Below are 418,544 nucleotides of genomic sequence, written 5' to 3'. Positions count from 1 at the left end.
AAAGCCTAAAACCCTAAGCCCTAAGCCCTAAAGCCTAAGCCATGTTTATATAAGGAAATGGGCTTCTGGGATCACACACTCATTTATATATCTAGTTTAGTTCTTTGTCTTCAATCATATATTATTACTTGTGTTTACCTTTTAGATTACTAGTGACTCTCTTACTTGATTATAACTTAACAACACTCACGAATAGACCAATACCCCGGTATAGATCTATTCGGCGCTCTACCTAGCACCGTTCCTCGATACCTCAAAAGGACCCAGTCTGCGGTAAGGCCTGTTAGGCAACAGTACGGTTGAGAGCACAGATCGTTGACGTTGGAAACCTGAGGAGTATAAGGCAAGTATACCCGGAACCCTTCTAACCTAACTGTGACCAGTTGGCAGTGCGTAACAAAGAGGTATCTACGCTAATTATATAGCCGGTAGAAGTAGCTAAACCCGGTCCCGGTTAGTATAGTAAATCAGCTTTATAACCGCGTATAAAACCCCCCTGGGGGTGCGGAGTATATAGGAAGCTAGGACATAGGAGAGAGACATATCCAGATAGATGATATTTTTTAAAAATTTAATTTAATGGCGTTTTGGTTGAAATAAATGGATCTGAAATTGGCATATTAGTTGGGCTGCGTAGCTCGCTTGTGTGCGCAGCTCGCTTGTGAAATACGTTAAATACCTGTAAGTAATATACGGTAAACCCGAGTGAGGCTCACTCACCCGCCTCCTGTAGGATAGGGTTATCACTAGACTGCAGCTAAAGTACGGGTAACGAATGAGCTTTCCGATAATTTGTGAAGTAAGCTTTAACGGGACGGTGGCTTACCTCTTGATCGACACTATACGAAACCTGACTCTGAGAGCCCGCCTGTGCGGAATTCGTGTCAGATTCTTGAGTGGTGGATTTGTTACCACTATCTTCTGATGGCTTAGCAGTCTTTTGCTTTCGCTTCTTTCTCTTCCTTGCGCCTGCCTGATTGGTATAATTTTTTTTCCGCGCTTGTAGAAGCCGATAAGATCCACGGCCTTCATATGGTGATGCCGGAGGCGTCTGTAAGACAGAGCTGCTAATTCGAAGTCGTGGCTCTTCCGCATTGTCTCCGGCGGTCGCTACATGGGCCCGAAGGACTTACTAAGAGTCAGTACAAATATTATCAAAGCTTTTGAAGGACGACTTACCATCGTTGTTAACCTGAGAGATAACAGAATTAATGTAGCCTTCGTCATGATTAATACCACACGATGCCAATGCGTCCCGCATAGCCTGGGCTAGAAAATCTCGAGCGCTCTCGTCTATGACTTACGAAGAATTGCGAAGAGTCAGGCAATGTCGATGATAGTCTTGTCTCCCTAAATGGAGTGACCCGTTTGTCGTTGCTGTCCTATTCGACTGCTTGACGCGAAGTCCTGGTTTTCAAACGCAATCTGAACGGGCAGAGAAGCAATCGGCGTCAAATCTGAGTCAAGGGCAAGACTTTCTCCCCGGAGCATCAAAATTGTATCTGTCAATAGCGCCCACAGTTGAACGCAGCGTCGTGCTGGTACTTTAGAGGGAAAAAGTTTTCGAAGCCTGCTTTGCGCCGAGGGGAACGAGGTCGGATTGTTGGGCAGAACATTTCTCCAGACAGACCTTCCGGAGAAGGTTTAGAAGCGAAAAGAATCTTAAAGAAATTGATTAATTCAACGGAAGGGTGGTTAAATGGAAAGGTGATTAAACGGAAAGATGGTGAAAAGGAAAGGTGGTGAAAAGGAAAGGTGGTGAAACGGAAAAGTGATTAAATGGAGAGGTGATTAACCGGCCACGACCGTCACGTGTTGCACTTTCCTGGCTAGAATCTTTTTTCGTCTACTCCAAAGTGGAGACAAGAGTTGCCAACATACTAGCAGTGAAGATCTGGCTGGCGTGCAGTGATTTTGAACACGAGCTGACGAGATTTCGCATGAAATGACTAAGTTAGCTTTCTCTGACAGACGTAGTAATCTATGGGAAGATGAAAGGGCACTATTCTCTCAGGCTGGCCTGACTTGCGAACGGAAGACCATTGATTCGGAGGGGTATGGTTCAATGCGATCATCGTTCGTGCACTGACCGCCTAGTCGACCAACCCACAGCCATCTGGTGGCCGATTACGTAGCCTCCAAGGAACCACAATAAGTCTGTCGTTCATTATGTACAATAGACTCAGTAAAAAGGCTCGATCATGAATATTGCTTCGAATCAGAACAAACGGATGATCTGAAGGATGTCGTATCCTAACATGCACCAACGTAAGGTATCAACACCGACGCGACCTGTTCCATTCAATTCACTGCCATATAGAAGCTGAATTCCCAGTTTCCATTTGGATTCCATCTAGTTCGATCTCCTCTCTCAAAATTCCGTCCCTTTGTTCATTTGACCAACTGCAATAAAAAGCTCGAGGAGCGGAGAGTGAGGCTCCGTGTGAGATTCAGGTCTTAGCAAATTATCAAGATAAGTGAAGCATCCAATCAGCTTAGGCCACGACTTCCCAGTCGGCATACCACTGCACAGCTGCATAATAGCCCTAGCCAACCTGGAGAGCAGGCTTGCCGCATTCTCTGCTTGGAGGAGATCGGTTGGCTTTGGATTGGGCACCCTCGCGTCTCTGTACTGTTTGGTTTCGTGATGCGGGGTAACCAAGAATAAGATAAATTCCTCGTCGATTTTGCGGATTTCTACAAGTAAGCTAAGCTACTGCCATGGAATGGTGCGAAGCCTGCAATCGTTCGTTTGTCAGCCAAGAGGCCTTGGACCAGCATCTGCGCGACTCACCAGCACATGCTGTGATCTACGATTGTGAGCCCTGCAATCGTTCGTTTGGCAGCCAAGAGGCCTTGGACCAGCATCTGCGCGACTCACCAGCACATGCTGTGATCTACGATTGTGAGCCCTGCAATCGTTCGTTTGGCAGCCAAGAGGCCTTGGACCAGCATCTGCGCGACTCACCAGCACATGCTGTGATCTACGATTGTGAGCCCTGCAATCGTTCGTTTGGCAGCCAAGAGGCCTTGGACCAGCATCTGCGCGACTCACCAGCACATGCTGTGATCTACGATTGTGAGCCCTGCAATCGTTCGTTTAGCAGCCAAGAGGCCCTGGACCAGCATCTGCGCGACTCACCAGCACATGCTGTGATCTACGATTGTGAGCCCTGTAATCGTTCGTTTGGCAGCCAAGAGGCCCTGGACCAGCATCTGCGCGACTCACCAGCACATGCTCAGCTGTCCAGAACTCCTCTCGACATATTTTTTCTGTCATTCAATGGGTTTTTATACGATCCCACCTTGGCGCCAACTGAATCGTATTCATCTTTACAAAGATATTACGGTTGGCGTAGAGGGGAAAGAGAATCTGATCAAGCTTGGCAACAATTTCAAGAAGCCCTCAGTCAGGAGTTCAAGCTCTGGTTTGGAACAGAGGATGACCTTGTCGCTTGGCATTCACTTTGCCGCGCTGTGAAGATTGAACCCTTACCAAGCACTTGTCTTGATTGCGAAAAGGTAGAGCTCACCGCAACATCTCTGCGACATAATAACGTTAACTTCGACCAATAGGCCGTGCGGGGTATATACGTGAATGTTGTTGACTTGATTGACTGGGCTCGCAGTGGAGAACAGTGCAGTAACATACGGCTATTCCATAGCTTACAGGAGCTGCGCGACTACACTCGGGCAAGCCGTAGAATTTTTCGCAATAATCTTGAAGAGACTAGAAGCGGCAACGTAGTCCTTAGGCATTTGCTGCGATTTATTTTTCGAGAGAACTAGAAATTCGATGCTACAAGACATTCGTATTGATCTCCAGAGGCAATGTCGTGATTTGATATGCCACAATATGCTTCCATAGTCGACATTCAGTTAATATCTTATTACATTACTTCAAGAAGCCTAATGAACGTTCTGCTACAAAAGGCCGTCTTAAGGTAGTATCATCTTCATGACCCTCAACTAGGGAAACACTATTGTCATGCCAGGTTTAACTAATGTCAGGCCACTAGTACCCTTTCGGAATGGTAACATCCCGCAGTTGGTGATTAAAAAATGAGTTCTCAGAAATCCGAGTATAGAAGAGTAATCAAATCTTTACCTCCCGAATTTGAGGTATGCCAATTGTGATTGTGAAACCAATAAATACAAAATAAAAAAATCCGTTGCTTTCACTATATTAGTATAAGTTGTACGATGTGTCAAAGATAATGTATTGACTAACGTATTCGGTAAGCGAGTGACGCATGTAAGCGAGTGACGCACCAAACCAAAAACGCGTCAATTAATTTAACACTTCTTCTTTAACCACCCACTATGCCACCAATTCGCTCTCGGAGCTCTCAAAATTCAATAGAGCAAGAGGGTAGGATCTTATTAGCTATATAAGATTTTTAGAATCAAAAAATCTCTTCAATTTGTGGAGCTACACGCCGTTTTAAAGTGCCTAAGGCCACCCTCCGCCGCCGCCTTACTAGAGTTTAAAACCGCGCGACTTCTCGCGTAAATTCATATAAATTAATAGAAATTGAAGAGCAATCTCTTAAAAAATGGATTCTCTCTATAGATTCCCGAGGATCTACTCCCCGGCCTTCTATAGTACGAGAAATAGCGAATATTCTCCTCGAGAAGCGCGGAATCACCCCGGTATCTTCGGTCGGCGAAAAATAGGTATATAACTTTATTAAATAACGCCCTCTTCTATCCTCTCGGTTTTCGAAACGGTATAACTATAAGCGTGCGAAATATAAAGATCTAAAAGTTATAAAGGAGTGGTTTAATCTTATTTAAAAAACTATCCTTTAATTTAGGATCGACCTAGATAACGTTTATAACTTTAATAAGACCGGTTTTACGATAGGATTAACGGCAATAGCGAGAGTGATTACGAGAAGTGAATACTATAATCGGCGAGCACTTTTATAACCTAGAAATCGTGAATAGGTGACGGTTATTAAATGTACGGATGCTACTAGTTAGGCTCTCCCGCTATATATAATTTTTAAAGGTAAAGTCTTTATTAAATCCTAGTTCGACGGCCTCTTAGAAGACTAGCGGTTCGAGGTTAGTCCTAATAGATAGACCTCTAATAAAATTAGACTTCGCTAGCTTAAAAAGCTCTTTATTCCTACTACTTCTTCGCGTACGAAAGGGGGGTATCGGCTTTTAATACTCGATAGTTATAGAAGTTATTTAACCCCGAGGTTCGATAAAATCTATAAGAAAAATAAGGTGATACTAATCTATATACCTCTATATTCCTTATACCTTTTATAACCTCTAGATATAGGCTACTTTATAGTGTTAAAACGGTCTTATAGCCGGATAGTTAAAATAAAAATATAGTATAGATCGAATTTTATTAATAAATTAGATTTCCTCGAAGCTTATCCTACCGCACGAATAGAAGCTTTTAAATTAGAGACTATTAAAAATAGCTTTTAATCTACTAGTTTAATTCCTTTTATACCGGAGAGAGTGATTTCGAAGCTTAATATCCGGCTTACTACCCCTACCCCCCTCCTAGCCGGGGTAGTGATTAGGATCTAAAAACGCCTTCGAACTATATATAATTAGAAAAGTAAGCTTCCTCTATTAAAGTATTACTTCGTATAAGATTAAAAAGCCCTCTAAGCCCGCTTAATTCCGCTATAAACTAGGTTTTAAAGGCCTACTAGATCACGATATAATCCGCCGCACTACTAGAGAAAGAAGTGAGCGATTTACGCGCTAAAAACGAGAAGAAGAAGCAAAAGCGAACTCGATCTATAAGGACGATAGTCCACGAAGGGGATCTCTCAGTTCAAGATGTTCGTGAGCTACGTTCAGAGCTATTTGAGGCCCAAGTTACGCGTATCAATGACTATCGTAAGCAGGTTTCGGAAGGTTTAAGGCCGCCCCCCTAGGCCGGACGAGCATATAGAATATGTAGGAAGCTAGGACATAGGAGAGAGACATGTCCAGATAGATGATGATTTTAGTTTATTTAATTTAATGGCGTTTTGGTTGAGATAAATGCATTTGAAATTAGTAGCTTTGGTTTGGTGCGTCACTCGCTTACATGCGTCACTCGCTTACATGCGTCACTCGCTTACCGAATACGTTACCGAGCGTGTAGTCACCTGAGGCACTCCATAGGAATTGATTGCCTAAGGCATCGACTTTCAGGAAGTGCACAGAAGAAGAAAAAGGGGTTTTCATTGGCCGAGAAGCGAGGGCTTCTGTTGCATTATGTAACTACACGTCCCGCTGGCACTATCCAATGAAAACCAGCGATCCTTACAGAATCTCAATAAGAATGTACGTAATGCCGGAACGGGGCGAAAGCTTGGGAAGGCTTGTCTAAGAAATAGCTCAATGGGGACACTAACCCCCCGGGTCCTCATAGACCAGAACCGCGATTCGGTCTTTCTTCGCTCTGAATTTCATACCGCAACAGAACCTTGGATGTGACACTGACACTGACACATACTAGGTATTCCATCAGTCTGTTGTATCACATACTCAGAGGGTAAATGACGTCCCGATATAAAAGCATATATACAACGGACAGCCAAATCTATTTCTGTGAGTCCACATTACCAGCTCCACCCGGAAATTTGAGCCCACCCTCAATTCGAGCTGACCACAACCAGTCGAAGTCATCTCACAGCTCCGCTCTCCCCACTTCAGCCCTATAATCCCGGGCACCATGTAACCATGACCGGAGCAATAGCCGACCTACAACTACCTTACAAGGTGAAGTTCTAGGCAGCAGGGTCGGAATACTGTCTCGCTCCTAGGGAACATCCCAAGGTCCTCGTTGTGATGAGTATAAAATACCCTTTGCTATTCCATAATGGCCTCTCTAACCCCCGACAAAATGTCTTTCGATCCTGCAAGCGTCGACCTCACCACAGCCAGCAAGGAAGAAGTTCTCTGCTACTTTGCCGTTTCAGAAAATGACTACAACGGCCACCTTGGTGCTCGCATTTCTTCCATCTTTGTAATCCTCTTTGTTTCCTCTGCCTTTACCGTCTTCCCTGTTCTGTCGAAGCGCGTGCCAAATTGGAAAATTTCAGAGGGCGTCTATCTCTTCGCCCGATATTTTGGCACCGGTGTTATTATCGCTACCGCTTTTATCCATCTCCTTGATCCAGCCTACAAGCGCATCGGTCCCAGGACCTGTGTCGGTGAATCTGGATACTGGGCCGAGTACTCGTGGTGCGCAGCTATCGTCCTAGCCTCAGTGGTTGTTGTCTTCCTTGTAGACTTGGCTGCGGAGGTTTATATGGAGCATAAATACGGTGTCCACAGGGACGAGGGAGCAACCAATGTCTTCATCAGCCACGAACACCAGGATGTCCAGCCACCGAGACAGGTAACTGTCACACCAAAGGATGAGGAATGCACAGAACGGTCATCACAAGGCGACTCCGTCACCGCTGAACGCTCCTTCAGACAACAAATTGCCGCTTTCCTCTTCCTGGAATTCGGAATCATCTTCCACTCTGTCATCATTGGTCTGAACCTCGGCGTGACAGGCTCAGAATTTGCTACCCTATACCCAGTCCTCGTCTTTCATCGATCATTCGAAGGGCTTGGTATCGGTGCGAGAATGTCTGCCATCCAGTTCGGGAGGCATACCTGGTTGCCGTGGATTCTGTGCGCCGCTTACGGATTGACGACTCCTATCTCCATCGCGATTGGTCTCGGTGTGCACACTACCTATACTCCCGGATCAAAGGTTTCGCTTATCATTCAGGGTGTGTTGAATGCCGTCTCCGCTGGTATCCTGATCTATTCCGGTCTTGTGGAGTTGTTGGCTAGAGACTTCTTGTTTGATCCCTGTCGGACAAAGAGGAGATCGAAGTTGCTTTTCATGGTTTGCTGTACTTTGTTGGGGGCCGGTATCATGTCGCTTATTGGAAAGTGGGCTTGAAATGGTACATGGAGTCAGCCCACGCCTAACCGACCAGATGTTGACTCGCTCCTCCATGGTGACCTTCACACTGTCTTCTGGACAGGATGGCTTAGAAAGAAATCGAATCTGGACAGCGATCAAATCGGATTAAAGATGATCAGTGGAGATGATACCTAATACCTAAGCCACAATGAAAGATTGGTTCTATTGTATGATTTCTACAGAGGTAGCTCGTTTCTCCTGTATATGACCTTCAACCTCCTTCCATCTTCAGCAGAAACCGGAAAGACTAGAATCATTCTCTTGTAGCGTTCACGCCCCACTATATGCTGGGCTAACGGCGCCGATCTTAGTATTTCGAGCATCCATCTTATACTAAAGGATTTGTCAAGACATTAACCCATGCTCCTATTCAAAATTTCGCTCTGGGGACGTACTCTGTAAGCTTTAAGATTATTATAGGAATGTCGATTTTGCGTAATTTTGTTTAACATCGAGCACACACGACAGATACTTAGGTACCCGTCGATGGGCTGCCGTTCCACTCTAATTACACCAATTGAAGATGCTTATGGCTTATTGGATGCGTCAGCTAATTTCATTTATTTTACTTATTCTTTTTTACTTTTGAATTATTTTTTTACTTTCTTTTTCCCTGCTTTTTTCCTTTTGGTACGAAAAACAAGAGGTAAAGAGAGGTAGGAGCGTATGTGCCCATTACTCCCTTTGCACATTAGTACTCATTCTCATTGCCTTGGTATTTGAGATGAAAAGATGGCCAAACTGCGTACTTTCGCTATGTTGTATACCTTGAGTCGAGAGATGCCGGGCTCCTAATCGGGTATCATCGACGATAGCCATTTTTCAGTTTTTTACTCACACCCAAACATTTGCAAATACGAATGGTACATAATAGCCCACCAAGTGCGTGTCTCTATATCGCTTAGACTGGATGCATGACCCGCGGAGACTCATGTCTCACCGTAGTCCTGATATATTCCAGCCTAGATAGATGATTACAGGCCTGGTGGCGTCACGGGAACCAATCGAGTAGGTTAATTGCCCGGTTTTGCGCTGTGGATACTCAAGAGTACGTACCTGTGGATTCAATCCACCTCTGTAGGGCTGAGTGGGTCACGAATTCCAGGCACATTACATATGTAGTTAGCCACAAGACCCCCCGTGAAGTATTTTCCGTCTCGAGGCCATAACATAATTATCACATAATTATCGGAGACGAGTATATTGGATCCAGAAGGCAAATTAAATATATCTATGTATATGTACTCCGTCTTCCTTAAGGGAAACTCTCACTACCACACTGTTATTGCAATCAAAGGATATTCCAAGTGAAATGTCCCACGACCTATCCATATCCACATGCATATGCAGCCTCTGCCAGTGCACACCATGGGAAACTTTGGAAGGTCATGCTCGGTTTTCAAACGCTGTAGCTTCGAATTAGTTTGTGCGGCTTTGTGTTTTGGTTTGTCGGGCATGTCCAGAGGTACGCATTTTATACAACTACACCTTCCCATCCAGTGCAATTAATTCAAACAAAGGCCTTGACGAGGGTATCATCTCAACAACGGTTGCGCAGAGGTCTTTCATCGATGAATTCCACATTCAAGGCAGCGAGCTCGATTCATCGCAGCAAGCAAATCTCCTCTCGAATATTACATCCATGGTCCATATCGCCAGTATACCAGGGGCTCTGATTGCTTTATTCCTCTGTGGGCGTATCGGTCTACTTTGGTCCATGAGAGAACTTTGTATGTTTTGGATGCTCGGATCTATAATTGTCATCACCTCCACCGGGAGTCTAGGACAGTTGTATGCTGGTCGGTTCATCATGGGTCTAGGAATTGGCCAAGCCGGCGTGGTGGCTCCGACTTATCTGGCAGAAATTGCACCTGCCCATGCTCGTGGGATGCTGGTCAGTATGTTTGCCATGTCGGAGTATATTGGGATCATGATTGGGGTGAGTTGAGTTTGTGATCGGCCTTTTTAGCTTTTTATTTTTCTTTCCCCACCGTTTAATCTCGTTAGCTCTAATATATTTCAGTATTTCTCGGCTTGGGGTGCATCGTTGCATATATCCAATACAAGCGCCACACAATGGATCATTCCACAAAGCATTCAGGTTATCGTTGCTGGTCTTTTGATTCTGTTATCGTTCTTCTGTGAGGAGAGTCCAAGGTATCTGAGCAAAATCGGTGACTGGGGGAAAGCCAAAGAGGCATTGGGTAGGATTTGGGGTGTGTCTGCGCTACACCCTGAAGTGATCTTGGAGATTGAAGGCATTCATGATGAACTGCAGGCGGATCAGAATCACACTTTCAGGGAATCGTGCTTCCGAGCTATAAGGGAACTGTTGGCTGTCAAGGCTAACCAGCAAAGACTGCTGTTTCTCATTTCGGGGCAGGTCCTCGCTCAATGGTCTGGCGCCAACTCCATTACCAGTATGTAACATGCCCGAGCAGCTGAACGTTTCGATGTTGACTTTCTTTTCACAGCTTATGCGCCCGAACTCTTCGCCCTCTTCGGCATAAAAGGTCAATCACAGAAACTGTTGGTTACAGCTGTCTTCGGTGCCGTGAAGTTTATTGCCTCTTTCCTGTGCGCCGTCCTTTTGATCGATCACTTAGGGCGCAAGAGGTCTCTACTGGCCGGTATCATGGTGCAGCAGATTGCTTTTATGTATATCGCCGTCTTCTTGACTGTTGAATCTTTCTCAACCGATGAAAATTCGAATTCTTTGAAAGGGGCAGCTATCGGGGCTGTCATTTCCATGTACTTTGTTGGAATCGGCTGGGCAATGGGCTGGAACTCCATACAATATGTGATCAATGCCGAGATTTTCCCGCTTCGTGTTCGCTCGACCGGCTCGAGTCTTTTGATGTGTTTCCATTATGCGAATCGGTATGGCATTTCAAAGGTATTTGTTGATCTGCTCGAGTGCAGTGGTTGCTTTGTGCTGATTTGGATAGGCGGTTCCGTCGATGTTGCTCCACGATAGCCTACAGCCACAAGGAACTTTCTGGTTCTTTTCCGTGGTGACTTTGTTTGGGTTCCTATGGACTGGGTGTTTGCTTCCCGAGACTGCTGGTCGAAGTTTGGAGGAGACCAATGTTCTGTTTTCACAGTAGATTTAGAGGCGGCTGGATGTTAATCTGCACAGGTGACGAGTTGAAAGCGAGATTGCGAATGACTTTTTGCGGTTCGAATTGAAAAGACATATGTATGGTCTTTTAAAGAAGGAGCAGTGCGGTTACAGGTAGAGCGTCGCATCGCTGTGATTGGTAGAGTCCATCTTGAATTGCGAGGCAAATGGGAATGTAAAATCTTCCGGTATACCAGGGAACTCGTATTGGTTCAGTGGATCATTTCCCCCGATGAAGGCCACGGGAGAGTCTTTGTGTGGTAACTGGAGGTGGCCAGATACTAAGCTGTCCACAGTCTGAGAATAATACCCGTTTGGGGGTCCACCTGTGTTCCCCTTGAGTGGTCCAGTCGAGAGCTTTACAATGTGACAAGTTAGGTCCCTGTAATAATTCGCAACCGAGGAAGAACACTTGAGGGGGCAAAAAGTCCCTGGGGCAGAGGTTCCCGCCGGAGCGTTTTAGACGAAAAGAGAAGAGTGACCCATTGAACCCATTAGGACGTCAGTAAGAAATATGGACAGACGAACGATACACGGAATCCCGATGAGTCGGCATCCCCTGGGGGGTGTGTCAAACTGGGATATGGTCTCCATTAGGCCATATACAGTAACCTTGCTTTTTGTGTTGGTCGAGTGGAATAATGCCGTATTTTATTCCAATATTGCTGCATATACGTGTTGCTGATTCTGCATTACTTTGGATTGGAAATATCATCTTTCACAATCGTGCTCTCTTCACATAAGACAGAAGTTGCGGCAAAGGAAATGGCTTATGAAATATGTACCAACAGACTATTATTGCGTATCGTTACCTGCAGTTCGGACAGCAAAACCACAAATTCCGAGGTTGATTGGCACGAAAATAATTCCTTGAAAAACTCTCGATCGGCTGGCGGTCCTGAATGGTAGAGACCGTAGCTGATTTCTTCTTTTTTGGGGTGTGCGGCCCAAAATAGCTTTATGGTCGGTGTATTGTCTACCACTCCTGGAATGGAGATATATCGACGCCGTAACAGGCTTACTCGTTCCTAGGGACTTGAATAGTAATATCGCTCTAAACATTTATTACCTTTCTCAATAACCCAATGCGAATGCAATGTTGGCACCGGCGTTTATATTCTGTCTGACAATTGATCGAGACAAGATACTCCCGTTCTAGGATTGACTATGCAAGGTTACTAGCAAATCCTCCAAGAACGCGAATTATTTTGTCTACCGCTTACACCCTACCGGGGCACACAATTGAACAGAATCCAGGCTAGCCTTGTCGATCTGGTTGGATGAAAGTAATACCCTCTCTAGCTTACTGTGTAGGGCTGGAGATGACGAGATCGGCAAGAGACCTCTGCAATGCTCGGTTTCGGTTCCTTAGTAGGATCCTGAAGTCAACGACGTGAATATATCAAGATACTAATCAATCACGAGATGCAAACTCGCAAAATGCTGCTGCCTGACCTGTTCTGCGTCTGCTAGGCATTGGGGCGCTCTTTGAATTTCGATTTTGCCGAATTAAAATGCCGACGTTTCTCTTTTCTTTTCTTTTTCTTTTTCTTTTCTTTCTTTTTTTGTTCCTCCACCCGTGGAATATTGGAAGTTGGAGGGTTGTCGAAGGAGCTCATCTAATTTGGTGCGGTCAAGCAATTTTGACGATTTTTCATCTATCAACAGTGGAGAACAACCGAAAATTGGACCCATGGCGGCTTTCGACTGCCCCCCAATTGGAGTCTACAGTATTGAGAAAGCACAATCCACATATCTGGGTGCTTGCTGCTACTGTGTATACCTGTAGTCGGGGAAGGGAACCCCGAAGAAACAACAGATAGGAACAAGGATAGGGGAATCTAGGAAGTGGAAAGAGAATAGCAAAAAGAGCACACAAGCGCGTGAAACAAGAGAGGACGCCCGAGGCACTGGCTATTAATAAAACCTCTTCACTGGCTCCACGGCTTGGCATCCCCTTGCAGGGCTGATGGTCTCATTCCGGGCATTACTTTCTGCATGGTACTCTGCCACCATGTCGGTAAAAGGGGGAGAGGAAAGAAAGAAAGAAAGAAAGAAAAATAGAAGTGAAGAAAAGCCAACCCATGACGAGAGAAGGAGCGACGCCTCAATTTCAGCCCTATCTATACATAGAAAATTCCACTAGCAGGGGCTGCGCATCAGCAATACGGTTTGTGCAAACACAGAAAAGTGGTATCGCAGTCTAAAGATACTAGTAAGCACAGGGGTCTTAATTCGCCAGGTCGCCAAGTCGTGGTAATTACTGGCAAGGGCATACTAACAGGTAGCTGAGGTCTGGACCCATTTGGAGCCTAGTGGCGCACTTAGAGTGTTTCGTCGCATAGTGGTGTCTCAGCTAGTGTTTGGCAACCCCAGCATACGGCGGTGCACCCCTTGGTTTTGACCCGGTTAGTGGCGCCCTAAGGAGGTTTCGTCGAAGATATCTGCAGATAGTATGTATGGTAATTCCACCAATCGGTGAGGTATCCACGGTTTGGTCCCATCTTGCCCCTGTTGGCTGATGAATGTTTCGGGGATTTTCCCACATCGCATGGTTCTAGCGCATAATGACGATGGGAAGTCGTACGGTCTGGCAGTCCGCAGAATCTTGCGAAAACGTGCTCCGATTTCCATGAGTCGTCCGCAGATTGACCGTTTCCGCCTGTCATTATAATTAGACCTTATGTTTCCCTTAACTGACAACTCAATATTTTTCCCATCACTGTTGTAAATATCGGGCTATGAGGTATTTCGCTGATATTACACTCGCGGCGGTGCTGTTCACAGCTATTGCCAATGCATACGCCAAGCCTGGCAGCTGCTCAGGTGCCTGCAATGTCCATGACCCTACCTTGATTCAACGCTCGTCTGATAAGCGATATTTCCGGTTTTCCACTGGTAACAAGATCTCATACGCGAGTGCAACCTCCATCAACGGCCCATGGACAAATATTGGCTCTATGTTGCCTGCTGGGTCCTCAATTGACCTTCCTGGTAATGATGACCTTTGGGTAAGCCACACGAAATGCCTTGTTAGATCTGTACTGATACAACTCTGCTTAGGCACCCGACGCTCAACTCGTCAATGATCTTTACAATGTCTACTACACGGTTTCGACATTCGGATCGCAGAATTCGGCCATTGGAGTAGCCACTTCCCCGACCATGGAGCCGGGTTCCTGGACTGACCACGGAAGTACTGGAATCTTGTCTTCCTCCTCCAAGAACTACAATGCTATCGATGCCAACCTGCTCAATGATGATGGCTCTTACTACATGAACTTCGGTTCTTTCTGGCACGATATCTACCAAGCTCCTATGAACTCGGCTGCCACCAAAGTTGCATCGTCATCTTACAATGTGGCCTTTGACCCGTCGGGAACTCATGCGGTCGAGGGTGCCTACATGTACAAGCATGGCAGTTACTACTACCTCTTCTACTCTGCGGGAACATGCTGTGGCTTCGATACGTCTCGCCCTGCCAGCGGCGAAGAGTACAAGATCAAGGTCTGCAGATCTACATCGCCAACGAGCGGTTTCGTATGTGCTTTACCCTTTGCCAGTGTAAATTTGGTCTAACAGTATGCTTTCTAGGTGGACAAATCCGGTGTTGCCTGCACCAATGGAGGAGGTACAGTTGTGCTAGAAAGCCACGGCAACGTTTACGGGCCTGGGGGACAGTAAGTTTCCACCTCTTGGTCCAGAATTCCCTTCAAGATACGTTTCTTACTTTGTTTAGGGGTGTCTTTACCGATTCCAGTCTTGGTCCTGTCCTGTACTATCACTATGTGGACACAACTATCGGTTACGCCGATAACCAGAAGTTGTTCGGTTGGAACAAGATCGACTTTTCCAGTGGATGGCCAGTGGTTTGAATCGGGTGATGATACATTGACACAGTGAGACATTGCTTACATGCAACTTGTCGGGCCTTTCCTTGTCCCTGTCTGGTCCTTTCTGGCTTTCAGGACCTTGTGCCTTTGTCCCTTCGTCTCCATAAAGCTAGTTAGACCATGAATAGAGACAGCTATCTCTCTTCTCCTACCTCCCATCAAATGATGCATACGCGTATGAATGTCAGACTTCTGGACATTTTGCTACGGGGTCAATCTACATACCCCTAGGTAATATAGTCAGAGATAAGCAGTCAAACGAGCGGGTCTCGAACCAGGTTTTCATTGAAAAGTAGTGGGGGGGGAGAATGTGGTCGATCTTCTTGATGCTCCAAAAGCAGCTTTTGGGTTCAAGGTCAATTCAGGTTCCTTCCACTAAAAAAGACTTGGCGGGGACTAGAAAAAAATCTTACATAATTTCTAGTCAGGGCCTGGGGTGCTGAGCGGGACGAGAAGTTATATAATCCCTTTTTCTAGTCCCTGTCACGTTTTTCCGGCCGGATAATTAAAATTGAACCCCCAGATTGGGATCTATATTTTACATCTCTTTCAAGCATGACAAGACGTATTACTACTATTTTTATAACCTTTATCCTATAATTTAAAAAGAAAATAGTATAAATGAGGTGTATATTTTATTAATTTCAATTTAAAATCAAAGAAAAGGATCAAAATAGATATATTTCTAGTACTATATTCTGTATAGAACTCTGATATATATATCTATACAAAGCGTACCTAAAACACGATATTAAAAGCACCTTTATACACGTATACACAAAGATTGTTAGCGACACGAGAGTAAGAAGTAGAGAGGAATGACTATATTAACTAATTAATAGAAGACTAGGGGAGGAAGAGAGAGACAGAAGACCAAGAGAGAGGTGGAAGGAACCTTGTAAGTATGACTAGCCTAATAAACTAGGCAGTAATATATATCACGTGATAAGAGTTAGCCTTTAAAGAGATAGGGTCTAGGTATGGTTGATAGGATTAAATATTGGAAAAACTCTGTAAAACTCTGTAAGGGATAAATAACATTATATAATCATAAATTTCTAGTCCCGCTCAAGCACCCGACTAGAAATTATGCAAGATTTTTTTCTAGTCCCCGTTAGCTGAGAGCCCCCTTATCCCGGGACACCCATTTTGTGGGGGAGGGCGCTTATCAAGTTTATCAAGCTTATCAAGCTTATCTTCGAAGCTTATCAGCCTTTAGAGGTTCCAGGGTTCAATTTTATCGGCAAAGTTTATGTACTTACTCCGTACGGTATAATGTACCTACCTAAGGTAGGTAGCGGGTACATGTATTCCCCCGAGGTCGTTTGTTGGAAGTACGATAACTGCAGGTAATGGGTCAACGCCCCATATGGGAACGTAGGTACTCCCAAACCCCATACATAGGGATCCACCAAGGAGCGAGCAGACGACAATGCAAATGGAAGGGCCCACAAATGAAGACCAGATGGATGCTAATAGGTACTAGACGTGGATCTCCTAAGATTGGAATCAATCAGAAAAAAATTTCTTGCCACCGCCTCGGTTCTTCAATTTCCTTTTTTTTTTTCCACTTTTTTTTTCACCCAATTAAATTTTTGACCTAATTGGAACTGTATATGGTGGTGTCTCACTCGTCAATATGGGTTCGAAGCCGTATTTTGGCCTTCGAGGAAATGCCCTTCTCCGCGCTGCCCTCTTCTTGGTCGTGTGTCCAACATTTACGTGCTATGGATACAACATGGGTGTGACCGGTGGTCTTCTAACACTGGACGCGTTCAATTCGCAATTTCCCCGAATGGACACAATTCATACCCAGGGGGCACAAAAGACAGAGAACTCACAAATGCAGGGTTGGTCACCACTATCAGGCAATGTGATACTACTCTTTAACTGATCAAATTTCCAACAGGCACGGTCATCGCCCTCTATACCGTCGGAGGTATCTTTGGCGCTCTATCATGCATCTACCTTGGTGACCTCTGGGGCCGACGTAAAGTGATTTTTATAACCAACTTCGTCAGTATCATTGGTGCAATCCTTATGGCAGCATCTTTCGACTTTGCGCAATTTATCGTCGCGAGACTGGTTCTCGGTTTGGGCATCGGTGGATATATCGCGACGGTCCCGGTCTGGCAATCGGAGATCTCGCCAGCGCACAAGCGAGGATCCAATGTCGTCACTGATGGCATCTTTCTTGGAATTGGTGTGACTCTTGCCCTGTGGATTGATCTGGGTTTCTACTTCGCTAAAGACAACTCCGTTTCTTGGCGGTTTCCTCTCGCCTTCCAAATCGTTATGCCGGTCACTGCTATGATTTTCATCGCGATGTTACCAGAATCGCCTCGCTGGCTCATCAAGGACGGACAGGTGGAGGAAGGACGCAAAGTACTCGCGGCATTACTCGATCTCGATGAGGATTCGGATGGTGTTAACGAGAATATCTCTAGCATCGAGGCATCTCTTGCCTACTGCCCGGGATCGTGGACGGACATGTTTAGAAACGGCGAGCAGCGACTCTTTCACCGCGCATACCTCGCTGCCACGGGCCAGATGTTCCAGCAGATGTGTGGCGTGAATCTGATCACCTACTACGCAACAACTATATTCCAGGAGTACCTTAGAATGGACGCCGTCGACTCTCGGGTCCTCGCTGCTGCAATGACAATGATGCAACCCCTCGGTGGTTATATCGCCTATTTCACCATTGACCGTCTCGGCCGCCGCCCTCTTATGCTATGGAGTGCTGGAGCTATGACCGTCTGTATGGCAGGCCTCGCTGGCACGACCTCCCCTGCTGCAGTCAATAACACCGGAGCCCTAGCTATGGCAGTGGTCTTCCTATACTGTTTCCAATTCATTTTCACTGTTGGTTTCTGCGGTCTAACCTTCCTCTACGCCGCCGAAATGGCACCTCTTCAGGTCCGCGCGGCAGTGAACGCGGTATCCACGGCCACCGTGTGGGCTTTCAGTTTTATGATAGCTCAGGTAACTCCGGTCGGTTTCTCCACGATCGGAAACCGGTACTATATCATCTTCGCTGTTGTCAATGCTGCTATCCTACCCACTGTGTATTTCTTTTTCCCCGAGACCAAGGGACGGTCACTGGAAGAGATCGACGAGATCTTCACGCAATCCAAATCTATCTTCGACCCGCCGCGTGTAGCCCGCGCTATGCAGAGGCGTGCAATGCAGGCGAGCGAATCGAACTCTGATTGTGGCGGTAATACCGTCAATGCTGTTGTCCACGGTGAAGACGTCAAGGCGTGAGAACCGATGCTCCGAATCACTTGGGGAGGAACCTGGTGAGCTACGGAATTTGTAAATATGATCTTAAACCTTTATATAGTCATTCTATTATTTTTATTTTCATTTCTCCCTTTGCAACTTCATATAATGTGGTATATCTCTGCTTGGAGTATCGATTGACATTTCAAGGCACAACATCTACCTATTTTCTATAAAGATGCTCAGTGCCATAAGTCCAAGCGAGTTTTGACGCAAAAGAAATGGTATTTAATCATACTAATAGTCCTTCAAGTTATTATTTCACTGAGACCTTCAAGATACTTACCTTGTAACACTCGGGGACTGTCGTTTTGATGGCATAAGGCCAAGTCTACATAATTCGTATCTTCATCGTCACTCTTCGGAAGGCTTCACATCATACTCTACGTCAGTCCGAATAATGTATTTTGCCCCCTTTGTCACCCCTGTACCTTCATGGAGCAAGGCCCCATTCGACTCCCCATGTGGGAATATCGCAACAGCTCCCATCACAGGTCGTACCGGGTACCCATTGAGGGTTCCCCTCCCGCGGGGCTGGCATGAAGAACGTCGTCTCTCCGCCCTCAAACTCATCGTTGAGATACAGTAGGAAGGTGTACATTGAGCTCTGCTTCTTGTCCTCGGGCGAAGAGTCGTACACGTACGTGTCATCAGGAAGAATACCGGATGGCGGCCAAGCTCCGTCGATGTGACAACGATATTCGGCTCCGGGAACGTACCTGTACACACGGAAGCGGCGATTGATGCCTCGGACCTTGCGACCGTTGATCGAGGGCGGTACATAAGGGGAAATCCGCGCCCAAAGCATGTCGTGGAATGTGGTGTCAATGATCCAGTAAAAGTTGTGGGCCAGGATGCTGATGTCTCCGTCTTCACGAAGGGGCGCATCCGGTAGGAAATTTACAGATTCACCGGCAGCGATGATCGCCTTGCACTCAGCGGGGGATAGCACATTGAGAGCAAGGCCGAGGCCTGGCACAGCGGGATGAGGGTGGTATGTTATGGAAGGACCGACCGGGCCCAGTGGGACGGCGTTCGGGGCGGTGGTATAGAGGATGGCGGGGTGATGGTTCGGGGGTTTGCGTAGTGGGCCAGGGGTTTGTTCGATGATGCGGAGGGCGGACGGAGATTTGGGTGCCTCGTCCAAAATTGACTTGTCGAGGACTGAGGCGTAGATCGGGAGTGGTGTCGTCGAAGGGCGGAGGTCCCAAATGGACTGGAAGGCAATGGGATTGGTCGAGTCAACGGCGTTCGTGTTGCTGTCAACCGGAGTGCTGACGCGCAGGATGGCATCAAGGACGCCAAGAATTTCCATTTCCTTCGCACTGCGCTTGATGGGAATATGATCGTGTGCTTTCGGCTGCGTGGAGAGGCCGCTGACGACATCCAGATCTCGTACCCAGCGACACAAGGCTCCGATCTTGGGTTGTTCCCCCCTTATCCTCATCTCGGCGAGCAATATCTTGGCTTCAATGTATTTCTCGTCCGCCAATGCGCCGGTTATCCGGGCTGTCAAGTTGGCGCCCTCTATCGAACGGTTAGCGACAGTGTGTCAGCGAGACAACGCAGCATACCGGCAGTGTTCACACCCGTAGTGCATGTCTGGCGGAAATCGTAGACTGCGACTCGGAGATCCTTGCATGCCTTCGACTTTGTCAGGCCGGGATATTGTGCAAGCGCTGTGAGCGTCTCGATTGTGATCTCGAGTTCCTCGTCTGAGATAACGGCATTGAGATGTGTGGACTCGAGAGGGACGCCATCGGGAGGGGGTGTCAGATTCGGCACTGCCTTTGGAAGCTTTTGTGGAAGATCAACTTGTGCGTTGCGCTTGCGCTTCGCTGCTTTGGACTTGGCCATTTTATGTAGGTTGGATGCAGATTTTACCAGTTCACAAGTCTACGATTTGACGGATATTTTTGCCCGGGGATTCCGACCACGGAATTGCACTCAAATTATGTAAGTCACGGACATTTCCAAGGTTTCCCAATTGGGCGGAGCGTTCAAGGTTGTTTTGTTCACAAAATCAAGTGGTTGAACATCTTGTAAATGTCTACATGTATGTTGTACGTCTTGTTGCGTACAAGACCGCAATTCGCGTACTTCCCATCAGCGTAGTGGACCTTCCGATCCGTCCATTTTGGCCACGGCGACGGATGAACATTGCCATTGCTTTCTCTCTCCACGCGCTAGGGTTGGGCAGATCTTTGGCGAAGAATCATTTCCCTGCCCAGATAAATGGCCTTTCCATGAGTTTTCCTCCACAATTCTGCGATGAGACGCTCTTTGGCATTCTAAGGTTCATCCGAAGGGCGTTGATCTCCCATTTTTGATGAATATTCTCACGGTCTCAGTGTGTAAGGCTGACACTAAGTCCAATGCTCGGAGAATGCATGCAATTGTGAACTCCAGGATCGTCCTTGCCGGATTGAATTTTCACTTGCGCAAGGCCTGCTTTGCGAGATACCTTGAAGCCTTCGTTGCGACCGGCCCATCACAACCTCGATGATTCTTCTGCTGCGGAAAGGTCGCTATATCTAAGCTCCGTGACTGTGTTCTCCGGCCGTGCATAACACGGTGGACTTTCGTACATATTGTTCGCATATGCGACGGCCATGCAACTCGAGTGACAAAACTTGGTCTACAATCTGAATTTTTCATGTCGACAGCAGTTACACAGCAAGCAACACGATAATCGGGGTATCTCATTCGGCATGCTATGATATTAAGGAATAGAACTCATGTGTACTCGCCTTCATTATCGGGATTGATGGAACATTTGCATTTGCTTGGAAGTGTCGACCTTCTCATGTACAGCATGTGCCTTTCGTTTTGTTTTGGAGTAACCTTCAATCCCGGCGAGCATGATATAAGACTTGCTCATCGAAACGTGGGACATATCGACGCCTTGTTGCTGTAGAGCGTGATGGAATGCTCTAAAATTGGCAGCTGGAGGGCGATAATGACCACTGCACAGGTTAGCCTGCACTTGCAAGTAATGGAAGCTGATGAATGAAAGTGTTCATGGAACTCACCTGAGCGGCGCCAGGCTGCGAAGTTGGCCGTGCTTGATCTTAATCATTCCAGCTGCTGCGATACGGGCGCCTCGAAGAAAAGATGAATGCTGAAACGCACCTGATTTCTTTATGCCGATGTACAAACGAAAAGAGGTATCTGCAACCTAAGGATGGTTCAGTCTGTACTCGACAATCACAATTCCAGACCTAACTCACAAATACCCACATATCTTCTTTCTCTGACGATTTGCCCAAAAGTCGCTTAAATGCAGCAGCGGGACTTGCGTGTACCACCTTTTTCGTCATCTTCGCAGCTTTGCACTCGTCATCAGCGAAATGCGTCGGGTCTTGATTTGAGAGGACATTGTGAAGGCTCCGTCTTGCAGATGTTGATGTTGACAGTGACAAGTCCCAGGTGGAATCCGGTTTTGGCATTGTGGAGTTTCCCCTGAACTGAGACACATCATCTTCGATTCCCACAATCCCCTGGAGACTATCTTTGAAACGTGCAGTATTCGTCCACACTGGCTCGTTGTTTTTGGCCCAGCGGAAGAGCCCAGTCTCGTCTACCGTCACCAAGTAATTCAAACGTTCTTCGCGAGTGAGATAGCGGACCTGTTCTTTGTCGAGTCTGTCTCGTGAACATTGTGGCAGCTCAACCTTTTTTCCTTCGCCATAGTCCAACCAATAGAAGAAGTTTTCTTTTGAGGATGAATTCCGCCAATACATGTGGTACAAGCGCAGATTGCTTCCATGTCGATGTTTGAGATCGACCATTTCTAGGAAGTATTGAAGATCCATCATCTTCGCCGTAGTCCCCGATTCGATCTCTGTGTTATGCTCTGATCGAGTCCCGGTGGAAGGTGAAACTTCCGAAACACGATCGTCGCCGCCGACGCGCCTCGCGACACTAATCGCCCGTTGCCAGTTTCGACGAGCTTGGTTGAAGCCATCAGTGCTGGGTGACATGCGAGGCTCCGGAGGTCGATGCAGTTGTTGCCACTGGGCTTCTCGGAATGCCTAGAGGGAAGAAACACAATTAGATTCAGTAGATCTCGCACGAAATACACACACACTTTACCTCAATCCATCGAGTGGAAGCAGCCAAACTAAGTCCACGCAGCTCACGTCGCGCTTGATAACCCCGATATATTCTCTAACGATGGTCAGCCGAAAATGGGCAACAGGATTCATACAACTTGTACCTGAACCGTCTGCGCGGCTTGTTCCTTATCGATGACGTCATGCGAAAGGGTCGAAGTCTCGGGGATTTTGGTCATGGAGAAGGGCGAAGTTGGAAAGGAATTCTAAGGAGCCAAGAAGGAAAATTGTCAAAAGCCAAGGAGTGGAATGATGGAATTCATCAAATCCTGCCTTGTGCCTGTCCCAGCGGGGGAAGATCATCTTTGTCAGCCCTCGTTTTCCAACCTTGGAATGGAAAACCTGAGGTCAGCATCTTCAACGTTTCAAAACATTTCAACATTTTGTCAGCCTGAGACGCTAGAGATGCCAGGGATGCTTCTGGTAGATTCTCGGTTATAAGCAGAATTCCCAATCACTATATGAACAGAATTGGAGATTTGGCAGACCCCTCATGAGTCCCTTTTCCCGCAAAACAAAAAGAAATCGGCATTGGTCCCCGAGTCTTAAGGAAATTATTTCCCCATTCAGGATCCAAATCCACAATTGGCAATCTACCTATACTCCAATGTATGTATACAATCCCGTATACGGGTCAACGGCCCGGTTACCGTTACCCCTCGTGAGGAGATTTGGGGGGATCTGACTACTCATGTTGGACCTTTCCAAGGTTGAATTACATATAAATAAGGTCGAGCATTTCCTGTAGACTCTTCCAATAACCTCCACTATACCAAATCATTTTGCATTTCTCACCATGGCACCCTCTCTCCATCCTCTGATTGACAACGGCATCACGCCTGGCTCCGGTAGCTTCGCCGGTGGGAAACTCCGCTGCCACTGCGCCTCCGACCGGGTTGAGGTCACTCTGAATAGCAATGTTGCCCACAACCACGCCTGTGGCTGCTCTAAGTGCTGGAAGCCATCCGGTTCTCTCTTCTCCATTGTTGGTGTTGTACCGCGAGACGCCGTCTCGGTGACAGCAAATGCCTCGAAGCTTTCGGTTGTGGACAAGGAAGCTACCATTCAACGATATGGCTGCAAGGACTGCGGCGTGCATCTCTTCGGGCGTATCGAGAAGGATCATCCTTTCAGGGGTCTCGACTTTGTACACGTGGAATTGTCCGATGAAAAGGGCTGGCAGGAACCACAATTCGCCGGTTTCGTCTCATCCATCATTGAGCAGGGTTCCCACCCCAAAGAAATGGATGAAGTGAGAGCCAAATTCAAGGCTCTTGGACTGCAGACATATGACGTTCTGTCGCCGGCGCTGATGGATCTGATCTCCACTTTTACAGCTCAGGCATCCGGTATCAGATTTGCCAATTTGTAAGGGAAAATGATGTGTTGATTGCATGTGCATAGAAGGCGGGTGTTGGCGGTGGTGGTTGGAGTTTGAATTCCGGGGGGAGGCGGTTTCATGAAAAGGTGTACACTAGAGTCTCAGTTGTTAGTGTACATATGTATATGCGAAGTGCTATGTTGCAGTGAATATTGGCTCATTTAGTAGACTGTACAATGAAAAGGAAAGGCGCTCCGTTGCATCGCTGCCTGGGGCCTGCAATTTGCTAGCTAGTCGAAGAGATATCAACATCAAGCCTTTCATCGTCACTCGTCCACTACCGCTTCGACATCATTATCCCCATTTCGTTTCCAAGCATAAGGTCGCATCTTGACTTCAACAAGCAGATCTCCTCATGCGCAACCTGAATGATACATCTTGAGCTGATCATATTCTTCATCCCTTGGTTGCACTCTTACATTTCTCATTCGACCGCAACTTCAAAATTCAGGCTATGTATTCTCCTATCTGGTTCTCCCAATATAGCAACTAGTCCTGCAATTTCTGCACAGGCTCTGGTCAATCCGCCTTTCTTATATGCGCGCTTTGAGCTTCTCGACCGTTTCTTGGAGCGGATACTCGTGATGTTTTGTTTTGCTGCGGACGCGTTCACCGTCCTGAGGGGTGATATACCGAGCTTCGACTGCGGGATTATATTCCAAACCAGAAACCCTCTTGATATCTTCATCGGCAATGGGACGGCTGACCTGTCCATCGGCTCGCTTATATATAGTTACCACCACTGCTCCCCCCAACCCGAGATTGTGCTGCAAGGCGACATCAGTACCGGGCACCAGACGATTGTTGGCCCAACCGCGGAGCTGCCATGTGAGCTCCGCACACTGAGCTAGCCCTGTGGCCCCTAGAGGGTGACCTTTTGAGATCAGCCCGCCAGATGGGTTGACGACTAGGCCGCGACCGCCATATGTGATATCCCCCCGACGAACCATCTCGTGGGCCTTTCCTGGCTCCGAAAATCCAAGTGCATCAAGCAGCAGAAGCTCATTTGTGGAGAAACAGTCATGAAGCTCGCAGACCTTGATATCTTTTGCTCCGACACCAGCCTCCTGCATGGCCAGCTGCGCGGCTTGGCGCGACATATTGAACCCGACGAGGTCTATGGCGCTCCGGGAATATACCTCTGGTCCATCGGTCAACAGCTGTTGACCGGCCATGAGAATCGCATGGGATTTGAGATGAGGACGCGCATCCAAGAACCGTTGGGAGACAATGATGGCCGCTGCGGCGCCATCACTCGTTGGGGAGCACTGGAGCTTGGTCAAGGGTCCATAGATCTGCGTCTTCGGGTCCAAAATTTGATCCAGAGAGTATGCAGTTCGGAACTGTGCGTACGGGTTTCTTTGGGAGTGTTCATGCGACACCCGGGCAATTTCAGCGAAATCTTCCCTTTTGGCGCCATATCTGTTCGCATTGTCAGCATCAAGTCAAGATCTAGGCCGCCGGGCGTTGTACTTATCCATGTACTCCTGTCCGGCATTTCCAAAGTACTGGGCATTTCGAGGGCTCTGGTGTCTACCGAAAGTGTCCTCCATCATTTTCGTCGATGGACCCAACGGACTGGGCCGATCGTCCCATACACTCTTGATCGACCCTGGGCGCATCTGTTCGAAGCCGACAACGAGGACACAATCGGCCTGGCCTCCTTTGACCAGAGTGCGTGCAAGATGAAGGCCAGTAGAACCGGTGGCACATGCATTGTTGGTGTTGTAAATCGGAATCCCCGTCATTCCTAGCTGGTACATGATCCGCTGACCAGAAGTTGTGTCGCCATAGCAATAGCAGGCTACACCTGCCTGTACATCATCATATGTGATATGTGCATCGATTAAAGCTTTGACTGCTGCCTCATAACCGAGTTCTGGGTCTGTAAGGGAACAAAACAATGGTGAGCTGCCATCGGGTCTTTATAGGAAACAGTACTATGTAGACAAGAGACTATGCGGAAGGGTATGATCTCACATTCACGAGTGCGACGTGGTTTAAGGAACTGGGTCATTCCCACCCCCAAAACGAAAGATTGCGATGTCATGGTGAAATGTGAAGATGTTGTGAAAAAGATTCACCCTCCAGGACAGGATATAAACAAGTCGTTGGTAGCCGAGCTTCCGAGGTACGTTGGCTTTTCCCCTCATCGCCTTTGGGGAGGCTACCTAGTGAAGTCGACTATATGGCATTCTTTCTCTTTTGGACATTATTCTGACTATGTCTGTTCTCATATAGCCTATTTAAATCCCAAGGCTCTCCTCACCCCGCAATCCCTCCCCCGACTACTGCAAAGCCAAATCCACAATATAGCATACAACCTATTGAACTTCACTTGGGACACGAATCATGTCCCATATTCACGCGCAACCACCAACGACGGACATTTTCATATCATTTCCCAAGCCAAAGGTGCTGCTAGTGACGATTGATCGTGAGAAACAACGGAATGCGCTACCTGCCGAGGCTCATTGGGAAGGGGATGACGTGTAGCTATTGTTACTGGAGCTGGTGACAAAGCTTAACAGATCACCGCTTCACCCGCAACTATAGGCTATCCTTGATATGACCCGTCAGTTGCGTGGAGGCTCCAGTCGCAATGGACTCATCCTTGCCAACGGTGGCGTGTTATCATATCAACATTCCATTTGCCTTTCTTCTTTGCCCCAGAGAAATGAGTCACCATATCCCAACGGCAATGGTTTAGAACAGGCTGAACCAGATTCAATTGCCCCTGTCAATTTCGAGGTGAAAGGGCCAGCAACAATCGAGGTGAGTGGGATAGACTCACCTTCACCTACTGGCTCCGACGTTACTTGGGGGGGGAAATGCTGACTTGTGGCCAGACATATACCGTTGAATTCAATCGAGATGGTACTCCGTTCCAGGCTTACATTGTAGGCCGATTAACCGATAGTAACCACCGCTTCTTGGCAAATGAGGGTGACCAGTCGACTCTCCTATGCTTGTCTTCGTCAAATGAAGAACCAATAGGGAAACTCGGCACTGTCATTGCTGATCCCTTGGGGAAAATGGGCGAGAGAAGAAACTTGTTCTCTTCACATAGTACAGCCAGGCTGTAGCTGTAGCTTGACTTGTTCCAGGCTAGAATAGTATCCAGTGTATTGGTAAAATCTTGAGAATGTGAAACGGCAAATAGTGTCCAGGTGCGTGTACATTGATGTAAATACAATTGTGGCCTGAGGGATTGTCTCACCTGCAGCTGCACTTGGGGATCTGCCCATATCGTCTTCAAATGGGATTGGCATAAGAACCAAGCTGTTCTCGTTTAACCCCTCATTCTCGTCACTTCGCTCTTTTTCGGCGGTTTCTGATCCTCGGTCTCCCCCGCACCATGCGCTTTGCTGTCAAAAAGCCGACATGTTGATCCAGGATTCTAGTCTCAGTATGTTTCATGACAATTTCCTTCGACATGACAGTCCTGACTTATGTACGGAGACTTATCAGGTCCAAATCCGTTACTAACATCTTATGCAGGCCCCACGGATCCCTCGATTTCTGCCCCTTAAAGTGAGCAGGGTTCCACGTGGTATACGATCACGATCATTGCACGCGCGTGCGACCGAGTTTCTCCAAAGCCAGGATCCCGATCTATCCGAGTCCCAGCGAACGGTGCGAGAAGCCATCTCCAAAATATGTTCAGATTTCCCAGACAGTTACTGGGCCCAGATAGACGAGTCGCACCAATTCCCGACCGAACTCTATGAGGCGTTGGCACGCCGGGGATGGTTGGGTATCTGCCTGCCACAGCGATATGGAGGCTCGGAGCTTGGCATTTCAGAAGCAGCAGTGATGATGCAGACTATTGCAGAGTCTGGAGCGGGCATGACGGGTGCCTCGTCTATCCATATGAACATCTTTGGCCTTGAGCCAGTCGCCAAGTATGGAACCGAGGAGCAGAAAGATCGCTGGCTCACTCCCCCTAATTGCTGGTCGCCAGAGGGCCTGCTTTGGAGTCACTGAGCCCAATACTGGTCTAGATACCCTGCAATTGCAGGCAACTGCACGCCGGTCGAGGGATGGCTATGTGCTGTCGGGACAAAAGGTCTGGATTTCCACTGCCCAGCGGGCTGACAAAATCCTTATACTTGTGCGCACGACACCACGCGACCGAGTGAAAAAGCCATCACAGGGCCTGTCACTTTTCTACACAGATCTACAAGTTCCCGAGGTCCAAATCACTGAAATTCCAAAGATGGGTCGGGCTGCCGTTGACACCAATTCCCTTTTCTTCGATAACTGGCATGTCTCAATGGAGGACCGTGTCGGAGAAGAAAACGAAGGGTTCCGCATGATTCTTCATGGGATGAATGCGGAAAGGATTTTGATCGGTGCAGAGGCTCTCGGTCTGGGGTTCGCTGCCTTGCGTCGTGCGGCCTTGTATTCCAATAACCGTCATGTATTTGGGCGACCGATCGGTCAGAATCAAGGAATTCAGCATCCCCTGGCGGACAGCTGGATGAAACTGGAGGCGGCGCGTATGATGATCTACCAGGCTGCTCGGCTTTACGATCAGGGCTACACCGGTGGAGAGTATGCCAACGCGGGAAAATACCTGGCTGCAGAGGCAGCCTTTGAGGGTTGTGAGCGAGCCATACTAACACATGGTGGGATGGGATACGCCAAAGAATATCATGTTGAGCGATATCTTCGAGAAGTTTTCATTCCTCGCATTGCACCTGTTAGTAGGGAAATGATTCTGAACTACATAGGGGAACGGGTGCTTGGTCTCCCAAGGTCGTACTAAGTTGTCTTGACTGGACTCAAATGTATTTGCGGAGACTTTACATGAGCTGATCCAGTAGGTACATATGTATTATATTATCATGATCGATGAATACTGTCGGTGAATTTCGGTGCTTTGCCATCCAATTTCGGCAACCCTCTACCTATGTAGTTACCGCGGAACATCTGGATGACCTTGGAAGCGGGGATTCTTTTCATAGATCGTCCTTAATTATGTGCGGGGATAAGCTCATCTCTTGGAGCCATTTCGTCTTTCACTCTGCAGTACCCCTGCCATTCTAGTTACTATACTGAAGACACTATGGCAACTAGACTTGTTCCCAAAGGTTGCCCTCTAGTCAGGACTACCATACAAGTTTTGGAACATCGCAAACATCGTATCCATTTCGCTTCTTACTTAGGGAATCATGCTCAATTTCGTCGGAGTCACGCTTTGGCACGTGCCAATGGTCCCTTGTTGGGGATTCGAATTCTTGATCTGACGCGTGTTCTCGCAGTAAGTCTCTGATATTGATACATTGGGAGTGTTCAATGCTTGACACATATCAGGGACCATTCTGTACACAGATTCTCGCTAATTATGGGGCTGAGGTTCTCAAGGTTGAGCATCCAAAAGGGGGTGTATGTCCTTATTTTCTTTTCGGTTCTGTTAAGTGGACATGATACTCACCAAGTATATATCATGCAGGATGACACTCGCTTGTGGCGGACGGCAGCCGAGAAACATGTTTGGAAATCCACTGGCAAAGATATGTCTACATATTTTTGTGCGATCAATCGGAACAAGCTATCTATGACTTTGAACCTCAAACAAGAGAAAGGCCGGGAGATTCTCTTTCGACTTGTCAAAGAGGCCGATGTGGTGTCAGTAATCCTCCGTCTCGAGGTAAAACCCTCCGTACTGAATTATCATAGAGTGGAAAATTTTGTTCCAGGAAAGATGGATGAAATGGGCATTGGATATGAAAAGCTACGGGAAATAAATCCATCGATCATATATGCAAGCGTATCTGGTCAGTCCTCGATCATCGTGAAGGCATATGCAACCTTGGAACTGTGAGTGCTGACTTCAATTCAGGATACGGCGCTAGTGGTCCATATTCTCATCGCGCAGGTTACGACGCCATTGCCGCTGCCGAAGCAGGTATGCTATACATCACTGGCGAGCGCAATGGACCCCCAACACGACCTGGTCTCGGCCTCACTGATATGAGCACCGGTCTATACCTGCACGGGGCGATACTTGCCGCACTTTATGCTCGCAGGGATACAGGTCGGGGCCAGAAGATTGATACGTCACTATTTGAGAGCCAGGTGTCCCTGCTTTCTAATGTGGCTATGTCATGGCTGAATGGCGGGGAACATGCAAAGCGTTGGGGGACAGAGCATCCGAGTATTGTCCCCTACCAAGCTTTTAAGACAAAGGACGGTCACTTGGTTCTAGGCGCTACGAACAACCGCCAGTTCCAAACTCTTTGTCGGTTGGTGAAGCTATCGGAGTTGGCGACTGACCCACGATTTGTGGACAACAGCTCTCGTGTCCAAAATCGGGCTGAGCTAAAAGAGATACTTGAGCCAATCATCAGAAGGAAGCCGACGAAAGTCTGGCTGTCAGACTTGGATGGTAGTGGACTGCCCTATGGGCCTGTGAACACGATTGAAGAAGTGTTCTCGCACCCACAAACCGCTGCGAGGGATATGGTTCACAGCCTTCCCCACGAAGCGTCGGAATCAGAGGAGATCAGACTACTAGGTTTGTTACTCATAAGGGCCTGTGTCTGTATATACTGACGCCGAGAATTATTCAGGGACCCCTGTCAAGTTTAGTGGGACGAAGCCCCAAATTCGACGATCGCCGCCAAGTCTAGGAGAGCATACCAATTTCACACTCGAGAGAATGGGATTCTCAGCGAAGGAGATAGAGGTAATGCGAGAACAGGGTATTGTGTGACGCCTATTAACTTTACGATGGTGTCCATTTCCTATTCAAGTCGCCTGCTATTGGGAACAAGCCAGCGCTTTAGTCTCTCGCCGTGATGTGAATACTAGCTTGCATTAGTGGCTCATGGATATGCCTCAATACGAGCTGTTGGTGCTGGTCTCGCACTTTTTTGTCTTCTTAGCCGATTCTAGCATTACCAAGATGGAGTTCTTTGTACTTGGTAATTATGTCCATGCATGATCCTGCCAAGTGGTGAACAAACTACTTCGTATAACATGTAATTACTTGTCCAATTTCCAGAAAGTGTAAAGGCAGCACACAAGTTGACCTATACCAGTAATTAGTATTATATTCAAGATCGACCACTCGACCTCGTGAACCTAAGCTGCAGCATTGAGTGACTGGAATAATGCAGCAAAATTGGCCGAGCCTAACTAAGGTCATCATTAGTTCTACAATGAGGTGTTGGTGTAGCTGCGGTACCTGTGACTAGCTGATGACTGAAGCAAGCAATGGCGCAGTAAGATTTATTGTGCATACCCAATCGCCAGTATTTCGACAGCCAGCAGCTGGCGCAGCTAAGGTGTTGGATCACACTACCTGTGGCTAGCTGAAAGAGTTGGAACAACTCAAAGAACCTACCTAGCAGCTCGTGCCAATTTCCAAGCCAGCATGCAGGCCAAATCAGAAAAAGGGAATGCCGTACAACAGTCGATTGGGGACCTCCGAGCCCGATCAAGTCCTCCCACGCTCCGGTCGAGGTTACAGCTGCCTATAACTCTAAGTGGCAATCATGAGCAATTGCGAAGCTGACTGCATCAGTGAATTTTGGCTATGGACGAATACCTGTATTATCTGGTCGCCAATAATTTCCTTGCGCTGCAACGGGTCGTAAACGGTGTTGCTACTGAGCTGACAGCTCTCTGCTGCGAGGCTTGCATTAGAATGTGACAAGCCAGCATATGTGCCAATGTGCCCAAAATGCCGTTCAATGTTGATCAATAATTGCTTTTTCCATGCAGTCTATGACTGCTCTCCAACTCTCACCAGGTGTAAAAGAAATTAATATAAGACAGTTAATTCAATCGGATGGCCCCAAGTAAATCGTCCTTCCCTGACAACTTCGAATGCACCTCTTCGGGCGACTAAGCAAAAAATCTTCAAAACGAAGTATTGCTTCAACAATTTCGATTATTTCGGGAGCGGACAAGATGTCTGAATCATCTGCGTACGAGTACTACCAGATCCAAGCGCGGTTTCCGGCCACTGATTCCAATCCTGATGATGGCATCAACCGCAAGGTCTTTGTCCGACAGGATATCGACGAATGGAGCAGCAAGAAGTCGAACAAGAAGCAAGTGGATCTTTTTATCCTAGCCCTGGACAATTTCCAGAAGCTGGACCCCAAAGAAAGACTCTCTTATTTTCAAGTGGCTGGTAGGTCCCATGTCATGAGCTTCGGTTTACAGCATTAACATGCATTTGACCAGGTATTCATGGACAACCCTTTGTGCGATGGGATGATCCTAGTCCAGAGCCCATGAAAAATGGCTACTGCTTCCATTCTCATGTGATCTTTCCCATTTGGCACCGACCATATGTGCTTCTTTTCGAGGTAGGAAAGCCTCTTGTCCGAGACAAACTGGGTACTGACTTTATTCTAGCAAGTATTGTATGACATCATGGTCAAGGAGGTTATCCCTCAATTCCCGGAAGCCCATCAAGCTTCATGGCGTCAACAAGCCGAGTCCTGGCGCCTTCCATTCTGGGACTGGGCCCGGAATGGCCGTGTCCCTGACTTGGCCAAATATCCTACCATCACTGTCCCTAGTCCCCAGGGCGGATCAGTTCGAATCAATAACCCACTGTTTCAATTTCGCATGCCTACAGACAAGCCGATGCGAAGTGAGGGTGTCGGTACTGAAAACACTTGGGAAAATGACGCCGAACAGGAGGAGTATAAGAACGTACGTAAGACCTAGGCAATGTGAAGACGAACGAAGCTGACTCAATCAGTTTGGCAATGCAATCGGAACTAGTCGTTGGCCGGATGAAGAGGACCAGAGACCAACTAGCGAGGGCTGGCGGCACGGTGTAGTCAATAACCGCAAAGTGGCAGATGCTTTCAACGCCCACGAAGGATACAATGACAAGAATCATGGTCCTGCAGCTGAAATGGTGTACCGACTGCTTACTGTGCCCATGGACTACACTACCTTTGCAAGCACAAATCCAACCTCGAAAGATCAAAATGTGGATGAAGACTTGAACATTGAATATGTGAGTATATGTATTTGAGATCACGCAGCACAACTGAACAAGGACTGACCGGAAATTGTAGATTCACAACAATATGTAAGTACCCAAGTATCACCACAGGGGAATTTAATTGTCTACATCTACAGTATGCTATTCTCAACTGCGTCAAACACTAACAACGCTATTTCAAAATCATGGCTGGACAGGTGCTGCAGGACACATGGGAAACGTACCTGTTGCCTCTTTTGATCCGCTGTTCTTCTTGCACCACTGGTAAGTATACCTTCTTGGGCCAGCTAGGAATGCAACTAATTACAATTACTTGCAGCAACATCGACCGTCTTTTCGCTATCTGGCAAGCTCTCAACCCGGACAAGTGGATGGATAACATTCCTGCCGACAATGCTACCATTCGTGATTCATTTGGCAAAGAGCACATTGTGAATGAGAACACGCCTCTTCAGCCATTCAGACGTGACGCTGAAGGAAATTATTGGACTCCTGAAGGGGTCAGGTTTACCCCCAACCTGGGATATTCTTATCCAGAGTTGCCAAGATGGGAGACTAAGTACCACCAGCAGGACGGAACACTCGACCAAGTTCTGTTCAAGGAGAACATCACCACCATCATCAACGGATTATATGGTGTGTCGCGTGATTTGGCGTTGGACCCTAAGGCTCCAACCCCAGAGGGCGTTGAGGCAATTGACGGTGGGCTCAAAATTCCCGACTTCGCCTTCAGTGTTCGGTTCTTGAAGTATGTTGCCCTTGAGAAACACCTGCGGTAAAAAGAATTGATATCTAATCATCTTGCATGACATAGATATGCATTGGGAGGGCGACCTTTCTGGGTCAAGTTGTATCTCGCCCAAGAGGACGGCATACAAACCCCACTGACAGACTTGATCGCGGAGGTGTATAACTTTAGTCAAAAGCCCGAGTTGGATGGTTCCTCGGTCTGTGGGAACTGCACTGAAGGACAGAAATCCCGCGTCAAGTCAACCGCTTACATCCCGATTACCCCGGTTCTTTACAAGCTTATCAGGGGTGGACGCAAACTGAAGTCATTGACTCGCGACGAGGTTTTGGCGTATATACAAAAGCGTGCATACTGGCGGGTATCCAAGGCAAGTACATGTAGCCAACTCTCAACCTTTATTGCCGCTAACCTTTTGCAGAACGAGAAAGAGTTACCTCGCTATGAGGTGGAGAAGCTGGAGCTGGAAATCATTGGTAGCAGCAACGACACCAAGCATTTCACCAACCCCGCTACTCCACCAGCCTTTGAAAACTTCAAGAAAGAGCCTACCATTACTGGTGGTGCTGATGGAGCGCTGGATCCGGAGCTGAAGCAGCCAAAGATCGACCCACCACCTGCTCTGTAAGTTTCCCAATCCTATAGGAAAGGGGATACAGATGGGAATATGACCGCTAACTGGACTCAGCCCGAGACGACCAAGAGCAAATCTCCCACTTCATGGCAGTCTTCAATTCCAGCAGACTCTCAAAGCAGATAGTGTCATTCTCATCGAGTCGTCGAGCGTGGATCCCGTTAAGCCCGATGACGGCGTCGACATGACCCAGATTTCCATCATGGATGGGAAGAACGATATCATCTTCCATATATCTATTCGCCGAGCGCAGGGTCAAATCATTTTCAACTCTAAGCTCGGTGGATCGTGGGGTGAGGAGGAACGGATCGACATTGCCCGTCGATTTTACAGTGAAGATGGAGCGACAATTTTGATTCACGACCAAGGAGAAGGCTTTGAAGTTTCTATTGACTGGGTCCATGCGATTTGGTTTGCTAAACGTGCTCAGGGCACGACACCACAGTCAATCCAGTACGATCTTTGGAACAAAGAGGGAACTACGGCTTTATCGGAGGATCTCGAAGTGCGCACCTATCCTTCGGTGAAAGCTTTGTTCCTTCAAAAGCATGCTCATGAGGATAAGTAGCCATCAAGCATTGATATGTAGTTTGACAGGGATATAAAGAAGCTGGCGAGATTAATTTGATCAGATTTGCTGGGCCGTGGATTAGGCTAGTCCAACCGACCTGATTACAAGCATAGAACAGCAACAGCATCTTTGGGTACTGAAATAATATCTTGTATTCTTGGGAAATCAGTGGCCATAAGTAGTCATAAGAGTTAAGGCCAGTAATAGATCCCACGATCAACATTCTTCTTGAGTTTACGATTCACATGCAGATATCCAGACTTTTCCAAATCGTGAAATTTCTGGCTAATCAGTTCGGCCACAATTCCTCCAAAGAGAACACTTCCTGGCACGTTCAAATGGGTATTGTCAGATGGATTGAGGTTGTATGTGAAAGCATTTGCTGGTCCGATCGCATTGAGGTACCGGGTGCTCGCTTCATTCAGGTCAATATAGGCAGCAGGGGAATGATGGGCGGCAGCTATGGTAGCCATTGTCTCGTTGGCGAGACTCATGACGATACTCGGTGTCCCTGTTGAGTCATCGTAATTGCGCCGAGACAGAGGGGTAACGAGAATGGGTGTGGCCCCAGCATCAGAAGCCTCAGACACAAATCTTTCAAGATTTCTGGTGTATTGTGACAATGAAATGTTCGCAGCTGGCTTTTGGTCGTTGTGGCCAAATTGGATTGTCACGAATGGATGATAGTCGTGTCGAACTTGTCTCACAGTCGTTAAAACCTCATCCCAACCACCTCCATCTCGGAAGCTAACAGTGGTTGCACCGTTATGACCGAAATTGCGACCAGATGCTCCTTTAAAAAGGGTTGTGTTGAGAAATCCGTCTCCCCACCCTCCTCCGTTTGAAGATTGAGTTGCTGTGGTGCTATCACCCGCTAGGACAAAGAATGGAGTCTTATGCGAGTGTTTCAAGGCACTGACAGGATATGCCTGAACGTAAGGTATGATACTGAGGAGGGCCACTCCGGTTGCTTTCAAGATCATATTCATTGCGGTGGATGCAATCCCTGTCAGTCATGGGCATCAGAGTCATTATCCACAAAGGACATATGACATATTTTACACTTATAACACTTCCCCAGGTCAAAATGCGGGTGAATATATCCATTTCTCCCGTTGGTGGAAATCCCTTGGATGCAAGAAAATGATTTGCGGGGTTTTTATGGATGAAAGTGACGACATTCCAAAGTCTCGCGGCCAAATATCCCGAAGGTACTGTGGCCAAGAGAATGCGGTCGTAATGCGGTCTAAGAGAAATTCTCCGTTGGCTTTCTTCCTCTTCTGGACACAATATGATATCCCGTACACTGTCAGATCTGCTTTTCATTTCCCATCTACCTGTGCGCCTTTGGGTTTGGGTAAGATTTGGTATACATGAGAACTCCGCATAATGAGTGTACAATTCTTCAATTCAAGTATCCTTCTTTCTTAGTCCATTCTACCAGTGCCAAGATGGCTCAAAACTCGAGTGTCTTGGACACAAGCTCCGCCACTTTCATCAGTTCCTCGTCGCGCATGTTTCGGCCAACGAGCTGCACGGAACACGGAGCTCCCTCGATGTCATCAGCCACATCTCAAATTCAAGAGTCAGCAGTAAATCCATCAATCATAATCGATGTAAAATGCGACACTTACAGGGAGGTTTGTAATCTACACTCCGAATGAACGCTTGGTCGGCGGCCTTGTTCGCCTTGCCATGTGGAATAATACAGCTCGGGTACTTTGGAGTATTAGTATAGCGCCGTAGGTTGAGAATATATGAACTTACATCCATCAAATTCCGAAGGACAGTGTAGGGCACAAAGCCAAACAAGTCATGAGGTTGAGCGGTACCTTGATAGCCGGGCACGATAATGGCATCCACTTCGGCCCCCGTAATGATAGTTCGGAGAGCTTCCTTGATCCAATTACGCTCCTCGTTGAGGTCGTATAACCTTTCAAGCGTTAAGGGGGGTACCCGTATGGCATGTACCTATGGTGCAGAGATGTCGATTCCAAAGCAGGGATGACTGGCTCCCCACTGGCAGCGATGTGCTTGAATGGAGTGCGAGCTGGATCCATCGAGAACATGCGAAATGCCAAAGTACAGGCATCTCAAATGAACGGGATATGTAGAGGAGCAACCTCATCCCCAGCCGCTTGAAACTTTTCAGTTGCACTTGTAAGAGTTCGGAGGGCTGGTGGATGCAGAGGGAAATTCGTATCCTCCTGGATGAGCTCGAGCCGCAGGGTGGTCTTGGGGGGAACTGTGCGCCATGGAGAAAACAAAGCCGAAGAGTCAAATTGCCATGAGTCCACATTGGTCACAAGCTTCATGAACAGCTCCAGGTCTCTAACTGATGTTGCCAAAGGCCCTGCGCAAGCCTTGATCTCTTGTTCCAAATTAAATCGTTTTCAACTCTGAGTGGTTGATTTCTTGGGCTCATATACACCTATTATATCTTGTCCCTCGCGTCAAACGCAGCCAACTCGGCCCATTGATGCTCCAGCTCCCGCATTATCCATGAAGTGCGCCACCCCAGCATATTTTCTACTCGTGCCAAGAACTTCAGTGATCCTTCGTGCTCGACTACGTTCCGAAGACAGTAGCCAACTAATGATAGGTCAGCAGGCAAGAGTGTCGAGGAATATGGAGGGCACACGAACAGCGATGTAATAAATGGCATGCCATAAAATAGGCATTCTCTACGCTTTCATTGGACAGTGACAATCCGATAACCATGACAAGATGGTCGGCAATCGTTTTCTAGGATTTGGATCAGCTTGCAAAAAATAGTCACTCAGAGCTGTGATTCGGCTTACCTCCTTCACACGCCTTGAGCGGGCCCTTTCATAATCGCTCATATTGTGCGATGGAGTTTCGGACAAGGTAAGGAAAATACAGGCCGAGTGATAATACTGCATTCCGATAACTTTGGTTGCGGTCAGTAACTTTCACGATGTGTCGTCAAAACTGGGACTAAAGACATACCTGCAGGCGGGGAAATCATCCACACCTCAGGGAAAGGGCGACCAGCAGCCACACTCGATGCTTGGTACCGGATAGGTTGCCAGGTTGTGGACTTGGTTTGATTCCACTCGTTCACGCTATCTGATATGTGGCGCCAGGTCTCCTCTTCCACAATATTTCCGGGCGCGTCGCAGCATACTTGCAGGATGCGGGCGCAATGATAGATAATTCGATTAGCGCAGGCACCGTCGTCGTGGCGGTGAAACATTGACGAGCGTTCATAATTCTGCATGTCGAGTTGTAAAGGTTGATACTGTACTACCGATGCATAGATAGCTTGTCGCAAGAACTGCCAGCTCACTGCCTCAGCCACCCCGCCAGCGGAGGCAGAGCGGGCCATAAGATTCACCAAGCGGTTGGACCCAAGTAGGTGAAACTGCTGGTCAGTGTTTGTTTCCAGCTCCTCATATATACGAAGAATCACGACCGCAATGAGCATGTTCTCGTCACAACTGGTCTCGGCTTGATCTAATGCCGCAATTAATAATTGCAAACATTGACCATGATAAGCTGACGCCTCCCAGTCACTATCGTTGGCCAAGATTGCATCATGTCGCGCAGACAGAGCCAGGATGGCTTGCAGTACCATGTTATTCTCCAATGCTCGTCTCGGGACTTCGGTGCTGAAATGTGAATGTATGTCACAGACGTCGGCCTAAAATGTCAGACATCTAACCCTAAGACCAGACTCGCCGATAGCTTACCCAGGGTGCTAATTTCTGTATAAAGTAGCGCATCAGTGATGCCTCTCTTAGTGACAGTGTAGATCCATTGTCTGACAAAAGGCTGAGTGGACTCTTTGTAGAGTCCTGATGTGATCGATTCTCATAAATTGGGCTGCGGGATTGAGCCTGATATGTGTCCTCTGAGTGAAGACCTCGAGCCCATCCACTGCTACCATGTGATACCTGCTCTGGTGCTGGAGTGTAGGGTTGTAAAGCACTATGCTCGTCTCCAACCGACTCTGGCGCTAGACTGCTGTATTGTTCTAAAGCACTATGTTCGTCTCCAGCCGATTCATCATTCGCCTCAAGGACGAATGTCACTAGACGAGATCAGTACATCACCAAAGCAATAAAGTTCTTGGTTCCTACCAGGCTGTGACACGTCCACCCAAACTTGTTCTTTATCCCAATCTAATTCAAATCTGGCAGTGGCACCATTATTCTTTTGGTAAACGTGATGGACAGGCTTGAACTGGAAACGGGGATCAAGATGACACGCCCGACCGAGTCGCAAACATGGAGTGCAAGTTGATGCCCCGGTGGGAATGACACATCGGATATGTCGATGACGACACCTTCCACAACCCTTGCCTACTCTCATAGAGATATCAGCTCAAGGTGGCTGTTATCGAGGTTCATACATGTAGAATCTCCGAACATGATGCCGGGGGCAGGGTTCCCCGCATGTGCTGAGTCAGCTTTTTGGGGAAACTCCAGGTCCCAAGAAAGTTTTCGACATCCATGGTTGGCCCCGGTAGGAACCTTGGAAGGACCGCGGGCATAACATGGATGTTACAAGGATTCCAAGCGTCTTTCAGTGGTTTTGATATTCCAATATCACTCTATATCGACCCTATCGAACGCCCGAGGTCGTTCTTTGATTCTTCCGTTTGAGTGATGTCACTTCATGTGGGGATTTTTGAACCAGGCCGCCAAGGGCCGCCAAATATTAAATTCTGTTGCCTACTCCGTACTCCATTCAATACTCGGGAGTACGGAGTACTCCGTACTCGTACGGAATAATAGCAGAACAGGGATTGAATTACGACAGGGTCCATACAAAAATAGCAACACGGCTTCGGCGCCGAGATTTTACGGCGATCCATTCAGGCAGCCCTGGAGGTACAGAATGATTTGTCAGACTGCACTCGCGCACCTTGTCCCCCGGTCCGTGCCTTTGAATGGAAATTGCACAGGCAGAACGATCGATCCGCCATTGGCCTGTGGGTTCAGGGTATGCATCGCTAAACAAAACATCTAAACTTGGCCAATCAACACCATAAACACACCGCGATGATCCGCAATCCTGATGCTCAATTGACATACAAAAGTACAATTGGCCGAGGCCAAGGCCGGAAATTTTCGACTCCGCCTCCCTCCGTATTATTGCCTTAAAACTGCGAATATCCAGTGCCTTCGCGCAAACATTATTCAGGGTTTGTCGCGTCGAATAAGTAACTGGATCTCCGCAAACCTTACCCGTAGGGATGATAGTAATCTACCTTCTGGTGATTGCCAGCGCATGGCAAAGAGCGGTCGCTGACTCTGCTGCCTGTAAGTAATATACTGCTTGCTTGTCTTGCCAGCTCTGTAGCTCATTCCCTATAGGTTCAAGCAGTGTGACCATCTCGAGCCAAAACGATGCGAACCAGCTGAGAAGCTGCGACACAGTCTCCGGAAGCATTACGATATCCCCTTCCGTCAGCGGAACGATCACCATCAATAATGTCGAGGAAATCCAGGGCGCATTAATTGCCGAGGGTGCCTCAGGGCTCACGGGTCTTTTTACCCCTGATTTGGACAGTGTGCAGGGCGGTATCACACTGAGTAACCTCGATTCACTCACAACCATCACCATGGGCGGGTTATCACAAGTCTCTTCGAGCATAATCATCACGGGAAATCCGAAACTGAAAACGCTGGGGTTCCAGGACTTGGAACAAGTTGACGGACAGCTGGAATTGACGGGATCATTCTACAGGTATGTTCATTGGTACGGACATTAACACCCACCTTCTAAGATGCTGATGAATATTCCAGCTTGTCGCTACCTTCTCTTGACCAAGTCAAAGGTCAGACAACAATCGTGGGCAGCAGTTCCATGTCATGCAGTACATTAGACGGTCTGAAATCCGACAGAGTTTTCAGAAACGGCTACACCTGCTCCAGTGGCTCGTCCGGCCTGAGTCCAGGAGCCAAGGGCGGGATTGCAGTGGGTGTAATCGTGGTGGTCCTTCTGATTGTGCTGGTCTTATGGTTCGTGCTTCGACGACGGCGCCAGAGACAAAAAGGTGGAGGGACTCAATCAACCATCCCACCTTCATCAACCCCATCAACCGTCGTGGCACATTATGAAAAGGTCCCCATTTCTCAGGGCAGTATCTCACCTCAAGAAGAAGCACCACGTCCGGAAGAGCCGCCGACTCTCTTGCCCCGAAAGCCCGTGGGATCGGCGATATTATTGGATGGTCGCTCGGTATACGAGGCCGCAAATGGATTAACTCCAGTCCAGGAATACCACGAGTTAGACGCAGGACCAGTCTCCGGCTCTCATCAACGACCAATACACGCAGCATAAAGCGATTTTCATGACCGATGACGAGCAGATATGATCCTGGCAATGAATGGAACAGTCGTGAGATGGCAGAAGCCACATTACAGGCAGCCTTTTGCAATTATACATATACCCTTGGACCCTTTGTTGAATGCGACATGCTTTGATATGATTCCTGCCCTTTCTGGATTTCAAAGAAGGCAACTTTTTAGGCCAAGGGAATCTGGCCTACGAAGTAGTATCTGCACGGGCTTGCGTAGTCTGGGATCTTCGCTGTGATTCGTATGTCACCACCGCCAGTCCACTTCGGGACCACTCTGCCGGGAACTCAGTCTACAGAGAGCGCTGGTTTTAGAACTCACGGACTATCAACGCATGGGTAGCGCCTCACGAACCAGGGACTCAGCAAGCATAGGCCAAGGCATTTATACGGTGATCGGTTGATTAGTGAGCAAGTTATCTAGATATATCGGCACTGGTACAAGCCTGTTGGCACTCTATAGAACACGGATATCTATGTCTCATTCAACCAGGAGGCACCTGGGGCGATCAGCGAAATTAAACACTCAGGATGACCTTGTGACCAGCGGGCTTCTCCTCGGGCTCGCCGAAGATATCAATGTCCCAACGAGGCTTGTTGGCAGTGTAAGGTGTGTTGTATCGCTGCCGGTTCTGGCCCAGAGCGCTGACCTTCTCGACCTCCTCGGGAGTGAGTTCGATCTCCTTGAAGTTGTCGCGAATGCGCGAAGGCGTGACCGACTTGGGGATGACACTGTGTCCACCGACCTGAGACCAGGCGAGACTTGAGGCATGTTAGCTTTCGAGGGACAATACCACAGAAAGGGGTGTATAATCTTACATGACGTGTGCGGGGCTGACTTCCTGGCCAGTGCGCTTGGCAACAGACTCGGCAACTTCCTTGACCTCGGGGCGGGTGATGAGCAGAGGAATGCCGAGCATGTTGTTACCAAATGCCTAGAACTTCAGTCAGCATTGGGCTTCTGCACCGTCGAGACAAAAGAATAGATACGTACGGAGTAAGCAGTAACGTGAATTCCCTTCTGTTGGCAGTACTCAATCAGGTCGTTGCTCTGGAGCACGGGGTGGCGCTCAATCTGGTTGGCGGCAGGGACGACACCGGTGCCTTTAATGAGAGCCTCGAGCTGCGGGGCGTATTAGCTGATGTATGGCAAGTTCTGGGATAGGAAGGATACGAACATGCTCAATCTTGTGGTTGGAGACACCGACGGAGCGAGCCTTGTTCTTGGGGAGCTGGGTCATGGCTAAGAGGGATCAGCTGCGTCTGGATCTCCTATTTGTACAAAAGAGCCACTTACCCTTCCAGGTGTCCACGATGGAGACGCCATCGTCAATGATCACGTCACCACCCTCGACGGGGCTGTTGGCAACAAGCGGGAAGTATGAATCGCCCTTCTGGAAGGCAACGGGCCAGTGAACAAGGTAAAGCTTGGTCATGTCAGCAATAGCTCACAGTTCCATTGAATGGAATAATCATACGTCAAGATAATCCAACTCGAGCTCAGCAAGGCAAGCATCCAAGGAGGCCTCGACAACCTCGGGGCGGTGCTGGCTACATGCAGGGTTAATAACCTGGTAGTGCAAAAATGTGATTCGAGATAGCGTACCTGTTCCACAACTTGGAGGTCTGTAGAATGACATGTCAGTTGCTGAAATAGGGTGATATCTCAAGTTGGCATGGATAAGCTTACAATAAAGAGATCCTCGCGCTTCAGACCGGGGACATCCTTATAAGCACGCTTGATGCCCTCAGCGACCTCGCGCTGGTTCTGGTAGCTGTGGACAGGTGGTAAGCATGGCACAATCGTAAAGGGGGAGGTGTCTCATGATGAAAACATTGGTGGTTGCATACATAGTTGCCAAATCCTGAGGAGGGTGAAGGTTAGCGAATGGTTTAAATGAATGACAAATGAATGACAGATGGAGATGTACATACCAGGTGGCGGTAACCAGCCTTCAGGGCCTCATAGACAGCCTCGCCGACCTGGCCAGGGGCAGACTGCCAGGTACCAAAGCCCAGCTGGCTGGACGTGGGGTCAGTGATGGAGTCTCAAAAGTCTCAATATTTGAGGAATATACGCACGGGATCTGGTGGCCGGTGTTGAGAGTGACTTTCTTTCCGAGAGACATTTTTAAGAGATTGAAGGATAATTGGAAGAGAAAAAGAGAAAGACGTGGAGATTTCCCCAACCTTTAACTGTTCAGTTCTCCGGCGGGGCTTTTGGTCATGTCCATCCCACGCCCCTCTCGGAGTAGACTCCACCGAGGATTAACTTGGGGGGGGAAGATGGGGAGTAACGAAGTCATTTCGATTTATTGCAATTGAGTACATAAGTTATTCTATTATTTCAAGTAATATATAGTAGTCTAGATATGTATTTGTTATCTATTATATACCATATAGTACTATCAAGGAGCACTCCGTACTATATTACTATACCTCCTCCCTATATAAGATATAAGGAGATAACCCCGCGGGGTAAATTATGATGTCATGTGATATATACATATGTATGTATTCAAGTCTTTCCAATTGATTTCTCATGAAATATTTCATATTTTACTGGATCTCTCGGTATTTCTTTTTCTTTGGCATCTTTCGTTAAGCTATCAGACACATTGGGCAATCCCTCCAAGGTCCTCTCCTCTCGGCTTCGGTACGATCGCTCCGAGTGCCAAGAAATGGTACAATATCGTAGTCCTGTGTCGTTATATGTATTATATCACCGTACTTGGGTACTTTTGCTTTCTAACAGAACTTCCATCAACATCAAATACCCCCCTTCTTAGATGTGTCCAATGTGGCATTTGCCCTATATTAAATTACTCTACTCGCCCATGAAAACTCTCAAAAGTTCAGGATAATTGGGCGTACCCAATCCCGTCACTGGATCCCAACCTTTCGCCGCAGAGAAGCCATCAGTGTTGCAACCCGGGTTGCTGCCCGTGACCACGTCAAAGAATGCCTCAGGGTGTGCGTACAATACAGGGTTGACAAACCCGACAGTGGACTTGCCAGCGGCCAGTCGCTCCTCGTTGATTCGGGTGAGGATTGCGGCGAATACAGGTGCGGAGGCCGATGTCCCACCAATCGACACGGCCATTCCCCGGTTATAGATGACGACCTTATCACCCACGGCAGCAACATCTGGATAGGCACGTCCGATCCGGTTGTAGATACCGCTATTCTCCCCGAAGCTGCTGTTGTCCACGCTCTCATAGTATGGGTATGAGGGCTGGGCCTTGTCAAAGTAATCAGCAACAGCCTGAGCCTGATATTCAGGCGCCTTGTAAATGTTGCTGAAACCGCCGCCTGACGGGAATCTAGTGACAGCTTGCTCCTGATGGTCTTCTGGCGAGGAACCTGTGGGGATTTCAGTGCCTCCCACCGCAGTAAGGTACGGACAGGTGGCCGGGAAGTCCGGAGCAAAGACTCTGCCATTTGTACCAAGGCAGTTGCTAGGGGTCGGGTCGCCTCCACGTCCAGACACTCCAGAATCACCCGAAGCGACCAGCACTGAAACTCCCATTGTACCCAGCTTCATAAATTCGGCACATTGTCGCCGCTGGTAGGAAATGGGGAGATCGGCCTCGGCGGAGCCATATGAAATCGAGATGACCTTGGGTGGGTCATACACGCCACATTGCAAGGAGCCCTTGTAGCCTCCATCTGCCGGATCGGGGTAAGGAGGGTCCAAAGGCGAGATGGTACTGCAGTACGAGCCGTCAATGGCATCCAAGAACGTGTTGAGGAAGCCACGGAAGGTATAATGATTCTCATAATGCATATCATCGCTCTGGAAAAGAATAGAATTCTGTGGCCAGATAATCGGGTAGGAGATTTGGAAGTCCAGATCAGATTCAGGCCCAGCTCTTGAGGTGTCTGTAGGAGCCTCGCCACCATCAACCGACTTGAGAATGGGGTGTGTACCCTGCGGGATTTTCCTGCAGGAAAGTCAATTCAAAATGCAATTAGCCCGACAGCACATGACAAAGGCAACATACGAGTACAGTTTCGAGAAGAACAAATCTAGATCTTCCTGCGCGTAGACGTCCCCGATGCCTTCGAAGATTCCCAATTCATTTCCTTCTGTGGCAGAGTGGCCCTCACTGATGTTATACATCTCTGTAGGCTTGTCAGAATATTCAGTGTGTGGGCATTGTACCCAGATCACTTACGTTGGATGCATTGGGGTGTAATGGCTTGGGAGCAAAGGGACGGAGACTGGCTGAGCAGCTCCTCAATGGGTAGAAGGATCGGCTCAAGGATAGGGGGGACCCCGTCCATAAAACGTTTCTGCTTAGTCGATCTCCTAACACTAGTCACCTCCCGCAGAGAAATTCCTGGAGTGATATAGTCAACGTGCGCACGCACGGAGCTCGGGACATGATATCTGTGGTCTGTGGTCAGCGAGACTGTAGATCCAATCCAAATGAAAGCCATACTCGCGACAGGCCACATGCGATCGGCCCGTTTCAGCATGTGAGTACAGATAGTACTTTGTGTGCAGCAAATGCTCGAGCTCCTCGGCATCGGCATCAAACTGGATCCATTGCTTGTTGGCTGATTGCGTGATACGTTCTTTTGCAATACCAGCCGACTCCAACCAATAACGCACATCATTCACACTCTTTTCTGTTGGAGCAAACAGGTCGTGCACTTCATTGACGGACAGATATTGTCCATAGCGGCTGGAGTGGGGGTTGGACCTAAACAGATCAATATTGGTTTCAGACAGTGGGAGGTCCATTGCGCAAGTTCATACAAGTCCATAAGCAGCTCATGGCCATAGTCTAGGTTAGACTGGGTCAACCCGATTCGCACAGGTAGTGACACATTTCCGTCGAGCTCCTTTCCTTCGACCCAGGATTTGGGGATGAAATCACGGCGCTCGTGCAATTGATAATCATGAGCCGTTGGCACTGCCATTGCGCTGGCCGCCAGAACACAAAGCATAATGAATGATTTCATGGTAATAGTCCTAGCAGGAATTCACCGATTCAGCTTCCTCCTTCAACTTGCGGATCAAGTCAGAAAAGACCCGCGGCAGACAAGACATCCTTTATAGCTTCTCCTGTCTTCCAAGGTGGGCCTGGATGGGTCTTTCGGGGTCAAGCACCATTAATTTGGACTCAGATCGCCTAGGAGGAAAGACAGCCAGTCGATCAATGATGCTAAGACCCCGGGAAATCAAACGGGGTAAGGATAGAGCTTATCCTGCCTATCATTAACTTTGCCTTAGCCCGTAAGTATATCCCTAAGGATTGAACGTCGGGGTGAAGTTCCCCAGGGCCATTCATCTAACAAGATCAAGACCACATTGACGCCTTTCGGAAGGTTAAGGCAGGTCACACGAGGTCCATATGAAGATCATTGACACGGAGAGTATATCTCTTCCCTGATGGGGTTGCGTTCTTCGGCGACTTTTCGAAAATGGCGCTCGCTACAACCCATGGAGTGGACGATGTTCGAGACATTTGGAAACACGTACATTTGTCTCCAGTCGCAGAGCAGGGTCCCTTTCGATAATCCGTAGAGAATCTCAGCAATTACAGTCCGACATAATAACAGCCATGACCTCATGTGAAAATAAAAGATCATCAGTGTTGTACCTCGGGAGAACACTACCCCTGAGGGATTGACTCGCAACTAGGCGATGAAAATGCAACTAGCACTTCATTACTCCGAAAGCTTGAGCCACTGGACGTCGGGGCTTGTCCGGTGGAAGTGTGGGGATATTATTTCTTCAAATGTCTCTGTCGTATCATAATTGAAAGGTTTCTCCTTAGATGCCGAAATGAGGTCGACGATCTTGGCTCCCCCTAAATCCCCTCATTTCGGGTGTTGGAGAAGCTATACGGAGTAAGGAGTAGTACATGCTGATAGTTATGTTGTGGGGAGGTAAAATGGAATTGAATTGTTTGAGAGCCCGATCTTAAAGCCGAACTGTTCATGTTAAAGCAACATCTTTCCTTGAAATTCAGACGGGATTATTGGGGATACTTGCCTATGTGGTAAAATGGTGAAAGCCCAGTTTCGTGCACTCGGCATACCTTTGTACTAATTTACAATTAGAAGAATTGGTTGCTATTCCAACGCCAAGCTACGAAGAGGCCGTTCCTGCATCGAGTCTTGCATCGCAGCTGTCATTCACCGGCTGCCTAAACTCCGCGTATGGGGGATGATCTCTTGAGTGGTATTAGAGTTGATACAGAAAGCCATCCAATGATGCATGGTTGCAACGTCGGTGGCAGAAACATAATTCCATGTGCCTTCTCCAGGCATAAGTCATGCGAGCAAAAGATGATAGCTATTGGGGCATGTCTGTGCAGGAAACTGTATCGACTCGGCAGATGGCATTGCCGTCTATATTCGGGTGCAGATGATTAGCGGAGAACCTGAGTCCTCAATGTGGAAGTAGTCCCAGGACTCCCAGAACTCAAAGCATTGTGGGGACATCGCTTCAAAAGTCCGTTCGGTGGACTGTTGTCCGAGAGGTCCAGGTGAAAATGGTGGCACTTCTGCCGCATCGATAGGGAGGAGGGGGCCGGTTGGAAATTCTCAACCTGACGGTGCGACCGCAATTCTCTCCCATGACGTTGACACGGGTCTATTTCAACTACCATGCCTGGTTCGCATCGAAAGCGGCCTCAAACTGGCGATGCGATACCCTTCACTTTTGGAATGAGCAACCACTCAGCGTCCGCACCATTTCCATAATAAATCCACCAGCTGCTGCCGATGCAAGGGCTTGGCGATATAATCGTCCATTCCCTTGGCTAGATATGCCTCTGCATCTCCCTTGAGGGCATTGCCCGTCAATGCAAGGATAGGCACATCGACTTTCATCCGTCGAATATGCTCTGTGGCGGTCAATCCGTCCATGACCGGCATGCTGATGTCCATCAGGATCAGATTATAGGAAAGAGGCTTCTGCTTGACCATACGCACGGCTTCTGCTCCATCCCAGGCAGCATCGACACGCTTGAAACCCAGGCTGCTCAGAAGTTTCAACATTATAAGTTGGTTGACCTTGTTGTCTTCAACTAGGAGGATGTGCTTTTGCGGGGCGATCTTCTCGAGCGATGCCGAACTATCCAATGCTCCGGGTGTATCCGGTTGCAACTTCTGCTTCGCTGGAGACACTGAGGTAAGGCGAGCCATCCTAGCTGTCATCCAGAACACACTACCGGGTCCATCGGGGTTGGCATGGAACCCAACCGTTCCATCCATCAATTCAGCGAGGCTCTTACATATCGAGAGACCAAGGCCAGTACCCTGGTATTTTTTTGCAGCGGTGTCCGCGAATCGCGTGAAGGGGGTGAAGAGGGTGTTCGTGGCATCTTCAGGTACGCCGATACCAGTGTCCACTACCTGCGTGGAAATCACAAACATATCAGGGTCCTTTTCGTCAATGGCATAAGTGGCATGAACCCGAACATGACCGCTCTCGGTAAATTTAACTGCGTTGGTGACCATATTTTGCAGAACTTGGCGGAATCGCAGCGGGTCGCCTTTGAGGCTTGGAGGAAAGCCTTCGCTAACACCGCCCATAATTTGGACGCCAGGCTTCAGCGCCGACTGACAATTCCGAACCACGGCAGAAATCACGTTGGGGATGTTGACAACGTCCACATTCAAGGGGAAGCTTCCCGACGATAGCTTAGAATAATCCAGCACGTCGTTAATGACCTGCAGCAAGATAGAGGTCGAGTCTTCCAGGATGCACCCGAATTCCCGCTGTTCATCGGTCAACTCGGTCCGCAGTAGCATTGTCAAGGCCAAGAGCATTCCGTTCATCGGGGTACGCAACTCGTGGGACATGTTGGCCAAGAAGTCCGACTTCGACTTGGCAGATTCTTCAAACGCGTCGATCAAACGGGCCTGTGTCGCGCGGCGTTCGGTCATGTCGCGGGTGACTTTGACGAACCCCACATGGCTGCTATTCTGATAGATGGCGGTGATCATGACATTGGCCCAAAACCGGGTGCCATCCTTGCGGTAACGCCAGCCCTCATCCTCGACTTTCCCTTCCTGTAAACAGACTTCGAGCTCGCGGGCGGGCTTTTTCGCTTCGCGGTCATCGCGACCGTAAAAGATGGAGAAATGCTGCCCGATGATCTCAGATGATGTGTACCCCTTCAAAATCGCGGCTCCGGAATTCCAAGTCGTAATATGGCCGCGCGTATCCAGCATGAAGATGGCATAATCCCTCACGGTGTTGACCAGGATTTTGTAGGTTTCGTTGAGATAGGTTTGTTCGTTGATGCAGTCCGACCTGTCCCGTTGGTGTTTGGTCCGCTGGGCTTCCAGCAGTACGTAGATCAGGGAGTCGTCTTCAAAGATGGGGGTCACGCTGAGTGAAAATAAGGCGTCGAATTTGGCCACATGAACACGCTTGATGACCTGCACTTCGCGGGTTGATATGGCAGTACCGAGGGCGCCACTCAGAGATGCGACATCGGGGGCGGGGAGGATGGAGGGGGAAGATCGTGGACGTTCGCTGCCAACAGTTGGTCTCGTGAGCGCTGGAAGACTTCCACATGACTATTGGAGACTTCGACGACTCGTAGGGTGCCGTCTAATACTAGAGTGGGTTTACTGCGAAGGGGTTAACGATGGAATAATTCTTCATATCCGACGGGTTCAAGGGTTCAAGGCCTCAAAGGCTTCAAAGGGGGTTCTCACGGTGTAAATCGATAGATGCGACTCAAAGATCCGGTAACAGGCTCAATTTTGTCCTCAAGATCCAAATCATTCTCGGCCGGGGGAGTGATCGCCATAGCGACATTGTTCATAGGGCAGTCAATTCTCAGGTGGAGCATTTGATCCACAGGCATATTGAGAACAGCCTGGGAGGAGTGAGGATGTCATTCAAGAAGATCTTCAGAATGAGATAGTGTAGGAAGTAGGAAGTAGGAATAAAGAATAAAGAATAAAGAATAGAGAGAATAATAAAGATGAATCCGGTTGAACGTGAGAGAGTTGGAACATAGAGAGCGAGTCAGAGAGGAAGTTGAGTGGACGGGAGAAAGAGCCGAGGTGGATATGGAGGAAACAGGATATATTACTATATTAACTGATTCTGTAGTAGACCTAGACCATTGGACTATTACCTAGTACGGAGTACTCCGTACTATTAACTATTAACTATTACAGTAACTTGTCATTGATAACACATTTTCCTTCAAAAACTGGAGATGTCATCGAGATCGCTCCATCACCATGGTGGGATAAAGTCACAGAAGCGCTGATGGACTTGATTGTAATCTGTGACAATAGCCAATAGCGTACAGCAACAGCGAGCATTGAATAAAATTCATATTCCATTACATCTATATCATCTATACATTCAGTCTCATTCCGCTATCAACCCATCTCCGAGCCAAAAATAGTCAGATATTTATATACATTCCGAAGTTGCACAGCGATCCATATTTAAACTCCGTAATGTTTACCCAGCCTATAGACCAATTCACCTCATATATTACTCCCATATACTACCTGCCGGGTATACATAACTATATCTCTGAATGTTGAGGGCATCCAGGAATTTCATTGTATATTAACCATTCCTTGAAACTGTCAGAAATGCTACTGCTAGTAGTAATATTACTCCATAGAATACATGTAGGCAGTCAATAGGCAACATTTTTAGTGAAAGTAGAGCTAGCTAGATGAACGAGTGTGGTGATAACCAGAACTGTAACCAAAGAGAAACACTCGGAATGTACGAATACATCCCCCCAATAATACAGAGAGAATCCACTGCTTGTCCAAGGGCTCCTCAACGCGTGCAACGCGCTTTAGGCACGAGAGATGCTTATCCTGATGCAGGGCATCGCCACCATTCTTATAACCTTTGCTTGGTTGTGTTGACCATGTACTGGATGCCATCAGTGGCAAGCTCCTCCAGGGCTTTCTCGTTGGCCTCCCTAGCTTCTTCCTGAATCTCATACAGTCGCTTAGCCAGAACATGTGTCGCCATGGCGAGAATCCAGTAGGTGATCGCTGTCCTAGCTCCGATTCGAGGAACCTCCTGTCTTATTTTCGGACGTGAAGGCGGAGACGGCAGTTCCCCTCATGGTATAGCGTATTAGGCTATACCTAATCTGGTAGACACCAAACCGCATTGAGACAGAAGCGCTAAACCCGACCGGGGAAGTTGCCGAAAACGGCCACGGTCTCGTTAACTACTTCATGCTCTCTTCCTATAACCTCAATGTCTACGTATGTGTAATGCTCTGTTTCACTATATGTAGGTATACATATTGTATTCATGAAAGTTTTAATCCCAACTGTAGTACACAATCTACAAAATCACATTTTCGCGCTCGACCCTCTCCACCATCCTGACCACGGCATCGGCAATCCCATACGAAAACGAATAGCCACCACCACCAAACCCATAGGCCGACAACACCACCCGATGACCCTTTCGCTCCAAGTCGAGACGGAAACCTCCTTTTCGAGATGGTCGGATCCCGATAATGTAACTCACCTTATCAGCAGCTGGGTGTTCCGGAACAATTTCAGGAGCTAACTGATGCGCGCGCGCAATCTCATCCCTCGCAATATCCATATCGACCTCAGGTGACCTGGAGAGGTTAGCTTTAAGAGTTACCCCGGGTTTGGAGATATTTTGGGGATTTTCATACAGATTGTCCTGTTGCCTCACCCCACCAAGAACCACTCCCTTGGATAGAGGCCGAGGAATCACATAGGTATATTCTTTGCCATTTCGGAAGTGGAGTGTGTTGCATTGATCAGTGGCCAGAAACACATTCTGCCCTCGCTCCGGAAAACAGTTATCATCTTGCACATCCGTCAGGGTTTTACTACCCCAACCGCTTGCATTGATGAAGACCCGTGATTCGGGGAACGTGTCATACAGCTCCTGGAGAGACTCGACACGTTGGCGGATAAAGCGACCCCCAAGAGATTCAACCAGGTTCCTAAGATAAGGCATATGCCTCGTGGGATCTGTGACAAGCGTTTCATAGGCCCAGGCACAGTTGAAATTGGGAGGGTATTCACCAGGACTCATCTCACGGAACTAAACCCAGCACGAAGAATTTTAGTTTCAATCAAGCGCGGATCACATGGAGTCCAAAGTACCTTGGAGACGACCGTCTTACCCCATATCGCCGAGTCAGCGGCAGGCTTTTGTTCGAGGTATTCTCGTACGTTGACAATGCTCACCCCTGCTTCGGGGCCATCCTGGGCCATCTTGAGTAGCACACGATGTGTGACAGCTTGAAGGTACCGTTGATCAGGAGTGATACCCCCAGCAGCATGCCACGCTGCTCCTGCCCAAGCCGATGCATAGTAGATATTTTGGTCTCCCGGTAGATATTCAGCCACCAATATCACGGGGAATCCATTCAGCAGCAATTGCCGAGCAGTCGCACAACCAATGATTCCTGCACCGAGGATGACAATGGGCCTTTGAGAAAAGGGCACCTCATTGGTATTAGATTCACATTCACCCATTATAAGAGTATCAGTGTTTCCCGAGGTCCTTCACGGAAGTGAGGGATGGCTTAAGAGTAGATCGTAAATTTATATATCTTCAAATTGCCCAAAGACAAGGGAAAAGGGGGGGATCAACAATGGTTGGAGCTTTTAAGCCTTCAACATGACATTTTAACTGGAAATCTAAAGATTAATTTCGATTCCAATCAATTAATTCCCATTAATCTAATAGTTATAACACAAATCCGAAGCTATATCTTACTCCGGCAATAATAAAGTGGGTCGATAACGGTTTCTTCCGACGTCGCAATCCCTGTCTGTCAATTTCTTTCCTTTTCCTTCGGACGTTGGATATCCATTTTTAACTGTCTACCCAATCCTATCCAAGAGAACGCAATCCGGGGAAGTGATGTGATAGGTTCCTCTTTCTTTATTGGCCATTTTGTTAGTTCGTGGACATCCCTGTATGGAGTACTCCGTATCTGGAGACACTTCATGCAGCCATCCCTACCTAGTTGGTTTACCCATTCGGCTCAAGCCGACCCAACACTAAACTAGGGTTAGCTGTGCTCCATCCCTTACTTGCTAGGGGCTCTTGCAGACCGGGTTCATGATGGAGGGAGCGGAGAAGAACCAGGTGGGTGCCCGTTTTTCGGATCTCTCCAGGTGTCCCGCATATCTATGTTGTAGTTAAATTAACTGTTTCACGTCCCAGAACACTCTCTCGGACCAACATGAAATTGCCATCCTTCACGATCGGGATGCCGAGAAGATCTTACCCTATGAAGCCGATGATTCGCCTTTTCCCGAGGTGCGGGCTGTCATCCAGCCAGTCAATGACTTGACGCTGCCTGTTAATACAGTCCGCATGTGGACCATTGGAATTGTGTTCACCATCGTATGTCTTATGGCTTTATGCGACCGGGCGATCGGCAAGATAATACTAACCGCCGGCACAGGTCGGTAGTGGACTGAACCAGTTCTTCAGCTTACGACAGCCCAGTGTGAAAATCAGTGCTCTAGTGGCACAATTGCTAGCTTTCCCACTAGGATGTGCCTGGGCGAAATGGATTCCCCTCGGACTGCTGAATCCCGACCGGGATTTCAATATCAAGGAGCATGCCTTGATCACAATCATGGCGAACGTCTCTATTGGGTCTGCTGCTGCCACCCAAGTTATCGAAGCGCTTGTCAAGTTCTATAACATGCCATCGCAGGGTGGATTTGAAGTCTTATTGTGTGTTACCACGCAATTGTTTGGCTTCGGCTTAGCTGGCATGGCCTCGCGCTGGCTAGTCGGCCCGGCATCGATGCTTTGGCCGCAGGTGTTGTCAAACGCAGCACTATTGACCACTCTCCATTCTCGCTCCAATCTTATCGCAGATGGCTGGCAACTCACACGTCTCCGCTTCTTTCTTTATGTTTTCATCGGTGGCGCCATCTGGTACTTCGTCCCGGGATATCTTTTTACGGGTCTCAGCACATTCGCCTTCATCTGCTGGATCGTGCCATCCAACGTAGTGGTGAACCAGCTCTTTGGACAAACCACCGGACTGGGAATGTCGGTATTGACCTTCGACTGGGCCCAGGTTGTCTACGCCAATCAGAGCCCTCTACTTGTTCCCTTTTGGGCTGGTCTTAATGTGATGGGATCATTTGCGCTCTTCTTTTGGCTTGTGTGTCCGCTCGTTTACTACACCAACACCTGGTATTCCGCACACCTGCCGCTGCTCAACTCCGACACCTTCGATAATACTGGAGTGCCTTATAACACCAGTCGTATCATGGGCTCGGGTGGGAGTATTGACGAAACTGCTTATCGAGACTATTCGCCCATGTTTCTACCGGCTGGCTTTGCAATCACATTCGGTGTTGCCTTTGCTAACTTGACGGGCATCTTCTTCCATATCGCGTTGTATCATGGGAAAGACTTGTGGCAACAATGGAAAGGGACCAGCAAACAAGACGTCCATAGTCGACTGATGTCTTCATATCGAGCCGTACCCTGGTGGTGGTTTGCCGCAGTTACTGTCCTGATGTTCGTTTTGAGCATTGTGACCAACGAGGTGTGGCACACGGGTCTACCGGCATGGGGTGTGCTTGTGGCATTCGTGTTACCAGCGGTCTACTTTATTCCTGTTGGGGTCATCCAAGCCCTCACAAATATCAGCAGTAACCAACTCAACCTGCTCACGGAATTCATTGGCGGATATGCCTTCCTCGGGCAGCCAGTGGCCAACATGACTTTCAAATTCTATGGTTATGTCGCCGTCCAGCAAGGACTCGAGTGAGTTACATTCTGTCCCAAAAAGAAAATCAATACGTGTTAACACGATACACCGTATTAGATTTGTCGCCGATATGAAGTTGGCTCATTATATGCACATCGCCCCACGGCTTCTGTTTGTAGCTCAAGGCCTTGCCACACTCATCGGGGCTATCGTTCAATGTGGTGTGACAGTGTTCATGATTACCAGAATTGATGGTGTGTGCACCCCCGAGGCCGAGGGGAATTTCATCTGCCCTCATGGAAAAGTCACCTACTCTTCGTCTCTCATTTGGGGTGAGTTCCATATTATCGTCGATGTTCTGCCAGGTCACAAAGCTAATCAACCTTCAGGTGCTGTTGGTCCAGGCCGATTGTTTTCTTCGGGGCAGATATATAGCAATTTGCTTTGGTTTTTCCTGGTCGGACCGGCGGCGGTAGTCATTACCTATCTTCTAGGTCGTCGTTGGAAAGCTGTCAATTACATCTCGTGGCCCGTCGCCTTCGGTGCAATGAGTATGGTCCCACCCGCTACAGGTATCAGCTTCTCCTCGTGGTGGATAGTCAACTTGATATTCAATGGCGTACTCCGTCGCCGCAAACCCGCGTGGTGGTCGAAATACAGTATGTTTATCGTTTCTCCTTCATCGTTGCCTCTTTTGCTGACTGCCCGCAGATTATGTGTTATCCGCCGCGCTAGACTGCGGCGTTGCAGTCGCGACGGTAATCATCTTCTTTTGCATAACTCTTCCGGCCGGTTCGTTGGGTTGGTGGGGAAATATCGTGTCGAAAACAACAGCCGACGGCAGAGGCACGCCCTACCTGGAGTTACCAGCGCGTGGCTACTTTGGGCCCCCGAAGGGAACTTGGGAGTGATCAGCAACGCTTGATCTCAACTTCATCTTGGCCTCCTTCTATCTCCATATATTGCCGTAATCACTGTTTCTTGGGTGCACTTTGCATCTCTTATTTTTAATATACAATATCCTGGGTACGCAGGAGTCGAAAATGATCTTTTGGATACCCCTACGGAATGGGCTACGGGGGGGGGTGGGCGTTTATTCTCACATTGTACCTCATCACTATATCATATCTCATTTCTCATTGCACATAAATTAAGACTGACCATCAAAGCTTGACCGACCGACCGCTCACATAGACTTTGACAATATTCCGATCATCCCCAGTCATCAGAAACTTCTCGAATATCACCTGGAGGGTATCTTCATCTTCGACTGGGCTCATGACTCCTGCTTGGCCAAGATTGGTATGGACTTCGAGCGCATCAAACTCTTTGCCAACTGCAAAGTTACCAACCCGGTCATCGAGACCACACACTTGCGCACCACCTAGGGTGGCGAGAAAGAAGCCTTCGCACAAAGAAAGGGCAGGGTCCCGTCCTTGGGTCAACATCTGCTGCGCATTCGATACAATGAAAGCCTGTTTCATTGCATCCAGTATGGATGACGAGTAGCCACCACCACTATCAGTTCCCAGGCCCACCTTGATACCGCGGCGCAGATACTCTCGCACAGGTGCTACCATAAAATCTTGCATGGTGGTGTTGGAGATTGGGCAATGGGAAATCCCGCAACCAAGTTCCTGGATGCGACGCATCTCTCCTTCTTGTAAAAAGATACAGTGGGCAAGGATGGATCGATCATTCAACAAACCATATCGCTGATAGAGATCAGCTTCCGTATCAAATTCTGGAAAGAGCTGATGCGTGAACTCGATCTCCTGCTTTGCTTCATTGAAATGGGTCTGTATTGGGAGATCGGGATGTTCACGGGCGATGGCACCAAGCCCGTCCAGTAATTCCGGCTCACAACATATCGCAAAGCGTGGCGTCAGTATTGGTTTCACCAGACGGGATTCCGGATCAAGTTTCTGAACATGGTGGATGAGCTCACGCGTTTCGCGCAGTGAGTCGGACACCGACGGATCCCGATACCAGTCCGGGGCATTCCGGTTCATGTTACACTTGCCCACCAGAGCGCGCTGTCCTTTTTCAAAGCAGACATCAGCCAGAATGCAAGTTGCCTGCCCATGATGGGAGCCGTAATATGATGCGGTGGTGATGCCCTGTTGTAAAAGACCCGTCACGCAAGAGGCGTACATGTGTTTGGCATATTCCGGATCTTGGAACTTGGCCTCGTGGGCAAAAGTGACCTTATCCAACCAGTCGAGCAAGGAAATCCCTCTTCCCACACCACGCTGTGCCCACTGCGGTGCATGGTTGTGAGTATCAACAAAGCCGGGGCACAGAAATCCCCCGCGCTTGAGATATTTCACTGGGAAAACGTCCGGCACATAGCCATTTTCCGAGACAATGGAGTTGATCTGATCCGATTCCACATCTGCTTGTAGCGCCTGAATCTTGCCATCTATTCCCACAATCACAATGCAATTCTCCAGGATCTCGAGGTCATCCAGACTTCGGGAATGGATCACTGTGCCATGAAAGCCGAGGGGCAGCCCAGAGACCGGGGTGGCGTTCTTGTCGAGTTCTTCCATGATACACAAAATAAAGAGACTATGGCCAATGGTTCTACTATGATGGCCGTAGTTCCGCAAAATATAAAAGGTAAATGGAGATGAATGGAGATCAGCGGGAAATTAATAATCGGCATATGGTGCCCAGGTGCCCGCAGGTGCAGGTGCCCAGGTGCTGTGGAAGCCTGAACATCGACAACCTGTGATTGTGGTGCTCTTCATTTTAGCTGAAATCCAAAAATAAGTCTTCTATACTTCAAATCTGAAGAGTCTATTCCTTTGAGTTGGGTGCGAGTGTTAAATTGTATGTACCAACCCATTCTCATATCTGCCCTGGTGACCATGAACTATATAAAAGATCATGTCGCAGACATTGAAATGATGCTTAATCTGATCGGGTCTGTCCTGTTGTTTTTACTTGTGACGAACTCTCAAAGTATTAACATGAAAGCAAAATGCCTAGCCCGGTGGAAAACTCCGTCTATCCCCAATAGAGCACAGTTTAAATACAGAGAAAAAGATTTGTTCAAAGGGTATAGTATGATGCCATCTCCTCTTGGAACCAATTGTAGGAATAGAAGAGTTGTTCCGCCATCTGCGGGTCGATCATTGGGACAGTCCCACTGCCATCCACGAGCAACACGTCGTCGAGAACTGGGGCAAGTGGAACTGGAGGTGGAGGGGGTGCGGCCAAAGACATTGGATGAGGTGGAAGGAGTGCAGGTGGTGGTGGCGGAGGTGGTTGTGGTTGATGTTGTGGGTGATGGAGATGTTGCTGCTGTTCTAATTGCTGCTGATAGGCCATTTGGCTGAAGATCACTGTACTCTGGTGCCGGAATGTCTCTGCTAACCGGTCCACCCCAGGCCGACGCTTGCCAAATTCTTCCAAGAGCACGACAACCGCCTGAATAGCACGTCGCATGGTCTGTTCTTCAGGGTGCCAGGGGGCAGGCTGAGACTCGCGTAATGAGCGCGCATTCTGCTCAAGGCACCACAGGATAGTGATACCAGCAAAATAAACTTGACTCAGAGTTAACCAGATCCATTTCAGCTTGCCAACTGAGTAGCTGTCCCAATAGGATCGAATGACTTGGATACTGGATTCGCCACAGCTGATGATACTGGTAATGTCGGGCGTCGGATTGCGTGGGCTGGGGCGGTACATCAAGAGCAGTGTTGTGTAATAGAGATAATCGTAATAAGAGGTAGAATAGAGAAGTGCGGATGGATATACTGGAGCCGTCATGCGCCAGTCATCAACCTCATGGCGGAATCGACTGAGCGTAGCGGTAGCTTCTTGGGCTGTCAGTCGTGGCAGGCTGCTATATACTACAAGTGGAACAGTCAGAGGAATACAACAAGCAGGTGAGACTCAAATTCACTTACAGTATTGATAGATGCGTGAAAATATTCGCCGCAGACGTATCACCTGCAAAGGGATCGTCATCGCGCTGGCGCCAGGCGCTTCGGTTTCATCGTCATTGAGTTCTCGCAGAAGACCCACGCTAATATCGTCGTCGGCAATTCCCAATGGCCGACCCAAGGTGCTAGCGATGAGACGGTCCAGGTTGTAAAGACTCCAGAAGGCGCGCTTGGCCATCTCCTCCTCGGCAATGCTAGGATACGACCGCGCTTTGTGCAGACCCATACTAATCGACAATCGCATTGTCGCACCCAACACATGCCAAATACTGGGGCCAGCAGTCGCAAACATGGTATACAAGGCCAATCCCAGCAGTGCCCGTACAGCCGGCAAGTCTTCATTTTGCAACGCCAGTGGAAGCGTCTCCTGGCTGGCATGGTAAAATTCAGCTGCCTGGGTCGGGTCTGCAGACCCAATCAGAAGCGAAATAGCAATGACAATATGATAAGAGTGATGGGTTTCCGGCGATGGAACACCACCCGTGTAGATATGGCGCAGATGGGCCATAAACTCCGGACGGGACAGGAACGGGTACTGGTATCCAATACTATCGAAATATTGCCCCGTTAGCCGTTCCGCTGCCTCCAACGACGACAAGCGCATGACTCGCGGCGCGGAGGAAGGTCGTGCAACTGACGGTCGGCGATGCTCCAGCTGATCGCGAAAGATCTCGCCGATGTTGGGGAGTTCGGTTCCTACTCCCGGCGATGCCTCCGAGGGTCCTGCAGTCGCGGACGAACCACCACTGCCGGCAGGGCTCGGAATTGAGGTCGAACGATTACCCCCGGTCGCAATCATAGCGGGGACCTGATACCACCAATCCGGATCTCCCTCGCCATCGACCGGTGTTCCCGTCGGCAATTCCGACACCGAAAGGCCCGACTTGCGGCGGACAACCTCCTCCAGCCACCGTACTCGTTTCTGCAAATTTTCCAGCTGGTCTCGGGGAACGGAGGCGCTAGCGACTTGAGGACCGGGCGGGGGTATGGTGCATCGGACTCCGGCGCGGGTGCAGGCGGAACAGTTGGGGTATCGAAAGTCGCATTTCTTCTTCCTTTTGCGACAAAAGTCACAGGCTGTTGATACTCGTTTGCTGCGAGCTTGCGAGACATCTATAGACTCATGACGAACTGGGGTTGGTTGAGGCCAGGTCGGGGTAGTGTTGATCGAATCCAAGCGGAACTTCCCCAGCTGATCGCGGAAATCCTTATTTCCAGATGTGCTCATGGTCGGGGGTCACTTAAGCTATCCATTTCCCGAGCACAGCCACCAATTGTGATTAAAGAAAAGCACACGTTCATAGTACTGTAGGTATTGAGAGAGGAAGATATGGAAAAGTGGGGGGGGAGAAGAGCTTAGCCCATCCCCCGGGGTTACTTTCGCTTACATAGGCGAAGCACCGATGGCCGAAAGAGTTATCATTCTGCGAGATTATGGCTTTGAGATTAATTCGATTGTTCGATTGTTCGATTATTCGATTATTCTATATTTATCTCCCGTATTTCTACATTTATCCGGTAATTATATCTCAATATCCCTGTTTCATCAGGCCTATCTAGGGATTTTAGGGTTACTTTGCAGTTCCTCGTCTCCGGATACAATCACTATATACTCTGTACAGTGCTCTATTATATGATCATATTGGAGGTGTTCAGAGACAAGATCTCAAGTTGAATTATCCAATATCTGTTCAATTTGGTAGGCACTTTCCCTCATACACATACGCCGAATCCCTTCATGGAACCTCCCCGGATGCTATATGGACCAGTCTAGCTCTGCGTTGAAACATCAAAACAACATGCAGGAACCGATCTGCATTGTACATACCTGAAGTGGGATGAGAGAGATGGACCCTCGTGTTTCCACTATACAACCTTTTGCTACTGCATGACCGTGTGATTTTATGGTCCCGAGGTTGCAACTGCATTGAAGCTTCATTGCCTGGAAAACACATAAATAAGCCCCCAATTCCCCTCCCAAAATCTTGGTCACTAACTTACATTCACTTAATACACTCTCCGTTGACAATCCCAGTCTCAGTCGCAATCTCACCATGAAGATTAACGCCCTCCCTCTCCTGTTCGCCACCGCTGCCAGCGCCAGTGTCCAGGGCTTCGACATTTCTGGCTATCAACCTAAAGTGGACTTTGCCGGTGCTTATGCTGCCGGTGCACGCTTCGTCATGATCAAGGTGGGTTTTCCCAAAGTTACTACGAATCCGTCATCCGTCACAATACTAACTATACTAGGCGACTGAGGGTACCAGCTTCATCTCTAGCTCTTTCTCGAGCCAATACCAGGGTGCCACTAGCGCCGGTCTGATCCGTGGTGGCTATCACTTTGCCCACCCCGACAGTAGCACTGGTGCCGCGCAAGCCAAGTACTTCATCGCCCACGGTGGTGGTTGGTCTGATGATGGCCTAACCCTGCCCGGCATGCTGGACATTGAATACAACCCATCCGGCGCAACCTGCTATGGGCTCAGCCATTCAGCCATGGTTTCCTGGATCAAGGACTTTGGCGAGACCTACAAGAGCGCCGCTGGCCGCTACCCTATGATCTACACCACCGCCGACTGGTGGAATACCTGCACTGGTGGCAGCACGGCGTTCAGCCAGGACTACCCGTTGGTTCTGGCTCGATACAGCACTTCGGTCGGCACTATCCCCGGTGGCTGGCCTTTCCAGAGCTTCTGGCAGAACTCGGACGCGTATAGCTTCGGAGGTGACTCAGAAATTTGGAATGGCAGTGAGGCCTCTCTGAAGACATTTGCCAAGACCGCTGCTTAAAGATAGTCAGTTGGTCTGAGAATTTCCCGCAAGATGTACAATGGATATGTACCCATTGAATTTTGGTTCGTTTTGCGCAGATACTTGTACATCTCAGCCTTTTCTACCTATTTGATTGAATGGCAGTGGAATTGATCGTTATATACCAGACGCGATACATTATATAATGTATGTTGTACCTAGGTAGTCCACTGACTCATTCTTATTCATCGTGACGGATCCCGGGCACCCAAAAGGGACGTGCACGTGACTCGCATCTATATTCTCATCGCATACTTAAATGGTCCCTTGTCTAGACAATTTGCTTTTGATGGGGACAAAAGTTTCAAGAAACAATGTCATATCTTGTTTTCCACTCAGATGGCTTTCTTATGAAAGATCTTTCTGGCGTATATCTTCTGTCGACAGCCCTCTTGGGCTTCCTTGTTGTCCTCGCATGGCGCCGGACGGGAGAACTGACAATACCGATTGTCAACTCGTACTCCAGAGATGTAACTTTGAAAAAGGCTCAGTCAAAGTTCATGTCAGATGCCAGGGGTTTAATCAAAGAAGGAATTCAGAAGGCAAGTTGGGCTCCTTTCCTACAAAAACGCTGCGTCTAATGTACACGCTTCAGTTTGACGGCCCATTTCGCATCATAACCAATCTTGGCTCTCGGGTGATTCTCCCAGCATCGTATACAGAGTGGCTGAAAAACTGTCCGGATCTAGATCATCAGGCGCTTGTCCACGATGTATGTTGCAGTTGTCTTTGCCGATGAGAGAAGGGAACTGACGACACGATTTCATACAGCAATATTTTGCGGCATACCCCGGGATGGATGGTCAGAGAGTTGTTACTGATCCCAGGAAGATACTTATTAATGTCACCAAAACAAAATTGAACAATCAGAGCAGTCGTACGTGGCAGCTTCAGGACCCATGATTCACATCGGAGTCTCACTAATATGGCCTTCCATCACAGAGTGTGGGCTGTTTCATGAACATCTTACGGAGGCTCTAGAAGACACCTGGACGGATTACGATGGTAGGTCTTTATATACCGGGTTAGAATGCTTGACTGACTTACTCTTCAGAATGGCACACCGTTGATTGGTCTCAACACGCAGTCCGCTTCGTCGGGCGAATGTCAGCATCTGTCTTCGTCGGTCCTGAATTAGCTCGTGATCCTAAGTGGCAAGAGCTAATTCTCACTTCGTCAATGAATACCTTTATGGGGATTCGATCTCTCCGCGCCTTGCCGGCTTTTCTTCGTCCATTGGTCCATTGGTTCTTACCAGAACTCAGAAAGTGCCGTCAGCAAATTCATCTTGCTCGGACTATGTTGCAGCCAATCTTCGACCGCAGGGGGTACGGGCAGTCTCAATCCATTGAGCCTGGTAAGACGGAAAAGTTTGAGGATACTATACAGTGGCTTGAAGAAACCGCTGCCGGACGCCCCTATGATGCCGCTGCAGCGCAAATCGCATTTGCGATAAGCGCAATGCACACAACTTCCGAGCTACTCAAGCAGTCCCTACTGGATATTTGTATGCACCCAGATCTGATTCCGGTTCTACGAGATGAAGCACAGAAAGCTATCGAGGAGAGTGGATGGACAACTGCAGGTGTCTTCAAGATGCAGCTGTTGGACAGCGCAGTAAAGGAAACACAACGGCTCAAACCGGGGTTGTTAGGTACGCGTCTACTTCCAACTCATCAGTACTCTCAAGATAGTAGACTCACTCTCCCACAGTAAATCTTGAGCGAAAAGCCCTGCAAGATGTTATTCTTCCCAACGGCATGACTATCCCTCGCGGAACGAATGTTGCCGTTGATGCATCCATTATGTGGGATCCAGCAGTGTACCCCGATCCATTCTCTTATGACGCCTACCGCTTTCTTCGTCTTCGCAAATCCGGTAATACTGCGGCAGCACTAGCATCCACGAGCCCAGAGCATATTGCTTTTGGAATTGGAAAGCCAATTTGTCCTGGGAGATTCTTCGCTAGCAATGAAGTCAAGATTGCTCTGGCGAAGATTCTTTTGACTTATGATGTCAGGATCCCTGAAGGGATAACACCCAGGATTGTGGAGATGGGGTTTGAAATGCTGAGTGATCCAGATGCAAAGCTGGAGGTTAGAAAGCGAAAGGGGTAGAAATCAAGAATGCAGTCTGTACTATAGAAAACAATATTATTATGGAATTATTTCCATCTTAAGAAATCGAAGTTGAGCTGAATGAGGGGAAATCCGAGGGAACGGAGAACCGAAGGGGATTAGTGTCTCTTGACTCACACCAGGCTACCTAGGTATATCCAGTATATCTTCTTTGAGATTCCAAGGATATTCTCTGCATCCTTCGCTTCCCATTCATCCTTTTTCTATAGGAGAAGAATCATGGATCTCATCAAATATGCCACCGAGCCCGATGGACCAGCACTTGCCAAAGTCAACGTGCAAAGCTTTCAAGGCCGCCGTTACCTCCAAGAAGTTTTTCCAGGAACCACCCTGAGCAGAGTGCAGGAATACAAGATCGTTGTGGGAATGAAACATCTTGCCAACCCCAATATGCACGTCCTCAAGATCCATGATCCAGTCAGTGGGGAACTGGCGACCTACAGCCGTTGGCAGTTTCCAGCATCATTTGGTCCGAGTCTGGTTCCTCTAAGTGAAAAAGCAGTGTTTTTGGCCAAGGACTCCATTCCACATGCACCCCAACAAATGAACAAGGGTGTTTTTAATGGCTTCAAAAAACTCCTAGAGGAGAGTCGCAAGCGATACACGACAGAGAACGATATCGGTAAGTGGCCCCCCAAATTCCCGACAGGGGGTTCTTTCTGGCTCAAACAGTTCACCAGTCCTCGATCTGCTAGCTACCCTGCCGGAATATCAAGGGCGAGGGTTTGGTTCCGCTGTCTTGAAATGGGGCATGGAAAAAGCAGATGCCTCCCAGTCACGCATCTTCCTTGAGGGTACGCCCGAGGGTGTTCCCATTTACCTCAAACACGGATGGAAGATATTAGAGGAGGTAGTTATGGATTACACACAATTTGGTGGTGTTGGGCAAGAATCCTTTTTCCTGATGATGAGGGATCCAGTTTCACAATAGGGGGTGCAATGTTCATATAGATCTACTGTTGGAACGGGAGATGAATATGTACAGGTGTATATGCATCAGGTACATTTACCAAACCGGGATAGGTTTAGAATACATACTACCTCAATGCCTGGCAATGTCTTGCTGGTATAGCTAAATTAAAATGTATGTTTACTACTCACATATGTGTGTAGGTACCTATGTACCTATGTACCTACCTAGGTACACTACCTAGGTACTCCGTAATAGTTGAGTGGATAAACAAACTGCCGACGTCATTTCCCCAGGAATTTCTTGCTCCCCCGATACCCTTTGCCCTCTTTCCTTTCTCATATATTCATCTCTGTAATGGCTCCGCTCAAGTTTGCAATCCTTGACGATTATCAGGGAATTGCACCGGCCTATTTTACCTCCCTCGAGTCGCGAGTTGAAATTTCCAGTTTCCCCGAAACCCTCGACCCCCGCGATCCAGCACAACATGCTGCTCTTGTCCAACGACTCCTTCCCTTCGATATTATCTTAGCAATGCGCGAGCGGACACCTTTTGCAGCCGATGCAATTGCCTCTCTCCCAAATTTGAAACTCCTTTTGACCACGGGTACCCGCAACCTGGCGCTAGATCTCGAGGCATTTACACGATCCAATGTGGCCGTTGCAGGCACCGAGGGCCGTCCACCCGGTGTGAATTCGACCGTTCAACATACATGGGCTTTGATATTGGGGCTTGCCCGAAATATAGCACGCGACGATGCAGCGGTCAAACGTGGTGCATGGCAAGGCTCCCTTGGGATCAACTTATCCGGGAAGACACTGGGACTTCTTGGCCTGGGGAAACTCGGGTCCCAAGTAGGAAATATTGGCACTCTGGCGTTTGGGATGAAAGTTCTCGCATGGTCAACAAATTTGACACAGGAAAAGGCGGACGAGCAAGCTCACGCTCAGGGTCTGCCAGCGGGGACATTTGCCGTCGCTGCGTCTAAAGAGGAATTCTTCGCACATGCCGATATCGTTAGTGTACACAGTGTGCTATCGGATCGAAGCCGTGGAATCATTGGGGCGGCTGAAATAGCAAATATGCGATCGTCTGCATTGATCATCAATACTTCGCGTGGACCCTTAATTGAGGAGCAGGCCCTCCTCGAGGCCTTGAATGCGGGCCGCATCCGTGGCGCCGCATTAGATGTCTTTGACCTGGAGCCATTACCTCTCGATAGCCCTTGGCGTACTACTCACTGGGGCCAAGATGGACGCAGTGAAGTTCTGCTTTCCCCCCACATGGGATATGGAGAGGAGGAGCTATTGCGGGGGTGGTATCGCGAAACAGCTGAGAATTTGGAGCGGTGGTTAAATGGACAGGAGCTACTACGTAGGATGAACTGATGTACAATAGACATGTAAATAGGAAATAAACTGAGTTCAACATTAGAAATGAAAAGGTGAAAATACAATGCAGAACAGGAACCATCCGAGAGAGTCGGACTCTACGAACAGGAATTGTGGGATGGTTTCAAACTTTTCTTTAAGGAATTCAATTGCTGACGTAGACAGTGCAGAGTCCAATTTACCCCAGTCCCTTACCATTTCGAGAATGAAGCCGAGAATGTGGGCTTGTTCTGCATGTGGAGGCTCACCGAATGACGAATGCGTACGATCACCGGCTAGAGGTCCACGTTCACGAGTCTAAATGTCTAAATATCTACATAAATACATAAAGACTCTTTATTTTGAGACAATTAATTTCGTTTCAGGGGCCTGTGCCTCGGTCTTCCGAGCGGAAAGACCTCGGTTGAAGGGAACAATGTGGGATGTTGTCTACATCTGTACATCACTACCTCTACCCCAATAAAACCCCAGGTATTTCCCCTTCATTTTCATTCACCTTATCTCGTTCTCCTGTTCTCCTGTTCTCCTATTCTCCTATTCTCCTATTCTCCTATCCTACCCTCATATCGTCCTATTATACCCTTCTCCATACCTCCGTCAATATGGCCCCATCCGCCGATCCCATTCCCGTGACGCCCGCCTTTGCAAACTTCCCTCCTCCGACCCATCCCGACTGTCTGCGTGTTGAACGCAGTACGAAAGCATTCGCAAGCGGAGCTTATTCTCTCGTGGACCTCCCCGCGGGCGCCCTCTTCGCCAAGATCACTACGGCAACTCCCGGAAAGAAAGCCTACACGAGTGTGCAAACCGGCCGCGACACTCACATCGAACTCAACTCCGACCTAGTCTACTGCAACCACTCATGCGCGCCATCGTTGGTTTTCGACATGGGCCGCATGGAGGTGCGTGTTGTGGACGACCGTCCTTTGAAGGCAGGCGATGCCCTCACCTTCTTCTACCCCAGCACCGAGTGGGACATGGACCAGGCATTCCAGTGTACCTGCGGGGCAGGGGACGGGATCTGCAGAGGCTGGATCTCCGGGGCCAAGGACATGTCCGACAAGCTGAACGGGTACTGGCTTAATGACCACATATCTGAATTGTTGAACGAGAAGGCCAATTGAGGGGCTGGCACCCCAAACAATTGGAGGACTTGGGTGCTTATAAAGTTTCGAAAAGAAGATATCCAAATATCCAAATAGAAAATAGAGAGAAATAGATACTAGCGTTGAGAGAACTAAAAATACACAGACCTTCCAACGACCTGCCAACCTTTCCATAAATCTCAACTACCACCAGCTCCCCCGATCAATGCAAATTGAATCAGTCTACGTCGGTCAATCTCTTTCTTCAACATCATCAAACAAGTTGCAACAATAACCGCTTCATCCAGTTCCAGGGACTGTAACGCAGCTTCATCAATCTGCAATTCACCCCCATTGCCCGCAGAAGATCGCGATGTGCCGGGCGTCCGAGAATCCTCTCCTCGAACTAGCTGTGCAATCCTATAGCCCCGAGTCTCTTCACTCTTGCCCTTCTCTTCTTCCACTGCACGAAAAACGATCAAATTGACTTTCTGCCCATCTGCCCTTTTTTCCTTGGCATATTCCCATTCGAACTGTTTACCATCAGGCATACGAAAGCGCATTGTGCGGGAGGTCCATTTCCCAGTGACACTCAGTTCCTCGGGAATGTCACTGGAAGGTTGAAGCAGGTGTACAACGGGATCACGGCCCGGACCGACGAAGTACTCCGTCCGTATGAGACTTCCGCGCTCTGGGTGGGACAGGATCGCATTACCTGAACAAAGTTTGTCGCGCGTGGAAACGTAGGCCTCGGTGCCATCTGGGTTGTAGATGAAGATCTCGGTTTGGCGAGATGGCAGTGGGAGACGAAAGGCGCGAATGCCTTGCGCATTGATGGTTAAAATGCGTGATGGATAAAAAGAGGATGGACTCTCGATGAGTGTGCTTAGAGTACTGTTGGATCTCATAGACAAGGCTGAGGAGTTAATCTCCATTTCCTTTGTCTTAGGATCAAGAATGGTTGTGGTCATTGTCAAGGTGATTTGGCTCTGGGTCTCTGAATGACTTTGAATGACTCTGAATAACTACTCTCAGAGGCATTCAGCAGTCTTCTGTGTATGTGGTATATATACTGTCTTCTTCAATACGAGACTTTCCTAATTGGGCGCTGGGCTGCCAGGTCGATCCACGGGTTCAAACGAACTTTATTCCAAATTTCTTGGCACTCGTGTTCCCATGACGTCGGAGATCATCAATACTAAGTATTCTTCCAAGGATTCTTCTTCCATTCGCTACTTCTCATGCTGATACCTGGACTTGCTGAGCCTCGCATAGCCCGCGTCTTCTCACACTGTGCAGTGGGGCTATGCAACTCCCCAATCAGTGTTCCAAAGTTGGTTGCAATAATCGGCCCAATGGATCAATGTATATCCCAAGGCAAAGTATACCACAATGGGGCAAGAAGCATCTATGCCGGTGAATGGTCAATGTCGCGATAATGTCTGTCAGTCTCTAAGGTGAACTGCCACCGCCTGATGGATGGAACCACTACAGCACAGCCGCTCTAAGTCGACTTACATCCGATCTTTCAGACCAATCTCGGCGAGAAGTTCCATCCAAACTCCTTTCCAATCAAGGAAACAGCCTGTACCAGGAATGTTAGGAGACTACAATGGCTTCAATCTCGGGTCTGCTGATGCCGTACACTTTCCACGTCCAAAAAGGCGCACCTCGCACCACGAATGCAGAAAACTACAGTGGCTTCGATCTCCAATCTCCAATGCCGACTCCCTTCCTAATGGGGTATCCCGGGACGAGCAGGATCCACTCCCGATGTTACTGGCACTTTATTGGTGGAGTCACTCACCCTTTCGGCTAAGATCCGCACAGCATTCCGTCCATTATTGGTCTCCGCTCTTCAGTCGCTAATGGGCAGTCACTTCCATCGAACTGGGCTTGTGGTTTAGTGGTATAATACTCCCTTAGCATGGGAGTGGTCCGGGGTTCGATTCCCCGCGAGTCCATTCTTTTTGCTTTTGGCTATGTTCATCCCCAATTCCATTGTATCTGCGGTTGGTGTGGGCTTTCTTTTTTCTATCCAGCTCATGGCCATCATCTCTTATGTTGGCATGATCTATACATTTTTGAATCCAAGTCTAAGGTCTATGTCTATCAGCTGACACCAATACGACTATATCTACATTCCAATCACACTCGGGCCCAGATCTCTTGAGCAGTCAGCAGTGTACTCAACACCATAGTCGATCCAACCACCACGTCCCCAGTGGGCATCCAGCCCAGAAGCTCAAGCGGGATAAGCAAATCACAGCCATCCACCACGATCTGCTTGACCCAGGCAGAGGCAGCAGTCGGTGTGACCGGAGTAGCCTTCTCCGAGGCGGTCTTCTGGTTCTTTTTCTTGCCATTCTTCTTAGAAGGCTGCTCCGCGGGACCGACAAGCAGCGCCCACATAGCCCCGACAACAGAGAAAGAGAGCGCATAGAACCAGAAAGTATTTGCTTGGTCCATAACACGATCATTCCAGGGCACTGCGTAGACACCCATTGCATGAAGCTATCCCTTCGTCAGTCCTATTCACCAAAGGGAAAAGGCGATAAATAATGTACCGTGGTCAGGTCTTCCAGGACAAAGTAGAGGCCAAAACAAGTGCATTGGGCTAGTTCAAGCATCCCAGCCACCGAACCGAAGCCATCCTTGCCCAGCAATTGGGACATCCGCTGGAATGAGTCAATGAACCCAAAGAAGCGGAAATATCTCCGCGCTACACAATAAATCCAAAATCAGCATTTACGACAATCAACCTGTATGGCTATCCATCAGATGTGGAAATCAACTTACCCAATGCCAATTGCAGCTTGACCGTGGTCAATTGCACGGCCAGGGCACTGCTCATTGTGAGCGCTGCGACGACCTGCGACACGCATTGGATCAGACGAAGGGTCTTTTCGAGACCAGCGCCCGATTTGACGAAGCGAGAAAATTGTTGGATCATCGCTACAGCACTGCTACGAGCTCTGGGGACAATATACTCTTCTGGGATGGAGGTTGGGGATTGTGTGTCAAAGGCTTGGAAGCGGGCTAATCTCACTGCACTAGTAATTTTGCTTATTCAGCCTTGCATATTCGAAGACCTGTATGTGTATCAATTACTTTACATATAGTCAGCTATTAATTATCGTTCGTAGTTGCTTTTCTGGGGTAACTCTATGAGTGTGACAGAGGTTTGCTGGTAGTTGTGTGTTTTGGATATATACAAACGACAGGTCCAGCACTACAAAAACAAATTACAGATTATCTTCGCAAACCATGAAAATGAAACAATTGACACGCAAAATGAGACAATGCTTGAAAAATAGTAGGGATATATCAGTCCATCAGCTATTGACCGCGAGCAGGTTCGTCAAACCATCCACTCGACAATATTTCCAAGTCTCCTCTACCGTCCTTTGCCGCCCGAGATATCCTGGCCCAGACGATATCCACCGACCTTCTCCCACTCCACTTTCTGTCGTGTAATGGGAAGCTGCCTCCGGAGACCCTTGAACACGCCCTCGGATGTCTGGACGAAAGCCCGGTTCAGCGCTTCCTGGTAATCGCGCTCCGCCGCAGCAATGCGCGAGACAATCGACTCGGCGGATACGGAGGGGATAGAAATGTTGACAGGCTTAGTAGTGTTGAGGGCCACGTTGCCATCCTCGTAGTAGTGCACGTCGACGTGGATGTTGCCAGTCAGGGTAGAGGACGAGGAGGAGACGGGAAGTTGGTATATCGCGCGGAAACGACCGTTCCTATTGTGATATACAGACAACCCTCCCCAGACAGGGAAGCGTCCATGATGATTAGTTTCCACCCAAAGTGTTGATTGTAGAGTGTGTAATCACTCACCAGAAGTTGTTGGGGGAGTATCGGTTGGCGACCAAGACGATGGCAATTACAGTATCATTCTCAATAGGGTAGACACCATATGAGCAGTTGGGGTAGTGTTCACGGGCATGAACACCGAACAATTTGAGCAGCGATTTGCTAAACACGGTAAGCAGAATACTATTAAGACTTCAACATCATTCCTTACATCAAGTCCGCGTGCTCTGACTCCAATGCGTATGATTGTGCCGCAGAGGCAGTCTGTTACCGTCGTTCAAACCCCGTGAGCCTTCAATGCACCACCCCAGTTGGTCAGCTGAAACCTACCTGTGTGGTATGGTCGACCTCGAACGAGGTTTGGCTCTCCGGGTCGAAGTAGCGGTTGTCTTCGAGCTCGTTAAACCCACTAACAATGACCTTCCCAGAAAATGTGTCAGCTCCACTGCAGACATAGACCACTCTCGAGCGAAACCCACCTCCTGACTTGATCCCGGCAATTTCACAGCTGCGAGCTGCGCCTCGTTGTATCGCTTGAATGCAGGCAGAAGGGAAGGAACAATATCCTCGCCTTCAGTCAAGGCTTGCACATCTAATCAAGTAGTGGGGATCAGTATCACCGTTCGTGCAAGTGTTGGAGTTGCGGGGATCGGGACAGGCAGCGTAGCGCTAGGAGGGCAATTTACCGGCGACGACGTCTGCGAGCTGAAGAAAAACATGTCAGTAATCACCCCTAAGCTCATAACGGACGATGACCAAGGGAATGGGGTTCCTGGATCATTGTTGACGTGCATACCTCTCCGGGCGGGGCACCCTCGATGAAGGAAGACGCCAGTTCAACAGTGGAAGCCATGGCAAAAATATGATCAAGGTAGTAGATATTGAGCAAGAGGTTCAAGCGCAATTTAAATCCTTGGTAATACTTGAGCTTGGAGTGGTGAGGGCCTGGAGTCTCTGCGGAGAGAAGAGCTGTCGGAGGCGGAGAGAGATAAGCACGTGGCCGACTATACGTCCAGAACAATGTACGTATGAGATGTAGACAGTAGACATCAACATTCTGGAAAGTGGAATGATAAAAAAAAAAATAATATGCCATGAGGTATCTGAAAACTCGCTGGAATTACAAATGTGTATCTTGCTTGAAAACATCCATACCCAAATAACACCATGCTCTTGAAAACCCCCACAGAGAAAACACCATGCCCGTAACCCGAGAACGCATAACAAGAATACCAAATTCCGCATCACAGATTCAAAAAGCTCCTTTCAATCAATGCTCATATTCATAAAGCCATCGCTGGCTTCGGTCATCCCTTGCAGGCCGACGCGTTTCACACCTCCAGCATGAGAGGTCGTTCGATTGCCATTGCCTGATTCAGAACTGAGTCGTTCGGAGAACGGTGCACCGAGGCCCGGCTTTGGCGGCGGACCCCAGATGTTGGGGCCCATATCACTGACATTGTTGGAATGAGTCATGACTGGACTGCTCTGGACACTCACACTGGGCGAGACAGCCCGGCGCTTGAAAAGATTAGGATCGAAGTCATCGTCACGACGCCGCTTGCGACAGATCTCCCCAATACTTGGCATACCCGGGGCATGGGGGGTGGAAGAGCGGGAACGCTGCTTGAAGGATTCCGCGGTAACAGAGCCCACGGTCGTGGACGGAGTCATATCCATAAACATATCCTCATCTGCCATAGAGGGACCTCCCTGGCGAACCGGGGGTGGGGTTCTGTATCGTCCATCAAACGAGTTCCAAAACTCGGCGCCGCCCGAGTTGCGACTGGCTTGCTTGCCAAAGGTATCCGTAGATGCTGTATCCATTCCCGCTTTGACCGCGGGATCTTCTGTCACTGTCGAATCCAACGAGGTCGAGGGTTGCAATGACGGGAACTCGCCGAGGGCAGGTGTTGATTCAGGTTCGGTGTCGCGGACCTGCCGGACCACTTCTGCTTCTCGTTTCATATCGCTATCGACTGGAGCACCCTCCTCCATCAGAGCAGCGCGGATGCGCGCAAATGTCTTAGTCTTAGGCTGTCAGTGAAGTTAGCTTCTGGACCACTGAAGTAGAAAGGCACCGACTTACAAGTAAGCTCCCACGCCGGGTCACCGCGCGACGGATTACTCCCAGTGGACCGCCACCTTCTGGATGTGGAGTGGAAATTGGGCTTCCACTTCGCGTCGCGCGACTCTCACTATCGTCGCTCATATCGGACAAACGAAGGTCGCGTGTGCCAAAGCTGAGGCTCTCTCTGCGTGAATGCGCAGTCTGTCGCGGGGCAAAATAACCACCGGAGTGCTCGACACTCTTCATGATGGGCGGAGAGTGAGGAGTAGGACTAGGCTTTGTGCTGTTTCCACTTGCACTGCTGGAGCTGTGGCGACTGCGGCCTTTGCGAAAACGCGCGCGTTGGAAGCTCATCAAGCTGGCGGCAGCTTGTGAATATCCTCCCATCCACTCGTTACCCGGGCTTTGCATATTGCTAGCAAACGGACTCGGCGCACTGATGCGAGTCGCCTGCGGCGTATTGATCATATCATCGTCGCGATCAGCCATAGACTCATCTTCCTCCTCGCTGCTACTTGTGTCCGACTCCATCATATTCACACTCGACATGGAGCTTGAGATTGTTGTACGGTCCGCTGGACCCGACGTTGAAAAAGGTGGAACGGACGTCGCTCCGAGAGATCCGCGTCGCTGGGGTATTGCCATGCCCCGCCCTCCAACGGTGGGCGATGAATCCGGGGACGACTCGGCTAGGGTGGAATGGTGTAGGTTCGTACATGCGCGTGAGAAGTCGAGGCCCCGAGATCGTCGAGGGAGAACAGACCCCGGGGATCCGTAGATATGTGATGGGTCAAGTTTAGGAGAGAGAGGGGCGCAGTTCGTAAGTGATGGCGACCCGGCGGGTTTGGAAGGCAAGTTTATTGAGAGGTTCGAATGAGATGCACTTGATCTTCGAGGCGTTGCAGGAAGAGCGGGTATTGCATTATCGTCTTTGCTTGGTGCTCGACTGAGATCACCAGTCGATGGTTGGGTGGAAGATGTAGGTCTGGACGCATCAGATAAGGAGCGCGACTTGGGAGAACGCGACGGTTCAAGTTGGTGTTCTAGGTCGGTTTGATGAGGTTGAGCTAATTGTTGACTGAGCTTGCTTTCAAACCCGTGGGCTGATGTACTGCGCCCCGGCGCTGGAGGTCGAACCTGCGCCATTATCCAGGTCACTTTGATCTGATTTAGCGATACAGAGCAAGGGCGCAACAGTCAAGGGCATCATTCGTCGGCACCGTGGTAGAGAACTGGGTCAACACCACAGCTAATGCCCGAGGAGCACGTGCACTGCAGTTTATAACAAGATATACACAGTCTTCGCATCCATGTCAGGTCTACATTGCATCGCATGTCGCTGGCTCAGAGCGGTTAACGAGATCAGATGACATTACGCTAACCTGATCCGGACAAGCCCCTCTGCCACAGTGAGTGATCTGATACACACTGGATGTATCGATGGATGCGCAATTGTACACTTTCTCTGTGTATAGGGATATGCAATTGAACTGAGGAAATTAAAATTGATCGATCATTCAATGCGTAACTAATGTACAGAGATTCCACATGCTCATCCTTCACGCTTTCACGCCAGACTCATGGCATTACTGATTGGAACCACATGCCATTCCCAATCATTGCAATGATTCTGCAGAGCAGTTCCCTTGATCAAATCTGTGTCGCGCGTTTGCCACAGTTTGGTGATCACTGCCCGTGTTCGAGCAATGTTCGAGATAGTTGAATCAGCCATTGTTGCCAGGGAACGTAGCACAATCGCTCGTCCCGACCCTGATTCCGTTGCAGAGTCCGGGAAGAGCTCATCATCAGATGGGTCAAGCTCAACAGCTGCCACAAAGACTGGCCATGTCACATTGACCAGCGATTTACGGTCAAGAAGGTCCGATATGAGTCGCAGAATCTGGCGCACATAACACTTCACTAAAGGTGTGGTGGGACCAGCCCCATATAGAGCACAATGTAAGTAAAGCATTGCGGCCAACCGCTTAGCATCCGCAACCAGTGCGAGAATTTCATCGTCACCCTCTCCCACCTCTTGGACTAAGTTCTCTAGTTGGCGTTCAAGAGAAGCCGCGCGTAGTGAGAACGATGCTTTGTCCGCGTCGGACGTATGTTGTCTCCTTGTTCGACTCATATCTGTGATTTTGGCCAGGATCGAGACCAATTCAGGACTGCATCCCATCCAAAGATCGATGTTGCGCTCGTCCGGTTTCCAGTAGTCGGTACCAAACAAGACCTCTTTGGCACAAGCAGTTCGACCCATGACATCCTGGAAGGCAAAGAATTGCTCTGCAAAACTCGTCACCGGATTCGATGGGGCTGTTGACTGCGATAATGTCATTTGCTGTTTTCTTCGCAGTCGGATTAAATCATTGGCGCCTTTGAGATGGATGGTCCATTGTTGATCACACTTGTCCACTATCTCGTATAGACATAGCATGATCATGATAACCAGTACTTCAGGATCCATGGAGCATGTCAAACTTCCCTCCGACGAAAGACGTTGACGAAGGTCCCTCAAAGCCTCTGATTTATAACGCAGGCCGATTGCACCATAGCTTGGATTGAGCCTTGACCAGTGGCATGCCCCCAATGCTTGAATGGCCTTGAAAAGCGTAGGAGAAGCCGATAAACAGAATGGCAGAATGACAGAGGCAAACGGCGAAGAAAATGTGGAGCTGGCGGTTGTGCGGGGGCACACTTGTTGAAGATAGTAATCAAACAGCTCCCCGTGCCCAGATTTGGATAGTTCAGGAAATAGTGCAAGAGACGGGGGGAGACTGGGGTTGAAATTGCTGGTAAGCTCGCTCAGATGTGGGAAATGTCGTAACCAGGACCATATTTGTGAGTCTGAGCTCCCGGCAACTGAAATCAATGCATTCAGCTCATCGAAGTCAACATTCACTTCATCTGGGTGTGCAAATGTCGATACACCGCTGTTTATGAAACCCCAGGAGCTGATAGTGGGCACTGGGCACCACACATGCATTTCCGAAGAAAGCGAGCCGTGTGTAGGTTGACTTGCGCCAGTCTTATTCCAAACACCCGCACGTCCAAAGGCCACTCCTCGACTGATGAATTCAGATTCCCATTTTAAAACCAGATTCTTCGTGCATGGCAGTCCTTTCTCCCGGCAACGCGTGCAAAGAGGCTTTGCGGTATCACATCGGACACGACTCGTCCGGCATTCTTTGCAGCCATCGCGAGATCGGGTCTTCACCGGACCTGTGCGGTCTGCAGCTTTTCTTCGTGGCATACGAGTTCCAAATTTGGGTATGTAAACTTCACATGGTATGAAACAGCAAACAGCCTTGGGCCAAATGGGATGAAGTTGGTAAAGAAAATTGGAGGTCGCGAGTGGCGGATAAGCGCCCCACCAAATCTCCAACTGCTATGTAGGCACGGAGTACACATAGGTGATGTTCTATGTATATAAACATAGACAGAATCAGAATACTTTAGATTATGCTTACGCTTGATTCCTTTTCCATTCTGCCGCACACTCGCCAAATGTCACAAATTCAACCTCTTGCTGTTTGAGCCACGAAATCATTCGGTCGATCATCCCAACCACATGAGCCATTCCACTGGTATCGGGGTGCAGCACCAGAGGAAAAACGAAGCCTTGCTCAGAATCTTCCTCGATCGATTTTTCAAGGGCCTCACTGTAGAGGAACTCAAATCGGGATTTCCAATTCTGCTCAATAGTGAGCGGACTGACAAACCCATGTGAATTTTCTAGACCCGGGAGGTACTGCATGGGAGTCATGTCCTCCATATACCAATTGCACGGAATCTCAACCAGAGTTTGAGGAGTCCTAGCTGCAGGGACAGGAAGGGGCTTCATCCAAGTAGACGCAGACTTGGAAGGTGAAAAGTCAATGGCCTTGGGCTCCGACATTCGAGGGACAAAGTACAACGATGAATCATGATGTGTCAGAGACGAATCTGGTTTGAATTTAGTATTCCTGGAATAGACAAAGTAGCGAGCAAAGTATACCGTATAAAAATCCAAACTCTTCCAGAACTCGAATGGTGTGAGTTCGCAACTGATATAATGGCGCCCTCCATCCCCGAGGTTTCTTCCCAGTCAAGTCGGTCGCCAGCTGCACACATTTGGCAATGACCTCTCTCTCTTGTGATTCAGTCATTTGGCTCGAGCCCTCATGCGCATATCCATGACAACCGATTTCGGCGCCCGACTGAACAATTGCTTTGGTCTCTTCCGGGAATGATTCCATTGAATGACCGGGCACAAACCAAGTCACCGAGGAACCAATTCCATGTTTCTTAAAGAGGCGCAATAAGCGTGGCACTCCGACCTGAGCTGCAAAAAAGCCACTGCTGTAATCGGCCAGATTGGTTGTAGCCGAAGCCCCAGTCCCTAGAAAGCCCGAGACGGCATCGAAATCCACGGAGAGTAGAATTTGGACCTTGGGTTTCCGGGAAGACATTTGAAGTGAATTGGAGTGAATGATATTCTGATATAAGATCGATGTGAGTAGTGAAAGGTCAATGTCAAGGTCAAGGTCAAGCTATTTAATTTACGAAGTTCAACCGGGAAAGATGACCCGACTGGGGTCCACCCCGCCATAGCTCTCTTCCTTAACAACCTCATTGTCTTTGCATTGGAATTCACATTCTAATTTGAGGAACATGTGGTGGACTCTTCAACAAGAATACTCATGTTATCCTCTTGATTCGATACAGCAACATCTAAACTCGGGTTCCCCGTAAAGAAGTTGACCGGTTGGAGACCAACCATCTTTTCAGACGGCGTCACTGGCCAATCCTCGATTCTCGGGTTGAAGAGATTGGCAGGTCAATCGCTAAGGTAAGGAATAGCCGGACTGAATATCTTCAACTCCAATTAGAGCGGGAAATTGATTTCAATTGTCAAGTCGTTGAATATATGACTTGATTCGAAGTATACTGAGCGTGTATACTACAACATCCATGGATCTTCCAAGGTGGGTAATAGACTATAGAAAATAGAAAAGTAATAACGACCCAATAGGTATGATATATATGATATAGTTGTGATAATATTTGCAGTTAATACATAGAATCATGTCAAGTCCCAAGTACTCCAAGACACTTTCGATTGACAAAATCGGGCTTATCTCCTTTCCCCCGCATCAAACTCCGCTCGAATATTCACACGATGGCCTCAACTCGCACCATCTTGGTTTTCCAGCACGATGCCAGTCTCCATACTCTTGAAACCACCGTGACGGCCATTTTCCCTTTCAATGACCTCGAAGAATCCAATCGTCTACTCTTCAAAGATGCCAGCGAGGAACATCATGTTATTGTCACCGAGCACACTATTTTCCACCCCCAAGGTGGCGGCCAACCCTCTGACACAGGGGTATTAAAAGGCCCATCTGGCGCTTTCGCAGTCACTGCTGTCCGCACAGATGCCAATGGACAGGTGCTTCACCTCGGGCTTTTCGAGGGCCCACCATCCGCTTTCAAAGAAGGTGATACCGTCCTGCAAGCAATTGATGTGGAAAGGCGTCTACTATATTCCCGTTTGCATACCGCAGGCCACGTACTAGGCGCATCAGTCCGACATCTTTTGGAGAAAGAGATTGAGAACTTCGATGAACTGAAAGCCTCACACTTCCCCGACTCGGCAGCATGCGAATTTCAAGGCTCAATTGAAGGAAAATGGAAGGAATCAATCCAGAACAAGTTGGATGGGTATATCGCCGCGAAGATGCCCGTTCAAATCGAATGGTGGGACGAAGAGGATTTCCGCTCGCGTGGATTGGAGCGATTGATTCCCGATCGCAGTTTGGTGCCCGCAGGTGAAAAGTCTCGTGTGGTCAACATCGTCGGCGCTGAAGTGTACCCCTGTGGAGGTACACATGTCGATTCGACAGATCTGTGTGGATCTGTGACCGTCAAGAAGATCTCGAGAAAACAAGGAAACTCGCGGGTCAGCTATGTGGTTCAATGATGCCGATTCACTTGATCCATGTCCAAGTTTTAGAACACCATATAGACAGGGTGTGAGCAGAGTATGACAGACTATGATAAAAGTCCAATAGACCAAATAATGGATATTTTGACAAGATCTCACGTCGAGTTGCTTTTCCTTTCGGCAATATGAGACAGAAATTTCTAGAGTACGTGTGCGAGCAATGTAAATATGCCAAAACCAAACCGATGTTGTTCACTTTCAGGTGTCTTTTAAGACAAGGGTCGAGCAGCAAAAGGCCCTCTAATAGTGCGAGTGGAACTTCGCGGTAGAAAAATGACATGATTACCTAGGTAGGTAACTATAATGTCTAAAAATAAGCGCAAGGTTTATCGAGATGGCTCCGTGTCCTGGAGCTGATAGTTTTCCGAAGGATCAGGCCGTGAAATGAAGGGCTGTGCAAGAGCCTCCTCATCACCTAATTTAGCAAAGCCATCGGGTCCAGCAATGTCAGCTTTGTCATAGGGGACGTCGCACATGACCGACCGCAGTGGTGGATAGTAGCGTCGGTACGAGAACCAGGCTATCAGCATGCCTAAGAGTCCCCCACAGGTCACATCATATACATCATGTCGGTAATCGGCTAGACGAGAGAGGGCCACCATCAAAGCACACAGTAATGGGAAAAACGCAAGTAGACAGCGTCCAAGGTCCGTTCGAGGACGGAAGACATGCATTTGACCACACAAAAAGCTACAGGGTCATTTTTAGCTTGAGCGTCCTAGCGCGGTGCGTTCGGAGAATCACTTACAGATATAGATATCCCAGGCCACCAAAAGAGAAGCTGCTGTGCCCGCTAGGGAAGCTCCTCCATCCCTCTTGCAGAATATGCTGGTTGGATTCTGTGCACACAGTCCATGCGACCAGCGCATTGCTCGACGTTCCCCTGGAGGGTTTGCAGCGCGACAACAAGTCCGGACGCGGTCTTCCCGCCGCATTTTTGATTATATCGGTCAGGAATGAGGTCAACATCAAAGCCACGAATAACCCAAGTACTGTCACTTGCGTCTTTTGCACACCGGCGCGAAACATTGCGGACCAGGCGAGAATAATCAGGAAAGGAATCAGACCAGCGAAGACGACCGACCATACTGTTACTCTTCATTAGAATCAAGAGAAGCAGACGGTATCATTAACGGTCGACTTACAAACAGGAACTCCTTCGTGGACGGCGAACGGGTACTGAATGGCTCTGTTATCTAGCGAAAACATGCGATGGAACGGGCTCACGAATAATTGAATCTATCAATGTGTTAAAAAGAACTATATCCATGAGTTAGATCATTTGTGACTTACTAGTACCCATCCTGCCACTAGGAATCCTAATGCGATATAATCGGCGGCATAGGTGCGTTGCGCAAAGCGAGCTGCGGCACCAGCGAGTCCAACGCGTTGTAGAATCGGGGTCGCCCCGTTCCCCGAACCATTGTGAGGCATCCTACACAACTGTGGCCTGCAGAGAGATTTTACTGAAAGCAGATCGAGATTGAAACAGGTCAAGTTGACAGTCGTACACATTGCGGAAGCACGGACCACGTCTCTCTCTCTCCGCTCTCTCTTCAACCCGAACTTCCATTCTGCTCCCTTGGGCTCACATTTCTCTTTTCCCACATCCCCTCTTGCTTGCTGATATGGCCGACGAGAGCCAACAACGAGCCGTGGCCACGGCATTTGCGCCCCCGCCGCCTTTATGGAAACACTTTACGCGCGAGAATATCGACAAGCTGGAGCAGATCAAAGCCGAAGCTTCCAAAAGCGAAGACGGACGGTTGCACAAGAACAAGCAATGGTCAGCAGCTGAATTGCGCGCTCTGGAGCTTCCCTCAGAGCTCCGGTACCTGGTGCCCCCCGACATCCCTAAAGGGCCGTACAGCGTCTTTGGCGAATTGCAAACCGTTCGTTCACCTAGATCTGAACCTATCTGACAATACTGACTTGGAATAGTTATCTACAACACTGCCGTCATTACAAGAGCAAGGAATCGAACAGCTCTACCCAGAACCCCCCGCAGCCGGTACCGAACAGGACTCAGAGCCCTCGCCCCCTCTCAATCACGCATACTACCTTCTCAAGATCAGCAAGTCCCTGCTCCTTAATTTCCTAGAGTTTACCGGTATCTTATCTGTGTCCCCGGAACAATTCGAATCCAAGGTCGAAGACCTGCGCAACTTATTCATCAATGCACACCACCTTCTCAACCTCTACCGTCCCCACCAAGCCCGCGAATCACTCATCATGATGATGGAAGAGCAGCTCAATCACAGCCGAGAGGAGATGAATCAAATGGACAAAGTCAAGGCGGAGGTTGAGGCTGTACTAGAGCAGTTGCAAGCGGAGGGCAGCTGCATGAGTGCCACTGGGTCAGACGACGATACCGACCAAGCCAAAGCGCTGAAAGAAAAGGCCGATGAGCACTCTCGGTTGATCTGGGATCTTCTGGACAAAGAAAATTGAATCCAACAACGGCCTGATTATCCTTAATTTGGAGCCGAGTCGCATGATTGCAACTCCGATATTGGTTTCTGGTCTCAACATCGTCCTTGAACAGCCCAACGCCAACAGCCCAGCGTGGAACAATGTCAAACTGAGGCTTCGTCGACATCCAACGAAATGTCCCTCGGGTTTATTACCACAGGCGTCTCATGGGACGCACGCTCACCGGCCTGGTATATGAGACACCCTGATGCCTACGGGTGTCGGCCAAATCGTCGAATGCTCGCATCATCCCAAGGCAGATATTAGACTACGCCAATATCTTGGGACACACTCTTCGGTGTTACGTATAACGACCCGATACCACCAACAGCACCCCGTTTCAGAACACCGGACTATCCAAGACTGGCTACCCTCAGAATCCCATTACGCTCACCTGAGAAGCCAGCAACATTCGTGAATCTCTGCCGGGAATTCTTGCTTACAGCTACTGACTGGATCATATATGAGATATCATTCCATTGAACACCATCTTGACCATCTCTACCCAATGCCATCCAAATGACTGTTCTTCCTTTTATCTATATTAGTATCTTCGTCAATTCTAAGTACGTAGCCAAAAACTCCTCACGCTAAAGTGCAGCCAATGATATCGACCCTTGAATCAATAGGAGGAAAACAATGTGCAAATCAATGAGACGCGGCACGCTGCTCCGCCCAGGCCTTGTCGATGGCACACTCGGCCAATCGCTTCAATTCCACAATGAAATCGGCGACCAATTTGAAGTGCACGAGCTCAGTTGCGGGCAGTTTCCGTGAGAAGATGCGCTCAATCATAACCGTGGCGACGTTCAATCGGCCCAAGTCCTCGCGCGAATATGGGTCCAATGGGTTCTGAAGAATACTGCAGAAGATGGTGAGCAGCGCGGACATGGGGTAGAAGATTAGGGTCCTGAGACGGATTAGCTTTGCGTTCCTGCCCACGGGTTAACACGACAACCACATACCAAAAAACCCCGTCGACTACCACATGCTCTGCCGCCTCCAGGTAACATAGACTTGATCGACTGGCCTCTACCGAAAGTGCCATACTTGAACTCACACCATCCATCATGCCACTTTGTCCCTGCATCCACGACTTGCATCTCCCACTCGCTTGATGGATGATAGTCATGCATAGGTGGTAGTTCAGACGCAGCATGACACTGTGCATACCCATATTTGGATCTGAGGTCTCAGAAGAAAAGGACACGGTTGGACGCCATTTGGGAGGAACTGACAGCCGCCATTCCTCCAGCGCGTCATCGAGTTCTCTGATTGACTTGAGCAGCTCGGCGTCTGATTTCTGCAGAGAGCTGACTGAATACAGCTCTCGATGCGCTCGGGCTTTGATGATACTCAGGCGCAAGTCGAATGGAAATACGGGACCGTACCATGGGGCCTCCTGGTCTTCCACGTCCAAGAATGCTCGATCGAGATAGCCCACCGGAAGTGTCAGATCGCAATTTTCGTCAGTGATAGTAGGTGGCTGACCCGTGCGCAGTGCAAGGTCCTTATCAATCGTGTAGCAAATCCAGAATAGATTCCGTAGCTGCAAATGCTTTTGCTGGCTGCGGGTATCCGTCGAGACGGCCTGACTGCTAGAGAGATTGCCACCAAGCATGAAAATAAGCCGCGCAGCAACCGCCGCATAGTAGTTGGTTGCCCGCATATTTCCCGAAGATAGCTCGAAGAGAGTCTTGTTCACCGGTCAGTTATCGGAATCCTATACCAGAGCGGCTCACTTACCAACATCGTAATAGCCTGCGCTGCGTCTAGGCTGGCAGACTCTTGTAATACTTGAGGCATAAAGAACTGTGCTTTCGTGGCAAGTAGATCATGATCAACTGGTGCCGTCGCTGTAGTGGTGCTGACAAAGCGCTTGACGTCGGGGAGGCGAGAAACAAAGGTCAGAAATGCAATGACACAAACTCTGGCGCTAGCCTGGCCATATCTGAAGGTAGATGGTGATTGGCTGTAAGCTGTTTTGATGGTTTCCTCAAAAAGATCTGGGTCTATAACGGGAAAGACGCGCCGCATCACCTTGGAGTTTTTATATGCTTGGAAGTACACCTGCACTGTCCTCCAGTCGGGACGTTCATAGGGATTGCAAGTATTCATGTTTATGTTCATCAGGACAGTGTTGAAGGTTTGCCCCCGCTCTTTATCCCAAGGTGCTCGTTCTGGACAAAGCTTGTCCATTGCAAGGGGTTGTCCGGTGCGAGCTTTGATCCATTCCTGTCCCTCGGGAAAGAGGAACGGCGTGCCTGTGAGTAGACTGATGACACCCAGCTCTTTGCCCGCAAAGTGAACTCGCACTGACGATGAGTCTGGAAGCTGCGCGTTACCTGGGGAGCTGCTGGCCGTTGTGTTGGCTTCAAAAGATTGAGGCGAGTCTCCAGGCATTTTTGCCAATTAGTCTGGGGATGCTCCTCCGTATATTGAACAGGCACTATACCTGAGATTTGATCACTCCTTAAGTTATCTGCAAGAAGCTGCTCGATGCGACTAATTCGCTCCGATAGCCGTGACACTTTGGGACGTCTTATCTTCGTCAGACACATAGAAGAACAAGCCCGAGGGTACAGACTCACCCCTCATCATCGACGTTTTTCCTTTTCCTCTGTACCACTCTGTCGAATGTGCAGGGGATATTATGGTGACTGCACCAATTACACTGCGGAAGCGCAGCATCACATTTGATCTGACCAGTTTAGCGCCGGGAAGAGTTGAGAGTTGATAAACGGACCTACCTTTCTTTTATAGCACGAATCACAGGCACGAGCAGTCCGTGTCCTCGACTGATCTTCGGAAGCAATAGATGTATTAGATGCAGGATGCATTGTACTTCGCCAGAGGGGTAGGAAATTAAGCTCAAAAGATGGGAATCCCCGGGGCCCCGAAAGCCGCTGACAAAATGGCCGCTGATTCAGCCTGATGCCTCAGGCATATAATCAGGATTAACGTATTTCACAAGCGAGCCGGCCACACAAGCGAGCCGGCCACCCCACCCAAAACGCGTCTATGTATTAGCACTTAGTTAATTCAACCATCCGCTATGCCACCAATTCGCTCTCAATCCTCTAGAAATTCAATAGAGAAGGAGGGTAGGATCTTATTAGCTATCCAGGCTTTTAAAAATCAAAAAATCTCTTCTATTCGTGAACTAGCGCGCTATTATAAGATACCACGTTTAACACTTTAAGACCGACTAAACGGCCACTAAAGCCGCGCGATTTCTCGCGCTAATTCGTATAAACTAATAGAAATTGAAGAGGAATCTCTTAAAAAATGGATTCTCTCTATAGATCGACGTGGAGTAGCCCCCCGGCCTTCTATAGTACGAGAAATGGCGAACCTTCTTCTTAAAAAGCGCGGAACTACCCCGGTTATTTCTATTAGCGAAAACTAGGTGACGAACTATATAAAACGACGTCCTCTTCTATCCTCTCGGTTTTCGAAACGGTATAACTACGAGCGTGCGAAATGCGAAGACCCGAAGGTTATTAGGGAGTGGTTTAATCTTATTTAAAAAACCATCCTTTAATTTAGGATCGACCCCGATAATGTTTATAACTTTAATAAGACTAGTTTTACGATAGGGTTAATAGTAACCGCGAAGGTTATAACGAGGAGTGAATACTACGGTCGGCGAGCACTTTTATAGCCTAGAAATCGAGAATAGGTGACTATTATTAAGTATATAAATGCTACTAGCTAGGCCCTCCCGCTATATATGATTTTTAAAGGTAAAGTCTTTATTAAATCCTAGTTCGATAGCCTCCCGGAGGACTAGAGATTTAAGGTTAGTCCTAATAGATAGACCTCTAATGAAATTAGACTTCGCTAGCTTAAAAAGCTCTTTATTCCTACTACTTCTTCGCGTACGAAGGGGGCGTATCGGCTTTTAATACTCGACGGCCACGGAAGTTATTTAACCCCGAGATTCGATAAAATCTGTAAAGAGAATAAAATCATACCAATCTGTATACCTCCGTATTCCTCTTATCTTTTATAGCCTCTCGATATCGGCTATTTTATAGTGTTAAAACGCTCGTACGGCCGGATAGTTAAAATAAAAATACGGAACGGAGTCAATTATATCGATAAACTTAATTTCCTCGAAGTATATCCTCTCGTACGAATTAAAGCTTTTAAATTAGAGACTATCAAAAATAGCTTTCGATCTACAGATTTAATACTTTTTACACCGGAGATAGTGATTTCAAAGCTTAATATTCGGCTTCGAACCCCTACCCCCCCCTCTAGCCGGGGTAGTGATTAGGATCTAAAAACGCCCTCGAACTATATCTAGTTATAAAAGCAAGCTTTATCAATTAAAGCATTACTTCGTATAAGATCAAGAAGCCCCCTAAGCCCGCTTAATTCCGCTATAAACTAGGTTTTGAAAGCCTACTAGATCATAATGCAATCCGCCGTATTACTCGAGAAAGAAGTGAGCGATTTACGCGCTAAAAACGAGAAGAAAAAGCAAAAGCGAACTCGATCTATAAGGACTATAGTCCACGAAGGGGATCTCTTAGTTTAGGATGTTCGTGAGCTACGTTCGGAGCCATTTAAGGCCTAAGTAGCGCGTATCAACAACTATCGTGAGCAGGTTTCGGAAGGTTTAAGACCGCCCCCCCAGGCCGGACGAGCATGTGGAATATGTAGGAAGCCAGGGCATAGAAGAGAAACATGCCCAGATAGATGATGATTTTAGTTTATTTAATTTAATGGCGTTTTGGTTGAGATAAATGCATTTGAAATTAGTATGTTGGGTGGGGTGGCCGGCTCGCTTGCGTGGCCGGCTCGCTTGTGAAATACGTTAGTTAGTTAACTATAAGTAGACTTGGTTGACTACCTGCATACATGTAGGCATGTAGGTATGTACCTATGGAGGTGTATCAATTAGTTTTGTATACTATATGTGCTATGATTACTGAGCTCGTGTAAAAATGTTAAAACAGAGTGAACAATAATCAATTGGTGTTGGGGGTATCGCATGAATACATCCCGACCATCAAAAATGGGAAATGAAAAAATTAAATGCAGTCCCAATCCCCTTGGGTCCTGATCCTGCACCTCTCCATCTGGTTTCCGAGTCTGGATCCCTCCGGTACTCAGACCATGCGCTTCCGAAATTCCCCAGATCACATCGAATTTGAGAGATGACAGCCTCACATCACAGTGCATATGCAGCAGTCACACTCTTCATCGCCGCAGTCACAACCGAAGCATGGCTTGGAGACGGTTTTGATGGGCTTTTTAATGGAGCTACCGGAGCTGGAAGGAAGGGTGCAGTCGAACGGGAGTGAAACAGACGTGACGGCCATGGTGGCAAAGGCTCCTATGATTGTCAGTCAAGTCCGAGGCGGGAAAAAAGGATTGGAAATTCAGGAATCAGCATACCTTCAAAGACGAAACAAGGCTGTAGGGCTGAAAGCAGTGGGGGGGTTGGGGAAAATGAAGAGAAAAGTGAGAAAGGGCCCAGCAGGCAGCCATATATATTCCAATCTTTCAATCTGTAAAAGGTGTTCCCACTTAAACCTCTTAACTTCCAAGATACTTAAGGAAAAGATTTTAAGTCATTAGGTAAAATAGTTGGAACACTTTTCCCTTTATATCAAAATAGTCCATATCACAGGAATATAGGTATATCAAGCCTTCCAAGGTTAGAACATACATACATATGTATCTTACTACATTTGTCCATCTGTATATGTATTACATACAAAGTCGGGGTTTATATCTCATTTCCCTTCGACTTATTTTAGTGTGAATTCCCGTCTAACTAACCTGGTAGTATAAGCGAATACTTTATAATCAATTTAATATGGGGGGAAAAAGGGTTGCCAAAGTTGGAGAGGATATCGAAGATACATCGGACAATAAAACGCCCTATGGAAGATGGGACACAATCAAGCTGATCTATTGAGATCCATATTGAAATGCACCCCGGGTCAAGTTGTATATACTATGATCTACTCAATCTGCCTTGATGATATAGACTTGTGTATAGAGTCTGAGGATCTTCCAGATACAGCAAGCCGGTTAAATTAGCCTTTATATGAGATTATAGTACATAACTAGACAGCGACAACGGTATGGCGCTAACTTAACTAATTTGGGTCATCCACTTCTATATTGTAATTCGGTTGGTACCTAATTATGCGCCTATATTGTATATTAAGCCGAGGACACGAGACGGTAACATTTAGCTTGAAAACGGCCGGTAGTATCATAGTAGCGCTTATGGAGTCCAAAGAGCTAATTGGGCACTCCCAATTGGATATTGCATACTCCATATCTTGTACTTTTGTACTTTTAGTGCTTTTCGGGCCGCCCTTGCGACAGCCCATTCGACAACTGTCACCGGAGGATAACCCGTTTGGGTAAATCCTTCATCTAGGGCAATATGGGGTCTAAGGGATCTTCCTATCTTCGTTTGATTCGGCCTTTTGTATGGAGCCACGTGGGATCAGCATTGTGAGGAGTATACGCACGGGCTGTATACATAGGTAGTTATATATTATTGTACATATTATTGTCTATTGCAGATTTTTGCGGATTCACGGATATATCCAACCCCCCAAGCCAAATATCACTATACCATATTAAAGAGCGCCTTTTCCGTTGCGGGAGCCGCAGTTGTATCGGGAAGCACTTTGGTCTGCTGGAGGTGTATAAGGTGATTGCAACTCTTGTTTCGCGGTACGATATCAAGCTCGCTCACCCAGAGAGGGATTGGATGACGCATAGGGATTGGATGACGCATAGGGATTGGATGACGCATAGGGATTGGATGACGCATAATAGCTTTTTCATGCGGCAGGCTGGTATCGAGGTGAATCTCAGTCGACGGAGCTAAGACACTGTGATGTACGACCTCGGGACACGACAGGAATTACAAAGAAGGCACAGGTACGTACGTATATACGTTGTAGCCTAGACGCTTCTACACCATTCTACACGAAACGAAAATAAAGACAAAAATAAAAGTTGAAGATCAAAATATGTAGTCATTGACAGTATATACAGCAGCAACTTTTGAGGGGGTTCATCAATCATCGCCGCAGTGACTGGGGTATCGTCTAGTCATCTCTGGCTTCCAAGCCATCCGTCTATCCATTAAATAAATCCTTTTTTATTCATCAATCCATAACAGAGCAGTCGGCTTACAGCTGCTCCACCCAGGGAGCGGCACCGGGCTGCATCTGGTTCAGCCACTTGACAAGCTCAATGAGCTCGGCCCGACGCTCATCCTCCAACTGATCTTCATCGCCGGTGAGAACCGCCTGGAAGACGGGAAGGAGGTTGGGGGTGAGCTCGCGGATGGTGGCATCCTCCCACTTGTACATCTGGCAGATCATGCGGTACAGAGGCTCGTTCTCCTCATAGTCGTTCTTCAGGGGAAGGATGTTGACGAGGGCAGGCAGAACGTCCTTGATGGGGACGCTGTCGCGGTAACGCAAGATCATGCGGCTGACACAGCCGGTAGCGTTATCCTGAAGACGCGAGACATTCATCTGAAGGCAAGTCTCGAGGCGGGAGAGGATGGTGGGGATCTCCTTGATGATCTCAGCATCAGCGTTGGAGTGCTGAATCAAGCGACCAACGGCATAGGCAGCATTGGACTTGGTCTGAGAATCCTCATCGGCGAGGCGGTGAAGGAGCAGCTTCATGAAGACAGAGGTGAAGGGGGTCACGGCAGCACCCATGCCGTTGATGCACTCAGCGAGGACGCCAACAGCAGTGGCGCGCTCAAGAGACTCACTGCTACCAGCGTAGCGAAGAATGGTCTTCTCGAACACCTTCCAGAGCTCAGCGAAGCTCTGGCCCATGGCAGCAGCCATGCCAGAGACAACGTCCAAGGCAGTGTCGACAACGATCCAGTCGAACTCGGAAGTTTCCTCACCAGCCTCAAGAGTCTCCTCTTCAGGGCCGAACTCCACCTGGCAGATGTGCTGCTTGGTGATGATATCAGTGATCATTTGGATCACATTGTGAAGCATGGTCTCGTTGGCAATGAGCGCAGGACCGCAGAAGCGCAGGTTCTCAGCCATGTTGCGGTTGATATCGGCGACAGTAGAACTATTAATTATCGGTCAGCAATCAAGTCATTGTATCGACATGTGATAGACAATGAGGCAATGGTAGAAGTAAATCTCAGAGTGTAGACTTCGCCGTTTACATCAAGTACGCCTTTGGCGCATCAAAGTGAGCTGGGTTAAGCGGAAAAAATCATCATAGAAATGGTTGGGCAAGGGAAAGAAAAAAAGCAAAGATGGGTGGGACATACCGGTCATCTTCTTCGGTCCACATCTTGACAGTGGCCGTCATGAGGATCTCACCGAACTTCTGGACCTCCTTGGCAGGCTGAACCTGAAGGGGGAGACCGGGCTGCCACTTGGGCATCTGGCCATTCTCCTCGGCGATAGCAAAAAGCATAGCATATGAGCGGTGCAGAGTGCTGATGGTGCTCTTGCGAACGCCCTCGTAAGGGTGCTCACACAAGGGCATCACATGCTCAATGGTCTTCTCAAAGTAGGGCAGGAAGGCACTGCGGGTGTGGGTGACAAGGTCACCGACGACCTCGACAGCAATCTCCTTCTCGAGGGAGAGAGGAGTGGTGGCGGTAATGTCATCCCACTCATCCTCGTCTTCGAGATCAACATCCTCGATATCACCGTCATCCTCGTCTTCGGCACTTGCGACCTTGACCTTGCGGCCATTGAAGGTAACCTCTTGGCCAACAAGGTCCTTAGCAGCACTGCCAAGGTCAACGTCAAGGTCACTCTCGTCCTGCTCAATGCAATCGTATAGACCCTTCACGACACCGTCAAGGAAGGGGGCGAAGTGCTCGCCGTAGACCTTGGCCATGGCACCCCAGAAGATGTATGTGCTCTCCTTGAGACGGGAGTGACCGAGGTGCAGAGCTTCCTCAGTGGCGCGCATGAGGGGCTCAACGTACGGCTGGTAACGCTCGGGACCAGCAGCGGCGGCCATCTCACCCATGGAGTCGGTGACACTGGCACGGAGATCAAGTTCGTCCTCACTGTCCTTGACAGTAGCGAACTCCTGGAGGAGATGCATCGACTCATCGAAGAATGAGAGGAAGGAGTCTCCGGCAGAGGAGGCGAGGGAGCCAAGAGCACCGGCAGCAAGGGCCTTGATCTTGAAATCGGGGTGCTTGAAAAGGTTGTGCAGGATAGGAACAAGCTCGGCCTGGTAAGGAGAAACATCCTTCTCATCCAGACCATCAACGACAGCATCAATGGCACTGATACCGGCCTTGATGATATCGAGTGTAGGGCCTTCCTCCTCGCCCTTGTACTCTTGCATGGCGCTTGCCAAGTTCTGGAAGAGCAAGGGCATGAGGCGCGCGTGCTCGGAACTGAGGTCTTCAACGAGGTCCTCTGCAAGACGAGCAACAGAGTGCAGCGAAGCCTGGCGCACCTTGGGTTCCGGATCAGCAAGGAGCTGGAGGACCATAGGGAAGATCTCCTTCATCTGGGTGCTGATGAAGTCGGGGGCACCCTCAACACACATGCCAAGGGCCATGATACCAGCGCGACGGTAGTCAGGGTTGGCGTTGTTGAAGTACTGACCGAGCGCGTGGAGCAAGGGGACAACGACCTGGCTGGGAGGCAGGCTCTGGGAGAGCATGTCCAGGAGGCCGAGAGCGGAACGGGCAGGAGTGATGTCATCATCACCAGGAGCGGCATCGCCCAGCTCGGTCACGATTTGGAGAGCAGTGCGGGTGAGTTCCTCGCCAATGCGCATACCCTGAACCTTGAGCTTGCGGTACTGGATGGTCTGCATCAGGAAGCTGATAGCCTGGGTGCGAACATCCTCATCCACCTCAGTGTTGGCAGAGATTTGGTTCATCAAGATGACCAGGTCCTTGAGGTGGACAGTCAGCAAGGCAGGGTCACAACCAAGCAGAGTCTGGAAGACTTCGAAAGACTGCAGGATGTGGTCCTCCTCTTGCCGCTCAATGGAGTCCTTGAGGATAGCGACCATGGCAGGGACCATCTCTTGGAAGGCCTTGACGGGAGCCTCATCCTCCTCCGAGTCAAGGTGCATACCAAGCTTGCTCAATGACATGAGAGTGTTGATACGGACTTCGGCACTCTCGGGGTCACGGATGGTCTTGTTGAAGAGGCTGAAGAGGTCCTGGAACTTCTCCTCAAAGCCTTCACCGAGAGTGTCCAAAATGGTGAAGAGGATGTAGATGGCCACAGCACGCTCAGTAGCGTTGCCATTGTTACCAGCTTGCAGGAGCAAGTTAGGCAGGTCAGGCCACTCGCCGTCGTTCAAGTCGATCTTAGCAATAGCGGAGATGATCTGAGCGATAGAGTGTTGAACGAGAGATGAGCTCTCGCCCATGGTGGAGCGAAGGAGCTGCTCACGGATCTGGGGCTTCTGATCGGTGGGAACCTTCAGCCAGTGCTTGGAAACGAGCGAACGGGCCTCCACAGAAGACAGCTGGCGCAGATTCTGGTCATCATGGCTAGTGCAGAGCTGGATAAGGAATACAAGGGATTCGGGCTTGTTGTAGAACTCCTTTTGCAAGACTCCGGTGGCCTCCTTTAGGTTTCCCTGGGAGGCTACATGAAGGGGTCAGCGAGACGAACACGGGCTTCGACGTTGCAAGACGAACTCACGATCCAGGATAATCTGCAATTGCTGCAGGAATCGCTGTTGATCCATGATGGAAGGGGGAATAGGAAAATCTTCGGTTGATTCTTTTTTTCTTTGGTTCTTCTTTCTTGGACGGGTTCAGTTGCCCCAGGTCTCTAAGAGACTTAGGCCACAGGAACAAAGATTGAGCAGTCTGTCTCAGACAAACAACTCAAAGGGGGTATCACAAAGCAATATTGACAGGAAGGAAAAAGGAAAGAGAGAGGAAGATGAAGAAAAAAAAAAGAGAGTGGTGGGGGAGAAGAGAAAAGAAAAGAGAACAAGGGAAAAAAAAAATTTAGGGGAGTGGGCTGGTTCCTAATTGAGTTTAGCGCGGGAACAATTGTCAACACGCGGGAATTTGGGCAGAGATTTCCTTTTGGACTTCATTTTATATGGAGATTGTATTGAGATGTTGGGATATTATCTTATTAATTTGATTATATCGACCATTCACACCATTTGGTTCGTATTATAAAGTGTGCAGGGACATGATAATAGTATACTATACCAGCTACTCCGTATACCTAACGTAGCTAGAACCTCTATGTCTCAGAAGAGTACAGATATTTCCCACATTGGGAGAAAAACAGAGAACAGAGGACATTAATTAAGGAAAAAATCCCACCTTCGCTCCAAAAACTCCCCTTTCATCCATTTTGTTCCATGGAGAGCAAACTGTCCTTCAGCGAAATAACCCCGGTTCACGAGTGCTTTATGTACTAGCACATGTGCAGGCGTACATCTATCCGGTGATTTCCAAAGGACCCACACACTAACAAAGCCCCGAATAACTAACCGAGGCATCAATATTCATCAGAGTCATAATCATCGTGAACTAGCGATGAGCGGTAGCCGCGTGAAGCGAGATTGGCCTCTAGGCCACCGTCGGAGGCAGGGTCAAAGTAACCTAAATCCTGTCAGCGGAGTTCACTTGTCCAATAGTGACGGGTCAATTTGCACATACCACCGCCGCCAAAGTAACTGAGAGCCACTGGTAAGAAGATGAGAGCATGGGTAGCAGCAAAAATGACCAGGGCAAGCCACACACGGAAGTAGTAGATCTCGAAGATCTTGCTCCGAGTAAACGCCAGGACGCAAACACCTAGAAGTTTTGTCACAGTGATACCGCTGAAGACAGTCCCACCAACATTGACCAAAGCCGCCCATGCTCGAGCTTCCTTACCCCGGAACTCGACGGGCACCTTCTCCATAATGGGTCGAGCGGGGAACATAAATGCCCGGGCAATGTGTGCACAGAACTCAACACCAATGCCCACACAAATGACCAAGTTGACAAGAGACACAGCGTTCAAGGAGACACCAGCGATCGCCATGGTGCCAATGACATCGACCACTATCATAACCACTGTGGTTGTAACCACTGCACCCGTGGCTATGGACCCCAGTATCACAGAGGTCAAGACGAAGATGATAGCCACAGCCGACCCAAGAAGGGTGCCGGTAAGTTGCACAATGGAAACGTATTGATCAAAGAAGATGTAGAACTTGGAATATGGGAAGACATCGATGTCGTGCTCCTGTGAGATGCCATCTGCAATCCGGCGAGCTGCAATATATGCCTCGATGAATTCATCCTGGCTCCGAAGGGGCGTGTGGCTCGTTCGGAAATGACTGGCATTGATCGTATTATACTTGTCATCAATGACCACAGCATTGCTATAGGGCGCTTTGCCACCAAGGGGGCAAGAGGCATCGGTGCGAGCATCAATCCATTTTTTGGCATAATGGACAAATTCAGCCCCTTCTGGCATCCCCGAGAGAGAGATGTTCCAGGCAGGAACGCGATCCTCGAAACAAAGTTTGCCATTTTCTTTGCAACAGTCTTGCTGGGGGTTCAACCAATAGAAGAAATCATCAATCCAGCTAGCGGCAGAGCCAGCAAGATAAGAAACATCTGGACGTTTAGACTCTTGTTCGAGAATAAAGGAAAGCGAATACTCATCGCAAGTGGTGAACCGCCCGCAGAGCTGTTGTTGGTGGTTTCGTTCGGTAATGTTCACATTGCGGGTCACGAAGTAGACCGGAGGCCCCGCGTCAAAGTATGAATCCAGGTCGTTGAAATATGAAACCAGGTAGGAGTCGCTAGGAAGCGCAATCCGCTGATCTAACCCAAGAGGAACTTCGGGGATAAAAGCAAGACCGGCAGTCAAAAGACCCAAGAAAAATATAACAACGCCAACTTTCACCCGACGATCCAGGAGAAAGGGCGCGTAGACCCGACGAACGAAGGCCTGCAAAGCACTCTCCCCTTCCTGTCCGTCGAAGCTTTCCTCGGGGAAGCCGAATGAGTTTGCCTTCCGTACAGTAAGACAAGGGACACAGTCGGCACGAAGACTCTGCACCCGTTTCTGGTTCAAAGCCAAGACGGAGATGAACATGGTAGTTTGCAGGACGGCGTTGATGAAGACAGCACCAGCTGCGTATGCGGCAAAATTCCTGACAGCAGGCATACCAACAAAAACGCCCAGGGCAAAAGCAACTGTCTCTGTCAAAGCAGACAAGAAGATGCTAGGTCCGATGCGACTAACCGCTCGGGCAACTCGTTCGTCGATTTCTTCATCGGGATGGCTAATATTGACTCGCTCGAATTCGTGCACGATCAAGAAAATATTGTCTACTCCCACTGCCAGGACCAGAAATGGAATAACTTCAGCAATGATCAAGGTCACCTTGACGCCCGCTGCTGAGAACAACCCGACTGATGCAGAAACAGACATCAGAACAATGATGATCCCGACAGTCCCCAGTGTAAATTTAGACTGGACAAGAGCATTGGACGGGTTGGTCAGCAGAGACCTCCAGGTAACTGTGAGCGATCCCAGGGCCATTGAGGCGTAGAAGAACATGATCAGATAACTGATGACAACGATCTTCGCATCTGTGTTGCTAGACTTGTTCAGTTCCTGCTCTAAGCTGACCTCGGAATTGAAAGATACGCGAAGGCCTCGCTCGGCAGCTTCTTCTTGGACTACCCCGAGAACGGCCTGGAATGTGTTTTCCCAATCGATGGCCTTTGCTTCTTCTTCTGTTCCCTGTGCATAGTTATTTACCACCCAGGTCACAATGAGTGCCTGGGCATCCAGAACATTCCCTGTGTCATCATATCCACCAAGGATCATTTCGGGCTTGAGGGGTTGCGAGAAATCCGGGAGACAGCTAGGGTCTCCAGGCGACTCTGTGCAGTGGCTGAGTCTGTCCTTCCATGTATCTGGGTCAAGGTTCGAGACAGAACCGCCGAAATACCCAGTGACCGACTGCACGACACAGGCTTCTCCGGTCGGCTTGAAACAAACGTCATCGAAGTTGAGAGACTGGCCCAGTGATATCACGCGTCGCACGCGAGACTCGACGTCAAACCACCAGGTGAGAGTTTCGTAGTCCAGAAGCGGACGTGAGTCGTTCTCGGGGCGGTTATTCACCAAGAATGCCTGTTCAGCTCGGTAGAATGGACCAAAGCTCTGGTCAAAGAAATCTTTCTCCTGGGCGGCTGCAGATGACGGACTCACCCAGAGTCGCACCGGGTCCGTTTCAACGGCGAAGCTCAGCCACCCTAGGCTTAGCAGCGTCACTCCGATGACACTGGCGGATATTGTGATTGCTGGGAACCGCGCACAAGCACCACCAATTCGATGGAACAAGGCTGATAGCACGGAGTTAAGCTTGTACACTCCCTGTGACTGTTCCATATATCCCCCATGGTGCATGACTTCGCCTTCGTCTTCATCATCGCTTGGAGTGGGATCTTGCAGCAAGCGCACCCGCTCTGGTTTGCGGAACCGGCGTTCCTTATATGTGAAATAGCTCGCCAGAGCAATGACAAATAACAGAAAGATGGAATAAACGAGTATGACGGCAAAAGACAGACATGGTAGCAGTCCTACATGACATACCTCGTGGGGAGAGATGGCGGGCAACTCCGGGCACACATCCGGGCAGTCAACACAAGAACACCGGAATGATTTGTCCTCATCATTGCAGGCCTTTGGCTTTATTGACAAAGCCTCCATTCCTTGCGGGTCAGACCCACTGGGCTCCGCGTGATAGTTAATCTGGAACGGGCTTCCCAGAAACTTCTTATCGCCTAAAAATTTCATGAAATGGGTATGGTCTTTTGCGCCACCGCCAATGAAGTCGATAGCTTTTCCGCCCGAAGCACCGTTCTTTACGTGCTTGCAGCTATCGAAGAAGCCGCTCTGGTATTCCTCGGACCAAACATTATCCAATTCGGTCACGCGTCTTTTGCCAGAGCTGCTTTCTTCTGTCTTGGTGACATTGACAAAAAGTGACTGGTCGGGAGAGCATGTAAAGGTACAGAAGATGTTGAAGAAGTTGTCTCGGCAGGCGGGGCAGGATGCGATAATTCCCTCCGCTAGTTTGAGGTTACTTGAAAGCGCATCGATCTATGGTTTTATCAGCATGATAGAACAATGAATACGCTCACGACAAAATTGTTGAAACCGGAGGCCGGGATGGCTTACCTGTTCATCTAGACAACAGACCGGGCCTTCGCTCCATTTGCTGCCACACAGATTTACCAACTTCTGGCGCACCGCGTCTTCTGGCTGTTGCGCCAGGTCATTATCGGGACAGGGTAGTTCTCCTCCAAAAATAGACTGCTTTCCACAATGGCCTCGAATAGCACAACGGCCCTTTTCATGTATTCTGGTTTCGCCCTGTGCACCGACAAGCGTTGGGGCAAAAGAGCCCAGCCCAACTATGGCAGCGATAGCCCTAGCCAACCGCATCTTGTGGGAAGGGTCGTGTGTGATAATGGGAAGGACCCTTGATACCAGTCTTCAATTAAGACGTCTGGGGAGGCAACGCTTTCAGTACTGAAGGTTGGCCATGCACTGATCGGTCCGTGTGGGGAAAGGTCGCAGGCCGAGCTCAGGAGCTGGCGGCAAGGAGGGAATGCGAATTTGAAGGACAATCAGATAATATGGTTCAATGTGGAATATTATATTAAAACCAGTATTTCAAGCTCGGTGGCTAGATAGGCGACGGGATAGAGTAAGTGATAGAGCGAAGCTTTCTGAAGTGAGTGACGTGAAGGCGGAGCCCTGCGGTACATTGGTCCCCCGCACGGTCACGCAACAAACTCAAGTACCTTTCCAGTTGGCGCTAACGTCAGGCACTGATTTGGCTATTATCGTGGCTCTCCCTCTTCTTGGCAGAACCAGGTTGAGGTTGCTCAAATTCCAAGTGACTTTTAAAATATATCCTCAATTCTAGCTAGAGAACAGCGTACATAGTGAGATTTAGTCTACGTTGAAAGGCCCGAGATATATCCATGGATGGATATCCTTTCGAAATGCTCATGATTTCATTGACAGAAAGGAAAAGAATAATACAAACATAGAAATGACCAACTCCGAGCTGAACCGCATTTCTATGGACAGGAACTCCGAGTCTCGAAACAAGAGACAAATACGACTGCGTCTGCATCGCCCGTGATTCAGTTAGCGATGAGAACAAATATGAGAAGAACCCAGAGAAATATCACGAGATGTCACATGTGAGAGAAGAAAAATTGCCAAAGCCATCCGATCAAGGGGTATCATCACAATTGCGGGCCTGGCACCAAACATGCCACCTAATAGCCGTCATCATCGGTATGTTGGTAAACGTGGCGGGTCCGGGTCGGATCCTTGCGCATGGTTTGCCCCGAACCTGTAAATCCAACTAAGAGATAAAGTCCAATTAGCATCCACAGACTCGGGAAGAATAGTGTATAGAAAACTCATACCTCGTGCATTGACGCCCTCACCAGTGCGGAACATGCTCTCCTTTTTGCCGAACGCACCCTTGCCCTTGCCCTTGGTCTTCGCAGCGAAATCTTTCCACTTATTCTTGCCTTCTTCGAGCTCCTTGTTCGCCTTGACCTTGCGGGACATCTTAGCGGGACGAGCCGGTCCATCACTGGCCTTGTTGGGTTCCTTGCGAGCCTGGGTAGCTAGTGCGGGGTTGATATCTGCCGCGGCGGAGATGACACCGGGGTGAGGGAGAGCGGGCGAGGGAGGTGCCGAACTGCCTGGGGTTCCATCAGCCTTGCGCTTTCGCGAGTCAGTGCCAGAGATGGGTCGGATATCCTTGGCCGTCAAGTTTTCCACAGTTGCATATGACTTGAATGTGACAAGATACACTGGGTTGGTTGATGAGCCAGTGATGGAGTTAATTTTGGCTGGGTAGAAACCGTGATCGCCGGAGACCCAGCGCGCAAGAACAGTGTCGTTCACCGAGAATGATAGGGGAGTAGGAGCTACAGCAGCTGCTTCTGGCTGCTCAGACGGCTTTGGGGGACCATCATCCTTGAATCGGCCCTTGGGAGCTGGTTTGGCGGGCGCAGTTGGCTTGAGTTCGGCAATCTGAGTTTGGAGAACGGTAATGTATTCTTCGAGTTCAGTTTTGAGGCTGTTTAGTTCCACGTTATCAGGGTCTACCTCCAAGCCTAATGTGACAGTTTCAATCTATTGGGTTTAAGTTAGTGGCGGGTCACGGCGAAATGGTGAGGGTTTGATGAGCAACTAACCTGAGATTTGCATTCCGTCAAATCTGTCTCCAAGGAAGATAGATCAGCCATGATGAGGTATTGGAATTGTTCGAGTTGACAATGATACGAGGGACTCGACGGTTGGACGCGTATGAGGAAGTGAGTGGATTCCAAGGTTGCGGAGAAATAATTATCGCAAATGGCAAATTCATATCTGATCACGTGGATTCTATTACCGCCTTCTACTCCGCCTTCAGTATATGCACGGTTCTACGTAGGTACGCCACTTCGTGCATGGAGAGAGTACTAGGTAAGCTTGGTATGTGGCCAAGGCGTTAGTTAAATGTTGGGATGGGTAAATTAAGCTTGTATTATACCTAGATCAGAAGGAATGTTTGTTTCAGCCGGTTGTGATATGTAAATAGGTACACTAAGGTCATTATCCTACAGTACGGAGTATTGCATACATCATAGACCTGCGATAAGCACACCCGAATCCACTTTCTGCAGATCGATGGGAATATGCATACCTCGGTATTAACGTCTAAACTACTTTAAAGCTATGGAGTATGTTATCTGAAGACATGCATAACCAAGATAACCCCTTTTTCCTTTTCATGGGGATGAGAAGTGGCGTCATTTAGAGATGGTCTGATCCCTCAAGCATATCGGACCGGGGATTGGGACGTGGGGCCAGACCCCAACATACAGACGGAATAAGAAGATTTGCAATTTCCGATACTCCATACATATGGAGTGTATGAACGAACCTATGCCAAGTCAAGATATGAGTCGGAAGAGTCACAGTCAGATTCAATTCCGAAAACAGTAGTACCTTTAGTATCGTATAGGAGATTAAAGTCATTTAGGGCTCGAGAGAAGCTACTCGAAGTGGAGAAGGAAAAAAAAAGAAGAGAAATTGATTTCAAAGCAAATATGTCATCAGCCAATAAGACCATCCAGACTACTCACCGCCCTTCCCTGATCGCCCTTCCCCCCCTCTCTAGTCCTCCAGTCATACTCTCTCTTTCATCATTTCTCGTACATTCTGCAGCTCTTCAATCTTGCAATCCCATTTGCCTTCTATCTGTCCATATCAGCCTCGTGGTTGCCTAAGCCACACTTACGACCGCATTTTGACTAGCGGGGAATCTGTCCTCGCCTCAGGCCCCTCTTGTGACTAGAACCTCTTCTTCCTTTTTCCCCCTCCATATCCCAATATCGCCCCCAAATATCGCCTCCCCCAAATTTGGAATTCTTTTGATCTTCGGTTCTTGCGATTGATAAAGATCCAGCATCGGATTGTTGAGATTGTTCACTCGCAGATCCGGCCAAGCTGTGAAGTTCTATTGCGAGGATTGAGTCATCCTCCATCCCTCGTCGTTTTACGGCATCCATCAATATCTGTCACGGGCGGGAGGCCCGGTTGGACTCTGGATTGAAATCCATTCAATTTCCATCACACTTCCTCCTCGTCAGCCTCTCTATCTATCGGAAGTAGACCGCCACAATGGGTGATTACGAACGATACCAGCAAAATCTTTACCTTTCCCCAAACCAACAAGATCTCCTGCTCGCCGCCCTATCTTCCAACAACCCCAGCCAAAAGCCTCAAAGTGGCTCTCCCCAAATCAAGTCCTCGCAGAGCCCAGACGGAAATTCCTCGAACAGTCTTAGCGGCCCTCCCTCGGGCGGGTTTGACAATGCCCATGCCAACAATTTCGGGTTTGGGGATGATGAAAGTCCTTTCCTGGATTTCCCCCGGAAGTTGATTTCGATTTCCCGGGTTCCGCCGATCTGATTGGTGACCTACCGGGATCGGCCGACTATGATATTGGCGGGAAGCGAAAGTCTCTCGACGGCAAATCGGACATTGAAGGGGAGGAAACCGGGAAGAAGCGTAGGGAAAGTGAGGCCAAGAAGCCTGGTAGGAAGCCACTGACTTCAGAGCCTACTACGGTATGCCAATCCTGCTGCACGTGGAAGTTGCTGGGACTAGAGCCGTGAACTGACGTAATTGAGCAGAAGCGCAAGGCCCAAAATCGGGCTGCCCAGCGAGCCTTCCGCGAACGCAAGGAGAGGCACTTGAAAGATCTGGAGGACTCGGTGGAAAGGCTGCAGAAGACATCGGACATGGCAAACCAGGAGAATGGCTTGCTGCGTGCCCAGGTCGAGCGATTGCAGGTCGAACTCCGTGAGTACCGAAAGCGCCTTTCCTGGATGGCCTCGGGATCAGGAAACGCCATCTCGGCTATGAGCTCGAATTCCATTCCGAGTGCCCATTCCAAGGGCGCCTATGGCCTCCAAAATAATGAGTTTCTATTCGATTTCCCCAAGTTCGGCGATTTGCCTGGTGGTCATCTCTTCAACGGACAAGCCAACAAGAACGACCAATCTAAACCGAATAGCATCATCCCTCAGGCACCTGGTGTCTTGGGTCGCGACAGTCTGAACACTCCTTCGTCTCGATCCAACTCACTTTCCCAGTCGAACAAATCAAAATCCACCGGAACTTCCAACAACGCCGCGTCCGCCAAAGCAACCTACCCTGGCTCCAAATCTTCCGCGAATGATAACTCTACTTCGGAGAATTCTCCGTCGTCTTCATCCGACTCCCACCAGAGCCAGATGCTGTCATCGAATGGCACTTCCCCAGAACCAAGTCTGAACTCCCCTCCAGATAGACAGTACCGTGAGCTTGGACCCGGTGACTCTTGCGGTGGACATGTCACCACAGATGGCGAGAAATCCTTCTGTGAACAGCTTGGAATGGCTTGCGGCAACATCAGAAATCCCATCCCAGCGGTTCGATCCACTTCCCAGAGTGTTTCAAGCGGGCAGCCAACCCCAGTGGATGGCCCAGCTGAGGGCGTGGATTCTCAGGATCTAGGGATTGATTGGTTGGCTCACCAGAATGGCGGCCAGTTCGACCCGGTGCTCTTTGGTGACTGGCGAGAGCCCCAGGAGGCTGTCCTGTCTCAAGATTTCGGCTCTTTCTTCAATGAAGCATTCCCTCTGCCGGACCTAGGAAGTCCCTCCCACAACTTGTCCGAGGTCGCCACCGACGCGGCACCCAAGAAGAACCTCGTTGGCCATATTGATAACAAGCTCGAGGAAGATGAAGTTGTTCCAGGTGAAGACCAATCGCAGATGCTGTCATGCACGAAAATTTGGTATGTCTATGCTCACATAACTATTCAACAATGTGTCTTGTGGATTACTGACTTATTCCTTTTCTCTAGGGATCGTCTTCAATCTATGGAAAGGTTCCGCAATGGCGAGATCGATGTTGACAATCTCTGCTCTGAGCTTCGCACCAAGGCACGATGCTCTGAGGGTGGTGTAGTCGTGAACCAGAATGACGTTGACGACATTATGGGGCGAGCCAAGTAGCGAGTTGCTTCCAGGACGCTTACCATCACTGCCGCCCTCATCACAACTCATACTCGGGCTTAATTCACGACTCACGGACCAACACCAACCCATTGATACCTGCGCTCTTTTGATTTCTACGCATACCCATCATCGATTGTCATTTATGGGAGGGACCTTTCTCGGCGTCATGAATACAACACAGGATATAAAGAGGAAAACTCACAGGAGGGGAGAAATAACATCCAGTTCAATGGATATTTGATTTGAAAGCGAATCTTTTTGTCAATGCCATAGTGGCAATCTATCAGGGTCCCATCCCAAGAGGACAGCACATTCCTTCTTCTTTTCTCTCCCACGTTTGCCTAGTTATACTCTTTTTTCCCCTCTGTCTCTCTCTCTTGCAACAGTAATAATTGCCATTTGATTGTTTCACTCTGTGTTTTGATCCGCACCGTTGGACTTGGCCAGTGCGGACATGCCATTCCATGCCTATTATATGCTTCCTTTGCAGCCGGGATAGGACGGCTCTGCTTTGGGATGTAAATGTACTTTTCTTTTTTTTTTTGTACACAATCTGTCCAATTGATCTCCCTACTCTGTCACTTGACACATTGCTACCAGGCCAGCTAGATTGAACATACGGTAATAGGAAGACTTGTATGCGAGGATGAATACGGAGTACATGTAGCAATCTCGTAGGTCTACAGACTCCAGAAGAAAGCTGTAAGGGTATCGATGTGGTCCACGGACATAAAACTAAAGTACAAAGAGAAAAGAGGTGAAAGGATGTATTCTGTTTCTTTCTTTTTTTTTTCTTTTCTGTTTTTCCTTCTTTGATGATGCTCTTCTCTGCATCCATTCCTCCCTCTGCAAAACAAAAAACTAAAAGAAAAGAACACTCTCTGGAGCTCACCGAAGGTCTCTCACTTCGGAGTTCAGATCAACGCTGCAATTCGCGTTCACGTCCTGTCCCTGACCAGACTTGAGAACAAAGAACATAAAATATTGAGCGCTATCAGAGTCAAAAACGCAAAGATTTGCAAATGGGACGAGATAAAAAGTAAAAAAAAAAAAAAAAAAAAACACAAGAATTAGAATATCAGGTGTGTATGATCGAGACGTCGGCAGCAGGAGGAAAAATATGGCAAAGAAAATTCCATGTCACCGATCAGGCATCGCCGGATGTGACGGGCTTGTCGCTTGATGGGGCAGGAGAGTCATTTGGGCCGCTCTTGAAGCCACCCCGACCTCCTCCACGACCACCGCGGCCTCGCTCGCCACTGCCACGGCCGCCGCGGCCGCGGCCACCGAATCCACCACGGCGACCACCGTCGCTGTCACTGGCGCTCTGGTACCCACGCTGACCGGTATTGATGCCACCACGGGTGCTGGACTGCCAAGTTCCGGCATTGCCAACAGCACGGGTGCCGCGGTCCTCAAAGAACTTGAAGTTGGGCTTACGTGGCTGACCATGGGGAGTGGGACCAGACTTCTTCAGCTCAATAGGCAGGTGCTCCATAGCCGCCTTGGCCTCTTCGGCGCCCGCGAATGTCACAACGTGGTTGTACTTCCCGAGCTTCTCGATCTTAGTGATCTTCGATCTGTCCTCTTCAGAGATTAGGTCACGGACAGCCTGTTCGCTTTCCGCGCTTGTTACGAAGAGAGCATTTGCGGGCTTCTTCTCGGCCCGAGGTGCAGGTGATTCACTAGGCTTTTCGTGCGGGGCGGTGCCGTTAGTGTCGGCAGCCGTGGTCTTCTCTTCTCCGGCGGGCTGAGCAGAGGCGGCGACAGAGGGCTGGGGGCTAATCGTCTTGGGGAGCACGGGAACAGGAGAGGCTCTTGGTCCCTTCTGGCCCTGAGGAATGGGTGCGCGGGCGGGAGGGGCTTGGCCGAACTGGGGAGCCACGACTGGAGTACGGGCAGCGCCTGTCGGGGCGGGTGAGGCAGTGGTCGTTGGGAGACCGCTGGAGACAGGTTGAGGGGCACCACCTGCCTGGGGTTTACCAGTGCGGTGGGCAAAGTTGAATCCCTGAGCCCGCATTTCCGTTGCGATGCGCCCACCTTCAACCTCCAGTACGAGATATCCGAACGCGGCATCCGCCAAGTTGAAGTTCCACATGTTCTTGAACGCACTCTCGTCGACTTGTCCAGCAGCGTTACCGGCGGCAACGGGGCCGCCGAACGGATTACCGCCATTGGCAATGGAAGGCATCTTCTGAACAACATCCAGGGCATTCTCTAAGAGAGTCTTCTGCCCGTCATTAGAGGAGATAGCTGCCTCAACTTCAAGTCGGACCGTCTCCCAGACATCGTTGAATGATGCCTTGGAGGCAGCAAGCTTGCCGCGATAGTGATCCAGAGACGGGTTCACAGAGAACTCATTGTATGAGGAACCGTAACGGAAATGCAGACCAGCCGAAATGGAGAAATCGGCCTTGAGTGTAACTGAGAGCTGATTCAGCATGCCCTCGCGGGCAGGGGAAGCGTGGGTGACGAAGACACGAGTCTCGGAGGGGTCGTAGACGCGGTTCGCAGTGTCAATGAGTTCGCCCATTTGCAAAAGTGTGGTCCACATGGTACCTTGGCCGCCGGCAATAGTCGTCTTTCCTTCACCATTGTCGAAAAGTTTATGCATCACGACAGCACCTCCCAAACCTAGCAGACGGAGCTTCACACCGCCGATATCGAGAAGACGCGAGTTGGCTTCATCGATAATGTGAAGTTTATCTACCTTGTATTCACCCGAGCGGAACTTCTCCAGCACGCGCACATCTTCGCAGGCACCCCAAACTGTGTAAACTGGGACATCAAGGGTGATGCGCTTGTCCAGTAGCATAGAGAGCTCTGAAAGGGGCAATTGCTCGGGCGGGAAGCGCTGCTTAATTGACTGCTGGGGAGATACCTGTGCGATGGACCGTTTCACATTCTCGGGGAGGAGGGGGGGAATATTGCGCCACATGCTTCAGTGTCCTGTTCGTAGATCCGAGATTAGCTGATGCTGTCCAGTATATTTCGGTGCCCGGTGAGGCGAATGTGTTGGGCAGCAAGCACGCGGCGAAAAGCTTTGGGAGAATAAGAATACTCACTTGTCCGCAATTCGCTCGAGGGAAGTGTCATCGTAGAAACCAAAGTCACCTGTATGAATGATATGGTCCGCGCGAGCCTGCTTCGCGAGCTCGTTAAGAGACTTCAAGTTGCCTGTTTTATGGGGTCCAATTAATACTGTGTCACTTTGCCAAGGAAATAATTGCCAGAATGTAATTACCTCGCACGTCTGCAATGCACAAGATCCGTGTCGGACCGCTCTGAATCACTCGGCCATTGTTGGGGAGAAGCGGCGTAGCACCGGGGACAGGGCCCGCAGCGGCACCATTCGAGATAGGGTAGCCTTGAGCACCGAAGTTGGGGCGGGGCTAGAAATGAGAAGGAAGATGATCATATTAGCCAAGCTCTCAGGTAGCTCAAGATGTGGTATTAATCGCGATTAGAAGCTGGGGTGCGCAAATGCGAGGGGAGGTAAGGTTAAGGAGCCACTTACAGAAGCCATGGGGTTGTCGAAATTAGATAGATGTGGATGGGAGGATATGAAGTGACTGGTGAAGATGAAGGAGGGGAGAAAGAAGGGAGATAAAGGAAGGAAAAGGATGAAGGTGGTGTCGAGGGAAAAAGATGTCGAAGATTCACTTTCTCATCGATGAAGCAGCAGGCGTGACATGGAGATTAGGTAAGCTGCCCCTGGGCGGGCAGTACAACATACAAACAACAGTTTCTATTCATGCATGGGTCCTTTGAACTAATTAAATGATTAAGTCGATTGATTTGACTGATTTGACTGGTTTGACTACATTGTATTACTCTTGGCTGCTAGGGTATTGTTTCTTTTTATTTTATTTTTTCCTTCATATTGGCCCGGGACAAAGCACAATCTCACACTGAGCTTGTTATAGTCTAACATTGGAAGGGAGACAGGCTCTCCTTGCCCGATCATCTGGAGCAAGTACTCACATATATCCGTGCAAAGCAGACTGAAGAAGCTTAAATTCAATCTCAAGGTGTCTCGACTATCAGGTATGTAGCTATTCTATGTCCTCTATAGCGCAGATCGTGATAGCATGTATCAAAGTTCTTCGATATGATTTCCAAACAAATATTGCTGCCGATCCAGCTTCTTTTCCACAGGCTCCAGCACTGCTCCATGCTGACATGATAAAGATTGAATGGATCGAGGACCCTTCAGTGCCAACAACGCAAAATGTCCCCCAACAGTCGGACGGGCCCGACACAAGATAGGAACTCCTGGCTCATTTCCGTGTGCAGAAGTCGCAACATACCGATCAGAGAAGGGCCAGTTATGTTTTCCGTTGGCCATGAATGACCACAAGTCATCGACGAACTCGTCCCTGGTGCTCGTCTCAAAGGTACCAGCCAGCCACATATTCCAATCTGATTTGGCCCAGTCCTGGCGATTATCGAGAGGGACACCATATTCGCCGCGAACAGATCTGAAAAAGTTACTCCCCATTTGATAGGCAGCGTAGGGGAATGTCTCCAGGCCCAACAATACATCTGGGAAGAGATTGTATGGGGTTTTCCAAGTATCTGGCCAGTCAGGGTATTCCAGAACGAAATGTGTCTGGTATTTGTCTGTTCCTAGGCCTTGCTGGAAGAAAATATTTGCATGCTGCTCACCAATACGGGAGTAGGACCTATCTCCACTCATCTCCCCAAACGCCTTGAGGCCAACTGCAGCCTTGATTGCCAAATTCGTCTCGTTGGCGAGCGGTCCAGCTGCATCATTCGACGATAGCTGATTGGCAATATTGACACTATGGTCCACCAAGTAATCTGCATACTTCTGGAAAACCGCCATGTACTGCGAAGTCCAGTCGGTATCGCCAGTGGCTCGAACATACGCAGTAGCTAATATAAGCAAATTTCCACACTCCTCGATGGGCATTGGCTCTGCTTCCTGGTCGTCGTGGCCAATAGCATTGGGATAATGAGTGCCAAGGTCATGGATCATGTACGGCAAATGCCAGCGACCAGCAGCAAGGTATTTCATCACAGGCTCCAGCAACAGTCGGATGTAGTCCGGATCAATGACGTAATAAATTGGGAAGGCGGGCATTATCACATCGATTGTGTTGATATTTCCATCACTCGAAAGCTCCTTGATGAAAGCCAAAACCAGGCTGGTGTCGAGAGAGTCATTGGGAATGGCCAAGTCGATGCCTCCGTACGCTTGTCGGGTCGAAAGCGCCAGGATATCCGCGTACTTGGGACCTGCAGCGGCAGCAGATAATGTCAACAGCTCCCGGTCAAGCTTCAACGACTCTAGCAATGCGCTGCTGTAGTCATTGCAGAAGAATGAGAGGGCACTCGATGTGGTCGGGTACTCGGCACGATAAAAGCCTGTGTACTCTTCTCCCAGATAGTTGATGGCAGCTTCTCTCTCGTACCCGACCACGAAGTTTACAGAAAGCCCACCAGTGACTTTACCGAGATTGTGAGCCAGCGCGACTACACTTCCCGCGCCCCAGGCTTCATCCTCGCCATGTAGTTCACCATCCTCGACAAACAGACCTCGTACGCCCTTTGGACTTCCCGATAGGGCGGACAATCGAGTGTAGTTAGAAGGCCGAGAGGCGAGAATTGCTGAGCCCCAAAGAGCCATGTCATCCGCCTCGGCATACACCGGTGCGTCTTCGACTGTGAGCGAGTAAATGGCCAGGCCGTCTTGCTCTTCGAAGCTGCGTTGTGAGTGGCTTTCTCGGCCAGTCCACCTGGCATCTATATCCGAATAAATCTGGATATCATGACCGTGCGATCCAGATATCTGTACAGTTAAATAACCTGCCATTGTTAGCCAATAAATCCACTGTAATATATTGCACATAACCCACTAAAAGGAAGCGACTGCCGAACATAGTTTGACGGTGACACCGGCGACAAGAAATCGAGCGTGACTGCCACGGGGCCTGCCGTGAGATCAAATATTGAATGCGTAGCAGTAAACTCAGCCCGCCGCACCGTCGCAGGGCGGATATTGTTTGCGTCCGCGTCTGGCACGCCCATCAGACTATATGCCTGACCATTTACCCGGACAATCACGGACCAGCCTAACTCCTGGCCAGCCCAGAACTGGGGCTCGGCATAGGGCAATTGCTGTACTCGGTCGCTGGGCATCCACGTTGACAGATACGGGTTGCGCACTGCTAGTGGGTACGATGGTGGGAGAACAGGGTGATGCGTTATAGAACTCGATTCCTGGCCCGAGTAGAAAGATATCACTGATGCATACAGGGAGCCTAATCCCAGTGAACTTAGGTTAAATCGCATGTTGGAAATGGTGACCACCCGTGCATGTGTTGGAGGTTGAAATGTGTGACACACAGCGCACCGGGCGCATGTATTATAGGTGGCAATATGAACAACTCAATAGATATGACTGAATAATATCCAAGCCTTGGAGGGTAGTAAATTGTAGGAGTGAGAAGCTGAACGTTTCAAGGACTCCTTGCTGATCTTCCTGCGTCATATTTGGGGAATCCCCGCAGTACTTGCCTAGGCAGGTCCTACCTAGGTAAACCACCTAATTGGCATAAGGTGCGATTTGTCGGGGATTTGATGCAAAGAGCAACTGATGGATGATTTTCGAAAGAACTAGCTCTTGGACAGGTCAATGACCAAAAAGAAAAAGAAACCCTCTATTCATAAAACATCATAAAATTCATCTACTCCCATTTCTATATGTATCTATAACTGAGCCTTTTCAATTCGTCGCCCAATTTCATCGAAATGAATTTGCTTCCCAGACACCAGTGCCTCCTGCAGGTAAGAACCAATCTCAACAGCCTTGACGGCATTGGTCAACTTCATAGGAAGCGGCGTGTTGTCCAAGCAGGCCGCGGTGAAGTCATTAGCCTCCTGAACAAAGGCAGGGCTGAACCGACCCATGAAATTGTGAGGAATCTCACGAGTAATGCCACCGTTGTGGTACAAGTTGACAAAGTTTTGCTGGGGGTTTCCATTTACCGTCAACTTGCCCTCGGTGCCAATGATCTCAGTGGTGTCCTCCTGGCCGGCGGCCATCATGCGCGAGCAGTAATAGTAGGCAATCTTGCCATTCCAGAACTCCACGATCCCCACGGCATTGTCGTAGTCGTTGTACTTCTTCAGCTCTGGTTGGACCGCAGTGATACCGTGGGCGGAGATGCTCTTCGGAAGGACTTCGTCCCCAAAGAACCACAGACTGAGATCAATGTCGTGAACAGACATATCGACAAACACGCCACCAGACCAGGCTGCATATTCGACATAGAAGCCCGAGGGATCAAACTTGTCACAAGTCTGGCTGCGGATAATGGCAGGCCGGCCGATGAGACCCTGCTCCATCTTGGCGTAGGCATCACGGTACGAATCATCAAAGCGTCTGGAGAAGCCACACATCACCTTCAGATGGGGCTTCTTCTTAGCGGCCTGGACCACCGCTCTGCACTTTAAAGGGATTTCTATCAGCATTCGTCATGATTTTAAACAGGGAGAAGCCCGTACCACTTCGACATCGGTAGACAAGGGCTTCTCGCAAAGAACGTGCAAGTCTTGCTCAATAGCCTTGATTGTCTCTTCTGCATGCACCGAGGTAGCCGTGCCAATAACAACAGCCTGTAGACCGGGATGCTTGAGCATCTCATCGTAGTTGGTGTACAGAGTCACACCGTGGGGCTCCAAGTTCACTCTCCCCCATGCAATCTCAGCAGGGTCTGGGCTGAATGCTGCAAGAAGCTGTGCACGGGGTGTTTTCTGCAGGAAGTTGATAGCATGGAGCTTGCCGACTCGACCGAGGCCAGCCATGCCAACTTGTAATTTCTGAACCGTCATGTTTTTGGAGGGATTGAATAGGAGAGTTGAGAATGATTGATGTCTTTCTGAATCCTTAGTTCCCTGGGTCTTCGAGAGGGTTTAAATAGTTGAGAAAGAAGCTGCTCGATCTGCATCTTGAACAGTATATTGCTTTTGGTCTTACTTCAAGGTAATAGTCCCCGTCACAAAAGAGTAGAAAGTTAAGGTGAACGGAAAGAATTGCTGGAAGCAACGAAAGGGGAAAGGGAAAGGGGTTTGGCTTCCCCGCATCCTCCCGGTTAAACGATTTCCCTTTTCCTCTGCGATTGTTTTGGGGGCCCCGGGGGTTTTGCCCGGTTATGGTAAGTGGGTCATGCATACAAGCCCCGTGGGGGACGGAAAGAATTTCCTCCTTGCAAATCCCCTGCATGTCTCCAAGAAGAAATCGCCTGGTAACTGGCTGGTGGGTTAGCCAGTATTCAAAAATGAATATATGAAGATCTCTGCTAATTGACCTGCACAGCCAACGATGTCGTGGTAAGTCACCGGTAAGGATCAATATCAACGTACAGAGGTACTAAAACACAATTGCACAGTGCGACACCTAAAATGTAAGGATATTACCAAATTCTAACTGGGAAACTCCACGGTCCACTGATCCAGCATAGGCGATATTAATGGCCTTGGTTGCGAGCACTGCCAACAAGCTGGCGTGGATTGTGACAGGACCAATGTCAGGTTTCGCAATGGTCTCTCATTATCCAAAGAGGCTGAGCTTGCCTTCTCAGAGAGCTGCTGGCCCCAAGTACATGGCAAAGGTAGACGGACTAACGATCTACTGTTATCTAAATTTAACCGCGTATTCTAGTGCGCTTCCATGACGAAACGCCGGAGATCGCTAGCCTATACTCGACCATTCAGGATGGCCAGCCGGCTTTTACCAACGACCCTAGTTGTCTGTTACAAATAGGGCCGAGAGAGGAGCTCGATAGCCCAAGTGGCCTACTGGCAGAACAACCATATGCAGCTAATGGAGCCAATGAAGGCAATGCCTCGGCCCAATTCCCGGCTTTCACTGCAGAAAATGTGTCACCATCGATTCTATCATTGTCTTCTCCTAGATCAGTTCAATCAAGAACATCCTCTAACCCTTTGCAACCTCTAAGCGAAAGGGAAGCCATATTGTTGAGGAACTTCGTTGAGAATATGGCGCTCTGGGTGCGTATATGCCAACATACCCATCTGCAGCCGCTGATTAGAACAGGCTGATATCACGGACCCTCAACGTCATTTTGAAACAGAGGTTTCAGCCCGAGCATTGAAAGAGCCTGTTTTACGATATGCAGTTTTTGCATTTTCCTCGCGCCATCTGGACCGGCAGGACAACACCGATGTAACAGAGGCACTGCAGTACCATAATTGTTGCGTTCAACTGCTTATTCCAGCGCTTTCTGGGCCTCGCGAGCACATCACCGAGGATATACTCGCCGCAGTCGCTATACTTCGTCAACATGAAGAAATGGATGGTCAGTCATTGCGGACAAATAGCATCAAATAAATGCTCACGTATTCCAGGGGAGGACAATCAATTCCATCTGACTGGCACAACTCATATTCTAAATACGGTGTCAACCTTTGGCTCCTCTGGCGGCTTGGGCGAAGCTGCTGCTTGGCTTTGTTTGCGACAAGATATCTATATCTCGCTAACCAGCCAACGGCCTTTGCGGACCAACCTACAGAGCTTCTATCACTCAGATGTCTTTCAAAGGGATGACGACTTTGCCTGGTCAAGCAGAATGGTCTTCCTACTTGCTAATGTTCTCCAGGGTGCTTTCACGGACTCTAATATAGCACGTGGTACTGACCAGATCGAAGAGTGGTATTCCACTAAACCGCACACCTTCGACCCAGTCCGATCAGTCCCCCGAGGCCCGGGGCCAGACCAACGACTCCCTACAATTTGGATGCTGCTACCCGTGCATGGTGAATGGCCCCCATAACATGTGTGTATAGACAGCATGAGACTGACATCGGCTCAAATGCCTGGCAGTTATTGGCATCCAATACTACCATATCGCCAAGATTGTTCTGGCGCTTTCCGAGTCTCCACGGGCATCTTCCACCTATGAAAGCTTGCGGCATTCTCGAGCAGTGGAGGTTTGTTGACCACCAACATCTTTCGGTCTGTGCTCACGATGATGTTAGAAGAATGTACGCCACCATCTGCTCATGGTTCTCGGATTGGCACAGTCCAACGCAAAGGCCGAGAACACGTTATTTACTGCACGTCATAGTCTACTCGCCTGTGAGCTGCCAATGTTAATTTCTGATGGGGTATTGAACATTGAACTGACTAATTGACTTGGCAGGGGGTTGGGTCCTTCGACATCCCCTCGACCAAAGGGCTGCGGAGTCACTATTGCAAGCCATGCATGCAAGGACTGGTTGGAATATGGATTCGTTGATCCAGACATTACGCGCCCAATGGCGAGAGGTTGACGAGAATATGGAGTAAAGAAAAAGGGTTGAAGACCAGTCTATTCAATAAAAATACCCAGAATTTTCTCCAAGACTGTATACCAAAGGGGTGTGTCAAGGGGAAGATCTCAATCTCAGGGGGACTCATACGTAGTCGCACCCCACCCCTTTCTCCGAATCCACGAATCCATTTAAGTGGCTCTCTTTCCTTCGATCAAGTCTGTATAATATTCTCAAGTCATTCAAATTGACGTACTAAAGTACTGGAAGAAGTACTCGATATCCTCTTGAAACACCCCGATTTCACCCCAAGTTCCCGGTGTCTCACCCCCGCAAATTCAACGCGCTAGTGGCCGATCGTCATTGCCTCGGACATTCGAGTCGCGCGTGACAAGGGCACTTCGTATTGGCCTCCAGTCTCTTTTCCCCTCAAAAACCATGAACGCAATCATCGGACTATTCCTCGGGCTGGTCCCAGGAAGTCTACTGACATCCGATCTCCCAAATTTCGACGGATCGAGGAAACACTACTATATACCCATCATGCAAAGCTCAAATTCCCCGACCAAAGAGCACAAGACCACACCATTTCCACATTCAAGCCCATCTCCTCCTTCTTACAACGACGTAAGCGGGCCCGTTATCATAAACGAATATGGCAAGCCCCAATTCCTATCACAAGAGGAAGAGGTGGAGCGACAACATCGACTGCAGCAAGCAGTGCGCGAGAAGATGTTAGGGTTACCACGAACGACACACTTCGAATGGCACCAGGGAACATCAGGGACTACGGGAACTGTGAACGAGGAACTACCATTACCGCTATATACACCCCGAGAAGATGAGAAGAAATGATGTCATGGCAAGTGCTGTTTGGATATGCAGTATTGACAGAGCCTTGCATTCATTCCCTTGCACACGGGTTGAGCCTCTACATGTGGCGGGTACGAACTGCAGTACTCTTATATACTGCAGGAAGGGGTCTTTGTATGATAATGCATGGAGGGTTGGTTCGCCTTTTAATTCTATGGCCGTATCCACTATTTGTACAAGTATGCGATTGTAAATGTATGGCGGGGCTAGTTCCGGAACAGTCTCAAGCCACCTTCCTCCCGATCAACATCTTCATCTTCGTCACTGGCATCCTCATCGCCTTCGCCGAGCAAACCACTAGCCGTTTTGCCGAGCAGAGAAGCAAAGAACTCATCTCGCGCGCGCGTAGACCAGGAGCCACGGTCCTCGGGGGCCATGAAGTTCTGAAGCTTTTCATGCACATTATACTTCATCTTGCGGCCCTTAGAAGCACGGGTATCAACGTCTCGCTTCACCTTATCGTTGCGCATACCAGTGATGGGGTGAATAGGCAGGCGTGAAGGAAGCTGGTGCAGGTTGTCAAAGCCACCGGTTACAGAATCGGCTGACATGCGCTGCTCAACGAGATCACGCAAAAGGGACTGGTAGAATGCTCCATCATCGTAGAGAGGTTCTTGTTGATCAGATGTGCGTGAACGCTTGGAGGATCGTTCTCCAATCTCTGTGGCGACTTGAGCATCGAGGACGGCTGTGATGGTCTGTTGGCGACCGGAGGCAGAACCGAGCAGTTTGCCTCTGGCATTAGGGATAGATGCAGAGGTGCCACGGACTTTCGAGGACCACTTGTCGAGAATGGAACGGCGGTGCGAAATGGACTCAGACTCCAATTCAGCCATGCGTTCCCATAGCGAGGCGGAGCTGGTAGTAAGGGAGGCGGGGGAGGGTCGCTTGCGCTTTTTGCTGCCTTCTTTGGCGGTAGCATCGGCCAGGGCAGTACGCAGACCTTCGAGAGTCGACCATAATGCCAGCGCGGCTGACTCCGCCGACTTAATTGCTTCCTCATCAACAACTTCCTCTTCGTCTTTCATCGCGTCCTCTCCATCTGCTTCGTTCTCCGAGCCCAAGACAGCAGCAATACCGTTGATAGACGTCAGCCCACCCTGAAGCTTCATTCGCGCGTTAAGAAGCGCGTCAAAAGTGGTACGTTGTTGCTTGACAGCCTTTCCCTTCGTAGCATCGGCCTTGGCTGCCGAGGATATTGTCGCAGCAATAGTCTTCTGATCCGTAGCCATTAGTTTGCGAATCTCGTCGCGGTCACCGGACGGTCCGTTTGTCTCGCCATGTCGGACATCGTGGCGGGGCTTCTTGGAGTGCTGGTGCACTACCTCAACGCCCTCCTCACTTTCATCCTCATCATCCTCCTCGCTCTCTTCATCATCCTCATCCTCGCCTCCCTCTGTGTCCTCATCGGAACTCTCCTGGGCCAGGGCGTCGTCGCTGCTGGCAAATTCTTCGGAGCCGGACGAGATGTCTGAATCCTCGTCATCCTCGTCACTCTCAGCGCCTAGCGCTGCCCGGCTGACTCGGGCACCATCATATTGTTTCCCCAGAGGGAGGGGATCATCTTTGCGGAGCTTTGCTTTCCTGTCTGATTATTAGCGAGTTGTTGATACCAAATACACCTATTTTTACACACCCGACAGTCTCATAATGCTCTCTGCCTGTAGTCACTTCTCCTTCATTTTCACTTTCATCATCACTTGACTGTTGGCCATTATCGATATCCTCGGGATCAAAATCTGAACGTGAAGTAAGCATTGAATGTCCGGTACTCAAGAGAATCTGATGCATGAACCATACCTTTAGGAGTGGGATCTTCAAAATCAGCAAGCTGATCAGCTAGGGAACGAGCTGCGCGTGGTTTGCCCATAGTGTTTGGTATGGGAGAGTAGAGAGTTGACGAGCAACTTTTTTTATTGGTTTTTCCGGATAACGGACTATTACTCCTTTCTAGGTTTAGCGTCTGCGGGCGGTATATTTTCACGTGGGCGGTATACAGCATGGGAGCTTTAACTACTAAAGGCGGTCGGGCCTTTTACTGGCAGTATCACAGCGGATATCTTGCTCTGCATCTTGGAACGACTTTCTGTTACTCACGGACTATCGGGTCTTACATTCTTCATTCTTCTCTGCCTTGTTTGGCCTGCCAGAATGTTAGTTTCTCCATTTGTGGTCGTTACCAGAGGCACGAGGCTTTTTTCCACATGTCGAGCTCTTCAGCATGAGAATCCTTTGGTTAGTTGTCACTCTACATTTTGGAGCTCCTCTCGGTTCACTGATTGTTCCAAATAAACATTCTTGCGAGGCTTCAAGGTTGTCTAATTGGCTTACATTGACTGACTATAAAAAAAACAGGGGCTTCCACGCTCTGGTACCCCGCCAACTTTCCGTTCGCGCCGAGGGCTGCCAGAAAAGCGCAAGATTCGAGATGTCAAGAAAGTTGTTGCGGTCTCGTCAGCAAAGGGAGGCGTTGGAAAGTCTACGATAGCGGGTATGTTAACATTCTTCGTTCCTATCTATGTCTCAAGCCTGCCATAACGCAAGACCTGTGAACCAAGTGGAATGAACTATCGCTAAAGAGATCTTGCCAGTCAATCTCGCACTATCATTTGCACGCCGTGGTATTAAGACTGGAATTCTTGACACCGATATCTTCGGTCCCTCTATACCTACCCTCCTAAATCTCTCCGGCGAACCTCGCCTCGACGAAAGTGGGTCTCCCTTTTAAGCTTATCAGCAGCGAAGCCATGATCAACATGCTTATGAACGTTGCCAGACAACTGCCTCGTCCCTTTAACAAACTATGGCCTCAAATCGATGTCGATGGGCTACCTTCTCCCCCAAACACAAGCTGACAGCACAACCGGCGAACTACCGATGGACACCACACCAATCTCATGGCGCGGACTAATGGTAACCAAAGCCATGCATCAGCTCCTCCACTCAGTATCATGGGGTCCACTGGATGTCTTAATCCTCGATCTACCTCCAGGAACCGGCGACGTGCAGCTCACAATCAACCAAGAAGTCATCATCGACGGGGCAGTGATTGTATCAACGCCGCAGGACATCGCACTCCGCGACGCAGTGCGCGGCATCGGGATGTTCCAGCGAATGGAAGTGCCCGTGCTCGGAATGGTGCGCAACATGGCATATTTCGCCTGTCCACAGTGCGGGACTCAGACTCGCATATTCTCACATGGTGATAACCACCACCACGTGCACGGCGAGAACCACGGTGTCGTGGCTGAGTGCAAGCGCCTCGGGGTGGACTTCCTTGGTGACATCCCTCTCGATGCCCAGGTGTGCGAGGATGCTGATCGTGGGATGCCGACGGTTGTTGCGGAGGAGAGTGTTGAGCGCAGTGCGAGGCGAGAGGCTTTCCTTGGTGTTGCTGAGCAGGTGGCTCGGAAGATCGGTCTTGATTGGCACTGAAGGGTCAATTCGACTTACCTAGACGTAAAGTTATGAACATTGTATATTATTATATTAGACTTGCATCATCCAGTGGCTGGCAACTGGCTATTTATGCTCTCGGAATTCGTGGTTTTTTCTCATTTGGGATGTAGACAATAACCCCGACCTAGGCTGGAATGGCAGCCATGGGATACAGCTTTCCCCTCGAGGATACATCCCAATCTATTCAGCTGCAGAATGGCCCCGCTTGCCGGGGGATCGACAAGAGATGCCTTGCATCAGGAGAAACATATGTGTTGACTGAAGAACCTTTTGAAGAGTGAAGCTACCGAAAACGAAGAGTCAAAGGATAGCGCATAATAGGTAACACGCGAGGAAAGGAAAAGATGGGTATTGATGTGATGTAACTACATGTAGATATCATCAACTTTGGATGGCACATATGCGCGGTGATATGTACGCCACTTAAACTGAGTCGTTGTGCAGTGAGCTATCCAACGAAACACGAAATTAACGAAATGAAATGCGAAGTCGCTAAATAGAGCTTCAACAAAACATCCCAAAAAAAAAAGAAAAAGAAAAAGAAAATCCAAAGAAATAGGAAAGATCTGAAGAGACAGTCCAAGAAGTCACAGATATTGGGATATGTTCATAGATGGCAAATTTACAAGGCTTACTCGGCGGTTTTAGACGCCTCTCGGTGCGATATCGAGTCCCGACCAGCCGCAGACAAGACAGATAGAGTATCTGTAGAGCGACGGCCATTTTCGCCAGCCATAACTGGGGCAATAACACCCCGTGCATCCGTCACAGCGCGGGTGCTAGCGGTATCAGGTGCCATGCTCATATAGGCGACGGAGTCCTTGTCGCCGCCAACAGTACTGGCAGTGTCTGACAGCATCTCGCTTCGGCCAGCGGCTGATCCCGCAGCGGATGATGGCCGGTACCTGCTATGAGCTAAGGAGAGATCGGATTTCATCGGGAGACTTCCTGCTGCATGAAATAAAGCCCTCGTGCTGGCGTTCTCGTCGGCGAATTTGTTGTTGTTCACCCCGGGCAATATAAGGATTGGGGCGGCGCTTTTCTGCGAGAGAGTTTGAGAGATGGTCTCGGGGTCTGTGGACATGCGTGCAGTAGAAGAATCACCGTTACTGAGGTTTTCCTTTTTATCCCGGCGTACTGCCGTGTAGCCGTTAGGTTGCGATTTGTTGGCAATATCTTTGTCTGTGGCTTTTTCAGTTCGAGGATTCGTCGCCGGGGTGCTAGACCATGCTCCAGCCTGCCCAGTATCAGTGCTAACGCGGGTGGAACGTCGACCTGACTGTTCGGCCCGCTTCTCCATTTCCACTCTGCGCTCGTCGTGCTTGCTTCCCCAGCCGCTCCACATCATCATGCCGTAGTTCTTCTTGGCATGTCGCTTGGGTAGTACGCCAGGCGCAGCTCGTCGGGCGGCCAAAGAGCTCGGGGGAGGACATTCACCGTCGAAATCTTGGAAGCCATGCGCCAGCTCTTTCAGGCGTCGGCTCTGAACCCGGAGTTTCTCCTTCGCAAATCTGATATCCCATTCCTTCTTTGCGTCCAACCACATTCGGATGAGCGAGGGGTTGATTGCCCCGACTTGGGCAGGGGGTAACTGTAGCACTGGGTAGGAAGAGGGAGGATCTAGTGGGAAGACATGCCCTCGTTTATCGATTCGTTGGCGTATCATATATTGATGGAACGCTGGAAGAGGATCCCCGGCCTTGCCGACAGAGGAAGGCCCTGGTGCGCCAGGCGGGCTGTTTAATGCGGTCTGAGGCCCCGGCACATCTTCATCTTCTAAGCTACTTGACGAAACGGCTGAGAGAGCACTATCATCCACGATCTCAACCTCGCCATTCTGTGCACGTGCTAATGCCCAAGAGCCAAACTGGGAAATGGAACGGAACATGTACTTGGCTGGTCGCGTAAAACTCAGAGTGGGAGCGACATGGCATAGGTTGTCCCAGACCTGAAATTGTACATACGTTGGTTCGTACTTGTTCAGGGTCTCCCGGGTAGGATCGTTCTCATCGAGATACACATCGCTGGGTGGGTATGCTGTCGGGTTGGCTGCTTTGTGGGCGACGTAGAATTGCTCGTCACGAAGCGTCTCACCACCGCCGCTCAGTATTTGCAGAGGAGGCAGGCCACCCAGAGAGGGTTGGAGGACTGGCGAAACCAGGGGGTGGGACATTAATTGATTCGTGGTGTACAACTGAATTTGGTCCTTGAGTTCGACCGTCTTCCCATCCAGGACAACGTGAATATTATCAGGTTCGGCTTGCAAACTAGCAGGATTCGGGGCTTGCTGCTGGCCAGGATAGGCATGTTCGGCTGGGGGTGGGGAGTCCTCGTGGACAGTATAACCACGGATGGCAGTCTCCTCAGCATTGCTGTTCGGTTGGGGAATAGCTTTTTTAACATCCTCGGCAGTCACTATTGGTTGGCGCGACATTCTTTTCATTTCCAGGATATCATCGGCATTGGGAGGAGGCCAGGCAGGTGAGGGTTTATGGCGGAAGCCATACGGAGGGATATAATCGCCTGGGTTGTCCTCAACAATACTCGGGAAAGAGTGAGTCAAATCAACCCAAGGCGAAATCAAGATGGCGCCTGCGGGTAAAGGAATACCCTGATCTCTCATGATGACCAGCATCGATAGAGCCAGGCCTCCGCCCGCAGAGTCCCCAGCAAGAATGATTTCTTTTGGTTCATAGAGCTTGAGCAGCCAGAGGTAAGCCGCCATGCAATCATGCAGGCCACATGGGAAAGGGAACTGCGGCGACAGTCGATACTCCGGTGCAAATACACGTCCCTTCAGTTTGCGCGCATGGCGCTGCAACATGTACCGATGTGTGTCGACACTTCCGAAGAAATAAGCCCCACCATGGATATATAGCATCACACGGTTACAATGCCCACCGGCCCCCTCCGTTTGATTGTAGTGGTTCCGCATCTCAATCCACTCCCCCTTCAGCTCTTCGGACGGCCCGCGCCATTGCCACCATTTCTCTCCCCCCACTCTTATGACCCCCCTGGGGCCCAGCTGCTTTGTGACAGCGTCCGCAGCGGCGTACAGGAACTTGTCGGGGATTGTAATGGTCTCGGTTCTCACCCAATGTGGGCTTGGGGCCCATTGGCGCGTGAATGCCTGGAGGTCTTCGACAGGGTGCTTGGATGCATAGAATAGAAATTGACGAACAATCTGGATACCCTCATCGTAGGTAATGTGAACACTGGGTTTGTTATGTAGCGATTTGCGATTCAGGTACTATAGATGATGCGCCGTCAGTCAGACTATCTCAGCCTTGTCAGGACATTCCACGGGGACATACGTGACTGATTAGAGTGTGAAGGACAGTGGGAGTCAATGCCACACCTAGTGCGACTGTATGTAATGGCATAATGGATCTGTTCGGGGGGAGTAGTATGCCAGGTTTCGCGAAATCCGAGGGAAACCAAGAAAACCAAAGAAACCAAAGCCAATAATGATATTTAAATGAAAGGCAAGATTGGTCCGATCGCGAAATTGGCCGACGTCATTTAAGGAGCGGAAAAGGGGGATTTGAAGGAGAATATCAGTAAATTTGACTTGAAAACCACCAAGCGACGAAAATAAGACAGGGGGAAGATGATGTCATCGGGGAAATGGATCTGCGGGAACGCGAACCTCCGATCCTCTTTACCCCAGACCTAAGACCTACCTAGGTAGAGATAGGTAACTAGATGTTCCTAGGTAGGTAATCTCCATGTCATTCCAGATCACGTCTCCTCGGCCTTCCAGTCCAGCTAACAATCGCAACATAAACCATCGCAACGACACCAGCAACAACACTAGTTGCAATGATGGCTCCACGCGGTGCATTCGCAAGCTTAAACCCAAGCCCAACATTGATGATACCTAGGATGATCATCATCCGTCCAAACCAGCGATGCATATAAGCGAAAGGTCCTTTACCACCCGTCTTCCGGAAGAATCGGTGCTGTAACAGGCCCATAGCAGGCTGGAAAAGAACAAGACATGGTACTATGATCACCCCGATGATGGTATGGTAAGAATCGATCAATTCAATCTGCCGTGCTAGGGAAATGCCAACTCCAAAGCCTGCAGTTACCACGGCCAAAGTGAAGACTTGGAACGTCCCGTGGACGTTCACCGTCCATTTGGATGGGAAGATATGAAGTCCGAGCGCGAAGGAAGGGAACATGACCACAAAAGCCACAATCATGAGCACAGCATGAGCTGTCTTTTTCCTCTTGGCTGTGCTTCGGAAAGCCGCGAAGCCCGGATCCTCTTCACTGGAGGAGACGGGTGCTCGGGCCATTTGGGCGAAAGGATTCGCTGAGCTGCCGCCCGTCGCTTCTTTCAGGTCGATGGTCATGACACCGTGATCATCATGTTGGGTGATACTCTCAGACAAACTGACTGAATTCAGGGACTCTCCATATTTAACGGCCCAGATCCACGGACTTGAGGAGCCGTTCACATTTTCTGTTCCTCCATTCCATTTTAGACAGGTGTCGCATCGGACATTGGCAGTGATGACTCCGTCGTGCACACCACTGCCATTCAGAATTGTGATCTGGGCGTCCTTGTTATACAACGGTTCAATTTCCCCGACGCCCGAACGCGGAGAAACGGTGACAGTGTTGCCAGACGTGTACACGACGAACATGTTGGCGCCTGCCATTTGCATTCCTTGACCCAAGGCAAACCACTGCACTTGGCGGGTAGAATTTATCTGGAAGTATATGGGGCCCGAGCCCGATTGAGAAGTATTATCGGGGACATTGAAACTATAGGTGATCTCGTCGTGCCCTTGAGGATGAACGCTGTGAAGTTGAACTTGGGCCAGGGCAGGCATGGCCCAAAGCCAAGAGAGAATATGCCGAACCATTGAGAAAAGAGAAAGGTTGAGACTGATTACTCGGATCTTACAAAGGACACGCCCCTATAAATACCTCCCGGCTCTTTGTTGCACGGTTGAGATGCCAATTGGGCTACGTGAGGCCAAGTCTTTGTGGTCGTGACTTTCGAATTTCCATGGATATTTGGAAAGACTGTCAAAGGACGAGATATATTATCTTACTGTTTGCCTATTGGAGTAGCTTAAACTGACGAATCTCATTTTGTGTCTCAATTTTGTAAGTTACCTTAAAGTCGAAGGAATACGACTTTGCTGCGCCTCACGTCAAACCTTGGTCAATGCTCAGCCTCATCAAATAAGGCCATTGTAAATCCCGATGAGTTTCTTTTTGGGGGAGAGGGGGTAAAGCATGAGTGGTCTATCGACGCCGCTGGAACCTATGCCACGGCCAAAGGTCTATACAATTTCGATTGTTTATAAGGTTTTGGTTAAACTGATGCAGAATATGGGGAAATAGGGAAGTAGGGTTATGCATAGTTTCAAGGTTATGTCTCTGTGTATATGTCTGTGTGTACATGAGAGAATATCGTAGCGAAGGGGAAAGAACACAATGAACACGATTCTATGTTATTCCTTTGAATCCCAAGCTATTTGTAGAACGGAATTGCTTTTAGCTCCTGGGACTTCCCTTCGGCAACGTCTGTGAAAGCTGTACGATAATCTACCAGTGAAGGCGACTTTGCCTTTGTGTCCGGAATAAAAGGTCGAGATACATCTCGATCTGTAGAATGTAATTTGGTACTACTCGTGATCAGGTTGGCCATTGCCAGACCGGCATGGCTGGTATTATCAATCCGCCGTAAGCAGGGGCTTCCTAGGTTGACCAGGTGGCTTATTCATTTTTTGTCAGCTTCAACAGGACGGGAACCCCTTGGATTCAAGCAATTGGAGAATGTCCCCGATATCCCCCATATCTGCAATGGTTCGGGGTTTCCCGGAGAGTCGTGACGAATCATCGAGCACCCGTGATCGACGCTCTCAGTCTTACCGACGCATGTACAATCCCCTTGGTCTTCTTGGAGTCGCCAGCAGAAAATCGCCCATCTACGCGATTTTCGATGTCATTATAGCGTAAGTGGTTGAATAAGCACCTCTAGTCATCTGGGTGTATAGATGTCATCAATTGATATAAAGGCCGTGTACACCTAAAGAGACATATAAAAAGACATATAAAAAGACATATAAAAAGACATATAAAAAGACATATAAAAAGACATATGGATGTAGCTAGGTAAAGAGGTAGAAAGGCCAGAGTCTGCTCCTTCTCATCATTGTTTATGAAGTCACCTTGTCTTCGGCTCTTCTCCTCCTCCCTATCTTTTCTTCTATACTCCATCAAAACTCCAGATCAACCATCGCCAGCACAAGGCAATTACCACCACCTCTTTCTCCTAGAGTGGGCACATATTCTACCTACTCTCCATCAATGAGGTAAGAATGACTACCTGAAAGCTTATGTGAAACCTACATATATGTACACTCCACCCAAGTCTGGCTTCTGAAGGTCGTAGATTTCATTTCTCTTTCGATTCTTTTATCAGGAAACCTCATACTATTGAGCACTTTCAGACATGTTGGATAATTCAGTCAACCCAGACCTCGAGTGTTTCGATGCATTACCCGACACCTTCAAGGCCGATGGTCCAACAGCTGGCGTTATTCGCACTCGTATGGCACAACACATCAAAACCATTCAAGTGGTCAAATACCTGCGGTTCACAAACGTCCCACCCAGCTTGGTAGAACGAGACTTCTCCAAATCTACGAAGATGATGTACAACTACGAGACACGGTCGCTAATTTTGAAGCTAGCGGATGGGGCCCACGAAGCGTTGAAGGCGAATATCCGGACGGCACTGACTCTTGCGCTGTACAATACGGGATTAAATTGGTTGATTATACCAACAGGGTCTAAACGCGTCAGAGGCGGGTCCTGTTTTAAAGAGCCCGACGAGTCATGGGTCCCTCGGTCACATTTGCCAGGGCGTGATAGGAAGTGGCCAACTGTTGTGATGGAAGTTGGAGTGTCAGAGTCGATCGAGAAACTAAAATCCGATGCAGTATGGTGGCTCGCAAACTCCGTAGGCCAAGTCAAGCTTGTGGTCATTGTGTCGATCAATCAGACTTCTCCAGAGATCACCTTCCAGACGATTGTCCTAGACACAGCCACTGCTATACCAACTGTGCGGCAGTCAGTTACCACATCTCGCGTGCCGAAACAACCCGACGCTCCGATCACTACTAGTCCCGCAGAACCTTTGATCATCAGGTTCGAGGAGATGTTATGTCGCCAACCAGTTCCCCCTGAGCAAGACCTCCAGATTTCTCTTGGTGAGTTGGAAACAGCCTCACGCTACGCCTGGATGGAGCAACAGCTATAAGTCTACGCGTCCTAGGTCGTGATCTTAGTGTTTTTCATTTTTTGGCTGTATGTTTAGCTCGACTTTTATACCTTCACGGCGTAGCTTAGCTTCTTCAAAGAATCACGCCATCTTTAGCATGTTCAAAGCTACACAAAAATCATCGCGCACGGCGAGGTTCCATGTAAATATTAAATCTTCGTCACCTAACAAGAGCTTCTACAAGCTTATCTAACTAATAATATATCAGACCTCATAGGGAGACGCAGGTAACTCTGGTGATTCTCCTCCACCCACAGCTCAGCCAATTTTCACTGATTCCACGCTCGGAGCTTGATGTAACCGTATGTCAATATGAGTCTGTCTGACAAAATTAGTTTGTTTTGGACGATCTCTGCAAAAGTCAAGGCCGATCTGTGAAATTGCTGATCAGCCACAAGGTCCCCTTCCACGCGGTACTCTCCAGAAATGAGATACGGAAATTATTCCCACTTTTTCGGAGAAGTAGCCATAATAGGCTCGAATTATTGCAGCAGATATAGCCGATCCCATCCTCATTGCCTTTCTTGGTGCCGCAGAAGGTCCCCAGGAGCATCAAAGTGTGAGATACGCTAACGAGTGTGTGAATATAAAAAGCTCCAAGCCAAGCCAGTTGGTGAGCTTAAACACAGTCACAATGCTTGGCAAATCATCTCTTGCAGTGGCGACGCTGGTCGCCCAGGCGTTGCCCGGGCTCGGAGCGACCATTGAACGAGAAACAGTCAAAGTGACAACCTCCGAGACAGTTCGAGGTGGTGAACTGGCCAATATTCATCTCGACTGGTTTGTTCAACCGCCAAATTTGATAAAATCACTCTACGCACCCTGTGATGATGATTCGGTGGCAAAAGGGCAACTCATCGGACAGTTTTCAGTTCACGGTCATCCTCCCCAGCGACTGGCTTGGGTGGTTCCAGATGAGGCTCCAACGCACCATTGTGTTTACGTTTATGGACATGACGGCCTGAATGCCACACAAAAGGTGTTGGGCAAAAGCAAACCTGTCTCCTTGCAGAGGAAGTCCAAGAAACGATCCATGGCTGACACCAACATCCCGTTGCTGAAGGACTTTGATGCCCAGGGAGCATGGTTCGACGGAGTGGCCAAAATCAAAGACAAGGTGGAAAGCAACGGAGGATTTGCTTCGAAAAACTCAGCAAAGAACACCTCAATTGCAATTGTTGGAGGCGGAATCTCCGGGCTTGCGACGGGGTTAATGCTGGACAGCGTCGGTGTACACAACTGGGAGATCATCGAAGCCAGCGATCGCGTCGGTGGCAGATTCCGGACGAAGTATGTCGCCGACACCCAAGAATGGGCTGAAATGGGGCCAATGCGACTTCCACACTCTGTCACTTACAAAGACGACAACGAGACACTCCTGTACACTGATCATCAGTTGACTTTCCAAATGGCCAACCTCTTGAACAACATGAACAAGAATGACTCGCAGTGGAAGATTGACTTCATCCCCTGGATTCAACACAGTCCCAATGAGTTGTATGCTCGAGGCACTCGTCGTCATCCAGATGGAAGAATTCCTACTCGCGCTGAAATCGATGAGGATCCAAGCCTAGAAGATCCTCCAGAGATGACAAGCGCCGAATATACCAACACTGAGAACAAGATGAATAAAATTCTGAAAGACGAAAAGACCCTCAAATCCCTTCAGAAGGATGTCTGGAGAGCCCACAAGACCGCCATGGACCAGGGGCTTGATGACTGGAGTGAACAGGCGATGATGCGACATGTCTTCAAAGCCAGTCAGAACATCACCGACGAGATCTGGACCTCATCCGACTACGATGTGTTCTGGGATGAGCTGCATCATAACTCCAATCTCGGCCTGGATGGAAGCAGGGACAGTATAGGTGAAACGGAATGGCTCTGCGTCGATGGAGGATTCAACCGCCTGTCCGACGCTTTTCTTCCTCACGTCCGCGACAGGCTTACTCTCAATCGAAAAATCCGGAAACTGGAGTCAGTCAAGGGAAGTGATGGCCACACTCGCACTCGACTGTCATGGTACCCCAATGTCTCGAATCGCACCTTCGAGTCCAAAGAATACGACTACACAATCATGGCAGCGCCATTCACCATGACCCGCTTCATGGACCTGCCCAAATTCTCCTCCGTGCTAGACCGCGCAATCAGCGAAGCAGGTCTGCGCTTCAAGTCCGCATGCAAAGTAGCCCTACTATTCTCGGAGCGATTCTGGGAAAAGGGCGACCGACCAATTTTCGGCGGCTACTCCAAGCCAGCAAGCGACTCAGTCGGTGCACTTTACTACCCCGTCTACGGACTCAACGAGTCCCGCCCGGGTCTAATCATGCACTACCGAGGTGGCGACTGGAGCGACCGGTTCGTGAGTTTCTCCGACGAAGAACACGTCCAGACGGTGCTGGATTCAATTGTTAGTCTGCATGGTGAGCAAGCGCGCGATTTCTATACGGGAGATTATGAGCGTCTCTGTTGGCTCCAGGATGAACATACCGCAACTTCTTGGTGTCGGCCGGATGTTGCACAGCATGAACTGTACATTCCGGCTTATCACCAGACGGAGCATAACACAATTTTCATTGGAGAGCACACTGCGCCAACCCAGGCTTGGGTTAGCTCTTCGCTGCATTCTTCTGTTCGTGGGTCGGTTCAGCTGCTGTTGGAGTTGGGTTTGGTGGATGAGGCGAAGGAACTTAACCAGCGGTGGATGGGGAGATGGATCAAGCTATGATTTCTCGGTCCTGCTCCTTGGTCTGGGGGATAAGGGGGAAAAAAAGAAAAGAAAAAAGGCCAGATACTCATAATATGCTATATATATACCTAGGTAAGATTCCAAAAGATACTATGCTGTGTGCTGTGTTATTTCCCTCCTGTGTTATTCAAATGCCCTCTCTACCACAACAAAATATCTCCAGTGAACGATACGAACTTTCCCGATACATTTTCCCTTGTAGCACTGTCAATAACACCAAGCATCCCTTTAACACTATCCTCAACAGTTACCGGCGGGCTACCAGGATACCCCCACTCCTTCGCGGCAAAATCCCCCGCGCGCGTCTGTACCCAGCCAGGATGCAGAGCAAACGCAACCAATCCATCTGCCTCATTTTGAAGATGAAGTGCCTTGGTAAGCCAGTTCGAGGCTGCTTTACTGGGACCATATGCGCCACCGGGGAAAGGCTCCTGGCAGGTAATCGAACCGACGGAGGAGGAGATGACGACTATCTTGGGCGGAGAAGCCGATCTCTGCATAAGTGGCCAGAAGGCCTGGAACACGAGGAGCGGGGCAATGGTATTGACTTCGAACGATTTGCGAAGATCTTCCGCCGAAGTCACTAGAGCCGGAGTCATGGGCGTCGGGAATCCGGCATTGCAGATGACCACATCGATATGCGTCACTGCACTGACGGCTGCGGCGAAGGCCGTTGTAATCTCATCGGGGGATAATGCAGTTGAAAAGTCTAGTTCGATGATGTGGAGGGTACTATTTTCTCCCACGGCGACACTCTCAATGTCGGACCTAAGGCTCGTGGCTGCGTCGTGGCTGCGCACTGAGGCCACGACAGTGGTGGCAGGGCGTTCTAGCAGCCGTTTTGTCAGTCTCAGGCCAAGGCCTCTATTTGCACCTGTCACAACATATACAGTGTTTGTAGTGGAGGCCATTATCATGAGTGGTTTCGATATAGGACACTTTTTCCGTTCAAGAAGTAAGAGAAGGAAAGAAAGAAAGAAAGCAAGGCGCCCCCTCCTTTTATACTTAGGGCTTATGTGGAACGGGCCAATCAGGGCTGAACTCGTCAGGCCACATCTTTACAAGCTGAGCGTCGCGCTGCTTATTCCAAGTCCACTTTACCTACTAAATCCTAGTCTATATGCAGCTGGGGCATTAATATATTCAACCAACGCCAAGATCTCCCAAGGTTCTCCAATCTCCAAATTCCACTATCCACGGAGAAATTCCGAAATCCTTGCCAAGAGGAATTGGAGAACAAATATTATCTATCTTCAAATATTAACAGAAGAGGAACCAATGGCTGTGTGTCAGTACATCCGTTATCTCTTCACTTGGGGTGTATAGGGCTAATGGGAACTATCATTCGGGCGCCCTCGGAAGGTCCCCAGCTGCATGTGCGCGAAAGCATCCGATTGTGAGTTAGGCTGGCATATTTAACCCTCTTATCTGCTTTTAAACGACATGGCTGCAAGAAAAGCACACCATGGCTCCTGGTGGTCTTGGGTCCAGCCTTTGGCGTGGTTATACCTCTCTTCTTCTCTTCTTGGCTGCCTCGACTATCTCTGCCACTTCAACTATTGATAATGGCAAACTGTTTGCGGTCAATAACATTAACTACTACAGCGGTGATGTGGTCTCGAGAATGGTTACCTCGTATTTTGATTCAGCTCGATTTGACGCGATCGTTCCCATGACGATCATCCGGACAAAGGAAGCTCTGCTTACTGCGGAAATTATAGAAGAGACCATTTCAAACTTCTCGGCTACTGATGATGTTTTCCAGACCGGGTTCCTTGAAGGTGGGTGTTAAACAAGCCAATCTGTCTACTGAAGGACTTCCGTTGACTTCAAGATAGCGGTTCTTCTTGTCTACGATGGGGATGGGCGGGGCCAAGTCGAGTCTACTGTTCAACATGCTCTGCAAGGACTTGGAAATAAACTTGCGATGGCTTCTCCCAGTTACCAATCTAGAAGCAATATCACATCCGCCAGACTACGCCATGACATACCAAAGGGGCCCTATTTCTACTCCCCGCGTACTGGAGAGGTCTATCAGGCCTTCCGTCTTTATCCTGATCATCAGCTAGCATTCACTGAAGCTACCATTAGCGACGGAGCTGGAGGATTCAAGCCCTTGCCAGCAACCTCATCGGTGAGTAAAATTGTGACCTGTTCTCAGAATCCTTTGCTGATCGATTCCAGGGTGCCATGACGTCGAGTGTTGCTGTGCCATCTAGGTTATACTACACGCCAACATCAACAAAGCCACTTGCAGGGGTACATCTACATCTAACAAAACAACCAGCTATCTTTCAATATTGACTAACAACATGTAGTTACGTTTGGGAGTGAAAGACATATTTGATTTGAGGGGACTACGGACTAGCGGTGGCAATCGGGCCTTTTACGATTTATATCCTCCGCGGAACACCACTGGCCCCGCACTCCAAAGGCTGATAGATGCGGGGGCCATTATTGTGGGGAAAATGGGCACCGTGCAATTTGCAAATGGAGATAATCCCACCGCCGACTGGGTCGACTTCCACTGTCCTTTCAACCCTCGAGTAAGTCCAACCATTGAAGTCGATGGAATCCCACTAACGGTTGTCTCAGGGTGATGGTTACCAAAGCCCCGGCGGGTCATCGTCAGGACCTGGTGCCGGCATCGCATCTTACGACTGGCTGGACATCACCGTTGGAAGTGACACGGGTGGCTCTATGCGCAACCCGGGGGGGCTGCAGGGAGTCTTTGCCAATCGCCCTTCCACGGGAGCTGTATCTCTTGATAATGTTCTTCCACTCTGTCACGAACTCGATACAGCTGGCGTTTTTGCTCGCGATGCTGCAACCTGGTCAAGGGTTATGCATGCGTGGTACCAGAACTTTACTAACTATAGAGACTATCCGAAAAGGCTGTTCTACCCGAATTCTTCTTTTCCCAGTTCCAATACAGCATCTGGTGCACTCCTTGAAGAATTTATTGTGAAAGTGGAAGATTTCCTGGGCACAAAGAGGGAGTTTGTTGATATCGCTTCGCATTGGGAGAAAAGTCACCCTTCTAACACACCCTCGAATATAACTGACTTACTGAATACAGTGAGTTTCAGCAATTTAAATACATATTCAGAGACTAATCTTCTATAGACATATGCAGTGTTAGTATCCGTCGATCAATATCGCTCTCTTTCTTTGCCGTTTTACGCAGACTACGCGGCCAAGCACGATGGTCGCCGACCATTTGTGAACCCAGGTCCCCTGTTGCGATGGGCCTGGGGCCAGAATAATGGCGGTGACGCCGCATACGGCGAAGCTCTCAAGAACAAAACGATCTTCAAAGACTGGTGGGAATCCGATGGATACGGAAAAGCAGACGATAAGACTTGCTCTGAGGGTATCTATATCTATCCTTACAGCAAGGGTCAAACCCAGTATCGGAATACCTATTTTGGGTGAGTAAAATGTCCTCGGAGAGACAAATGACCTATTGCTCATATCTACAGTGCACCTTCTGCGCCTCCGATGGGCTTTAAGGATGGTCGGGTGGCCATCTTGGCCGGTACCCCTGATCTGGTAGTTCCCGTAGGGGAAGTCCCATATTACTCCACCGTCTCGCTCAAAACGGAGTTTATGCCGGTTACAATGAGTTTCGGTGCAGCACGAGGTTGTGATTTGATGCTGGCCAATCTCATCGAGGACTTGGAACAGACGGGTATTTTGAAGCCTGTGAGCACGGGACCAAGGATGTATCCTGCGTGAGCCCGAAAGCACTTAGTTTGATATTTGAAGTCAATATAAAATCAGGCCATGAATTGTATGTACTAAATTCCAATGCTATATTATTAGTTATGCGAAATATCTCGTGGTCCGCCGGGGCCCTCCTCCAATCCGTTTCTTCTAGGTGCGTCGGGGCGCCAGCGCCAGAATGGGCGCATGAAAGATGAGCTTTGATCACCATTCTCGAATATATCCGCAGCATGCTGCGATCCGTCAGTCATTGTCTTATGCAGTGAGTGGGTTTGCCTACCTTTCCTAGAACTGGTAGAAACTTTGCACCATGACCACTACCCCCGGTGCAAACAAAGACAGATTTCTCAGCGTAGGTTGGGACATGATCAATCTAATTGAGAGTAAGATCAACAAATATATCCTGGAGACGAAGGAAATACGTGCTCACCACAAATGAATTGTCCAGCGAGTCAGTGTACCAGCAGAGCTTTGTAGAGAAAAAGGGTGTACTCTCGAACTCGGGCAGGAAGATAGATACAAATTGCTTAATAGCATACAAAGCTGGCTCTGGAAGTAGTGAGCATTCATCCGCTGGGAGAGGGACCGACCATTGACCGTCCTGGGTGAATGGAGTATCTTTCGGCGCTGGCTGGAAATTGGTCCACTAAAACAACGCAGTCAGTACCTAGGTAGACACTGATTGGTATATAAGCAGCAATATCTACCTTAACTCCGCGGTATCCGATCTTAACAAGGCCTTCTGGAGTTCTTGGTAGGACGTAAATACTCCCTGTGTCTTTTCCAGAGGTGTCTCGTGGTGTACTCTTCCAGGTCATGACGGGAAATCGTTCTGGCGAGTACTTGTCCCATAGGTCGGTATTGCTCTTGTCAATCTTGAAGGTTGCAAGACTACCAGCTGAGGATTCGAGGTGATAGCTCAAGTCGGGGAGAATTTGCGTCGAAAACGACCCGGCTTCGAAATTGTCAGTAGAAGGAGATAGGAAATCGGGGGGATTCTCGCGACTTACCAGCCACAACAACGGCATCCGCGTCATGAACAACGCCATCCTTCGTCTTCAAACCTATAACTTTATCTTTGCCTGGCTCGGTATCATTTTTTACTTTGACCAAGTAATCAACAGCTCCCTTCTGCGGTCCGAAATGGAATTTCACGCCCTTGCCGGCGGCCACTTTTTGGTAATAGGCACATGCATTACTGCACCTCACAAATCCAGCCAGGGAGTCAAGGACTGCCTCATAGGTGCTTTCCGAATCTGGAATGCGGAAATTAAGTATCTTGTCCTTCCAGCCCAGCTTATCAGCCCGTTCGCAGTCTGCGGGGTCACTCTTGACGAACTGCGTGTCTCGCAGACCATCACGCTGCATGTTGGCTAGAGTTTCCTTTTCCAGGGTGGCCAGGTGATCAAATGGCTGTATACGGAGCATTCCACTGTTAACAAAAAGTTCGTTATTGCTGCCGTCATCTTGTTCCGCTGGTCGACGCTTCTCGTCCACCGAAACCCACGCTCCCCGGCTCTCCAAAGCGAGGCGCTGGTAGTGAATCTCTTTCCCATATGAAGCGCGGAACTGATATTTTCCATTAGCATCAACCTTGATCTGTGGGCAGTTTGAGTCGCTCACGATTTTGTTGTGATCAGCGGATGCAGCTTGTACATCATCGGCTGTGGGATCGTATCCATTTGCATCGTACTGGCTTCGATCAAAGACGGTCACTCCATAGTCTGTAGGGTATAAGCCTTTTACCTATTACTATGAGGTGCCTTGCTTACTTCTATCTCGCAGGGCAATCGCCAGTGAAAGACCAAATATGCCCGCTTTAAAGATTGTCAGCAATTTCCAAAGACCCGTACACTCGGGTATTTCCCTCACCTCCAACAACGGCGACTGACTTTTCTTCCGTCATTCTTGGTTATGTTGTCTTTGAATATGAGGTGTAGTGTCTCGGTGAACGTGGTAGGAGGATGGACGACCCCGCAATGAAGCCGGGAGCTTCAATGCCCATGAGGTCCTCGGGATACTCTCCACTTTTCGGCGAGAATAACCCCTTAACCCCTTCATGTCAGGTGGACCTAAGAGTACACTTTTCCGCTCTTGGGTGATATCTCGACTACAATCGTTGGTTCACTAGTATATCAGAGCATATATATACATCTCCTGCCATACCCGCCATAACCGGACAATTATCACATTATGTTATACGTTACCCATATCTTATCATTTTGATGTGGGGCAAAGGGATTATAACATCTAAATATGTAATCCTTATATAGAGCCCTGGAGGAAAGACAGGACAAGAACCTTGGGCGCCTGTCTAAATCGACGTAGAACCAAGAATAGATGAAAAAGCCTCAAAGAGAAAAGTCCGCCACACAAATGCCCGGATGGTCTAGTGGTACGTTCCACTTCAAAATGCTATCCTGCGAATCTTCAACTAATGAATAATTAGGTATGATTCGCGCTTCGGGTGAACCTGTGCGAGGTCCCGCGTTCAAATCGCGGTTCGGGCCCTTCTTCATTTTTTTATTTCTTTTCTATTTTGTACAAATTACATTCAATATAACTAACCACATATACTATAACAACCCAAGGTACATAGACATACCCAGATATTGAAAGGCAATGCGGAGAGTGGATCATGGCCTGCCGAAATGGCCACAACAAAGTAACAGCTAACTAGTTAACTAGGGCTACTGCTATCTGCCTAGTCGAAACTGACACGAATTTAATTAGAATATGTTGTAGCAAAGGTGCGGCAACTGTCTATAATGGGAATATGTTCAAATACCAAGTTCTACGCAAGCTTAATTATGTATGGAGAATGAAAATTGAACAGACTGAAATTAATAATTACCATCAACAGGCATAAAAATCCTGGTGGATGCTCACTGCATGCTTATCAGACCTATACGCAGAGACAGGCTCATGTGAGCATTGGAATCTCAACCGCAGTTTCTCGGTGCGCACGATGTCGCTGGTCAAAGCCCTCGAAAGGACCAATCATCCACGTTATCACCGCTCTTTTAAACTAGGGAGTCAAAGCAAGATCCTTACTACCGAATAGCTTGGCAAGAATCGGAAATGCCGTTAGTCGTGTTATGTTGTTCTGCCACTAGGAGTGTCGGTATCAAGGTAGAACAAGCCACCGGGACAATCAAGGAATCGGTCACCGAAGTATGACTTGGCGCATCACCACGGGAAATTTCCATGCGGTACTGGGGTACTGGGTTTGCTACATATCGTTGGACTCAGAAATGGAAAATATATGTCGTAGAAGTAACAGCCGGGGTTCCGATGAAACAACCTGGGCATGTTCCAAGGCTAAATTTAGTCAAGAACACAGTATATGGCCCCATATGCATATGATCTGGTAGGGGACCCCTGCCATGAAATCAAATCTGACGAGGGATCAAAACCCTCCATCCTGCCCCAAGAAGAAAAGGAGAAGTGGGAATTGATGAAAGTAGCTATCTGAATGAGTAGAAAAAAAGAAGGGGAAAAAAAGAAACGTCCCCGGGAAGGCTCGAACTTCCAACCTCCTGATTAACAGTCAGACGCGCTAACCAATTGCGCCACGGAGACGTGTTATGGCGGAATCAGCAGAACTTGAATATCTGTACTCCTTCCTTTGATTTTGGGTTCCACGGGATTCAACCTTACCCGCCTGCGGTATAAAATTCTACAACATATATGGAGTACCATATCTGGCCCGTTCAAGTCATCTTTCATGAGTATTTGCACCCAAGTACTTCGTAAGGGACCTATTTTTCTGCCAGGAGAACTTTGTACTCACTCCCAACTAGTCGTGCTACGCGGGTGGGTTACTAGTAATAAGTAGCGGTATAGCCAGAGCAGTATAGACGGAAGGGTCAATGGTAGAGGGTACAAAAAACCGCCACTTCGTTGTATCAACTGTCATATAGTATCTAGGATATCCCTATAAAACGTATATGAGCTTTTGATACATTAGGCCTACCATATTCATTACTTGAGCAACATCATACGTCAACTAATTGGCACTCTTACTTTATATCTGATATGTGGTCATTGCACTAAGTAATATAATTGTCCTCGTCTATTCAACAAGCATGTCTCCGTGGCGCAATTGGTTAGCGCGTCTGACTGTTAATCAGGAGGTTGGAAGTTCGAGCCTTCCCGGGGACGTTTCTTTTTTTCCCTTCTTTTTTTCTACTCATTAGACAGCTACTTTGTCCTTTTCTTTTTTTCTTTTGGTTTATTGAGGTCAGCTTATTGATATAATATTACATTGTGATTCAAACTCAGACGAAAATAAAATGTGGCTATGGTTATGTCCGCTCGGAGTATTTCGATGCAACCTCGGATGCAGTTGCCCTATACCGTCGCATAGCGGGAGTCGCGCTGTTCTGTGGGTCGACCATGTAATGTAATGCTTCTGCAGATCTCGTGGAAATGGCAGCCAAGATATACCATGTCTCAGCCTGCCTGCATGCTTCCTCGTGGACCCCACAATAGTCCTCGGCCTTATTGCACCGGTTTCTGGAGGGGTATCTATTATGGGAGTATCGGCTGACGATGGGCCTGGTATGAAGGCATCCTATTTGGGCCGTGTCACCTGTGAGTCTAAGACCTTCTTCTAAGACCTGCAACAAACGCAGCCTGCCAGTAAAGGGAAATAGAACAATATTAGACGGAAGCCTGTTGAATGGAGATATATAAACCTCGCCGGGGAGGGGACAAAACGTATACAACTAGCAACCAAAATATTCCACACTCTCTCAAAGTATCATCAATTCCTATACAAACATGAAGTCCACCATCGCCTTTACCTCTGCCTTCATGGCAATTCTCAGCCTTGTCGTTGCTGCCCCAGCTCCGACTGCAGCGGCGACAGTGTCCGTCTCATACGACCCCAAATATGATGTTGGAACGACATCTCTCAACACCGTTTCCTGCTCCAATGGTCCCAATGGCCTAGTCACCCAAGGCTACAGCGATTTCGCATCCCTGCCAGGTTTCCCAAACATCGGCGGTGCGATCACCATCCCGGGCTGGAATAGCCCTAATTGCGGCAAATGCTACGCGCTACACTACTCGAACGGCAAAGTCGACAAGACAGTCAACGTCATTGCTGTCGACGCCGCCCCGGGTGGCTTCAACATTGGCCTGCAAGCCATGAACACGCTGACCAACGGTCAGGCGGAGCAACTCGGTCGTGTTGACGCCACTTACGCTGAAGTGGATGCTAGCGTGTGCGGGCTGTGAGGGGTAGATAAGATCTATATGCAATGTAATAATGACGGAACAAAATGGTACACGAAAGCGCTGGATAATGCAAGGGCAGAGATGAGTGTGTTGGACCGAGTATGTAATCGGATTTGTCAACCTTGGAAACTGAATAGTTATGTATGCTATGTATACAGATAGTCCATAATGTACACAAAGGCTCAATCAAGCACCTTCAGCATTTCTTCTATACGCCCCAGTTTGTCCCGAGGCTTGCCCTTCGCTTGGCCACTCTCTCTCTCTGCCGCGTCGATTCGCTGCCAGTCTTTCCACGACGTGGGACGTAGACCACGGCGCTGGGCCTCGATTTTCACACCGTCCCAGCCAAGACCGGTACTGTTATCGGGTGCATGCAGCAAGGACGTTGCATCGGTACGTTTTGCCAGATCCTGTACAACGGTGTCTGCAGTAGTGAATGCATCAGTCATTGTCGAGGCAATTACACCCGTTGGACCCCGCTTCACCCAGCCAGCACAGTACAGGCCGGGCAGGTGGGATATGAGAGATCCGTCAGGTAAACCTTCGGGCTCGCCTTTGTTCGACAAGCTTGTTACGCGACCATATCCATCGTTAGGGATGACACCGCGCCGCGTATCGAAGTCGATACCAAGATCCTTTAGTCCTGGAAGGGGGAGGGACTTGTAGCCCACGCTTCGGAAGAAGACGCTAGCTGGTAGGTTGACCTGTGCACGCTTTCCGCTCGACAAGTACTTTGGAGACACTTTAGAGCTGGGGCTGTGGGGGTCGGATGGGTCAAGTTCGTTGCGAGAGAACTTTACATGGGATAGACGATATGGGTATTCAGGCGACCAGTGAAGAGAATCAGGCGCAAGTAAGAAATCCAAAGACCAAGACTTTGAGGCTGTCAGAGGGTCATTGGTTGATCCTTTAGCCAAGAGCTGCATTAAACGCTTCTGCGCACGCGGCAGTGCCGACACTACTTCTTCCGGCGGAAAGATATCCCGTGGAATGGGATCGAATGATACACCTGGGAGTTGTAGCATTTCACGGAGCTCTTTGATAGTGAAGGAGGCCTGAGTCAAGTAATTAACAACCTGCGTATCGACAGTCAGTCCATTGTAACTCACCTGCAGGGGTCCGCGGCGGCCAACAACTCGCACTCGCTTAATGCGACTTCTGGCGAGTTTGTCCACAGCATAATCTGCGATGTCTGTCTTTCGGAGAGTATCGACGTCTGAAAGAAGAATCCGGGCAACGTCTAGTGCAACGTTGCCTTGTCCGACAATAACGGCGTTCTCTCCACTTAAGTCCGGATCGAGATCTCTGTGCTCTGGAAGACCATTGTACCACCCCACAAAGGCACGGGCTGAGTGAACGCTATGTAGAGATTGCTCCCCAGGGATCCCAAGCTCCTTATCTTTTGCAGCACCGTATGCGAATATAATGGCGTCATAGTGTGGTTTGAGGGCAGCGAGCGGCAGATCATGCCCGAGGTCGACATTACCGACGAAATTGAAGCGCGCAGACTCGGCCACCTCTGTGAATTTATCTTCGCAATTCTAATTTTCATATAACAATGAGCTTATCTCTACATACAATGTTCAATGGTCGGCACATCACTGAATCGCGGTTTGCCGTGACTCACCTTGACTTCGGGATGGTCCGGGGCAACTCCGTACCTGGCTAAGCCGAATGGCACAGGTAGCTTCTCATACATGTCAACTATCGCATCTTCCTGTTTAGCTAAAAGACGATAGGCAGCATAGAATCCCGCTGGGCCGGAGCCCACTATGGCCACGCGGACGGGTCGATCGGTTTGGGCGACATGACTGTTGGAGCGTTTGAATGTAAGTCGAGATACAAAACTCTGATACTGTAGAAGAGGCCGGCGATTGAGCCGCACTGTGCATTGAGCACATACAAAGGCCTGTTTCAAGCGCATGGTGCATGGATTCGAGAAACCACGGAGGTGATCGGAGATAATGAGACATTACACGTGACCTTATCGGTTGCCCCGGGTGACTATCACATGTTTGCAGATGTAGACCTGGCACACATCCCAGGAGCTGACAGTCGCATTCCACATTCCCAGGGTTCTCCGTCAACATTCCTCTCTTTTGCTTCACGTGGATGCCACGAGTGGCTTTCAGTCGCTACAATGGGCAGATCGTCACCTCCATTCCTTTATGAGAGACCGTCCGCGTACAGCTTCAAAGGTCCGACCGATCGCGGCTTCAATCCGAGGGCCGCGACAGAGGCGAGCTGGACTCGTCCAGCAGAAAAGCCTAAGCAAAAAGCACCGCTAGTGAATTTGAACCACCACCCCGACACGGTATGCGCAATATTTCGGAAATTAATGGTGGATTCTGCTAATGGTGGATGTAGTGGGGTTCCTTCAATACAGCCAGCTCATTCACACCGATGAGCTACAGAACAAAGGATCGGGTCAAGTATGCACGATCAACTCAACTCGCACTTAGAGCCCTCACTCTTCTGGGGGCCCTTGGTTCCCTGTTCTGCTCTATCGTTATTAAGGGAGCTGCGGTGACCGTCATCTGGATCATTCGCGCCGGCGTGAGTATAGTTCGCCAAACACATCTTTTTCTTACTGACCCCTCTGTTGTAGCCCATAGTTGCAATTCTCCACACGATATATGGTATCTACCATAATTCCCGATCTGTTCTTAACCGCCCTGCAGGTTCCCAAGCTAGCTACGGGCTATTCGCTTCGACTCTCGACTTAGGACTCATCCCATTCTATGTGTTTACTGCTTTCATGGCCTATGGTGAATGGACATCCAATGCATACCACTGGGAAACTCTATTCAACGACAGCGACCTGACTGTAAAAATATCCGAGGCCACCTTCATCTTGGCTATCGCAAATGGCGCGTTGCACCTTATCTCCCTTGCCATATCGGCCTTCTTGGCTGTCACTTTCCGGAAGATCTCCCGCCTACCGCCTGACATGAACCCACTTGAAGACAATCTGACCGCACGTCCCCGTAAGAGCTACAAAGACACTCAAATGGAGGAGAAGCATCTCAGTCAATCCACCATGCATTCCAGCTTTGAGGATCCACTCATCGGCTCTCCTCGCAGCGTGCCATTCATGCACACACGTGAACAGTCCTCTGGTGCTGATTCCAACCTGGGATCAATGGGTATGCTCGACGAGCAGCGACAGTCACATCCTTCCTTTTATCAGCATCGCCTATCCCACCTGGAATCCCCAACGGAACCTCACATGGATCCCTCCAGCCCCGAGACGCTATTCCAACAAACCGCAAATCAGCCCTATGACTTTACAGCACAGACACCTGCCCCAGAATATCGAAAGGTCGCCTCGCACGCTCCTGAAATTATCAATGCCAGTGCTCAAATGCGTAATCTGTCATCACGTACTGCTGATCGATCGGAAACCGTGAGCCCATTGTCCGATAATTGGGTGGCATACTCTGAACGGTCTCTATCGCCCGTTGGCGAGCCGCAGGACGGGAATGCCGCCACTCTTCGTCAGTCCTCCTCTGTTTACAGCCGACAAACTAACAAGACCACTGCATCCGCCGGTAGCGGCATTCGAGACTGGTTTGCTTATGGTCCCAAGCCGGAACCAAGTATTGGAAGCGCTATCGCAGAAGATGTGCGAGGGGAATATGCGTCGCTCTCCATGCATGAGTTCTATGGACTCGATGATGACCACCGTGAACAAGATGTGGGTGATCAGCGCATGGACATATTCCCAGACCCGGAAGATCACAGAGACGATCTTGATGACCAGCGTGATGGGTCTCTTCCATTCAACCCGCTCATGCTTAACCCACCGACACCGCAACCTATTCTGACCGAGAAGCCCGAGAATACCGATCCAGTCCGGCGCGTTGTGTTGGGCGATAGCCCCAATCTATCATACAATGCACAGGCGCAGCCAGTGTCTGTCCCACACGAGAGCCCCAACCCCACGTCGCCCAAGACCCGATTCTATGGCGAGCTGGATGTAGATGGAAAGCCTGGATTGGCCGTGTCTCGCGAGCCAAGCGAACAGGTGGTCCGTAAACCCACCAAGCTTACGAAGAAACGCAACAGCAAGATGTCTGCTTATGAGGCTCTAAAGAAGAACGATAACGACGAAGAAAATGGATATCTCTCAGCCAGGGTGCCTGCTTCACCTCGCGCCACCGAAGGCGACCGCAAGGGCCGTGTTGTGAGCAACTCCGGCGCAGACACTGCTCGGCCTGGCATTGCAGCCGGAGTTGGTGCCTCCTTATCCTCATACGGGAGTTACATTGCTGGTCTGGGAGTCGGACGCCGCCGCGATGTGAGCGGTAAGGTCGCTGAAGAAGGGCGCAGCGGAAACCTTCTCGATGAGCAACCCGGCCGCAACAAAAACGAAAGTCACACACAGACTACAAGCTCTTCGCCAACCCGGGCTGCAGGATGGGCTCGGTTCGCTGGACTTTGAATGTGGTATTTATGGTCATTGGTCATCTCTAGGCGTTTACGGTTTGTCTTCATGAATGGCATGTAGCGACTTGCTTTTGTTTGGGACTCTTATATCCCGTTTCCAGTGGGTTGATTCCCTTGGAAATATGTACTGATTGCAAATGTTTGGGTGTATTATGGTTTCATTTTGTTGTATGTAGTTCTGGCCTCAATGAACATTTGAACTAAGCATAAAAGCTATACACCTTGTACACTGCTTTGAACCACCGGCAAGGTGAGGCCGCTCAGGGGAGACCATAGCAGGAGCCCCTCACTTATCTCCCAGATTCTGTTATTAACAATGGTCGCAAATACCTTGTTTTAGCGTGTGACTAAACTTGAGCTTAAGGGTGTGTTGCAGGGACTACGTTCAGACAACTCCAATGCTGGAGAGGACAGGAGCCTCAGAATTATAAATGAGAAGGCAATCTAGAATATAAGATACCCAATCTTGATGCCACAACCAGAACACCCGCTGGGCGAGCCATCACCGAGATAAATCTCAAGTGCGTAGAATGTCTCATGAGGGAACACCTTCATATTCCCAACCTTCGATGACACGCTTTCTACGCCGAGAATTCCGGCGGTTGGCGTTGCACTTGACAAAGAAAGTCAGAGCTGTGATAATAAGAATGATGATGCCCGCAATTGCGGCGACAAGGACAGTTCTGCGCTCGAGCTGCTGTGGGTCGGAGGCATAGGGACACTTCGCCCCATGACCACCGGATACCCAACAGGAAGTAACATCTATCGAGTTGAAGTCCAAAAAGACCTCTCGACGGGCGGGATCCGTGGAACTCAAGTCGACTTTTGTCTCCGGTAGAGAGAGAAGATAATTGTAGAGATACGTGTTTTCGAGACCGGTGCGTGGTACAGCGAAGCTTGATCCTGGTGGACAGGTGTCCGACACGTTGGAGAAATATTCGGTCGTATCTGATAGCACCCATGAGAAAGGCGAATTACCGATTCGACAGGCGGCATGCCGCTGCTCAGTGCAGTTCGTGGATCGCCAGTGGCCTCCCAGTGTTAGATCCATGATCGCACAGCGGTCATACTTGGGATCACCATCGCCGCCACCATATTTTGCATCATGTGGCTCGCCAATTGCCCAAGCCCAGGAAGAAGAGAGAGAGACATTACGGTAATGTTCAACTTGCTGGTCTGCAGTCTGACCGAAGAGCGTGGTGTTGAGCATTGGCGAGAGACCACAAGCTGTAACGCCAGAGAGAACATTCGATAGCGAAGCCATCGTCTCATCTGTGGAAAGTCCATCGGGGACAGGGATGCCATTGGATATAGCCCATGAAGAGTTGGTTTGAGACACGCGTGTAAGACCAGGTTCATAGAGACAGCCCGAAGTGAGGGTGCCGTTGGTGGTTGCGGATACCTCCACACTAGAAGTCAGGGTTCCGGGAGGAAAGACCAAACTTTCTCCGGTAGACAGATCGTAACCCACCAGTTGGGAATCGATAGAACCATACTCAATGAGCACTCGATCGCGTTTCGCAAGCTGGATGTACTTTGATGACGGCCAGCCATCTGGGGTACTCTGTTCACCTGCTTCATTTTCATGAACGGTGAAGTACTCCGTGATGGGCATATAGCCCTGCTCGACCTTATACCATGATTGGTTGAGATTGCTTCGGTCCGAGGTAAGTTGAGCTGGGCTATAAATAAAGTCATCAAGGGCAGATCCAAGCATCGGACCAGCTAGCTCAGTTCCCGATGGCAATTGACCCCCTGATATGGTAGAAGCAGGCTCATCTGGGGTGGAGTCACTTGCGGCGACATGGAGATTGAGAACGAGATAGGTCGTGTAGACGGTCAAACGGGAGTTTGTGTCTCGGAAAAAACCGACAAGTACGTCCGCCAAGATGTAGGGATCAATGTCATCGGTGCACTTGTACGAGCCTAGTTCATAGAGAGTGTGTCCATGTGAATCATCATTACCGGTGATAGTCGCAGGGTCCGCACTAGCTGTTGCTGTAGTTGTATTGGAGACATCTGAGGATACAGCCACTCCAGATTTGACTGGAACAGAAACTGGGCAGAAAGACCAAGTCCTCCGGTTGACCGACCAATATAGATCGACAACAAGACGTCGGTACCCGATTGAGAGGAGGTTGGAGAAACATTTTGCAGCGTCTTCTCGATCATAGATGCGGTTTCCGAAGCAGGCAGTCGACAGTGATACAGCAGAGTTCGTCACATAGTTAAGAGGAATTTGACCAGCGACATCTCGTTCGCTCTGGATTCAGATATTCGCATGAGTTGTGGGGGCATTAATTGCGACCTGGAGACACATACCAGTAGAACAGCCACCCAGGTAGCGTTCAACAGGGTTTCCGCAGAGTCATATTGGACAGACATTGAGCATCGACATGGAAATAGCTCTGAAGCGCATGTTCAGTGCATGTTTTGCGATGTTCTGACGTTGAATGTTTCAAAGGGAAGACGATTAAGCTTGGACGGGGAAGTCGGGGAGGGCGGACAAATCAGCTGAGTCAATCTGGCCACTTCTCTTCCTTTCTTTCACAACTTTCCTCTCTGCCTTGAACTTCCTTTTCTCTTCTGCTTTTTATTTCCAATTTTAATTTCAAAATGGCCACCCCCGGCCAGCCCAGCCCTGAGCAAATGGCGGCCATGCAACAACAGTTCGCCGCCGAAGCCGCTAAACGAGGGATGACGCCCCAGCAGTTCGCCGCACAGCAGCGTGAACAGCTGGCTGCCGATGCTGCCAAGCTCGGTCTGACTACTGAACAATATGTTGCGCAGTTGCGCATGCGAGCAATGCAAGCCCACCAGCAGCAACAGAAGATCCAGGCCGAACAAAAGGGTCAAGCAGCACCAGATGGACAACAAGCTCCATCGCCCGCACCCCAGCAGCACCAACACACAACCACACAACAGGTTCCTGTGAACCCCAACAACCCTCCGGACCCAAAGGCATTGGCAGTGGCCAACTGGCTACGGTCGCAGAACCTCAAGCCACGCACATGTATCATGGACGGACAGCGCAAGGACATGTTCAAGGGTGAGCAGCGACCAATATCCAAGTACGTGATGAGGAATCACCATCTAACAGGCCTTTCTTCACTGCAGTCAAGCGCGCAATTCGAGCGATTGAATCCCCCGCCTATGCCAAAGCCGCCTCAAAGAAGAACTCCCTCCTCCCCCCAGTGACCGACCGCGCCTCCGCCGAGAACGTTTTCAAGCTTCTTCCACTTTCCCTTTTGGCTCTCCGAGTGAGCAAGGTGGATCCCCATGAAGGCCATAACCATGCCAAGCCCAAGAACCGAACTAAGGGTCTATGGACCGTGAAGATCGAACAGCACCAGGAGACTGACCCCATGATGCACTATGTTTGGTTGTACGACGGTCCACAGTGGAAGCAAAAGGCCATGGCCGCTGCCGTGGTTGCGGGTATTTTTGCCGTTGTCCTGTTCCCATTGTGGCCAATGTTTATGCGTCAGGGAGTGTGGTACCTGAGTGTTGGTATGATGGGACTGTTGGGTCTTTTCTTCGCCATGGCTATCTTCCGTCTGATTCTATTCTGCGTTACTGTCTTCACCGTACCCCCAGGTCTCTGGCTATTCCCGAATCTGTTCGAGGATGTCGGATTCTTCGACAGCTTCAAGCCTCTATGGGGCTGGCAAGAGGTATGCGTCTCTCCATTCTGATATTCTCGGAATTAGTGTAACTGACCGTCCAACTCCACAGACGAAAAAGAGCAAAAAATCCAGCAAAAAATCCAAGGCCTCGGCCTCTGCTCCCGCCCCAGTCGCCGCATCTGCTCCCTCAGCTACTCCTTCAGCAAACGCCCCCTCGGCAACCACATCCTCCGCCGAGCCCACTTCTACCCCGTCCACAGTCGCAGCGCGACGAGGTCTGAGTGCAAGTGTGGAAGAGGTGGATGAGTAGTGCTACTATATTTTGAACGACATTCAAAGCCGGTAGATCAGAATTGGTCGCATGCGGTTTGACGCGGGTGTTTATCTCAAATCATCCGTGAGATTTGTATTTTCAAGATCCTTATTCCATGTTCATTCTGGCGTTTTGGGCCTTGCTCTTGCGAATTCATATCATCGGGAAAGACTGCTCCCTCGGTTCTGCCTTTATTTCATTGCACAACATCACTTTGGGTAGCATGTAGCATCGAATCGATGTAGGTTGTTGTATTCGAATATTACAGACGGTAGACGAGGAGGAAATTTGGTAATGTACAGACTTGGTGCTATGCCCTATGCTCAATGTAGACCCATGCTCCGTGGCTTTAGATCCCCGACAGAAAATAGACAGAAAATACTGAGTTCAGAAGAGAGAAGAGACATGCTTCCAATACAAAAATTAAGCAAATGGAATGAAACGGGGTATATAAACAAATGCCAATAGAAACACAATCGAAAAGAAGAGAGACAATGCGTAGGTAGTATGGACAAGAAAAGGAACTGACGTATGCACCCAAGGGTTAGTGTCATCGATGTGCGCAATAAGAGAATGGATATGATAGGCTCTCAGATATACAATGGATGCAAAAGGGGTATTTGATGATGAGTGAGGCCGAGGCCTGAATGCCAGATAGTAAAACCAGATGCGAGAAAGGAAAGAGGGTAAGGGAATGCATCTCAAGGTATTGTCGTGAGGAGGAGGTCGTAGAGAAGGCCAAGGTCGAGGACGTGAGGGGGTATTGGGGGTATCGGTGTTAGAGGGAGGGAGTGTCATATGCTGTGATGTTGAGTCACAGCATGGGAGGAACTAGACCAGGGGATTTTTGATCAGTTTCGAATGTCGAGCAGTTCGCGGGCCATTGCTTGCTAGGTCGATGCTTGCGGAATCGGCACCACTCTTCCGATCTTCGACGTGATCCCGCACTGAGTGGGACCCATAGAACCGTTGCGTTGGAGACGTTGCAGACCAGGGGGATAGCATGTGTGGTGCGGTCGTACCGGTGGGAGTACCAGGAGTACTGGTATTGGCGGAAGGAGACGGGGGCGAGGGGAGCGGGGGGAGCGAGGGGAGCGGGCAGTTCGGGGGCGGTGCAGACGGGGGCCCGATTGTCAAACCCAGACCAGGCATACTCTTGCGGCGCAACATGTTCGGACCAGCTTGGTTGTGTGGGTATGCAGTGGAGACTCTCTTGCGCGGTATTGGATCTGCCGGTGGAGAAGCAGGTTGGACCTGGGTTGCATTGTTACTTTTGCGACTTGTACTAGGGCGGGCGATCAGGCTGACTGGACGGGAAGAGGCCCTGGGATCAGGTAGGGGGCCTGTAGGTGGCGCTGTTATGGGCGCTCGGGAGAAGTTTTGGGCATTCTGAGCTGAACGGACGGTTTTCGTCAGGGCATCCTCTGAATTCGAGGGTCGTAATACGCGCCTGAGCTCCGATGAATCTGTATACCGCGAACTAGCGACGCTGAATGTCGGGGATTGCGGAGGAGATGCGAAGGCGGACATATTTGGGTCCGTGTCGGCACGGCGTGAAAAGCCGTTGATTGCTGAAGGAGGAGAGGCATGAGAGACGGGAATCGCCCCAGATCTCGGAACGAATTTCTTGCTAAACGAGGGGACACTGAAATTAGGCGCGGGAGGTGAAGCGCTGCGGATAAGAGCTTCCGGAATAGGTGGTGGGTGAGTCGCCTGTGACTCTGTGAAGTCGGTAATGGGTGGAGGCTGAGGTGGCGAGGGCTTATACGAGGATTGTCGTTTCCCATGGTTAGAAGTAGGCGGACTGCGTGTGTAGATTCGGTCAAGGTCTTCCGGCAGAGGCTCGTCGGGCCTGAAAGCGCCAGCGCCCATTGGCGGCGAGTTGGGTATGTTCGAAGAAGTGAATGACGAAGAACGAATGTCAGATCCGATAGAAGCAGAGCCATTGGTAGGATTTGTGGCCTCGGTTCGGCTAGTCGACACTGATCCGGATCGAGATTCAATTATTGAGCGACGATTAACCGACACATATGAACTGCGGCGAGATTGCCATGTTGCACCACCGACGGAATGACCATCTTCCTCCTCAGTGGGCGATTGGAGGGCCTGGGGCTGAAGGAAAAGACTAGAAATGCGATGTGGATCTTTCTTCACCATTTGTCGAACGCTCGTCTTGGACCGCAGCTGAGGCATCGTGTCTTCGTCCGAGTGTTTCTCTTGTGTGAATTTGCGTCCCCCCCGTTTCTCGATCTCAGCTCTAACGGCCACCAACCAGCCTATCATATCATCGGGGTTGTCGAACACCAGAAGAAAGTTGCGCGAAAACCGCCGGTTATTAGGCTTGTGGAAGCCAAAGCGCGAGAATCGAGGCTTAGGGGGTTCCGGTACGGCGGAGTCATCAGCTGTCGGGTTGTGAGAGACCTGGACTACCCAATGTTTCCCGGGAATGGCGTCACTAGCAAATGCGACAGACTTGGGCCCTAGTAGTAGCATCCGCTCCGGAAGACGGTCGTGCTTCCCTTCACCTGCATATTGGAGAATGTAGCCAGTAGTTGCCAGGACATATATTTTCTGAGTCCAATCCTCCTTGTTGATGGTACCTGATAGTGTCCGGAGATGCTTCCTTTGCTTTTGTTCCCGCTTTTTACGAGCGGCATCAGCGGCTTCGTCCTGCTCTAACGGGTTGGCAGGGCTGTCGTCGGTAGAGCTCCTTGCGGTAGTAGCGTGCAGGCGTAATATGGAATCTGCAGAGAGAGCAGGTGCCAGCAGGCAGTCATGCTTGGTGGATTGGGGATAGGCCTGGAACAATGGGGGAGGCTTCCAACCATACTGTTCCTGGTTCACTTGTTTGGGGTCTGGCTTCGGACGGGAGGACTTGAATGCTACGCGCGATCGTTCTGTCGGGGAGGCAATTGTCGGCGAGGTAATTGTGGGATTGGAGTCTATAGTTCGGGGGCTCATGATAGAGGGCGACAGGGGGGTCTCTGAGAAAATGGCCGTTTGAGGTTCTGGCTGTGCCTCTATAATCTCCTCCAATTTGGGGTCGGCGCGCGAAGACTTATGACCAAAGAGACTGCGCAGACTCGTTTTGGAGGATTTTTGTTTAACGGGGCCATGAAGTGGAACAGGACCTTCTGACCCATTGATGCTGGGGTACTCGCTTGGCCGAGGGCGTTGTACCCGTTTCTGAGCAGCTGGTCGACTGAAGTTGGTCTGTAGGGGCGCAAGTCGACGTCCTCTGCGTTCGCCAATTGATGGCTGATCTGGATTCATTGTATGAGGAGCGTGCTCAAGACAGTCTCACGCAGTTCCACACAGTTCCAGACAATTCGCGACTTCAGGCTTTCAGGACGTTGAGCGCATTTGGAGAAAAAGGAGCGACGAGCTTTTAATATAGGCAATGATCATCGGAAGGGAACGTGGGAAAGGACTGATTCGACGTCATGGCACGTCCGACAGGAAATAGCCGTTGAAATTGTTGAAATATAATCTATAAATATGAAGAGAGAAATCGAAATCGAGGAACGACCCTTTCGGGAGAGGAAAAAAAAAAAGCACACTTCGGAGGGGAAAAAAAAAACATCTCAGCAGGATTTCAAGGGGGAAATTCGCATTCAGACTAGTTCCAACCGCCAGTGGGGGGATCTACTGGTGATAGTGTGTTGAGGCGGGGAATCAAAGATTGGCCGAGACGCAAATTTGGGAATTTGAGAACCTCCAGGGCTGGAGGAACGAGTCAAGTCACTTCGCACTTCTTCGTATTTAGACAGTCGGACCACACTTCAGTCCCTGACCGGGATCAACCGTACCCATCAGATCAGCACCTCGATCACAATGCTGCGCCATCGTCACATCCTTTTGTGTGAATCCGCGTGGGCGATGGGTCGTCCAGTGTACATCGACGGAGCCAATCCGCTAACGAGTCAGCCTTAATTTCTTTTGTTTTGTTTGACTCGATCAAACTTACAACTGTCATAGTGGGATGATGTTTCTTGGATGCACTCTCGGCCGCAATCATATTAACAAACGCCTATAGATCGTCAGTTTATCCAGTCTCACAGGAAGCAGAAGCAGAAGCAGAAGCAGCCCCAGTCCTAGTCCAGAATAGACCAGGTAAAAAGAAGAAAGAATGAAAAAAAAAAACTCACAACAGCCTTGAAATAGCTCTTAAAATGAAACGTCTTGGTGACTCCCATCCCGTCTCCATCCTGCGCCCAGCCCTGCTGTAATAAAGCATCCGCGTCGCGGGTAAGTTGCTGCGCATCCTCGCCCTCGGCGAACTGAAACGCGCTGGAGGCCATTCTCGGGAATTGGCGAAGAGGGAATGCGGGTGCCTGCAGTTTGGGGAGTCTGGTGAAAGGTCTCTTTGAGAGGTGTCTCGCACAGAGATGCATGGAAGTAAGACAATTCATTTTCCTACTGCGTACGGAGTACAAAAGTCGGGGGATTGGAAAGAGGAGAGTTGTCTAAGGCTGCGCACGGGCCAAGTGTCTTGTCCGGAGTTGGGCGAGACTTCAATGCTATTCTGATTCATACATCCATGCAGCCATGCAGCCATGCAGTCATGTATGTATGTAGGTATTATAAATGTATATTTATCTCACTATCTTGGTGATACCTAATATTCATTCCAGGCACCCGTATGTGCGTCTCCGAAAATATCCATCCCTCCCCGCCATCTGCACCCACTGTCCATACATACATCACGGCATCGCAGTAAGGGAGCCACGACCACAGATAAAATTGCAATCTAGTCGTCGGGGGATCACCAGAAGGGAGTTCCTCGGGAATCCTCCGAACAGCTTTACCAATCCGAGTTATATAGATCCATTGACTGGGAATAGTCTCCAGCGGGAACCACATTTCCTCGTGCTCGTCAATAGGCTCCACACTTTCTATATTATCCGTAGTCAATTGGAACGAGGCCAGATTGCGCTGCTAGTTATAGACAACACCGAGGTTATACCCACCTAGATCCGTAATAGTGTGATAGATCAAAACAAATTGCTCCTTGTCCTCTATCTCATTATCATCAATAAAAAACTTGTCGTAGAGCATTATATTAAGACAATCAACCTAGTAGAAGAAGGGCGACCTAGGATCATAGATCAAATCCAAAAACTTGTTAAGCGACGCCTCCAGCCGATCACGAATAGCTTCGATATCGTTTCTCATAGAAAAACCACTTTTCGCTGGTCGGGCGTGTCTTTTCCGTTGCGGGCCATCCAGCCATATGCGACCAGGTAATTGTGTAGCCTGGCGCAGCGCTCATAGTCGAGAGTGCCGTCATCACGGACCGGGTTGTCGGACACTAGAGCGTCTTCAATATCGAGGTTCTATTGTGGGTTGTTCATGGTTACGGTGATAAGGAGTATGGAACTTTCAAGGCGACAAAGGTTGCGGCAACTAACTAGCGTAGACTGTAGATTGGAGAATCATTAAATGGAGAGTTTAGATTTTATATGATGAAAGGTTCTATCGTAACGTTCAAAAAGACGAATGGACATACAGAGATTTCTAGTAAGGGTTCGGGTACAGTTAGGTTTGGAACACTTCAGCAGATATACTAACTACATATAACTATATACTTGATCCAAAGAGACTTCAGAAAATACTAACAAAGACTGTATACGACTGTAGTAAATCAGGCGAATCAGAGACTTGTTGACAACCATATAAAGAACATTCGAGATCACTTCGAAATCTGCAACTCCAATAAAGCTTTCAGGGCATTGGTCTCTCCCTCCAATTTGGATACGCGAAATTTCAACGCATCCCGCTCTTTCTTGATAGCATGCAGTTCTGCTTCCAATTCTTGGGTACGATCAGCACGACGTTGGCGATACCGCCGGGCAGCCAAGGTGTTGAGCCTTGTCTTAGATACTCGGCCGGATGAACCTTTGGATAACTCGCTAGGTGATGAACTCGCTGAGGACGAGGTAATAGATGGTGTTGTTGAGTTGGACGCATTCAGGGTTTCTCTTGGTGTGAGACCGGAGGGGATGTCAAACGTCACTCCATCTAGGAAGGATTGAGGTCCGAAATCAGGTGATGCATCGAGGGGAAGCAGAGGTCGGGCCCATGCAGAAGCATCCCAGCTTAGTACAGCACGATCGGTATGTGTTGAATTGGGTGCATGGAAGTTGAATTGGTCATTTGAAGGAGGAATGGGGTAGGAAGGTAGTGTTGACCAAGTGGAGGGATCGTGATATAAGAGGTCATTGCTGGGGTGCCCAGGGTTAGCCACGTCCGGCGAAGGCGATCTCAAGGTGTCGGGTGTCGCACTCGATGGAAAATCCGGTGGTGGCCATTGTGAAATCGTTGTGGTTGGGTCCTGAGACCCGAAAGAGGTAATAAGGTATTCAGATAATCAATCACTTGAAAGTCTTGCGACAGCCTGGGAATAGCGACTTGGTAGCTGACCCCCATTGGGATGTTTTCTTTTGCTTGGTTCTACGAAATATGTGCGGCAGATTGGACCTTTTTATATTCAGTAGATATGTATGTCTACCAATCTTCTCCGAATGACTACATACTATATGTAGATCACCATTCTTCTCCGAGCCACTTTCCTCCGAGCCACTTCCCTCCCGACACTACGGCCTTTTCTTCAACACGATCCCAAGTCAAATAACATTCTTAGCCTTTCTGCCATTTTTGTTTCTTTCACTCCAAAATATTTTATTGGAGGACAGCACAATACCAAATACCATCTGGGAATACGGGGTTATCGTCTATCACCCTGCTATCCTGGGGTCGAGGCTCTAGTATTATACTGTTATCCCCTCCGCGACAGACCAACTAACTCTGAATACTAGATCCGAAGCTGGATTCCTTAAGATGCCATTCTCCGTCGGGATGAATGGCTACACATGTGCACTTTTGACATGTGCACAGACGCCGATATCGCCGGTGTTCTGTATCGGCGTATCGGTATTTTTTTGCCAAAACACTGCACAGATGTGTCCAGATGTCCTGATCTGTCTGCATGTGGGCAGTTATGCCTTGAGATCTACACGGAAATAGCAATAGTATTGGAAGAATGCCTTTACGCAAGACTTGCTTCTCATGGTCAAGATATCGGCCCAATTACTGAATGTTTCCGCACAGCTCGCGTGCTGAATGGTAATATACCAGGCTGGTTAGCAGGCTAACTACTTAGCGTCAGGGCGAAAGTAACCCAACGGTTAATTTTGGGGGCCGTCTTGATGAATCGAATCCTGCGAGTATTCCCTGAACTTACCCCGTTTTTCTACCCACTGTTGACAGTGCCACATGGCTACCAACACACTCCACACTCTGGAATTAATGACAGCTGGTAAAGATGACATCGAGGCTGAGCCGTTTCCTAGTGAGAATTCCATGGAGGGGTCCAAGTCGAAATCTGCTTCCCGGGACTCTGCCAATGACAATGGATCCCGTTGTGAGATTTGCAACAAAGTTTACTCGCGGCGTATGTTCTCAAATGTTCATTGGTTCCTACTCAATAGGTGAAAAGGATCTGGGTCTAACATGTTATCTTACTAGGTGATCTACGAGATCGACACCGGCGCCGATGTGCCGCCAAAGGAGGCCAGAGCGGCAAATCCAAGCAGAAGTCCTGTGAAACATGCGCGCAAAAGAAGATCCGCTGTTCATTGTCCCGTCCTAACTGTGCTCGATGTGCTCAATTAGGAATCTCATGCCACTACCCTTCTGGTATAAGAGAGGCGGGGAAGAATTCGCGCCTGGTCAATACGAATCTACCGATGGTCCCAACTATTCAGGAACAGCCACAGAACATCAATGTCACACCCGAGAACTCACACTCTGCCGAGATCAGCTCTGTCTCGATGGCCGAAACTCCAGATGAATCCCATCAGGCATCTCTGGGACCCATCCTGGACCTTAACGCTCAACTGCCTGACGCATGGCCACCCTTTGATTTTGAAAATATGCAATTTACAGAAGGTGAAATACCAGACGACTTTTGGTCTTACCCAACTGAGACAACAGGGGGCTTCCTACCGTGGAACGGAGACATAACGCACCTTCCAGAGTTTGAACTCACCGGGTTACTGGACTCTGTTTATACAACAACCTCCGACTCTGTTTCAGGCAATCTTGATCTCCCCCATACAGAAAACGAATCAAGCCCATCCGCGCCGAGCGGCCAATCGCATTCTTCATCTTCACCAGACAGCAGCAGTTTCACCGAAGAGGTGCGTTCAATGTCTGTAAACCTGGACAATAGGCTTTACAGTCCCTCTCACCTCATCTTCGGACACACATTCATAGTCGGTCTGGGACGTCAAATCCGGAGCGGCACAAGCAGTCTGCGTCAGGAGATGCTTGAGCATCTGCGGGGATATCCCGGTCTAATTCTCGATAGAGAGTTCTGGTCCCCCTTCGTCCACCACAGATTATACCGCTGCTCTTTGGGCGGAATGGCACCACCAATGGCAGACGCCTTGGCTTGCGTAGGTGCTTATGCAAGCGCAGCTGGCTCAGGTTCCGGGTTCGTCGATCGTATGATATCCCAAGAGCGGGAGAAGCTTGTGCGAAATTTCCACAGCTACACCGATACCCCAGAATTCTGCCTGGCTGCTATGCACGCTGTATGCATTTACCAGATTATGGGATTGTTCGGCGACAGCTTTATACCTGCTGCAGTTAAGAAGCCGGTGTTTAGCAATGGAAGCGAGGAGCGATGGGAGGAGTTTGAGAGACATGCCGAACTCTACAGCTCATTCCTGTTGAAGGTGAGCCACCCGTTCAAGTTATAATTGATTGTACTCACAACATGAAGATGACCCGACGACTATCGAGTATCCATTCGAAGGCCCTCCAAATCCACCACGAGGATGAAAACGACTGGAACCAATGGAAGTTCATGGAATCCCTTCGCCGGAACTTCTTCTTTGTGCATATAATCAACATCCTGGAGTCAAAGGCACGGAAGTTAAACGAGAGCTACTTCGAGCCACTGAACGACAACATGATTCTCAAGCTTCCACTTCCTGCCCCGGAACGAATGTGGCGGGCATGCAGTGCCGAAGAGTGGATGCTTGCGCGTACACAAACACTGGGACATTTGACCTCACCCAAGTCCGCTGAAAGGACTCCTCGCACACTGGGAAGTGTCTTCCAGGCAGTCCATGCGGGAAAGGTGGATGTTGCGTCGTTATTGCCACTTACTCGTATGATCCTGGCGAGCGCTATCATTTCCCCACCGGGTTCTGCGTCGCTCTAAAGCGAGACTTTTAACTATGCTCTAGGTTTACTCGTTAGGCTTGAGTTGTCATATGTGTGTAGTCGCTCATCTTGACTGGCTACGGTAGACTGGACTTTAAAGCAGAAGGTGAGCACTAAAAAGAGAAAGGCTGCCAGAAATACTCTGATGCATGCATATGCATGTACTAGGGGTATGTACATAGGAAAAGGCCCGGCAGAAGCTCGTATGTACCTAATGACCTTGAGAAAACCTTGAAAAGTACAAATGTAATAGAGTCCACGGGTGATATTAAACTACATTTTAACATTTAGCGCTAGCCCAATCCAGGAGTGTCTGGGCCCGGTCCAAAGATAAAGCCACAAGCCCCCTGATGTGACCCAAGCTCGAAAGTATAGTGATTCCACAGGCTATATACTGAAAGCGGTTTCTTCTCTCGAATCAAAGACCTTCGGCTTCATTGACTATATCTACTTCTGACCGGAACCGGACAGGGGTTAGCTCGGACCCCCGGCAGGAATGCCACATCGTCTCTACCGTGTCCTTGGTGTCGGGACCGATCAAAGACCTAATATAGTACTACTGTACTAGTAGATCGAGCTGAAGATACATACTTGCAGTTTGTGCTACCCAGCCACTATTTCCTCTAACTGTAAATCATTACATTACTTGTCCGACAGAGGTCAGGTGGTTTCACCTTTACTACAATTGTATACTCAAAAGTCCTGATTAACTGTAAAGCAATCTGTTCAGCCAATAATAATGGTATAATCCATAACTGGTATCGCTCAGTCGCGAAAACCATCGCATACATGAGAACCCGCCCAGATCGCAAATCTTGTCTTTCGAGTCAAAGCAAGCATAGGAAAACAAAAGACAATTAATTTTAGTAATAGTTACCCGCGTCCGTTCTCACAGTTCAATGCCTCTTATAATTAAAGCGCACAGGGGCAAAAAGCCACAGGGCGGGAGTGGGATATCCACCGAGCGTCAGGTGCAAGCAATAGAGCCAGCCACGCACATCGTAGGGTTGACGCGGATGAAAACATGCACGGACGCGAAATGTGAAGGTGCTCATAGATTCCCATCACAGTGACTCCAGCCCCATCACTACTCCCACTGGAAATGAGTATTCACAGCAAAATAAAACAAGGAACAAAAGAACAGCGATCAAGGATTGATGTTGATGCTGTTGCGACGTGAATTGGCGCGGGAGTTCACCTGGGAATTGACCCGGGAGTTGCCTCGGCTGCCGAGCGTTGGGCGGATGCGGAGGTCTTGCTGGGAGCGCGCATACGAACTGGCACGAGACGCCGGGGGGATCTTGGACCCTCGTCGGCTCTGGACCTGCATCTGGTGTCGAGCATCCTCCAGTTGCTGGGCAAAGGGAGAACGCTTGCGCAATGCTGGGCCCTTCCAATAAATGATATAGACCGCAATGACAAGTGGTATGGAGATACAGACTAGAGGAATGTTAGACCGATAGCTCATGTGGAGAGATAGGGCAGGATAGACATACAGAGAATGGTCGAGGCGTATTCAAGGTGGTACTTGCCACCGATATCTGTCAAATATTGTCAGTATGAGGATGAGAAAACTTGTTGCGCGTGACAACTTACTCGTGAAGAAGGGCGTGGCCGGAATAGTGAGGACACCAGCAAGGAAGTCTCGCGACCACCCGTTGCCACCTGTCGCAGAGGCAGAGTATGGTCCGTAGGCACAGATCATGTAGTCAATCGTGGCCATGTAGATAGCATAATTGGCAATACCAATGATGGCAGCAAAGATCATAGATCCAATCCAGTGGCACTGAGGCAAACTGGTCCAAGCGAATCCAATCAGACCAATGGGCAGACAGGGGACAGTGTACAGCAGCCACCACAAACGAGACTCATACTGTGCCCGTTCGCTCTCTGGATTGTCGCGGCGCTCTTTGACGTTGCGTTTGATGACCGGGAAGAAGGAGAACCAAGCGACGAAGTAGCCAACCACAATTGGGATGAAGGCCAGACCCTTCTGCCAGGTGTTGAAGCCCCACTGGCTGTACACAAGGGAGAGCGACTGGATGAACATGAAAATAAGGGCATCGCTGAAACCACTCAGCAGAGAGAGAACCAAGACAATAGGCTCAGTTAGGAACATTTTGAAGGGACGAATCCAGGTAGCCATAAGCTCACGAGGCGGGAAGCGCTGGCGGAAGGACATGCCCTCAGTAGGTCCATAGATGTGGGGGTTCTCACCGGACTTGCGCATCGATTTGGCAATCCGATCCATCATCACAGTAGTTCTGGTTTCTGGGACAAAGAGGTAGTGGGCAACCTGCACGAAAACACCGAAGATCAACTGAATCCAGATATTCCACCGCCACGGCAGGAAAGCCTCGACGAAGCCACCCACTACCGGACCAAGAACGGATCCGCCAACCGACGAGAACACGACAGCAGCCACGGCGTATTGCTGAGCATCGGGCTCCCACATATCGGCAATCATTCCTAGAGTGACGGAGCCACCAGCAGTGGACAGACCACCTAGGGCACGACCGACCATGATAGAGGCGAAGTTGGGGGCCAGAGCCACGGGGAGCTGAAAGACGTTGACAAGGAACAGAGATGCCTGTAGAATGGGCTTGCGACCCAGCTCCTCACTCCACGGTGCCCAGAGCTCACAACCAAAAGCGTAAAGGACCAAGAAGATCATGGCACCACAACGGGCTGCCTGCATGGAAACATTGAACTCCTCTGAGATTCCGGCGGCGGCGTTTGAATAGAGCGATGTATTGAAGTTCATGGATGTCTGAACGAGGAAGATTGTAGTGATAATGATCCACTTCTTTTTTTCGGTGAACGAATATCCCAATTGATCGTAGCACATGTCCTCGGTGAGCTCAATTATACCCCCGGGGGAGGGCGATGCCTCCTCGAGCTGATCCTCTTCCTCCAACTTCTCAGTAGCAGCATTGACAACGGCTTGGGCGTGCGCAGCCTCTGCTGCATGCACGGTATCCCTCCCGGGCTTCTCGGAGCTGATCGTCATTGTTGGTACAAGATGGGTATAGGGCAAACTGGTATCAAGACCAGTGATAGTAAAAGAAACCCAGAAAATAAGGACACAATGAGACTGGAGATCAATAGAAGGGGAAAAGGAAAAAATAAAAGAGGAAAGGGAAGAGGAATTTAAATACAGAAACGGGGGAGAGAGAAAAAGGGTAAGAGCCAAATGCAGGCAAGAGCCAATTCCAGGGTTCCAGTACGTTTCCAGTACTGTCCCCGTACATGTTCTAGTACATTGATGTTCTAGTACAAAGTTCCAAGCATGTCACCTTTTCCCACGTTGTCTTTTAATTTAATTTAATGTTTTATGTACCTGGATTACATGGATTACATGGATTACCTGGCTTACCTGGCTTACCTGGATCACATTGGCTCTTACTTACCCAGGTACTCCAGACGGGATGCCGATGTTCCACTTTTCTCCAGACTTTCTCTCCAGATTTTTCTCCTTTTCTCCTTTTTTCTTTTTGCCTCTTTTGCCTATTGACCCCTTTAACTTACATTTTGCAGTGCCCTTGATCCATTACCTAAAATATACAGCCTGCGGTTGAGAGAAGTATTTCGAATTTCTTTTTGTGCTTTCAGGGCTAATTAGCCGGAATAGGAAGTTCGCATTGGGGTAATCGGACCCACCTTGGAGAAAACCACCTACATACGGAGTAGGGACATCTCCAGTCTTCCCCGTTGCCGGACTGGGCCGAATGTCCGCTTCGGGTTCAATACCCATTGCAACCTCAATTCTGTGTATATATCACGGGGTATGCAGAAGATCGGGATATCAAACCCCATGTGCCCCGCGAAGCAAGGAGCCGTTATTGCCGACCGTGCCCGAACCATATGGTTCTCCAGTTTTCCATATGTGATGGACATTCTACGGAATGGACTCCATGCAAAGTCTATGAAAATGATAGAAGGGAAGAAAAAGAAGGGAAAAAAGGCCGGCCATGGTTCCCTTCCATCCAACTTGACTTGTTCCTGTTAAAACAAGACATTGCCAAGTCGCGAATTACTTGCCTTGGCTGTCCGTGACGTCAAGCCGACCAGAAGAGGACAAGTCATTCGTCAATCATACATCCAGGACAGGTACTGCGGCTAAAGGATACGAGAAATCGCCCATATTACGGTGGCGCTGATCGTCGCCAGGGCTGGGTCCATAACTCTTGTTCTGACCCTCGGAGTACGCTTACCTTCTGATCGGCTGAAGTATTGCTTATTCCTCTTTTTCCTTTTTCCTTTTCTTTCTAAATGCCGGCCCGATCATAACATCCTTCCAATACACAAATGTAAAATGAAAAATGAAAAATGAAAATACCCCAATCGCCTTCCGGCTTTACGTTCCAGAATACTGTGTGGCCCCGGGGAACAGTCTGAATTACGTACTTGTCAACCACACACACATTGCAGAGATGGATTGATCGGAATCCCTTGCAGGACATTTCACTGTTACATTTCCCCAGGATTACTGATCCTCACCTGCCATTGCCCACTGGGGTAAAAGACCAGAAGGTTTTCCCAAGTCACATCGCCCAAGGAAGGGGGGAATGTTGTCCGGAAACAACCACTGGACATCGCACGTCCCCCGGACCCGTCTGGTACATTCCTGCACATGGCAAATCACATTGCTGGGATCGAGAAGATCGTATCTGGAGCGCCACGCGACGCTTTGTTGATCTTTGCGGCGATCCTACCGAATTTGTTTACCTGTAGTCTGTATAGATGACTCTTCGAACTTGTAAATTTGAGCGCCACTCGGAGAAACCGGCGTATTCCCCTCTTGGCCTGGGCGCAACCAGGGGCCAAGATATGATTTGTTGTGGCTCGACCTTGGTAGGTCTGGCCTGGCCCATGTCCCGGAAGAATCCTATAAGCCCCGAGAGAAAGAATCCGACTTGTCACCTGCTCACTCGGGGTGTATGTTGTAAAGAGATCCAGTCCGACAGTCCATGAGCTCCTAGAGCATTCTAGCTATTCAGCCTCAGGCATCACTTTCCCTAAACGGCATTTGTATCACGTGATTGACCCCGCAAAAAAGGCTGAGTCATCAGATCCTCACGCCCGTGCGGGATGTCTGACGTTACCTACAGATTAGAGACATCATACATATTCTTCAACATCTACGCAGTTAGTACTTGAAGATGTCACCGGATCTGAATTCCCTTCCTCCATCCCGCTCGTCGTCAACCTCTTCCTCGATTCCACAACGTAACATGTCCGCTCCCGGAACTGGGTCGGCGCCCGTGAACCCGAACAACGCGTCACCAAGGCCTTCCCGTGGTTCAAGCATAAACCGACTGTCGGTATCCGAGCGACGTCGATCTGCTGCCGGCATGAATCTGAACCTGAATGAGATGCAGGGAACTAGTCCAGGAGCTGGCGGCGAGTTACCTGCATCGGACCACCGCGACCATCGTAGCTCGATCGGACATGCATTGCGAACAGCCAGCCCGTCTAGTCACGAGGGTAGCCCCATCTTCGCGACGGCAGATCCCCATCACCAGCGCGCACCATCGTTAGGAGAGCTACACCAAGAACTGGAGCAAGAACAAGAAGCACAAGTGGTGGGTTGATCTTCATTGCCGGAGGCCAAGTTGTAGTAAGCTAACCATTGGCCTCGATGAAATGTAGAACCGCCTTCTTCAGATGATCCGCAGCCAGCAGGCCCAACTGCAACAATACCAGCAGCAACAGAACCCGCAATCAACTGCTGCAATCGACGACACGACCCCGGCATCCGAACGGTCGGCCTTCTTTCCCCCCGGTCCGGCAGCACCTCCAGCCGGCAACAGATTGTCGGTTTCTTCTTCATTCTCAAACCGCCGAAACTCGCGACCTTCTAGTCAAGCGACGTCACCGAACTTGCGGCCGCTAGACTCGCGTGGACCGGAGGGCGTGGAGCCATTCCCGGGGTTGCGGGATAGTCCATCTCGGCGCGGAAGCCGAGACGACAGTGCATTCTACCAAGCCGAAGCGAGCTCCTTAGCCCGAGAAAACGTGCTCCTTCGGCAACGCATCCGGGAACTAGGTAAGAAAATCCCTTTTAGCGTTCTTTCAACCCGCAGTAACCCTACGGAGTAACCCCACCCCGAGAGTGGATCTTGATTCAAGCTCGTATACTAATTTCCCCCCAGAGAGAGACAAATTGGCGGCCTGACGACCTCCCAGACCGCGTCTTCTGCAACAACTACTCCGGGCATTCCGTCCGGGCAAGCGGGGGCCGAAATCGCGGACCCGCCTGCCGTGAGTTCAGCGCGAGATGGTAAGGACTGAAAAGAGGCAATTAGCACGAGTCTTGCCAAGGCCCGTTGAAACGACCCCTCACAGAGGGATCCGAATGTGAACCTAGTTGTTCAATACACTACCAATGCAATACCACGACGGATAATGACCACAGAAATCCCCCTGAGTCCCCAAGCAACGGATGTTGCGCGATTTTGCAATCTTGGCGCCTGAGTTCTTGCGAAGGACGGCAGCTTTCGTGTTCTGGGCACCGATATCCTATCTTCCGAGGACAGACGCCGATTTCCATTTCCTTTGTGGCAATGCGCAATTTGTCTTCATGCGCTTTTTCTCAAGGTTGCAGTTCTGACCAGTGTGATTTGCATGCAGAATGTGCGGGCTGTTGCTGTTAGTAGCAAATCTTCCCATTGGAAATGTCGAGGTCCCGATACATATGGGAAACCCGAAATTAATGTGGAAATCCATGATTATACATGTTGACTTCATCATATATGAGTAGATACATCCGTGGATGTAATCAGGGGTTGAACGTAGATATATTGACTACTCCATGCCTTTCCACATAGAATTACCTAGGTAGCCATACTAACCAGGTGACCTCTCGAGACCGAAAGCATTTCCCCTGCCCTGTCTTTGCACGTACTCTGGCCCAAAAGCGAAACACCACAATCTCATCCAAATCCTTCTTATCAAAGTACCGCAGACCTCCTGAGATCTTGTGGGGGTCGGAGACACGACCCGGCCATCATTCTCTTCCATCTTCCATGAAACATCTCCCAGCACATTCCTTCAACCGTATTGGTCTTTCCTCTCTGAATTCCATCTCTGAGCCATCATCTGGTCCGAGCCATCATCTGGTACATTTCCTATCTATCGCGCTCTCAGACTTTTCTCTCACTTAATCGCATCTGAGATCCGCTAAGACACTACCTAGGTACATCAATACTGACTTACTCAGGCTCATCCATCCATGGATTCTCCTTCCACTCGCACCTGCGCAAGCTTGAGTTCCAGCCAGGTAAGTTATCTCCAACTGAATCTTCTCTTCGGCTCTAATCCATTTCATCCACGCAGGTATCACGCTCCCCTACTTCGATGCTGCAAAATCCACAGTGCCCAAGACCTGGCCGGGAAATTCACTTTTCCATTGACAAAGTGAACTAGAAGGTTGAGCTTGAACGAAGACTCAGCAAAAAGCATGCAACCTTGGAATGGACTGTTCTCAGGTATACTTTATTCTTCCTTTCTCCTACTTGTATGCTAACTTCTGTATTGAGCTTTGGACCCTACGAGACTGGTGTTCAAGTTTCCCTCACTTGTCGCATCACTAGCCCGCTGAAGTCCTGAATTTTCTTTTCTTCTGTCTCTTGCCCCAACTGATCCTCTAACGAGGTCATACTCTTCGCCCCTAGCTCCCAGGTTTACTCGGCCAACCCATATTTGGTGAGTTCGATTACATCGAGGAATCCGCTCCGGGTTTATCACTGACCGTTTGGCTATTGACAGTTACCAGCAATGGATTTCAACGAGATTGCTCGTGCCTTTGATAAGCCTGTGGGTTACTATATCCAAGGTGACGACGAATTGCGTCAATGGAAACCAAGCGTGTTGTCATTTGGTTACAGCTTTGCCAACGTTGAGCCCCGTCTAATCCTCGACTCAGAGCAGCCTAGACTCGAACTCTGCAACGGGGGTTTGCTCATCACCGCGGAGGATTGTCTTCCACTTTGACAGTAGAACTATGCCAAAGGAAGAATTCGACTCTTCAAACAAGACAGCTGGTTTTTCTGAAATCACGCGCTTCGATATTGTTGATGCGGTAGTCCGACCCCATGAAGTGTTCGAGTTGAACCACCATCATTGCGAGCCCGGAGGAATCGAACTGGTGTTCATTGGTGTTTCCAGCAACACATCCTACTACTCTGGATGGTCTTCTTCGTCGTCACCTGGTCCTCGAAGCCAAAGTCTTCCGACTCTACAGGAAACATCCTGCCAGCGAAGAACTGCGAGTGCTTCCCAGGTGGCTAGAAGTTTTCAATGGTATTAAACCTCCCATCGTGTGGTAGACCTCTGGCCCCTACTTTCTCAACGACCATGAGCGACAGAACAGGCTGGTCGAAGCTAGCTCTATTGAGAGAACGTGCATTCGGGTGTCGGTTAACATGGGTTTTAACCTTTAACACCCAGCACCGCACGGTCGTCGGGCAACTACATAAGGAACCGCATTCATGCCAAATTGAATTGCGAAGGCCCCGCCCCAACACCGAGGGCGATTCCGAGGCGAAGGGCTGTAAGTGCATGGGGTGGCATTGGGTGACGTGGTTGGCCGTGAGGGTCTTGAATGTGCAGGAATCTCACTGCAAGTCACAGCACTGCAGTAATATTACAGGCGACTCGCCCGCCGCTTCCCCTGCCTTGTTGGCCTTTGATTACCAACCGATACCCAAAGGGTATCGACTGCCCGCGCGCTCCCCCCCCCCGCCGGTCTTTTCGTCTCCCCCGGTTGCCCTGGTCCTCCCCCTCCCCCTTCTTCGTCTTGCCCCCTGGCCACCGAAGCTCAGGCCACTGTTAACACCGTCCAGCAATTTGGCCGTGTTGCCCGGGGCCTTGGGCGCTGGGTCAAACGTCCTGCTAACCTCTAACCTCCCTGGCATGGAAGAGGAGGTCGACACCTTCGCAGACACAGTGATTATCGTCGACGATGACACACCAGCTTCGGATTTACACCAGCTCCGGAGTTCATGCCTGCGTCTACTTTTGCACCTGCACCTGTTTCGGCTCCAGCTACTCCTACAACCGCTCCTGCTGCTACGCAGTCCAGTTCAAAGACTGCTATAGCCAAGCGAACGAAGGAGCAGCAGCTATGGGACCGGGACACGGTCCTAAGCGATAAAACCTATCCCGGTTCGGGACGTTACAGAGAGCCTTGCCATTAAGCCGCACAGTGGTGACCGACGCAGGGAGTCCTGCATCCGATAGTTGTCCTGAGGGAAGCTGTCGGCGGCCCCCTTTGCCGAGTCTGCTCTCCTGCGTCGAGGACGAGGAGCGAGATAGGTAGTAGGGTGGTGGTCTAGCGAGCTTATAGAGGATCGGTCCAAATTGGACGATCTAAGTTCGAATTCGTTTCTATCTGTTGTTGAACCAAGCTCGGATATCGACACCCCGAGTTCACTAAAAGGGAAATCCCCTTTCTTTTCGTCGAACCAACCGGAGCGGGACCGGCCTAAATCCCGTAGTCTATCCGGAAGTCGGATCCGGGACCCTGACTCTCCTCCGTTTCTAGGATCAGAGTTCTCCATGGTGAACACTGAGTGGCGAGTGCCCGGTACTTATAGAAGGTAATCTAGCTGCGCCTGGGTCGGTCCTGGTCTCATCCAAAGTGCTAGAACAGGCAAGACTACCACCGTGGTAGCCATATTGCAAGGATGGCGCTCTAGATAAAGGCGTTGCTCACTGCTGCGTCGAACGAAGTCGTTGACAATCCACTCTCGCTCTCGTGAGGGCGCTTAATCAGGATCCTCGCCTGAAATCTTTGTGCGGACAGATTTCGATTCCGCACGCCGTCATACCACATATCGGCAGTTTGAGCGGAAAGCAAAAATGTACGGCCCACTCTACGTCGGCAGGCCGTCCTAAGTGAGTTCTATCTCGAGCTACAGGCCAGCCAGATGCACACCCTGGTCTTCCAGCATGTTGATGCGCATCAAAATGACCCCGAGTGTCAGGAGCTCCGCGTACTGTCTAATAGAGACACCTATAACTCCCACTCAACAGCTGGGAAATTATCCGGCTGAGGAATCTATACGAGAAGATGGTGAGGGGGTTTTGTCTCGAAGCAAGGTGGTGGCAACCACCTTCTCCAATGCCGCTCAGACACGTTTGGAGTATTCAGACGTCAAACCATCTTGACATTGCTACAATGAACACTTACAAGATGTTTCCCACAAAAGACCTTTTGGTCAACGTACCTGCTTCACTGTAGGTCGGGGATCGATGGTTGGCATCTTCCATGACTACACCTTGTGGAATGGGTTTAGAACCACATGCATGCAATAATCCAATTTCTTGTTGCGATATCGTTTTCCAGTCGAAACCCTCCAAGTGAGGCAAACGTCCGTTAGATTCCCAACACTCTACTCCTCGAGGCGCATGGCATTCAACGGTCATCTACCCCCACGCCGCCCTCAACATTCAGGTAGAGAGGGGTTGGAAGTATGGTCCAGTAAAGTGGCATCGCAAGACGTATTTCTCGACTGGCCGGCCTGATTATAGAGTCTGGTACGGTGAAGAGGAAGAGGTTTCACTGAATGTGGTTGTCGAAGCCAAGAGACAGGAAGGGGCCGTGGTAAGGTAGGTAGTGTATAGTTAGCTATAGAGTTAGCCATTAGTGCGCCATATCGTATTTTCCCATTTTGACTATCATACCGCCAATTTGCTATTACCTATAAGTTCTACTGATTAATTCCTACAGTATCAACCTCTACAAGGTCATTCCTTTTTAGATATTTGGCTATATAACTGGATATTTCTCCCCCTTTATAGTTTATTAGGTAGGTAGCAGAAAAGGGCTAAAAGAAGGCTTAACTTGTGCAAGCGCACTAACCTTTCTATTAATATCTCAACTCCTATGTTATCAATTCTTACGAAAATGCTAAGGTCTACTATGCGTCGGGGCGACCTGCTGCTTAGTTAGGGACACGGTTCTATGAATATGCACCCATCGATCCAATTCGGTCTTTCGTAATGCTAGAGACAAATCATGTTGTGTACAATAACAGATAGATGTAGATACAAGACATTCCAAGTTGAAGAAAACAAAAGATATATTCATCTATCAGGCGCTGGAGCAAGGAAACAAAAATCCAAAGCACCCAAAACTAACAAAAACCGGGTATATGCAAAACACATCTACAGCTTCGGCTTCTCGGCCTGGGCAACCAGGTCGGGCATGAGGAGATCCCGAAGCTCAGTGGCAGCCTCACTGAGGAAATGGCTCATACGCTCAGCGCCGATACGCTTGCAGACGATGTTGAAGTTGAGGCTGGAAAGGATAAGTTAGTGATATGCACAAATAGATTTAAAAAAAAAGGGGAACGGGATGCTTGCTGCTTACCTGTTCTCGTTGATCATGTAGGCAATTCCGAAACCATCGTCAATAACCTGGCTCCATCCGTATCCGTTGAAGAACTCGGAGCTCAGCTGGGAGGTGGACAGGTACCAAGAGGAAGAGTAGGCGTAGGCGGGATCCTGGTAGATCTCGGGCAGCTTCTCGCCGGGCTGGAGAAGCTTCTTCAGACCGAACAGATGACGGTCGACACCGTGGCCGGCACTAGCCTCCTGCGTGTACTTGGTGTGCTGGGCGAGGGCAGCGCGGAAGAGCTTGACGGTCTCCTCGCGGGGGGTGGTGTGGTCTTCGTGAGCCTTGCAGAAGGCGACGCTCTCGTCGGAGACGGTGCGGGTTGTCTCTGTGCGGCCTTCGGCGAACTTGCGGGTGGAGGCGGACTCGTATGTGGGACGGTTCTTGCCGTACATCTTGAAGTAGGCCAGCTGGATGGTCATCTGGACGAAGGCATCGGGGCTGCACTTGAACTTCTTGATGAGACCCTTGCCGTAGCCCTGATAGGCCTGGACAACCAGCTCGTGAGAGCCGATCTGCTTGCGGTGGTACTGTGTTGCGAAGTCGATGGCCTCATTGGCGGCGTCGTTCAGCTTGAAGTTGATGGGCTTGGGGTCGGCGAGCTGGGAGCGCACGGACTGGGCGGAGAGATCGAGTTTCTTGTTGAAGATGACGTTGTTGACATAATCGTTCAGGCGGTGGGTGGGAGTACCGTCCATCATGCTGTGCTCACCCATGAAACCAGCGGTGCCATTGTCGTTGACAATGAACTGCAGAGGCTTATCGAACCAGCGGTTGGAGCCATCACCGTGCCAGTACTGCGAGCAGCGCTCAGCCAGAGTGATGGGGCGAGCGTCGTCCAAGCAGACCACAAAGCCAGCAGACTCAATCTCCTGCAAGGCCAGCTCATTGGCAGGGTCAAGAGAAACGAGGGTCTTGCGAGCAGCAGTCCAGTGATCGCGGTCGGCAACAGTCAGCACACCAACGGGAGGCGCAGGCTGGGCGATCTCGTAGATGCGCTCGAACTGCTTCTCCAACTCAGAGACATTGAGTTGCTGACCGTCCACCACGAGCGGGACCTTGAAGAACTGGTTCTTGCGCACCGCCACGATGTGCTGGTTCTCAGAAGCGGGGTACTTGCGAGGGAAATCCGCACCATCGGCAGGGATACGGCAGCAGTTGAACATGTACTGGTACGAGCTCATGGCCTGAGGCTCCTTACGGAGGTACTCGGGCTCCAAGGAGCCATCATCGACCTTGGCCTTGAAGTCGAGAGCAGCAGTGGTAATGGCAGCAGCGCGCTTGGCTGGGTTGCGACGCTCGCGGTCGTCCCGGTAGGAGTAGAAGTAGGAGACGTAAGGGATGACGGGGTCGCGGTAAGCGAGGTAGGCGGCCTGGTTCCACCACTCGGCGAGCCAGTTCTTGATCTTAGGGTCGGCGGCGCGAGCCAAGAGACGCTTCTGCAGAGACTCACCCTGACCACCAGGGCGGATGAACTCCTCCACGGCCTTCTTGGTGCGCTCATACTCGGACTCGGAGACGACAGCGTGGACGGACTTGAGGTACCGACGGCTAGTCTCTTCTAGGGAGGGAACGGGGAGTCTGGGAAGAGAGTCTTCGAATCGAAGCATCTTGCCCTTGGAGAGATCCTCCTTGTATCCTGTTGTTCTGTCAGCATGTCTGCTTCTCCGGTGTGGATGGACTAGGGATAGCCCGCAGTTGCCGCCGGACGTATGTCACTAACCCTCAGGGACCGAAGATGCCGTTCGTCGGGGGGCCATTGTGAGTGTCTGTAGGCGAGTCAATGGCTTGATCCCACAAGATTTCATATCATTTCGCAGCAATGGCATTTGTAACCAGAGGACTTACCGAGCGGGCGAGCAGAGTATTCGGAAGGCGTTGCCTTGGCAGGGTAGAAAGACGGCTTCGAGCAGAAGCAGTGAACATCCCTCTGGTTATATGAAAAAGATGATTTGGGTATAAGGAGAAGTGAAGGAGGTGAAGCTTAAAGGGAGAATAAGAAGTGGCCTAATGACGAAGAGACAGGAAAGCCTCGGCTGGCGGGGAAGCCGGTAAAACGCGGTACCGGGGGGACTGGCTTTGTATCTCAGTCGGTCCCGACCGAGTTGGTCTTTTTCCCACGGGAAACAGTGAGAAGATGAGGAGAATGGGCTGTAGTTTGAAGATTTACGTTGTAGCTGGCTCTTATATGTCTTGTCGTTTTGTTCATCGTTTTTAATGTGCGTTGACTTCTTATATATGTCTACATATGTACATCTGTAACTCGACTCGGCATAGAAGCACAAGTATATAATACGGAAATACCAATACCAGATCCACCAACGAGCCTCGGTCCATTTTCAGCTGATCTTCGCAGTCACAAGGGAGTGGAAGTGGATTATCAGAGAATGTAAATGTCATCGTTTCTGTTTCAAAAGGGATTTGAATTCAATGTCTATAATAAAGCATACATGTACCTATGTAGAAAAATATACAAAACAAATCCAAACTACAATACATGTACTCCGGTTCTCCGGGCGATCACTCGCAATGCGGGGAGAGCTTCTAGCGTAAATGTACTTCGGATGGCGATATATGGAGTACATAGATATGTGATCTCAATCCAGTACAGAGTAATAAGGGGATAAATAGAAAATAGCGCTAGATTATGTATAGATGAGGAAAAAAACACTAAACCAAGGAAAACCTCCCTTTCATCCGATCCCGTTCATCCGGCCAACAAAACATGAACAAATTCAAATAAGAAAATAACAAGAAAAAACCAGCCAACACCTTGGCCATACGAGAGTACACCGAACATGGCCCGCGGGGAAAAGGATAGAAAACAAGAAGAATAAGAAAAAGTCAGCGTTATAGGCATCTGGAGCCAGTACTTGGTACAACGTAGATCAAGCGCAGATAGGCCATTAGGAGACTGGCTGCACAGCTGCCGGTTGATCCTGGCCATCCATGACTCGAGGTACCTGCACCCCGTCGCGACGTAGCTCATCCATTTTGGCCATAGCAGGCCCAGTGCAGATGCGACCGGTCTGCATAAGGGTGCGGAGACGTTTACGACGGGCCTCTCCGCTGCGCTCCTCCCCGCGAGCAACGCCCTCGTCCACCCAGTCCACGGCGTGGATCTTGAAGCTCATGCCGTCGTGGCGACCGTCCCATTTGCGGGACTTCAGCCCGAACATGAGAGTGCTGTCATACTGGGCCACGCGGGGAAGAACGAGCAGGGTGATGTGCAAGTCCTTATCTGTTGGGGGTATGGGTGGTAGGCGTGGACCCTTGGCCGGGGACTTGCCGTCGGTAGTGGCTTCGGGCGGCGGTGCGTGCTGGTAGGTATCTTTAATCTCCAGATCGAGCATTGACTCGTCCACGTCGTCACCCCACGCACCGCGAATGAAGCCGGAATGGATAGCAGCGGCAACAGGATCTGAGTCGTCTGTATAAACACCAGTGCCCCAGAGGGCGCGCCGGGCGCAGATTTCCTCTCTGTGAGTGTCATTGATTCGGAAACGGGGGACCCGGACGGTGAATGTGCAATTCTCTCGCTGTTCGAATCGTGGGAGAGGCTGTGGGGTTGTTGTATAACCAAACTTGGAGCTATCCAAAGAGGACTTGGCAGTGGGGGTCCTGATACGAGGCGTGTAAAGCGTTGAGCCAAGGTGATGCCGAGGAAGATGGGCCACACTCGAAAGCAACGGCTCCAGGTTCACCGTAGTACGAGGCTCACGGATAGGAGATGCTGCGGGAATGGTGGCTGGTCGAGGAGCATGGTGATGATGGTGATGGTGATGTTGGTGGTGATGGTGTGCACCAGGAAGCTCCGCCGGGGATGTTCGATGGAAGAAGCTAGGACGTTGAAGGGAGCTCAGGGTAGCCGCCTCTTCGTCTACCTTGTGGCGATGGTGGTGGTGGCTAGAGGAATATTAGCATGCGGATTGACACGAGCTGTATCTGATTGGGTATAACATACTGATGGTGATGGTGGTGGGAATGCCGAGCGCGACGGGCGTTACGTGCTGATAGTATGCCGCGGGCGTCATTGGCCTCAATTTCCATCTGCTCCTCCTCACGCGACTTTCTTGACCGTCTGCCGGCTGCAGAGGATGGTCGAGCAAGCTTAGACGCGTCATCCATCCCTTCATTCATCGAGCGACCTGTGAGGCTATCGCGCTTAAAAGGACTAGTGCCCAATGGTGTCGAAGGTCCACTGCCACCAGTAGCCGTGACACCGCCAACACCACTACCAATACCGGAGAACACTCGCCCCAGTTCATTCTTGATAGCTGGCTCGCCGGTGGGACCAATGTATGGAGCTTGAGCGCCTTGTACGGCTTGGGGAAGCGGCGATGCACGGCCACCGCGTTTCCCATCAACTCCAACAGCCAGTAGGCTGCGATGATGGAGCAGCTCATCGTTTCCCTTGCGCCGTCCCTCATCAGCCAGGGCTGCTAGACCCGATGATGCAGCAGCTGTGGATGCGGTGATAGCAGGGGTTGATCCTATCCGTGGAGGCTGCCCTTGGTGTCTGAGATATGGATCATGAGGCGGCGGAGTTGGTTGGCTGCTTCGAGACTGAAGAGAGATCTGAGGTTGTCTATTCCCGCCCGGTTGCGACCCTAGTGATTTAGTGTAGCTTTGAATGGCCCCAAACCCGAAACCGTGCTCGGGCGCAGGGAAGCGCTTGCTCTCCGGCGAAGGAGGGTGAGGGCGACCGTGGTCCCACGTAGAGCCGCTCTTGTGACGATCGAGCGGGTCGCGTTCACCGTAGTGGGAGCCATACCGATATGATTCAGGCTGGGTCAACTTGGCATCTGATCCATGCGTCGGAGCCCGCTCTCGCTCCCGCTGCGTAGTATCCTCCGAGCGCCGCTCGCCAAATATGTTTGCAATCCGACCATGCTGTGGATCATGAATTCCGTACGACCCAGATGCAGCCCGAGGCCCGGACTCGAAGGGGCGATCCGTGACCCCTCCGGACTGGGAGATCGGACTGTAACCAGGAGGTCGTGTGGGTGCGTCTGCGTGGGGTGGCTGACTACTGGGTCGGGTGATCGGACCGTTGAGACTCATCCGACGCGGTTCACTGTACGGTGGCTCTGCCGTGGAGATTCGGGGCGAAGGGTGCGTCGAGTGTGGCTTCTCGGGATACTGTGAGAGCGACGAACGCGTCAATCCCCCGAATACCGACTGCTCTCCACCTACACTCGAACCTCCACCGGACCCAGACCGGTATGTACGGGCACCTTGAGGCTTCGAGAATGGTTTCTCTGGTGTATGCGAACGACGAAAGAAAGAGTTATCGAGCGGTGAGGGTCTTGCCGGGGCAGTGGGTGGGGACATGGCGGCGGAAGATGACGACGGGGGTGCATTGCCGAATGTCGATGATGCAGGTGGTCGCGAAAAGAACGGCGCTGATTCCCGCGCAGGTTCTCGCGCAGACCGATCTGGGTCCGAGCCTAACATAGTGGATATCGACATGCTGCTGCCCGGTCGTAGTGCCTGACCACTAGGTACATCGCGCGACGCCAACGAGGCCCCAGGCGCGTGGGTTGATTGGGCTCGCGAGGAATATGAATGTGGAGGAGATGGGGGTGGCATTTGGCGATTCCCAAGCGTGGGTGGTGCGGTCCGCTCGTTCGGACCTATTAGGTCGGTTTAAGTCAGCAAAATTTTTGTTGATGCAGCGAGAGAAACCCAAGGATGACCGCGCATGTCCCGATCGGACGAGTGACGAAATCCATGTGTCGCGACAAGGACGGTTGCACGGGGCTCTCGGGCCCAAGTCGGGTACTCACCAGAAAATCCAGGACTCCCACTGCTACCCTGGGAAGTACGACGCGCTGTTTCGTGGTGTGATGGCGTATTATTCATAACGGAAGCACCTAATAGCCCTGTGAACGAGTGAGCAACAGTTCAAAAGGGAAAGCAAGGGCCAGATCGAGGAGAACCCGTGACTCCGGAAGCTCACACGCTAGTCCCAAAATGGCAGGGGCTCCTCTGGACACGCTAGACCCAACCTGGACTAGCGCTCCCGAGCTGTCGTCCAGTCGATCTGCGCCACCGGGGAAAATCCATCAGGGGCACGCGTGTGTTTGGGCAAGGGAAGAGGGAGTATTGGATGGGATTTGAGGTGTGGAGGGAATTTAACCATCCAAATCCGATGGCTACAAGAGATGCATTCCTCCGGTCGCGCATACTCAAAAGGGGGTCTGCAACAAAGTGACAAAGTGGAGGCCAACCACGGCACAAGTCCGATCCTTGGAATCTTGAATCTGGGGCCATCGGAACCGGGTAGAGGGAAAGTAAACACAAACATTGAAGAGATATTGCCTACCTTCACGATATCGAACAGTCTGAGGCTGCGAATTATTTCTGCGATGCGCTTGTTCAGGATTCCTCGCCTCGAGACTCCCATGCCGACGGTGTACTTGTGTTGGGCCATTCCTCGGAAAGTATGCGCTGGAAGTATCTCGAGAAGTATTCGATGTTCGTAGAGCGCTTGGCTGGTAGAGTTGTGATGGAGAGGGCGTAGTATTTGAAGAGGGGGAAGGGTATGGGCGAGGCTTGTCTGTCTCTTGACGAGACTCGATAAAAGACGTAGGGAACTGTTGTGGATCGCGAGGTTCTTGCGAGGCCCCCAAAGGTGAAGGCCGTGGCGGGTATGAGTGTTGTAGTCGCCGGTAGTCCATGTCCAAAGCGTGTTGGGCAGCAAGAGGAATATAGAGATAGGAAGAAAAAATGTAAGGGAATAGAATGGCGGTGGAAAGGTGAAATGTGAAATGCGAAAGAAAAGAGGAAAAAGGAAATGGGCCAGAGCTGCAGGATCAGCGGTTGATCGCGCGACCCCGGGAGATAGCACGAGACGATGGGAACGTGCAGAAATAGGGCGTTTTAGGTGGAAATGCGTCAACAATCAAGTAAATACAATCAAAATGGAAGACTTCGCTTTTGGAGAAATTTCTTCCAAAGTTGACAGGGGGAGAAACGGAGAAAAAACGGTGAGCGATGACGGTGTCTTTTTAGCGTGGGCCTCGGAGCCAAGACTCTCCAATCTTGCATGCGGGGATTGTGTACATCAGACATATATAGATGTGTGGGCGAGGTACATGATGCATCTATAATAATAATAACATTTTTAAAGAAAAATAACCAAAATATAATAAATAATATTTGCATTTCAAACATATATAAACAAACGTTTGTCTTGGACCTGGTTACATGCCTAGTATCTCGAATAATATAGCGTAGTCTCTTACATGTTAGCTGTTGGTCCATTACACTGCCCAGAACACCAACACGATACTAGTGTACATAGCCCTATAATACCCGTGTAATACCCTTTAATAAGGTCTTGGAGAGGTGCACTACAAAGGATAAAACTTGAAACTTTCCATTTTAGTCTGATATGGTGTAGGGAAATCGATTTACAGTAGCCTTGCAAGTTTCAATATATAGATTTTCCCATTCAGGGTTCATGCCCAAGCCGAGCTGTGTACGCCTATTCAGTGAATTTTGGACTTTTTTTTTCGTCTTGTATTACCTGTTCCTTGTGTACCAGGATGTATGTGCTAGCCCTATTTGGAACTTGCATATGCAGGAAATGAGCCAGGATGACGTTGTTTGGGCATATGGAAAAATACCCTATTATATTATGTAGGCTTTGGGTATACTTCATATATGATTAATCTCTGACGTCCTCACCGACATGTCCTTGTATATAACATATCGAGGTAGCAAATGCAAAAAAATAAATGTATAAAATGAACCAATCAGAGACCCTCAACTCCATAGGAGACATAATGTTCGACATTTGACCATGGAGCCTTACTATTACTTCAATTGCAGTCGGCGCCTCCACTTCATCCCACTCTTGGTCAGGACACGCTGGGTGCGTTCAAGTGGGTAGTTGACGGGGGATCCACCACCGGTGAAGATGAAGAAGTCATATAGAAGCGCCCACAAACCCACCACTCAGGGCCCCAACCCAAGGCCCATACAACCAGTAAGGGTCAATGAAAAGAGTGTTAGGGTAACCGACGGTGAGAAGCGCAAGCCGCGGACCAAAGTCCCGACTCGGGTTGAATGCCGCTCCGGTCTGGTGGCCAAAGCACATGCTCAGACAAGTAATAGACCAAGCCAATAATCAGTGAATTCACACCAGCACCAGGTGGAGCATTCTGGTAATCACCAAGGGCCAGAATGGTGACGATCAAAAGGGTCGTACCGATAAACTCATTGAAAAACGCTGTGGTAGAGCCAGCCCAAACCTCACGCGAATTCTTCACAAAACCGTTGATAATACCGGTGTCCGGATTGTGGTAGAGGTAGTTTTGAATGGCTTCTTATTAGATTCCATACGCCACAAGAGCAGCGCAAATGGCAGCAATGAACCGAGCAGCAAAATACTCGGGCGTCTTGCGTTTGAGAAAGCCACGGAAGAACCACAGCACCATGGTCACGACGGGGTTGAGGTGGGCACCGGAAACACCACCACAGATGTAGATGGCCATCATAGTCACTAAGCCCCAGGCCCAGGCAGTTGTGTTGGGATTACCCTGGTCAGCGACGGTGACAGCCAAGTCGACACAGAAACCCATAGTGAGCTGGACAAACACACCCAGGCCCTCGGCGAGAGCCTCACGGTGGTGCGTACGAATGACGGACCAGGTGGTGTGGTTGTTGTGCACTTAATCTTCGACGAGTTCCTGGACAAGGGCGTGCAGGTCTTCGGGAAAACCTGCCTTCTCCAGTTCAGGAATATCCAAGAGTGCGTCCAGTGTTGCACCCAGGTCTCGATTCTCCAACTGACCAGCACCGAGCTCCGGCCGCTCTGATGCATCGTTGTCTGGAGTATCCTTCCTGCACAGTCGATACTTGATCTGGGGGGCAGATCTCAGGCCAAAGGGCGTCTTGCCCTGGCCGAGAAGGTACGCGACATGCACGAAGTCTGTCTCGCGGCTATTAAAAACGTGGCGAGGCATTCACGATCCTCTATATCCATGTGTTGTACGAAGGTCACACTACCTAGGTGGTGCATATATTACAGCGCGTGTATGTGTGTACCTAGGTAGGTACATACTTAGGAAGGCATCTTGAGGTGGGGAGGGGCGTGGACGTGGGCAGATGATTCTTCAGCACGACATTCTGTTGACATACATGCATACATGCAATGCATACAGGGTATGCATTGGTCTCTCTGTGCGCGGACTGAGCTCTTTGAGCATTTGTCTAGCTCGGTCTGTCTGTCATATATCGCTGGCTTATATACCAGCTTCTTTCCATAGTTTCATCAGCACCTCACTTCTTCTTCATCATCTATCTCTCTCTCTTCGTAGCCTCAACAGGTTATGAGGCCCTCTTTCTCTTTCCCCTTTGCTAGATTTATCAAGATCTGGGCTTTCATTGGAGAATAGCAGAAGCTATATCTCTCACTTCTTAGAGAATAGCAGAAGCTACATCTCTCACTTGCAGAAGCTACATCTCTCACTTCGTGAAGAATAGCAGAAGCTACATCTCTCACTTCTTAGAGAATAGCAGAAGCTACATCTCTCACTTCTTGGAGAATAGCAGAAGCTATATCTCGGGGAAAAAGTGAGAGACACCCCCAACGCTACAACAACAGTCCCAAACGGCGCACCAACGAGCCGCCGAAGGGTGTATCTGCCGAAAACCATGTCAAGAAGTGGTTATCTCACAAACCCGAGAGAAGTGGCAACGTTTCTACTCATGTCCGGAGAAAAGAAGCGACAATTGGAATCCTTCTCCAAACATATGGGTCTTCAAGGAATCCAGATGCATACCCTGGTCTTCCAGCATGTTGATACGCATCAAAACGATCCCGAGTGCCATGAGCTCCGCGTACTGTCTGAGAGAGACAGCTCTTATGACTCCCCACTCAACGGCCAGGAAATCATCCGTATGAAGGATCTATACGGCAAGATTTTGGGGGAGATCCTGTCTCGAAGCAAGGTGGTGGCAACCACTCTCTCGAACGCCTCTCAGGAATGTTTAAAGTCCCCAGACTTCAAACCGTCAGTTAATGTTTCTGATGACGCCGGTCAAAGTATGGAAGGGGAGAACATGATTCCAATGACCATGGAATCAATGCGAGTCGTGGTTCTTATCGGAGACCCCTACCAGTTACCTCCCACCGTCATGTCAGACGGCGCGAATGAAGGCGCAGAGTTCCTTAAGCGGTCTCTCCTCGCTCGTCTCATGGAAGCCGGCTATCCTCAGGTGTCGCTTAATATCGACTACCGGAATCATCCTCAGATTTTGGAGCTGTTTAATAAAGCGATCTACAGCGGTAAGCTCATTTCAGGAAGATGAGCGAGTCGGGAGAACTTGGGAGGTTTGGACCGGGAGGACAATGCCTGAGTTCGCTCCTGGAAGTCGACGCCTGTTCCTCTCTGTCGATACTGTCGCCTATCAACAAGAAAACGACACCATGGTGAAACCTCGGACAAATCCAAGATGTGCAAGGTTTACTACATGATTTGTACCATTTTCCGGACGCCCCAAGGCGAGCAGATTAGTCCATCGGATGTCATGATTATTCTTAAGCCATAACTTACTTCCTCCCTCGCTCGGAGCTAGTCCGTAGTAAGGGTGTCTTAGGGACTTAGGATAGCCGTAGTCCTATTATCCAATCTATGCCACCAGATATCAGCCAATATATATAAAGACACACCAAAAGAGCCCCTAAAAAAGCTCCCAAAAGACCTTCCAAAAGACCTTTAAGAGCTTCCAAAAGGGCTTCTACGGGGATCATAGTCTTTAATTTACGGGATCTCTTCGGTCTTTGCGGGAGCCTCGGCCCCCTCCTCGGGCTTTTCACCCTTCTTCTTCTTCTTCTCAGCACTCGATATCATTTGACGGTTCCTGCGCTGGCCTACGTGAACTCCGCAAAAGCTTGCCACATTGAATTTGAATATTTTGACGCTATCAAGTATATCTGTCGCGACAACCGCGATACTTGCCTTCGTTAAGGCCCGCTAGTATTGTTTGTATTCTATGAGGGGAAGACAGGTCTGCATGTCATCGTCTCTTATTTTTTCCCTTTATCTTCTCGAATTGGGCCAATTGACGATTGATATGCAGCTATGGGCCTTTCTGTGGATCAGGAAATTCCGATCTTGACTGGGAATAGACGTGACATCCGTAAAGGGGAGTTCCGTTGATATTTTACATATTATAATGAATGTAATGATATGCTTCATTTAAAGGTCTATATAATAATTTCTAAATATTATCATTATCCTAGGTCGGTTAAATCGTGGCCGATATCATATTTATTCAACCTCATGACTACTCGAGGCTGCACACCTTCCACCTTATCAACCCCCTTGCTGTGGATGGGAAGCTGCAGATACATTGCATTAAAGCATGAACAAAGTTGGGAGTCGACGATATCTTTCAAATTATCAAAACAATCTCAAATTGGGTATCACAGAGGTCAACAACACTCATACTAGACACACCGGCGACAGATGTCGGAGGCCATCACTTGTGAAGTCACTCGTTATAAACCGCCCTCCCGGTAAACCAGACCAAAAAATGTCAGAATAAGAATGATTGACACAGTCACTCCCAGGAAATGCCTCCCCAGTAACCATGACGGTTACAGGGCGCTGAACAACATCTTGTCCATCCCAATGAGACAAGTATCCCCTCTGACGGAGAGTATCAAGTTGCTCAACGAGATGCGGGTACAGTTCGTGAAGCGGTGTCTTGGCATCAAGCACTAAAATGAAAGACCGGGACAGGTCAGACTGAAAGCTGCCTGGCATTTCGGGGTTAAGAGATGCCCGGGCGGTAGCATCGTTCTCAGTTTCCAGTCCCGCCAGAAGAGGGTTGAGACCGAGGCGCTGCAGAATGTTCTCGGGCTTGGTCTCCGCAACAGTGTTTCCAATCTGCAGCTCCCCGTTGTGCATCCAGACCGCCGTTCGGAGACCATGGCATCCCTCGTTGAGAAACGACCTGAGGGCATGTGGTCGCGTATCTAGTGTAGAGAACGTACAGGCACCACTCTGCGAATGAATGTGTGCATGAGGCATGGAAGTATGAGGCAAGAGTATCCGTTTGATGTTGGTTGGGAGCAATCGGAGACATTGGAATGCGGCCCTGTGGAAAGAATGGTGTCAGGTTGGCTGTCTGGGAGAAGATGTTACAGCAACACTCACAGGCATCCGAGAATAAGGCACCCGGTGCGGAACAGTGCCGCTCTTCGCTTTCCGATGGATTCGTAGTATTCGTGGAGATAACGTGACAAGCCTGGAATACACTCTGTCGGATATGATCGCAGGGGATGATCATCGAGAAGCCATGGATCGTATTCGAATCGGGTGTCGGACTCAAGGTCTAAAGCTTCCTTGGGGAATTCCATTACAGTCTTCTCGTTAGATGCACTGAGAGCTTGCCTAGCGAGCTTTAATGGTGAAATCTCCCAGGTGCGATCTAGTTGCGGTCTAGTTCGCATAAGGGGTTGAATCAGGCTGCAAAGTGCCAATTGCTGAAAAGTCAAGATTGGGAGATTGATGGTATAAATACTATCATGCTCAAGGTGTCTACAATGAGGGGACATCGCGCAATTGTGCAGGGAATTGCGCGGAGCACGCCATCAGGATTGGCGATTGCATTTGCAGATCGTCGGAAGATGAGGTCTGTTAAACTCGCACGTTCTTCAAACCAAGAGACTGCTGGATATGATTTCATGCAAGATAGTGAGATCACACAGAGTACATGTGCAGTGTGTACATGAGGGTTGAACAAGAGTGACTAGCTACCTAGGTAGGTACATATGTAGCCCACATCTCACGAGTCAACCGCCAAGCGCCAAGACCCTATTTTATCTGGTTGGCCCCGAGGTCAGTCTTGTAGATGTCAGCATATCACCGTTCTGATTTTCACCCTTTTCTGAATACAAATCCGTATGATGGAAAAGGACACCCAGAAAGACACCCAGAGTATTATCTTACAATCCATGGATAATCCCTCTAACTTTGAGCGAGACGAATCAGGTTATAAAAGCGTTACGTCGTCAAGGAGAGAAGCCGCATATGCGGCTGAGTAGTGTGGTGAAAAAATGTAACTGCATTGATGGCAACAGCTACAACCAACAGAAGAAAAGTGGCACCATCTTGTCCCCAGCATGATAATACCACAGAGAAAACAATTGTTCTGACCGCGAGGGAAACCGCAGTATCCCAACCCTTCATATTCTCGCCCTCATCTCCCAGGCAGGCCATTTCCCCCTAAACCCCACGCTCTGAGGAAATGCCCAAATGGCAGGGCGGGTCACGGCCAACGTTTTCAGAGATGTTATCGGCATCCATCGACCAATCGGGGTGGCATTGCTTTCAAGTCACCAGGGACAACCGGAGATTTTCCAAGTCGTCTAGTAAACTTTGTACCGCTTGTAGTTGCACGAGGTTTGACCACGAAGCTTCGTTGTCTTGGCGAAAGACGAATTATGGACAGAGACCAAGAGGCATCGACTTCCGGGCCGATCGCAGGCATTCTCTGGTACCGACATCCCAGATTCTTCCGACTCGCTCTAGCCAGTCGGGTTGCTGTTTGAAGTGGGCTTACCGTTGTAGATCGCTTGGTTTGATAACTCCGGAATCTGAGGGCCATTCCGGTAATTGATGCAAAGCGTCTGCTGAGGCTAGTCCGCCTGAAAGAGACGAGACAACAGGGATCGCTTAATGAGCCCTGAAACCCCATCTGCGCCGTCCGTCACAATAGTGGGAGGCAACTGTTGAAGGTTATTTCCACCACCTCGACCTCTCGTTGTGATTGGCAAAATAGAACCTTTGTCGCACTTTCGGACAGGACTCTCTTCGAAATCTTGGGCACCGAAGCCCAATGGTATCCTGACTGTTGAATGGGCGGTAACAGGCGCTATCTCGGTCAGACAGTTCACGAAACTCGACTCATTCAGGGCCATTCGGATGCCCATCAATATGTTCAAGAACCGGAAGTTGCATTTGATGAGCTCTAGCTCGAGATGGGACTGGCTTTTGATCGGTCGGCGATGTAGAGTGGGCCGTTCATACTTTCGGGTCGGACCGCCAACAAGTGGTCTGATGACATGCGAAAACCAACAGCCTGTCGAAACCGAGGTTTGAAAACTGGATGAAAGGGAATTGGAAAACTCCTTTATGAGCTTCTTCATGCTCGACATGCCGCTTGCTGGGGATGGCATCAGTGCGCTTTTGCAAAGTTGTGTCGAGGTTATCACGAGGCACCATCATTCCATCTCTCTCCTTTCTGATGGCTCTCAGCAACTTGGTCAAGCCCATTACTCACAAAGTGTTTCTCTATAGCTCTTTTTCTTGTTTTGGTTGGCTTGGTGGTTATCGCTCGGCTGTGGCTATGATATAGCTGCGGATTGCGTTTCTTCTCGTATTGACTTTTTAGGGAATGCTAAGTTGTGACCGGACTATCCTAAGTTAGCTCACTTGACCAACACTAAGGGATTGGGGAGTGGTATTTACCCTTTGGGCTGCGCCAGTGGAGACAGGCCTCGTCAGAGGACCGGTGCGCTGGGTGAAAACATCACCCAGAAGTATGAACACAGACGACCTCGCAGAGGATCAGTCAGAAGGGTCACTGGGTGAAAAGCACCACCTAGGAGTATGAAAAAGTATGCATACCGACCTCTTCAGAGGATCGGTGGGAACGGTCACTGGGTGAAATTATCACCTAGAAGCATGAACACAGACGACCTCGTCAGAGGATCAGTCAGAAGGGTCACTGGGTGAAAAGCACCACCTAGAAGTATGAAAAAGTATGAACACCGACCTCTTCAGAGGATCGGTGGGAACTGTCACTAGGTGAAAGCATCACCCAGAAGCATGAACACAGACGACCTCATCAGAGGATCAGTCAGAAGGGTCACTAGGTGAAAAGCACCACCCAGGAGTATGAAAAAGTATGAACACCGACCTCTTCAGAGGATCGGTGGGAACGGTCACTGGGTGAAAGCATCACCCAGAAGCATGAACACAGACGACCTCATCAGAGGATCAGTCAGAAGGGTCACTAGGTGAAAAGCACCACCCAGGAGTATGAAAAAGTATGAACACCGACCTCTTCAGAGGATCGGTGGGAACGGTCACTGGGTGAAAGCATCACCCAGAAGCATGAACACAGACGACCTCATCAGAGGATCAGTCAGAAGGGTCACTAGGTGAAAAGCACCACCCAGGAGTATGAAAAAGTATGAACACCGACCTCTTCAGAGGATCGGTGGGAACGGTCACTGGGTGAAAAGCATCACCCAGAAGCATGAACACAGACATCTTCAGAGGACCGGTTCAAGCCAGATCGTAGCGTCAGAGGAGCGGGAAAGATCGAAGAAGGAGCGAAAGGAAGTTAATTCTGTTAGTATTGCACGGGAGCGAGAGAAAGGCAGAGTGAACTTACACGGACTTCTCATCAGGTGGACCAAGAAGGGCTAAAAAGAAGTACAGCAACAGCCGCATAAGAGTACTAGAGAAGTGAGATAGAAGGCACAGGGCGGGCGAGATGTGAGTGAAGTGGACAAGGGAAGAGGATGAAAGGGAATGAGGAGGGATTTTGAGGGGGAAGAAGCTGGGAGGAAAGAAGTCCAAGGAAAGAGCGTTGACGAGGAAGGAGCAGGGGGCGCCTTTCATTCTTCTGCCTCAGGCTACAAAGTGTATCTCTGTACCTATAGGCTTGCTCTCTTCGAATTATTAGGTGAAGAAACTCGTGCATGCTCCAACCTTTCCGGCCCTCCTCTGGAAGTCCATTGGTGCTGCTATCCATTTGCTCCACAGAAGCCTTTTGTACGGCCTACACTGCATCGCAAGGATACAAGGTGTTTGGAACTCTTAGCAAAGCGGATTTGTCGTCGACTCGTGGTTCAACATCAATCGAGTGCATATTGCTTTAGTTACCTTGATACTTAGCAAAGCCTCTACTCGAGTCGAGCACCTGCCAATTACCATGATCTAGGCAACTCTCGTCCGTCTAACATTCCAAGGCTTTATCTAGATTCCAGCCGCTTATATCCTTCTGTCGTTAAAATAACCAACGAGCATCGATGATCTTCCACAAGTGGCATATAGGGGCCGGCAGAAAACGCACACCATCCATACGGCGCACCTGTTCTATGGCACTCGATCTTCTTCTCACTATACGCCAACACAAATTGACTGGAACTACTAAACGACATCGACAAAAGAAGGGTTTGGCGAGGCCCAGGGATCACATAGCCACTGCCTGGCCCCAGCCCCAGACGGTCGACGCTACGCGCAATATGCTCCGCTGATTTGGCAGGCACTCGAACAGAAGAGCATCGGGACCGGAGTACATCCCGCGATTTTATATTCGGCATAGCATCGATTTTTTTCTGCTATAAGGGCGTTGTGTAAGATAACAAACCCACCCCAGAACATGAAGTTTCCAGAGATGCAGAAGATGGGCCTTCGTCATAGTAGCCCGCTGTATGAAGCGAGTATGGTTAAGCAACTTTCCCCCCTACGACATCTGAGTCGAGCAATTTCTGTGGATCAATGGATATGTTGTCGAGGGCTGGTCACTGGGAGATTCCACAACTATCTGGGCCGATTGTAATTGCACATTCTGAATGTCGACAATGACGGGAGCTATGCTCTGTGATGGGGCTATCCGGAAGACAATGTACTTTGAGCGTCATGAGTACTCTATGAATTCGTGAATTCCGCGTTTGAAATGCAGCGGTTGAACCAAATCTGAGGATATTTATACAAGCGTGACATACATAGGGCATGCTGGTGGAAAATCCGAGCAGCTACCTAGGTAAGTGGCCTGGATGACTAAACTGTGCCTTTGGGAAAGAGGTAGTCAGCGCGTTACGCCCAAGAGCCCAAAAAGGTGTGTCACAATTAGGAAAGGGGCCCGTTCGCTGGGAAGAATGGTTGGGAGTATCTATCACATTGGCGCTTTGGGCCAAAAGTTAAGCTCAAATGGCTGATATTTGTGTTCTTTCAAAATCCTTGGGGCTGATTGAATGAATCAACAGTTCCTGGGCTAAAGATAGTACAGAGGTGGCCAGAGGGGAAAGGGTGACATGCCAGCCAGTCTCTTCCAACCGCTAGGAGATCCTCATGAACCCGGCACTTGGGAGATTCGACGGCTTGGCAGACTAAGAACTAAAAGTACGCAAGCCCCCCCAATTTCGCACCCAATAGTCATGTCATGATTTTGGCCCCGCCCAAGAAACCCACACCTTTGTTGTCCCTCTTCTGGAGCTAATGAAGCTTTCGAATCAACTATCGCCCCTTATTTCACTAGGCTTCTCTCACACCAATCGATAGTCAAGACCAACAAAAGCAAAGATGCAAACTCGAATGTGCCCAGACGATATGGCCTGGGAGCAAGCCGAGGCGACGGCCGACAGGTGGCTTGTTCAATTTCTTGAAGTCGACATCCTGAGACCGATTGCAGATTTTATCCTTAATCACAACAGAGGTGTTGCCACTGAGTTTGCTATACTCAGAAAAGGTTCTTACAATATCTCCTTACGGCTGAAGTACCGAAATAGTGCTACCGTGATCCGGTTGTCGCAGCCTGGAGCTGTCCTTTTCCCCGAAGAGAAAGTTATGAATGAGGTTGCTATTATGCGATTCCTTACGGACCAGACATCAATACTTCTTCCTTTTGTTCTTCACTCAGGCACGAAGGAAGAGAGTCCGCTCGGGCTTAGCCCATTTATTATTATGGATTATATCGACCATGAGACGAAAATGTACGACGCTCTTAACATACCGGGATGTCCGAAAGAGGAACGTGGGATTCTAGACCCGCAAATCGACGAAGACAGGCTTGAAATGCTATACAGCCAGATGGCGGGGATTCTGCTTCAACTCTCCGCGCCCTCTTTACCTCGTATAGGATCCCTTAGCCAGACCGATGATTTTACCTGGGAGGTTACACGCCGGCCATTGTCGATGAATATGAATGAACTCGTTCGACTTGGAGGACTGCCGCGGTCAAAGCTACCTGACCTACATACTATATTCGACACGTCTTCATCGTATATGGAAGCGCTTGCAGAACTCAATATCAATCATTTAGTCCACCAGAGAAATGACTCTGTGGATTCTGCGGACGACTGCCGGCGGAAATTCGTGGCGCGGCAGCTTTTTCGTAAGCTCGCTAGGGATAAGAGGCTCACGAACCCATTACTCGACCAAGGACCTTTCAAAATTTGGTGTGATGACCTGAGGCCCGCCAATGTGCTACTTCAGGAGAATATGCATATTGCCGGCGTAGTAGATTGGGAGTTCACGTACGCAGCCCCCACTGAATTCTCTTATGCACCGCCCTGGTGGCTACTCATCGAGAAACCTGAGCTTTGGGCAAAGGGCCTTGAGGACTGGACGATCTCGTTTGATGCCCGCCTAAAGACGTTCATTAGAGCAATGAAGAATCGTGAAGATATAGCAATCCAACAAACACCGATTGCGAGAGGATCAGCGACTCTCCGGCCCGATGAATGATAGTTGGGAGAGTGGGGACTTTTGGATTGTATATGCAGCCTTGCATAGCTTTGCGTTCGATATGATATATTGGCAGAAAATTGACGAGCGATTTTTCGGACCCACCGAAAATACCGAGGAAGCCTGGAAAGAACGTCTTGTTCTGTTGGGTGAGAGCGAAAGAGATGAGATGGAACTACTAGTAGCTCTCAAGCTGGAAGAGATGAACACCAGGGTCCTATCGTGGGACCCGGATGAATATACCGTGGCTTTTCGCGAACAATTGAAGAGCCAGAACGGAAAGGCAAATGGAGAAAAGTGAAGGCAGAGGGCCACGCCGGTGGGACTTTGAGCGGTGTGTTCTCTTTGACTTGCTCAGAGTGTCTGAGCTAGAAATGACGGAGGAAAGTATGGCGACATCAGAATCTGTGGATATTGCATTTTTGTATCGATAGTATTCTGTGGCAGCGATCGACGCACATTTGATTGACTTTATCAATCCAGGGATTTCTATACGGTAATAGCGCTTCCTTTGTTGAATAAAAAACCCGCCAGGCTCTTCTGGACGAGGGACCAAGTATGAAGATACAGAAATGTGAAAAGGTTACCGCTAAAAGCACAGATAGGCCAAAGATGGATGTATGGTAGGTTTTCTACTAACTTGTCAAAGGATCGGTTAGAAAGATCACAGGAGTGAAGTAATTCGGTAGATTGGGCAGGGAAGAGGATGTAGTAGCAGGGATCGCTTCGTAATGGTGACGGTGGGAGGTGGAGGGCAGCGAACATGATGCTATAGCAAACAGGTGCGGCCACCGTTGATACGCAATTTCCAAGGTTATTAGGCACCCTTATTGGATGTTTCTAACTAGTAGAAAGAAAAAGAGAATAAATTCGAATGCAAGAGGTTGGAGGTGGAAGGTGGAAGAGGAAGGGGCCTTGCAGGGCTGCTTCCACCTACATGTGTATATAAGACTGCTCTATTTGGATTATCAGAGGATAGACCTTAACACCTATCATTGTAGCAACATCAATATTCACTGTATCATGCTCATGGCCTATGACAGCTCTTTGCGGTATGTGAAATGTACTTTCTATCCATTGTCGTAGTACACAGATATGTACTCAACATGTAGAATAGCTACATATACCTTGTCAAATAGCTGGTAGTTGAGCACCTAAAATCCGAATCTTGCTCACAATCTTGCTTGTGGTTTCCCAGACCCGGGGATACTAGCAAAAATCTTGTTCTGACGACTGTCAAGTCGGGAATGAGTAGACTCGAACAACCGCGGGAGTCCAGTTTGTGCAAAATCGACATCATCAAGTACCATCTTTGCCAAGCCCTCAGCTGCTAGGAAGATCTGAGGCATTCCATGCCCCGTGAATCCAGCGATGATGTATTGACCCTTTTGTCCGGGGACATGGCCAACATGCGGTAGTCCATCTGACGAATAACCCATAACTATAGAGACATTGAGTCAGTTTTGTGGTCTCTGCAAGGGTCTGATAGATCGGACAACACACTCCCTGTCCAGACTCTGTCTGTGTATGCGTGACTATTTTCCCAACCAACAAAATTCCGCTGCATATAATTATCCCAGTATCGAACAGCAGGCTCGAGTACCAGGCTATCGTCACTGACGTTGTACCAGCTGTCTAGATCGTTGATGAAAGCCGGGCGAGCACCGCCGACGACTATACTCCCGTCGGAGCGTGGGATAAGGTAGTCATAATTCCAATTATTCCAGCGCAGGGTGTAAGTATTTGTCAGACGAGGAGTGGTGGAACCTGGAGGAACAATGATTCGACTACATGTTCCTCGGACAGGGATAATCTTCTCCTTATATTGAGGGGCGAGAGACGAAGTATAGGCATTTGTTGCTAAAACGACTGTCTTGGCGGCAACGGAGCCTCGGGCAGTATTCACTGCCCAGATATGACCTGATGTCGGGGCAGTACACTGCGTGACTCCAGATACCGGCGTATGTGTCTGTAAATTTACACCTTTCGCAATTGCGTTTTGCAAAAGGTGCAGGACGAATTTGTATGGCCAAATGTGACCAGCCTCGTATGTGAAGCATCCCTGTGCACCTCTGACTCCAGAGAACTGACACATTTTTGGTCAGTATATTCGCATCCAATGTCCCAAATGTATTCTAACCTGCTCTGCCTCATTTTGGGGGATATATTTTGCCTTCTTTGTTGCTTCACACCCCTTCTCGATCAGTCCTTCGTATGCCTCCTTGAGTGTGGCACTATGATCCCGACATAGTTGAACATCGATAGCCTTTGTAACCGAGTAGTCACAGTCTATACTTTCTCTTTCGATGAACTCCTTGAGAAACGTAACATGCTTAGCCTCGAAAGCGGCAACCTCAGCAGCAGCCTCAACGCTGTGATCAGCGGCCAAGCCAGCGATACCATTATAAACATCAGGTTTCATGTGTCCTCCTATATAAGCCAGGAAAAAGAGAATTTAGCGAGTCTCTCATTTGTGACTATCCCGATCTTACCATTTCGACCAGTGGCACCAGAACAAGCCTGTCGAGCCTCTAAAATCACAATCGAAGGTGGCTTCAACCCGGGGTTAATTTGGTCGAGTATATGGTGCACCACAGAGGCTCCTGCATATCCGGCCCCTACAACGACGATATCACACTCCGGAGGGAGAGATTCGGTAGATCGATGGCTGTCTAGAAAGTGAGGCTCTGTCCGCCAGAATGACGTCGTCCCATTTGGGACGGGGATATGCTTTTCCATTTTGGAGATTCCAAGATAGCGGGCTTGCCGTTAGCGGTATTGGAATGATAAATGAATGAGAACTATTTATTGGAATTGGAGATTAGCGCGGTGTTTCCTCTCCCGGTGGCTTCTCCACCGGGTAACTTGCCGGTCCAGCCCCGCTAAGTGACAACGGTAAGGCGCACAGAGATACAACATGCAATGATAACACTTCCATGATGTGCGGGTGAGGTGACTTGAGTGATGCGAAGCTAGAGTGGTGAAGAATAGAAGGAGTATGAACTTAAACCAACATCATCAATAGAAGAATCCATCGTAGAAAATGTTTACTGTCAGAACAAGAATATAGTCTTCCTAGGCCGTAAACAGATACCTTGCCTTTTGCAATGGCTTCGTGGTAGGATGCTGTACTACGAACTTTGAATATTTATGTGCGCACGACTTGAAATGTTGTAATAAAACTGGCATGATATTCATTTCGTCCCTCAGTTATTTCTTCCATGATCCCGAGCTGGACATTGCCGCTTTGAGGTTTTACCCATTACTGCACTATTTGTCACATTTCCCAAGCTCGACTTCGCATAACACGTGAAACTCCTCGGAAAGTTCAGGGTCACTTTCACCAAGCAACAACTGTTGGATATGGCACGTTGATCAGTTACTTTGGCACGTATATGTCTGCAATTCTCTCGCTTTCTCCCGGTTCCTTGGCTACTTGTTCCGTCCACTCTTTTCCATTTTCCTAGTCACAAGCCTCTAATAATACGACTGTCGTATTTCCCACCTCTTGTTCTAACCTTCCGTCAGAGATTCTCGTCGACTTGCTTTAATGAAGAGTTTCTAGGCTAATCATATGTTAGGCAGCGTGTTTATTAACAAAGTGCAAAATGCTGTAAAAGAATGTAGGTCTACTTAGTCCGGAGCCATTTTCGGAAACGGACAAAACCCATTTCATGGCCTTGGATTTTCCTTTGGCCGTCCCCTGATCTGGTAAAAACCTAGTTTGGCAAGTATATTGTACTTTGTGACATCACCTCGGCTATTCCCTTAGAACGACTTATAAATTTTTCATCTTCCTCCCCTCCCTCGATCTTATCTCAACCTCCTTGACCAAGATATACACTTTCTTCCATTGTGTATTTTGTTCAAGATGGACGATCCCTCTATTCCTGAAGTACTACTTGAACGCTTTGGTCAGAGCTATGGCCATATAAAAAACATCCACGCAGCTCTACGGAAGATGGAAGGTGCCTCAATTACCGATGAGACCATGGAGCGTCTAAGTATCTCAGTCTCCAAAATGGAGATGGAGACAGGGTCTCCATCTCCTTATTTTACTCCTAGTGCGCAACAGATGCCAGATCCTTTGCAAGAGAAATTGGAAGACGACCCGTTTGCAAACCAGGAATGGAATTGGGGACCTCCGGCCTCCAGGTGGCCACCATATTTTTTCCCTGATGCAGGCCTTTTTATACTATCAGACAAGTATGAAATGGCTCAACCGATACTTGCCTGAAGACCAAGAGGATGGAAAAAGCCCTGAGAAGAGCGAGGAAGAAACGAGCAAGGAAAACATGCGCCAGGAAGAAAATGACGAAAAGGAGCTCAACGGCAAACAAGAGGGCAATGAAAGCCCTGATGGGAGCGAAGAACATATGTCTCAGGAAGATATGCGGGAGAAAGAAAATGACGAAAATGAGCTTAACGGCCAACAAGAGGGCCCTGGAAGCCCTGAGTGGAGCGAGGAACATATGTGCGGGCACGAGGAGACAAGTGAGTGGGATAGTGATGAGGAAAGTGAGAAGGAGAGTGAAGAGCATCTAAAACAGCGACGCAAACGACGGGCAGAGCTGCGCAGACTATACGAAGAGAGGCAGAGGAAGATTTATGAGGCTGAAGAGGCCCGGATGGTATACGAATGGAACGTCTACCAGTCAGTAGCACTGCACTAAGAACGAAATAATATCGTCTGCTAACAGACCTATATAGTTATCCAGGGACCTACAGTTACAAACCCCTGGAGAATCATCACGATTTTGATATTATACGGACAGGCCACAGGAATAATCCCCTTCAATGCCATCAATGGGTTGTCGCGTTGGTCGACGTGTCTGATGAGAATCGACCATCTATCACAGAGCTGGTAGTGCTCGCCAATCGAATGTTGAAAGCAATGAACTTGCAGAAACGACGTCTCAGCACATCGCAGAATGACAACAACCAGTTTCACCATCTTTTCCCGGTTAGTATTCCCTCTGATAATACGGTATTTTAAGAATAATCAGAACCAGACAACAATTGTCACATTTGATAAGTACAATCGTGCGCGTGTGTTATCTGGGTACTACGACGGTGGATTGAAAGTCCATTTCACAGAGCCTTTGGATTTTGATGAGCGTACAAGATATGTATTCCAGGGATCATTGTTCGAACGGGATTGGGTTAGTGATCCCTATTATGCGGAGATGATGAGGCGTTTGGCTGCTTGGACATGGCCTAAAGCACAAATGAACACCGCTCAGACTTTCACACTGCCCATTATATCTGAGGGCATAGGAAATGGGGACCACGAGCTATGACAGGCCACGAGCGTGATACGGTGGATATTAGATATTATTGTTGCTACAACGATATGTGGTCAAATTGCTCCATACGGTTATGCCCAGTCCCTGTATAGCCCAACTACTCATTGGTATGGACGTCCTAGGACCAGAAGGATTCATACTTGATTTCCCACATTCACAAGCAATCATCGAGTCCTATGAGAACCTATCTTTTTCGATCGCCCTATACGCAAAGCCTCACCACGTCAGTAAGAGACCGGTCTACGCTTCTTCCAAGGTCGAGATTCCCCCGCGCTAGGCAGCGCGAGTTCCTATTGTGGTGAAGTCTGCACTAACAAAGGATCGTGACTACATTTTCGAACCAGGTAGGACCAAAGCTAAGATCTCCGTACACCAAGCGAGCCATAACAAGCTATCAACGAGGAAAAGACGCTCCGTGATTTCGTCACCACGTATAAGGATGTCATAGAAAACCTAGATAACATACAGCCGGATATAGATGAGCTAGGGCGACTACAACGACATATAGCGACATACCGCCAGCTCTAGTTAAAGGAGGCCGCACTCATAAGAAAGACAGGCGCCGTCGCCGCTGCCACCCGTATCATAATCTCGTAACATCTCGCCCACCTACCTGACATCCGAAACCGTGCAATCAAAAGATAGGAAAGCCTTTTTAATCTACCCTTCGCATCCGCGGACGCATAAGGAGCGGCACGGGATAATCCTATACTGCTAGACGACGACAGTGAAGAGCAGGCTGAACTTGATATGGGCGCCAAAGAGCTTGAAATGGGCATCGACACATACGATCCCGACCGTGGAATTACTCCCTCCGATATTCCCGGAGTGATCTTAACAAAATTTTCTTTCCCAAATTCATCAGATTGATCTATGCTTGAGTAAATACGAAAACTCAAGCCGACGCCTGGTGGGCGATGATCTTGTCCGCCATTCCCGGCAAAGTCTCGTCCATAACATCCATCTCCCCAAAGAGTTCTGACAGGGATTCCTTCTCCCACACAGAGCAGTACGCCCCCTTGAATCTGTATAATAAAGGTGTCAGTCACAGTAATTGACGACTTATCGCGCAAGAATGAAACACATACCCAGTCTTCCTCGCCGCAGAGACATCCCACATATGCGCAGCCGCAAACCAAGGCGTCCTCCCGTCATTCTCCGACTTCAGCTTCTCCAACAAGGGGCGATAGGCCGCCAAGTCAGGCTTACCGACACCGACATCGTCGCAAGAGAGCAAGTTCTCCGCAGGCAGCTCAACACCAGCGTTCTTGAAATAGCCCCCAACACGATTGATATCCGCCGCGGTAAAAGCCCACACCGTGAAGCCGGCATCACGTAGCTTTTGAACACACTCCGCTGCACCCGGACGGAATTCAAGAAGTTGGTACTCCGCCATAATATACTCCAGGTCTTCGGGCGAAGCCCAGGTCCGCGGTTCAGCGATGCCAGCCATCCAGAGCATGCGGTAAAAAAGTGCACGGAAGACTTCACCGAAAGGGACGTAGCTTTGTGCGAGACTTAGATTGGTGTACTCGCGCTCGGCTGCTTCCATCCAGGTGTATCCGAGTAGACGGGGCTTGATTCCCTCTGCGCGCAATCGGTCTCCTAGACGGGCATCGATGGCATCGAAAACATGATCGTAGGCGACCAGAGTACCGACGATGTCGAAGACGACGTGCTTAGATGAGGACATGGTTCTCGACGATGGGTGTTTATCGGGGATTTAGAGAAGAATAGATATCAATCGTTATCCTCAAGCCCCTTTTGTGAGAGAAAACGGAATCTTATTTGTTAGATAAAGGCAGGGAGATAGATCAGATAAGTATTAATCGGCGAGTTACCCTTGAACTTATCTCTGACTTATGAGGCTACATGTATGAATCATCCATGTAGTACCCCGCACCGGTTATGAGGTTGTCGGTGCAGATAGCAGCACTAAGGACACTAGTCGTTCCACTACAGTCCCGGCGGGAAGTGCGCAATTGCTCCCGCCGGGAATGTGAACACACGGAAGAGAATACCAAAGATAGCGATAAGGATGCAATTGCTCTCAGGGACCAAATCTCAGATAAATGGACATATATTAGGTCTCCTATTGCGACAAACACATCCACGACTGAGGCAATCACCAGCATGAACGAACCTCCAATGCAAATCGCGAAAGACGCAACAGACCTCAAAACAAGCGAGACAAATGATATCGAACGCTCGGCGAGCTCAGGAACTGAGCGTCATGGCAGCACTATCCTCCTATCCGCGGCAGACGATGCCGGGTATCACCGTTCCTTGACGAGACGCCAAATCATGATGATGACCTTTGGGGCTGGCATCGGTACTGGTCTCTGGGTGGGGACCGGACAGGCACTGCACTACGGTAAACCAGTTGAACCCCGATATGCCCTTCAACATGCAAATATTGACATCAATAGCTGGTCCTGCCGGTACAGCAATCACCTATACGATCACGGCGTATGGCTCCCCAGAATCCCCTGCTATTATACTCATGTGACTAATACCGTCTGTGAAGGATGATCGTGTACGCTCAATATTCTTCAATCGGCGAGATGACTACATACAAGCCTATTCATGGCGGCTTTATCCGACAATGCGCTGAATATGTGGATCCGGCGTTCGGCTTTGCGATTGGTGTCAACTTCTGGTTTGCGGTATGTTAGCCTACCAGAACATGAAGGCCGTACGTGCTAACGCAGGATGAAGTGGGTGATGATTATTCCAGCAGAAATCACAGCAGCGATATCTGTCCTGAAATACTGGCCAGAAACCGACGTTGTGCCACTCGCGGCATATATCACTCTATTTATAGGAGTCTTTGCCGTCGCAAACATGTTCCACGTCAGACTCTACGGCTACATCGAATATTATATGTCCTTTGTTAAATGCCTTGCGATTGTCTTAATGATATTCTTTATGTTTATCATGACATCAGGAGGAATACCAGCAACAAACGGTCCAATCGAGTTCCGATACTGGAAGAACCCCGGGGCTTTCAACAATGGTATAAAGGGTATTTCTAAGGCCTTTGTACAGGCAGCCTTTAGTTTTGGCGGCGGTATGGTAGTTGTGCACGGATCTGAGAAGAATGTACTGACAGAACTCAGGCGAGCATATTGCTGTTATAGCTGGCGAAGTAGCAGATCCGCGTCGGACCATCAAGAAAACAGTCCGACCTGTTTTCTGGAGAATGTTTACCTTCTTCGTGGTTAATATCTGGCTCGTCGGAATGTGTGTTCCATCCAATGACACCGACCTCGTCAATGCTAGTGGAACTATGGGAAGTCCCTTTGTTATTGCTGTCAAGCGGGCGGATGTTTATGGCCTAGCACACGCTATCAACAGGTTTATCTTCCTTAGTGTTGTCAGCTGCGGCATTACTAGTGTTTATATCGCAAGCCGAAGTCTGACAGCTCTGTCTGATCTGCAGATCATCCATCCATTCTTCGGAAGGAAAGACTCGCAGGGTCGGCCTTACGTGTCCCTGATTATTAGTTTAGGTCTTGGTGGTGGCTTAGCCTATCTCAACTGCAACAGCGTGGGCACTTTGGTGTATAGTTGGTTTTCTGCCTTGGTAAGTCATCAGCAAAGCAAATGGTATGTGAAGAGCTGCCAACATTTTGATTTAGGTGGCAATAGCAACGCTTTTCCAATGGGCTTCGATTTATATTGCTCATCTTCGATTCCGCCAGGGCCTCCGAGCCCAAGGCAAGGATCTTAGCACGCTCCCATTCAAAGGTCTTCTCACCCCATGGGCGCAGTACTTCAGTCTCATCATTGTGCTGTTTGTCTTTGGTTGTGAATTCTACCTGGCTTGCTGGCCGTTTGGGGAAAAGGGTTCAGTGAAGAGCTTCTTTTCCTCTTATCTCGCGGCCCCGTTGTTCTTCTTTGATTACTTTGTATACAAGGTGAGTCCTTCAACTTAATGGTTCACGTTCGGAACCGTCTGACTTCAGCAGTGGTATTATAAAACAAAGATAGTCAAGCCGGTTGAGATGGAGTTTGGTTCTGCCAGACCTTTTGATGAGCAGGATCTTATCAATGCTGTTGCAGCTGAAGATGCGGAACGGGATCCAGAGAAGACCAATCAGAAAAATTGGAGAAAGCGTGCTCAGTATATGATATTTGGATAGCAGAAGGAATGACCAAGCATATTAGTTACATTGCCTCAATATGAAATTAGTTCGGCAACAATGAAAAATTATACGTATCAAATTCGAAATCGCCATTTGCCCAATCCGGGTCAAAGAAAGCCGCCATATCATTCAGCTCCAGATCGGCAAGACCTTCTGTACCAGGTGTGAGACGCGACAACGGGCTAAAGGAAGACAGCTCCACATTTCCACCTGCAGACTTGTCCTTCTTTAGTGACTGCGTCCAATCTTTGAACTTCGAATAGGCAGAGGTGGGGATCTGGTCGCTTTGGGGCAAAACAGAATCATCTCCAGGAGCGGCCAAAAGTTGGCTGATAGCTGCTTCAATAGACTCGAGGTATGATATTTCGGATTCTGAAGAGGACCCTCCAACCATCTGATGTATGAGATCCATTCCACGGTGCAGGCCGTCCTGCAGTCGCTGGGACTTCCGCGAGTTGAGGCTTTCTGCAAGGATGACTAGAATAGCCGCGCGACAAGCACTAAATTCATTGTAAGAAGCACGGCAAAGACCGACATGATCTGATAAGGATTGTAAAGTGTTGAGAATGTCCAAAGCACTTGACACACAGTCGTCCACCAAAATCGACCGACGTGCCCGTCCTGAATCGTTACCTGCGCCAGTTATAACTTCGCCTGGTTCTTTTCTGTCATCGACAAAGATGAAGGCACGGCCCATATAGACATATATGAGCAGGTAGCACAGTCTGAGATGACAATTTTGTCGGAAATTCGGGCCTTGCGAGCATATGTCTCGACATTCCTCAGTGGCTGGGAGTGTGTCCCACCACTGCTTGACACTTGTCCTTAGCCGTATGAGCCGCTCTAAATATTCAGGGAGAAGCCGCTTTGGACATCTCTTAAATTGCGCACTACTAAAGTATCAGCTGTCGCCAATGAATTTGTTGCACATTTTGAACCACCTACAGCGTTTCAGAGACCTCTCCTAAGTACGAAATCAATGTATGAAATGCGGTTAGGTTGGCAAATCGTGGCGACTCAAAGCTGGGACAGTCCCTTGGCATATCAGCGTTTATTTCTGATCGCGCGATGGACATAGGACGTCCATGCATGATGCTGATATATCTATGAGGCATTGTTAGCTTCGCTCTGAAATGCCTGCTTGAACATCATACTTTTCAACAGTGTATGTTGTCCAAAACAACCGATTTCTGACTTCGATGGTTCTAGAGTCACAGTTACCACCTTGATATTTGCGATGCATCCTATTTTGAATCGCCATCTTCATTGCAAGACCGTAGTAGGTATATGCAAGCCCACCCGTCGAAACAGGCAGTGAATATGTGGCAAGAAGCAAGAAGACCTGCACACTCTCGTGAGAAGCAACCAGAAGAACATCTGGAATAAGCTTGCATGCCGCGTGGTAGAAGACTAGCCCGACAGAGTCCTCAGAGCACAAGCTGAGTTCTTCAGTGATCTCTGAGTTGGGCCTTGGTTTTTGGTCCTCCATATGGGCCACCTGAGTTCCAATGGCTAGAACAGCAAAAACAGAGCATACCCAGGGAAAATCAATGGCTGTATATGTATTTGTCGAGCTGTAACAGAGGGCTACCTTTCCTTCAATCCATTTCCGCTCCAAGTAAAAGGAGTTAATCTCAACGTACTTGAAGAACATGGTCACGAGGAAATCGGCAATAGATCGCGGTGGTAAATGCTTCATTGTCTCCAGTATAAGTTCGGGTGAGGATTGAAGCTGGGTTGGTCGCCAGTATTCTTTGACCTGTTGTATATCGTCAGACCCCCTTTGAGCTTTTGCGGTGAGATACACACACCCTAGAATCAAGCCGATCTATTTGGCAGCTCATTTTGCGGCGCAATTTCTGGGAGAAATTCCAGTGAGAAAGATCTCCAGAGTAATGAGCCATATTATTCGACACAAAATGAACATCGAACGGCTCGTTGATATCCAGGGCGGTTTCCGACAAGGTAGTGTCTGTCGAGCTACGTAATTTGTCCGCAATACGGCCAATATTCTCCTTATCCAGCGATATATCTCCAAGGAAATGGCGAGCAATATGCTCCAGGCTTTGTATCCGTCCATTTTCGTCTCTCGAAACAGATGCGACGGGGACGGAAGAGGAGCAAGGGGCTGTCGTTGTTGGAATTGGCTGGCCTTGAAAATGGCATGGTCGTTCTAGTCTCTGACATCTCCAGCAGGGCTGACCACCCTCGCATTTCTCCTTCTGTTTCCTGCACGTCTCGCAACTTTTTAATAATCGTCAATGTGGAGGCGCGGAAATGAAGCCGAGCAGGAATGTACTTACGCTAGGGAAGCGCGTCTCCTCTCACCACGCTTCCACTTCGTGCCATGATTTGATCCTCGATCTGGGGGCATGGAAACAACAGTAAATAACAGAAGAGATTCCAGTGAGAGTCAGGAAGACAGCTCGGGAGAGCCAGCCCTTGAGCGTCATGGTTCTTATCGCTTATCAAACAATATGCGGGGTAAATCCATACCTGGTAAGTCCTCAAGGACGAGAAGCAGAAACTCATAACCGGGGGATAATGTTGTTGGAACCGGGCTTGAATTTGTTTATTGGTGTATCAACCCTACTAAAGCATCCCAAGATGCAACCTCATCCTTCATGGTGGAAATTCTCCGATTGCCAACAATGTTTCCTTAGTATCCAACGCCCCATCTTACCCCTATCATCCATCACTGCCAAACACAGTAGCTCAAGAAGCAATGTACTTTTGAATTAGGCAATTGACCAGAACATTGCGCCTATTACAGCCACGACCAAAGCGGAGAGAATGGACGAGTACATTGCTGCTGTATCCCTTAAGCTCAGTCGGGCTGAGCTAGAGGAGATCACACAGATTAGACTCGAGCACCGCTTCCGTTGGTGGGGAAGGGAATTTCTTGCTCCGGAGGATCGGTCTTAGTCTTGATAGTATTGTTTATCTTGTAGCCAAGCCAAGGATGGATCATTCTGCATGTTTGTCTTGTATGAACCGACTGAAGATACAGAGAATGTTATTGTTTCCCATATCCCCGCCATTGTGTCATAACCTGGTTCTGATTGAATATCAAGACAAGAAAGAGCAGGCAAGTATCTGGAGAGCCTGGTGAAAGTCAAGGAGACATCCGTGGACGTGGGCTCTGGGCAGAGGTCCTTATCTCTTATCAAACATGTGGGGTCCCAATGATGGAAAATAAAGGTAGCCAATCAAATCACAGAGGAAGTATACCAAGGTATAAGGCGGCGATAACATTTGGTAAAGAGTGACATGGACGTGATAGGACTGTATACCTAGGTAACATCAAAAATAACAGAATAAATTGAGAGGGCTTGAACATCTCAAACGAGAAAGAACAACCTTGGAACACGCGCGCCTTCCATATTCGTAACATACTTTGTTTACTTTGTTTACCTACGTACTTTCCTAAGGTTATCTTCCCACCTGGGCACTTTTCAGTCCGTCGCTCCTCCCTCCCCATTTCACTCTTCCCATGTATTCATCACTCTTCCAAGGTTATCCATTTCTCGCTCATTGCCAGTTCCTACGGACGACTTGGATGAGCTTCCGCACGGACCACTTCTCCCTTTTCAGCCTCTATTCAACTCAGTTTGACTGACTCTCGGCACAACATGTCAACTGGAGCCTGCTACTGGAGTGGCAACGGCTCCTACTGCTGCCCTTGCAGTGGCAAAGGACAAGCTGATGTAGCCGACTCTTCGTCGACCTCTTGCCTGGAATGCGGACATCCTATCAGAATTCATGTCATAATTGGGCGTAAGGAATTTCTTCTCTCTGTGTGGACTTACTTTAACACCAAATCAGCAAGCCCAAATGATCCTATGGGTCGTCAGGCCTTCCTACCAAGACACGGAACTGTGAGAAATCTTGCCAATCGCATCCATGAACAAAGAGTGGTACTTGCTCGTGGACCCCCCTCCTCGGGAAAGACCTTCCTCGCCTGGTCTGTTCATACATACCTCCGTGGACAAGGCGTCAAGTCAATTTACATCAGGAGCTTCCCCCTTAGTTTGGAGGGCGGTCCCACCGCGTTGGATCATCTAGTCGAGGCCTGTCACATGCAAGGTTTTGCGGCGTTCGGACACAGCATTCTGCACGACAAATTTGTGTTCCTCATCGATGATGCGCACACGACTTACAATAACTCCGAGCTATGGTTGATTCTGGATTCGGTGAACCAAGATCGGCTGGCGAACAGAGCTGGGATCAGTTTCTGCATGTTCAGTGCATTCGGCACCCCTGATAGGGGCGTTATGCCACACAATATGGGAAGTGACCTGTTGGTATTCAATAAGGATCAACGTCTCGTCTTATCCGATCACTATTATTATCTTGACCAGAGGATCACGCTTTTCTACAGCTTTGCAGAGTTCGAGCTCTACGTGGACATGCATCTCCAGAGTCGAGGTTCCGATTACGAAATATGCGACCCTTTGAAACGGAGAATCCTTGCCTTCACCGGCGGCCACCCTGAATTGGTAGATGCATTCATGCATCTCTGCGACATGGTATGTGGTCCTCTGCGATTTCTAATGTTTGCCGTCATGCTAACATATTGCCAGTGGTATGAGGCATGGTACAAGGATGACGACGTTGCCCTCATAGACTTTGACGATGATGAAGTCAATAAATTCCTTCAAATTCCTGGCGTCCTAGAAGGAGCACTCACCGCAACCGTAAACTTCGCGGGTCTTCCACTTTCACCAGAATCCTTTTTCCCTCCTGAACAGGAGTTTGAAGTTCTTCGCCAGGTTGAGCAATCTGATTTTGAGGGCATTTTGTTCGACCCACAAAGTGAGGCTATGCTATCATGCATTACGAAAGGTTGGCTGCACATGGAAGAGAGCCTAGAAGGAGCATTCAAATGTTACTTTCCCACCATGTTCCACGAACGGTACGTTCATATTATTTACACGCCCTTGATGATGTACTAATAATAGTATAACAGGCTCGTCGGGTACCTCATGGGAGTCCAGGAGCGTAGGTATCCACCCCCGCCTACTTCGGAACTTGAGTTGAACATGAGGATGCGAAACATGACCATTTCCTAAATGGGGGTGTTGGCTATTGTGAACGGATTGAAAGGGCGTGCGACAGAGGCCTAGCTCAAGCTAGATATTCGGATTTTGAGGATTTTTCATATCATGTTTGTGGAGGGGTTGCTGAACTTGTTGGGCGATGAGCATAGGCTCGATGAACGATCGACTTGTGCTGCATCTGCCGGTCTGTGTCAATTTTTACCATGCTATCATGTGTGAATGTAAGTTTTTGTGGAAATACTGTAACAATACAAGTCGATTCAGCTTAACCCGAGTGCCATATCTTCCGTTGACTCGGGTCATTCGGTCCACGGAAGACGATATTGTACCCTCTTCTTTAATCTGAATCTTCGAGCTGGGCATGCCACACTATCTCTACTACCCTTCCCATGCAAGAAGTTCATTGGCCAACCAGGGAATCTGGTTAATTGAACCTCTTCACCATGAGGGCCATCTTCCTCAGTAAGATCTATGGTATCTTGAACGATGGGTCCGAGAGCCCTCTGTACCATAATAATCTTCCTTATTCCTGGAACCCGAATTGTTGGTCCCCAAAATAGCCCAGCAGCGGCGAAATAGCGGGGGGAACCTCGGTAGACAGGCGCAGACGATTCCAATGAAAGGCTCAACGCGGGACCACACGAACACGGGGGCAATTGTCCAAGACGAATCTTCGGAATGTGTATGTGTGTGTAGGAAAACAACGCAAACGATGCCGGCGACGCAGACGCTATAGTGATTCTTGATCAGCGTTGGTTCTAAAGTTCCGGAGGTTTTACTGGAGGTAGACTCACAAACCACAAAACAGCAAAATACTAGTCACTGCAACGCGCTGGGACTTGGGCATCTGCAATTTCCGGATGATAGGAGCTGGGATGAACAAAGCCATGACATCAATGACCACACAATGCCATTGGCCAAGAAAATACTCAGCGGTGGAGTCAGTGTATTGCTGCCGGAAGTAGGATGTAGGGCGACATGCTGCGACGGCGGTGGCGACGACAGCGACCAAGTAGCCTATAATGATAGCCATAGCAAAGTATAACGACCATCGCAGGTTGGAAATGCGACGATAAAACATAATGATTGAGGATTTGGTCAAAGTAACCGTTGTCAAGTAGACAAAAACATATGCGAAAAGGAGTTTCCAGAGCGAGACAAATTCGGAATCCGTGAAGGCTTGTTGGTGCCAATCCATTTTTGATTCCTTGGTGGATTGCGCATTGCCAGAGCAAAAGCCTTATGAAGAATCGGTAAGCCAGAATGTCACGGTATCTAATAATTGCATACTACTCAAAAATACAGATGGATTATGATGGTCGAATGTGTAGATAAGGTTTACCTGGTCATCGGCCTACAGATTTGTGGCTTGAATATATCTCTGGAAAGAATCCAGAGGAGATCTACTCTGGTGACACCTTTCTGCACCTCTACCTTGCAGGGCCACTGGATATGGCACGTTGATCAGTTACTTTGGCATGTATAGCGTGTCCGTCAGTGATCTCGTCAGCCTTCCCTTTGTGTACATCGAAGAAGCCTCGTAGACCGTCTGGCACTGGCGCACCGGGTCTGTGTGTTAGCGTGATTGATGTATGACAATAATTGCCTAAATATATACGTATGTAAGAGGCAGCGGAAAAGATATACAGAAAGATCTTGCATAGGCAGTCATCAGACCCGTGCGCCTATCTTTACTCCTCTGAGGGGCTTGTTCCTTGCTCCTATAAAGCTATACAGATGGTTTTTATGACAGCAGTAGTTGTTGACATGCATGTATACATGCAATGTGTGCAAACTGAGCATATGCTCTCTTCTTCTTCCCAATTTTCCCTCCAGTAGTGCTTCTTATTTATATATAGTTGCATAAGAGAGCCTCGGCCATCTAGGGTTATCTAGGTAGTTCCCCGCAATGACTCATAAGGTTAGGGTTAAACCGGGTCCACGGTTGATATAAGCTTGAACGCCAAGGGTAATCTTGGAACTTCATTTTTCAAGGACGTGATCTTCCAAGGTTTTTCTCTCACTTCGTTTTACGTTCTCAAGCTTCAGCCCCCACACCCAATAAACTCGCACGCCCGCTATTTAACACCACGCACGCACACCCTCACCAGAAACAAGCACTAGACTGCTTTGAAAGATGGAACCCTCTTTAACGCCCATGCAGGTCAACGAAGCCAATCTAGCGACCCCAAAAGCTCATCTGTATGTACCGCAGTCGCCACCAGGATATCTGGATTAGCACCAGTTGACAACTGCAGCCAATCAGCCATCATTATCATCGCCTCGACCACCCTCGTCTTTACAGGATGCGGAATTAACTTCGCATTCGGCGTCTTCCAAGAGCTCTACGATTCCATGTCAAAGGAGCGAAACACCCCATTCACCGGCGCAACACCAGCTCAAATTGACTTGATCGGCACCCTCTCCATCGCCCTGATGACAATAGGCGCTCCATTCGCAACAGCGTGGACAAAGCAATACCCCCCTCGATATGTCATCTGGGTTAGCGGAACAATCCATTCATGCGCTCTGCTTTTCGCAAGCTTCAGTCAACACTTGTGGCAATTTATCCTTACTCAAGGCATTCTACTCGGTATAGCCACATGCCTCACTTACATGCCATCTGTTACGGTGGCACCGACCTGGTTCACACTACATCGCGGACTAGCGATGGGCATAATTCTCGCAGGAACCGGAATAGGCGGTGTTGCATGGCCACTCGCCTTTCGATACCTCATTGAGTCTGTCGGCTTCCGCAATACACTCCGCGTCACGGCGGGGATCTCATTCGCACTCATTTGCGGCTCGGGGACATTTATACGCTGGCCTGCTAGTCAGATCACTCGTATTCAAGCTGAAAACGCTGCTTCTTCCCGTTCGTCGACTTTCTTCCGCCTTCCGTTGGTCGACTGGCGTGTGGTTCGAACCCGCAAATTCGTCGCTCATGCTCTGGGTGCAGCATTGCAGTCTGCTGCATACTACACACCTGTGTTCTTTTTCGCATCTTTCGCCCGTACACTAGGCTACTCACAGGCAACATCGGCGAACTTCATTGCCATCTCAAACGCTGCAAATGCGCTGGGCAAGGTCGTCATCGGCCATGCAGCTGATCGTATGGGAAGACTCAACACCCTGGTATTAACAACGCTCATCTCAGCCGTTTCTGTCCTTGCATTGTGGCTTCCGTCATGTCTATCCGCCACACAATCCACCGGAAGTACACTGTTCATCGCATTCACAATACTCTATGGCATCTTTGCATCGGCGTACGTTGCTCTGTTCCCGACTAGCCTGGTCGAGTTGTTCGGTGTGCAGAACTTTGTCAGTGTCAATGGCTTGCTGTATATGGTAAGAGGCTTTGCCACTTTGGTTGGCACCCCAGTTGCGGGTGCGCTGATCCGCGGAAGCCACGAGAAGACTGTCGGTCCGCGAAATTATGAGAATACCAGCATTATGGTCGGTGTGCTGCTGGTTGTGGCGACGTTGGCTGTGGTGTGGGCACGACTTGAGGCTACCCTCAATCTCGATTCAGCAGCGGGGCGCAGAATGAAGTGGTTGATGTAAGTATCACACAGAGATTGAAGGTGGCATGCTCGATCGTGGATCACAAGAGAATTCTCAAGGTTCCATACACTGTACATTAGCAACATCTCCTATCAAGCTTAATCCAGTCAAAAATAATAAAATCTCCCCTCCGTTCCATTCAAACTGACAATTCATCTTGGATATAACGCTTCCATAATTGCTAAGCTGTACCTAGGCTGAGCAATTTAGGCTGTAGACTCGTCAACGCAAGACCTCCTTGTCTATATGAGGCGACACTTGCGACTTTATCGAGAAGCTGTCATCCCGGGTTTTCCTCATTGGCCTTTTGACCTATCGATAATGATCACACAAAGGATAAACATCTATGGTGAACGAATTAAAGTCCTACACACCTTCTGGTTCGGTTAAAAGGCATATATTTCTAGAACACAAATGCTTGATCTTACTCTAAACCGAGAATAAACCCAAGCGTCAGCCGTAAGTCATGACCCCAAATTCTCACAGCCCGGGAGTCTGTGCCCCTTCCCCGATCCCCATCAATCCACCAGCGAGCCCATTCATCCGACGATCCAGCAAATCCTCTTCGCTGTCAAGAGAAGCAATGCTTCGTCCTCTCGGACGGACTGCACCAGGGCTTTCGGGGGCACTATTCGTTTCATCAGGATCGAACCGGTTCGGCGACCGAGCCGCTCTTTCCAAGCATCGGAGCTTAGCGATGAAATCCTCCTTAGCATTGCGGTCATCTCCCAACGATGTAAACCCGGTGATTCGTGAGGAAGCAAAAGAGGAACGTGATCTCCTCCTCCGCGTGCGGTGTTCACGCTTTGATGTCAATGCATCCTCGCTACCAGCAACGGATGTGATCTTGCTCATACTCATTTCCAGCGGTCTGTCGTCATCACCCGAAGATTCGCCCGTGAACTTGCGATGGTGATTACGTCCATTCTTTGGAGGATTTGCTTGAACTTCCGCAGGGTCGGACCATTTAAGGGTAGTATTGGCATTTGAACAATTCACACCTCGGTCAGCGTAAAGTAGGTCCGCCTCGAAATTATCAATCTTGGTCTTCTGATACAGACTCTCAAGCCAGTCTGCGCTGCGATGGATATACTTCCATGCGTCGGGGAAGAAGCCAGCCATCTGCATGAAGCCGTGCGAAATACCAGGTATAAGGGAGATCTCGACGTAGTCTCTCTCATTGAAGGGACGGTTAGACCTCTCCAAACCCAGGTCCTGGCGCTCACGGAAGTGATGGAGTTTTGCTTGGCGCAGTCTGCCTGCAAATATTACCGTGTCATCAACCAGAGGGTCTCGCTCTCCCGTCATGATGTATGTTTTTGGGAAGCGAGCAAGTAGTGCATCTGGAGCCAGGACGGGAGACAGGAAGAAATCGGTGTTGAAGTCAGGGCGATGGTGGGGTCCGATATATAGAATGATCATCGCACGTGTCATTTCAGGTGTGAGGATGCGGTCGTGGACATAAGTAATCATAGACGAGACAGCTAGTCTAGTCTTGATTGGTGTGACTTCGCCTTCCGCTTTAGCAACAGGGGCTAAGTCCTCGCTCTTTTCGAGTTTCTTTTCCAGTGCTTTGGCTGCTTCAGTGGCCACATTGGCTTCTTTATTATCCTTAGCCTTCTCCGGTGGTGAGATAGCAGTTAGGTCCTCGACCGAGTGACCTGGCGATGTGAATGGTGTGAGTTTACGATATTGATCTTGTTTCCGTTGCAGAACACTGCGGTTTGTCTGGCGCGTGCTCTTCTCCTGGATCAGAGACATCTGTTCATCGCTCATCCAGCTCTCAACCCTCATATTCAACGCAGGGTATCCCAAAACCACACCATCTGGCGCTGGAAGCACATCATCGCCACGCCAGCCCTGAGAGATCGCAGACTGCAACACCATCAAAGTCATGCCCACTGCCAGGTTTCCACCAGCACTCTCACCAGTGACAAGGATTCGAGGACGAGTCTTACCACTCAGCCCCATACAGCGACCGTTTGTGGCAATGATGCTATGGTAGACATCATAGCATTCGTGCAGCGCATACGGGTAGGCGAATTCTGGCGCCTTCCTGTAGTCGACGCTCAGGATGGGAACCTTTAGCCGTCCTGCCCAAGACAATAGCTTGTCCTCTGAGTTTCTGGGACTCATAGCCACAAACCCACCGCCAGGTACATCCAAGACAATGAGACTCTGATCTCGGAGTGCACTTAACGGACCATCGAAATACAGCCACGCATTCACTGGATCGGTGTAAACAGACTGCCCCGGGCGAGGAATACGAATTGCTCGAGCCGGGAATTGAGTCATTCGCGGCCGTAGCAGTTTCGCCAATGACCACAGGTAGGGACTAGTGGCTTTGTTCCAAGACACGCGCAGGTGCTCCAGTGTCAGGGTGGCACGGACCCGGCGGACTTTCTCATCAGCCTGTTCAGCAGCAATCAAGTAGTAAGCTGTGAAGACTAGTGATGCGATATCTCGTAACCACTTTGGCTTTATGTTCATTGCGGTCCAAAATCCAGCGTCCAAACCAGTGGTGATCCATGTTGCTCGAAAGAAGGACCGCGAGTACATGTTTGCCAATGGTTCAGGACATTCGAGTCCGACAATCTTGGCAAAGTTCCGGCTGAGGTAGAGCCATAGGAATATGATAACAGTTGTCTGCCATGTTGTCAACTTTCCCGTGAAGCGGGACGATAGGGATCGAATGAACGGTGGGCCATGTTTATCTGCTCTATTGAATTCTCGATGGTTAGAACCCGCGAGGCTGATGTAGAGTGGATATGCTGTACCTTAATAAGTATACTGACCAGAAAGAGACAACTGCAAATACTTGGATCTTGCGGAGGCGGGTTGAGGGTCTCCCTAAGACGTGGTCTGAATATCGATTAGCCTGCTCCGTAGTGGATTGCAAGTGGAATGCATGTTGGATACCTATCATTTCTCGAAGCTAGGGCTGAGTCTATGTGAAGCCAGGAACTGAATGCATGAAGGTCGAGTCTAAAGAATAACGACAAACGGAACCAAAGACAACCTCAGACAAGTTCACCCATAATGAAGGACATAATGTCATCAATCAGCTGCGTTGTTCAAGTAATGCGACCTTGTCATTGGCGAAAGGTCCTGGAGCTGAATCACATGTCAACAAAGTCCCACTTTCACATGCCAGTGACGGCATCAGCTGACACTCCGGGGTTGATTCCATTTTTATCTTCTCCAGGTTTATGTTTTATGACGGAGTCTCTATAGATATATGTGCATCACATATCTCTAATCTATTCTATATCTTTTGTCGGCAATAATCACGCCCATGTCCGACCTGCCAACTGCACAACGAGACCTCCCACCCCATACTGAGGAAACCCGCGATGCAGATACCGGCCGAGTCACTGACAGTGGTAGCCCCCAATGAGAATTCACGATCCTCCTTAGGAACACGGTCGGCAATCTCAGCAAAGGTATTGACATATACCACCCCACCCAGCAGGCCTTCCCAGAAAACAATGATGAAGACAAGCCATACGCTGGGGATGAAATCAAACAAAGCATGGAGGGTCAGCAACACAAGATTGACCACCTGCAGGATAGACGGCAGGTACAGGTTATGGATGCGGTAGAATGGGGTCGAGGAGCGGGATATGAAGACTCCAACCTGGTAGATGGCATTGTAGGTAGGGTAGAAGGAGCGGAAGTGTTGAAAGGGCGATTCCCTCAGTGGGAAAAGCAGTGTTGGAGCCACACCTTGGTTTATCACGTACTCGGCGATATAGACCAGTAGCATGGGGACCATGCTGGATATTGTCAGCCCTAGATTTTGGAGAATCGGAAGAATTGAATACATACAAAGGAATGAACAGTCCCTTGATGCGACGTAAATTTATGCGTGTCTGGTCCTGCCAGGAATGGCCTTGGTTGACGTGAATAGACTTGTGGGTGGGGGAGTCGTGCGACACTCCCAACAGCCCCTCGTCTTCTCGGCCAGCGCCATCATCCATTTCATCTTCCTCCACCTGACCCCCGCCTTCAACAACGCGATACCTATCAGGGCTTGATTCAGTAGATCGCAGGGAGGACCTGGGTAAAACGACGAAGAAGCTTATGACCATAATTGCCGGTAAGCAGGCCGAAACCAACAACGTGACATGAACAGAGAAACCCAGCGCCGAAGTTGCGAGGGCATAAGCACCAGCTCCGATCAGCCCAGCAGCGCCAGTGCCACTCCCCCACGCAGCCAGACTGAACGGGCCATAGAAGTGTGTGAGACCCACAAAGCTCAGCTCTCCAGCGCCGCAAGAAAGGCTAGCCAGGACGATTCCCGCAATCTTGGACGATATCGTTCCTCCCTCGGTATAGCCTGGGCTCATAGCGACTATCAGCATGCCCACGAATGACAGGAAGGCAAAAGCCAGGACGCGTACCCAATAGGGGACCAGATGGATGAAGTATGGGGCGACAAGCTTGGTTGCGAATGACGGAATCACGTCCGCGAGGAGAACGACGCCTTTAGGTATATCGGGTCCGACTAAATCTACGGCTGCGGAGAGGATGATGACGTATAGGACATTGTTGATAAGGCCTGCCGGGTGTAAGTGTCAGTTCAGCTGATCAACTGGGGCTAGTCGAGGGTGCGCACCGAAGAGCCAGAAAGCGACGCAGACTCGGGGGTCTGCGCCGCTAAAGGCACCACTGAGACGGGCGCTGAAACGCTTCCAGATAGAAGGTTGCTCTTGTGAGGAAAGCGTTGCAGCATCCTCACCGGATGTTGTGAGAGGCATTCGGTTGTTGCGTTGGGAGTTGATAAGGAACTACAGCAAAGTGACAGACGATATTCAATCCATGGTATATTCTAAATATTCAGGAGAAACAGACTGGATATAATACAGGGGCATATCGAATCAAGTGCGAAGAGTGACGACTCCTTATCCCCACGCGATCCACCGCCTTCCGCCCTACACGTGGCTGAGACTTTGACCTCTCCACATTGGAACAATGGACACACGACACTTTTCCTTTATTGCTCTAGTTTCTATGATGAAAATATGTCTTGTCATATCCAACGCAAGATGGTATAAAGGGTAAAAAGGAAAACAAAATCATAACCGGCATTCAAGACAAGACATTTATGACTTGGCCACAACCGAATCCACAGCCTGCTCCAAAATCCGTAGACCAGTCTGAATCTGGTCTTCGGTGATCGTTAAGGCGGGGACGAATCGGATACAACCCTCACCAGCAGTGATGATCAGCATACCGCGCTCACGGGCAGCGGTGATAATATCACCAGCCTTAGCGGTGTATTCCGGGGTGAGCTGAAGACCCAGGATCAGGCCGCGCCCGCGGATCTCGGAGATCACACCTGGGAACTTCTGCTGCATGGCCTGGAAGCCCGAAACAAAGAGATCAGACTTGGTCTGGACGGACTGCTGGAGCTCAGGCTCAGCGAGACGCTCGACGATGTGGTGAGCGACACGGCAAGCCAATGGGTTACCGCCGAAGGTGGTGCCATGATCACCGGTCTTAATGTGCTGGCCAACCGTCTTGCCCGAGACAATGGTGGCACCAATAGGAATACCGTTACCAAGAGCCTTGGCGGTAGTCAGGATATCGGGGTGGGCAGCCTCGCCAGAGGCTGGGGCGAGAGAGGGGTGGGCGTGGGCCCAGAAAGTACCGGTACGGGACAGACCACACTGGATCTCATCGAAGATCAAGACGGCTCCGGTCTCATCACAGCGCTTGCGGAGAGCGGCAAGGAACTCGGGGGTAGCGATATTGACACCGCCCTCGCCTTGAATGGGCTCAACGATGACACCGCATGTCTTATCCGTGATAAGTGTCTGGAGCTGGTCGATCTGGTTGTAATCTCCGTACTTGAATCCGGGGATCATGGGTGAGAACGGAGTCTGGTACTTGGGGTTGGGGGTGGCCGAGAGGGCACCCATTGTGCGGCCGTGGAACGAGTTGTTGAAGGACACGAACTCGTGCTTATCACCTGAGGGGTCCAGAGTGCGGCCGGTCTTGCGAGCAAACTTGATGGCAGCCTCGTTAGCCTCGGTTCCGGAGTTGGAGATGAAGACCTGCGAGGCATCGCGCATAGCACCGGACTTCCGAGTCAACTCAATCAACAATTGACTCAGAGCACCGGTCCAAGGGTTGTGATAGAGGTTCGAAGCGTGGATGAGGGTTTCAGCCTGAATTGAGCACTTTTCTTTAGCAATTGATCAATGTACGGTCCATAAAAGCATTTCGCACCTGCTCCGCAATAATTTTCGCAATCTCCGGGTCACAATGGCCAAGAGAGTTAACTGCAATTCCCGCCGTCAAGTCTAGATAACGTCGGTTCTCCATATCCCACAAGTAACAACCCTGGCCCTTCATCATCATCGGAGCCGGGCGAACGTAAGTCGGCACCATGAAAGGAGCCCGCTCGTTGATGAAGGACGCCGTAACTGAGTCCGCCGAAGGGTCGGGGTTGGGAAGAGTTGCCTCCTTCTATATGATCATTAGTTTCCCAATTTGAAAGTTGTCCTAGCACTTTGTGGCAGACATACCTTAACCTGGGACTTCACATTTTGAGGGGCATTGGACGTAGTCGCGAATCGGCGCTGTACTGGTGATTCGATAGCAGGGACAAATCTGGGTACGCGAGGCAGACGGCGCGCGGCCACACGAAGGGCAGACATGGCAAACTTCCGATTTGTAAAAATAAAGGAAAAACAAAAGCTAATCTGCAGGAAAACGGAGGTGAAGATCGCAAGAGAACCGTCTGCTCAGATTCAGCGCACTGCCGGGAGAAATAAAACGGCGATATCGGGATCGGGCAGTCTTAGTCACATCGGTGGAGTGAGTCAACAACCCCGAGGTCCCGATCTCCCCGTATATCGTACAACTTCCTCATTGGACCTGTCATTCTCCTCTTACACAGAGACAATGGTGTACTCTCTCGTTATTCGCCGTTCAATTCTCTCGGCTTCCACAGCGCGCGGCGCAGTCCGGCCACTCTCCACTACTCAGTTCCTTCGTCAGGGCGGCGGCGACAAGCCCACACCCTTCGCGGACTCCCCGGCTCCCCCACGCCTCCCGAAGGAGGAACAGGAGATCTTCGAGCAACTCCAAAAGCGCTCGACTGGCGCATTTAGCACACCTCAGGTCAACCAATCCCCACAGGCCGAGATCCAGGCGGACGGCAAAGGTGGCGAGCTTCACCCCGATGCGCCAAAGGGACTGCAGCCTGATTTTGAGGGCGAGAAGAACCCCAAAACTGGCGAAGTTGGCGGACCAAAGAATGAGCCTCTGCGATGGGGCGCAGCTGGTGATTGGAGCTATGGTGGTCGCGTCACTGATTTCTGAGTGACCCCAGCTTGACCAAAGAGATTTGCATGAATGTTGGCGTTGGTGTTTCTTGCCTAGGGATATAATGTCTCCATAACCGGAAATGGGGAGTGAGTGTTGATTCTGGATTTTCTATGGTATCGCCATAGGAAAAAACACAGCCCTCGAACCTCCCTAGCCACAGAGTACTTGTGTGATCGGTCATACGTTGATCCCCCATTTTTCACCTGGTCTGCATCCACAAATATGAAGCTATTCACAAATCATCTGATCTGTGTATAGGGCTAATTTATTGCTAAGATCCAAAGCCGGCCACTACTCCGAGCTTTTGCCTATTAAGCCAAAAAGGCAGAGCCAATCTGAGTTCTGGAAGTCAGTTTAACTGCTGTGGTCACACATAGAGAGCATTTGGAAAGCTAAGTAGGATAAGTATTCTCCTTTATTACCTTCCAAGGTTACTATTTAGTGATATCCTCGCCTACATTAAGCGCTATTATTCTACTATATAAACCCCTTAGCTAGAGAAGATCCCGCTTTTAGAAAGTAGATAAGCTAGCTAATATAGAGCTCCCGAGGTCTATAGGCCTCCTTAGCTTTATAAGCTCCCTCTACTATATTTACTGATGTTACGGTTAGCAGGCGGTCGAAAAGGGCTGCACTGACCCTTCTCACCCAGGCAGCACCAAGTCAACTATTAACCGGGCACAAGCCGCACGCCAGTAGTATAGTTCTCACTCCCATTGGGTTGCTTTGAGAAGTTTAAACCCCATCAATTCGATCGCGCAGGCTGCGATGGTTGTCCACCCCAGCAGTGATGTCATTCATCCATGCACGTATATGCCGGGCAACAAACTCATTATCGCAATTTTGCACTGCAAGGTCGAAATCTCTTTGATGTTGGCTCTTGTGGAAAACCTCCACCCATCCCGGTTCCAGGCTTTTCATTTTATCAATAAACACATCACGAAGGAGAGTGACCTCATACTCCCATAGGTGTTCCCAGTAGAGATCGGAGGGTTCTCCGTTCGCTTCGGGTTTATATCGTCTTAGATCAGGCCCAAGGCGTCGCGGTCGCCCTTCCAAGAATGCAGGGTAATAGCAGGCATTCCATAAAGGGAGTGCTGAAACACATTCCCAGTCTAAAATAGCTGCTAGCTCTCCGTTATCATAAACGAGAATATTTCGGCGAGAGAGGTCGTCATGAACCAGGACTGAGGGCTCCGGATTGTCTCCATTTGGTGGAAAGAAAGATGGAAGCAAGGGTTTCAGTTTTCCAATGATTTCCAATGTTCTTGTTGCATCATCTGCATCAGCTTCATCATCACTCTCAAGATCGCTAGATGGTAAATTGTCTAGTATCGACTGACAGTCTTTCTCGCTGAGAGAGAGACGTGATGTAATCCAGTCGCTACTAGACGTAAACGGCCCTCGATGAACATCCTGAAGGATATGCGACCCCCAAAAAAAGTGCATAGAAACAATTCTGCCCAACTCTGGTAATCCTGTAGGCAAATATTCCTTCTCAGATCGAGGTGAATTGTTAGAATATGCTGGGTTTCCACCAGGCCAGGTCGCTTCAAACAGTCCAGAATCATTGGGAATAGATGCTGTCCCATAGAGATTTCCAATCCCCTGGAATTGGTTCCGAAAAAGGCAACTAGAGTAGGCCGCAAACTCTCCAACCAAACTTGTCTTTGCGGAAAATGATAGAGAGCGCCACAGCTCTTTCAACGGTCTTCCAGGCATTCTGGTCATAAGGATCCATTCAAATCCGATAGGATTTTCTCGGGAAGATTGATAGGTGATGACTCGAGGAACAGGGATATTTGTGGTACGGGATATCCATTCCACTGTCGACACTTCACTCATAGTTTTATAGTACGGATCAACAGACAACGAGACTCGCATAACAAAGACCTCATTATCTATCTTCACGTCATAGATTTTGTTCAAGGCGCCCTCGGCGAGGAAGGTTACCTGGACCGTGCTTGATGGTAGTAGCGACTGTATTGTCCGCTCGATGGCCTGAGGATCGGGCTCCACCGTCCACTGGGGTTCAAGATTGAAGGTTCTTTGAACCCAGGCAAGGCCCGGGGGCTGTACCTCCAGGGGTTTCATTTCTGTCGCGATGTAAGGGATTGGTCCGCCGTGGATTCAGTGCTAAGATTCTGTGGTTTGAGCTTCAATATGAGGGGCAAAACAGAATATGCGTAAAGGTCGAGAGAAATGCGCTAAAGGACATGTGACCGGGGGCCATATCGGGCCGGAGTAACTTACGGAGAGAATGACTTTCTATAAGGGCGAGCCCACGGCTTGAAGTTGTTCATGTGAAAGTAGGGGCACATTTTAGGGAATGGGGATGCTTAGGGGGATACATATGTATTATGACAGACAGGTGGTTGGAAAGAGGGAAGACGAGGGGAGTGGAAGCTGAAGGGGAGGGTGCGGGTTGTGGGGGGATTGAGTTGAGATGTTGCAATAGAAGAAATGGACATCAGTCTTTTTGGTCTTTCTATTAGCCTCTTGAGTACATAGTCTTCTTTGGTAATGTCTTTTAGAAGCGGCTTCCCCTAGAGTCCTTCCTTATTTTAGGTAGACATCACCTTCTAGAGACCGTATACAGTTCTAGAGTCGGCTCACCCTAAAATATATATAGTTACGGTAACTACCTGGCTCCTACTACCGCAAGCCAGGTAAGAAAATTAAAAACATTTGTCCACTCCGCCGCATATGCCTAGGTATCAACATGTGGCGGCGCCGGCGATCCCAATGACATCGGACTACTGTCGGTTGGTGAAGTAACACACCCGTCATTGCGGTGACGTCCGATAGTAGCAATGTTAATATAATATTTCGTCGTTTTAAAGATATTAGCTCAACCGACAAGGAGTTTGGCGGAGGAGACGACAGTGGGCCCCGAGCCCTAGGTGCCGCTTGGGCAGGCGTCCTGTCATTTCTACGTACTTGTGACATCCGACGTTTCTCTACATGTACTGTATTGATGACTTCCCTGGACAAGCATGACACGGTCAGATAGATCTTGAGAGACCTCAGATAGTTGAATCTTGGCGCCGACTTAACTAGTTGTGCGTGTTTCTTGAGTCAGCAGCATCGTTGGCGGAAATAGGTTTCACTCCCACAGAAATAGAAGCGGTGGCAGTGACCTTATCGTATGCAGGTCCGTTGTGGGAGTTGCATATGTTGCCTATAAGCAGTAATCAGTCATCATGACATCCAGTGTGGTAGAGAATAGTCAGAGAGCATTAGGTCTCTTTTTAATCGGATCATGAACTCTTGTACACGTCATCTTACTCCTGCCTGCACACTAACTAGCTTCAAGATAACATGCGTACCGTTTGCAAGTCCAAGTCTGAGCACTGGAAAGTCATACTGACACAAATGTTACCTCACTGCTCCGTGGACCTGTCATATAAAGGATGAGCTACATCGCTCAATCATCGACCTTTTCAAACGGATTTCGCACACGGTATCTGTCAGTTGATTGAACTACAAACATCCTATCCACCACGATGCCGCAGTACAGGAACGGTCAGACTGTTCGTTACAAACCTGTCGGGGGTAAGCGGAATCAGCTTGAAAGGTAGCATTGGGTCTTGAGCAAGGCCTTGCTAATACTCTTGATCAATATACAGGCCCGGAATCGCGCACTTCTGAGAGCGTTGGGTTCATCAGATCCGTCCTGACCGAGCCTGGAAACCAGGCCCATCGCAACGTCGATGCTAGTGAGGATCAACCGCGCTACGAGATTGAGAATCAAAACACGGGCCGAGTGACCACGATCTACGAGAAGAACATTCTGGATATGGCGTGATTTCCTCATATTCTCATGTAACGAGTTGAAGTAGATATAGTTGGCACTAGGCCTAGCACCAATGATTTCCATTTCTGAACGGACCGGAAGGTGTAGATACGAAGTATTTAATTGAGTCAAGGGCAAACTATCGGCCGAGCAAACACTGTTGTTCATTCGAAGATTGACAAATGGATGTTTCAGAATTCTGTATACGGAGCCTCCTGACGAAGAAGACTAATCGGGAATGAACGCTGCAGAGACCACCGTTACTTCGTACTCGGTCTGATTCATGAGATCTATGACATGCTGGGTCGACAATATATAAGGTTAAACTAAGTAAGTGTTACATTTCATACAGGTGGTCTTGCCTTAATACACAAAATCGGACCTGAACAGAAAGAACATTGTGACTCTCAAGGCGTAAGTAAACCTGAATCGATACGCTTGGAGCGCTGCATCGATCTGGCCCCTAAATCACTGCCGATATCCACGTTGCTGAAAGTTAGGCCTCCTTTCCTCACGGTCTTGTGAAGGAAGAGGTCGCAGCCACAGAAGATAAACACCAATATAGCGCCTTTTCCACAACCTGAGTGATGTTGATCCCAATATCACGATACTATAGGGCGATACTTTGCTCGCTTTAGTTCACTGATAGTGTATTGAATTTGCTCAAATACGATCTACTGCTCTTCTCCTAGCCCATAGTAGAGCAAAGCAAAGCAATTGAACACAAACAGAAGACTTCATTCACTCTCTAAAATTGACTTATGCAACTGGTCTTCGAGTATTCTCCGATGCATCACTTCTCATCGAGTCAGGTAGAAAGGAAGGCTTGACGACGCCAAGCTCTAGGGTGTGCACAGTCTATACCCTTCTTCATAACTGATGATCTCGAAGCTGTCAACGCAAAGAAAGAGCAGCAATCAAAGCAGCTCCAATAGAGGAACCATCTTCTGCCGGAACGAGCATAATTGGGTCTCCGGAGTCTTCGGGCCAGTCAAGAATTTCCCGCAACGCAGTAGCGGCACGTTTCCTAAACTTGGGGTAATTGCTGAACATGGACCCGTCCACCCCGACATGACATGACTCTATTCTCTTTCTCCGGCAGATTGCTGCAATTCCGCAAGCAAAGAGTCGTGCAGCGCGGGTACATATAGTCTCTGCCAAGTCTGCACAGATGATGAGTTCGCATGATGTGGGCTCAAGGTGGAACCGTCTTAATATATCCCTGATCGCGGCGCGGGAGTCGGTACCGTCCTCTTCTATTGCGGACAAGATGGTCGAGTCAAATGCATTCCTGCATTCCAGTTTCGAGCAATCTGACTTCGGAAATATGCCAGCGCGTCTCTGTAGGTGCAGCAATACGAGGCGCATCAGCTCCCCCAGATAGTAACCAGCCACCATCTTCTCGTATGTCTGCTGCCCAGGGCGTGTTGACTCTTCATCAATTGTCTCGTCAAACTGTGTTCGTGGTAAGACTTGGTGGCTGTTATCAAACGCCCCATATTCTGTGTTGATCGCAATCTCTGTTTCGGGCCGCAGACCACTGTTGGATATCTTGGAAACAGAGCCGGCCTCCTCCATATATGCTGCATTGCAACCGGTACTGAATATGCTCCCTATCTTTATCATTGGGTCTTTGTATGCTCCAGCAATCAGCGTGCCGGTCGTGTCGTTTACGAGAGCGGCAACTGTCAGCGGTAGATTCTAACACATGTAAGGAGCGTCAACTAGACGTATTCGACAGTTGCGTTTCAAGCGGTGGGTAACGTACCTTTCTTTGTAGCGTCCGTTCGAGTTGCTCAACGACATCGTTCCCTTCTACTCCCGAAACGTCAAAGCCCTTTGTCCATCTTTGCAAGATACCGTGCCTGATGTTATTCTGCGTCACGGGATATGAGAACGTGAAGGCAATGGGAAGTTTATCGGACCGGTCCTTCATGTGATACTTTGTCAGGAATCGATCCAGGCAATCAGCTGTAAATCCCCAAAGCTCGTCCGCAGCTCCATCTCGGATGCCGGGTGGTAGCTTGAACTTCTCCTGCGTGAGTTCATAACCACCTCGCTCCTCGGTCAGGATGACCTAGCATACCCGTAGGTTCGTTCCGCCCATATCGACTGTAATGTAGTTCCCAGTTTCTTCCCCGTTCGGGTAGCCAGTAACCCAGGTGACATTCATAGGCTGCGGATAGCATCTCGGTCAGAGACTATGTATCAAGTATAATCTGCCAGAACTTACAATTTCAGCATCGTGAGACGCCAGCCCTATTCGACCAGTTAGAGAGATATTAACTCTCCTGTGTTTCAGAGGATACCTTTCTCGAGTTCCTCTGCGAAACGCTCCGTTATATCGCGTAGAGTATGTTTTCCTACACTAAAGGACTCTTTGATAAACTTAACCTCAGCTGCAACAGCAGCAGGTATATTCTCAGGCAAATCTAGGGAACATCAAGCCAATTGTCAGTTCAAGTAGCACTTATAGCATAGTTCGCATCATACCGGAACTGATCGCCATCATTGGCAACGCGGTCGTGGGATCTTTCGTCTGCAATAGATGTTCAGGTCGATGGCATTGACCGAAGCTTGGACAGGCTTCGAGGAGACAAGAAGTCTACTTATCCTGCCACAAGAACATTCAAGAAGAGCGGTACCATAAAATTTCCACTTCACCATGACGGGTGCTAAGTCATGTCTCCAGTACCAGCAGCTTTGACCCAGGCGGGCCACCAAGCAATGACATCAGTCAGTCAGGACTTGAAGCTTAAAAACCGGTATCATTTATTAGATTCACATCTATGTGGACTCTGTTGGAGCGTCATTTGATCATTCGTCATCCGCTCGTCTTCCACATCTACATACATCCGGATAATCTCACCAGGCTGTATGTCCTCCATCAATAACCAGCTTATTGCCCGCCATATAGCTGCTCCACCGGGCTCCATTCTTGCGCCAGGTTTCTAGTTAGCCGTACAATAGCAGCTTGGACAAACTGTAGGCGGAGGAATACATTCCCTTGGTCGCTAGAAGCCCGTTTATATACTGGTAGGCAAGACCACCGAACCTCTGCATTTGCGTTCCAGCATCTGCCTTCCAAATGCTGCTGCACAAGTAAACGCTCCAAAGAAATTGGTGCGCATTTGATGGATGTATATTAGTGCTAAAATTCTTATCAATAGGTATTGACAATAAATCCTAAGATGCAAGGTAGAACGTCGCATTTAGTTACTGCAACTACATATGTTTTGGGGTGAGCCGTGTGGCTCGAGCCGCATGTGGTTATCTCTTATCGCCACCGGATATTTTCTTATTTTCTTATTCTCTACCTAGATCAATCCCGAGGTCTCACATTTATCTTCGTCACTCCCCTTTTCTTCATCAAACATATTGTTAAGATGACCAAATGCGCTGCCTCGTCAAGGTTGGCCTTGTCCGCCGTTCTGCGCAATGTTTTCCACTCCCAGTCCAGTAAATTGGGCGCCTCAATAACCCCCTATCGCCGACCTTTCGCCTCTGTTCCTCTTTTCTCTTCGGATATTCAACTCCAAAGATCCTTCGGTTCAATGCCACGCTTGTGCGACTCACAGAATGAACAACCAGAGCCCGCAGTACCTGGAACCCTGACCGTCGCCGATGACACTCTGCCTTCTCAACACAAAACAACGAAAAGGAAAGATTATGATTCCTCTGGCAAGACAGATGGATGGAATACCCATAAACGTCAGCCCAAAGATCATGGAGGGAACCCGGAAAATCGCACCGGAAGAACCGACAGAGAGCGCAGAGCTTTCCGCAACGAGACTCGCCGGGAGGCCAAAAAGGAGCCTCGCAAGTGGCAAGATAGGACCGAAAAAGTGAAACTGTTCTCAGAGAACAAAGGAAATAAAAAGCCTGAGCACTGGCAAGTGCAAAAAGCGGCTTTGAAGGAGAAGTTCGCGGGTGGTTGGAACCCACCCAAGAAGCTATCACCTGATGCCCTCGATGGAATTCGTCATCTCCATGCGAAAGCTCCCGAACAATTTACGACCGCGGTCCTCGCACAGGAGTTTGAAGTGTCACCGGAAGCTATCCGCCGGATTTTGAAGAGCAAATGGCGCCCATCGGAGGACGAGATGGAGAGTCGGCGCAAACGATGGGAGAACCGACACGATAGAATCTGGAGTCGTATGGCTGAGCTTGGTCTTCGCCCTTCGACCAACCGCACGCGAACTCTTTCAGACTTCCATGTGCTGTATGACGACAACAATCGCAAGCGAAGATAGTCGTCTGTGTACATTTTACCAAGTTCGATATGGTTTTAAGCGCCTGTACATTAGATACGGTTTCAATTTACTCCTGTACAATAAATACTATCAGCTGTGACTTTTCTCTTGGGAGTAAACAACGTACATATGTATTTACCACAGTACGTGGTTGCAGTAGGGTGGGTATCATATGTCATTTAGCCCGTAGTTTGGGGTGGAGCTAGGAGCAAGGATATCATCGCCACGCAACCCCCTCGGCAACACACCTTCAACTCTACAACCAGCATGGTCCACTCAGGTTGACAGAATGCTACTGTCGGCACATTTCACCCAGCTTCGACCTAACTACAGCTCATCGTGCCGGCAATTCCCCCCAGGCCTTAGCTCCCCTCGTACTGCAGCCCACATGCTGACACAACCGCCATGCCATCCAACATCCAAGTCTTCGTGAAATGGAAGGACCAAACTATATTTGCAGGAGAGGATGTGGAATGCACTATAACATTCAAGAACGTGGCCGATACTGGCGCCGATGCCAACACCGCGGGTGAAGGAGTTCAACATTCACGGAAGGTCTCTCGAGTCGCGAACCACACACCTAATTCGAACTCGGAATCTTTCTTCGGATTCAAATCTCCACAAGCTCTCTTTTCTGGTCGCCGATCATATTCCGTTAGCTCCCAACGGAAGCCTTATCACCGGGCAGCCTCGTCCCTGAGCTCTCCGCTGGTCGGCTCTCATAGCTTTCCTCCGAACAACGGCCCCTCTACACCGCGAGCATGGCAACCAGGTCACAACCACAAACGATCCGTCTCCATCCTCTCCATTGATAGCGAAGGCCAAGCAGATCCGACACCTTCACCGCACCATTACAATCGACACCAGCCAGCCAGGGGTCATGGGCGCTCGGCGAGTCTCCAGGTTTTACCACGAAGGAACAATAGCTGCGAGGATTCGTACAAAAAAGGTAGATGATGGACAGTCCATTGATTAGCGGACCTTGAGCTAATGACTGTCTCTTCTCAGCGAGATCCCCCTCGCAGGCCTTTCCGTTTCCATTGACAGAGACTCCAAGCGAACATCCCAACGGCAGCCTGAGAGTTGATACGTCCCACTTAGGGCGAGCTAGCCGCCCTAGCTCTCTAGCGACTAGTCCAATGGGCCCAGTAGAGCCATTACGTGCACCTTCACGACGGCCCCAACCACCTCCCCTCGATTTTAAGTTTCCGGCGACGCCTTCGACCGATTCAACTAACAATCGCACCGTGCGCACTCCGTCACCGAAATCGGCGACAACGAACGGTACATCATCAACCGGAGGAAGGCCCACTCTTAGAGATGCGCAGGGTCTGACTGGACCGGCGCACCAGCAACTAACCCGCATTATATCAGCCACAAGCGTTAATGGGAGCAGCCGGAGCAGTGGGGAGTTCTACTCCGTCAGCGATCACTCCACTGAGACTCTCGGATCAGAATACACAAACTACTCGGTACAGAATGCGCGAGCTCCCCCTCCCATGCGGCATGCGCGGCATCATTCGAGTGTAGTTCCATCTCCCTCCAAAGCCTCCAACAGCCAGGCGCTGCTGATGGGCTATGCGCAAATTAACGCATCATTCACGGTCGATGGGTCATTAGTGAATCAGTCAGCCTTCGACGAAGTCAAGCGAAAGGGAGTTGTTGGTGGCCAACCGGGTTCAGGCGGACTTCCTGGCAGACCAGCGCCAACAGCCGAGCGACCACGTAAAACTGGTGGGTTCTGGGGCGCACTCAAATGGAACACTATAGAGGAATCCATCAACGGTCTTCTTTCAAATAATGAACTGGATGGGCTACGAGAGATGCGCGGTGTTACATCGTCGAGATCAATTCCATTATTATCCACCTCGCAGTCGCTGCTCTTTGTTGACCTCCGGCTGGCACCAGGAGAGGAACAGTCATATTCCTTCTCGTTCTCCCTTCCCAAAGGACTCCCGGCGAGTCATAAAGGAAAAGCAATCAAGATCTCATATAATTTGGTCATTGGAACTCAGCGACCTAGCGGGCCTAACGAGCCCCAGAAGGTCAACCGCATCAATATACCCTTCCGCGTTTTTAGCGGCGTGAATGGTAAGTTATATTCCTTGCCTTGCTTTTCATCCCAAGTTCTCACGATTTTATAGAAAAGGGAGATATTCTAGGGCATGATTTGATGTCACCTTATGTACTCCTACGGGATGAAGCGAAGGTGCAAAAGGTCGGGACAGTGATGCCTGTGGCAACGAAAAACCAAAGTATCAGCAAATCTCACCATTCCGCGGCCGATTTCCTTGGTTTCGTGGACGAAATTCTGGAGCAACGTGCGCGTTCCAATACGTTGTTCCCACCTGGTGCTACGCCCTCGAGGCGACCTAGCGTCGAAGGGTTACCCCAGATGCTCACGTCCAAGGATGTCATAGATTTTGCTATCCTCCGCAGCAACCAGGCCGTGAACTCTCGCCGCAGCCCCAATCGCTTTGAGATTGCCCGCGAAGGTAAACGTATCGCAGTGGTCGTCTTGAACCGGCCGGTTCACCGCCTTGGAGAAACCATTATCGCCACCATGGATTTTGGAGATGCTACAATTCCATGCTACGCTGTACGTGCCTCGCTAGAGACGTCCGAAAAAGTCACCCCTACTTTAGCCATCCGGTCAAACGCCAGCATTCACCGTACCACGCGCCGCATCCATGCTTCCCTGTTCGAGAACACACTCCATGCCACACGAGTGGCTTTCAGCCCTGCTATCCCCATCACAGCCACGCCTTCAATCTTGACGAGCGGTGTGACTCTCGACTGGGAACTACGATTCGAGTTTGTCACATCCAATGTTCGAGGCGAGCAAGGTGCCCCACCCTCAGGCACTCGTTTACTCGAGGCCTTGTCATCGGACGATCGCGGCACTGTGCTGTCTGCTATGGAGCATTTGAACTGTGAATCATTCGAGATCGCTATCCCACTGACCGTTTATGGAGAGACTGTCCGAGAACGACTGCCCGAGGAGAATGAAGGCTATCCAATCTAGAAAGTCTAGATGTACACTTGACGTACACATGTGCTTGCCTGCCGCGCAGGTTATGTTTGATTTGATTTTCGTTTCCTCAATATTCCCCTTGTGCTATCGAGGGAGAAACTCCCGCAAATATAAGCCCCACGGGGCTCTGCATTCCCATGTATAATTGATATTCAAATTGAATCGGAAAATAACTGCATAGTATTACTAGTTAATGCCTATGTATACCTAGGTAAATATATATTCTTATGTATAGCTCTGACGTAGATGCGGTAACTGGGGCAACGCGGTCAGTCAACGGATCGGATCTCACTTTATCAAGTTTGGGGCTGAAACCCGATAACATCACTCTCATTGCGCGTTTCGCTCGGACGTATCATCCAGAATCATTGCTAGGTACGTATCATTGGCATTTGTCTACACGCCAGAATGTCAGCACAGCAGCACATGTGATGGCATTCCTCTAATCTTGGACAGCAACTGGTATCTGACATTGGAATGTAGGCACATCGCGATCAGCGCAAACCCCGCCGAAATACACCCCTACCGAAAGGGCTTACTTCGAGTTTCTCGTGAGAGAATATGGCTTCGTTCATCACCACCATGTCTGTCCCCGCTACCCCTCCCGCTGCTCATTTCCCTTCCCCTGAGGAGCCAGCCTCTCGCTCCCCGCAATCCCACCTCCCTTCCGTTGTCAGCCCTCCTGCCCTATATCAGACTACTCGCACTTCCCATATCCCCTTCTCGGACCCTCCATCTTACCTGTCGCCAGCGGTGCGCGCACTCAAACAGGGCTGCTTTGGACTAACACCTCCCAGCAATGCACGCACACGTGCCCCCTTCAAGCCTCGGTCGGCCGCCAAGGGCACGAGCAGTTATCAGCTACGACAGTTCGCCGAAGCCACACTTGGAAGTGGTAGTTTGCGCAAGGCCGTGAAGCTGCCCGAAGGCGAAGATCAGAATGAATGGCTCGCCGTCAATAGTAAGACACATCTCGTGAAGTTGTGCTGCATGCATCTGCTGATGTTTTGGCAATCTAGTTGTCGACTTCTACAACCAGATCAACCTTCTCTACGGGTCAATAACTGAGTTCTGTTCACCGCAGACATGTCCCGAGATGAAGGCTACAGATGAGTATGGTACTTCTTCGACATGTCATTGACCCTCGGCTTACAAGTTTGAATAGGTTCGAGTATCTCTGGCAAGACTCGGAGAATTTCAAGCGGCCAACCAAGATGTGTGCCCCGGAATACATTGAACACTTGATGGCCTGGGTCCAGAGCAATGTTGACAACGAGCAAATGTTCCCCAGCCGGATCGGTATGTCTTATCTAGTTGTCATCCGTAACATAGTAGATCTATCGCTGACACGGTTTTTTTCCTTTCCAGGTGTCCCATTCCCTAAGACCTTCCCCAGTCTTCTCCGTCAGATCTTCAAACGTCTATACCGCGTTTACGCCCACATCTACTGCCACCACTACCCAGTGGTAGTGCACCTCGGCCTCGAGCCTCACCTCAACACCAGCTTCAAGCATTATGTCTTATTCATTGACGAGCACAAGCTGGCCAGTGGGAAGGATTTCTGGGGGCCGCTAGGTGATTTGGTGGATAGTATGTTACGCAGCGACTAAGGATCGGATCGGGAAATTAGGTAGTAATTGTGTTTTGCATCTGATCCCCGTAGTCAGGGATACTGACTGGTCTGCGGAAAGGATATCTCAACGGCGTTTCGGGTGCGGTGCATGCATTGCAGTATTTTAGCTTGGACTTTCTGGCGTTTGGGGCTTGACCTGACGCGAAGACCGAAACGATGAATCCATGGATATTTCTTTATTTCTGAGTTTTGTAAAGAGGGCGCTTCTTTGATTATTTTGCGGGATATAGTAGGCTATGTAGGAAGTGAGTTAGACTACATATATAGATTTTATACTTGTAGGAGCAACCACAACCATACACTGGCCTAGGCAGTCACGGACTGGCCCTAATCTCATGCTTGTGCCTTGGTCCTAACACTCAAGAGGATCCAGATCCATAGAAGCAGGATTTCTTTTGCCAGATTCGACTAATGATGTTGCAGTGTGTGGTAAAATTCGACTGTGGGATGTGGAGTAGAATCAACACCACCAGGAACTAGAAGTCTTGCAAGTCCTATAGCCCCAACTGACCACATTGATGTCGAAGATACGTCGAAGCCGCCAAGTAATTATACAAGCACGTGACCTGGTTCTTGTGTGGCACGTGATCACGGGAACATTCGGCCCGGAGGTCTCAACCTTGCATCCTTGAAGCAAGCACTCCGAACGTCGATATCACCTCCCCATCCAAACCCTCTGTGTCTCTCTCCCTCCTCGAGGCCACTCCTCCAGCCAATTGCACAATGATGTCCGCTCGCTTCGCCCGCGCTGGCCTGCGTGCCACCCAGTTCTCGGTTCCTCGCACCGCCGCCGTTAACGGCATCAGGTCCTATGCCACCCCGGCCCAGGAGACCCGCGCTCCCGTCGCTCTGTTCGGCGTTGATGGCACCTACGCCTCTGCTCTGGTATGCACCTCCATTGCTCGGTCTTGTCGCGACCGTGTGTTCGCCTTTTTCGCGACGAACGCCCCCGTCTTTCCCCGACCCCTCCCACAGTCGTGTTCCAATCTTTAAAAAGCAATCTTGAAATCCTCATCACAAACACTATAACCCATCACCGGAATGAATTCCCCTTCTAACCATGCTCGTGAATAGTACACCGCTTCCGCCAAGTCCGCTGCTCTCGACCAGACTGCCCGTGCTATCTCTACCCTCGGCGAGACCCTCAAGGCTGACAAGAAGCTCGCCAATATCCTCGGCGCCCCCATGCTCACCAACGCCGACAAGAAGTCTATCGTCGAAGAGCTTGCTAAGGTTGCCGGTGCCGATAAGGCCGGTATCCTCCAGAACTTCCTCGAGACTCTCGCCGAAAACAACCGTCTCGGTTCCCTTGAGGGTGTCTGCGATAAGTTCGCTACCCTGATGGGCGCTCACCGCGGCGAGATCGACCTCAACATCACCAGTGCTCAGGTACGCACTCCATGGGCTGGGTTTCGGTCTCGCAAAAAGATTTAAAGGGTATATGCTAAAACTTCGTCTGCAGGAGCTCGATGCCAAGACCATCTCCCGTCTTGAGAAGGCTGTTTCCAAGTCTCAGTTCAGCCAGGGCAAGAAGCTCAAGGTTGTTGCCAAGGTGCGTTGTACTGGATGAAATTTTTGTTTAGTGGCTGTTTACTAACTATAAATCAGGTCAACCCCGACCTCGTTGGTGGACTCATCGTTGAGATTGGTGACCGCACCGTTGACCTTAGCGTTTCTTCCAAGATCGCCAAGATGAACAAGGCTCTTTCCGATGCTTTGTAAATGTAAATTAGCCTCAGCGTTTGAGGGGATGGTTAGATTATAGCATATCGTCCCGGATGAACGGTAGCGTTCGTAGGAGAAAGGGGGAATTGGAAGATTCCCTTTTCTACCTTCATTTTGTTTTGTTCTCATTGTCAATTGCACAAATTCATCTATAGTTGGTGTCTTACAGATCGTTACAAGCCTGAGCCCTACAAGGTACGGAAGGACACATTCCGAGGTTGGTTTAGCGGGTTGATAATATGCAGTGTACATGTATTTCTTATCCCTTCAATCCGCTTGCCTTGGTGTCTCGTGCCTTGTGTATCCCCTTGACCGCGTGCCGTTCTGATCGGTCAATCCACGCCATGATTTTTATGCTTGACTTCCCTAGGCGTGATACTCCTAGGCGCAGGGCGAACAAGTAGTCCTTTCTTCTTGGGAGCTTAATGAATAATATTGACGTTTACTTCGTTATCAAACGCACCGGAAATCAAGACTATATATATACTCCGAAAATATGAATAGGTTGGAAACGATAAATAGCAGGACATGCAGCATGTATAAAAACGGAAGAGGAAAGAAACAGAGCAGTAGTCACAGACAAGAAGATCGTTATTATCGTTCTCAGAAGCAACCAGATAGGAAAACGACCAGGAGAGAGGAAAAAGGCGATGAAGACGAAGGCATATCATCGAACGGAAGACGAATGGAATGCAAAAGATGGACAACATCTAAAATCCAATCAAGACTGTTGTCCGTTCTGCTCATTCTCCTTCTCAGCCCTCGTCTCAAACTCATCCTCATACGCAGCAATCGAAGCCGAGCTGCGCACCCGCTTCAGCTGACTCTCCACATAGTGGTCAACATGATTCTGGTTGTCAGGGTCCGCAGTGCTGCCCCTACGACTGCCCACACGACCAGGGCCACCGTCTTCATCGTCCTCATCCAAGACCGTCGACGCGGCGGGCGTAGCATCGCCAGAGTAGTAGTCGCTACGGTTACCGATGGAACGTGTAGTCGACGAGCGACGGATAGACGGACGGTCCGAGCCGCGCGGTCGTCCAGAACGGGAGAAGATGTCGTCGAAGTAGTGCGATGCGGCAGCGAAGGGCGACCGTGGCGTCTGCGGTAGACGGCAGTTGATACCGGTGTCGTGGATGACCTTTGCGATTAGTCCTGTCCATCCGCATTGGTGCGATGTCCCCAGCCCGCGCCCGCTGTCGCCGTCGAAGAACTCGTGGAACCAGAGATTGTCTTTCCAGTGCTCGTCGAAATCGAGGAGGTCGGAGCCGGCGTTTACGGCGCGGCGGCCTTCGTCGTTGCGGGCGAAGAGGTGTTGCATGCGGTGTTGCAGTTCTTCTGCGACATGTCCAAGGTGCATGTAGTCCCCTGAGCCCTTGGGACACTCGACTTGCAGGGTATCACCATAGAACAGGTGGAAGCGGAGGAGGGACTCGACAAGGAGGAAGTTAACGCAGAGCCAGACAGGGCCGCGCCAGTTGCTGTTGCCACCGAAGAGAGAGGAGTCGGAGTCACCGGGGACGTAGCCGACTTTAAAGGTTTGGCCGTTGACTTCCATGGAGTAGGGGTTGTCTTGGTGGAACTTGGACATGGAGCGGATGCCGTGCTCAGATAGGAACTCTGTTTCGTCGAGCATACGCTCGAGGATCTTGACGAGACGGTCTTTGCTGACGAGGGCTAGTAGGAGTCGATCATCTTTGCCGCGGTGCGTCATGCTGGCGATGTTGCGCTCCGCTATGTCTGGCTTGTTCTCGATGAACCAGTTCAGTCGTCGCTTGAACGAGGGGAATTTGTTGATGAGCTCAGGCTCTAAGGTGAGAACCGCATACAGCGGGATCAAACCGACGAGGGACCTAATAGGTAGCTGCTGGGTCCATGGTCCACCGTAGGAGATGGCATCGTAGTAGAAGTTATCTTCATCATTCCAGAGTGACTGCACAGCGTCATCGCCCGAACGGAAGGTCATTGCGTCACTGATGAGCAGGAAGTGCTCGAAGAACTTGGATGCAATGTCTTCGTATATGCGACGGTGTTTGGCCAGCTCCAGGGCTATGTTGAGCATGGCCAGAGAGTAGAAGGCCATCCAACCAGTGCTGTCTGCTTGTTCAAGCACGCCGCCAGTGGGCAATGGCTCCGAGCGATTAAACAGACCGATGTTATCGAGTCCCAAAAACCCGCCTTCAAACACATTCTTGCCACCGGAGTCCTTGCGGTTTACCCACCAGGTGAAGTTAAGCAGCAGCTTCTGGAATACACGTTCGAGGAAGTCCAAATCCTGTCGTCCGTACATCTTCCGCTCAATCTTGAACGTACGGAACACAGCCCATGCGTGCACGGGCGGGTTCACATCGCCGAAATTCCACTCGTACGCAGGCAGCTGACCGTTCGGGTGCATGTACCACTCACGGGTGAGAAGGTCGAGTTGTTTCTTTGCGAAATCAGGATCCATCATAGCCAGTGGGATACAGTGGAAGGCAGTGTCCCACGCAGCGAAGAACGGGTACTCCCAAGAGTCCGGCATCGATAAGATGTCGTCAATGTACAGATGGCGCCACTGCTCATTACGAATGCCTTTGCGGCCCGGCGGAGGAGGAATTTCGGCAGGGTCGCCGTTGCTCCATTGATCCCAAATGAAGTTGTAGTACTGCTTACACCACATCATTCCGGAGAAGGCTTGACGCTGGATGTTGCGGAGATCATCGCTCATGGGCAGAGGGTTGAGGTGGTAGTAGAAGTCATCTGCCTCAGCGCGGCGCTGTTCAATCACATCGTCGAGAACTTCTTCGTCGACAAATTCTTCCTTCTTACGTGACACTCTGAAACGGACAACGGCACATTCCCCGGGAGGGACTCCATCGCCGTTGTTGAAGGCGTACCAGGCAGCGAACTTGGTACCTTCGTTATCTGGGTTGATAGCGCCCTTCTCCTCTTCGACTATATGGCGGTGGAATGCATCTTTGACATAGGGGGTGTCGTTCTCAGTACCCCATAGCAACTTGTTGTTACTCTCGTTCTCGGTGAACATCATCTGAGGCTGGATATCGTCATCACTAGATCCAACTGGAGGCGATGGCGCAAAGGAAACATATCGCCTGCCGATTGTGCTGTGCTCCGATTTGGCCACCATCGGTCCCTCCTTTTTGATAGATGGTCTTTCCTTTTTCTTCTCATCACCCCAGGACCACGTGTTTCGGAACCATACGTGAGGGACAATATGTAGATGAGCAGGTTCCGGGCCACGGTTGTAGGCAATGACACGGAAGAGCAATTCTTCCTCGTCGTCGGCCTCTTTAGCAGTCTCGATAAAGATATCCCAGTAGCGGTTATCTTCGAAGATGCCAGTATCAAGGATCTGATACTCTTTCTCCAAGCGTGAGCGCTTCGCGTTCTCATCGATGAGATCTTGATATGGAAACTTTCTCTGGGGGTATTTGTAGAGGAATTTCATGTAGGAATGCTATACTCCGGGGTCAGCAATTGCTGGAGGTGAACTGGATCGAGTTTAGAGATGAGTATACCGTCGGGGTGTTGTCCACATGGAAATGTGCCTCCTTGACACTCTCACCATGGTTACCCTGAGGGTTTGACAAACCAAACAGACGTTCTTTTAGGAAGTCGCTATACTCCAGTCAGATTAAATGCGGGGACCAGACCAACAGCGTTCAAACAGGGTCACGACTTACTCTTCACCATTCCAAAATGCAAAGGCAATGTTCTGTATGCCATGTGTATCAGATACACCGGCAATTCCATCTTCGCCCCAGCGGAAAGTCCTCGATCTAGCGTGATCGTGGGTGAAGTAGCTCCAGGCGTCACCATCTTCGCTGTAATCCTCTCTGACTGTCCAAAGAGAAAGCGGGCATTAGCCTGTTTCCCCAATTGGCGTTATGGTTTGCAAGCTCTTACCTGTGGCCCACTGCCTCTCTGCCTATACCAATCCAAGAGCTTTTAGCACTGCCAATATGTATATTTCAGAGCTACCCGAGGCCTTGACTTACCACATATGGTCCCCAGCGCTGTTTTCAGTTAGCAGGAACTTCTTCAAAAGCTCGCAAAGTTGGAGAGATCTTACCTTCCAATACTTGGTTCTCTCGCGGTCTTGCTTTAAGCGCCTTTCTTCCTCTGTGATGACTTCTTTCCCATCGATTAAAACCATAATGGCAATTGCAAAGAAAACCAAGTCTCGAAAACAAAAAAAGTATATGGAAATAGAGAGGGGGAAGGAAAGAAGACCGAAATGGAGGGGAATCTTGTTCATGCAGTGCCAATGGAGAATGACGTGAATCACTTCCACGGGTCCACTCGGGGTGGAGATTCGGGGTTGAGTTGAATCAAGGCCTCTGATTGGCCGATAGGAGTATGTTCGGTTCGGGCCTGGACAGGTCATGTGGAGGTCCAATGGAAGTCCAATGGACCTGAGGTTTTTCCCGGAGCTGCTTCAAATTCATTTCCAAGGTTATTATCCGATCAGATATTCAATATCAATATCTGTCTCATTTCCCCTGGTTCGGAGTGCCTAAATGTCGGCTTCTGATTCTTCTCATGGTGAAACAGATACAGCACCCTACCCAGATGCACGTGTCCAAAGACAACCAACGACATGGCTACGGCTATCTGGGAGAATGGCTCTGGCCCAGAAGCTGTTTGATGAAACCCTAGGATGATTTACACTCTTGTTCATTGTTATCCCTCCCCATCTCAAGGATAATGCCCTCAAAAGATCAAGAGATACCCTGAGTGAAAAATATATATTCTCTTATAAGATATCCTAAGATATCCTTCAGCCAAGAACCCTTGAAATCCTTCCAGTATCAAGAAAACAAGGAATCGGATGAAAACAACATTATGCCCCGCTCTGTTAAGGGGACTCAGCATCTGAAGCCCGTGCCCTCTAGTTTCTGCGCCTTGACCAGGGAAACACCTGGGCAGGGACACAATGACGGAAGTGGAGAGGGCGTCCGATTTCTGGCTGGTCTCTCATTGGGCATAGTCAATCCATAACCGGTTTATCTTTTGGCTCGGGCTTGAAAGGTGCAGGAGTATCTCCACTTACTCTGGACGAAAAGAGGTACGCATTACGCCAAGGGTATAAATATGTAGATATCCAGGGTCTGGCCGTAAATCTGATTGAAAGAATTCCAATTTCAGGCACAAAGGCAAAAAAAAAAAGAACGGGCGAATCGCATTGCCGTAGCAGTGCAAATGAGGGATGGCCTTGAAGAAAAGAATTCCATGGCCAGATCCATACAATAGGGGGGTACCTCAAAGGATGCCAGAAAAAAAAAAAAGATAAAACTAAAAAAATCATCCCAATAAAACAACCACGCCGACTGGAACATATTGCGTCTATCAGACGCGGCGCGGGTCCAATATCACGGATAGAGAGTTCCGCCCTGATGCGCTCGTCCCAGCATTAATCTAGTTTCGACTCCAGGGCCTGGTGGCCTTATTTTTCTTTTTTTTGACCTTCCAGATCTTCACATTTGCAGACGTTCGGAATTCAATTGTTTCCCCGCTGCTCAGACTGCTCCGGCTGCTGCTCGTTGTTGGATCCTCCCTGGGAAACTGTTACACAGTCAGATCCCGCTACAGCGCAAACCCGGCCAGCTATATCAATCGGCCCGCAAAAAGATCAGATTGAACGCTCACCCGCTGACTGGCCTTGTCCACGGCTGGTTTGGGATGAAGTCTTGTCACCCCCGGTAGTCTGGGACTGGAGGCGCCTCTCGGCCTCACGGATGCGATTCTGCAGCTCTTCCAATTCGCGGTTCTGGATCAACATCTGCTGCTTCCTTTGAATTTGAGGTTAGCGCCATGAAAAATAAGTATCGTGAGGGCAAGAGTCGCGTGCGATATCGATGGTAGGAAATTATTAAGTGCCACTCACTTCTGGTCGATAGTCTGGGAAAGGTTGTTGACGTCGGAATCTAGCATAAAGGCGCTGTCCAAGGCCGATGAGAAGGCCTGCGCCATGGTCCTGGAGGTCACGGTTAATGCCACTATTCGGAGATTCGCCAATATAGGGAAACGAACGACTGAGGCCGGGCCTTCGGCTTCCACTCGCGATCCATGTCAGACATCTTGTGTGATTATTTGACCTCTGGTCTCTCTGGATCTCCGTGATCACAGAACGGGTCCCAACAGTTGAACGGCAGAGGGGTGTGCGACCTTGAGACAGGCGGGGCAAGAGCAAGTCGCGGAATTAAGGTATTAGGCGGTTTAGGTATCGTCGAGACCAGGACCAGCCAAGAATCAAGCACAGATGAAACTGAATCGAGGATTTTGATGCTGTTGGGCAAAAAAACAGTTGTCAGTTCTCTATACTTCACGACAGATAAGCCACAATCTGGTGGGGAGATGAAAGTAGTACCGGGATATCAATAGTCGCGATGAACAGATAGAAGAGTGATAAGCAAAGAACTTTGGAGACCTGCCAGGAAGCTAAAGGGGGGGAGAGGAAGAAGAAGGGGAGAAGTGCGAAATTGAGAGATGATCATAGCCCACCGACTATGTTACTAGTCGCGGTAATTGGAGGTCCCATATATCTCCACCGGCAAGGAGAGAGCTCGTAAGTGTTACAACTGTATTACAGGGGTTCTACGCCATTATTCGCATTGTAAGGGTTTTGGTTTCAGGGGTTGACGATTTTATACATCTTTTACTTCCATGGTTTATACGTTGTCTTATTCTTTTCTCGATTTCATATGTATCGGTTTATAATTTAGAGAAATAGGGGTTGCACATACATAGTACATTATGTATGTACGGAGTACTTGGCTCACCTTATAAAGGGAAATTAGGGAAAGGGAATTAGGAGACTTTCTTTGACAAAGGCAAAATAGGCAAAAAAACCCCTGACGTGGGGTTTAAGGCAATTAGGGGCTTTCATTATAGTTGAGTAGTACTGCAGTACTACAGTACTCCGTACATAGGCACAATTTTACCAGAATATAAGGATATAAGGCTGAAAACGTCCATGCTTCAAAATATTCTAGAAACCATTCAGATTCATAGATTTATAGATCCAATATATAGACAAAGGACGCCGTACACGTTGCATAACTTGCATTCTGGCAGATTCCTCCCTGGCAACTGGTCACATGACCTATACCATACAGTACAGTAGCATCGTGATGTCTTCAATGTTCCCCGAATTCCAACCCCCATTTCTATTTCCATCGTCATTTCAATTCTACAGGGGCATTTCATCTCATCGCTCCGTCTAACCCTAAATTTGACGCGTTTTTACCTGATCCGTTGCGGTCGCCGTTCATTTTTTTCCCGCTCAATTTTTCGTGCGGATAGAGTCAAGGTCTATGCGTATCGCGTTTCAAGCCTGTCGCGTTCGCTATCTCTAATTACTAGCCAACCAAGCCAGCCTAGTCCCTGAAGCTCGCAGTTCGGCGACACCAAAAAGTTTCCGCGACCATCCTGATCGCCGACCACCGACCACCGTGGCCCCCATCCTCAAAGCCTTTTCCCCCAGTGGCCGACCGGACGGGCAATGGGGGATGCCTCCTCTGTCGGCATACACTTCGTTTGAGTCCCTTCTGTTCTTCCAGTCCTTAGCGACCTCGGATTCCCGACCGACAAGTTTCGGTTCGATCTCAACACTTTTGCGAAACAACCAGCTCGTGCGCGAGAATGCCGACTTCGATGCCGATCGCCTGACCCCAGAGGCGCTGGAAGATCTTTATGCGACGTTGATGCGCGATGGATTCAGTCGTGATGCTGCGCTCCCGGTCAACGGTCGCCCCGCAGATACGTCCAGCCCGCCTAATCCAAAGAGACGCAAGGTCTCCAGTCCGCGACCAGATGGACTGTCCGGCGGATTCACCCATGCCACGCTTATCCCAGAGCTAGTGGCACACCTTTACGCCAAATACAGGGATCTAGTCACCAGAGAAATCAGGGACGATGAGAAAAAATACACAGAGATCAGGGCTGAGCTGGAACGGCTACAGCAGGAGGAGGACAAACCAGCCGCTGCGGCAGCTACCGCACCTACAGCGGTGAAGCCGGTGCCCATCGAAGGGAAGGATACTGTTCTGAAGGCAGAGACGCCGCGCCCAAATTTACATGGTCGGACAGGTCAACCACTTGCGACGACCGTCCCGATCGCCCAGGACAAGGCAAAGCCCGAACCACAGCACACCGCGTTAAGTGTGTCCCCTACGACGAAAGAATCCCCGAAAATACAACCTGCCCCTCCTGTGGCCCAACCTCAAGCTCCACTTCCTCAAGCGCAAACCCCGACACCCAAACCGCAAGACATAGCTGGGCAAGCACCTCAACCGCAGCCCACCACCACTCTTCCCCCACAAAAACCGTCCATCCAACCTCCACTTGCTCCATCTACCCAGAAAGCCCCTCCAACCACACCAGCCGGGGCGCGAGTCACACCGGCACATCCGTCGCAAATCGCACCTCGTGCCAATCCCGTCCCACCTGCGCCCATCGTCGCGGATAAGGCTGGGCCGTTGGCGCCGGCATCTCAACGAACCCCCGCTCAGCCGAGTTTCCAGCAGTGGCAGCTCGATCCTTCTCCCCACTCACCATACCCCGTCGTCTCGCCAGGTGCTACTACGCCTCAAGCAGCCCAGGCTACTGCTAAGCGACCTGTACCACCACTTTCCACCAACCCGCCTTTGCCAGGGTCACAAGCCCAGCCTCCCCAACCTCCTGTTCCACAAACGCCCAGCGCCATCCCATCTGCAGTTCACACGCCTGTCCCAATTGGCCTCCCACGTGTTTCTCAAACCCCGAGTGCGACATTCCCCTCTTTCTCCGAATCGCGCGCCTCCCATCCACGTCTGTCAATCGACACGCAAGGATCCTCCACGCCATGGAAGAGAACTCCTCGCCCGAGGGTTTCGCGCTCTCCGAGCTCACCGCCAAGGCCACGGCCGGAGGACGTCAGTCCCATCAGTGAACGAAGCCAATCACCCGTTGATGCGATGGAAATGTCACCTCCCCCGAGAATAGATCTAGGCCAACGAGCAGAATCCGTGGAAGGCAAGAAACCACGACGCGGCCAGCCTGACACCAAACCAGCTCCCGTCGTAAAGACCGAGAAACTGACTTCCATGCGGAGGACGCGTGCCGCAAGTTCGGCTTCTTCTCGGAGTCGCGGGCGATCCATGGCTTCGTGTGATGGGTCTGTTGCGCCCTCGGAAGACACTGTACGTGAATCACGAGCAACGGGCCGCCGAAAGGGTGCAGCTGCTACCGCCGACGAAGGGACCCCGAAACCGCGGACAAAACGTAAACGTGGCGCAAGTGAAGCAGTGGAACTTGAACCCCATCCTGCGGACATCCCGAGATTCGACACGACTCAGTATGTGATGGCTACGCGAAACTTCCACCGCACCGCGGCACCAATTATGAACGATGTAGCCACCCACAAGCTTGCCTCGATCTTTGCCAAGCCAATTAGCGAGCGCGATGCCCCTGGCTACCACGATCTCATCTACCGGCCATCTGACCTGAAGTCGATCAAATCTGCCATCCACCAGGGAAGCAAAGCCGTCGCCACTGCTGGAGAATCAGCCAGCACTCCAGCTGGGGATGGTGAGTCTCCCGCTCCTGGTGGCACGCCGTCCAAAAGCGGCGTGCTCATGTTGCAGAAGAATGAAGATTTCATACCCCCCAAGGGAGTTGTGAACTCTGCACAGCTGGAGAAAGAGTTGATTCGGATGTTCGCCAACGCTATCATGTTCAACCCAATTCCTCAACGAGGATTCGGACCCGCTTTCCCCATGTCTAGTGATCGGGGTTCGCGCGAGAGTACTCAACTGGGCGATTCCGACGAGGGTGGTATCATCCAGGACTCGCTGGAGATGTTTGAGGATGTTCAGCAGGCTGTTACTCGATGGCGGGCTGCTGAACGCACTGCCGATGAATTGGCTAATAAGAATGTCCTCTCCCTTCGGCGTGGAAGTGCCAGTGATTTCAACACTGACAGTACTGATGATGTGAAGGGGTGATTGATTTCGAACACCATCTTGTATTATGAAACTTTGTATTTGATTAGGATCTGTTTATTGGATTTGGAAATGAAATGCCATGATGTCTTTCGTCGGTGCCTTCGATAGCCCGGCGGTTATTAATACTCCTGTTCTCTGTATTATACTCTCTAGTTTCGTGATATCGTGATAATATAAACGGAAACATATCAACGTGTATATCATTGTCATAACCTTTCAGCCAGAGCCAGTCCTGCTGCCCTAAGTCTATAATGGGGTATATATTTTCTATTTTCCAACAGCCAACCTCCTAAGCCTGCTGCGGCTTCGTCCGCCCAAGCCCCTCCTTCGCATAAAAGTCCATCGGATACACGCCCTTATTCCCGGTATCCCAGTTCTCCCGCACACCCAGCGCAACAAGCGCCTCATACGGTGTCAGCAGTGGCCGCGGGAACGCATATCCCCAATCAATACTCAACCGCGGACAAGCAATCTGCACCCAGCATTCCACATCCGCCATAGACGCCAGCTTCCCGGGGAAGATCTCACTCAGCAGTAAGTTAACAATTGGAATCCCGCGTTCGCGTAGGTGTCGCTCGATCATCGCCATAGTGTGTGGGTTACCCTGTCGACCGAGCGAGCCGAGGATAATCCCCCACTTTTTCGCAGTTTTGGCTGTGGCGATCGCGTCCCGGCGGATAGTGTGCATCTCCTCGTGCTCGTAGCTCTCGCGCGTCAGGGTCCGCGAGTACGGATCGTACCGGTAGGCCGGGATGGAGGGGTTGTGGATCATGGCGGATTCGAGGTGGAAGCGGCCGTCGCCGAGGTAGAGGATTGCGTCGATTTCGGTTTCGGAAAGTTGGGGTGATGTACAGCCGAGGATCTCGCCTTTAGAGAGTGGTGTGATTTGTGGGATTATGACGCGGAACCCGGCACGCTCTAGCACGGGTTTCAGTCCGTGTAGCGTTGCGTTGAATTGGATCGTGCCTACTGTCGCGATTGACTGTCCTGGCTTGAAGTTGCGCTCTAGCGTTGCGAGGAGATGGCTTGTGTCGATGCTGATGTCCACGAAGATGTAGAGCGTTTTGATCTGGGTTACGTCGACTGGGATCAGGCAGCTGTGTGCGTAGTGTACTAGCAGGTCGCAGCCTAGGGCGCGCGCTGTGTAGTCGTCAATGCAGCAGGCGCCGTAGGTGACGTCGCCCATGATGAGGGTTTCGATTCCAGGGCAGAACTGGGTTAGGATGTCGGAGATGGTGGTCGCGAAGATGAGGAGTCCCTCTGGGAATTGGAGGGCTACTCGCTTGGCACCTGATGTGCGGACTCGGTGGATTGTCTTCGGAATCTCGAACGAGTAGTTCTTGGGCAGAAGCTCCATTGCTTCTTGGATCTCGGGATCGTTCAGAATCTCTGGCGGCACTTGGTTGAGCGTGCGGGGAGTGCGTCTGGGAGCGGCTGGAGCAAGTGGAAATTAGTATATGGACCTTAATTGTGCCAGAGTAAGATAAGTACCTGTTTGCACCGCTGTGGACTCAACATCCTTTTGACTGGTCGTATCCTTCTGGGCTTGGGCATCCGCTGTTCGTCGTCCGACAAATCTCTTCTTTGGTTGCCGCATTTGGGTGGCGGGTTGTGAGGCATCCTCAGCAGAGGGGGCAGGAATACTTGGATCCATTATATCCAGTTGTAATATGTGTCAAAATTTCAGAAGTTGGGCCTCCCAGCGATCTTGATGATCGTCAAATATTGTATCATCCCACTTCTTTTTTTCTGCCGACTGACTCAGCAGAGGTGGGGTGATCAACTAGTCCGGAAGTGGTAAAGCGCTCTCCGCATTCTCGGCCTCCTACTGTTCCATTCCCAGAGCTTTCCCTCTTACCTGCTATTTCCTTTACAGTTCTGGTTGTTCTGATCATACAAATTGGCCTAAACTTAACCATGATGACAGCTCGCCCCAGGTTGAGTTTGTTCTCAGCCCTGCGCTCCTCATATTCTGCACGTCGCTTCGCAACCGAGTCGCGGTTAACCTCGGACCATGTCCGCATCGTGGAGGTTGGCGCTCGAGATGGACTGCAGAATGAGAAGAAGTCCATTCCAATGAAAACAAAGCTTGATTTGATTGAGCGACTGGCTAAGACGGGTGTTACTACCATTGAAGCTGGCTCATTTGTGCCTGCAAAATGGGTACCCCAGGTATGTTCTTGCTGAGCAGCATCGTGTGGTACGGCGATTTCGGACACGGAAAGCTGATGATTTGGTTACATGATAACAGATGGCAAGCACGGCTGAAATTTGCGAGCATCTTCTCACAAAACCGCCCAAGGCACAGTCTACAATCGCATACAACTATCTTGTCCCCAACATCAGAGGACTGGAGAACCTGGTCAAGATACTTGATGAGACAGGAGTCCCTGCAGATGCGACTGGAGAGACATCTAAGGCTGCGACAACCACGGAGGTGTCTCTTTTCGCAGCAGCAACGGAAGCTTTTTCGAAGGCCAATACCAACTGCTCCATTGCCGAGTCACTGGAGCGCATCAAGCCGATTGTCTCATTAGCAAAGACCAAGGATATCCGGGTACGCGGATATGTCTCTGTCGCACTAGGATGCCCCTATGAAGGGCCTGATGTGGATCCTGTCAAGGTTGCAGATATTACCGCGACGCTGCTGGAGATGGGAGCGGATGAGGTCTCAGTGGCGGACACAACGGGTATGGGCACCGCTCCCCGAACCATGGAGCTTATGCAGGCACTCAAGGCTGCTGGCATCGCTAATACAGATTTGGCGTTGCACTTCCATGATACCTATGGGCAGGCCTTGGTGAACACAATCGTCGGGTTGGAGCATGGTGTCCGTATTTTCGACAGCAGCGTGGGCGGGCTTGGTGGTTGCCCATATTCCAAGGGCGCGACGGGGAATGTGGCTACGGAGGACCTTGTGCACACTATTCACAGCCTGGGGATGCACACGGGAATCAGCCTGGATGAGATGTCGAAGATTGGAGGTTGGATTAGTGGGGAGTTGGACCGAGCTAATGGTAGCCGGGCTGGAAAGGCGACTCTCGCTCGTCTTGCGGATGAAAAAGCGTCGCTTTGATCAATTTGCGCTATAGCCTGTGCTTGTTATTATTCGGAGTGTTTATTAGTTCCCAACGGGTTTCATATATTTGCCAACACGACACAATATGCCTACCTTGTATCTTAGGCTTTCTTGTCAATAGCTATTGATAAGACTTTTAGCACTAATATACGTCCATTTCAAGAAAATCAAGTAGCTTTCATTGTTGTGGTACTAAAAGTCAGAACTATCAATGGTTGTATATTCAAGGTTACATGTTGAAAAATGGACATCAGTCTTTTTAGTAGTCTTTTTAGTAGTCTTTCCATTAGCCTCTTGTGTACATAGTCTTTTTAGGTAGTGTCTCTTAGAAGCGGCTTCCCCCAGAGTCCTTCCTCATTTCAGGTAGACGTCACCTTCCAGAAACCGTATACAGTTTTGGAGTCGGCCAGCGCCACGGTGACCTCCGCATAGGTCTTTCCACCGACCTTGTCACTTATGACGAAGCCCCTGACAGCAAGTCTAAACTGCGTGCACGGCATTCCTGGCCGTGTCCTGTTGCCAACGACGAATCCAGTTCGTCGAGCGCGCCTACGCAAGATGGCACTTGAAAATGTCGTGATCTCTGCAGCGAACATATTTAACCTATCAAGACATATTGACAAAAATCGCCTGTTCGGGTGACTGCACACTGGAAGAGAGTATTCAGATCGTACTACCTTAGCGTACGTCAAGTCCACAAATTGGAGTATACTCGCTGAACGGTTTTTATATGGTTTGAAAGCACGGTGAGTTCCCTATCCTGAACATTGTATTACCTTGAGATCAATCCAGAGGTCCTGCTTTAGAGCAGTTTGTGCCAGAGAGATGAATTGACCGATCCGACTCGGAAACACCAAAGTCAATCCAACAGGGAAGCTCGCCTATGTGCATGATGTCAATTTCTTTATGGGCCTAGAAGTTGCGCTGGATGGGTAGCGCTGGCAGAGGCCAGGATGATGACAGCTCGTATAGTCGAATGGTTCCATCTCCAAACAGCTTGCTGAAACATCCCTCAACCGACCGACTGGCTATCATCGGGTCCACCCGTGAGTGCCGAAGTTGAAGATTGGTGGTGTACTTTTTCACGGCAGTGAACTGCTGCCAACATTAGAGCATGTTTAGAGCTCGTGCTTCGTAGTCTGGCTTGTAGAATAACCACGCGACACTTTGATTTTAGTGCTTACGGAGTACAGTTGCGCGGGACTTGTAATAGATCTTATGGGCGAAAATGGACAGGTCGAATTGTGGTGAGATTAGGGCATCGGGGTGCACGAGATCTTATTCCAGGCACGTGAGAGAGGTGTAACAGACAACCATCCAAGCAAATCCACAATCGGACCTGTGGACCTTCAGTGGAACCTCCCGCGGGCCTCCCTTGGTTCTGATCTGATATGACCTTGTGATCATAACGTCCAACGTACTCCGTACAACGGACTCCCAGAGCTCACGTTAAGCTGAAGGCCGGGTTTAGTGCGGCGACCTGTGCGTACTCGACCCACCGTTCATCTCACGCATTTTCGCAGATCAAAGGGAGAGATTTCAAAGCTCTCGACAAGTGAGAATCCGGCAATTCCTCGAGTCCAAGAGGCCAATCAGAAGCCAAGCAGAAGCCCATATAATCCGATGGAGCCAGGGGCATCCAAAAGGTCCAAATTCCTCTGATCGACTGGAATGATCTGCTTTAGCGCGGAATGAGCCTCGTGTTTGTTTCTTTTTCCTCTTCCTATACGCTCTTTTGGTGAGTTTAAGGGTTGTGTGTGCATGGAAAGATCGAACTTCGCTGATCAGAGCTTCATTTCAGCTTGCCCCCACTAATTCTACCTCCCTCCACACTCTCTCCTGACCACTCTCCGACATAAAAATTTCCGACGCCTACTACAGCCTGACTGGCATCCCCGGACCCGTCTGATGAACTTGGCTTGACATGCAAATATACCGCGCTCTCAGCGGACCTTGAATCACCGATCGCATCCTCCCCGAGGATATGGCTACTCCCACACCCCTCAGTGCGAAAAGCAAGCTTGCCGGACCCGGCGCATCCTTGAAAATCACTCCTTCGAACTCTCCGATCCTCCGACCAGGCACGCGATCCCCCAGCAAAACCTCTCATCAGTCCTCCTTATCTCTCCAGACCGTTATCGGCACAACAACGACCACCCCCAATGGCTTTTCAAGCCATGACCAGAGCAGAAGCTTTGCGCTATGCGCTGGATCAGCAGCGGTTCTTGCAGAGTTAGACGAGAACGACAATATAACACAGCGCTTCTTCCGAGCCCGCCCCTCCGCGACAAGTGTCAACCCATCAACTTCTTTTTACAACCAGTCAACTCCCCCGGCCACCCCAGACCCACGATCGCGATCCCTGTCCCATATCCGATCCAATCCACACCTGAATATCCACAATGGGTCTCCGTCAAGCGAAGCTGCCGACAGCGGGAGTCCACGTGGGTGGTCTTCGAGGGAAAGAATCAAAGCAGTGACGAGTGTTTCGATCAGCCCGAATGGAAGATTCCTTGCGGTGGGAGAGGTGAGTGGGGGAATGTGAGCTAAATCGGTGCAAAAACAACAGCTGACAACGTCAAGACTGGCTATAATCCTCGAGTCTTGATATTTTCAACAGCGAGGGATGCATTGCCGGATGTTCCTCTATCCATTCTGAACGAGCATACTTTCGGTGTTCGCAGCCTGGCGTTTAGCCCCAATTCTCAGTATTTGGCAACACTCGGCAATCCAAACGACGGGTTCCTCTTTATCTGGACAATCAACCTCAAAAATGGGTCGGCCAAGCTGCACTCCGCGAATAAATGCACCTCATTTATCAAGGATATGTGCTGGGTCGGCCAGAGCTTGGTCACGTATGTTTAATCTGATGGTGATAACTAGCAGTCAACTAATGTCTTTGTCTTTGTTCAGGACCGGTCTGCGACACGTGAAGGTCTGGCGTCTTCCAACGGTGATTCGGCCTGTTTCACCAACCAAGACACGCTTGAACGTTGAGGGAGCTGGCCCCTCGCCCAATCCTGCCCCGAAAGCACTTTCTGGCAGGAATTGTCTACTAGGTGCACTGGGCGACAACACCTTCACTTGTGTGAACAGTATCTCCTATAACGAGGCTGTAATTGGCACAGACTCAGGTGCAGTTTGCTTCCTCGATGACCGCGAAGGATCCCAGAAGATAATCACAGTAAAGCAAGCTGGATTCAGCATCACCTCGTTGGCCGTTGACTTTGATCGAGAGTCTATATGGCTAGGTGGACGAGGAAGGCAAATGCAGCGGGTGCCATTTGATGTTCTACGATCATCCGGCTCATCCACGCCAATGTCGCCTGCGCGTCTTGACAAGAGTGCGGTCGACAAGAAAAGCAAGATCCCGGCGATTACTTGTATGGCTTCTCTTAATTCTCATCTGGTCACTGTTGAATCAACCCGCGCGATTCATGTCTATCCGATTGACACCTTAAGCGAAGACGGTGAGCAGGAGGAGGGGGAGGCTTCCATGCCGGCCCATCGGGACCCGATTCTCGGTATTTGCCGTATGGATTTCCCCAACGGCTTGTCTGCGGACTTCTTCACGTGGTCTCGCAATGGTTCGGTGAACTTTTGGGATGCCCAAGGGAAGTGCCGAGGATCGAAATATATCGATGTCGACCAATTTCCAGGAAAAGAAGACGATGCGGCAAATGAGCTCAAAGTTTTGAGAACCGCTGAAAATGCGCACTGGTTTGTCTCTGGTGACAAGCTCGGCGTATTAAGGTATGTGGAATGGAGATTTGATAGTGGCCACGCTCTTCAACTAACCCATTCGATGCAGAATATTTTCGAACTCCGAGTGGACCTGCCTCAACCAGGCGCGCGCCCACGGTGGAGAAATCACAGATGTGGCCATCCAAGGCATGGACGATACCTGGTTGATAGCTAGTTCTGGGCGTGACCGGATGGTGCAACTCTTCGAGAAACGAGACACCGACTTGCAATTGATTCAAACCATGGATGATCACGTCGGCGCCGTTGGAAAATTGATGTTCATCAACGAAGGCGAAAAGCTGCTTTCGTGCTCCGCAGACCGCACTGTTGTCATACGGGATCGTGCTACACGCGAGGTGGATTGTGGCACATCTGTTGCCTACCTCATCTCAAGGGTCATCACTCAAAAGTCCTCTCCCGTGTCGATGACACTTTGCCCAGACGACTCGAACATCCTATACCTTTCTACCATGGACCGTTGCGTTTCGAAATTCGATATCCCCTCCGGGCATCAACTCCACTGTTTCAAAGCATCTGATTCGGAGACAGCTGATGCGGTGATTATGAGCTCGTTGACAGTTGCATCTGAAATCTCAGGTCAGACCCCGAAGGTTCTTGTAGGTGTTTCGAGCACCGACAAATCTATTCGTGTGTATGATCTTGAGCGAGATCAGCTTCTCACTGGCGAATTTGGCCATACGGAAGGCGTCACTGATGTGTTGCTCCTGGAAGACCGTGATAAATCCGATGGGTCCCAAACCAAGCGCACAGTGGTCAGCACTGGTATGGATGGTATCTTGATGATATGGAACCTATCTGTCCAGCAACAGGTCTCACCAGACCTCATCGGGAATGCACGCGAGGACGATGAGAACCCCGTAAAGGAAATGACAGCGGCGAAGCCCCCTCTCTCCGAAAAGTCCTTTCCCGCAGCGAGCTCGCCGGATTTCAACGACCGGATAGTCCGAATCCTACAACACCAACACCTATACGCGAGCAATCACCAACGCTACTTCGCAAGATGTCTCGACTCTCCCTAGCACCATCATCACTAAAGAACCACGCCGTCTCAGAAACGCCATCCCCACCAAACCGCCTCTCTCCGACAACAGGCACACCACAAGACCGGCGCCGCCGGTCCCCATCCCCAGTAAGCCCTAAAACAAAGACCCCAACACCCCGAAAACCACACAGCGCAAGGACCACCAACCGCCGCACATCCCTTGACTTCCGCACCCGCGGTAAGACAACCCCGCGGAGTGAGTTCGGAAGCTTGGACATGTCCACCGAGCAGCTATGCCGGACGCTCCGAGCGTATCGCAAGAAACTCAACGGCTCAAGTCAACGCATGCAAGCCCAGAAGGAGCTCGAGCGCGAGCTCAGTCTCACACTCCGCATTGTGGGTGGTCGTGGACAGAGCAGCGATGAGAGCGGCGAAACCGAGACGGATAGCAGCGGTAAGGATATGGAGCAGGAACAGAAACAGAGCTACTCGGCAACGCCCAAGTCGCCTCGTGTTCCTCACCGTATGCCGTCTACCCCGTCGTTGCGGTATAAAGGGGTGCGGCAGGTTTCGCGGAGCCGGTCTTGTGATGCGAATGAGGAAGAATGAAGCTCATTCTCTCACTGGCTGCTTTTTTAATTCTGCTTCAGGCGGAGGAACTGCATTTCCGATGTTATATGGCTCCGGTCATGGAATTGCTATGGCGCTTTTATATCGCTTTCCCTTGATCCTTTCCTTTTCTTCTTTCTTATTTACTGGCATTTTGGCTCGTGCATTCGCTTGATTTATCTTTTTTCGTTTCCTTTCTCGCATCTTTGCATCATCTACTAAAGTTTTGGTGGCGTGGGCGATTTTTCTTTCTACTTCCTGATTTCTTAGAGATCATTCCCCTTCTGATGATACCCATATTTACCTTTGAGAGGCCGTCGGCCATCTCACCATGACCAAGATCATTGAGTCCTTTCTTTCTCTCCATACTTTTATTTTGATCGGGAAAGCATAAGAATGCCTAATTCAATTTTTCAATTGCATCTCGAAAACTTAGCACTTCATTACATACGCATCCCTCCACCTTGCCCCAACCCATCTGAAATAACATCGAGCACCTCCATCCAATCCCCAACCTAGTCTCAATCAGGAGCGTCTTGATAAACCCTTGTTGCTCATTGCACTCTCACCACGGACCCATCAGAAATATCCGGATCAAACGAATCTGATAACTCATCAAACCCTCAAACTCCAATCAAGCTCCCCAGTCTGTTCTGCAGCGCCTTGACTAGCTGTTTGCCCTGGGCACCAGGCACAAGCTGAGAAATCCGAATAGCTTTGTCCGCCCAACGCTGACAGTCCTCGTCTTGGGTGGCGCGATAAAAGTCAGCAGCCTTGTTAAAAGCCATGCTAGCGATCTGCATCAACTCTACAGCTGGATATGTAAACACTTCACCAAGCTCCGACTTGGCCTGGATGGCATGCAGCCCGTGCTGTAGGTGCGCACTTTCTTCAACACCTGCCTCTTTGTCTGCCATTGCGAGGACTTCGTCGAGGACTTCTTCAGCAACCTCGGGATCGGCCATTTCTACATCAAGAGAGGCAGTCCCAGAAGAGGTTGTGTATTGAACCGGTGCGATGGCTAGACCGAATAGACAATGAAGGTAATGGGGCAAGGAAACGCGGAAGTCGCGTTGCCATGTGGTAGGGGGGTCGTCCTGTAGCTTTTTGAGCTTTGACACGATCCGCTATCGTACAAACGTCAGAAGCTGCTCAAAGAATTTTGCCTCCCGGGCATAGGAATAGAACGCACCTTGATGATACTGATCGCCAGTCTGGGTGGTAAGTCCAATTGGAGAGTCAGATCCATGATCGGTGCGTGGAACTTCGGACCAGGGAATGCTTCGTCGGATGCACATATGCTGGCGACATCCTGCCACATCTTGAGGTGCATGGCAGCCTCAAGGTCGAAGAATTTCGCAATATCATAGTGCCTGTCTTCTTTGTAATTTGCATCATCATCATCTGTCTCCTCTTCTCCATCTTTCCAACCATGCAAGTTATTGAGGTGCTGGAAACAAGCGCGTACATCCTTGTAGTGCGGTACCTGTAGAGTCAGTACCGCCACCGATTTTATTGAAGGACCATTGAAACTAACCTTTTCAGTCGGGTCGTCCTCGCAGCGGGCCTTGAGGGAGCTAACAAGAAGACGGAGGTAAGCAACCGCAAAGAAATGCGGCCTGGGTGCTTCCGAGCCCATCTCAGGGTATGCAATCTGACGATACTGGAGCGCAAACTGATAAAATGTTAGTAAACGTAGCTAAACAGACAGTTTGAATGGGTTTAGAACAGACATCTCTGGAATGATCTAAGACAGAAGTAGTCCACAAGAGCCCAGAGGAGGCGATGAGTTTCAAAGCAATTTTGTAAGTTGCAAAATAGAGCCATTGCAGTTGGGTGACTGAGACCTCCTGGTTGCCACCTTCAAACATGCTGTTCTCTTTTGCATAAGACAGGGCTATTAACGATTAGCATCAAAAAGTTGCGGTTGCTTGAGAGCAAAACATACCACTCTGGAGAACAGTCTCGATACAGTTGCCAAGCCTCTGGTTAAATCCCTTGGACAGCTCTTCGGAAAGAAGTGTGATTGCAAATCTGTTCAGGGTAGCCAAGTTAGCCTTATATATACGAAGTGACAGATTTGAAACCTTCTCACAGGTAATGTTCGGCAGCGGAAAAGTGGTCATGATAAATGTCATCTGAAGTCAAACATTTGATGAATTGATCAAGGCAGTTCAGTACTTCCTCTGGTTTGTTTTGTCTCTGAGCTTCCATTGCGCACGATAGTAGACTCATTTGCTTGTCCGGCACGGGATGCAAAGGAAACCCGAGATAGAAATGCCCTTACATATGGTTAGAGTAGGTCAGGAGTGTCGAAGTTCGATGGGTCATTCATACCAGAGCCATCGTTTCCCTCCAGCAATGTCAATTTGTAAGACAAGTACATCCTTTGACAATCCATCTGGCTTTGGAATAGACCCCGATCGAGTAGCCGACGAGCAGCGGTGACATGTCCAGTCTGTAAATAACATGCAACCAGCTTTCTGGAAAGATGTTAGAGCTCTATGCAAGTTAAACTTCAATTCTTTTCAACTGACTTTTGTATCGCGACCTGAATGGACAGGGAGCAGTGTTGGAAGATCTTAGGGTCACTGCACACCTGAAGCCATGACTGTGCAGTCCAGTAGTCCTTCTTGAGGAGTGCACCACCAGTCATTTTCCAGATACACTGTACACAATCAGTCAGCGTTTTTCATTGACGACGATGAGAGTTTGCCTTACGATCACGGTTGCGTGTGCTGCATTGGTGCTGATTGATGGATATCCACCTTTCTCTAGTGCGTCAATCACGCCCCGGAGGATGCGAATCCGCTTAGAATCAGAGAGCTCTGATCTGCTCAGAAGCAGAAGGAAAGCAACGAAGCATTTCTCTCTCCATTCTTTTGTTGGCAAAGGGCGCATGAGTAAAATCCGAAATGCTTCCATTCCGTTATCTGAACCACTAAATAACCGTCAGCAGAGTCCCTCACTAGATGGGCTGTATCAAGGTACCTTGTATGGCCAAGAGACCGGGCGAATTGAAAAATTCTAGATGCACTGTTAGCATCCTGGAAAAATCCTGGATCAATCAACACTGGTGGACTAGCTCACATCGGCATGTTCATATCTGTGAGAGTCATCTTCTCAACCAGACTTTTCAGACCTACAACAATAGAGTCAATTCAATTCGATCCAAGATAAAAACAGGTCTTACCTTGGAGTGATCCCTCAGTGCCAGGATTATTATGTCCCACAGAGAGATCATAAAGGACCATAGCAGGGTGCTCTGGGTAATTCTAGAAAGGTCAGCTTGAAGTCTATCATACTCACCACAAACATACTTCTCTCAATACCCTGCTTTCAAGTTCGCAGATGACGGTTGACTGAACGCTTTTGACTTGCATACAAGCAATAACTGCAACACGTCAGCCCAGTTCATTAACTAGATCACCCCACTCACCAAGGGAATGTCGAACGACCAAGTTCCAATTGTAGTAGTCTGGAAACTGCATCTGAGTCATAGTGTATAAGGACTGCAAATGGTCGCTCGCTCTCTGCAGCCATGTGATTGCGATGTCAGGCAGGCGCCGTGCAAGTGCAGAGTCACCGATGATAAAACAAGTCTCGAAGATCAACTCTTCATCATCCGACACAACTGGCGCAGGGAGTTTGGCAAAGAAATGCTCGGCAATATCTACTCGGTCCTGCAGCCAGGCCTGGAATACTATGTCAATCTGCTGTTAACACACAAAATAGTGTATGTAACTCACCAGTCGAATACGGAGCAAGACATATCTTGTGGTGACATTGCGGTTAACCGCAGGATCAAGCCCAAGATGAGCAGGTTGAACACTTTCTAGTCTCTGAGCTGCCACTGATAAGATATTCAGCGCGATTTCGCGTTGCTGGTTCCCTGTTCTGTTATTAGATCCGACAAAGTCAAAGTGAGATGTGATGCAGGGTGATATACCAATGCAAATACGCGCCGTCCTGAGAGCCAAATCGAGAGCCCTGAGACTCCCTAAGAAAAGGTCAGATAAGATCACCTCAAAATATATCAGAGACCATAAACAACCTAGGAGATCAGGCAAGACAGCCATGTTCAGCACTGCAAACGCAAGAGCCCTCACTTTGCCGAGCAACAGTGCATCCTCCGGATTGTGACCGCGCGAGATCATCAGCTCGGCGCAGCCGTTCCAAAGCAATGTCCCGATCACATCCAGTTCCTCGTGACCCGATGTATTTGGCAACAGACAGAACGGGTTACTGTTGAGATCGCTATCCAGTCTGAAAATGACATTAGGAGAGAGCAGAGGACTTGTCGAAGTATCGACTGTAGATAAGGTTTTATGCAAGGCGCGAGCAAGGTCTAAGGCAGAAGAGCTTTGAGGTTAGCTACCGTACCCAGTGGAGGAAGACACGATGTGTGGCTCATACCTGCCAGAGCCTGGCGCGATCTAGATGGTTGCGCCATGAGGAAGACTTGACGATTCGGAGACAAGAAAAGAAGATGAGAAAATACGAGAGGAGATAAGAAGAATAAGGGAAGAGGAATCGAGGAATCGAGAAATCGAGAAATCGAGAAATCGAGAAAACGAGAAAACGATGGGGAGATGGTTGGAGTTGGAAGAGCGACGACTGAGTCGTGGAGGCCTCCACGCGATTCAAAGTCCAGGTGCTTATTCGTCTCTTGACCATCGCAAACGGGACATACACATTACTCAGAGCACTAAACCCTTTTACTTCCTAGATATCATTCAACTGAAAACAGACTGTTTGATGTTATACACATAAATCCAGCACTATACATTTTTCCGTGAAGAGTACAGCCAAAACTCGGGGAATCACTATACCAAAAGATGATACCAAAATAGAAGCCCTCGCGCGACATGAAATAAATGGCAGTCTACCAAAAAGTACTATTTATCGATGGGGAGGAAGTTCCCGACAATCAGAGACGGGCTGCACAGTGTTAGTTCCGGCATGTCAGTATCAGGAGACAGTGAACACTTACATGTTGTGATTGTCTCGTCTGATCGTAAAAGAAAAGCAGCAAGTAATACCATCACCTGTTGATTTGGGATTAGGGCTCTTCAACGTGCAACTGGTGAGCATGGCCTTTTGGGTATTGTCGAAGGCGATAGCGCCGAACTTTTCCCAATAGCTGACCAGCTGGTCTTCGACGATGATCTCGTGAATAGCAAGTTTGCCCTACAAGAGTAAACATGTCAGTTGAGTATGATATGACGTGGGGTTCTCCATTGTTGAAACATACATCTCGCAGACCCTCAACCGGGACATCAATCAGCTGTGCCATCTCATTGTTCCCTCGGAAGATCTCGCCCGTTCGACGCCAGCAGCAGGCCGGGATAGCCATGCTGGCAAAGACACGGTCGTATTCCATAAGGCTTCGCTCGAACCACATCTCTACCAGAATCAGTTCGATATCAGTCAAGCTCTGCATGCGTTCTCGGAACTTTGGGCGGAACTTGTCGAGCTGCCGCAGAATCTTCTGCCGGGATATTTGTTGCATGTTCTTTTCCATGTACTGGTTCAATCGCGCATACCCCTTAACGTAGTTGAAGGGTTTCAGCAATCCGGCGTCATATTTCGCCTTGAGAAGCTTGTTCATCCGCTCCTCTGGTGGGTCAGTTCCTGCCGGGTCGGCGGCGGTCATGTAGTACGTTTCTCGGGCTTTGTCATTGCCCACCGTGGAGGTCGAGGGTTGAATCGAGTCTCCTGGAGGTACTTGGCTTTGTGCCGGCGGTGGAAGCTGCGCGGGAGGCGGCAACCCGCTAGGTAGCGCCATACCATTCATCGAGTTCATCAACGAGGAATCAGTGTAGGGTCCCTGCATGTCTTGATTTTGGAACATTGCCCCGTCATCCAGGAGACTGTTACTGAGGAAATCCCCGAGCAGATTGTACTCGTTGGTCACCTCGTGTGCATTGAACATGTACGACGGGTGGAGAGAATGCATGTCCTGGAACTGATTCTGACCACCTACCCAGTCGTTGTATTGCATGACTGTCATATCACGTCAGCTTAGTTCGAAGGCGAAACTGGATTCATTGCGAACTCACGCTGAGAGTTAGCCTCGAGGCCCTGATTAGATGCAGAAAGATTCCCAGGCGGCACTGTTGAAGGCGGATTCACAGCTGAGGGTGCAATTCCGATCGTGGTATCAGGGAATGTTTGCTGACCAGCAGCATCGGCGACGTCGACACTCCTAGGCATGCCTTGTACGGGGCCCAATTCATTGTTAGACGAGCCCTCGTCGTCTGCAGCAGAATGTTCGTGTTCGCTACGTCCTCGTTTCGCCGTTTCTCTCGGTTCGTCATGGCACAGGTGACCGATGTTTCGCTTTATACAGCGGGTGCAGGGCCGTTCCTTCATAGATTCAGACAGGTCAGCTGGCGCAATTTATTTCCCGCAAGTCTGCGTTCAGAGTTTCAGACATGACGGGTCGTGAACAGGGAGAGGGGAGACAGAGGTGTCGTACCGAGTCGCAGGTCATATGCTGTCCCACACGAACAAAATCCCGTTAGTAAAGCCAGTTCCTTGAATAGATATGTGCCAGCACTGATGTCACGGCCTATCGCATATAGTAACCAAGCATAATGGCATTCCCTAGGGGTAAACTCACCGAGCGACGGCAATATACGCAGGCTGGAATTGCGGGAAACCCTCGTTAGCGAAGACGTTCTTATCGTTATGCGCAACAGAATCGGCCGCGCCCAGACCCCTGTCGCATGCTGCGCAACGGCACCTTACCGTGATTCACCTTCCGGCGCTTCTTGGGACTGGAGTGACTCCCCGAGCCGGTCGTTTCGGCCTTGACCGCAGATGTTTGCGGGTTCTTGACGCTCGTATCCTTCCCTGCATCAGTGGACCTGGATTTTATCGCATTGGAGGCGCCCAGCGGCGCATTCTTTTCGGACATTGCGCAAGAGTTCAGTGAGAACCACCAGGGCCGGAGCAAAATGGCTGCCTGCAGACCAGTTGGTAGTAGTTGGTAAACTTCAGAAAGTTCTTGGGGGAATGGAGAAAGCGGAGTCACCCCTCCGAACTGCTCCGCATGGGGTTGGCTATTTGGGCACACGCCACTTTCGGGGCGAGACCTCGGTCAAGGCATTACGTTTTCTATCCTTACAATTGGCCGCATTTTGATTAAAACCCCATTGTGTAAAAGACATAAACTCGTGTTTATTGATTGCTAACCGTCTAGTTCTCTCTTTCCGGGCGGTGGAGCCTCGGGTTGTCATGTAATCACCCTTGAAGCAGGGCTCCCCAGGTTGGACTGGGTGCGCATTAGACTCGCATTACCCTTCTCCTAACATAATGTGCTTCATATTTTACCACTGTGGTGGGATATCCTTCTGATGAGAGGTGAGTCCAACCGTATCCGGGTTCCACCGTATGCAGCTATTCAGCGACTGCATTGGAATTCGAGCACGCGACAAGGATTGCATCTGTGACTCCCGGTCGCCAAGCGCGGTCAGTATTTGGTTTACGTTTTTAATAAACGTGCATATCCTGGGTCCCGAGGCCCTTCATGTGTCAATCATAAGCGTCAAAATGCCGGGTTTGGTGGTTTTGTACGGTGCGGTGATGTCCAGTGGGACGATCAGTCGTTCGGCATCGAGTATAAATCCAAGGCAGCTTGTGAACGAGTTATGGCATCCCCGAGTCCTGCGAAGGGGGCGGTGTTGCTTTGCATGGATTGAAGATGGCCATGCAGTTGCTTCATGAGTCCATGGACTTCAGGGTCGGTCTCCAACTAAATTCAAACACAATGGTAAGTTGACAGAGCGAGCACGTGTGGTTCAGGAGCACTCCATACTTCGTCTAGAGACACTTGGCTATCTTTGGCGCCAAGAAGCGTGAACTCAGAGGACCCAGACCCCTCAGTTCGAGGAAGTGCATCCAACTGCCGAAGCACAGGGTGCTCCTACGGCCGTAAAATGTTAGCTAGTCACACTCAGAAACAGGACGATGAGTTTGCCGCATACATTTTTCGTCTGTCGTTTCCTTTCAGCCTCGGCCCGTTTGGCATTCTTGTCCATTTCCTGGAGCGACTTTGTTTCTCCAGCAAGAAGGGCTTCTTCTTTGGCGATCTCAGCTTTTAGTAGATCGACGCTATCATTCACCGTAGCTAAATGGCCCTCGAGGGAGCGCTAAGAACGTAATCAGTATGGACTTGTTGTCGGCAATCGTAGAGGGTCACATACGTGCTCATTCAGCGCAGATTCGTAGTCAAAGTTCGAGTCCTTCGTTATGGGCGGGAATGGCATTCGCGGGAGTCGTTTGCCCAAACTAAAATAACAAGGAGTGTACGATCAGTCTCATCATCTCTCTCTCAAGACAGTGGTAGCTCTGCATAAGCTTCCGGACTGAGCATGCTGCCTTACTTTCGCACGACCGCTTGCACAGCGCCTTGTGCCTCAATTCGTTTGCGCTCATTGTGATTCCGCATTATCACCGGTCGTTCGAGGGAGTGGAACATGCCCATGACTTTTTCCTGGACGGGTTCTGGTAGAGGGGCCCATTTCGACTTGATGGTCTTCTCTGGGACACGGCGGACATGAGGTTTCAGATAGGCGTAGCGCTTGGAGTCATCTTCCTGCGAGGCATCGTCGCCCGCGTGTTTTCGTTTTGGAGGCATAGTAAGTTGAGGGTGTTGGTGGTCTGTCGGGTCCACAATTAAGGTTACGTCGACGCGTCTTCACATGCAGGCAAAACAGAGCGGTGGAGACGGGACATACTATGTAGCATTCCAACTCACAGGGTCTTGGTGTTTTGGGCATTAACATGTATTCGCGCATAATAATTTTGAAATGAAAACTGAAGTAGAGTCTGCGTCTGTCCTCGAAATTTCAAATTGAAGTACTTCTATACCAACTTTAGAACTAAGCGTGTGTAGAGAGCACACACCTAACCTACGCCATACATACCAAGCTTTTGCAGCAAAAATCTACATCTTAATATATGGACCAGCCTAATTTTTAAACACATTGAAACAATTGAGTACTCAAACTATGTTCTGCGAATACACGCCTTTCGAATCATACATGTATACATACATATGCACTAGGGTATCGATTTTTGCCGAGGATCAGCCGCAAGGTGACTTGCATCACCTACAACAATTAGATGAAAAAAGGACGGCGATGAAAGAGAATGCATAAAAAAAGGAAAATGGTATCGAGTTGCCGGGATTTGTGAAGATGAAATGCCAACTCGCCGACGTGCATACACAAAACTGTCCACCCGCTGAAACGCTTGCAATTCTCGCGAAGAAAAGAGGCAGGGGCCATCCATGAGATCATATTAACGTTGTGATCGTGTCACAGAGGGTATTAACGCGGCATCACCAAGCCATTAATGCCCTTCAAGTCATGCAGTTGGCTTTGGAGAATGTCATTCCCCCGGAGAAGGTCTTCAAGCCAGTCGGCAGCTCCAGTGAGCATTGCGCTTTTGCTGAACCCGCCGCCTCTAAGTGCTGGGACCAGTGTGCACAAGTCTTCGAAGCCTTGACGAATTAGATTTCGGCGTTTCTGCTCCGAAAGAATGTGGTTGGTCCGTTTTTGCTCTTCTGTGAGATTCTCTCGTGCAGCTTTGGACCCTGGCTGTAGTCGGGCTTTTCGAGATATGTCCGTTGATACCCGTCGGCCTTTGCTGATAGATCCTCTAGATTTTCTAGAGTGCGGTCGTGTATCATTGTCATCTGAGTATTCATCAGCCTCCTCTTTCAGAGCTCGTTGCCGTTTCCGGGGATGTAAGCTCTCGTCCAGGACAGCACTATTTCGGAAGGGAGGACCTTGAGGGGGAGCTCCAACCATGCGCTCTGGACTGGGTGCTCGTGTGTTGGCGGCACTGCTCTGTGGTTCGAAACACCCGAGATGATCGAGCAGGTCATTTGTCCGTTGTTCCTCGTCGGGCTGATCAGGGGGACGAAGGTAGCCTTGATCCATGAAACTGGCATCTGAGCCCCATCGCAAACTGCGGGCCTTTCTTGATGGATGTTGGTCCGCAGGAATGGGGTCACGGACGTCAAAGAACATCTCCGAGGTATGATATCCAATTGGGACATCAGCCCGGGGCGGAGGTTGATTTGAACCCTGTGCAGTACTTCCGGTATGTGAATTGTTTTTTTGTTGTGTCCCGTGGATGGGGAGAGACTGTCCAGCGAAAGCCTGTTGTGCTAACGTGGATCCCAACTCTGATCCATTTACACCACTATGGTAGAGCATGGAGGCTGCGGCGAATATATCCGAGCTTGTAGGATTATCTGTCATCATTCCCCCGGCTGCCTTGCCTAGCCCATGCTGCTGAAATGAAGGCTGCGATAGGGACGTGGTTGATCCCTCGAAGTTGGGTGGCAGCTCACCCGACCAGTCAAAGTTGGGTGCCCCGGATTTATGTTCTTGTCGCATCCAAAGATCATTCGTAAATTGGTTTGCGTTCATGGTTGTAAAGAAATTATCGAGCATATTTGATTCATTATCGTCAAGAAGAGAAGGTCCTGGGGGTAGAGCAGGTGCCTGTTCAAAGGGGGTGTCCATCGGGGAGAGGAAGGAGTCTGGAATCGGGTCAGAGAGTGCACAGTACAAAAGCATTCTCAGAATCACTCACATCCAAAGGGAGCAGCCGGAGGGGATGTACGCCCAGTCCGAGCTTCAGCCCTATGTCCATTCATAGCGAAGAGCGATTCAATATCAAGAGGGATTTGTATGTCGGAGTGTCGGTCAAGGAAAGGGTTGATACTCTGATGCTAAGAGTAGCGCGAACCAAGGCAATACTGTCATGCCTTGGACTAGAGCGCAAACCGCAAGATGATAGAGAAGGTTCGACTCCACAAAAGAGGGACGCGGGGGTCGATCAAGGCCACGGGGCTCTCCAGAGTTGATAATGCGACTCGATAAGGAGCCGGTTGGGCTCGGCGCAATGGGATAGGAACAAGAAGATCAGGGAGAACTGCGAAGAAAGAAAGAAATAGAAAAGGAATCAAGAGAGTGTACAAAAGAGAGATCCTGTAGAGGAATACGTGGAAAGTCTCGCATCAAAAGCAATCGTCCTGTTCGGCCTCGACCTGATCACATGCAAAAATTTGAGCGCGTGACGTAACGGTACCAAAATTACACAAATTACAGGGGATCCGCTGTGGCTTACAGTGTACCCTCGGTATTTAGTACGTTTACTGGGGAGGGCTGCTAACAGTTAACCCCCGGAGGACCCTTCCCGAGGTGAGAGAGACACCGACTTCCAAGGTTAACGTTCTGCAATGCAAAGTACTCCATACAACTGCAGGTACCCTCTGTTACCGTTTGATTCTGTTCGGAAATACACACTACGGGGTACACTTTCTTATATCTCTTTCTATCATTCTTATTTCGCAGGGAAAAACATAGCTGGGTCAGTGCGGTTCATCTCCTTGTTTTGGATTGTTCTCCTGAGATCGTCCTCTTATTATGGGGGCTTAAATTAAATCATTCGCCTTGTTCAGCCCCGCAATCCCGACAATTCTGCTCCGAAAGATCCATTGCTTCGGATGATCGTCCACTGTCTTCGCTTACCGGTTCCCTCGGCCCCGACTTTGGATCTTGTTTGCGGGGCGTTCTCTACCTGGGCAGGGACCGAGGTACAACCGCCAAGTCTCTACTAGGCCATTATTACACAGGATCCACGGTTGGTCCATACTCCAAAAACGATTGTGCAAGTGTCAATTTCCCTCTGCCGGAGAATACTACCCAATTTTCAGGAGGTGCAATTGTAGGTCACTCACAAATAAAACCTACTGAGCTCTTACGCCTCCTGATTTTCTGATTGGTGAGGAGATTCTTGTGAATCCCATCAGAGTTTACAGTTGGCTGACCTCTCGTCGCCGATTAGTTCGGGGAACTGTGATGTTGACACCTCCCGACGGATCATGACATGAGAGTTTCCGGCAGCATGGAACCTGCACTCCGGAGACGCCATGGAAGGGACAACATCCGGGTATTCAAGCCGTGAGTCCATGCGATCTACTACCCTTGTGGCTTGGTGCAACTGTGTGATCTGAAGTGCCCTTGCTGATTGTGACTGTAGCCTTCTTCGCGCCTATGCGCTCGGGTACCTATCTTCCGTCACCCCGAAGTTGGTATCTTATGTGCGTCGACTGCGCAGTAAGGACTGGACTGCGCAACAGAAACTTCAAGAGGTATGCCGTGGCATTACATAGTATGGAGCTGTTATCGCGACTTACTATGTAACCCTAAGCCTAAGCCTATCGCATAATTGAAGTGCTATAGCTGACCTCCATTTGAATAGCTAGCTAAAGTCTTGACTGGTCCTTTGCGTCTGAACAGTTTCCCAACAGCTTGTGCTTCCCTAGTTGGTGGTTCAGCCCTACTACCAATAGGATTGTATCGTCTGTCTGCATTAATCACAGCAAGGCTCTCCAGACGTGAAGTTCAGATCTCACAAAGGCTCGACCGCTTAATTAGACTCGTCATCACTTTCCTATCTGGATGGTTCAGTTTTCAACTGCTCAACAAAAACCGCATCTGTCTGCCAATAGAAGATGTCGGAACTATGCGGGACTCCACATATCAGGGGCAAGACCCTGGTCAGGCTATGGCCAATCCGCTGGAACATCACCGTCCGGAGTTAGCAGGGAGGACAATGGACCTCACCATCTACATGGTCACAAGAGCCATAGATGCGGTTGCGTGTGTTGCATGGGGTCGCTGGTCCCGTCGCCGCCAGGCCCAGAATCGCTGGACGACTATCGAATCCCTTGTCCCTGGCTTCGTTGATGCAGGTGTCTTTGCCATGAGTGCGGCTGTAGTCATGTGGGCATGGTTTTATCTCCCTGAAAGACTACCCAGAGCCTACGAGAAGTGGATCGGGGAAGCTGCTCAGGTCGATTCACGTTTAATTGAGGCCCTGCGCCGTGTTCGACGAGGAGTCTTCGTTTACGGAAAGGATACAGGCCAGGCACCTCTTCTCCAGTCGATGTGCAAAGACTACAACTGGCCAGAGGTGTGGGGAGACCCAGCAAAAGTGGCCCCGATCCCTTGCGAAATGGTTCACATGGGTTGTGGCCCCAGTTGTGAGAAACACGCATTGTATCGATTTGCCAAAACCTTCAAATTTGCCTGTGCAACCTATATACCCCTACAGATTGTTTTCCGCCTGCGCAGAATGAAATCTGCAACTGCCCTCCGTCGGGCCCTTTCTGATGCCGCACAATCATCTGCCTTCCTCGCATCCTTTGTGAGCTTATTTTACTACAGCGTCTGCCTGGCCCGGACGCGACTTGGCCCCAAGATTTTTGATGCGAAGACGGTCACTCCGATGATGTGGGACTCTGGGCTATGTGTCGGTGCGGGATGTCTCATGTGTGGCTGGAGTATATTGGTTGAAAAGACGCGGAAAAGGCAGGAGTTGGCGCTATTTGTGGCACCCCGGGCTGCCGCCACGGTTTTGCCACGGTTGTATGATAAAAAGGTATGTATCGGACCCTCGCATCCTCTGTTCACAACAGGGTTACACCCACATCCCCTCCTCTCCCTTCTCAATGTCCCCAAACCAGTCTGTGGCAGGTTCCAAAACAATCACGAGATGCTGACGCGTGTTGATGATTGCCAGTATCAATACCGAGAGCGCATCGCATTTGCCGTTAGCGCTGCTATTCTTATCACTTGCCTCCGGGAAAGACCTAGCATGGTAAGAGGAGTTTTTGGTCGCATCACATCGAGTGTATTGAATTAGACTTCCTTTCACTGAGATGTCTCGAGGCATCAAATGGTTGTATTAGTTATTATTATTTCTGGGTGCCATTACCCTGTATTATTTTTATGAACTTTGCACTCTTATCTATATATATGCATGGAATGCCCTAAGCGTAGTTATACCTAGTACATTATGTACGATGCACAAGGCGAGTAGTATCATGTTCATACCAACAGTGTCATGGTCTCTGTTTCTATATCGGTAAATTAACCGCTGGTCATGCCAACTCCGCAGCCTAGACAGCCGGAAGGATACGGTTGAGACTTCCAGTTTGGGGACAATCATGATCCCAAATCAAGATTTGATTAGAGATACCCACATTCAATATCATCGTCTCAATGTTGATCGCCGTTTAGATGTAACGTGACCCCGAGGCCTAGGGCTTATCGATAAGCCGCCGAATCACGGGAGTTATCACGTGCTGGGGATACGCTTGATCTCATGCGACTCAGCATCCAATCCCATTGAAGTTCATAGAACCATGTTTTCAAGATTACTCCCCTCACTGGGGCGCTCTGTGCTGACGGGGACGATCCCCCAGCGATCAGTCTGTCTCAGAAAGAGCGTCTTCGAGGCAGAGCGGAGGTATTTCTCGAGGAATTTCCTGCTCCATGAACAACGCAATTCATCTGCAGCGCCTTTTAATACCCCAGAATCGCAAAAACGCAATACCTCTACAATGTGAGCTGGCATTGAACCCGTATTATTGGAGGGAACGCATGTACTAACAGAGCCCCCGGTCAGGTATTATACCATCAGTATGATCCTTGGGACGGTTGCCCTTGCATATGGATCTGTCCCTCTCTACAAAATGGTATGACAAGCTCTCGCTCGATCCAGAGTACATCCTATACAGAATCTCAATCTGATCCCGATTGATTGCAGATCTGCCAACAGACCGGTTGGGGCGGTCAGCCCATTCTCACCCACCGAACCGGCGACGGTGATACCTCTGCACGTGTGACACCAGTAACAGATTCTCGCCGTCTACGCATCACATTCAACGGCTCAGTGTCGGATGTTCTCCCTTGGAAGTTCACTCCCCAGCAGCGCGAGGTCCGAGTGCTACCCGGTGAGACGGCGCTGGCATTCTATACGGCAACCAATAAGGGTCCGAATGATATTATCGGAGTCGCAACATACAGTGTCACGCCAGGTCAGGTTGCGCCGTATTTTAGCAAGATTCAATGCTTCTGCTTTGAGGAGCAGAAGCTCAATGCGGGAGAGTCTGTCGATATGCCTGTTTTCTTCTTCATTGATCCTGACTTTGCTACCGATCCTAATATGAAGGGCATTGATACTATTACCCTGTCATATACCTTCTTCAGTAAGTTTTCTGTCTACACGTTGCTTTCCTGGCCCCATCTAATCAAGAGCAGAAGCGAAATATGATGACAATGGCGTTCTAACGCCAATCGCATCATAAGTGGCTCATTACCAAGGGCGCATTGGGTACTGTATTTCAATTGTGTGAGTTTGCATAGGATTGGACATTCAACAGTGAACATAGAACATGTGTGTGGTCTTGGGTCTGCTTTTTCGTACTCATCTCATCTCTCGAAGCAAATTTTGCATGTACTATACATATCGGAGTTTGGCAGAAGGCTACCAAATGCCTAGAAAATATCTAACTGTATATATTCTTGAGTTTATCCATGTGTAATTGTACAAGTCTACGTTGAAATAAGTGCTTCGAGACTCTTTGCTGCATCCATGGATATAGTGGGATCGTGCACGGACCAGTGATTAATTAGGCGCGTGTCTGGACGCGTTCTCCAGTCCGCATCCTCTGTCGAAAAACCATCTCGATTCCTGAATCCTCACAACAGTTCTACGGAGTTTTCAAAATGGCTCTCCTTGTGGACAAGCTGCGGCCACGCACCCTAGATGCTCTCTCGTATCACCCAGAGCTCTCTGATCGCCTACGCTCTCTGGTAAGAAGCCCTGACCCTGCGGAACATGAACATCATTTTGACACAAGGTGCACTTCATAGGCGCACAGCGGAGATTTTCCCCATTTACTAGTTTACGGACCTTCCGGCGCTGGTAAAAAGACACGGGTCATTGCGACACTAAAAGAACTGTACGGCCCCGGTGTCGAGAAGATCAAGATCGACGCCAGAGTCTTCCAAACAACGAGCAACCGAAAGCTAGAATTCAACATTGTCTCGTCGGTGTACCATCTTGAGATTACCCCTGCAGACGTCGGAACATATGACCGAGTAGTTGTCCAGGAATTGCTTAAAGAGGTTGCGCAGACGCAACAGGTGGATCTCAGCGCGAAGCAGCGGTTCAAGGTCGTTGTGATCAACGAAGCTGATCACCTCACACGAGATGCACAGGCAGCTCTCAGACGTACCATGGAGAAATACAGTCCCAATCTGCGATTGATTCTCCTGGCCAACAGCACCTCCAACATCATTGCACCGATTCGGTCTCGAACCCTGCTGGTTAGGGTTGCAGCGCCTACTGAAAGCGACATTTGCTCTGCACTCCATCTTGCAGGGAAAAAGGAGGGATGGACAGAGTCTGAGGTACTTAACAAGAGGATCGCAAAGGAGAGTGGACGCAACCTGCGTCGTGCGCTGCTCATGTTTGAATCGATTTATGCGCAAAAGTGAGTTCCCACCCCGATTTTCATTGGCCTGGGTTTGATAGGCTTACGTTTTTGGAAATATAGTGAAAAAGTTACGGACAAGACCCCCATCCCGCCTCCGGACTGGGAGGCCCTTGTTACCCTAACAGCTGATGAAATCCTGGCTGAACGATCACCGGCTCGGCTGTTGCATGTCCGCGCACGTCTTTATGATCTTTTGACCCATTGCATCCCACCAACAACCATTTTGAAGGTATGCATCTACCTTTGCAATGAACATTCTCCAGGTACTAACTGTTGGTGCTAGACATTGACATTCAAGCTCGTTGCACGAGTCGATGATGCACTGAAGCCAGACGTTATCAAGTGGTCTGCCTTCTATGAGCACCGCATCAAGCTGGGAAGTGTAAGTCATTGGCGATTACCATTGCCATCAATCCAAATGCTGATGAAACTTCCATACAGAAAGTAATTTTCCATCTCGAAGCCTTCGTGGCTAAGTTCATGCGCATCTACGAAAGGTATGCTATCCCTGTATGGTTTAACGGAGACATATAATTAATGACAGATTAGTTACCTGATGGGCATGGACTTTTAATTACTCACTACCAACAAACCAAGACAATGGATGAATGACGATTTGTACACTAGGCGGTTTTCAGTGAGCATGGGATCTAGGAAGTTATGGCCTGCTATTAAGCAGAATCATACTTTTGCAAAATCCCCAGGTATCTGATTTATTTTCACTTTTCACGGGCGCAAAAAGGCATTTGCCTAGAAGGATTCTGGCGTTATATCACTTGTCATTGTGTACTATCTCTAAGGTAGTGGAAAGATATTTGCATACATCAATCTCTGAAAATCGCAGCTACATATGCACTTTAGCAGTGGACCCGTGTCCACATTGTAGCAGGAGTCGATTCTGAGCAGAACATATTTGGCATAATGATATTAACCTTGGAATCTCGAGTTGTAGAGCAAGGTTGTCCTCTTCACATACGTCATCACATCCCCGTCATCCATAAACTGGATCACCCACTGGGAACATCAGAATAGCTTTTATCTTTTGATCAGGAATCTCTGCCATGTTTTCATAATACCGTCTATCATCTTTTCAGCATTATACCTTTATTGCACATGAACAGCAGCAAAATGTCCGACCCCAGACTTGTTGATATGGAACCCGGCGGAGAGAGCACTCAGTATGGACTGAATCAAGGCCACCTCTTGCAATTGCCATTCGCTAATACACGAGGTGTAGATATGAGTCTATCCGGGAATTCACTAAAACTCCACCAAAGCAGACTGGACAATTGGGAGGTGTGTCGCTTCCTTAAGAGATAACTTTGGGTGCATTATAGAACTGGCTGACCTCACCCAAGGCGGCGATAAGCACACTACAAGCGAAGTGAGCCCTGGACTAGGGAAACATAGCCCAGCATCGGGCAACGACGAGGATTTCCAGGCACAAAAGCTGGGCATGGGAGCTGTTGCTGACTCTCGTGAAGAAGGTAAATGCTGAATATATTTCCTTGTCTAAACTCCTAGTATCAAGACAGAAGATCCATCGGAGGAACCCGTGACTCGATGGCTCCTAAAGAGACGCAAACAGCTGATGATAATGTACAAAAGACACGAAACGTTACGAGGACGATGCCATGACCAAGGCCCGTAGACAGCAGGGGTATGGACCTGGGTCTGGCGTCGGGGCTTAGCCGGCGAAGGCGACAAAAGCAAAGGACATGACCGATGAGAATAAAAAGGAAACGGTATCATGCGGGAAACGACAGTTTATTGGGTAGGGTCGGAGCTGGAGGAGGCGCTCTTCGGAGGTGAAGCGAGATTGTTGGTACCAAGGGGCGGGTTTCTGCGTGCCCGCTTAAGGGAGTCGAGAGTGACGCCGTTTCCAAGCTTCGTGATGCCGACAACAGGCGGGTCATTCTTGTTGACGAATTCCCAGAGACCTAATGGATAAGAATTAGCATTTTTCGTACCCAGAATAGCACACGGAGAAAATGCATGACCTACCTGGCAATTTGTGGCCCGCCAATCTGAAAGCCTCACGGGCAACCTTCTCGTGGACATCTCCCTTCAATTCAAAGACGATTCGGCTCACGGGCAGTCGGACAGTCCAGTAGTCGAACTTACCCTTACCCTTACCCATACGCTGCTCGTTACCCTTGGTGTAGACACCAATGTTGGCGCTGACACGCTTGTACAGCTTATAGTTCATTCCTCGTAGCCGCCGCTTGATAGTCTCTTCGGCGATCTTCAGCGCTGACGCGGGCATGCGGCGGTCATGGTCTTTCATGCGCAGACCGAAGTCCCCCCACACGACTGTTGTTCCTCGGGTGGATCCGCCGGTAGCGACATGAGGGCGACCCTTGGGGGATTTGGATTTTTCTTGGAATTTCGGGGTCAGCCAATCAAGGGCGCGGGGGGTGGTAGAGAAGCATCGTGATAGAGAAAAGGTGGCCAGCGGTCCCGACACTATATCGCACTATTAGTCTCCGGCCGAGTGGATTTCCTGTGAATTGAATGGCTCGTACAAGTTGGCCGCGTGCAGGCGGAGAGTGGTCCAGCAAACATCTTGATCTGTGGACCCATTGTGAGGGGGGAGGCGGCGAGATATACCAATGTTGCGGAAGGCTTCGTTACTCCGGCACTTTTCGATGATTTACGCTAATCCCAAAGTGGGAATCTGCATTACACGTGACATGGCGCCTGCTTACGTGTTGATGCCCTGTAAATTAGGCGTCCATCTCAGTCCATATAGTTAGCTAACTATCATTTGGAAGGTTAAACATGCGATTTAGAAAAGTACGTTTCACAATTAAGCACTTTCTGACCCTCTTTTGCTGTCTAACCGACAAATCAAGCAGGGAGAAAATATCTATATAACCAGACGTCTAAAAAGACTATCGGAGAAGACTACCTGAGAAGACCACCAGTCTACGGCCGCATAAGTGGCCGACTATTCCAAGTTTCTTGTCACAGTATATTCAAATAGAACCCTGGTGAAGTGAGAAGTACCCCTGCGCTCTGTGTGACTGAATAATTTTACACTATATGTACCTAGGTCGTACATACAGATGTAGTATGACTGGCTGGTAATTCTCTTGCCCTTACTCAGAATCTTATAGATGTGCTAGGCTCCTCCAACCCTAGAGGTGCTATGCACAGCCCATGCTATCCTGAGTTTTGTAAATTCTTCATACTAGTAGTAGGTAGATCTGCCCAGGTGCCCAGGTAGGCAGCTATGCCTTGCTAATACACGCTAGTCCCAAAGGGGAAGAAAGTGCTGCCTTACGTCAGCCAGTCACGTCTCCCCAGGAGTGTGGCGCGTCGTTCGCGATCTACCAAACGCTGCGGCAAGAGCTCAATTGGTCTTCAATCAAGTCCCCATTTACTGTTCTATGCCAAAGTGCGACTAATTGAGGCTCACTATGGACATCCGGAATTTCTTCGGTGGCAAGTCGAGTCAAGGCTCCAGCGACGCCGCCGCGAAGCCCGCGGCCAAAAAAGAGGTAAGCTGGTGCCTTGCTCATGAACGGAGGTCCCGGTCACTTATATGTGCCCTGGTGTCCTTTGAATCGCTAGAGATGATGATCTAACCTCAAATCCAACAATGCAGGACTCCTCCGTCACAAGAAAGAGACGTATGCTCTCCATAATCTATATTACCGCACCACTAGTCTAACGCGAGAACAGGCAGCAGGAAAGTTGTGGCTGACAGCGACGAAGAAGAAGATGTAGCGCCAATCAAAGCACCTGCTACCAAAGCGAAATCCAACAGTCAACTGTATGTCCATCGCTTTGAAATGTCTCGTATAATTTGACTGATGAACTTTCTTTGCAGGAAGCCCAAAGAAACTAAAGAAGAACCTACAACCTCCGAATATTTTGCCTCCAGTAAGAAGAAGACTCGACCTACTAAAACGACTGAGCAAGCTCGGCCCGATACAGCCAAGGTGGTTGCCGAAAATCCCAACCCCAAGAAGACCGTGGAAGAGCCTGCCAACAAAGGACGAACCACTACACGGGGATCAAAAAAGCAATCCACAAAGGTTCTTGAAGATGAAAAACTGGGAGCCGATGACATCTTTGCAACCGAATATGGAAAGGCCGGTGACGGAGAGGATGCTTATGTGGCTGGAGATGATAGCGACGAGGACAGTGACTTCGAAATGCTTGAGGTGAGACCAGCCGCTGCATCGAAGAGCACGCAGAAGAAGCAATCTTCACGCGATGACGAGGATGATGTGGTCATGGAAGATCTCCCCAAGATTCCTGCCCCGAAGGCTCGACCTGGCCGCAAGCGCAAGTCGGAAGCTCTCATCGACGAGGATGAGGATGGTGACTACCAAGAACCCAAAAAGGAAACAAAGAAGGCAGCCCCGAAGGCCAAGGCTGCGGAATCGCCAGCTGCAAAGAGGCAAAAGGCTACCCCCAAAAAGGCTAAAAAGGAAGACAAACCAGAGAGCAAAGAGCTTCAAGATATCTTCGACAGCATTCCTACGATTGACGCACCAGAACCTCCTCAGGGAGAACCAAAGAAATTCAAGTTCGGAGCGCAACAAAGCCGGGACCCTGCAATGACTGGGACTAAGGAGATGCCCGTTGGGGAAGAAAACTGCCTTGCTGGGTTGTCGTTTGTTTTCACCGGTGTTTTGGAATCCCTCGGTCGCGAAGAGGGTGCGCAATTGGTGAAGAAGTATGGTGGCAAAGTTGTGGGGGCTCCTAGTTCTAAAACGAGCTATGTGGTCCTCGGAGCTGACGCCGGCCCAAAGAAGCTTGAGACCATTGCGAAGCACAAGATCAAGACCATTAACGAGGATGGTCTGTTTGAATTGATTCGACGATTGCCTGCCAATGGCGGTGATGGAAAGGCTGCCGAAAAGTACGCCGAGAAACTGAAAGCCGACGAGAGCAAGGTCCGTGCTATGGCAGCCGAAATTGATGCAGAAGAGAAGAAACGAGAAGAGCAGAAACGAAAGACGGCCATGGCTCAACCATCCAAGACCGCTGCCACCGCTTCTCAGACCCCACCAAGCCCACAGCCTGCATCATCTGGCGATCTTTGGACAACCAAATATGCCCCAACATCGATCAGTATGATCTGTGGTAATAAGGGTGCTGTGGAAAAGATCCAAACCTGGCTGCGGAACTGGCATGCTAGTGCCCAAGCCGATTTCAAAAAGGGTGGTAAAGACGGCTCGGGGATATATCGTGCCGTCATTATTCACGGTCCCCCAGGAATCGGCAAAACTACAGCAGCCCATCTTGTGGCGAAGCTGGAAGGATTCGATGTCGTGGAAACCAACGCTAGTGACACCAGAAGTAAGAAGCTTGTTGAGAGCTCTACCTTGGGTGTGCTAGATACAACATCATTGCAAGGATATTTCGCCGGACACGGCAAACAAGTGGAGAGTGAAAAGAGAAAGCTCGTACTCATCATGGATGAGGTTGATGGTATGTCTGCTGGTGATCGTGGAGGTGTCGGAGCTGTCGCAGCCATCGTCAAGAAGACCAAGATTCCAGTCATTCTTATCTGCAATGAGCGAAAGATTCAAAAGATGAAACCTTTCGATTTCATCACCTATGACGTGCCGTTCAGACGCCCGACTGCTGAGCAAATTCGGGCAAGACTGTCCACTATTTGTTTCCGAGAGGGCCTTAAGATTCCGCCTCCTGTACTTGATGGCCTCATTGAAGGAACACATGCCGATATCCGCCAGGTCATCAACATGCTCTCCACCGCAAGACTGGACCAAAAGGGACTCAATTATGACGAAGGCAAGCAAATGTCAAAGTCGTGGGAGAAGAATATCATCCTCAAGCCCTGGGATATTGTCAGCAAAATTCTCAGCGCCCAGATGTTTTCCCCGAGTTCCACTTCTACCCTGAATGACAAGGTCGAGCTTTATTTCAACGACCACGAATTCAGCTACCTGATGCTTCAGGAGAACTACCTCAAGACCAAACCTGCTCTTGCGGGCAAATATCAAGGCAAGGAACAGCGACTGAAGTCGCTTGAATTGATGGATAATGCCGCCTCGAGTATCAGTGATGGTGACCTCGTCGACCGCATGATCCACGGCACCCAGCAGCAGTGGAGTCTTATGCCCACCCATGCCATTTTCAGCTTTGTGCGGCCAGCTAGCTTCCAGTACGGTAACTTCAATGAGCGGCCTGCATTTACTAGTTGGCTGGGCAACAACAGCAAACAAGGTATGTCTTGAGAATCTCACAGCCGTCTGTATAAACTTCCTGACTGATTTATTCTCCAGGCAAACTATCCCGATACGTCAAGGAAATACAGGGCCACATGCGTCTTCGGACCACAGGTAACCGCGACGAAATCCGTCAGCAGTACATGCCCTTGCTCCAGGAGAAGATGATCCGCCGAATGATGGACGAAGGCAAGGACTGTGTTGACTCGGTCATTGATCTCATGGATGAATACTATCTCACTCGCGAGGACTTCGATTCCATGGTTGAACTAGGACTAGGCCCAATGGACGAGTCTAAGATCAAACTTGAGACACAGACCAAGGCCACCTTCACACGCCTGTACAACTCGCGTTCGCATCCCATGCCATTCATGAAGGCCAGCAGTGTCGTGGCACCTAAGCAGGCAAAGAAGGAGAAACCTGATATTGAAGATGCCCTTGAAGGATCCGATGAAGAAGAAGTTGTTGAAGAGATGAAGAATGAGGACGAGGAAGAACTTGATCTGAAGAAGGACAAGTATGTGAGCTTGCCTAAGAAAAAGAAGGCGCCGGCCAAGGGCAAGAAGACGAAGAAGGCCGATGATGATGTTGATGCCGATGAGGAAAAGCCGAAGAAGGCTCGTAAGAGTAGGACCAAGGCCAAAGCTTGAGAGATGATCGATTTTGTAACATATTATTCCTTTCTTTTTTTGTTAAGCATACGTTTTAATGGTGTTGGGGCATTCCAATCTGATACTCTGAACACAACAATTTAAGTCCTGACATGTCTTAAGACTTTTCTTCTCCCACCGTTTTCTCGTCGGGGCTGTCCCTTTGGGTGTGCTGAGCTCTTTTGTTTTCAGGCCATTCACCTCTGTTATTTCAGCTCTTGATATCCACTCCTATTCGCAAACCTGCTCCTGCATGCCAAGATGAGTGCTGTCTCCGAATCTGCTGTCTCGGAATCTGCTGTCTCGGAGTCTGCTGTCTCGGAATCTGCTGTCTCGGAATCTGCTGTCTCGGAATCTGCTGTCTCGGAATCTGCTGTCTCGGAATCTGCTGTCTCGGAATCTGCTGTCTCCGAATCTGCTGTCTCTGAATCTGGTGACTCTGACGCTGTCACCTCGGGTAGGTCAAGTGCTATCGCTCATCATGGACCTAAAGACTCAACTGTCTTTCTACAGATTCTTCGGAGACCCAGCGTCCAAGCATCAAGTACAGAAAGCTTCTTCCGAGAATTGAGACCACGCATGATGCTCTCATTCTTAGGCCTGCTCCATTTAGTGAACCCCAAGTGGAAGAGATTCCCATCCCGTCCATGCTGCCAGGAAGTGTTCTTCTGCGTATCCTCGCAACGCCGCTCCACTCTTACAGCAAACTTGGCTTTGACTTTTACAACCCTAAAAGATCTCCCCACGAACAGCCATTTATTCCCGGCTCAAGCGCAATTGCCCGTGTGAGTCGGGTCGGTGACGATGCAACCGCTTTGAGGATTGGCCAACTAGTCTTCTTTGACTCAGTGATGAAAGGAAGAGATAGCCCGGAGACGATTCGTTTTTGCAATCCTGTATACCATGGCTTTGACCCCCAAAAAATGGAAGTCATAGACTCCAGCGGCTTTGCGGACGGTTCGTATGCCGAATTCATGAGAGCACCGCTTGAGAACTGCTATCCTTTGGACGAGGCTAAGTTGACGGGACATCCGAGGGAATGGGGCTTCGCATATACCCCAGCACAACTTTGCGCGCTTGCCACATTCCTCCGGCCGTTCGGTGGACTGTCTAGCATTGATGTGAAGCCCGGCGAAACGGTCTTGATTTCTCCGGCCACTTATCCAAACGGCGTTGCTGCGTGCATGGTTGCTTTGGCTATGGGTAATATATTTCTTGGCCACCAAAGAGGTCCCCCGATAATAAGAAATTAAGCTAACTGGGTATTAGGTGCAAAAGTTGTAGCCTGTTGTCACGATGATGCTAAGCTGGTACAGCTCAATCAGATTCTATCCCACACCCACAACGGTTCTTGCGAAAGGATCACCACGATAACCTGGACAGGCAACGGTACAAAGGATGTCCGCAACATCAACGCGTGTGGTCCGATGGATGCGTTCCTCGACATTTCTCCCCCAGGAGCACAAGGATCTTTGCATCTCAGAACCGGTATTATGTCGCTCAGACCTGGAGGCCGGGTGAGCCTGATGGGTGCTTATGACGAGCTTGAGATTCCAAATCTCTTCGTCACACGTTGCAATATCACATTGAAAGGGAACTGGATGCATGAGCGAAAGGATGTTCTTGCACTGATCAAGATGGTGGAGCATGGGAATCTTCGCCTGAACGAAGAGGACGGATGCTATGTTGTCGGCGAATTTGGTCTGGATCAATGGAAGGAGGCATTGGAGGCAGCCAATAAGCTCACTGGTATTGGAGAGAGTGTTGTCTTTTCTTTCTAGGCACAATCGCGAGGATATTCGAGGATCTGGTCTTGTTCGGTTGTTTGAATCTCAATGCTTATCAGCCACCTACGGGATTACATAGTAGTAGAATAGATTCCATGGGCCGAAGTAATTCCCAACAATCCTCGAGATTGAGGGCGTAGCTATCTAGGGAGTAATAATTGACCCGTCAAGTGTCGTACATACTAGACGTCGATGTAGTTGAGAAGTTGGGAGTGTGACCCCCTTGGCGGGGAAATGATCTGCGGAGAACGCAAGTTCCCTCTCTTGCTTCTGGCATACAACTCCCCTTTCCTCTCCTTCCTCTCCGTTCTTGACATCTTTATCTTTTCATCTATTATTCCAGGCTGGTCCTGTATGAGCTAGTCTCATTCGCTTTTATCCGTCCCTTTATTCCCCCGAGCATGCGATCTTAGGCTCGAGTTGCTGTGAATCCAGACCTCGGTCGCTACTGCGCAGCACACTCCTGGGGTACTACACACATATGTCCTTGGGGAAGCCGGGAAGATGTCTCTTCTTCACAATGAAGAGTAAGTCGCGTCCGGAACTGCAGTCCGGTCCCCAAATCGCCGCGGAAGGTCTCCAAGGACTAACCCGAGCATAGCTTTACGATCTGGCAATTACGCTCCTCATATCTCTCGACGATCAAAGATGGAATCGGGGACCGACTTATCAACGTCAATGACTCCATCCTGAATACACCTGGCTTCCGCGCGGCGGGCTGGTCGACCGCCGCCGCTTATCCCAACACACTCAGCTCCTCCCATCTGAAGCGCACTTACTCCCCACCGATTCCAACAACGGCCAACGTGTCGTCCGAATATTACAGACTAGCAGAACGAAACGCAAATCCCCAGCGCCACGAAGTGCAAGGCCTCGGTCTGGAAGACGGCGAGGATGATGGTGGCATGGTGACCGGCAAGAGCCATACGGACATGACTGCGCGGCGGCATCACGCACGCGGCGGAAAGAAGAAAACTCGACGGGAAAGGCAACAAGAAGTCCAGAGGCAGGCGGAAGCAGAGGACGACGATAGCAGCGACCTGAGCGATGACAGCGACGACGATGGGGACAACGTTGGCAGGTTGGTGGATTTTTGTGTGGTACTCTACTTCCCCATCTAACAAGGAACAGTGCTGTTGATCAGATCAAATTCGACAAGATGCCTATCCGCCGTGACCGAGCCGACTCTTCTCCAATGCGTTCTGGGGACCAGAAGGAACGGCCAGAAGTGATGATCACATCTGCATCAACCCAAAACCTTGCGAATCAACACCGCCAAGTAAAACCACGCCCCCGTCGTGATACTACTACTAGCAGTGATCTGTCGACGGATAACGAAACGGACGTTAGAGGCTACAAACAAGGTCAAGTCCAATTCTCCGCAAGCGATCAGGTCGTCGAGTATTCGCGCAGACGGCGTGAGCGAACTGGCAGTCGAGGTGCAGAGAGCCTGGCCCTTGGGGAACTCCACGAGGAGGACGAAGACGAGGATTCCGGTGCTGAGTCTGTTGGGTCTGCAATTTCTTCTGACTTTGACAATACGGCTGGATCTGGCTCCTTGCTGCTGGCAGGCGTGGCGGGTGGTTTGAATCTGTCCTCGCCCATGGCTATGATGAACAAGTTGCCCACCGGTACAGGGCCACAGAATACTTCACCGCGCAAGCATCGCACTCCGGCTCCTGCATTGCAAGATCTCCCCCCGCCACGGCCTATCAGCATGATACAGCCGGTCAGCTTATTGACCAGCCAGCTTACGTCCCGAAAGCGAGCACCAAGCAATCCAGTGGATAAATTCATGGTGCTCTCTGGGCGAGGTCAAGAGGACCCGTTGTATTTGAAGATCTACGTTCCCTTTTCAAGCGACCCTGAAGACCCGCTGGATCTGCCACTTACACGCGAGTCTAAGCTTGCAGAGCAGCCCGCCCAAGTAACTGTTGCCGAGACTATTGGTCTTGCCCTATGGAAATACTCGGCGGATGCTCGCGGTCCAGCAATTGATCGCAAAAATTTGACCGTTAACCGATGGACGCTACGGATGGTCGACGATGGCGAAGTGGAATATGACTTTCCAGCGCTTGGGCGGACACTTCCAATGACAGATTTTACGTCAAACAACAACCAATCTGCCAAGTCTCGAGGACGATCAAGGGGTAAGCCGTACGATGAATTCGCACTGGTTGAAGCATCGGAATCGGAGTTCGAGGAGAATGAGCGGCTATATCCACAATTTAGTTCAAGCATTGGGTCAGAAGAGGCAGATCAGCCGGCAAGCCTTGCAGTACCAGGGACTCAACCTGCTGCACAGAAAAAGACTCCTCAGACTACACCAGCCCGAGCGAACCCCATCCTAGGCCAGCCATTCTCGTCTGCGCTCAACCACAGCACGCTTACACCCGCTGACCGCCCCGTGGTACCTATCTCGCATGCCACTCCCCGTCTTGGTGTCTCTAAGACATTGAAGATTCGCTTCATCAACATGGAGGCTTCCGCACATGTCATGACCATCAACACATCTACCGACAGCTATATAGCCGAGATCCTGGACACTGTTTGCAAACGATGGGGCCAGGATAAGGGCAACTACCTCTTGAAGGTGATGGGGTCGAACACGATTGCACCACTTGACCGCACAGTGGAGGCATTGGGCAGCATCACAGAACTTGATCTAGTGCGTCGTCGCTTCGGCGGCGGCCCCCTCGCACTCGGAACCTCGCCAGGCAGCTCATCACCAAATGCGCCTTTAATGGTGGATACCGCCGACCCGACAATCTCCAAGAAGAGCAAAAAGGAAGCCAAGAAGGGTGCCCAGCGCATGTTGCCCTCGTCTTCTCAAAAGCAAGACCATCTAGGCGGATATTACCGCCGGTACCACGTGTTCCGCAAACAACCCATGTCTTTCACAGCATCCAACCATCGGATCCTCACCTTTGAAAATGATTATATGCATATTGTGCCTGGTGACACAGGCAAAACGACGTCTGGCGGTAAGACCCGGTCGATCAGCTTCAGCGACGTGATCGGATCCAAGGTCAGCCGACGGCACCCCAAGAGCTTCCGGGTGATGATCGTGCGCGGCAATGATGCCACGGAGCAGAAGCGCTATGACTTTGAGGCAAGGAGTACAAATGAGGCCGTGGAGATTGTGGATGAGATCAAGAAGAATATGGCACATTATCGTATTTGATTTTCTGCTCTTTCGGGCATGGAATTGCGTTCGCGGCGGGGGCTTGGACTTCGGGTTAGGGGATGGCGTTGTACAGGCATATTGCAGCTCTTACCTTATTCAACAATGAACATTCAACATTCAATCAAGCTTGTATGGGATTCTTAGAGAACGTCGGGTGGCTAAAACTGGGTACTGCCCAGGTGTATACGGAGCACCCATATTGGAATCCCTGTACATACCACGTGCTTGATGACCCACTATAGTGACCCACTTGGCGGCATAACCTTATCTCAAGCCAGACCAAGGTTGATACCCCACCTCATGCAGGTAGTTATGTACCTAGGTAGTCCTTTATCAGGTCTTTTTGGTAGTCTATTTAGTAGTCTTTTAAGACGTACTTACTTTTTAGGTATTTTGACTTATCTTGGTGCTGTAGCTAGAAGGATAGAAAGAGTTAGGCGCAGAATATAGAACTTAGGTCGCGGGAAAGTTGTATAATATGCAACTCGACTTTTCCATATATAGTACGCCATTTGATATCTCTAGTAAGTGATAGCCCTAGTCTACAATACCTTAATTGGATGTCACTTTCTTCCTTTTCAAGGCTATTGCAGATAAAACCTACATATTGAAATGCCGCTGTCTACTTATCTACATATTCGATCAGTGATCGACCCAGTTATTGGAAAATATTAGAAGTCATCTCGAGGCTACGATTTGTCCTGGTATGCCTACGGCTATACTGACTAGAGAAAATCATGATACTTCACAATAAATGACACATGCTGTAGTAGAAACTAAGTATAACAACTAGGACTGAATGGCTGTTCCTTTCAGCGATCTTTCCTCAGCCACCTTTACTTCCCGTATCGAATTTGTCAAAGAAGTTTCAATCCGATCTAAACCTTTTGGCAATTCCTATACGGCCTTTTTTGCGCCCTCATCCGGTACGTTTCTCATCTATCGCCATCTCTAACATTCTTAGCCTCAAAGCCGATAAAGAACCTCCAACTAAATCTTCACCTCTTCGCCTCAGTTCTAATTCATTTGCTCACATAGGTATCACACCCCCACCTTTGACACTATACATGCGACAATCCGGATCGCCCCCATGATACCCCGAACTTTCCTCGTGGTCGGCGGGGTGAGAATCGGCAACACTACGGGGCTGAAGAAGAGGATTATCTTTGCGGATCCCCTGGGGCGAAGTTCCTACCAATGTACCAAGCAAACATGGTCTTCACTCAAAATGGGTCAAGGGCAAGTTTTGAGAAAGCGCGCCCCTTACCAAGTCCATGTTATTTTCATCACTTCCAAGGTTCTTCCTCATCCCGGCATCCCTTTCTCTTTCTTTGCGTACATCTTCATCCTCATATCCTCATCACCGATGCCCAGTCCCTGTGCTGTGTTCACAACCCCCAACCTCTAGATATCCTTGGATATGGAACAATGTCTTCCCACATGCGCGAAATTCCTAAAGATCCTGTGGCTTCCCACCATACCGAATTGTCCACAGATGCTTGTCTGATCAGAGCTACTGAAAAAATTCTGGCAGTTACAGAAGCTTCGGAAGATGAAGGCGTGGTGAAATACCTACGTTTTACCGATGTCTCGCCAGCCATTGCAGAAAAGTTTCTCTTCGAAGTCTGCCCGGCAGATGTACTGTTATGACACCCAATCGATGATTATAAAGCTTGTAGGAGGGCCTTATCAGAGAGCCACTGGACGCATCGATTGCGAAATGTGTCAGGTGTTGGACCGTATGGGACTATCTACGTCGCTCTCTCCGTCAGGGAGTATACGTCTATCAGGCGTGTTTTCTTCGAAGCAGGCGGACGGGCCGTGGATTCCTACGCCACCTATTCTAGGACGTGGCGAATGGCCGATCATTGTGCTCGAAGTTGGCGTCTCCGTGACGTACCAAAAGCTGAAAGCAGACGCAGCTTAGTGGCTTTCCAACTCGGGGGCTGTTAGGGTTGTTATCATTGTGTCTGTCAATTGAGAGACGCTAATGACAAAATTCGACACCATTGTTCGCGACTCTAGTGTGTCCTTAGGACCCCAACAATGTCCGCGACCCCGCTACACCCCAATTATAAGGCAGTCAATAATCACATACCACGTACGGGAACCAAGCAACAACTCCCCGGTCCTATTTCTCCCGAAGAACCTTTGCTCATCAAGTTTGAGGCATTTTGTCGCCAACCAACACCTCCAGAACGAGACCTTGAGCTTCATCCTGACCAGTTGAGAGTGATCTCACGGCAAGGTCTACTGGTCCTGAAGCGTAAGATATTCTGGTCTTTGTCGGTTTTGCGCATTGTATTCAACTTAGTCCTATTAGCTCTCCTAGCTCCTTCCGAAGAATGACACAATTGCGACTACAATACATGTCAGTAATCCCCAACTCATCTCTGTTACAGCCCGTTGCTTTAAGCAGAAAGGGCTACGCCTTATTGCGCACTTACAGCACTGACATAAGTATAGGACGCATTATTTGGTGTACAAAAGAGAGGAATATCTATATATGTGGTCATTGACTTGCCACCTCACACATGGATGAAGACGAAGAGTCCATGATCCTCTGGGAGCTCTGTCCTGAACCTGCATTTCTTATATTCCCATATATATTCTTTAATGCCTTTTCAGATTTCTCTTTAGATGTCTCGTTAAGTGTCTTTTTCAGATATCTTTTTCACATCTTTCTCACATCTTTCTCACATCTTTCTCACATCTTTCTCAGATATCTTTTTCTAGTGTCTTTTTCTAGTGTCTTTTTCAGATCTATGTCAGATCTATAGTCATAGGTCTATTCTTTCAGACCTGTTTCTTTTGGGTCTATATCAATGTCCTCTCGATTTGAAATTGATGCACTTTCAGATGTGTCTTGAAGATGCCTGGTGGGGGCAGGGGTGGTGGAGATAAGATGACTAAGACATCTTATCTCCGAGGTTTCCAGATAAGGTCTCATTTACTTTTTTGACTTCTCTTAATGCTTCTACTTAACAACACAAACAATGAGATCTGCCAACTACACTTGCTCCGTCTGAATCAAAATTCACAATGAACTCAAACTCCTCACCTGCTGAGGGGCCTGGGGCTTCTCACCCCCCAGAGCACCCTCAACCCACCAAACCTACCGAGGACCGGAGAGAAGCTCACCAACCGGACCCCACTCACAAAGATCACGCCCGCGCAAGCCACAGCCGGGCATTTCGCTTTAAAGATGGAAGTCGCCCTCACCGAAAACGGACGCACCGTCACAGATCGCGGACGCGAGACGGCGAATCCTCCAAAAGACACCGTCGCGAGGACCAGAGCGACCCAACAGCTCAAAACCCCTTCGGTTCAACAACCGACACATTCCGAGAATCACTATTTGATGCACTTGGCGATGATGAAGGCGCCGCATACTGGGAATCTGTCTACGGGCAGCCCATCCACAATTACCGCGTCCCGGACGTACAACGGGGCCCGGAGGGCGAACTGGAGCAGATGACAGAGGACGAATACGTGGATTACGTCCGTCGTCGGATGTGGGAGCGAACTCGCGAGGGCATGCTCGCTGAGCAGGAACGTCTGCGGGCCGAGCGGCAGCAGAAAAGGAAGGAAGAAGCGCAACGGAATGCGCAGGCGGGGAGGGAGGAGTTCGAACGCGCCATGGAAGACAGTCTGCGGCGAGGAGTGGAGCGCAAAAGGGCCAAGACCGAGTGGGGTGTGCCCTGGGCCGAGTATTTGAAGAGCTGGGAGACTATCGGGAAGGCTGCGGAGGGGCCTGCTCCCAGACCGCTACGCAACCTGATCTTCTGGCCTGTTCGCTCTGGGAGGCGGGCTGATGTTCGGCCGCAGGCCGTTGAAGAGTTCATGCGTCATGCTCCGGCGCCGGCCGAGTTACTCGGCACGCTTAAGGCGGAGCGCATTCGCTGGCATCCCGATAAGATCCAGCATCGGTATGGTGCGCTTGGAATTGACGATGCTGTCATGCGCAGTGTTACGGAGGTCTTTCAGATTGTGGACCGCATGTGGAGCGAGGAGAGAGAAATACAAAAGTGACGAGATGGAGTGTACATTGGGCGGCGTCTTGTTTACTTGTACTACTATTGATACCCCGAGCATCATGCTGCATACTAGAGCATGTTTTGAATGATCATGACTTTAATTCATTTCAAGGATGAACAGAAAACATAACGAGAACTGTAGTGGGAGCTGAACGTAGATCAAAGTAAAAAGAAGAGCTTCAAAGGGGCTATGTATGCAAGATCGTTTTCAATCAGAAACTGGGCAAACCCAGAGACCCAACTTGAATCGCACAGAAGGAAGGTTGAAATCCTGTGTTTTACCAAATATCCATACAAGGTAAATTTAGAAACGCGATGACCGGGCCTTGGTCCGGTAGACGGTCCATCCAAAGTAACCACCGACAATAACGGCAAAGAACAGTACAGTCTTGAAGAGGAACCAACTCCAGCTACTCTTCTCCTTGACAGGCCTGGGGGACGAGCGACCACGGCTCTTGGACCGGTCTTCCGTGGTCTTGCCTTTGTTGTTATTGCCGCGGTTAAGGGAGTATAGGTTCTCGGCCTTGAGGGAGATGATATCGTGGTTGTCGCTCAGCTCGCCGGTTTCGGCAGAGAGACCCAAGTATGCGACGGAGGGGATGGCGATATTGGAATCCTCGGCGGAAAGACTGAAACATTCAGTCCATGAGTCCTCGCTCTTGTACTGCAGCTCCAGGGACAGGGACTTGTCCTGGAAGTAGGTAAGGCGGGCTTTGGTGGGAACGGGGGCGCTGCGGAGACCACGAGCCTGTGAACAGTTAGAGCCATATCCAAATCATCCGCGAATCAACATGAACTCACAGAGCAACCGGCCAGCTCGTTCGCCTTGCCGTCGTGCGCCTGGTCGTAGGTGGTCTTCCCATCACCCATCATGGCCATGACGTAAGGGAACGAAACACCGGGGCGGTTGTTCTTATAGGTGTCAAAGAAGATACCGAGACCCTCAAATTTATCTGTCGAACCGAAAACAGGGCCCTGCGTGGCGCGCTCCTTGGTGAGCCAGAGCGCAAATCCATCACCATGCAAGTTGCCGGAGCCGTGAATCTCGAACTCGAGCTCAATCTAGCAGGGATATACGTGAGCTTTGGCGCATTTCGATTCGTGGGGGCCGTGTATTTACCTGCCAATTGGTTGCAGTCAGAGGCACGCGGGAGGCGATCCATCCTTGCTGCGACGGCCGGTCCGCCGTGAGGCGGACGTATCTAAACACAAGCAAATCAGCACTGGCGCCCATGTGACATTCTTGAATGTCCCGAAATATCCTTACTTGTCAGCGCGGATTACTGTATCTCCTCCGAAGTCGAACCAGCGGCTTTGGAAATCCGAATCGAGGTATGGCTGTTAATAGCGGTCAATACTGATGTTCCTCCTCGGAGCACGAGCTATGCGCAGCTTGTTTTCGGAAGTCGCAGACAAGCTGGACTCAGGATACAATCATACCGGAGAGAGGCTGTGGGTGCGAAGCTAATAGACGTCCAAAGTCAGTACCTCGGCTTGAAACGGAATCAACATTGAGCACATACGGGGATGCTTTTGATATTCGGGTCATCGTAGGCATTCACGGGTAAGGCAACCAGGCCCGCGAAGCAGAGAAGCGAGGAGATAGACGGAAGACGCATTGTGGAATTGAATTAGGGCTCAATGGAGGGGAGCGAGCCCAGAGTGTTTCAAAGATAGACTGGAGGTGGGATGGACGGGGTACGGTGTCACCAGGACCCGAAAACCCAGCGAGTAAAAAAGAAGAGTGAAGCCGTAAGAAAGTCGAGGAAAGGCGACAAGAAAGAGTGAATAGGCGAAGTTCTTGAGGCGCGGAGACAAGGAGGTGAAGTATACAACTTGTTATGCTAAGGTGTCCACATCGAATGTGGCGCAGCTAATACATCAGCCACAGCCCTGTACCTCAGATCCTGAAGTCCGCCGACTTTCTTCGATTCAATCCAATCCAACCCCATCTCATTTGCACCTTTTCCAACTATCTCACTCTCTCATAATGTCGTCGCTTTTCGGTTCCGGCTCCGCCGCTCCCATCCAGACCTCTGAGGAGATCAAGGCAGCAGTCATGCGCCAGCTCCAGCAGGAGGCCGCCATGTCCAACGCCCGCTCCTTGATCGGAGTACGTCACCACCCTTGATATCCAAATTCGGCAACGAACTGACAACAACCCCAGAAAATCAACAAGCACTGCTTCAAGGCTTGCGTCCCTACCCCCGGTACCTCGCTCTCAGCCAAGGAGAACACCTGCCTGTCTAGCTGCATGGAAAAGTACATCGCCATGTGGAACACCACAAGCAAGACCTACATCACCCGTGTCGGTGTGGAGACCAAGCGTCTCGGTGGTCAGGATGCTGCTGCCATTGCCTCCATGGCTACCGGCATGCCCGAGGGCGGCGGCGGCATCATGGGCTAAATCGATCACTCCTCGAATCAGAAGAAGGCAAGGATATTGAAGGACGAAGCAAGAAGCAAAAGACACAAACACACACTTCTGTGAATGAACTACTGTACGATAGAAGCGGCCTGGTAGCCCGTGTATAATATGGGCGTGGCTTTTTGTGCCCCAGTGGTTGGAGATTGGGAATAGAACGGGGTTCATGACGAATCCATTTGTATATCGAGCAAGCGATTGAAAGAAGAAGAAAGAAAAAAAAAAACAAGGAAATTCGATTGTAATTGCTAAGAAAATGATGTGCATATAGAAAAGTATGGGATTTTCATATAATGGCTCCTGGTTTTTCACGACTCCTCCCGAGGTCAATCAGTTCCGGCCCTCCCCCAGAGGACTTTTCGTCGCGTCATAAAATCATACAAGCACCTTAGAAGTCGGGGAAAAGGTGGCCATATCTGGAACGGGTTAGTCAGGTGTGCGGTTGGTATGGAAAAAGGTACATACGGATCCTCTCCTTCCTGGCCATAGTGCTCTGTTTCCTCCGGATACTTGTCGTATTGGCTTGCATCGCCTTGGCCACCGCGAATGGGCGGGATATATGGCGCGTCGATATCTTTACGAGCTAGTCGGTCCCAAGTGACCTCGGCGAACCAGGCATGGTTCTTGACATCACTGGGGCCACCGTGCAAGTTTCCGAGGCGCTTGGTGAGGTCGGATGTGATCAGCTGAGAGAGCAGATCCACCGCATCGGTGTGCAAGTATGGAGGATACTTGATTTTGCCCCGCAAGATATTCTCGTAGATCTTGACTGGAGAGCCGCTGTCCCAGAAGGGAGTGAATCCACACAGCATTTCAAAGATTAAGATTCCCAATGACCACCTTTCAGACAGTTAGAACAATTCGCCGGAAGCATTAAAAGCAAGCTTACCAGTCAACTGATTTGTTATATCCCTTGGAGGAGACAACCTCGGGTGCTAGGTAGTCGGGGGTACCACATAGTGTCCACGTAATGTCCGGCACGTCCTTAGCAAACCCAAAATCTGTGATCTTCAGATGGCCATGACGGTCCAACAGAAGGTTTTCTGGCTTCAAGTCACGATATATGATCTGGTGTGCGTGCAAATACTCCAGCGCTAGGGTAACCTCCGCGGCGTAGAATTTGGCTACCGGGTTCGGGAATCGCTAATGACAAATGAGTTCTTTGTTTCACACGCAAGACCGAAGGAAGTGGTCATGGGTCACTCACTTGTGATTTGCGCAGGAGGCTGAACAATTCACCCCCCTCCACAAAGTCCATGACCATATAGAGGTTTCGGGAATCCTGCCAGGTACCCCATAAGGTAACGAGGAATGGATGGCGGACACGATTTAACATGCGGCGCTCGTCATTTGTGTGCTCAATTTGCTTCATCTTTACCACCTGGGCCTTCTTCAACACTTTCATCGCATAAAAGCGATGATTGTGGTTAGACTGCACCAAGTGCACACGGCCGAAGCTCCCCGTTCCCAAGGTGCGCTGGAGCTCGAAGTCCTCCTGAGAGTACTTCCCCTTTGTAACACGCTCCTGCTTCTGCTGCTCCTGGTGTATAACGTTGTCGATACTGGCGGCATTCTCGTGTGTACCCGTACCCGAGTGCTGGGGCGGAGAGTGTGAAGCGGGTTGCATGGATGCGCCTGAACCGTCGTGGTTCTGAGAATCTGGTTTCCCTAGATCTTGCGAATCCTTCGTTCGCCTCTTCTTCAGTAAACCACCTAGACTCGGCATGGAGAGAAGATTAGACAGGCTTTGGGGCCATTGGGGTTTGGGTGGGATGGGGAAAGGAAAGCTGGAATGGGAGGTCCGGATTAAGTGGGGAGGGGCAGCGGCCAGAATGACGCATTGATCTTTCATTATGGACTTTAACAACTTGAACAACTTGAACACCTCTATGATTGAGCTGATATGTCGATTTAGAAGTCTGTTATTTGCTCAATTAAAGTTGATTTGGTCTTTTGGTCTTTATTAGGATCTATTTTATCTGAATTGATGGTCTCGTATTATCATCAAGCCTAATATCCCGCCAAGTCACTCATCTTCCTACTTATCTATACATACATAGGTACATTCCAAAACTACTATATATATCAAATCAAATTTAAAGGCTCAATTGAGATCATTCAAAGTGGCTATCAATGTCTATGAACACCATTGTCCAATGTATGACCCTATTAACCTCCATAGAAGCGGAGAAGCCGGATGCGATGACGTTACAAAGTGATGCGATCATGCTGTTTCACTGTCTGAAGTGAGTTTGAGCCTGTGTTTTCGGACATTTTTCTCTTTGGTCCATTCCATCCCGTCCCCTAGTCCACTATGTAATGTCCTGTCCATTTTCCATCTCAATCGAGATACCCGTGGCCCCGTGGCCGGATGATATGCTTATGTAATTAATTGATGCCTGGAAACCCAGGCGGCTAATAATTTAACTTGTCGCCAACTCCAATCTCTCAAATCCCAAGGAAACAACAACAACATAACCCTCCCACCATGGCGCTAGTAGGCTACTCCGACTCCGAAGGCTCAGACGCCGAGCCAGATACTACACCCGCACCCCAGGTTAGCAAAGCAAAGAAGTTAGGCTCCAAAACTGGGTTCCAGATCGACCCCAATAACCCGGCCAAGATCCGCGTCGCGATTCCAGAAATCAAACCTGAACACCCATCCGGCGAAGACACAGAAGATGGTCCGCGCAAAAAGGCTCGTTTGGGTGGAGGAGGCCTTTCGGGGTTCAACGCTTTCCTTCCAGCCCCGAAACGAACAGCCGAAAAGAAAGCTCCAGTGGCGACAACACGAAAAGTGTTTAGTCTCAAAACAGGAGCAGGCCCTGGATTTGATCGCACAGCTGATGCGGAGATGAAGAATGATTACGCCTTCGAAAATCTAGCGGGTGGAGATGCAGAGGACACCATACCTGCACCTGGCTCAAAAACCGACACTGCATCAGAAGCAACGGCGGAGACAATGGAACCCCCAGCGGAGGTTAAATTGCAAGGAAATCCGATGATGTTCAGACCGTTGTCCGTCGGACGACCTCAAAAGAAGAGAAAGACCACCAAGGTTGCCGAGCAACCAACACCTTCGTTGTCAGCAGCGCCGAAACCTGCTCAGCCTCTACAGCAAGCCCCTGCCCCTGCCCCTGCCCCTGCACCTTCACCCGCACCTGCACCACCAAAACCCAAAGTCAGTCTCTTCTCCCTATCCTCGGACGAGCCCACTTCTCAGCCAGCCCCGACGCCTGGATCATCAGCAACCTACCAGCCGCTGGTATACAACGCCGAAGGCGAAGAAGTACCAGCAGCTGACCCAGAACTCGCCGAGCACACACCAATCGCCATGGAGCATTCAACGGCAACAGTATCAACCAATCCTACATCGTCCTTGGACAGCATTGCCAATGATCTGAACTTGTCCAAGGCCGAAAGACGCCAGCTCTTCGGTCGAAATGCCATGCCGTCACAGTCACAGGTGCGTACGTTCAACACAGACGAAGAGTACGCATCGAACCAGGTTCTGGCGCAAGGCGAGCTGGCCGGAGCACAGCACAACCCCGTGCGCGCCATTGCGCCGGGCAAGCATACTCTCCAGCAATTGCTCAATGTTGCAAGCTCGCAGAAGGAAGCTTTGGAAGAAAGCTTTGCAACAGGCCGGAGAAACAAGAAGGAAGCTGGATCCAAGTATGGATGGTAGTTTTAGCATACATAAGGCCATTCTGGGGAATTTTGTCAAGCGCATTAGCATTGAGATACCATACCACTTTGTAGGGAATGACATACGGCAATTTGAATAAACAATTAAAAATGTACATTTAGCTGATATGTATCTCTAAGATCTACCTAGGTATCATCCATATACAAAAGAAAAGACATGTAATCATCCAACGCCATGAAATGTAACAAAATAACTCCAAAATAGACAATTCCAACTCCTTTTATTTTTTGGAGTATCAAGACGACACATCCACAACTTCAGCGAACCACTGCTTGAGTGCAGTAGCCAAAACAGAGGGCAATTCGCTCACATCACGAACGACGAGGTAGTAAGGGAAGGGGAAGTCCTCGAGGTATCGCTTCATCTTGAGCTTCATCTCACCGCCAGAGTCAGGATCGGCCTCGAAGCTAGCCTGCGAGAGGTCAAGGATGGAGCTACCCTTGACAGCATCGACGATAATGAAGACAACCATGATGCGCTCCTCAAGTGCCTGTCGAACAAGGCGGCGAATAGTATCGTGATCTTCACAGATACCATCCGAGATAATCAACTGAAGCTGCCAGAGATCGGCAGAGCCAGAGCCAGGCGAGCGCTTCCAGCGAGCCTCACGGAAGAGGGCGATAGAATCGGCGATCAGCTTGCGCACATTGGTACCAGTTTGCTGGTAGCTGAAGTGCTGGAAGACCTGGGAGCCAGCCTCAGAGGAAAAGGGCTTTCCGAACTCATGAGCGACACGAACGTGGTCTTCGTTACCGAAGCCAAGGACACACAGGTCGCCAGCTTCCAGCATGCTCAGACTCTTCGCAACGAGGGCGAGTGTCTCGAAGGCGAGCTGGCCACTGCCGCTTTCCAGCATGGACTTGCTGTCGTCGACAGCCAGCATGATCTGGTAGTTGCGCTTTGAGGGGATAGAGCGGCGCATCCAGATCTTGTCACGCTTGTACTGGGATGCGATGTAGGGGATGATACGTTTGATGTTCAGCCGCTTTCCGGTACGGAAGTCACCGCGGAGCTTGGTGGCCATTGTCGGGGCGAGGATGAGACGGAGTTGTTCGGTCAGGGAGAGGGAGAGATCATTTGTGGCGGATTCGTAGCGCGACCAGAGGCGGCGGGCTTCGTCTTCTGGGGTTAACGGGGGGAGCGAAGAGGAGAGGTGGATCGCTGCGAGTTGTGAGTCGACTTCGTCAAGCTCCTCGTCCACTTCTTCGGTGCCTTGTGCTCCATCTGCGCGATCGTGGGATGATTGACCGCCAGGAATGAAGGCACCGGCGGACTCGCCCTCGGTAGGAATGGTCTCGCGGTCGATTTGCATCTCATCCTCAAGCTGGTTGTCCACGGCATCTTGCTGCTCATCCGACACGTCTGGGAGAACATCGTTCTCACCAGGCTTGATGTCGGACTCCACACCCTTGCTTTGGTCAAGGGCTTGCGTTTGATCGTCGTTTGCTTGTCCAAGGGCCTGGGTGTCTGCGGCATCGTCGTCATCCTTCAGATGCTCGAAGTCCGCGTCGGCCATGTCGGTGTCTTGGGGCATAGGCTGGGATTCCTCATCCTCTTGGGACGGGTTGAGGATCTCCTTTTGTCGTCGATGCCATTGCTCAAGGATATCACCGAGCTTCTTGAATGCCTGCATCTGAGGTTCATCTGGCCCGTGATCTTCGCCGCCAGCAGCGTCCCGGCTGGGCTGGCTTTCCTCGCTATCCTTGGCAGCACCTGTCTGTTGGTCGAGATTGGCAGTGGGATCAGTCGAGCCGCTTTCCTGCTGAGCGTCACCTGAGGCACCCTTTTCTTCATTTTGGTCTTGCTCGGCTCCGAGCCCGCCAGTGACAGCTTCACTGGGAGCGACGTTGTCACCTGCGGCATCATCCTCATCGCGCTGTGCGAGGAAGTCGTCTTGCTCAGGCTCCTCGGGATCTTCTCCACCAGCTTCCTCTTTCTCCTCTTCTCCGGCTTCGCCTTCATTAGTATCCTCCGCATCATCAGCCATTTCTTCATCTTCCTCGCCTGGCACTTGATCCTCTGGGGCCGCCTCGGCGTCTTCTTCGCCGGCATTATCATCGGCATCTTCGACCTTCCCTTCTTCTTCGGGGGCAGGACCGAAATCATCGTCAACATCATCCATATCATCGTCATCTTCGCCATTGTCATCCTTGCCTTCACCATCATCAAGTTGCATTTCCTCGGGAAGTTCAAGTGTTTCTTCTTCCTTCGCTTGAGGATCGGTGACGTCCATTTCCTCGCGGCCAACTGCCTCGCCCTCGTCTTCGGGGGCTTCTTCATCTTCCGTTTCTTCTTCCTCTTCCTCTCCTTCCTTTTGCTTCTCTTCGCCCTTTTCACCATCCTTGTTGCCCTTCTCTTCCTGAGCAGCAGCTTGTTGCTCGGCCTCTGATTGGCCCTTTCCTTCTTCGTTTTCGGTATCTTTCTGCTGCTCGTCATTGCCACCGTCCCAGAGCTTTTCGTCCACAGCACCTGGATCGAGGTCATCGACGCTTCCTGTCTCTTCGTCGATATCGTCGTCTCCTTCGTCGGCACTGTCGTCGTTCTCCTCCTCGTCCTCCTTGCGGTCCTCGGCATCACCTTCCAAGTCTTCCTGATCCATGTTGACAGCATCCTTGGAATCGTCCATTTCATCATCACCGTCCTCTTTCTTGTTCTCTTGTTGCGCCAATTCAGACAGATCTTCGTCATCTCCAACATCTTTGCTGATGTCTTCCGCGCCTTCACCTTCGCCGAGACCTGTTCCACTTTCCATCTGGCCCTCCTTGCTTTGATCTTGGGATGCTTCGGCAGGACTGCAGAAGCCTTCGGAGGCGACTTGCTTGAAGGTCTTAGTCAGGATGTAGGATGTCTTACAGATCTCGCGATGGACGGCAATGAACCGATCGGCCAGATCCCGGCAGATTTGGTAGTATCTGTTGGCGATAGGCAAGATACTAGTGACCAGTGCGGCAGCAACGGAGAGGCCGCCAGCGGAATGGTCTTGCAGGCAGTGCAATTGATCAAGAACCTTCTCCAGTGCGGTGGTGATCTCGGTGAGATGGACAGCCTTGATACCGCGCGAGAAGAACTCATCACTCCTCGACAGCAATCCATCAAAGGTGATGGCAGAAGGCACATCTTTGAGCTTCTGGAGGCCGATGAGCATCTTGTCAACGGCCGTTAAGAGGCTGCTATCAAAGGCTTGAATGGATAGGCTGTTCTTATCATTGGCCTCAGGGAGAGCAGCGATGTTTGCATTGACCCAAGGTGTGATTTGGTCCAGCGCGAAGGACAGGTCAGGGCGAGCTTTGCTCCATTTCTTCAAGTCGGCAGTCAATTCATCAAGCGATGATTGGGTCTGCTGCGCGATCTCGTAGTTTGCGTTAGACGCAATCCTGGTGGGAAGCATAGGAAGGGCTTCGTGCGACTTGCGTAGGCTATCGAAGGATGCCTTTTTGGCGCGGAGCTGTTCCACGATCTTAGATGCATCAATTCCTGAGAACTTGGAATGTACTCCAATGATCATTGCAGCCAGTCCAAGAATAGGAGCTAGCCAAGCCACGGTTCTGGCCAGATTGGCTCGCTCTTCCGATGCAGACGCATGGTCTTGCGACAGAGAGTTTGAAGCCGCTGTCCAAAGGTTCTGCACCTTGTCAAGCGTGGACTTCAAATTGCCCAAGCCTGTGAGTGCAGGCGAAATGACACCTCTCTGACGGCGGACAGTGAAAATGAGATGCTCAATAGACCCCATGCTTCTGTGGACTTCGACATTGCTCAGCTCCTCGGAATAGTTGCGAGCTGCTAGGCGGGCCTTAGGCAGGAGATCCAGAAGTCTGTGGAAGTACCAGTCGGCACTCTGAACTGCCGTCGAGGTTGCAGCGCCAGCCTCAAAGGCGGCACTAGTGGCGAGAACCTGTGGAACTGTTTCTTGAGTTTCGATCACACTCGATCCAGCATTACGTTTCACACCCATCTCATATAGTTGCTTGAGGGTCTCAGCATAGAGGCGGCGTTTCTGGGACTTGAGGTGCTGGACGTCGTCCTTGTTGTCTTCGTTCAGGACCTTGGGTGTCTTAGACTTGAACTCCTTCATGCTTTCAATCACTGAGACGATGAAGCTGTCGAGGTCCTTCGCAATGTCGAACTCGGCTGGAATTGACGAATACAAATTAATCATGTTGTTGGCTGTTCCATCCGGCTTCTGGAATCTGAGCGGTCGAGTGGACCACAGATTCTTGTCATTTTGGCAAACGGCCATTGCCTCAGGGAACGTCGCAGTAGGGCGGACTGGCTCTGCTTGGGACATGGAAGTGATCTCCTCAGTGCTTTCCGGAAGGCCTGCTTCAAGGATCGATTGAACCGGCTGGCCAAGAGCTGCACGGTACTTTCGAACCAGCTTGAATAGCTTGACATGCGACCTTCTAGCGCTTTCCTTCAAAGCCACAATGTTGACATCTTTCCAGCTTGCAAGCTGAATCTGCTCCTTGATATCCTTCTCAAGAGCGGATCTCTTCTCCGTTAGATACTTGTCCACTCCAGGCTGGAAGGGTCCGTAGTGGTGGAGGAAGTTGTCCAAGGCAGAGACAAGCTTCTTGAGGCAGGGATAATCTGCGGTGAAGACCTCAAGCAGTGCTTGGAAGTTGGCAACAAGCTGTAGACGGCGAGCAAACTGGCCTGTAGTCGTAGACTTGAAGAATTGCTCCAGGGTCAAGACCAAGTTTTGGGTGTGTTCGGTCATATCCTGCTCGCCTGCCTCGGCCATCATGATCGGAGCGCCGATAAGTGCTTCATAGGCGATAAACCACCAAGCACTCACCTCGTCCTCGCATCTCTCTTTCTCGATATCCAAGAGCTTGGCCCAAGTTGACAGCTCAAGACGGCGCCAGCTAATGAGAGTACTTGTAATCTCATTGTAGACAGTAACAGCCGAATATTCTCTGCTGGCCACGGTCTGCCACTCATGTACGAAGGAATGAAGCTTCTCAACCTTGGTCATGAACTTGGCAACAGGTTCAGTGTGCTTGAACTGAAGGATTTCCACGCAGCATTGAATGACATCAGCGAGGACAGTATGTTCAGGCCAGGCTGTTTGTATCTGGGCAAAGCGGGCTTGAACAGAAAGCGCGAGAGCAACCAGCTTCCTTGCCTCTCCAAGATTCGAATCAGTGTAGAAGTTGTAATTCTTCTGGTGATTGTCGGATCCCTCACCTATGGCATCATCAAGAAGCAGAAGAACTGCAGGAAGATGGTTTTGGGGTGACATCGGGGAGAATGAATTCTTGTTGTCAGACCAAATCGAGCCCAAAAGATGGCCTGATTGCTTGACAAAGGTAGTCAATGCAGTTCCACTGCGCTCATTCGAGACGATGTTTGCATGAAGCGAGGCAAGCCGGAGAGCGATGCTCTTGGGGTCAATACGGTCAACGCCATCGGTTGTTTCTGTGTCTTCATCTGATCCTTCATCGAATGTAGGGAAGAGAGCGTGTAGCTCGGCTTCGTTGACTTCTTCTTCCTCTTCCCAGGACCCCTTAAAGCGGTATAACTCTCCCTTTTCAGCTTCATGTTCCCGATCTTCTTCAAGCTTGGCCTTCCATAATTGATGGAAATCAGCGAAAACACGGCGGATAATCTCCCGTCCAGCCTTTGTATTCAAGACCGTGGGATCCGCATCCTTGGTTGCCCAAAGGGCCGACAGTTCCTGAAGGCGCATTTCGTTCGCATTCTTCGGGGTGCCAGGGGCCTTTTGATCATTCTGAATAAAAACGGGGTGATGGATACCTCCTAAGAAGGGTGTTCGCTCGCTCAGAGACTGAATATCAGGAATACCGCTAGACTGTTCCGGTCGGCTAGAGGCCAGGAACACACCAAGGTCCAAAAGCTGCAAGAAACGAACCACAGGCACTGTGATGTCATCGTAAGATCTGTAGTGAGTGCTGAGACGACTGCTCAATTGTTTGATGTTATTGCGCAGAAGCTGGATCATATCTTGGGACTGCGAAGATTCGGCAGAACGGACCATTTGCTCCGGGTCTCTCTTAAGGACAGAGTTGATCAAGTTGACGAACTCTCCCTGCAAGAGACTCAATTGGGACTGCTGGGGCCGGTTTACCAGTGAAGGAGGCGGAGCGGAACCCAGATCACGAATTTCATTGTGCAAGAGCTCAGACCGGAGGTTGGCAATCTGGCTGGTGAAAGACTTCTCAAAGGCAAGAATTGCTGCAGACTTGGCGGTGTATTCTTGCAGGCGTTGAGAGTGGCGTTTGCGCTGCACAACGAGGCCGAGAGAAGGGTCAAATGTCTTGTCGGGCACAAACAGACGCAGAAGAATGACTGCCAGCTGTACCGCTGCCAGTCCGGTGGTTCGAATGCTCTGCTGCTGGCTTGATGGCTGTGCTTGCAGGGATGAAATAAGGGTTGGTAGAGCCTGCTCAGCGAGGGGCTTGAGGAAGTGACCATTTGGCAAACTTCGGTCCAGTTCAATCTCGATAGGTGGCTGTTGAACGCAAAGATCCCCGTTTTGGATTCCTTGCAGAATCGAGATGATTTCCTCGGCTGAGCGAGGCTCGAAGAACTCCCGATGACAAGCCACCAGTTCTCCTGTGAGCTTAGCGACAGTACGTCTGAGGTCCATGGACTGATCTGTTGCGATCTGTTGACTGCTCAGGGAAATAGCCTTGGAGAGCGCTTGTTTCTCTGCCTCCAGCATGTCCATCTGGCCCAATTTTGTATTGCCGATAGCTGTCAGCCTATCCAATAGCGACAGAGAGATAATGCCACCAGTAGCAAGCGCAGACTCGGATTTGCTTGAAGAACCCGCAAATAGCGAGATCCTATGGAGAATATTTGGCGCGTCGCTCTGGAAATTCGATGCGTCCAACGGACGAGCCGCACGACCAGCGAGGAGTGGCATAACTGTCTGAATGACTGTGTCATTGACTGGTTTTCGGAAGAATGAGGAGATGTCGTGGTACTGGCAAAGAGCTTCGAAATCATTGGCAAAGTATGGATACTCGGTTGACTCTGAGCGTCGAACTGCATGAGATAGCTCAGCGACGGTTTGTTTGATACCCTATTGATAGTCAGCATATATTATTATTCAAGGTTGACATAGATCGAAAATACCTGAACAAGTACGTCACCATCAGCGCCGTCCAGAAGGATGAATCGCTGAGCGTCAATTAATGAATCACGAACACGACTCAATTGAGACAATTCCACGCGGGTTTGCAAAGCCAAAGTTGTAAATTCAAAGACTGTTGATTCCAACTCGGTCAGAGAATCCAACTTATCTTGAGAGATAGGAGTGACATGTCTCCAAGAATCCCAGATTCTTTGCATGCTAAGACCGGATGTCAAAGCCCAGCCTTCCTGGAACCGATCCAGAGCTTGTGACAAAGCGACCTGAAGCGGTTTGAGGAGAGGCGACGAGTCGAGCAACGACCCACAAATCTTCCGGCCCATCTGGAGGTAGACTTGGAATTCACCTTCATCGACCTGGCTCACCCCGGTAGCTCTGTAGATGTCCCAACATAGACAGATCACGGTCCGAAGGGCTGCGATTATTACAGGGCCTTGGAGAGAGATCTGATCCAACGACTGGATATAATCATACAAAGCCTGGCCACAATCAGACAAGAACGATGCAACAGGTTGCGTCGTGTCTTTCATCAATGCAGGGATCCGCTCAGACGCCAATGACCGCTCCAAACGTGTCATTTGGCTAGGCTTGAGCTCTTTGCCAGATACATCGGCTTGAATTAAACCTTCCCTGAGGCGATGGATATCCAGCCTCAACTCCTGGAGATAAGCCAAGACTACCAAACTAGACCGGAAATCACTGGCTCCCGCAATAGCAATGAGAGGCTCGTTTGTGAGCGGGTGAAGAGGTTGCAACATCCCGCGGATACCCAGGCGAGCTCGTCCAAGCACAATCTCGCCGTTGGCGATCTCAAGCGGCTTCCATTGGCTGTTGTCATGGAACAAAGAGATATAACGCTGCAGAACATTAGATGGCTTCTTTTCCCCGTTGTTCTCGGAGTTGAGAGCCACACTGTTGCTTGGCGACTGTTGGAGGTAGGCCAAATCCGCTGGTGAAAGATGATCGAAGCACACCTCGAGGGCGTCTTCAAAGGCAGACGATGGCAAGGAGGTATCCAAGTTCCAAATATGGCGCAGTCGATAGAGGAAGGATTCGCAAGTGTAAGATGGGCCAACAGGAGCTTGGGTGTCTTGAAGCTCGCTTGGCAAGAAACAGATTTCGGTACAACGGTTCCTCATGGCACGGGACAACTCGCCATTGCGGGGATCCATGGTCAAGAAGATTCTGAAATTGGGATGGGGCGTGATGACCTTGGCAGATCCATCCTCTGTCCGTTGCTCATTGAGAATGAGTGTGCCATTCGGCTCCGTCAAAGAATTTAATCGGTCAAGGACGGATGGGTTGCAAAGGTTGGCATTGTCGAGAATAACCCAATTTCCATGCTGGACAGCCTGAGTGAGAACACCTTCTGTCCATTCAAATCCAACCTTCATCTTATCAGATTGTTGAATAGCATTCAACAAGTTCTGGGCTCTCTCGAGGAATTGTTTGTAGGCCGGGTCAGAAGAAGACTGGCAAAGACTGGAAAGCGAGCGGATGACATTTTCCAGTGAGATATCTGCAGACTGGAAATGCTCGCAGATGCGGAGTGCAGAAATCACAACATCAGACACATCCCCTGAAGCAAAGCAGTGGATGAGCTGGTTTCGCAAGAACATCTCAATATCATGGACAAAGCCTGAAACCTCTCTACGATGATCGATTTGTTCGAATCCACCAATGAGATCCATAGTATCAGTGTCAGCACTCAGAGCCAGCTCGACAAGGTTTGCACCGTTAACCGCTGCCAGCTTTCTGATGAGAGTAGTTTTGCCACATCCAGCAGGACCAACTAGAATGCTCGGCCAGGAGTTATCAATACACAGGATGAGTGACTCGATAATGTGAAGGTCCTTTGGTAAAATCTTCATGTTTGGCTCGGCCAAGCGCTGCAGCAGAGGGTCACGGGTCAAAATGCCCAGGCCGACCTGCAAGTACTCGGGTGTGAGATTATGGAAGTAGCTCTTCGAGCCAGTGTCAGAGTCTGCGAAAACACGATCATAAATCTGAGACACCACGTTACGATCCGCTTCGCTTCTGAATCGCTGGCTGATAACGACATCAAGGAAGTGCTTGGTCTGGATCTGCAGGTTTCCTCGGTCGGCGAGTTGAAGCCATCGCTGGATATCACGCAGATTGACTTCCCATGGTCCGCCAATGGCTCCTAGCCGACGATCTCGCGTGATCGCTTGGTTCAAGAGAGATATGAAATCCACCAATCTCTCGGTCTGCAGAGAGGGACTGCCAGGGAAAAGCCTGGAACAGATTGTTTTCAAGTCGCCATCAGTGAAGCTCTCGGCGTAAACCACTGTGAATCGGTTGACGAAAGATGCAGGAAGGCCCTTTCTGCCACCACCCTGGTGGTGAGGGTTCTGAGCAGCAAAGAGAACGAAATCGGGGTGTCTTTTGAACGTCTGGTCCAGCTCAGCGATATACACTTGCTGGCGATGATCTAGACAAGAGTTGAGACCTTCAAGAACAGATTGCGAGGCTAGGTTCATTTCATCCAGCAGAACCCAGTCACCACGCTGCATGGCTCGTAGGAATGGTGCGTCACGCCAAGTGAATTGGCCGACGTCTCCTCCTTCCACCGGAACGTCTGAACCGAACAGATCTGTAAGATCTGTCTGTTCCGAAAGGTTGATTCGAGTGAGAGGCTTGCCAAGAGCTCTGGCTAGAGCCGTCACAAGCGTAGTCTTACCCACACCTGGGCTTCCTTCCATAAGAATAGGCTTCGAGGATTGCAAACCACGCGCAATTCTCACGGAGTTGGCGATTGTGGTTGGAGCATCCATTGTGAACTGAGGATCCGGGTCTGCTGCGCCAACTGTAGGGAGAGCGAATGGGCCGACACGCAGAGCGCCAGGTTCTGCGGAGACAGTGGTCGATTCCCAGTAGATCTTGGAAGCATCTACATTGAACAGTTCACTCAGCTTGGCGAGGCATGACTTGCGGTTACCCTCGAGGTTGTTGAGAGAGATGGCAAGCATTGCAGCAGGGTTAGCACCCAAGGTGTCAACGAAGACCATTGCGGCACCTTGTACGATAGCGAATGCGGTGTCTGCGCTTTGACAAGTGTTGACAAAGTCAACCCAGGCAAGAAGGTCACGAATGGAAAGCGATGTGGCAGAGGTGTTCTGGAAGGTTACTTTGAACCACTTGGCGAACTGCAGCATAGCCTTTGCCACTTTCTCCTCCTTCAGGTCCAATCTCTGTGAAAGAATTGGCAGGATATCCTCATCCTCAGACAGCTGAGGGGCCCAGATTTCTGTCATACGATTGCGAAGAGCAGCCGAAAGCTCACGTTTTCCGTAATCACCTCCGGGGTTCATAGTGGATAGAAATTGGAATCCGCCGTCTGCCACAACCATTGAATCAACGGGACCCTTCTCGGCGAGAAGAATCGACCTAGCGGGTTCCAGAACACTGTTAAGCCTTTCGAGAACGGAGTCATCCGCGAGAGAAATTTCATCAAGAAGGAAGAATTGACCAGTCTTCATGGCGGTGATCAGGCTTCCGTCAGACCATTCAAACAGGGCATTGCAACGGATAGCGTTCTTCTCAATCTTCCGCAAAAGAAGTTGATCCTTGGCTTGGCGCTGCTCCGTAGTTAATGCTGTGAATTCCTGCTTCAAGTCATCGAAAGACGCGCCGCTTAGCTGCCCGTGAAGGAGCATTTGAAGGTCATCTACAAGCTGTTTCTCGATAGCAGCCCGGTTTCGGATAGGCCGTTGAGCACCAATAAGGTCACCGGTCTCCAGATTCACATGAGCGTTGACAATGAACAACTCGCGTCGGAAAGCTTCAGCGACGGCCTGGCAAAGCTGGGTTTTACCGCAACCAGTTTCTCCGACAAGAAGGACCGGCTCGTTGTTCTTGAGGGCCTTCGAAACGAGAACGAATAGACGCCTCATGGCTTTGGTCCACACAATACCGGCTGGAAGCTCGCTCATCCCGGGAGCATTCTTTTCCAGCTCTGCGGTGCTATACAACGTATCCTCGTCCAGCTTTACCTTCATCACTTCCTCGATCACGGCCTTGACAGCGGCTTTCTCTTGTGGATTGCGAACACGTTCGCCGAGAAGCATATAACCGTTGACTGCTAGCTGCTCGCGATCATCGGCTTCACGATGAGCCCATCGGAAAAGATCGCGCAGTGTGGCAAAACTGTTCTTTTGCTCGAATAGTCGATTAGACTGACGCAACAAGGACAATTTCCGGTAGACAGCAACAATCCGCGTGCAGAAGGAGGGGGCGATCTGAGAACGTTCCTTCAGGATGAATTCCAGCTCGCTTTCTGGGATATCATCGAAGTGCAGCTCGAGGAAACGGTTCCTGAAAGCACGGGACAGGACCTTTCGGCCACCGTACAGACCAGCGGGATTTTGCGTGGCAAACAGCATGAAGTTCGGGTGCGGGTGGACAACTTCTTGAGTTTCGGGAATGAAAAGCTCGCGGTTATCGTCGAGGAGTCGGTTGAGAGCTTCAAGAACATCAGAAGGTGCCAGATTCAGCTCATCCAGCACAATCCAATAACCGTTCCGCAGTGCCTCCACCAACACACCCTCCTGATAACGCAGGCTTCCATCGTCCGTGGAGACGTAAGATCCGAGGTACTCTTGCAGATCCGTGTGCTCGTGGTTGTTGATTCGTACAAATTTGTTTCCAGAGACCTTTGCCAGATACTCAATCATACTCGTCTTTCCTGCTGAAGTCGGACCTTGGAGAAGAACGGGGAATCGCCGAGTTGAACTGGCCCGGACCAAGTTCTTGAGATTCTTCTCGATGAATGGGGTGATGATGTAGTGTGGTTGCTCCTCCGGAACCATAGGACCGCGGCGCATCCAGTAATGCTTGAATTGCACATAATCATTGCCATCCGTTGGTGGGCGAGGGGTCTGTCCGAGAAGAGACCTGGCGTTCTTCGCGTTTCCGAAAATATGAAGCTCAAGCAGAGGAATCAAAGCTCGTTCCGAGACCAAGCTCAGCACGGTCAAGAAACTCATACTGAAACCCTCAAACATTGCTCTGCGTAGCCCATAAACATGTGCGTGGTCGATGACATAGATCAAGGCACGCACAAGGGTACGAATACTGAAATGAGGTCGCTGTCCAGCTCCATCGGTAAGTTTGTTCTCGTTGCTGAGCTTCTTGGTCACCATGTAAAGCTGTGCGAGGTCTGGCACAGCGCGCTGATCACTGATTGTCAAATCACCGAGGTATTTCTGAATCAATGCCAATAAATCATCCAAGTCGCTATCAGGCGAGTGCACATAGAATTCGGTGAACCGGGAACGCAGACCTGGGGGTAGATCTCTCTTTCCAGCATCTGTTGCAGGGTTCATAGCACCAAAGATACGGAATTCCGGGTGGCCGAAGACTCTCTCAACATCGCCAGCCTCGGAGAGAAGAACAGATGGTGCTCCCTCACTGCCATGGTGAAGAAGACTGGCAATATTCTCAAGGGTATCAGGGGAAGCCAAGTTCACTTCATCCAGGAGAACCCATTCGCCGTTCCGCAGAGCTCTCACAATCTTACCTTGAACAAAGGCGAAGGCAAATTTGGCATCACCTTGTGAGACCTGGGCCTCGAAATCTCCGAGCTGGGTCGCGAAGCTCTCCCATCTTTGCCGCAAGTGCTGGTATTTGGGAGAATCCAACTTCCGTTTTTTGGCCGGCTGTTCATCGCCATTCTCCGCTGCGGCGTTCGGGGGATTGAACACGCCATTTGCAAGACGAACGGCTTCATGCCACAATGTCACCAATCGTACCCAATTGGAAGATGCGGCACTCTTCGATACCGAGGACAAGAACTTCTGGTTCTTTTTGGCCGAGAAAGTCAGCTCGAAGAGCTGGGTGAATTCATCCAGCATTGGGACTGCCATCGTACGAATATTGACGGGTTTGAAACCACCCAGCAAATCAGTGCTTTCGCTCTGTTGTGACAAATTCACTACTGTGAGTTTTTGGCGCATCAAAGATGCAAGATGCTGGATCACTGTGGTCTTTCCGATACCAGTTTCTCCCACAAGTAAAACAGGCTCTGCCATCTGGATTGAGGCAGCTACCTGTTCCATGAGGGTCAATGCCGCTCGAGTGGGAGCAAAGCTTGAAGCTGCTGCGGCAAGCTTTAATGCAGATCCACTTGGTACTTTGATCTTGTTGCAAGATTCTCTACCAAGAACAAGGCTGTTGTTCTTGTCGGTATAAGAGGGAGTGCGTTCATTGAGACAGTACTGCGCTCGCTGGGGAGAAATCTGGAGTGCTTCGGCCACAACGGCGGCGAGAGCGCTCTGCATTGACTTCTCTGGCAGATATTTGAGGAACACGTCAACTACGTCAAGGAATATTTCATCCTCGGTGCCTTCTGACGTGGGTTCATAGCCAGTCTTCGCACCCACGCGGTGTAGGCGATTATGCAGGCGGCTGCATAACTTGATCAAATCACGGAAGCCCGGGGTACGACCTTGGGAGCCCTTGATTGCCAGGCTTCCATGGAACGCAGAGCAAACTCGTCCGTAGACATTCATGAGAGTCGGCACACGAGACTCAAGCAAGGAGAACTTTTGCAGAATGACATCACGCATCTCATCCACGGGAAGAGGCTTGACTTGCACTCTCTCCCAAAGTCTGCTCCCGAGCATAGAAGTGCTCGGTGCGATCTCCTCGCCGGCAATGTTGTACGATGACTTCATGGTTGCGATGATTTTGAAGCCCTCGGCACACTTGATTCGCTCCCTCCGGCTTGGGATGGTTAGCTCCCCCCTCTCAATGATCGGGAGAATGAGGCCCATTACTTCAGATGGAGCACGATCAAGGTCTTCAATCAACACCCAGCGACCTTCGCGTGCAGCCTTGGTCAATACACCGGGTTGCCAAGAGAAGGATCCGGAAGCAGATGAAGTGGCATACATTCCAAGAAGACTCTTTGCATCTGTCTGCTCGTTCAGGTGAAGCGTGACCATAGTTTCGGCTTGGCCCATCGTCGCAGCAATGTCGTTAATCAAAGAGGTCTTGCCCGAGTTGGGCAAACCGACCAGCAGGATGGGCTTGCACCCCAGTAATGACCCTGCAATCCGGCGCAGGTTCCCAACTGTGGTCGATGTCTTGACAACAGCGGAAGGAGCCGGGGGCGTATCTTTCAGCCTGGGAATCAAAACTCCGCAAATCTCTGCGGTCTTGGTTGTGAAAGATTCCCGTGTCCTCTCGATCAACGTCAAAGTGTTGCTTTCCGTCCTGGAAGACCTCTCGGCCCGGATAATTCTTCCAAGAGTCTCCCATCGCCGTTCTTCCCACAGTCCTAGCACACGGTAATCGATTAGAGTGCCTTCCCACTCTCCTTCTATAGGTTCGGTTCCGGTATTGACGCGGACCATTTTTTCGGTTGCCGCATCCGCCGCGTGCATATATAAGGCAAAGCATCGTACAGCAAGGTATCGTGTCACTCGGTCTTGGGATTGGAAGAGGGACTGAAGTTGAAGCGGTGAAACGATGGGAGAGAAGGTTTCAAGATCAAACGAAAGAAGTCGGAAGAGGGCGAGGAGTAGAAGTCTAATGGTAGGTTGGTCCAACTGTAACAGCGTTAATTCCTTCGACACGGCCAAAGCCGCCAAAGGTCCAGTCTGTGATGAGGCATATTGACTGGCAAGCGACCGCAGATGCGGCGCAAATGGTAAAATCTGCGCAAATGCCGCTAATACATGAACGTAGTCAGCATGTAAATCCGATTGAAGCCATCGAGCTGCAAGATCGACAAAAATCGGTTCGTAGAGTCTGAATATGCTCTCCGTAAATTCGTTGTTTAATGCGCCAAGCGCAAGCGCGTGGAGGTGCTGAGTCCCCGATGCAGTCCGAATGAAAGTCGAGATTCCACTCGGAAGCTGCTCGAGCAGTTCGGACTCAGTAAGAGTCCTCTCATAGACCGGCCTCCGATCCATGTTTATCCGGTCGCAAGAGGGACTGTGAAGTTTGTAATAAGAGAAGGAATCCCGCTTCATCGGCTTTTGCTCCAACTTTTTTTTCTTTCTGCCGCCTGTGGCGCAGCCCCGCCTAGACCTGGAGCACACCGCTTTTGATCCCGGAGCTTGCGCCACACTTGCGTGTCCGACAAAGCTGTCTTTGAAACAGAGTCGCTTTTACGAGATGCTGATATCGCAATATCGCGGTTCATTTATGTTACACTGATGCCAATGAGTGGTCAGGGCTCGGGTGGCGAGGGCCAATCCGGGACGCAACTAAGAGCTGATCAGGACATCCCTCAGCCTCGAGATGTGAACCGGGAAGCCGAGGGGTTACATGAACCGTATGCCTTGGAGAGTCCACCGTTCGTTATGGTACTCATCAGTCTGTTTATTTAGGATCTCCTTCAAACGGAAACAGAAACAACGATCACGGTTCAGTCTGTCTAGCCTGCTCTCCCCTCCCGTTGGCGGATCGGATACTGGCTTTGGCTCTCCGGCGCCGCAGGGTGGTCAGAACGGAGATGCGTCGCCTCTCGATCCTCACGCGCCGATCGGGTTCAATAATGGTGTCAGCGCATCGAAAGATGGTGCGCCGTTGGACTGGTACGTGGAGGGCCCAGGACGACGTGTGGGTTACGACGACTTCACCGCTATCGATTGGATCTACGAGTATACCAAGGAGCGGCAAAGGAAGCGGCTTCTTTACTCTAGTGGACAGGGTATACTGGGGCATGCTCGTCGACTCCTTGATGCAAGCAATGTCTGGTTAGTGTTGATCGCGACAGGCATTGCTGTAGGGATAATCGCTGCTTCTATTGATATTGCAACGGATTGGCTGGGTGACCTGAAGTCCGGTTATTGCAAAAATGGAAGTGGAGGTGGCAAGTTCTACCTAAATAAGAGCTTTTGCTGCTGGGGCCTCGACGGTAAGCCGATAGCGTCAAGTCTCCACGTCTCACTACTGAATCTGGATTTGATATAGATTACTCTAAGTGTCTGGACTGGACACCTTGGGGGAATGCATTAGGAGCGAACTCCAGTGGGGGAACATATACGGTTGGATACATCTTCTATGTCGTATTTTCGGTAATGATATCCCTGTCCCCTACCTTCACAGCTCTATTGACAATATCTAGGTTTTTTTTGCTGCATGTGCTTGCTTCCTAGTGCGAAATTATGCCGTTTATGCTCGACACAGTGGTATTCCCGAGATCAAAACAATCCTCGGTGGAACTGTCATCCGACATTTCATGGGGCCATGGACGCTTGTCATCAAATCACTGGGGCTGGTGAGTCAAGCTTCTTTTTGGTAGAAGGCACCTTTGCTGACAAGATCAGTGTCTCTCTGTCGCATCTGGTCTATGGCTAGGCAAAGAAGGCCCGCTTGTGCATGTTGCATGCTGCTGCGCCAATATCTTGATGAAACCTTTCGAAAGCCTGAATGGCAATGAAGGTACGTTATTAATTATCTATTTCTCTCGGTACATTTACTCATTTCACAGCACGCAAACGAGAGGTCCTTTCTGCGGCTGCCGCAGCGGGTATCTCGGTCGCATTCGGAGCACCCATCGGAGGTGTTCTCTTTAGTTTGGAGGTATGAGCTATTGTCAATCTCGTGCTGTTTACTTTGCTGATTATTCTAGCAACTTTCATATTATTTCCCCGACAAGACCATGTGGCAAAGCTTTGTCTGTGCTATGGTCGCCGCTGTTACTTTGCAAGCCTTGAACCCATTCCGGACAGGTAAAATTGTGCTGTATCAGGTCACCTACACTCGAGGCTGGCACCGCTTCGAGATTATCCCATTCATTATTCTTGGCATCGTAGGCGGTCTCTACGGTGCATTCCTCATCCGCGTGAATACGAGAATCACCAAGTGGAGACGGGCTCGGACTTCTTCTCGGCCAATCCTCGAAGTAGTTGTTGTGGCTCTCGTTACAGCTTTGGTCAACTATCCAAATCACTTCATGCGGGCTCAGAACTCGGAGCTTGTTCAGTCGCTGTTCGCTGAGTGCAACAGTGTGACATATGATCGATTTGGTCTCTGCGCAACAGGATCTGCCTCAGTCGGCGTGGCAATCTACCTGGTCATAGCTTCTTTATTTGCCTTTTTCTTGGCTTCGTTGACATTTGGACTTGAGATTCCTGCTGGTATTATCCTTCCTTCGGTCGCTATCGGTGCTCTTTACGGGCGTGCTCTAGGCATCATAGTCCGCTTGTGGCAAGAGTCTTATCCGAAAGCATTTCTGTTTAGCAAATGCGAGCCAGACATTCCATGTGTCACACCTGGCTTGTATGCAATTATCGGGGCTGCTGCTGCTCTTGGTGGCGCAACTCGAATGACTTTGTCAATTGTCGTTATCATGTTTGAATTGACTGGCGCGTTGACTTATGTGATACCCATTATGATTGCCGTGATGTTGTCGAAGTGGTGTGGTGACATCTTTGGAAAGCGAGGTATCTACGAGTCATGGATTCGACTAAACGAGTATCCTTTCCTCGACCATCGCGATGACACCACTCCGCCAGATGTATCTGCCCGCCGGGTCATGACAACCGTGGACGATATCAGCGTCATTACTGCTACCGGCCATACTATTGCTTCGATTCGCAACCTCCTAGCTAACTCTACATATCGTGGGTTTCCCATAGTCTCAGACACATCAAGCCCCATCCTGCTAGGCTACATCACTCGCAATGAGCTTTCTTTTGCTCTGAAGTACTCGACCTCTGGGGCCCCCCGCAACCTCTCCGACGAGACACAGGTCTTCTTTTCGCATCAGCCTTTTGCGGACCCTATTGATACCCTTGATCTACGGCCTTGGATGGACCAGACACCTATGACGTTGAACAGTAACATCACTTTCTTGATTGTCTTGCGAATGTTCCAGCGACTTGGCTTGCGTTATGTGCTGTTTGCCAACAAGGGCATTCTACAAGGATTACTGACCAAGAAAGATGTCTGGTCAGTGCTGAATGGCGTGGAATTTCGCCGAGAAGAATCCCTTCGAGACGAGCAATTCCGGGATTTCGAAAATCGCAATGAGGCTGAAGAGGTTGGTTTGCTTGATGGGAATGATACTTCCAGCGTCGGTAGTTCGTTGAGGCGGGATTCTCTTTGATTATGTTTGCTACCGTATTGCTCTGTATATTCTGAATCCTGTCACAATATCACGCATGTTCACTCCAAGTAAATGCTAGATAAGTCGGTAATTACGTACATCAGGTATGTTGTAGGTTATTGGAATAGAACTGTGGCTGTTCCCACCGCCCTTTCCAACCCCACATCTTTCTGTCAATTTTTTAAACTGACCGCCCTCATGTTTACGGCTACCGATCTTTCTACGCTTGAGAAAACCAGAAGACCGGAAGATAAAATGATGATCGATCCTTTTGAAGTGCGCATGCGCTTCACTACACAGCTGCAGCACCTCAGCGCTGCTGTCACATCCTCACAAAAGGCCGCCCATTATGCACTAAAGTACCGTGACCTCGATGAGGATCTCCACTCATGCATCCTAGAGCAGCTTGAGAGGGTAAGAGTTCCAATTTCCATTATGTTGATCCATTCTGACCCTGTGTGTGTGGTAGAACAACATGAACAACCGTGCGAACATCATGTACTTTATCGAACACCTCTGCGAAATGGCCATCAAGGAAAACTACCTCCCATACGTCCGCATGATGCAGCGCGACATTCTGCGCGTGGTCGACTCGGTCGTCCCTTCCGATGGCACTGGTGCAGCCAATGTCAAACATGTCCGCCACGTGCTGAACGGTCTCCGGGCGAAGGAAGTCCTCAGTGTCGAAACCGTGGCCGAGATTGATGCCGCTCTGAAAGACCGGGATTCCCACCCCTCCCACCTGGATCTCGAGCAGGAGGAAGGTGCCGAGGGAGGCAACAAGTCGAAGTCTGATAAGCCCCAACTACGCCTTGACAAGAAGCAGATCGAGCAGCGCATCGAGGAGGACCGTGAGCGCAACAAGCGCCAGCGCGAGAGCATGTGGGCCATGACTGGCAGCGACCGAGACGAATATAATCAGATGTGGGAAGAGCTCAGCCCCACTGGGGAGGATGACTTTATCAGGTCTCGTGAGGAGGCCCTGGAACGTGCCGAATGTGTTCGCAAGCATGAGGAGTTCTATAAGAACCTATATGGTATCAAGGAGTAATGATCCGGTGGATACACATTGCTTGCTATCCTTTGCATTATGATTCCCAGGGTTTTATTTGCGGTCTAGGCGTTCAATTCGGGACTCTGCAGCGTTCTGGTCTTTATGGAGTCTATATACAGCGTGTATCACTTGCATCTGGCTGCATAATATTCAAGGGTCGTGCCACTTGACTGAATATTCAGCATATTCAACTTGCAATTTCCAATTTTCAAGCTTGCCATACATATGTTTATTTTCTTACCCCCTTCGGGAGGTCAAATATTATTTTGGCCACGATTTTTATCCCAGGGTTCGCCGTACAGTAGGACCTCCGAAATATTGGGCTGAACATTTGTACCCTGGTATACTTCCAGATATACCCCCTACCGTTTAAACATACAGCCACAAGAATACGACCTATGGCCGCATAAGAATGGTCTTCTCATATAGTCTTGTCCGGTAGTCTTTTCATATGTCTTTCCAGTGGTCTTGTTGGTAATCTCCTTGAGAATATATATTTTTGACGTGGTGGGACAAATTGGTTGTTCGTGCAGATATTTCACGCCAGGTGATGTTTCCCAATGCATAGATTTCATTTTCAATACTAGACGAAGATAATTTAATTAATATGAAGCAGATAGACCCTACTTGCCCACCGAGTGACGTCGGAAAGGTGAAGTAGAAGTTAACATTGGAAGTGATAGCGGAGTTGCTTATCGTCTCCGCTCTCGGGAAATCCTGATCGCCGAGAGATTTTTTATTTTTGCTTCACCTCTTGACCAACTCGAGGAACCGCTTCCCCCATTTGGGTTTATTACTCTATTACTCAATTTTATTTTCACTCTATGTTTGCTAACTTGGTCACTGCCGCCAAGGGTCTATTTACGCGACAGCCCGAAGAACAAGAGTCCCAATCCGCTGGCACCTCTGCCAATTCCAAGATGGTGACAGCTACCCGACGAGCAGATGTTGCGCCCGAAATTGCGAACGGAAAGCGCAAGGCACAGTCGGCAAGTGCTAGCAAGAGCGAAGATCAGCAGACCAAGCGGAGAAGAAGAAGCGACCCGAAGGCTACTGGAACCGATCAAGATGCCGTAAAACATACACCAGCAGAGAAATCCAGCGTAAATGCGGAGAAAGCACCTGCGGGCAAGAAGATCCGATTTGATAGCGAAGAGCCCGAACCCCTCGAAACACAGCCGGAAGAAATCTCGGAAACACCAACCCAGGATGACGACGACGAAGATGATAGTGACGATGATGCGCCAGAGACCATCGATAACTCTGCCCAGCTATTGAAAATGAAGGAACAGGCTAAGAAGCAAGAAGCAGCCAAGCAATTGTACGGATTTCTTACTTTTAGTGAAGTCAGCTTTGACTAATAATCTTTTACAGAGAAGAGCAACTGAAGAGAGAGAAGCGACGAAAACTCGATGAGCGTCGCAAGTTGCAAGCCAAATCGATTGTCAAGCCCAAGGAGGCTCCAATTGATGACATGCTCTCCGAGAGCACGGCTACTATCCAAGGCACAACTACCCAAGATGCACGACGAGCCGCTCTTCCTGCTTTGCTTCCCGATGACATTTTGAACGCCGAGTTCTCCATTCGCCCCCCAACGCCCCCGGCTGAAGATCAATTCGCCATGCCGAAAAAGTCAAATAAGTTGCGATTCTTGGATAAGCAGGATAAGCTTCCCAAGGATATCAACATGGGGGATGTCTCCATCCGGGTGCTGGATGCGCCATCCTCAAAGAAGTCCTCGAAGCCCGCACTGGCCCCTAAGATTTCCAAGGCCGGACGGAACCTCAAGGGTAGCATGCTTCAGAAGACTCGTACCATAGCTAAAGGCAATGGGCTCCGACAGAAGGCAGGCGGTCCTTCTGGATTCGTTCGCCGGTGAATTGGAAAATGTTGTACGGCCATCAAAAGCGAGTTTTCTTTACTTTCACATACCTTCAAACATAGCTGGAAGTTACATCTACGACCTGCCAGTTGTCAACGGGGGTCACGCTCTCTTGCATCGGCTGGTGTTCCTCTCGGGGTTTTTCAATTGCCCCCATTGGCGCAAATCGAAAGTCGGTGTCAACTGGGCATGCAACGAACCCCGCGTCTACTGCAGCCATTTTGTGATCAGTCATGAAAAGAAAAGGGATTTCGTTGCTAGGGTTGCATGGTGTTCGGCGGGAGTAGAACCTGGTCTTGCAATTCAACTTTGGGGAGTTATGTATATAGGATTCAGTCAATTATCCCCAATAATGTCTGGCAATATAAATTCATTCAAAAAGAAAATATAACCATATCTGAAGAAATCTAGAAATCTAGAAAAGAGTCGGAAGTGAAAATGATAACAAAAGAAAGCGCAAAAGCGCCAAGGGACCGGGCCCGGACAGATTCTCAGATTATTAAGGCGGGCATGTGCGAACCTTAGCTTCCAAGGTTGCCAGCTTCCTCGACTTTTTCCCACCTCTCTCTTTGCTTTTTCTAACCTCCAATCCCATTCGCCAATGGCTCTTGTCTTGTAACTCTTCACCTTTCATTCTTTGCCATGGCGCCTGACGCAGAGAATTCTCCTCTGCTGCCGCAGCATCAGGACTCGGCCTCCAATACGTCACCACGAGCAAACCGGGCGCCGCGGTCGGTATCCTTCAATCCGCTCGCACAAATCAGTACCTATGGCAGCACCGCCTCTACCTCCGATCCTACATTCCGACCCTTGCAAGCAGGTTCACCTCCTGTGCAGAATGTCAACGCCCAGGGTGGCCAGCCCCGTCCCGGCAGCCAGCCTATGCTCTCAGCATTGAACAGCAAACTTCGTCGTCGCAATAGTCATGGTGCTCCTTTCAACCCTATATCGAATCCACCACATGCGGCATCTAAGATTGGCCCGCAACGAACAACCAAAAAAGCACAAAAACTAAAACTGCTGCCGGACCCTGTGACGGAAGAGGAAGAAGGGTCCGATGGAGATTTCCCCCGGGATGTCTATTCACAAATCACTCGCATCAAGGACCCCGCCGCACGAAGCCATGCTGCACGACTGGGCAAAGCCGACCGAGATCGCATACCTCGAGTGACAGCTTACTGTACGGCCAATTCGTATCGTCTCGAAGGCGTTATCAAGTTCCTCAAGTCACGGAGCAAGACTCGCGGAGCCAACCCCAAGCTGTATGATGAATGCGTCTACTCTCCTTTTGATTACCAGTACGAAGAAAAGCAGAACGCGCGGTTATTTCAAGATCCAAATGGCAATGGACACCATGAGAGGCGACCAAGTGAAAGAAGATACTCGGATAGTGCGGTGGAGGTTGAAGACAATAAGAAGACCAGAAGAGAGGACTTGATCGATCTGCACGACGAGCGCAGTCATTCAAATGATAACGAGCAAGTAGTCGTCAAAGACACTCCTGATATTGACACCACAATCCACACACCTGAGGTATTCCTCTTCGACTATGGAACAGTCGTAATATGGGGGATGACGCCCGCACAGGAATCAAGATTCTTATCCGATATCTCGAAATTTGCGACCTCTATATTGAGCCCTGATGACACGCAAATCGAGAACTTCAATTTCTACTATGCGCGCGAGTACCAGGCTAGGATCTACAACGACTTCATCTCTCTTCGCGATCCACGCAACAACATGGTTAAGCTGGCGATCTCTCATGCTCTGGCCCAATCGGTGAAGACTTCACTTTTCGAAGACCTCGTGTCAGAAACAATCACCGACACTGCACCGCTACCTGCCCAGATTGCGCAAACTGGTAGTGTCAATCTCACCCGTAGGCAAATCAATATGCAGATTGGAGAGCTTTTCATTCTTCGCATCAATATTCACTTGCAAGGATCTGTCCTCGATAGCCCCGAACTCTTCTGGGCAGAGCCGCAGTTGGAACCTGTCTACCAGGCAGTCCGAAGCTACCTGGAAATGGATCAGCGTGTCAGTCTGCTGACCGAACGGTTGGATGTCATTGCGGATCTTCTTGCGGTCTTGAAGGACCAATTGACACATCGCCATGGCGAGTATCTCGAATGGATTGGTAAGTCCCCGCAGTTATGATTTCTAACGAGCACCCATCTAACGAATATCAGTCATTGTCTTGATTGCTGCAGAGATTCTCGTGGCCGCAATTAATATTGTCGTCGATCTCTATGCTGGAGTAGACTAGAGTGACATATAATGTACTCATCAGCCAGTCCGCACTCGTCTCAACCAATCAATTGTGCTGCAAATACTAGTCTTTCATGCTATGTATTACCATCATATGGCTTATGTGCCTTGTCATACAATCCGTTCTGATTCTACATGGACAATTGCACAAGGAACACTGCACACCTAGCAGGACTCCCCAGACGACATCCCAGCCGCATAGGGTCCCAACCTCACCCACTCACCACGTCTAATCTTCCTATGTGACCATCAACTTCTGCTTTCTGTATCATCTTCCCAAACTTGTTATGTCTTCACCTGTACATGACAGAAGACATTCATACCCAGATAATCATATCCCATTCTTGTTTCCAATAGTGTGCTGTCTTTTCCTTCACTGGCTTTGGAGTTGACGAGGGTCTTTTTCCAGGAAGAAAACGGCGTTGTGGATCTGTACAGATGGTGTGAATCAAATCAAACTGCTATCGGCCTTTGCGGAATAACTCGCAGGCGCTTTCTTTCAAGTGGAACCAAGTATTCGTAGTCCGTATGCCCTATCGACCCAGAATAGTGCTATGAGGCGTCCCAAATATCTAAAGGCTAACACCAAAAGAAAGCGGCGTTGAACTGTGCTGTGAAACCCGTGGATGCCCCGTAGATGCCCCGAAACCTACAAAAACCCAGCTTTTCCACAGCCATCAGGCATCCTTTTTCCCTTCGTCTGCTTCCAACCTGCCGACTGCCCTGACTAATAGGTAACTATAACCGACCTCAGTTTACACGAGGGACATCGAAAAGCTACAGGGAGGAGCCAGTTGCTTCAACCATGCTTTCAGCATAAGATTCCCAGACAGATTTCATATAAGACATAGACGCCAGTAGACCGTAGAGTAGCGGATAGGCCCAGTTAAGGCCCATCAGAAGTAACAAGAATAAAAAGCCTGAAAACAAAGTAGACCAGGCACTACATCCGAACCCGATGCATAAAACCCTCGAAAAAATTAAAACGAACAGAAAAGCAGAGTCCCAGCCACGACTCTGCAAAGCCCAAAAAGTAAAGAAAAAAGAGAGATGCGACGAAACATAAGCCACTAAGTCTGCTCAACCTTAGCCTCCTTAACCTCCTCCTTATCCACATCCATCGGCGTAGTCCCAGACTCAGGACCAGCCTCAGCAGCAGCAGGAGTCTGGTCAGCAGAGCCACCACTACCCGTCTGCACACGGAAGGAGTGAGTAAGAGACTCCTGGGTCGGAGCCGGGGCAAGGCGGGGCAAGGCAGCAGCAGCCGGATCTGCAGATTCCGGGTGTGCATCTTGAGCAGGGAGATCATCATCCGGCCCATCGATGCCGGGGGCGTTGGACTTGCGGGAGCGCTTAACTCGTAGCGGACGTTCCTCAGGCTATACAATATAAAAAACAAAACACGTTAGCTTGGACCATGAAGACAAACAGACCAATTGAGAGAGAGGGGTGGATAGTATAAGTTGGGCAGTAAAGGTCCGGTCTATGTAAGATGATGAATTGTATAGACACGTACTGTGCGCGGCTGCTCATCGGAGCTACCCTCTGTATCGTCTTCCAGATGCAAACCAGGTCCACCCTGTGCAGGATTCATCATGGCCGCGGCGCGGGCACGCAGTTCCGGGTTTGCGGCGCCAGTCTTTGCTTCGTCGGCCATGCCGGTGACCTTTGTCAGACGTTCGAGAAGCATGCAGGTCTCCAGACGCATTTTCTGGATATATTGGGACCCGCGGCGGTTGCGGGTGCGCATGATTTCATTTTCGGCCTCGACTTCTGCGAGGCGCTTCTTCAGCGCTATGCACTTGCGCTTGTAGGCGATCTCCACGCTGGGGGGATTGGCTGGTGGGATGGAGGAGGGTTGGCGGGAGGTTTCCATTTTGGTGGTGAAGAGGGGAATGTGGGTATTGGCGTGTGAAGTCGGACACAGCGGTCTTTAATTAGGGTCCTCGGTCGGAGCTGACTCGAAGCACGATGCGAAGGGGGTGATGTGGAATATAGAGGAAGAGGAAGAAGAAGAAGAAGGAGTAAAGGATCGGATTTCAGGCAGTGGGATATATTATATTGAGCCTTGATGAATTGTTGATTGTTTGTTTGTGGCGAGGGTGAGTCGATTGACTGAAATGGTGACCCTATTGAGAAGTGCCAAACGTCGTCGGCAACAATGCGATGACCTCCAACATTATTCTGCCCCGATATCAAAGGCGGTCTACACAATATTGTTTTACAAAATGTTTATTCATTTAACTCCTTGCTATATACAATTACTCTAGAAAAAGAACAAGAAACCCCAAGAACCATGGCTATTTAGTGACCTCCAGTGGTGGGAAGACCAAGGAACACCTTGAAGGAGTCATAACTGCAGAAAGTTAGCATTGCTGTCGACGCAAATCGGGGCAGAGCAAACACTTACATGAGCCATTGGAAACCGGTCAAAGTGCCGAGCATCACAATACGGACAGGCAGACCATTCCATAGGCCAGAGAAGCCAATATTCCCGTAGATCCGGGATACAGCCGTCATTGCACCTTCACCGGCTACAAGCGGGCGGTTAGCATACATCGAGACTGCAGCAGAAAGAAAGAAAAAACCCACCTTTCCGATCAGCATTCAATTTGCTGACCATGACATCTGCTGGATGGCTAACAATAGCACAGAAGATTCCTGCAATATAACCACCCAAGAAGCTAATACCAGTCTGTGTCAATTGGCCATACTCCTCCTTGGGTTTGCCCATAGTGCGGTAGATGACCTTGACCGTCTCCTCGAATGTGGCAAACTTCGTCATAGTATAAGGGATCTGTCTGGCCCATAGAGGGTATAATCCCTTATACAGGCCACCAAAGCCCTCCTTGGCAACGATCTTGCCCCAGCCCTCGCGCATCGTGGAAGCATATGGCGGCAGCGTGGTTTGCATGCGGACCTTGATAGCCTCCATAGGACACAATGCAATATCAGCAAAGAACTCGGCAGAGGCACTAGCGCCGAGGAAGACAAGGGTGCGGTTTGTGTCTGGGAACATCTGGTTTCCGTACAAGTTCTTGAAGTACTCGTACAGACCATACTTTCCAGCACCCTGGAAGGAGTAGCCCAGGAACGTGGGCGACCAGCCGAAGAAGACGCCGCGCAGGCCTTCTTTGGAGAAAATTGTTCGCCATGCTTGGATGTTGGAGGAGTAGATCTTTGGATCAACTTGCCGGCGGCATTTTACGAGGTCGAGAGGCGTGACGGCTGTATGGGTTGGTCCTGTGTGGAATTGGGTGTCAATTGGGTGCGTTAGTTATATATTGGAGAGTTTTCACGTACCACAGGCTAGAGAAATATATTGTTAGCGCGTGCTTGAGATGGGGGGGGGGCTTTGGACATACCAATGATTCCTCCGACACCACAACTGAGGAAGTACTTGAGGGAATTGGGTTCGATCTTCCCAAGGGGGAGCCTGCGTTCTTGGGTAGCCATGGTTATAGGTTTAAGATTGTAAATATTTGCAGGAGAGAATTACCAGAACAATAAAAGGATAAAAGGTATACACAATTAATCCAATCATCCAAGAATTGTACCTTGGAAGAGTTGGAGAACTATGCCGTCAGTGATCGGCCTGATCTCCGCACTTCCTGAACCTTTGGACCATCCATGGATACTATCTTCAAATGTTCGTATAGTTTACACTGTTATTGATTTAATTCGTCTACTTTTACTATGTTAAATTCATTCCCTAGATATTCTTCTATCCTTCTACATCTCCTGGCATTCAAAGTGTTCACCATGATCCAATATCGATGACGTCAATGATATCCGGCCCGGTACTACAGTAGTACTTCGTACACGAAAGCCGACTTAGCCGGAGTTCTGCATAAATAATACATAGGGAGCTCTACAAAATTATGAAACTGCGTTTATCAATGCTTACAACTGACCTGAGAGCTGCAACCTTTGGCTTGAGACATACAGCACCTGGAATACTGACCTCTTAGCATCGCAATGGTTTACGTACGATAGATAGCTTGGAAGTCTTCAGTTAGGACAATGCATTATAGTCATCTCCAAAGAACTTCCTTATAAAGAGAAACTGCAAGTAGGAGACCAAGAAAGCGACAGATATAGCTAGATCTCAGGGAAACAGGTCCAAGGCCTGGTAATCTCGTTCCTTTTCGTGAAGACCCAGAGATAGATCTTTTATAAGATGGAGTATGGCTGTGGAATAGGTAAAAGGCAAGGGAAAGGTTTTACGTCAGAACCAATATCAATATAGAACCCTTCTTGGATTAACTGCGTCAATAACTACATGACTATGCAGTTGAGGTTATCCATACATTTCGTATAGATGCCGTGTTTATCAGGCTTCTACAAACATTTAGCTCTGTGAAGACCGTCTCTCTCTCTGGGTCTCATAGATTCAAAACACTACATATGCATTTGTATATATAAATCTTACAGTTCTTTCCATGGTATATCTTTCCGATTGTGGGAGCTGAGAAGTGTTGCACGCTTTTGGTTTTTTACATCGTGTTTGAACGTGTATCACTTTTATTGCTCCTTTGTTGACAACGCGTTTTCATCTCCTGAAAACTCCATTTTTACTGCTTCCGCCTCAAGTCCCATCAATCGCCAACTTATCACTATACGAACCCGGATGACATGGGTCGCAAAGAGAGCATCTTTGAGAACCACCTCGCCGAAGCAATACTCAAAAGTTCCGACAGTTCTGAACTCTCCAGTCCAAATTATCCCGGTTCCCTGCAAGGCTCCGAATATGGTAGCAGTGACGATGATGCGGGTGATTATCCATACCGGAACGACGGAGAAGACGGGACTCAGGTCGTGATAACGCGTACGAACCCTTCCGCGAAGAAAGACCCTGGCCCGTCGGTCCGAGTCCGTACGGCCGCGGAACTCGATGCCGTCATCAAAGCACAAGTCGAGGACGGTGAGTATCACATTCATTCTTTTTTCTTCTCTAAAGCACTTGCATTCGCTAACAGGCTTGTTACAAAGCTTCCTTCCCCGGCCTAGACACTACAGGATTGCCCCTTTTGCGCAATTTCCTAACGGCGTTCGAACAGAAAATCCGCAATTTACTCCCGCAGCGAACCGAACTGGATTGGAAAAATGGTGTACCCAGGCCAGTGAGGTCCGCGGTGACTCGGCGTGCAGCACATGGACAGCTGTGTGGTGTCGAAGCTCCAGCGGATCAGAAATGTACGGCGTGTGCCCAAGGCAGAGCGAACACGTTCGAGAATTGTCGGATCGTTTTCGTGAACACCGAGGCTCAATGGATGTGGGCTTGTGCTTCCTGCATCTTTACGGGAGCAGGCCATAAATGTTCTTTTCGTACGTTGTCCCCTAGACCGTGGGCGAATTACGATAAAACTGACGTACGAACAGGTCCTGATCAATCTGGGAATGTGGCCCCGTGGGTTATCGCGGCCGTGGCTGAACGTCAGCCTTCGAGTCCATTGCTACAAACATACTATGCCAGGAAGGATGCAGCTGCCACCAGCAAGCCCGCAAATTTAACTATTAGTCGGAAGCGCCCTGCGGCTGTGGCCAAGTTGAACCCCGAACAAGTTGATCAAGCGCCCGAGCTCGCAGAACACGAATACACACCATCTCGACATGAACTGCCGTCCTCAACAATTCAACCTGCCAAAGAAACTCCACGCGTGCGCGAAGCCGCCGTCTTAAAGAGGACACCCGCTACTCCGAAAGTTGCAGACAAAGAGCAACCTGCCAAGCGCCGCAAGTCAGAGGCTGGTCCCGCAAATGCCAGCGAGGGTACCACTAAGGATGAACCTAAGCGCCGCAAATCAGAGGTTGCCCCTGCAAAAGCCAGTGAGGGTGCCAGTAAGGATGCACCTCCAAAACTCAAGAACGGAGGGCTCCCATTCAACGCGACCTGGTACAACTCGCCTCTTGAAGATCCGAAAGTGTATAGCATGAAGGATAAAGACTATGCCCTTGATACCTACAACGATCTTGCAGACCTCATCGCGCGCGTCACGGAGGATCACGGTCGTATGAAGACAGCGCTTCTCAAGAAAGGATTCTTGCTGGAGTCGGATGAGGAGTCAGAAGAGGAGAACGTGTTTGCTGTGGATTGAACGCACTCAGAAGGGTTTAATCTTCTTTTCAGAGCATGATACGGCTTCCCTCCTTGGCGGACCGATCCATTTGGCTTCCAAAAGATGTTGTTAGGTAGAATAGCTAAGATTTCTTTTTGTATGTCTTTTCAGGATATCTTTTCTCCCATGTCAGCGTTATAGCCAGAAGTATGAAAATCAACAGCTGCAGAATATAACTATCCAGCATAGCCCTCAGATCCCGCGCAATGGGAACTCCAAACCCATGCATCAAGTTTGGTTACCAAGATTGCACGCACCGCGTGGTAAGTTTCGACCAAGAATTTCATCTTGAGTGTCATGTCGCTCTCCGCGGATACGCTCCGCCTCACGATCAAGAACCAATGCCAATTTAATGCCGAGCGTGGATCCGACACGAGACAGCACTGTGCGAATCAACTCCACCTGCGACGGAGTCGGCATGCCGGAGGAGAGGATATACCAGAGGGGCCAGAGCAAGCCGTAGCCCTGTGCAGCGCGCATTTGCCACGCGCCATCTGATTTAGTCGGGCGGCCGAGGGAGTCGACGTCAGAGAGTGCGAAGGGGATGCTGCGACAGACGTCTGTGGTCATTTCGCGGATGATAGCTCTCAGGGCTGGCTCGTCGAGAACGGACTCGGACTCGGGCTCAGAACTGCTGGTATCCTCGGGACTGGAGAATTGCTTGTTGGCCGCTTTGATGGAGACAAGTGTGCTATTTAGGCCGAGGAGAAGCTGTTGTATCATCACGCGCACTGCGCGGTAGTAGTTCCAGACCACGGCGTTGTGGATGCGGTTGTAGGTTAGAAGGGGCTGGCCCTGTGCTGAGTAGACGACTAGTGGGAGCCAGCGGTCTGGGAGGGTTTGTGTCCACTGGGAGAGTTCGATGTCGTACTCGCGGCCGGACGCGATCCATGATTCGACGGCTGCTTGGTCTGGGGGCTTTGGTGGAAATCTTATATGCACGAATAACTGGCAGAGCTTTGATGCAGTGAGCATGAGCCGCTCGACTGGTAGGTTGATGTCTAGCATGCCGAGGACCCATTCGTTATCGAAGCGGGGCTTGTCTCCCAGTGCGAGGATTTCAACATACTATACAACGGTCAGTCTCGGATCTAGACTCAATCATAGAGGCCCGGTCCCGATTTCAGAACCGTACGACAAACCTACCGTGTGGGTATAAGCAAAAGTAAGCATATCTCGACCACGTTGATGACCAATAAGTGTATTTCCGCGGAGCTTCGTCAAGAACTCAAAACCGGCTGTATGCGAGCTGAACAATCCATTCCGTTCGCCCGAGATATCCTCATACAAGGAAAGCAAAACAACCGAAGCAAACGTTTCATCCTTAACCGCATTAGCCGGCGACGCTAACGCTTCCTGCAAACCACGCAAGGCCCGCCCATAGCCTTGCCGCGCCTTGTTCATGAGAGGCGGGGCATTTTTAGCACTAGCGAGGGTCATCAGGGCCGTAGCCTCAACCGCCCACCGCAAACAGGAAGACGGCGATTCGCTCTGGCGCCCGAGCTCGCGCGCATACAGTGGGGGCAGATAGTCGAGATGTCCGCCTTCCTCGGCATCGGCTTTGATGGTGTACTGGTCGAAGAAGTAGCACAGTGCTCTTTGTTCCCAGCTGGAGTCAGCGGGCGAGTATAATGTCAAAGTAGCCTTGCCATGGTGCCTCCCATGCGGGCTTGCGCGTCGGCGGCGCGAGACGGCTGATATAGATGAGTCCGAGGTTGAGGAGCTGCCTTGCGTAGAGGTATTGCTGCGAGTATTTAAGTTGGCACTGCTTTTCATGAGCCGCTCGACCTTCCTGGTCTCGTTGCGGAAGACAGCATCCGGCCGGTACCCTGGACATGGGCGGCCATAGATAATGCAGTTCCGGCACTCCGGGTGTGCTTCATCGCACTTGAAGGGACGATATTTAGCATTTGGATTTCAATGTATGCAAATAAGACTGCATAGTATAAACACAATACAGGTTCATTGGCGGGGTAAATCGAAAAAAATGTTGAAGCCCGGGACATACCTTTATCTTCCGCTTGCGACACAGGTAACATCCGGTACTGGGCTTGCCCCCATACACCATTGTTCACCCGCGGGCAGTCGTCCGAGGAACCTCTAATTCTTGCGAATTCTTTGATAGAAACTGCGAAGGGGGCTTCGAGTTACAGATCAGGTCGGACTCGATCTGGGTTCCACAAAGGTCAAGGACGGCCGTGTGTCATCGGCTGTAACTGGATCAACTCGGCTGCCTAGTCCGAGCAAAGCAAATACACATCTTAAAGGATGTGCGGATGGCTTTTCTAGAGCAACGGTGTCGTGTGTTTCAGTGACTAACGCTCGTGTTAAGGTCTAAGAGCCGTTAAATTCAACCCGCGACATTTCCCAGAGGACCAGCTCGGAACCCGCGGACCCCGGGGCCGAGTAACCCGCTTAGTCATGAGCCAGGTGGTCTGCCCAGTGACCAGGAGGTCAAAAGTGACGAGTTGGACGTTTGGGAATGTAAATGATATAGATTCATCGGACTAGATGTTGTATATATAAATCACATTCCAGGTGTTTCCAAAAAAGAAAGGTATCATATGCTCAACCACCAACCACTCCGAAATGGCCGATATAGAATAAAAACAAAGAAAGATCTCACAACTCCAGTATGGCAACATCAGCAGTCTGGACAGAGAACCACGACAGTAACCAAACAGATTTGCAACACCAAATATGCAGCCGCTTGGTGCTCTAGAAACACCTAGGTAGGAATGCCGGCAGTTCATTCTGAAGACAAAGCACCCACTGTTGACCAAAAAAAAAAAAAAAAAAACACACCGCGCTCAAAAAGATGAAGATAAATATGACAAAATAAATGGATATGCATAATCGTTAGATGGCAGGATATCAAAACACATTTGGGTCAGATCAGACAAGATCAGACCAGTCAATGCTAAAAGATTAGGAGGGCGCGTCTGGCATAAGAGCATCACTATCCGTGCTTGATGGTATCGGTGGTGGAGGGACGGAGCAGAGGGTTCGACGTCGAGTTGGAACGGCCAATTCCCGATCATCAACAGAGCTTATGCCTGGGGTGCTTAAAGCACTCTCAATGGCTGTATCATCGTGGTCTTCTGGTGGTGGAGAGAAAGACCAGACCTGCGATATATATTAGAAAACATATTCCCATAAAACGGGACGTCACGTACCTCCATAACCGTCCGCCCAGATCGGCTTGCCATAATTACTGCTTTTTCATCCTCAAAAGCAACCCTCCAAACCGCCTCGGCCGGAGTAGAAAGCTCCCGCAACAGCTGGCCAGTCTGTAGGTTCCAAACCTTGACACGGCCATCGCTGCCACCACTGACAATGCGGGTCTTATCAAACTGAAGACTGGTAACGCTGTTATCGTGGGCGGCGAGACGGTGGATCGGCGCCATCTTGGTTAACGACCAAACGCGGACAGAGCCATCGGAGCCACCTGTCACTAGCGTGTCGTCCCGCATCTGTAGTTGACCAACCAAAGACGTATGACCTTGCAGAATAGCGTGGCACTGCCCAGAGTGCGGGTCCCAGATGCGGACGCTAGTATCCAAACTTCCCGTGGCGATTCGCCGGCCGTCGAAGGCAATAGCGTAGATCTGACTGAAATGTCCTGAAAGGGTGCGAAGACAGCGTCCTTGGGAGATGCTCCATATCCGCGCCGTCGTATCATAGCTACCTGACACCACTAGATCACCATGAATGGCCAGACACCGCACGCTGGCTTGGTGTCCGACGAGGACGTTCCGACATGTCCCTGTAGCCAGATCCCATATCCGAAGGGTGGTGTCTCTGGATCCTGAGATGGCTGTATTCCGATCCGACATCTTCAAACAACGGACGGTTGATGTGTGGCCCCGAAGGAGATGGATCCCCGCCCTGTCATGCGTTAGTTCTCATTATTGTAAGCGGTGGGGGTCCTGTCCTACCCAGTAGCCATGTTCCAGACTCGAACTTCGCGGTCGCAGCCTCCGCTGACCAAAATGTCATCCCACGGGACCATCGCCCATACTCCCATTACATGGCCTTGAAGCGTCTTCTGGTTGTCACCGTTGGTATCATAGACGTGGATCTTCGCGTTATCCAACGCAACGACAATGTACTTCGGAGTTAGGTGAAGACTTGTAACCACACCCTGGTCAGGGGTGATATGGCGCTGGGTGCAGCGACCGCCTTTATTCCACGCCGACTCAACCATGTATTTCTGCTTGAACTGTGAACGATAGGAGACAGGCCGGGTCCGGCGTCTTCGGTTAAAGCTTGTCGGAGGCAACCATTCTCCGGAAAGCGTGCGGGGAAGGTCCGGTGCGCTCTCGGTGGGGTGACCATTTGACGCCGTCAAGCGCCGCTGCAACCCGCCGAAGGTGCGTGCGCCGGAAGCCGAGTCCACCGGATGCGCGGTGAAAGGGTCGACGAGGTCCCCTTCATCTTCCAGCACCCGCCGCACCGAGTATGCATGTTTCTCGCATAGGTTTTTCCAAGTTATATCATCGTTTAGTAGTTCTCGCCAACGCCGTGATACTTGTGAAGCTCGGGCGAGAGTCTTGGGGTCGTCGATAAAGGAGAGAACCTATGCAGACCCAGCATTAGCATTGAAGAATTAAAACAGACTCGGCCAAACGGCTCACTCTTAAGCATAGCTCATTAGGAAAGACCTGGAATGGGTCTTTCCTTAGTCGAGGACCAACATAACTCGACACAAAGCTTAGCTGCTGGCTGTCGCATACGTCCAGAATACCCTCCAGGAGTTTCTGTTTTCGGGCGTTGGATAGAGTTGTGAAGTGAATGCGGAGGTTTAACAAAAAGCTAGTCTCTTCATCGTCGGTCGAGTGCCAAGTTGGTGGTCGTTGATGGGGGGTAGGACTGGGCGCGGGTGTCGGGGGTGATGCGGGCGCTGAAGGAAGTAGGTTGGCGGGTAAGGAAGTGACAGTTGTCTTGGTGCTGAGTGATCTGGATGGGGTACTGGTAAAACTAGTGACTGATTCGTGGGACGGTTGGTTATGAGGGTCCAACTGGTCTGATGTGTGCGCATTCGACCCATCTCCCATGTCGCTGAATGATGCCCGATGGGAGTCCATGGCCGCAGAACAGGGGGGAGACCGCCACTATCGAGTATGATCCTCCCACTTGTCCTGTTTCTATTTATTGGTTTGACGCACTGAACCTCCTAGCGGTCAGGCATATAGTTATGAGCGAGTCGGGAGTCGGGAGTATGAGGTTCGGGGGTATGAGGAGATGCTGGCCGAGGGAAGGAGGGAGGTGAGACCAGTAATCCTCCGAATGTGTCGAGGCCGCCCAGTTTTCTTTTTCTTCTTTTCTCTTTTTATTTTTTTTATTTTTTTTCGAATATATCACTTTTCCGTTTTCTTTCATTCAATCAGAGTTCGAAGTCAACTTCCAATGAAAAAAAAAGGCGATCAGGAAAAGGGACATTTGAAGCGGAGGTGTCGTGATTCTGACAAAGCATGGCCGGGGACTAATCAGATGAGAATTGTATGGATCTTATGCATCCGGCACTGATCATCTCTTTTCTCCGCATCTTTTTTGCCTTCTGATTTGCCTGATATTTCCTTTTGGAAGTTCATGGCAAAAGAGGCAACACGGAGGCGTCGAGTACGTAAACTCGAAGGTGGTTTGGCCCAAGGCCAAGTCATTGATCTCCAGGGCTGGATATTGCGAACTTTCAAGGCAACCTGATACCTATTCACGATGCTCACGATACTCACCAATACTCATGAAAATATAGACCCAAGGCTTTGGATTGGCATGTGGCTATCGGAATTGGACCATGGAACTCGTGAACAACTCCGGGATGATTCAGACTGACGAAACTGACGAATTTTGTCATCACCGACATTATGAAAAGATAAAATACCCCCGGGGAAGGTGAAGCATCGGGGACCTGTCAGGCTTTAAATAGGGCAGAGTGACGCTACGTAGATGTGATCGTGAGATATCATGCAATTATGACCGATATAACACCCAGCAGTTATACAAGGAAATCTATTCAAAACACATCCTCCCTTATCTCAATTTATCTCAGCTAGAGTAACCCATCTCCCAAATGTATTTTGCAATGGGTATAAGCCCTCCAGAATCTAGGTGAAAAGCGAAAATGTAAAAGCACTGTGGCCTATCCCCAAGGAATACATACGGCACTTGCTCAGTGAGCATGTCCAATCTGCAAGAATAGCGGCAAGATCATGCCCAAAACAGACGCGATCAAGTCTCTCATGGACTTGTCCGATCCATTCTGGTCTCGGTCGCCATATCCGTTGATAGGAAGTTCGCGCGGGGATGAGCCCGGGCCGTTTTCCTGCATGGTGTGCATCGCAACATACCTATACAGATTAATATAAAGTAATGTACTCTGGGCGAAAGAAGACTCACAAGAAGGTACCCCCAGAGAAAAGCAGTAGCATTCCAGTGCGCCAGTGAGTTCCTGCCTCATCAGCCCCGGAAGATCCCGTCATCTGCACAAAGAGGAAAGTGGCCAAGGCACCGAAAGGGGCTGCAAGACTGAATACCAGCAAATGAGCTCTAGCGGTGCGACTTGATAACCCTTGCTTGAGCAGGACGGATGTCAATCCGAAAGATGCCGGGGCCTTATGCACCATGATCGCCAAGAAGATAATAAAACTGAGCCCGGCATCCGAGCTGGAAGCGCCTAGAGCAATACCATCAGCCGCGGCGTGGATCACTAGGCCGGTCGTGGTCGCGAAGCTGTGGCCACGTCTGGATGCATGGTTCGCATCAAGCAACCCACCCTCGCGCGACGGGGAGGAACCCCGCCGCAACCCCGATCCAAGGTTATCCAAAGAGATATGGTAAGGGGTCCGCTCGCTCTTAGACGGCGCTGCGAATTCGGGCAGTTTATCGACGAGGTACATCAAGATGAAACCACTGACGAGGGCGACTCCGACCCACGCATGCGGCGAACTCTCCTCCTCTCCGTGAATTGTGTCCTTGCCCGTTGTTTCATCTGTCGAATCCTCCTTTCGCACATAAAGTGTTGGCGACTCGGAGAGTTGGTCTCTTTCCAGAATGAGACCTGGGACAGGGGTATCGGACGGGAGGTTCAAGGCACTGTCTCCGTTGGGGACAAGCGTGGCTGCCACGGCGGGGGCCTGGTGCTGCCATTCAATAGCGGTAGCCCGCGTATTGTGTTGCTTGTGAGTGAGGGAGTTGGAGCTGTAGAGGGTTTCAATGCCCTCGGGTATAATGACGATCAACGACGTCCCCACCAGAACGCCCATACCAATGGACGATATTAAGCGGAGTTGAGAGGGGGACAGTGTAAAAGCCAGAGGTAATGAGCCGACGACAAAGGATCTGCCAATAATTCGGAGCATTAGCTTGCAATTGAACCTTAGGTTTCCAGCCTTGGAAGCACAGGTAGCTCACGTAATTGCCATCACGATGCTCAGGGCGAGCAAGGTGAATAGTCCCTCCATGATGATCTCGCAGTTCACTCTATAGACTTTCTATCATGGTGAGGGGAATTGAAGAGAGGGTCCAGAAAGAGTCTGGAGAGAGAGTGCGGTTGCGTAAGAGGCCAAGGTGTTGGAAGGATCCAGGTCGGGGGACCCACGTAGTTCAGGTACCGCTTTCAAAACATACCAGGGGGGAAGTATGCATCAAGTAGGGACAACATATGGAATATTTGGAAAAGGGATATTTCATTCGATAAGGCCCTTGAAAGGCGTATAAGGCTTAAGGCTGATTTTCTAGAACATGTTGCCAATGTTAAACATTTATGTCTATCCAGCCACATCTGGCCTTACCGGACTATAACCGGGCCGACTTGCAACCATTCCAGATGTCTTGCTTTGGATCCTGCATCTGTTCCACTTTTATTTGTCTATATATCACTTTATGTCGCCAGGAATAATCGAGTGCTATGATTCAACAGTATGAATTGTTAAAGCTAATGCAAGCCACCGTCACCCACATCGATACTCCATCTTGATGTAAAGAGCAATCATTCAGCCATGCTCCACTAGTATACATACTTGGGTGTGCGACACAGACCACAGATCGAAGACTGATCTACCCCGCGATCCTTATCGCATCTGAATCTCCAAGTCACTGCTGCCATGTGCACCCTTTGGCAGTCGGAACCCCAAGTACGGCAAATATCTTCCTGGGTGCCAGTATACGAAAAGGGCAACACACGGATATATACACAGCGCATCAAAGATATACATGGGCCACTCATGAGTACTCACATATCCCTTCGTACCTTCGGTGAATTCCACAAGTCGATAGATAGACCGAACCTGGTAAAAGTCAGCAAGTGAACAGTGGCTGAAGGTGGGGAACTGACAAGAATTAATATCGTGGTGAGATTGACAACTCGCAGTAGAGCAGGCCAGTTATTATCTTTGACAACACCATCAATGATGTACCCCTTCTCTCCAACTTTCTCATATCGCTCACTCAGAGACCTAGTGAAGCGCTTGGAAGTGAAGTTGAAACGGACAGCTGCGACGGCAAACAATCCAAAGGCAACCAGCTGGATAATGACACCCGCTTGTGCAACGTGTTTCCCCGTGTCGAGCTTGTCTTTCGCATCTTTGTCTGTGGCCTCGACTGAAGATATCATCACCGCACCGCTAAGCTGGAGGAACAGAGCGAATATATCACACCCAACGAAGATAGGTGTAATGAACCGGGGAGGTATCCAGCACAGCCGAAATGTCCTTGCCTCTTGGGGAACGACGAGGAACAGTATCCGACTAAATATGACATAGCAACACGCTGCCATGAGGACAGGTGCAAGGATGATGAGGGAAAATTGAAGAACATAAACGGGTCTCTCCGATGTGCTTTGGACTGAGGCGCATCGGGCAATGTAGCCAATTGCTTCCACTGCGTTATGGGTTAGATTGAGTGAATATGTCAGACAGACTGAATGCGCACGTACTGGCTGCTGCGAGCACCATAATGCTCCAGACCCAGGCCCGGTGGCGGATCCATTGTATAGCCGTCAATGTAAAAGCAACGGTGTAAAAGACGGCAGCGACAATTGCCACTGCTAGGGAGGGCTTATAAGCATAAAAGGAAGTTTTCATCTCGCTGTCTGTAGCACGTCCAATGAGAGACATTGTAAATGTTTGATCCAGACGTCCACGTCTGGGATGGTTGAAAGTGAAATATCCTCTCAATGATGTCTCTATTGTTGAAAGAAGGAAAAAGGATGGGAAGATCGAGATGGGAGGTGTGTGACTTTTAAATGAGCCCTAAGTGCTGGACCTCTAACCTTGGTTCACTCTCTTCGCACTCTCTCTACTCCCTCACTTTTAACTCGACAGAAACCAAGGAAGCCGTCCGAAAATTTTCTAATAATTGGCCTCACTTCATCCAAGCGTTGAAACGAAGAGAACGAAGAATGAAGAGCGATTTGGGGATTCACTACTTTGTATATTATGTTCTAGACTAAACTATGACAGATGCCCAATTAGGAAAGGACGACGCTACATATAAGTACGTGCCCAAGTTCCAGTTAAGCCCCCTGCATACATACCTACCTAGGTACATACATGTAGTACATTTCATCGGTGCCTATTTCTCGGGGGATATCCATAGATACATAAGGTTCCATACGGATGATAACCATTAGCACATATAAAACAGAACAGCCCTGAATGATGCCACTAGAAGCTATCCTGGAGACAATTAACTTTGAGTGGCAGAAAGATCCCTGGGGTAAATAGAAGCCATCTGCACATCAGGTTTATGCTTTGAACCCCTGTTGTAGAGTGATGAGCCCGACATGTCTTCCTTCTATAGTTCATGATCACCCGTCTAGCTATCTATACAAAGACGTCTAGAATGACGTCTAAAATGGCACCGGCGTGTTATTTCCTCTGTGATTCATGGATATCCCTTAGTATATCACCTTGAGCCACCCTGAATCATTATTAAGGTTCTAACCCCTTCCTCCTTAAGGACACGGGGCCGAGTTCCTGTCAAAATAGACTCAGATGTTATCGGAAAATCTTCGGTGATTCTTGTCGAATAATCCCTACTAGGACGATTGCATAACTAATTCCCAATGCGAGGTTAACTAGGTACATAGTTGATGAACAGGTACCTGAGCTCCTGCCCCAAACGTATTCAATGAGACATGCAGTGGTTCATCCTTTCTTAGCAAGACAAGCTCTCCGGAAATCCATTTGTTCAAGTTAGCGCATAACTGAAACACGAGGTGTTTCAGATTAAGAGCGGAATAGTTCGATAGAGCTCGAAATTATCCGCTTCATTCCACACAGAATGATATAGTTAACTAGAGGATATTGCTAGGCTGGTCCTCAATCATCTGTCTTTCTGACTTCAGTATTGTTCTCTTGCATTCCTTTGTCTTGCCAAATTTGTATTAACTTATGCTACCCTTGTCTTCGCAATGTTCCTCTTTCTTTCTTTCGTCATTTCTCTTCCCCCCTGGTAGCAAGTTTTGTGCACCCTGGTCTCCTCGTCTCCGATAGCGACATCTCTCGCACGCAGAAAAAGATCAAGGCCAATCAGGATCCATGGACTACATCTTGGAATACCCTGACCAATCTCCCATTCTCTGACCCCAGCTACACTCCTTCACCGGTTAGCGCTGTCTATCGGAGCACCTGGGAAGACCACACTGCGAACGCACAGCTCCTCTGGCATGACGTCGCGGCAGCATTCAATCTAGGCCTGCGCTGGAAGATATCCGGAAACACGAGCTGCGCCGATGCTGCTAGCAATATCTTACATGCATGGGCAACCACTCTCATCTCAATCGACGGTGGCGACGATAAGTACCTCACAGCTGGCCTGCAGGGGTACGAACTCGCTAACGCAGCCGAACTGCTCCGTGATTACCAGCCCTTCGTGGACAATGTCCTCCCATCTGTCGTGGAAATGGCCAATAATATCTTTATCCCGATGCACTACAGATGGCTGAACCATGAAGAGCCGTCGGAGCATAATGTTCTACATTTCTTCGCTAACTGGGAGTTGTGCAATGTCGCTTCGGCGATGGCTATGGCAGTCATAACCGATAACCAAACAGTGTGGGATTTCGCCGTGAATTACTTCAAGACCGGCGATGGAACGGGTGCGATCAACAACGCTATCACCAATATCATTGAAGAGCCGGGTACTGGGGTTTTACTTGGCCAAGGCCAAGAATCTGGTCGTGATCAGGGCCACTCGGCATTGGACATGCAACTTTTCGGTGTTATTGGACAGCAGGCCTGGAACCAAGGAGAGGATTTGTTTGCCTATAACGACAGCCGGATTCTCCGTGGGTAAGTACTATGCAGTCCTTTCCGTCTTACCAACTATTCATGTATCGCCCTAGGATGGAGTACTTCGCGCGATACAACCTTGGAAACGACGTTCCCTTCGTCCCCTACACGAACGGTATAGTCAGTTACACAGAGGTTAGTAGTGCCTCTCGTGGAGCCATTAGACCTACCTGGGAGCTTCTCTACAACCATTATGTCATGATAAAGCGAATGGACGCACCTTGGACCACTCTGTATCTCAACAACACTCTTGATTATTACGGCGGTGCGGAGGGCGGTGCAGGCTCCTGGGGCGAAGGATCTGGCCATTACGATGGGTTGGGCTGGGGATCGTTGCTTTATCGCATGGATGAGTCTGATGTGATAGCGCCTTTTCCGTCCAAGTCTGCTTCACCTACAGCAAATCCCACATCAAGTGCGTCCACTACGTTGAACCTGGCTCCTAGCGCAATGACTACGACTACTGGCGCATCCGACCAAAGTGCGCCTGTTTCGCACTCAGCCACCACAAACTTTGCTGCTGTCTCTACTACTCCGCGCACCCAAACATTTGCATCATCAACTATTTCAGACGACAGTAGGACTCCCCCATTTTCTATGAGCAGTACAACTTCAACCAGCGCATCAACAACTTCACCCACTGCCCCACTTGATACGTCGCAGAAATCTCATCATCACCACCACCATCATCATTACCACGCAGAGAGTCAGACACATGTTTGCTACAGACAATAGATCTACGCTTAGCTGTCTAAAAGGAAGTTTTCAGCCCCTGACCCTGCCCGAGTTCTTTTATGATGTGTATTTTCTGGCCTAGCTAATCCACACCTTGCCTCATGTATATAATTTCCCCTATACTTGTTAAGCTGGAACCAGATTTCCCACAACTCCGGGGGCCGAAGTCCCACCTGAGGGTTCCCAATAAGAGCTTACTCGAAATCACATGGCCACAATCAGAGGCAATATTTAAAATCCTATACATGTATATATATATGTATGTATGCGTGTGTCTTCTGTTGTACATTGTAGACTAAACCATGAAACAGATACCCAATTAGGAAAGGCTGATGCCAAGCATCTACCAAAGTGGAGTCTAGGCCCCCAGCATCGACTCATCTCCCCGGGGGGCTCACCCTCACGAATTCTTTGCCTATCTAGAATTTAATATGAGACACCCGCAGATACTCAGATACAATGCCATTCTACGGTCGTCCTAGCAAAGGTTGCTGCAGTTGTCGAGAAAGGCGGATAAAGGCAAGTAGCGTGGCCTAACACCGGACCAATTGTAGACTGACATGGTTTAGTGTGATCGGCTTGATCCCGTGTGTTCACAATGCAGGAGAGCGGGCAAGCCATGTGGCGGCTATCGGGACGTGCCCTCTTTTATGTTCCGCGATGAGAATGACAGGGCGGCCCGACGAAGTGCGGAAGCAAAGGCTAAGACTGAGGCCCGTCGAATATTGGAGGATAGAGCAGCTCTAGAATCTGACGTATCCACCCCCAGCTCGCGAGTCGATCGTTCGCCGTCAGACGCCTTAGTCTGCAGGAGCAGGGACCAATTGATCCCGACTCCAAGAATTACTGCCACGATGTCCATCCCATTGGATGACCAGGGGTTGAGGTTTTTTGTCGACCGTTTTGTGACACGGTTGGCCACCGGATCAGATGGCTCTCCACATGTAGGTTTTGTGCAGCCGTCTCCTCATGTCGTGGCAGTTACTCTCGACCAGGCGAGTCGAGATGCTGTCGTCTCAGTTGGGCTTGCTGCCTTGTCCAATGTCCGTAACGATAGAGCACTGCGGATAATGTCTCGGGAGAAACATGCCATGGTTATCAAGGCTGTGCGAGAAGTAGTGGAGAACCCCACTCAGGCCAATCCCGACAGAACGCTCCACTTGATCGTCATGCTGAGTTTATACGAGGTAGGCGCTTCAAGTTCAAGATTTCTGTTTGCGCCTTAATGCTTGTACATACTAACCCGCACAGATGGTCAGCTGTACCCCAAACCAGATCGACTCTTGGATAGTGCATATGGATGGGGCGGCAGCCTTACTTACACAATCCTCCTTTTTGCTATCACTCACGAATTTGGACCACCGGGAGCACTTACAATTTTATTTTGTCGCAATTGTTAAATTTTTCTCCAAAAGAGTTGTCACCCCGGATCTACTGAGCTGGTCTCCTGATCTCATACCCTCTGCGCCACCAGAGATTTTGCCAGGCGTCGATCTTGTTGACATACTGATAAGATTGGCGAAGTTCTATGCATATCTGCATCACAAACAGCCCGACGCCAAAGAAGTAGTGGACTCAGCTCTATTCTTTGAAGATGAACTTCACAAATGGGAAACTCAGCTCCCAACAGACTGGTCCTTTACTGTGAAAGAATCCAATACGTGCAAGCATACCTTTCGTGGCCAGTATCATGTCTACAGGGACATGTGGGTTTCGAGAGTTTTCAACCACTACCGCTGGGCACGACTACTGGTTAACGAGACCATCGTATCACAAATTTCGAAAATGGCACAGCCTACACCAAACTATGTGATTCAACGGCAGCAAGCATTGGACATGATTTCTTGCATGGCAATTGACATATGCGCCGGAGTTGCCAGTCAGGAAGCTATATCCGCACAAGGAGTTGCCGAAGACCCTTCACATATACCACTGTTGAACGGTACCTTCATGCTGCTTTTCCCATTAGGGGTTGCTGGAGGGGCAGCAGGGACCCCCGATGAAGTTCATGATTGGGTTGTTGGAACGCTTGAGCGAATAGGATGTACGACGGGCATCCGGCGGGCTTTGGAAATGATACCCCAACTGAAGAAATCAGTCGGGAAATGGAGACTAGCTCAGAAGCGGTGGAAGAGCATACATGAGTATAAATAGAAGCTAGACAGACATAAAGACAGCCTGCGAACCTCGTATCTTTAGACTGTGCAACATACGGGGCGCCTTGGTCGTATGTAAATAGGCCCGAATCTAAAAAATATGCAGGCCGTATAATCCGTTTCTTTGGACCCTTTTGTCGAAGTATCGAATCCTTAGGTATGTTGTAGGTACTCGGGCCATAGATCCAGATTAGGTAATACTGATGCGCGCCTGGGCCGGGGCGCGCGTATTCGCGTCTCTCTTTGGACCTTATATCTTCCATTGTCTTATTTGACATTCAAAAAACCACATATCCCGTCAAAATGGCCAGCGAAGCTGGATGTAAGTCCACAGTCTCCCAATATCTGACGCCGCCAACGTATGAGCTGATTGATATCCACTTTAGGGTCTTGCGACGCCAACGATGCGGTCCATGTTACCGTCATTCAACCTGGCGAGAAGAAGCCGAAAACACTTTCGACGTTCCACCCGGAATTCACCTATCCTATCTTTGGTGACGACGAGCAAATTTTTGGCTACAAAGGCTTAATTATCCGTTTGCGTTTTGCGGCCCACGATTTGCGCCCTCATGTACACATTTCCTACGACGAGAAGTTCAAGTCCGTTGGTGACACAGCTGCTGTCGATCTTCTCGACACTTTGAAACCCTTTGTCCAAAAAGGTGAGTTTAAGCTTTTCGAAACATGTGCGATATGAGCTAACCACGATTTTACGCAGAGGCTTTCGCCAATCTCCAAGACTATGAACAAGCTGTTCAGAACGACCCTGACGCGAAAGATTTCAAGCCCCCGGGCGAGTTTGTCATTGGCTACGAGGTCGACGATAGAAAATATGAGATATGGGCTGGATCGCTTGCGAACCCGGAAGTGCGGAAGATTCTGGATCGTATGCAGGTTCTCGTCTCCCTCTTCATTGAAGCTGGAACACCCCTAGAAACGAATGACCCAGAGTGGACACTCGACCGGTGGAGGGTATACTTCGTGTATGTTCTCTTGATGTGCTGGCGTCCGTGACGTGAGGCTAATACATTCTACAGGTATGAGAAGGTGACTCCTCCGACACCGACAGCATCATCATATTCAATCGTCGGATATGCTACAACGTACCGTTATTGGTATTATCAGCGGGATCAGTCACAGACCCCCACAGTCAAAAACGACGCGTTCCCGCCACCAGAAGTCAACATTTCGGAGCTTCCTGCACGGAACCGTATTGCCCAGTTTCTCATTCTCCCTTCACACCACCGCGCCGGCCACGGCACTCATCTATATACGACAATCCACGCGGCCTGCATCGCAGACCCAACCATTCTAGAATTAACCATCGAAGACCCCAATGAACAGTTCGACGCGTTGCGGGACACAGCTGATTATTGTCTGCTGCGGCCGGAGTTCCTGAAGCACAATGTGAATCTCAACCCCGATCCCCTCGGGGCGTATTCTCAAAAGAAGCGTCCTCGCAATGTGCCCACTTCTGCCCTCATCCCCACCAAACTGCTCCACGACATCCGCAAATCGTTCAAGATCGAACCTACGCAGTTCGCACACGTTCTGGAGATGTACCTCCTCGGCCAGATCCCTCAAAGCCACCGCCTGGCCGGCGGCACAAACCTCGCTCGACTGTTGATCAAGAAGTTCAAGGCCGAAAATGAGAATGACCGACGCTACTACTGGTGGCGTATGCTAACCAAGCAGCGTCTCTACAAAAAACACAAAGAACTTTTGAACGAACTGGAGCTTCTCGATCGGGTGGAGAAACTTGATGCTACGGTCCAAAATGTGGAGGAAGGTTACGAGATTACGTTGGATGCGCTCGCGGGCCGCTTGCCAGAAGATGAATCGGATGAAGAGGCAGAGGCCAACGAGCAGGCTAGCAAGGCTCCTACTGGTAGCCGAGACCGCCGTGCCAAGCGCAAGCTCACGGTTATGGATGATGAAGAGGAGGATGGAACAGAGCTAGCTAAGCGACCAAAGGTTTAAAAACCCTGCCGGGACAAGCTCTCTTATGTACTATTTAATGCCACGAGGATGTTGTTTTCGAAGCATTCCGAAGTCTCATACACCGTTCTCCAATGGTGAGCAACTTCAGAAAGTCAATCCTAGTCAATACCCACTACTTTATGTTAACAAAAGCTCGCATACTGATACGTCCATGAAAATTTGATACGTAGTAGGCATAAATTCAAGGACATCACAAGAAGCATGAGAGTTCCTTTGCGGATGGTACTTAAGCCACATTTGGGCTCGGCACTTCCCTTTTTCCGGCTTCCTCATCGCATCTCTTGGAGCTTGAATCCATTGCTACCCTCAACATCAGCAGATAAATCCACAGGCCCCTTCACAGGGCTTAATTTCTCTATTTAATTCAAAAGTCACAGATTTTGGACCTACGCAGAAACCCACGCTCCTTCAACTCCGTGCGCCAACTGTCTCCCACCTTCGCCCACCTCGTCGATCGCATTTCAAAATGGTAAGCTCCAGCTTTACCCAAAAGGTCCTTCGGATAGCTATACTAAATCAATTTCTGGTTAGCTGCCTCTTGGTCTCCTCACGGCCGCACAGGGACACCCCATGCTGGTGGAACTGAAGAACGGCGAAACTCTGAACGGCCACCTGGTTACGTGTGATAACTTTATGAATCTCATTCTGCGCGAGGTAGTGCAGACGAGTCCCGAGGGCGACCGCTTCTTCAGATTACCCGAAGTCTACATCCGGGGCAACAACGTAAGTCCTCTGACGAGCGCTCGCCTCAGAGCCCCGCTTTGGGCTATGTGCTAACAACCCACCAGATCAAATACCTACGAGTCCCCGAAGAGATCGTCGAAATTGTGAAAGAGCAACAACAGAACCAACCACAAGGCCGTCGCGGTGGGCGAGACGGTGATCGTGGCCGCGGTCGTGGTCGGGGTGGTGGTGGCGGCCGCGGTGGACGTGGTCGGGGACGAGGCGGCCCCAATTAGACATAAGCTTGTTCTGCATCAATGATTTTAAGAAGACGGCAAACGAGATACCCCGGAGGAGACGGTGGTAAGGTCGCTCGGAAGGTCCGGTGGAACGGTTTGATCGAGCATGGCCGTGGCGTATCTGGCTCTGTATTTTCACGGCATCTGGGTCACTTGGTCGATTTACAACTACCTCTAAATGTTACATTGCGAAAACCCAAACCAGGCTTACATATTTCTCTGTAAATCCCATACAATTCAAGAAGTGAATATTCGGGGCTATCACGTGATATCAAACTCCAGATCAAATCCGCGGAGACTAAGCTTCCGATCAGTTAGCCACAAGCGGATATGTCGCGGCGGGCATTGGTCCTCGATGGGCTATGGTACTGTCTGTGTCCATCATTTACAACGCTGAGCCTCAGTCGATCCACACCAATCCCCAAACCCACGGGACGAAACCCGAGACTATATCCGCTACCTTCGATTTCCAGCCCGAGCTCGGGTTCGCGCCGATGCTACAATACCTCAGGCGGCGACGGTTACAAAGTCCCATATAATGCGACATACCATAATGATCGGAGCGAAGCACGGGAGCCACGCGAGAATGAATATCGCGATGCTCACCTGTCTCCAGATCCAACATACAGGCCACCCACACGACGAAAAGGCCCGCTATACACACGAACGCATAAGGTGCAAGATGACCTCCTAGGAAAAACGAATGAAGGGCTAGAATCCCGATTGCAATATGCAATGGACAACAAGCCGAACATTCGACACATAACGCAGATCCTGCGGCTGCTCATTCGCGACCGTCATGTCCAGCCGAATGCTCGCCACTACAAGGCATTGATCCTCGCAAATACCGATAATGAAAGGGGCTCGCCGCAGCTTGTACGCGGTCTGTTGGAGGAAATGGAGAATAATGGCATCACTGCGGACTCTGGTACTCTCCACGGTGCATTGCAGGTAGGTTATCTGGTTGAACCGAGCCATATGTGCAAAGCGAAGCTAACGATGCAATTCCTCATACAGGTCCTCGCTGTACATCCAGACTACCTCCTACGACAGGAAATCCTCAACAAGCTCCGAGACCGGTGGCTCACGCTGAGCCCAGCTGGGTGGCATTTTGTGGTGGCCGGCCTTCTCCGCGAGAACCAGATTGAGCTTGCGCTCGAGCATGTTGCATTGATGGAGCGCAAGGATATATCTGTGGAAAACTGGCTACACAGTATAATTGTCTACACGCTCTGCGACCATAGAGAGTTGGACGAGGTGTACAACGTCATGCGTGCGCGCGTCGACCAGGGCCATAACATGACCCATCGTCTTTGGATGCACGTGTTGACCGAGGCAGGGAAGCAAGGCCACTATCCCATGGCCCACTACGCGTGGCGACGGATGGTTGAACTGGGCTACATGCATCCGCTCGTTGAAGTCTGCGATGACGTTTTGAAAATGGCTGCAAATGCTGGTGACACAGATATGGCGAGCTCTGTGTTCCGTTACCTCCGTGAGAGCGGCATCCCGCTCGAGCGCACACAGTATGAAAGACTTGTCGAGACGCACGTGGCGGCGGGTGATCTACCTGCTGCATTTGAAGCGCTTTGCACGATGCACGAAGCTCAGATTCCTCTGGCGGATAGCTCGACGGAGCGTATCCTTGCGCACATGGTACAGAGTAAAGTTGATCGTCGGGAGGCGTGGCAGATTCTCAAGCGATTGAAGAACGCGAAACGAGCTATTCCCATCGACTCCGTCCGTGTTATTGCAGATCTCTGTGAACACGACGCCCACGACGATCCATCCGTGGTGGATGACGGTGTTGGGTTCTACAAGGAGCTTTATACATTATGTCCCGAAGGCGCTGACGTGCGAGTGTACAATGCTCTAATTCGGATGTGCCGAACGGCCCGCAACCGCGAATCGGGCATGTTCCTGGTGAAAGAGATGGCATCACTTGGGGTGGTACCGAACGGTGTTACCTTCGAGTCTATTATCCTGATGTGCTTGGATGCGGGAAACTTCCGGTCCGGTTTCATGTACTTCCAGGACCTGATGAAGCGGGACGCCAGACTCAGCCCTGAAACGCAGGTGGAGATTCGTGAGATCTGCGCCGGGTCTGTGGACGAGTTTGCGATGCGACTGCAGTATCACCCTTTCATTCGAGACGATGTGAGAAAGCTGGATGAGGAGCTGCAGCAGAAACAGAAGGAAAAGGAAGCGAACGAAAAAGCTGGTCGCCACCCTGTACCCCCGGCGGTTCGTCGCCTGAACATGTCAGATGAACAGCGACGTGAATACAACAAAGAGCGTCGGAAAAAGAAACGACGCCGCCTTGCCATTGAACGAAATATGAGAGAGGAGGGTTGGGATGAATGGGAAGCCGGTGGCACTGGCAATGGCTCTACCAAGTCCGAGTGAAGCTATGAAAGTGGAATTCTTTCGATGTCCTTTGAGGGCATATTTCAATCAGAAGAATCATTTCCTTGACGGGCCCCTGGAATATGCAGCTAATGCAAGCCACCCAATTCCTCAGGAACACCAATTCCCTTTCTGAGCATGTCACACACCTTCGACCTGGTCAGTATGTATATATCCTGTACTATAAGTCTCTTCACACTTGTATTACCCACATCTTTGCCTCAGCATCATAGCAAAATTTTATTTCCCAGTTTTGTTTCAAATCATTTTTTCACGAAACGAACCCCTGGTGCCTTGAACCATAGGCCCTGTTCCCTGTTTGTGGATCTGTGTACTATAAATAGTCTGAAAGACCTCGATGACGATCATGGGGTAACTGTCGGACAGTAAGACATTTTATGAACGTCAAACAACGATTGATTCGAAGATTCTTAGACCTTCGAGAAATCAACGAGCTCTGTTGTATCGAATATTGAAAGGTCATTCACAACATTCCCCTGAAAGTGATCGGCGTGGGTTCCCGAGTGCCAAGGGCTCCCGTCGGGGTAAACGCCTGCCGCCTCTTCAACTATATAATTCGCTCTCCCCTCCTTATTATTCTATCCAACACATAATCGTTTATTAAAACATACCCTTCTCTACCAAAAGAAACCAATTTCATATTCCACAATGCAACTCACTACCATCCTCCCAATCGTACTGGCAGGCCTAGCCGCCGCACGTCCCGCCGCCCTCCAGTCCCAGACAATCACCGACGACATTATCTGGAGCGTATCCAACTTCACCATGGGCTGTTCCCAAGGTGGCTGCGTCTACAAATACGACATTGTCGGTCGTGAGAATGAAATGACCCCCAAGTTCCGCACCCACTGCAACGGCATCACAGGCAAGAAGGTCCTCTGCGACGACAAGAATATCACGACCATTGTTTCCCCTGCCGCAAACCCGGAGTGGAATGTTGATGTCACTCACTCCTGGAAATCCTATCTCAGTGATAGTTCCCTCGCGACTTGGTACCAGCATGGCGCGAAGAATGTTACCGTCCCTGACCACAACCCGATCAAGTTTGTTATGAAGCCTACTCAGGAGTACGGCATTGCCTAAATTGCTACCTGGCTTGACCTACGACTCTTTCGAATTGGGGGATTTGGCTTTCTTTTTTCTTTTTTTAATGTAATGGATGGTCTCGAGGGGTCTGGTCTCTTTTTATGAGCATGCGACATGTGGCTCAATTGGGAATTTCTGTTTTTCTGATGGAAATATTTTGTGCACAACATACTTAGTCTGGGACTGTACGATGTACAAAGGAAATGAACTTCTTGCTTCAATAATGTAGTGTATCATAGGATATAGTAGAGCGTACCTACATAGCCAAGAGGGCTTAATTGACCCGGTGACATCATCCGCTCCGCCTCGAAAATAAGTCCCCGTGCTTGCTTGGAGTTGTATGTTGTCTTTTCCACATATTTCTGGTGGGATTCAGATCTTATATACATCTATATACACTGCCAATGGTACGCCAGCTCTATCCCTACAACTTTCTAACTGCTGACCTTGGCATATCCCAGTCATCAATCCTCCGCCAGATAGTCGCAGGTCCAAGACAACAGCACGCAGAAGCAGGGTTAGATCTCTGCTACGTGACAGACAATGGTAGCATACTCAACACTTCCACGTCAAAACACGCGCCCCCGTTAACATAATCCACAGTCATCGCAACATCCGGTCCATCAGCAACATACCCACAGCGCGCCTACCGCAACCCACTAGACGCGCTAGTCAACTTCCTCGACACGAAACATGGCACAAGCTGGTGCATCTGGGAATTCCGCGCCGAAGGCACGGGATACCCCGATTCAGAGGTCTACGGGCGCATCCACCACTTCCCCTGGCCAGACCACCATCCACCGCCATTCGCGCATATTCCCAACATAATGGGCAGCATGCGGAACTGGCTACAGCGACTAGACGAGGGAAAAGATTCACCCGACACGGACAAAAACGAGCGGGTCGCCGTCGTGCACTGCAAAGCAGGCAAAGGGCGCAGCGGGACGATCGCGTGTGCATACCTGATCAGCCAGGAAGGGTGGAAGAAGGAAGACGCTCTGCAACGCTTTACGGAACGGCGCATGCGGGTCGGCTTCGGGAACGGCGTTAGCATCCCCAGTCAGCTGCGATATGTCGGGTATATCGATAAATGGGCGAACAAGATGGGGAAGCAGTATGTCGAGCGGCCGGTGGAGATCCTGGAGGTTCATATCTGGGGATTGAGGGATGGGGTTAAGGTTGCTGTTGAGGGGTATGTGGATGAGGGGAAGAAGATTAAGTGTTTCCATATGTTCCATCGAAATGAGCGTACCATCGTTGAAGACGGAGGCCCGACATTTGAGCAACAAGAGGCTACCAAGCCAAATCTCAACTCCGACCCCAAGATGAAGAAGCCACACAGCGAGAACTCGCTCGCTTCGTCTGCGACCTGGTCCCCGACGGTATCGGGATCCGATGTCTCCAGCTCATCGTCCCCGGCGGGCCGCAGCGTCTCAGCAATGATCTTCAAACCCAACAAGCCACTCATTGTTCCCAGCTCGGATGTGAACATCGACTTCGAGCGGCGCAGCAAAGCATCCTACACAGGCTTCGCGATGGTAACCTCCATCGCGCACGTATGGTTCAACCCGTACTTCGAAGGCGGAGCCGAGCACAACTCGGGCGTCTTTGAGACAGAATGGGACGCGATGGATGGGATCAAGGGGAGCGCAAAGAAGGGGATCCGGGCATTAGACAAGCTGAAGGTAGTGTGGCGGTATCCTGCGGCGGAGACGGTGGAAGCCAGTGTAGCTGGTAAGAGCAAAGGGAAAGGGAAGAAGAGCGATGATACCGCGCCGGCAGCGGGGAGGCGCATCAGCGAGCCGAAACCCGGTGATCCCATCCATGAAAGCGAGCCGGCTGACTGGCGTGGACTGCCGCAGGAATATAAGAAGGAAAACCAGCGTCCTTCTGAGAGTTCGCCGCAAACAGGTACTGCTGCAGGTGGCTCGGACAAGAATAAGGAGCAAGAACATGCCCTGGAGAAGGAACTTGGGCTGTTGAAGCAGACGGATGATAGTCGGGATGTTAGTCTTGCTGGAAGTGATGATGAGACGACGACTACCACTACTACCGATGATGAGGGCTCAAAGGTCCAAATCAACAAAGTGCATAGTGAAGGACTTGAGGGGGTGAAGACGAATTATACGAAGAATGGGGAGGGAGCAGGTAAAACAGATCAGAGCTCTGAGGAGTCGAGTGGGAAATAGTATTGGCTAGAGCTTGTACGAGTTCATAACTAATACATAGAGCATAGTGTATTTGTAAATATACCATTGAATTGATTAGTTATTCTATGCTGGATTGTTGGTTGGCACAGGTCGTTTACTCTGTACGTTACATGAATGAAGGGATATCACAGCTCGCTACATATGTAGTAACGTGATGGCGTAAAATCTAGATATGTCAAGTTCTATTCTACTCAAACCAATAGCAAAAATGAAAATGAAAATGAAAGGGACAGGGGTATGCGAGGTAAAATGTCAAAGAAGCAACTTCTATATTCACGACGGCGTGGCACTGATGCAGCTTCAACCTTCGACCAGAGTCAGGTTTGTTCCGGTGGTAGGTGACTGAGATAAAAGAGCGCAGAATCATAGAGGCACAAAGCCTTCCATCTTCTTCCGAAGCTCTGCTGCCTCCTTCTGCAAACGATCGGATTTCTTGCGTTCATAGACAGCACGTACAACACGGCGAGTCTGCTCTTCACCCTCGGAGAAGTTTGCCTTTGCAAGACCAACGACGGAATCAACCTGCTCTGGCGTATATATGAAGTTCCAAGTAGACAAGAAATCATCAACTGCCGGGTCGATCGAGTTGGGGTGTGGGGCAAGGGGCAGTTCCGGGTCTTTGGTTTGAGAGCTATCCTGTCGCATGGACTGAGCAGCTGCACGCGGATGAACTCTAGGTTTGGGAGGGATGTCTGGTGCGGAAGAATTGGGAATCAGAGGGAAGTAGATAACCGCGATGCCGGCATCAGGTCGCATCAGGTGGAACTCGGATTCAGAATGGTCTTCGCTGTGGGGAGAATCAAAGAGACGTTTGGATGGCGGAGGCTCGTCGTTCGACGTTCGCTCTTCCGTGGTGCCGACCCAAACGTTGCAATAGCCTAGGTCCGTGCCGGACTTGGGTTTTTGATCAGCGGGCTGGTTTCCAGTGTTATTCTTGGCGTCGGCGAGTTTCTCTGTTAATTGCTCCTCACTGATGTTTTCTGGCTCGCGCAGGGCGTTCTCGGTATCCTTGAGGCTCGCATCTTTAGGCCATCCGGCGCCGACGGGCCAACCCTTGACACCACGTTGCCTGGCGTACCCATCTACCACAGAAAGCCAGTTCTCCTGTTTGACATCCGCAGACGCATCAAACGCGACAATTATATCAACATCGCGCCCGGGTCGAAGGAGCGGGTAGATTGGCAGGTTGTTACTCATTCCCGCATCCATGAGACGCAGGTGCTCGTTTCGGAAAATTGACTCTGGACAAGAGTCGGGCAGCTGATCTTTCATTCCCATGACGTAGTTGGGTATACCCGCAGGGTCGATGGGATGCACCTTGATCAAGTCTTGGTTCTTGCCTTGGATGAGGGAATCGATTCCACCAAATCCAGCCAGGCCTCTGACAAGAGGCCGGATCTCCTTGTAATAGTGAGACAAAGTCGCGCAGAATGCGCTACCCCAAACACCCATGAGCCCGGGAATTCTCAACTCCGGGATGGGGAGGTTCTCAGCGGAAACCTCGGAGCGGCCTGCACTGAAGTGACGTCCCAAAGCCCAGGTGGGAATGCCGGCATTGAGTTCTTCACAAAAGAATTCGTAGGGAGTGAACTCAAACCATTGGAACCATGCTTCATTTCGTGACTCTTTCGCCAGCTGTTCAGGTGTTGGATGCTTTTTGGTCTGGTCGTCTTCGTGTTTAACAGCCTCGACAGGGATCTCATGCCGCACCGCCGTGTAGATTGGGAGCGGATGAGCCCCATTTATCAAATTGGCTCGCTGGTTCGACAACTTGAAATCCGCATCGGAGACTCCCAATTCTCCTCGCGGGACCAAGAGTCTCGCTGCGAGCAGCAATCCGTAAATATCTACCAACCCAAAGTCCGCACCAGGGTCACCTTTCAACTTCTCCACAAACCCACCGAGGAGGTACTTGTTTGTCGGAGCAGTAGTGAGGAGATTAAGAGCTGCCGGCGGGAATGCAATGTGAGCACCAAGACGATTCTTCAAATGGTCGACAAGCTTGTCGAAGTCTCGCTGTGCAATGGACGAATGATAAAGCGTCTGCAGCCAGCAGCTGCCACTGACACCAGCTGTGTAGGTAATACAGTCCCACAGCCCTGCTTCCTGTGCTGCCAAGTACGATCCGGTGCCTGCAACTAGAGCACGCAGACCACCTCCCGAGCCACACATCGCAATGACCGGTACATCGTCGGGGTGGATGTCTTCCTCGGGTATGTTGAGGTAGGACGACAATGCTTTTACAACCTTACGTTGCCTTTGCTGTCTAAATTCCTGCTCTTCATCGCATAGATCCCCACTTACGCGTACCTCCGCGTCGCGCAGAATCTCAGGGTTGATATCGGGGTCCCGTGCCTCCTTCCAGATATCGTCTGCCAATGAGCCAGGCGAGAGGGAGAGCTCGCGCTGGAGCTTTTGGACAGTAGCTGGTAGAAATCGTGTCCAGTCCGGGATAATGTAGCCTTTGATGCTACCCACATCTGCCCACTCGCCGGAGCCAACAGTTTGCTTAACCTCATCGAGCTTGTGGCCAATGTTGCTCCAGATAGACCCATCGTGCTTGCCCTCCTCACCAAGCCCATCTGAGCCCGCATTGGACTTGCTAGACTCCAAATCTTTGTACCGTGTCCGAGACGTACTGTACGAAGCTCTTGATTGTCTGGGTTGAGACCATTCCCCCGCAGTGTATGCAGCTAGGGCAGCGGGGGGTACCGTCCACAGACGAGGCACCCTTGCAGCGCCCATTGTAGGCAGGGAGCTTAGGGCAAAGTAAGAGGCCTGCGGCATCCAGTGGGATCCATTGAAGGATTCCCCAAACCCTGCCTGCCTTTTCTTGCAAGCCACCCGTTAGCAGCCCCCGGTGCATGACGTCGTCTATTCACGTGATTTGATGACACGTGATAAGGCCGGATTTGGGCCGCTGGCTTCCTTTGGACTAGCGTGGCGGAGCTCCTTATCACTGGATGGAGCTCGGAGGGGACAATCAATCCATTCCATTGCATTTGCCCGCGAAGGACACGAGGGGTCCTGGTGACATGTGATATGGTCTCTCTAGATTGATTTTGCCTGAACTGTATTCCACAATTAACCATGGTGGCACCAAGGAATACCGCCTACGCCGAGGAAAGCGCGGAGGTCGAAGTCCTGTATGCGAACCTCGAGAAGCTCAACCGACTCACCAAGAAAATACAAGGCTCCATGGTACGCCTGGAGACAGGAGGGAAAGTTGTCAAAGAAGCCATTGGTCCCATCTATAGCAACACCCAATCTCTTCAAATCACCAACAGCAATATCGACAAGGTCAACGATGCCATCGATCGCCTGCGCCAACCTCTTGATGCAAAGAACCGAGAAGATGGCATCATTCGCGCAGGGTATGTGCTTTTCTATTATCTTTGGACACACGACCCCGAGTCTTTTGCTGACCGTTCTCCAGACCACAGAGCTCCGGTCTCACACAGTACCTGTCGGCGATGAAACGTGTTGAAAAGGCGCTGGTCGACCTCAACACAACAAATCTGCGATCAAACCAGAATGCAATCGCCGACTTCAATTCTCTTCTAAACACCGGAAGCGCAAAACTTCAAGAACTGTTACGAGGAGAGCTGAGCCAGCATGCCACTCTGGTTGAGCCCCTACATTATCTGACCAAAGGTATGCGTATGACGGCCGAACGACCTAGATCGAAAACTAATGTGCGGCGGTTCTAGATCTCCCCTTTCCATCCATACCCGAAGAAACTATCTCCCATTTGGCGCCCTTGTGCTCGGCGGTCGGCTCTGCATCCATTCATGGCTCTCAGCGCGGCAAGGGGGATAACCCCGCACTGAAGGTGTATGCGGAAGTACGAGGACCATACATCGCATCCAGCTTGCAGAATCTCGCCATTGCATCCCTGAATACTGTCAAACGACGGCCCACCGATGGCCCTTACAAGCAAGGTACCAATGGTATTGGTATCTACTCCAATGCGCTGGAAGCCTTCATAACTACCGAGCACAGTATCATCGTGCAGATGTTCACCGGAGATCAGCAAGGCCTGGCGTTGCAGGCTACCTTCTTCCCAGCTATGGGCGAATACTCCAAAACACTACGTGAGCTCAATCAGTATATAAAGGCCAATCTAATGACGGACTGCTTCTTGGCTTTTGAGATCATCGAGATTGTGACTGCCATGTCCTATCGAATCGACTCCAAGGCTGCGGAACTGAAGAGTCTCTTGATTGAGGCTCTTCGGCCTGTGCGCGAGACTGCAAAGTCCTCTCTTTCCGAATTGATCGAGGAAACGAAGCGCAAAGCTGCTGCCGCACCACTCCCACCAGACGGCGGATCAGTGCCTCTAGTGGAGGAAGTGATGAGCTCGTTGGCCACACTGACAGGATACTCCGGTCCTTTGGCTTCTATCCTGACATCTTTGGGAGATGGAAACTGGCGTGCCAAATCCAACACCGCCGGCTCGGCTCCTCTAGATGTAGGCCCAGACAGCGGCACACTCCTGTCGCATTTCATTCTAGATATGATCGAGGCTTTAATGACCTCCCTGGAAGCTCGAGGGCGGGCTTTCCATCGATCCAAGGCAGCGCTTGGTGTGTTCTTGTCCAACGTGTTCTGCGTGGTCGACCGGTCGATCCGACAGAGCCCAGAGCTGGCACGTTATTTGGGCACCCCAGACAGTATCGCCCGGATCGACACTTTCCGCAAGCGCGCGACGTCTACCTATCTCGATGCATGGAAGGAAACATCCCAGTACCTTCTTGATGTGCAGTATACCTCCCGTGGGGCGCATCGCAATTCTAGCGGCAACGTGGATTCAAGTGCCATCGTCAAGTCCCTGTCGTCCAAGGATAAAGATGCGATTAAGGACAAGTTCAAAGCATTCAACGCGAGCTTCGATGATATGGTGTCTCGACACAAAACCCTCCACATGGAGCGCGAGGTGCGCAGTGCGTTGACGCGTGAGCTGCAGACTGTTCTCGAGCCCCTGTATGCGCGCTTTTATGATCGATATGTGGAGATCGACAAAGGCCGTGGCAAATACATCAAGTACGATAAGGCAAGCCTATCGGTACAGCTGGCGCAGTTGGCTTGATTTTCCTGGGCGAAGGTTGGAATCACACAGGACCATCAAATTATACGAGCTAATATCATAATGTATTCCAATCACCAAATCTGCTTTTCCTACTGGTGGATCATCACCATCAAAATAATGTATGGTGTCATGTGACAAGTAGATCATCTCCGATAACGTGACTGATAAGCCCCGCTAAAACCGGGCTGCAGCAAAATTCCTTGCTCGCACATTGCCTTGTCCCTGTCTTATCCTCCGTCCCGTTGCTCAATTCTTCGTTTGAGTGTCCAGAGAATTACCGACACCATGTCCGGAAGCAACGATGTCTACCAGACCCCCCTCAACTCGCGCTATGCGAGTAAGTCGGTCCCAATTGCCCCTCTATAGGAGGGGCAAACCCGGAAATTGTATAGATCGAGATTAACCATATTCAATTGATCAGGCAATGAAATGAAGTACCTCTTCTCGCCCCGGAAGCGCTTCTCCACATGGAGAGAGCTTTGGACCTGGCTCGCGGAGGCTCAAAAAGGTACGGGAAGAGTCGAGCCTCGACCGAGATCGGAGGTAGTTGAAGCAAGACATTCAATTGACTGAATCATGGCTACAGAGCTTGGACTTCCTATCAGCGCCGAAGCCATCGAGCAGATGAAGGCCCATCAGGTTATCCAGGATGATGAGTTCGCCGTTGCCGCCGAGGAGGAGAAGCGCCGGAGACACGATGTCATGGCCCACGTCCACGCCTTTGGCCTGGTTGCCCCCGCCGCCGCCGGTATCATCCACTGGGGTGCCACCTCATGCTACTGCACCGACAACGCCGATCTGATCCTGCTCCGTGACGGTCTCGACATCCTCATCCCCAAGCTGGCTGTTGTCGTCGACAAGCTGTCCCAGTTCGCTCAGAAGTACAAGGACCTTCCTTGTCTGGGCTTCACTCACGGTCAGCCCGCCCAGCTGGTGACCGTTGGCAAGCGTGCTTGCCTCTGGATCCAGGATCTGCTGATGGATCTGCGCAACCTCGAGCGTGCCCGTGATGACCTGCGCTTCCGTGGTGTCAAGGGTACCACCGGTACTCAAGCGTCTTTCCTGCAGATCTTCAACGGTGACCACGCCAAGGTCGAGAGCCTGGACGAGCTTGTCACTGAGAAGGCCGGCTTCAGCTCCGCTTTCATCATCTCCAGCCAGACATACTCGCGTAAGATCGATGTTGATGTCGGCAACGCTCTTGGTTCTTTTGGTGCTACCTGCGAGCGCATTGGCATTGACATCCGTCATCTTGCCATGCTCAAGGAGGTTGAGGAGCCTTTCGAGAAGGATCAGATTGGCAGCAGTGCCATGGTTAGTATTTCTGTCGTGTCATGGGACTTTTTTGGCTGATAATCCGTAGGCCTACAAGCGCAACCCCATGCGCTCGGAGCGTCTGTGCTCGCTCGGACGTCACCTGCAGAACCTCCCCAAGGACGGCTTGGACACCTACTCCGCTCAGTGGTTCGAGCGATCTCTCGTGAGTATACCCCGGGTTTAATTTAGTACCTTGTATTAACTTGTACTAGGACGACAGTGCCATTCGCCGTATCAGTATCCCGGAACTTTACCTGACTGCTGACGCCTGTCTCATCCTCCTGAGTGAGTTTCAAGAGTCATCAAAAACTTGGCTTGTAACTAACCAGTGCTAGACAACGTCTCCTCCGGCTTCGTCGTGTACCCCGAGGTCATCAAGCGCCACGTCAACGACGAGCTTCCCTTCATGGCTACGTGAGTACATATTCAACCAATCTAATGGATATAGCTAACAGCATATCTCAGCGAGAACATCATCATGGCCTGTGTCGCCAAGGGTCTCTCCCGCCAGGACGCCCACGAGGAGATTCGTAAGTTTCTGTCCCCTCATCACTTCCCAACCGAGCCGGGAGTTCTAATGTACCCAGGTGTCCTCTCCCACCAAGCCGCCGACAACGTCAAGAAGCAGGGTAAGGACAACGACCTGATCGAGCGCATCCGCCGCACCGCCTTCTTCAACCCTATCATCCCGCAGTTGGACACCCTTCTGGATGCCAGCACTTTCGTCGGCCGTGCTCCTCAGCAGGTCGAGAAGTTCACCAGCACCGAGGTGGCTGCCGCCATCAAGCCCTACGCGAGCACCATTGCCAAGGGCGAGACGTCTGCCCTGTACGTTTAAGGTACCTTAGTACACATCCGTATTCTGTGGACCCGTTACAATGTGAAAAGTTATATAAAAGGATGGAGATGGGAGATATGGGATTTCCTATAGACGAAAGTGAAGGGAGTCATTGTGTATACAAAATCGAATGCAAGTCATTACGTTCCACTTGTGGATATCCCTTGGGGGGAAATTTCCCACCCCACTTCCCTGCTTCCCCGATGCCCCGCGCTGCAAATCCTCGAGGGGCTTAGATAGGAGGGGTCAATTTGTGTCATAAGACTAGAGTGATAAGTGAAAACAACATTCTACAACATGGAAAGAGAAGATGAAGATATTCAACGCTTTTGCTGTATTAAAGAACCGACAATTGAACCGCCCATGAATATGAGAGAAGATGGAAATGCTCAGGCTATTAGCCTCCATGGTAATCATGACTATATGCAATAGAACGCTGTGGACATGCAATCGTAACGAAAGTAATGCAAAAGGAATAAAGAAAAAGGAAAGCTGTTCGGGTCAATTGAGTGCCGAACAACAGATATAGCCCGTGAAGAAGCCAAGCCATTGAGAAGGAAGAGAGCCAAGTCGAATCCACCCAACACAATGCCATAGCAAGAATATATCCATCGGGAAATGCCCAGGATTCACTGCCAGTGAACCGGAGAATCTCCGGAGCCTCCAAGCGTAATCAAAACGGCAACAAATCAAGCCAGCTTGTGTGGATGTATCCTCCTCGGCGCAATCCTCCCACGGGCCCCAAAAAAATAAAAGAAAAAAAGGATCCCCCCAAGCGCAATGCATCTCTGCCCAAGACCTCTGACCTCTCCCTCTCAGACCCGAATATCCACAGAATCCCAAAAAAGAATAGTCGACTATTGTCGCGCAAAAGCCCGCAATGGGCAAACCCCCCACTCCGGGAAAAAGAAAACACCCAATCCAAGACGAAAATGTTCCCCACACAGCGCCTTTAATTTTGTTCGGGTTGAGCAGGAGGGGCTTCGGATTCGGGGGGTAGGAAGAGGTCGCGGACTAGCCAGACGATATAGAGGACGGCCAGCACCCACAGGGTGGCCATGAGCTTGTATGTGGAGGAGCGCCATGTGACGCGACGGATGAGACGACGGCCATTGGGACCTTCAATGGGGCCACGACGAGGGGGTAAGCCGTTTAATTGACCGTTGGATTGACCGTTGGAGTGCACGTAGGGATAGGCGAGAGCTTCGTTCATCTCGCTGTGGGATATTCGACGGCGAGACATTTGTGTGGATTCCGGAGGGTATATGTTATCTTGCTCGGACGGGGGGATTCTCCCTATGTATATGCCGGGAGAGGGTTAAATATAATAGTCACCGATGCAGGGTTGTCAAGGAATTGGAGAAATGGAAGATATGATGATTTGACGATTTGGAGATTTGGAGGTTTTTTTCATTTTAGGGCAGAATTGATGGTTTTCTTTTTTTTTTTTTTTTTTTTTTTTCTTTTTTTCCCTCTTCAGGGAGATATTTTTTGGCCAACGCACACAAAAAAGGAGGGGCCAGACAATAGCCAGTCAGAGACAATAATTGCTAGACAACAGCAAGAGCTCGAAAAGGGAATCTTGAGTCTCCAGAAAGCGGATCTGTTGGACGGGCGAATGGGTAGCGGTGGGAACGTGGCCCGTTCATCTTATGACTTTCCTCTCTCTTTTTCTTTCTCTAATATAAAAGGGATATGGATGATTCTTCAAGTGAGTCCAATTAAGAATAAAGAGTGCGCCAGGAAATGCGAGATAGCCGCGATACTCGACAAGTGTCATTTTCCTTAGCGATGGCCATTGCAAGGCTAGGAGCAAAAGGGGGGGCAACGGGTGGCAATGGAGGGGGGATTAACAAAAGTACGAAAACGTTAGATTGTGCATGCACGGTGATATAAACTGAGTCATATTGCGTATAGCGCTGGGTGGTTCATATCGTTATATCTGATCTACAAATTCAAGGTATATATAGATGATCTATATATATATCGAGCTAATTGAGAGGGAAATCAAATGTAGATTGTTATATTGTCATTATATATTATAGACTACTAAGATATCTCAGCTATAGAGCTGCACTATGTTATACATATGATTATAGCCTATATATGTTGTACTATCCCATTGTTCTCATTCTAGGGCTTCCCGGGCCTTGCATGACGATGACTCATCAGTTTATCACCTCCAGGACTGTTAGTTAAGGTTGTGGTCTGCAGGACTGGATATACTTCAATTCTATTCAATGGGGATTTACTGTCAGACCCCTGGATCAGGTTGCAGTAGTTTAGAATGAACTAGAAAGAACGAAGAAGATGTTATACTCCATTTCACATGTATATCATTTATATCATCCACATTTTGATATCTGACATGTGAGTCATGACGGCCTGAGGCCACAACATTATGTCATAGGCCGACCTTGGAAGTTCACGGGTGAACGGACTTTTTGAGGTTAGTCCTTTGGGGCTTAATATAACACTCTTGATATGCTTCTTAATAAAAAAAAATCAGAAGAAAAGAACAAAAGAAAAGAATAGACTATAAACAATACCACGTAAATCATATGTTGCTTATTTCCTGTCGTGTGATCTTCCTCCGGTCCCCGGAGAGCGCAAGCGGAGAAAACCCGGGGACCGCTCGACCTCGGCAGTGAAAACGTTCCGATGACTCGCATCTCTCTTCCTCCTTAACACTTCTCTCCAGATATAATCACTTCCTACACGCATCTGTTACAAGGCCCTTCGGCCAATATACCCCCCCCACAATGTGGAAGCCTTCAGAGAGGCTGATGGAAACCATCAGACATTATGCCAGCTTCCCCGCAACCGGTGTCTCGCTGAGGCAGATGGTCCAATTTGGTGACCGTCCCTCAACAGGTATGAACTATGAACTGGTCTGACACTATCTCCAGTCAATATCTAACTCTCACTAGGTACCCTATTCCGCGCCTCTCAATTTCTCTCTGAGGAACTCCCGATTCGTCTCGCACATCGCGTGCAGGATCTAGGAGAGCTACCAGATGGACTCAGTGAGATGCCGTCGATCAAAAGGGTCCAGGACTGGTATGCGCAGTCATTTGAGGTAAGTGGCTCATTCATTGAAAATTGATCCTGCGTCCATTTAACTGACCCGAATGCCAGGAAATCATTACTCTCCCTCGCCCCAGCCTGACTCAAGAAGTGAAAGCACGCCTGTTACGACCAGGCCGGATGAACGGCGGCCCTTCAAAAATCCTCTCTGAAACAACCCAAAACCCCAGCGTGCGTGAAGGACAGTACCGGTCATCTGTGACCGCAGGCAATGGAAATGGCGTTGCAAAAGCGCACGCCGCCGCAGGCCGACGGTACTTTTTCCCCGCGGACGACCGCGGAGACTGGCCGCCGGAACTCAACGACTACAACCAACGATTCGCCAAGACTCTCCAACAGATCAAGCGCCGCCACGACGGGGTTGTGACCACAGTTGCGCAAGGCATCCTGGAATGGAAACGTGCGCGACAGCGCATGCAGATCGACTCCACGATTCAGTCCTTCCTCGATCGGTTTTACATGTCAAGAATTGGTATACGAATGCTCATCGGTCAACACATCGCACTCACGGAGCAAACGCACGTCAAACACCCTAACTATGTTGGAATAATTTGTACCAAGACCAACGTTCGTGACATCGCGCTCGAGGCTATTGAAAATGCCCGCTTCGTCTGCGAGGACTACTACGGTCTTTTCGAGTCGCCCAAGGTGCAGCTGGTCTGCAAGGAGGACTTGAACTTCATGTATGTTCCCGGACACCTGTCGCACATGCTCTTCGAGACCCTCAAGAACTCGCTTCGGGCGGTCGTCGAACAACATGGTGCCGATAAGGATGATTTCCCCGTGACCAAGGTAATAGTTGCGGAAGGCAAAGAGGACATTACGATCAAGATCTCCGACGAGGGCGGTGGTATCCCCCGGTCGTCGATTCCTCTCGTATGGACCTACATGTACACGACAGTGGAGCAAACGCCCAACCTGGACCCTGATTTCGACAAGAACGACTTCAAAGCACCAATGGCTGGATTTGGATATGGCCTGCCAATTAGTCGACTGTACGCACGGTACTTTGGCGGTGATCTGAAGTTGATCAGTATGGAGGGGTATGTTTTTTTTTTTTTTTTTTTTTTTTTTTCCTCTCTGCTTTCACTATCTTTTACGAACCCTTGCTAATTGATTCTCGCAGCTACGGGACGGACGTCTACCTCCACCTCAATCGCCTCTCTTCAAGCTCGGAGCCTTTGCAATGACAATCACCCGTCATGAGAGACGGTCGGATCCGGATCACCACTTCGCACCGCCTGAACCACCCCATTTACAATGACCCGGAATGCAAACCGCCGTCTCGAGGACTGACACTGATGAATGCGCAGGCCCACTACGCTCGCATGCTCAGCCGAGAGGTCTCGGAGCGTAAGCAAGTTGGAGACATGGAAAGTCTGTTCCACTCGGAGCAGCGGAGGAGAGAGGAGAAAGAGATGTAAGACGTGCCTGTGTATTGCTTGGCTCAGCCTTGGCTTCTACAGTCTGTCTGATTGGTTTCTCTTATCTCTCTTACCTTGTCTCCTGCTTGTTCAACCTTTTCCCCCGATTTGGATGGCTGCTGCATCTGTGATCAGCTGTTCCACCAAGAATGTGAAGATGAGTTCGCAAGTCGGACTGCAGTGCCACCGCGTTGCCAGGGACTCTCGGGTAAGATCCCAGGCATTGACAGAGGGAAGAGAACACAAAAATAACCCGCCAGAGAAGCTATGCTCTTTTCTGGATCCTCTCATGATACCCCGTTCCTCTTTCATTTTGATCTCTTCGTCTTCCTCTCTGGACTGGTGGCCCTGCCGTTGATTTGGCTTCTCTGTATAGTACTTTCGTTTTAATCTGTTTTAGCGAATATAAACATTCTAGTATCATGTCTCTCTTGAGTAGTAGATATCCTGTAGTCAAGTATCCGCCACAATAAGCTTCAATATTTCAGCTAGCCCTATAAGACAAACCATGCAAGAAATAGCACGCTAAAAGCACCTCGCATCAATTCATAACTCGTAACTCATAAATCCTCATCCTCATCCTCATCCACCCCCCGACCCCGGCCTTGACCCAAACCCCTCCCAACCAACGAAGCCCCTCCTCCTCCCCTTCCTTCCCCAGCACCCAACCCAACACCCCCAAAAGCCCCCGGCGAATTCGCACCGGAACAAGACCTAGAACCCGACCCAGAGCGCGAACCACCACCCCTAGCCTTCTTAGCATCCATCGCCCTCAAATGCGCCGGCTTATGCCAGTTATGATCATTGATATCCCCAATAACCTCCCGGTACCGACCACGAATAAGCGACCCTTCCCCGCCCTTCCCATCAGGCGCGATATAGAACCGCGGGTCATACAATTCTTCTGCTTTTGCCGGGTCGTTGGGCGCGAGATATTTCGCCAGGAAGCGTCGGCGGGTTTGGGGGATTGTCTTTGTGGTGGTTAGTTTGGTTTAATTGTAATTGTAATGTGCTTTGGAGTGGCCACTAGACTATGAGACGGGGACGGAGCTTGATTCAAGGGAATCACAGGCCAGGTCAGACAGATTAAGGTAGTAACGTACTTCTTGTGACGCAAGCGCATATGTAACTAATAACTCATTGTCCATGAGGACGGCTAGTGCGGCGTGTTTTTCGTCGCGGAGATGCGAGCGCGTGCGCGCATCTTTTTCAAAGGCAGTTTGGGGTTCTGTGTCGTCTTCGCCGGCGCCGTTGTATGACGTTGTGAGGGGGTTTGGGGCGCGGCTAGTGAATCTTCCTTTTTGGGGTGTTAGTTTGCAGATTACGCTGTGGTTGTGTTGGATGGGTTCTATATTGAGGCAAAATTGGCGCGGTATAGTTGTGCACAGAAGCAAGGATGAGATGGTGGAAGGTGGGAGTTGAACTTGACAAGGGGAGGAGAGTACATACTCGTGTCTGATTCGTTTGACGTGTCTCCGTTCACGTCCCAATCATCATCATCTCGTCCAGGGCGGGGCATGGGTATACCATCGACGTTAAGTCCGTCACCTTCACTGCCGAACATTGGTATACCGTCGACGCGGTCTAAGTCATCGAGTTGCATGCCGCCATCAGATTCAGATTCAGACTCCGTGTCTGAGATGAGATTTATGGGTTGGCGGGACATATTGAAAATATTGAGATGAGATGCAAGTCAATGGCAAGTGAAAAGCAGACCGAGACGGGGTCTTTGAGTTGATGTGGTTCAACCGGTGTGGAGTCAGAAGTTATAGCGAGACACAACCAATCACTGGTGAGGATGGAAGTGATAAAATGGCACTGGGGTAGACTTGGTTTCTCTAGTATTCACAGAGAATTTCATGTATGTCTTATTGTATGACCCCAGGATTGATCTATAGCCAGTGTCAGTGGGTGAGAAAAAGATATTGGCGGTAAGTGCACTTGAGTCTGGTGATCTCCGGGAGAGGGTTGGACAGGGAATAAATTTACCTCAACAAGGAGTTTCATACATAGGTATTCGCGGCACTCCAGATAGAAGTCAAGATATCGACGATCCAAGGTGTTGACGAGATAACCTCAATGCCCTCTTGGCGTGGGTCCCCGTACTTTGGCCAGATCAAGCAGGCGGTGAACTGTTACAATGGCAATTTAGTCAACAAGCTGTTGTTGAACCCCCTAATTAGGCTTAGTGGATATCAAGTATACTCAAGTCCTGAATACTGTTGGAGACCTCATCCTTTCAGTATAGTGTCACTCAGACGAAATATTATATATACTCTACTAATAAAGTATGAAAGTACCGAAGTGAATCAATGATGAATGGCGAAACTAAATATATGATGCCAAGACCCAACAACGCCAGGAAACAATGCCGCTAAAACGACTAACAGTTTAGTATAGAAAGACCAAAAGAGAATGATAAGAGTCTAATTAGCCGGACAGTCATGCATGTATGAATTTTTAGGCCAACGATACCCAGCCTCGTCCCTAAAGTTCAACTGTTAGTAAAGCGCAAACACGACAAAGCCAGCGATATCAACATACCAGGTCGTAAAGTTCGCATTATCGTATGCCTTGCGATGTTGCTCAATATACTTAGTCGTCTCATAACCCGGCGGGTCACAAGTAACGCTCTCATCATCGGGGTCCTGGTAGATCCGAACGTAGTCGAAGCGCAGGATAGCAGGCATATAATCGATGATGCTCTTGTTCTGCGGCGCAAAGTTGTCCGCCATACCCATATTCATAATCAGCGCCAAGGGCTCGAGTGGGATCATGCGTTGCCCGACATTGCCATTGGGCCCGATGGCGCGGGCATCCAGTGTCCAGGTCTTTTCAGCGCCGACGAACCAGGTCACATCGCCTTCTGCGCCGGGTGTGTACTCAAAGGAGTAGGTTTGGTATTCAGTGCCGTTGTACCAGCGGTGATTTAGGTTGGTTAGGCTCGATATGGCCTGCTGGTAAACACCGCCTCGGTAGGAGTTGAGTTCGGTGACGCGTGGATCGTAAACGGCGGCGAAGTCTGGTATTGTTGTGGTTAGTGGGTGTCTAGAATAGTAAAGATATCGGGGGAAAAGCAAAGAAAAGAAAACTCACCATAGTCCGGCAAGTACCACAGGTCGAATGGTGCAGTCTGCAAACTCTGTGATGCACTACCAACGTAGGGACCGCTGTCACCATACAGTGGAGCAGTGCTACCTTCGATCACATCAATTTCAGGAGCACTGCGTGCAGTACCAGGAGTCGGGTGATCAGAGCCAGGACAGGCACATCCGGGCAGCCGCATACCGGGAAGCCAGTTGATACCGTCAAGAGAACTCTGGTTTGGAGTGATGCCTGCATCGCAGCCATCATGGTAGCTATATGGCCACATCCCATCGGTGGTAGCAGCATAGCCAGGACGAGCCAAGTTACCCATTGCCCAGAAACCAGGCCAGAACCCTTCGATGTGTCCATCACCTGGAAGGGACATGCTAGCTTCGAGACGTCCCCCCTTGAAGCAGAGCTTGTTCCAGCTTTGTACCATCCCGGATCGGTAGTCAAGACCGTGATTCTCAAAGTGGTCGAACCGAAGCTGGAGAGTGCCTTCTGCCGTGGTTACTGCGTCGGGGTCATACCACTAAGCAGTGTCAGCGTTTGCCCGGTGATTTCTGACTCGGAATATACTAACCTCTTTGTCCTGTGTTACTCCGTACCAAATATCGACTGCTTGGAAGAACGGGTCATCGTCCTCGAAGAACGTTCGACCGGGCATGTTAAACTCGTCGGAGAACTGCAATGGAATGTCAGCCACTTGTCGTCGTTAGTGACCTATTAAACAACTCACCACTAGCTTCATCTCCTTTCCATTGGCGCTTTTCTTGGTGAGTGCCTCTTTCGGTGTGTCTGGGTCAATCAACCCCATGCGTAGGTTTTGCAACAATGGCCGCTCCCCAACGTCCAAACACAACGTGTCTGCAGGGTGGCATGCACCATCATGATGTTTTGCCATGCCCACCAACGAAGATCTGCGATTATTGGTTAGTCAGGGGCGAGACAGTCAAAACAGCCAACTTCTTACATGAGCGGGTAACCAATGAAAAGCACTAGGAGACCTAGTGTGAAAATTGCCAGGCCACCGACATTCACAATACCCCGTCGATTCCAGATATCACAATCCCGATCCTTGTCCGCCGGGTCCGGGTTATGCAAGTAGTCATCCTTCTCCACATCCTCAGGGAACAACAACAACCCATCAGTGGGCATGATATTGAACTTCCCCGACACAGTCTGTGTGTTGACATCATACTCCTCACTACCAGCGTGCGAAGGTGCCCTCGAATCCTGGAACGGATCCAAGGGGAAAGTACTCTCATGACTGATGGAGCTGATACTCGAGCGAGCCGCAGACCACCGGTCTGGAGACAGGGGGCGATAAGTCTGGCTCACACCTTGTCCCTGTGTGGGCCTCAATTTTGGGGGCAAGAGGAATTCCGAGGACTCGGGGACATTTGATGCGCCGTATGGTGATGGCGCTTGGGCGCCTACTGCCATGGGCGCTTCAGGGCCTTGTGGCGTCAAAGGACGGGGGAAGGTCCGTGACGTGAGAGGCGCGTAGCCCTCATTTGTCTGAAGGAAGGGGTCCTGTCGCCCCGAGTTCAGTCGGATATGAGGCGTCACCTTCCCCTCCGAGGAATCAGAGCCGTGGTCCGACATATTATTGTTGATCTTCAAGTTCCTGGATAAAGTCCGGCACGCTCCTCTGCTCTGCACTAGTGAGAGCTTGCTCTCTACCTTCGATTGCTGCCGTGAGGATAACTCTTTTGCATCAGTCGTTGGTGGAATCCGTGGGGCAGGTTGGTATGACGATGTAACGTTCTGCTTCTTCTTCTTTCTTCCGGTTCGTCAGGCGGCAATTTTGCTCTATATCTCAACGGTAAAGACTGGAGACCTAGGTCGGTATTCCGCACTGTCGGGAAGTGCTATGTTTTAATGAAAGGACAGGCGCGGCAGGTCGGACAGCATCGAATCTCCCTCGGCGACACGATAAAAGAGACAAACAGAGTCTAAACGGAGAAAGAAGGCCAAAAACCGTGAAAGAAAAGAAGAGCCTAGACGGTCCGAGGGGTCTTGTTTGGATTCACGAGGAGACAGGAATGACAGAGACCCAAGGGGGCAACCAGTGGTATGCCTATGCCGTTCTCACGCCGAGCCTTCTGGATGGACTGTGGATGATAGTAGAGTACAGTTTCAGACTAGGTTCAATGGCCCAAAGCCATATCCCATATATTTTTGACTGTCTGGTTCGATTAGTTGAAGTAGACCGGTGGTGGTTTTGAAGCTCCATCCTGGCTCTCACGCCCTGGGCAAGGCTATTCTAGGGCGCGGCATTCCCGTTGCTCCCCAGGGCCCCCGAGGAATGGCCCGGCATGAATGCTGGCCGGAATTCGGGGATCGCCATGGCCATGAACCTGGAGAGATCCAGATGCAGTAATAATAGCAGTTAAAAGTCGCTCCGTATAGATAGATGTACGGGGAGTTGTTGACGCGAAGGGCACACCAGCGGAGAAAATAAGAGACATGACCCGAAAGCACTTCTATTCTATTAGTGCAATCTGCAATATAGATACATGTCCATGTAATTTTCTTTATTTCTTTAAACTCACGCGGCTGCGAAAATAATTACCAGACCTATTTCTTTCAGGGCTAATTAGCCAACTCAACCTGTTTTGCACAGCCATTGACACGCGTCCTGCCAATCCCCAACCCTCCCTCAGCTTAAGAATGCAACAAATGCCGAACAAGTGAGGACCACCTTGCACTAAGGGCAAGGCAGGACGAAGACCCCGTTTATATGTTTATCCATTCCACGCCAGCACTGACGACATCAAAGAATAAGGCAGTGAGTAACGCGTAACGATATAGGTACTTCGATGTTTTTGATAGACTATCGATATCGCATGTCGGTAGACTAAGCAGCTACACACCGGAAAAAGCGAAATACAAATTATGTCCTACACTATTCCCAAGACCTCTCCATTATGGATACAGACAACCCGAACACCTACGACTCAACAGCCTTGGCGCGCAGTCCGACGAGACGGTTTTCAGGCGCATCTAGTGCCAGGACCCAGTACTCAATCTTGGTACTAGTTTGTTCGACACGGTAGACCTTCAGCTCAACAGCAGACTGATCGACACCAGAATCCTTCTCAGCAGCCGCGGCGCGGACCGCATCCAGGGCGGCGGAGTATTGATTCTTCGGGTCGAAGGAGGAGGGGGATAGAATGGAGATGGACTGGGACAGGTCGGTATCTGGGGAGATCAAGGAGGAGAGCTGGTCTGTAGTGAGGGAGGTGGGGCGTTAGCAAGGCCATTCTAGGATATTTTATCTTGGGGACTTCAAGGGAGCAAGCCCATGAAGGAGGATGTGGAATATGAAGGAACTAGGAAATGGAAATGGAAGCAGAACAGGGGCAGGAACATACCAGCACTTGGCCACGCTCCCTTGGCTGCACCATCCCACTTCAATGCCACAGGCTCGAAGGGCTCGTCTGTATCGGAGATGTAGTATGCGTCGACAGACTGCAGCAGCTTTGGGACTGACAGGGAGCTGTGCACGGTCTCGGTTTTGACGGTGCCGGCCCCTTGCTGCGGGGCGCTGCCGCTCACATCTGCGTTGGCTTTGTCCAGGAAGGACATGTAGGCATCGTCGGAGGACATGGTTCGTGCCGACGTTGAGAAGAGGGACTTGGGGAGGGAAGGGCTGGGTTGTGGTTGCAGTCTTGAGGTTGCGGGGAAGAGGCGGGTTTGGTGCTCTGTGTTTGGGGTGTAGGTTCTTGGGCTCGTTTGGTGATGTAGACGACGATCTAGAAGACGATATTGAAGTTGAGGATGTTCGATTTGAATGTTTGGTCGTAGAGTGTAGGATGAGATTGGCAAAGCCCAGTTACTTGCTGAAGCTGGCAGGGAAAAGTGTGGGATGACGCAATGGATTTTAGATTGGCGCATTTTGTTCACCACCAACCAGCCTGTCAGGTTGAGGTTTGGTATATTCGAACGATTGAAGAGATTCAGGGGTTTTTTCGAGAATGTAATTAAGACATATGAGGAACGAGGGGACTTTTTCCTAGAAAAGTAGTTCAACCTTTCGGGTACATTCAGACATCCGAACCAGATATATATACATCGAATGATTAGAGATATATTTGGTGATTTAAAACCGATTTAAGAAACGGATATAAATTGTAGTAGAAGATGCTGCCACATACACCTGGAACACCTGGGCGTATTTATACATTTACAGTATACAGCTACAAGCAGGTCGTGAAGGATATTCGCTTTTTTATTGAGTATGAAACGTTGCACTATCACCAACCATAGGCTTAAACATCTTAAACAGTCTCCACAAGGTCCTTCTTGAGGGTACCCATGAAGGCCTTCTTCTCCTCGAAGGTCTGGAAAGCACCGTGACCGAACTTGGAGGAGGTATCGATCCACTTGAGCTCGACCTTCTCGGTGGCCCTGCGGGAAGTCTGGGGGTACAGAGTCTTGCGCAGAGTCATAACACGCTTCTTGACACCGGGAATGGAGCCCTTGACCATAACGAAGTCGTTCTTGACCTCACCGTAGTGGACGAAACCACCCATGCTAAAGAAACGTTAGAATTTGCAAACACACACGGGGAGAAAATATCAAGGAGGAACATACGGGGTGATCTGCTTCTTGGAGATGTCGAACTCGGTGGAGGCGTTACCCTCATCAGTACCCTTTCCAATGCGGAAAACCTTGTGGTTGCAAGAGGTACGGTGGTGGTAACCGTCCTGACCGGCACGGGCAACAGTCCACTGGACGTGGTTAGGGTGCCAAGCACCAATACAGGCGACCTTGCGCAGACCCTTGTGAGTCTTGCGGGGCAGCTTGGTGGTACCCCAACGGGAGGTGACACCGGAGAAACCGTGACCCTTGGTGACGGCGATGACATCAATCATCTCGTCCTTCTCGAAGATGGAGTCGATATCGATGGTCTTCTCGAAGAGGTTGCGGGCGAAGTCGACCTTGTCAGCGACGGAGCCACCGTTGACCTGGATCTCCATAAGGTGGGCCTTCTTCTGCTTGATGGGAGTCTGGCGGATCTGGGTGTGGGCGAGCACACGGACGACAGTGCAGTACTTCTGGATGCGCTCAAGCTCGCGGGTGATGGAGGCACCGGAGCTCTCGGCGTGGGACTTGGCGTACTTGGTGAAGGCCTTCTTCTTGGACTTGTACCAGTTCTTGTAGAAGCGACGCTTGACCTCATCGCTCAGGTGCTCAGCCCAGACGGTGGTGAGAGAGCGGAGACCACGGGGAGTCTCGATGTAACCGACGACACCAACGGCAACGAGCTGAAAAGAAAAAATGTTAGGGTCCTGGTCGCTTTTTTCCCCTTTCTTCCTTCACTTTCGCACACAACGGGGGAAACGTACAGGAGGAGTCTCGATGACGGTGACGGCCTCGACAATCTCCTTCTTGTGCATCTTGGCACCAGGACGGTCAAGGTCACGGACGACGGTGGTCATACCAGCCTTGTAGCCCATGGAGGCAGTAAGGTGGACGGGCTTCTTGGCATCATCCTTGGGGAAGCTGTCGCAAAAAAAAAAGTCTCAGCACACAAATCCATAAATCTCGAATTTATTCAGAAAGTACTGACCTCTTGACCTTACCACGGTGACGGGCAGCGCGCTTGCGCGGGAGGTAGGCAAGGGAGCCTGGAGATTATATCAGTATACTGTTCACACACACAGGCCGTATTTCGAAATTTCGATATCGAGGAAAGGTGATCACGAACCGTGACGAGGCGCTTCGTACTTCCGGTGACTCCTGAAAAGCGAAAGCAGGTTAGCAATTGTACTCAATTGCGATTGTATATGAATCTTCAAAATGGGATAGACTCACATCTTGACCCTGTTATCGTTAGTCGTCGAGGTGGTGGGAGGACGATCTGGAAATGTCGAAGTTGATTTTGCACGCTTGGTGTGTGGGCTAACCTAAGCGAGACTCTTGGCGTCTCTGAGCCTGAGGCACCCCACAATCATCCAAATTATCTAATCCAGCCCTGGTACCGTCACGTGCCTTCCAGACTTTCCGGGCCCTGAGGTATAATTTTTATGGGTCTTCATGCTGCCAAGGCAAACGGCCAGCAATATGGTTTTAGGAAATCCACATTGTGGGCTGGAATGAAACACACAGGCCGAAATACAATACCTACTTCGTATATAGTATTACTTAGGACAGCCATACCACCTGGGCACTAAATGAGATTAAGAAAGGAGATGTCTTAAATTTACTCTACCAAATTCCAGAGTATCAAACAAATGATTTGCTTCAAGGATGCCTAATGCACCATAAAAAAAATTCACAGTGAAAGGAGACTAAGAAATCATAAAAAGAAGAGAACGAACGGACATGTCGAGTATTCAGCGCACGCGCTTGAAACTAGGTAGTCATCGTAACTTGCACATTCGTACCGTACATCACACACTGAAAGTTAGGAAGAACAGAGAGGAGCAAGGAAGCGAGGGATTGGGGATTTATCAGATTTAATTTAACCAGATAACGCGTCTCTGGTCGTGGGAGGGAAGACTTTTCATGCCGTTGGCTCAGCCTTGGATGGAGTACTGGCACGGGCATTTCCGGCACCATTAGTGGGGTTGCCAGCAGCGCTCCCGTTGGGGCTGCCCTTGGAAGCAGCAACAGCCTTCTTCTCTTCCTCAACTTCGTCGTCGTAGTCTTCATCGACATCCATCTTGCGTGCAGGGGGCTCGTGGGCAGGGGGAGCTTCAGGGCGAGGAGCTTCTTCCTTGACCGGGGTGTTGGCGGAAGGAGGTCCAGAGGGGGGAGCGTTGGATGCAGGTGCGGTGCCCTCCGCCATCGGGGGAAAGACTGGGGCCAGCAGAAGGGCGGGGAGGCATGTCTTGGATCGAAGGCAGAGTAGGAGGGTGGTGAGCAGCCTCTGAGGGGTGGTAGTTCTCATTGGCACGACGGGCGTCCTCGCGGCGGGCCTCTGAGGAGCTTCGTCGTTGCATCTCACCAGGAGAAGGCAAACGAGCGGGTGGGCTCGGGCGGCGGTTGGTCTGGTCATCCAGACGAGCGCGGCTCTCTTCATTTGCATGCTTCTTGACTGGACCAGGCTCAGCCTCCCATTCGCGGCCACGCTTCATTGCAGATGTGGGGCGATCCTCACGATCACGGGCGGCAGCCTCAGCGGCAGTAGCAGCCGAAGCAGGGGCCGGGGCACCGGAGGCGATGGAGTTACCGCCTGGAACTTGTGGGGGGAGGGTAGGACCGGGGTGGAACTGTTGCAGAGGGTATCCGGAGCCTGGCGAAGAGGGACGCTCATCGCGAATAGGGCGGATTTCAGGAGCAGGACTGAAAGGACGATTCTGGTAAGGAGGGGGAGGAGCACCACCGTTGGGTCCAGGAGGTCCAGGGGGACCAGGAGGAGCGACGGGAATACCAGTCGGCAGAGCACCACGTGGGGCACCAAAGGCATTGCCACCACTAGGAGCGCGTTCATGGCTTGGACCAGGAGCATTTGCGATCTGGGGTAGGGTGTGATGCGGCGGGTAGGCGTTGGGATCACCCATCTTTGGCGATCGAGGCGCGCCACGGGGATCCGGGAACGCCCGACCAGGCTCCTGTCGAGGGCTCTGAGCGGGAGCACCGGGGATCCGAGCATCGCGCTGGTCAAGACCGTTGGATGGGGGAACTTGGCTCTGCGACTGAAGCTCGTTGATACCACGATTCCAGTCAGGGATTTGTCTCGGAGGAGCAGGAGCTTGTGGAGGGGGACCGATGGGGGCTGGGGCACCCCACTGAGGAGCCGGAGGCTGGCCAACGCCCGGTGCCTGATAAGCCTGAGGATGAACATCCTGCGGCTGGGGAGCGGGGGCGGTGGGCGGCTGTTGTCCGGCCGTGCCGGCGGACAACTGACTTTGAAGAAGCTGCAGACGAGCCTTGATGTGAACATTGCTCGGATCAAGATCTGCGGCACGTCCGTAGGCGTCCAGGGCATCGGCGATCTGGTTGTTGCATGATTCGTACAAAGTGCCCAGGTCATACCAGACCTCGGAAATGTAAGGGTTCAAGCGGATCGCACGAGAGTAGGCATCGAGAGCGTCGCGATATTGGTTGATCTGGTAGTAAAGAACACCGATCGAGCACCAGAAGGTAGGATTGCGACCATCGCGATAGACCGCTTGCTGATAGGCTTCATATGCCTTGGGGTATTTCGCCATGGACATGTAGCAACGACCGAGGAGATACCAGCTTTGAGCGTCGTTGTTATCTGGTGGGGAAAATCGATTAGTTTCAACATAAAAATGGGAATGGGCGGTTGCAAGTCCACTTACCAGCATTGACAGACTTCTCTAAAAACTGGATGGCCTTCTCCTGGCTTTGGAAGGCGTTACTCTGCTGGTGGTAGAGCCATCCAAGCTGCTGAAGAACCTTGGCGTGGTTTGGATCTCTCTCAAGGACGCGCTGGTAGGCGGATTGGGCAGACTCGAACTGAGGGTTGCATGAGTATAAGGTAACAATAAAGAGCGGAGGGAAGCATGACTTACGTCTTTCTGTTGCTCGTGAACATGGCCAATCTGGAACCAGATGTCTTCTTCGGTCAGAGGGCGCGGGGGATCGCTAACAATGTATTTGAAGCACTAGAATGGATTAGCCACAGCCCTCAAGACCCATACCAAGAGATTTCACATACCTCCAAACTCTGGTTAAACTTCTGCTGCTGCTTGTATATGATTCCCAGGCGGAAGTAGATCTCATTGGCCTTCTCGAAATCGGGTGCCATGCGCATCACTTGCGAGAAAGCCTCTTCCGCATGGTCCAGAGAACCATAGCGATCATACAAGATACCGATTCCATACCACAGCTTGGGTTCCTAATTGGGGGAATTGGAATTAGCAACTGATATTCAAGAGAAGATGCGAGGGGAAAACGGCTTACCTTGGGGTCGCGCAAGTGGTAGAGGGCTTGTTGGTAAGAGGTGTATGCCTCTTGCAGATTATCCATCATGAGATGGCAGTGGCCCAAGCTGCCCCAAGTCTCACCATTGCTCGGATCCAACTTCAGAATATTTTGCAAGTACTCAATCGCTTTTGGGAACTGTTCTTTTGTCCGGAGGATACATGAAATGGCATTCATGGCTGAGATAGACCACTGATTGTGACGCAGGGCCTGCTCATAGGCATTCATCGCACCTTCTAGGTCGCCCATCAATTCGGTCAAGCTTCCTACAAAAGAGACTGTCAGCATTCGCCAGTTGTAGCACATTACCGGTGATCCTTACCTATTTGAAGCCAGACTTGTTCATTGAGTGTGGCGATCTTCTGTGCGGTGGTGAGAGTAGGGACTCCCTTTTGACCTTGCACGGGAATTGCTGACATATGACCATTGGCCTGCGCCTGCGCCTGCGCATGCGCTGCGAGATGCGCTACCGCATGGTGAGGAGCCACGCCCGCGGTGGGTGATGGTTGAGTATGAGACATGGTTCCCGAGAATCGTGAATATGGGTTGAGTTGAACCGTGTCGCGACCGAACTCCCGGATTAGGTTTGCGACACGATGATGCAATCCAAGTTTACACCCCGATTAGACACCGATCAAGTGTGCTCTTGTGATTTTGCACGCCAATCCTGAGGCGCAAGTTCCGATCGACTGGACACGAAAGAGAGATGGAAAAAAGAGGGACGGGTCGCGAAAGAAGTAAAAGCCCCTCGCGCGACACTATCCAGCAGTGAAGGGTGGCAGTTTTCCAGAATCGACTGGACCTTGGCGCTGTCCCTAAGATAAATGAGTGGCGCGAGATGGCAGTGACACGATCTCGGGGGGCAGCGGGTGAGGTCACAGCTATGTAGAGCTTGAGGCGCAAAGTGAGAAGAGAAAAAATAAGATATTGAAGAAAGAGGCAAAGATACAAGGCGATACAGTGGGGAAAGGGGAAGTCAGAATTGAAGATGATCTGAAAGCCTAAGGGGGGAAGAGAGAGGGAAGAGTCGAGGGGCTGGCAGGAAAGGTGAAATTCGCCAAGAGACGCTAGTGGTTGGGTAGCTCCCGGCCGTCACGACTGATTATCTAATCCAAGCTGACGCTCAGGAACGGTTTAGCGTTGTGGAGAAAGATCTGGAGGCGGTTATGCTGGTTTTATTTTTATTTTTATTTAATTTTCTTTTCCGTTTTGTCTTTTTTTTCCCTTTTTTTCCCTTTCCATTTTTCATTTTTTCCATATTCCTTTTTGCGCTCCATCTTCGAAACCCACCCATGATCTCATGAATTAAACATACAAGATCTGGAACTATTTAATCCAAGCACAAATTCTACAGAATAATAAAGAATAATTAGTTATAAGCTGCCTGCTCTTTTAATGAACCCATAATGCCCAATCTTCCTAACACGAACACACAAACCCCCGGCAAAAGACGCCGGGTGGGGCTTCCCCCCGTGGTTGCCTCTAAGGTGCGTTAGTGCGACTGTGCTCCGTGGTGCTATGTAGCCCACAGGGCCGTGCAGCCGCATTGGCTTTCTCAGATCCCTGTTCCCCCCTTTTGTCCACCTGTCCGTACTCCGTACTTAATCCTCCGTCAAATGAGGACGGAGACAACCTCCGAGAATAATTATTCTACTTGATTTTCTTTGTTGGGTCATTTTATTCTTTTTTCTTTTCAATTCGATCTGTCCATATTCGGCTACACATTATATAGATATAGTTGTGTCTACGTCAATACGCTGCAAGACCAGCACAGACACACCAAACCCGGAACTGTGCAGGGTGCAGCTGCCGAGTGACCCTGTGTCACGTCTCCTTTTTTTTCTTCGCATCATTTTTCTCCGGACTATATTAGTGTACAAAATCCCAGTAACCCCTTGACTCTTAAAGTCCATGAATTTGTTAAAGTACCATGCAGGGTACCTTGACTTGCATATTCGCCCCTTCCGTCATTATTGTACCCGCTTTAAGCGGCTTAGCGTGTGCCCAGGTGGCCCACAGTTTATTTTTCATTTTTAATTTTTCCTCAGCCACAGTCCAAATGGTCCTGTGCTCGTGGCTGGTGCATACCTGTGGATTCCCAGTGATGATCTTGATTACATTTTCTCGTGGACCTCGGGAGACTCCCGGACATGACAACCATGACAACGCTTTTTGAATTCCGTGTCCTTACGGAGTACTGAGTATTCACATACCATCAATTTCTCCCTACTTAATACAAAGTACATATACAATAACAATAGGTATATGATATACGTGGCCGTGTCGGAGATCATGTGTACCTTATATTTTCTCCTAATGATGGACTCCACTTGTGCGTGGGTACGCCTCAATTTCCATCAGGGTTTGCTAGCCGAGCCGCCGTCTTCTGCCGTTGTGAAACGGAGTTTCCCAACAGCCTCGGTCGATGTCTTCTTATATATGCCCAGATAATTCCTAGAGATCTCCTTACACAGCCGCTTGTTATTTTAACTTGCCGACCGAGTCGAAAACCTGTCACTCGCAATTGATATATTTTACCCTTTAGCTTTTTTGTTTTCTTTGTTTTTTCTTCTCTTTTTCTTTCTCTTACATTCCCCATTCCAACTCCCTGCTGTCTTGGATGAGGATGGTGTTGTCACCGAGCCTTAATTTATCAGTACAAAGAACATAAAACAATAACTTCACTGCGATTGCAATTGCAAATCTCGGAAGCATGTCAAAAGCCAAAGCACCCCGGGAGTCACGGCAATGGCCCAGAGACAGATCAGCCGCGCGCATGTCTCTGCACTGCGGTCCCATCGATGTGTCCACTGTGGAGACGCCCATGATTGATCCTGAGACCATAAATAAATAGTAAGAATCCAACACCCCCTGCGACGGGATTTTGCAGACGCCATGCTCCGAGGCGGTGGGTATGACCGTGCGACACGATTCCAGAGTTAGAATCGAGGCAGGGGGCGTGTGGGCCAGGAAACAAGGCTAGACTTCACATTGTGGGTAGGGATCGTTGGCGCCTCCGAGTTGACCAGTGGGAGAAAGTCGTCAGACAAATCTATATATTGTACTCGATGTTAAATGGAGTTCTTCTCGGACGTGGCTTATCTGCACGGTCAACGGCAGACCCTCCACCATTTGCTTCACGGTGGATATAATACGCCTCATCGCCGGCCAGATCATAGGATGAGGAAAATTTAAAAAGAAAAATCAAAGCAGCTCAAAGCCAACAGAAAAAGAAAACATAAAAGTTTCAAGTCATGTCTTGCCAAGATTTGATAGTGCAAAGTGCAGGGATTGAAGGGCGGACCAGTTGGGACACAGATGTTCGATGTGTGTGACCTCGAAAATGACCAAAAGCCAAATAGATGTGTCCATTTTCTACTCTCCCCGATCACTGATAAGATGGGAATCATGGGGAGATTGGTCTGAGGGCGCGCCATTTCCAACCGGGCTCGGTGATGCAGATGCGTGGTTCAAGGACGTGGGGAGCACAGATGCTTCTTGTGTCAGGTACTTTCTGTTGGGTAACATATCTGTGTCGCGATGTGTTGGCGATGGGACATGAGAGATATAAGTCTAGTCTAGTCTAGCCATATCTGTCTACGATTTGTCTAGATGCTGACGCTTATCATTTGACGTTAAGTGGTTTTAGGCGATCAGGAGGTTAGATCTCATGGTCTCATGGTTGTATGGGTTACCCCAAGGCGGGCTCAAGCCTTCCACACGGCCCCGGGGGGTCATCTTCAGGTACCGCTAAGCCAATAATACCAAGCAGTTATCGATATAGGCTGAGTCGGCTAGTTGACTTCCAAATCGACCCCATCACATCTTTAATCACTTGTGGCTGCGAGCCCCCGTCAGCCACAGATTGGGGATCCTTGACTTTTGTTGACGAGGGCACGTAAGTACTAGAGGAATATTTTTTGAGCTGAACTATTTGAGTGAATCGATTACTTCCAATTTTTTGAATTTCTTTTTTCGCATCGCTTGTTGCATCCGAAGCATAGGCTCGGCATTATATATGTTTTGCTATGAATATGATCGAACTCGACATTCCTTTCAATTTCCTTTTCCCCTTGACTATACACAGCAATTCAACAAAGAACTACGGTATACAGCAGAAACAAATTATCCAATTCCTCACATATCGTTTTCCCGCAACTTCCTGTCCAGAAGCCAACCTTTCCAATGGACGAGCATATGATCCGATCGCGTGTGACTTGAATGCCAGGTGTGGGAATCCTTATCTGCAGGGTGTTTTGGAATTTGTATCAGAAAATGGCATGAAACGTTATATCAAAACGAACGTGCTGTATATAAATTCTATACTACAACGTACACAGAAGAAGGGTACCGGCCGGTGGACACTAGGAGCGCTCAAATGCCTTAGCACGATACCTTGTTGAGAGACCAAGTACCGACAGCATGTATTGCCGAATTGATAATCAGAATCGAGCAGATAAAAAGATGCTCTACTAATTCGGACTATAGGAGTTTGATTGACATGTAGAAGACAAGTGAAGAAATCGTACGATGATGACGGTCCAAAAATGCACATGTGCAGCAGATAGCCACAGGTAAGCCGGTATGAAAATTGTGAGAACCGAGGGTCGAGGATTGAGCGCATAAGAACGCGAGCCCTCCTTACCTTTATACGATATGCCGAGATTGGCGAAGATCAGCGAACTGACATTCCGAAACTCAGTGGCAGCCCCAACATTTGTTTGGAAGCATCTTTTTATCTCACGTCTTCAATCCATTCGATAGGGCCGGCGGATATTTGTTGTGGGATTCGATGGGCTCGTGATGGATATTGTGTTGGAGGCATTAGTGAAAACCACCCCATGTGAGTGAGGGATAAACTCTTCAAGGGAAGTTGAATGTATATGTGCTGTAGAGCCTGGTTGTTGCCTTGTCGGGGAAGAGCCGGGAAGAAGAGCTGCTCTGATCGACTTTTGACGGCGACCTCAGGTTTGCGTGCAGTTAAGGGGGGAAGGGGCCTTCATATATGATGTTGTACCTGTCATTTCCTAGGGGATATGCAACGAATGACAGACAAACCCGTCTAATATGGCAGGTAGATAATTTTGTCGATCGGATGGTTGTGAGATTTGAGAAATATGGAAGAGTCGATCATATTTGACGGTGATTCATAGCCAGCGCATGAGCAGGCCACCCTCAACATGAGGGGGTGGTTTCAGCGCCCAAATTTTGGGGGATATGATTGATCTACACTCGCCACTTGTCATTGTCATGCCAATGTGACGGGGTGCTTGGCTAATGGCAGTTGTATAGTTGATCATGGGCCGAATTTGAGGAAAAGCACATGATTCTCAGTATTGTTGGAGCAAAGAGTGGCAGCCAAGGGGAGTTAGTTGGACAGCGTGCAGCTGTAAATAAAGAAAAAAACTGCAGACTGGACAGGGAGCGCGGCAACGTTACAGTTGCCGAGCACAGAACACGCAATCAGTCGCTTCAGACCGCTCAGCCAAGCGGAGAATACGGTTTTGTATACAGTGCCCAGACACCCAGACAGAAAACCTTTACAAGCCAAGAGTTGAGCTCCGTCGATGAGAAATCAAATTCTGGATCCGAAGCGGATGTCGGAGGCGCTGATTCGCCGATATCTTCGGATTCGTCTCAACGGGGGAGCGGAATGAAAGGACGAGAAAGCCAAGACTTCCAAGACACTTCCTGGTTGAGAGTATCTACAACATAGCAAGAGTATCAAGATAGGGACGGAGTATCTATTTCGGCCGATGCTATGCACCTTGGCAAAGCCAGGACAATTATTGGAGAAAGTTAGGTAAAAGATATTGAAGAATCTGAAAATTATTTCTCCGAAGTTGGTTGCCAACACCCGCCAACCTCTGGGCGCCTGGGCGTTGATCCTCCTTGGGGGTGTTGTGTTGACCCCTGATTTGAGTGTAGACATATATATGTGTATATATATATGGTAGCCCTGTGAGGCTATGTGAGGCCCACTTCTATATAAGTACTAAATCACATAGAATTCAAAATGGATACTTTAATTTACGTGACGTTGGAAGATTCCAAGATTATGTATATGAGGCAATTGGAGCAATACATGTCATCACGTGTGTATAGCTGTTACCGCCAAGACTCCAGGCTTCGTCTCAGCGCGGATCAACTCGCCGCAGTCGACCAATCAGAGGTCGGCAAATGTCGACTTATCATCCCCGATGGCTGCTTGGCGCCTTGGCGAGTGGTAAAATCTCGTAATTCATCTGCATCTTTGACCTTCAGACCACTGAGCATCTTTGTCTCATGGTAGGACAACTGCACATCTTGTCCGACACAACCCTACCCTGTTATCGAGTACGCCCTATATAGTCATGATCGGGATAAAGATAAAAGGATCAGCAGGATACCCACAACAGATTCTTGTACCCCATACAAGGCTGGACTCAATGCCAAGGGCTCGGCATCTGGGCGTCTTGGCGAGAGGGATTGCAAACAGCAGGAAATGCTCCTCCGCTGTCTGGCGCGGCCTTTTCTGGGCTTTCCTGGCTTTTCCGCTCTTTCAAGCTGCGGCTCTCCGTGGTCTCTTATAAGTCTCTCTTCCGCCCTCCCTGCCCGCCCCCTTTCCCCTTCGACTTGTCAACAGCGAGCCCCCTATGCCAGAAATATCACGATTACGGAGACCATGCGGTGAATTCTACATGCAATAGTCGCCCTCTGTGCGTCTACCTTGTACGACCTTTGCTTCGTCTTCACCCTCGTGCTTTTATTTCCTCGCCATGCCGTCACCGGAGATGTCATATACTCCCGCCTACTACCAGAGTCAAGGACCTTTTGGAACGACACATCCTCGCAGCTCGATCGTCACCCCTCCACCGGCTACCTGTCGATCCCAAGAAGAATCCTCCGTATTGGGTCACCCTGTAGGCGCATCTCGACCCTCCTCTCCTATACCAAGCCGCCACGTCAGTCCCCGTACCTCTGGCTCACGGACACACCGTGTATACCATAATCAGACACTGGGAGCACCTTCCTGGCCCGGCTCAGACCCCCGAGAGGCCGATTACGGTCCGGCCGGCGACTCAGCATCAAGTGGCGCACACAAGGAAGAGCGGACCCAGAGCAGTTGGGCAGATCGGCCGTCATTAATGTCGGGGGAACATTCCAACCCGAGCATAGTCCGTGTGCGAAAACGAGCCATTCCGGATGCCGAAATAGTCACCAATGAGGGCCAAGATGCTCTCTTGATGCTGGTAAGTGCGCAATATAGTGGTTCAATGTTTCAAATACTAATAAAACTGGCAGTTTCGTCTCACAATCGTCCCATTCTATTCACTCGGCGCTTCTCTATATACCATCTTTGCCCTCCTCTTTGCCCTTTTGGTCTCACCCTTCCGTCTCTGCTCGTTTTCTCCATACCTCCGCGCAACGACGTTCGCATCACAACTTTGCGACCTCCTTTCTCCTGTCCTCCACATCCATGAACGCCTCGTTTGCTTGCAGCCACCATCGGTGGAAGACCGATCATCGTCGACCCAATCGACCCAATGGATCCGCTCAGAGCCCGATTCGGACCAACCGTCAGTCCTATCCGAGCCGAGCGAGGGCTACGCTGTGACTTCTTCATTTTTCGTCCTGGTACTATCCCCGTTACTCAGCATCGTGATCCTCGTCTTCGCATGGACGGCCGCCTTTTTCTGGGTCTTCTCTATGGTCCTGGGCAACCCGGACGGCACCGAGCGGAAAGACGATGGCCGCACCGCCGTTCTTGGAGTCTGCAAATGGTGGCGGTCGTGGCTCTGCAAAGCCCGGAAATCATAATAACTTCCAACAAGAGCCGGCCCGAATGAGGCAGGCCACGTCAGTGATATATCTCACCGCCAGCCCCACGAAAGCTACATAACCCCCCTTACCTTGAAATATTATACCACACCACATGATACCCTCCCCTCTCGGTACATGGGTGTATACCGGGAATACGTGGAACGACCTCACTTTACTTTACCCTTCACATGCTGATATTACCTCCCTGGTTGCTATGACTATACACATTTTGCATCGTTGATGTACGCGGCGTCTGGGATTGGCTTTTAATTTTACACGGCGTCCGGCGGGCGCACAGTGATCTCGAAATTATTTCGACGTGTATCGTTTCCTGTTATTGTGTCTTGTAGGTTATCGGGGTCTGATTGAGGATCCCCCCTGCTTGACCCAAGACTTTCAATTTTGTCTTGTTCTCTTGGTGAACTGGTGGGATTCTCGACCTGCCTTGGAACTGTACTTGTATGTATGAAACTTGTCTGTGAGAGGAGGTTGTATGTACGCACTGCTCTCGAGTGCGAATTTGATACCCGGATTTATTTATTGTTTTTGATTATTGGTATTTACTTGGAATAAATGTTGTACCTAGGTAGAATTTGTTGATCACTCAATCCTTGCAGGGTAGTTGACCAGAAGCATATGTAGCAAAGGGAAAGTTGAGGTCACCGTTCAGATGGCTGTCTCATGCCTTCCAACGTACATACGTGGATGTAGGCTATTATACATACCAGTCCTGGAGATTTCCTCTACCGGATGGGGCTCTCCCACCTCAGTTTCGCTTCCATGAGAGCGCTCAGTCAGGCTGAGTAAATTGTAGTGAGCTGTCTGGCCCTGCTCATGAACACTTAGGTACATATGTAGGTCGTGAGTCTCCCAATGTCGGATTGGCTGCTTTCTAGTCGCTCACTGATTACTCCGTACCCAGAGACTGCCCAGGTGGTCAGAGGCAGATAGCAGTGATACTCTATTTGCTATTCCATGTCCATCGTGCAAATAATGTCAAATGTCTCCTCCCCACAGTCGAAAGCCCTTCCCATGTTCTTATGCAGGATATGATCTGTCGCAAATCTTTGGCTAGCACCTCGCGATTCCTAAGCTCGAGGCTGCTACCGTATCAGTCTATCATTATCACCCATAGGTGCTTACCTGGGTACGGCGGCATAGCCACTAATGAAAGCTAGCCACACAGCCACACAAGCCCTAAGATCATATTTCCCAGTGATGTCCTTTCGGGGTAACCATTGCCGAGCCTGCAGATCTGAAGGGAGTCATCTGACTATTTGGAAATATTTTTGCACCAATTGTACACTTTTCCGAATCGCAAAGCAATGAGAATGAGTTGGTTTCTTGTATTTGTTACTGCTTCCCCGCATTGGACCCCAGTGGAGATCTGCCAAGTATATATGTCAACATCAAGAAGCCACTATAACGTGTGGACTTCAATTTTCCCCCTAACTCACCAGCTGCGTTGACTGCCGTGTGCTCCAGATATCCTAGTTACCTCAACCCCAAAGATTGTCCGGGATCATGGGTGATATTGTCCTCTCGCAGAAAAAGCGCTATGCGCTGATTGGGACTGGTGGGAGATCGGCTTTGTTCTACACGAGCATTGCGAAAGATTACAACAAGACTAGCGCTCTCGTCGCAATCTGCGATACCAATCAGACTCGACTCAACTACGCGAAAGCCAAGATCGAAGCCTTAGGCCACGAACCCGTCCCAACATACCTCGCTGCCGATTTCGATCTCATGATTAAGGAGACCAAACCAGACGAGGTTATTGTCACCACCATCGATCGTACCCACCACACCTACATTGTCCGTGCCTTAGAGCTTGGCTGTAATGTCATCACCGAAAAGCCAATGACCATCGATGTTCCGCAATGCAACGAGATCTTTTCGGCTGTTGATCGTACCAACAAGAGGGTTAGGGTCACCTTCAATTACCGTTATGCACCCCACAACACGAAGATATTTGAAGTCATCCGATCCGGCGCGATCGGTACCGTTACAAGCATTCACTTCGAGTGGATGCTCAACACATCCCACGGTGCAGATTACTTCCGACGTTGGCATCGTGATGCTCGGAACAGCGGCGGTCTTCTAGTCCATAAATCCACCCACCATTTTGATTTGATCAACTTCTGGCTGCAGTCTCGACCAAAGACAGTATACGCACAGGGAGATCTCAAGTTTTACGGGAAGAAGAACGCCGAGGAGCGGGGTGTGACCCAGTTCTACTCGAGGGCTCATGGCAGCGAGGCTGCTAAGAATGATCCATTTGCACTGCATCTGGAGGAAAACCCTCAGCTAAAGTCAATCTACCTGGACGCCGAGCACGAAGATGGATACTTCCGTGACCAAAGTGTCTTTGGCGATGGAATCAGCATTGAAGACACGATGAACGTGCTCGTTCGATACGAGAACAGCGCAGTCTTGACCTACTCTCTCACTGCATATGCCCCCTGGGAGGGCTTCCGTGTCAGCTTCAATGGAACAGGCGGTAGACTTGAGGCGGAGATTGTCGAGAGCAGCTATGTCAACTCTGGTGGAGAGCAATCCCTAGAAGGCGCCGCTGAAAGTATAACTCTCCTTTTGCGACCTCTGTTCCAAGAGCCGCGCAAGGTTGAGATTGAGCAAGGCGCAGGTGGACATGGGGGAGGTGATAATGTGCTACTTCGTGATCTTTTCGGAGAAGCTGAGCCTGATGAGTACATGAGGGCTGCTAGTCACATTGATGGTGCGGCTTCTATTCTGACCGGTGTCGCTGCCAATCGCTCGATCCGTACTGGACAGGTGGTGAACGTCAAAGATATTCTCGACCTCCCTTGAACAATATCGGCTGTATAGATCGATTGGTTTGCTGTATTTTGGCCTCATAGAAACTTCTTTTTGGCAATAACACATTTGGACTGGATTCCGTTGGTGAAGTAGCAATTGGCAAGACAACCAAGCTTGTAGACAGATTGGCTGATGCACTTATTATTTTGACTATCAGGCTGGATACCCCTGCTCGAAAGACGTTCAGCTACGTTGGTTCGTCGGCTCTGTCTACATGCGGCAAGAGAATCACAGACGGCTAACCGGGATAAAGGGAAGCTTTGCCCCGAGGATTGGCCACAATCCGCCAATCTACTAGTTTGATTAGCCTCAGATGAGAACGCGGGGAAGCACGAAGGATGTTGATGTACCCCGGTTTTCGGGTAAATAAGCAGCGACGGGGGCTTCCGCGCAATGCTTCCCCGCAATATCACCAAAAAGTTTCCAAAGGAGTAGTACTTGGCCATCGTATTGTTTTGTATTTGTCCTAGTTCATGTTTTAGATGACCTTGATAGGTGCGAAAACTGATTCAGACCATACCATAGTGGTACCAGGACGGAATACAGAGCGATCTTACCATTCTTTATGCCTTTTCCGACATTGCTCTCTACGCCAGGGTCAAAGCGATGGCGAACTATTGGTCTAAGAGAAAAGAAAGGATAAGAGGCTTTTATTCCTTTAAAGGATCGAGCACCTAAGCAATTAGGACCTGGACTGCCCTTCTTCAACCACTTGTTGTATTCCCCGCCATGGCCCAAGCCGACGACGAAATCTCAACGGTCCAGGAGCAGGAGCAGCGCCATGAGCGAGCTACACGTTCAAAGGCAGTTGAGTTCTTGACTAGTCATGCGACTGAGGAGACTGCGTTCACCTACGAAGAGGAGAAAGCCGTTCTCCGCCGTATCGACAAGCGGATCCTCGTCCTTGTTCTTTGGGCGTATTTCTTCCAGCAGCTTGACAAAAGTTCCTTGAGGTAACTATGACTTTTTATGCTACATCGTTTCCAGGTAGTCCAACATTTTCCTAATGCCCATGATACTAACCCGTCATTAATTAGCTATGTCTCCATTTTCGGCCTGCAGGAAGATGCCAATCTAGTCGGCCTACAATATTCCTGGCTTGGGTCTATTCTCTACCTTGCACAATTGGTAATGCAACCTCTCGTGGCGCTAATTTTGGTGAAACTCCCTACCGGAAAAGTCCTCGCCAGCGCCATTTTCCTCTGGGGATCAGCACTTGCCATTATGGCCGCTTGCACTGATTTCCCCTCGCTGCTCGGATTGCGCTTCGTCCTTGGCTCATTCGAATCCTGCATCGCACCGTGTTGTGTTGCTATCACACAGATGTGGTGGCGTCGAAGTGAACAGACTTTGCGTGTGAGTTACTGGAACGCAATGAATGGTCTGACCTCCATCATTGGTAGTCTTCTCACCTACGGCCTTGGACATATCCACAGCAATACCTTATATCGGTACCAAACCATCTTCATGTTCTGTGGCCTTTTGACAGTGGTTTACTCTTTTCTCGTTTTCTGGTTAATGCCTGATTCCCCGATGGAAGCCAAGTGCTTGAGTGATCGGGAGAAATTCATTGCCACAGAGAGATTGCGTGCCAACCAGATGGGTATTTCCAACCAGGAATGGCGATGGGATCATGCTCGAGAAGTTATCTTAGACCTCAAGACTTGGTGCTGGTTCTTCTCGATTATAACTATCTCGTAAGTATTAACCCTTGGCAAATTGCCACGCGAAGAAAAGAGGGAATTGGAACTAACCAGCATTTGTAATAGTATTGCAAGTGGAGGCATCTCGGCATTCGGTCCCCTGATTATCAAGTCATTCGGATTTGACAGCTTCCAAACAATCCTATTCAACATTCCCTTCGGAGTCATTCAGATTCTGGCCATATTAATCACAGGATGGCTGGCTACGTGGACCCAACGTAAGGGTCTCGTTATAGCCGGGGCCAGCTTACTGCCGAGCGTCGGAGCCATCATGCTGCTTACTGTCCCGCGACACCATAAAGGTGTCCTACTCTTCGGCTACTATTTGGTGTGCTCCCATTAACACAGTAACTTACGATCAGCAACTAATGTTCTGGCTCCAGGTCTCCACAATGGCATCCATTACCCCGCTGATATATGCCTGGCAAGCACAGAATACCGCAGGTGACACTAAAAAGAAGTGCACTTCGGGGCTGGTGTTCGTAGGCATGTGTGCCGGCAACGTTATAGGACCGCTTCTTTACTCTACCGAGGAGGCACCATTATACCGAACCGGTCTTATAGCCAACCTTGTTATGTTTGTTACTGTGGGGACCATCGGAGGGTATGTTCTAACTCAACTGTGGTTTTATTCTTCAACTAACTTTATTGGACAGCCTCACTCCTTTCTATCTCATGCATCTTAACAAGAAGCACGAGAAGCGACGCGTGGAACTCGGGAAAGTGGGCCCCGTAGCTGATATGTCTATGCTGAACAAGGACAAACGGAAACAGACCAAGGCAGTGGAGCTGGAGGATATTCGGGATCAAAAGGTCTCGGTGGAACAAGACAACGGTTTGCAGGACATGACCGATCTGAAGAACGAGGACTTCGTCTATGTTTATTAGCCCCAAGGATATGCAGAGCACAAACAGAGAGCTTCACTCCTCTAGGAGCAAACTGCATCGCAAATACCCCTACTGGGGACGCTATTCACTGGACGGACCCGAGCCGAGACCTGCATCAAGTACTATCTCCGAAGAAAGCGTGTGAGCAGCGCAAAGATCCTATTATAGACTTTGCTAGGGCTAAGTGATAGACCGGTTGTTGGATCCCGGTCACGTGATCTGGATGGCTGCAGGCTAGTAATACCTGCTTGTTTACCTCCTTCCTCTCCCTTCCTCCCCCAGTCTTCTGTTAGACTTCAATACAGTCTTTCCACTCTGCTTGTTCTCGTAGTACCAACACTGGTCGATATCAGGAGGGTGCTTCGGCTTGTTCTTAGAAACCACGGTCTGATGAGCGATGGAAAGCGTCTCAAGTCTTTTGGCTAGCATGCAAGTCTGGTTTTGTCACTTTCAATACCTGGTGAGTCATCCGACGATATAGTCCTCTCTTAGTATTGCTGGGGAGACATAGGCTGTGTCGACGAGGACAGTGGTCACTGTGTGTATAAGATTGGCTCCAGATTGTAAATTGTAAAGTAGTGCCTTGTTAATGCCCATGAACTTTTCGAACTTGAGTGGCGTCGATTTTGCGAACAGAACTCCCTCCTGTATTTGGGGGGCATATCCCTTGTCGAATGATAAGACAAAGAGAGCAACAGTGAATAATTCAATGATTGCACAACTGAACAATTGTAATTGAATTGTCACATAACACCGTAATTAACAGATAATTATAGACATGGGAGTATCAGAAGAATGAAGCCGCGGCCGCTTCAATAGTTATCGGTTCGTATTCAACATCACCATCATGGCCGACAAAAGAATAATCAAGCTCATTAGCATCGTCATCAGACAGGCCAATGTCATGAACATCCAAGCCAGTAACGCCACGGGATAACATCTGGATCTTTATCTCCATATCATGTTTTCTCTTTTGCTCTTTCACCTCCTCTTCTGTCGTCCTCTTCAACTCCCTCTCGTACGCGCGCTGCTCTTCTTGATCCCGGGAATTGTCCGCCCACACCTTCAGGTGTTCGGGATATCTCAAACACCAGATCACAATATCCCGTGTAGCATGTGCATCTTCCAGCGCACTGTGGCCCTGTTTCCCGACTTGGATATCATAATTGACCAATTCGTTGGTAAGAGTCTTCAGACTCCATGTGCGGTTGAGTGGTTCACGGGCATGAACAGTATAAAACACCGCTTCGCTGGTAATGATGGAGGAGTCGACAATATTCCAGTGGATGATACCCAATACATCAAGATCATTGTTGAGAGAATGACCAACGAGGACAGTCTCGCTATCCATGAACTCCCATAATTTCGAGCGCGCTCCTTCCCAGCCAAACAACGCCGTCCCTTTCTTGACAGCCTTGTTCATGGCACCGGGGGTCACGCCGCTGAATCGAGAATCCCAATTCACGACCCTCAATTTCGGTTGCACATAATTGTCGATGAGAACCTCGCCAGTCAAAAAGTCAATCGCGCTCAAGAAAGCAAGCTCCCGACGCCCTCCTTCGACCTGCACCATCTCACAGTCAAGGACAATTGCTCTCCTTTTTGGCAAGCCGTCAGAGGACCGAGGAACTTGGCGGAAATGTCCTGTCTTCGGAGGGGGCTTCTTGGACGGCCGTCTGCCGACATCTGCCAAGCCAGCCCTAAAGGTGAAGCCTCGTGAGACCAGACGCGTGTCCGAGTGACATCGTGCCGACAAGTAGCGAAAGATCAAGTTTTGCTCGAGGGGCTCGAGGACAGCATGGTAATTGACGTTTTGAATGGCAGATGAAGAGAGGTTCGGTTCTTCAGAGGTCTTGTTCCAAGGGTCCTCAACACCCTCTGCCCTCAATGGAGCAGGTACTGGTGCCTGATTTGGTGTGCGCTTCTGAGCTGGTTTCACAGGCTTGGCGGGCAAGATATCGGAGCGGTCTAGGGACTTCTCGAGCTTTGTTTTCTTTGGAGTGGGTTTCACAGGTTTGGCAGACAAAGACTCAGACAAATCTTGGGGCTTCTCAGGCTTCTTTTTCTTCGTAATGGAGTGGGTAAGGTTGGTGGACAGGGGCTCGGAACGATCCTGTGACCTTTCATGCTTTGTGGTCTTTGGTGGCTTTGCAGGCTTGACAAAAGACTCAGACAGATCCGGTAACTTCCCAGACTTCACAGGCTTTGGGGCTAATTTAGAAGGCTTGACAAATGACTCGGAAGGAGCCTCGAACTTTTCTTGCTTCGTGCTCTTTGGCGCTGGTTTTGCTGACTTGAGAGACTTGAGATCGGAACCATCCGAGGGCTTTTCATGCTTCTGGGAGTGCTTGAGTAACGCCGTTATATTCCCAAAGGGTTTGTCGCATGGATCGCAAGCAAGTTTGTGACCTTTGGACTCAAAATGAGCCTTGACGGCACCAATGCTTTTGAAGCCACCTTTCTGACATCCAGGACAGACAAATAACTTGTCAGCGACTGTGGGTGAAGTCATTATAGTCGAAAGAAAATCGACGAGCCGTATTTGAACTTTGTCAACTTGAATGCTCGGACAGCTACTGAAGGGGCAACCTTGGAATATGTGTACGTCCTGCCTAATCGAGCCCAAACGTGGGGGACAGGAATTGGTAGGCGTTGCACTTCGGTCACCGGGCGCGGGAGCCTAGGGGTCAATGAGCCAGAAATATGTAGTCGAAGAGACAGTCTTTAGGAACGAGATTTACTTGTTCAACTCGACCTGGTCCAGACAAAACCGTAGAGTGAATCGATAATTGGTCTCAAGAGGGAGGAAATTGGCCAAGCCGAGATTCTGCCCAACTCTACCGCGCTGGAATGGGGCCTTAAATATGCCTGAAATACCAGGCCAACAAAGACATTCGGACCAATCACAGCGCACGAGAAGAGTTTCTCCAGTAACAAGCACGAGCACAAAGAGCTGAAGCAATTCACATGGACAACCAATGCTTGTTCCGGTGAATACACAGCGTATATTCCTTTACTGCTCATCAAACACGGATAAAAGATCGCATAGGTCAAAGTCCAGCATGAGGGAATCCGCAGCCTGGAGGTCTGTTTCCTGCCTTCCTGAAGTAGAATCGGCGGACTTTCGACTCCCGAACATTGACCGGAGGACTCACCGACTCCGCATACAAGAGTCCTTCTTCATGATTCATGCCGATATATACCGCTCAGCTCCATTCGAGCCACCTATCAATCTGTCTTCCCAGATGTCTCCCGGCTTTGATTCACGGCAGCATCGATTCCGTACATTCGAGCTACTTGTGACTGCATAAAAAAGAAAGAACTATCATATACAATTCTTATACAATTCTAGAGTCGGTGAAAACTCAGATTTTGTCCTTTATATGTATTCAATAAATTGTTGAGATGTCATACATGGAGCTTCCACCTGGGAGAGGAAGCAAGATGCGACGAGAATATCAATGACGGAGAGTACTATCACTGCCATGAAGCCATCCATATAGTTTCATGAAAAGAGAAATAAAGGCTTCAAAGGGGCAAATAGAGGTCTGCCAAATCGCCGGAGCAAGCAATGCCTCAGTGCAACAAGATGAACGCTGGAGTTGAGAGCTGAGACGGCTGATATATATTTCTGGGATTCAAGCAATTGTCATTGAGAGCTTCTCGCACCCACATAACCAGATAGGGTAATCAGCCGTCATTCGAGTATATATGGATCGTCATCTATACACTCGGGAGGGATTCAGCGTCGCTCTTCTCCCAAGGATAATGCTGTTCGAGTTCTCGGATGAGTTGCTCGTGCGTCGCGCTTCGCGGCCGGACCGACACCTTGAATGGAGCCGGATGGCTAATGACCCCGGGGGAGGAACTTTAGTGGGATATCCTGGGTAACGCCGTTTTGTACCGGTTTCGAGATACTGAAGACAGCCAGGGCCTGTGCAACAGTGAGGAAGACGTTCGCATCTGCTAGAGTACGCCCAGGGCAGGCTCGACGACCGAACCCGAATACTAGCATGTGAGGATCGCGCTCTGGGAGTTTGCCATCGGGGGAAGTCAAAAAGCGCTCGGGGTTGAAGGTCATTGGGTCATGATAGACGATTGGATCGTGCGTAAATGCCCTAGGATATTGAAACCTGTATCAGGAACTGCTGTCTCCTGGAACGGATAAGAGAAACTCACCAGATGTTTGCAAGAACGGATGACCCCTTGGGGATGAAGTACCCCTCGCATGTATCATCCTGTGTGGACGTGTGCGCTACACTCATCGGTACAACTGGATGCCAGCGGAGAACCTCCTTAACTAGTGCATCTATATAGGGAAGGTTTTCTCGATCTCGGAATTGGGGTAGTTGGTTACTCCCGAGCACTGTGTCGAGTTCCTGCTGAGCCTTGTGTTGCGCCTCCGGGAAAAGGGCCATGGCGAGGAAGAAACTCGCAATCGACGAGACAGTCTACTTTCTGTTAGCCTAACATAATGCGCGCAAGTCTGGCTTTTCCCTCACTGTATCTGCACCCCCGGCGTATAAAGACCCGGCTGACCACTTGATGATATCCTCTTCTTCGGTTCCAGGGTCGACAGGATTGTCTCGAAGAAGATTGGACAAGAAAGACGGCACAAAGCGACCGTTACTTATCTCCTGCTTGGTGAACGCGTACGGAACGTCACTGAAGGCTTGTGCTCTCGACTTGTAGGTCTGCGAGATCTTCACGAATCGTGCCCCAGGGAACCAGGCCGGGAGATATTTCACTAGCCAGAGGGTTAGATAACATTCATCCAAGATCCACGACTGCCTCGTTGCTTACGTATCGGAATAAACTCCACCGCCCATGTTGCTGGAAGCAAGGCATATGAAAAGTCCTCCATCGCCTTGTCGGCCAGATCCACCAGAGGGTCCTGAGCATGTGGTTCAATGGTATACCCATAACCAATTTTCAAAACGATCGCTCCAGCGTCTCTGCTCGCAAATTAGGCCTTGAATACGAGCATACTATGCTCCAAATAGGGGGATTGACTCACTTCCGTATGTGCTGATTGAGCTTGTCTGGCTCATCCAACACCCTCAACAGGAAACGACCGACCTCCGTTGTCTGAACATCGTTGAAGCGGGAAACGGAATTCTTTGAACCGATCTCTTGATACAGGTGTTTCCGTGTCTTTCTTACGTGATCTGGGTTTCTGAGCGCCCCAAGAACATATTGCCAACCCGACCTGGTGATATCAGTCACACACTAGTGTCATCTACACAATGCCTTCCACTGACATGTCAACAAACATATTTTCTGGACGCCCTGAGTGTATAGCGGAACGCTTTTCTAGTAGCTGCACCGCCAAATTAGCATAGTTAAGGACGATAACATGTTTCCCCAGCACAGTGAGTGAGCTAATGGGTCCTGATTTAGGTATGGTCAACATCCCAAGTTGGTATGTCCCACAGGAACTGATTCCTACCATATAGCTCTTTATGTTTTAGCCAGTGCATCCAATCTTGTTGATCTGGGGTTGGAAGATCCTTCAGATTTCCAATTATGGGTTTCTGTTTAGGACCGGGAGGAAGAGGCAGCGGATATCTCTTGCGGCCACAGACTGTAGTAACAATCCAAAGGCCAAGAACAATGAGAGAACCAAACCACAGCGTTAACAACATGACGACAATCGATGTTAAAGATAAATCTCCGAAAGACGATGGTAAGTGAGGGGTGTACGTGCTTCGCTGGACACACCTGGTTTTTAAAGCCTTGAAGAGGGGTTATCTTCACACAAGTACCTACAATATAAATAGTAAACATTGATTGGTCTTGGAAAACCTACGGGTAATGTTGCAGAATGTATGCATTTGGTCCAGCATCTATAACTCTACGATAGGCCGGTAATCTGCACGTAGGAGGGGGCGGGATGTACGTGCATATTCATGTGGTCGTTTCGCACCAATGCTACTCTGTATATATACAATCTCTCTGATTGGGTCTTGAGACTTATTTTTTGATGGTTTTGCAAAATCCTTGCGGATTGTAGCCTCCGTGTCGTTCATCATTCTACCGTTGAATCGCGACGACCGGAGTGCTTACACTCAGTACATCCAATATAGAAATGGTTATAGTAGCTTATATATAGATTATTATACTATAATGCTAATTTACGGTAATTCGGCGACCGAAAATGCTTAGCCTAGACATCAAGCCCACCTGGACACCTGGGCAGTTCATTCGCTCCGATAGATGTTACATGTGAAACATGGGTTCGCTCATGTGGAACATGTAGAAAATAGATGAATAGAGATAAAACTGAAATACTCGAAATAAGGGAATCGTCGACCACAGTCCTCGATATATTTGCTCTTCACTTTGTCCGTAGCCGATTGTGTGCATGGATGTGGTGAATGGTGATGATACTATGAGTGTTGCACCCATTTTATGCCCTTGAATATGATAGAAGGCACGCGGTTATATCACCTCAAAATCCACATCTGCCTTTAGGCAGTAGACTCCCTGGTTACCTCTCCCAGCGAAGCCCGCTCGCCTGGGCGTGCCATCGCCTCCGACTTTCTTCTAACCTGCCACTAGGCGAATACCTCACCTTACTTGAATAAGGGGGGGGGACAGATTCATTGGAGTTCATTGTAGTGTGAAACTGCTGCTAAGGTGATTGTCGGCGGCGGGCCGGGTTGAGAGTGAACTTGGGCAGTGCAATAGGGAGAGCGATGGAGATTGATGGCTGACGTTCTCCGTGGGCGATGGCTGTGCCACATTTTGCCTTTTTATTACAATTGATAGGGGGTTGGTAAACCTTGTGTGTGATAATTTTGACCCACGTATGTCGTGGAAGATGGAAACGCCGGTATCGATTTTGTTGCATAAATGAAACCACTATAGCAACTTGGTTGCGCCATCGGTGAGCGAATAAACAGACGATCCTGCCCATAGAGTCTCTATGCTTGTGTCTATGATAAGAGCCTGGATCCTAATAGCGCTGATCGCTGCTCTTGGCTTGCGATCGACGTACTCTGGCCTGTGATATCTGTTCATAAGACTACGAAGACACTACGCTGCTGATAATGGTGACCCAGTTGCAATGGTAGCGTTTGCAAGGCGTCGAAGTCGCCTTAGGCGATTTCAGGATATGTGGAAGGATAATGTAAATGGCATAGGATTTGAGACAAGAACCCCAGTACTTAGAAAGGAGTTAAAGTGGGTTATCGGGGTGGTGTTTAAGCACTACACAATCATGGGGTCATCGACTGCACATGACTATGGACTCAGATAGGGTTTGTTATGGATACTGATTGTGGAGGTTTCGAATATTGCGGTGCTGGGCGGGCGGAGATGAGGATCAGGTCTGGTCCGGGCTAGAGCTGAGTACATAGGAGGGATGTGGGCGTGACTCCTTTTCTTTATGGAGCTGGAGAGCTGGAGAGCTGGAGAGCTGGAGAGCTGGAGGCTTGGAGCGAAGGTCGTTGCGGCGGATGGTAGTCGAACTGCTGGTAAAGAGGGATGTCTACATAGCCAAAAAGTGACTATAACGAGACATGAGACTTGTCGTGCTTCGCAGAACGTGTACCTAGACCCAATCGCTCGGCGACCGTATTTTCAGCCATATGTCGATCTCGTAGGAAGAACTCCGTGGAGATCGTTGAATTCATGTTGCGCCCAGTCGTGCCAAGCCAAGCCAAGCCAAGCGAAGCCACAAGCCTTTTCCGCACCACATGGCGAACGAAGCGACCTTTTCTCCGCGCTTCCGCCCTACTGCTGATAATCTGCAAGCTTGGGTCTTCTGATAAGTGACACAGCGCACCCCAGAAATATTCCATTGTGGCGGAGCACTGCCATTTCGCCTCGCAACTGTGGTCCGAATAGGCTATAGCGAGAATGGCGATCCTGTTAGGCAAAGACGTCTCGTACTGCGAAAGTGCATAGCCGAAGGCGGGGTGGCGGAGATTAACATAGCTAAATTACTAGTTATGGTAGATTCCATAATAAGAAAATTCCTCCCCGGGCGCCAAGGTCAAGTCCAATCCCTAAAAGGGGATTATCCCACTTTGCCAACAGAGATTTAAGAGCCAAGGGGGCTTACTTTTCCCGAAGCATCAGGTTTGAAGATCTTAGTTCCAATTAATTTGCCCCACTCAATTGGCACGAGTATCAGGAGATATTTGGTATTTTGGGCAATGAAAGCGATGAGGATTGGCTCAGTATTTGCATACGATATTCTCATGCTCGCCGAAAGAGAGAAGCCTATATTTTCCTCCCAATTTACTGAGGTCTTTCTATGTGTTTTGGCATGGAATATGGGTTCACCGGGAAGACGAACGCTTTGCCCAGTCAATCGTCAACTGGTTCCCCACATCGTCGCCTGAACGGTCGTAGGCGTCCGGCCCACCGTCCTGGCACAGACCCTTCGATGAGGGCCCAGGTGAACAGCCCTAGAGCCTATCAGCGTAGGTGAAGTCGGTCCTAATTCCCTTCTGGGAGTCCAGCTATTTATTGAACACAAAACTGTGGCAAGCCATCTTACCTATTGTAATTTCCCCCAGCAGACCTTGAAAGTGAAAAATATACGGGCAAGTAATTGAGATTCTTTCTATCATTTTTGATTGTCGGGATCCTGCAATTCTCATCGATGGGACATCTTCAGAAATGCAGAACAAGTAATCAGCGTAGGGAAACAGTGCTGTATTATATAAATAAATACGTGTATTTGGTCTAGAAAATCGATGAGCAGCTAAATAGTGGTCTAGGTGGTCGGAAATTAAGTGGCTACATAGACGCAAGCGCTACTCAAATCAAAGGGACATGACTCGCCAAAATGGTTTCCGATTTATGGGGCGAAGGAAATAGGGGTAGTGTTGATTCATGAATATTATGGGACCTCTGCACGTCATTCTAGATCCTAGAAGGTGGTTTTGCCTGGTCCAGTCATATCGGTTATATCTTGGGACAATCCCTATGTGCCGAAAAGATGCACTAAAATAGGTCTTTGTTAGCGCCCAGCAAAGTTTTTCCAAGGCTTCCAAGGCTTCCAAGACTTCCAAGACATCTTGCAAAACAAGAGCCGGGACCCGATGCCCTGGTATCGGCAAAATCTAGCCTTGGCATAGGGTTAGACCGGAGTCTATATCCACCCGTGGACTGGGTATTAAATTACTACAGTACGGAGCATTGCTAGGGTCTTTTTTTGTTATATACCTGCTACCCCATCCGAAATTTCCACATTCGAGCCTCAAAAGATTTCATAAGCCACCACTTGACTCTAATTTTGCGACCTTGACGCCATGGTTGTCTATGCCGATGCGGCCCCGTCCCTAGCGGGCAGCACTATCATGTTGACGATAGTGGCCTTCATTACCTACGGCTTGCGGGTTTACTGCAGACTGACCCGCAAGTCATGGGGAATAGAAGATTGGATTATGACAATAGCACTTGTTCGTACCACGCAAGAAAATTTCTTATGGCTTGACTAACACGCGATAGGTACCATTTGCTGTGCTTGTCTCAGGATGCCTTGGAGGAGCCTTCAATGGGATTGGCGCCCATAATTCGACACTTGCAAAGCCTGGCAACGAAAAGTACTCGGTGGAAGGAAAGAAGGTGGGCGCAACCTTTGTCAAATTGACGGACATAGCACTAATGGACCAACAAGTTCTTTCTTATCTTCGAAGTTGGCTACTGTGCTGCTATCATCCCGATTAAGCTCAGCATCAGTTGGATGCTGATTCGAGTGGCACAGGGGCGCAAGGCGTACCTCTATGCACAATATGTGGTCATCGCTATGTTCGTGCTTATGAACATCATTGCTCTGATCTTCATTCTGATCAATTGCATCCCCGTGGAGTAAGCTTCCCCGTGGAGTAAGCTTCCCCGCAAGGACTATCGCCTATCTCCGCAAAGAGCCAGATGCTGACCACGCTGCAGAGCCGCCTGGGACGAAGCAGCACTTAAGAATGGAGGCCATTGCCAGCCCGCTTACGTCCTTGCTGATGTGTACTACGCATGCACGGCTGTCAACATCCTTACTGACTGGGTGACAGCTTTCCTGTACGGACCTAAATCCCATCTATTTTCACGAAAGACAAAAACACTGACCGCATTGATAGGCCGATTCCATTGCTTTGGAATGTACAGATCAACCGCAACACCAAAATCTCAATCATTGGCCTGATGGGCCTCGGTGTCTTGTGCGTGGTTTTGCATCCTCGTATTTATTTTTCCATATAGCTAACTTTCGATCTTTGCAGGGCATCGCTATCAGCATGCGTGCGACTAAAGTACACTGTTGCCCTGACGAACCAAGTCGACTACCTCCACGGAGTTGCGGACGTGGTCATCTGGGGATTCGCAGAAAATAGCATCGGCATGATCGTTGGTAATGTGGCAACCCTCCGCCCGCTATTCCGCATCCTCCGCGATCGCAAGACCTCGGACTACAAGAATTACAACCGGTCGCCCGGGTACGGCACTGGCAAGGCAAATGCCTCACGGAACTACGAGCTCCCCGAAATCGGGAAGGGCACCAACCATACGACCACTACCTCGGTGATTGACCACAACCGACGGGGAAGTGTGAGCGATGGAGACAGCCAGAAGGAGATTCTTGACAATGGCCAACGGCCCGGTGAAGCTGATATTATGGTCAGCCGGCAGGTTATTGTGGCGTATAACTAGGCTTACTGGGCCTAGAGGTTGGTTCTATGCTCCATATACATAATTCTTAGAGAGAAAGCTACAGAATAGAGCGTAATATAATGTATTGATAATGTCTGACTGCTGATTCGGGGAAAAGGAAGGACAAGAAAAGAGGAGAAGCTAACTGCACTATAGTGCTAGTGTGCTCCCCAGCGGAGACCAGGCCAAAATAGACATACCGCTGGGCCGCTGGACAATCGGACGTTCTGATCGTCGTGATGATCTTTCTAAGTTTGGACTAGCAGTTAATTTCCCAGGTGCTCTTAGGTAATTAGTTAGGTGTACCTCTAGCCCTGGAGGGCTGGAGGGCCAGGTACAACATATGTACTCCGTAGACACGGAGTAACGGCCTGACTGATTAGACCCGCACCCCTCCAGGCTCCCGAGGTTTTTATCCATGGGTGACTAACTCTATTATCTAACCTTGGAATCTTGAAACTACTTTAAGATTCTTTGAAAGACCGCATTTTTCTGGACCGTGTCTTGGGATATTGCAACAGCTAGCGAGCAAATGACTCATCGGCCTTTGTCATAAGGCAAATAAGGAGGGGGATCACATCGGGGGCCGATGGGTGGGGGTCAAGCCGTCAAGATTTCTGACTGCAGCAAAGAACCAGCCTTTTATATATGGTTGCTCCCGCATTCACGCAAGGGAGTGGGAAAACCTCGTAGGAGAAAACCACATCGGAGCAGGCCAAATCCACCTCTCCAAGGGATAGTGGAATCATAAGACCAAAATGGAGAAATATCAGAAGTATCTAGTGGAGCGATAATCCAAACCATCCCCAGACTCGACCAAATATACTTCCTAGCAATGACCCTTTCGATTGACGTCTCGTGGAGACTCGTTTCTCAACAGCTTCGAACATCGGTTGGTCCATGGATACTCCACCCGCATTCCACGCCATATCACAATATTCTCGAAATCGCCTCCCATTCTCAAATCTATAGCTTGCATCATACAGCTCCCCCATCCGATACCGTTGATCACAGAAATGCCACCGGATATAGCCACGAATGAACGCGTGTATTCCATCTTCCGCAACTACCGAATGCGAGCCGTCAAACACCTCTTGGGCTTTATGCACCGCCCGTATCGCGTCCGCTGCTATCTCATCAAAGCCCTCCTTGATTGAAAGTCCTTTCACGTGGCAGACATTCATCACCAGATTGTTGCGTTCTGCAGTTCCGTAGACATCCGCAACGACGCCTTCCTTGTAGAAGGAGAACAGGTCGTTAACCAACGCCCCGACTGGCTCTGTGTGCACGATTGCCGACGTGATATCCTCGAATTGCCCGGCTTCATCTGACATCGTCCGAGGAAATATAAATGACCCCATGCATGCGCCTAGCTGTCCTAGACGTCGCAGTTCTGTCGGGTACCGGTCCGAGCCTCGATAGCCGTTGAACTCGCGCGCTTCAATCTAGCAGCTCTGGTAGTAGTCTATTATTGAGCGGAAGATGTTGTATTGGGTGTAGGGTTCGAAATGGCACAGTAGATTCGGGATTTGGCCTAGCGTCACACGCCAGTAAGGGACTTTCTGTTCGTTGCCGTCGAGTAGATCAGAGAAGAATGTTGCCATATCTGCGTGGTAATCTTTCGGCGAGTCATCCATAATGTGAAGTTCGGTGAAGTGGATGGCTATCTGGGCCATTACTTTTCGTGGGATGTTCGGCCAGCAATACAAGGTCAACCTTGAGGTCGTGCGCGTGGCTTTTGTGATCACGTCGTACCTTAGGGAGAGCTGCTCTTGTATAGTTGGCTGAGTGAAGAAGCGGAGCGACTCCTCGTAGATGGATTCGAAGTTTGCTCTGGGCTCGGGAGCTAGAGAGTGGTGAGGCTCATTATATTGAACATCATCGAGGAATTTGACAATGGTGTCAATGAAATGTTCAATAAAAGGAGAGTTATCATTGACATTGTCCATGATTCCAAGAGTAGTGGGACTGTGAAGGCGAATCGTGCTTGCGTAGAATAAGCAGAAGTATCTATGAAATACTTTTCATAAAAGATGTCAACGTCTGTGTACAAGTTATAGATTTGAATGGGAACTTCGGCCTTTTGTATCTGTGTTCAAGTGAACTCGTGGTGTGGTTTCTTGAGCATAGGTACATACATGTACGTGCATTTCTATACGAGATCAACACGTAAAACTTAGCGTAAAAGGATTATGGTTTTAGCCAGTGAAGTGTGTCACCAACATATTCGTGCACATGCAGGCGGCTCTTCTATGTGTATTTTCCGGTGGTAAAATATTATCCTGATTGAGCCTTGCGGATTAGATGACAACTAATTCATGCACCATGCGAAATATAGTCTTGCTAATGGCTCCGCTAGCTATTGTATTCTTAAGTGCTTGACAGGGTCTATTCTGACATTAACTTTCTTAACCTATAACTTCTTATAGTGTATCACTTTAAATGCACGGTCAAACCTGCATGCCAAGGTTAAAGAAAAAATCCATTTAATGAAGCTAACAATTAAAAGGTATAACTAGTCAAAATTCTGTCACCATTTATTTCTCTAGAGGAAAAAAAAAGAAATATTGTATACCGCTGGCCATTATATGCACTGTGACGAAGGTTATTAAAGATCTGGAAGTCTAAATAACCCCCGGCCTTCATTGTGGCACTACATTTGCAGCTACGGAACTTTATATCGATACGAAGACACTTAGTGTTATGTAGTGCATTCTATATCTAGAATCTCTCGCATATATTAGGAAGACGTCTAGGTAACTTGTTTAGAATATGACGTCGAGTAATACTACAAAGAGACTCTACAAAAGTGGGCTAAGCTAAACTTTTGTAGAAGTTTATTCCAGATTGGGAACATGCCACTCCCGACATGCATAGCTACCTATGTAGCACTCGATGCAATGCACTGACATCTAAGGGCATATATAAACCCAGTGAGGGGAAATCTCTATGCTGTGCAACACACGTGCCAGCGAAGGTCTGTTAGATGGAGTAACTGAATTTACATTTCGAAGTATGTATTCCAGTCATTTTCTGACAGTCCCCGGCCCATGTTGGACAAATGATCGCGTAGCCTTTCCCCCTGAACCCAGATGTGGCCACCATATCGTCCACACCACCTGAAGACACTAGATTTGGGCGCTTATGGCGGCAAGGAGCGATATGTCGCTGTTGAGGACTCCGCTATATCGAATAATGTTCTGCTCGATGCGGCCGCACGCTAATACTATGTGTGCAATGGCATCGTCGAAAGATATTAGGACATCTCGTCATGCTTCAGCTTGTCGTAGGTGCCACAGAGCTAGGTGTGCTACAATAGCCGCAGTTTTCGGCTGGTCGGTGACTGGATTAGAGGGCGGGCGATGCCTTAGACGGATACGGCATTGATCCGAAGCTGACAGATTGGACTGAATAAGAGTAGAATACGAGATTGCCTATGTTGTTATCCCGCACGATCAATGACAAAGGATCATCATAGCCTGTAGTCGAACAAGCTCGGATAGATCCGTCGAATAGCAGCCTCCTCGCTACGGAGTGTACGGACTACAGAGGGAAGGAAGACAAGCCAGAAAAAAAACTCGAATCGCTGGGCTCTCACTACTACGCGCTTTGGCGATAGTTGAACATATCTTGGGCGGACCATGTTTTAGAGACTGAGCTCGAAGGGGAGTCTATAGTTATCTGTCAGAACCAAGTTCTTGATAACCCAGAATGAAGCACAAGGAAATGCGCACTGACAGGCTAGTCGCTTATCTCTTGGACTGCAATCCGAAGCCGGCTGCCATATCTTCCCATACTTTCTGGAGGCACTCGATATTTTCGTCGGTGGTGGAGAGACGTGCAACCTGGTCAGCGAGCACCGCACGCTGGCGAACTATCTCGTTCTCGATGTTGCTTCGTTCCAGGATTAGCTTTCTAATCACGTTGTTGAGCGTCACGAGCGCGTCTCGTTGCGATTTGGCTCGTTGGGAAGAGTCCGCGGTAGGCTTGGGCCCACCGGTGGAGACCTTGGGGTCGTCATCGACCAGGTCGCGAGGAAATCCCGGGAAAGACATTTCTGTACTGCAGTTAGCCATGCTTTAGAACCAGTTTCCATCTAAAGCTCGCGGAACGCACCGAGGGGATGAGATTGTGAGGTTGAACGAGTCTTGTTAGATATGATAGGTTACGTGGAATATGAAGGAGAGTTTGTTGAAATAAGGTCAGAGTGAAAGAAAATGATGGTTCGAAGTTGAGTGCATGAGATGTGGAAGTGAGAGAAATATGAAGAAGAGAGACATGCGAAAGAAGAGATAGGGAGGGAGACAAGGTGCTTTTTTGGGCTTATACGCAGAGCAGTTCAGATGGATCCTGTTGAGAAATTGTAGGACGTTCTGGAGGTACTCCAATACCTTCTCTTCAGCACCGACGAGGTTGTCCTCGTCAAGCCATTCGAGATGTTCATTGCCTAGTGCTGACCAGCGAACTAGGTATTGTTTGCGACGACCGCGGCCGCGACCACGGTAGCGCATATCGAGAACTGCGTCGACGTCGGCACGGTCGGTGTCGTCCGGGAAGCGGGAGTCATATGTGGATGGTGGTTCGGCGGAGGTCATATCGCCTTCGGGCGGTGCTCGCTCGAGGTGCTGCACTGAGACCACTGGGTGAGCACCGGCGAGTTCTGGTGGCAACTGGAGGCGGTATGCCAGGCGTCCCACTCGCTCGAGAACACGGCACTTGACGTGGCGGTGTGTGAGCTTACGAGTGATGTCTCGTGAGGGGAGCACGTAACCCGGGTCGGCTCCCTGAGCGAGACGTAGGTAAACGTAATCACCAGTGGAAAAGAAAATTGGGGTGTGTCGGTGGTCATATCACCATATCACTATAAAAACTTATACGAAGGAAAATAATCCCTTCCCCTGCCTGTATTGGTTTAATCAAGGATTATACGCCTCGCATTTCGAAAAGGAATTTTGGCACTCGGATACAGCGCCTAGAACTGTATGCTAGGATTGAAAGCTGGCAATTTCCGCATCCCCTGGATGTACTTCGAATTTTTGGCGAAAGGGTCAGTTCGAAGAACAGTATCTGAATACATAACCAAAGGCCAAATCGTGCACGACTCAGAGCAACATGCCAGCGCTGGAAGTTTGCCATAAAGCCAAGGCCCTTAGTGCGTACCGCATCGAAAATGACGAAGTCACATTCATTTCCTTGGAAAGTCTCGATCTTCTGGATATTTAGATCAAGCCACGGGATCTGCGAGTTATTGCTGCGTCTGTCCGTCTCTTGCAAATACGCTCTGTACTGCCATTCGTATCCAGTTAGGATTACGATTGAGTCGAAAGCTCCTCCCGAGAGCGAAGGTGTTAACTCCGATATACCTACCAGCCAGTAACGAGCTGTTAATATCCAAACGAATAAAACGAGAGACGTACTAATAGGCTAGTCGTCTATTTCTTAGGCGGGAGTCCAAAACCAGTTGCCATGTTTTCCCACACCTCCTGAAGGGTTTGGATATTCGCTTCAGTGGTAGAGAGTCGGGCGCTGCAATCAGACTCGTCTCTGACGTAGGTTTCGTATCTCCTGACCCATCATTCGATTCAAGGAGGCCATCGAATTCACGACCGACATCTTCATCCGATTAGGACTTGACGCCTTCGAACTAGGTCTCTTCGTCTGGACCGGTTGGAAAGACTTTTTCGTTGCCTTGTTGACTGGACTGACTCTTCCACGGGGTTTCTCTCAGCACCCATCTTTCCGCAAGAATTGTTGGCGCTCTGTCGAATAATGCATCAAATGGAATGCGCAGGGGACCGGTGACCTTAATTCTGCCCTGCGTGGTCTTTGTTATCGACAGACTCCCAGTACAGTGGGCTCGGTCATTCACCCGTTGCCAGGTGTCGATCTTGATATAGGCAAGTTTTCTGCTTGCCTTGATCGTTATGACCAGATTCGAATTGCACCACACGCTGGCGGATCATCTTGTTTTCGATTTCGTTTTGCTCCAGAATTAATTTCCTGATCACGTCGTTGAGCGCTACTAGCGCGTCTTGTTGGGAGCGAGCTCTTTGTGAAGATTCTGAAGATTCCGAGGTAGGATTAGGTCCACCTGTCATGGCCTTGGGCCCGTTGTTGACCGCGTCGCGATGTAACCCCTGAGAAGACATACTGTATGGCAGTTAGCAATGCCTCAGAGATAATTCGAGTTTAAATTCATGCAGCGCGTACCGAAAGAATGTGATTGTGGGATAGGCAAGGAGGGTGAGATGGTAAGAGTGCAAGTTGTCGGCTGTTGTCAGTACAAGGTGACTCTTTCCGTGAGAGCACATCGGCAACGATATTCTTCCTTCCCGGACGGTACTTGATTAGGAAGTGGAACTGGGAGAGAAATTCACTCTACCTAGCTTGCCGCTGGTTCATCTGACGAGTGGCCATAAAGTATTCGAGGGGCTGATGATCTGTGGGGATTTCAAAACGGTCCTTCCGGGCGAGACCCTCGAGTTCTGGTCGCCGTTCTTGTAGCGCACGGATAATGGCGAGAGGCTCCTTATCCCGTACCTCGTAATTCAGCTCTACGGGTTGCATGGTCTTAGAGAAAAAGGCCACCGGGTGCCAGAAGTCATCGTCGTAGCACTGAGAAAGCACTGCACGCAGTACTCCATCGGAAGCGTCCGTCTCCACTCTCGTTCGTCGAACTGGGTCATAGTGTCGGAGTACTGTGCGGTTATGGGCACTTCTTTCAGGAGTCAAGAGTTGGTCGAAGTAAAATAGTCAACGGTGGGAAAGGTGCATTGAGATGTGAAGTGAGAGAAATATGATAAAGAGAGAAATGCGAAGAAGAGGTAAGGAGGGAGACACGGTGCTTGGGTGTTTGTGCGCAGAGCCTCTAACACCCTCGACAAAGTCATGAGGCAACAGCAAATCGAGGCCTTCACCCTCGACACCCGCATCAGTTCCGGGAATGAGGCCATATCCATTGTCGGTTCGTCTGCTTCACTCCTTCGACGATCTCTTGCTCACTCTCTGTCTCCGGCTGGATTGGATTCATATCCATTGGACGAACGCCTTCTTCCAGACATTCTCTCGGTAGGAGTGTCAGCTGCCTGCTATTGTCGATGCAAGGTGACTCTTTCCTTGATAGCACATCAGCCACGATGTTCTTCTTCCCTGGGCGGTACTTGATCAGAAAATGAAACGCGAAAGGAATTCGCTCCACCTCGCCTGCCGCTGGTTCATCTGTCGGATAGTCATGAAATACTCGAGGGAATGATGGTCTGTAAGAATTTCACAACGGTCAGTGTCGGAATTGGCCCAGAATTCGCGCACCAACGATAGGCAAGCGAGGAGCTCATAACGGTTCCCTTCGATGCCCTCAGGGACCTAAGTGATCCCGAGAACATACCGTGTCGCAAGGCTTGTGCAGCCTATTGCAATGCTGGCAGTTTTTGCCATCGTAGGTTTCAGCAAAAACACTGGACAACGAAGGGCCGAAGCCTGAGTTGTCATATTAGTATAAAAATTTATACGAAGGAAAACGATCCCTTCCCCTGCCTATATTCGTGGTTCAATTGCCTCGCATTTCGAAAAGGAATTTCGGCCGTCGGATACAGCGCCTGGAACTATATCCTACGAAACCAAGAGCGAGGGTATCAACTCCTAGACGAAGCTATACATCCTTTCTGGCACAAGCCTTCTTCCTCCCTCGCGTTATATAAGAATTCAATATATAACAGTGTTCCCAGTCGGACAGAAGAGTGGTAAATGTCATAGTTGATGCCTTCAGGGAACGCTTGTCGTCTTGAAATGCGGGCTGTGTTTTGGCTTTTGGCTTAGGGGTTGAATAAAGGGTATCTAGTACCTGTGTGCTGGAGCAATCTCGGGGCAGGTTATGGCGAGTATTGGAAACTGGAGGTTGGGGAGAAGCAACGTCAATGATGAATTCAACATGGGCGGACGCTTGCCTAGCACGGCTCCCGGCTTCCGTACAGTGTACGAGGTCAGCCATCTCGCCATAGGCGAAGGTATCTGAATTTAATATATCTTGAGGCTACCTGCTACCAGGGAGATAGAGGAGGAAGAAACTCTTAGTATTCAAACTAGCAAAGCAGCGCCTTTTTGTAGAGGCCTGCATTGACAAACAAAGCGCTCAGTCTGCCACCATAACAAGGCATCCATGTAGGATGGGATGACCTCAACAATATATCGTCTCAATGCGTTTAACATTCGTTCGTGAGATCACGATCCCTCAGCCGGTTTGAATACCACAGCGTACCAAGACAGCCAATACCGGTGGCACGGGGAGAACATCTATTGGAGCTGGACTCCCGCGGGACCTCGAATACGTTTGTCTCGTAGCTGTAGGCGAAGGGTCCGGCTGGGTAGCACTGATTGTGCGGGTGGCAAGGCTTGTATGGGTGTCCGGAACTTGAAGATAAAACCCGCATTCCAGCCACCTCTTATGGTTGATTCTGTGAGAGATACCCTTCCCGGATGGGGCGACGCATCGGCGGTTGGATATGTGACGAACTTGCCGGGAGAAGCCCTCAGACCCATCAAGTGAGCCTTCCAGCTCAAAACAATGAGACGGCTGGAGAAAAAGTCACGAAACTAGCAACTCTGAGTTCTCAAAATATACAAGTAACAAAGTTCCTGGCAAGAGCAACATCTCACTTTGTCTCAGGCCTCAGGCCACTAACTAATGGCCTCAGGCAGGAAGGAGCAAACTGGCCTAATTTCTCTTGAGGCTCATGCAACCTTTCGCATTCACTGCTTTAACTCAAATGTTCGTCGGCCGCACTGGAAAAAGAAATCGCGCTTTTTACCTTGGCCATGAGTTTTAAAGCAGCCCAGGACTTGGGTGAGGGGAACGGAAACCTAAGCGCAAATGTTGACCCCGCTGTTGCTGCTAGTGAGTATCAACGAACGATCCCTTATTGACTATTTGAGAAGTCCCATGATGATAACAAGTGCTAGAACTTCCGTATGGTGCCAAAATTGTTTCCGTTGAGAATCATGGCTTCAGCTTCCGGGCTACAACTGGGCGAATTGACGTTAAGTTAATGGACGGGTCGCGTCAGAGATTCTTCATGAAAGTTCTGTTAGAGGAGAGAGGCAGAGCGATGGTCCACGGCGAGTTTGAGTCAATGACTGCAATTTATAATCTCATCCCTAATTCCGTTCCGAAACCGATCGGCTGGGGTACCTATGAGACAATACCCGACACACACTTTTTCCTATGTGAATTCAAGGATATTGACCAAGAGTTGCCAGACATAGGCAAGTTCACGGAACGTCTTGGGGATCTACACAAGAATAGCAAATCACCGACTGGGAAGTTTGGATTCCATGTCCCTACCTATAACGGCAACCTGTCACAGCACACTGAGTGGTCTGATAGTTGGGAGAACTTTTTCGCGGAAGCACTGCGACACGCACTCACGCATGAGATTTCAGCTCGAGGCCCCAACGAAGAAATCGACATACTGAGTCCTATCATATTTGACATAGTGATCCCACGTTTGCTGCGACCGCTCGAAAGTGAAGGTCGATCTATCAAGCCATGCCTGGTACATGGTGATTTATGGTATGGAAATACCGGAAGGGATACCACCACAGACAATCCTATTATGTTTGATGCCTGTTCTTTCTACGCTCACAATGAATGTATGTTGTATACTTTAATCCAATCAACAGCTTTACTAATCTGATAGATGAACTTGGGCAATGGGCACCAGCATGCAATCGGTTTGGTTTCGAGTATGTCCAAGGATATCATTCACACTTGCCCATATCATCTCCAGTGGAAGACTACCAAGGTCGTATCGATCTCTACAAACTGTGCGTATGCCGTGTTCCGGCGCGTCCTGTATATCAGACAACTCAACTGGAGATTTTAGGCGATTCAACACACATGTCTCGGCTCTCTTCCCCGAAAATCCAAATCTTCGAGATCAGTACGCAACAAACTATCGTGGGCTTCGAGTTGCACGGTCAGGCTAGCTGACATTACTAATAGAATGCTTCACGATATGAGAGATTTGATCGCTAGATACGGCGACATACCCAAATAGCCTGCAATGAGGTTGCCTGGGTAACTTCTTCTCTCACAATGACATACATTTCTGTTGTTTCAGAATTTATTCTCTCGCCCACCGCGTTGTCAATCACAATCTTCTTTTTAGCACTGTACGTGTCTGCGGAATTGTTACTATTTTTATCCGATCGCCTACGTCATTCTCATATGCAAGTGAGATGCCATTGTCTCAGACTTCAGCGATAAAAGTTCCCCCTAGTCACGTATGTACGCAGCAGGTATGTATGTACATAGACATTGGTCAATTCACGACAAACTGATCTCATAGGCCTATATCAAGGAATGCCAACAAATCGTCCAAATAAATAGGCATAGTGGGTAATGATCTGCAGTGTCTCAGAGATATCTGAAGTGGACATGGCCTTACGTTGTCCTCCCGGCCAATCGCCCCGCTTATCCAACGCGTGGCCTGCTTCCAAGGCAGCGAGCTTTGTTGAAGGGTGATATTTTTTGTTTTTTTATTGCTTGCATTGCTTTGAATCTATCTTGAGTCTCACCGCTTTCTTCACTCGTTTGACTCGGCGGGATTGTTTTGTTGTGGCTTGACGCAGACAATAGGGGTGTATATACCCTATCAACTACACTGTCCGCCCGTCAGGATGAACGACTATTATGCTCAGAATGACCCTGGTCACTTTCAATCCGGCCATATGTTGCAAAATAAGACACCGGTGGGCAGTGCACACCCGCCTGATTACGGAGACTGGGGTGGAGATGCCACAGATCAACAGACAGATCAATACTCCAGATGGGATCCGCGGGGATGGTCCTTGAAGAAGAAGATTTTCCTAGCGGCTGGAGTTGTCGTGGTAATTGTGGCCGTTGTCGTTGGCTCTGTTCTAGGAGTGCGAGCCAATCGGTACCCCGATTATTCGAAACTGAACTACACCTTGAAAGACAACTTTTCTGGCTCATCCTTTTTCGACAACTTTGAATATTTTACTGGCGCCGACCCGACCCATGGATTTGTTCAGTACGGAACTTGCCTGTAGAACCTTGGGCCAAGCAACTAAGCTAACGTGTAATCCAGGTATATCGACCGAGCTGCATCCACGTGGCTTAATCTGACATCTGCCACGGACACCTCAGCGGTGCTCAAGGTGGACACGACATACAGTGGATCCGAAGCTGCTAATGGGCGCCAATCTGTGCGAGTCACATCCAACAATACCTATGCAGATGGACTTTTCATCTTCGACGTTATCCATACCCCGTACGGGTGTGGTACGTGGCCCGCTCTGTGGCTGACAGACCCTAACAACTGGCCTGAGCACGGAGAGATCGACGTTGTGGAAGCTACCAATGCTGGAACCTTTGGAACCCAATCGACGCTTCATACATCAAAAGGCTGCTCCATGGGCGTTAAACGGAAAGAAACTGGCACCGTGGATAACGAAGATTGTTACTACGAGGCGAATGGGTATACCGGCTGTGGTGTGAAAGGCACTGCGAGTACTTATGGCCCTGAGTTTAATAGCCAGGGTGGCGGAGTAAGTGACGGTGTCCCAATTGTTCATGGTCCTTCCATCGAGACCGATTTACTAATAATCACCGCCTTCAGGTTTACGCAATGGAACTCCGTGACGCCGGTATTCGGGTATGGCAATGGATCCGTTCTGAGATCCCGTCCGATATCACTTCGGGCAGTCCCGACCCATCCACATGGGGTAAAGCATTCGCAGACTTCCCCAGCACAGAGTGCGACATCGGCTCGCACTTCAAGAACCAGAGTATCATCATAAATATCTCTTTGTGTGGTGATTGGGCGGGAGCCAGCAAGTACTACACGAAACAAAGTAGCTGTCCTGGCAACTGCAAGGCATTTGTGCGGGACAATGCGACTAGTTTCGACACCGCATACTGGGAGTTTGGTGGTTTCAAGGTCTATCAGGCCTCGTGATCCTTTTTGAATTGTCAAGCGCAATTCTCCTTTAACGTGTTCATGGATTGATGTATCGTGGTTTCTTATGGCGTTTAGGTGGTGGCTTTTATTTGATAAGGGCGGACTTTCCAGGGAGACTGCAATAATGGAGACTTACATGTCATCAAATAGATAAAGAACAAAACCTCCCATTCTACGTACTTTGATGCCTCTAATAGTAGGACATTTGACCAAAAGGCCAACATTTTCTATCTTCTCGTGTCTTGAAGATCCATTCGAGACCCACAAGTTGACTTGGCGACTATTGGACCTTTCCTCTAGAGTCGACAGGCCAGATTTCCTCAATGACTCCCCCTCGATGGGCGTAATAGAAATCATGCAAGTTTACGGTGGGGTCAATATGACTTGGCACCATCTCAACGCGATCCCCAACCGAAAGCGCCGGGGTCCCCTCCTCCCAACTGAGTGAGCCGTGCTCGTCACCAAGAACACCATAAGTATACCGCGGATCCTTGCATTCTGCCAAGCCACTGTCTGTCGTCAACGATTTTAATCCGCTGTCAATAGTGACCGACCGAGGGCCTTGCTTGCTCAGAACAGTTGACACAATTGTAAGACTGTTGGAATAGAATGTGCCCACGGCATTTCGGTAATCCGTGTCCATGAAAATGAACGATCCAGGCTGAAGCTCAGTCACTCCCGGTACTGTAGCGCAGAATTCAGCCGTTCCAGTCCCACCTGTAGTAACTACTTCGATGTTGAAGCCTGCCTTCCGCAGCACATCTGCGGTATTTGTGAGGGTCGCCATGGACTGCAGACATTGACTCCTGCGGTCTTCCTTATCATGCAAATGCTGCAAGTGACCCTCATATCCATGGAGTCCGATCAGTTTCAAATGCTTCAGACCCTGAACATGTCGTGCCAGGGTCATGGCTGGGTCACCTGGTAGGACACCGGTACGATGGAGCCCAACATCGAGATCAATCAAAACCGAGATTGGCTCGTCGATACCGGCTGCGGCCAACGCCTTGTCAATTGCAGTTGCGCCAGCTTCGCTATCAACAACTATCCTGATCTTGCGGTGTTTGCGGTACAGTTCCACGAGCCGTTGTACCTTTGCAGGGCCGATGATCTCGCAGGTGATAAATAGGTCGTCGAACCCGGCCGCGGCGATGACTTCAGCCTCGCTCACTTTGGCCACGCAGCCTCCCTTCGCACCCGCTTTCACCATCTTGTCGGCGAGGATCGCGCTCTTTGTTGTTTTTAGATGGGGGCGGATGTCGAGGCCAGTTGGTAACAGCTTGTCCATCAACTTCTTGATGTTGGCTTCGACGAGATCGAGATCTGCGATCATGGATGGTGTGTCGAGGGTGTCGACCCTGTCGCCAACTTTGGGGGAATACATGAAGGACAGTTCCGTGCTGGCGATAGTCAGTGCCTAGGTTTGAATCTTGAGAATCTGCGTAGAACGCAAGGGTGTGTCGCAATTTATAAGTTGGCAAGAGAATGCAAGGGGTAAATATGCGCCCCCATGCTCCATGCTATGATGTACCCCCGCGCTAAGAATTGCCGATACAATAGGGTGGGGGAAGCTACATCCTCCTTCGTGCGGGGTAGGGCCGTTGTGTTGATTACAGGAATGAAGTTCTGTACAGCATGTATTTTGAGATCAAAAATAGTATATGAAAGTACTATGAATAGGAATTCCAATCTTGTATACTATAGAAAGTGGAATGAATGTTTTGTCTATCTGCTTTATACATGGAAAGAAGCATCTATTTATGCTTCTTTTTCGTATACTCCTATTATAGCAGATTAGAAAGACTCGGTGAGAACACCAACGCAGGAATAAGCAAAGACTGACTGAAAGCAGACTCAATTTGAATGCTTAGGCGCCGATGCAGTGATATCATGAATGTCATGGTCAAACTGCATACAGCCAAGGAATCCAGGCTTCTTTTTGGTAGGAGCCAGGATGTAAATCCTGCATAACGAAGATCTGCAAAACACCCCACGAATTAGGGTTAGCGTTGTAGTATGAAAAAGGCCAGTATTAATGAAAATTAACTGGGCTTTTCAACACGTTGTTCAAGTGTGTGAGAAAATGCAGTTTCTTGTTTTCATTAGCATTTACCTCCAGCGTTATACGTCGCAACGCCCACTCCTTAGACAATAATGCCTATAGCTATATGCGACGAGGAAGCAGTGCTGAGGTTGAAAGAATTATCAGCATGGGCATTCACATGCGTACAAATGGAGATGGAGATGGACAATTTTTTCAGATGCGTTGACGAAAACCGCCACGCAAAGGTACACGCTTTTTTGTCTCGAACCGAGTTTAACCGTCTGAAGGTGAGCGGATACCCCAATAGATTAAGATATGCCTAACAGGTTAACGGAATTTAGGGATTCGGGTATAAGTTATGTCGAGTTACGGGGAAAATCACCCTCAAGAAAGCTGCTCGCTACCGGACTTTATTATTCCCTCTATCGATTGGAGCGGGAAGTCGCAGTATAGGCTCAGGGGAGCTGATGACGGATTTTGGGGTGCTTAAACCGGGGTATGGGGCTGAAATAAATTCCGTCTTTGTTGTTGATGCTTTGATGGATTGCCTCATTGTCCTTTTACCGGAATTGGTGCTCCCAATGACGCAGACCCAAAGCCAGAGCCGGCAAATCGAGTACACTGTTATATATTAGATTGGATGGAATTAAAGTAATGCGAGATAAACAGCTGCACTGAATACATGTAGTTCATTAGAATAGAATTTCTATATATTTGGAGAGGACGCTCTTGTAATGGTAATCGGTAATTTTGCAGTACAGCGCAAAAAAAGTGGTCGTGAACCATTTGGAGGATCATGGCGTATTGATACCGGTAACCAATACACCACTCCACAAAATCAGAGTTTGAAATTTATCACTTCACACGCTTTATATTCCGATCTTGAAGATCCGAGACTGGACAAAAGAGATCATGGAAGATCGGAACAATTTCCATGAGTTGCCCACCGAGCCACACGGCATTTTCTGGCAAGACAACTTTATCGATGCCGAACACGAGCAACGACTTATCTCGGTGTTTACCAACGAGCTAGAATGGCCTGACCGTCCTGGCAGGGTATCACTCCACTACGGCTATAGCTTCGACTATAAGACATTCGGGATAGATCCCGATATTCCATACAAGGAATTCCCAGGATGGCTCCAACCTCTCATCCCAACAACCGAGGACCGACCTCCAGACCAGGTCTGTCTGCAGTACTATCCTCCGGGCGCGGGCATACCGCCCCATGTAGATGCGCACAAGCCATATGACCAGCTCTACGCGTTATCGATAGGTGCGCCGGCGACCATGATATTCCGCCGGGGCGAGGAACGCATCGAGGTGGATTTGACCCCGCGGAGCATGATGCAGATGAGCGGCGACTCAAGGCTGCACTGGACGCATGGTATTAGGAAGCGGAAGAATGATACCCTTCCGGATGGGACGGTGAGGCCGCGCGGGGAGCGGTGGAGTATCACTTATCGCTGGCTCAGGGATGGGGAATGTGAATGTGGAAATCTGGAATTGTGTGACACGGCTCAGCGACGGAATGGGATTGAGAAGGAAAAGAGATCATTAAAGGCGTTGGCCGAGCAGGCTGCACTCAAGGAACCCGTTGTATAGATCGAGTCCGGATGGTTTGATGACCTGGCCAGTTTGTTTTGTAGATAATATTAGAGCGAAATAAAATATACCCGGAATCCGCGTCAAAGCCGAGGCAGACTATGGATGGGGTCCGTCAAAGGAAACATATCCGAAATAATTCCTGCGTTCCGTTGGTGTTTGGGGCTCTGTCGTATGTTGTGTCGTCTGGTATGTTGATAGAATCCGGGACGGAAAGGAAGCGATGGTGAACCGCCTTCCCCATGCAGGTGCTTCCGTCAGATTTCAAAATTACCCCATCAAGCCGGTGATTTCGGGTGTGTCGGCGTGTCGGCATGTGGTTACGAAGGTGTATTGATTTCTTTCTCGAAATTGGTCGCTGATGTGGAATGGTAAGACCGTGGAAATGGTTACTTGGCAGGATATCACGGAGTTGGGGCAATGAACACAGTAAATTCAAACAAAGAAATTCAAAGTAAAATCACTATAAGCTAGACTATTTGTTGCAGGGTTCAGCCCGTCTGAATATCCCTCGTTATTCATAATCATTGGCGACACGTATATTGGAGATTGGATGGCTCGTGTGCGGATCACCACAGCATCCACGGGACCAGATTATCGAAATCGGAGGCAACCCCGTTTACAAGAACGTAATCTCCATCTGGCTTCATAAGCTCTCCGCGTATATTCATTGCCTTCTCTAGATGCAATGTACTTTCCTCGAGGTTTCCCAGGCCTTCCAGGACCTGTGATACCTTGTAGTTTGCGCGTGCGAGATGCCCTAGGCCCTCAGCATGGGGGAGGGCTTCAGATAACGCGATACACTCTTGGAGTAGTTCTCTGAAATGCGTTAAACTTTACTGTCGATTACTGTCTATCAGTGTGTACTTACCGAGCAAGTTCCAACTCCCCTGTCTCGTGACGAAGGACCGATACCTGATAAAGCGAGTCGCAGACCTTGAGCCGCTCGCTGCAGTATTTCCTTCGGAAACTTAAGGCCTTGGATGCAAATTTGAGCGCTTCTTTACAACGCCCTTGAGCGTACCTGATTCTGCTCAATAGCACCATATCCCTGGACGACGTTAGTTCCGATCATAGACTTCGGATTCACAAGGAGAACCGACCCAGAGAATCTAGGATTTCCCGTCTGGAAAAATGTCTCATCGGAAAAGTCCTTTAATGATGGGCAGCTCTTGAGCATAGCTTCAGCGTCGTCGGGCTTTCCCATTCTCAGCAGCAAACTGGCCATGTTGCTGTAGGAGTTACCAAGTCTGTCACTGCTGTGCATGATCCGGATATCGATTGACTGCTTGAGATAGCCATGAGCCTTCTCGAACTCGCCAATCTCAGTGAGAGCAAGACCTAGGTTGACCTGACTGGCGGCCAGGAACAAGTCATCACTCGGAAGGACGGATTTACGTATTGTGTATGCTTGCTCGAAGGCCTTCAGCGCAGCCGAGGGATGGCAAATGTCAAGATTAATTAAACCTCCAAGATCCACTGCACTCGCATACGTCAGAGAATCCTTGTCTACAATTTTCTTCAGAGCAATATCGACGTATGAACGGGCAAGTCTGTAGTTCTCCTTCTCATAGAGATACCTGCCTTGGGTTAGATAATGTTCGGGGCTATAATATTGGAACGCACCAGGAGCAGCGGAGCAGAAGCTCTGCAAACCGTTGATTCTTCTCTTCGAAAATCTTGAATTCATTCCCTTTGTCCACAATACTTCCGACGTGGGATAGGCTCTTCTCGCAATCCTTCCAGGAGGCAACCTGGTGACCTATGTCTGCGCTGTATGTATCTGGGAAGTTTTCGGCGACGATTGCCATTGCGAGCAAAAATGCTCCCTCTCGCTCTTCGGTGCTTATTCGACGTATGGCAGCGCGCTGAACAAGGCGATGCATGGATATAAGTCCGCTTTCACTAGATTTGTCTATGAGAGATCTTTGGCGGAGTTCTTTCTGGGTGTCCAAAAATCTATAATAAGGTTAGTAGTGTTGGTACATTAGATTTCACGCACTTACTCTATCTCATCTACCATGAACCGCAAGGCTGGGTCATTTGCCCTATTCGCACCGTTTTTAAGAACCGACTCGTCTATACCGTTGGGATCCAGGAATGATAGGATCATGTGCAGGACCTTAGCATTCGGCGAAAGCTGGCTCAGCGACGTTTCCCACACAGTTGCAAGAGTATGACTGGAGTCCATGCTTTCCGACCCCTTTGCGTCCACACTAAGGGAATTTCGGTTGTAGAAGGCGAGGAAATCCTCGAGGGGCATTTGCCTTTGGGCAAGGAATCCGCCGATCTGGTTGAGCGCGAGAGGCAGACCTCCAAGCTTTGAAGTGATTAACTTAGCTTGGGCTTGGTGCGTGGTAGACTCAGAATCCAGTCCTAGTATGTCGAGCAACGCGGCTGTTCCGTTCTCTGTATCAAAGGCAGGTACCTGACAACCTGCCGAGGCGGGGTACAAGGGCGCTGTCGGGTCTCGGCTGGTAACCAGCACAGACCCTCCATATCCTGCAGGCCAAGTGTGCTTGATTAGGCTCAAGTCATCAGCATTGTCATATATAAGGAGCCAGCGGGTCTCTTCATTATTATTCGTTAGCCTTTAATTATCATTCGAGCCACCAGGTCGGGTGTCCATTGGCTCACTTGCGGCTGATAGCCAGTCTTTGACTTTAACTATGATCGCATAGTCGTCCAGCTCTGTGTCTGGTTCAATCAAATCAAGTATCTTGGAGATCCTTCGGAAGCTCTGCCAAATTGTTACCGGATTCTCGGCTGAAATCCATAATATAACATCGAATTTCTCACGCGACGCATTGGCGTACTTCAATGCGATCTGTGTCTTTCCAACTCCTCCCATGCCATGTAACGCGAAGGATCGAAGTGAGCGAGTAGAAGTATACACAAACAGCGCTTCATCTATCAGGCGGAGAATATTATCTCTACCATAGAAATGAGAGCATTCTGCGAAAGGGAGGTAGTGGGCAACTCGATTGACATTCTTCGACCTCTGGGTTTTCAACTCCGCCATAAAATCGAGAACAACACGGTATTTCTCATTGTCCAGTCGCACTCTACTGAGGTCGACCTCGCGCTCGATATCGCTAGACAGACGCTTGGCTCGTTGGATGGTTCGGTGAAAGTCAGCACGGAGGGTGGGCCATGAGCTGCGCAGTAGAAACGCTTGCAAAATTTAGCTTGGAGTCAGAGTGAGTCTGAGGACGCGATACTTACAGTGCCGGCAATCCCGAAAAGTACGGATGGTGCGGGCATAGAAACAAGTGAACTCTTGGTAAAGGGCCAGCAGTGCGATTTCCATATCTGCACCCATTGAGATGGTGTGCTCACAGCACTTCAGACGCGGTAGTGTCCAGGCCAGCTCTTCAATCATATCGAATATGTCTTGTAAAATGCTGTCTGCGGTAGACGCTAGCTGCATAGCAGTCAGCCTCAAAACAGGGTTAGTCGGCTCTCATAAGATAGGACACCCACCGTCAAAATGACCCGTATACTACCCCATACTAGCGCGGTTTGAGCCGAATCCGCGCCATAGGACATTTTCAGTATCACTAAGAAATCACTCAGCGATTTGAATGCTGGCTCGAGTTGACCGATTGTGCATGGAAGTTCTCTTTCGAAGGGGTCAGCAGGCTGTAGGACATGGGTGTCTGCAAGAAGCTCCTCAAGACTTCTGGTCTCGAGTATCTTGGCAAGTTCCTTGTCACTAGCAAGATCCTGATGATACCTCTTCTCAGCCTTCTCCCATAAAAGGGAAAGATTTGCTTCCGAGGTCTGTCCTCCCATATCGAAAATATATAATTGATCAAGTATAGCAAGGGAATTTATTAAAAGCTCAAACGAACCTGCTCTTTTATGTACCTGACTCGGGCTTGGTGGGGTAGTGTGGAGATATGCACTACGAGAAACGACAACGATGATTGACCGATTAGACGCCCATTTCAAATAGGATCGGCATTCTATAATTAATTATTGCTATGTCGAACAGGCATTTCACGATACCATGCAGAGACTAAGTGCAGAGTTGTGGCACTCACAGGATATGCATTCACCGTAGAGATGAGATACAAGTTCGGTTAGCGAATGCGAAAATCTAGGAGTAGAACATGTTATGGGGAAACGATACTGAGTTTTCAGCTAGTATAGTCTCTATCTTTACCTAGCACAGGTGGTGTGGTGGGCTGCTGTCTCATGGGATGTGTGCCACGTCATTCTGCAATCTTTCACTCATGCCTTGGTATGTTAGCCTTAAGCTACATAACCATTTCTAATCGCGTTCTTTAGAAAATGTGTGCGTCTGTATTTAATCTGTGACCTGAATATAATATCCACCCAGAGGAATAGGACATCCTAGTGAAGCTAGGGCACTGTTTTGGGGGTTTGGTGGTACGAATAAACTCCCGAGGTCACCAGATGGTTAGCTGATCTCTGTTGAAAACATCCATGGATGCACTTTCCCTAGTCTGTGGAACGTCGTCTGGCCAGTACCCTATTTGGGACCTCGGAAGGATATCCGTCGACAACTTTCAAAATTGGTTCTTGCATCATATACTACGATTTTATGCTATCTGGATCTCTCGTTTTTCTAATTGCAGGATCAGGCCGTACAATTAATTAGGATGACTCAAGTGGGTCATTAGTGGCTAAACTGACCTATGTCTTATAGGACAAGAATGGCAAGCTAGATTCTGAAAAGACACTCTTGATGAGATTCGTGTAATTGGCAGATAAAGAACCTGTCAACAGAGGAGATTGAGTATGCACCACCCACAGATCTTCCTTACACCTTCGTCTCCCCCCTCAAGTGATACCATACACCACTATTTACATGAAGGCTGCAATAAGGCAGCCAGCAAAAGCACTGAACACCAGCCCATTACCCGAGCTAATCGTAGAACCACCATTATAGACGGGAGACGAGGAAGGAGTACTAGCAGTCTATTCCAAGTTAGCTATAGGTCCAGTGGTAAATAGGAGAGAAACCAACCGAGCTTCCAGTAGGTGTTGCCGAAGGGATCAATGACGATAGGCGAGCAGAACTAGAAACATGTGGGGGGCTCACGGAAGTTGTGACGACCGTAGTACCAGTAGACGATGCTGCCGTATCAGTGGTCACAGCGGAATTGATACTCTCTTCTGCAGTCTGCGTAGCGCTAGCAGCATCGGATGTAGTGGTAGCACTAACAGACGTAGTAGTGGAAGACGCTTCGACCGGGGTGGCATCCAATCCACACGCATTAGCAGCCTTGGAGACAGAGCCCCCGTAATACTTCCAGATGTCGAACTCAACAGCACACTTCAAACAATCGGCCAACTCGGTCTTGAAATCGTCGGTATCACAGTATCCGTCGCTACGGCCGGCGGTAATCACGCCACCTGAGCTATCAGTTTGGGTCATTGTTTGTAGGATCAGAGGATACGGGACATACCGCAGTTAGCGTGGCACTCGTACGCAGGAGTTCCGGGTTCCTGACGTTTGTGCAGAGGGACAAAGTCGGGGAATTCGAATGCGCTGGCACCGATTACAGCGCAGGCAAAAGCAGCAAGGTTGACAGGACGCATGATGGTATTAAGGAATAGAATAAGATGCGAATTCGGTATTCGGAATTGTAGGAAAAGAGGATGCAGACCCCAAAGTGATGGCAGAGCAGTGCGTACTTATTCACCCATGGATGTTACCCAAAACAACACGATGTCTTGGATGGTCCTTTCGGAAGGAGAATTGTCTAAGGGTGGTACGAGCACTCGACCAGGGAACTTCTCGGGTGAGATTACCAGTTATGGAAATGTCTCACCTTCCAAGGTTTGACCCGGAGGATGTCAAGAGAACATGTGGAAGCGAACCAAACAGAAGCAGCCAAAACCGCCCTAGAAGACCCCACCCATCTTATCTGATTGATCTAATCTGATCCAGACCCTGAGCCATTTCCTGTACGCTCTTTATCCGCGGGTTCCTCCGGCTTCAGCAAATTAATTCTTTGTCAACAAGCCATCGAAATATAATATTCATCTTGGCTCATGGCTTGTGACTCAACCTCAATGGGTCCCTAATAGTGGTCCAACCTCGGTGAGAGCATTCCGGGCCATAACATCCAGGAAACTCCGGCTGCCATGTGCTTGGCAGTTTGTGAAGCCCTCGGCATTGGAGTCGGCTCAAGCCGACCAATATCCATCTCTGTAGGGGTGACAGGAAGTTTATAAACGGCGATGTCTCAGTTTTCCCTTTCTTTTTCGTTGAAGACCCTACTACAAACACATTCTTCCCATCATACCCATATTTATAATTATGAAGAACTACATTGCTCTACTCACTTTCTCTGCCATTGGAGGACTATGTGCTCACGGCGACGAAGCGAGCACAGAGATGGGCCCAGCTGCCTTTATGTGGCCGCCCGATCGTCTCTGGCGAGCAGCGTATGACAACAACGCCCCTTGCGGCTCATCAACTGGGCCCGTGAATCGAACAAGTTTCCCACTGAGTAAGGACAGCCGACTCTGTAGCCCAAAAAGGCACATACACTGACAGGACACTCTAGTCAACGGCAAACTTGCGCTTGTAATCCAAGACGAGTCGTGGAATGTGCAGGTAGCGATCTCTCACAAAAGCAGTAAGTCAAATGACATCGTTTCCCTATATCCAGACTAACCCTCCACTAGACCCAACTACCAATGATGACTTCGAGGCCTTCATTGATAGCTCCACTCTTTCCGACATCGACCCAGGACACGAATGCTACTCTGTTCCTAACCCATCTATCGACGTGGAAGAGGGAATGAACGCCACCTTCCAGATCAAATACACCTCGGATTTCGATACCGACAAAAACGAAACCTACTACGCATGTGCGGACGTTACATACATCGCGGCGAGCAAGTTCACCTACCAAGTGCCTTGCTTCAATGTGACGTCGGACGAGTTCACCGAGGTGACTACTACGACCGCAGCTGGGTCTACTGCTACTGCAAAGTCAGACACAGCAAAGGACTCGGGTACCACGACCGAAAAAAGCTCTGGTCTTTCAGGCGGGGCTATCGCAGGTATTGTGGTTGGCTCAGTGGCTGGATTGGGTCTTGGAATTGCATTGCTGTTCTTCTATAGAAGGCTTTTGCAGAAGTATCGCTTCTTGCGGCAGAAGGCTTCCACGCGGAATGTGGACTGGAATGAGGCGCCTCAACAAAAGGCCGACGATGATATCCCGATTGGGCTACGCAAGATTAGATGATTCAGTCTGGGGTTTTGTCTCTTAGATAGATGCAGAAGGGGAAGTGTGCGGCTGTTGATGTGTTATCTCTAGCAATGATGTAACGCCCTTATGTTCATATGGCTTTCGAAGTTTTATAATTGTGATATCTTTCTGTTTATGACTCGTTAGTCGACAATCTGAATTATGTCTTCATGCATGAATACGGCCCCTGTCATATCTAGAAATACCTTTTGTATACTTATTCACCATACGTTGACACCCAAGTATAAGGCGAATCCTATGAAGCAAGTAAGTTACGCGGAGTTCACCAAAAATAAATGAGACTTGCACGTAGACGTAAAATTCACCCAGAATCGGAAGAAGTGGGCAATTTTACCGGCATAGTATATACAAAGACACAGCTGCAACTTGAGTCTCCTACGAATCACCCAAAAGTGGTTGGTCATCGAGATTGGCTTTAGCCAAACGAAACTTCGGTTGGAGGGTATTGGCGCCAATGCGCACAAGGCCATCCCCTTAGAAGTAAATCCCAAAACTCATGTTTTTGCTTTCTGATTGACCACAATACGTCCAGGAGCGATTTCTATGACTTCTTTTATCTGCATCGCGCGTCATCCATTAGCCACAAAGATTCATCCACAGACACAAACACCACATATATTCACGAACATGCCCAGGTTCTTATTCACAAAAACCAAACATATGGAACGGGTAGGATAATAGAATCATTGAAAAATTGATAGTACTAGTAGGAGAGAGGTAGCATAGACAAAATATAGGATTTATAAAACTTCATTCATATCTGAGTTGATGCTGCGTAGTTTGATAGTTTGCCTTTGCAAAACGCACAACCTTGAAGAAATTTCAACCCCGTTTCTGCCAAAACACCCAAAATACCCAATTGAACTAAGAAAAGCCTTTCATCGAAAGATAGATGAGCAAAAAGAAAAAAGTTAATGATAAGAGTGGGATTCGAACCCACGCCCCTTTCGAGACCAGGAAACTATTGCTAGTTGTGGAGTTAAGGTATACCTTAACCTGGCGCCTTGGACCAACTCGGCCATCTTACCAACTGTGAGGGCAAATTTCCCTTGCTAAAATATGTGTAGTGCATCTCCCCGGTGGCATGCTGCTCACGTCGGTATAGATATTTCATCAAGTACCAAGCTATGGAGCTCCGCACTAGTAGGTATCAATCGTTTTTTTTAAGACAGAGTTCTTCTCTTCTCTTGCCGTCCACTGAGGGGGAAGAGCTTGAATTTCCGTGTCACTCCGTAAGGCCACTTCGGCAAGCTTCCCGGCAGGCCAATAGCCTTTATCAAGGGGCGCGCACCCCTTCTTGACCCCCTCGGAACTTGTTTCTCTTGGATCCCCAGCTCACCTGCTCGTCTGTTGGTTGTGGTATTGGATGAGGCAGGGGTGTAGGATCATGATTACGTCCCAACGCACAAATCTGGCGAAGAAGCAAACAGCCATGTATTGAGCGAGGCTCTGGGGGGAGGGGAAAGGACAAAAGGCATCAGTCACGCAGGAAGAAAGACAAGTCCTTCTACTCACCTAGGTACAATATTGCACTGGCGAGGCTCCGACATAGCTGCCGCTGGACATGGAGCAAATTGTGCGACTTTGATATATTTTCTTGAAATTCATGATATGGCTAACGCTGTCCGCTATATTCCTCACTGGAACTTGCTCATTCCAGATTCGTTGAGCTGGCAGTATTTCCAGGCTGCCGTTGTTCAGCTTCAAATGCCTCTATGACATCGGGGCAGCTCGATTGGGCCTTGGCTGATTGTCTAGCCAAATATTCAGACTCTGTCAATCGTGCTTTGAAAATTTGCTTCCGAGTCTTGGAATGGATAGCCGAATGTAAGCTTTTGGCTAAGCCCTGTCCCGGATAGGCTACTAGACCCAAAGCACCTGAAGATGATCCATTAGCATAATCCCGCTAGTCGCGTGAGGATACAGTGCCGTGACAAACCCGATGCAGCTTTCGTCCCCATGCCAATAGGTCCTTTGACGAATCCTTTGATTGCGCCCCGAATTCCATCTTTCTGGCCACCCTCGTAAGGCTGTCGGAAGATATCAGTAAGACCATGCGAGAAACCATGGGCAAAGTTATCTGAAGCTGCAGCAACTCCAGACTTAAAGTCTCTGATGTTGTTGTAGTCTTTTACCTCCTCGCCATAGAGCCTGGGAACGGCTCTCAGACCTTCATTCACTGCTCCAGGTATGTCTACCAGAACGCCCTTGTAGTAGTAGGCTATGATCCTGCCCACGCTTTTGGCGGATCCCCCGACAGCCTTCCCTGTAACTCTCCAGTCTTCATCCGTTTGGTTGGTTCCAGAAGTACCTGAGATGCTTTCGGATGGACTTCGATCGGATTGGGGATTTGTAGACTCGATGACTACAAGTTCTGGCTCGCTCTGTTCACGGGTGCGACTAAACTCTTTGTAGGGCCGAATGACGACGTCGCTCGATGCTGTGAAGATGTCCTTGTACATGCCTAGTAAAGACGATGTGCCGCCCGTTACAGGATCCCATCGCCGAGTCTGAATGAATATTGATTTACTCTCGTATCTGATTCAACATATGTGTTAGTATAGGTATATGCAAATAAGATAGTTCGGATAGATGCTCTCACGCTTTCAGGTCCTTCGTATCAATGCGAGAATTTTCAAGCAAGATCCCCGCTGCCATTTTAGACAAATTTATAGGGGGCTTCGTGTTCTGCTTTAACTGCCATACGGCCGGCTCAAAATCAAGAAACTGACATTTCATCTTGTCGACGGGTAAGTTGCGGTGGAAAGACGCAACAGCCGCTGGCACTCCTGCTTCCTGGCTCATTTCACGAGCAAGGTCGCCGGCTGCTGCTAGAGTATCAGGGTGCAGGCAAAAGCGGATCGCTTCCGCTAGATTATCTGCGTTCAAAGACCGGTGTGGAATGGGCATTGGTCCAATCCCGCGGGACGCGACCATGTTTCCCCAAAATAGCTGACTATGACAAGTTAGCGAAAGATCGGGAAGGCATGTAGGGAATTACGGACTCCCCAAAAAATGGTACAATGAGAGACGGCCTTCCGAATCGTAAACCACATGCTGTAGTCCCTGCTCCTCCATGATGTACAACTGCAGCGACCTTTTGAAATAGCCATTCATGCGGACAGTCTCCAAGATAAAAGATCTGATCGTCTGACTGTGCTTCCCCGAGATTACTCCAGCCACGGGATATGATTGCTCGACCACCCCAAGACCTGACTGCATTGACGAGTGTGGCAGTCATCGCTGGGGGATCCTCAATTACGATGCTCCCGAAACCGATGTACACCGGCGGAGGCCCGCCTTGGAGGAATGCGTCAAGGTCTGGAGGTGGTGTGAAGTCCGGAGGAGAGCGGAAGAAAAAGCCACAGACATTGAGATGTGCCGGCCAGTCCGCTGGTTTAGGCATCAATGTAGGCGACCAGCAATATGTGAAGGGTATCTTCAAAGTTTCCGCTAAACGTGGACCTTCGGTTGCTGATATAGGTTCTAGGTCGATGGTCTTTCTCCAATCATTGATAACATCGCCTAGGCTATTGTGAGATCAGCGATTGAATCAGTGGTTCGCAGGAAGATGTCTGATTATTACCCTTGCCATGTAAGCCATTCGACAATCCCGTAAGAAAGGTAATTAGCCATTTTAGGCTCAGTGCTTGAATATTTCAAGTTTGCCAAGGGGTGAGGGAAGGACCTTGTGCTGGTCCACGGCATGGTAAACATCATATGTAGAGGGATGCCAAGCGCCTGCGCGCAGTGGATGTGGGCGAAGCTCGGAGGGTTCGCAATAATAGCATCGGCCACAAATGGCGTCTTGGTTACGGGGTCATCCGCAAGACAGGACTCCCAGCATCCCTGTAGTATTTGACCTACCATGACACGCTTGCGTTGAATATCTCCCTCTTTGACAGACTTCATCTGTGGTATCAGTCCTGGGTTCTTCACCATGTATGCCATCAGCTCCGAGGGGTCCCCTCCAATAGGATAAAACTCTAGACCGGAGTCGCGCACGAAGCTTTCAAACACACCATGTGTGGCCAGTCGTACGCGGTGTCCATGGCACTGAAGCTCGTTTCCTAGAGCCACAAATGGCTGGACGTCGCCTCGACTGCCGACGACTTGGATGACAATGTTGAGCTCAAGATCGCATCCGAAATCGCCTGACGGCTCTGGCTGTGGTTGAATATGTTGTTCGGTATGCAGAAATGGTATCAACTTTGACACTTCCCTGCCCACTTTGGAGTCCAGATCGATCTCAATTCGACCATCATCTTCGTAATTTAGCACGCTATTCTTGCTAATGAGCCAGAGATATAGAGTTTTTCCCACCTTGTACGCGTGTCCCATCCTGAGTAAATTGGTTGCGTTCAAGCGTAGAAGGCCGGCGCGGTGGTTCTTCCATCGCTGCAGCCCGATGACATCACACGCGGGGGGTAACAGAATCTTGCCGAGGCAGAATATCCACCAAACGACTAAATGTGAGTAAGGTATTTCCGAAAATCAGTGAAGCATCCAATGTTTTCAAAAAAGAAAGGAGTATATCAAGAGGAGTTGTGGTCCCAAAACAACTGAAGACCATGGTAGCTATGACGGTTCTGGGCCTGGGTGGATCTGGGGAAGTCACATGATTAATACCCTGAGCCAGTCACAGGTAGTATCAGAGACATATGACGACATTCCCAGGGGTACCAATATACAGTCAAGGTGAAGAAATACACTACCAGGTCATAGAACCAACTACTGAGGATGGAGGACTGAAGTTACTATCTACACTAACAATTTATATTCATTCTTCGTAAAGTACAGGTTTGTGTCTTGGCTTAATGGGCTTTTCCTCATGTTTTTCATCGTTTTCTCTTTTCCCATCTTTTCTTTTTCCTTTTTCCCTTTTTTCCTTTTTTTCTTTTTACCAGAAATATCTTCTTCCATACAATTGCAGCTCCAGAAATACCCCAAAATCGGCCCTTCTCAAAATCATTACCATGACTTGGGGCACTCGCGTCAAATCCGGGCCAGTGGGGAATCCCAAATTAGGAATGGAGCGCCAAAAAGTCGGGGTCATTGTTGAGAACATCCCAGACCGATCTATCCAGAGTCAAATTCACATCGACCGCACACGGAAGATTGTCTTGATCCAAAGAACGTCTGTTACGCTGGCGTCGAGGCAACTCTTCCTCGGTGGACATGATAATTGCCAAGCCGTCAACGCGGTACCCTTCACTGAAAGCTGGGGACACGAGAGAAGGGGCAATGCGTTTGCCATTGGCAGCGACGTCAAAGTCAACCCCAACGTAGGTCTTACCCCTACTCCACTGGGTAGCGACGAGGCAACCATCTGGAATCATCACCTTGTACCTGACGTGGCCTTTGTTGGGCTGTGCGGCAATCCATTCGAACTGTTGCTTGACTTCGTTCATATCAACCGAGTGGATTGCATCATGGATAACCCGTGCAACCTGCCAGAGCGCGCCCTGTTCGAGTAATTCATGCGATGCGGAAGTCGAGGGGCAGTGGACAGCATTTGGAAAGTAACGTGCAGGGAGCTTCAGACGTGTGGAGTCACGCATATCCATGGTCGTCCAGAAACCACGAAGTGGCTGTAGTGCGTCGAGGTCTAGTGTGGCTCCCTTGTCACGCAGAACCTGAACTCTGGCTTGATAAATCCGTTGGTAGAGATAGGCTGAGATGAGCTCGAATCTGGTGAACCTGGTCTGTCCCTGGGTGATTGGGGCTGTTGCAGCATTTCTGAGTGCGACCAGATCCTCGCCTTGGAAGCGCAAAGGACAAGTGTAGACAGATGGAGGGGCTGAGACCTCGGACATGGCCGTGACGCTTTCATCCAGGCAAAAGTCCGGGGGGTTGAATGCAAGGGCTTTCTCCTTCTGGCTTGCCGATGGACTGTTCGTTCCTCGAAAGTGTGAGTAGATTTCGGGGGGAGAGATGAGGGTTGGCGGAGAAGAATCGCGCAATTGCTTGTAAATCTCGGCGAGATCGCGCACGAGCTGCATAAAACCATTGGCATCGCAGACCTGATGATGAACCCGAATGCCCAGTGCGACCCCTCCACAGCCAAATCGAGTGTGTTGAATTGCGAAGATAGGATTATGGGAGACAGCTCCCATTGTCGAATGGAAAATTGGAAGAAGTGCATTCCCAGAATCTGGCAGACGGATAACCAAGATACGGGCTGAGAGAGCAGACTCCGCGATACTTACGAGCCTTCTGGGGCACTGTGCCTCCCAAAGCTCAGCGCCAGCGCCCAGGCTGCCAATCTCTGGAGCTAGGCTCACTGTATTCTGCTGCAGACGACCAGTTAAATGCGGGTAATAGTCTAGGAGGTGTGATACAGCCAAGTTCAAGCGTTTAACCGGAAGGAAGTTGTCGTCTGGAAGATTTGTCGGCTTTCTGTAGACGAGGATGGCTTCGATAGTCAACGTGGCGGGTACGGTATGGTCCATCGGCCCTAGGCTAAAAGGGGACTCGAGTGCAGCGATTGTTGCCTCATTGGCGCAGTTAAGCGTGTGCCGCGTAGAAACGCGGACGTGGTCGAGTGCCATCGTTATGATTGGACGAAGCAGAGACAAGGATAGCGGGATAATCAAGACGGATAAACCCGTGGAGTGGTCGACAAGGATGAGATATGACGAGGATCAAAGGTAATGAGGATGAAAGAGGATGAGGATGAAAGAGGATGAAGATGAGGGATTGAAAGTTTGTACTGATTAAAAGCAGAATGGGCAATTGTCGCTTCATCCCATCTTTGCCTACGTTGTTGGGACGATTGACCCGTTTGTTCCCCTGGACCCTTCATATTAAGATAAAGGACTACAAGGGCACCCGGAGGGAAGCCGGCCACCGTGTATTCGACTCTGTAAACTGTGAAAGAAATACAAAAAGCGAATCAAAGAAACGCAACTCGGGGATAGTATGAACACAGTTTGAACAAAGAAGCGGATATTTTTACCTGCACAAAGACGGTGAATTTTCTCGTCACGGGAACTAAATGACGTCCTATATGGCCATGTCAACTACATCCTCTACAACTATGTCCTGGATAATGGTTGAACTGGTTTACAATCTCAATCCCACGCTATAATCCTGATTTAGAAATACCTGCCGTCGATCCAAGTCACTCCCAGGGCATGAATACCCGCCACTTCTCATTTCTCATTCCTCCTTCCTTCATCAACACTTAGGTCCCATTGCATATCGTGGTTCCTGTTGAGTACTTTTCAATTTTTTGACCTTTCTTCAGCCCCAGAGTCATATTCAATCATATGTCTCCTGTTGCCCAGTGAAGGGGTACCTGAGGGCATCCACTGGGTCTTTGAAGCGGTTTAGTTGAGTCTGAAATCAGGGCCGAGGTCCTGGTTAATGGCACGAAGCACGTCGGGCGGTCTATCAGGCGCCTCAAGAGTGTGATGACATTAGAGGCTTTTGATACCGGACAGGATATGGGACCGACAAATCGGCATTCTTATGAAAGGACTCATGTCGCTTGACGTTACTATTGGCGGGTCACCTGTAGTGTGGCCCTCTGGGTGCCAATGCACGAACATGAGGACATACTATCTGAGTGCCGGACTTCAGATTTTGATTCATGACATGTACACGTGGTGGATCCGAAGGGCCAAGGACACATGCATGTGAAACGAGGGGAAAGTGCATATGTACATGTAAGTATCGATCGACGCCGGGGCACCAAAGCCAGTACATACAACATACCATGGATATTTTTATGATAAAAAGAGGCCATGACAAAAGAGATGATTTATCTAGCCCAGGGCCTTCAAAGGTTCCATCCGGATATAGTTTTAATGATATGCATGGCATAACAGTTCACACTGCACCACGGGGATTATACATCAGTCCGGTCTTTCCACTGGTTTTCCTGAAAAACGACAGATAAACGACAATTAGGCCGGAAAGGACACTAAAAGCTTGGCAACGGGATGGTCAGTCTCGTCACAAATTCTCCGGGTGAAGATTAGCACAGGCTGATCGCAAAACTCGGCAAAGGATGGATTGGCATCTAGACCCTTTTAGTATCATTCCTACCCCGCTGCAAAGCATTACAATGAAACCAACCAACTCCCGAAAATAGTGGATTGTGACGGAGCAGAGGTACCAGCAGTAGTGGCTGGATAGTCTACTTTGCATTCTGGGTCTCGTTGTGATATGTGATATCGTGCAGCGTTTGGACAGCACACTAAGCTCGCAGTTTTTATTCACTACTCTTGATGCACCCACCATGATCAACAAATTGATCAATGATTCCCATATGTCGACGCATCCCAGCCCACAAGCCTCATCTTCGCAGCGTAAAATGCCATCCTTGCTCGCTTCATATAGGCTAACGAACATAGATTAAGATCTCCCCTCACGCAAACCGTGTCCACTGCATATCTCCACTTTTCGAATTGCATGTCTGCTGCAAACCCCTCCGCATGTCTCGGAGCTCAGGCATTGAAGCCAATAAGGATTGAGCAATATGTACTGAGTAATGCAAGCGGGATGGAACAATCTTGGGAATCCCTGCAGATAGACGGAATAAAACACCAAGCGGCCCGCCCGCCTTGACAGCCTTGCGCATCTAGCCTATTGTAGAGCTACGTAGTCCCACTTTTTTTTGACGGATAGAGTCATCTTCAACATTCACGCGAGACCATACCATTCAAGCTCGAGTCATGTCCCTTGGCAGATTGTTGTGCTTCGCTCTATATCCAAATGGAACTAAAGCTCCGGAGCCAAGAGCCCAATGAGCTCGCACAGCTATGGCCAATCTGCGGGTGCTACGATTTAGCATATGTGAAAAGTCCAAACGATGGCCGATCAACAGATTTACCCCGCTGGCTAAGGACGAAAACGGGTTGTAAGTCGTGGCCCTTCATACTGGGTGCCAGCTGATGTACACACACAGCTCTAGTACAAATATCGATACAGCCGGCCCGCTATGCTGAGAATCTCAAGGTTTCTTATTTACTACAAGCGACTGTAGCTATGGCACCAGTGTCTTTTGACCTCTTGCAGGTTCCCTTTTATGGCCTCGTAGCTGGGGCTGTGGTCATTACTTGGTCGTTGGCGAAAATCGTACGAACCTTTCAAAGTGTGTAACTCTTCCCCGTTGGCAGTGGACCAAACACTCAGCCTAAAAACCCATTTAGGATGGAAGTACGCTCGTGAGAATGGATGCCAACCTCCAGCGCACTTTGTATCCCACGGCTTGTTCGGCATAGGCATGGGCATTGAACTAGCCAAAGCCGGCCCCGAGCACAGGTTTCTTGAACTTCTTCGCAGTTGGCATCAAACCTACGGCACGACATTCAGAGCGAAGATCGCCAATCGAAATATCATCTTCACCGTCGACCCACAGAACATTCAAACAGCCCTCGCGTTGAAATTCAAAGACTTCGGGGTGGGTTCAGCTCGAGTAGATGCACTCCGTCCACTCATGGGCAAGGGCATTTTCGGCGTAGACGGCCCCGAGTGGGAACATTCACGGGCTCTTCTCCGGCCTAACTTCTCACGCACTCGGATTAATGACACCGAATTATATGAGAACCATGTGGCCGAGCTCATCGAGCAGATTCCGCGCGACGGATCAACCATTGATTTACGCCCGCTGTTTCTCAAGGGGGTATGTTGTCAGTCTAGATATCCCCCGAAGTATAAGACTGACTAAAAGCAGACTCTCGACACCGCGACCGAATTTCTGTTCGGAGAGTCCGCTCATTCGCTGCGCGCAGAAGGATCTTCTGCGGGAGGTGACTTTGCGAAAGCGTTTGACATAGCCCAATATGTCTCTTCCATGCGGTTCCGACTTGGACTTTTTGGGAGATTCTACCGCAGGAAGGAATATGAAAAAGCCATTCGAGATACCCGCGCCTACGTCGAAAGGTTTGTACAAAAGACTATCGACTATCGTGTCGCAGCCAACAGCGGACGAGAAGTTGATCAGGACATCAAGCGGTTGACTGAAAGTCGATATGTGTTCTCTTACGAGCTGTCGAAGCAAACACTCGACAAGACCAACATAACAGACCAGATACTGAGTATTATGTTTGCTGGTCGCGATACCACTGCCAACCTACTAACCATTGTGTTCTTCACCTTGGCCAGACATCCTGATGTGTGGAACAAACTTCGGAAAGAGGTGCTCACTTTAGATGGACGAAAACCATCATTCGACGATCTCAAATCAATGACTTACTTGACCTGGGTTCTGAATGAGAGTAAGCAACTCTACCACCATCTCTGACTACGCAGTCCGCTAAATAAACTATAGCTCTGCGCATGTACCCAATCGCACCTTTCAACCTGCGCGAGGCCAACAGAGACACATATCTTCCCGTCGGCGGGGGCCCGGATGGAAAGTCCCCTGTCCACGTACCCAAGGGTCACGAGGTTATCTACACCGTGTACACGATGCACCGCGAACATGAAGTCTATGGGCCGGATCCGGATGAATTCCGCCCTGAAAGATGGGAAAAGCTCAGGCCAGGTTGGGCGTACCTCCCTTTCAATGGAGGTCCTCGGATCTGCATAGGGCAACAGTTCGCATTGACGGAGGCTGGATACACTATTGCTAGGATTATGCAACAGTTCGAGTCGATCGAAAATCGGGATCCGAATCCCTGGACGGAGGATTTTGGGTTGACACTGTCGAACGCTAACGGAACAAAGGTTGCTTTGACCCCTGTTCAGGGTTGATCTGGAGATACGCACTTGTTTTCGTCTCAATATTGACTTTCCACAAATTGTCCATGTCCTTGCACCTTGAATTGAACGCTATGTTGTTCTAGCAGAATCACAAGGCTGGGTGCTCTCGCGCTTGTATATGAGGTGCTTCGTAGTCCACTTCTGTCTCCTTTGGGTGACTTTTTTATGGTCTTTGTCATAATACTAGTTTAAACTGAGGAATATAACACGTACGGAGTACACTCGGCCATTATTTCCAGATCATGTGGTTCAGCATGTGTCCATACACCGGATTTTTCGGGTTCTCCGCCATCCCTTTTACGATGTGGCCGCCTTATCCGCGTGTTGAACTCTTGATTTCCCAACTTTTTGGCTTTTGTGGCTTGGGCCAGACTGTGGAGAATCAAATCTCTCTCCCAACCATTAAAGTGGGAAAGCGAACCGGAGGTTCCCTAGTGAAACATTTTTTCTTACGGGCCCCAACTTGCTCTAGCGCTATCCAATAGGGAGATAATAGATAAAAGATATATTGCTGCCTTGACCACGCTCCGATAATATTGTGTCAAAGCCAAACAAGTAAAATCCCCCGGCTTTTCCAAATTACAAGACAAAGGTCTCTAACGGAGATAATAGTAATTTTATCACGTCCTTGGCCTCTGGAACAAGAGAAGCACATTTAAATAAGTCAGAAGCGTAAGATGCTTGATGGATAGGGTTAAGAATGAATCAGACCTACCGCATAAGTTCTAATCCATGCCTAGAAAGCTTGTGCGTGTAGCCAAGCTTTCCCCCAACGGAACCCGCGGGAGCCAAACTTTCTATTAGAATTTATCTGATTGTAAGGGAATATATTTATCAGATCGTAAGATTTAGATCATAAAAGTTATCTGATCATACAGTTTATCTGATCATAAATTTATCTGATCACGCCACTCGGATGGACACCTTGCAGCTAAACCCCACCCTAATCCATGGATATTTTACTAAGGAGCTATCTGAGACCCGAGGTCGGCAACTTCCTCGGGAGAATTTTCTGTATATGGAGTACTGCCGCAGGGGTTAAGCATTAGTTATATTAGAGGACTCCACCCTCGCTTACACGACCGGAAAAGGTCTAAATTTTGATACATACCCGAGAGAGAGAGTTTAAAGAAGATCTGCGCCCCTCCAACCATTCATTCTGGCTTATATCGGTCTTGTAGGCTTTATCAACCTACCTGACGCTTCCAGCCTCCATGTACACGGAGAACATGGACGCCATCAAAGGGGCCACTACGGAGCGCCCGCAGCCATTGAACACAGAGGAATCAGAGATTCCAGATGACAAGATTCAGCAAGATGGTGTTCAGGTTGCCGATGCAGTCACAACTACGTGGTCTCGCAAGCATCTAATCATTGCTTATACTAGGTGAGAGAACTCGGAGACTCTCTTCTGGAATGTCCGATTTAATGCGAATATAGTATGTGGCTGGTGTATTTCGTCAACAATCTCAACAGCAGTCTCACCGCAAACCTCTCCGCTTATATTACGAGTGGCTTTTCCGAGCATTCGCTGCTCACGGTGATAACAGTGGTAACCAGCGTTATGGGTGCTGCATGCTTGATGCCCATCGCCAAAGTCCTGAACCTGTTTGATCGAACTGTTGGATTCGTGATCATGATTTTGATTGCAATTATGGGTCTGATCATGATGGCTGCTTGTAACAATATTGCGACGTACTGTGCTGCGCAGGTATGTTTCTATATCCATACCCTTCACTGGCCGAGGTCAAAGTCGCTAATTAGTCAAGGCATTTTATACTGTTGGATTCACCGGTGCTATTTTCTGCATTGATGTGATAACCTCAGACACCTCATCACTTCGTGATCGAGGTCTTGCTTATGCTTTCACCTCGTCCCCTAGCATGATCACAGCCTTTGCTGGCTCTCCTTTGTCAAATCAATTCCACGAAACCAATTGGCGATGGGCGTATGGGACAATTTGCATCATTCTCCCTATCGCTGCCCTTCCCTTGATTTTAACCTGGGAAATGGCCAAGCGAAAGGCCGACAAGAATGGTCAATTGCAATTCAAGGAGAGGACAGCACGATCCTGGATAGGAAGCATTTGGTACTACGCCGTGGAATTCGATGGTTGGTTAATCTTTCAGACCTTTCTTATATCTCTCCTAACCCCTATTTGTGCGCAGTCCTCGGAATCTTCTTGATGATAGGCGGCACGATTCTTTTCCTGACATCTTTCAATATCGCTGGCAATACCGAAGGCCAATGGCAGTCGCCTAAGATCATTGCTATGATGGTTGTGGGATTCTGTGTTCTCGTGGCGTTCGTCTGTTACGAGCGATGGGTGGCCCCGAAGCCTTTCATCCCATTCTACCTAATCACCGACCGCACTGTCATTGGCGCTTGCCTGCTCGATATTACCTATCAGGTCTCTTACTATTGCTGGGCCAGCTACTTCACCTCCTACCTCCAAGTCGTCTACAACACAAGCCTGACGCAGGCCGGTTATATCAGTGCCATATTCGATTTCATGGACCCAGTGTGGCTCATTGGATGTGGTTTCCTTATCCGACACACCGGCCGCTTCAAGTGGCTCCTCTGCGCCGCTCTGCCTCTTTACCTCCTGGCAAGCGGTCTGATGATCTACTTCCGCCAACCGGGTCACAACGTAGGATATATGTGCATGTGCCAAATCTTCCTCGCAGTCGGTGGCGGGACATTTATTCTGATCGAGCAGGTTGCTGTTCTTGCCGCGGCGTCACATGAAGACTATGCCGCCATGCTGGCACTTCTCAGCACGTTTGGAAACATCGGTGGCGCGGTCGGCAGTAGTGTTTCCGGCGCTATCTGGACCAACACACTTCCTGGCAAGCTACGCGAGAATCTGCCTGCTGAGTTGAAGGACCAGTGGGAGACGATATACGAGTCCTTGGACGCACAGCTCAGTTATCCGGTTGGGTCGCCGGCTCGCACTGCTATCCAGAATGCGTATGCATTCAGCCAGCGAAACATGATGATTGCCGGTACGGCGGTGATGGGACTTTCTATTGCCTGGGTGCTTATGATGAGGAACATCAAAGTCCAGTCTAACAAGGATCTTTCCAAGGTGCTTTTCTAGATGGGCGGCTAAATAGCAAGGGCGTGGGAGGATATACGTAGACTGGTTCAGAAAAGAGATATCTTTCCTCAACCTGGTGACCAAGGCGATTGGTGTAAAGTCAATGCAGAGCAGGACTAAGACCACTGGGCAAAGAGAAGATGGAATACGTCCAAGGAGTGAAATGTTGCAGGGTCAACTCTATTGACAGAATGAAAAGTAATAATATATCAGCTTAGAGCGGTAACTCCCTGCGCTACTTGACAATGTCCCTAAAATAATAAAGCAAGAGAAGACTTTTGTATTGTAACAAAACTGACAAAGAAGCATGACCTTTCAATATCCATACACCATAGCTCCGACCGTAACCCCGATACACACTGCCAGATTCAGAGATTAGTCCACAGCAAGTATCAAACGATTTCGCGGTGAACATTCCGGATATGTGCAACCAAGTTGTCCTTCCGGTTGAACGACTTCTGGCACCCTTCCTGGGGGCATTCATATAATCCTGGCGAGATGTGTTTTGTTTTGATATGGCGTAGCAGGGCTCCCATTTGAGAAAATCCACCTGAGTATTCGCAGTGCTTCCATTTGCACTTCAATGGACTGCCACGTCTAGACCTTATGCAAAATGAATGTTAGAATCCACATCTGAAAAGGGTATTCCACGGGAGCAGAAGTTTTTCTATCAGGAACATACTCAACACCCGTCGAGGCTTTGCCATAAGACGTAGGCTTTTGAAGACGATCGTCTGCGACAGTAGCCGGTCCTTTCTCTTCGTCCGCAGTGGAGGCAATTGTAGAAGTGATGTCAGACATCCCGTCGTGGAGGTCAAGGCTCAGAGTATCGACAGCAGAGGCATCATCTTCCGGCGGGGAGTCCTTATCGTATTGGACATTTGTGATTTCATGGAGAGAGCCAGCTGAGGCAGAAGCCGCAAGGTCAGGGGCAAGGGGAGCGGAGGGAGGTTCGAGAAAATGGTCGTATGGAAAATCGTCGACAAGAGGGGGCCAGTGGTGAGACAAAATACAGTAGAACGGGGGATCACTTTCGTTCCACTGATCTCCTCGCTCTTGTTCGAGGTATGACAAGCCATTATCGACTGGTTCTGTCATGGTGTAGATTGTAGTTCGCAGGAGCGTGAGGGACTAAACTTAACGAGTATCATGTAAAACGAGAATGATGAGAGCTACCCACGCAGAAATGCGGGGAACCCCCTGGGGGATCTACGGCTTATATACTGTAAGGTTAGCCATGACTTACCTACCTGGGTGCCTTGAGAGGCATTTTGACAGAGTTTTCATACATCCCAGTGTACCCCAGCGCCACACGTCACCATGATTGGCGATCTCAGCAGAAATTTTCAGAGGGGGCAGCTCGAGCAGTGGCGCAGGCATGATATGGAAATTCTGCATTCTCGAGATGTGACTGGATGCACACCTTCAGGGCTTGTTCAGATGCCTTGAGAGCAGCTTACGTGAAGAAAAGCCCCATTGCCTCCAATTGGCTTGACAGCTACGAGCTGTGGCTGTGACTGTCCATTAGTTGGGAAAATCGAAATCTGACCAAGGAGGATTTCCTTTGTATGGCCCGAGCTTTTCCTTTCTTTTCTTTTTTGATCGCACCCCGCGCCTGGAAGATTTTGCCCATGTCATCATCCAGGCGCAGTATGATAAGGCCTTCTCTGGCCAACCAAGTCACTGGTCTGTTATGAAGGGACGACAGGATGCAAAGAAGAAACGTTCATTGTAATGTGTTAACGAAGAAAAAAACGAAAACAGGAACACATCAGGGGAGTGAGACGAGATGTCGAAAAAGTCTACCTAGGTAGGTACCTAGGTAGGTCTAGCCACTTTTGTCAGAAAGTTGGCCTGAGGGGCCAACTTTCTGACCAAAACGGCCCCAATGATGAAAGCCATCGACATATAATTTCATTATTCCAGTGCTTCAGGGACTAGAATCTATTAACATTTGCTTTGAAAGAGGAGTTATGAAGCAAAAAGATCATATGATTACAAGTTTACACCTGGATACTCGAATAAA

At 49.5% G+C, this 418,544-nt stretch overlaps 175 protein-coding genes across 175 annotated transcripts; 86 read left to right on the top strand and 89 right to left on the bottom strand.

The window, feature by feature from the left end:
* Positions 1 to 757: 757 nt before the first annotated feature.
* N7525_009942 (uncharacterized protein) lies at positions 758 to 1,261 on the bottom strand (the record flags this gene model as incomplete). Its single annotated transcript, XM_061214909.1, has 2 exons — positions 758 to 1,128; positions 1,180 to 1,261. The coding sequence occupies 2 exons, from the start codon at positions 1,259 to 1,261 to the stop codon at positions 758 to 760; spliced, it is 453 nt and encodes a 150-aa protein (XP_061069340.1).
* Positions 1,262 to 2,721: 1,460 nt separating this feature from the next.
* N7525_009941 (uncharacterized protein) lies at positions 2,722 to 3,576 on the top strand (the record flags this gene model as incomplete). Its single annotated transcript, XM_002564004.2, has 1 exon — positions 2,722 to 3,576. One exon carries the CDS (start codon positions 2,722 to 2,724, stop codon positions 3,574 to 3,576), a length of 855 nt encoding a protein of 284 aa, XP_002564050.2.
* Positions 3,577 to 6,844: 3,268 nt separating this feature from the next.
* Positions 6,845 to 7,927, top strand: zrfA (high-affinity Zn(2+) transporter ZRT1; the record flags this gene model as incomplete). The annotated part of the gene is made up of 1 exon (XM_061214908.1): positions 6,845 to 7,927. The coding sequence occupies one exon, from the start codon at positions 6,845 to 6,847 to the stop codon at positions 7,925 to 7,927; it is 1,083 nt and encodes a 360-aa protein (XP_061069339.1).
* A 1,362-nt stretch (positions 7,928 to 9,289) lies between these two features.
* N7525_009939 (uncharacterized protein) lies at positions 9,290 to 11,058 on the top strand (the record flags this gene model as incomplete). The annotated part of the gene is made up of 5 exons (XM_002564001.2): positions 9,290 to 9,416; positions 9,472 to 9,890; positions 9,975 to 10,371; positions 10,426 to 10,847; positions 10,900 to 11,058. The coding sequence occupies 5 exons, from the start codon at positions 9,290 to 9,292 to the stop codon at positions 11,056 to 11,058; spliced, it is 1,524 nt and encodes a 507-aa protein (XP_002564047.2).
* A 2,755-nt stretch (positions 11,059 to 13,813) lies between these two features.
* N7525_009938 (uncharacterized protein) lies at positions 13,814 to 14,947 on the top strand (the record flags this gene model as incomplete). The annotated part of the gene is made up of 4 exons (XM_002563999.2): positions 13,814 to 14,083; positions 14,136 to 14,612; positions 14,667 to 14,752; positions 14,812 to 14,947. 4 exons carry the CDS (start codon positions 13,814 to 13,816, stop codon positions 14,945 to 14,947), a joined length of 969 nt encoding a protein of 322 aa, XP_002564045.2.
* Positions 14,948 to 16,604: 1,657 nt separating this feature from the next.
* Positions 16,605 to 18,232, top strand: N7525_009937 (sugar porter family MFS transporter; the record flags this gene model as incomplete). Its single annotated transcript, XM_002563998.1, has 2 exons — positions 16,605 to 16,815; positions 16,875 to 18,232. The coding sequence occupies 2 exons, from the start codon at positions 16,605 to 16,607 to the stop codon at positions 18,230 to 18,232; spliced, it is 1,569 nt and encodes a 522-aa protein (XP_002564044.1).
* A 451-nt stretch (positions 18,233 to 18,683) lies between these two features.
* On the bottom strand, positions 18,684 to 20,107 carry N7525_009936 (uncharacterized protein; the record flags this gene model as incomplete). The annotated part of the gene is made up of 2 exons (XM_002563997.2): positions 18,684 to 19,777; positions 19,825 to 20,107. The coding sequence occupies 2 exons, from the start codon at positions 20,105 to 20,107 to the stop codon at positions 18,684 to 18,686; spliced, it is 1,377 nt and encodes a 458-aa protein (XP_002564043.2).
* Positions 20,108 to 21,005: 898 nt separating this feature from the next.
* N7525_009935 (IQ calmodulin-binding motif protein) lies at positions 21,006 to 22,544 on the bottom strand (the record flags this gene model as incomplete). The annotated part of the gene is made up of 5 exons (XM_061214907.1): positions 21,006 to 21,216; positions 21,283 to 21,428; positions 21,481 to 22,284; positions 22,346 to 22,420; positions 22,470 to 22,544. 5 exons carry the CDS (start codon positions 22,542 to 22,544, stop codon positions 21,006 to 21,008), a joined length of 1,311 nt encoding a protein of 436 aa, XP_061069338.1.
* Positions 22,545 to 23,161: 617 nt separating this feature from the next.
* Positions 23,162 to 23,737, top strand: N7525_009934 (S-(hydroxymethyl)glutathione synthase; the record flags this gene model as incomplete). Its single annotated transcript, XM_002563993.1, has 1 exon — positions 23,162 to 23,737. One exon carries the CDS (start codon positions 23,162 to 23,164, stop codon positions 23,735 to 23,737), a length of 576 nt encoding a protein of 191 aa, XP_002564039.1.
* Positions 23,738 to 24,279: 542 nt separating this feature from the next.
* Positions 24,280 to 25,796, bottom strand: N7525_009933 (uncharacterized protein; the record flags this gene model as incomplete). The annotated part of the gene is made up of 3 exons (XM_002563992.1): positions 24,280 to 25,168; positions 25,220 to 25,631; positions 25,727 to 25,796. The coding sequence occupies 3 exons, from the start codon at positions 25,794 to 25,796 to the stop codon at positions 24,280 to 24,282; spliced, it is 1,371 nt and encodes a 456-aa protein (XP_002564038.1).
* Positions 25,797 to 26,314: 518 nt separating this feature from the next.
* Positions 26,315 to 28,517, top strand: N7525_009932 (acyl-CoA dehydrogenase family protein; the record flags this gene model as incomplete). Its single annotated transcript, XM_061214906.1, has 3 exons — positions 26,315 to 26,521; positions 27,248 to 27,609; positions 27,653 to 28,517. The coding sequence occupies 3 exons, from the start codon at positions 26,315 to 26,317 to the stop codon at positions 28,515 to 28,517; spliced, it is 1,434 nt and encodes a 477-aa protein (XP_061069337.1).
* A 402-nt stretch (positions 28,518 to 28,919) lies between these two features.
* N7525_009931 (CaiB/BaiF CoA transferase family protein) lies at positions 28,920 to 30,467 on the top strand (the record flags this gene model as incomplete). Its single annotated transcript, XM_002563989.2, has 6 exons — positions 28,920 to 29,012; positions 29,066 to 29,137; positions 29,205 to 29,380; positions 29,432 to 29,529; positions 29,595 to 30,269; positions 30,325 to 30,467. Coding segments are annotated over 6 exons (1,257 nt in total), but the record flags the coding sequence as incomplete, so codon positions are not given.
* A 1,202-nt stretch (positions 30,468 to 31,669) lies between these two features.
* Positions 31,670 to 34,676, top strand: N7525_009930 (uncharacterized protein; the record flags this gene model as incomplete). Its single annotated transcript, XM_061214905.1, has 8 exons — positions 31,670 to 31,895; positions 31,949 to 32,073; positions 32,123 to 32,425; positions 32,475 to 32,742; positions 32,864 to 32,990; positions 33,046 to 33,474; positions 33,541 to 34,098; positions 34,163 to 34,676. 8 exons carry the CDS (start codon positions 31,670 to 31,672, stop codon positions 34,674 to 34,676), a joined length of 2,550 nt encoding a protein of 849 aa, XP_061069336.1.
* Positions 34,677 to 34,870: 194 nt separating this feature from the next.
* Positions 34,871 to 35,668, bottom strand: N7525_009929 (rhamnogalacturonan acetylesterase; the record flags this gene model as incomplete). The annotated part of the gene is made up of 1 exon (XM_002563987.2): positions 34,871 to 35,668. The coding sequence occupies one exon, from the start codon at positions 35,666 to 35,668 to the stop codon at positions 34,871 to 34,873; it is 798 nt and encodes a 265-aa protein (XP_002564033.1).
* A 467-nt stretch (positions 35,669 to 36,135) lies between these two features.
* Positions 36,136 to 36,739, bottom strand: N7525_009928 (Amidase; the record flags this gene model as incomplete). The annotated part of the gene is made up of 4 exons (XM_061214904.1): positions 36,136 to 36,251; positions 36,314 to 36,398; positions 36,447 to 36,612; positions 36,651 to 36,739. 4 exons carry the CDS (start codon positions 36,737 to 36,739, stop codon positions 36,136 to 36,138), a joined length of 456 nt encoding a protein of 151 aa, XP_061069335.1.
* Positions 36,740 to 37,113: 374 nt separating this feature from the next.
* N7525_009927 (Zn(II)2Cys6 transcription factor) lies at positions 37,114 to 39,014 on the bottom strand (the record flags this gene model as incomplete). The annotated part of the gene is made up of 6 exons (XM_002563986.2): positions 37,114 to 37,271; positions 37,325 to 37,424; positions 37,481 to 37,590; positions 37,650 to 38,343; positions 38,393 to 38,733; positions 38,783 to 39,014. 6 exons carry the CDS (start codon positions 39,012 to 39,014, stop codon positions 37,114 to 37,116), a joined length of 1,635 nt encoding a protein of 544 aa, XP_002564032.2.
* An 886-nt stretch (positions 39,015 to 39,900) lies between these two features.
* N7525_009926 (uncharacterized protein) lies at positions 39,901 to 40,991 on the top strand (the record flags this gene model as incomplete). The annotated part of the gene is made up of 3 exons (XM_061214903.1): positions 39,901 to 39,967; positions 40,022 to 40,394; positions 40,454 to 40,991. 3 exons carry the CDS (start codon positions 39,901 to 39,903, stop codon positions 40,989 to 40,991), a joined length of 978 nt encoding a protein of 325 aa, XP_061069334.1.
* Positions 40,992 to 41,525: 534 nt separating this feature from the next.
* Positions 41,526 to 43,136, bottom strand: akr1 (putative aldehyde reductase (AKR1); the record flags this gene model as incomplete). Its single annotated transcript, XM_002563984.1, has 11 exons — positions 41,526 to 41,769; positions 41,827 to 41,942; positions 42,002 to 42,130; positions 42,186 to 42,250; positions 42,305 to 42,434; positions 42,486 to 42,558; positions 42,614 to 42,633; positions 42,698 to 42,782; positions 42,859 to 42,872; positions 42,943 to 43,030; positions 43,090 to 43,136. The coding sequence occupies 11 exons, from the start codon at positions 43,134 to 43,136 to the stop codon at positions 41,526 to 41,528; spliced, it is 1,011 nt and encodes a 336-aa protein (XP_002564030.1).
* A 698-nt stretch (positions 43,137 to 43,834) lies between these two features.
* Positions 43,835 to 45,978, bottom strand: N7525_009924 (S53 family peptidase; the record flags this gene model as incomplete). Its single annotated transcript, XM_061214902.1, has 5 exons — positions 43,835 to 44,951; positions 45,012 to 45,132; positions 45,186 to 45,400; positions 45,453 to 45,716; positions 45,773 to 45,978. 5 exons carry the CDS (start codon positions 45,976 to 45,978, stop codon positions 43,835 to 43,837), a joined length of 1,923 nt encoding a protein of 640 aa, XP_061069333.1.
* Positions 45,979 to 47,703: 1,725 nt separating this feature from the next.
* On the bottom strand, positions 47,704 to 49,847 carry fos-1 (sensor histidine kinase/response regulator Fos-1/TcsA; the record flags this gene model as incomplete). Its single annotated transcript, XM_061214901.1, has 2 exons — positions 47,704 to 49,543; positions 49,696 to 49,847. 2 exons carry the CDS (start codon positions 49,845 to 49,847, stop codon positions 47,704 to 47,706), a joined length of 1,992 nt encoding a protein of 663 aa, XP_061069332.1.
* Positions 49,848 to 51,319: 1,472 nt separating this feature from the next.
* Positions 51,320 to 52,500, bottom strand: N7525_009922 (FAD-dependent oxidoreductase; the record flags this gene model as incomplete). Its single annotated transcript, XM_002563980.1, has 3 exons — positions 51,320 to 51,605; positions 51,666 to 52,063; positions 52,126 to 52,500. The coding sequence occupies 3 exons, from the start codon at positions 52,498 to 52,500 to the stop codon at positions 51,320 to 51,322; spliced, it is 1,059 nt and encodes a 352-aa protein (XP_002564026.1).
* Positions 52,501 to 53,092: 592 nt separating this feature from the next.
* On the top strand, positions 53,093 to 55,624 carry optF (uncharacterized protein; the record flags this gene model as incomplete). The annotated part of the gene is made up of 6 exons (XM_002563979.2): positions 53,093 to 53,119; positions 53,198 to 53,380; positions 53,442 to 54,769; positions 54,831 to 55,045; positions 55,103 to 55,372; positions 55,425 to 55,624. The coding sequence occupies 6 exons, from the start codon at positions 53,093 to 53,095 to the stop codon at positions 55,622 to 55,624; spliced, it is 2,223 nt and encodes a 740-aa protein (XP_002564025.2).
* Positions 55,625 to 55,876: 252 nt separating this feature from the next.
* On the bottom strand, positions 55,877 to 57,265 carry N7525_009920 (putative guanine deaminase; the record flags this gene model as incomplete). Its single annotated transcript, XM_002563978.2, has 1 exon — positions 55,877 to 57,265. The coding sequence occupies one exon, from the start codon at positions 57,263 to 57,265 to the stop codon at positions 55,877 to 55,879; it is 1,389 nt and encodes a 462-aa protein (XP_002564024.1).
* A 505-nt stretch (positions 57,266 to 57,770) lies between these two features.
* On the bottom strand, positions 57,771 to 59,894 carry N7525_009919 (putative C6 transcription factor; the record flags this gene model as incomplete). Its single annotated transcript, XM_061214900.1, has 2 exons — positions 57,771 to 58,573; positions 58,631 to 59,894. 2 exons carry the CDS (start codon positions 59,892 to 59,894, stop codon positions 57,771 to 57,773), a joined length of 2,067 nt encoding a protein of 688 aa, XP_061069331.1.
* Positions 59,895 to 60,720: 826 nt separating this feature from the next.
* Positions 60,721 to 61,456, top strand: N7525_009918 (lysozyme; the record flags this gene model as incomplete). Its single annotated transcript, XM_002563976.2, has 2 exons — positions 60,721 to 60,858; positions 60,917 to 61,456. The coding sequence occupies 2 exons, from the start codon at positions 60,721 to 60,723 to the stop codon at positions 61,454 to 61,456; spliced, it is 678 nt and encodes a 225-aa protein (XP_002564022.1).
* An 816-nt stretch (positions 61,457 to 62,272) lies between these two features.
* On the top strand, positions 62,273 to 63,594 carry N7525_009917 (cytochrome P450; the record flags this gene model as incomplete). The annotated part of the gene is made up of 4 exons (XM_002563975.2): positions 62,273 to 62,354; positions 62,420 to 62,482; positions 62,532 to 63,131; positions 63,191 to 63,594. 4 exons carry the CDS (start codon positions 62,273 to 62,275, stop codon positions 63,592 to 63,594), a joined length of 1,149 nt encoding a protein of 382 aa, XP_002564021.2.
* Positions 63,595 to 63,834: 240 nt separating this feature from the next.
* Positions 63,835 to 64,546, top strand: N7525_009916 (uncharacterized protein; the record flags this gene model as incomplete). The annotated part of the gene is made up of 2 exons (XM_061214899.1): positions 63,835 to 64,237; positions 64,311 to 64,546. 2 exons carry the CDS (start codon positions 63,835 to 63,837, stop codon positions 64,544 to 64,546), a joined length of 639 nt encoding a protein of 212 aa, XP_061069330.1.
* A 336-nt stretch (positions 64,547 to 64,882) lies between these two features.
* N7525_009915 (D-2-hydroxyacid dehydrogenase family protein) lies at positions 64,883 to 65,914 on the top strand (the record flags this gene model as incomplete). Its single annotated transcript, XM_002563973.1, has 1 exon — positions 64,883 to 65,914. The coding sequence occupies one exon, from the start codon at positions 64,883 to 64,885 to the stop codon at positions 65,912 to 65,914; it is 1,032 nt and encodes a 343-aa protein (XP_002564019.1).
* Positions 65,915 to 66,519: 605 nt separating this feature from the next.
* On the top strand, positions 66,520 to 67,041 carry N7525_009914 (uncharacterized protein; the record flags this gene model as incomplete). The annotated part of the gene is made up of 1 exon (XM_002563972.1): positions 66,520 to 67,041. One exon carries the CDS (start codon positions 66,520 to 66,522, stop codon positions 67,039 to 67,041), a length of 522 nt encoding a protein of 173 aa, XP_002564018.1.
* A 161-nt stretch (positions 67,042 to 67,202) lies between these two features.
* Positions 67,203 to 67,973, bottom strand: N7525_009913 (uncharacterized protein; the record flags this gene model as incomplete). Its single annotated transcript, XM_061214898.1, has 1 exon — positions 67,203 to 67,973. One exon carries the CDS (start codon positions 67,971 to 67,973, stop codon positions 67,203 to 67,205), a length of 771 nt encoding a protein of 256 aa, XP_061069329.1.
* Positions 67,974 to 69,150: 1,177 nt separating this feature from the next.
* On the bottom strand, positions 69,151 to 69,955 carry N7525_009912 (PEX11 domain protein; the record flags this gene model as incomplete). Its single annotated transcript, XM_002563970.1, has 3 exons — positions 69,151 to 69,516; positions 69,570 to 69,724; positions 69,802 to 69,955. The coding sequence occupies 3 exons, from the start codon at positions 69,953 to 69,955 to the stop codon at positions 69,151 to 69,153; spliced, it is 675 nt and encodes a 224-aa protein (XP_002564016.1).
* Positions 69,956 to 70,399: 444 nt separating this feature from the next.
* On the bottom strand, positions 70,400 to 71,677 carry N7525_009911 (F-actin-capping protein subunit alpha; the record flags this gene model as incomplete). Its single annotated transcript, XM_002563969.1, has 7 exons — positions 70,400 to 70,751; positions 70,849 to 70,986; positions 71,036 to 71,088; positions 71,155 to 71,244; positions 71,304 to 71,416; positions 71,511 to 71,529; positions 71,621 to 71,677. 7 exons carry the CDS (start codon positions 71,675 to 71,677, stop codon positions 70,400 to 70,402), a joined length of 822 nt encoding a protein of 273 aa, XP_002564015.1.
* Positions 71,678 to 72,090: 413 nt separating this feature from the next.
* N7525_009910 (uncharacterized protein) lies at positions 72,091 to 74,041 on the bottom strand (the record flags this gene model as incomplete). The annotated part of the gene is made up of 2 exons (XM_002563968.1): positions 72,091 to 72,861; positions 72,914 to 74,041. 2 exons carry the CDS (start codon positions 74,039 to 74,041, stop codon positions 72,091 to 72,093), a joined length of 1,899 nt encoding a protein of 632 aa, XP_002564014.1.
* Positions 74,042 to 74,462: 421 nt separating this feature from the next.
* On the bottom strand, positions 74,463 to 75,884 carry N7525_009909 (fungal specific transcription factor domain-containing protein; the record flags this gene model as incomplete). Its single annotated transcript, XM_002563967.2, has 1 exon — positions 74,463 to 75,884. The coding sequence occupies one exon, from the start codon at positions 75,882 to 75,884 to the stop codon at positions 74,463 to 74,465; it is 1,422 nt and encodes a 473-aa protein (XP_002564013.2).
* A 125-nt stretch (positions 75,885 to 76,009) lies between these two features.
* N7525_009908 (uncharacterized protein) lies at positions 76,010 to 76,294 on the top strand (the record flags this gene model as incomplete). Its single annotated transcript, XM_061214897.1, has 2 exons — positions 76,010 to 76,168; positions 76,205 to 76,294. The coding sequence occupies 2 exons, from the start codon at positions 76,010 to 76,012 to the stop codon at positions 76,292 to 76,294; spliced, it is 249 nt and encodes an 82-aa protein (XP_061069328.1).
* Positions 76,295 to 76,364: 70 nt separating this feature from the next.
* On the bottom strand, positions 76,365 to 76,796 carry N7525_009907 (uncharacterized protein; the record flags this gene model as incomplete). The annotated part of the gene is made up of 1 exon (XM_061214896.1): positions 76,365 to 76,796. One exon carries the CDS (start codon positions 76,794 to 76,796, stop codon positions 76,365 to 76,367), a length of 432 nt encoding a protein of 143 aa, XP_061069327.1.
* A 1,263-nt stretch (positions 76,797 to 78,059) lies between these two features.
* N7525_009906 (putative alanine--tRNA ligase) lies at positions 78,060 to 78,860 on the top strand (the record flags this gene model as incomplete). Its single annotated transcript, XM_002563964.1, has 1 exon — positions 78,060 to 78,860. The coding sequence occupies one exon, from the start codon at positions 78,060 to 78,062 to the stop codon at positions 78,858 to 78,860; it is 801 nt and encodes a 266-aa protein (XP_002564010.1).
* Positions 78,861 to 79,210: 350 nt separating this feature from the next.
* N7525_009905 (phosphatase PAP2 family protein) lies at positions 79,211 to 80,318 on the bottom strand (the record flags this gene model as incomplete). Its single annotated transcript, XM_061214895.1, has 4 exons — positions 79,211 to 79,574; positions 79,633 to 79,972; positions 80,030 to 80,123; positions 80,178 to 80,318. The coding sequence occupies 4 exons, from the start codon at positions 80,316 to 80,318 to the stop codon at positions 79,211 to 79,213; spliced, it is 939 nt and encodes a 312-aa protein (XP_061069326.1).
* Positions 80,319 to 80,512: 194 nt separating this feature from the next.
* Positions 80,513 to 81,335, top strand: med7 (mediator complex subunit MED7; the record flags this gene model as incomplete). Its single annotated transcript, XM_002563962.1, has 2 exons — positions 80,513 to 80,776; positions 80,826 to 81,335. The coding sequence occupies 2 exons, from the start codon at positions 80,513 to 80,515 to the stop codon at positions 81,333 to 81,335; spliced, it is 774 nt and encodes a 257-aa protein (XP_002564008.1).
* Positions 81,336 to 82,004: 669 nt separating this feature from the next.
* N7525_009903 (putative C6 transcription factor) lies at positions 82,005 to 83,759 on the bottom strand (the record flags this gene model as incomplete). Its single annotated transcript, XM_002563961.2, has 3 exons — positions 82,005 to 82,266; positions 82,322 to 83,052; positions 83,103 to 83,759. The coding sequence occupies 3 exons, from the start codon at positions 83,757 to 83,759 to the stop codon at positions 82,005 to 82,007; spliced, it is 1,650 nt and encodes a 549-aa protein (XP_002564007.2).
* A 4,772-nt stretch (positions 83,760 to 88,531) lies between these two features.
* On the bottom strand, positions 88,532 to 92,069 carry N7525_009902 (putative importin beta-4 subunit; the record flags this gene model as incomplete). The annotated part of the gene is made up of 3 exons (XM_002563959.1): positions 88,532 to 89,447; positions 89,656 to 91,966; positions 92,024 to 92,069. 3 exons carry the CDS (start codon positions 92,067 to 92,069, stop codon positions 88,532 to 88,534), a joined length of 3,273 nt encoding a protein of 1,090 aa, XP_002564005.1.
* A 776-nt stretch (positions 92,070 to 92,845) lies between these two features.
* On the bottom strand, positions 92,846 to 96,808 carry ncr1 (sphingolipid transporter NCR1; the record flags this gene model as incomplete). Its single annotated transcript, XM_002563958.2, has 3 exons — positions 92,846 to 92,949; positions 93,007 to 96,463; positions 96,542 to 96,808. 3 exons carry the CDS (start codon positions 96,806 to 96,808, stop codon positions 92,846 to 92,848), a joined length of 3,828 nt encoding a protein of 1,275 aa, XP_002564004.1.
* An 848-nt stretch (positions 96,809 to 97,656) lies between these two features.
* Positions 97,657 to 98,823, bottom strand: N7525_009900 (tudor domain-containing protein; the record flags this gene model as incomplete). The annotated part of the gene is made up of 3 exons (XM_002563957.2): positions 97,657 to 97,745; positions 97,810 to 98,530; positions 98,593 to 98,823. Coding segments are annotated over 3 exons (1,041 nt in total), but the record flags the coding sequence as incomplete, so codon positions are not given.
* A 1,240-nt stretch (positions 98,824 to 100,063) lies between these two features.
* yap1 (putative bZIP transcription factor AP-1/Yap1) lies at positions 100,064 to 101,946 on the top strand (the record flags this gene model as incomplete). The annotated part of the gene is made up of 4 exons (XM_061214894.1): positions 100,064 to 100,295; positions 100,322 to 100,512; positions 100,579 to 101,726; positions 101,796 to 101,946. 4 exons carry the CDS (start codon positions 100,064 to 100,066, stop codon positions 101,944 to 101,946), a joined length of 1,722 nt encoding a protein of 573 aa, XP_061069325.1.
* Positions 101,947 to 103,096: 1,150 nt separating this feature from the next.
* Positions 103,097 to 105,475, bottom strand: N7525_009898 (uncharacterized protein; the record flags this gene model as incomplete). The annotated part of the gene is made up of 4 exons (XM_061214893.1): positions 103,097 to 104,888; positions 105,015 to 105,126; positions 105,194 to 105,341; positions 105,467 to 105,475. The coding sequence occupies 4 exons, from the start codon at positions 105,473 to 105,475 to the stop codon at positions 103,097 to 103,099; spliced, it is 2,061 nt and encodes a 686-aa protein (XP_061069324.1).
* A 570-nt stretch (positions 105,476 to 106,045) lies between these two features.
* On the bottom strand, positions 106,046 to 108,267 carry N7525_009897 (putative glutaminase; the record flags this gene model as incomplete). Its single annotated transcript, XM_002563954.1, has 2 exons — positions 106,046 to 107,781; positions 107,832 to 108,267. 2 exons carry the CDS (start codon positions 108,265 to 108,267, stop codon positions 106,046 to 106,048), a joined length of 2,172 nt encoding a protein of 723 aa, XP_002564000.1.
* Positions 108,268 to 108,684: 417 nt separating this feature from the next.
* On the bottom strand, positions 108,685 to 109,809 carry N7525_009896 (putative NAD binding Rossmann fold oxidoreductase; the record flags this gene model as incomplete). Its single annotated transcript, XM_002563953.2, has 2 exons — positions 108,685 to 109,425; positions 109,483 to 109,809. The coding sequence occupies 2 exons, from the start codon at positions 109,807 to 109,809 to the stop codon at positions 108,685 to 108,687; spliced, it is 1,068 nt and encodes a 355-aa protein (XP_002563999.2).
* Positions 109,810 to 110,143: 334 nt separating this feature from the next.
* Positions 110,144 to 112,285, top strand: N7525_009895 (uncharacterized protein; the record flags this gene model as incomplete). Its single annotated transcript, XM_061214892.1, has 10 exons — positions 110,144 to 110,233; positions 110,294 to 110,307; positions 110,367 to 110,381; positions 110,434 to 110,588; positions 110,639 to 110,988; positions 111,035 to 111,296; positions 111,346 to 111,753; positions 111,821 to 111,927; positions 111,976 to 112,075; positions 112,140 to 112,285. 10 exons carry the CDS (start codon positions 110,144 to 110,146, stop codon positions 112,283 to 112,285), a joined length of 1,647 nt encoding a protein of 548 aa, XP_061069323.1.
* Positions 112,286 to 112,686: 401 nt separating this feature from the next.
* N7525_009894 (uncharacterized protein) lies at positions 112,687 to 113,103 on the top strand (the record flags this gene model as incomplete). Its single annotated transcript, XM_061214891.1, has 1 exon — positions 112,687 to 113,103. The coding sequence occupies one exon, from the start codon at positions 112,687 to 112,689 to the stop codon at positions 113,101 to 113,103; it is 417 nt and encodes a 138-aa protein (XP_061069322.1).
* A 224-nt stretch (positions 113,104 to 113,327) lies between these two features.
* On the bottom strand, positions 113,328 to 114,991 carry N7525_009893 (AATF family protein; the record flags this gene model as incomplete). The annotated part of the gene is made up of 3 exons (XM_002563951.1): positions 113,328 to 114,705; positions 114,758 to 114,860; positions 114,922 to 114,991. 3 exons carry the CDS (start codon positions 114,989 to 114,991, stop codon positions 113,328 to 113,330), a joined length of 1,551 nt encoding a protein of 516 aa, XP_002563997.1.
* A 281-nt stretch (positions 114,992 to 115,272) lies between these two features.
* Positions 115,273 to 116,556, top strand: N7525_009892 (Mrp/NBP35 family ATP-binding protein; the record flags this gene model as incomplete). The annotated part of the gene is made up of 4 exons (XM_002563950.1): positions 115,273 to 115,356; positions 115,477 to 115,612; positions 115,713 to 115,832; positions 115,898 to 116,556. The coding sequence occupies 4 exons, from the start codon at positions 115,273 to 115,275 to the stop codon at positions 116,554 to 116,556; spliced, it is 999 nt and encodes a 332-aa protein (XP_002563996.1).
* Positions 116,557 to 117,211: 655 nt separating this feature from the next.
* N7525_009891 (uncharacterized protein) lies at positions 117,212 to 121,457 on the bottom strand (the record flags this gene model as incomplete). The annotated part of the gene is made up of 3 exons (XM_002563949.2): positions 117,212 to 119,830; positions 119,895 to 119,947; positions 120,326 to 121,457. 3 exons carry the CDS (start codon positions 121,455 to 121,457, stop codon positions 117,212 to 117,214), a joined length of 3,804 nt encoding a protein of 1,267 aa, XP_002563995.2.
* A 1,601-nt stretch (positions 121,458 to 123,058) lies between these two features.
* On the top strand, positions 123,059 to 123,868 carry N7525_009890 (uncharacterized protein; the record flags this gene model as incomplete). The annotated part of the gene is made up of 1 exon (XM_002563947.1): positions 123,059 to 123,868. The coding sequence occupies one exon, from the start codon at positions 123,059 to 123,061 to the stop codon at positions 123,866 to 123,868; it is 810 nt and encodes a 269-aa protein (XP_002563993.1).
* A 655-nt stretch (positions 123,869 to 124,523) lies between these two features.
* N7525_009889 (flavin monoamine oxidase family protein) lies at positions 124,524 to 126,617 on the top strand (the record flags this gene model as incomplete). Its single annotated transcript, XM_002563946.1, has 1 exon — positions 124,524 to 126,617. One exon carries the CDS (start codon positions 124,524 to 124,526, stop codon positions 126,615 to 126,617), a length of 2,094 nt encoding a protein of 697 aa, XP_002563992.1.
* A 161-nt stretch (positions 126,618 to 126,778) lies between these two features.
* Positions 126,779 to 127,549, bottom strand: N7525_009888 (SDR family oxidoreductase; the record flags this gene model as incomplete). Its single annotated transcript, XM_002563945.1, has 1 exon — positions 126,779 to 127,549. The coding sequence occupies one exon, from the start codon at positions 127,547 to 127,549 to the stop codon at positions 126,779 to 126,781; it is 771 nt and encodes a 256-aa protein (XP_002563991.1).
* Positions 127,550 to 128,103: 554 nt separating this feature from the next.
* N7525_009887 (uncharacterized protein) lies at positions 128,104 to 130,376 on the top strand (the record flags this gene model as incomplete). The annotated part of the gene is made up of 7 exons (XM_002563944.1): positions 128,104 to 128,419; positions 128,477 to 128,772; positions 128,823 to 128,897; positions 128,957 to 129,184; positions 129,234 to 129,716; positions 129,765 to 130,069; positions 130,121 to 130,376. The coding sequence occupies 7 exons, from the start codon at positions 128,104 to 128,106 to the stop codon at positions 130,374 to 130,376; spliced, it is 1,959 nt and encodes a 652-aa protein (XP_002563990.1).
* Positions 130,377 to 130,459: 83 nt separating this feature from the next.
* N7525_009886 (NAD(P)/FAD-dependent oxidoreductase) lies at positions 130,460 to 132,270 on the bottom strand (the record flags this gene model as incomplete). Its single annotated transcript, XM_002563943.2, has 7 exons — positions 130,460 to 130,597; positions 130,645 to 130,737; positions 130,795 to 131,010; positions 131,072 to 131,319; positions 131,375 to 132,088; positions 132,137 to 132,181; positions 132,237 to 132,270. The coding sequence occupies 7 exons, from the start codon at positions 132,268 to 132,270 to the stop codon at positions 130,460 to 130,462; spliced, it is 1,488 nt and encodes a 495-aa protein (XP_002563989.2).
* Positions 132,271 to 135,149: 2,879 nt separating this feature from the next.
* Positions 135,150 to 135,608, top strand: aspf13 (allergenic cerato-platanin Asp F13; the record flags this gene model as incomplete). The annotated part of the gene is made up of 1 exon (XM_002563942.1): positions 135,150 to 135,608. One exon carries the CDS (start codon positions 135,150 to 135,152, stop codon positions 135,606 to 135,608), a length of 459 nt encoding a protein of 152 aa, XP_002563988.1.
* A 182-nt stretch (positions 135,609 to 135,790) lies between these two features.
* Positions 135,791 to 137,532, bottom strand: N7525_009884 (NADPH-adrenodoxin reductase; the record flags this gene model as incomplete). The annotated part of the gene is made up of 2 exons (XM_061214890.1): positions 135,791 to 137,149; positions 137,236 to 137,532. 2 exons carry the CDS (start codon positions 137,530 to 137,532, stop codon positions 135,791 to 135,793), a joined length of 1,656 nt encoding a protein of 551 aa, XP_061069321.1.
* Positions 137,533 to 137,748: 216 nt separating this feature from the next.
* Positions 137,749 to 140,052, top strand: N7525_009883 (uncharacterized protein; the record flags this gene model as incomplete). Its single annotated transcript, XM_002563940.1, has 3 exons — positions 137,749 to 137,922; positions 137,976 to 138,164; positions 138,217 to 140,052. The coding sequence occupies 3 exons, from the start codon at positions 137,749 to 137,751 to the stop codon at positions 140,050 to 140,052; spliced, it is 2,199 nt and encodes a 732-aa protein (XP_002563986.1).
* A 540-nt stretch (positions 140,053 to 140,592) lies between these two features.
* Positions 140,593 to 142,442, bottom strand: N7525_009882 (Lectin C-type domain protein; the record flags this gene model as incomplete). Its single annotated transcript, XM_002563939.1, has 2 exons — positions 140,593 to 142,320; positions 142,380 to 142,442. 2 exons carry the CDS (start codon positions 142,440 to 142,442, stop codon positions 140,593 to 140,595), a joined length of 1,791 nt encoding a protein of 596 aa, XP_002563985.1.
* A 231-nt stretch (positions 142,443 to 142,673) lies between these two features.
* On the top strand, positions 142,674 to 143,993 carry N7525_009881 (Sec62 family protein translocation protein; the record flags this gene model as incomplete). The annotated part of the gene is made up of 3 exons (XM_002563938.2): positions 142,674 to 143,106; positions 143,175 to 143,731; positions 143,793 to 143,993. 3 exons carry the CDS (start codon positions 142,674 to 142,676, stop codon positions 143,991 to 143,993), a joined length of 1,191 nt encoding a protein of 396 aa, XP_002563984.2.
* An 834-nt stretch (positions 143,994 to 144,827) lies between these two features.
* Positions 144,828 to 147,269, bottom strand: N7525_009880 (peptidase family M20/M25/M40 protein; the record flags this gene model as incomplete). Its single annotated transcript, XM_002563937.1, has 1 exon — positions 144,828 to 147,269. One exon carries the CDS (start codon positions 147,267 to 147,269, stop codon positions 144,828 to 144,830), a length of 2,442 nt encoding a protein of 813 aa, XP_002563983.1.
* Positions 147,270 to 147,758: 489 nt separating this feature from the next.
* Positions 147,759 to 148,408, bottom strand: N7525_009879 (4a-hydroxytetrahydrobiopterin dehydratase; the record flags this gene model as incomplete). The annotated part of the gene is made up of 3 exons (XM_002563936.1): positions 147,759 to 147,911; positions 147,964 to 148,026; positions 148,145 to 148,408. 3 exons carry the CDS (start codon positions 148,406 to 148,408, stop codon positions 147,759 to 147,761), a joined length of 480 nt encoding a protein of 159 aa, XP_002563982.1.
* Positions 148,409 to 148,614: 206 nt separating this feature from the next.
* N7525_009878 (uncharacterized protein) lies at positions 148,615 to 149,054 on the bottom strand (the record flags this gene model as incomplete). Its single annotated transcript, XM_061214889.1, is given in 3 exon segments — positions 148,615 to 148,675; positions 148,699 to 148,934; positions 148,947 to 149,054. The coding sequence occupies 3 exon segments, from the start codon at positions 149,052 to 149,054 to the stop codon at positions 148,615 to 148,617; spliced, it is 405 nt and encodes a 134-aa protein (XP_061069320.1).
* Positions 149,055 to 149,688: 634 nt separating this feature from the next.
* On the bottom strand, positions 149,689 to 150,307 carry N7525_009877 (uncharacterized protein; the record flags this gene model as incomplete). Its single annotated transcript, XM_061214888.1, has 2 exons — positions 149,689 to 150,220; positions 150,282 to 150,307. 2 exons carry the CDS (start codon positions 150,305 to 150,307, stop codon positions 149,689 to 149,691), a joined length of 558 nt encoding a protein of 185 aa, XP_061069319.1.
* A 964-nt stretch (positions 150,308 to 151,271) lies between these two features.
* Positions 151,272 to 153,228, top strand: N7525_009876 (Zn(II)2Cys6 transcription factor domain-containing protein; the record flags this gene model as incomplete). Its single annotated transcript, XM_002563934.2, has 3 exons — positions 151,272 to 151,449; positions 151,524 to 152,737; positions 152,785 to 153,228. The coding sequence occupies 3 exons, from the start codon at positions 151,272 to 151,274 to the stop codon at positions 153,226 to 153,228; spliced, it is 1,836 nt and encodes a 611-aa protein (XP_002563980.2).
* A 1,149-nt stretch (positions 153,229 to 154,377) lies between these two features.
* On the bottom strand, positions 154,378 to 156,240 carry N7525_009875 (uncharacterized protein; the record flags this gene model as incomplete). Its single annotated transcript, XM_002563933.1, has 3 exons — positions 154,378 to 154,670; positions 154,727 to 154,771; positions 154,827 to 156,240. The coding sequence occupies 3 exons, from the start codon at positions 156,238 to 156,240 to the stop codon at positions 154,378 to 154,380; spliced, it is 1,752 nt and encodes a 583-aa protein (XP_002563979.1).
* A 2,152-nt stretch (positions 156,241 to 158,392) lies between these two features.
* N7525_009874 (uncharacterized protein) lies at positions 158,393 to 159,524 on the top strand (the record flags this gene model as incomplete). The annotated part of the gene is made up of 3 exons (XM_061214887.1): positions 158,393 to 158,815; positions 158,883 to 159,328; positions 159,386 to 159,524. 3 exons carry the CDS (start codon positions 158,393 to 158,395, stop codon positions 159,522 to 159,524), a joined length of 1,008 nt encoding a protein of 335 aa, XP_061069318.1.
* A 1,485-nt stretch (positions 159,525 to 161,009) lies between these two features.
* N7525_009873 (uncharacterized protein) lies at positions 161,010 to 162,430 on the top strand (the record flags this gene model as incomplete). The annotated part of the gene is made up of 5 exons (XM_061214886.1): positions 161,010 to 161,187; positions 161,249 to 161,514; positions 161,682 to 161,784; positions 161,884 to 162,231; positions 162,279 to 162,430. The coding sequence occupies 5 exons, from the start codon at positions 161,010 to 161,012 to the stop codon at positions 162,428 to 162,430; spliced, it is 1,047 nt and encodes a 348-aa protein (XP_061069317.1).
* A 1,972-nt stretch (positions 162,431 to 164,402) lies between these two features.
* Positions 164,403 to 166,557, bottom strand: N7525_009872 (carnitine O-acetyltransferase CAT2; the record flags this gene model as incomplete). The annotated part of the gene is made up of 4 exons (XM_002563929.1): positions 164,403 to 164,535; positions 164,608 to 166,270; positions 166,355 to 166,400; positions 166,480 to 166,557. The coding sequence occupies 4 exons, from the start codon at positions 166,555 to 166,557 to the stop codon at positions 164,403 to 164,405; spliced, it is 1,920 nt and encodes a 639-aa protein (XP_002563975.1).
* A 980-nt stretch (positions 166,558 to 167,537) lies between these two features.
* Positions 167,538 to 171,314, bottom strand: N7525_009871 (uncharacterized protein; the record flags this gene model as incomplete). The annotated part of the gene is made up of 4 exons (XM_061214885.1): positions 167,538 to 168,537; positions 168,596 to 170,267; positions 170,331 to 170,516; positions 170,960 to 171,314. 4 exons carry the CDS (start codon positions 171,312 to 171,314, stop codon positions 167,538 to 167,540), a joined length of 3,213 nt encoding a protein of 1,070 aa, XP_061069316.1.
* A 1,141-nt stretch (positions 171,315 to 172,455) lies between these two features.
* On the bottom strand, positions 172,456 to 173,606 carry N7525_009870 (Major intrinsic protein; the record flags this gene model as incomplete). Its single annotated transcript, XM_061214884.1, is given in 5 exon segments — positions 172,456 to 172,595; positions 172,664 to 172,966; positions 172,984 to 173,030; positions 173,071 to 173,311; positions 173,363 to 173,606. The coding sequence occupies 5 exon segments, from the start codon at positions 173,604 to 173,606 to the stop codon at positions 172,456 to 172,458; spliced, it is 975 nt and encodes a 324-aa protein (XP_061069315.1).
* Positions 173,607 to 174,396: 790 nt separating this feature from the next.
* N7525_009869 (uncharacterized protein) lies at positions 174,397 to 174,954 on the top strand (the record flags this gene model as incomplete). Its single annotated transcript, XM_002563927.2, has 1 exon — positions 174,397 to 174,954. One exon carries the CDS (start codon positions 174,397 to 174,399, stop codon positions 174,952 to 174,954), a length of 558 nt encoding a protein of 185 aa, XP_002563973.2.
* Positions 174,955 to 176,090: 1,136 nt separating this feature from the next.
* On the bottom strand, positions 176,091 to 177,103 carry N7525_009868 (uncharacterized protein; the record flags this gene model as incomplete). Its single annotated transcript, XM_002563926.1, has 2 exons — positions 176,091 to 176,748; positions 176,808 to 177,103. The coding sequence occupies 2 exons, from the start codon at positions 177,101 to 177,103 to the stop codon at positions 176,091 to 176,093; spliced, it is 954 nt and encodes a 317-aa protein (XP_002563972.1).
* A 1,188-nt stretch (positions 177,104 to 178,291) lies between these two features.
* N7525_009867 (uncharacterized protein) lies at positions 178,292 to 178,928 on the bottom strand (the record flags this gene model as incomplete). Its single annotated transcript, XM_061214883.1, has 2 exons — positions 178,292 to 178,709; positions 178,732 to 178,928. 2 exons carry the CDS (start codon positions 178,926 to 178,928, stop codon positions 178,292 to 178,294), a joined length of 615 nt encoding a protein of 204 aa, XP_061069314.1.
* Positions 178,929 to 181,970: 3,042 nt separating this feature from the next.
* On the top strand, positions 181,971 to 183,134 carry N7525_009866 (uncharacterized protein; the record flags this gene model as incomplete). The annotated part of the gene is made up of 1 exon (XM_002563922.2): positions 181,971 to 183,134. One exon carries the CDS (start codon positions 181,971 to 181,973, stop codon positions 183,132 to 183,134), a length of 1,164 nt encoding a protein of 387 aa, XP_002563968.2.
* A 61-nt stretch (positions 183,135 to 183,195) lies between these two features.
* Positions 183,196 to 183,435, top strand: N7525_009865 (uncharacterized protein; the record flags this gene model as incomplete). The annotated part of the gene is made up of 1 exon (XM_061214882.1): positions 183,196 to 183,435. The coding sequence occupies one exon, from the start codon at positions 183,196 to 183,198 to the stop codon at positions 183,433 to 183,435; it is 240 nt and encodes a 79-aa protein (XP_061069313.1).
* An 871-nt stretch (positions 183,436 to 184,306) lies between these two features.
* On the bottom strand, positions 184,307 to 185,873 carry N7525_009864 (NAD(P)/FAD-dependent oxidoreductase; the record flags this gene model as incomplete). Its single annotated transcript, XM_002563921.1, has 4 exons — positions 184,307 to 184,575; positions 184,638 to 185,220; positions 185,275 to 185,564; positions 185,627 to 185,873. The coding sequence occupies 4 exons, from the start codon at positions 185,871 to 185,873 to the stop codon at positions 184,307 to 184,309; spliced, it is 1,389 nt and encodes a 462-aa protein (XP_002563967.1).
* Positions 185,874 to 187,005: 1,132 nt separating this feature from the next.
* On the top strand, positions 187,006 to 188,434 carry N7525_009863 (uncharacterized protein; the record flags this gene model as incomplete). Its single annotated transcript, XM_061214881.1, has 4 exons — positions 187,006 to 187,289; positions 187,342 to 187,788; positions 187,845 to 188,097; positions 188,141 to 188,434. 4 exons carry the CDS (start codon positions 187,006 to 187,008, stop codon positions 188,432 to 188,434), a joined length of 1,278 nt encoding a protein of 425 aa, XP_061069312.1.
* A 901-nt stretch (positions 188,435 to 189,335) lies between these two features.
* On the bottom strand, positions 189,336 to 190,133 carry N7525_009862 (uncharacterized protein; the record flags this gene model as incomplete). The annotated part of the gene is made up of 2 exons (XM_002563918.1): positions 189,336 to 189,465; positions 189,529 to 190,133. 2 exons carry the CDS (start codon positions 190,131 to 190,133, stop codon positions 189,336 to 189,338), a joined length of 735 nt encoding a protein of 244 aa, XP_002563964.1.
* Positions 190,134 to 190,573: 440 nt separating this feature from the next.
* N7525_009861 (uncharacterized protein) lies at positions 190,574 to 192,585 on the top strand (the record flags this gene model as incomplete). Its single annotated transcript, XM_061214880.1, has 6 exons — positions 190,574 to 190,881; positions 190,968 to 191,106; positions 191,159 to 191,510; positions 191,560 to 192,026; positions 192,082 to 192,360; positions 192,412 to 192,585. The coding sequence occupies 6 exons, from the start codon at positions 190,574 to 190,576 to the stop codon at positions 192,583 to 192,585; spliced, it is 1,719 nt and encodes a 572-aa protein (XP_061069311.1).
* Positions 192,586 to 192,631: 46 nt separating this feature from the next.
* Positions 192,632 to 194,962, bottom strand: N7525_009860 (transcriptional regulator family TF; the record flags this gene model as incomplete). Its single annotated transcript, XM_061214879.1, has 5 exons — positions 192,632 to 193,478; positions 193,534 to 193,692; positions 193,743 to 194,347; positions 194,400 to 194,832; positions 194,892 to 194,962. The coding sequence occupies 5 exons, from the start codon at positions 194,960 to 194,962 to the stop codon at positions 192,632 to 192,634; spliced, it is 2,115 nt and encodes a 704-aa protein (XP_061069310.1).
* Positions 194,963 to 196,220: 1,258 nt separating this feature from the next.
* N7525_009859 (uncharacterized protein) lies at positions 196,221 to 197,660 on the top strand (the record flags this gene model as incomplete). The annotated part of the gene is made up of 3 exons (XM_002563915.2): positions 196,221 to 197,117; positions 197,172 to 197,503; positions 197,558 to 197,660. The coding sequence occupies 3 exons, from the start codon at positions 196,221 to 196,223 to the stop codon at positions 197,658 to 197,660; spliced, it is 1,332 nt and encodes a 443-aa protein (XP_002563961.2).
* Positions 197,661 to 198,438: 778 nt separating this feature from the next.
* On the bottom strand, positions 198,439 to 198,846 carry N7525_009858 (uncharacterized protein; the record flags this gene model as incomplete). The annotated part of the gene is made up of 1 exon (XM_061214878.1): positions 198,439 to 198,846. One exon carries the CDS (start codon positions 198,844 to 198,846, stop codon positions 198,439 to 198,441), a length of 408 nt encoding a protein of 135 aa, XP_061069309.1.
* Positions 198,847 to 199,785: 939 nt separating this feature from the next.
* Positions 199,786 to 201,212, top strand: N7525_009857 (putative MFS monocarboxylate transporter; the record flags this gene model as incomplete). Its single annotated transcript, XM_002563913.1, has 2 exons — positions 199,786 to 199,850; positions 199,907 to 201,212. 2 exons carry the CDS (start codon positions 199,786 to 199,788, stop codon positions 201,210 to 201,212), a joined length of 1,371 nt encoding a protein of 456 aa, XP_002563959.1.
* Positions 201,213 to 201,692: 480 nt separating this feature from the next.
* Positions 201,693 to 205,972, bottom strand: N7525_009856 (uncharacterized protein; the record flags this gene model as incomplete). Its single annotated transcript, XM_002563911.2, has 5 exons — positions 201,693 to 203,931; positions 203,990 to 204,074; positions 204,504 to 204,988; positions 205,041 to 205,773; positions 205,831 to 205,972. The coding sequence occupies 5 exons, from the start codon at positions 205,970 to 205,972 to the stop codon at positions 201,693 to 201,695; spliced, it is 3,684 nt and encodes a 1,227-aa protein (XP_002563957.2).
* A 345-nt stretch (positions 205,973 to 206,317) lies between these two features.
* Positions 206,318 to 207,877, bottom strand: N7525_009855 (acetylornithine transaminase; the record flags this gene model as incomplete). The annotated part of the gene is made up of 3 exons (XM_002563910.1): positions 206,318 to 207,385; positions 207,447 to 207,686; positions 207,746 to 207,877. 3 exons carry the CDS (start codon positions 207,875 to 207,877, stop codon positions 206,318 to 206,320), a joined length of 1,440 nt encoding a protein of 479 aa, XP_002563956.1.
* A 247-nt stretch (positions 207,878 to 208,124) lies between these two features.
* On the top strand, positions 208,125 to 208,544 carry N7525_009854 (succinate dehydrogenase assembly factor 4; the record flags this gene model as incomplete). The annotated part of the gene is made up of 1 exon (XM_002563909.1): positions 208,125 to 208,544. The coding sequence occupies one exon, from the start codon at positions 208,125 to 208,127 to the stop codon at positions 208,542 to 208,544; it is 420 nt and encodes a 139-aa protein (XP_002563955.1).
* A 741-nt stretch (positions 208,545 to 209,285) lies between these two features.
* Positions 209,286 to 210,644, bottom strand: N7525_009853 (phosphotransferase family protein; the record flags this gene model as incomplete). Its single annotated transcript, XM_002563908.2, has 1 exon — positions 209,286 to 210,644. One exon carries the CDS (start codon positions 210,642 to 210,644, stop codon positions 209,286 to 209,288), a length of 1,359 nt encoding a protein of 452 aa, XP_002563954.2.
* A 1,412-nt stretch (positions 210,645 to 212,056) lies between these two features.
* Positions 212,057 to 212,358, top strand: N7525_009852 (hypervirulence associated TUDOR domain-containing protein; the record flags this gene model as incomplete). The annotated part of the gene is made up of 2 exons (XM_002563907.1): positions 212,057 to 212,105; positions 212,180 to 212,358. 2 exons carry the CDS (start codon positions 212,057 to 212,059, stop codon positions 212,356 to 212,358), a joined length of 228 nt encoding a protein of 75 aa, XP_002563953.1.
* Positions 212,359 to 213,240: 882 nt separating this feature from the next.
* Positions 213,241 to 214,855, bottom strand: N7525_009851 (hexokinase; the record flags this gene model as incomplete). Its single annotated transcript, XM_061214877.1, has 6 exons — positions 213,241 to 214,047; positions 214,115 to 214,381; positions 214,433 to 214,522; positions 214,580 to 214,605; positions 214,656 to 214,778; positions 214,840 to 214,855. The coding sequence occupies 6 exons, from the start codon at positions 214,853 to 214,855 to the stop codon at positions 213,241 to 213,243; spliced, it is 1,329 nt and encodes a 442-aa protein (XP_061069308.1).
* An 877-nt stretch (positions 214,856 to 215,732) lies between these two features.
* Positions 215,733 to 216,599, top strand: rrg9 (mitochondrial ribosome assembly protein RRG9; the record flags this gene model as incomplete). Its single annotated transcript, XM_002563904.2, has 1 exon — positions 215,733 to 216,599. One exon carries the CDS (start codon positions 215,733 to 215,735, stop codon positions 216,597 to 216,599), a length of 867 nt encoding a protein of 288 aa, XP_002563950.1.
* Positions 216,600 to 217,004: 405 nt separating this feature from the next.
* N7525_009849 (putative intracellular protein transport protein (Sat1)) lies at positions 217,005 to 219,624 on the top strand (the record flags this gene model as incomplete). The annotated part of the gene is made up of 3 exons (XM_002563903.1): positions 217,005 to 217,548; positions 217,608 to 218,690; positions 218,744 to 219,624. The coding sequence occupies 3 exons, from the start codon at positions 217,005 to 217,007 to the stop codon at positions 219,622 to 219,624; spliced, it is 2,508 nt and encodes an 835-aa protein (XP_002563949.1).
* Positions 219,625 to 220,215: 591 nt separating this feature from the next.
* Positions 220,216 to 221,243, top strand: N7525_009848 (Mob1/phocein family protein; the record flags this gene model as incomplete). The annotated part of the gene is made up of 4 exons (XM_002563902.1): positions 220,216 to 220,594; positions 220,653 to 220,746; positions 220,799 to 220,932; positions 221,002 to 221,243. 4 exons carry the CDS (start codon positions 220,216 to 220,218, stop codon positions 221,241 to 221,243), a joined length of 849 nt encoding a protein of 282 aa, XP_002563948.1.
* A 746-nt stretch (positions 221,244 to 221,989) lies between these two features.
* N7525_009847 (F1F0 ATP synthase subunit 5) lies at positions 221,990 to 222,988 on the top strand (the record flags this gene model as incomplete). Its single annotated transcript, XM_002563901.1, has 4 exons — positions 221,990 to 222,151; positions 222,341 to 222,655; positions 222,729 to 222,818; positions 222,875 to 222,988. 4 exons carry the CDS (start codon positions 221,990 to 221,992, stop codon positions 222,986 to 222,988), a joined length of 681 nt encoding a protein of 226 aa, XP_002563947.1.
* A 724-nt stretch (positions 222,989 to 223,712) lies between these two features.
* N7525_009846 (uncharacterized protein) lies at positions 223,713 to 227,147 on the bottom strand (the record flags this gene model as incomplete). The annotated part of the gene is made up of 6 exons (XM_061214876.1): positions 223,713 to 226,448; positions 226,510 to 226,609; positions 226,675 to 226,831; positions 226,898 to 226,919; positions 226,990 to 227,007; positions 227,064 to 227,147. 6 exons carry the CDS (start codon positions 227,145 to 227,147, stop codon positions 223,713 to 223,715), a joined length of 3,117 nt encoding a protein of 1,038 aa, XP_061069307.1.
* Positions 227,148 to 228,491: 1,344 nt separating this feature from the next.
* On the bottom strand, positions 228,492 to 229,071 carry N7525_009845 (uncharacterized protein; the record flags this gene model as incomplete). The annotated part of the gene is made up of 4 exons (XM_002563899.2): positions 228,492 to 228,556; positions 228,641 to 228,783; positions 228,879 to 228,968; positions 229,025 to 229,071. The coding sequence occupies 4 exons, from the start codon at positions 229,069 to 229,071 to the stop codon at positions 228,492 to 228,494; spliced, it is 345 nt and encodes a 114-aa protein (XP_002563945.2).
* Positions 229,072 to 229,080: 9 nt separating this feature from the next.
* N7525_009844 (uncharacterized protein) lies at positions 229,081 to 229,488 on the bottom strand (the record flags this gene model as incomplete). The annotated part of the gene is made up of 2 exons (XM_061214875.1): positions 229,081 to 229,337; positions 229,413 to 229,488. 2 exons carry the CDS (start codon positions 229,486 to 229,488, stop codon positions 229,081 to 229,083), a joined length of 333 nt encoding a protein of 110 aa, XP_061069306.1.
* Positions 229,489 to 230,091: 603 nt separating this feature from the next.
* On the top strand, positions 230,092 to 232,977 carry N7525_009843 (uncharacterized protein; the record flags this gene model as incomplete). Its single annotated transcript, XM_002563898.2, has 2 exons — positions 230,092 to 230,113; positions 230,357 to 232,977. The coding sequence occupies 2 exons, from the start codon at positions 230,092 to 230,094 to the stop codon at positions 232,975 to 232,977; spliced, it is 2,643 nt and encodes an 880-aa protein (XP_002563944.2).
* A 289-nt stretch (positions 232,978 to 233,266) lies between these two features.
* dph1 (2-(3-amino-3-carboxypropyl)histidine synthase) lies at positions 233,267 to 234,631 on the bottom strand (the record flags this gene model as incomplete). The annotated part of the gene is made up of 2 exons (XM_002563897.1): positions 233,267 to 234,411; positions 234,469 to 234,631. The coding sequence occupies 2 exons, from the start codon at positions 234,629 to 234,631 to the stop codon at positions 233,267 to 233,269; spliced, it is 1,308 nt and encodes a 435-aa protein (XP_002563943.1).
* A 263-nt stretch (positions 234,632 to 234,894) lies between these two features.
* N7525_009841 (hydroxymethylglutaryl-CoA lyase) lies at positions 234,895 to 236,053 on the top strand (the record flags this gene model as incomplete). The annotated part of the gene is made up of 2 exons (XM_002563896.1): positions 234,895 to 235,149; positions 235,229 to 236,053. The coding sequence occupies 2 exons, from the start codon at positions 234,895 to 234,897 to the stop codon at positions 236,051 to 236,053; spliced, it is 1,080 nt and encodes a 359-aa protein (XP_002563942.1).
* A 362-nt stretch (positions 236,054 to 236,415) lies between these two features.
* On the bottom strand, positions 236,416 to 236,652 carry N7525_009840 (uncharacterized protein; the record flags this gene model as incomplete). The annotated part of the gene is made up of 1 exon (XM_061214874.1): positions 236,416 to 236,652. The coding sequence occupies one exon, from the start codon at positions 236,650 to 236,652 to the stop codon at positions 236,416 to 236,418; it is 237 nt and encodes a 78-aa protein (XP_061069305.1).
* Positions 236,653 to 238,040: 1,388 nt separating this feature from the next.
* On the top strand, positions 238,041 to 241,412 carry N7525_009839 (uncharacterized protein; the record flags this gene model as incomplete). Its single annotated transcript, XM_061214873.1, is given in 5 exon segments — positions 238,041 to 238,583; positions 238,640 to 238,911; positions 238,970 to 239,809; positions 239,868 to 240,719; positions 240,734 to 241,412. The coding sequence occupies 5 exon segments, from the start codon at positions 238,041 to 238,043 to the stop codon at positions 241,410 to 241,412; spliced, it is 3,186 nt and encodes a 1,061-aa protein (XP_061069304.1).
* A 623-nt stretch (positions 241,413 to 242,035) lies between these two features.
* Positions 242,036 to 248,334, bottom strand: N7525_009838 (SPO22/ZIP4 family meiosis protein; the record flags this gene model as incomplete). Its single annotated transcript, XM_061214872.1, is given in 21 exon segments — positions 242,036 to 242,539; positions 242,605 to 242,898; positions 242,950 to 243,087; positions 243,146 to 243,309; positions 243,361 to 243,446; positions 243,508 to 243,694; positions 243,750 to 243,895; positions 243,950 to 244,080; positions 244,134 to 244,353; positions 244,503 to 244,554; positions 244,606 to 244,687; positions 244,733 to 244,806; positions 244,852 to 245,107; positions 245,162 to 245,412; positions 245,467 to 245,760; positions 246,455 to 246,602; positions 246,667 to 247,418; positions 247,475 to 247,804; positions 247,984 to 248,021; positions 248,038 to 248,146; positions 248,166 to 248,334. The coding sequence occupies 21 exon segments, from the start codon at positions 248,332 to 248,334 to the stop codon at positions 242,036 to 242,038; spliced, it is 4,425 nt and encodes a 1,474-aa protein (XP_061069303.1).
* Positions 248,335 to 249,018: 684 nt separating this feature from the next.
* N7525_009837 (uncharacterized protein) lies at positions 249,019 to 250,056 on the bottom strand (the record flags this gene model as incomplete). The annotated part of the gene is made up of 5 exons (XM_061214871.1): positions 249,019 to 249,171; positions 249,235 to 249,342; positions 249,404 to 249,568; positions 249,623 to 249,707; positions 249,803 to 250,056. The coding sequence occupies 5 exons, from the start codon at positions 250,054 to 250,056 to the stop codon at positions 249,019 to 249,021; spliced, it is 765 nt and encodes a 254-aa protein (XP_061069302.1).
* A 694-nt stretch (positions 250,057 to 250,750) lies between these two features.
* On the bottom strand, positions 250,751 to 252,090 carry N7525_009836 (basic helix-loop-helix domain-containing protein; the record flags this gene model as incomplete). The annotated part of the gene is made up of 2 exons (XM_002563891.1): positions 250,751 to 251,973; positions 252,027 to 252,090. 2 exons carry the CDS (start codon positions 252,088 to 252,090, stop codon positions 250,751 to 250,753), a joined length of 1,287 nt encoding a protein of 428 aa, XP_002563937.1.
* A 1,235-nt stretch (positions 252,091 to 253,325) lies between these two features.
* Positions 253,326 to 256,593, top strand: N7525_009835 (cytochrome c oxidase assembly protein; the record flags this gene model as incomplete). Its single annotated transcript, XM_061214870.1, has 8 exons — positions 253,326 to 253,399; positions 253,479 to 253,590; positions 253,701 to 254,882; positions 255,024 to 255,101; positions 255,709 to 255,848; positions 255,912 to 255,981; positions 256,053 to 256,494; positions 256,547 to 256,593. The coding sequence occupies 8 exons, from the start codon at positions 253,326 to 253,328 to the stop codon at positions 256,591 to 256,593; spliced, it is 2,145 nt and encodes a 714-aa protein (XP_061069301.1).
* A 421-nt stretch (positions 256,594 to 257,014) lies between these two features.
* On the top strand, positions 257,015 to 258,361 carry N7525_009834 (replication factor C subunit 5; the record flags this gene model as incomplete). The annotated part of the gene is made up of 6 exons (XM_002563888.1): positions 257,015 to 257,101; positions 257,162 to 257,784; positions 257,848 to 258,016; positions 258,071 to 258,169; positions 258,229 to 258,284; positions 258,337 to 258,361. 6 exons carry the CDS (start codon positions 257,015 to 257,017, stop codon positions 258,359 to 258,361), a joined length of 1,059 nt encoding a protein of 352 aa, XP_002563934.1.
* Positions 258,362 to 258,915: 554 nt separating this feature from the next.
* On the top strand, positions 258,916 to 259,478 carry N7525_009833 (uncharacterized protein; the record flags this gene model as incomplete). Its single annotated transcript, XM_002563887.1, has 4 exons — positions 258,916 to 258,965; positions 259,025 to 259,083; positions 259,146 to 259,274; positions 259,396 to 259,478. The coding sequence occupies 4 exons, from the start codon at positions 258,916 to 258,918 to the stop codon at positions 259,476 to 259,478; spliced, it is 321 nt and encodes a 106-aa protein (XP_002563933.1).
* Positions 259,479 to 259,554: 76 nt separating this feature from the next.
* Positions 259,555 to 260,370, bottom strand: N7525_009832 (mitochondrial 54S ribosomal protein uL16m; the record flags this gene model as incomplete). Its single annotated transcript, XM_002563886.1, has 3 exons — positions 259,555 to 259,727; positions 259,792 to 260,253; positions 260,313 to 260,370. The coding sequence occupies 3 exons, from the start codon at positions 260,368 to 260,370 to the stop codon at positions 259,555 to 259,557; spliced, it is 693 nt and encodes a 230-aa protein (XP_002563932.1).
* An 839-nt stretch (positions 260,371 to 261,209) lies between these two features.
* On the top strand, positions 261,210 to 264,646 carry N7525_009831 (replication factor C subunit 1; the record flags this gene model as incomplete). The annotated part of the gene is made up of 5 exons (XM_061214869.1): positions 261,210 to 261,290; positions 261,398 to 261,422; positions 261,475 to 261,565; positions 261,623 to 263,994; positions 264,054 to 264,646. The coding sequence occupies 5 exons, from the start codon at positions 261,210 to 261,212 to the stop codon at positions 264,644 to 264,646; spliced, it is 3,162 nt and encodes a 1,053-aa protein (XP_061069300.1).
* Positions 264,647 to 264,907: 261 nt separating this feature from the next.
* Positions 264,908 to 266,427, top strand: N7525_009830 (uncharacterized protein; the record flags this gene model as incomplete). The annotated part of the gene is made up of 3 exons (XM_002563884.1): positions 264,908 to 265,103; positions 265,160 to 265,849; positions 265,916 to 266,427. The coding sequence occupies 3 exons, from the start codon at positions 264,908 to 264,910 to the stop codon at positions 266,425 to 266,427; spliced, it is 1,398 nt and encodes a 465-aa protein (XP_002563930.1).
* Positions 266,428 to 266,937: 510 nt separating this feature from the next.
* On the top strand, positions 266,938 to 269,617 carry N7525_009829 (Sin1 family protein; the record flags this gene model as incomplete). Its single annotated transcript, XM_061214868.1, has 3 exons — positions 266,938 to 266,960; positions 267,035 to 267,514; positions 267,565 to 269,617. The coding sequence occupies 3 exons, from the start codon at positions 266,938 to 266,940 to the stop codon at positions 269,615 to 269,617; spliced, it is 2,556 nt and encodes an 851-aa protein (XP_061069299.1).
* A 1,431-nt stretch (positions 269,618 to 271,048) lies between these two features.
* On the top strand, positions 271,049 to 271,270 carry N7525_009828 (uncharacterized protein; the record flags this gene model as incomplete). Its single annotated transcript, XM_061214867.1, has 1 exon — positions 271,049 to 271,270. The coding sequence occupies one exon, from the start codon at positions 271,049 to 271,051 to the stop codon at positions 271,268 to 271,270; it is 222 nt and encodes a 73-aa protein (XP_061069298.1).
* Positions 271,271 to 271,666: 396 nt separating this feature from the next.
* Positions 271,667 to 271,969, top strand: N7525_009827 (uncharacterized protein; the record flags this gene model as incomplete). Its single annotated transcript, XM_061214866.1, has 2 exons — positions 271,667 to 271,886; positions 271,953 to 271,969. 2 exons carry the CDS (start codon positions 271,667 to 271,669, stop codon positions 271,967 to 271,969), a joined length of 237 nt encoding a protein of 78 aa, XP_061069297.1.
* Positions 271,970 to 272,662: 693 nt separating this feature from the next.
* On the top strand, positions 272,663 to 273,652 carry N7525_009826 (uncharacterized protein; the record flags this gene model as incomplete). Its single annotated transcript, XM_002563881.1, has 1 exon — positions 272,663 to 273,652. One exon carries the CDS (start codon positions 272,663 to 272,665, stop codon positions 273,650 to 273,652), a length of 990 nt encoding a protein of 329 aa, XP_002563927.1.
* A 309-nt stretch (positions 273,653 to 273,961) lies between these two features.
* On the bottom strand, positions 273,962 to 275,310 carry N7525_009825 (legume-like lectin family protein; the record flags this gene model as incomplete). Its single annotated transcript, XM_002563880.2, has 6 exons — positions 275,181 to 275,310; positions 275,098 to 275,121; positions 274,925 to 274,995; positions 274,778 to 274,859; positions 274,459 to 274,719; positions 273,962 to 274,405 (listed from the first exon to the last, which is right to left on the bottom strand). Exons 1-6 carry the CDS (start codon positions 275,274 to 275,276, stop codon positions 273,962 to 273,964), a joined length of 978 nt encoding a protein of 325 aa, XP_002563926.1. The 5' UTR covers positions 275,277 to 275,310.
* A 337-nt stretch (positions 275,311 to 275,647) lies between these two features.
* tim13 (protein translocase subunit TIM13) lies at positions 275,648 to 276,064 on the top strand (the record flags this gene model as incomplete). Its single annotated transcript, XM_002563879.1, has 2 exons — positions 275,648 to 275,770; positions 275,825 to 276,064. The coding sequence occupies 2 exons, from the start codon at positions 275,648 to 275,650 to the stop codon at positions 276,062 to 276,064; spliced, it is 363 nt and encodes a 120-aa protein (XP_002563925.1).
* Positions 276,065 to 276,287: 223 nt separating this feature from the next.
* On the bottom strand, positions 276,288 to 277,808 carry pkaC (cAMP-dependent protein kinase catalytic subunit pkaC; the record flags this gene model as incomplete). Its single annotated transcript, XM_002563878.2, has 4 exons — positions 276,288 to 276,498; positions 276,548 to 276,922; positions 276,972 to 277,225; positions 277,290 to 277,808. The coding sequence occupies 4 exons, from the start codon at positions 277,806 to 277,808 to the stop codon at positions 276,471 to 276,473; spliced, it is 1,176 nt and encodes a 391-aa protein (XP_002563924.1). The 3' UTR covers positions 276,288 to 276,470.
* Positions 277,809 to 278,570: 762 nt separating this feature from the next.
* Positions 278,571 to 279,770, top strand: N7525_009822 (PRCC domain-containing protein; the record flags this gene model as incomplete). The annotated part of the gene is made up of 1 exon (XM_002563877.1): positions 278,571 to 279,770. One exon carries the CDS (start codon positions 278,571 to 278,573, stop codon positions 279,768 to 279,770), a length of 1,200 nt encoding a protein of 399 aa, XP_002563923.1.
* Positions 279,771 to 280,026: 256 nt separating this feature from the next.
* On the bottom strand, positions 280,027 to 294,845 carry N7525_009821 (AAA family ATPase midasin; the record flags this gene model as incomplete). Its single annotated transcript, XM_002563876.2, has 2 exons — positions 280,027 to 286,839; positions 286,893 to 294,845. The coding sequence occupies 2 exons, from the start codon at positions 294,843 to 294,845 to the stop codon at positions 280,027 to 280,029; spliced, it is 14,766 nt and encodes a 4,921-aa protein (XP_002563922.1).
* Positions 294,846 to 295,097: 252 nt separating this feature from the next.
* On the top strand, positions 295,098 to 297,991 carry N7525_009820 (chloride channel protein; the record flags this gene model as incomplete). The annotated part of the gene is made up of 6 exons (XM_061214865.1): positions 295,098 to 295,210; positions 295,266 to 295,795; positions 296,037 to 296,158; positions 296,208 to 296,322; positions 296,372 to 296,463; positions 296,513 to 297,991. The coding sequence occupies 6 exons, from the start codon at positions 295,098 to 295,100 to the stop codon at positions 297,989 to 297,991; spliced, it is 2,451 nt and encodes an 816-aa protein (XP_061069296.1).
* A 198-nt stretch (positions 297,992 to 298,189) lies between these two features.
* On the top strand, positions 298,190 to 299,042 carry N7525_009819 (CTD kinase subunit gamma; the record flags this gene model as incomplete). The annotated part of the gene is made up of 2 exons (XM_002563875.2): positions 298,190 to 298,405; positions 298,461 to 299,042. The coding sequence occupies 2 exons, from the start codon at positions 298,190 to 298,192 to the stop codon at positions 299,040 to 299,042; spliced, it is 798 nt and encodes a 265-aa protein (XP_002563921.2).
* Positions 299,043 to 299,869: 827 nt separating this feature from the next.
* On the top strand, positions 299,870 to 300,924 carry N7525_009818 (uncharacterized protein; the record flags this gene model as incomplete). The annotated part of the gene is made up of 2 exons (XM_002563874.2): positions 299,870 to 300,366; positions 300,420 to 300,924. 2 exons carry the CDS (start codon positions 299,870 to 299,872, stop codon positions 300,922 to 300,924), a joined length of 1,002 nt encoding a protein of 333 aa, XP_002563920.2.
* A 645-nt stretch (positions 300,925 to 301,569) lies between these two features.
* N7525_009817 (YagE family protein) lies at positions 301,570 to 303,193 on the top strand (the record flags this gene model as incomplete). Its single annotated transcript, XM_061214864.1, has 2 exons — positions 301,570 to 303,064; positions 303,117 to 303,193. 2 exons carry the CDS (start codon positions 301,570 to 301,572, stop codon positions 303,191 to 303,193), a joined length of 1,572 nt encoding a protein of 523 aa, XP_061069295.1.
* Positions 303,194 to 304,265: 1,072 nt separating this feature from the next.
* On the bottom strand, positions 304,266 to 305,071 carry N7525_009816 (uncharacterized protein; the record flags this gene model as incomplete). The annotated part of the gene is made up of 2 exons (XM_002563872.1): positions 304,266 to 304,574; positions 304,712 to 305,071. The coding sequence occupies 2 exons, from the start codon at positions 305,069 to 305,071 to the stop codon at positions 304,266 to 304,268; spliced, it is 669 nt and encodes a 222-aa protein (XP_002563918.1).
* Positions 305,072 to 305,499: 428 nt separating this feature from the next.
* N7525_009815 (putative mitochondrial phosphate transporter Pic2) lies at positions 305,500 to 306,651 on the bottom strand (the record flags this gene model as incomplete). The annotated part of the gene is made up of 5 exons (XM_002563871.2): positions 305,500 to 305,551; positions 305,606 to 305,729; positions 305,788 to 306,438; positions 306,499 to 306,504; positions 306,561 to 306,651. The coding sequence occupies 5 exons, from the start codon at positions 306,649 to 306,651 to the stop codon at positions 305,500 to 305,502; spliced, it is 924 nt and encodes a 307-aa protein (XP_002563917.1).
* Positions 306,652 to 307,830: 1,179 nt separating this feature from the next.
* Positions 307,831 to 309,293, top strand: N7525_009814 (DUF3716 domain-containing protein; the record flags this gene model as incomplete). Its single annotated transcript, XM_002563870.1, has 3 exons — positions 307,831 to 308,119; positions 308,188 to 308,523; positions 308,578 to 309,293. 3 exons carry the CDS (start codon positions 307,831 to 307,833, stop codon positions 309,291 to 309,293), a joined length of 1,341 nt encoding a protein of 446 aa, XP_002563916.1.
* Positions 309,294 to 309,542: 249 nt separating this feature from the next.
* On the bottom strand, positions 309,543 to 311,416 carry N7525_009813 (putative C6 transcription factor; the record flags this gene model as incomplete). The annotated part of the gene is made up of 3 exons (XM_002563869.2): positions 311,323 to 311,416; positions 310,461 to 311,201; positions 309,543 to 310,382 (listed from the first exon to the last, which is right to left on the bottom strand). Exons 1-3 carry the CDS (start codon positions 311,380 to 311,382, stop codon positions 309,543 to 309,545), a joined length of 1,641 nt encoding a protein of 546 aa, XP_002563915.1. The 5' UTR covers positions 311,383 to 311,416.
* An 826-nt stretch (positions 311,417 to 312,242) lies between these two features.
* N7525_009812 (F-box/WD repeat-containing protein) lies at positions 312,243 to 314,401 on the bottom strand (the record flags this gene model as incomplete). Its single annotated transcript, XM_002563868.2, has 4 exons — positions 312,243 to 312,440; positions 312,491 to 313,202; positions 313,253 to 313,893; positions 313,952 to 314,401. The coding sequence occupies 4 exons, from the start codon at positions 314,399 to 314,401 to the stop codon at positions 312,243 to 312,245; spliced, it is 2,001 nt and encodes a 666-aa protein (XP_002563914.2).
* A 402-nt stretch (positions 314,402 to 314,803) lies between these two features.
* On the bottom strand, positions 314,804 to 315,180 carry N7525_009811 (uncharacterized protein; the record flags this gene model as incomplete). Its single annotated transcript, XM_061214863.1, has 2 exons — positions 314,804 to 315,023; positions 315,050 to 315,180. 2 exons carry the CDS (start codon positions 315,178 to 315,180, stop codon positions 314,804 to 314,806), a joined length of 351 nt encoding a protein of 116 aa, XP_061069294.1.
* A 306-nt stretch (positions 315,181 to 315,486) lies between these two features.
* N7525_009810 (Mn(2+) transporter ATX2) lies at positions 315,487 to 316,675 on the bottom strand (the record flags this gene model as incomplete). The annotated part of the gene is made up of 2 exons (XM_002563867.2): positions 315,487 to 315,664; positions 315,714 to 316,675. 2 exons carry the CDS (start codon positions 316,673 to 316,675, stop codon positions 315,487 to 315,489), a joined length of 1,140 nt encoding a protein of 379 aa, XP_002563913.2.
* Positions 316,676 to 317,386: 711 nt separating this feature from the next.
* On the bottom strand, positions 317,387 to 318,430 carry N7525_009809 (RTA1 domain-containing protein; the record flags this gene model as incomplete). The annotated part of the gene is made up of 3 exons (XM_061214862.1): positions 317,387 to 317,602; positions 317,650 to 318,194; positions 318,250 to 318,430. 3 exons carry the CDS (start codon positions 318,428 to 318,430, stop codon positions 317,387 to 317,389), a joined length of 942 nt encoding a protein of 313 aa, XP_061069293.1.
* A 338-nt stretch (positions 318,431 to 318,768) lies between these two features.
* N7525_009808 (uncharacterized protein) lies at positions 318,769 to 321,343 on the top strand (the record flags this gene model as incomplete). Its single annotated transcript, XM_061214861.1, has 3 exons — positions 318,769 to 318,809; positions 319,811 to 320,608; positions 320,662 to 321,343. The coding sequence occupies 3 exons, from the start codon at positions 318,769 to 318,771 to the stop codon at positions 321,341 to 321,343; spliced, it is 1,521 nt and encodes a 506-aa protein (XP_061069292.1).
* Positions 321,344 to 321,802: 459 nt separating this feature from the next.
* N7525_009807 (Zn(II)2Cys6 transcription factor) lies at positions 321,803 to 323,497 on the top strand (the record flags this gene model as incomplete). Its single annotated transcript, XM_002563864.2, has 3 exons — positions 321,803 to 321,871; positions 321,913 to 322,530; positions 322,595 to 323,497. The coding sequence occupies 3 exons, from the start codon at positions 321,803 to 321,805 to the stop codon at positions 323,495 to 323,497; spliced, it is 1,590 nt and encodes a 529-aa protein (XP_002563910.2).
* Positions 323,498 to 323,802: 305 nt separating this feature from the next.
* On the top strand, positions 323,803 to 325,479 carry hat1 (histone acetyltransferase catalytic subunit HAT1; the record flags this gene model as incomplete). The annotated part of the gene is made up of 4 exons (XM_002563863.1): positions 323,803 to 323,821; positions 323,886 to 324,161; positions 324,218 to 324,482; positions 324,537 to 325,479. The coding sequence occupies 4 exons, from the start codon at positions 323,803 to 323,805 to the stop codon at positions 325,477 to 325,479; spliced, it is 1,503 nt and encodes a 500-aa protein (XP_002563909.1).
* Positions 325,480 to 325,966: 487 nt separating this feature from the next.
* On the top strand, positions 325,967 to 326,459 carry N7525_009805 (U6 snRNA-associated Sm-like protein LSm4; the record flags this gene model as incomplete). Its single annotated transcript, XM_002563862.1, has 3 exons — positions 325,967 to 325,969; positions 326,032 to 326,223; positions 326,289 to 326,459. The coding sequence occupies 3 exons, from the start codon at positions 325,967 to 325,969 to the stop codon at positions 326,457 to 326,459; spliced, it is 366 nt and encodes a 121-aa protein (XP_002563908.1).
* Positions 326,460 to 326,792: 333 nt separating this feature from the next.
* Positions 326,793 to 328,868, top strand: N7525_009804 (pentatricopeptide repeat protein; the record flags this gene model as incomplete). Its single annotated transcript, XM_002563861.1, has 2 exons — positions 326,793 to 327,413; positions 327,480 to 328,868. The coding sequence occupies 2 exons, from the start codon at positions 326,793 to 326,795 to the stop codon at positions 328,866 to 328,868; spliced, it is 2,010 nt and encodes a 669-aa protein (XP_002563907.1).
* Positions 328,869 to 329,537: 669 nt separating this feature from the next.
* Positions 329,538 to 329,972, top strand: N7525_009803 (uncharacterized protein; the record flags this gene model as incomplete). The annotated part of the gene is made up of 1 exon (XM_002563860.1): positions 329,538 to 329,972. The coding sequence occupies one exon, from the start codon at positions 329,538 to 329,540 to the stop codon at positions 329,970 to 329,972; it is 435 nt and encodes a 144-aa protein (XP_002563906.1).
* Positions 329,973 to 330,379: 407 nt separating this feature from the next.
* N7525_009802 (putative phosphatidylinositol-3,4,5-trisphosphate 3-phosphatase) lies at positions 330,380 to 332,164 on the top strand (the record flags this gene model as incomplete). The annotated part of the gene is made up of 3 exons (XM_002563859.1): positions 330,380 to 330,382; positions 330,437 to 330,521; positions 330,579 to 332,164. The coding sequence occupies 3 exons, from the start codon at positions 330,380 to 330,382 to the stop codon at positions 332,162 to 332,164; spliced, it is 1,674 nt and encodes a 557-aa protein (XP_002563905.1).
* A 384-nt stretch (positions 332,165 to 332,548) lies between these two features.
* On the bottom strand, positions 332,549 to 334,930 carry N7525_009801 (putative phospholipase A2 (PlaA); the record flags this gene model as incomplete). Its single annotated transcript, XM_002563858.1, has 1 exon — positions 332,549 to 334,930. One exon carries the CDS (start codon positions 334,928 to 334,930, stop codon positions 332,549 to 332,551), a length of 2,382 nt encoding a protein of 793 aa, XP_002563904.1.
* Positions 334,931 to 335,275: 345 nt separating this feature from the next.
* Positions 335,276 to 337,274, top strand: N7525_009800 (EXO70 family protein; the record flags this gene model as incomplete). Its single annotated transcript, XM_002563857.2, has 3 exons — positions 335,276 to 335,559; positions 335,622 to 335,839; positions 335,896 to 337,274. The coding sequence occupies 3 exons, from the start codon at positions 335,276 to 335,278 to the stop codon at positions 337,272 to 337,274; spliced, it is 1,881 nt and encodes a 626-aa protein (XP_002563903.2).
* A 285-nt stretch (positions 337,275 to 337,559) lies between these two features.
* ade13 (adenylosuccinase ADE13) lies at positions 337,560 to 339,454 on the top strand (the record flags this gene model as incomplete). The annotated part of the gene is made up of 8 exons (XM_002563856.2): positions 337,560 to 337,611; positions 337,696 to 337,782; positions 337,861 to 338,588; positions 338,638 to 338,754; positions 338,804 to 338,876; positions 338,927 to 339,005; positions 339,057 to 339,121; positions 339,179 to 339,454. 8 exons carry the CDS (start codon positions 337,560 to 337,562, stop codon positions 339,427 to 339,429), a joined length of 1,452 nt encoding a protein of 483 aa, XP_002563902.1. The 3' UTR covers positions 339,430 to 339,454.
* A 927-nt stretch (positions 339,455 to 340,381) lies between these two features.
* N7525_009798 (uncharacterized protein) lies at positions 340,382 to 340,672 on the bottom strand (the record flags this gene model as incomplete). The annotated part of the gene is made up of 1 exon (XM_002563855.1): positions 340,382 to 340,672. The coding sequence occupies one exon, from the start codon at positions 340,670 to 340,672 to the stop codon at positions 340,382 to 340,384; it is 291 nt and encodes a 96-aa protein (XP_002563901.1).
* A 1,519-nt stretch (positions 340,673 to 342,191) lies between these two features.
* On the top strand, positions 342,192 to 343,706 carry N7525_009797 (PDK/BCKDK family protein kinase; the record flags this gene model as incomplete). The annotated part of the gene is made up of 4 exons (XM_002563854.1): positions 342,192 to 342,303; positions 342,360 to 342,508; positions 342,568 to 343,559; positions 343,643 to 343,706. 4 exons carry the CDS (start codon positions 342,192 to 342,194, stop codon positions 343,704 to 343,706), a joined length of 1,317 nt encoding a protein of 438 aa, XP_002563900.1.
* A 12-nt stretch (positions 343,707 to 343,718) lies between these two features.
* Positions 343,719 to 343,940, top strand: N7525_009796 (uncharacterized protein; the record flags this gene model as incomplete). Its single annotated transcript, XM_061214860.1, has 1 exon — positions 343,719 to 343,940. One exon carries the CDS (start codon positions 343,719 to 343,721, stop codon positions 343,938 to 343,940), a length of 222 nt encoding a protein of 73 aa, XP_061069291.1.
* A 560-nt stretch (positions 343,941 to 344,500) lies between these two features.
* On the bottom strand, positions 344,501 to 345,606 carry N7525_009795 (uncharacterized protein; the record flags this gene model as incomplete). The annotated part of the gene is made up of 3 exons (XM_002563853.1): positions 344,501 to 344,911; positions 345,044 to 345,237; positions 345,390 to 345,606. The coding sequence occupies 3 exons, from the start codon at positions 345,604 to 345,606 to the stop codon at positions 344,501 to 344,503; spliced, it is 822 nt and encodes a 273-aa protein (XP_002563899.1).
* A 760-nt stretch (positions 345,607 to 346,366) lies between these two features.
* N7525_009794 (SKN1/KRE6 family beta-glucan synthesis-associated protein) lies at positions 346,367 to 348,635 on the bottom strand (the record flags this gene model as incomplete). Its single annotated transcript, XM_061214859.1, has 6 exons — positions 346,367 to 346,427; positions 346,485 to 346,962; positions 347,037 to 347,559; positions 347,611 to 347,712; positions 347,767 to 347,947; positions 348,001 to 348,635. 6 exons carry the CDS (start codon positions 348,633 to 348,635, stop codon positions 346,367 to 346,369), a joined length of 1,980 nt encoding a protein of 659 aa, XP_061069290.1.
* Positions 348,636 to 349,983: 1,348 nt separating this feature from the next.
* N7525_009793 (uncharacterized protein) lies at positions 349,984 to 350,930 on the bottom strand (the record flags this gene model as incomplete). Its single annotated transcript, XM_002563851.2, has 2 exons — positions 349,984 to 350,261; positions 350,408 to 350,930. 2 exons carry the CDS (start codon positions 350,928 to 350,930, stop codon positions 349,984 to 349,986), a joined length of 801 nt encoding a protein of 266 aa, XP_002563897.2.
* A 383-nt stretch (positions 350,931 to 351,313) lies between these two features.
* rpL3 (60S ribosomal uL3 domain-containing protein) lies at positions 351,314 to 353,703 on the bottom strand (the record flags this gene model as incomplete). The annotated part of the gene is made up of 7 exons (XM_002563850.2): positions 351,314 to 351,569; positions 351,630 to 352,303; positions 352,385 to 352,541; positions 352,609 to 352,666; positions 352,747 to 352,778; positions 352,854 to 352,899; positions 353,577 to 353,703. 7 exons carry the CDS (start codon positions 353,701 to 353,703, stop codon positions 351,314 to 351,316), a joined length of 1,350 nt encoding a protein of 449 aa, XP_002563896.2.
* Positions 353,704 to 353,737: 34 nt separating this feature from the next.
* Positions 353,738 to 356,455, bottom strand: cyc8 (putative transcriptional corepressor Cyc8; the record flags this gene model as incomplete). The annotated part of the gene is made up of 6 exons (XM_061214858.1): positions 353,738 to 355,245; positions 355,310 to 355,466; positions 355,523 to 355,615; positions 355,669 to 355,848; positions 355,914 to 356,200; positions 356,257 to 356,455. The coding sequence occupies 6 exons, from the start codon at positions 356,453 to 356,455 to the stop codon at positions 353,738 to 353,740; spliced, it is 2,424 nt and encodes an 807-aa protein (XP_061069289.1).
* Positions 356,456 to 361,950: 5,495 nt separating this feature from the next.
* N7525_009790 (uncharacterized protein) lies at positions 361,951 to 362,164 on the top strand (the record flags this gene model as incomplete). The annotated part of the gene is given in 2 exon segments (XM_061214857.1): positions 361,951 to 362,029; positions 362,040 to 362,164. 2 exon segments carry the CDS (start codon positions 361,951 to 361,953, stop codon positions 362,162 to 362,164), a joined length of 204 nt encoding a protein of 67 aa, XP_061069288.1.
* Positions 362,165 to 362,692: 528 nt separating this feature from the next.
* N7525_009789 (uncharacterized protein) lies at positions 362,693 to 363,734 on the top strand (the record flags this gene model as incomplete). Its single annotated transcript, XM_002563846.1, has 2 exons — positions 362,693 to 363,166; positions 363,219 to 363,734. 2 exons carry the CDS (start codon positions 362,693 to 362,695, stop codon positions 363,732 to 363,734), a joined length of 990 nt encoding a protein of 329 aa, XP_002563892.1.
* A 1,527-nt stretch (positions 363,735 to 365,261) lies between these two features.
* On the top strand, positions 365,262 to 366,566 carry N7525_009788 (Gfo/Idh/MocA family protein; the record flags this gene model as incomplete). Its single annotated transcript, XM_002563845.1, has 1 exon — positions 365,262 to 366,566. One exon carries the CDS (start codon positions 365,262 to 365,264, stop codon positions 366,564 to 366,566), a length of 1,305 nt encoding a protein of 434 aa, XP_002563891.1.
* Positions 366,567 to 367,304: 738 nt separating this feature from the next.
* On the top strand, positions 367,305 to 369,166 carry N7525_009787 (uncharacterized protein; the record flags this gene model as incomplete). The annotated part of the gene is made up of 5 exons (XM_002563843.1): positions 367,305 to 367,528; positions 367,613 to 368,272; positions 368,345 to 368,606; positions 368,662 to 368,882; positions 368,935 to 369,166. 5 exons carry the CDS (start codon positions 367,305 to 367,307, stop codon positions 369,164 to 369,166), a joined length of 1,599 nt encoding a protein of 532 aa, XP_002563889.1.
* Positions 369,167 to 369,953: 787 nt separating this feature from the next.
* Positions 369,954 to 371,678, bottom strand: N7525_009786 (3'-5' exonuclease; the record flags this gene model as incomplete). Its single annotated transcript, XM_002563842.2, has 1 exon — positions 369,954 to 371,678. The coding sequence occupies one exon, from the start codon at positions 371,676 to 371,678 to the stop codon at positions 369,954 to 369,956; it is 1,725 nt and encodes a 574-aa protein (XP_002563888.2).
* Positions 371,679 to 372,889: 1,211 nt separating this feature from the next.
* On the bottom strand, positions 372,890 to 374,811 carry N7525_009785 (cytochrome P450; the record flags this gene model as incomplete). Its single annotated transcript, XM_061214856.1, has 9 exons — positions 372,890 to 373,034; positions 373,071 to 373,083; positions 373,142 to 373,284; positions 373,346 to 373,617; positions 373,669 to 373,913; positions 373,970 to 374,121; positions 374,184 to 374,375; positions 374,428 to 374,557; positions 374,616 to 374,811. 9 exons carry the CDS (start codon positions 374,809 to 374,811, stop codon positions 372,890 to 372,892), a joined length of 1,488 nt encoding a protein of 495 aa, XP_061069287.1.
* A 1,866-nt stretch (positions 374,812 to 376,677) lies between these two features.
* On the bottom strand, positions 376,678 to 376,971 carry N7525_009784 (uncharacterized protein; the record flags this gene model as incomplete). The annotated part of the gene is made up of 1 exon (XM_061214855.1): positions 376,678 to 376,971. The coding sequence occupies one exon, from the start codon at positions 376,969 to 376,971 to the stop codon at positions 376,678 to 376,680; it is 294 nt and encodes a 97-aa protein (XP_061069286.1).
* A 1,461-nt stretch (positions 376,972 to 378,432) lies between these two features.
* Positions 378,433 to 380,114, top strand: N7525_009783 (uncharacterized protein; the record flags this gene model as incomplete). Its single annotated transcript, XM_002563840.2, has 7 exons — positions 378,433 to 378,582; positions 378,632 to 378,748; positions 378,801 to 378,991; positions 379,073 to 379,195; positions 379,255 to 379,335; positions 379,396 to 379,812; positions 379,979 to 380,114. 7 exons carry the CDS (start codon positions 378,433 to 378,435, stop codon positions 380,112 to 380,114), a joined length of 1,215 nt encoding a protein of 404 aa, XP_002563886.2.
* A 487-nt stretch (positions 380,115 to 380,601) lies between these two features.
* Positions 380,602 to 381,771, bottom strand: N7525_009782 (Trichodiene synthase; the record flags this gene model as incomplete). Its single annotated transcript, XM_061214854.1, has 2 exons — positions 380,602 to 381,260; positions 381,369 to 381,771. The coding sequence occupies 2 exons, from the start codon at positions 381,769 to 381,771 to the stop codon at positions 380,602 to 380,604; spliced, it is 1,062 nt and encodes a 353-aa protein (XP_061069285.1).
* A 1,800-nt stretch (positions 381,772 to 383,571) lies between these two features.
* N7525_009781 (uncharacterized protein) lies at positions 383,572 to 383,877 on the bottom strand (the record flags this gene model as incomplete). Its single annotated transcript, XM_061214853.1, has 1 exon — positions 383,572 to 383,877. The coding sequence occupies one exon, from the start codon at positions 383,875 to 383,877 to the stop codon at positions 383,572 to 383,574; it is 306 nt and encodes a 101-aa protein (XP_061069284.1).
* A 1,806-nt stretch (positions 383,878 to 385,683) lies between these two features.
* On the bottom strand, positions 385,684 to 385,971 carry N7525_009780 (uncharacterized protein; the record flags this gene model as incomplete). Its single annotated transcript, XM_061214852.1, has 1 exon — positions 385,684 to 385,971. One exon carries the CDS (start codon positions 385,969 to 385,971, stop codon positions 385,684 to 385,686), a length of 288 nt encoding a protein of 95 aa, XP_061069283.1.
* A 2,662-nt stretch (positions 385,972 to 388,633) lies between these two features.
* N7525_009779 (uncharacterized protein) lies at positions 388,634 to 389,852 on the top strand (the record flags this gene model as incomplete). The annotated part of the gene is made up of 4 exons (XM_002563837.2): positions 388,634 to 388,712; positions 388,778 to 389,467; positions 389,515 to 389,645; positions 389,820 to 389,852. 4 exons carry the CDS (start codon positions 388,634 to 388,636, stop codon positions 389,850 to 389,852), a joined length of 933 nt encoding a protein of 310 aa, XP_002563883.2.
* Positions 389,853 to 390,496: 644 nt separating this feature from the next.
* On the top strand, positions 390,497 to 391,797 carry N7525_009778 (glycoside hydrolase family 16 protein; the record flags this gene model as incomplete). Its single annotated transcript, XM_002563836.1, has 3 exons — positions 390,497 to 390,870; positions 390,928 to 391,387; positions 391,459 to 391,797. 3 exons carry the CDS (start codon positions 390,497 to 390,499, stop codon positions 391,795 to 391,797), a joined length of 1,173 nt encoding a protein of 390 aa, XP_002563882.1.
* A 283-nt stretch (positions 391,798 to 392,080) lies between these two features.
* On the bottom strand, positions 392,081 to 393,184 carry N7525_009777 (DSD1 family PLP-dependent enzyme; the record flags this gene model as incomplete). The annotated part of the gene is made up of 1 exon (XM_002563835.1): positions 392,081 to 393,184. One exon carries the CDS (start codon positions 393,182 to 393,184, stop codon positions 392,081 to 392,083), a length of 1,104 nt encoding a protein of 367 aa, XP_002563881.1.
* Positions 393,185 to 394,756: 1,572 nt separating this feature from the next.
* N7525_009776 (uncharacterized protein) lies at positions 394,757 to 395,449 on the top strand (the record flags this gene model as incomplete). Its single annotated transcript, XM_002563833.1, has 1 exon — positions 394,757 to 395,449. The coding sequence occupies one exon, from the start codon at positions 394,757 to 394,759 to the stop codon at positions 395,447 to 395,449; it is 693 nt and encodes a 230-aa protein (XP_002563879.1).
* A 569-nt stretch (positions 395,450 to 396,018) lies between these two features.
* On the bottom strand, positions 396,019 to 399,244 carry N7525_009775 (uncharacterized protein; the record flags this gene model as incomplete). The annotated part of the gene is made up of 8 exons (XM_061214851.1): positions 396,019 to 396,268; positions 396,321 to 396,427; positions 396,474 to 397,029; positions 397,076 to 397,408; positions 397,456 to 398,020; positions 398,087 to 398,623; positions 398,675 to 398,873; positions 398,933 to 399,244. The coding sequence occupies 8 exons, from the start codon at positions 399,242 to 399,244 to the stop codon at positions 396,019 to 396,021; spliced, it is 2,859 nt and encodes a 952-aa protein (XP_061069282.1).
* Positions 399,245 to 400,282: 1,038 nt separating this feature from the next.
* Positions 400,283 to 401,020, bottom strand: N7525_009774 (uncharacterized protein; the record flags this gene model as incomplete). The annotated part of the gene is made up of 3 exons (XM_002563831.1): positions 400,283 to 400,396; positions 400,446 to 400,834; positions 400,888 to 401,020. 3 exons carry the CDS (start codon positions 401,018 to 401,020, stop codon positions 400,283 to 400,285), a joined length of 636 nt encoding a protein of 211 aa, XP_002563877.1.
* A 724-nt stretch (positions 401,021 to 401,744) lies between these two features.
* Positions 401,745 to 402,681, top strand: N7525_009773 (uncharacterized protein; the record flags this gene model as incomplete). Its single annotated transcript, XM_002563830.2, has 3 exons — positions 401,745 to 401,937; positions 401,995 to 402,066; positions 402,116 to 402,681. The coding sequence occupies 3 exons, from the start codon at positions 401,745 to 401,747 to the stop codon at positions 402,679 to 402,681; spliced, it is 831 nt and encodes a 276-aa protein (XP_002563876.2).
* A 1,675-nt stretch (positions 402,682 to 404,356) lies between these two features.
* On the bottom strand, positions 404,357 to 407,046 carry N7525_009772 (glycosyltransferase; the record flags this gene model as incomplete). The annotated part of the gene is made up of 5 exons (XM_061214850.1): positions 404,357 to 404,583; positions 404,645 to 405,243; positions 405,308 to 405,661; positions 405,711 to 406,235; positions 406,292 to 407,046. The coding sequence occupies 5 exons, from the start codon at positions 407,044 to 407,046 to the stop codon at positions 404,357 to 404,359; spliced, it is 2,460 nt and encodes an 819-aa protein (XP_061069281.1).
* A 683-nt stretch (positions 407,047 to 407,729) lies between these two features.
* On the bottom strand, positions 407,730 to 409,256 carry N7525_009771 (uncharacterized protein; the record flags this gene model as incomplete). Its single annotated transcript, XM_002563828.2, has 1 exon — positions 407,730 to 409,256. The coding sequence occupies one exon, from the start codon at positions 409,254 to 409,256 to the stop codon at positions 407,730 to 407,732; it is 1,527 nt and encodes a 508-aa protein (XP_002563874.1).
* A 2,170-nt stretch (positions 409,257 to 411,426) lies between these two features.
* N7525_009770 (cytochrome P450) lies at positions 411,427 to 413,409 on the top strand (the record flags this gene model as incomplete). Its single annotated transcript, XM_002563827.2, has 5 exons — positions 411,427 to 411,571; positions 411,626 to 411,805; positions 411,864 to 412,336; positions 412,388 to 412,931; positions 412,985 to 413,409. 5 exons carry the CDS (start codon positions 411,427 to 411,429, stop codon positions 413,407 to 413,409), a joined length of 1,767 nt encoding a protein of 588 aa, XP_002563873.2.
* A 1,223-nt stretch (positions 413,410 to 414,632) lies between these two features.
* On the top strand, positions 414,633 to 416,518 carry N7525_009769 (uncharacterized protein; the record flags this gene model as incomplete). The annotated part of the gene is made up of 4 exons (XM_002563826.1): positions 414,633 to 414,805; positions 414,859 to 415,129; positions 415,188 to 415,530; positions 415,587 to 416,518. The coding sequence occupies 4 exons, from the start codon at positions 414,633 to 414,635 to the stop codon at positions 416,516 to 416,518; spliced, it is 1,719 nt and encodes a 572-aa protein (XP_002563872.1).
* Positions 416,519 to 416,910: 392 nt separating this feature from the next.
* On the bottom strand, positions 416,911 to 417,616 carry N7525_009768 (uncharacterized protein; the record flags this gene model as incomplete). The annotated part of the gene is made up of 2 exons (XM_061214849.1): positions 416,911 to 417,121; positions 417,201 to 417,616. 2 exons carry the CDS (start codon positions 417,614 to 417,616, stop codon positions 416,911 to 416,913), a joined length of 627 nt encoding a protein of 208 aa, XP_061069280.1.
* Positions 417,617 to 418,544: the final 928 nt, after the last annotated feature.

This window comes from Penicillium rubens, assembly GCF_028828025.1.
Source record: "Penicillium rubens strain IBT 27055 chromosome Unknown utg000003l_segment0_segment0, whole genome shotgun sequence".
Lineage (NCBI taxonomy): Eukaryota > Fungi > Ascomycota > Eurotiomycetes > Eurotiales > Aspergillaceae > Penicillium > Penicillium rubens.
The sequence above is the reverse complement of the archived record's forward strand: the minus strand, read 5'-3'. Positions and strand labels throughout refer to the sequence as shown.